General features: G+C 50.2%; 201 protein-coding genes and 2 non-coding genes across 203 annotated transcripts; 103 read left to right on the top strand and 100 right to left on the bottom strand.

The window, feature by feature from the left end:
- Positions 1–117: 117 nt before the first annotated feature.
- BX661DRAFT_181761 (uncharacterized protein) lies at positions 118–376 on the top strand (the record flags this gene model as incomplete). The annotated part of the gene is made up of 1 exon (XM_051535794.1): positions 118–376. One exon carries the CDS (start codon positions 121–123, stop codon positions 337–339), a length of 219 nt encoding a protein of 72 aa, XP_051391794.1. The 3' UTR covers positions 340–376.
- A 2,410-nt stretch (positions 377–2,786) lies between these two features.
- On the bottom strand, positions 2,787–3,179 carry BX661DRAFT_170721 (uncharacterized protein; the record flags this gene model as incomplete). Its single annotated transcript, XM_051533649.1, has 1 exon — positions 2,787–3,179. One exon carries the CDS (start codon positions 3,177–3,179, stop codon positions 2,787–2,789), a length of 393 nt encoding a protein of 130 aa, XP_051391795.1.
- Positions 3,180–12,550: 9,371 nt separating this feature from the next.
- BX661DRAFT_181780 (uncharacterized protein) lies at positions 12,551–14,441 on the bottom strand. The gene is made up of 3 exons (XM_051535795.1): positions 14,041–14,441; positions 13,741–13,920; positions 12,551–13,611 (listed from the first exon to the last, which is right to left on the bottom strand). The coding sequence occupies exons 1-3, from the start codon at positions 14,191–14,193 to the stop codon at positions 12,637–12,639; spliced, it is 1,308 nt and encodes a 435-aa protein (XP_051391796.1). The 5' UTR covers positions 14,194–14,441; the 3' UTR covers positions 12,551–12,636.
- A 1,329-nt stretch (positions 14,442–15,770) lies between these two features.
- On the bottom strand, positions 15,771–17,526 carry BX661DRAFT_12362 (cytochrome P450). The gene has a single exon (XM_051532423.1). The coding sequence runs from the start codon at positions 17,370–17,372 to the stop codon at positions 15,807–15,809; it is 1,566 nt and encodes a 521-aa protein (XP_051391797.1). The 5' UTR covers positions 17,373–17,526; the 3' UTR covers positions 15,771–15,806.
- Positions 17,527–24,533: 7,007 nt separating this feature from the next.
- Positions 24,534–25,793, top strand: BX661DRAFT_181785 (putative NAD(P)H-dependent D-xylose reductase xyl1). Its single transcript, XM_051535796.1, has one exon. The coding sequence runs from the start codon at positions 24,668–24,670 to the stop codon at positions 25,628–25,630; it is 963 nt and encodes a 320-aa protein (XP_051391798.1). The 5' UTR covers positions 24,534–24,667; the 3' UTR covers positions 25,631–25,793.
- Positions 25,794–25,881: 88 nt separating this feature from the next.
- BX661DRAFT_181786 (P-loop containing nucleoside triphosphate hydrolase protein) lies at positions 25,882–29,286 on the top strand. Its single transcript, XM_051535797.1, has one exon. The coding sequence runs from the start codon at positions 26,001–26,003 to the stop codon at positions 29,202–29,204; it is 3,204 nt and encodes a 1,067-aa protein (XP_051391799.1). The 5' UTR covers positions 25,882–26,000; the 3' UTR covers positions 29,205–29,286.
- BX661DRAFT_181787 (metalloprotease C21orf57) lies at positions 29,276–29,864 on the bottom strand. The gene has a single exon (XM_051535798.1). The coding sequence runs from the start codon at positions 29,805–29,807 to the stop codon at positions 29,298–29,300; it is 510 nt and encodes a 169-aa protein (XP_051391800.1). The 5' UTR covers positions 29,808–29,864; the 3' UTR covers positions 29,276–29,297.
- Positions 29,865–30,786: 922 nt separating this feature from the next.
- Positions 30,787–31,940, bottom strand: BX661DRAFT_181789 (GPR1/FUN34/yaaH family-domain-containing protein). The gene has a single exon (XM_051535799.1). The coding sequence runs from the start codon at positions 31,649–31,651 to the stop codon at positions 31,004–31,006; it is 648 nt and encodes a 215-aa protein (XP_051391801.1). The 5' UTR covers positions 31,652–31,940; the 3' UTR covers positions 30,787–31,003.
- A 2,641-nt stretch (positions 31,941–34,581) lies between these two features.
- Positions 34,582–37,131, bottom strand: BX661DRAFT_181793 (P-loop containing nucleoside triphosphate hydrolase protein). The gene has a single exon (XM_051535800.1). The coding sequence runs from the start codon at positions 36,940–36,942 to the stop codon at positions 34,798–34,800; it is 2,145 nt and encodes a 714-aa protein (XP_051391802.1). The 5' UTR covers positions 36,943–37,131; the 3' UTR covers positions 34,582–34,797.
- A 531-nt stretch (positions 37,132–37,662) lies between these two features.
- BX661DRAFT_142775 (uncharacterized protein) lies at positions 37,663–37,962 on the top strand (the record flags this gene model as incomplete). Its single annotated transcript, XM_051532966.1, has 1 exon — positions 37,663–37,962. The coding sequence occupies one exon, from the start codon at positions 37,663–37,665 to the stop codon at positions 37,960–37,962; it is 300 nt and encodes a 99-aa protein (XP_051391803.1).
- Positions 37,963–38,141: 179 nt separating this feature from the next.
- BX661DRAFT_143106 (mitochondria import inner membrane translocase TIM44 subunit) lies at positions 38,142–39,449 on the bottom strand (the record flags this gene model as incomplete). The annotated part of the gene is made up of 1 exon (XM_051532984.1): positions 38,142–39,449. The coding sequence occupies one exon, from the start codon at positions 39,447–39,449 to the stop codon at positions 38,142–38,144; it is 1,308 nt and encodes a 435-aa protein (XP_051391804.1).
- Positions 39,450–40,754: 1,305 nt separating this feature from the next.
- On the bottom strand, positions 40,755–41,248 carry BX661DRAFT_181796 (uncharacterized protein). The gene has a single exon (XM_051535801.1). The coding sequence runs from the start codon at positions 41,125–41,127 to the stop codon at positions 40,915–40,917; it is 213 nt and encodes a 70-aa protein (XP_051391805.1). The 5' UTR covers positions 41,128–41,248; the 3' UTR covers positions 40,755–40,914.
- Positions 41,249–45,811: 4,563 nt separating this feature from the next.
- On the top strand, positions 45,812–47,052 carry BX661DRAFT_181807 (PQ loop repeat-domain-containing protein). Its single transcript, XM_051535802.1, has 5 exons — positions 45,812–46,033; positions 46,155–46,219; positions 46,308–46,670; positions 46,703–46,871; positions 46,898–47,052. The coding sequence occupies exons 1-5, from the start codon at positions 45,965–45,967 to the stop codon at positions 47,039–47,041; spliced, it is 810 nt and encodes a 269-aa protein (XP_051391806.1). The 5' UTR covers positions 45,812–45,964; the 3' UTR covers positions 47,042–47,052.
- A 4-nt stretch (positions 47,053–47,056) lies between these two features.
- Positions 47,057–49,938, bottom strand: BX661DRAFT_181810 (muts domain V-domain-containing protein). Its single transcript, XM_051535803.1, has 6 exons — positions 49,482–49,938; positions 48,723–49,440; positions 48,555–48,690; positions 47,591–48,522; positions 47,312–47,534; positions 47,057–47,185 (listed from the first exon to the last, which is right to left on the bottom strand). The coding sequence occupies exons 1-6, from the start codon at positions 49,825–49,827 to the stop codon at positions 47,063–47,065; spliced, it is 2,478 nt and encodes an 825-aa protein (XP_051391807.1). The 5' UTR covers positions 49,828–49,938; the 3' UTR covers positions 47,057–47,062.
- A 130-nt stretch (positions 49,939–50,068) lies between these two features.
- On the top strand, positions 50,069–52,337 carry BX661DRAFT_12472 (uncharacterized protein). The gene is made up of 2 exons (XM_051532439.1): positions 50,069–50,146; positions 50,218–52,337. The coding sequence occupies exon 2, from the start codon at positions 50,328–50,330 to the stop codon at positions 52,233–52,235; it is 1,908 nt and encodes a 635-aa protein (XP_051391808.1). The 5' UTR covers positions 50,069–50,146; positions 50,218–50,327; the 3' UTR covers positions 52,236–52,337.
- A 1,357-nt stretch (positions 52,338–53,694) lies between these two features.
- Positions 53,695–56,295, bottom strand: BX661DRAFT_181813 (WD40-repeat-containing domain protein). Its single transcript, XM_051535804.1, has one exon. It carries the CDS (start codon positions 56,113–56,115, stop codon positions 53,749–53,751), a length of 2,367 nt encoding a protein of 788 aa, XP_051391809.1. The 5' UTR covers positions 56,116–56,295; the 3' UTR covers positions 53,695–53,748.
- A 1,324-nt stretch (positions 56,296–57,619) lies between these two features.
- Positions 57,620–58,429, top strand: BX661DRAFT_142867 (dehydrodolichyl diphosphate synthase; the record flags this gene model as incomplete). The annotated part of the gene is made up of 1 exon (XM_051532970.1): positions 57,620–58,429. One exon carries the CDS (start codon positions 57,620–57,622, stop codon positions 58,427–58,429), a length of 810 nt encoding a protein of 269 aa, XP_051391810.1.
- Positions 58,430–60,266: 1,837 nt separating this feature from the next.
- Positions 60,267–61,272, top strand: BX661DRAFT_181817 (restriction endonuclease type II-like protein). The gene is made up of 3 exons (XM_051535805.1): positions 60,267–60,494; positions 60,523–60,788; positions 60,934–61,272. Exons 1-3 carry the CDS (start codon positions 60,322–60,324, stop codon positions 61,239–61,241), a joined length of 747 nt encoding a protein of 248 aa, XP_051391811.1. The 5' UTR covers positions 60,267–60,321; the 3' UTR covers positions 61,242–61,272.
- A 313-nt stretch (positions 61,273–61,585) lies between these two features.
- On the top strand, positions 61,586–61,957 carry BX661DRAFT_130354 (ribonuclease H2, subunit C; the record flags this gene model as incomplete). Its single annotated transcript, XM_051532542.1, has 1 exon — positions 61,586–61,957. A coding segment is annotated over one exon (372 nt), but the record flags the coding sequence as incomplete, so codon positions are not given.
- A 1,403-nt stretch (positions 61,958–63,360) lies between these two features.
- On the top strand, positions 63,361–65,107 carry BX661DRAFT_181820 (exo-beta-1,3-glucanase; the record flags this gene model as incomplete). Its single annotated transcript, XM_051535806.1, has 2 exons — positions 63,361–63,376; positions 63,772–65,107. 2 exons carry the CDS (start codon positions 63,361–63,363, stop codon positions 65,055–65,057), a joined length of 1,302 nt encoding a protein of 433 aa, XP_051391813.1. The 3' UTR covers positions 65,058–65,107.
- A 764-nt stretch (positions 65,108–65,871) lies between these two features.
- On the top strand, positions 65,872–67,704 carry BX661DRAFT_181821 (glycoside hydrolase superfamily). The gene has a single exon (XM_051535807.1). It carries the CDS (start codon positions 66,135–66,137, stop codon positions 67,386–67,388), a length of 1,254 nt encoding a protein of 417 aa, XP_051391814.1. The 5' UTR covers positions 65,872–66,134; the 3' UTR covers positions 67,389–67,704.
- Positions 67,705–68,133: 429 nt separating this feature from the next.
- BX661DRAFT_181822 (glycoside hydrolase superfamily) lies at positions 68,134–70,627 on the top strand. Its single transcript, XM_051535808.1, has one exon. The coding sequence runs from the start codon at positions 68,334–68,336 to the stop codon at positions 70,425–70,427; it is 2,094 nt and encodes a 697-aa protein (XP_051391815.1). The 5' UTR covers positions 68,134–68,333; the 3' UTR covers positions 70,428–70,627.
- Positions 70,605–71,278, top strand: BX661DRAFT_181824 (uncharacterized protein). Its single transcript, XM_051535809.1, has 3 exons — positions 70,605–70,671; positions 70,848–71,063; positions 71,187–71,278. The coding sequence occupies exons 1-3, from the start codon at positions 70,669–70,671 to the stop codon at positions 71,226–71,228; spliced, it is 261 nt and encodes an 86-aa protein (XP_051391816.1). The 5' UTR covers positions 70,605–70,668; the 3' UTR covers positions 71,229–71,278.
- On the top strand, positions 71,279–72,052 carry BX661DRAFT_181825 (MED6 mediator sub complex component-domain-containing protein). Its single transcript, XM_051535810.1, has one exon. It carries the CDS (start codon positions 71,356–71,358, stop codon positions 71,989–71,991), a length of 636 nt encoding a protein of 211 aa, XP_051391817.1. The 5' UTR covers positions 71,279–71,355; the 3' UTR covers positions 71,992–72,052.
- Positions 72,053–74,284, bottom strand: BX661DRAFT_181827 (uncharacterized protein). Its single transcript, XM_051535811.1, has 2 exons — positions 73,903–74,284; positions 72,053–73,775 (listed from the first exon to the last, which is right to left on the bottom strand). Exons 1-2 carry the CDS (start codon positions 73,952–73,954, stop codon positions 72,100–72,102), a joined length of 1,728 nt encoding a protein of 575 aa, XP_051391818.1. The 5' UTR covers positions 73,955–74,284; the 3' UTR covers positions 72,053–72,099.
- A 558-nt stretch (positions 74,285–74,842) lies between these two features.
- Positions 74,843–75,160, top strand: BX661DRAFT_181829 (uncharacterized protein). Its single transcript, XM_051535812.1, has one exon. The coding sequence runs from the start codon at positions 74,857–74,859 to the stop codon at positions 75,097–75,099; it is 243 nt and encodes an 80-aa protein (XP_051391819.1). The 5' UTR covers positions 74,843–74,856; the 3' UTR covers positions 75,100–75,160.
- Positions 75,161–75,398: 238 nt separating this feature from the next.
- BX661DRAFT_181830 (glycoside hydrolase superfamily) lies at positions 75,399–77,955 on the bottom strand. Its single transcript, XM_051535813.1, has one exon. The coding sequence runs from the start codon at positions 77,818–77,820 to the stop codon at positions 75,514–75,516; it is 2,307 nt and encodes a 768-aa protein (XP_051391820.1). The 5' UTR covers positions 77,821–77,955; the 3' UTR covers positions 75,399–75,513.
- A 2,725-nt stretch (positions 77,956–80,680) lies between these two features.
- On the top strand, positions 80,681–83,725 carry BX661DRAFT_181833 (velvet factor). The gene is made up of 4 exons (XM_051535814.1): positions 80,681–80,951; positions 82,159–82,225; positions 82,457–83,223; positions 83,390–83,725. The coding sequence occupies exons 1-4, from the start codon at positions 80,866–80,868 to the stop codon at positions 83,604–83,606; spliced, it is 1,137 nt and encodes a 378-aa protein (XP_051391821.1). The 5' UTR covers positions 80,681–80,865; the 3' UTR covers positions 83,607–83,725.
- Positions 83,726–84,622: 897 nt separating this feature from the next.
- Positions 84,623–85,843, top strand: BX661DRAFT_181838 (concanavalin A-like lectin/glucanase domain-containing protein). The gene has a single exon (XM_051535815.1). It carries the CDS (start codon positions 84,765–84,767, stop codon positions 85,686–85,688), a length of 924 nt encoding a protein of 307 aa, XP_051391822.1. The 5' UTR covers positions 84,623–84,764; the 3' UTR covers positions 85,689–85,843.
- BX661DRAFT_181839 (uncharacterized protein) lies at positions 85,783–97,736 on the bottom strand. Its single transcript, XM_051535816.1, has one exon. The coding sequence runs from the start codon at positions 97,546–97,548 to the stop codon at positions 86,128–86,130; it is 11,421 nt and encodes a 3,806-aa protein (XP_051391823.1). The 5' UTR covers positions 97,549–97,736; the 3' UTR covers positions 85,783–86,127.
- A 2,839-nt stretch (positions 97,737–100,575) lies between these two features.
- BX661DRAFT_181845 (uncharacterized protein) lies at positions 100,576–100,902 on the top strand (the record flags this gene model as incomplete). Its single annotated transcript, XM_051535817.1, has 1 exon — positions 100,576–100,902. One exon carries the CDS (start codon positions 100,576–100,578, stop codon positions 100,900–100,902), a length of 327 nt encoding a protein of 108 aa, XP_051391824.1.
- Positions 100,903–101,906: 1,004 nt separating this feature from the next.
- Positions 101,907–103,183, bottom strand: BX661DRAFT_181847 (insulin-induced protein-domain-containing protein). The gene has a single exon (XM_051535818.1). The coding sequence runs from the start codon at positions 103,100–103,102 to the stop codon at positions 101,990–101,992; it is 1,113 nt and encodes a 370-aa protein (XP_051391825.1). The 5' UTR covers positions 103,103–103,183; the 3' UTR covers positions 101,907–101,989.
- A 129-nt stretch (positions 103,184–103,312) lies between these two features.
- BX661DRAFT_198107 (uncharacterized protein) lies at positions 103,313–106,688 on the bottom strand (the record flags this gene model as incomplete). Its single annotated transcript, XM_051538196.1, has 10 exons — positions 103,313–103,496; positions 103,520–103,617; positions 103,677–103,796; positions 103,829–104,734; positions 104,761–104,934; positions 104,997–105,585; positions 105,641–105,999; positions 106,184–106,236; positions 106,281–106,516; positions 106,549–106,688. The coding sequence occupies 10 exons, from the start codon at positions 106,686–106,688 to the stop codon at positions 103,313–103,315; spliced, it is 2,859 nt and encodes a 952-aa protein (XP_051391826.1).
- Positions 106,689–107,512: 824 nt separating this feature from the next.
- Positions 107,513–109,819, top strand: BX661DRAFT_181853 (pyruvate kinase). The gene is made up of 2 exons (XM_051535819.1): positions 107,513–109,217; positions 109,535–109,819. Exons 1-2 carry the CDS (start codon positions 107,668–107,670, stop codon positions 109,701–109,703), a joined length of 1,719 nt encoding a protein of 572 aa, XP_051391827.1. The 5' UTR covers positions 107,513–107,667; the 3' UTR covers positions 109,704–109,819.
- A 417-nt stretch (positions 109,820–110,236) lies between these two features.
- BX661DRAFT_198109 (uncharacterized protein) lies at positions 110,237–110,710 on the top strand (the record flags this gene model as incomplete). The annotated part of the gene is made up of 1 exon (XM_051538197.1): positions 110,237–110,710. One exon carries the CDS (start codon positions 110,237–110,239, stop codon positions 110,708–110,710), a length of 474 nt encoding a protein of 157 aa, XP_051391828.1.
- Positions 110,711–110,804: 94 nt separating this feature from the next.
- BX661DRAFT_134924 (WD40-repeat-containing domain protein) lies at positions 110,805–112,050 on the bottom strand (the record flags this gene model as incomplete). The annotated part of the gene is made up of 2 exons (XM_051532646.1): positions 110,805–111,800; positions 111,940–112,050. Coding segments are annotated over 2 exons (1,107 nt in total), but the record flags the coding sequence as incomplete, so codon positions are not given.
- A 132-nt stretch (positions 112,051–112,182) lies between these two features.
- On the bottom strand, positions 112,183–112,858 carry BX661DRAFT_181857 (inosine triphosphate pyrophosphatase-like protein). Its single transcript, XM_051535820.1, has one exon. The coding sequence runs from the start codon at positions 112,801–112,803 to the stop codon at positions 112,243–112,245; it is 561 nt and encodes a 186-aa protein (XP_051391830.1). The 5' UTR covers positions 112,804–112,858; the 3' UTR covers positions 112,183–112,242.
- A 160-nt stretch (positions 112,859–113,018) lies between these two features.
- BX661DRAFT_181858 (Rhodanese-like domain-containing protein) lies at positions 113,019–113,621 on the top strand. Its single transcript, XM_051535821.1, has one exon. The coding sequence runs from the start codon at positions 113,104–113,106 to the stop codon at positions 113,536–113,538; it is 435 nt and encodes a 144-aa protein (XP_051391831.1). The 5' UTR covers positions 113,019–113,103; the 3' UTR covers positions 113,539–113,621.
- A 768-nt stretch (positions 113,622–114,389) lies between these two features.
- Positions 114,390–115,679, top strand: BX661DRAFT_181859 (uncharacterized protein). Its single transcript, XM_051535822.1, is given in 2 exon segments — positions 114,390–115,162; positions 115,177–115,679. The coding sequence occupies 2 exon segments, from the start codon at positions 114,452–114,454 to the stop codon at positions 115,642–115,644; spliced, it is 1,179 nt and encodes a 392-aa protein (XP_051391832.1). The 5' UTR covers positions 114,390–114,451; the 3' UTR covers positions 115,645–115,679.
- A 152-nt stretch (positions 115,680–115,831) lies between these two features.
- On the bottom strand, positions 115,832–116,185 carry BX661DRAFT_198113 (uncharacterized protein; the record flags this gene model as incomplete). Its single annotated transcript, XM_051538198.1, has 1 exon — positions 115,832–116,185. One exon carries the CDS (start codon positions 116,183–116,185, stop codon positions 115,832–115,834), a length of 354 nt encoding a protein of 117 aa, XP_051391833.1.
- Positions 116,186–116,302: 117 nt separating this feature from the next.
- Positions 116,303–117,093, top strand: BX661DRAFT_181861 (uncharacterized protein). Its single transcript, XM_051535823.1, has one exon. It carries the CDS (start codon positions 116,346–116,348, stop codon positions 116,916–116,918), a length of 573 nt encoding a protein of 190 aa, XP_051391834.1. The 5' UTR covers positions 116,303–116,345; the 3' UTR covers positions 116,919–117,093.
- Position 117,094: 1 nt separating this feature from the next.
- BX661DRAFT_181862 (uncharacterized protein) lies at positions 117,095–118,870 on the top strand. The gene has a single exon (XM_051535824.1). The coding sequence runs from the start codon at positions 117,164–117,166 to the stop codon at positions 118,793–118,795; it is 1,632 nt and encodes a 543-aa protein (XP_051391835.1). The 5' UTR covers positions 117,095–117,163; the 3' UTR covers positions 118,796–118,870.
- Positions 118,871–119,398: 528 nt separating this feature from the next.
- Positions 119,399–120,674, top strand: BX661DRAFT_181863 (putative undecaprenyl diphosphate synthase-domain-containing protein). The gene has a single exon (XM_051535825.1). It carries the CDS (start codon positions 119,555–119,557, stop codon positions 120,527–120,529), a length of 975 nt encoding a protein of 324 aa, XP_051391836.1. The 5' UTR covers positions 119,399–119,554; the 3' UTR covers positions 120,530–120,674.
- BX661DRAFT_181864 (RmlC-like cupin domain-containing protein) lies at positions 120,673–121,958 on the bottom strand. Its single transcript, XM_051535826.1, has one exon. The coding sequence runs from the start codon at positions 121,551–121,553 to the stop codon at positions 120,792–120,794; it is 762 nt and encodes a 253-aa protein (XP_051391837.1). The 5' UTR covers positions 121,554–121,958; the 3' UTR covers positions 120,673–120,791.
- Positions 121,959–122,791: 833 nt separating this feature from the next.
- On the bottom strand, positions 122,792–126,018 carry BX661DRAFT_181866 (uncharacterized protein). The gene has a single exon (XM_051535827.1). It carries the CDS (start codon positions 125,763–125,765, stop codon positions 122,892–122,894), a length of 2,874 nt encoding a protein of 957 aa, XP_051391838.1. The 5' UTR covers positions 125,766–126,018; the 3' UTR covers positions 122,792–122,891.
- A 763-nt stretch (positions 126,019–126,781) lies between these two features.
- BX661DRAFT_181868 (5-methyltetrahydropteroyltriglutamate--homocysteine methyltransferase) lies at positions 126,782–129,369 on the bottom strand. The gene has a single exon (XM_051535828.1). It carries the CDS (start codon positions 129,144–129,146, stop codon positions 126,831–126,833), a length of 2,316 nt encoding a protein of 771 aa, XP_051391839.1. The 5' UTR covers positions 129,147–129,369; the 3' UTR covers positions 126,782–126,830.
- A 120-nt stretch (positions 129,370–129,489) lies between these two features.
- BX661DRAFT_181869 (uncharacterized protein) lies at positions 129,490–130,627 on the bottom strand. Its single transcript, XM_051535829.1, has 2 exons — positions 130,015–130,627; positions 129,490–129,970 (listed from the first exon to the last, which is right to left on the bottom strand). The coding sequence occupies exons 1-2, from the start codon at positions 130,571–130,573 to the stop codon at positions 129,876–129,878; spliced, it is 654 nt and encodes a 217-aa protein (XP_051391840.1). The 5' UTR covers positions 130,574–130,627; the 3' UTR covers positions 129,490–129,875.
- Positions 130,628–130,630: 3 nt separating this feature from the next.
- BX661DRAFT_181870 (uncharacterized protein) lies at positions 130,631–131,533 on the bottom strand. The gene has a single exon (XM_051535830.1). The coding sequence runs from the start codon at positions 131,465–131,467 to the stop codon at positions 130,808–130,810; it is 660 nt and encodes a 219-aa protein (XP_051391841.1). The 5' UTR covers positions 131,468–131,533; the 3' UTR covers positions 130,631–130,807.
- Positions 131,534–131,668: 135 nt separating this feature from the next.
- On the bottom strand, positions 131,669–136,529 carry BX661DRAFT_170760 (glycogen debranching enzyme; the record flags this gene model as incomplete). The annotated part of the gene is made up of 3 exons (XM_051533650.1): positions 131,669–135,401; positions 135,494–136,290; positions 136,428–136,529. The coding sequence occupies 3 exons, from the start codon at positions 136,527–136,529 to the stop codon at positions 131,669–131,671; spliced, it is 4,632 nt and encodes a 1,543-aa protein (XP_051391842.1).
- A 104-nt stretch (positions 136,530–136,633) lies between these two features.
- BX661DRAFT_181872 (ketopantoate hydroxymethyltransferase) lies at positions 136,634–138,030 on the bottom strand. The gene has a single exon (XM_051535831.1). It carries the CDS (start codon positions 137,866–137,868, stop codon positions 136,975–136,977), a length of 894 nt encoding a protein of 297 aa, XP_051391843.1. The 5' UTR covers positions 137,869–138,030; the 3' UTR covers positions 136,634–136,974.
- Positions 138,031–138,476: 446 nt separating this feature from the next.
- Positions 138,477–140,385, bottom strand: BX661DRAFT_181874 (uncharacterized protein). Its single transcript, XM_051535832.1, has one exon. It carries the CDS (start codon positions 140,287–140,289, stop codon positions 138,628–138,630), a length of 1,662 nt encoding a protein of 553 aa, XP_051391844.1. The 5' UTR covers positions 140,290–140,385; the 3' UTR covers positions 138,477–138,627.
- A 99-nt stretch (positions 140,386–140,484) lies between these two features.
- Positions 140,485–140,556, top strand: BX661DRAFT_t64. Its single transcript has one exon. It is a non-coding gene; the product is annotated as a tRNA-Pro (tRNA).
- Positions 140,557–140,851: 295 nt separating this feature from the next.
- Positions 140,852–141,905, top strand: BX661DRAFT_181875 (superoxide dismutase). Its single transcript, XM_051535833.1, has one exon. It carries the CDS (start codon positions 140,942–140,944, stop codon positions 141,650–141,652), a length of 711 nt encoding a protein of 236 aa, XP_051391845.1. The 5' UTR covers positions 140,852–140,941; the 3' UTR covers positions 141,653–141,905.
- Positions 141,906–141,908: 3 nt separating this feature from the next.
- On the top strand, positions 141,909–145,502 carry BX661DRAFT_205146 (uncharacterized protein). Its single transcript, XM_051538583.1, has 2 exons — positions 141,909–142,774; positions 143,081–145,502. The coding sequence occupies exons 1-2, from the start codon at positions 141,968–141,970 to the stop codon at positions 145,439–145,441; spliced, it is 3,168 nt and encodes a 1,055-aa protein (XP_051391846.1). The 5' UTR covers positions 141,909–141,967; the 3' UTR covers positions 145,442–145,502.
- A 3,427-nt stretch (positions 145,503–148,929) lies between these two features.
- BX661DRAFT_181882 (uncharacterized protein) lies at positions 148,930–151,112 on the top strand. Its single transcript, XM_051535834.1, is given in 8 exon segments — positions 148,930–149,415; positions 149,433–149,769; positions 149,886–149,996; positions 150,008–150,070; positions 150,205–150,399; positions 150,417–150,653; positions 150,668–150,689; positions 150,725–151,112. 8 exon segments carry the CDS (start codon positions 149,189–149,191, stop codon positions 151,009–151,011), a joined length of 1,479 nt encoding a protein of 492 aa, XP_051391847.1. The 5' UTR covers positions 148,930–149,188; the 3' UTR covers positions 151,012–151,112.
- A 564-nt stretch (positions 151,113–151,676) lies between these two features.
- On the top strand, positions 151,677–153,481 carry BX661DRAFT_181883 (uncharacterized protein). Its single transcript, XM_051535835.1, has one exon. It carries the CDS (start codon positions 151,846–151,848, stop codon positions 153,475–153,477), a length of 1,632 nt encoding a protein of 543 aa, XP_051391848.1. The 5' UTR covers positions 151,677–151,845; the 3' UTR covers positions 153,478–153,481.
- A 1,131-nt stretch (positions 153,482–154,612) lies between these two features.
- Positions 154,613–156,341, bottom strand: BX661DRAFT_181884 (WD40-repeat-containing domain protein). The gene has a single exon (XM_051535836.1). The coding sequence runs from the start codon at positions 156,176–156,178 to the stop codon at positions 154,718–154,720; it is 1,461 nt and encodes a 486-aa protein (XP_051391849.1). The 5' UTR covers positions 156,179–156,341; the 3' UTR covers positions 154,613–154,717.
- A 427-nt stretch (positions 156,342–156,768) lies between these two features.
- BX661DRAFT_142784 (E1-E2 ATPase-domain-containing protein) lies at positions 156,769–160,611 on the bottom strand (the record flags this gene model as incomplete). The annotated part of the gene is made up of 2 exons (XM_051532968.1): positions 156,769–159,747; positions 160,156–160,611. 2 exons carry the CDS (start codon positions 160,609–160,611, stop codon positions 156,769–156,771), a joined length of 3,435 nt encoding a protein of 1,144 aa, XP_051391850.1.
- A 994-nt stretch (positions 160,612–161,605) lies between these two features.
- BX661DRAFT_142923 (SKIP/SNW domain-containing protein) lies at positions 161,606–163,411 on the bottom strand (the record flags this gene model as incomplete). The annotated part of the gene is made up of 2 exons (XM_051532977.1): positions 161,606–162,223; positions 162,362–163,411. 2 exons carry the CDS (start codon positions 163,409–163,411, stop codon positions 161,606–161,608), a joined length of 1,668 nt encoding a protein of 555 aa, XP_051391851.1.
- A 158-nt stretch (positions 163,412–163,569) lies between these two features.
- BX661DRAFT_142934 (chromatin associated protein KTI12) lies at positions 163,570–164,415 on the top strand (the record flags this gene model as incomplete). The annotated part of the gene is made up of 1 exon (XM_051532978.1): positions 163,570–164,415. The coding sequence occupies one exon, from the start codon at positions 163,570–163,572 to the stop codon at positions 164,413–164,415; it is 846 nt and encodes a 281-aa protein (XP_051391852.1).
- Positions 164,416–165,652: 1,237 nt separating this feature from the next.
- Positions 165,653–166,529, top strand: BX661DRAFT_12912 (putative negative regulator sulfur controller-3). Its single transcript, XM_051532525.1, has one exon. The coding sequence runs from the start codon at positions 165,936–165,938 to the stop codon at positions 166,419–166,421; it is 486 nt and encodes a 161-aa protein (XP_051391853.1). The 5' UTR covers positions 165,653–165,935; the 3' UTR covers positions 166,422–166,529.
- Positions 166,530–166,926: 397 nt separating this feature from the next.
- BX661DRAFT_193775 (uncharacterized protein) lies at positions 166,927–168,490 on the top strand (the record flags this gene model as incomplete). Its single annotated transcript, XM_051537809.1, has 2 exons — positions 166,927–166,959; positions 167,126–168,490. The coding sequence occupies 2 exons, from the start codon at positions 166,927–166,929 to the stop codon at positions 168,488–168,490; spliced, it is 1,398 nt and encodes a 465-aa protein (XP_051391854.1).
- A 60-nt stretch (positions 168,491–168,550) lies between these two features.
- BX661DRAFT_143094 (DNA glycosylase) lies at positions 168,551–169,723 on the bottom strand (the record flags this gene model as incomplete). Its single annotated transcript, XM_051532983.1, has 2 exons — positions 168,551–168,841; positions 168,944–169,723. 2 exons carry the CDS (start codon positions 169,721–169,723, stop codon positions 168,551–168,553), a joined length of 1,071 nt encoding a protein of 356 aa, XP_051391855.1.
- Positions 169,724–170,236: 513 nt separating this feature from the next.
- BX661DRAFT_181891 (methyltransferase domain-containing protein) lies at positions 170,237–172,209 on the top strand (the record flags this gene model as incomplete). Its single annotated transcript, XM_051535837.1, has 6 exons — positions 170,237–170,248; positions 170,359–170,629; positions 170,659–171,029; positions 171,053–171,242; positions 171,265–171,431; positions 171,553–172,209. 6 exons carry the CDS (start codon positions 170,237–170,239, stop codon positions 171,991–171,993), a joined length of 1,452 nt encoding a protein of 483 aa, XP_051391856.1. The 3' UTR covers positions 171,994–172,209.
- A 5,827-nt stretch (positions 172,210–178,036) lies between these two features.
- On the top strand, positions 178,037–179,014 carry BX661DRAFT_138118 (HAD-like domain-containing protein; the record flags this gene model as incomplete). Its single annotated transcript, XM_051532710.1, has 2 exons — positions 178,037–178,285; positions 178,724–179,014. Coding segments are annotated over 2 exons (540 nt in total), but the record flags the coding sequence as incomplete, so codon positions are not given.
- A 1,084-nt stretch (positions 179,015–180,098) lies between these two features.
- On the bottom strand, positions 180,099–182,866 carry BX661DRAFT_181902 (uncharacterized protein). Its single transcript, XM_051535838.1, has one exon. It carries the CDS (start codon positions 182,833–182,835, stop codon positions 180,130–180,132), a length of 2,706 nt encoding a protein of 901 aa, XP_051391858.1. The 5' UTR covers positions 182,836–182,866; the 3' UTR covers positions 180,099–180,129.
- A 227-nt stretch (positions 182,867–183,093) lies between these two features.
- BX661DRAFT_198137 (uncharacterized protein) lies at positions 183,094–184,218 on the top strand (the record flags this gene model as incomplete). Its single annotated transcript, XM_051538199.1, has 1 exon — positions 183,094–184,218. One exon carries the CDS (start codon positions 183,094–183,096, stop codon positions 184,216–184,218), a length of 1,125 nt encoding a protein of 374 aa, XP_051391859.1.
- Positions 184,219–185,298: 1,080 nt separating this feature from the next.
- BX661DRAFT_142903 (Mycolic acid cyclopropane synthetase-domain-containing protein) lies at positions 185,299–186,729 on the top strand (the record flags this gene model as incomplete). Its single annotated transcript, XM_051532975.1, has 1 exon — positions 185,299–186,729. One exon carries the CDS (start codon positions 185,299–185,301, stop codon positions 186,727–186,729), a length of 1,431 nt encoding a protein of 476 aa, XP_051391860.1.
- A 391-nt stretch (positions 186,730–187,120) lies between these two features.
- BX661DRAFT_198139 (citrate lyase beta subunit) lies at positions 187,121–188,126 on the top strand (the record flags this gene model as incomplete). Its single annotated transcript, XM_051538200.1, has 3 exons — positions 187,121–187,578; positions 187,617–187,854; positions 187,878–188,126. 3 exons carry the CDS (start codon positions 187,121–187,123, stop codon positions 188,124–188,126), a joined length of 945 nt encoding a protein of 314 aa, XP_051391861.1.
- Positions 188,127–188,469: 343 nt separating this feature from the next.
- Positions 188,470–190,435, top strand: BX661DRAFT_181906 (acyltransferase ChoActase/COT/CPT). The gene has a single exon (XM_051535839.1). It carries the CDS (start codon positions 188,509–188,511, stop codon positions 190,411–190,413), a length of 1,905 nt encoding a protein of 634 aa, XP_051391862.1. The 5' UTR covers positions 188,470–188,508; the 3' UTR covers positions 190,414–190,435.
- Positions 190,436–190,784: 349 nt separating this feature from the next.
- BX661DRAFT_181909 (pre-mRNA-splicing factor Slu7-like protein) lies at positions 190,785–192,237 on the bottom strand. Its single transcript, XM_051535840.1, is given in 2 exon segments — positions 190,785–191,027; positions 191,046–192,237. The coding sequence occupies 2 exon segments, from the start codon at positions 192,199–192,201 to the stop codon at positions 190,846–190,848; spliced, it is 1,338 nt and encodes a 445-aa protein (XP_051391863.1). The 5' UTR covers positions 192,202–192,237; the 3' UTR covers positions 190,785–190,845.
- Positions 192,238–196,445: 4,208 nt separating this feature from the next.
- On the bottom strand, positions 196,446–198,441 carry BX661DRAFT_181914 (5' nucleotidase family-domain-containing protein). The gene has a single exon (XM_051535841.1). The coding sequence runs from the start codon at positions 198,341–198,343 to the stop codon at positions 196,613–196,615; it is 1,731 nt and encodes a 576-aa protein (XP_051391864.1). The 5' UTR covers positions 198,344–198,441; the 3' UTR covers positions 196,446–196,612.
- A 484-nt stretch (positions 198,442–198,925) lies between these two features.
- On the bottom strand, positions 198,926–199,156 carry BX661DRAFT_127872 (uncharacterized protein; the record flags this gene model as incomplete). The annotated part of the gene is made up of 1 exon (XM_051532496.1): positions 198,926–199,156. A coding segment is annotated over one exon (231 nt), but the record flags the coding sequence as incomplete, so codon positions are not given.
- Positions 199,157–199,764: 608 nt separating this feature from the next.
- BX661DRAFT_13084 (uncharacterized protein) lies at positions 199,765–200,461 on the bottom strand. Its single transcript, XM_051532556.1, has one exon. The coding sequence runs from the start codon at positions 200,250–200,252 to the stop codon at positions 199,896–199,898; it is 357 nt and encodes a 118-aa protein (XP_051391866.1). The 5' UTR covers positions 200,253–200,461; the 3' UTR covers positions 199,765–199,895.
- Positions 200,462–201,549: 1,088 nt separating this feature from the next.
- Positions 201,550–202,422, top strand: BX661DRAFT_138326 (RRS1-domain-containing protein; the record flags this gene model as incomplete). The annotated part of the gene is made up of 1 exon (XM_051532714.1): positions 201,550–202,422. A coding segment is annotated over one exon (873 nt), but the record flags the coding sequence as incomplete, so codon positions are not given.
- A 241-nt stretch (positions 202,423–202,663) lies between these two features.
- BX661DRAFT_142900 (heat shock protein 70 family) lies at positions 202,664–204,652 on the bottom strand (the record flags this gene model as incomplete). Its single annotated transcript, XM_051532974.1, has 1 exon — positions 202,664–204,652. One exon carries the CDS (start codon positions 204,650–204,652, stop codon positions 202,664–202,666), a length of 1,989 nt encoding a protein of 662 aa, XP_051391868.1.
- A 1,017-nt stretch (positions 204,653–205,669) lies between these two features.
- Positions 205,670–206,236, top strand: BX661DRAFT_198145 (uncharacterized protein; the record flags this gene model as incomplete). The annotated part of the gene is made up of 1 exon (XM_051538201.1): positions 205,670–206,236. One exon carries the CDS (start codon positions 205,670–205,672, stop codon positions 206,234–206,236), a length of 567 nt encoding a protein of 188 aa, XP_051391869.1.
- A 311-nt stretch (positions 206,237–206,547) lies between these two features.
- BX661DRAFT_205168 (uncharacterized protein) lies at positions 206,548–207,223 on the top strand (the record flags this gene model as incomplete). The annotated part of the gene is made up of 2 exons (XM_051538584.1): positions 206,548–206,602; positions 206,843–207,223. 2 exons carry the CDS (start codon positions 206,548–206,550, stop codon positions 207,184–207,186), a joined length of 399 nt encoding a protein of 132 aa, XP_051391870.1. The 3' UTR covers positions 207,187–207,223.
- BX661DRAFT_181918 (uncharacterized protein) lies at positions 207,224–210,309 on the top strand. The gene has a single exon (XM_051535842.1). The coding sequence runs from the start codon at positions 207,455–207,457 to the stop codon at positions 210,278–210,280; it is 2,826 nt and encodes a 941-aa protein (XP_051391871.1). The 5' UTR covers positions 207,224–207,454; the 3' UTR covers positions 210,281–210,309.
- A 4,797-nt stretch (positions 210,310–215,106) lies between these two features.
- BX661DRAFT_181922 (uncharacterized protein) lies at positions 215,107–217,361 on the top strand. The gene is made up of 3 exons (XM_051535843.1): positions 215,107–215,508; positions 216,004–216,090; positions 216,243–217,361. The coding sequence occupies exons 1-3, from the start codon at positions 215,177–215,179 to the stop codon at positions 217,267–217,269; spliced, it is 1,446 nt and encodes a 481-aa protein (XP_051391872.1). The 5' UTR covers positions 215,107–215,176; the 3' UTR covers positions 217,270–217,361.
- Positions 217,362–218,325: 964 nt separating this feature from the next.
- BX661DRAFT_170790 (uncharacterized protein) lies at positions 218,326–219,256 on the bottom strand (the record flags this gene model as incomplete). Its single annotated transcript, XM_051533651.1, has 3 exons — positions 218,326–218,514; positions 218,818–218,970; positions 219,044–219,256. 3 exons carry the CDS (start codon positions 219,254–219,256, stop codon positions 218,326–218,328), a joined length of 555 nt encoding a protein of 184 aa, XP_051391873.1.
- Positions 219,257–220,900: 1,644 nt separating this feature from the next.
- BX661DRAFT_181931 (uncharacterized protein) lies at positions 220,901–221,684 on the top strand. The gene has a single exon (XM_051535844.1). It carries the CDS (start codon positions 220,988–220,990, stop codon positions 221,588–221,590), a length of 603 nt encoding a protein of 200 aa, XP_051391874.1. The 5' UTR covers positions 220,901–220,987; the 3' UTR covers positions 221,591–221,684.
- A 43-nt stretch (positions 221,685–221,727) lies between these two features.
- BX661DRAFT_181932 (uncharacterized protein) lies at positions 221,728–222,089 on the top strand (the record flags this gene model as incomplete). Its single annotated transcript, XM_051535845.1, has 1 exon — positions 221,728–222,089. A coding segment is annotated over exon 1 (335 nt), but the record flags the coding sequence as incomplete, so codon positions are not given.
- On the top strand, positions 221,973–224,994 carry BX661DRAFT_181934 (carbon-nitrogen hydrolase). Its single transcript, XM_051535846.1, has 3 exons — positions 221,973–222,759; positions 222,797–223,715; positions 224,029–224,994. The coding sequence occupies exons 1-3, from the start codon at positions 222,298–222,300 to the stop codon at positions 224,919–224,921; spliced, it is 2,274 nt and encodes a 757-aa protein (XP_051391876.1). The 5' UTR covers positions 221,973–222,297; the 3' UTR covers positions 224,922–224,994.
- Positions 224,995–225,139: 145 nt separating this feature from the next.
- Positions 225,140–225,673, bottom strand: BX661DRAFT_143125 (NUDIX hydrolase domain-like protein; the record flags this gene model as incomplete). Its single annotated transcript, XM_051532986.1, has 1 exon — positions 225,140–225,673. One exon carries the CDS (start codon positions 225,671–225,673, stop codon positions 225,140–225,142), a length of 534 nt encoding a protein of 177 aa, XP_051391877.1.
- Positions 225,674–225,839: 166 nt separating this feature from the next.
- BX661DRAFT_181937 (NUDIX hydrolase domain-like protein) lies at positions 225,840–226,692 on the bottom strand. Its single transcript, XM_051535847.1, has 3 exons — positions 226,489–226,692; positions 226,159–226,366; positions 225,840–226,135 (listed from the first exon to the last, which is right to left on the bottom strand). The coding sequence occupies exons 1-3, from the start codon at positions 226,660–226,662 to the stop codon at positions 226,005–226,007; spliced, it is 513 nt and encodes a 170-aa protein (XP_051391878.1). The 5' UTR covers positions 226,663–226,692; the 3' UTR covers positions 225,840–226,004.
- A 2,194-nt stretch (positions 226,693–228,886) lies between these two features.
- Positions 228,887–230,074, bottom strand: BX661DRAFT_170793 (uncharacterized protein; the record flags this gene model as incomplete). Its single annotated transcript, XM_051533652.1, has 1 exon — positions 228,887–230,074. One exon carries the CDS (start codon positions 230,072–230,074, stop codon positions 228,887–228,889), a length of 1,188 nt encoding a protein of 395 aa, XP_051391879.1.
- A 771-nt stretch (positions 230,075–230,845) lies between these two features.
- BX661DRAFT_13280 (uncharacterized protein) lies at positions 230,846–235,278 on the bottom strand. The gene has a single exon (XM_051532602.1). The coding sequence runs from the start codon at positions 235,108–235,110 to the stop codon at positions 230,926–230,928; it is 4,185 nt and encodes a 1,394-aa protein (XP_051391880.1). The 5' UTR covers positions 235,111–235,278; the 3' UTR covers positions 230,846–230,925.
- Positions 235,235–238,374, bottom strand: BX661DRAFT_211694 (JmjC domain, hydroxylase-domain-containing protein; the record flags this gene model as incomplete). The annotated part of the gene is made up of 2 exons (XM_051538728.1): positions 235,235–237,325; positions 238,156–238,374. The coding sequence occupies 2 exons, from the start codon at positions 238,372–238,374 to the stop codon at positions 235,235–235,237; spliced, it is 2,310 nt and encodes a 769-aa protein (XP_051391881.1).
- Positions 238,375–240,037: 1,663 nt separating this feature from the next.
- BX661DRAFT_162694 (transcription factor IIA, alpha/beta subunit-domain-containing protein) lies at positions 240,038–240,996 on the top strand (the record flags this gene model as incomplete). The annotated part of the gene is made up of 2 exons (XM_051533320.1): positions 240,038–240,300; positions 240,700–240,996. The coding sequence occupies exons 1-2, from the start codon at positions 240,100–240,102 to the stop codon at positions 240,994–240,996; spliced, it is 498 nt and encodes a 165-aa protein (XP_051391882.1). The 5' UTR covers positions 240,038–240,099.
- A 295-nt stretch (positions 240,997–241,291) lies between these two features.
- Positions 241,292–244,378, bottom strand: BX661DRAFT_193785 (chitin synthase-domain-containing protein; the record flags this gene model as incomplete). The annotated part of the gene is made up of 5 exons (XM_051537810.1): positions 241,292–241,589; positions 241,728–242,389; positions 242,431–242,913; positions 242,943–243,974; positions 244,004–244,378. The coding sequence occupies 5 exons, from the start codon at positions 244,376–244,378 to the stop codon at positions 241,292–241,294; spliced, it is 2,850 nt and encodes a 949-aa protein (XP_051391883.1).
- A 5,356-nt stretch (positions 244,379–249,734) lies between these two features.
- BX661DRAFT_181950 (uncharacterized protein) lies at positions 249,735–250,010 on the bottom strand. Its single transcript, XM_051535848.1, has one exon. It carries the CDS (start codon positions 250,000–250,002, stop codon positions 249,844–249,846), a length of 159 nt encoding a protein of 52 aa, XP_051391885.1. The 5' UTR covers positions 250,003–250,010; the 3' UTR covers positions 249,735–249,843.
- BX661DRAFT_162697 (uncharacterized protein) lies at positions 249,735–251,689 on the top strand. Its single transcript, XM_051533321.1, has one exon. It carries the CDS (start codon positions 250,066–250,068, stop codon positions 251,575–251,577), a length of 1,512 nt encoding a protein of 503 aa, XP_051391884.1. The 5' UTR covers positions 249,735–250,065; the 3' UTR covers positions 251,578–251,689.
- A 14-nt stretch (positions 251,690–251,703) lies between these two features.
- BX661DRAFT_181952 (uncharacterized protein) lies at positions 251,704–253,471 on the bottom strand. The gene has a single exon (XM_051535849.1). The coding sequence runs from the start codon at positions 253,102–253,104 to the stop codon at positions 251,764–251,766; it is 1,341 nt and encodes a 446-aa protein (XP_051391886.1). The 5' UTR covers positions 253,105–253,471; the 3' UTR covers positions 251,704–251,763.
- A 438-nt stretch (positions 253,472–253,909) lies between these two features.
- On the bottom strand, positions 253,910–255,358 carry BX661DRAFT_181953 (ATPase GET3). Its single transcript, XM_051535850.1, has 2 exons — positions 255,074–255,358; positions 253,910–254,926 (listed from the first exon to the last, which is right to left on the bottom strand). Exons 1-2 carry the CDS (start codon positions 255,187–255,189, stop codon positions 254,065–254,067), a joined length of 978 nt encoding a protein of 325 aa, XP_051391887.1. The 5' UTR covers positions 255,190–255,358; the 3' UTR covers positions 253,910–254,064.
- Positions 255,359–258,188: 2,830 nt separating this feature from the next.
- On the top strand, positions 258,189–260,980 carry BX661DRAFT_13421 (uncharacterized protein). The gene is made up of 2 exons (XM_051532637.1): positions 258,189–260,470; positions 260,578–260,980. The coding sequence occupies exons 1-2, from the start codon at positions 258,280–258,282 to the stop codon at positions 260,595–260,597; spliced, it is 2,211 nt and encodes a 736-aa protein (XP_051391888.1). The 5' UTR covers positions 258,189–258,279; the 3' UTR covers positions 260,598–260,980.
- A 267-nt stretch (positions 260,981–261,247) lies between these two features.
- On the top strand, positions 261,248–261,439 carry BX661DRAFT_130730 (high mobility group box domain-containing protein; the record flags this gene model as incomplete). The annotated part of the gene is made up of 1 exon (XM_051532551.1): positions 261,248–261,439. A coding segment is annotated over one exon (192 nt), but the record flags the coding sequence as incomplete, so codon positions are not given.
- Positions 261,440–261,570: 131 nt separating this feature from the next.
- Positions 261,571–264,788, bottom strand: BX661DRAFT_181958 (uncharacterized protein). Its single transcript, XM_051535851.1, has one exon. The coding sequence runs from the start codon at positions 264,516–264,518 to the stop codon at positions 261,705–261,707; it is 2,814 nt and encodes a 937-aa protein (XP_051391890.1). The 5' UTR covers positions 264,519–264,788; the 3' UTR covers positions 261,571–261,704.
- A 455-nt stretch (positions 264,789–265,243) lies between these two features.
- On the bottom strand, positions 265,244–266,695 carry BX661DRAFT_181959 (tyrosyl-tRNA synthetase). The gene has a single exon (XM_051535852.1). It carries the CDS (start codon positions 266,595–266,597, stop codon positions 265,407–265,409), a length of 1,191 nt encoding a protein of 396 aa, XP_051391891.1. The 5' UTR covers positions 266,598–266,695; the 3' UTR covers positions 265,244–265,406.
- A 251-nt stretch (positions 266,696–266,946) lies between these two features.
- BX661DRAFT_211733 (geranylgeranyl pyrophosphate synthase-like protein) lies at positions 266,947–267,867 on the bottom strand (the record flags this gene model as incomplete). The annotated part of the gene is given in 3 exon segments (XM_051538729.1): positions 266,947–267,150; positions 267,183–267,373; positions 267,393–267,867. 3 exon segments carry the CDS (start codon positions 267,832–267,834, stop codon positions 266,947–266,949), a joined length of 837 nt encoding a protein of 278 aa, XP_051391892.1. The 5' UTR covers positions 267,835–267,867.
- A 726-nt stretch (positions 267,868–268,593) lies between these two features.
- BX661DRAFT_211741 (uncharacterized protein) lies at positions 268,594–270,336 on the bottom strand (the record flags this gene model as incomplete). Its single annotated transcript, XM_051538730.1, has 2 exons — positions 268,594–269,905; positions 270,291–270,336. 2 exons carry the CDS (start codon positions 270,334–270,336, stop codon positions 268,788–268,790), a joined length of 1,164 nt encoding a protein of 387 aa, XP_051391893.1. The 3' UTR covers positions 268,594–268,787.
- A 980-nt stretch (positions 270,337–271,316) lies between these two features.
- BX661DRAFT_181962 (eukaryotic porin-domain-containing protein) lies at positions 271,317–272,936 on the bottom strand. The gene has a single exon (XM_051535853.1). The coding sequence runs from the start codon at positions 272,527–272,529 to the stop codon at positions 271,483–271,485; it is 1,047 nt and encodes a 348-aa protein (XP_051391894.1). The 5' UTR covers positions 272,530–272,936; the 3' UTR covers positions 271,317–271,482.
- A 6,370-nt stretch (positions 272,937–279,306) lies between these two features.
- Positions 279,307–280,638, top strand: BX661DRAFT_143133 (eukaryotic translation initiation factor 2B delta subunit; the record flags this gene model as incomplete). The annotated part of the gene is made up of 3 exons (XM_051532989.1): positions 279,307–279,849; positions 279,949–280,280; positions 280,488–280,638. Coding segments are annotated over 3 exons (1,026 nt in total), but the record flags the coding sequence as incomplete, so codon positions are not given.
- Positions 280,639–280,789: 151 nt separating this feature from the next.
- Positions 280,790–281,908, bottom strand: BX661DRAFT_198168 (Alpha/Beta hydrolase protein; the record flags this gene model as incomplete). The annotated part of the gene is made up of 4 exons (XM_051538202.1): positions 280,790–280,799; positions 280,825–281,496; positions 281,664–281,725; positions 281,783–281,908. 4 exons carry the CDS (start codon positions 281,906–281,908, stop codon positions 280,790–280,792), a joined length of 870 nt encoding a protein of 289 aa, XP_051391896.1.
- A 766-nt stretch (positions 281,909–282,674) lies between these two features.
- BX661DRAFT_181969 (PCI-domain-containing protein) lies at positions 282,675–284,227 on the bottom strand. Its single transcript, XM_051535854.1, has 2 exons — positions 283,948–284,227; positions 282,675–283,912 (listed from the first exon to the last, which is right to left on the bottom strand). Exons 1-2 carry the CDS (start codon positions 284,068–284,070, stop codon positions 282,755–282,757), a joined length of 1,281 nt encoding a protein of 426 aa, XP_051391897.1. The 5' UTR covers positions 284,071–284,227; the 3' UTR covers positions 282,675–282,754.
- A 176-nt stretch (positions 284,228–284,403) lies between these two features.
- Positions 284,404–285,741, top strand: BX661DRAFT_181970 (uncharacterized protein). Its single transcript, XM_051535855.1, has one exon. It carries the CDS (start codon positions 284,483–284,485, stop codon positions 285,644–285,646), a length of 1,164 nt encoding a protein of 387 aa, XP_051391898.1. The 5' UTR covers positions 284,404–284,482; the 3' UTR covers positions 285,647–285,741.
- Positions 285,742–286,213: 472 nt separating this feature from the next.
- Positions 286,214–286,525, bottom strand: BX661DRAFT_131380 (uncharacterized protein; the record flags this gene model as incomplete). Its single annotated transcript, XM_051532563.1, has 1 exon — positions 286,214–286,525. A coding segment is annotated over one exon (312 nt), but the record flags the coding sequence as incomplete, so codon positions are not given.
- A 2,383-nt stretch (positions 286,526–288,908) lies between these two features.
- Positions 288,909–290,245, top strand: BX661DRAFT_205192 (uncharacterized protein; the record flags this gene model as incomplete). The annotated part of the gene is made up of 3 exons (XM_051538585.1): positions 288,909–289,349; positions 289,895–290,033; positions 290,106–290,245. The coding sequence occupies exons 1-3, from the start codon at positions 288,990–288,992 to the stop codon at positions 290,243–290,245; spliced, it is 639 nt and encodes a 212-aa protein (XP_051391900.1). The 5' UTR covers positions 288,909–288,989.
- Positions 290,246–290,434: 189 nt separating this feature from the next.
- Positions 290,435–290,506, top strand: BX661DRAFT_t65. Its single transcript has one exon. It is a non-coding gene; the product is annotated as a tRNA-Glu (tRNA).
- Positions 290,507–291,264: 758 nt separating this feature from the next.
- Positions 291,265–293,426, top strand: BX661DRAFT_181975 (uncharacterized protein). The gene is made up of 2 exons (XM_051535856.1): positions 291,265–292,625; positions 293,059–293,426. The coding sequence occupies exons 1-2, from the start codon at positions 291,313–291,315 to the stop codon at positions 293,141–293,143; spliced, it is 1,398 nt and encodes a 465-aa protein (XP_051391901.1). The 5' UTR covers positions 291,265–291,312; the 3' UTR covers positions 293,144–293,426.
- Positions 293,408–293,796, bottom strand: BX661DRAFT_181976 (uncharacterized protein; the record flags this gene model as incomplete). The annotated part of the gene is made up of 1 exon (XM_051535857.1): positions 293,408–293,796. A coding segment is annotated over exon 1 (182 nt), but the record flags the coding sequence as incomplete, so codon positions are not given.
- Positions 293,797–293,984: 188 nt separating this feature from the next.
- On the top strand, positions 293,985–296,510 carry BX661DRAFT_181977 (uncharacterized protein). Its single transcript, XM_051535858.1, is given in 4 exon segments — positions 293,985–294,442; positions 294,455–294,511; positions 294,524–295,556; positions 295,580–296,510. 4 exon segments carry the CDS (start codon positions 294,366–294,368, stop codon positions 296,366–296,368), a joined length of 1,956 nt encoding a protein of 651 aa, XP_051391903.1. The 5' UTR covers positions 293,985–294,365; the 3' UTR covers positions 296,369–296,510.
- Positions 296,511–296,828: 318 nt separating this feature from the next.
- Positions 296,829–297,638, bottom strand: BX661DRAFT_198174 (uncharacterized protein; the record flags this gene model as incomplete). The annotated part of the gene is made up of 2 exons (XM_051538203.1): positions 296,829–297,329; positions 297,363–297,638. 2 exons carry the CDS (start codon positions 297,636–297,638, stop codon positions 296,829–296,831), a joined length of 777 nt encoding a protein of 258 aa, XP_051391904.1.
- Positions 297,639–298,925: 1,287 nt separating this feature from the next.
- Positions 298,926–299,666, bottom strand: BX661DRAFT_181978 (uncharacterized protein). The gene has a single exon (XM_051535859.1). The coding sequence runs from the start codon at positions 299,607–299,609 to the stop codon at positions 299,121–299,123; it is 489 nt and encodes a 162-aa protein (XP_051391905.1). The 5' UTR covers positions 299,610–299,666; the 3' UTR covers positions 298,926–299,120.
- BX661DRAFT_181979 (uncharacterized protein) lies at positions 299,565–300,009 on the top strand. Its single transcript, XM_051535860.1, has one exon. The coding sequence runs from the start codon at positions 299,617–299,619 to the stop codon at positions 299,779–299,781; it is 165 nt and encodes a 54-aa protein (XP_051391906.1). The 5' UTR covers positions 299,565–299,616; the 3' UTR covers positions 299,782–300,009.
- Positions 300,010–300,760: 751 nt separating this feature from the next.
- BX661DRAFT_13555 (uncharacterized protein) lies at positions 300,761–301,512 on the bottom strand. Its single transcript, XM_051532659.1, has one exon. It carries the CDS (start codon positions 301,418–301,420, stop codon positions 300,932–300,934), a length of 489 nt encoding a protein of 162 aa, XP_051391907.1. The 5' UTR covers positions 301,421–301,512; the 3' UTR covers positions 300,761–300,931.
- BX661DRAFT_13551 (uncharacterized protein) lies at positions 301,477–302,404 on the bottom strand. Its single transcript, XM_051532658.1, has one exon. The coding sequence runs from the start codon at positions 302,205–302,207 to the stop codon at positions 301,605–301,607; it is 603 nt and encodes a 200-aa protein (XP_051391908.1). The 5' UTR covers positions 302,208–302,404; the 3' UTR covers positions 301,477–301,604.
- A 398-nt stretch (positions 302,405–302,802) lies between these two features.
- BX661DRAFT_181981 (DAHP synthetase) lies at positions 302,803–304,472 on the bottom strand. Its single transcript, XM_051535861.1, has one exon. The coding sequence runs from the start codon at positions 304,311–304,313 to the stop codon at positions 302,865–302,867; it is 1,449 nt and encodes a 482-aa protein (XP_051391909.1). The 5' UTR covers positions 304,314–304,472; the 3' UTR covers positions 302,803–302,864.
- Positions 304,473–305,203: 731 nt separating this feature from the next.
- Positions 305,204–306,294, top strand: BX661DRAFT_181983 (uncharacterized protein). The gene is given in 2 exon segments (XM_051535862.1): positions 305,204–305,942; positions 305,955–306,294. 2 exon segments carry the CDS (start codon positions 305,275–305,277, stop codon positions 306,088–306,090), a joined length of 804 nt encoding a protein of 267 aa, XP_051391910.1. The 5' UTR covers positions 305,204–305,274; the 3' UTR covers positions 306,091–306,294.
- Positions 306,295–306,324: 30 nt separating this feature from the next.
- On the top strand, positions 306,325–307,104 carry BX661DRAFT_13574 (uncharacterized protein). The gene is made up of 2 exons (XM_051532663.1): positions 306,325–306,642; positions 306,787–307,104. The coding sequence occupies exons 1-2, from the start codon at positions 306,384–306,386 to the stop codon at positions 307,038–307,040; spliced, it is 513 nt and encodes a 170-aa protein (XP_051391911.1). The 5' UTR covers positions 306,325–306,383; the 3' UTR covers positions 307,041–307,104.
- Positions 307,075–308,059, bottom strand: BX661DRAFT_170819 (B-cell receptor-associated protein 31-like-domain-containing protein; the record flags this gene model as incomplete). The annotated part of the gene is made up of 3 exons (XM_051533653.1): positions 307,075–307,629; positions 307,841–307,864; positions 308,012–308,059. 3 exons carry the CDS (start codon positions 308,057–308,059, stop codon positions 307,075–307,077), a joined length of 627 nt encoding a protein of 208 aa, XP_051391912.1.
- Positions 308,060–308,675: 616 nt separating this feature from the next.
- Positions 308,676–309,525, bottom strand: BX661DRAFT_170820 (uncharacterized protein; the record flags this gene model as incomplete). Its single annotated transcript, XM_051533654.1, has 2 exons — positions 308,676–308,962; positions 309,096–309,525. The coding sequence occupies 2 exons, from the start codon at positions 309,523–309,525 to the stop codon at positions 308,676–308,678; spliced, it is 717 nt and encodes a 238-aa protein (XP_051391913.1).
- A 277-nt stretch (positions 309,526–309,802) lies between these two features.
- BX661DRAFT_181987 (uncharacterized protein) lies at positions 309,803–312,440 on the bottom strand. The gene has a single exon (XM_051535863.1). The coding sequence runs from the start codon at positions 312,366–312,368 to the stop codon at positions 310,035–310,037; it is 2,334 nt and encodes a 777-aa protein (XP_051391914.1). The 5' UTR covers positions 312,369–312,440; the 3' UTR covers positions 309,803–310,034.
- A 295-nt stretch (positions 312,441–312,735) lies between these two features.
- On the top strand, positions 312,736–313,644 carry BX661DRAFT_181988 (emp24/gp25L/p24 family/GOLD-domain-containing protein). The gene is made up of 2 exons (XM_051535864.1): positions 312,736–313,029; positions 313,167–313,644. The coding sequence occupies exons 1-2, from the start codon at positions 312,856–312,858 to the stop codon at positions 313,575–313,577; spliced, it is 585 nt and encodes a 194-aa protein (XP_051391915.1). The 5' UTR covers positions 312,736–312,855; the 3' UTR covers positions 313,578–313,644.
- Positions 313,645–313,686: 42 nt separating this feature from the next.
- On the bottom strand, positions 313,687–314,738 carry BX661DRAFT_198182 (putative mannitol dehydrogenase; the record flags this gene model as incomplete). Its single annotated transcript, XM_051538204.1, has 2 exons — positions 313,687–314,577; positions 314,610–314,738. 2 exons carry the CDS (start codon positions 314,736–314,738, stop codon positions 313,687–313,689), a joined length of 1,020 nt encoding a protein of 339 aa, XP_051391916.1.
- Positions 314,739–315,044: 306 nt separating this feature from the next.
- Positions 315,045–316,224, bottom strand: BX661DRAFT_181992 (putative mannitol dehydrogenase). Its single transcript, XM_051535865.1, has 3 exons — positions 315,653–316,224; positions 315,375–315,629; positions 315,045–315,348 (listed from the first exon to the last, which is right to left on the bottom strand). Exons 1-3 carry the CDS (start codon positions 316,154–316,156, stop codon positions 315,100–315,102), a joined length of 1,008 nt encoding a protein of 335 aa, XP_051391917.1. The 5' UTR covers positions 316,157–316,224; the 3' UTR covers positions 315,045–315,099.
- A 1,569-nt stretch (positions 316,225–317,793) lies between these two features.
- Positions 317,794–318,919, top strand: BX661DRAFT_181994 (fatty acid elongase). The gene has a single exon (XM_051535866.1). The coding sequence runs from the start codon at positions 317,897–317,899 to the stop codon at positions 318,749–318,751; it is 855 nt and encodes a 284-aa protein (XP_051391918.1). The 5' UTR covers positions 317,794–317,896; the 3' UTR covers positions 318,752–318,919.
- Positions 318,920–319,563: 644 nt separating this feature from the next.
- BX661DRAFT_181996 (30S ribosomal protein S6) lies at positions 319,564–320,237 on the top strand (the record flags this gene model as incomplete). The annotated part of the gene is made up of 3 exons (XM_051535867.1): positions 319,564–319,685; positions 319,711–319,758; positions 319,947–320,237. The coding sequence occupies exons 2-3, from the start codon at positions 319,711–319,713 to the stop codon at positions 320,235–320,237; spliced, it is 339 nt and encodes a 112-aa protein (XP_051391919.1). The 5' UTR covers positions 319,564–319,685.
- Positions 320,238–323,390: 3,153 nt separating this feature from the next.
- Positions 323,391–324,873, bottom strand: BX661DRAFT_209979 (uncharacterized protein; the record flags this gene model as incomplete). Its single annotated transcript, XM_051538708.1, has 2 exons — positions 323,391–323,578; positions 323,741–324,873. The coding sequence occupies 2 exons, from the start codon at positions 324,871–324,873 to the stop codon at positions 323,506–323,508; spliced, it is 1,206 nt and encodes a 401-aa protein (XP_051391920.1). The 3' UTR covers positions 323,391–323,505.
- A 1,073-nt stretch (positions 324,874–325,946) lies between these two features.
- On the bottom strand, positions 325,947–328,012 carry BX661DRAFT_182001 (mitochondrial processing peptidase beta subunit mitochondrial precursor). The gene is made up of 3 exons (XM_051535868.1): positions 327,832–328,012; positions 327,361–327,576; positions 325,947–327,227 (listed from the first exon to the last, which is right to left on the bottom strand). The coding sequence occupies exons 1-3, from the start codon at positions 327,868–327,870 to the stop codon at positions 326,073–326,075; spliced, it is 1,410 nt and encodes a 469-aa protein (XP_051391921.1). The 5' UTR covers positions 327,871–328,012; the 3' UTR covers positions 325,947–326,072.
- A 1,634-nt stretch (positions 328,013–329,646) lies between these two features.
- On the top strand, positions 329,647–330,033 carry BX661DRAFT_182003 (uncharacterized protein). Its single transcript, XM_051535869.1, has one exon. The coding sequence runs from the start codon at positions 329,681–329,683 to the stop codon at positions 330,008–330,010; it is 330 nt and encodes a 109-aa protein (XP_051391922.1). The 5' UTR covers positions 329,647–329,680; the 3' UTR covers positions 330,011–330,033.
- A 362-nt stretch (positions 330,034–330,395) lies between these two features.
- BX661DRAFT_224377 (uncharacterized protein) lies at positions 330,396–338,835 on the top strand (the record flags this gene model as incomplete). The annotated part of the gene is made up of 6 exons (XM_051538905.1): positions 330,396–333,594; positions 333,753–334,443; positions 334,474–334,701; positions 335,031–335,051; positions 335,084–335,218; positions 336,517–338,835. The coding sequence occupies exons 1-6, from the start codon at positions 330,713–330,715 to the stop codon at positions 338,833–338,835; spliced, it is 6,276 nt and encodes a 2,091-aa protein (XP_051391923.1). The 5' UTR covers positions 330,396–330,712.
- Positions 338,836–339,157: 322 nt separating this feature from the next.
- Positions 339,158–340,639, bottom strand: BX661DRAFT_13841 (uncharacterized protein). Its single transcript, XM_051532718.1, has 2 exons — positions 340,536–340,639; positions 339,158–340,037 (listed from the first exon to the last, which is right to left on the bottom strand). The coding sequence occupies exons 1-2, from the start codon at positions 340,583–340,585 to the stop codon at positions 339,299–339,301; spliced, it is 789 nt and encodes a 262-aa protein (XP_051391924.1). The 5' UTR covers positions 340,586–340,639; the 3' UTR covers positions 339,158–339,298.
- A 1,372-nt stretch (positions 340,640–342,011) lies between these two features.
- BX661DRAFT_142870 (uncharacterized protein) lies at positions 342,012–343,244 on the top strand (the record flags this gene model as incomplete). Its single annotated transcript, XM_051532971.1, has 1 exon — positions 342,012–343,244. The coding sequence occupies one exon, from the start codon at positions 342,012–342,014 to the stop codon at positions 343,242–343,244; it is 1,233 nt and encodes a 410-aa protein (XP_051391925.1).
- A 6,795-nt stretch (positions 343,245–350,039) lies between these two features.
- Positions 350,040–350,508, top strand: BX661DRAFT_182021 (uncharacterized protein). The gene has a single exon (XM_051535870.1). The coding sequence runs from the start codon at positions 350,127–350,129 to the stop codon at positions 350,355–350,357; it is 231 nt and encodes a 76-aa protein (XP_051391926.1). The 5' UTR covers positions 350,040–350,126; the 3' UTR covers positions 350,358–350,508.
- Positions 350,509–354,989: 4,481 nt separating this feature from the next.
- On the top strand, positions 354,990–355,865 carry BX661DRAFT_205214 (uncharacterized protein). Its single transcript, XM_051538586.1, has one exon. It carries the CDS (start codon positions 354,997–354,999, stop codon positions 355,540–355,542), a length of 546 nt encoding a protein of 181 aa, XP_051391927.1. The 5' UTR covers positions 354,990–354,996; the 3' UTR covers positions 355,543–355,865.
- On the top strand, positions 355,551–355,865 carry BX661DRAFT_182026 (uncharacterized protein). The gene has a single exon (XM_051535871.1). The coding sequence runs from the start codon at positions 355,572–355,574 to the stop codon at positions 355,827–355,829; it is 258 nt and encodes an 85-aa protein (XP_051391928.1). The 5' UTR covers positions 355,551–355,571; the 3' UTR covers positions 355,830–355,865.
- A 5,306-nt stretch (positions 355,866–361,171) lies between these two features.
- BX661DRAFT_224382 (uncharacterized protein) lies at positions 361,172–362,877 on the top strand. The gene is made up of 2 exons (XM_051538906.1): positions 361,172–361,704; positions 361,805–362,877. The coding sequence occupies exons 1-2, from the start codon at positions 361,409–361,411 to the stop codon at positions 362,802–362,804; spliced, it is 1,296 nt and encodes a 431-aa protein (XP_051391929.1). The 5' UTR covers positions 361,172–361,408; the 3' UTR covers positions 362,805–362,877.
- A 2,186-nt stretch (positions 362,878–365,063) lies between these two features.
- BX661DRAFT_170837 (uncharacterized protein) lies at positions 365,064–366,821 on the top strand (the record flags this gene model as incomplete). Its single annotated transcript, XM_051533655.1, has 1 exon — positions 365,064–366,821. The coding sequence occupies one exon, from the start codon at positions 365,064–365,066 to the stop codon at positions 366,819–366,821; it is 1,758 nt and encodes a 585-aa protein (XP_051391930.1).
- Positions 366,822–366,857: 36 nt separating this feature from the next.
- BX661DRAFT_13885 (uncharacterized protein) lies at positions 366,858–369,333 on the bottom strand. The gene has a single exon (XM_051532752.1). The coding sequence runs from the start codon at positions 368,858–368,860 to the stop codon at positions 366,917–366,919; it is 1,944 nt and encodes a 647-aa protein (XP_051391931.1). The 5' UTR covers positions 368,861–369,333; the 3' UTR covers positions 366,858–366,916.
- Positions 369,334–370,191: 858 nt separating this feature from the next.
- BX661DRAFT_136813 (protein-tyrosine phosphatase-like protein) lies at positions 370,192–370,623 on the bottom strand (the record flags this gene model as incomplete). The annotated part of the gene is made up of 1 exon (XM_051532684.1): positions 370,192–370,623. A coding segment is annotated over one exon (432 nt), but the record flags the coding sequence as incomplete, so codon positions are not given.
- Positions 370,624–373,218: 2,595 nt separating this feature from the next.
- BX661DRAFT_143092 (FAD binding domain-containing protein) lies at positions 373,219–374,730 on the bottom strand (the record flags this gene model as incomplete). The annotated part of the gene is made up of 1 exon (XM_051532982.1): positions 373,219–374,730. One exon carries the CDS (start codon positions 374,728–374,730, stop codon positions 373,219–373,221), a length of 1,512 nt encoding a protein of 503 aa, XP_051391933.1.
- Positions 374,731–375,218: 488 nt separating this feature from the next.
- Positions 375,219–375,739, top strand: BX661DRAFT_182036 (uncharacterized protein). The gene has a single exon (XM_051535872.1). It carries the CDS (start codon positions 375,384–375,386, stop codon positions 375,693–375,695), a length of 312 nt encoding a protein of 103 aa, XP_051391934.1. The 5' UTR covers positions 375,219–375,383; the 3' UTR covers positions 375,696–375,739.
- On the bottom strand, positions 375,728–378,116 carry BX661DRAFT_205220 (uncharacterized protein; the record flags this gene model as incomplete). The annotated part of the gene is made up of 1 exon (XM_051538587.1): positions 375,728–378,116. Exon 1 carries the CDS (start codon positions 377,846–377,848, stop codon positions 375,728–375,730), a length of 2,121 nt encoding a protein of 706 aa, XP_051391935.1. The 5' UTR covers positions 377,849–378,116.
- BX661DRAFT_182038 (uncharacterized protein) lies at positions 378,075–378,869 on the bottom strand. Its single transcript, XM_051535873.1, has one exon. The coding sequence runs from the start codon at positions 378,539–378,541 to the stop codon at positions 378,206–378,208; it is 336 nt and encodes a 111-aa protein (XP_051391936.1). The 5' UTR covers positions 378,542–378,869; the 3' UTR covers positions 378,075–378,205.
- On the top strand, positions 378,870–380,402 carry BX661DRAFT_182039 (ribosomal protein L1). The gene is made up of 2 exons (XM_051535874.1): positions 378,870–378,900; positions 379,391–380,402. Exons 1-2 carry the CDS (start codon positions 378,896–378,898, stop codon positions 380,043–380,045), a joined length of 660 nt encoding a protein of 219 aa, XP_051391937.1. The 5' UTR covers positions 378,870–378,895; the 3' UTR covers positions 380,046–380,402.
- On the bottom strand, positions 380,338–381,508 carry BX661DRAFT_182041 (uncharacterized protein). Its single transcript, XM_051535875.1, has one exon. It carries the CDS (start codon positions 381,431–381,433, stop codon positions 380,459–380,461), a length of 975 nt encoding a protein of 324 aa, XP_051391938.1. The 5' UTR covers positions 381,434–381,508; the 3' UTR covers positions 380,338–380,458.
- Positions 381,509–382,658: 1,150 nt separating this feature from the next.
- Positions 382,659–383,594, top strand: BX661DRAFT_198204 (putative asparaginase; the record flags this gene model as incomplete). The annotated part of the gene is made up of 2 exons (XM_051538205.1): positions 382,659–383,108; positions 383,244–383,594. 2 exons carry the CDS (start codon positions 382,659–382,661, stop codon positions 383,592–383,594), a joined length of 801 nt encoding a protein of 266 aa, XP_051391939.1.
- Positions 383,595–384,758: 1,164 nt separating this feature from the next.
- BX661DRAFT_182045 (uncharacterized protein) lies at positions 384,759–385,304 on the bottom strand (the record flags this gene model as incomplete). The annotated part of the gene is made up of 1 exon (XM_051535876.1): positions 384,759–385,304. A coding segment is annotated over one exon (414 nt), but the record flags the coding sequence as incomplete, so codon positions are not given.
- A 225-nt stretch (positions 385,305–385,529) lies between these two features.
- On the top strand, positions 385,530–386,067 carry BX661DRAFT_182046 (transcription initiation factor TFIID 23-30kDa subunit-domain-containing protein). Its single transcript, XM_051535877.1, has one exon. It carries the CDS (start codon positions 385,564–385,566, stop codon positions 386,041–386,043), a length of 480 nt encoding a protein of 159 aa, XP_051391941.1. The 5' UTR covers positions 385,530–385,563; the 3' UTR covers positions 386,044–386,067.
- BX661DRAFT_205225 (uncharacterized protein) lies at positions 386,068–391,964 on the bottom strand. Its single transcript, XM_051538588.1, has 5 exons — positions 391,471–391,964; positions 390,391–391,097; positions 388,998–390,337; positions 388,117–388,836; positions 386,068–388,093 (listed from the first exon to the last, which is right to left on the bottom strand). Exons 1-5 carry the CDS (start codon positions 391,483–391,485, stop codon positions 386,172–386,174), a joined length of 4,704 nt encoding a protein of 1,567 aa, XP_051391942.1. The 5' UTR covers positions 391,486–391,964; the 3' UTR covers positions 386,068–386,171.
- A 412-nt stretch (positions 391,965–392,376) lies between these two features.
- On the bottom strand, positions 392,377–393,204 carry BX661DRAFT_182050 (calcium-activated chloride channel-domain-containing protein). Its single transcript, XM_051535878.1, has one exon. The coding sequence runs from the start codon at positions 393,083–393,085 to the stop codon at positions 392,456–392,458; it is 630 nt and encodes a 209-aa protein (XP_051391943.1). The 5' UTR covers positions 393,086–393,204; the 3' UTR covers positions 392,377–392,455.
- Positions 393,205–393,410: 206 nt separating this feature from the next.
- BX661DRAFT_14085 (uncharacterized protein) lies at positions 393,411–394,872 on the bottom strand. The gene has a single exon (XM_051532862.1). It carries the CDS (start codon positions 394,737–394,739, stop codon positions 393,570–393,572), a length of 1,170 nt encoding a protein of 389 aa, XP_051391944.1. The 5' UTR covers positions 394,740–394,872; the 3' UTR covers positions 393,411–393,569.
- Positions 394,873–395,172: 300 nt separating this feature from the next.
- On the top strand, positions 395,173–396,892 carry BX661DRAFT_182055 (casein kinase II regulatory subunit-domain-containing protein). Its single transcript, XM_051535879.1, is given in 2 exon segments — positions 395,173–395,350; positions 395,363–396,892. 1 exon segment carries the CDS (start codon positions 395,627–395,629, stop codon positions 396,737–396,739), a length of 1,113 nt encoding a protein of 370 aa, XP_051391945.1. The 5' UTR covers positions 395,173–395,350; positions 395,363–395,626; the 3' UTR covers positions 396,740–396,892.
- An 894-nt stretch (positions 396,893–397,786) lies between these two features.
- Positions 397,787–398,661, top strand: BX661DRAFT_182058 (uncharacterized protein). The gene has a single exon (XM_051535880.1). It carries the CDS (start codon positions 397,928–397,930, stop codon positions 398,453–398,455), a length of 528 nt encoding a protein of 175 aa, XP_051391946.1. The 5' UTR covers positions 397,787–397,927; the 3' UTR covers positions 398,456–398,661.
- Positions 398,662–398,665: 4 nt separating this feature from the next.
- On the top strand, positions 398,666–399,614 carry BX661DRAFT_182059 (s-formylglutathione hydrolase-like protein). The gene has a single exon (XM_051535881.1). The coding sequence runs from the start codon at positions 398,708–398,710 to the stop codon at positions 399,569–399,571; it is 864 nt and encodes a 287-aa protein (XP_051391947.1). The 5' UTR covers positions 398,666–398,707; the 3' UTR covers positions 399,572–399,614.
- A 3,157-nt stretch (positions 399,615–402,771) lies between these two features.
- Positions 402,772–404,511, top strand: BX661DRAFT_126813 (P-loop containing nucleoside triphosphate hydrolase protein; the record flags this gene model as incomplete). Its single annotated transcript, XM_051532477.1, has 1 exon — positions 402,772–404,511. A coding segment is annotated over one exon (1,740 nt), but the record flags the coding sequence as incomplete, so codon positions are not given.
- On the bottom strand, positions 404,503–405,921 carry BX661DRAFT_182062 (eukaryotic rRNA processing). The gene has a single exon (XM_051535882.1). It carries the CDS (start codon positions 405,732–405,734, stop codon positions 404,865–404,867), a length of 870 nt encoding a protein of 289 aa, XP_051391949.1. The 5' UTR covers positions 405,735–405,921; the 3' UTR covers positions 404,503–404,864.
- A 160-nt stretch (positions 405,922–406,081) lies between these two features.
- Positions 406,082–408,115, top strand: BX661DRAFT_14188 (uncharacterized protein). Its single transcript, XM_051532907.1, has 4 exons — positions 406,082–406,844; positions 406,993–407,026; positions 407,125–407,168; positions 407,415–408,115. The coding sequence occupies exons 1-4, from the start codon at positions 406,255–406,257 to the stop codon at positions 407,860–407,862; spliced, it is 1,116 nt and encodes a 371-aa protein (XP_051391950.1). The 5' UTR covers positions 406,082–406,254; the 3' UTR covers positions 407,863–408,115.
- On the top strand, positions 408,116–409,928 carry BX661DRAFT_14189 (uncharacterized protein). Its single transcript, XM_051532911.1, has 3 exons — positions 408,116–408,392; positions 408,895–408,962; positions 409,485–409,928. Exons 1-3 carry the CDS (start codon positions 408,368–408,370, stop codon positions 409,803–409,805), a joined length of 414 nt encoding a protein of 137 aa, XP_051391951.1. The 5' UTR covers positions 408,116–408,367; the 3' UTR covers positions 409,806–409,928.
- Positions 409,929–410,360: 432 nt separating this feature from the next.
- On the top strand, positions 410,361–411,056 carry BX661DRAFT_193809 (Nep1-domain-containing protein; the record flags this gene model as incomplete). The annotated part of the gene is made up of 1 exon (XM_051537811.1): positions 410,361–411,056. The coding sequence occupies one exon, from the start codon at positions 410,361–410,363 to the stop codon at positions 411,054–411,056; it is 696 nt and encodes a 231-aa protein (XP_051391952.1).
- A 1,725-nt stretch (positions 411,057–412,781) lies between these two features.
- BX661DRAFT_132007 (homeobox domain-containing protein) lies at positions 412,782–412,961 on the bottom strand (the record flags this gene model as incomplete). The annotated part of the gene is made up of 1 exon (XM_051532580.1): positions 412,782–412,961. A coding segment is annotated over one exon (180 nt), but the record flags the coding sequence as incomplete, so codon positions are not given.
- A 573-nt stretch (positions 412,962–413,534) lies between these two features.
- On the bottom strand, positions 413,535–414,543 carry BX661DRAFT_14209 (uncharacterized protein). Its single transcript, XM_051532923.1, has one exon. It carries the CDS (start codon positions 414,426–414,428, stop codon positions 413,886–413,888), a length of 543 nt encoding a protein of 180 aa, XP_051391954.1. The 5' UTR covers positions 414,429–414,543; the 3' UTR covers positions 413,535–413,885.
- A 113-nt stretch (positions 414,544–414,656) lies between these two features.
- BX661DRAFT_182074 (uncharacterized protein) lies at positions 414,657–415,382 on the bottom strand (the record flags this gene model as incomplete). The annotated part of the gene is made up of 1 exon (XM_051535883.1): positions 414,657–415,382. A coding segment is annotated over exon 1 (229 nt), but the record flags the coding sequence as incomplete, so codon positions are not given.
- Positions 415,383–416,641, bottom strand: BX661DRAFT_182078 (uncharacterized protein). The gene is made up of 2 exons (XM_051535884.1): positions 416,397–416,641; positions 415,383–416,208 (listed from the first exon to the last, which is right to left on the bottom strand). Exons 1-2 carry the CDS (start codon positions 416,578–416,580, stop codon positions 415,484–415,486), a joined length of 909 nt encoding a protein of 302 aa, XP_051391956.1. The 5' UTR covers positions 416,581–416,641; the 3' UTR covers positions 415,383–415,483.
- Positions 416,642–417,093: 452 nt separating this feature from the next.
- On the top strand, positions 417,094–418,449 carry BX661DRAFT_170858 (mitochondrial carrier domain-containing protein; the record flags this gene model as incomplete). The annotated part of the gene is made up of 1 exon (XM_051533656.1): positions 417,094–418,449. One exon carries the CDS (start codon positions 417,094–417,096, stop codon positions 418,447–418,449), a length of 1,356 nt encoding a protein of 451 aa, XP_051391957.1.
- A 304-nt stretch (positions 418,450–418,753) lies between these two features.
- BX661DRAFT_143013 (uncharacterized protein) lies at positions 418,754–419,779 on the top strand (the record flags this gene model as incomplete). The annotated part of the gene is made up of 2 exons (XM_051532980.1): positions 418,754–419,338; positions 419,465–419,779. The coding sequence occupies 2 exons, from the start codon at positions 418,754–418,756 to the stop codon at positions 419,777–419,779; spliced, it is 900 nt and encodes a 299-aa protein (XP_051391958.1).
- Positions 419,780–420,561: 782 nt separating this feature from the next.
- On the top strand, positions 420,562–421,758 carry BX661DRAFT_182081 (uncharacterized protein). Its single transcript, XM_051535885.1, has one exon. It carries the CDS (start codon positions 420,865–420,867, stop codon positions 421,399–421,401), a length of 537 nt encoding a protein of 178 aa, XP_051391959.1. The 5' UTR covers positions 420,562–420,864; the 3' UTR covers positions 421,402–421,758.
- BX661DRAFT_182082 (uncharacterized protein) lies at positions 421,758–422,469 on the top strand. The gene has a single exon (XM_051535886.1). The coding sequence runs from the start codon at positions 421,992–421,994 to the stop codon at positions 422,184–422,186; it is 195 nt and encodes a 64-aa protein (XP_051391960.1). The 5' UTR covers positions 421,758–421,991; the 3' UTR covers positions 422,187–422,469.
- A 63-nt stretch (positions 422,470–422,532) lies between these two features.
- Positions 422,533–425,255, bottom strand: BX661DRAFT_224406 (uncharacterized protein; the record flags this gene model as incomplete). The annotated part of the gene is made up of 7 exons (XM_051538907.1): positions 425,011–425,255; positions 424,006–424,061; positions 423,141–423,384; positions 422,987–423,106; positions 422,804–422,911; positions 422,663–422,705; positions 422,533–422,543 (listed from the first exon to the last, which is right to left on the bottom strand). Exons 1-7 carry the CDS (start codon positions 425,014–425,016, stop codon positions 422,533–422,535), a joined length of 588 nt encoding a protein of 195 aa, XP_051391961.1. The 5' UTR covers positions 425,017–425,255.
- A 141-nt stretch (positions 425,256–425,396) lies between these two features.
- On the top strand, positions 425,397–427,128 carry BX661DRAFT_182088 (uncharacterized protein). Its single transcript, XM_051535887.1, has 2 exons — positions 425,397–425,907; positions 426,415–427,128. The coding sequence occupies exons 1-2, from the start codon at positions 425,778–425,780 to the stop codon at positions 426,921–426,923; spliced, it is 639 nt and encodes a 212-aa protein (XP_051391962.1). The 5' UTR covers positions 425,397–425,777; the 3' UTR covers positions 426,924–427,128.
- BX661DRAFT_182089 (uncharacterized protein) lies at positions 427,129–429,553 on the bottom strand. The gene is given in 3 exon segments (XM_051535888.1): positions 427,129–428,179; positions 428,197–428,712; positions 428,909–429,553. 3 exon segments carry the CDS (start codon positions 429,293–429,295, stop codon positions 427,151–427,153), a joined length of 1,932 nt encoding a protein of 643 aa, XP_051391963.1. The 5' UTR covers positions 429,296–429,553; the 3' UTR covers positions 427,129–427,150.
- Positions 429,554–430,242: 689 nt separating this feature from the next.
- On the bottom strand, positions 430,243–431,311 carry BX661DRAFT_182091 (uncharacterized protein). Its single transcript, XM_051535889.1, has one exon. The coding sequence runs from the start codon at positions 430,982–430,984 to the stop codon at positions 430,649–430,651; it is 336 nt and encodes a 111-aa protein (XP_051391964.1). The 5' UTR covers positions 430,985–431,311; the 3' UTR covers positions 430,243–430,648.
- BX661DRAFT_182094 (ribosomal protein L1) lies at positions 431,312–432,839 on the top strand. Its single transcript, XM_051535890.1, has 2 exons — positions 431,312–431,342; positions 431,833–432,839. The coding sequence occupies exons 1-2, from the start codon at positions 431,338–431,340 to the stop codon at positions 432,485–432,487; spliced, it is 660 nt and encodes a 219-aa protein (XP_051391965.1). The 5' UTR covers positions 431,312–431,337; the 3' UTR covers positions 432,488–432,839.
- Positions 432,840–433,251: 412 nt separating this feature from the next.
- Positions 433,252–436,116, top strand: BX661DRAFT_182096 (uncharacterized protein). The gene has a single exon (XM_051535891.1). The coding sequence runs from the start codon at positions 433,510–433,512 to the stop codon at positions 435,877–435,879; it is 2,370 nt and encodes a 789-aa protein (XP_051391966.1). The 5' UTR covers positions 433,252–433,509; the 3' UTR covers positions 435,880–436,116.
- Positions 436,117–436,272: 156 nt separating this feature from the next.
- BX661DRAFT_182097 (uncharacterized protein) lies at positions 436,273–437,342 on the bottom strand. Its single transcript, XM_051535892.1, has one exon. It carries the CDS (start codon positions 437,275–437,277, stop codon positions 436,378–436,380), a length of 900 nt encoding a protein of 299 aa, XP_051391967.1. The 5' UTR covers positions 437,278–437,342; the 3' UTR covers positions 436,273–436,377.
- Positions 437,343–457,886: 20,544 nt separating this feature from the next.
- BX661DRAFT_198230 (YkoF-like protein) lies at positions 457,887–458,210 on the bottom strand (the record flags this gene model as incomplete). Its single annotated transcript, XM_051538206.1, has 1 exon — positions 457,887–458,210. One exon carries the CDS (start codon positions 458,208–458,210, stop codon positions 457,887–457,889), a length of 324 nt encoding a protein of 107 aa, XP_051391968.1.
- A 314-nt stretch (positions 458,211–458,524) lies between these two features.
- On the bottom strand, positions 458,525–459,388 carry BX661DRAFT_143126 (uncharacterized protein; the record flags this gene model as incomplete). Its single annotated transcript, XM_051532987.1, has 1 exon — positions 458,525–459,388. One exon carries the CDS (start codon positions 459,386–459,388, stop codon positions 458,525–458,527), a length of 864 nt encoding a protein of 287 aa, XP_051391969.1.
- Positions 459,389–459,765: 377 nt separating this feature from the next.
- On the bottom strand, positions 459,766–462,847 carry BX661DRAFT_182123 (uncharacterized protein). Its single transcript, XM_051535893.1, has 2 exons — positions 462,446–462,847; positions 459,766–462,222 (listed from the first exon to the last, which is right to left on the bottom strand). Exons 1-2 carry the CDS (start codon positions 462,612–462,614, stop codon positions 459,812–459,814), a joined length of 2,580 nt encoding a protein of 859 aa, XP_051391970.1. The 5' UTR covers positions 462,615–462,847; the 3' UTR covers positions 459,766–459,811.
- On the bottom strand, positions 462,848–464,800 carry BX661DRAFT_182126 (uncharacterized protein). The gene is made up of 2 exons (XM_051535894.1): positions 464,258–464,800; positions 462,848–464,117 (listed from the first exon to the last, which is right to left on the bottom strand). Exons 1-2 carry the CDS (start codon positions 464,601–464,603, stop codon positions 463,165–463,167), a joined length of 1,299 nt encoding a protein of 432 aa, XP_051391971.1. The 5' UTR covers positions 464,604–464,800; the 3' UTR covers positions 462,848–463,164.
- A 246-nt stretch (positions 464,801–465,046) lies between these two features.
- On the top strand, positions 465,047–467,419 carry BX661DRAFT_182127 (S-adenosyl-L-methionine-dependent methyltransferase). The gene has a single exon (XM_051535895.1). It carries the CDS (start codon positions 465,227–465,229, stop codon positions 467,135–467,137), a length of 1,911 nt encoding a protein of 636 aa, XP_051391972.1. The 5' UTR covers positions 465,047–465,226; the 3' UTR covers positions 467,138–467,419.
- Positions 467,420–467,438: 19 nt separating this feature from the next.
- BX661DRAFT_198234 (uncharacterized protein) lies at positions 467,439–468,425 on the bottom strand (the record flags this gene model as incomplete). The annotated part of the gene is made up of 1 exon (XM_051538207.1): positions 467,439–468,425. One exon carries the CDS (start codon positions 468,423–468,425, stop codon positions 467,439–467,441), a length of 987 nt encoding a protein of 328 aa, XP_051391973.1.
- Positions 468,426–468,520: 95 nt separating this feature from the next.
- On the bottom strand, positions 468,521–469,332 carry BX661DRAFT_211811 (uncharacterized protein; the record flags this gene model as incomplete). Its single annotated transcript, XM_051538732.1, has 1 exon — positions 468,521–469,332. Exon 1 carries the CDS (start codon positions 469,157–469,159, stop codon positions 468,521–468,523), a length of 639 nt encoding a protein of 212 aa, XP_051391974.1. The 5' UTR covers positions 469,160–469,332.
- Positions 469,333–469,351: 19 nt separating this feature from the next.
- On the top strand, positions 469,352–470,782 carry BX661DRAFT_182130 (uncharacterized protein). The gene is made up of 2 exons (XM_051535896.1): positions 469,352–469,627; positions 469,727–470,782. Exons 1-2 carry the CDS (start codon positions 469,609–469,611, stop codon positions 470,701–470,703), a joined length of 996 nt encoding a protein of 331 aa, XP_051391975.1. The 5' UTR covers positions 469,352–469,608; the 3' UTR covers positions 470,704–470,782.
- On the bottom strand, positions 470,783–472,129 carry BX661DRAFT_182132 (uncharacterized protein; the record flags this gene model as incomplete). The annotated part of the gene is made up of 2 exons (XM_051535897.1): positions 471,869–472,129; positions 470,783–471,751 (listed from the first exon to the last, which is right to left on the bottom strand). Coding segments are annotated over exons 1-2 (986 nt in total), but the record flags the coding sequence as incomplete, so codon positions are not given.
- A 488-nt stretch (positions 472,130–472,617) lies between these two features.
- On the bottom strand, positions 472,618–474,162 carry BX661DRAFT_143077 (kinase-like protein; the record flags this gene model as incomplete). The annotated part of the gene is made up of 2 exons (XM_051532981.1): positions 472,618–473,154; positions 473,266–474,162. 2 exons carry the CDS (start codon positions 474,160–474,162, stop codon positions 472,618–472,620), a joined length of 1,434 nt encoding a protein of 477 aa, XP_051391977.1.
- Positions 474,163–476,540: 2,378 nt separating this feature from the next.
- Positions 476,541–477,356, top strand: BX661DRAFT_193814 (uncharacterized protein; the record flags this gene model as incomplete). Its single annotated transcript, XM_051537812.1, has 1 exon — positions 476,541–477,356. One exon carries the CDS (start codon positions 476,541–476,543, stop codon positions 477,354–477,356), a length of 816 nt encoding a protein of 271 aa, XP_051391978.1.
- Positions 477,357–477,936: 580 nt separating this feature from the next.
- On the top strand, positions 477,937–478,721 carry BX661DRAFT_198239 (uncharacterized protein; the record flags this gene model as incomplete). The annotated part of the gene is made up of 2 exons (XM_051538208.1): positions 477,937–478,146; positions 478,179–478,721. 2 exons carry the CDS (start codon positions 477,937–477,939, stop codon positions 478,719–478,721), a joined length of 753 nt encoding a protein of 250 aa, XP_051391979.1.
- A 127-nt stretch (positions 478,722–478,848) lies between these two features.
- BX661DRAFT_198240 (GAF domain-like protein) lies at positions 478,849–479,702 on the bottom strand (the record flags this gene model as incomplete). The annotated part of the gene is made up of 2 exons (XM_051538209.1): positions 478,849–479,384; positions 479,669–479,702. The coding sequence occupies 2 exons, from the start codon at positions 479,700–479,702 to the stop codon at positions 478,849–478,851; spliced, it is 570 nt and encodes a 189-aa protein (XP_051391980.1).
- A 113-nt stretch (positions 479,703–479,815) lies between these two features.
- On the top strand, positions 479,816–480,949 carry BX661DRAFT_182138 (budding uninhibited by benzimidazoles 3-like protein). The gene is made up of 2 exons (XM_051535898.1): positions 479,816–480,366; positions 480,423–480,949. Exons 1-2 carry the CDS (start codon positions 479,903–479,905, stop codon positions 480,898–480,900), a joined length of 942 nt encoding a protein of 313 aa, XP_051391981.1. The 5' UTR covers positions 479,816–479,902; the 3' UTR covers positions 480,901–480,949.
- BX661DRAFT_198242 (uncharacterized protein) lies at positions 480,938–482,464 on the bottom strand (the record flags this gene model as incomplete). Its single annotated transcript, XM_051538210.1, has 1 exon — positions 480,938–482,464. One exon carries the CDS (start codon positions 482,462–482,464, stop codon positions 480,938–480,940), a length of 1,527 nt encoding a protein of 508 aa, XP_051391982.1.
- A 1,371-nt stretch (positions 482,465–483,835) lies between these two features.
- Positions 483,836–484,315, top strand: BX661DRAFT_198243 (uncharacterized protein; the record flags this gene model as incomplete). Its single annotated transcript, XM_051538211.1, has 1 exon — positions 483,836–484,315. One exon carries the CDS (start codon positions 483,836–483,838, stop codon positions 484,313–484,315), a length of 480 nt encoding a protein of 159 aa, XP_051391983.1.
- A 244-nt stretch (positions 484,316–484,559) lies between these two features.
- BX661DRAFT_142783 (EF-1 guanine nucleotide exchange domain-containing protein) lies at positions 484,560–485,594 on the bottom strand (the record flags this gene model as incomplete). The annotated part of the gene is made up of 2 exons (XM_051532967.1): positions 484,560–485,127; positions 485,518–485,594. The coding sequence occupies 2 exons, from the start codon at positions 485,592–485,594 to the stop codon at positions 484,560–484,562; spliced, it is 645 nt and encodes a 214-aa protein (XP_051391984.1).
- Positions 485,595–490,593: 4,999 nt separating this feature from the next.
- BX661DRAFT_182144 (uncharacterized protein) lies at positions 490,594–492,272 on the top strand. The gene has a single exon (XM_051535899.1). The coding sequence runs from the start codon at positions 491,093–491,095 to the stop codon at positions 492,047–492,049; it is 957 nt and encodes a 318-aa protein (XP_051391985.1). The 5' UTR covers positions 490,594–491,092; the 3' UTR covers positions 492,050–492,272.
- A 669-nt stretch (positions 492,273–492,941) lies between these two features.
- On the top strand, positions 492,942–495,173 carry BX661DRAFT_142767 (uncharacterized protein; the record flags this gene model as incomplete). The annotated part of the gene is made up of 3 exons (XM_051532965.1): positions 492,942–493,265; positions 493,383–493,816; positions 493,925–495,173. 3 exons carry the CDS (start codon positions 492,942–492,944, stop codon positions 495,171–495,173), a joined length of 2,007 nt encoding a protein of 668 aa, XP_051391986.1.
- Positions 495,174–495,498: 325 nt separating this feature from the next.
- BX661DRAFT_142916 (maleylacetoacetate isomerase) lies at positions 495,499–496,149 on the top strand (the record flags this gene model as incomplete). Its single annotated transcript, XM_051532976.1, has 1 exon — positions 495,499–496,149. One exon carries the CDS (start codon positions 495,499–495,501, stop codon positions 496,147–496,149), a length of 651 nt encoding a protein of 216 aa, XP_051391987.1.
- A 2,173-nt stretch (positions 496,150–498,322) lies between these two features.
- On the top strand, positions 498,323–499,375 carry BX661DRAFT_142898 (kinase-like domain-containing protein; the record flags this gene model as incomplete). Its single annotated transcript, XM_051532973.1, has 1 exon — positions 498,323–499,375. The coding sequence occupies one exon, from the start codon at positions 498,323–498,325 to the stop codon at positions 499,373–499,375; it is 1,053 nt and encodes a 350-aa protein (XP_051391988.1).
- Positions 499,376–499,945: 570 nt separating this feature from the next.
- BX661DRAFT_128429 (uncharacterized protein) lies at positions 499,946–500,440 on the top strand (the record flags this gene model as incomplete). The annotated part of the gene is made up of 1 exon (XM_051532506.1): positions 499,946–500,440. A coding segment is annotated over one exon (495 nt), but the record flags the coding sequence as incomplete, so codon positions are not given.
- A 579-nt stretch (positions 500,441–501,019) lies between these two features.
- Positions 501,020–503,526, bottom strand: BX661DRAFT_182147 (P-loop containing nucleoside triphosphate hydrolase protein). Its single transcript, XM_051535900.1, is given in 4 exon segments — positions 501,020–501,848; positions 501,863–502,651; positions 502,898–502,959; positions 503,100–503,526. The coding sequence occupies 4 exon segments, from the start codon at positions 503,232–503,234 to the stop codon at positions 501,104–501,106; spliced, it is 1,731 nt and encodes a 576-aa protein (XP_051391990.1). The 5' UTR covers positions 503,235–503,526; the 3' UTR covers positions 501,020–501,103.
- A 220-nt stretch (positions 503,527–503,746) lies between these two features.
- On the top strand, positions 503,747–506,396 carry BX661DRAFT_182149 (uncharacterized protein). Its single transcript, XM_051535901.1, has one exon. It carries the CDS (start codon positions 503,913–503,915, stop codon positions 506,301–506,303), a length of 2,391 nt encoding a protein of 796 aa, XP_051391991.1. The 5' UTR covers positions 503,747–503,912; the 3' UTR covers positions 506,304–506,396.
- Positions 506,397–506,601: 205 nt separating this feature from the next.
- Positions 506,602–507,740, top strand: BX661DRAFT_182150 (uncharacterized protein). The gene has a single exon (XM_051535902.1). It carries the CDS (start codon positions 506,883–506,885, stop codon positions 507,699–507,701), a length of 819 nt encoding a protein of 272 aa, XP_051391992.1. The 5' UTR covers positions 506,602–506,882; the 3' UTR covers positions 507,702–507,740.
- A 229-nt stretch (positions 507,741–507,969) lies between these two features.
- BX661DRAFT_170888 (tubulin alpha-1 chain) lies at positions 507,970–509,316 on the bottom strand (the record flags this gene model as incomplete). The annotated part of the gene is made up of 1 exon (XM_051533657.1): positions 507,970–509,316. One exon carries the CDS (start codon positions 509,314–509,316, stop codon positions 507,970–507,972), a length of 1,347 nt encoding a protein of 448 aa, XP_051391993.1.
- A 973-nt stretch (positions 509,317–510,289) lies between these two features.
- Positions 510,290–510,840, top strand: BX661DRAFT_198254 (uncharacterized protein; the record flags this gene model as incomplete). Its single annotated transcript, XM_051538212.1, has 3 exons — positions 510,290–510,319; positions 510,358–510,509; positions 510,648–510,840. The coding sequence occupies 3 exons, from the start codon at positions 510,290–510,292 to the stop codon at positions 510,838–510,840; spliced, it is 375 nt and encodes a 124-aa protein (XP_051391994.1).
- Positions 510,841–511,710: the final 870 nt, after the last annotated feature.

Consider the following 511,710-nt stretch of genomic DNA (forward strand, 5'->3'; position numbering starts at 1 on the left):
ATGGGGCTGCTGCTGAGCATGGGAATTCCCATGAAAAGCGGCGTCCCTGTAAATGGGTCCTTGGCCACCTCCACCTGTCCCACTGTTGTTGCATTGAACCCCCACTGTTCGGCAACATCAATGTGTTTGAGTTGGGTTGGGTCAGTGTCCCTGGCAGCATCCTCAGCAGTGCCCCAGCCAATGACCTTGGCACAGCCCCAGTCAATGACATACACCTTGTTGTTTTTGACGCACACATTCCCTGGCGAGATGTCCCTGTGCAGGATACCAATGTCATTTGCCTGGGCAAGACACAGGGTCAGCTGGTCGACAAAGCCAGGAACCAGCTCATCTTTCTGATTGTCAGTCTTGACTTTCAGATACTCAGCCATTGACTGGCCGCAGTACTCCATGAGCACAAACTCCAGCCGGTATCCATTGAGGTTGCTGATGAGCAGACCCTTCGAAAAGATCCTGGGAATACCTTCGACTGGTCTCTTGTTGAGGATGGCATATGCGGCGCCCTCGGGCAAACGATTGACTGGGGTCCAGGAAAGCTTCAGCACAGCATCACGACCTTTGCAAGTCCCCTTGAGTAAATGGACATGGCGCCCAATCATGTATGAATAACGCGCTATTGTCTCCTTGATACAAAACAGAGCAGCGCCATCCTTGACATCCTTGACATCCTTGGAAACCGAGTATAAGACTTCGATCTTCGAATCGCCCTTGCCATTGTCATTGGCCTTGCCTTTGGGTGAAAAAATGAAAGAGTCAGATTCCTCCGAGACATCACAGAAATGCCCGAAAAGTTTCGACTCAAGAGTCAGCAGGAACCAGAGCTTTCTGAGGCTTGATTGGATATCTGCAATATAAGTATTTGATTGCGAAGTGCCGAAGCATAGCTGGCCGAGCTCGACGATGTACAGTTTGTCACGATAATATGCGTGAAGCGTCAGGATATGCCCATGGAGGTAGAAGACAGGCGCAAACGTGCGGGTTGCCTGTTGATCATTAAGCAAATGACCGTAATCTGCGAGCTGGCTGCGAGTATCCTCTATGGGTCCACCGAAATCTGGATCCATCTTAGCTTCGAGTATAGCATGAATGGAATGAGCGTTCTCTGCGTAGCCTTTGTAGTAAAACGCGATGTCTGGCTTGTGCGGAGTCTTTGGTATAACCCTATTCTGATGGTCACCCAGATTAAGCCTGCAGTCTGGGATTGGAGTTCTGCCTGCCGGAATAACCCTATTTGCGACACCAACCACATCGATCATCGCGTCGAAGAGGAGGATAAAATACCTGACCAAACGAGCTTCCTTAGCCAGCCCCATCAATTTCCCTGAGTGCTTTTCGAAAACGTCAGCAACGGGAAAATCGCCAGACTCCTCAATCGAGCGATCTGTATTGGCTACAATGCATTTGCCATCAGCCACTGGCGACCCCTTGGCTATGCCGAGGAAAAGATCAGGCCAATCCTTGATGAAGCGTTCATACCGCTCCTTCACACCCAGCGATTCGAGAAAGGCATTAAACGGATAGTTGCATCTTATGTTATCGCCAAGGCATTTCAGCAGCCGCTGACGGCGCCTATCGCGTACTTCGGGGGGCTCCGATTCCCCGGGTGGCAGTTCCTCCTTTTTTTGATTTCTCGAGGGCGTTTGGATAGTGCCGCCTGTCTTGCTGTTCTAATAAAAAATAAAACAAAATGTTTGAAAATAGTGATCGAATTAGTTTTATATGCACGCAAAATAAACAACAAACAATTCATCAGTATCATAATAATCTGTTTATATTCAAAAGTACTTACGCCTGTTTGATTCGGCGGAGTCTTATTCAGAGGAGCTAGCTCAGACATCATTGAGAGAGAGAGCGTGTGTGTGATAAGCACTGAGGTATGGTAAAAGTAATAAAAAGTGAAGAAAAAACAAATTGAACGAAATGGTGCGAATTGGAAAAAAAGCAAATATTAAAAGTAGAAGGTGGAAAGTTGCAAAGGTGAAAATTTGTTGCGATAGATTGCGCAAAAAAATGAATAATATTTTTATTATAAACAATAAGCTTTCGAGCTAATTTTAGTGCTTGCATTTGGTTGGCTGAAATATGGAAACAAGAAATAATTATATTTACGGATTAATTTCCAATCGGCATTGTTCTTTTTCCTTGCGCATTGATTTTGAGCTTTTATTGCTTCTTTTTGGAGCATGGAGACCCCACCATTCACTGCTGTAAAAAAACAAGCTTCTCCAACGCATATACTGAACCAGAGATGCGTCTATGCTTCGTCGCATGGCTGTCAGACCAATTGAGACACAGAGCCACATATTTCATGTGTCCACGACGGGAGCATAAAATTATGAGCACGAGAGAGCTTCCACTGGGATCTTTAAGACCCAGCTGCAAGATCACTTGGCTGAAACGGTTAACTCCAGGTGCATCCGGCACCAACATATTACATATTGGAGGAACTCAAAAAGTGTGTGGATGCCCACTATTAGGACAAAAAAGCTGGAACCTGGATATGAGGCGCGGCTGGCAGGAGCTGACAGAGGACATTTGTCATTTTATCAAAACAAAATTTAAAACCTCTATTATAATTAGTCACTCACAAGGGGCATTTTTTGGTACGCTTTTGGTGTTTTCTAATTTTTCATTTAATTCGTTTCAAAATAATATTCAATTTTAATTCAAAAATCTGGGCTTTCGCTATAAATGTCTGGAAATTTCAAAATCCATTTTCACTAGTGTGTTGTGTAAACTAAAAAAATCCAGGAACAATGAAGTTTGGTGCTTCCAATTCATTTGTTTTAATTCTTGCAGTTGCCAGACAAAACCCAGTGAACTGCCACTTTTCTGGGAATATTGCAGTACCACTTGGTGTCTTTTGCGCCGAATGAAGCTGTGGCAAGTTTGAAAAAATCACTGAGAAGACTATCGGACTGAACCTGCAAGTGCTCGCTAAAGTCAGTTGCGTTCTGGTAGCTGCTGATCAAGTCGGGTCTGTGGATAGAATTGCTGGCAAAAAACGGCAGGGACTTGGCAACTTTGTTGCTGGTGCTGAATTTGTAGCCCTCGGCCAGGTTGCTCCATTCGGGAATTGTGGCACCGCCGTGTGTTAGTGGCTCACTGCTAAGATCAATGAGGATGTCCCATCCAGAGACGGCCTTGTAGAAACCGTCGACGCTCTTAAAACTTGCCATGTCACCAGAGTGAACGTTCAATCCAGCATCAGCTAGGCCCTGAGCCACTCACTCACTGCTGTGGCTGGTCAATGGTCCAGCCAGTCACAGTGCCATTGGCGACTTTGTTATAGTGAGCAAAGCCAACTGTTCTCTTGCTTCCATTTGCAGCTGACCTTTTAACCGAGTTGTAGTAAGCCTCAATATGGTCAAAAATCCTATTGGCCTGTGCCTCCTTGTATCACCATGGCAAAAAGTAACTGGCTTTTTTCACCTCGTATAGAGTATTGTTTGTATCCAGACATTTTTATATTTATTAATGTGAGGTTAGAAATGAATGTGGCTAGTGGAAAATTATGACACGTTCTAACTCGTCTCCTCTTTCTTCTGTGCAGCTTTGGAAATATATCATTTATCACTTAAAACTTAAAAATGACTTTAATTAATGATATCTGCCTAAAAACAGTCCAAATATCGAATATCGTTTTTTATTAGAGGGAAAATGCCGTTGGATATTCACCAAAATTTACACTAGCATTGCGGCACAGGCGCACTTTCTATATCAACAGTTAGAAGGTGGGTTAGCAGGTTTTGTCGCGGACATATGTGTATTGAAAATGAGCCTCGAGGCGGCCGTCCGAAACTCGAAATTGCACAACTCCATGGCGCCGCTATTCGCAAGACAATCGACCAATTTCCATGTACAAAGGCTGATAATTTAGCTGAGCACTACGATTGTTTGGTGACAGCAATGCGAAAGGCCTTGCATTGTGATATGGGCTATAGAATGGTGCATCAGCAATTGATCCCTCATTCCCTCACTGATGGGCTTAAGTCAGCGCGCATTGAGTTTTGCCAACAGCTCATCAGGGACTTTGCCGGCGCATCCAGAACAAATATATAACATTGTTACATGCGAAGAATCGTATGTCTAATTGAACACATCATTCTATGGCTCGGTAGTCAAGGCATATGTCATCGGAGATCAGATGCTACCCGCCCAGGTTCGTTCGCACTTTGGTCAAGGCAAATTTATTGATCTTGTCTTCTGAAAACCTGGTATTGTCCACGCCAACCTCAACATCAAACCGCACACTGTCAATAGTGAATACTTTGTCAAGGATGGAATCGATCCCGTGGTTTCCAAGTGCAAAAATGCACAAGAATGCCAACCCCGACAGAATCGTGTATCACCAGGACAACGCACCACCTCACAAATCAGAATGTATGTTGGATCACATTTCACAGATTTGGATTAAACTATTTGAAACACCACTGTACTCACTAGATCTAGCACTTTGTGACTTTTGGTTTTCCCGCGCATCAAGAACAGGCTCAGAGGTCGCGATCTAAAGATCATTCGAGTGGTGAAAGGGGAATGGAAGTCCGAACTCGATTCCTTGACACGTGATGACTTCAGGGATTGTTTCAAGCAATGGTTTGAAAAGTGTCAGCGTGTAATTGAGCAAGGATGTCATTGTTTTTATAAATGATAAAATTCAGTAGTTTTATTCAAAAAGTAAAATAATTAGTGTCACCCTGATATATCGAGACGAGTGTTTATTGTGCTTTTCGATGTGCTTTTGAAATGTATCGTAATGTTCATTATCGAGAAATGTCATTGATAATACCGATATTATTATTATCATCAATAAAAGTTAAAGCAATTGTATTTGAACCGCTCGTTGACGTCTTCGTTCTGATGTCTTTTTTATACCTTTTTAGTAACAAATTCAAGCATACTACTAAATACCATGGTTGTAAAAATGTATTGTTTCAAGGCTGTTGAGTAAATCAAAAATAAAAATATTGAAGAAAAACAAGAGAAAAAGCGAAGGGCTGGAAACAAGGAACGCACATACATTTGTTCGCCGTCAATGTATGTATTCAGCAATACGGCATTTCAAGAATTTTCCTATGTTAAAAAGTAAGTCAGTCAAACTAATTGCAGAATATTTTTGAACATGCTTTCATTGTACAATGTACAATCTAAATGAAAATCATAAAAAAAAACTTTTTTTTAACTATCCTGGGTGCGGTATTTGGCCATCGACAGCTTAAATTCCGACCCAGAAATGGCCAATATGCGCTGCACCGCACCAATAATGTCAAAGTCGCCGACACTTGCGGCGACACCAAGGCAATCAATCAACTCGGGCCATAGTCGCGAGACAGCTGCCCGGAAAGGACGCGAATTATCAGTAGAATTGACCAGCAGCGCCATATGCGCCAAGATGACCAAAACCGACGGGCGCCAGGACAAGGCAACCACAGCGCTCCGCTTGACGTTGGTGTCCGAAACACCGCGTATAGTGCGCGATGATACCAGATGGATGATGCGATTGCGGCCCGAGCCCATGCCCGGGCTGCTACCATTGCCGCTGCCATTAGCAGAAGAAATAATGTCATCCGAGCCCGCTTGCTCGGCTCCAGGAGCAGCACTGCAGTACTGTACGATAACACTCCGCATAAGCGTGGCCAACCGATCATCGACTTCATCGCCGACAGCTTGGCGCTCGGCAAGCATGCTTTCAGCAATGCCACTGCTGTTGCTGCCATTGCTGCCGTGCTTCTGGCCGCGCGCACTATCAGCCATGCCTATGGCATCAAAGTGCATGCGCTGCAGAATGTGCAGCTCGGTCACCACGCTGCTGGTCTCCTGCTTGAGCAAGCTGGGCATAGTCGGCATAACGCCCATCTCGACCAAACGGCGGCGTACCTTGCGGTCCATGTTAAACCTATGGGCAAACGCCCGGGACTGATCCAGGCAATCCAACAGAATAAACAGATGGTGGGCCGACATGTGCGCGTAAAAATCGCCAGCTTCAGTCACCGACTCTCCGGTCTCGACGTTGGTCCCAAAGAGCTCACCCACAGTCTGGATCAACAGCAGTTGCAAAATGCACTTGAGCGTGATGTGGATGTAATCGGGCTTGACATCGCTACCATCGGATGTCGGCGCCGATGTCGCCTTGACGCTGTTTGCCCGCGGCAGTGGCTTCATCGTCGGCACAGGCAGCGACACAGCGGTAATGCCGTTCTCGGGGACGGCCGATGCCGGGCTGGGCGTCTCGTTGCCATCAGTCGATGACAAAAGCGACGCAGCGCTGTCACCAGTACGCAGCGGGCTGGGCCGGTTGACCACATGCGCGCGCGTGCCGTTGCTGCCGGGAGACTTGCGCAGTATCGGCGCAATCACTGGAAGCGCCTCGCCGCCACCAGCAGCCTTGGATGTCTGGCTGACAGGCTGCTGAGGGGAAGCAGTACTGGGGGTAATGCTCGACATCAGCGTCGCAGCCGCCGCCCGCTGCTCAGACTCCCATGACGCGCCGGCAATCGAGAACAGCTCGCGCGGCTGCGACCAGTTGAATAGGCGCGCCAGCGTGTCGCAAGCCATGCCCCAGGCCTCCTCGTCCCACTTGGTGTAGTTGGTGCGGATCAGATCCTGCAGACAAGATGTGCCAATTTTTCCCAGGATCTCCGATGGCTGGGCAATGCACATGACCAACAACTCGAGCACCTCGGACATCATCGGGTTGGACAGCTGTTTGGGGTAGTACCGCGTGAACAGCGCAACCAAGTGCCGCAGCGCCTTGATCAGCGTCGTCGAGAACCACAGCTCCAAGTCATCGACCGTCGCAAACCGGCGGCTCGCCGAGGGATCACGCAGGTCGGCAAACATGGTGAACACAAGGTCGCGCAAAACGCTGGCCCACAAGCCATGCGAGAAATGCTGGCCCTGCTTCATGATCAGCCGGAAGAACGCGTCGAGCGCCCTGGTGCGCACCTCGAGATCCTCCGTGTGCATAACAACCTCGTGGAGTGCGCGCAGAACAGGCATCCACACGCGGTACAAGGGCTGGTCATCAAGCGAAATGTCCTCGGATGCCGACGCAGCAAACGCCGAGTGCTCGATAATTTGCTTTCCTAGAGACACAGCCGCCAGGTACATGGTATCGATGGCGCCAAGCGCAAAGCGTGGGCGCCGCGTGGCAGCACCCACAGCAAACTCGTTCAGGCAGTCGATAAGCTCGTGGAAATACTCGATACCGGTCACCGACACGACTTCGACGGTCCTGGTATCCTCACTGTCGGTGCTACCACTGAGTACAGACACATTGGCAGTCGCCAGCATCCACATTTGCGGGCCGTGATTCTCGGCGCATGCCTTGGCAATGTGGAATCCCATCTCGGCAATGCCGTCACTAGAGTCGCGAGCAGCAATCTGCGCCACATTCAAAATCGCCCTCCACCCACTGCGAATATGGTACGCCGCGGCTTGCACCAGCTGGTGCACACAGCGCAGCACCATGTCCTTGACTAGCACGTCGACGATTACGACCGAAGACCGGCTACGCGTGCCGCTTTGCTCCTCACCGCTGCCATTAGAAGAGTCAGGGATGTAGCCCTCGAGAATTTCAGCAAACGGCCTGAGAAACTCTTTCTGAAATGCAAAGTGCGGCAGCTCCTCCTTCTCCAAAAATTTCATACTGAGCTGGCGCAGCGAGTCCAACGCAAACAGCGCGGCGCGAGTGTCAGAGTAAGCGCCGACGCGGTCAAACAGCGGGCCAAGGATGGCCCAGATTTGCGACCACTCGACACGGATACGGCCCATGTTGTAATAAGAGATCTCTACAATCTTGGTCAGCGAGAACAGCCGCGACGGAGGTGGAGGCTGAGACCGAGTGACGGCAGACCCGCGCCTAGAATGCTGTATAATGTGCTGATGTTTGGGGTCTTCGCCGCGGAATGTCGCCGTGATCTCTCCCCACGCGACCTGCGACAGCGCGCGCACAAAGTCAACAATGCCTAAGCCCGATAGGTGCACCGAGGCGGTGAAAAGCCTGTCAACCATGACCACCAGCACCTGTGAGTTAGTCTCCAGCTTGGCCAGCTCAGCCACCGATACCTTGGGCACCTGTGGATGGCCGTCACCAGCCGCGCTGCCAGAAGCAAATCCATTGGACACGTTTGCAGAAGACCCAGCCGAGGGCGCCGCGAAGAGCGCCCTAGCAGAGATGCTCTGCGACCCGCTATTACCACCGCTTCCACCGCTGCCAACCGACAGGACACTACTGGCAAACCCAAACATTGAACTAGAATCAATACTGCTCGACGCGCGGCTAGACCGATGCACCGATGCGGCGGCGGCCTCCGAGCCCTGCGTCAACAGCTGCAGCCGCTCGAGCTGCGACACGCACTGAAGCACGTCCAGCCAGCTCTCAGCCAGTCCATCGCCGACATCCGGCCGACTGGCAGCCACCTCGATGAGCGCGCGGATGGCCTCCACATGCTTGCGCTTCATTTCAGCCAAATTCTGCAGCTGCGTAAAGTTCCTCAATGTCGTGACAAAGGTCGCGCGCTCGAGCGGCATGCGGAAGCGGCAGGACAAAGCAATGCCGCTCTGGAATCCAACCAGACACGCGGCAATGACATGCGGGTCGGTGGAAGTATGCATTGGCGAGGACAGCGCGGGTAGCACGGCCGCCCAGATAATCGCAAACATGGGCGCAATGTGGTCGGGCCTCGTAGCATGCAAATAATCGGTCATGTCCAGCAGCATCGCCCAGGTGTCCAAGGTCGCCATGGAGCCGGCATCCTCGCCCTGCTCAACACTGCGCGCGTCACCATTCAGCATATTGGACGCAACAGACACCGATGGGCGGCGCATTGCGCGCTTACGACGCATCTTGGCCATGCTGCGGATCGACTGCTCGCTTTTAGCCGCCATCGCCGCCGAGGCGTGCGAGTGCTGCTCGCGAATGCGGTTGGCAGTGTTGTTTCCCCACAAGGCAAACAGTGACCCGGGTGCTGCCGCTCCAGCAACGTTGGCACCCTGAACCTTGCCCTCAAGAGGATCGTCCTTCATCTTGATCTCCTCCTGGTCGACCTGGTCGTAGACGCCCTCGAGCAGCACGCGGTCGATATCCTGGCCGTCATTGATACCGCGGTTATTGTTGATAAAGTCCTGCTTGGTCATGCGGTTCTTGACCTGCGGAGAGTAATGGTCCGTGTTAAGCATGACGGTCGAGAACGCCAGCACATAGGCTGTATCGGCGTTAGCAAAGCCCGTGCCCGGATTGCCAGTGACGTAGCGCTCGGCGAATTTGAGCATAAATCGGTCAATCTTCTGCGCCTCGCCGGGAAGTCTAAAGGCCTGCAGGAACCGGCGCAGCGCCGTGACAAAGTCCATGCCGGAAAAGTCCATGAGGTCGACGAACGCGTGCATCACAGCAATATTGAAGGCGTCGCCGTCGCCTAGGTACTCGCCTAGTTGGAGCTTGTCAATGCCCTGGTTATTGGATGACGCGAGGAAGCGAGCAATCTCCTGGGGGTCGTTGGACTTGATAAAACCAGAGTTCTGCCACGACGCGATTCCCTTCTTGGGCTTCAACGCAAACAACTTACAGCCGAGCTCAAACTGCTGCTTGCGGTGCTTGATGGACGACATCTCCTGCGGATCATCGCTTGGTGCGCTGACCTCTTGCTCATGAGGGAAATTATCTACAGCAGCAGAAGTATCAGAATCAGCGGTCAGTGGGGCCTCAGGCACAATATGATCTGCTCCGGCAGCCTCGTCATCGGCCAAATTCGCCAGCGCACTGGGCCCGGCAAGGCGGTCGCTCCATGCAACCATACTCTGCAGCATCGCAGCTAGCCCATCCATCGCCCACTGCCGAACCATGTACTCATCGGTGGTCGCCACCGCTGCTGCCGTCGCCATATTGCCCTTATCGCCGGTAGCAAAGTTCAGCCCGCCGTACATCAGCGTCGCGCTGCTAATACCACTACTTCCGACCATCGCCGCACTCGACATGGTTGTGCTCTGGCTGCTCATCGAAAGCGTCCGCGAACCACGCCTATTGTCAGACAACGCACCGGCTGCAAACGCATCCAGGGCACCGCTGCCACTGCCGCCGGCCGCCGCGGCCCGAAGGACCTGAGCCAGTGGCATATTGAAAACAGTCTGGCGCTGCTGCACGACACGCCAGGCCGCCGCCACCATCGACATGCCATCAGCAGAGGACTCGGCATTCGGGGATGCCAACCAGTAATGCGGGCTGTTCTTGTTCGGCGGAACAACGTAGCTCGCTCCCAGTCTGCACAGAATCTCTGCAAGGCGCTGGAACACATTGACGCGCGAGTCCTCGGCGCAATCGTAGTTCAAGTACAGCTCAACACGAGGCAGGCTGCGCCAGCAGACGGCTGAGCGTCTGAAGCAAGCGGCCGCGCTGGTGCAGCGAGCCGGAGCTCTTGTTCTCAAGCAGTGGGAGCAGAATCTCGCGGAAAATAACCTCCATCTCGCGCCGCAAGTATGCTCGCATATGCAGCATTGTCAGCTCAAAGACTGCAAGACCCAGGTCCAGAACCATGGCATTGGACGACACCAGGTTACGACTGAGAGACAGCGACAGATACTGGCGGATGACGGCAATCAGGGGCACCGCCACAGTTGAAGGCGCTGGGGCGGTGGCGACGCCGAGCCATCTTCTTGTTCCGATACCTGTGCACTACTGGCGGAAGTGCCATCAGCCTCAAGCTGGCGCGAGGCCGTCTGGGCAATCTCCTGCGATATCGCGTGGTCGGGGCCCTCAGTGTCGCCAAATTCGTCTTCACCGGAGGCTGCCAACGAGCGCAGAGCGGCGGCGGCAACTGCAGTCGAGGCGGTGGTAGGGCCACCACCTCCGGAGGAATTGTGAGCGTTATCAGCTGCGTTCGAGCGCAAATACACATATGACGAGACAAACACGGCTGTGTGCTCGGACAGGGCCAAGCGAATGAGGTTGAGAGCCAAACAACGCGACCTTAGCTGCGGAGACTTACCGTCCAGAGCATGGTCATTGGGGATCTGGCGCATTGACAGCTTGCACAGTGCCCTGAGCAGCAAAAAAGCATCCCTCACAGCGCCATCGTTCGCCTGCCTCCGCCTATCAACGTCAGCGGGATTCTCGGCAGAGTCTTCAGCGGAGTCTTCAATTTCCACGGGCGCTCTAGAAAGCACCAAGTGTACCATCTGGGTCAGCGTGCCCTGTGCGATAGTCTGGTTGACATGGCTACGCGCCAGCACAAACACATTGTACGCTGTCCGTATCGTGTTGAGCATCGATGATTGCCGCACCGGCAGGCGGTCCGACGAGATCAGAGCAAATAGGGCCTTGACAATCTGCAGCTGAACATTGTCTGCAGTACCCTCGCCCTGGTAGCACCTGGACACGATCTCAACCAGCCGATCAGCTATCGTGCGGAAGTACCCCTGCCGCAGTGTCTCCGTCTCCATCTCGGCATCCCGCATCAACTGCCTCTCGTCCACAGGATGGTCGGAGCACCCCCGGTTAGACCTTAGCCTCCGAGCCACCACACCAACGGTAACCAGGCCAATGACATTATCAAAGTAATGGAATGAGACGAGCTTTTCAATGCAATCCAGCGCAATCACCAGTGTTGCAGCCGTGCTCTGGGCCACGCACAGCATGCCGAATGCCTCCAGGATAGTGTCAATCTCCTCGCGGGTCAGCCACCTGTGCTGCTGCGCCTTTGGTGCCAGCACCTGCTGCATTTTGTCCAGCGCCGGCTTGGCGTCCTTCTTTTTGCCCTCGCGGGTGGCCAAGAGCTTGTCCACGGCGCCAACAATAAACACAAGGCCAGGGAGTCCGGTTGCGGGCATCGGCGGAGCCTCGTCCTGCAATGGGCCGTCCGCAAGCTCGTCTACCGCGGCGGGTGCTTCAACGGGCTCTGGTTGCGCGTGTTTGGCGGCTGATAGCTCTGCTGGGGAACAGGCGCCGCTATCAGAAATTGGCCGACTCGTCTCGTTCTCAAGCTCAGGCTCAGGCTCGTTCTTGTTCTCGCTCTTGTTCTCAGACTCAGACTCAGACCCGCTCTCAGACGCAGACCCGCTCTCAGACGCAGCCTCGGAATGCGATTCGGGCTGTCCGTGCGTGTCTGTGTCTAAAGCAGCCTCTTCTGAATTTAAGCCTGACTCGCCGTCTTCTTTTTCTTTTGCGTCTGTGCTGGGAATTCGCTGTGGCTGTGGCTGTTCTGGTTCGTCCTTTTCTTCTTCGTCTGCTCCGGCCTGCTCAACTGTGTCAGAGTACTCGGAGGCAGACGATTCGGCAATCTGGTCCTTTTCGAGAGTCGCAGGTGACGGCAATTGTTGGCCATCTAAAACTGTGTTGTCCATGATTGCGAAAAATTACAGTGGAAATAAAATATAGAGAAATAAAATAGGGAGTGACCAAAAAAAGAGCAAAGAGCAAAAGAACAAAAAAATTCACAAAAAGAAAATAAAGAGGCAAAATCACGCGGAACCATCATCAGCAGCAGCAGCAGGATCATCAGCATCAGCATCATCATCAGCATCAGCATCAGCATCAGCATCAACATCAACATCGCCACAAAACGGACCTTGCAGTACAAAACAAAAGAGACAGTATCATTGTGAGCAACGCTTGGTTGATTGCAAACAAAAGAAAATCTATAATTAGCCAGGAGCGTAGCGCCTCCCAAAGCCGTACGAGTCGCGCGGCTTGCTGCCGATAAACAGGTCAGCATCGTTCTCGTGGATCTGGTCCAGCAGCTGGTGCGGCGGCACAAAGGTCCTCGGCAGCTCGCGGGCAATCTGCTCACGGCGGCGGTCCCGCTCGCCTTCCTCGACCCGCTGCTGGAACTCACGGCGACTCAACGAGCGGCCGCCAATTAGCGAGCCGCTGGTCATCATCGGAATCTGGATAGGCACCGACCCGGCCAGCATCTGCCCGAGATTGCCGGTCCGCTGCTGCTGCTGCTGCTGCGACGGTGCCATGCGCACAGGCGAAAAGCGCTGGCCTGCCGGCTGCTGCGCAAAGTTGCCAAACGACTCCTCATCGTCCGACTGCTCCTCCGACTGGTGCGAGCCGAAGCGCCGCCGCCGGGCCATTCCGCGCGCAGACAGGCTGCCAGCAGGCTCGACGACGTCCACCAGCCCATACAGCCCGCTGGCATCGGCGTCGTCGCTGGCGTAGTCGTCGTCGCTGTTGCCGCGGCGCCGGTCGAGCGGGCTGGTACGCATGATCGGATTGCGCCCAAGGGCGCCGCCGCCACCGCCGCCGCCCCGCAGCATTGCAGCGAGCCCCGACAGCGCAGCGGGCTCGTTCTGCGTGGATGCTGTGGCCGAAGGCTGCGGGTGCGCTGCATTGATAATGTCGCTGAGCTTTGCGCACTCGTCCATGGTGCGCGCCTTGAGCTGCTCGAGCGCATGGTCCTGGGCTCGGATATACTCGCGCACGCGCTCGTTCTTCGCCTCCTCTTGGCGCTGCAGATACTCGGCCGCCTTTTGCTGGATCTCGCGCGGGATGTGGGTGCTCAGTCGCGTTGCCCGCGCGCCCCCGCTGCTGCTGGTAAACTCGCTGAGCAGCAGCACGCCAAAGGGCCCAGAATAGTCTGGCAGGGCCTTTATCTGCGAACCACGCGTCGGGTCCTACATGCAACGCAGCAATAAACACAGCACGATAAACCACATTATTAGCAGACAAGCTCACTGCTTTCCATTGGCCTTGGCTTTGGGCGGGAGACAGCCAGCATTCGCTTCTTCTGTCCAGCCACGTACCGTTGCTTCCTTGTCCAAAAAGGCTTCGCTGTGCGGCTCTGGCATCTGCTGCTGGGATATCCTCCGAGTGTTTTCTGACTTGAAGTACAGAACAGGCGATTTGCACAGCAGGCAGCGCAGCACCTTGATGCTGCGGTCAACAGAAGACCCAGGCTTGACCTCCACAAGCGCATTCAATCCCTAAAAAACAAGCAAGCAAGCAAGCACGGATGCAATATGGCACAAGGAAAATTAGTTTTCCCATTCGAGCGGTTTTGGTTTTACAAAGGGGGATTCTTTTTAAAAAAACGCGGGACTTACCACTTCAACGGCTGAAAGCCCTCCTAGCGTGCATTGGAGCACATTTTTAATGTTTTCCAAAGACGTGCGCTCATCAGCTGTCGATTCCACATGCACTCTGACATTCAGGCACCTGCACCCGTAAATGTCCTGTTTTGTTTCGCTCCCGCTCATGTGTTTAGTGTGAAGTTTATAAATGTAATGGAGGGGGGAAGAACAAGAATAAAGGCAGAGAGAAAAGGGGGTGATACGCTATAAAAAACTATTGAATGCAAATAATAGATTCTAGTTATTACTGAATTTTTAAATTTGTTTGGAGAAAAAGAAAAGAACTGAAAAAAGAGAGAAATTACAAACTCCTCTTTTATCCTCTTTTTTTATTACGTTGTTCATCAAGGGGAAAAATAAAAATAAAAATAAAAATAAAAAAGAAACTCATCTCTTTGTACAATTTTTCAAACAGAAAAAGGGATAAAATATTGGGGGAAAATCGAATTGCCAAAGCAAGCCCCTCGTCCTTTTTATTTTATTTTATTTAACGCATTGGCCATCGTTTATTTTTTTGGACGAGTCCTTGCAAAATAATGATATCTCTCAAGCTTGTTGGGTGATAATATCTCAAAAATATTTGCCAGCATCAGGCCTAAAAGCACATTGTTTTTTCACTTGCAAACAAACATTTGCTTGCTTGTAATCCAGGATAAGGGGAATGGTGTCAACAGGCAGCTTCAGCATCAGCGCATCCTCCACAGGCAGTGCTTGTAAGTTTTTGATCAGCATGCGTGCGATTACCCACTTAACTCTCCCACCTATGACAATTCTGAAACGATTTCAAATTTTGTGCGCAAGATGCATACTCAAAAACATTTATTTTCCTCAAAAATAACAAGTTTAAAGTTGATTGTAGATCGAAATCAAAAAATAGTTAAGGTGTGACAATCAATTGATTTTCAAACTTTTATCGGAACTAGTCACAAAATTTTTTTAACATATTATCTTTATGTGTAAATTTTTTTTTGCAGTAGCAGTAGGAATGCGCAAATCAAAAGGAAACAATGTGAAAGCAAAGATAGTGGCAAATTGAGGCACTATGTGGGTCCAAAACAACAATAAGAAATGTAAAAAAGAAATGTTAATTAAAAAATGAGCATGGGATACAACAGATCCAGTATGTTTGAAATACATTAGTAAACGTGTATTGTTTCCGCTTTCTTTTTCAATAATTAAAATATTCTATTCCGATAATTCACTACATGTCGAAAATAAAATGTTCTTGATAAATGTTTTAATTAAAAATTGAACAATGAGTAAATGAATTCTGTGAAAACAAAACACAGGCAATTTGCTGGCTGCCAGCCAAATAAGCATTCCAGCCCAGCCTCTACCTGTTCTAGATTATAACCAGAGAAATCAGCTTTGAGTTATGGCAAACAACGCCAATTGCTTTTGCAGCTCATGCAAGAAACATTACTTTTTGCTCCAAAACGCACCCAACAATCCAGAAGAAATACCCCCGTTATACAGTACCAGTGTTTTGGGACCAATCGCCAATGCCTAAATCCAGATCCAGTACAGAACGTTGGAACTGGAGCGGCAAAAAAAAACTGGCAGAACAAAAGCGCCGGTAAGAGAAACGTGGCCGACTACACAAGATGGGTGCAAATATACCGCGTGCAATGGCAAAAAGAGCGCAAAAAAAGGTCTACGCGAATGTAACCAGGTCACTTTAAACGCATCGTCCACAATCTCGAAAACTTCTCAAACACCTTATAATAATTTTTTATAACTCATTCCAACTTTCTGCGCGAAATTACCACCAAGCAGTCTTTTTCGGGATTGACAGGGTTCATTGTCATGAGAGTCTTTCTCGGAATATCAGGGATCCCGCCCAAGGGCTGGACGCCATGTGGCAGAGCAAGATTGTAGTCCTTCAGAAGATTGGCCAGAACAACGTGCATTTCCACCAGTGCCAAGTTTCGCCCCAAGCAGGCCCGCACACCAGTCGAAAACGCCAACATGTTTCCTTGCCCACCACCACCAGCCAAAAACCTCTCCGGCTTGAACGCATCGGGCTCAGGAAACACAAGCGGATTCATATGCAGCGACCCCACAGAGCAGCATATCCACGTGCCCTTGGGAACCACATACCCATCCAACCTGACGCCGCCAGGGGGCGCCAGACGCGGCAAAATCCCCGGCGCTGGACTCATCACCCTCAAGGACTCAGAAATAACAGCCGACAAGTACGGCACCTTCAAGCGGCACTCCTCGTAGCTCACCACAGAGCCCAGTGCAAAATTGCGCCGGATATCCGTAATTAGCTTCTCCATAACCACGGGGTTGTGCAAAAGCAGGGCCAAAGTCCAGGTCAACCCCGCCGATGTCGTGTCGACACCAGCGATCAGGTGCAGGATAGTTTCGGAGACCATCTGCCCATCCGAAATAATCGCCCTCTTGTCGCCCTCGGCCCTTCCGACATCAAGCATAATCTGCAACAGATCCAGCCCCCCCTGCCTGGGTTCCCCGCCCTGCTCCTCCTTGCGCCGAACATTAATAGCCTCCGAAGCAAAGTCCATCAAAGTGGTCAGTGTACGCAGCCTCTTCCCCAACACACGCGGTAGCTGCTTGAACCAAGGGAGAGCCATCGTAATATAGTTGAATATCCGGATCCTGATCAGAATCGCAACCAACTCGTGGCCATCCGCCAACAATGCGCCAAGCTTTTTGCCAAAGCCTAGCTCACCAATAGTGTCCAGGGCAATCAGCGAAAACCATACATTATACTGCACAACAGTATTGTCTTTAACCGACATAAGTGCGTCCAATTTGCGTCTGACGTTCAGCACGCCGCACTCAACAATCTTGGACTCCATTTTCGCCAAATGCCCGTGCGAAAACCCAGGTCCCACCTGCCTCCGCCTCTCCACGCTCAGCTCTGGCACCCTGGTCGAAAAACAATTGGGCTCCAAAACCTGCGGCATATCGTAGCTCGGCGTTTTACCAAAGACATGCGACCCCAGAACATGCTTGATCATCTCAGGGTCAGCCACGGAAATGCGTTGAGGAGAGATGCGCACGATGGAGCCGTACTTTTGGTGCAAACCAAGGAGGTGCGAGGGCAGTTGACCTCGTAGCATGTGGTAGCGCATGGGAATGCTGGTTATGGAGTGTAATGGGTGGCCAGGGATGTTGGCCAGGGGCGTCATCCACCGCTCGTAGACGATTTTGAAGAGTGTCAGTAGAATGAAGAGCGTCAAAAGAGCGTACATGGTCGTGGAGAGCGGTGTGCTGTTGTTGTAGTCATCGTCATCGTCAAACATGAGCCTTGTGGAGTTGCCGCCGGCGCCATTCATGATTACTTATACGAAAATAAATAACAGACTGTTGATTATAGGTATAAGCAGATGCAATGGTGAGTATATGGATAAAGCGAAGGGAAAAATAATGTATTGCTAAAGCAGAAAAATTAGGTTGAGATAGAAGAAAAAAGGGCAAAAGAAGGAAAAAGAGTAACAGGGTTGGCATTATTGTATTCAATTTCCACTTGCAATACAGCAGCACAAATTATCTAGTAAATACTTATAAAAACATAGAAATCACCGAAATAGCAGGAAAAAAATAACACGTCGGTATATCATCCAACAACGCAAGGCTGATTCAAGGTTAAACAGTAATTTTAAATTAAACTAAAAAAATCGACTAGAGGTCCTCATCGTCATCGTCCTCCTCTTCCTCATCATCGTCCTCGACAGGCTGCACATCCATCTCCAAATCAAACTCTTGGTCGCAGCCCAAAAATGCATCACACATCAAGAACATCTTCCACTTGACAGTGCCCACGCGCTCGGGCGCATTAAACTCGACCTGGACATCCAAGTGCTTGCTAAACATCCCGAGCCGCTTAACAGCCACCAGCGCCTGGTTCTGGGGATCACCAATAACAACCCACCAGTTCTCCATCCGCACCGACGGGAAGAACGGCGCAATAACAGGACCCACTTCCTCATCATCGTCCCACTCGCGATCCAGCGACAAGCGCACGGAAACAAGTCCGCCCTCGCAAATATCCTCGGGTGCGTCCACCTGGTAGTCCACCTCAATGTTGGGGTAGCGATTGACAAAGGCAGCGACCTCAGCAACCTGTCTCGGTGCCAGTCCGTTGAGCAACCGCGCACGGTCGTCGTCCTCCATATCCATGATATCAAAGACGCTCTGTACGCCTGCCAATGTGCACTTGTCCAGCCGCTCCGACAAATGCGGTACCTGCTTGACCAGCGGGTCGCGGGACTCCCAGATGGCCTGCACGCTCATCTGAGACAGCTCCATGGCAGCCAGTGCCGGTGCCAGCCAGCCCATCGAGGACGCCACGTCAACCAATGCCTGCAAAAGTGGCATCACGCGTAGCAAACACCACTGCTGGTCGGCGGCCAGGTCAGCAGGCAAGGCGAGACGGGAGAAATGAGCCTGGAGCAAGAGATGGGTGCGCACGCGAGGCGAGTTCCACCGGCCCATGCCCTCTGCCTCTGCGGTCGACGACGACGGCAGTGGGACGGGAAGCCGCAGGGCGATGCGATCCAGCACGGCCTCCTCACGGTGCCGCACGGGCAGGGCCTCGAACTCGTCGGCCGCCGAAATAATGTCCAGGACGCCACGCAGCTTGGTCTTGGCCGACAACGACAGCGCAAACATTTCGACCGTGAGGTACCTGATCTGGTAGTACGCAGCAATCATGCCCAGGTTGGTCGGCTCCACAGCGTCCTCGTCCACGGAAACGCACTTGGCGGCCTCCAGGTCGGCCAAAGTGGATTCAATGAGCTCTGAGAGATAATCCGAAAGGTGCTCGTGCGACGTGCCCTGCAGACCATAGTAGTTGGGGTTCTGCACCAGCCGGCGGTAAAGCAAGGTCCACGTCAGGTAGTCCACAGCATCCTGCTTGCTCGCAATGGTCTTGGCAACAACCTCGCTGTTCATCGCGTCGTGCAGGTGGCCGTCCAGACGCGACTCGAGAGGCAGCGGCTCATGCAAAAACTTGAGGTAAAAGTCGCGCTTCCCGGTCATGCACATCAAGAGGCAGAGCGCCTGCTCGTGCAAGGCCAAGGTGGACGCGCGGCCCATCATCTGCAGGACCTCCGGAACAGAGTAGTCGACGTAGCGGTGCTCGCGACCACAGTACTTTTCCGCGCCCATGATGACCACCGTCGGGGCATGCACGTGGTCCAAGGCCCAGCAGGACTCGCGACTGGCAACTAAAACCTGCACGGCTCCAGACGCGAACTGTGCAAGGACAATGGCCTTGTCAGACTCACTGAGTGCCTCGTGGTAGTACGCAGCGCCGTGCGGCAGCAGGTCGCCCAGCACGGGGTCGTCCACCGCCACCGACACAGCCATGGCATCGCCGGTACTGAAGCGCGACCCGGCTTCGTCGCCCAACGCCATGTCTACCAGGGCAGTCGACACCGAGCGACACTGCTTCCGCGCAGGCACAAACACAATGGTCGCCCTGTTAATGGCGCGGTATGCGGGCGCCACCCACGCGTCCATCCTCGATGCAAAGTGCGCGATGCCCGAGGTGACCACGCGGATCTCCAATGGCGACGACGGGCGAACCGACGGCGCAAAATTAAACACTGCCGACGCAGGAGCGCCGATCCAAGCGGCCACGTCCCGCGCATTAGCCAACGGCACGGTTAGCCCAACCACCCGAATGTGGCGATCCAGCTGCGCCGCCATGTACCGCACGCGGCTCACGACGACCTCGTACAGCGAGGCCAGCAGGTCCTCGTCCGAGCTGGTGCCCAGCCCGAGCCGCCAATCCAATGCAGCTCATCGACAATGACCAGGCCGATATCGCGCACGCACTGGCGCTGGCGCTGACGCCACCTGCGGCTCAGCGCGTCCCACTGGGCGGGCGTGGCCAGGGCCACGTGTGCGTCGTCCAGAAGACGCAGGTCGGCCACAGCGTCGCCTGTCAAACAGACCACGCTCTTGCCGCCCTGCACCGACGCAAAACGCCGCTGCCACGCACGCGTGCGCTGTTCGACCAGCGTTGCAAAGGGCGCAATGTACAGCGCGCGCCGGCGCACATACGAGTCGCCCTCGAGCTGCGCGCGCTCGGCCTCCTGGCGGAAGAACCTCAGCAGCGCAATCTCTGCGGCCAGAGTCTTGCCGGCACCGGGCGCGGCAGCCAGCAGGGCCGAGTCGTCCGTGCGGTACAGCGCGTGGAAGCACTGCGTCTGCACGGCGTTGAACTCGCTGAGCTTGCCGCGGTAGAGCGCCTCGAACTCGGGGTCGCGCAGCTCGGACACAGGCAGTGGCTGCATGTCCAAGAGCTCTGTGGGGGGCAGGGCGCGGTCGGGCAGCTGCAGGTGCCTGAAGGACACCGCCAGCCGCGTGTCCGACCCGACCCATCGGTCGCTGTCGATGGCTACAAAGTACTGCGGCGGCAGGGGCTCTGTCAGCGCGCAGGTGAACTCCAGCAGGTGCTCCGCCGTCGCGTACGCCCGCTTGATGACCAGCGGCTCGGCATGCAGCAGCCGCTCGCCATCGGCGTCCTCGACGGTCACCCAGAAGACCTCCGCCGACCCGTGCACGGCGTCATTCCACACGAAGTCGGGCGTCAGCCGCAGCTCGAAGCGCAGCAGCGAGCGCGTCAGCGGCTGCACGTGCGCGCGCACGTCCAAGCGCGGCACCAGGTGCACCAGGCGGTGCAGCACGCGGCCGGCCTTGGGCGACCCAACGAGCTCGCCCAGCTCGGGCTCGGTCAGGTCCAGGTACCGCGCCCACGGCAGCGGCTTGCGCTCGACGGACCGCAGCAGGTCGGCCGGGCAGTCGCGGCCAAACTGGCGCAGCGGCGACATGGCCAGCCACATGCGGCGCTCGACCTGCTTGCACCAGCCCAGGGCGCACCGTGCCGCACGCGCCCAGCCCCTGGCGCGGCTCAACTCGAACAGCGCGCGGAAAAGCCGAGCCGCCGACTGCGTTACGTAGACGGCGTCGGCGGCCAGCGCAAAGCCGGGCAGCGCCAGCCGTGCGACGTGTGCCTGCAGCAGCGCGGCAACCTTGGGCATCGGCCCGTCATCGGTGTCGCCGCGCACAGGCACCGGCACGCGCTCGAGCAGCCGCTGCAGCTCGACGCGCTCCTCGGCGCGCACCGGGATCAGGCGGAACTCGTCGGCGCGCGCAAACACTGCCAGCAGGTCGATGTCGCCAGCGCCCGAGCGCAGGTGCTGCTGGAAGGCCGCCATTGTGCGGTGCGTGACGTAGTAGTGCGACGCGACGCGGCCCAGCTCTGTCGGCGCCAGCCGCCCGCCGCGCCGGTCATACCGCACCATGCCGCAGCGCTCCAGCGCCAGCGCAGCCGCGTGCGCCAGCGCCTGGCGCCGGCCGCTCAGCGCCGGGTCCTCGTCGACGGCATCGGCCGACAGCCCGTAGACTGCCGGGCTGCGCAGCATGCGCACAAACAGGTACGTCTGCGCCAGCCACGCGGTGGCGTCGTCGCGCGAGCGCACCGAGCCCAGGACGACCTCAGCATTGAGCATGTCGGGCAGCCGCGCGACCATCTGCGACTCGATCGGCAGCTGGTGGCTCATCAGCGACAGGTAGTAGCGCAGCTCGCTGTGAGCCGTGATGATGACGCCCTCACCGAACGTGTCGAACTGCGGCCGGCCGGCGCGACCCAGCATCTGCAGAACGTCCTGCGGCGACAGCTCGGCCCACGCGCCGCGCTGCGGGCTGTACACCTGCGTGCCCTTGATGATGACCGTGTGCGCCGGCAGGTTGACGCCCCACGCCAGCGTCGCTGTCGACACCAGTACGCGCACGTGGCCGTCGGCAAACAGATCCTCGGCCAGCGCGCGATCGGCGCGCGCCATGCCGGCGTGGTGCACAGCCACGCCAAACGGCAGCAGCGCTGCCAGCTGCGCGTCACGCGTTGCCGCCGCCTCCTCGCGCAGCACCTCGGCGCTGGCGCTGGCACCGCGCACAAACGAGTCCAGCGCCGCCGCGTCGACAGCCATGTCGCGCAGCACCTGCGCCGTGCGCACCGTCTCCTTGCGCGAGTGGACAAACACGAGCACCTGGCCGCCGGCCTGCGCCGCGCGCTGCGCCTTGGCGTAGCACACCTCGTCCATGCGCTGGCGCCGCCGCACGTGCTTGGTGTCCGTCAGTCCCACAAACTGCATCTGCAGCGGGCACGGGCGGTAGCGCGCGTCGAACCGGAACAGCGCGCGCGCCGGCACGCGTAGGAACGTCGCGACGTCGTCGGCGTTGGGCAGCGTGGCGCTGAGCCCGACCAGCCGCGGGCCGTTGGCCGCGCGCTTGAGCCGCACTGCCAGCGACTCCAGCACCGGCCCGCGCTCGTCGTGCAGCAGGTGGATCTCGTCGATGATCACCAGCCGCACCAGCTGCGTGTAGCTGCCCTCGTGGCCCTTGCGCGTCACAACGTCCCACTTCTCGGGCGTCGTCACCAGCAGCTGCGTTTCGGCGATCTGCGCCTTGGTCAGTTGGGAGTCACCCGTCAGCTCGGCGACGCGCAGCCCCAGCGGCTCAAGCCGCGCCTTGAACGCGCCGGCCATCTCGGCCACAAGCGCCTTCATTGGCGCCACGTACACTATCTTGAACGCCGCCGCGTCGATGTTGCCGGCGCCATCGCGGAACTGCCCGATGGTGCGCAGCATCGCCAGCGCCGCGCAGTTGGTTTTTCCGGCGCCTGTCGGCGCGCAGATCAGCATGTTGTCGTCCGTCGTGAACGCCGTCGCGAAGACGCGGCTCTGCACGCGGTTGAGCTGCTGCACGCCAGGCAGCGCCGCCCGCGCCCACTCGGGCAGCTCTGTGACGGACACCAGCGGGTTGTGCGCGTCAGCCGCACCCAGCGGCTCGGGCGCAGGCACATGAATCTCTTCGTACCCGGGCATGACCGTCTTGACGGCGCCGGGCGGCGGCACCCAGCGGTCGTTGGTCATCAGGTGTGCGCCCTGCGCAAACGCCAGGCTGTCAAGGTCGACCTCGGCCACCCGCTCGGCCTCGGCCTCCACAGCCGCCGCCGCCTTCCTGGGCGCCTCAGCGCCCTTGGTCTCGCCGAGCAGCCGGTGCGCACCGGCCTCGCGCATCTGTGCCTCCACCGCGCGCCGCTGCTCGGCTCCCTCGGCCCCGGCCCTGGCCAGCCGCATGCACCAGACGACCATGTCGCGGTTGGTCACCAGCAGCTGCACGGCCGCAAAGTGCTCGTAGTCAAAGACCTCCGCCAGCGCGTTCTCCAGCTCGCCGACCTTCTTGCTGCTGTCTTCGAGCAGCGCTTGCGCCTCGCGCGTCTTCTCTTGCACCACCGCCGGGTCTGCATAGTGTTGCGCGACCAGCCGCTGCAGCCAGAACGCGTCGATGCTGCGCGCCTCCAGCTCCTCGGCGCTGTGCTTGGCCTGGGCATTGTCGCCAAGAACCATGCGGCCCTCATCCTCGTCCTCCTGGGAATGCTGGTCGACGTCCATTCGCTTCAGCTCCTCCTCCGCCGCGCTGTGCTCTTCGTCTTCATCATCATCGTCATCTTCTGCCCCCTCGTCGCTGTCATCGCCAAACTCGACGGCAATGCCGGATTCGTCGATATCGCCCGTCTGATCGTCCTCTTCGACTACCGCCGAGCCGCCTGCCTCATAGTCGGTGATCTGGCTCGCCAGCTGGATAAACCTGGAAAATTCTGCCTCGTCGACCTTTGCACCAAATAGCTTTTCGACCTCCGCCCGCTTCTCCCGATCCCTACTGCTCTCGTTCTTAAGTACACCCAGCGCCTCGTCGGCGGCGGACACCAGAACCTCGGGCGTCTGGTCGCCGATATGCCGCCGACAACACGCCAGCAGCATATCCCAGACCACCTGCATCTCGCGACTCCGCGGCTTATACACGCCCTCTTCCTCTTCTGTCGCCGATACAATATCTCTGTACCCGCCCAAAATGCTCTTCTTGGGCTTCTTGGGCTTGTTGGCATGGGTTGTTTTGGAAGCGACGGTTCCAGTGCTGGTACCGGCGCCAGACTTTGGCGGTTGTTCGCGCCGGACATTGGATCCCATCTGGTTGCCGTCGATTTTTCCCCAGAGGGACTCCATCTCTTTGCCACGGTCCCCGCGCCGGTTTATCTTGCTGCGGTCCGACGGAAGAACCAGATTGGAATTGCCCGCATACTGGTACAATTTCTTGTGCTCCTCTGTGAATTCCTCAGACATGTTTCTTCTCCTTCAAAATATAAATAAATGAGGCTGTGTTGTGTATTTAAATTAGTGTTGGAATTAAAGTACAATAAAAATAATTCGAGAAGCAATAAAAAATAAGCACACTTGAAAAAACGGATCAAAACGGCAAACGCACAAAAAACGCGTATTTTGGATGATCCTTACCAAATCAATTAGCGCGCACGATCAACCGTGTTTCCAATTACAACCTGCGCACTTTGTGTCAAATTCCGTCACTAACCAAAATGGTCTGGAACCACTGCCTAGTCTCAGAAAATAATAAAAGTATAAAACTGAGCCCATTACTTTTTATTAGATAACACTTGCTCCGTTTCTCTCTCTCCTTCTCTCTCCTTCTCTCTCTGCATCATTCTGTTTCATTTATCTTGCACCAAAATCTCGAATTTTCTGTTTTTATTTTAGTTATCGCCATGTCGCATATCGCTCTCAACTCGGGCCATAAGATGCCCACCGTCGGCATGGGGCTCTGGAAAATCCCGAAATCCGTTTGTGCCGACCAAGTTTACGAGGCCATCAAGCAGGGATACCGCCTCTTGGATGGCGCCTGCGATTACGCCAACGAAAAAGAAACGGGCCAAGGAATCCGCCGCGCCATCTCCGAAGGCCTCGTCACTCGCGAAGACCTCTTCATCACCAGCAAGCTGTGGTGCACCTACCATGCGAAGGAACATGTCAAGCCGGCCCTCCAGAAAACCCTCGGCGACCTTCAGTTGGAGTACCTCGACCTCTACTTGGTGCACTTCCCCATTGCCCTCAAGTTTGTGCCCTTCGAGGAGCGCTACCCGCCAGAGTGGTCCCATCAGCCTGGAGGCCCTGTCATCCCGGCCAACGTACCTTTCAGGGACACTTGGGAGGGCATGGAGGCTCTGGCTGATGACGGCCTGGTCAAAAGCATTGGCATATCTAACATGCCCGGCGCCCTGATATACGACCTACTGACGTATGCACGCATCCGACCGGCCGTCCACCAAATCGAGGTCCACCCATACCTTATCCGCAAGCAGCTTGTTGACCTGGCCCACACCGAGGGCATAGCGGTCACGGCATACTCCTCCTTTGGCGACACCAGCTACCATGAGATCAACATGGTGCCTACGGACAGATCTCTTGTGCATTTGCTGAAACACGGTGTTATCAATGACATTGCTCACAGACTGGGCAAGTCGCCCGCGCAGGTGCTCTTGAGGTGGGCGGTGCAGCGGGGATGCGCTGTCATTCCCAAATCATCAAACCCGAAGAGACTGAAAGAGAACCTCGACTTGTTCTCGTTTGAGCTCGAGGATGCAGATATGAGAGAGATTGGGAAGCTTGATAAGAACTTGAAGTTTAACGATCCAGCTGTATATGCCAAGCGTGCAATTTGGGCTAGCTAAGAAATTCTGCATTTTATGAAATAGATACACAATGTTTATACACAGTTATAAATAATAGTATAGAATGCTGATCAATCGATCTGGTAATCAATCACAAGGGACGATTGGCGAATGAGAAAAAAAGAAACTAAATAGGCTTGAACCGACAATTTTAACCACAACAAAAGAATTAGCTTGCAGAAAAAAAAACAAAGAAAGAAAAGGTGGGCTGGATAACAGTAAAAAAGATGATAATACTTTTGCTGCATATTCGTTTGTATTATTTATTTAATTAATATTTATTTATTTTGGACAGAGTCGATAATTTCATAATTTCTATTTACATTAATTCAAAGAGCAAAAAAAGCATAAATTTATACACAACCAAGCAATGCTCACAGGCCCTGTGCGTCCCGCTGGAGCTATCGCCCGCTCCACAAGCAATGCGTCCTCCGAGGCTGCAATCCTCGTGGCAGTGCGCGTGCGGCCGTTCAACAACAAAGAAAAGACACACCTGGCGCGACCAACTAGCTCACAATTCGGACCAACAGCGCGCAACTTTATGAACTACGACGACACACAGGACCAGCAACACCAGCCTGGATCGCAAACTATCCGCAAAGTGGTCCACACAATCGACGACCACATCCTGGTTTTTGACCCGCCAGACGAGGACGACAACAGCCGGCGAGCAACGGTTGGAGCCAGCAACAAAAGACATAAGGACATTCGATTTGTTTTTGACAGGGTATATAACGAAGACAGCACGCAGCGCGATGTTTACGAGGGCACCACGCGTGGGCTGCTCGACTCGGTGATGAATGGGTATAATGCGACGGTGTTCGCTTACGGCGCCACAGGATGCGGCAAGACATACACTATCAGTGGGTGTCTCGAGGACCCTGGAGTCATATTCCTGACCATGCAGGAGCTGTTTGAGAGACTGACGGCAGCCGAGGACGAGAAGATTGTTGAGATAACGCTGTCCTACCTTGAGGTGTACAACGAAACCATCCGCGACTTGTTGGGCGCAGATACGGCCAATGCGCCGCCACTGGCGCTGCGCGAGGACGCGGACCATGGCGTCACAGTGTCGGGTTTAAGCGAGCACGTGCCGAACACTGTCGACGAGGTCATGGAGCTGATGATGCGGGGAAACGCGAATCGCACAATGAGCCCGACCGAGGCCAACGCCGTATCCTCTCGCAGCCACGCTGTGATGCAAGTGAACGTGCGGCAAAAGCCCAAAGACGGCGGCTTGCAGACAGACGTGACCTCGGCGACCCTCAGTATAATCGACCTGGCCGGCAGCGAGAGAGCAACGGTGGCCCGCAACAATGGCGCAAGAATGCGCGAGGGAGCCAACATCAACCGCTCGCTGTTGGCGCTGGCCAACTGCATCAACGCCCTGTGCGACCAAAAGACCAAGCGGCACATCCCTTACCGCGACTCCAAGCTCACGCGACTGTTGAAGTTTTCGCTGGGCGGGAACTGCCGTACTGTCATGATCACGTGCGTGTCCCCAACCTCGACGTACTACGAGGAGACACATAACACGCTCAAGTACGCCAACCGCGCGAAAAACATCAAAACGACGGTGGCCAAGAACACAAAGTCGACGCAGATGCACTTGGCGCAATACCAGGGCAAGATCCGCGACCAGAGCGAGGAGATTAAGCGTTTGCAGCGCGAGATCGGGCTGCTCAAAAACCGGTCCTCGAATTCCAGCAGCGCTGCGACGTCCAGCCGCGGAGCCACTAGTGCCCAGGCAGCCCAGGCCATGGCCGAACTGCGCAAGCAGACGCAGGCCGTACAGGTCGTGCAGGACATGCGCAACAAGATGGCCAACGCCTATGCGCCCATCCGCGAGGCCAAGTGGGAGCATGCGTCGGCGTGCTCCATCGGGCAATGGTACGACTACCACATTGATGCGCTCAAGGGCTGGCGTGAGCAGTTTGAGATGCTATTTCAGGAGCACCAGCATCTGGGCAGCCAGGAGTCGATGGACATCGACGGCGAGAACGACCAGCGGCTGAACAGCCAGTCGGTGAATCTCCGGCAGCAGGTCGACGATCTCTTGCGCGAGCTCACTCGCGAGCGCAAGACTATCAGCCGACATGCTGAGCACTCTGAACAGCTAATCGAACGCAATGTATATATGGCCGATCGTGCTGCGCAGCTGCCACCCTCGGTTCAGCTCACGGCCGAGCAGCGATACCACGTTGACCAGGAGCACCGCGTGCTGGATCTCTGGGCCGAGCGCAATGGTTTGCGCCGCCAGGTCGAGTTGGCTGAGCACGTCGCCGATAGCCTGGCCTCGCAAAACACCTTGTTGCTCCGCCTGACGGCCGCATGCATCTACAACCTCAAGCGCGCTATGCACGATGTGCGCCGACTGGGTGGCGAGTCCAGCAATGCTGAGCGGTCTATCGATTTGGTGTATATGCAAGCCATTTCTGCTTACGGCGAAGTGACCCATTCTGTCAAGAACTCGATGAAGCGCGTGCAGGAGGCCGGTGGCCCCTCCAAGCTGCAGGTCAACGGGTCGACAGTGACCCCGCCCTCGCCATATGTTCCACGCGCAGTCAAGGGCGGCAGCAATGCTGCTGCAAAGAATCGCTCGCCGACCTCCACAGATAACCAACAGCGCGCGAACAGTCGCAATCCCAACACGGCAGCCATTTCTGCGGCTGTCGCCGGCACTACGCGCGCCAGGCGAGTGACCATGGTGATGGGTGCGCCGGCGCTATCTGCAAACGCGGGGGCAACAATTGCACCCGGGCGCCATGTTCGGATTTCGCCTGTCAAGCGGAATCAGACCGTGATGGGCCGGACCGCCGTGCGCTTTAATAATTTATCGGTCGACTCTGCTCGCCAGCGCCCAGCAGCACAATCGGGGAAACTGGCTGCTCCCGCCAACAATGGTTCGTCCGGATCAAACGGCACAGCAACATCCACAACTACAGTCGCAACACGTGGCGCAGTGCGCCTGCAGTCTCGTCGTGCAGCGGTCAGTCGGCGGCGGAATAGCAGCGGCAATGCCGACACAATAGCCGCTGCGCTGCGCAGCAACATTGCCATCACCAGCCCAGTACCTCGCATGGCCTCCAGATTCTCCAACGATGATGGCTCTTCCGTGTCACTTCCGTCGCCGACAATGAGCAATGGGACCAACTCGTCGCCAACAAACACAGCGACTTCATGGGCTAGCGCTGAGACCAGCCCCCACCATGAGCCGCTGCCTGCTGCTGCCCGCCCGATCAAGGGTATCTTAAAGGGGTCTGTGACTAATAAAGCCAGCGCGTCGGCCGCGGGTGATGCGCACGGGCCTGGTCCTGTTCGTTTAGGAAGCAGCCGCAAAAAGTCCCGTCATGCGCGCAATATGGCCAACCCTACTGCCAGAGCAACTGCAACGCCCACCAAGCAGGCCACAGGGAGTATTCGCGAACTGACTTTCAAGTCGCTTGCATCCGCCGGCGCGTCTGCTGTCCCTGTTCCTGCGGGCCTACGTCTACATCTGCAGCCGCGCGCCGCCGCCGCTGCCAATGCTGCTGCCAATGCCTTGAATGCTGGAAAGAGGCCTGTCTGGCGTTGATTCTCATCATTCGTCCACAAACATTCTTCTAGTTATTCATTTTTCACTTGCTTTATATACTGTATAAATTTGTTACTCTTTTCTATTACAAGGCTAGAACGGCAAGCGGCGCTCCTTTTCAACTAGTTGATTGAACATATTCAATATATGGCGCTCCTTTTCAGCCATCAATCGATAATCAGTATCCAGCTCATGATCATACCCTAGCAAGTGGCAAATACCATGCGTAAACAGCACCGGCAAACGATCGGTCAGCTTCTCGTTGTGAGACTTACAGTCGTCCAAAATATATGGCAATGACAAGAACATGTCGCCCAAGTTTCGTTCGTCATCAGCACCCAACCCATCTCTTTGCTCTGCTTTAGGAAGAGCACTCTCGGGCTCTAGTCCTTGCACTTGGTGGAACGGGAAAGACAATATGTCTGTGGGCCTGTTTTTGTGTCGATATTGGCTATTGATCTCTTGCATTCGATGGTTGTCGATGAAATGAACACCGACGTCCCAGTTTGTGTAGCCGCTGCAGTCAAGAAGCATTTCTATTTGTCGTTTGATGCACCGCAATGGTAGCCAGACCGCCCGCTGGTTGTTGAGTAAAAGCACCATTCGCGGGGGTAATTTTTTTTGTGAATGGAGAAATATGTGAATGAAGAGAACAAGGTGGTGGTGAAAAGTTAATGTTACACTTTGCTTTTCGGTAAGCAAATTTGGTTTGTAAATATTGCTCAAAATGTTTTATTTTGGGATCACTATATGTTTACAATGTGTCTAAATTCGGATAAATCACGCTTAATAGATCTATCTACTCGATTTTAAATTTGGATAAAGTATTATTTTATTTTCCAACGCGCAGAAGAATCAAATGCCAAAAGATATTTTCAATACTAATCGGGCAATGTTGAGTACTCAACATTACACTTTCCTGTTTTATTCATTTTTGGACAACGAAAAAATATAAAAACAGCCGATGCTGTTAGCAGTCTGATGATATGAAAGTAGATGTTGAGGTTGAGAATCGTGAAACGAGCTTTCATCAACATACCGATTGACAGGGCATAGATGGTACCATGTAAGATCAAATCAGGGGATATAATAATGTCACCCTGATATGCCTCCCATTCCACAACGTACACACACGAGCGCGCATGCACGAAGACCACGACATTGACATGCCAAGATACCGGTCTGCTCGCAGAATAACCAGCTCTCACCAACGGAGTACACAATCGGTGAAGTGCACAATAAAGACGAGACATATTGATTCCCATTAGTAATAGAAACCTTTCCCCACCTTTCCACTACATTGTAGTACTCTACACCCCCCTCTTATTATAACAATGCCATTCTCAAGTTGGTTGGCAAATCTTTAAAAATCTGCAAAATCGAATATAAAAACATTAACAAAAATAAAACCCAAATATTTGGTAAATCTACATGCATCTCTGGGTTACACCGTGAGAATGATCAATACGCTTTGCATGAAACCAGATTTTCGCAATGACATCATATGTATCGAAACTATTGCTAGCATCGCAGTAGTGCGATATTTGACACATGTTTCAGTTACATTTATTCAAAAAGATGGCTTGCATTTTGCATCATTGAATTTTCATTACGGCAAATATTGTTTGAAAAATTTAAAATTTTAAAAATCATGAAAAAGCCGTTTTTTATAAATAAAAAATTAAAATACAAGAAGCAAATAAAAAGTGGCACCAGAGACTGAGGGTTGGTTATACAATAGCGGGCAGAAAGTAAGACAGTAAGCAAGATGAAAAAAGCGCGTAGCTTATAGAGAGCGTCTAGTAATCATCAAGCTTGGCATCCTCAATGGTGGTGACGATGGGGCGAGGTGCCAGCGAGGGGTTGGGCAGGATGAAGAAGCTGTTGTGGTGGCCGATCAGGTCCGAAGCGGCAATGTACCAGGCAATAAGAGATGTGAGCAGGCCAAAGTAGCCGCCGGCCTTGCTGACTTGGTGGTTCATAGTCCAGTCACCAATGCACAGGAGCAATAATGTGACGTCGACCATGGCGAAGAGAACGCAGAGTCCGAGGTTAGTGCGCAGAGTGGCCAGGAACAAGATGAATGTCATGATCACCCAGCCAAGCAGGAATATTCCAAGCGCATTGGCCTTGACGTCAGGTCCAGCAGCATTAAGAGCGCTGCTGACGCCGAAAAAGGGTGTGATGATCACGCCGTAGGACATCCAGAAGCCGCCAAAGGATGTGAACGCGGTGGCACCGAATGTGTTGTCGCTGGCAAACTCCCACATTCCAGCCATGAACTGGGACAGGCCGCCGTAGAAGAACGCCAGACCGATGATGACGCTTGTAGGTGCACCGGCCTTTTGGCCAATATCGGCGTTGTGCAGGGACAGGACAAAGGTCGTCAGCGCAAAAGCAGACAGACCCAGGGGACCGGGATTGGCAAACTTGCGGAATTGAGTCATTGAGTAACTAAAAAATAGTAATTATTATAGGGTCTTGACTAAAGAAGAGGCAAATTGCTCGATAGGTTGAGTAGCGAAAGAAATAGGATGGCGGCACAAATTGACAGCAATGTTATCAACTGGCAAACGTGGTATGTTTCTGAATGTAGGACAGAGAATGGATAAACAAACTATTTACTTTTTGAAAATTGAGGTAGGCGCGGGGCAGGCTTTTTATAAACTGGGAACTTTTTCCTGCCAACAACGCAGAGAGAGGTACAGGCGTTTTTTGCCTACAGTGTGAGAAAGTGCCCGTTATTGCTTTTTTTCTTGTCATCTCATCATCATCTGGCGCCAAAATAAATTTCCTGTTTTTTTGCCGCTTGGTGCTCAAAATTTGATGAGTACTGAATTTTTTTCCATGATAATCTGGACTTTCACAGCCCTATCAATTTTAGGTCTTCAGAGCAGAGTGGGAGGGATGCCAGGGAGGAGAGACAAAAGCAGTGCGCGCGTATTCAATAGCGTGGCAATCACTAATGTGTAAATCCTTCCTTCCTAACTTAACCATGACTGTTCTATTTTCTTTCCACTCTGGCCACGCTATAGCATCAGTCTTCTCACAGAGTCACGGGGATAAAAGTGTTTTGTACCACCCGTCAATCACCTCCCCAGGTCAACAAAAAAAATGCAAGCTATTTGTAAGGCTGGATCGACCTATTGGCTCGTGTAATTTTTATTTTTAATAATATGCCTGGCCGCTATTGATGCAGTCTCAATCCGGCTTTACCAAGCGCCGATGGTTCCGCTCTTTCTCGGTGTTGTTTCGGGCGGCTAGTGGAAAAATAAAAACGAATATTTCCTTTTATACTTGTGAAAACAGAACCATACAGAACTTATGTTGAGTTACAGCGCCAGGTGATCAAAATAAAGGAAAAGAAGGCGGACAATCGCCAAAAGAAAAATAAACCACCAAATGCATAAGAAAATAAAACCATCATTACATTCCCCGCCTTTTATTTTTGTGTGCCTGTGTTAAGCAAGCGCATTGGCCTCATGAGGGGGGGCGCATATTAATATTTTGACTAAAATATTTAACATTCCCATTTTTTATATTATAAAATTTTATACAGGTTAATAATGCAAATGGCAGTCGCAACACCACTGGCACAACTTAATATTTTGGGATCTCGCCTATTGAAGCCCAGGAAAATGATAATGTGTTTTTTATTAGAAGCATTTATTGTTTTTCTGTCATTCTCAACTAAATGTGTTAAGCCAAGAGCTGCAATACAAAACGAGGAACGCGCACATTGCACGTTCTAATAATTTCTTATTTGGAAAATCATTTCTGCCAATGAGTTTTCATTGCAGAAAACACAAACAGATTAACAAATAAAAATGTTTTTTTAGTCTTGCAATTTTACGACTCTTGGACATTGGTATGCTATGAATTCAATTTCTGGATAAAAAAACCATCATTACAAAAGCAATGCTGCAATATTAACACAAATAGTGTGACTGCTGTTGCTTTCCTGCCTGCTCATCATTAGTGGTCAAAGATTTTGTAGCCACATGACTAGTTCATTTATTCTCTCGTCCTTGTGACATTTATTTTGTGTCGGCCAAAGCTGCTTATTCTTTTGCTCTAATGTCCGATCCACATTTGTCTTTTAAAAATTCCGATAAAAAACTTGTTTATTTTATGTTTAGTGATTAACATGCAGCTGGAGAAAAGATCCTGCACAGCATGTTCTACCAAAACTCAACAATAGCAAAATGATACTTGTTTTGTTTTGTTATTTTGACTGTTCTGTGCATCGAGGATGTAAAGGCATGGAGTTGCATAAATCTATAACCTCATGAGCATCGTGGCAAGCAATCCAACAGGTTGGTTTTGACTGTGCGTGTGTGCAAATGTGGAGATTGGAGATGCAGCCAACTGTTGAGCGAGAGATAATCCAACAGAAAAATAAACAAGAATGTGACTTTTTTGTCTTGTCTGTCTATATTTTTGGCTAATAGTGTTGCTCACATACACAACAGCAGCCTTTGTGTGTCAACCTAGCGATTTACGCTTCCTGTTATCTTTTTTACACTTGTCCAGCTGCACAATTGCTTTTGTGACCATTGCGCCAATTTGATGTAAACAGTTTGTTGGCTGCTTGTGAGCGCGTGCCACTCAATTCCGCTACCCACGTCCAAGGAACCAGAAATACAGTGGCATGTTTTTCTTATCTTGGTCTAATTAAAAAATACACATTGTAAAAAATCAATAATCGAATAATGATTTCTCGTAATATGTGCATAATCTTTTTTCTGTTGTTGCTGCAACTGACATGTTCGCACGGTGGATGATACTGTTCATTTTTTGTGTGGCATGTGTGTTGTATGGGAAGAGAAGATTAGATTCGTAAATTTTGCACCGAGATAAGAGAGTATTGCGCCTCCAAGCAAAAAAGGAAAAAGATAGGGCGACCAAATAAATGCTCGCCACAAGGGAATTTCGACTCGGGGATAGATTGTTACACAAAGACTCGCAAAAAAAGCTGACCCTCCAAATAACCATCGGCTTGATCAAATGCATAAATCCACAGTGATCAATCAATGCACACAAGCAAAATAATCAAAATTCTGACAATTACTAGCAATATTCAGAATATCACGTACTATTTAAAAAGTTACTACTGAGTTTTAATACAAAAACTATCAAATTATTTAATATCCAAAATAAAACATTCCCAAACCCAGCAAGTTCCAGAGCCCTGGAATATGGACGCACAGGGTTCATTTGCCGGATCTTCATTGCTTCAGGGAAGCCTTTATTTAACTCTAAATGGGAGTAGCCTGGACATTAGAATGCTTGATCACAATTGCGTTATTGCGGAATTCCAACTCAAGGGTTTCAATGATCGCGCGCCCTTTTTATTTTGCGGTGTTCATATCTGCTTGTAATTGCGCATTTCCGCGCACGAGAGCGACAATTATATGAAAATCGCAAAATCGACCTCTCGTGTCAATTTGTACTTTCTAAACTAAATACTCTGTTTATGTCCGTTTGTTTCTTCTTTTTTTCATTGCTGCCAGCAGGCGTAAAAAATACTCTACACGTTGTAAATAATCTAAAGTAATCTAAAATAACTAAATAAAATAATAAACTTTTTTATTTAGTTCTCTTTCTCCTTTTTGTGACCTTGTGACTCTTGCATATTCCACATGTCCCGGTAGGTGCCGCCCATCTTGAATAGCTCCATGTGGTTTCCCTGCTCAACAACCCGACCGTCCTTCAGCACGAAAATTACATCCACATCCATGATAGTCCGCAAGCGATGGGCAATGAATATAGCCGTACTATGCTGCTCGTCCAAAACCTCACGAATATTGCTCAAGATCGACTGCTCCGTCGACACGTCCAGCGCAGATGTGCCCTCGTCAAAGAACAAGATAGGCGGGCGCTTAAGGATGGCCCGCGCAAGGGCTATGCGCTGCTTCTCACCACCTGAAATCATCAATCCGCGCTCACCAACTTGCGTGTCATATTTCTGTGGCCACGAGGAAATGGTCGAGTGGATATTGGCGCGAATGGCAGCCTCGTGCACCTCCGCCTGGCTGGCAGTCGTGCGGCCGTAGAGGATGTTCTGGTAAATAGACGCATTGAACAGGGGCATGTCCTGCGGCACCACACCGATTGCCCGGCGCAGGGACTCCAACTGCAGGTGGTCCAATGCCTGCCCGTCAATCTCGATGCTTCCACACAGGGGGTCGTAGAACCTGAAGATTAGCCGCAGGATGGTCGATTTGCCACACCCGCTGGGACCGACAAAGGCCACGCGCGACCCAGGCGGGATCTCAAAGTTCATGTTGTGCAAGATCGCCCTCTCAGGCGTGTATCCAAAGCTCACGTTGTTGAACCGAATGGCGCCGCCCTTGAGCAGCAGTGGATGCGCGTCGGGCTTGTCAGTAACATCGGGCGTGATCCTCTCGAGCCCAAACAGCGTTTCCATATCAATAACTGCCTGGTTCATCTCGCGATACACGCTGCCCAAGAAATTTAACGGCAGAGATAGTTGGAAGACCAGCCCATTAACCATAACAATATCACCGATGCTCATCGTGCCGCTGGCTACGCCCTGGGCCGCCATGTACATCATCAGGGCCAGGGACGTGCTGAAAATGGCGTTCTGGCCAGCATTAAGCAGAGCCAGGCTGTCGGCGGTCTTGAGCGCTGCCTTCTGATACTTTGCCAGCGCGGCATCGTACTGCTGCGCCTGGAAGCTTTCGGCATTAAAGTACTTGACCGACTCATAATTAATGAGCGAGTCAACAGCAACCGTAGCCGCCCTGTTGTCCGCCACATTCATCTCGCGGCGGAACTTTGTGCGCCACTGAGTGACCGCCAGCGTAAAGGCGATATAGACGGACATGGTCACCAGCGTGACAACCGCATATTGCGGGCCAAACTTGTACGCCAGGATTCCTGACACAATACCAATTTCCAAAAACGTCGGCACAAGGTGCATGACCAGCGAGGACAGGATAAAGCTGATCCCCTTAGTGCCCCTGTCAATGGCCCTGGTCAGGCCGCCAGTCTCGCGCGAAAGATGGAAGCGGATATCCAAGTTGAGTAAGTGCTTGAACACGCTGAGGGCCAGGTTGCGAATCGCGCTCTGCTGCACATTGGCGAATATCGCGTTGCGCAGCTCTTGGAACAGGGTGGATCCCAGACGCGCCGCACCATAGCCGATAAGCATAGCTGTGGCCACCGTAGACAGGGTGCCGCTGGTGGCCGCCAGGTCAACATTAAGAGTATCAACGATGTCCTTGAACAGGATCGGCACCTGCACGGTGAGCAGCTTGCTGGCGACCATCAGCGACAGGGCGGCGATTATACGCGATTTGGTCGCCCAGTCACCCTTGGGCCACACGTACTTGAACATGCTCAGGATAATTATCATCCCGGCCTTGCTCATCGCGCCCTTGGGTTTGGCCGGCTTTGCTGCCGGTGGTGTGGCCGATACCTGCCTTTGTGCAGTGTTGGCGGGCTTGGGAGGTGCCCCAGCGGAATGCGTGAGGAGCGTAGGCTTGGCCTTGTCATCTCTGGTACTGCTATACAGCCGGCGTCCGGGCGTTTGCTGTACGGAAAGGAGCTGCCGAATAGCTGCTGATTTCGTCCGCTGTTTGTCTAGCCGCCGGGGCTGGTGGCATTGGCCGAGTATACTGCGGCCAACGGCGGCGACCGATGAGGCCGACTGCATGCGACGTCCTAGCAGCGACGCAGCTGGCTTGCGCGCGCAAAGCCCCAAGGCTAACATTATATGGCTCTATTTTTTTCTTTCTTTTTTTCCCCCCTCCCCGGATAATGGTACGGTTTAAAAAAGCTGAAGAAGAATAACAATGTGGCGGCAATAAAAGCTAAAAATAAAAAAATCAAAACAGGATAACGGAGATAAAGTGCCTCTTGTTGGCTTGTGTATTTGGGAGGGGGAAAAAAGAGTGCGGGGGAAGTGGGGGAGTACAAAAACCACCAAAGACGGCTTGAAGGTTATACTTTTTTATTTTTGGTGCTTGTCATTGAGCATTGAGCAGTGGGCATATTTCCCTTTCGATATCGACCTTTATCAAGCGGAGTAGCGCAGAGCACGCGGTGTTCACGGCTTGCTTACAGAATATGATGACGAGATGGCTAAACGATTCGCACCGTTCGCAAGAAAAGAAAAAAGCCTCGTTTGCACAACAAAGTGGAAATCCCCAATTCCTAGAAATTATTTACATTTGGTCTGCGCAAAACGAGGGAATATTCCTCCAGACCCAAAACCGGCTCATAATAAAAATAAAATAAAAAGCACAATCGGCTCGAGCCGATCAACAACAACAAAAAAAACAAGGCTCTTGCGATAACAACTTTAAAAGAAATTAGAGTCAGCATTTGGGCGGGCACAAAGCTATTTTTGCCTACACCGCGCTTTTTCTCGAAATTCAATTTTTTTTCTTCCTTAAATTCAAATTCAAATTCATATAAATTCTCCATAAAAATGCGTTCCAGAGTGCTTCGTGATATCCAGGCGCGTAGAGCCGTTGTGAACAAGGAGTTGGAGCGGACAATATGGCGGTATCTTTCGCGCAACACCACGCTGGAGCCACAGGTTCGCATGCAGGCACAGTTGGCACTCAACCGCACACCGCGCGAGGCCAGCCCGTCGGCAGTCAAGAACCGCTGCATCATTACTGGACGTGGTCGCGGTGTGTTCAACGAGTGGAAGATGTGCCGCTTCCAGTTCCGCATGCACGCGCTGAACGGAGAGCTGCCGGGCGTCGACAAGGCGTCGTGGTAAAGAAAGAAAAAAGGAGGCGAAGATACTGTAATTGTTTTTTTTCGAGTTTTCAGCAAATACACATACAAAAATAACGAAAAAGGTGTGTTTGCAAAAGCTGTCCCGAGTGGACAGACAGAGAGAGGCATGGGAAGAGATTGTAGCATTTTGGGGGTTATGAAGAAAGGAGAGGTTATCTATTACCAGGTTGCCCGCGACGACTGCTTGGCCAGATCGATCATCTTCCAGCCGTTGGTGACGGGGTCGTCAGCATTCTCGGGCACCTTGGTGAATATCGAAACGTAGTGGCAGGCCTCAATGACGTCCTCCGAGCCCATGACGATCTCACCGGTCTTCTTGTTGCGGAACACGTTGTTCTCCTGCGTCTGGAAGGTGACAACAATAACAGGCACGTCGTTCTCAAGCACGCGCGCCGAGTGGAACTCAACATGGCGCATGTCCAAGATCTTGCAGTCGCTGACAACGCCCTGCTGGATCTGCGCAGTAAAGATGGCCGTCAGCACATTGTACGACGCCTCAGAGCACCACACCTTGAGCGTTGCGGCATCGCTGTGCAGGTACGCGTCGAGGATCTCGGGGATGATAAACTCGCGGCACTCGCGAATAAAGGCCTCCAGGTTAAAGCCAGGATCAATGGTGTCGCGGATCTGGCGCAACGCAGCAGCGGACTCGGTCTCATTGAAGAAAAAGCCAAAGGCGCTGCGCACGCGGTCGGTCACGGCACGCGTGCTCTCAATAACGGGGTTCTCGCTCTCGTTGTAGTTTTTGCGCGCCTGGAAGATCCCCTGCATGACCGAGTTGGTCTGCTTGAATGCATCCCAGCTCTCCTTCCACTTGGAGTCCTTGTGCAGCACAACGCCTTCGCCAGCATTCTCGTCGGCGCGAATAGCGCGTGTGCGCTGGTACTCGGCAAAGGACCGCGCCTTGCTTGTGCGGCTCATGATGCGCGACCGCGCCCGCTGCTCCTTATCCCGGTACCCTCCGTACTGCAGCGACGCCTCGTCAACGTAGCTCTTCACATTCTTTTCCACGGCCTTGTACGCCTCCGTGTTGCGGATCGGGGCCGTGGCGGCCGATGCTGCTGAGCCCACAGCCTTGGCCGTGGTCTTCACCGCTTCGCCGGTGGCCTTGGTCACTGGGTTCTCAGCAACCACCTTGAATCCCTCGCCAACGGCGCTGCCCACAACGTTCGCGGTCTTCTTGAGCACCTCTGAGCCGGCAGACGCTGCTTCCTTTGTCTTCTTCATGGCTGCAGAGTCCGAGATCTTTGTGCCGCGATCCTCGAGCAGCTTCATGTTCTCCTGCAGCTCCTCGTTCTCCTTCACCTGCCGCCGGACTGAGTCGGCGAATGCCTTAAGTGGGCTGATGTGTCCGCCGTTCTGCTGCCTGGCCGACGTGTGCAGGCCGGCAGCGCTGTAGTTGCCGGTGGAGCGAGCAATGAACAGAGCGGGGCTGGCTGTGCGCAGCCGGAAAAGCGCCTTGGTCATCATCTTTTATTTTTATTTAAACGAGGTTGAAATGTGTGTTTGTCTGTGTGTTATTATTCTTGGATAAAGTAAAAGAAAGAAGAATAAATAATGCTGTCAAGGTACAAAATGAGTTGAAGAGATCTAATTTGGAGAGGGAGGGAAGGGTTGTTGGCAAATACTTGCAGATACGGATTAAAAAAAGATACAAAGGTGAAGTTTGTCACGGAACGAAAGCTGGACTCCAGTGATAAAAAAAGATCAGTGAAACACATTCAATACTGAGCCCGAATCAAATTGCGGACGAATCATGCTGACGATAATATTAGTTTTTGATTTGCCCACGATCAAACACCAATCAGATCAAGTCACTGTCATTCTTCAAATGGCTGAGGATTTGGGGGTATGTTTCCCCCTCTCAAATTGCCAACAAAAAAATTAAACAAAAAGCCATGAAGCTTACGCAGCATTTTTTGTTGTTGTTGGATACATCGCATGTTCAAAACAATCATAAATCACAATCAATGAATAAAAATGAAAAATAAAGAGAAAAGCCTTGATGGCCGAGTACCAACATGCCAATGAAAAAAGACATGTTTATTGTTCGATATGTATTGCGGATAAGTCTGGTATCCAAAATGCCTGGACGCGAGAGGGGAGTGAGCAACTTCAGTGTATATAAGAAACCCAATGGCAATCTGCCCTCTAGACTTTTTCATCCGTTTTGTTCTTATCCACATCTCCATCTCCATCTCCTATACTCTTGCAGAATCACGTCCTGTCTATTCCTTATTATATCGCCCTTTTTGGATTCAAGAGTTTTGTATTTCTCATTGGAACGCGAACCTAGACGCGGGCTCACTAGTTAGCGAGCAAATCAAAAAAGCAGTTTTTTTAAAATAAAAAACATCCCCTGCCAACCTCTTGAATACCATTTATAAGATGTGCTTGATGACCCGCCCCAAGAGACATTTTCGTATGTGCACCTGCACATGCATGTACTGTAGGCCTGTGGATAAAGTTACAAGGTTCTAAGCGCAGAAGAAAAAATAACATGTAATAGCGGATCTAACTAAAAAAAGTTCTTTTTCTTTTTGGTTTGTGTAAAGTGCAGCAATTGAAAAAAATAAAAGTGATTTTATTTATTATGTTTCTCCTTTTCGCTTGCTCTGCCAAAATAACAAAAATAGTGTTTTTTCCGCATGGGGATATGTGCGTTTTTGATGAACAATAAACAAATGGACAATGGGCAAATGTGCGTTGTTTTCCTCCCTTTTTCCTATTCATCAATTGTTCAATATGTGCCTTCTTTTTCACTATTCCATGTCCAAAAATAAAAAATTTTATTCAAGCAAAATCAAGAAAAATAATAAAAAAATATAGAAAATGGAGCTAAAAAACAGCATTTTCTTGATAAAAAAATTGCAATATGGTAAAAAGTTTTATTAAAAGCAATCAAGTGTTATAAACTCTTATCCTCGGATATTTACAATGCTTGTTGATTATCCTCGACGCATTCTGCCACAGGATAGCACGGTTGAGTAAAACACATCACTTGCTTCTCTACGCATTTATAGCCTCTCATGCATTTAGTTCTCCAGCAGGGGTGCCAGTTGGAATCGTCGCTCGGGCATGCAGGCTTAAGGGGATTGGCGGTCGACGGCGTGTTTACAGCAACGGCCAAAGCACTGCTGGTCATTGCGGCAAAAGCAAAATAATGAAGAGCTTCATTTGTTTAGAAAGTGATAAAAACTGTAGAATTTTTTATTAATGAGATAAAAAGAAATTTTAAAAAAATGTGATGGGGATTTAAAAAGTTGATGTGGGTATAAGATAGACACACCTCCCATTTTATACATTAATAAATAGTCGCAGCCAAGGCCACCAAAAAAATACATTTTTGAGGATTTATTGTAACCCAAAAATAGATTACATGCGATTGGTTTGTTAGGAAAAATCGATATAGAATATTTCTTGCGCTGATTTCTTTTATTTTGGAATAACATTTTGCTCTTATGCCGCAAAATATCAAGAAAATCTAACAAGAAAAATACGTGGCTGACAGTAATAAACTACGCCCCCACTAAATCCTTCCAAGAAATAACCATTATACATGCGGGAATTTATATGAAAAAGTACGTAATAATATCTCATTTATTATATATGAAAATCCAGTTTAGGGCCCCTGAAATGTATAATCAGATGCTGGTGGGGGGCGTATCAGTTGCACTGTTAAATTAACCTGGCACATCTTGCAATGCATAATTATATGTGCATAAATTTGTTCAAAGATTACTGTATTTATCAAATTAGCTGATTCTGTAATAAGTTATGTGATGTTTGTATTCAAAACTGACAAAATGTGGTGTGCTAAAGCTGCCATTAAAATATTTAAACCACAATATTGTTTGGCAGGTTTACAGGCATAATGCATATATTTCGCATGGCTGTATATCGCATTTCTCTTTCTCCTGTTCATATATTTTGCCTTTAACACATACTTTGCCAATGCAAGGGTGCTTTTAGTTGGCTCTCCTCAAGTGGGCGTGCGTGAGCTGGTTAGAATCAAGCGGCGAGCTGTCCGCAGCGGCAAATGTGGCACCGGCTAAGGCGAAAAGAGCAAAAAGTCACGGTGAGCTTCACTTGGATGGTATTTGGTATAAAATTAATAAAGAAATTGATAAAATGGTAGTGGAGTATCTTAAACCTGAAATGTGTATGACTACTGAGAATATTGCTTGCTTTTATACCTGCGAATTTGTTGCACTGAAAAGTATTATGTATTTTTAGCAAAGGCTCGATCTTAATTATACTGCCTTTTATTTGGTTGTTAAAATTAAAAATAATAAGTCACTATTGGGGCCTATTGTAATTTTTTAATTTAAACAAAGTGACTAAAAGTTGTGTGCTTTAAATATGCACACGTAAGTGCAATGTCCATGCGTCTGAGTACGATGTTAGATATTCAATCACTTTATTGTCCAAGGACTCGTTTTGCGTGCCAGAAAAGGATTATCGCTGCTCGTGAGAAATTTAACACGCCATAAATAGTAGCAGTAGTGCAAGGGTGGGTGGATTCAAATTACAATGTTAAAATACTTGCCTTTATCTCGTTTCAACAAAACATAGCGCTCAAGTTTACACAAATAATAGAAGTTAGGCTTAAAACTAATAATCATCGTTTAAAGATAATGACATAAATTTAAAATCAAAGCAGGCATTCAATAAAAGGTAAGGAAAAAGCATCATTTCTATAGCATGGCATTTAAAAATGCTTTATCATGATAGTTTCACACCAAACCCGTCATATTTTGGGAATCGGATTTTTATCTGAAATATTATTGGACGTTAAAAATTGTAAGCCAGAAATGGATATTGTCTGAAGACAAAAAACAATTTCGAACATAATTGAACGTCCTATGCTAGAATGGAAAACTCATATACACTGCAATCCATCATTTCTGCTGAATAATTGGCCTTGATCCCCTTTTTTGATTCATTGTTGGCTGTTGTCTGAAATGTAATTTTTGAGGGGTTATAAATATAGTAGTAATACTTGCATGTTTTTTGTATGAGACTTGTTAATTATCCCCATTTCTCCCCGCACACACTTCCCTAAGATTAATATGGTGTATAGTAATTGAAACCAGAAAATTTGGCTGTGATAATTTTTTTTGGAAAAAGCAACCCACAGAATGAAACACGATTTTTTTAGAGAAATACACAGCGCCATTGCAGGTTTTGTGCGTCTGTCTTTCCATTTTCGCATATCAAATGAATTTATATTTAATACGCATGCAGGATAATGATATGATACATCTATTTTTGTAAAAAAAAAACTTTATATGGTTTATATTTGCTTAAATATTCAAACTGCAACTAACAAAAATATTGCATTTTTGCAAACCCAGCAGTTGCCAAATTTATGGCATCCATAGTTTAACCAACATTCATATTTATATTAAAAATAACCAATGAAGTTTGCAATTATTTCCATTATATTCTTTGCAGCTTCTGCTGCGGCAACCTGGACATACCCACAAAAGCTTGGAGTCTACACAATGGTTCAAAGACTTGCTCAGGTTGAGACAGGCACTCCAGAAGAGCACATAGTTTACGGAAGGTTGTCCATTTTCTTCAACGACTGGCTTACTTCAGCGCAGCTGAGAAACCCGGTGGAATCAGCGGATTACAGAAATGCTCTCTTTTCGCTGTTGGCACAGATTAATGCTGTCAGGTCCGAGGCGATTAGCGATCCTGCAGGTGTTGATAATCTCGAATTCCTGATTAGTCGCATTAGGCGCTCATACGGCAATTCATTGAGCAATTTTTCAACAACTAGTGTGTCATGGGCTGGTGTTGCAACTGCTCCCCCATATTTGATATAAGTATGCGTGGATTAGCACACAATCTAATAAAAATGTATAAGTTTGTTGATGATATTAGTGTTACAATGATTAGTCAGTTATTGTGATTCAAATACACAGTGTTGAATTCTGGGAAACGTTCTGTGAACGTGTAGGGTGTACACTATGTATAAAGGTGCATTGAATATAAGTACTATGTATTGAGAGAGTCCAGAGAAAAAAATACAACTGTGTTGGGTTACTGCGTGACTTGTAAGTGATTGTGCGTTTGGCTAGACAGCCAAGACTAGTTAATTAGTCGATAGTGTTGCACAGACTGAAGATATGGAAGTGGATGTTGAGGTCGAGAATCGCGAAACAGTTTCCACCTGCGTGCCGATTGATAGGGCAAATTGGATCATGCAGGCGTAAATTAGGGAGCATTAAATGACCCAAACATGCTCCCCATTTTGCAATGCACACGCATGAGCGTACAGCACGAAAACCACAATATTGACTTGCCAAGATACCGGTCTGCTCGCAGAAGATCCAGTTCTCACCAACGGAGCGCACAATTGACAATGTGCACAACAAAGGAGACAGGCACATATATAAGATGAGGCTGGCCCTAGTAGTATTTTAGAAACATTAGTAATAAAACCTTTTATAAAATCACCCTGCCTTTTAACACTAGGCAACTAGTGCTCCTCACACCCCCTCTTACTATAACAATAGCAATCAACCAATACATAGTACTAAAGGCAAATGTAGTTTACTCACATTCCATGAATTAAAAAAGCTTTTTTTTTGGGGGGGGGGGATTTTTGATTATGAAGTGCGAAGTAACAGTATAAAAAAGGAGTGTAACAAATTATTTCTAAATACTCCTTATCACAAGATAGACAGAAATTCGAGTACACCACGTCTATATTTTAAAACATTGCTTTTGTGGTCTTGAGGAATAAGCCATTCATGGCACCAACATTTGTTTGAGAAAATGCTGTGATTGGTTTGAGTAGTTTGCCATCTGTTTTCAATTATTTTTTATTTCTTCTCCCAAACACTGAAACGTATCGGGTTTGGCAACTATAAAAAAAAGACAACACTCTTCTAATTTACAATAAAACATTATCATACCAGCAATTTACAATTCAAATTAAAGTAACTACCAATAATTCAATATGCAACATCAATCATCCATAAGCCAAATTGACCAGGCTGTACAAGATAAATGGTGCAGTGAATGCAAATATATGTATGAGAAGGTATGCCTTCTTCATCATGTGCAAATTTCCCGCAAGTAAATATTTATATCCGAATAGTAAATTCCACAACAACATACATTACTTCGAATAATATACAGCTCAAATAAAGCTTTTTGATATTGCCAGATCCCATTGGCAACTCAGTAAGAATAATTAAAGATCCATTACATCGTTGCACATTCTAAATGTTATGCCATATCATGAGAAAACAATAACGAAACATAAATTAGTTTACTTTTTTGTTTTGGTATTTTGGTATTTTTTTCTGGATTATAATGGTTCCAGGGGAGATGCAACTGGTACCAATAAAGTGGGTGGTTTTGTATAGTTTCTAATGTTTGTTGTGGGTATCACTAAATATAAATATTTTTTAAGTAACAGAATAAATTTGGTGTTTTTGAAATAATAGGCACTTTCTATTAACACTGATGAGAATATCCTGAACAAAAACAAGAACAAAGACGAGATTTCTAAATCTAATATAAAAAGAAAAAAAAGTCACATGGGTTATAAAAAGGATTGACCACCCAATTCCTTTTTATTTCCGCATGAGCAAATGAATAAAAAATTATTAGTGTTGCACACGATTCTCATCAAAAATTGTGTGCTGGCAGCGCGACCAATGGAGATCAAGAATGATGACGAATTCAGTATCATGCGAACAAACAGACCTGAATTTTTTTACTGCTATTAATCTGAAATGACAAATTTATTTGCAAAAGAAAAAATTACTATATAGTAATTTTTTTCTCACACATTTTGTTTCTAAACTCCCTTTTTCTCTTTTACTTTTTCCTCTTTTTACTGTATTTTTTTACTATTTTCATTACACTATTATTTGCTTCTTTTTCCTTTCTCTCTTGTAGCTTAATTACCACTTTTATATATTTTTTATTTAAGGAAACAATACACAAATTTTTATACAATGGACAGCAATTCATCTTTGGTGTTATTATCATCAGTGGGAAGCAGCATATCGACGGTACTTGGATGGGTACAGTATTTTATTTCTATTTGAAAAGTCAGATAATTGTATAAATAGTTTTAGTATTGAAGATATTACTAACAATTGTTATTAAAGTTTTTTGTTGCGATTGTGTTTTTTTTAATTATAGACGTATTTCGTAGCGTGGTCAGTGAGTTTTTATCCACAAATAATCCTCAACTACCGACGAAAAAGGTAAACAAAAAATATCCCTTGAGGAAAAAATACAAAAAAGAGAATTTTTTTCTAACATTCACTTTAAATTTTTTATTTTTATATTTAGTGTCGAAGGTCTCTCTATTGACTTTCTCATCTACAATGTCTATGGGTTCGCCTGCTATGCGCTCTTCAACACAGCGTTTTACTTTAGCAAATCGATCCAAGACGAATACTCCCATCGAAACAACGGTCACAGCCACCTAGTGCGCGCCAACGACCTCTTCTTCTCCTACCACGCGCTCCTCCTAAGCCTCACAACATTTCTCCAATCCCTCTACTACAAACGCACATCAACACAACGAGCATCCACTGTTTCAATATCGTATTTCCTCTTGACACTAACTGGACTCCTTGTTTTACTAGCATGCGGTAGTGGTGGTGATGCTGCCGCTGGTGTTGGTGGTAAATGGGGTGTATACGAAGTGGTGTATTTCCTATCTTCATTAAATTGGGATGCAGTTTGGTCAAGTATGTGCCGCAGATATGGCTGAATTACTGCAGACAGTCGACGGTCGGATGGTCTGTGCACAACATCCTGCTGGATTTTACCGGCGGCTGCTTGTCCTTTGTGCAGCTCTTCTTGGATGCCATACGGGAGGGCGACGTCGGCGGCGTTTGGGGGAACCCAGTGAAACTGGGCTTGGGATTAACTAGGTCGGGTTCGATTTGGTGTTTTTGGTCCAGCACTACGTTTTGTACACGGAGAGGTACGATCCGAAGGATATTGAGTCACAGTTGAGATATAGACAAGTAACGAATTACGGATCGGCTGAGAATAGCGAGAATGAAGATATTTAAATAAAAAAGATAAGGTATAAATTAAAGTGTGGATATGATGCTTTGGACCCATGGGTTGGCGGATATTTCAGTCCGATATTTTGCCTCAAGCTCATTAACCCTGGCAGCGATCTGCTCAGGATGCATGGTATCCAGCCCCTCAGTCTCCGTAAATCAGCCAAAAACAGCTCAATCAACCTCGATCCTTCAGCCATAACATTTTTCCCAAAGGCTTCCTCCATCCTCACGTCCTCTCCGCATCCCCAAATTCCTTGTCCTCCAGTCATCAACCTTCCTCTTGGCCAATCTCACGACAGACTCTGGGAAATTAGCCAGCTCTGCCACATGAATACCAAAACTCTGGTCACACACGCCTTTGCCAATGCGGTACAGCAAAGTCAAGTCCTTCGCGCCCTCCGAAATTTTGGCAATCACATGCAGGTTATCCACGTTCGCAAACTCCCTCTGCAGCTCGGTCAGCTCATGGAAATGGGTCGCAAACAAGCACAAGCACCTAATCTCCTTAATGATATGCTCAGAAATAGCCCAGGCCAGCCAAATCCATCATACGTACTGGTTCCGCGGCCCAACTCATCAATGATAACCAAAGACCGTTCCGAGGCAGTCTTCAGAATCGACGCAGTCTCAAGCATCTCCGCCATAAACGTCGACACGCCCTTCATCTGCGCATCCCCGGCACCGACGCGCGCCAAAATGCAATCAAACAACGGCAGCTCCGCGCTCTCACAGGGCACAAAGCAGCCGATCTGCGCCATCAAGGCAATAACGCCGATCTGCCGAATGTACGTCGACTTGCCGCCCATATTCGGGCCAGTAATGATGGCAAAGTCGGACCTTCCACGCGCCATCTCAACGCCATTCGCGATGAAACTCACCCCGTCTTGGACTTCCAAGCAGGGATGGCGGGCGTCCACCAGACGCAGCACCTCGGCGCCCACCCGTGGCCTCGTATACGGCACCGGCGCCGAAGCCGATGCCTCGGCAAACGCCAAGACAACGTCGAGGTGCGCCACCAAGGCGTTGAGCTGCGCCAGTAGCGGGCAATACGACGCTGCCACGCGGACCACCTCGCGGACAAGCTCCGCCTGGGTCTTCGCATAGGCATCCGCCTGCTCCGCCCACGCGCGCGCAGCATCCCTCAGCGCCGCCGTAGTGAAGAACACTCCAGTCTTGAGCGTGGCCAGCTCAAAGAACCGGGACTTCCCGCGCAGCCTCGCCGCGTCCACGCGCGATACCCGCAGGCAGTAGCCAAAGGACGCGTGTTTCTCCAACTTGACTTTCTTGTAGGCCTCCAGGTCCAAGGCATCCGACACCTGCTGGAGCTGCGCGAGAATCAGATCCATCGCCGAGTCCATCTGCGCACGCGTATCCTGCAGCGCCTCGTCAAAGTCCGCGCGCAGCATGAATTCATGCTGGTCGGCCATTTCCAGATCCACCGTGGTTTCGACCAAATCCCGCAGCGGCCCCAGGCTGTCGGCTATCTGGCGCACAGGCCCAAGTACTCCTCCCGGACCATCGCCTCCCTTGCATCCTGCTGCTCACTGCCAGCGGCAGCGTGTGATAGTGCGTCGCCGAGCGCCGGCAGCGCATTGACGAGCTGGTAGACCCGCACGATATCCTGCAGGGACGCACGCGCGCCGCCCTGCAGCCTAGACGCCAGCCGGGCGAGATCCGGAAACACCCGCAGTGCGTCTGCCTCAGTGCATTTCTCCGCTCAGCGTCAACAAAAAACACCTCCACAAGGTCCAGCCTCCGCTCAATCAGCTCGCGGTCAACCAGCGGCTGCTTCAGCCACTGCGCCAGCAGCCTACGCCCCTGCGCCGTCCGGCAGCGATCAAGCAGCCCCTGGAGACTCATATTGCGCGGCATCTGCGGCCGGTGCAGCAAATTAAGCGCATCCAGCGCCGAAGCATCCAGCTTCATGAACTGCGCCAAGGAATGGGTGCGGATGGCGTACGTCCCGTGCGCGGAGTCGTCCGAGAGAAGCCCGAGGTACTGGAGCGCGCAAGCCAGCGGGCCGAGCGCCAGCGTCAGCAGAAGCTCCGGCAGCGCAGCCACCGGCGCCGTGGTGTTCAGCAGCCGGGCGAGGTCCTGCTCGATGTTTTTGGCCGAAAACAGCGCGCGCTCGCACGCCGTCAGGACAACGTTGCAGCGGGCCAGCATGGATGCGAGCCGCCGGCGCGCAGCACTGGCAGTGCGCTCCTCGACGACGAGGCATTCGCGCACGCCCAGTTGGATCACCAGGGCCTCGAGGTTGGAGAACACGTCCGAGTCCGTAAACACGCAGACGCCCAGCGTGCGCTGGGCTGGGTCAACGAAGCCAACGCCGATTTCGCCAGATCCCGACACATGCACGGCCATCAGCGGCGCATCCACCATGTCCCGTTGGCAAACAGCATCTCGTGCACCTGCTGGAGATTCCCTGGTGACGCCACTGTACATTGCCACTCCCCCGCCTGCTGCTGCTGGTTGGGTGCGCGGTATATTTCCACGCGTTGGCCTTGCGATAGGAGGGCGTCGCGGAGGAATGACTCGCAGATGGTCCGCGAGAGCGTGCATGTCGGATGGGTGCCGAGGCGTTTGAGCACCGAGGTGGTTTTGAAAACCGTCGTTGCTATGTAGGTGGCGTCGGCGCCGATGGCTGTGAAGTACTCGGGGCGCTCGAAGAGCCGCAGTGTGTTGGGTGGCTGCGCGGGGAGTGTGCTGATAAAGCGCAGCAGCTGGCTCTGGTCGCTGCTGCTGCTTTTGTCGTTGGGAGTCGAATCAGTCGCTGGAGTAGCTGACATTCTTGAATGTAATTGCCAAAAGCTGTTTTTGGGCTTTTGAATTGAATTGAATTGAATTGAATTGAATTGAATTGAATTGAATTGAATTGAGGTGAAGTGAAGTGAAGCGAATTGAAGCGAATCAAAGCAAAGTGAATTGAAGTGAATTGAGAGAATAAACAAAAAGTGTATGAAAAAAGGTTTTTTATTTTGTTTTGTTTTGTTTAATTTTCCGTTGTGTTGGCTTGATCCTTTAACTTCACCCCTTTCTTTCGTCAAAGGCGTATGGTCTTGTTTTTTCTGACTCTTGCGTCTGCTTAAACTCTCTTTCTTTTTTTTTCCATTCATCAATTCAATGCAATTCAATGCAATTCAATGCAATTCAATGCAATTCAATGCAATTCAATTGAATTCAATTCAACTCAATTCAACTCAATTCAACTCAATTCAACTCAATTCAACTCAGCTCAGCTCAACTCAACCGCAGCTCGCTTTACTTTTTACAGCCCAACAACACACAAATGGCCCCTAAAAAGCGGCGCCACGCACACCAGCACACAAAGCCATACCGCGGCTCACCCGCCGCCACCCGGCGCAGCCCCAATCTCAGCATCAAGAACACCGCGCCCCCCTCGCCCTCACCACCGCTCGCACCCCTGCCCGCACCCAAACCCTCTTCCAATCCCCCCACCACCACCCTGCACTGGTGCCAAACACCGGGCCAAACCACCAAAGTGCAATTCCTCGGGCCCCTCTCCCCCACGGCCCACCAGGGAATTCTGCAGACCGCCTCCACGGCGTCCTCGCGGTCCATCCTGGTCCAGGGCATCTGCCCATTCCACATTGTTGCGCGCCACCACAGCCCGGACGGGTCCACGGACCGCCGCGGATGCAGCACCCACGTGCACGAAACCTCCACGCATACGATTGGAACAGAAATGACCGCTGACCCAAGACAACTGGCGCTAGTCACAGCGCCGCTGCCAATGGATGTTCTGCTCAGGTGTCCGGAGCTGCGCCCAATCAGTCTGTACTATTACATGGACCGCGTGTTTAAATGCACGTATGCGCAAAAGTACCGCTCGCTGGTGGGTGGCAGTGGGGAGCCCGTGGGGGTAGCGGATGTGCCGCCGGCGCAGTACCACCCAAGCCCTTGGTGCTGGCGCCACCTGCAGATGCGCGCCATGGAACCCCAGTGGATGCGCGACCCCGCACAACTGTTTTCGCTCGATACTTGGTCCAGCATTATGGGCGCTGATCTTCTGTTTTATAAGCGTGGGCTTTCCGTGCCTGTGCCCGCGGACCGCCGGTTTTCCGCACCGGATGCTTCCCCAGTGGCATTTGCCTTTGCAACACAGTTTCAGCGCAGAATAATGCGCCGCCAGGCATTGCGGCATATGGGTGGTGCGCCGTGGTATTTGGACGCGACGTTTGCGTTTAAACAAGATGGGTTCCAATTATGGTCCTTGTTCTGCGAAGTTAAGGGGAGAACCGTGCCGTTGTCATTTTTGGTCACGACGGCGGTGACTGTGAGACTACTGGTGGATTGGCTTTTGGAACTCACTGCTGTGCTGGGAAACGTATTGCCGAGCCACACGCTGTTTGTTAATTCCTTAAGGCTGTGTGAGGGGCTAAGGGATGTATTTGACTCATGGGACATTAGATACGCCAAATACTATGTCGTTCAGGATCTGCGATACTGCCTGCGCCAGCAGCTGGAAAACGAAGACGAATACGAATATGAAGAGGGGGAGGTTGGTGGGTGGGTGTTTTCGGAGCTTATACGTCGGGCAGTTTCCGGTCTGCGGTCGGATTTCCGGGAGAATATCTTGGTAGTCAGGCAGGCATTACCACTCACCTCGTACATTCGGTATATCTGGGACCAACGCTCCTTGTGGGAGCCACGTGGGGAAAGAGAATGGCGCAGCTTTGATTATTCTTTGGATGCTGTGGGTCGCTGGAGATACCTTTTGTGGATGAGTCTTTTGCCCAGACCCAGAGTCAACCGCGTTGACTCTGTAGTGTATTTTTTGAACGAGATGATTAACGGTATACGCGACTCCATGCAAGACACAGGTGGGGGCCAAGGTGAGAAAGGGGAAATTGGAGACACACAGGCGGACGTGGAGATGGAAGGGGAGGGTGAGGAAATGGTGCCCTTTTGCTTGGACTCCTTGGAAATGGGTAACCATCGGCTGGGCGGTAATTTGCGTGCATCTATTGTTAAGAAACTCGGCAACCAGTTGTTCTGCTTTGTGTCGACCGATAGAGAACTTGTAGATAAGGTTATTGTGGATTTGGATATGCGCGTGTGCTTTTGCGAAAAATTCGCACACAGTCAGGTTTGTGATCATCTGATATACTGCTCCCAGGATCAGATACACCACCCAATACTGCCCAAGCTAATGAGTGAACTCCCCAAAGCCTAAATTAAGTGATAGAAAGCATTAAATATTAAATAATATGTTAATCCCGAGGGGATTTGTAAACAAAGAAATCAAGCCATGGTTGTGTTAGACTTTTGTGCGACGTAGCACAGCTGTAAAAAAAATATTTTTATTTATTCATTATATAAACTTTATTTTCAACGCTAAAATAATTATATTCAAAAAAAATAATTGAGATTATACTATCTGCCCTCAAAACACCTATTTAAGCAAATTGACTTGTCGTAGACAGAAGTTACATGGTCATTCAGGGAGGTACATACGGGTAGGTAGGAGCAGTGATGACGAACGCCCTCAATATGCTTGCCACAAGGAACCCGTGGATGCATCTATTGCTGACAAGGACCATTCTCATGCCGGAGACAATGGCAATTCAAGCGTAGGGGTGGACTCAGATTTGGAAGACTAATACTTCCTGACTTTGAGCATGCTTCTCCTTCCACTTCCGCTCCCAACTCCAAGAGAAAGAAGACACATTTGGCCGCAGACATTCCCAAGGATGCGTACGATGAGACGTACGAGGAGATCAGTCAGGCAGTACATAAGGTGAACGGTATAATCGAACGCCGATCCAATATAGCTGACCAACCCAGGCCGTCGAATATAACTAACATAGTCCCAGAACCAAGCGGCCACTCTGCCAAGGCCATTGTCGATACATGCAAGAATCTGTCCAGCCTGCCAGCAACATGGCTGGTCTTGATTTTGCCGACTCAGTAGCCCCCAGATCCGACAACGATTTTCTTCTTGATCTGTCAACGCAACAAACTTACTCTTAAAACCATAAACAAATTGAGAAATTTTATTAACGCTAGAATCAAAGGTTGCACTTGTAATAGTGTGAGCGAACACCATTAGAATTATTTGCTAGACATGGATGGAGCGGCGATTTAATAACAAATAAACGGTTTATTAAATAAAAGTCGCTCCGCCTTATCAATCAAAGACCGTGAGCAATAATATATAACCGCAATTGGTAGCAATTGCGGTCGTCAAGCGACATTGCTTTAATTGATGTCACAATGTGCTTTGTCGAAGATGTGAAGGAGTTCTATGGATGTGCTTTTGGACAGTACAATAATCTTGACTTTTAAGAAAAGATGTTAACGCGGTATCTTTTTTTATGTTTTCAAATTAAAGTTTGTTTTTTATTATCAACATTGACCACTTCACTTGAACATGGCATTTGGAATGTAAAGAAAATTGAATTTTACTCACAACAATAACGCCGGTGGCTTATCAATTTTAAATTTTCTGCTTGAGTGCGCTGGGATTTTGGCATATGAAAAAAAAGTTGGTTGACTGAATTTGACTGGCCTCACAGAAAGTCTCTTTGTTCAAATTCCCCAGTCAGAAGGAATTTAGCAGGGCCACAGTAAAAAAAATCAACATTAGAAATCAACAGTTTCACTGCTAATTTAACCATTGGCCCAATGGTTATTGTTCGAGATGATACTTTTTGGAAATATTAAATATGCAAGAATATACGAGATTTTCAAGTCGACAAAAAGCTGCCCAGCTCCTTCGCAGCCCTCCGCACCGCATCTGTCGCTCCCTGGATCCCTAGCACAACAACGCGCTCATCGCCCAAAACCCTTGCACTATCCCGACACAACTGGAACTTCTTCGCAAGCACTCCGAACACCCCCAAAAGCTGCACCTGCGCATCCGCATTATCCGTGCACTCAAGGAACCGCGCCGCCGCTGACAACACCCTAAGCCCATCATCATCGCTCCCGCGCTGAGCCACCATCACAGCGTAGTTCAAGTACATTATGGCCAACGCACTGACCAAGTTCTTGTTCGATACTGTGATCCAGGAGTTGTCCAGCGCATCCAGTATACGCTTGCGCGACTGGTAGAGAAGATCGGCTCCGGGAGCCGTTGAGAAGCCGTTGGCGTAGGCGCGCGCGCACATCATTAGGTTGATCTCGTCCGACTTGCTCAGTCCTCCCTGGAGCCTAGGTGATCCAACAGAGCTGCCCAGAAGACGGAAAAAGCCCGTGGCTTCGCCGATCGTATCGATGAACCCGGTTTGCTGTTGGCTAAACCACTGCAACAGCGCCAATGTCAAGTCCGGCGAAGAGGAGCCCACAATGAGTCGAATAAGGTCAAGCGCTGGGAACCGCTTGTCCTCGGGCCACTGCGTGGCCGCGCGCAACAGGGAGTCAAATTCAAGAGTGGAAATACCCCCGGGCGCAGAGCCAGCTGCTGCCGCCACCGCCACCGCTTGGATACCCTGGATCTGCATCTCGTTCAGTGCCAGATCCGCACCAACCTCGGCATTAAACTCGCCCAATTTCTTCATAATCCCTGCGACATTTCCCTGTCGATTAATCACAAACTCGCTAGGCGGCGCATACCCCTGCGCGGCCACCGCCGCTTGTCCCCCAGGCACATACCGGTTCCCGCCAGTAAACGGATCAGCATACCTGGCAGACGTCTGTGTCGCCGCTGACTGTCCGCCGCCAGGCACATAGCGACTGCTACCTGTGAACGGATCGCCAAACGCTGGCTCACTGCCAAGCTGCACCCCGTCAGTGTTCTTAATAATAAAATTCGCAACCGTGTCGAGCTGGTCCAGGCTCAACTCATTGCGTTCCAAGAATTTCTGCGCCGCCATATACGGGTTCTCCGTAACATTAAATGGCAGCTTCAGCGGCGGCATGCCCTCTTGGATATCCACGTCAAAGACATAGTCGTACTCCTTACCGTCAAACAACTGCTTCTGCGTCTGCCCAATAGCATCCACAACCTCCCCAACTTTATTCCACTGGCCCTGGTCCCACTGGTAGGCCTCAACGGAGCTGCCGCTGGTCTTGACCATGATAACCTGCTGGTCCTTGTTGCCTGGCTGCTCCAGCCGCTCTGGGCCCGGTAGCTTACTCGTATCGATATTCCCCATGGTCTTCTTGCTCATAGCGAATGACGCGTTGGCCGCCTCAAACACTGTCAAGTTCTCGGCCGACGCAGCCCGGGCTGGATCCGTGGAGAACACCCGGACAACGCCGTCACTCGTCCCGCACGCCACGTCTCCGTTCTCTAACACAGCCACCGCCCACACGGACGTAGCCGGAACCATAATTGCCTGCACCATCTTGCCGCCGCGCCACACCCTCACCGACCTATCCTCGCCTCCGGATACCAGACCACCGTCCGGCAGTGCGCTGAGCGAGTAGACAAACGAAGTATGCCCGTACATCTCCGCCTCGCACGTGCCGTCCAAGGACCACACGCGCACCGAGCTGTCATTCCCTGCCGACGCAAATCCCCCTCCGGGAATTTCCACAAGGGCGCGCACGCAGTCTGTATGTCCCTCGTACCTTTGCACCATCTGGCCGTCGCGCCACAGCCTGATGACCTTATCTGCCGACCCCGTTAGCACCGACCCATCCTGCAACACCACCACGCACCAGACGGCGTGCTCATGGTCGCGCAATACATATTGACACCGGCCATCCACCCACACCCGCGCAGTCTTATCCCACGACCCTGACACCAGCGTCAGCCCATCCGAGGACGCCGCCAACGCGCAGACATTATCTGTATGCCCCTCGAGCTTGCCCTGGGGCTCCGAGGGCGACGCCGGATCCCACAGGTAAATGACTTTGTCACTGCCTCCTGTTGCAATCAGCCCGTGGGGCGTTGCTGAGGTGATACATGAGAGGACCGTAGTGCTGTTAACGAACCCCGTATGCCCAAGAAGAAGCGCCTCTTCCGTGAACTCGTTGCCGGAGAGCCGCGTTGAGATGCGCCCGGTTTTGTCCCGCGATACCGAAACTATCATATTGCTGCCTTGCGTGGCTAGACCGCGCACATCTGACGTGTGCCCGCTTATCACTGCCGAGAGTTTGAACGACATGAATGTTAAAAATGATTTTGTTGTTTAAATGAGATGAAGTATTTGTGCTTATGAATTGTGAAATGAGAAAAAAGAAGAGAAAAATAAAGTTGGCTATAAAGATAAAAGGAAAAAAGAGAAAAGGCAGGAAAATGGTATGCCAAGGAGCCTTTTATTTTGACACTCCTCAACATACCCTCGCCCACAAAGAGCTTAATAGAATTAGCGATGACGCACGCACAAAATAAAATTCTTGCTGGACCAAAATTTTATATTTAGCACGTGATAATGGCCAGATTTACTGATGTGATCGATTTGATCAATTTGATCTACGCACATCGCCCAGGGTAAATAAGAATGACAATGTCACAACAGTGGACGGACATTTTCAGCCGGTCATCAAGTTTATACAAATGCCTGGTGCCCGAGTAAAATACCACTTGGACCCTTCTAATTCGATCAAGGATTCAAAAATCGTCGATCCCATCGAAATTTCTAAAAAAAACTGTATTTGGGAGGTGCTAGACGACATAAAGACCTACAGCTTGGTCAATATTTGGCATGGACAATGTCATCGAGTCGCCAATTGATGGGTTCCTCTGCAGCGTCTGGACGAAGCAGTGAAAGACTACTTGCAGACGTCTTCTCTAGTCACCCCTGCAACTGATGGCCGCATGTTTGAGATAGTGGCCAGGGTCTGAAATCGATAAAAACGTAATAAAAATATTTCTTCGACATAATGTATACGTTTATTTTCGCAATACTGCAAATAATTAATTTAATTCGGAAACAACATTGCAACATAAATATTAACGTATGGAAACCAATCGATTACTCAGCCTTCATTGTTACTGTATATATTATAAATCTGGATGGAATCAGATATATTTATATCAATTAGTCTACCTTTTTATTCATAGAAACGCACTACACATAAATGTTTACTTTTACTTTCTCAGTACATACGCCAATGCATAATTGACATATATAAAATTGACATTGTGCTCATGAATAAAGCAATTTTATTGTTGGATTTTTGAAGCACTCGTTTTTTAATATCATTATGGGCGCACTATATCCAAATGGGCGCTACTTTTCTCGCACAGTCGCCATATCCGAATAATATTGTTATATGCTTCTTTAGTCCTTCGTTTATATATTTCTCTGCTCAAAAAATCAGTTATACAATCTTGACAATATGGTCGGCAAACATTTATAACACATCCGCTGTTATGATCGTTTTCAAAATTCCTATTCAAATATTCCCTAGACATTACATTTCTACTTCTGCTGCCGTTCACTCTCATATCCCTTTTCGCTACAAATTAGTTTTTAAATTTCCCACTTCCAATTTTTACCTCGTGTAATGGATACGCTCACTTGTCTTTTACCCTCGCCAGCTTATCTTAACTTCAGTAGCCCAATACAATTTTCCTTGGCAGCTGACAAGAATTTTGCATTCTCTTGTTTATTGTTTATCGTTTTAGGTTATGTGCTTATCGGCAGATATGCCAAACTCAAAAGTATGCCATTCAGGCTGTGGTGCAAAAAGGCTTGCCCTGAGCTTACCAAACTATTTATTAGCCTGGCCGTTCACATTCTCAAACAAGGACCAGTCCCCCAGCATATTGCTTTTATATTAGACGGAAACCGGCGCTTTGCCCGCTTACACAATATGACAACCAAGGAGGGACATCGACTTGGCCTGCAAAATATTGAAGACATAACCACGTTCTGCAGTGACTTGGAAATTAAAAATGTCTCCGCGTACGTTTTTTCTACCACCAACTTCAAGCATTCAAAAGAGGATGCAAACGCAATTATGGATATATTGATGCAGAGACTATTACAGATAGACCAGTGGGATTTGGTTTCAACGGGAAAGTGCAGAATTCGGTATATTGGTAGATTAGAGGTGTTATCGCAAAGCATGCGTGATGCCATTGAATACGCTGAAAATATGACTAGAAACAACACAGGAATAACACTGAATGTTTACTGTCGATATTCGTCAACGGATGAAATGACCCGGGCAGTATGCTTACAAGCAGAGGAAGGCGAGGATTTTAGAGTTTCAAAACAAACAATGGAGGACTGTTTAATGGTTCCTGGGCCGGACTTAGATATTCTGGTGCGCACATCAGGCAAAACTAGATTCAGCAATTTTATGTTGTGGCAGCTCTCCAAGATGGCTTACATCCAGTTTGTTGAAGTCGATTGGCCGGGATTTTCTTTTACACACCTATTTGCCATTTTGCTGTCGTGGCAGCTTTCTGCCAAAAAAATCAAGAACAAAAAACAAGTTTGTTTTTCTGAGGTTTGCGCTACTTTCTAATAATTAATAAATTATATTAACACAGCCAACACTAAATAATTTTAACGTCAACACAGTACATGCTAATTTTGAATTTCGAAACGCAAAATATTCTACACATTTGGTTAGCTTTCGCATCGTATATTGTGCTGTAAACTTGTTTTCAATGTATTTTGAGTATTTATCTTTATAACGAATTGACCTCATTTTTATTTATCAACCAAATGCATATAAAATACAGAGATGTCATAAATACTAATGTAGATCGGTTTATGTGCGTGTCACTAATATAGATGAGGCTTGCGATACATAATCTAAATATTGACTGCTTAAAAATCACATTTCAATTGAACTAGAAAATAAATAAATAATGGCAAAAAATGTTATGCATGGTTTTACTTTTACATTATCATTGATAAAATTAAGAAGTAAAAATGGCTTGCAAACAATGTCTAAAAATGTGAATACACGATTTATTTGCGCCACCAGTGCCAGAGCTGAATGAGCCACCTAAAATAATATTATTAGATTTTATTTTTGATGCATATTAATGTATTTTTTGTAAATAAAAATAAACGAGACAATTTCAACAATGCTGCTGAACATGTCCAAACAAGAAAAAACCATAGTAAAATATCCTTATTTAATCCATTAAAGCATAAAGCAATACACCCAATAACAAATATTTATAATACATTATTATTCAGTTCATTTTTATGATTTTATTTGTTATACCTTTTTATTTCGCACTTATAGCCCTGGGCTATGTTGTGTTGCTGGGAGCTACTCCAAACGCAAACACTTACCATTTAAAAAGCAATGCCAAAACATATACTTTAAACTTTACGAATTACTGATCAATGCGGCTATTCATATTATCAAACAAGGGCCAGTCCCCCAACATATTGCTTTTATAATGGACGGAAACCGACGCTTTGCACGCTCTAAAAATTTGATGCCAAAAGAAGGGCATAAATCAGGCCTGTTTAATGTTGGTACTGTGGTTGCGCTTTGCAGTGCCTTAAAAATTAAAAACGTATCTTTGTATGCTTTTGCTATCAACAACTTTAAGCGCCCAAAAGAGGAGGTAGACGCAATTATGGATCTGATGATGCAAAGAATATTAAGTATAGATGAGTGGGATTTGGTTTTAAAGGAAAAGCCCAGAATTCGGTATGTTGGTAGATTAGAAATGCTTTCGAAAAGCATGCGCGATGCCATTGAATATGCTGAAAATATGACTAGAAACAACACAGGAATAACACTGAATATTTACTGTCCGTATTCATCAACGGATGAGATGGCTCGGGCTGTTCGCTTAGTGGCAGAGAAGGGTGAGATTCAGAGTTTAGCGAACAAAAAATAGAGGACTGCTTAATGATTCCGGGGCCGGACCTGGACATTCTGGTGCGCACATCGGCGAAACTAGATTCAGCAATTTTATGCTGTGGCAGCTTCTAAGATGGCTTACTCCAATTTGTTGAAGTCAATTGGCCAACCTTGTCTTTGCTCCATATACTCCGCATCTTGTTTTCGTGGCAAATGTCATGCAGTAAGATTCAAAAGATCAAAAGCAAGAGCAAAATCTCTAGACTTGGCACCACATCCGGTTAGCTAGTATTATTTCTTAAAAGTATATTACAGCATCTAACCGTATACGTTTTTAGTAACTATAATTATTAAATTATTTATAAAAGTAACATTTTAAACGAAAATAAAAAATTATGCCGGTAACTGCGCCAATCTGGCAACATCCTTTTAATTTTTAATTTTATGACCCTGCCCATACATCGCATTGCATTCGAGTGTGCATAACTTTGATTTTGCAGGCTTTTTGCGCAGCAACTGCCAAAAATGCAAAAATGTTTTTATAAACTTTGTCACTGTATTAATAACATTTAAATATTTTTATCATGTCTGGATCTGGCCAACACCCGCAACAGCGTCGTCGGTTTTGCATTCCGACCGTTGAAGAGATTGAACAGAATCGTTTGGAAACAGAGCGGCGATTGGCCCCTTCTGAAAATATGGCTTTTGTCAATATTGACGTGTCGGCTTCGACTTTTTTTTCATCTATGCAAGAGAAGTCATTGGCCTCCGCATCAGCTACCCAGCATCTCTACAACCGATCAGCCGCAACTGGAAAAGCAGTCCGCAGTCAGCAGCACGCCTGGCACTACAAATGCCAACCAAACGGCTCCGCCTGTTATTTCACCCGTCAAAAGCTTCAGCCAGTCAGTGCAGGTCAACGACCTTCAAAGGGGCAATCCATTGTTGGCATGCATAAGGAACGTGCGGTGGAGTTATAGCAAAGACATTGTCCCTGACTATATTGTTGGGCGCACTTCGTGTGTGCTCTACTTGAGCGTAAAGTACCACCGTTTCACCCAGAATATATTGGCAAGCGAATTGAGGGCTTGGGGAAGTCCTTCCGCCTGCGCGTGCTGCTTGTTTTTGTGGACACTGAGGACTCCAAAATTCCATTGCGAGAGATTAACCGCATGGCACTACTGCTGACATGACAGTATTGCTTGCATGGTCGCTGGATGAAGCAGGCAGGTATATCGAATCGCTCAAGGCGTTTGAAAATCGGCAGCCAGACATAATTAGGGAGCGCGTCGATGACAACTATATGGCCAGGCTGACCAATGCGCTGACTAGCGTCAGGTCAGTCAACAAAACTGATGTCCTAACGCTGGCGACAAACTTTGGGTCATTTGATGGCGTTGCCAAGGCCACTGCGGATGAATTGACATTATGCCCGGGAATTGGTGATCTTAAAGCGCAAAGATTGTTCAAAGCACTCAACGAGCCATTCATTCCTGAAAAGTAGCATCGAACAGATATTGAAGTTTTAAAAAAATATATTTTTGTGAAATACAAACGCAGCTACATTCATCGCGCGGAAGATTTCAGGACAAAATTACCGCCTACTGATCGCGCGGCACCCAGCCCATAGTTATTATTTGAAGGCTGTGTGTTTTGTGCCAAATCTGTTTATCGTCGCTGGATAAAAACTGACAATGATAGGGGTTTTTATTACTATTTCACATTCAACTTTTAACATATTTATTGCTTACTTCTCCAGCAATGCAAGCGATATCACCACCACCATCGACTGCTTCTAAACGCGATGTCATCAACCTCAGCGGCTCTGGCGAATTGCAGACAATTGACCGCCTGAATTTGCTTCCTTGCGCTATTAAATATGACGGAGCAGCAAATTCAGACACATACTTCTTGCCTGCCAAGCAATCAGACGATACATACGAGGCATCGTTCAGGGGACGCCAGCTGTTCGGATGTAAAATTGCACTTCCGAGCTCATATGTTGGGCATGTGCTTATTGACACGACCGTTGAAACCAATACACATGATTCGGCATTCGAGTCAGAATTCTCTGAAGAGTCAGCAGTTGAGTATAGGGAATTGCTATCTGTGAGCAGCTTTGACGCACTGACTGTATGGGAGCATGACCGAGTTCCGCCAGCTGATGACGACGAGTTTATCAGCTCTTTGGAGTGGATTGACGTTGCCGCGAGTATCCATGCCGATTGCAGCAGCGAGAACTCGAGCTGAAGATTCAGTGTAATATTAGCCGGGAGTTTCCTTGTCTTTTTGTCAATAATTTAAAAGGGCAACACGACAGTCACACGCACTCGGGAATTATAACAGTTATATTGGTCACAAAATATGCGTATCACGTCCTGCGAGTCATCAGCACAACATTGTTTTAATAAAAGTGCAGGGTGCTAAAAGCAACAATTGCAATAAAAGTTACAGCATATATATGGGATTAGCTCGATTACAACATCCCTGGGAATAGAATAATGCGAAATTGGCTGACTAGGTCATCACGCTTACTTATACTCCTAGTCATGTATTTCTTAATTATCCGCGTAAGCGTAGCACTTGGAAGGTTGCTGTTGTGACCACTGGTGCTAATTAATTCCCAGCCAATTGTCGGCCTTTCCTTTTTTTGCTGGTACGCTGCACTTTGCATGATATAACAACAGAAAAATACAAATTCACCAAGGCATGGTTGCTCATGAATTTCATCGCCCACCCCCCTTCGCGCAAACTCGTCGATTATTTATTTACTGCTGCAAGCAATTTTCCGGATTTTTGAAATGCGGGAGAGGAATATGGAATACGATAATCTGGGGACAATAAAAAGGTGGATGAAATCTACAATTCGAATTAGCAAAGACAATTAACAAACACATTGCTTTTGCCTTTTTTACAGACATTTTGTAATAATTTTGCGCACATACTTTTACTCGATTACTTGTTGACTAATTTACCCCCTGATATTCACTAAACAATCGCATTATCTTTTTGATATTAATCCTTGTATTTGTATTATTCACATTTTGGTAAGCTTTCCCTACTAAATGGCTTTATATCTAAAATTTTGAAAACACATGAATTTAAATTACAATTCAATACGCATTTTTACGTTATTTTGAAATTGTCTTTTTTATTACCAGGTGGCCGATAGCCCAATCTACACACATGTTGCCCCAAGTTTTTTCTAGCAAAAATGACTGTTTTCTGCAAGCGACTATATTAAATTTTCCACGTTGTCATCGATCATACTAACAGGCAGACAGACAACACCCTATTTATGAGTAGCTAGGGATACTGTAACCTTAAATGGCGCCGATGAGCAAGGCGTTCTTATACTCATGTTAAATTGATTGGTAGTAATATTAGTAGTACCCACATATTTTTTGGCTTATCAACGCTGTTCCCCACTCAAGCTGCTATGTATGGCAAAGTGTGCCACGCTTTAACCCCATTTCCCGACAGCTTCTAATCTTTTGTGGCCCCCGTGGCACAATATATACGTAATCCTTGCTGGAATATTTGTTTCCAACATTGAATTATCGAGCCATTTTCCCAGTTTATTCTGCACTTTGACATTTAAGTATACCCGAGAGGATGACCACATGCGTGGCTACATTGGTTAATCCGTTCGGGCTGCATTGTACAGAACTCCATTGGTATATGTAAACGAAGAAAGTAGAAAAGCAAAAATATGACTGAACTTTAGTTTTTCAAGCCCTTTTATTTTTACAATTTTCTCGATAGCCATTTTATGACTTGACTGTAAGCGTAATTTTAAAGTACTCTATTTGTATTCACTACTGTATCTATATCCCAATCAAACATTTTATCCTTCTACTTTGCTAATCGCTAATTACTCTGTTTGATATATAGATATAGACCGCTGCAATTTTGACTATTGTGGACGAATTTTTAGCAGCGTATAAACCGCATTTTATTTTTATTTTTATTTGCTCTTTGAGCCTCTATTGTACTACTTGGCTACAATGAGGGTGGTACAGATACTCGGGCAGCAATTACGTTGCTTCTTTTCTCAGTCGCAGACAGCTCCCCGGCGGGATTATCCAAGCGATTTGGCAAGGGTGGCGACGTCATTCGTGGGGTCAACTTGGGCGGACTATTCGTGCTGGAACCATGGATTACACCGTCGCTATTCAAACAATGGGAAGGGCCTAACCCCCAGGCCGTGGACGAATGGACTTACTGTCAGACGCTGGGAAAGAGTGAGTGTGAATCGAGACTCAAACAGCATTGGGGCAGCTGGGTTACCGAAACGGACATCTCCACACTTGCAAAGCTGGGTCTAAATCACGTCCGCATCCCCATTGGATACTGGGCGTTCACGGTCAAAAACGACGAGCCATACGTCCAGGGCCAAATTCCATATCTGAAAAAGGTCCTTGGGTGGGTGGGCAAGTACAATCTCAACGCAGTTCTTGACCTACACGGCGTTCCTGGGTCGCAGAACGGGTTTGATAACTCTGGCCGTCTGGGCGGCATTCATTGGCAGGACTCTCAGGAAAACATTGAGCGGTCTATTGAGGCCCTCGAGGGTTTGGCTCGCATTGCTGCAGAGTTCCCTGACGTTGTCGATGCCGTCCAGGTGGTCAATGAGCCCGCAAATTGGGGGCTGTCTAAGCAGGGCATCATTGCCTTTTATAAGCAGGCGTACACAAGTATTCGCAACATTGCACCCAACGTCCTCATAGTCATTCATGATGCTTTTCTCTCACCGGCTGAGTGGAACGACTTTAATGTCCCTGGATGGGAAAATGTCATACTCGACACGCACACGTATCACATCTTTGTCAAGGACCGTCTGACGCTGTCTCGCGATAATCACCTTCGGGCCACATGCCAAGATGCCGCCAACGTACGCAACTTTAACAACAAGCTGTGGACGATTACCGGTGAGTGGTCTTTGGCCATAACAGACTGCGCCAGATGGCTCAACGGCTTTGGCAAGGGTGCGCGGTGGGACGGGTCGATGAACTGGGAGATGAACGGCCCTGTATACCAGGGAGCTACGTGCGCAGGTCAAAACTCTATTGGCGCCTGGGACTCGGCGACTCGCATGTTCTTCAGACAGTTTGCCGAGGCACAGATCGATGCATACGAGGCTGGGAGCGGATGGTTCTTTTGGAACTTTAAGGCCGAGGATGCTGACGACTGGAACTACATTAAACTGGCGCAGAACGGGTTGATTCCCAATCCGCCCACTGACCGTCATTACTCGAGATACTCGCTGGACAGTAAGCGGTGGGACATCAAACTCAATTCGCCGTGGTGTCACGAGTGATTATTTCTATTTCTATTTCAATATTTATTAAAAAAAACAGAATAATGCTGTTTTTCAACACAATTATAGTTATATTCTGCAAAACAACAAAACAAAAATCAAACGATTGTCTTGCTTTTACCGTTTTGCTCACGAGTGGCATATTTTGCTTGTTTTCGACAATGCGGCCAAGTGATAAACAGTTTGAATTCGTTGGTCTAGTCAGGGTAATTGTCTATTTTATTTTTTATTTATATTACGACAAATAAATTTAAAAATATTGACCAGTGTCTACGTTCAAGCTACAAACACTGGCCAATGTTGCAAACTTTAAACAAAGAAACCCAATAAAGGCATAATAAATATAAAAGTGCAGTGGCTCTACTATCAAGCCATCAATTAGCACGCATGTTTACACAATAACAATTTGTTTCTAGCACAGGGCAAGGCCAGCGCTTTGCTTGTTATATGTATACTGTTTCTTTAGGAAGGATTTTAAAAACACATTTAAAAGAAGTTTTAGGAAAATACCAAAACACTCTGAAAGCATACTGTTACTCTATTACTGTTCCAAGTTTGTTTACAATTTGCGACAAATAGTTGCCTACTGTCTGCTAGGACATTGAGATACAATCTGCGACGAAATGCTGTTGTCATTGAAATCGGGGAATGGTTGCGAGATATCCATTGCCTGTCCAAAAAAAGATAGAGCACTGCACACGAATACAGCGGTGTACAAACAAGATACTATAAACTGTGCACAAACGCACTCGGGCGCGCATACAAAATGTGTGGCAATCCCTATTTTCCGCTGTTGCTTCTTACCTATCTCTCGATTATTTTGGCTTGCGTGTATGCTAACAATCTTAATTTATATACAGCCACCTGCCCACTTAGATTTTTAATATTTTTAATAACCAGGAGGGAAACCTTTTTCTCTTTCTATTTCTCCCCTGCTGTCCTTTCCTCACCACACACAGCCTAAATAACGAACAATTTTTCTTTTCCATTCAAAATCCTGCACACCTATTTTAATACGGCCCTTTTGGAATACGCTAATTATAATACGCTGCCACTCCCGCGCACATAATTGTAGACATGCTTTTAAAGTCACTTGTGGTAGTTGCCGTCAGTGCAGTTGGCATTTCAAGCGCAGTTTCTGGACCGACAACTGTCAAGCGGCAACAGATGCACGAGCCGATTCGCGGCGTCAACCTTGGCGGGCTGTTTGTGCTTGAGCCATGGATCACGCCATCGCTTTTTGAAGAATGGGCTCAAAAACCATCTTCTCCGGTCGTTGATGAATGGTCGTATTGCCAGACCCTCGGAAATCTGGAGTGCTCGCGTCGGCTGCAGCAGCACTGGGAAACGTGGGTGCAAGAAGCCGATATCTACACGCTGGCAACCATGGATATCAACACGCTTCGAATTCCCATCGGGTACTGGGCGCTCGTTCCTAATGCCGATGAGCCCTACGTGCAGGGCCAAATCATTTATCTCAAGCGCATTCTAGAGTGGGCAGCCAAATACGACTTGCGGGTTATTTTGGATCTTCACGGAGTTCCTGGCTCACAAAACGGCTTTGATAATTCGGGGCGTCGCGGCGATATTTCATGGACAAAGGGTGCTTATGACATACAGGTGTCTCTTAGCGCGCTGGAGATGCTTGCGCAGATTGTCGACGAGTTTCCATCATTGATAGCCGCCATTCAGGCTGTAAATGAACCCGCCAACTGGGGTGTTCCCAAGAGCACAATTTCCGAGTTCTACCAGCTGGCACACCAACGCGTCAAGGCGTTAGCGCCCCGTGCAGCGCTGATATTCCACGATGCGTTTCTTCCGGAATCCGAGTGGGAGCCTCTGGTTCCAAACAACCTAACCGACTCGTTTTTGGATACGCACATTTACCATGTGTTTTCCGAGGACCAGCTCAGATTATCTGACGACGGCCACATTGCGCAGACATGTGGCGACGGCGACAAAATTGGGCGCTCGAATAGGCGGGTGCGCACTATGTGCGGTGAATTCAGTCTTGCAACCACCGACTGCGCAAGATGGCTTAATGGATTCCAGCGTGGTGCCAGATGGGATGGCTCGTACCTAACATCCAAGCCGGTTGTTACCAGCGGCACGTGTCACGGGCAAGAGGATATTCGTGCGTGGAGTCAGGAGAAGCGCGACTTTATGAGAAAGTTTGCCATCGCTCAGTTCCAGGCGTACGAAAAGGGAAGTGGTTGGATTTTCTGGAACTTTAAGACTGAGAGCGCTGACGCGTGGAATTTTATGAAGTTATTCAGAGAAGGCATTATCCCGAACCAGCCTATTGGCCTACAGCCTGCCATTTGCCCCTGATAACCCGGCTGTCTCTTTGAACTCGGCCAAGTGCCTCTTAGTAAATTATTGTAATTGGGCTTCTTTTCAGTCTTTTTGCCCCCAAACAGGATGAATAGTAAATGTCTGACGACTCTTGTCATGTCCTTACTGCAATACCCTACGTCGTCCATTTTTAATTTTTCATACATTTACTCTTATTATTTTTCACAAGGCAGTAGCATCTGATTATGTATGCGCAAACTTTGCTAGTAAACTGAAAACCAAATAGTTGTACCAGCTGTGTCGTCAGAGCAGAATCCCCACTTTTTCATTTACCAATATAGACAAAATAAAACTACCTCCGCCTATTTGTTTGATATTCCTGTTAAGCACCCGCGACTGATTTAAAAGGCAAGTAGGTTTCGGTCGTGCCTCCCACATGCTCAAAAAATTGAAAATATAGAAATTGGTTATTTCTGCTGAAACATTTGTCATGGAAAGTTGTTTCACGCATTATAATTTATTTTATGACTTGCATTTATCAATACGCCCGTTTTGGCATTGTAGTCAATTGTTTACTTTGTGGAAACAGGCAGTCTGTAGGGCTTACTTTTGGGGGTTTATCAAAGACGGCATTTACAGTTTTGTAATTGACAATTGCAAGTGTCATTTTTTGTTTCTGGGGACATGTTTCATGGCAACAATTCAAAGGTCGACAAGCCTTGCTATCCAAGAAATGCACGATCGATTGTTCGAAGCGCCTCACCTCTTTTCCTTTCTAAACTTTTGTTTGGGTTTTATTAATTTCGTCTAGCTATTGGGGGAAATTGCCACGCAGTCAGTGTTTACTAACCGAACGATTTTTATTATTAAATATTCTAACTGGGCCATTTATATATCGTTACATGGTCTTGTCTTTATAACACCATATACACTTTTACTCTACGTTGTTTCTTTATTTTAATTTTTCAGTGTAATTTTACCATGCACATACGAGATATCAGCCATCTGGCCGTTTTGGTTGCCACACAGCTTTCCTTTACCTCAGGCTTTCTGGTCAACGAGTCCGTGGACGAAATCGTTAGTAACAATGACAGAGCCGCGGGGATAACGCCCGTTCAAGTACATATACCGTCATTAATGTTGCCACAAGATCAGGTCTTCCCTGCAATCCTATATTCGCCAGTCGCACAGACATCAGCACCAATGCAGCAAGCCAATCCGATTCAGCCCCTATTGGAAGCTCTAGAAAAGGAAAATTTGGGCAAAGACAAGGGTCAAACGAGCACCGTCACACAATGGCTGTCAAACACCGACACTTCATCCGAAGGCAGAAAAATAGCATACGACAGCAATATGGATGGCATAATCATGGGTCCAGGTGCTAGTATCGCAGCAGTAGGCTCACCGTTTCAGATAAATGCACTACTCGGCCAATTAACTGTACTGCCGTCGGGCTCGGACTTGGACTCAAGCTTGCCGCTCGGACAGCTGTCTGATGGCTACAGAGGTGCTCCAAGCATTGGCAACCAGCGTGTCATTAAGGAAAAGGCCCCGTCAGACCCCACATTTCCCGCATATCAGAAACCAAAATCCAATAGCAGTAATGTTGTTGGCTTGCTTGAGACAGTTGTTCGAAACGCCTCGCCCGCCCCGGCCGCCCACAACAATGCATATGACACGCAAAAGATACTTGCCGTTAAGCCTGTCGATATCGCTCCAATAGCAGCTGTAGCGAGCCCCGTCCACCCAAATATTGCTTCGCCACCTGCCGTCCACATCGACAGTCCTGCCGTAGCTGGTGGAGTCAGCAGTTGCACTGTGCGCAATAGCACTATTAGCAACGTGAGCTGCGCCCATGAAGCTCAGATCACTCGTGTTTCCGGCGTCGCGCGTGTGGCCGACCGCAACTACTATACGGCAGGCTCTGAAACTGTGCCCACTCAAAACGTAATGGGCGAAATCCGACAGGATCCCGGGAGTGGCATGAGATATCACGGGCACAAGTTGATGCGCGGTGTTAACATTGGTGGATTCCTTGTTCCTGAGTTTTGGATCACACCGTCGCTCATCTCGTCTATCCCTGACCCAAAGCCCAACGACTACTTGCAACTTTGCAACCGACTAGGTCCCGATGCCACACTGCGTTTGATGCGTAAGCACTGGGAGACTTGGGTGACAGAGGCTGAAATTAAGCGCTTGGCAAGCTCTGGCTTGACACATTTGCGCATTCCAATTGGCCACTGGGAGTTTGTCGACTCGGACGAAGGATTTGTGCGCGGCGGCCTGCCCTACTTTAAGCGCTTGGTCTACTGGGCCAAGAAGTATGGAATGCGCGTCATCCCCGATATGCACACGGCTCCGGGCAGCCAGAATGGGTTTGACAACTCGGGCTCAACAAATGGCATTAACTGGACCAGCAACCAGCAGAATGTTGCTCAGTCCAAGCGCGCCCTGCAGATGATGCTGCGCTACATTTCCAGCGACCCTGTAATTCTGGCTACTGTCGACGCTGTTGACCTATTGAATGAGCCGTTCATTGACTCGCTAGACTTTAACCAGCTCTGGGAGTACAACGCTGGCGGCCACACTCTTGTTACCAGCGGCCTTCAAAAGATACCCCCAGTCATTTCGATAGTCGACAGAGGGTTCAAGGAGTTTAGCTGGTGGCAGACGCGCTGGCCCCGGGATTGGAATGCAAAGTTTACAGACGCATATCTGGACGCGCATCTCTACCACGTGTTCGACCGTAACATCGACAATTGGCCGCTGGAAAACCATCTGCGGCTGGTGGCCCAGAATGGCCGTGATCTCAAATCCAATTCAACATACTTCCCCATCATCGTTGGCGAATGGTCACTGGCATTGCCGCAACCAGCGTTGAGAGGGAGGGAGAATGAGGCACGGCGGCGATTTGCTGAGGCCCAGCTTGATGCGTATGAACAAGGCGGTGCTGGGTGGGTCTTTTGGTGCTTCAAGACAGAGTCGTCGCCAGAATGGTCGTTCCTTGACTCGCTTGACCGCTCATGGATACCGCAGCCTTTGACCAGCCGCGAGTTCCAGCCGATTTCTAGATAGAATTGTTTTTATATATCGTAAAGCTGCGCTTGTGCGAGTGCTTTAATTTTTCATTCACAATATTTTGTTCATACAATGATCAGATTATGCTGATTGGTGATCAAATCCATCGATAACAGCTGGAAGAGTAGGAGGCTCCCAATTCAAGCGCTCTTCATTTTTCACTTATTTTTTTGTATTTTGCTGCTCTACAATTTTTCCTTCAATTAATTTTTTTGTATACTACACGCATCATACAACAATGGTACTGTTTGCACCGCAAATTAGGAGACGAGAGCAGCAGCAGAGGAATACACATGGCATTTCGCATTTTGAGACACGCACATTCGACGATTAATGTTAATTTTTCAACCACACCCTCATTGTGTGTGAAATGCGTCATTTGCGTCATGCAACGCTTTTTTTGCGTATTTGTTGTAGGGTGGAACCGCACACAAACCGTATCCTAAGCACGTCTGGTCGCCCTCCGGAGGATGGTGGGCTCAGCCTAAGGCGTGGAAGCGCAACACCATTATTGTCGGTCTGGGCATGACGGCCTTCGTCGGGTTTGTCTTTAAAAAGTCTGCAGAGCTCGAGCAACGCACGCTGTACCCACGCGTGTGGATTCCGTCGATGATGTGGTCCAAGCAGTTCAAGGTGAGTGCTAATTTTGAGTGCAGTGGATCATGGTTATGAGTGTCGGGGTTTTATAGAGCAATAAATCGTTGCTGTTACTAATCATCCACTGCGTCTGCTGTTGCTAATCATGTTGTTTTGTAGACCAAGGATGACCCTACTTTCCAGCCCCCCAAGTCTCTGTAAAGCGCGCTTATTTTTATATCTTTTGCGCTTTTTAAATACAAGTCCAAATATCTTTCGTCATTTGCAATAATAATTATGCAATATTGCGCCGGGTCAGGCGACACTCCCCCATACGCTCTACACGAGCATGCACAGTTACACAATTAAAACTTTAGTTTTTTGCACGCTGACCACAGACAGAGATTGCATAAACTCTTCCAACACACATTACTCACCCTTCACGCCTTCATTTGACAACTGCTTAGAACACCCCAACATAATGGCCAAGGAACTGACAGCGATAGAATGGCGGTCAGACCAGTGGCTGTTCCAATTTGGCGGCCTTCATCCAGACAATGTCCTCGAATACTTCAGCCAGTCGCCATTCTGGGACTCGGCCAGCAACAACGCGATCCTGAAAATGCAAACGCAATTCAATGACTTTCAGCAGTCGGCATACGACCTCAAATCCATGGTCGGAATTGAATTTGCGCTGACACACCAGGAGCCCCCCGCCTTGTTCATAATAACTAAATTTAGGCGGTCCAGCCCGACCAAAGTTACGCCCATTTCTGTGTACTATATCGTCGATGGCAACGCATACGAAGCACCAACTCTGTACTCTATTGTGTCGACGCGCATGCTGAGCAGCATAAAAAAGGTTGAGGAGGCATTCGAGATTGCCAGGGCGCATGCTGAGTTCCATCCCTCGAGCGGGTACTCTTGGAAGGAAACTGCCGAGCAGAAGAGCGCACGCAAGGCAGCGATGAAGGAGATCCAGTAAAGCTATCAAGGAAGTGTAGAAAAATCGAAACCAATTTTCAATTATTCTTTTGGATTAAATACTCGAATGAAATAATAAAGCAAAAGTGTAACATTTGAAATAGTCCATTTATGGCTGGCAGCGGCCAGTGAACCTGGGGTACAGGCAGCAGTCCCTGACGCTGAAGCTCTTGGTCAGCCACGCGAGGAAGCGCTCGACGCCAAGGCCAAAGCCGCCGTGGGGGCAGGAGCCGTACTTGCGCTGGTCAAGGTACCAGTAATAGGGCGCGGGGTCGAGGCCCTCGCGCTTGTAGGCAGCCAGCAGGGTCTCGTAGTCCCAGATACGCATGGACCCACCGACAATCTCGCCGACGCTGGGCATCAGCAGATCAGCAGACTCAGTGACTCTCGGGTCGTCCTTGCAGGGTGGCATGTAGAAGGCCTTGATGGGGCCCGGGAAGTGGGTCAGGAAGATGGGCTTGCCAATCGCATCGGTCATCACGCGCTCGGGGGCCTCGGGGATGTCGTCGCCAAACTCAAAGTCCTGGCCGTCCTCAGCACGCTTAATGCCGTGCTCGTTCAGCCACTTGATACCCTCCTCGTAACGCATGCGCACGAAGGGCTCAGTCAGGGGCTCGAACTCGGGGTTAAGCGCCTGGATCATGGCGCGGGTCTCGGGCTCAGCCCAAACGCGGTTGACGACGTCCTTGATCATGTTCTCGATGCCGTCGAGCAGCTCGTCAAAGGTAATGAAGGGCACCTCGGCCTCGCAATGTGTGTACTCGGACAGATGGCGGCGAGTGTGGGACTTCTCAGCGCGGTACGACTCGGACATGGTGTACACACCGCCCATTGACGGCAGGCAGGTCTCGAGGTACAGCTGCGACGACTGCGTGAGGTAGGCCTCCTCACCGTAGTAGTTGAACGAAAACAGGGTCGACCCGCCCTCCACCTGCGTCTGCACCATGCACGGCGGTGTGACCTCGGTGTACCCGACGTTGTCAAAGTGATCGCGGAACGCCTTCATGACGCGCGAGCGCACCTTGAGTATAGACGATGCCTTGTCACCGCGGATAACTAAATGGCGCTGCTGGAGGAGCACCGAGGGATCCGAGTTGCTGTTGAAAAGGTTCTCAATAGACTCGTCACCGCCCGGAGCCTTGCCGATGACCTCCCAAAAGTCGACAATCAGCTCATGGCCATCGGGCGCAGACTTGCCCTCGGGAACCTCCTTGATCTCGCCGTAGAGTGTCACCGATGACTCGATAGTCAGCGTAAGCGCGTCGTAGGTGCGGCAGAGCTGGTTGGTAAGCACACACTGCAGGAAGCCAGTTCCGTCGCGCAGAACAATAAACATCATGTCACGGCCCTGGACGCGGTGGCGACTGACCCAGCCCGACACCTTGATGCGAGTGTTGCGGTTGGCCTTAGCATCGATGACCCTGATCCTCGTTGCCTGGGGTAGAGCAGGATCCTCAGTCAGAACAATTTCCATGCTCTCGGCAATTCTGCGCTGCTCCTCGGCCAACTTGGCCTCAACCTGCGCCTGGTCGCGGGCATCCTGCTCGGCCTGCTTCAACGCCTTCTTGACGGAGAGCTCGTAAGACTTCTTGGCCCTCTTCAGCGCCGAGGGAGTAATATAGGTGTAACCCTCTTCAGCCTTCTTCGTCAGGATTTTGGTCTCCTCCTGCTTATCCTCGGGCAGGCTGGCAATGTGGGCAAGGGCTGCTTGCGGTGTCTTGTAGGGCGCGTCCTTGCTGCCGTTGCCGGCCTCATCAGAGCCCGTGGCCTCGTCAGTAAACACGACTATTACAAAGGATAAAAGGGTGGGTGCAAGTGGAAGACAGTAGAGTAAACATAAAGTCATTTTAGAATTGGTTTTTGTTTATACACACGGACTATACCATGGTCCTCGGTGCGTGGGAAAACTTACGAGCTGCTATGTCCATCTGTGCGATTTTAGTGGCGAGCTCTTCGGAAGACATCTTTTCGATATGTTATGAGCAGGGTGTTGAATTCAAGAATTAGAAATAGCAGTTGCTTTGGCAAATGTAAAATAATAGACTAATAATGTTTGTGTTTTGTGTGAGAGAAAAGAAAAATAAGGAAAGGAAAAGATGCTTCGCAGGCTGTGTTGGTGATTGACTGGCTTTATATCGCGCGTGTGCGAAGCAATTTTTTCTTTTCCTGGCTCTTTCCGCTTTCTTCGTCGTGCTGGGCCTGATGATTGAGGGAAATTTTATGACTCAACATCACGGGCATACTGTAGGAAAAGAATGAGGCTACAAATATTCTGCAAACCAACATCTTTCCCCAGATAAAGTGTTTAGAAACTAGTGGCAATAGCCCACTATGGGTGACGGTATTAATAAGTTCGCTGCTTCTTTTGAAGAGAAGAAGCAGGGGAAGATGGATCTTTGCGCACACGCTTGGGCTTGGCCTTTGGCTTGACCAAAGTCTTGGGTGTCACTGTAGACTTGGCTTCAGCCAACTCTGACAATGTATTTTTGCGCAAAAAAACGGGGAGGACGCTCGCCTGTAAGCGGAGCATTAAGGATTATGTGAAGGTTCAACACCACAGCCGTGTCACGATCCCACTTCCGTCTGCCTGATAGTACTTTTTCGCCATTCTTGATCTTAGTTCCTTTGGCCCTGAAGGTTTGCAGATAGTCTTCCATTGTGCACTGAAGCAAGCCGTGGCATAAAATTTAGCGGGGTTTTTCTACCACCATAATTATATTCACGCCTGTTGCAGCTACCTGTTTTGCTGCTGCTGCGCGGCCAACTCGTCGCGCATCCTCTACCTGATTTTGCGCTTGATCTCGCCCCCCGCAACCAGCCACTCAACCTGACAATGCGCTTGAAATTATCGGCGGGCTGGATATTGATGTACTGCTTAAAACTTCGCTCAGCCACCTCATCCCGAAGCTGCTGCTTAATTTTGCGGGAAATTTTGCGCTTAGACCAGCCCTGTTCCTCCCATATCCACCAGATGATATTGGCAGACTGTGGGCGAATAGGCACCCATTGGTTGCAACTGTTGTGCACTTTCTGTAATAGATGCGGCATCTGCGGCAGTTTTAGTTGCAACAGAAATGGCGGTGGCTGCTGCTACAGACGCAGCGGCTGAAGTGGTTGCAGCTGCGACGGAATTAGCAGCAGTAGTTTGTTGCGGCTGCGACAGAATTGTGTGAATATAATTACATCGTTAAACGTCACGTTTAACTCACAGCCAAAGCACCAGTCAGACACAAACGTTAATTACTTCCCCGCATCTTCAAAAGTAGACTTTCTGGTATTTTAGGCTAAAAAAACTGGGAGGGAAACGGGTTTTGAAAACCCCCTGCTTAAAAATCAGAAAGTTCGCTATAAATATCTGGAAATTCCAAAATACATTTTCACCAGTGTATTACACCGAAGGAAATAATGAAGAAAATAATGCATACGCAACCTTAAAGAACTGAAAAGCATTTGAACTTCTCTTGGATTTTAAATTTCAACTTGCTCACTCTTAAACTAAGCAAAGCCTTTATGAATTTGGTCGTCAGGGGAGGGCATTGGCGTAGCGTTTGGCGAGGAAAGCCAGCTCGCTGGCGTTGATTGCTCGGTTGAGCACGAAGAAGCCGTTGACCAGGCCGCTGAAGCTGCTGCCAGACCTGCTGCCAATGGAGCTGATAGGGCCAGTGACAACTATGGTCTCGTTGCACATCTGGTCCCAGCGCGGATTGAAATAGTTGACGATAGCCCGGCGGCGCATATTGAAGAAGACCGATGTTCTGTCCTTATCAGCAGAAAAGGCAATGTGCGACCAGGTATCAGGAGGAAGGATGATCTGCGTGGCGTAGTGGTTGCTGTCCTGCTCAAATGTAACAGTGTGCGCGGGGCTGTTGCTGATTAGGAGCTTGCCATCGCCGGATTCGAGAAGCACACCATTGTGAGGCTGCATGCCGCTGGGCTTGACCCACATGCCGATCGTGTAGGGATAGCGGATACTCTCGAGAGGAGTGGTGATGTATGAGTTGACAGACAGTTGCACTGCTTTACCGTGGCCCTCACCAGCATCGACGATCCTGGCACTGCTGCTTAGCTTGCCGTCGTAGCCATTGCCGGATTTATCCTCTGCTGCGCCGTCCTCAAAGTCATAGATGATGACGAATGAGCTTTTGGATTTTGGGCGACGCGTCAGCGTGATTCCTGGAATGCTTTCACGCAACTTCCTGGCCAGGGGCGCCCAGTCGTCGTAGGCCGTTCTGTCCGTGTTCCTCGATCCAGTCCACATTTTCTCAGAGACAACACCGGCTGCCTGAGACACGCGATCATAGAGCTCAACGCGGGTAACTGATTCGCCGAGAAAGTCGTTCCAGTTGGCAAATCCACCGCCTGTAAGCAGGGGCTCGGTGGGGCTTAGGTTGCGACTGGTGTTAGTGCGGTCCAAAATGTCAAATACCCAGGGCTCCCAGAGCTCGTACAGCTTTTGCTGGTCAAAATAATCCGAGTATGCGTGTGAGCGTGGGACTAAATAAACATCGGGTGCGTTCAGATTACACACCCTGTGGCCTCGCTTCACCAGATCGACGGGATTGCTGTAAGTAAAATCCCAATGGTCGGTATGGATGGATTTGTTTATCTCGACAGTGCCAGGTAGTTTAACGTCGGAGCCCCACATGCGGATGGTTCGATTAAAGCGGGTGGCAAAGTACCTGTGGCAATGATTGACAAACTTGCGTGCCAAGTCACCTTTGGATTCGTCGTATTCGTCGGCGCCGATGCTGATTTCGCGCGAGTCAAACCACCCTATAAACTCGGCCCACAGGGTTTCAACGAAGGACCATACGTCCTTATTTTCCAGATCCAACCAATCGCCGCGAGCAGTGTCCTCCTGGATGGACCACTCAGGATGAAATCTGGTGAAACAAAGTGAGTGTGCGGGTGTGTCAATCTCGGGGATTAGATCCAGACCGCGGACCTTAATGAAGTTCTGGTAATCGCGCATATCCTGCTTTGTGTATGCGGTGTCACTGCTGGCATACATAAAAAATGCAGGGTTGTCTGACTTGAGGCGGAAACCCGAATACTTGGCTGCCCAGTCTGGCATCAAGCCTTTTGTCCGCATGCCAGCATTATCATTGAAGTGCAAATGATGCGTGTTGTACTTGTAGAATGACGTTAGTATGGCGTACTCCTTGAGATCTGACATGGGGATTGGTTTGCGAGCAATGTCCTGCACAAACTTGCGTTCATTGTAGTTGGGGTAGTCGCGCGTATGGCCCTGAGGCAGCGCAAAACCACTCTTGTCGGCCAATATCAGCATCTGCAGTAGTGTGCGAGTACCCCAGAAGGCACCGCGGGAAGTAACGGCCTGGATGACCACTCCCATCTGGCTGATAGACAAGTGGTATCCCTCGTTATTGAGCTTTGGGTCTTTAATTTCGGCGCCGAGTGTCATGAAGATGTCGCCCTTTGAGTACTTGTTTGAGATCGCAACATCTATTTCGATTCCTGTTACCTGTTTAATGTCGGACTGGAAGCTGGTTGCAAATTCTTGGAGATGGGATGGATTGGCCATATATGAATGCTTGAAGTCGAGGGCAATGCCATTGGCATATTCTGAATCAACGACAATACGGGTCACCTTGTTTATCACCCAGACACCATTGCCACCGTCCCACTCCTGCAGGCTGGGAATGACAAACGGGGTTGGATGCGCGTTAGTGTTCCCTAGGGTGCTTTTGCTTGGATTGTGGCCAGTGTTAGGAGAGAACTCTGCTCTGCTCGAGACAGTACTGGACATTGCGCCTAGTGTGCCAACAGCAGCAAAAGCGACCATAAAAGTGATGTTGGGTAGTATCATGGCTAAAATAAAAGTATGGATGAATTCAATAATAAATAGAGCTTGATCGCTTAAGAGAAATTGTGAGACACACGAACAAGTAGTAAAATGATGTTTTGATTGCTTTTAAAAATGTGTAGCAAAATAACGCGTTCAAGGACAAAACTAAATGCCAGACTGCCAATCATGCTAGCGCATATATTCTCTTGTTATTTTTCAGCGCGTTGCGGCGCCAGACGGTATGGATATCGACATAGACAGCGACAACAGTCAGAACCCATACCATCAAAAGGCGAATAACAGGCAAACAGACATCAGGGACACAGGGGCTTGTACACACTGAACCCATATACGCCTCCCTCAATGGGAACAAGGAGAGGCTTGTGCCTGGTAACAATGGTGTGCGTCCATGAATGCATTATGCCACTAACATCATCTTAAAGCTCACCTCGTAACCAAAAATACTGTTCATACGGGGGAAACCACTGTGACTTGTACACTGGTGGGAGCAGGAAGATTCATATCCAAGACAAAACCGGCACCAGTTTGATTTTTAATGTAGAGCAACCTTGTAACATTGGAAAATTATACTAAATGTTATAAAGCAATAATCTACTGTGGTTACATATAACAATAATTTAAACCACCTGCCTCGCACTCCCGCGCCCTGGATTCCACAGGGCAAATTAAATGTGTATTAGTTTGCGCAATCTTTAATTTTGTTTCTACTGAAGACGTGTATATTGTCCCTTTTCCCCGAAAATCCAGCTCTTATTTGGTATGGTGAAATGAAATATGACATTTAATTTTTTTGCGAAAGCCTCTTAGTATGTTGCGCAACTCGAGGATATGGAAGTGGATGTTGAGGTTGAGAATCATGAAATGAGCCTCCATCCGCATACCGATTGATAGGATGCAGATGGAACCATGTAGAAGCAAGTCAGAGGACATAATAATGACACCCGGATATGCTCCTCATTTTAAAATGTACATGCATTAACGTACTTACGTGAAGATCCCAACATTGACATGTCAAGATACTGGTCTGGTTGCAAAAGAAACAATTCTCACCAACGGAGTGTACAATTGGCGAAATGCACGACAAAGGCAACGAGATACATATATAAGACGAGCCGGGCCCTAGTTCTACTTTTGATTCCCTTGATAATAAAAACTATAACAAAACCCAAAGATACTTTTAACACTAGATGACTAGTACCCCACTCAAATCGCAACACCTTTAACATTAGACAACTAGTGCTCCCCTCAAATCACAAGTGCTCTCCTTAAATCATAACAATGTACCTTAGCGTGCTTTCCAAGCATTTTTATTTTATTCCCAGCAGTTAACAGTCAGCAGCAGACACGTTCTTTATGCAGATGCCAATGCAGAAACCACATGTCTCAGTTATTTATTAAATATAGTACAATTACGTAATCAAAGTGCTCTTGTGTGTCTGATTGGCCTTACCCATCTTGATCAATTCAATGATAATAGTGTTGCGCAGTCCGAGGACATGAAAGTGGATGCCAAGGTTGAGAATCGTGAAACAGATTCCCGCCTGCATGCTGATAGATCGAATATGGACTGGATTATAGGGGATCAAATCAGGCGCCACTATAGACATCCAGACACATTGCCTATCTTGAAATACGTGTGCATGCGCGTACACAAGCGAAGACCACAATAATGACATATCGGAGACCTGGGCTACATTCATAAGAACCAGTTCTCGCCAACGGGGTGCACAACTGGTGAAGTGCACAACGAAGGCAGTGAGACATATATAAGACGAGGCCGGCGCTGGTGGCCCTTTAGAAAAATTAGTGTTAAAACCCAATTATAAAATCACCCCCTACTTTTCTAACACTACTGTAAGTAGTGTTCATACACACCCTTCTCATCACAATAATAGGAGCCTGCTCTCGTATGATCTGTAGCGAAAAGTTGGGGAGGTAGGCAAAAGAATGCCAAAAGCTATCCGCAAAAAAACAACATTGGGCAGTTATTTTTGTTTTTTGTTATTCGGGAGTGCAGTAATTTCTCACGCGGCGTTTGATCCGCTTATCACTCGTTCGTTTCAACAGAATTGGGTTTGACGCGTTTGACTTGGCACTAACAATGCGCGGTGTGTCTGCTGATTAGTTGGTGTTATTGCGCTTGGGCGCACATTGCAGCAAAAGTTCCCTACCATCCCAAAAAGAGCTGCCGATACCTAACTTTTCTGCTGCCACAAGGGGAATCACCAGCGCAGAAACGTGATTCATTTATTTCAATCTGTTGAGTGGACGAATTAAATTGCGAGGAGCTCGCGAATTATTGTTTATCCCCAAATCCGCCCACTCACCCAGCCAATTCTGACTGTCGATTTTATATTTTGAGGTCATTCTTCCCACAGACACGAGCTTGTTTAATATCCGGGCAAGGGGGGAAGTAAAGGGTTCCAGAAAATTCCGAATCTGAAAATGCTATTGGAAATTTTCTACTGTTGTTGCCGGAAGCAATTACGTAGTAGGCCTGCCTTGGTGTGGGTCTACTTGCAAGTCCAAAAATGAGGGAAAGGAAAGAGCATCAGGCCACAAAAATCCATGACAAAAGATGAACATCAAGTCTGAATTTTTCTGGGCCCTGCAATCGCATTCGAACATTGTTGCACATGCGCACATCTCGATATTAATTTAAATAAGCGCTTAGAACCAAAAAGTAGGCTATAGAAAAAGAAGGATGGAGATGCGACTCGGGTGCATGTAATTTAATTGTAGTGTTGCAGCTTTACCCAATCATGGTATGCAAAAAATTTGTATAATTTTACCCTTTTTAAAGTTTTTTTTAATCATTCAGGGAATGTGCTTGGAAATTGTATAAATACTCTGTCACTTTTTTCACCCACCCCATTTTTTGTATTTTATCTACTGCTAAGACTTTTTATTTTTCATGTTTTGTGGTTAGTTTTCGTATTTCGTGGCTTTCTTTTTTGTTGTTCATTCATTCATTCATTCACATATTTCATTTCCTTTTTTCAGTACTCTACGACTTTTACAGTCTTTTACTCGAACCTATCCATTATGCTTTACTCAGACTCTACCGGACAGGAGGCATTCGACGGCGTATACCACGATCATTTGCAGCAGACCGATGAAAGCACAAACAGGTAGGTTGAGTCGTAAAAATATAAATATTTCTTCCTTTGGATTGGCCTCTTTTCCTTTTTAAAAGGCGGCATTGCCTACCATATAACTTGTACCGGGATTTCTAGGCTGAACCTCTTATGTGGCATGCAAATTAAGGGTGGAAATGCTATTTCGTCGTTCCAATGGCACCGAGTCTATTCGATTGTACACGTTTTCATCAATTGTACTTGCGCTTGCGACCGTGTAGAACCAATAGTCTGCACATGAATATTTATACGCATTACTTAATTTCTCTTGCAGAGTAGAACATGTGTTAGACATTTTCAAAAGCCAGCAGAGCTTTTTATTTTTGAGTATGGTGATTGTCAAATGTCTACTCGGTTCTATTTTTTTGCGCAGAGACAGCTTTAATGCCGGCGCCAAAAACGACAGCAATTCTACCATGCCCCCCCCCCCCCCCCCAACAGTATCCCCAATTCCAATTTTTACATTTCACTTATTTGTGTAGCTAGTGCATCATTATTACTGGACCGCGCTATAATGCCCAGAAACAATTGAACACTCGTATTATTAATGTTCATTCCGTCACACCTATTTATTTTCCTATTTAGTTTTAGTTTTTATTTTGGCTCAGCTGCTCAGGTAATCTCAGCAAGCGCTCCCTATTTTCTTGTTGCAATTATTTTTTCCGCTCGCGTGTCTTTCGGCTATTTCCTTATAAATACGTTGTTTTCGACCATCAGACAAAATTTGGTTTTTCGGTTCTTTTTTGTCCTCAACATTTGTTTATTTTTATATTTCTCCCCACCCACCAACTATCCCAACCCAACGATAGATATTTTCCCACCGCTTATAGTACACTAGCAAAACAACATTCATCCAAAACTCTGCGAAACAAAAAAATCGAGAATAGCGACAGCGAATGAGAACACTCTTCCACTTTTTCTACTGTGGGAAAGATTCAGGTTTTTTATGTTGATCTCAGGCGCGGGGGGAAGATCACAGATTTCATCTCAATGTGTGTTATCTAATTGGCAACAGCAAAAATGCTTACCTGGACTTCTACACGTGAGGCCTGCGCTGGTGTTTATTTTTTATTTGTTTACACGGCGATATGGTCTCTCAAGTATGCTAAAAATACAACCCAAAATCCAAAATGGCTGTTTTATGTGCCCACTGATACCTTTTTTATCGGTTCTTTTGAATTGTGTTCTTGCGCACGTGTAGGTATATCTACGAAATTCACGTAATCCAGCAGCCACTGCGCGCGCGCATGTGTGGGTTTGGGGAAAAGGTAAGAAACAAAGTGAGAGTGAGAAAATATTATTTTAGTTCGAGTGTTGTGAATAAATGAGAAATGTAAATGTGGGGCTGAACAAACCGTGCCACTTAATAGCCAACAGCCAGCTCCACAAACATATCTCATGATCACTCCCTTGTTAAAAATTAAACGCTAATTTCACATTTTAAATTGCAATTGTGTATGCCTTTATTCACATGGTCACTATACTTGGTTGAACTCTAGGATCGGCGACCGTGCACTCCTCCGCCCATCCTACAGCTAATCATATACGATCGCGCAACGGGCCAACCTGTCAACATGGATATGGTCGATGTCTCGTTCTTCACCGCGGCATGCAGTCTGTACTCGGTAGAAATGGACACCGAGCTGGATCTTATACACCAGCAGCGCGGGACACAGGACTCAAGTTTGGGATCAGTATCTACAATTTCGGGTAGCGCCGCTGTTCAGCAATCGCGCCACATGAGCCACACGAGCAAAAATTCGATGGGTCCGAGCAACAACGATGCTGACGGCATGTTGAAATCGAACTCGCCGCCATTCGGCAGTATGACAACAGGCCCAATGTCAAATACAGCGAACTCGTTGCTTTCTAATGCGAGCAATAGCGATAGGGATGCAGTGGTATTTACTGATTTCATAACTGGTCCTAATGTCGCGCCGAGGGGCCTGGGCCAGCATTTGGCCAGCTCATCCAGCATAATGTCATTTTCGGCAGGCAATGAGCGCGGAGGCAGCCTTAGCGGCGGCATTGGGTCTGTCATTGACGGCAGTTATGATAGTGGCGGAGGCAGTAGCGGGAATTTTAGCAGCAACACTTCTGACTCGTCGATGTGCACCGTGAGAAACCTCATTGGCGCCAGTGTCACCACAGGTGCAAAACTGAACAATGTCGACGGATCGCTGGGAGTATTTTTCGTATTCCCAGACCTGTCGATTCGCAAAGACGGCGATTACCGGTTCAGATTCTCATTCTTTGATCTAAAGAGGTAAGTCAATCACTCTACAACTCGAAAACCCTCAATAACTTTATATCCGAAAGTGGACATTCTTATATTCCACATGCACATACATATTACTTATCATTACCTTCGTATGAAAAGTATTTGCAAAGCTAATTTAGTTTTATCAGTACTTTTCTTTTTGCAGATTTAGTGATAACGGTGACCTGTTGAAAACTTCGGCGGATATAAAGGCACGAGCATTTTCAGAACCATTCCGCGTATACTCTGCCAAGCAGTTCCCGGGAATGATCGAATCTACGCCTCTTTCAAAACATTTTGCCAAGCAGGGCGTCAAGATCCCCGTTCGCAAAGAAACTATCGGAAAGTCCCGCCAGAGCCCTGACGACGACGACTGGCAAAACAACTAACCTAACCTAAAATTTAAGCATTTTTGTCGTTTTTTATTTTCTTTATCTTTATATGATTTCAAACGTCATGTATTTTATTTAAAATTTTGACAGAAATACATTTCATAATGTTGATGTTCTGTAACGCTTAGCTTTTAAAATAGAAACACACCAATTTTACAAAAGCACAGCGCGGATCTGGTGGCTTTCTTTGAGAGCGACCGAGGATGCTGTCTGCTGTCAAATACTTTGGAGACTAAACATATGACTAGGTTGGGTGTAGTGGCATTGCCTTTTAACGTCTTTTGTGGCGTTTTGTGGTTGCGAGAACACTAATCAAGACCACATTTTTACTGTAATTAAATTATTAAGGGTGGCCTTACACTACGTCATTCACTTTGCTTGGGCGAGAACTTGTTTTTAAAGAACCCGTCCAGGCTCGTAGATACATAGCTGGTCTTCAAAATGTGTTTTTTGTGTGTTCGTTGAGTGTTTACTTCTTTCATTTAATTGGCTACCAGCACCAACATATTTAATTTATATAATAATAATATTTTGTCTCGCGTTTCGCGTTTCAAAATACATTACACAAACTTTGGTGTATCCACTTATATAAAAAACCTTGATATATCAAGCTAGTCCACGAAATGTGTGGCTTGGTCTGGTCTTTACGGTTTGTTTGAGTGTACAATGCCATTGTAATCTAAAACATGGAATCTTTTATTTTCTAGCCGAAAGGAAGAAAGATAAAGTGAAGATAGGGAACAATCTACGATACATTGATATGTGTTATAAGGGGCGTCTTGCTTTGATTGTGCTCTAGATTCTTGAATTGTTAACACAATAACTTTTTTGCTCAGGCTAGTGTGCGTGCGAAATGTGTAAACAAAAACAAGCATTTTTGTCTTTACAAACTGATACAAAAAAGTTTGATGAGAAGGATAGGAAAAGGCACAAAACACAATGCTTTTGTTAACTATAACGGATTCCCAAGGGCTATGGTTGAATCAGCTTCTATATTTCAAACCCCCTGCGACAAAAAACGTATATATTGCTTTCCTTCAGCCCAGTATCTTGTCTTTTTTGCGACTCTTCTACAACTTTATTCGAGCCTACACCTCACTCAATCACTCACCCACGCACAAGCACCATATTATATTTACCCTTATATAGCTCAAAATGAAAACTGCTCTGCTTGCCCTCGTCTTCTCGGCAGCTGTTCTGGGCGCGCAATGTGGTGACCAGCAGTGTCGTAAGGACGCACCCTGCTGCGTCAAGGGCTACTGCAATATTAACGCCATGTATTGCGCACCCTTCAGCTGTGAGCCAGATAATTCTCTGTCGCCCAGCAGCTGCTGGTCCACTCCGCACTGCGTCGACTACACAGCCGACTTTACCAAGCCCGCGGGCAGCGGCGCCTTTGCGCAAATTGCAGACTACAAGGGCAACCCATCTACCGCCAGCTACGTGTCGCAGTTCGAGCCATCAAATGCCAATTTGGCTAACGAGCAGCTCGAACTCACCTTGACCAAGCAATCTGATGGCAAGGGATTTGGCGCCGTGGTCATTGGCACGCGCGCCATCCAGTACGGCACAGTCACCGCTGTTGTGCGCTCGGGGTGCCGCAGCACCGGCGTGGTCTCATCTCTGATTATCCGCAATGACAAGATTGGCGATGAGATTGATTTCGAGTTCGTCGGCGCTGACAAGCTGACTGTGCAATCCAATTACTACTGGCACAACGAGCTGGACTACACCAAGATGGTCAAGTCGTCCAGCCTGTCCGATACTACGGAGGCATACCACACATACCAGGTTGTGTGGGCCCCAGACTCGATTCAATGGCTGGTAAACGGAAACTCATTCCGCACGGTCAACCGCGCCGACACCTGGGACGCCGAGCGCAAAGTGTTCAGGTACCCCGACACGGAAGCCTTTGTTAGCTTTTCCATCTGGGACGGCGGCTCTGGTCCGAAGGGTACCTCCGACTGGGCGGGAAAACCAATTAATTGGGAAAAGGGTCCGTTTATCATGGGCGTCAAGTCCATTGCGGTCAACTGCTATTTCAGAGGAAACGAGACCACGTATACTCCTCCCGTTTGAAAGTATCTTTTTTAGATGTTAATGATCAGTTTACTTTTTTCAACAAGGTGATATAAAAACACATTCATAATTGCTTTTCAGTCTTCAAACCAAATTAAATGTTGAAAATATTTTAATTAAGAGAAAAAATGAAAGAAAAAAGAGAAATAGCGACAGACAAACCAAGTTGCAAAGTGCAAGCTCAATTGGGCTACCCTTCAAAAAGACATACAAAACAGACGATAGCTGGGCGCGTTTGCATCAGCAGGGCTTGGATCCTGCTCGGTCCCAGCTAAAAGAAAATAAATGCGAAGCAGAAAAAATAAGAGCACAAAAAAGGCGAGCCGCTAGCAACAGGGACATTGCCGTGCTAAAATAAGAAATGGGGCGATAAAATATGGAAGTGTATAGGGCAAAAACAAAACGAGGCCGGAATCTGAAAATCGAGACACTGCGGTTTTTAGAACTTGGGAACAGTGGTCTGGTCAGTACGCTTGAACAGGTACTTCTTGGTCGAAGGGTCGTACTCAGCGCGGGCCAGCGGGTTCAGGTACACCTGCGACTCCTGGGCCTCGGTGTAAGGGGGTGCGTCCTTGACCTGGACGAACGGATGGGCGCCCGTCAGGGAGTTGTGCCAGTAGCGGTAAGACTTGGCCTCGCGGCCCTTGACCTTGGCCACATACACCTCAAGCTGCTCCTTGGACAGGACAGCAAGCAGGTAGTCGGGGTGGAGCACCAGGATCTCGCCACCAACCTGGCCGAAACCGAACGACTTGAGCAGACCAGCCTTGATGCCGTCGGTCTGGATCGAGCGCGACGGGTACATGACGTGCTCGAACTTCTCAAGCTCAGCGGCAATGTTGTCGGCATTGCGGTTGCCCGGGATGATACCCGTGCGCAGGACCTGCAGCACACCGTTGAGCATCCACGCGGCGGCAGCACCCTTCGGGTGACCAGTTAGCCACTTCTGGCAAATGACCGGGCAGGCGTTTCCGGGCGTGCGGCCAAGCTTCTGGAACTGGCTCTCGACAACCTGCGACTCGTTCTTGTCGTTGGCCTTGGTCGAGGTTCCATGGAACGAAGCAACGCCAATATCGTCAACGGTCAGGCCCCAGACGGCAAGCGAGCCGCGCAGGGGAGCGATGCGCGGGTCCTGGCGCCAGAAGTGGTTGCCCCAGAGCTCGAGGGCCTCGCCCAGCTGGCGCTTGGCCTCCTTCTCGATGAACTCAGAGCGCTCGCGCACAAAGACCTCCTCGTCGCAGGGCAGGCCAATAGCCGAGCCCTTGAGGGCCTCAACCTCGGCCATGATGTAGCTAAGCTCGCTCTCAGTCCACTGCTTGATCGCAGTGCGGCGCAGGTCGAGCTGGCGACGGCGGTAGTTAATGTCGAGCAGCGGCGATGGCACAGCGCTAGGCACCTCGCGGGCAGAGGTCAGGATGCCCTGACCAGGAGCGGGCACAGAGCGACCCTCCTTGTCAGTAGCAGTGCCGCACATGGCGAGGATACCGTAGATGGGCACACCAATCTCCAGAGCGACGGTCGCCGACATGACAGTCAGGATACCGGCACCCTCGCCCTCCATGAAACCGTTGCGAGTGGTCGTGCAAGGACGCGACATCTCGGCGGGAGTACGGCCGCGCGCAAACTCGTCGACCGAGTTGCTGGTCGCCTTCATCTGCGCGAACTCAAACGAGCCGTCCTCCTGGAAGAAGTCAAAGCCACCGCACAGCACGATCTTGGCCTTGCCCGTCTGGATGGTGTCAATGGCAACGTCAATGGACAGCACCGATGTGGCGCAAGCACCGACCGTGGGCTTAATCGGGCCCGATGACGACAGCATCAGCAGGTTGACCCAAGCGGCCATGGTGTTAATGAACGTCTCCTGGAGCACATCGTTTTGCACGTCGCGGTCAAAGTAGCGCTCGCGGAACATCTTCTTGTTCGACTGCATGCCGCCGACGCCCGAGCCCATGGTGTTTCCGACCTCGCTGACGTGCACGTACTTGTAGAACTCGTACGGGTCGGTGATGCCCGAGCGCACGAGGGCCTCGACAGTGGCCACAAGCACATAGCAGGTGATTGGATCGATCTGCGCGGCGATGTCCTTGGGGATACCGTAGCGGACGGGGTCCCAGCCGGTGGGGATCTGCGCGGCAACCAACCGGTCGAAACGCAAGGCCTTGGGCACCATCAGGGTCGCGCCCTTGAGGAAGCGCACGGACCACGAGCCGTCAGCGTTCTCCCACACGTCGACCTTGTCCTCGTTGCGCAGCTTGAAGTTGGCGGCATCCTCAGCGCTAGACTCAAAGGGCTCCATGTCGTGTTCGATCTGCAGCTCGCGCAACATGGGCTTCTTGAGCGGGTCGTAGCCGTCGAGAAGATCAGCATCAATCAGGCGGACACCAGTATGCTCGAGAATCTGCTTCTCGTAGCGTGCCTTAATGTCCTTGTCCTCAACGGGTTCGTCGGTCTTGGCGTCAACCCAGCCCGTGTACAGCTGCTTGTTCTTGAGTCTGCCGTTAAAGTGCTTAATGTAGCCCATGATCCAGGCAAGCTCAATGCAGCCCTCGAGCGAGAACTCGCCAAACGCCTCCATCTCCCAGCGGGTCTCGGCATTACCGTAAGGACCGACCTCACCGTAGCCAGTGACAACGACAACCTTGTCCAGGTTGACCATGCCCTGCAGGTGGCGCAGGTGCTCGAGCTTGTCGTATGCGCTATGGCTCGGGAACGGGAACTTGTGGTTAGCACGCGGCTTGACGATGCGCGATTTGTGCATGTTCTCGTTCTTGGCGCCAGCAACAGCCTTGAAGTCGAGCGACGAGTCAGCGGCAACGGCCTTCTTGACCTCGCTGGACTCCCGGATGCTGGCGCGCAGGCGGGCCGTGGCATCCTTGAGATCAGGGATGAACTGGAAGCCGCCGTTAAGATCGGCCCACACGGGCTCGGACTGGGCCAGCGCGTTGATGGTCGGGTGCATAAGGCCGAGGATGTTAAACGCCATCTCCTGGGTCGAGAATGTGCGCACGCCAAGCTTCTCGATGCCCTCGGCAACAATGTTGTTGGCGTTCATCAGGCCTGTACCGCGGGTCCATCCGATGACGGTACCTGTGATGGTCAGGTAGGCACCCCACGACTCGGAGTACCAGCGGTTGAACAGTGTCTCGAGCGAGATCTTGCTCTCGCTGTACAGACCGTCAGAGCCGAACAGACCGTGGTTGGGCGACAGGGGCAGGATGACCTGCGCTGGGCGCGTGTCAAAGCCGCGTGCAGCCTTGCAGGTCTTGATCTCGCCCAGCAGACGCAGCAGGTTGGTCAGCATGATGCGGTGCGCCAGCTCCGAGCGCGAGTCAATGTCGGTGATCTCACGGCCCTGCTCGGGGATGGCCGCAAACGGAATGACGTAGTCGAGGTCCCAGCCCAAGTTCTCCGAGCGAGGCGAGTCATCGTAGATGAACTCGACAATCTTCTTGACGTCCTGCAGCGAGCCCTGGTTGAAGGGCACAACAATGAGCGTCGAGCCGCGTGCGCCACACTCCTGGTAAATGCCCTGGTAGTACAGCATGTTCTCGCGGTTGTAGCGCGACGTGGTCACGACAACCTTGGCGCCACCGGTCAGCAGACCCTTAAGCACCTCGGCACCAATGGAGTCCTTGCCGCAGCCAGTCATCAGCACGTTCTTGTTCTCAAACGTCTGACCATTCTTGCACATCTCGGTGAGCACATCGAGGTACATGCCAGTCAGGCGCGAGCTGAACTCCCACTCGCCAGTGGACAGTTTGCGCTTCAGGTGCAGGAAAGGAATTGTCTCCTTGGGAATGGGCTCAGGGATGGCAGCCGGGGCAGCAGCACTGCCATCGGGGGCCAGGGCCATGCGCGAGCGGCTGAAGATGCGGCGAGCGCCAGATTCTTCCATGATCTTGGGCGACATGCGCAGCGAGCGCAGCACGTCGGTATACAGACCCTGGATGGCCAGCTTGCTGTCCTTCTTCATGCTGTTCTGCTGCTTGATGATGCGGTAAATCTTGGCCAGGCTCTGCTCAACGCGCTGGCGGCCGGAGAACTGGGTCAGCTCGCCGCCGGCCTGCATCTTGTGCACGTAGTCGAGCAGCTTGCGCTCGTCGGCGCGCTGCACCTCGGCGTATTTGATGTCGCCGCTGGCAGTCACCTCAGTGCGCGGGCCAGTGGGGAAATCGACATCCTTGTACATGGGCGGGTGGGTCAACGCGACCTCACAGTTCTCGTACAGCATCTCGGCCAGTTCGCGGGCCAGCTTGTAGGTCTCGCCCTTGGACGCGTCGGTCTTGGCAATGTGGTATGCCATGTGGCGCATGAGGGCCGGGTTGGCGCGGTTCATCAGGCGGATGCAGCGCGACGTGATCTCGCGGTCGACCTCGTGCAGGCGGCCGAACAGGATCTCGTAGTACAGAATCAGAGCATCCTGGCGCGCCCAGTTCCAGTACGAGTCAAAGGTGCGCGCCTTGCGGGCATCGAACGAGGGCTTAATGCCGTTGGCATAGAACTCGCCGTGCTCCTCCATCCACAGGTCAACCTCGGCCTGTAGCATGCCGGTCTCAACCTTGGACGCCTCGAAGGCGCGGTCGCCCTGGCGCAGGTCAACGCCCAGGTAGCGGGCCAGCACTTCGAGCTGCTGGGTGATCAGGCGCTTCTGCTCGCGCTGGGCCTTGTCAAAGGCCTCGCTGTTCACGACAGCAACCGCAGCGCCAGCAGCACCGCTGCCAGAGCCGGAGCCGGCCACTGAGTACGAAATGCCGGTCCTCTTGGCGTACAACTGGGCCAGCGAATCGAGCCATGCCTTGGCGTCGGCCTCACCGCCCAGACGGGCAGCGGGCTCCTGGGTCAGACCCAGAAGCAGCAGGCCGTCCTGGCGCTGCTGTCCCAAGCCGTACGACGCCTGCAGGTAGCTGCGGGCGGTGGACTGCGTGAAGCCTCCAGGCATCTTGCTGCTAATCAGGCGCGCGACCTGACTGGCGGAGTGCTTGCCCAGGGCGCCGGCGAAGGAGGTCATGCTGCCGGCCAACTCGTTGAGGGGGGTCTCCTCGGACTTCTCGGGGACGTCGTTGCCAAACTCTTTCTGCAGATCACCAAGGATCTCATTCTGCATGGTGGACTTGCCGCCGACTAACTCCTTGATCGACTTGGACACGGGCACCTCGTCGAGAGACTTCTTGAGCTTCTGGCACACGATGGTGTGGATGATATCTATGGCCTTGACCGGCACGTCGTCAATAGCAGCACCACCACCAGCGGCGGGCGCGGGCGTAGCGGCAACAGCAACCGGAGCGGCAGCGGCCACAGGGGCGGCAGAAGCAGCAACAGCGGGCGCAGCCTCGGCCTCGGCCTCGGGCTCAGACTCGTAGGTGTAGTAAAGCTCCTTCTCGTTCTTCGAGTAGCACAGGGTCGAGCGGCGGTGCGCAATGGCGTCGTCGTAGGCCTCGTACTTGAACTTGAGCGTGCGCTGAGCCATACCGCAAAGGGTCGGGCTGGGCCCAATCTCGATGAAGCGCTCAATGCCGTAGCCCTTGAACAAGTGGTCCTGGGTCTCAATCCAGCGCACCGGCGAGGCAAACTGGTAAGCCAGCAGCTCGACGAGCAGCACGTGTGACAGGCGCTGCACCTCAGCAGGGTCAGCGAGCATCGCGTCGTCCCAGCTCTTCAGCACGCGCGTGATGCGCGCAGAGCCAGTGAGTTCAAGCACATCCTCAAAGTACGCCTTTGTGACCTCGAAGGGCATGGCCGTAAGGTTAGGAATGTATAAGTGCTTGAGCAGGCTGTAGTTGATGTCGTTAACGCGCAGCTTCTTGAGAAGGAAGTTTCGGAAGGGTCCGACACCTGAGAGCAGGAAGCTCGAGTGGAAGGGCACGTCAATGCCAGTCAGCGGGATAGTCGCGTGACCGCGGTCCAGCACGATGAAGCCGTCGCGAGCGCGTTTCTCATCGGCCTTGACCAGCGCTCCGTCGACGATCTGGCCGAGCTGCTCCTGCACCTCCTCGAGTGGCATGTCCTTGATGAGCTTGGCAACGTCGATCTTCTGGCTGAAGATGAAGTTGAGCACATTGGTCAGGGTGTCCAACAGACGCAGCTCACCAGCGACAACGTATTGCCAGTTCTCGACGTTGTGATTGACAATCTCCAGCAGCCCCTTGCTCTGGTGGCGGATCGAGCTGATGACAAACTCGAGTGCCTCCTGGCTGAAGCTCTTGCCGACGCGCGCGGGGTTGACGGCCATCATGCTGTACTGCGAGCGGTTTTGCGAGTCGCGCTCGACAGCACGCTGCATGGTCATACCGCGGTAGAAGCCGACGTCAACGACGGCCTCGACGGCCAGAACCTCACCGATGGCGCTGAGGGCACCGTACTCACCAAGCGAGTGGCCGGCGAAGGGCGCGTTCTTCTGGATCAAAGACTTTGCGCGCATGTCAGCGTACGACGACAGCTCGAAGAGCATGAGTGCGGGCTGCGTGAACTGGGTGGCCTGTAGCAGACCGTTGGGCGACTTGAACGTGTAGAAGGGCGAGTCCTCGACAATGTCGGGGAACAGGCGCAGCACCTTGCTGTTGCCATCGGCGTCGACAGTCTCGTAGGTCAACGAGCAGTAGTTCTCGCGGATCTTAGCGCCCTTGTCACCGCCAAAGTACACGGTGCGCTCCTTCGGGTTGTTCCTGACAATATCGATGATCGAGAAGCCAAAGGTCCCAAGCATATGCTTGTCAGCACGGTCCCACAACTGGCGCGCGGTCTCTGAGCGCTCATACAGCTCCATGCCCATACCGGTCTCCTGGGAGCCCTGGCCGGTGAAGGTGTAGCCGGTGATGGGCTGCTCAACCTCGGCCATGCCCTCGATGACCTTATCACCGTGCTGGTTGAAGGTCGCAACCTTGATCAGCTTGCGGCCGTCCTTCATGCCGACGTGGTACAGCTTGGTCTCGAGCTGGTCGTTGGGTAGGACCATGCCGACAAAATCAACCTCGTACGCCTTAACGCGCTCGGGGTGGTTGTCTGCGGCAAAGGTCTCGACGAACTTGCGAGTCGACGCGCTGGTCCACATACCGTGAGTGATAGTGCCCGGCAGATCGGCATAGTCGGCAAAGTACACGTTCGTGTGGATCGGGTTGTGGTCGCTCGAGATGTTCGAGTACGGGTCGTTGGTTCCAGGCGAGTGTGTGATCGAGCTGAACTCGCTGCCGCGAGGCATGACCGAGTAGCCGCCGTTCTCAAAGTAGAACGAGTCCTCGATGGGCTGGCCGTGGCGCTTAAGGTACTCGACAACGGGGTTGCCGTAGGACTCGCCGCACTCGTACACGACGTCAGCAATGTGCACAAACTCCTTGGTCGACACCTGCACCATGACGCGGCCGGTGGTGACAATGTTCGAGTACACGGTGCGCGACTTGAAGCGGTAGCGCGATGACAAACGGAACTCGAGGGTCGATCCCGGCTGCAGCTCGTGACACGCACTCTCTAGAGGCACGAACCACTCCTTGGACTTGAGCACAGCAATGTCCTTGGTCGTGGCCAGGGTCACGCGCGATGGCTGCTCGTCAATATTGCGGTAGGTATCGGCAAAGTCGGTAAACGCGCCACGGTAGAAGAATGACGTCGTGATCTCGACGACGGGCTTGCCGTCGCGGTAAACGTGGCCCCTGATGCGCGAGCGCTTGCCCGTCTCCTCGATGGTGACCTCGATAATCTTGGCCTTGCTCTCGACGATGTCGCCAGCCTTGAGCGGCTCGGCGCCGTCAACCATGCGGAAGCCGTTGGACATATGCACCAAGTTGAGCACATCGCCGTCGACGATTTGTGGCAGGATGGTCTTGCACGTCATCGGCCAGCATGCGCGGCCAGCAAAGTCCATGGGCGCGTAGACAACGCCATCCTTGTGCTCGACGTAGCGCTCAGACTGGTTACCGACGACCAGGCAGAACTGGCGAATATCCTCCTTGCGGATTTCCTCATTCGAGTGAGTGAACTCAAACTCGGGGTCGACAATGCCAATCACATCCTCGCCCTCCTTGCTGTTCTCGAACCACACCTGCGCGTAGAACTTCTTAATGCGCTCGTTGCGGCCCTCCATGACTTCGTGGATGGGCACGCTGGGCATCTGCGCCTGATAGCGGAACAACAGCTCGAGGGTGCATTGGGTGCCGCGGGGCGACGAGTACATGTTGAAGTGGATCATCGTGTTGTCCGCGTCGATGCTAAAGTCCAGAGCCTTGAGGCCGCTGGCATCAATGACCTCGACAGCGTACGGGCGTCCCTCGCGCAGGGCGACCCTGACGACCTGGCCAGGACGGGGGCGCAGCACACGCTGAACAATGTTGCTCACATACGTGCGGTCCTGCGAGACGGTCGGCGAGGTCAGGAAAGCACGCAGCCAGTTGAGCTCGCTTCCAGCCAGGGCCTTGAGCCAGGCGTCGGTCTCGGGCAGCTGCGCCTTGACACGGGGAGCAGTGAATACGCGCTCGGTCTCGGTCGACTCGACCTTGACATGAGCCGGGAGGGCGCAGACAGCCGGCGGGTTGCCGAGGTAGCTGACAGTGGGCACAGCGGACTCGTCGCCGCCGTAGTAGCGCTCGAGCAGCGCCGCAATCTGGCCGTGGTAGATGCCGTCGAGAATGCTCTTGACGGGCTCGTTGGCCTTGGTCGCGTAGCGCACGGCAACGGGGCCCTGCAGAATGCACACGCGGCCGACGTCCTGTCCGGGGACGGCATCGACATCCTCAGCCTGCCACAGCGAGTCCTTCTTGAACCAGATGTGGAAGTCCTTGTCCATAACCGGGATAAACGGCACGGGCTTCTGGCCGGGGCGCATGCACAGGTTGATGAAGTACTGCACATCCTCGGTGGTCAGCAGCTGCGTGCTGCTCTCGGGGTAGGCGTCGATGATGGCCTGCACCTGGGGGAACGGGTTGTTGAGCTGGTCAAAGGACTGCAGAAGGGCGGGCTTTTCGGTGGTAGAGAAGCGCTCCTCGAGACGCAGCAGGTAGTCGCCGACGAGGTTGCGCATGGTGATGTCGATCCAGCGCGACTGGTGCGAAATGTACAGGACCTCGACCATGCGGTTGGCGACTTCGGCGTACGTCATCTCCTCGAGATCAGCAGACTTGCCGTCAGCCTTGCGGCCGAACCAGGGCTTCTGGAAGTCATCGTTGAGGCGCTTGATGATGTAGTCCTTCTTTGCCATGAGCACGGGAAGGCGCTTCTCGCGCGGCAGCGAGAAGATGGTGTCATCCATCTCCTTCCACAGCATAACACCGCGAGTGGCGATCTTGTGGATAGGCTCGCCGAGTTCTGAGAGAACAGTGACGATGCCGCCCGTGGGGCCACGGTACGTCTTCTCCCACTCGGAGTCGTCGATACCAGGCGCGGCGACGATGGCCTCCTTGACAGCGTCCGAGGCCATACCCTCCTTGGCGACCATGACACGCGAGCCGAACAGGCAGCCGTCGAAGGGCATGGGCGCGCAGTCGAAGCGACGACTCCACTCACCAGTAAGGTAGGGCAGAGTGTCGTCGACACCACCAAAGCCCGAACCGGCGACGAGCACAATGTTGCGCTGGGCGCGGATGGCGCCGTACGTCTCGAGGATAGGCTGATGGAAGTCCTCGAAAGAATGATGACCACCGGCACGACCACCGGTCCACTGGAGCAGAATCGGGAAATCGGGGTTGGCCTGCGCGATCTTGATGACCAGGCGGATAGTCGCCACGGATCCGGGCTTCAGGCCAATGTGGCGGAAGCCAACAGCGCTGATGCTCGAGATGATCTCGTTCGTGACCTCGAACGACGGCACACCAGCACCAATGCACAGGCCCTCCATGGGGACGCCCTCGCGACGCATCGTCTGCATCGCCGGGTACTGGATGTTCCACAGGAATGGGTTGATGTAGATCGAGTTGATCGTGACACCAAGTCCGGGGTCGACGAGCTTGAGGATCTTATCAACCTTGTTGCGCAGCATGGCCTCGTTAAAGTGACCACCGCCGGACAACTCGATGTGGTAGCCGGCGCGCATGACAGCCGACACAAACACCTCGCTGACAGTTGACGGCGTCATGCCGGCAACCATCACTGGCGGCTTGCCGAGCAGACGGCTCATGGGCGTGTCGATCTGCAGTTGGCCGTCACACTCGGTGCGCACCAGGCGCGGGGCGTAGTCGCGCTGCCAGTTTTGCGAGTACACGACAGACGACGCGCGGGTGTCGAACAGAGCAGACTTTGCGCTGAGATCATGATTGCTGGATTCGAGCGCGCCAGCCAGAACGACGCGCAGGCCGGTGCCCTCCTTGTTGCGGTTGGTCAGACCACCAATGCCGCTGACGCCACCGGGGCCAAAGTCAACCATGTGAGTGACGCCCTCGGTGGCCGTGGCCTTGATCCAGTCTACAGGAAGCACGCACAGGCTGTCGACGAGCTTGCGGCTCAGATCCTTCTCCTCGCTGAGCAGGCTGCCGTCATCGCCGGAGATAACTGGGATGCGCAGATCAGCGGCGTGCAGCTCCCAGCCGTTGGCATGGATGTCGCGCATGGCGTTCTCGGGGGCCGCAGCCAGGTACTCGGAGTGGAAGGGGCCGGTGATGGGCAGGAAGCGTGTCGAGAACTGCAGCTTACGCTGGGAGAACGGGATACGGTTCTGATCGAGACCGGCCGGGGCTTTCAGCTTGCGCAGGCTGAGGTTAAGGCCGTACAGAGACTGCGGCGGGCCGGTAATGACAAACGACCGGGGGCCGTTGATCAGCGATAGGGCAACCTGGCGGTCGGCGGGCAAATGGCGGTTAGTGGCCTCGATGTGCTTCTCGACCTCGCTCTGGCGCAGGCGCGAGATACTCAGCATGGGGCCGGGGGTGCCCTCGGCATTCTCCAGCGAGTCCTCCAAAATGGCCGGGTTGATTGTGGTCGGCGGGTGGGCCAGCTGCGAATGCATGCTGATGGCGAACAGGGTGCCCAGGGCCTTCTCAGACAGAGCGTAGAAGGAGTCCATATCGGTCATGGATGCAAACACAACCGACGTGATAATACCCTGGCTGTGGCCAGTGGCGCCCTTGAACAGCTCGGCGATGGCGCCGGGTGCAAGCTTGGTGACCTTGCACAGGACCAGCACGTTGAGCAACTGCGTGAAACCGACAATGGGCAGGCTGATGGCCACGCTGAGCAGGTAGTGCAGGTCGGGGCGCGACTCGGGGCTCGACAGCCAGGCCATAATATCGAGGCCCTTGGCGCAGACGGTCTGCGCCTGGGGCGTGCACGCGGCGCGCTTAAGCGACGCGGCCATCTTTTCGGCAAAGTCGCGGACCAGGGGCTCGTATGTGTCAAAGACCTCCTGGGTCTCGTCAAAGTACTCCTCGACGTTGCCCTGGCCGCCAAAGATGGCGAACAGACCGGCGGTGCCCTTGGCAGCGCAGTCGAACAGGGCTGGAGTTGCAGCGGCAGCGGCGGACTCGTCGTCCTCGGCAACCAGCACCTGGGCCGAGTAGTACGCGTTGATAACAGCCTGGCGCGCGGCGGAGGTCAACAGCTCATCGGTGGCGACATGCACATCGTTGCCCCGCAGGAAGGTCTCGCGCATATGCTTGAACAGCACGCGGATCAGATCGAAGCAGGGGAGGCCCTCGGGCTGTGCGGGGTACTGGGTGACGCAGAACTTGAGGAACCGAGCGGCGAGCTCGATGGGCTCGACGTCGTTGCTCTCGGCGTCGGCGGGCGCGTTGGCGATCCAGGAGGTAGCCTGGAACTGCTCGCGCATCTGCTCGGCGGCGGCCCACAGTTCATTGGCCACGAGGACAGTGATTTCTGTGGTGGAGTACTTGATGTGCAGTGGGCGCAGCGCCTCGGCAATGCTCTTTGCGGTTAGTCCGGTCATTGTAGAAGTACTTTAAGCTTGCTCTATGTTCCTGGGCTGCTGATTCCGTCCAAGCAATGACAAGAAAAATAAATTGTGGCGAGGGTTGCTGTATGTGTGTATGTGGCGAACGAGTAAAGTAAACGCGGTAAATCTCCTCTACAATGTCGTTCGCTGTTGTTATTTGCGAGCTAGAGCGAAAAAGTGTCTACAGAAGAAGTAAAAAGAAAAAAAGAGGAACAGATTATTATTTATTTGAAATTAGTATTTGGAAACGCGATATAGTGCAGGCATTTCGCACTGAGGTGGACGAACATGGCAGGGTTTTTTGTATTCTCCAATGGGATTGCCGCTTGGTATTCAAGATAAAGGGACATTGAGAGAGTGGCAAGACATTGTGAATGGAATGGACTATCGGACAAGTTTATGTGTGTGTGTGTTTATTGATCTGCCTGATCCCTTTTAGAATGGGCATCTTACCCAGCGGCAAATTGGAGAGAAATAGAGGGGAGCACTGCAAACAAAAAAAGCTACCAAATAGGAAGGCAGATCAATTTGCGGGTGCACACGGTATTAAAAATATTTTACACTATGCATAAAACAAGCAAAAAGAAGGGGGTAGGAAAGGGGCACGAAACGGTGCAAAATTCAAAGTGTTCAAGGGCCACCTATTGGGCGTGCGCATAAGCGAGACATAGTGCATGAAAATAAAAAGACTGATAGACATACAATGCAGATACGACAGCGCGATGGAGAGGGCAGAGGGGAGACATGTTTGTATTGTTTTTTATTTTATTTTTTGTTGGGGGCAGAAAGCAACAAGTAAACAGCTCACGCGATAAAAGTCGGCAGTGGTTACAGCTAAATTGTAGACTTTTTTAGCAAGGTGGGATACACGAAGCGACACAGGACAGGAAAAGACAAGACGAGGCGTAGTCCGCTGCAGCCTGGCGTGGTGTGAGATAGCAATAAATTCAGCCTAGTTTAGTTGGTTGCATCCGAATTTTACCAGCCCAAACCCAAATCATAGACACAAAAAAAGAGGCAGTGCAATTGAAGTGGTATTCTTTTTGGTGTGCGTCAGTGCAGCGACAGATTGCTAGGACAGAAACCTTTTTTACGTTGTAATAATAAACAGCCAACAAAGACTATAGCCAATTATCTGCAAATACAAGAAAGAGAGGAAATGAAGAGAAGAAACGGCTAGAGAAACAAAAAAAAGGAAAAGTAGTGCAAATAAAACAAGAGAAAAGAGATGAACGAAAGGGAGAAACTGTGGCAAACAATGAAAAGGAATCGTCGCCCAAGCTCGATTCGACTTTCGTTATTTTTTGTTTGGTTTAAAGAATACAAGTTAATGAAAAATAGGGGGAGTGGGGATGACAGGACGGAAATGGACAAAAAATAAAGCAAGACGTGGAAGTATTACGTACCGTTTAGAAAAAATAACCGATCAGGCAGGCGCAGAATGCGAGTGGTCTCGTTTCTTTTTCTTATTCTGGTATTAGGGCTCCTGGATGCAAAGCAAGAGCGATAAGGAAGGTGGGGAGAAAGAAAAGAAAGTGGCAGGTGGGGAATACTTTAATCGAAAGTGTCCAGACAATCTTATTCAGAGCGTGAGTAAAGACCTATAGTAGAATTGCAAAGAATATAAAAAACGAAGAGGTACTTTTTTGGTTTGGTTAGTATTACTGCGCGCTTATCAATTTGTTGTTTTTAGCATGGCGCTTCCCAGCCAAATATAAAAAAAGTGAAGCAATGGCGCACACGCATAAAAAATGAATATGCACGCTTCTGTGATGCCAACTGAAGCATTGATTATTTGATACATTGTATATCAAGTTGCAGGAAAGCGTGATTTTATCTGGGACCAAGCATCATTAAGAAATTAAAGATAACATCGGGACCCTTTTTAAGGTTGCTGAAATAAAAACTCGACGGTCTGTTTGAGCTTGAAATTATCCTGAATAATGAGGTTTACCCGAAGGGAGGGGAAGGGTTCTAACATGTGAAAGATAAAATGTAAGCACAGCCAAGCATACTTTCACGTTCACGCTTGCTCACAAAATTAACTCTTCCCCTCCCCCCCCCCCCAAAAAAAAAAGAGAGAGAACGGTCATTCAGGGTCATCTCTCGCCGGTTACAGATGGTCTGGAATGTGCAAAATCCATTTTATATTGGACTCTTCCGGCTTAAACCCCCATTATGTTCACATTTTGCCGCCTTTTTCGGTAAGAGGAGTTTCAAAGCATGTTATTTTTGTGAGCAATGGGCCTGGAATAAAATTATAAAAAGCATACCTTGATGTTCTTTGAAACGTCGCTTGCAGTGGTGTTATTAAGTTGGTATAGACGCAAGCGTGAATAAAGATAAAAGGTTGCCTGATTCCAGTATGTATATCAAGGAACAAGAAAATGTGTAATAGATAATAAATGTTATAATTTTTGAAGAAACAAAGTGCAGAATTTATTTTCAAGAAAAGAAAAAGGGAAAAAGATGTACCTGTTCTAAAACTCAACAGACGTATTTAATTCTTTTTTTTAGTTCTCAGTTGACTACATCCCGAGTTGTGCCTGCTTATTTTTCTTTAAGCAGAACTGTCAAGGGGGGATCATTCGAGGAGTAGGTGGACAAAAAAAGCCACTTTTTGCACCCATTTGTTCATCATTGATGAATGAGATAGGATCAATTTGCTTGCTGGGAGGCGAAATAGGTGTGTTATGCCCAAATGATTTATTGAATTGTCTAGAAGTCTGCTACCAGAAAACATTACTGCGCTTTCTTTCTTTCTTTTTCCCCCCCGTTCCTATCCCCGAAGATATCAAGGATGCCTTGCTCGGGAATGATAATATTTTGTGCTGGTGGAAGTTTTTCAACCGCTTTGTTTTTTTTTAAAATAGTTGCGCGGCGTTCTGACCCAATCATTCAGTTAACAAATCACGCCAACCAAGATAAGAAAAAAGAAGGGAAAAAAAAGAAATTGGCAGTAAAATTTATTTTGTTTTATTTTGGTTGGGACAATTTGAAAAAAAATATATATATACGTGGATGGGTGGATTGATCTCACGCACTGACAATTTCACTGCCTTGCTGCGGTATGTTCGGAATGGTATGGCGGGTTTGGTGATGTGGGGAGGACGCTATGACGAAGACATATTTTTCTTTCACCCCTCACCTCCCTGTGCCACAGCAAGAGAAAAAGAAGAAAATAAACCTGCGAGGTGTGCAAATCTCAATTTGACAGCTGGAAGTTTACCATCCAATGGCATGAGATCAAAGGATGCCTGGAATACACCAAACAAGAAAACAAAATTTTATATAAGTTTTCTCCGCCAAAATTCTTATTATTATTTGTTTGGCAGATCAATTAGCTAGAGGAAATAGTGCAAAATTTTAAAATTAACGATTTGCCAATAAAATTATCATTATTTCTATTTTTCAAATTTACAGAATGCACACGATAAATAATTGTGTCTGTCCGACATATAAAATAAAAAAGCAAAAACATATTTTGGAAGATTTTAATTGGTGCGATAAGCAATTCTTAAAAAAAAAAAGTACAAGCCTTGCTTACTTTTTAGTTTTGTTTTGTTTTGTTTTTGCTCAGCCTCAATTGAATTGTCTACGCCACTATTAAAAATAGTTTAATCTAGCCGCCATTGATTCTTATTTTAGAAAATCACAGAATCAGCTGAACGGGCATTAATTAGAAGCTCTTTCTCTGACAGCTGCATATTATTTTGTCTTTTTTGTTATTTTTGTTGTTTATAGTAAAATAAATGTGGTCTTGATTATTGTGCTCGCAACCACAACAACGCCATGAAAGACGTTGTTAAAAGGCAATGCCACCACACCCAACCTAGTCCTATGTTTAATCTCCGAAGTATTTGACGGCAGACAGCATCCTCGGTCGCTCTCAGAGAGAGCCACCAGATCCGCGCTGTGCTTTTGTAAAATCGGGGTCCGTTTCTATTTTAGAAACTAAGCGTTAAGGGTTTCTTGTTTGTATTTTAGTGGTATGTGATTTTTTATTTATAGGCTGGTTAAAAAATAAGGTTTAAGTAAAGTATATGGGGACAGATCATGCTTTTTTGAAGTTGGTAAAATTAAACCCGACCACTTTTGATCTAAATTATTTATTTTCGCAACACCCTGTGGCGGACACTTCTACCGCCAGACAATTAGACCCAGGTCTGGATAATTTCCAACCACGCTGCCCTTGGAATAATTTCCGTTATAGGGGCATATAGCTAGGTTCTGCAATAGAGCACACAATGCGATAGGCAAAAGTGGTGGGTGTAGTAGACGATCAGTCTTAATCATTAACTTCTAGTTTGTCTTTTTTGTTTTTATAATTGTTTTATATCTCGCGCAATGGATCAATTTTCTCTCTTTGTGTATTATAAATATCAATATCAATAACAAAAAAAGAATTATATATAAACATATATTTTAGTTGATTTTAAAAATTGCTTGTACCAGAAAAACTCAATCCAATGGGCATTTTTTCCGGATATCCAATCCTAGGGTTTCTCCTACCGATGCGACTTTGGGTCCACACCGGGGCCCTAAATGCAATGCTCCTTCCAATACTCCCAGTCATAACACAATAAGTGAACAATACACTGGGCAAATACGACAGCAACCCTAGATAATCCTCTCTCGTAAAAGCCTCATCCAAACTGACCAAAGCATGAACATACAGTACCCAAGTAGCCATCAACGAGGCATTCAGGGAAACCAAAAAGCCATGCAATGAGCCATCACAAACGGTCCACAGTCCCAGAGAAATTATAATCATACAAGCAGACGACTGACTTGCGCTCTCAAAGGGTAATTTCAACGCCGCATAATTTACGCCCAAAAAGCCACCAACACACCGAAGGACGTCGTTCCACCCGGTACGACGCAGTGGGGTGTTCAGCCACTTACGATCAAGAAAGGGGTACATGAGGCCAACCAGCACAGTGAGAAGCCCACTGAGTGCATTACTCCAGGGCGCCTGCGCCAACACACGACTGATTAGATCGCGTGTTAACCCATGCGGGCCCAATCCACGGCGCCACCCAAAAAGGGACTCGTAGGGGAATTCCAAATCATCCGAGTCGCTGGAATCCTCGCGCAACAAGGATCTTTGCTGAGCATGGATCAGCTGAATACCCACTGACCAAGACCACCCGATGGAAAAGAGTAGTAGAATACGCGGAATATACCATGCAATTATACGTGAGGGCGAAAGCGGAGGCGGAGAGGATGCGGTTTTTTGCTGGGTGCGCCGGATGTGAGCTTTTCGCCGAGAGTGCAGCAGGGGTGTGGTTGCCAGGGCTGAGGGGGCTGGTGATATTGGCTGGACGGCGATGTTGATTTGGGCAGCTGCGCCGGTGACGGTGGCAGGAACGGACTGCGCGGGTGGCGGGGATTGCGAGTTGGTTGATGAGCGGGAGAGTTTGGGTGAGATCCATAGCTCACCACTATCGTCTGATGAATGGCCAGCATCTGCTGCTGCTATTGGTTTTGGTGGGGAAGCAGCAGCAGCAGCAGCAGAAGTCATACTGCGTTTGGCTGTGGAAAACATCAACAATAAAATTGAAAAAAGTGAAATTGAAAAATAAGAAAATAAATGCAACAGATTACCAAAACAAAACAAAAGTGAAAAAGAGGATGAATGAAAATAGAGAACGGTAGCGAAAACGAAAAATGTTGCAAAGAAACGAAAACATCAGAAAAAAACATTATAAACATGTATAAAATGGCCAATGTTTCATTAGCCATAGGAAGAAAAGAATCACAGGGCCTGGATATCACATGAGGTTTCTAGGATAGACATTGCAGCAAACTTTTCCAACACCGAATAGTACGTGGCAGGTGGCAATGGTATCGGCGCCGCCGCCGCTGCTGCTGCTGCTGCTGGTAGTGGTGGTGGTAAAGACTGCTGCTGATCCGCGCCCTTGGCGCCCTTCAAGGCAGCACTAGCACTAACAGAAGCAGTGACAGCCAGGGCCCAGGCTTGCGCACAGGCTTGTCCCAGGTCATCGGCATCCCCTCATTCGCCATCAGGGTCAAGTACACCTGCGGGCGCCTCCTCCCAGACTCCAAAACACGCAACAGCACGCTGACGCGGTCAAAAACACCAAATACAACAGTGCGACCGCCACGGGTATTCCCAGGCCAGGCCCAGGCCCAGGCCCAGGCCCAGGCGCCAAGACAACCGAAAGCCGGGTAGGCTCAGGGTTGAACTCCTTGCATCCGTCAATAAACACATCGGCATCCTCCACCCTGCCGGTCACAGGGACAGGGGCACTTTGATCTGCTCGCGGTCGCGCAACCGCACAGGGGCACGCAGGCCCAGGGACGGCACAAAAACGACAAGCCCGTTCTCGCGCACCTCCGAGACCACGCCGCGGACCACGGTTCCCTGGAGATGCGCTTTGATGTAGAGCGCCTGGAAGAGCTCCGTAGAGTCGCGCTGTGCCAGCTTGGACATGCGGTTGCGCTCGTTTAGAAGCAACGCCGTGCGAGCCGTCCACTCCCACTGCAGAGCTTCTGGCTCCGCCGCCTGGTCGAGTGCGGCCAGCAGCTGGCGGTGGACGACCACGTCGGCGTAGCGGCGGATCGGGCTGGTGAAGTGCGTGTAGTGGTCCAGCGCCAGCCCGTAATGGCGGAGCTCCGCGGCGCCATTGCAGTCCGCCGCCGCAAGGTACTCGGCCTCCTGCATGGCCATCGTCGCCATGGCACGGGCCAAGAGCGCCAGCGCCGGGTGCTCGTCGCGCGCGACAGCCAGCAGGGACTTGGCCAGCGCCGCGCTGCTCGAGCAGTCGACGGGGATGTTGCGCGCGCCGAGGGCGGCGCCGAGGCGCGCAAAGCGCTCGGGCGTCGGGCTGCGGTGGCGGCGGAGCAGCGCCGCGCGCGGGAAGGCATCGGCGATGCGGCACGCGACAGCCTCGTTGGCCATGACCATGGCCTCCTCGACCATGCGGTGCGTCTCCAGCGCGGGCTTCGGCGCGGCGCCAACGACCTGGCGCGTATCCGCGTCGAACTTGAAGCCAACCTCGCTGCCGGCCAGCTCCAGCGCGCCCTGCGCCATGCGCCGCGCCCTGCGCCGCCGCATGACGGCCGCCAGGTCTCCCAGCGCGCCTGCGATCGCCCGTGCCTGCCCGCCCAGGCGGCCGCCGGGCGGCCGTCCAGCAGATCCTGCGCCTGGCCGTAGCTCAGCGCGCCGGCCGAGCGGACGACAGTGCGGCCGAACCACGTGCGCACCACCTGCATGTCTGCGTCCAGCACCCAGACCACCGAGACGGCCAGGCGGTCGACACCCGCGTGCAGCGAGCAGACGTCCTCGCTGAGCACCTCGGGCAGCATGTTGAAGCGGCGGTCGGCCAGGTACACGGTGGTGCCGCGCGCGCGCGCCTCGGCGTCGGCGGCCGACCCGGCAGCGACAAAGTGCGAGACATCGGCGATGTGCACGGCACCTCCAGGTGGCCGCCGACGCGGCGCGCGGACATGGCGTCGTCGATGTCGCGGCAGCCGCTGGGGTCGACGCTGAACACCAGCCAGTCGCGCACGTCCCGGCGGCCGGCAACGTCCGCCTCGCTGGGCGCCCAGGCCACAGGCATTTCGCGCAGCACGGCGGCGGGGAACGCCAGCGTGCGCTGCGACGCGGCGATCTGGCGCTCGACCAGGATGGCGTCGACCTCGGAGTCCACCGAGCCAGTGGGCCCGAGCGTGCGCACGTAGTGGCCGACCGGGTGCGGCGCGTCGGCCGGCCACGCGTCCACGACCACCACAAAGTACACGCCGGCGAGCTGCGCCGCGTCCATGTAGTGCATGCGGATCTTGGGCACGCGCGAGTCCACGGGCACCGCCAGGTGCCGTGCGCCGCCGCCCTCGTCCGCCTGCAGCGTTGCGACAAACGGCCGCCAGCTGCGCTGCGCAATGCCGACGACCACGCCGCGCAGCCGGTCGGCGGCTGTGGTGGCGAATGCGCCCGCGCCGCCAAGGCCGCCCGCGTCGCCAAGGCCGTCCGCGTCGTCAAGGCCGTCCGAGTCGCTGCCCGAGTCGCTGCCCGAGCGCTGCCGGCGCTGCCCGAGCGCTGGGCCCAGCCGCCTCCCCGCACCTGAGCAGCCGCACGACCACTGTGTCGCCGGCGCACGCGCGGTTGAGCGCCGCGCGGCCAGCCACGGCGATGGGCTCGGCGCCGCGCCGCTCGACCACGCCCAAGGTGCCGCGGCGCGCCAGGCGCACCGTGCCCTTGACCAGCGCGCCCGCCCGCAGCCCCGCCTGGATGTCGGCGTCCGGCCAGTGGCGCGCGTAGTCAGTTGCCGCCGACTGCGCGCGGAGCCGGTGGCGTGCGTGCTCCAAGGGCGTCCGCGCCGACACGTCCATGTCGCTGTCCGCTGTGGCCGCATGCACGGCCGCAAAGTGCGCGCTGAGCTCCGGGTATTCGCTGGCGAGAAGCCCGCCCATCTCGGCGACCTCGGCCCCGCCGCAATCGATGCCCAAATAGCCGCCTTCCTAATGGGGATAGCGCCAAAAATAAAAGAAGAAAATAAAAATCAGGCGGGTAGATCAGCAAATCTGTTTTTTTTCTCACCCCTTTTCCCGTCCAGCCTGCCCTTTTTGATTGGCCCCATGGGCCTTTTCCAGCCAATTAAATTACCTCGAGAGTCACCACAATGGCGCGCTCACCCAGATGCGCGGCATACCAGCGGGCTGCAGCCACCACTGCGCGCCTATCCCTCCGGCCACACCCTCACCCTCTTGAGGCTCGACGCCGGTGGCAGCAAACACCTCGTTGGCAAAAACCACCGCATGCCTGCGCTCATCCATGGCGATGCGCCTGATGTTCTTCAAGCTGCGCGTCCTGCCTCTGCGGTCCAGCGCATCCAGCACAGTCTGGCAGAACACCATGTTTTTCAGCGCGTCCTGCTGCTCCCACAGCTCCATAAACCTGCTAAGCGCGCCCACGTCCGGCACCAGAATGGGCCCTCGGCTGAGCTGTGGGATGCCGCGTGATGAGAGGACTCGGTTCTGCGTGCACTGCGTGCAGTGTGTGCTGAGGCAGGGATGTCGCTGCGTAGGTATCTCTCGCTTACGCTCATGCTCATGCCGCCTTGCCGCTTGTTGCGCCGGTACGCGAATGTCTGTGTGCGCGTGCCCAGCATGGGTAATTTGATTTAGTTGTTTGGCTAATATAGTAATAGTAAATGCTAATATGTGCAAAATGACGACGACGCTGCCGCCTTTTTTGCCCCGTGTGTGCAGGCCTGATGGCTATGCCGCCCAATTTTTGAACGTTATGGTTTTTGCTCTCCCACTTTCTCGCTCTTTGTCTTTTGTGGCTCCGCTGGCTGTGTGAAAGACAGATAAATAAAAGAAAATCATCTACTTTTTAATAAAAAAACCACATGTTTATCAGGTTGTATTTGCGTCAAAGCGCTCCCCCCCCCCCCCCATTGTACAAAGCCTTGGAAATGACAGCTGTCGTCATAATTTTTTATTTTAAAAAAGCCTTGGCCACAAAAATAAAAAAAACCGGTTTTTTGGTCGACTCTACTGCTTAGTTTCCTTTTTGTATTTCGGAATTTGGCCGTGCATTCTTAGCCAACCAATAAATAATAATAAAAAATTGGGCTTATGCAGTCCAGGTTTAGGGCGTAAATATTTAGAAAATCCCACTGTCCACCCAATTGCAGAAATCTTTCTAGGCTATTTCTTGCTTTTTTGTTAACCTCCTCCACCCCCAAAAAATGGGTTTTTTTTTTCCAAGCCGCTCTCTTTCACTGTTGTCATACTTATTTTTGTGTAAGCACGTACTTGCACTGAATAGGGGGAAAAACATACGTGTTTGTGTAATTTTTGTAATCGATGAAAACTGATGCCAAAAAGATTGATTGAAATCATCGCTTTACCAAAAGAAAAGAAAAGAAAAGAAAAGAAAGAAAAAAAAGGAGATTGGGGAGAGAGATGGAGACAAAAAGAATGTAAATTTTTTTACTACTTAAAGTAACACCAACGCTCAAAACCCCCATCTCAACCGTTCTTACCTTTTCTTCTCTTCAATATCTTGTTTTCAATTTATTATTAAACCTTATCTACACTTTATAGAAAAATCATTTTTTTCTTTCTTTTCCTTTTTCAACCATGACCATTGATCCTCGCAATACTTCCCGCCTCGAATGGCTCGAGTCCCTGGACATCAATAGCGAGCCCAGCCACATCCGCAAGAGCTCAATCATCTGCACGCTGGGCCCGAAGACCCAGTCCGTCGAGATGATCACGGAGCTGCGCAAGGTTGGTATGAACGTCGCGCGGATGAACTTCTCTCACGGCTCGCACGAGTTCCACGGCAAGACCATTGCCAACGTGCGCCGCTCCGAGGAGGTATTCAAGGGCCGCCCGGTTGCCATCGCCCTGGACACCAAGGGCCCTGAGATCCGCACGGGTAACACCAAGGACGGCAAGGATATTCCATTCAAGGTTGGCCACGAGATGATCTTCTCCATGGATCCCAAGGATGCTAGCGAGGGATCGCTGGAGCGCCTGTACCTGGACTACCACAATTTGCCGCAGGTCGTTGCCCCCGGCCGCACCATCTACATGGACGACGGAATCATGGCCTTTGAGGTACTCGAGGTGCTGGAGAATGCCGTCAAGGTTGTCGCGCGCACCAACGGGTCCTTGTCCTCGCACAAGGGCGTGAACCTCCCTGGGTCTGAGGTCGACCTCCCGGCGCTTTCGGAAAAGGACAAGGCTGATTTGACTTTTGGCGTCGAGCAGGGCGTCGATATTATTTTTGCCTCGTTTATTCGTACCGCCAAGGACGTCACGGATATCCGCGCTCACCTGGGCGAGGCCGGCAAGCATATCAAGATTGTGGTCAAGATCGAGTCCACCCAGGGCGTTGAGAACTTTGACGAGATTCTGCGCGAAACCGACGGCGTCATGATTGCCCGTGGAGATCTTGGAATTGAGATCCCCGCTGCCAAGGTGTTTATTGCCCAGAAGATGATCACCGCCAAGTGCAATAGCGCTGGAAAGCCGGTTATCTGCGCCACGCAGATGCTCGAGTCCATGACTTACAACCCGCGGCCGACGCGCGCCGAAGTGTCGGATGTGTCCAATGCTATTTTGGACGGTGCCGATTGCGTTATGCTGTCTGGAGAGACCGCCAAGGGAGATTACCCGCTGCACGCCGTGCGCATGATGAGCGAGATCTCGCTTCTGGCCGAGTCCGCCATCGCCTACCCTCCGCTCTTCAACGAGATTCGCGCAGTGACTAAGCTTCCTGTTGGGATCACCGAGGCTACCTGCTCTTCAGCCGTCAATGCTGCGCTGGAGCAAGATGCCAAGGCGATTATCTGCATTACCACCACTGGTACCTCCGCCCGCCTGCTGTCCAAGTACCGCCCGTCTATTCCGATTCTCGTCGTTACTCGTGATTACCACACCGCGCGCCATGTGCATTTGTCCCGCGGCTGCTATCCTTTCCACTACCAGAAGCCCAAGCCTGGAAAGGCCGCTTCGGAGTCGGAGGCCCGTGACCAGTGGCAGAATGATGTCGATGAGCGTATTCAGTTCGCCATCGCTAATGCTTTGGATGCTGGTTTGCTCAAGAAGGACGATGTTGTTATTTCCATCCAGGGATGGCGTGGAGGTGTCGGAAACACAAACACCATCCGCATTTTGCGCGCGTAAGCATCAACATAAATATCCACTAAACCATTTCCACGTTTTGAGTAGTTTTTCCATTTTGTTTTTCCACCTTTTACACCTACACCATTTCTACCACCCACAAAACACACAATCTCACCACCACACCCCTTACCCTTTTCAACATTCATGTCAGCCCAACTCGATGTACTGGAGTTGTGTATATATCTGTATCTAAGATAAAATGACCTCCCCTCCCCCTATATCCCCCAACAAAATTAAAATTCATTGTCAATTATATTTTTCATTGCTATTGACTAACTGCCTCCCTGTATATATATTCTTTTTATATTTTTAGCGATGTTCAATCGGAAGCCCTATGGATGAACAGCAATACGAACAGTCGCACAGGATCTCCTATTGGAACTCCGGAACTGCGCCCCGCAGCTATGCTTGCCCGCGCCACTAAACATAATCTTAGCCCAGATACACTGAGACTCACAGAGTCCAGTTTTAAGAAAAGATGAATAGGAAGGGTGGGGGTTTTTTTTGCATTTTTGCATTTTTCTTATTCTTATTCTTTTTCTATTTAATTTATTAAGTATTGATTCCACACATTTCGTAAATAAAAAACATGGCCGTTAAAAGTATGCGAGTCAAAAAAATAACCAATTAGCAGTTAAAGAGTACTTAGTTATATTTGTACATACGATTTAAAAATGCAATATACTTGTATAGTTGGCCACAAAATACAGATTACTGTTATTTTTTGACTCAATATCCGAATGCACTCACCATTAAGACTCATCGCAAAAAAATTGCTAGTAAACATTCTACATCAATAAAAAGAAAATAGTCAATATAGGTATTACGCATCACGTGTATAAATGTATACTTTACTTTGGCATTTGTCGCTTTAACCATTATTTATAAATATTAAAATCGAATTTTATTGCATGTAAAAGTCAGGCACCAAAAAAAAGTAGGCCATCCACACATTCATCTTGTACATATCCCATACACACCAATATACCATTTTTATTAAATACATATTATATTCATGTCATTAAAGCATTCCAACAACGTCACTGTGTCCCAGTTACAGACAAGTTTTGCCGAGATCCAAGCCGAGCTGAAAAAAGTACTCGACGGGATCCACAACGGGCGCATCCTTGAGAGTTTCGATATTCTGAGTAAATTGACAGACGCCGTTGTGGTTAGTTGCGAGGCCCTGGGATTGGCCTCAGAGCTGCCTGTGGTGGAGGCCTTTCGGAGGGACAATTTTTGGCAAGGGCTAAACAAGTGCTGGCTGTTGGCTTTGCAGAATGTGCACAAGGCGAGGTCAGAGGAGGACAGATTGAGGGAGGAACATATTGTGCATTTGATGAACTCGGTTGTTCGGTGGGCTGATGCTTTGGATCGGTTTGGACTGGTCGATTACGAGATGGGGTTCTGGGAAGCCGATATCATGGACTCACTAGATGGTATTCTGAAAAATTTAAGAGCTCAGGCACTGCAAAACATGTCCGACTGAGCATTTCTATTTATTTGACAGTTTTTTAATGCAACATTATTTCATACTTTTTTGTTCAGTTGCGTAGTGCCAGCGACAGGAGTACTCCCAGCATTAGCACAAGCACAACAATGATAACCTGCAGATTTGCCATGGCAAACTGCACAACGGCATCAGTCGCCGAGGGCCACTTGTCGGGAATCACAATGACCTGGCACGTCTCGTCCGCCGACCCGCTGATCAAGCACTTCTCCTCAGCATCAAACGCGAGTACAGTGATGGCAAAGCCGTGGGCATTGGGAATACGCATCAGTACGCGCAACGTATGCGCATCGCAAATGCAGATCTGCAAGGACGCCGTGGCGAACGCCAACAGACGCCCGCTCTTGCTCAGCGCAAACGTCGTGATCGCAGAGTTGCACACTGGACGTGTGACCAGCCGTTCCCACTTGTTAGTATCCCACATGGCGATATACGCCTGCTTGCGCGACCGCGTGTTCAGCACCGTGTACAGAATATCCTTGAGCTCAATCCGGGTCTGCAAAGCTGTGAATTCCTTTGAGCCCTTGCTACGCCCAAACTTTGCAAACCGGAACATTGCGCCTGTTCCCTTTGCCGTGTGCGGATTGTCGATCGTCTGCACCACGGATCCGTCCTTTGCTGAAAGCACCTTGAGCTCCTTGTCCGTAGTCACGGCAAGCCATTTCCCCGAAAGGTTAAAGTCCACGTCGTTTATTTCGTCCGACGCCTCGATAAAGGGAAACGCAGGAACAAGCTGGGGATACTGGATGACAGACAATGTGCCGTTGGTCGATCCGCCCGCCAGGAGCTTTCCTGATGGATCAAACGCAGAGCAACGTTGGTAATCGTAGTCGCTGGTGCTGCACACGGACTGCGTCGCTTTGCCGGCCTTGATGCTTTTCTTCTTCAGCTCGAACAAGCGACAGTTATTGTTTTCTCCCTTCTCTATCTGCGCTTTACTCGCGTTTATGCTGGCTGCCAGCACTTTTTCCTTTGGGTGCAGCGCCAAGCTCGTCGGCGCATCCTCGGAGCTGCTGAGCACCAGTTCGCTCACAGACTTTAGCCCGGTCTTTTCGATAGTGTAGACAGCCTAGTGAATAATTATTTGAATAACATTTTTCCTTTAGTTAGTTGTGGAATTGCCTCTTGGTATTGCTTCTCTTAACCGCGAGAAAAGGCAGGTATTGAGTTGTAAAGGGACTCCCCTCCTGATGGCACCGACCGCTTACCAGTTTGTTTTTAACCCCCGAACGCCCCGCACCGCCGCCTCCGCCGAGGACAACCTCGTTATTCTGAGTTATTCCAATACAGCCAATGGGAAAGCCGACCTCGCTGGTAAACTGTTCCAATTTGCTGGGCATCCTCGTGTAGTGAAATTAAAAATATGTATATAAATGTGTGTATGTGCAAAAGGAGAACAGGGGGAAGAAGAGAGGAGAAAAGAAGCAAGTGCGTTCTATTTTTGTGAAAGTGGAGAAATAAAGAGGGAGAAAGAAAATTTAATGGCGCAAGCTGGAAGCTTCCCCTTTTTTCTACTGCAGCTCGGACAAAAAGACCTTGAGCTTTTCGACAGCCAAGAAACGGTGCGAGCACGTGTTTTTGATCTCGCTGGGCAGCTCGGCATAAGTTTTGTCAAAGCCGTTGGGCATAAAGACCGGATCCCAGCCAAAGGAATCCGGGCCGCGGGGCTCGACAATCGTACCGTGGTTGACACCCTCAAGCAAAACAGGCTCATGGCCGGGTCCCTCGCAGTACGCGATGGTGCAGACAGCAAAGCCAGACTTGTCCTCAAATCCAGCCAGCATCTTGTACAGCCCCTCGGGCTTGAGCTCCTTCAGGAACCACTTGATGTACGGGCCCGGCAGCCCCTTCATCGCGTTAAACCCCAGACCGACGTCCTCGGTGATAACCGGCCCGTCGATAATGGCAGCAGCCTGCCTGCACTTGGCAAGCGCCACCTCCTGTGTGGTGCCCTGGATCTCCTCTAGATCAACGGAGCGGTTGTCTAGGTCGACGATGCCGCTGAGCAGCTTCTGCATCTCACGCAGCTTGTTCTTGTTGCCTGTGACAAAAGTGAGTTTGCGAAGCGACATTGGGGCGGAATAGAATGCGAATTCAGCAAAAGGATGAAAAAATAAAAGAGAAAGCTAAAACATTACAAAGAAAAATGCATTTGAGAACCGCTGCACCAGCCCTAAAGGCCCTGAGCCGGCTTGCATGCTGCTCGAGCCTGTTTTCTGGCCACATGTAATTTTCCCTAAACAGTCCGTTCGGCCAAAAAATAAGTTAACATATTCTGCTTCTTTACCTTTTCCGTCTGCTCTTTCTTGCACCCTCCTTTTTTGTACCACATCCATTTTTAACTTTGTGCATCACTTGACACTCAAATTCAAATGCCTCAGCCCAAGTTCATACCTGCCGACGAGCTCGCCGAGCTCATCCGCAGCCCACAAAAGGTAGCTGGGACCGACTACTTGATCGTTGACGTCCGGGACTTGGACTACGTTGGAGGCCATATCACGGGCGCAATTAACGTCCCGGCGCATCTCATTCGTGGCCAGGCACCAGTTCTGGCCGACCAGTACAAGCATGTGCCCAGAATAGTGTTCCACTGCGCACTGTCGCAGGTGCGTGGCCCAAAGTCGGCGCGTATATACAGTGAGTGCGTAGAGGATAGGCTTGAGTCTGCCGAAGTGGGCGACCAGCTGTTCGAACAGGAAATCAATATTCTTCGCGGTGGATTCGATTCGTGGCTTGTGCGCTTTAAGGATACTGAACCGGAGCTTATTGAGGCCTATGACGCGACGGTTCCAAGAGACACAGTTTAAAGCCATTGTAGAGGCGCTCACGATAGAAAATAGATCCATTGAGCGAGATATAGAACAAGTATAAAACATGTATAAAACAAAAACCAATGTTGATTAATGAGGCTGATTGTCTGCTGCGCTGCCTTGCCCACCACGGGGTCTATTTCAGAACCCGGCTACATGCCCCTATAAAGAAAGTTATTCAAGGGGCAGCGTGGTTGGGATTTCTCCATATCTGGGTCTAATTGCCCAATGGTGGAAGTGGTCACCAGGGTGTTAGTAAAATTAAAGCCGAGCACTCGATCTGCCAGCTAGAGCGTCAGATAGCTAGTGTGCATATCTACCATTCTCGTTGCTGTCGTCCGCAGCCACTTTGACAGGCCGTCATCTTCGTCTTGTCACGGATTTGGTAGTTGGGGGTGTTTGTTGAGATTGGAGTCTCATCAACAATCGGCGTTTCTCAGGCGTCAAGGATCCCCTTATTTCCTGTTCGATCCGAAGACCGCACTGTTCCTTGCACCAGTCGTGCTGTTTGTTTATGATCTCGTTTACAAACACCGTTGCTTGTTTTTGCGCACTCCCCTTGGAGTTTATTGACCACCATTGTATACCTGTCCTCCGTCAGCTTCTTCTAGCCTCGCCTCATATCTAGATACACGTTTCTTTCTTCTGCGATTATTTCCTTTATCAGAACAGGTGTTGCCTCGATTTTTTTGCTCTAGCTTAGGTTTGCTGCGCAAATTTCAAATTGCCACAAATTCTGCAGCCCTAATTTTCTTTCTCCGCAGCAATCCCATTTCGGACCTCGCTATATAACCGAAGTAAAAAATACAACTAAACATTATTTTTCTTTTTATTTCCAACATTTTCTACATGAGTATTTATTTTTCTCTGCTGCCTTTTCCTCTTTATTTCTCGTTACTTTAATCTTTCCATGAACAAGCTTGTAGTTTTTGTCCCCGAATACGTCAATCTTGACGACATTGACAAGTGCCTGTGTGACCGTCTCACAGAGTTTATCCAAGTGGACTCGAAGACCTTTGAGGCCGAAACCGAGTTGCGTGAGCGCAATAGGTTTATTGTTCTTGAGCAAAACTGTTTCCTTGTTTACGAGCAGGAAGCGGATGGACCCGTGGCCTTTCACTACCAGTCGCGAAACCAGGTTATGTCGCATATGCGATACAGCAAAATATCGACCATACACTATAATGGCATGTCGAATCTTCGACAGAAAGACGGTCTATGGGTTGGAAACGAGCTTCCTGTGCTTTACTTTGTGTTTAAGAGCGACGCAGATTGCCTGAAGCTGAACAATAGTGCCGAGGATAACACTATTGTCGAGTACTATGAGACAGAGGATGAGGAGGAATTTTCCAAGTTTGCTAATATTGCCAAGTCAAAGTGGGCATGCGTTCCTCACTTTTTTGTTGTTAACCGCGGGAACGTTTACCATGTCGTTGATACCAATGACACCAGCATCAACTATTATTTTAGCCATTCGCTGAAATACAAGATTATTAGTGATCTGGCCACGGGAGCTGCCACCATTCAGACATTCATCGACGAGGAAAAACATCTGCATGAGCGCAGGCCTAAAACACAGCGTCTTCCCAACTTTCAGCTGCGCGATTATTTGGGAAACCCGGTGTCTGAAACGAGGCATTTAGCTTGGAGATAATCAATGAATGTAGGGAAAACGAAGTAGGCAGCGACTTCGATGCAGACAATGGTTCCGACGAAGAAGATGGTATGGACTTTTTGAGTTATTTCGATTACCATTCGGATGAAACTCCCCATATTTTTGGCTGCAACAGTTATCCTTACAAATTTGGATTCAAGGTTGTCGACAGAATAACTTATTTGACCTACGAATCCAAGTACCTGTGTGCCAGCGGCGACGATGGCTACAAGATAGAGGTCGTTCCTGCAATTCCGCCCAAGAACCTGCGCATCCAAGTGCATTATGCTGAAGACGGTAGCATTATGCTCACCATGTGGGGAGGCAATGTATATGCCAATTGTGACTGGATCAAGTGTGCATATGGCGGAATTGGATTCGACTCAAGCGAGTATATTTTGCGCTGGGGCTCACCGATGAAACTGCGCCTGAGAAAGATTCAAAAGTAGTTTTATTTAAAATAAATATATATGCCAAATTTTGCACACATACACAAAACATTTGCTTTCAAAAAGTGGTCTTAACTGTGTTCAAAAATGTAATGCCTTTGCTATAAAAATTGCATTGTCACACACCCCCAAATTACCAACGCCAGCCCCGTGGTTCAAATATACCACCTGGAAATGCCATCAAAAGCTACTCGCGCAGGTTTTCCTGGAAGAGCCGTCGCGTTGGAGCTGTCGGCTTATCCCCCATTGCCTCCCAGGTGGTGCCACACGATCGTGCAGCTGCAGTCGTAGTATTGCTTTCTCCAAACACTCGCGTCTGCAACAGTGGGATGTGCGCACCCTTCCAGTGGTGGAAGAATGCTTCTGGAAAGTCGCAGAGTTTTCCAGTTACATGGCGCATTACAGTTCCTATTAGGGCGGCCAGCAATGATGGTTGGGATCCAAGGATCAGGATACCTTGGAGCATAAATTTAAGGCAGGAATGACTATGGCGCACACTAGATACTGCACCATTGTGTCCATTGTTCGTCGCCGTTTGCATTGTAGAGGCGCGCACTTGATAAAATGATGCGATCCCACAACATTTAAATTAATAGTTACCCTTTTAATTAAAAAAAGCAATTTTTGGCTCAACGTTTTCTATATTTGCACCAGGCATAAAACTTCTCTCCCCTTTTCATATATAATTAACAATACCAACAATGTCCAGCCAAGCCGCAGTAGCCATTACCCCCGGACGCCGTCTGGGTCTCACACAGGAGTACGAGGCGGGCACAGGAACATACGTGCGGAATGGCATAATCTACTCGTCGATCTTGGGGTCAAAAGGAATCAAAGAGGCAGAGGGCTCCGGCAACCCCACTGTGTTTGTCGAGCGCAGCAACGCAAAATTTGCCATTCCCAACATTGGCAGCGAAGTTCTCGCTCGCGTCGTCAGAATCAACCCGCGCGCAGCCTCCGTGGCCATAATGATGGTTGGATCAACACCCTGCCAGGAAGATTTCCAGGGCGTCGTGCGTGTGCAGGACATCCGTGCGACCGAAAAGGATCTGGTACAGATGATCAACTCCTTTCGTCCTGGAGATATTATCCGGGCCGAGGTCATTTCACTTGGGGATCAGCGGTCATACTATCTGGCCACGACCAAGAATGAGCATGGCGTTGTCTTTGCACAGAGCGCCGCTGGAAACACCATGGTGCCGACATCGTGGGAGGAGATGCAGGACCCCAAGACTGGGGATGTCGAGAAGCGCAAATGCGCCAAGGCTTTTTAAAATTAGAGTTTGTGTGCGAGAATAAAAACGATTGGAAGTATGAGCGTGTGGAAAAAAACTGACGGTTTATTTGCGGGTTCGCGATCTGATCCAAAATACAACAATAACTGAATATCAGATCAACAAGCTAAGTGTGAAAAATTACACTTTGATTTTGCAAAAGGCTATTGTTTTCGGCTGCGGTTGGTTCTGTTTGTCTTTTTTCATCATCATTATTCTTTCTTTTCATTATTTTTTACCCCGAAATGCACAGCTTTGACAGCATTCCCGAGGATATCATCAGAGCGATCCTAGCTTATGCCATCAGACCAGCGACAGCCAGGACAGCTTCCTCATGGACTTCGGCACACCCGTTGACTTTGGTCTGTCGTCGCTGGCGCGCATTGGCCCTCGCTATGCTTTGCAAAACCGCATTCATACGCTGCGAGGTTGGCTTTAAAAAAGGCAAATGCGTGTTCCAACGGAACGAAGTGTGGCGGACAAACGTTAACTGCATCAGCGCACTCGGCCATGGCCACCTAGTCAAAGAGCTGGTTATCGGGATTGACACATACGTCAACCTTCTCATGGTTCTGCAACAGGTTATTGGTCTTTTAAATCTGCACTCTGTCCCCGAATGGCCTCAGCTAACGACCATTTCTATCGACGTTGATTTTATCGAGAGGAACCTGGACGACAACTTTATAAACGAGCCGGTTACTGCTCTGTCGGATATCGCTCTCATGGCCGAGGGCTTTTTCCAGTCTTTACCGTTCATCAGTAGCATAAAGACAATGACCAGGGATTCGGGTTTGGGCACCTTTTCAAACAACCTGATTGATGTGTATGGCGAGAAACTGCGGCGCATTTGTTGTGACGCGCCACTGGCACTGACCATGCCTCAGTTTTCCAGCCAGCTCACACACTTGGAGATTACAGTTGATATCCCCGAGACACATGCACTTCCGCTAGTATGCACGGGCAGCCTACTAGACCTGCATTTGCTGGACGTGCCCATCACGTTCAATTGGGAACACTTTGAGAACGGCAATGCGTTGACCGATACCATCAGCTTTGATAGACTCGTCAGTTTGCAAATTGATTTCCGGCCCTGTGTTTCGTACACTGCCGATGATGTCTATAACGCACAGGCCCAGAGCAGCACTTTCAAGACCAAACTGCACTTCCCCAGTCTTCGACAATTGCGCATCAGCGACTGCTTGCCTTACAGCGGGATTTTGCGCGAGGCAGTGTTTCCCTCGTGCTTGGAGAGCGTGCACATTTCGGGTGAGCCTGTGTGCGTTCAGCTATTTACGGGGTACATCCCCAGCGCTATCAATGAGTTCCGGGCCATGCTATACCACTATTCTGAAAACTCTTTTGAAGAAGTTTACCAGCTGACTAACCATTTGTTTGGTGAGGAGTGCGTTGCGACAAGAAGTGTTCTCGAGCTGGATATCTGTACTGCCCTGCTTGATGTCAATCAAATTAGCTGGGTTAACATCACCGACCTCCTCCTACACAATATGCACTTTTCTGCCCTTGTTGAGCTGGTTGTCAGGCTACCCGCCCTCATATGCATCAATGCATATGGTCTGGAGTTTGAGCAGGATACTGTGATTGCCGCTGAGTCCGAAATGCAGTCCCCCAACCATGTAGCGCCATTTAACACTAGGCTTCGCGAAATGAGCCTTGTTCACTATCCACCGCGAGGAACAAGCGATCCAGGTTTCATCATGCTTGCTTGCTACTTGGCCGTGAGAGTCACATCGCTGGAGGTGCTTGCGTTGAGTGAAGAGTACCTTTCCAAATGCAGAGTTCTTTTCAGAACGCTCGGCATCACATACCCTCACATACAGAATGTCTTGATTCGAGACACCGTCCAGAACATCTGGTGACAAGTCCGCCCGTTTCGACGTAAATAAATAAATTAATTGATCGTTGAGAATTGCTCACAAAGATGCAAGTTTGATGTTTTGACAGTACGTTGATTTGATTTCTCTCATGCAGAGTGTAATATTTTGTAATTGAAAAACGTACCAGCTGTAGTAGAAATATGGTGATTTTGCATGGACAGTAACAAAAATATGTACAAAAAAGGACGCCTCCTTGGTTTTGCGCTTGGACGCGGGCTTGACCTTGGACTTGGGACTTGGTATACCGTGGCGTGGAAGGAGGCAGGTGCATAAAGCGAGTAGGGCGTATGCCATGCTCAATCAAATGTCTGAAAACAATGCAGGAATTAAGCACTGGCTTTGCGCCCGGCTGCTACTGCTGCTGCTGCTGCTGCTGAGTCTCTATCAAATAATTGCACTTAATTTCGTACCTCTAGCAAAAGGCGTTAACGCACAGTCAACGCAATACATTTTGACAAAATGTAAAAGTACGTACACACAATCTCCAAGGTTACCCCCGCAGGTTGGGGATTTGTTACAGTATTAACTACTTCCTGCCATCCGGTCGCCCCCCTTTTCGTCTTGGTATTTCAATTTTTTTGGACTGGGTGTCAACTGCAGCAATTCACGTTCTTATTTGCCTTTCCTTTTTTTATTTTTTCGTCAACGCATCGTTTTAAATTATATACTTATACAAACACCATTACTTGTCCATTTATTTATTTCACATTCTTCACATTAACGCTTCATTTGCAATTAGCAATGTCCCAGCAGTCAGAATTTATATTCGCGCTTTCGACGACCGTCTTTCTCGCATATGTAGTGTTGGTCGGCACACACAGCAAGCACTCAGCCATGCCACTACAAAAACACTGTCGGAAGCTATGTTCACAAGCATCAAAGATCTTCCGCAAGTTTCTTGTCCACATACTGCAGCAAGGGCCGATACCCAAGCACGTGGCGTTTATCATGGACGGGAACCGACGGTTTGCGCGCAAGAGCCACCAGGTGACAACAAGCGGCCATGTGGCTGGATTCCACAAACTAGCCAATGTTCTCGAGTGGTGCAATGATCTGGGAATCAAGCATGTTAGCGTGTTTGCGTTTGCCATTAATAACTTTAATCGCTCAGAGGAAGAGGTGTCGGCGCTTATGCATTTGGCCAAGGATAAGCTGAAGGAGTTGGCAGATAATAGTGAGTTGGTGCGGTACCATGGTGCGAGGATCCGCATTGTGGGCAACAAGGCGCTGCTGCCATCTGAAGTCAGGCAAGTGATGGATTATGCCGAGAAGACGACCCAGGACAACAAGGGCATGACCCTGAATGTTTGTTTCCCGTACTCGTCGACGGACGAAATGACGTCGGCGATTCGCGCATTGATAGCTGATGCGGAGAGCGGTAAGCTGCAGGAATCCGAGATCAGCGAAGGCGCTCTGGAAAGCAGGCTGCAGATTCCCGGACCGGACCTCGACATCCTTGTGCGCACGTCTGGGCAGATCAGATTCAGCAACTTTATGTTGTGGCAGTCGTCCAAAATGGCATACATCCAGTTTATCGACGTGTATTGGCCAGAGTTCTCGCTATTTCATATGCTCAGCATAATGATCTCGTGGCAGTGTGCGTACCTGGGCATAGAGAAGAAGAAGCAGACCGTGGCGGAATGTGCAAGGCCATGTATGTTGTCTGCGTCAGTATCAGACGACGAAACCTGTTGCAGCGAGCGAGAAGCTGCATAAGCGTGGTGGTAAATGCCGCAGCTCCATGTTTTAATTTAAAGTTTAACTAAATATGGGCGTATTGTTGAAAATAGATCCATATAGATACACATTATCAAAAAAGTATTGAAAATTTCACTTTGCTTTTACGCGCTTAATTACACATTTTCTAAAATTTTAATTTAATAAAAAAATGCATTGTGATGTTGTTGATGAGAGCGAAATAGAAATAGAAAAAAGTACACGAAAAAATTATGAAATGCCTATTGGTTGCCTCCCAGAGTTACATGGATGTGATAGCTGCGCCCGATTTATGCGCACCAGTGAGCACCGAGATGTGAGCGGTAGTGTTCGACAAGCATGCGTAATTGTGCGCCGGCAGTGTTGCCGAAAAGGTGCTATTTAATTTTGTCAGTCTCTCAGCTGTGCAGCTCGAGCTAGCAGCCGCACCAGTGGACTCGTTAAAAGTTTTGCACATGTTGTAGGGCGGAGAATACAAGTGCAGCGACACCGCCTTCTGTGTGCTCGATGGGTTGCCAATACGGTGCAAGCCAATGTTATCGTGCATGTACGCAACGCTGTTGGTTTTCAGCGGTGCCGTGCGCTTCAGTCGCAGATTTTCAGTATCGCTGGTATCGCAGCCGCCAGCCTGCGCGGGCCAGGCAAAGAGGTCTTCGTTGAGCTCTCCGGCCAACAGTTTCATCATGCAGTGGCTGCCAGCGTGGTCGTGGATGGGGCTGCTCTGGCCTTCTCCCCAGACGAGGATGAGCAGATTGTACTTGCCGTTGCCATCGTCGACCAGGTTGCGCGTGTACCGGGTACCTTCGTGGTACACGGCATGCTGGGCCCAGTCTTGGCTGTGTGAAGTGTAGGAGTGCATCAGCTGCTTGACTTTGCGCACGGTGGACAGGTCTTTGCCCAGGCCGTTGTCGCCCATGGTGGTGTTGAGGGACGATATGAGGTCTTGCATGGTCTTGACTGAAAGTTTATCAGCGGTATTAGTGCTAGCAGCGGATGAAGAAGGAAATGGAGACGAAGAAGCCATGGTAGTACTTGTCCAAAAAAATATGTTTGTTAGAGGGAGTGGATGAAAATGTTTACTTGCAAAATAGAAGGAAAAAATTGAGAATATTGCAAATATAATTACTAGAGAGAAAGTATGTGTGTTGAAAAATAAAAAGGGGCCAGCTGAGTGCCGTATTTATATTCCTTTCGGTCCGTTTTCGCTACAAGCAAAAAAGCACAAGTAAAAAATGACGATTATTTTGGCGCTTATAACTCGGAATATAAAAATTAGAGTGTGCACACACATAAAAAAGAAAACCGCAGATGTGTTGTATGGAGGAGGGCTTGAATCCAAACAAAGGCTCATTTGCAAATACAACCTCGCTGCAAAAAACGAACATCTTTCATATACAAATAATACGGCCTTCAGCCGAGTTGAAAAAAGTATCTTATTTGTATCGTATTAGCATAACGCCCGCAAATATTCGCCGCGTTCTCACACTCACATTTGGTCGAGACATAAGAAGCGACAACAGAAAATATGTACGTATTTGCACTTTTTTGGTCGGATACAACATGCACATGCTGTCATTGGTCGGTGACAACCAATTGGAACAAGAGGAGCGACAGCAAGAGAATGTCTGCCCATTGTTTTACAGGGGAAGCGTGTGTGCGTTTGTCACGAAAGGGGTGAAATCGAGCTATTCAGGGGCTCCTTTTTTAAACTTTACGGTCAAGTGATTTTTGGGGAGGCTTGGCCTTGTAAAAAGATTTGCGAATTCCGTACAACCGTGGGATTGTCCTTTGTTTTGCTTCATTCCATTCGACTGTTCGACGTTTTGCTTACAATCGATTTGTATTTAAAAAAAGTAAAATGGCGGTTGGCAAATGACAGCGCCGATTTAATTAGGAACTTTTGTGTGTCATTTGGAAAGTGGGCGAGGTGGCGGCGGACACATTTTCAGGGGGAAATGCGCAGAAAGGGGGGATTTGCTGCAAAAAAAGAAAGGGGGAAGAAAGCGCTTTGAACCTCCTATTATGTTCTTTGTCTTGATTTGGTTTGGAAATGAGAATATATGAGGATTGATGGTGGTAGGATAGCGAGAATACATGACGTAGAGCACTTGATTGAGTACTCGATTAGGAACTGATATCCGCCTTTGTTACTGATGCTTCTTCCTCTGTCGATGCTGCTCTTTCCCCTCCAAGCAACAAAATCAACAATTCAACAGTGTTGTGCGGCTTTCCACACATGGTTCGAAAACAACCGTTTTCAAACGTTAAATATCGCTGCGCATATGATTAAAAATATGCTACGAGAAAAACAAAAAATTAAGTTCAAAATTACGGATCAAGTTACCAAAACAACTGCTGGAGCTCACTGCTGAGGAGTCACAGACGCGGGCTTTTCAGTCTCGCTGGTAAAGACAAAGTCCTCGGGAATAAATTCAACATTGGCCCTAACTCTTCCCTTCTCGCAAATAAACGTATCGTTGGTGACGACGCGAATAGTGCCCGCGCCCAAGTGGCGCACCTGGGAGTAGAGGTCGTTGCAAAGCCCGTTGGAATCGACGGGGACCCACAGGCTCACAATGGGCTTTGCGCGCAGGGCTGGGTTCGCAAACGCCTCGGCCAGCGCGTTGTCATTGGCATCGGCGTACAGGCGGGTTTCGGGCGTATCGTAGCGGCTGCGCCTCACAGCCGAAGCACTCGAGAATCCTTCGGCGGCCACGCGACGCTGCCGGAGTTCGGTCTTTGACGAGTACGAGTGAATGCTCTGCGAGGTGTCTGGCGCGCCGCTGTCCAGATACATCTGGCTGTCGGGGCTCGTGGGCATAGCATCGGGGTTGTTCGGCACAAGAGGGACGATTGAATCGGTGGCAAAGATATTGGTGTTGGCGCTGGTGGGCCTGTCGGCAGCGCTGACGGCCACGTCGCCAGAGACGGAGTAGTGGTGGGCTGTGGGCATTGGCATACTGCTGTAGGGCTTGTCTGTGTGCTCGCCAGCAATCTCCTCCTCGGCCACGTCGTCGCTGCTCGAGGGGGTAGTGTCGGGATTCGGGCTCCCCGCGCTACTGCTGGAGTGCAGAATGCTGGGCATCTTGGTCAGCACGTAGTCAATCAGCTTCTTGGGAACCAGCGACCCGTACAGCGCATAGATGCGGCTGCGGCCCTTACTGTCAGACTCTATGGCCGAGTTGCCGTCCGATGCGTCCGATGCGCTCTCGAACATGTCGCGGTCGCCGCCAATGTCCGGGAACCTGTCAGAGGCGCTGGGATTCTCCTCGATTTCGGCGGCGCCGCGGACAGGCAAAAAGTTGCTAATGGGCATGTACGCATCTTTGATGTACAAGTGCGTGCCGACGGTGCACAGAATAATAAGCCCACAGAACACGATGCGGATAATGGCGTTGGCACTGCTGTTTACCCTGGCTACCATCATCAGCAGCAAATAGACCTCCGAGATGTACACGCCAGTCATCATTTGCGAAACTGACTTGGGGTACGACAGGCCTCCAGTGACCCAGTTTGTGTCGTTATAAACATACAAAAACTGATACCGGTACACCAAGTAGAACAAGCCAAAGTACACGGCGACAAAGATGTTGACCAGCGGCGCGATAAACGAGTACGACAAGCCCATCAAGAATATCAGCGAGTGAGTCGGGATGCTTGTGGCCCAGTCAAACTCTGCTGGTGCCTCAGCTTCGGCAATTGCGCGGGGTGTCTTGGCAAAGAGCATGGGCATGATGTAGCGCATGGCCAGCGGCGCGACCTGGATAATCTCGTTGGCAGCTCCGGTGAACGCCAGCAGCAGCACGTATGTGAGAATTGGGTTCGACGCCTTTGGTACTTGGGTCGAGATGAGCTCGGGAATCTTGCTCGGATCGCCGAAAGCATCTTTGCCAATGGAAATAATCGCTGTGGAAAAGATCGTGACAAAGTAAATGTTCCACACTTGGAAGAAGTAGAACCGGTTGAGCAGGCGCAGGTTGACTTCGCTGACCCGCGGGGTGCCCTCCATACGCAGCAAGAAGCGCAGGAAGATCGGGAGCAAAATCATGAGAACGACGAGGGCAAGCGAGGGCACAATACCAGTGAAAATGCCAAATAAACCGCTTGTGGGCATCTTCACCTTGAAAATCTTCTCCAGATTTTTAATGCTGACCAGACCCGTCACAGCAAAGGTGAGGAAGGTCCACGCAATCACCAGACCGACTGTAAATGCAGACGAAATGTATCCGCGAATCCGGCGGTTGTACGGGTTCATGTTGAGGTTGCTCCAGATGACATCGTCAGGGTTGACGTCCAGCGAGACTGCGTTCATCGAGAATGGCTTGTAGTCGAGCACGGTCTGCGCTGACATGTGGGCGGCAATCTGCTTGCGAAACAGGACGAATGCCGATGACTGTGGCTTGAACTTTGACGCATCGTTACCACTCTCAGCGATTTGCTCATTGAGCTTTGCAATCTCAGTCGACAGGAACTCGACAGCGTCGAGCTTGGGGCCCTTGAAAGGAACCTTGCTTTCGCGCATCATCGGGCGCTTGGGCTCCACGTACGCAGATCCCTTCTTGATGGCCTTCTTGTGTGCCTTCTCGCAGTTGACTGCGTAGCTGGTCATCAGGCTCTCGAGCTTGACCGCGTACTTGTCGCGCTTCTCGACGATATCCGCCAGCTCTGAGCAGTCTCTGTTGACAATGATCTGGCGCACGCCTCCTGGGAATATGTTAAACATGGAATGAAGCTTGTCCTCACGCTCGATCAGGGTGTCTGGCAGTGACGAGACCATGACCGTCGATGCACCGACCTTGGACGAGTGGGCGTGGTTGGTCAGCCACCACAGGCGCAGACGGGTGTACACCTTGAGCTCGGTGAAGATGATTCGCATTACCCACACGACAAAAACCATGAAGAAAATAATGTGCACCCATACCTTGTTGCTATCCTGTGGCAAGTTACTCATGTTAAGAACGTTGATTCCCTCTTCACCTTCGCCGCCAGTGATGTGGACGGGCATAATGGCTACGACCGAAAGCAGGGCGAGCACGGTAAAAATGATAAACATTGAGCGCATGTAGCGCAAAAACATGTATGTATCCAGACCCACCCGCGCAATAATCACGTCGTCCGGAATGCTGAGCACCTTTTGGATCCACGCCAGCGGCGATGCGCCGATTTTAGTCGAGCGCTTGCTACATAAAATCAAAAGGATGTTGCAAAATAGGTGTGTATTCCATGCATGATGCATTAGCGAGGTGTTCGGTCAATATATCTATGCAATTCCTGTTTATATCGCAAATGCCCATTTTTTTCTGTTAAGCTGCACGAGGTTGCATTCGTCCTGTTTAACAATCGAGATTGTTTTCGAGGCTGTGTAACAGTGCACACTCACGCCTCCCTATTCCGAAAATCCTTTTTTGTCCAAATTCCAGTCGCAGAAAAGAAAAAGACAATATTTACCTTTTGGCGACGGCATAAGTCCTGGGCGCATACACGCGCTTGAAGCGAGGTCTCAGAATGCAGAACGCAATAAAAATGGCTACTGCAACGACAACGTTAAAGATTAAAGACGAAACGAAGGTGCTGGTATCGTTGTTTTCTCCATTCGAATCACCATTGGCGTCCGTGCTGTCTGCCATGTTTACAAATAAAAAACAGCAAAGAAAATGAGTAAATAGGTTTAAAAATAATATAAAAACGAGCGCTCAAATAACGTAAAAATAAAAATAACAGCAATTGTATCGAGAAAATAAAAAGGGGCGGAAGAGAAGGAGGAAGGAGGGAGCTGGTAGTATCAAAGGAACAAAGCGATACTGCTGCTACTTTTGCTAAACAAAGAGAAAACAATAGAAAACAAGAACCAACAAAAATGCTCTTCCTTTTATATCGACTAACATTGAGGTGAAAAGGGAAAGAGAAAATCTCGACAAACAACAAACCAAGAAACAAAACAGGTTGCTCAACATTTCTGTCGATTGCTAAGATTTTGTTTATTTGTCCGCGAATTATTCCTGCAAGTGACCACAGCCCAATTGGCAGAAATAAAATTACCACGCCTGACCTCTTATATTCATCGAGTCCCCAACATATAATGATGTACAACTGACGAAGAGAAAAAAGATATTGCTTTAAAGAATTTTAAGAATTAATCCGTTCCAAATTTTACCTTGGCGGAAACTGCATCGATATGCGGCGTTTCCCAATACATGCACCTTTTCGTCATAATATACTTTAATGATTGATCAATTGTGAATCCAATATGCTAATTTACCAAAGATACTCGAATAGTAAAGCAAAGCATAAAAATCAACTTTTAGTTGGCGGCAGCATGGGTCTTGCGGGCGTTGACGGCGACAGTGACCAGGTTTATCAGCGACTCCTTGACCTCGGGCCATCCGCGGGTCTTCAGACCACAGTCGGGGTTGGCCCACAGGTTCTCTGCGGGGATGTACTTTTGCAGCGCGGCGAAGCGGGCGGCCATCTCCTCGACCGAGGGCACACGCGGCGAGTGGATGTCGTACAAACCGGGGCCAATCTCGGCCGCGTAGCCGTGGACCTCCAGAGCGCCGAGAAGCTTGAGATCAGACTTGGAGTTCTCGATGGTAATAACATCGGCGTCCAGGCTCTTGATGGCGGTGAAAATCTCGTTAAAGTCGCTGTAGCAGAAGTGTGTGTGGATCTGGGTCTCGTTGCGCACGCCCGTGGTGGCCAGGCGGAAGACATCAACGGACCACTTGAGGTAAGCATCGTAGTCGGTCTTGCGCAGGGGAAGTCCCTCGCGGATTGCAGGCTCGTCCACCTGAATGACCTTGATGCCGGCGGCCTCGAGATCAACAACCTCGTCGCGGATGGCCAGCGCGATCTGTCCAGCAGTCTGCGAGCGCGGCTGATCGTCGCGCACAAAAGACCACTGCAGGATGGTGACGGGGCCTGTGAGCATGCCCTTGACAGGCTTGTTCGGGCTGCACGACTGCGCAAAGCGAGCGACATCGACGGTCATGGGCTTCGGGCGAGAGACATCACCAAAGATGACTGGCGGCTTGACACAGCGCGAGCCGTACGACTGGACCCAGCCCTTCTTGGTGAACACAAAGCCCTCAAGGTTCTCGCCAAAGAACTCAACCATGTCAGTGCGCTCGAACTCGCCGTGCACAAGCACGTCAAGGCCGGCCTCATCTTGCCACTCGATGCACTTACGGGTCTCAATGTCCAAGAACTCCTCGTACTCAGCCTTGGTCAACGAACCCTTGCGGAACTGCGCGCGCGCCTTGCGCACCTCGGCGGTCTGGGGGAAAGAGCCGATGGTAGTGGTTGGGAAGAGAGGAAGGTTAAGTGCTACGCGCTGCACCTGCTGGCGCTCGGTGAACGGAGCCTGGCGGCTGTAGAAGGTCTCGTCGAGTGCGGCAAGGCGCTTCTGGACTTCCGGGCGCGTGATGCGCTCAGACTGCTGGCGGCTGAGAACCTTGGCAGTGTTACTCTGCAGCTGGCGCTCGACGGAGCTGCGATCAGCGGCGGCAGCGGCCAGGATGGCAACCTCCTCGATTTTCTCCTCGGCAAACGACAGCCAGCCGAGAGTCTCCTCGTCAAGGTGGCCGGCCTCGGGCTTGAGAGAGTGTGGCGAGTGCAAGAGCGAGCACGAGCTGTTGACCCAGACGGCAGCGCCCGAAGCGCGAGCGCTAATGACCTTGTTCAGAACGGCCAGCTGCTGCTCCAGGTTGGCCTTCCAGATGTTGCGACCATTGATCAGACCGATGGATACAACCTTGTCTGCCGGAATGGCAGCCAGGGCAGCATCAAGATCTGAGGCGCCGCGGACGAGATCGAGGTGGATTCCATGCACGGGAAGAGCGGCGGCCAGCCTCAGGTTGTCGCCAAGGCGGTCAAAGTAGCTGGTCAGAAGGTACTTGAGCCCGTCGACCTTGGCAAACTCGGTGTACGCCTGGCTGAAGGCCACCGTGTACACAGCAGCGTCGAGATCAAGAGAGAGGATGGGCTCGTCAACCTGCACCCACTCAGCGCCGGCGGCAGCAAGCTGCTGGAGAAGCTCAATGTAAACGGGAATGAGCGCGGACAGGTGGTCCAGCGGCTTGGATGTGGATCCCTTGGTGGCCTTGCTCAGAGCCAGGAGGGTGACAGGGCCGAGAATAACAGGGCGAGCAGTGTATCCAAGAGCCGTGGCCTCCTTGAACTCATTGACCACCTTGGTCGAGTTGAGTGTGAACTGCTGGTTGTCGGCAATCTCGGGCACCATGAAGTGGTAGTTGGTGTCAAACCACTTCTTCATCTCGAGCGACCGAACGTCGACGTTCTTGTTTTGCAAGCCGCGGCCCATGGCAAAGTACGCCTGGATGCCGCTGTCCTTGTTCAGCTCCTGGTAGCGCTCGGGGATAATGCCGACAGCGTAGGCAGCGTCAAGGACGTGGTCATAGTAGGAGAAGTCACCGACAGGCACCTCAGTCAGACCGTATGAGGTCTGCAGCGCCCAGTGCTCGGCACGGAGGTTCTTGCTGCCTTCGGCCAGCTCGGCCTCAGAGACCTTGCCGGACCAGAAGCCCTCGACGAGCTTCTTCAGCTGGCGGTCAGAGCCCATGCGGGGGAATCCGAGGATGGTAGACTTGATGACAGACATTTTTGGTTGAAAGTTTGATGGAGTGGGCGACGAAGTGTAAATGTAGCTCGCTTGGTGTTATAAGTTTAAAATCGTGCGTTTCTCTTTGTGGGTTGAAATTTCAAGAGAGGAGCTGTAGACAATAAGAGGACGAAAATGTTGCTTGAAATTATTTGGACTGGAATTTGGTGTGATATGAAAATTTTTGAATAAATGTGGGCGGGCGGGCCCAGTTCGCTTTATATACATGGCGAAAAGCAGTTAAAATGCAACATTTGAGCGCATGTAGTGCTTTTAACGCGGCAATTTCCTTCACAATTAATCACACCACCTCGTATTATCATCACCGTCCGTTATTATTTGTATTTTTCTCGCTCTCGCTTTTTCTAGATACTCACAGATGGTAACATTTGATCACACCGCTCATTGTAAATGTTGGGGAATGGGAGTGAAAAAGTAACAAAGGAAGATTGGCAAGGATGGGCGCTCACTTTGGATTGGGGGTTGGATTGCATAGCGGCCCAATTTTCACAATTCACAATTCACAATTTATAACAAAGTGAGAGTGGGAGCGGGAGCAAAGGCGAATGACAATATGAAAAAGGAGCAGATGCCATATTGCCACAAAACCCAAATGAAGTGAAATGTTTTTTACTTGTTCCCTTGTCACCAGAGTAGTAAGCTGACGAGTAGGTTTGCGAGCAAAAAAACATGTAAGCTAATAGACCGTTTTAAAGTGATATTGTTAATTTACGCCTTGTTTGGTTGTCTAATTTGTCTGGCGAGCGTGATGCCTGCAAAAAATCCGAATACCAAGGTGCTCACGACATACAACAGCGTCGTTGCTAGCCCAGAGAAAAAAGATTCTTATGTTTCTGCAAGCTTCGACAGGCCAACAGCATTGCGACTGCTTCAAACACATGGATGGCAACCAAGGCCTTGAAACCAAATCGGAAAACCCATTGCGGGACTACCCAAAATACCATTTGCACCAATGTGATTTCCGATTTCGTGCGAGCAAAATATGTGAGCATTGCCAATCCTCCCAAAGTAGCAACACAGATGATGGGAGGTGGGAGTGTGAATGTGATGGTGCGGCTTTGCGGTAGCGGAAATTGGGATGGTGGCAATGGTGGTAGAGTAATGTTGTCGATCCCATTTGCTGCCTGTTGAGTGAATTTGCGAGACAAGGCGGCTGTTGTGAGTATCTCATTTAATGACTCGGAGCTGGATATGGACATACGCCGGGTTTTGACATGCACAGCGCCGTTGCTGGGGTCTGTCCATTGCCATTCAAACGTCGCCGAGTTGTCGTCCACGTTAGTGATGCGCGCTTGTTCAGCATTGGGACACTTTCCATAATGCTGCACGATGCTCAGAATGTCATCGTGGTGTTGCTCGTTGAGTTCCTTGAGGGACTGCCTTGCAATGCTCTTTGCGTCATTCATTGTATTATATTTGTTTTTCAATGTCTAAAAATTAGCAAGTATACTAAGTTAAATGTTGGACACAAAACAATTAAATAAGAACAAACCTATAAAAAAGATAAAGACGATTTGCTATCGAACAAATACAATTTGAAAGTCAATTTTTGTTACCAATGTTATTGCCAGCAGTAAACTATAAAAGGAATATAAAGCTGTAAATGTCTATGTTAGGGTAAAAATACTGCATCAAGTTACTTATCCAAAGTAATGCACAATAAAGTAGATGCAAATACAAGTCACAAACATCCCAGCAACCAAAAATATCTTGTCCTGAGTGGTTCTCCGGTTGATATACGTAATGACCGACTTGGACAGCCCAAGCGTACTATCGGCATTCAAAATCCTCTTATGTGCGCCCTGCAGCATGCCCCTCTGTTCCCTAAGGTTATCCAGCGAAGCCATGCCCTGAGAAATATACCCATCCAAGGCCTGCTCGCTCCTCCCCCAAAACCCGCCATCCTCGCCCTGGGAATCCATCATAATAGTCGTGTCCATTGGCATCGCGCCAGCGCCGCTGCCATTCATATTACTGCGCTGGAACAATTCATTGCGATTGTCATCGTACGTGGCTTGTTCGGTTTTACGTTGCTTGAGTTTCTCGTACCGGCGCTTCAGCTGCTCGTGCTCCTCGGCCATAGCAGAGGCCCGATCGAGCATCATGTTGCGTTTGCGCTCGGTAGACTCCTGGCGTCCCAGAATTCGGTACTCTGTGATGCGCTTGCTCAGGGTCTGCAAATCCTGGACTATGGCTGCTTGAATAACCGCAGGGCCGTTAAATCTTCCTAGCTCAAAGTCGCTGACGCTTTGCTTAATCTTGTGTAGCAGCCGCTGTGCAGCATTGTATTCGCTCGTCATGCCAGATAATGCAATATAATAAAATAGGTAAAAATACACGATGAACGAGTTGCAATAAAAATTAAGTTGATGTTTTTGAAACAAATTATTTACTGAAAAATGCCAGTATTCTTGGCTGCATGTGCCAGCTTTACTTGGCTTTGGGGCGAATCACGTGTATATTGTAAAAAGTTTATTCGAAAAGTTTTCAAACTATCTTGCTTATTTGGCACTACTCAGCATCCGCTCGTGCACGTCATCCTCCAGCCGAATCATATCATGCAAAGCCATCAGCAAGCACCCGCTACTCCACGCCTGGGTGTCGCACGAGTCGCGGCAATGGGCACCGTCCAAATTCGTCAGCTCTGGCAAGCCCGCATACGCAGATGAAGAGATATGCTGCTTCAGCGTGACCATATGCGCATGCAGCTCATGGTAAGCCGTCTTCAAGGGTGTCAGCAAATTGCCTCCTACCGACCGCTCAAGGATGGCAGAGTGAATGAATTGGAGCTGCGCGCGCAGATAATATCCTGTGACCCACAGCCACTCAGGGCCCTGGTGGTAATTGATGCCGTGGGCTACAAATGAGTCAGACGAGTCGTTCGAGTTGTCGTAGTTTGGCCGATACCGTATATCGGACGGATCCAGGGTGCGCATCCCCATGGGTGCAGACAATACAGCGCTCATCTTGTGCAGGCAAACGAGGGCATGCGAAGGGTCAAAGAGCTCAGGAGCAACGACCATGGCAATGGAGATGTTAGGGCGGAACTGATAGTCTGCCCACTCTACCGAAGAGCCGTAGGTGTCACGGTAGATTCCGCGACGGTTGACCATGGCCGAATTCACATTGTACTGCGTGTCCTCGCGGGTATCCAGAGGGACCCAGAAGTACCGCTCAAAGCTTCTCTGCACTAATTGGTCCCACTTAGCGTAGTCAATGTGTGTACCGTCAGGCTTGTCAACGCCATTAAAGGGGAACGCGCTGTTTCGGTTCAGAGAGGCAAGCCAGCGCAAGGCCGACTTTTGAAGCCCAACAATCTCCACGTCGGCACCATCGCGTGGGGTCGCAGGCACACCGCGGATGCCGGCCTTGTCTGACGATCCCATCTTGTCCATCCATGTGCCGCAGTTCCACTGGTTCCCGCCGCTGACAAACCCAGTGGTGTCAAAGTCAACACCGACGCTGATGTCGAACCCCTCATCGCGCATCTGCGAGTCCAGCGCGGGCCCGGCGTTCCACTCGCGGAACTTAATTCCACTGGCGTGCCGCTGCATAATTTCTTGAACGAGTTCGGCCACAGTACTTGTCGCGTTGAAGGCCTCCTCACTATCCCACTGCACAAAGGTCTCGCCATCAGGGAAGCGCCGCGCCACAGGTGTATCCAAAAATGCTAGTCCCTCGGGCCCGAGCTCACAGTACGTTTGCACGGCCTGGAGCCAGAACCACGTTGCATCGCGCGCGTTGTAGCGCGGGAACCTGCCGGCATCAAGCAGATTGGGAATCAAGCCGTGCTTGAGCGTGCTTCCAAATGCCAAGAGGTGCTCGCGCGCATCCGCAAATCGCCCAGTGGCCAACAGCAGGCCATCGAGGGCGATAAAAACGTCACGGCCCCAGCAGCGCATAAAGTCAGTGGAGAAGTGTGGCAGACCAGCGCTCATCGAAATACTGACTTTGGTTTCAGACACGGGTCGCAGGCCGGCGCCATTGACGTGTCCCAGCATCTGTACCGATGTCATTGCCAGCTGGTGCGTGAACTGCGACTTATTGACAACCTTGCCTGGCATCAGCTCCAGGGCACGACGGATCAGCGCCTGATACGCGGTGTGCATGGTCAGGGCAAAATAGCGCGGGAGCATAAAGTTGGGCGCCCGCTTAACTAGCTCCCAGCGCTCCTCAAACCACGCCGACAATTGTTTGATTTCGGGGTAGTCCTCGCTGTATTGGGCCAGCCGCTTGGCAACGTAGTCCAGGGCCCAGACGCCCTGGCGCAGGTGGTCGCACAGCGGATGGCCCAGGTCGTTGTTTGGAATAATGTTCTTGAGATGCGTGTACCAGCCCTGGATGCCACAGTAGGCCAGCGGTCCTAGCCCAGGCACATCGTAGGCACCCTCGCCAATAGCGTCGCGTTCTTCGGCGTCGCAGCGGTAGAGCACAACATTCAACGCTCCAAGCGTTAACTTTGCAACAGCCTCGTCGGCGCACGTGCGTATCTTCCAGTCGAGGTTGGGCTTGAAGTTTGCAAGCCGGGTCCGCACGACCAGGACACTGCCAGGGCCAAAGCCCTTCGGCAACTGCAGCATTGTGAACACGCCCCGGCTGTCCTTGTGCTGCACAATCTCTGGGCTGTCTAGCTTTTCAAGACGCGAAGGCAGGCCGTGCAGGAAGCCGTCATCCCTATTGCCAGCCGCTGCCAGGTTGTCAGAGCGCACTTCCACAGAGTGTAGACGGTAAGCAAACTCGGGGGTCACCAGCGTGCCATCCAACCGGGGGCTATCGAACCATGGGCTCTCGGTTGCGTCCTTGAACGCACAATGCGCAATCATCATGACGCCCTCTCTGGTGACCGGATGCACGCGGTGGATGGTAACGTATTCGCTCTCCTGGTGTACATGGACCTCCTGGTACAACGCAATTTCGCTGTGCAGCCTGTTGAGCTTGGCCTTGGCCTCGCCCAGTCCAATACACAGGGGATCATCCAAAAGGGCATATCGGCGTTCTTCGTGTACAACATTTAGCAATTCCGGATACAGCTCATCGTAGCCGCGGTTGCTTCCTGTGGCGGATGCTGTAAAGGAAACAATGGCGCTGTTGGGCAAGGAGTCCTCGAGTGTGCGTTTTTGGCTAGGCACCTCGTTATCGTGGGTGCAGTCAAAAAAGATGGCATGCGGCAGCGAGGCGCTCAACGGCGCGACTATGCTGTCAATGTGAATGCCTTTATGCTCGTCATCAACAAAAAAGCCGGGCTCGCCGAGACAATCAACAGCCAGGGAACCGATGGGGCGGCCGCCATGGCGATGTGCAAGTCGCGACATCTCCTTGGGATCCCAAGCCTGCATGGCCTCCCTAATCAGCGAGTTAATACCCAAACGCTGTACAAATACACGGTCGGTATCCTCAGATCCAGTGAACAGCTCGGCAATGACGTATAGGTTGGGATTGGCCTTGCGAGCCTCGTCCAGCAGATATTCCGCGAGCTCAATCGGCGTGCTGTGGCAGTTGTCAATGCGGAAACCATGGAAGGCACGCGCCATGCGCAAAGTGTATTGGCGCATGTGCTCCCACAGCCACGGGTTATCCTCGGGAGTCAGTCCGTAGTTGAGTTTGACGCAGTCGCCCCACACGATGACTTCGCGTTGCAGGTATGCCTTTGATTGTGGCCCGGCAAAGTTGTCCAGCGGGTTCCCGCCCCAAATCCACCCGTTATTGGCCAAGTGCCGGCAATCCTCTGGCATTCCCTCGGCGCAACGTGGCTCGACAGTGGTAAACAAGGGGTCGACAATCTTGTAGTCATCGCCGACAGGCTTGCCGTACTTCCAGCTCCCATGGTCCAGGCGCTCATACTTGACGCGCTCGTAGATATTTCGGCGAATGGTCTTGACGTCGGCGTCGTATTCGCGGTAGTAAGGCAGATTGAGCAAATCCAGAAGCTTGCGCAGCTGCTCGATAGCTGCGTCCTTTGTGCCACCAGGCCCGACAAGCAAGCGCAGCACAGCGGCCGTGCGAGCGGCGTCGATGGTGCGGCCAAAGCGCGTTCCGAGAATATGCAAGCGGTCGCCGACAATGTACGTGCCCAGCCACTTGTTACGCTCGTCGCCGCCAAGGGCCTGGAGCGCCGCGCAATCTGACTCTGCAATGGTGCCATCAGCCGAGTCCCAGGCCTTGCCGACAGCAACAATTGCGGCGTCGACGTCAATGACATAAAACTCCCAGAGCTTGAGCGGCTGTATAATGTGCCTGTCGACAGCATCGAGCAAGCGGTCGACGTCCTCGATTGAGTTGACCATGCGGTCAAGGCCGTAGTCTGGGAGATCGCGAGAAAACTTCACCAGGGCGGCATCCAGCTCATAGGCGCTGCGTAAATGCGGCGAGTTTCCAAATTGAAGCCGGCTTCTGGGTGATCGCGCAGCCAGTCAGAGTTATAAGCTGTGTGGTTCCATACCATGTCGGTAACGCCTAAGAGCTTGTGCTTGTGGGTCATCTCGAGCAAAGCTTCTCTGAGCTTCTGGTCCTTCTGCTCCGCTGTAATCCTAGGCGTATCAAAAAGATCGTCGGATATCTCCAGCTGGTTGTACAGTGAGTAGGGAGAGTTGGACGCGCCTCGCTGCTGCATTGGAATGAAATGCAGCATGTTGTAGCCCATCTTGCTGCTGATAGCCAGCTGGTCTGACCACTTTCTCATTAGACCGAGCCACTTGGGGCTGACCGACTGCAGAACAATCCCGTCCAACGGCAAAGCTTGGCCGCTGAGCGTCAGCTGCGGGTCAACCAGGAAGTACGCTGTCGGTGTGCGGCGGCTCTTGAATTGGCGGTAGATGCGCTCAAGCGAGAGATTCTCATCATCAGCGCTGGTTATGGCGTCCTGGTTGTTCTGGTCGCCAGAGTCTATGCTCTTGTACGTCAGGTAGTATTGGTAGGGACCAGGCCTTTTAATGCGAAACTCGCATATCAGATCGGTTTGGTTGTTGAAGTTGAATTTCTTCTCGTGGAACTTTGTGCGTTCGTAGGGAGTGCCGTCCAGAGGGTAATTTGTGTGCAGCGAGGCGTCGATCGACGCGGTAGATCCCGTGAGTATGCGGAAGCGGATGGCGCACGACTGGGCGGGAGCCGACGGCAGGCGGATAAACTAAGGCAAGTGTCATTTAAACCCATTTATTTGGGATATTTAGTTTTGCGTTGCGAACAAGGCAAAAAGGCAGGTATCAACAGACATTTGAGCAAACTGGTGTCCCCATCTTTATTATTGTTTGTTTAGCCACTTACTGACTTGTTGTGAGGAGTTGTGCCATCCTCGTTGAGATCTAGGTTCCACACCATGAATGGCGGGCTGTCTGGCTGGACAGGAGTTTGGTGCCGCAGAGCCATGTAAAATGAGTGTGTACTTATAAGTGCGTATGTGAGTTGAGCGAGTCTAGTCTGAAATAGCAACAGGGCGTTGGTTTAAGTATAAAGTTAAAGAGAGAGAAAGAGAGGTTGGAGTGCTCGGTCAAACAGCATCGCTCGCTTTTATTCTTTTGCGCCGCCAGGAAAGAAAATGGCACGTGCAATTACAGGATGGGGGAGGTGTGATTTAAGCAGGGTCTAAAAGTTTGGTTTTTTTTGGAAATTGAGGCGACAACACCCAAGCGCGATGACGATTCGACACGGCGAGTTCCTTTATTTCACTCTCACGCCCATCATCGCGCATTGCGCAGGACATATTGTCGCGTTTGAAAACCCGTGCATTTCAGGACATATTGCGTTGCGAAAGAATAAGAAATTAAATAGAAAAAACGGCACAGGCTCGATAAATCAATCAAGGCTCACTTTGCTACACCGACGACCGTTGATGCTGCTGCTGATGTACCTGGGCAGCAGGCTCGGCGACTCGGTCCAAATCCAAACCGTATGCACTTAGCACATGCTCGCGCCATCTGTCCTCCGCAGCCGCCGGCATGGCATACGTGTGCAAGCCCTCCTCTGGAAACTGGCGCGCCCTCACATCCGTCTTGTACTGCACCAAGGCGGCGTCCATCTGCGGGGCGAGCTCAGCAAAGCGGCGACAAAATTTAGGCGTAAAGCGGTCGAAGATGCCCATCATATCCGACATCACCAGCACCTGGCCCGATGTCCTTGATCCAGCGCCAATGCCAATAGTGGGCACGGAGACCAGCCGCGTGATGGTTTCGGCAACCAGCGACGGCATGGCCTCCAGCACCATGGCAAAACACCCGGCGGTCTGCAATGCCAGAGCATCGTCGACCAGATGTTGTGCGGCGGCAACAGACTTGCCCTGGACGCGGAAGCCGCCCAGTGACACAGCCGTCTGCGGTGTCAGCCCAATGTGGCCGACGACAGGAATGCCAGAATTCACAATAGCATCGACCCGCGAGACAAAGTGGCGTCCGCCCTCCAGCTTGACAGCCTCGGCACGCCCCTCCTTGACCATACGGACGGCGTTGCGCACAGAATCACCAATGTCTGCGTGATACGCGCCAAAGGGCAGGTCACTGACCAGGAAAGCGCTGCGCGTGCCGCGGGCCACAGCACGGCTGTGGTGCATCATTTCGTCCATTGTCACCTGCGATGTGTCCTGGTGGCCCAGTGCTACCATCGCCAAGGAGTCGCCGACGAGCACCATGTCGACGCCGGCGCGCTCGCACGCGACGGCCGTCGGGTAGTCGTACGCTGTCATCATTGCAATTGGCTTGCCATCGCTGTGCATCTTCTTAAGCGCGTGCACTGTGACCTTGGCGCGCCCTACTTTGGAAAGGAATGGGTGTAGTTGGATTAGTTTAGGCAGTCATTTTCCAAAATGAATTGTTTGTCTTTAATGCCTTTTTTTCCTTTCTTTTCTGCATGTACCTGGTAGTGTGTCGCGCGCCGAGTCTGGCCGTGCGCTATATGCACGCACGCATGCAGCAATGCCTTTAGCTGCTGCCGCCGAGGTCATTGTTTGTTTCTGCCAGCATTGGTATCTGAGCGCAACCGCCATGTTTTTTGCGCAAACGCTGATGCTGATACTCATTCAAATTTATGCGCCAAGACCGTGGGACTTTTTCCTTTCGATTTTTGCGTAATGTTTTCCCCCTCTTTTTCTGAATGGTGAATGGTAAATCGATTTCTATATTGGGCTCGTTGCTGCCACGATAAAGCGCGATGATTGATTTTGCAAAATGATGTGTAAGATACGCAGGGGATTCTTTTGAACAAAAGAGTGCGGAAAATATGAGAATGTGTGTAAAAAATGGAAAAGAAGATAAAAGAGCTCTGTTCTGAGCCAGGACAGCGAGTGGGTTTATGAGCTTTCCATTAAAGCTGTTATTTTACAGGCTAAGCCCTTCCCACTCAATATTTTTATATTTGCATCAACCTGTACAGTGCATGCATCCAGAAGAAATAAATAAACCCAATAGGACGAATTCGAAGGCCGGAGCAATCCGGGCCAATCAACCCAAAGTGCTGTTTCCAAGCAATGCCAAAGTTACACGTGTTGGAGGGATACATGGCGGCGCAGGAACTCAAAGTCGGCCAGCGCGTCCGCATACCTCCTGTGCACAAGCTCTCTGGGCACAGCAACATCTCTCAGCACACAAGCATCGATGCTTCGGCCCTCAGCAGCAGAAAGCGCCCTGACCGCGGCGCCATAAGCCGGCATCGCCGGCGCCACGCCACACTCTGCTGACGGCATATGCACAGCGCATACACGGACACCCAGGATATCCGCTATGGCCTGTCTTACGACGGAATTATCCGAAGCACCTCCGGTCACTGCGACTATGGGCAAGGGATCCGCGCTCTTGTGCCTATAATCCACGCACATGCTCATCAGTTGGCTCTCGAGGATGGCCCGTGGATCACTAGTTTGGTTAAATTCTTGCACTGCTGTGTATCTCGTTCCGCTAGTGGGGCTGATGAGTTTGCCATCGGCGGCTTGGACAAACCGGTGGATGCCCTTGGCCTTGGGCTGGATTTCCATAGACGGGTAGTAGAAGCCAAACGCTTTGGGCGCCAGCGGCTCCATGGCCATCCGGTTGAATTCTGCCCATGAACCGTTATCATGTGCGTACGTATCGCGCACCCACTCGCGCACTAAAGACCCGTTCTTGTAGCAGAGCATGGCAATGAACCGGGAGCGGTCAGTGGGGTGTCGCATGACGTGTCCGTCGGGATGCTCCAGGGCGCTCTTGCTCACATAGGGGTATGCGGAGAGCGGAAATAAGACAGTGTCGCTGGTGCCCAGGCTCAGTACGGCCAGAGAGGGCCCTGGCCGGTGGATGCTCTCGAACCCAGCAAATGCCGACGGGTTGTCTCCTGAGAACGCCCAAATAGGACAGCCGCGCAGCCCGTATTTTTCGACAAAATACGTAGAAAGAGTGCCTACTCGCTCGTCAGCCATGCACACGCGAGGTCCCAGCATGTTTATTAACTCGGAGCTGATAGAGTCGCAGAGTCCTTGCGACCAGGTTCCTTGCTGCGCGTCGAACAGGTTGGTACCTGATGCGTCGCTGACGTCTACAGGGGCTATTTTTCCGATAAGCAGGGACGCGAGAAACGACGACACCAATGATACTCTGCTAACGTTTGTCCACGCTGGCGTCTTTTTGATCTTGGCGATCTGCGCGCCTGTGAAACGCTCGAATCCCACCGACCCCGTAATTTCTGCCAGCCTGGCAGCACTGCCGGCCGCATGCTCCAGCTCACGACACTCCTCTTTCGTACTCGCGTCTTCCCAGATTGGTGAATCGGCCACTGCAAACACTAATTGGTCCTTCAGAGATTTATTTGTGTCCAAGTTTGCAAGCTGCTCGATGCCCCGGTGGTTCCAGTACACGCTTCCGTGCTGCTGTGCGGCGCCGCTGATACCGTGGATTCGAGGGCCTAGGCCGGACAGTAGTATCTCGTGCATTAGGTGATCCAAGGCCTCTAGCCACATGTGCACGGGTGCTGTGACGCGGTCGCCGTGCACATGCCGCCCATTCGTTGTGTGATAGTGCGGGAAGCTGGCGTCAAATCCTATGTTGCTTTCTTTGACAATGTTTCCGCTAGAGTTAATTAATATGCCTTTGAGTTGCTGTGTGCTGAGGTCCAGGCCTAGATAAAGTGGGTCATTGGTATCAAGTGGGTTGCTGTTTTGTTGGTCCATTATGAAAAATAAAAAATAAAGAGAATAATAAAAAATACGTTTTACTTGCCGAGCATTGTTTGATGCGCCCAACCACAAAGCTATGCTGGCTACAGCTTATGGCCAAGAAATAATGCAGAGCTATACCAACATTGAGCCAAGGAGAATGGAACCGTTGTGTATCTGGATGATCTGACAGGTATCACCAGCTTCAAGGGCTTAGTGGTCTAGCGGTATGATTCCTGCTTTGGGTGCAGGAGGTCCCGGGTTCAATCCCCGGCTGAGCCCTTTGTTTTTTGGCTCGTAGCTTTTCTTTTTTGTTTCTTTGTTAGCAGTACAATCAACATTGTGATGTGGTGACACATTCGAGATTCTGATGATGCCTGGTTATGTGCTGTTGATGACGTATTTTTGGCCTTATATTATTTTTTATGCGATCAGATTAACTGGATTGCTGACCATTTTGGACCGTTTGATGGGTTGCCGTAGTTGGACGTGCTGTGATCTCTGCATGAATATTTTTGTAAGCTGCGATGACAAATATTGGCCACCAGAACAAAAATTGATGTTGTTTGAACAACCTATCTCCTCTCTCCTCTTTTCCATTTTAGAATTTCGACTCCACTAAATAATATTTCATTTTTCGTTTCCATTTTTTGAATTACCCGCAGCAATGGCAATCAAGGTTCAACTCGCTGTCGACATGACGTGCCAAAGCTGTGTCGACGATATCACACAGGTGCTCAACGATGTCCCAGGCATTCAATCGCTCAGCATATCGCTACCAGACAAGCGCGTCGTAGTAGAAGGCAATGCAGGGCCCTCTGCCATACTTAAAGCCCTCAAGTCCAGCGGCCGGTCCGCAGTCATCCGCGGCACCGGCTCCACCGCCGAAGGTACCACTGGCGCAGCCGTCTGCATTCTCGAACAAAGAACGCCGCCGTATACCCGCGGCCTCGTCCGATTTGTGCAGATAAGTACAGATACATGCTTTGTCGATATCTCTGTAAATGGCGTTTCTGATGGCACCCATCGGGCGTCTATTCGGGAGTGCGGCGATCTCAGCGATGTGCCGGGATCTTGCGGTGGTGTGTGGCAGGGTGCGAGCGAGGTTGGCGCGGCGGGGGAGCTGGGCGAGCTGGTGGTTGGAGATGGCTGGGGCGAGGCGTGCTTTGAAACGGACCAGTTTGCGGTTTGGGATATTATTGGCCGGTCCGTGGTGGTTAGTGGCAAGAGCAGTGGCAGCGGCATCAGCAGTGGCGTTTTGGCTGGCGTGGTGGCTCGTAGCGCTGGGCTGTTTGAAAACGACAAGTTGGTGTGCGCGTGCTCAGGAAACACCGTGTGGACTGAGCAGCGGCTGGTTGACCAGGGCCGCCTCCTTTGACCCTCTATGCGCTGTTTTTATTTTTCAATCCAGCACGTGGTGGTGAATAAGCGACAAAATAGCCTGTTTTTTTGCCAAGTGTAGATTTCTTTTATTATTTTCCCTTTCTCATCCCCCTCATCCCAGACACAAAAGAAGGCCGCATGTTGGTCATGTTCATGGACAAAGCGCGGAGAAGCGGGATTGAAGCGCAACAATAATAATAAGCAAAGGAAAGTTGCCTTCTTTTTATTACTTTTTTTTACTCCACACAAATAAATATTTTAATTCAAATAACTTTGACGCATATTTTGCCCTGGCATTTGCAAAAGAGAAATGGCAGAAAAGTTCCAAGCAAAGGCGCATCACGCCTACAGCAAGGCCAAACCCGACGAGCTGGACCTCTCACCAGGCGACATAATCCACGTAACTAACGACGAGCACGCGTCCTGGTGGATAGGACAAAACCAAATGACAAAGGAGCAAGGATGGTTCCCGTCCAACTTTGTCACCAGGCTGGCCAGGCCCGAGGGCACCAGCAAGCCCAAACTCAAGACCAAGCGCGTTGTGCGCATAGTCAAGGCCTATACGGCAATGGACGAGGATGATTTGGATTTGCAAGTCGGCGACCAGGTGGAGGTGCAGAAGGAGGTTGATGGGTGGTTCCTGGGCACTTTGGACAGCAGGTCAGGGATGTTCCCAGTCGGTCACGCCGAGGTGTCGGAGCGCCGCCCGTTGCCGCCGACACCCGTAATGTGCGCCTCGAGAAGAGGCACTTTCAGCGGCGGCAGTGCTCCTGAGGTTGGCCTGCCGGTGCTGCCACAGGCGCCGCCAGCACTGCCTGCCCGTACCCCGTCGCTGCCGCCGCGCGCATCCACAGAGACCTCGAGGCCTGTCGAGAGGAGATTTAGTGTCTTGTCGGCTGCACCCGTAGCAGAGGCTGCGGACGATGGAAAGAAGGAAAAGAAGTCCGGGCATCGGATCAGCCGCTTGTTTGGCGCGAAGAAGAGCAAGAGCAAGGAGAAGGAGGCTGCCTCCGACCTTGGTTCTGGAATTGGTTCAGGGGAAGCCGCGAGCCGTCGCAGCTTTTCGAGTGCAACGGATGAGCCGTATCACTTTGACAAACAGCCCGTGTATGACGAGGTAAGCTATTCAGCCCTAAATAGGAAAATGGAGAAAACAATAATAAACGGTGCAAAGCGGGGGGAAGGTGTCCGCACTGTTGTTTTTGTTTTTGTCTCTCTATTCATAGCTACTATTTTGTTTTATGCGACAACCCTGAACTACTGTTTGTGTATTTATCTATTTCGTCCCTTTTCTCTCTTTTCGCTGCCTCCCTGTTTCTTTACACACCCTGGTTTTATTCGCCCTTCACACTTTGCTAACGTTCTATTCTTATTTTTCATTTCTGTACTCCATTTTCATCTCTCCTTTAAACTTTAACACTAGCAGAGCGAAGAAGAAATGATTTCACCCGCACTCCCCAGCAGACCCTTGCCGCAACCAATTGCCGCGAGCTCCTTGGGCTCTCCGTCACCGCCGGCTGCCCGCCCGCTGCCTTCCATCCCGCAAGCAGGCCTAACCAAACTGCCAGCATTGCCGTCTGTAGCCATGCCGCCACCACCAGCCACAGCACCAGTTCCGGCCCCAGTGCTAGCGGCAGTGACACCCGAGCGCCGTGCATCAATTGCCAGCATAAAGTCGCAGAGCTCTGGAGTCAGCGCCCAGTACCCTCCATCCCAGGCGCCCCCAGTGCCCGAGCTGAGTGCTGCTGATAAGGAGGGGACTACCGGCGAGGAGCCAGCGACCGAGCCTGACACCGAGTCTATTGCCGAAAATACCGACGCCGAGGAGGTGGCCAAGGTGCGCGGCTCGGCCAAGTTGGCCAAGATCATCGAGGACTACGAGGCGCAGTCCTCCGAGGAGCTCAACCTGATGTCGGGCGACGTCATCACCATTGTCCACAGGGGCACTGATGAGGAGCCGCGCTGGAAGGGCGAGTACCATGGCAAAAAGGGATATTTCCCCGGCACCGTTGTCGAGGCCATTGAAGAGTCGGCCGACCTGGACGAGGAGGACGATGCGGTGAACCGGCCCAGAGGCGGGTTTAAGCTGGCCGCGTACGGCGTGCAGCAGGGCGGCCTTGGCTCCATCTTTGCTGGCGGCGGTGGTATGCCTGCTTTGCGCAAGTCTGCACCCACCCGGAAGAGTGCCGAGCAAGAGGACCAAGACAACAGTATGGTTGCAGCGGCGCCGATGGCTATGGCGCCAGCTATGGCACCCGTGATTCCCAAGCTGCGCAGTGTGAAGCGCCCACAAGCCGAGGAGCAGGAGCCAGAGCAGCAGCCAAACTTTTTGGCGCAATTGAGCCGGGTGCCCCGCAAGCAGGTCTCTTCAGAGGATTCGGCAATTTCGGCCGGTTCGGAGCCACTGGCTGTGGCCCCTGTGGTTCCTACAATTCCTGCCATTCCCGTATCACGCAAGTCTACTGCTGCCAGCAGCATCCACGAGCTCGAGCCTGAGCCCCAGGCTGTGCACAAGGATAAGACCAGCAATATCGAGGAAGAGGAGGAGGAAGAGAGGTTTATTAATGAGACCAGCAAGGCTGAATCTATTAAGGAGGTGGACTTCTATGACCGTGACTTGAATGGAACAATCGAGGCAGCAGAACCCGAGGCGGCTGCCGACACTACAGAGCCGCAGCATTCCGACGACAATAATGAGAGCAAGGACGTTGCGGATGAGGTTGATACCTCGACATCCTCCCACCCCTCTGAGACTGCAGAGGAGCCATCTGAGGACGCACAACTGTCCGACGATGCGCCCTCGAGCAGGGCCTCAAGCCTCGACCCCATGAAGTCGCCAGCCCTGTCCCAGGTGAAGCGCCTGGTTCGCCGCGGCCCGCGCCAAAAGCCTACTGCCGAAGGGCTGAAGAAGAGCTCTGAGGAATCTCAGTCCCAATCACTCGTGAGCGCGCTGCAAAATGACGCGGTGCTGCCGGAGCCAGAGCCCGAGGTGGAGAAGGCTGCGCCGCCAGCACTTCCGGAGAAACCAAAGGGTCTGGCGCGGTCCGCATTTGGCGGTGGCATGCAGCTGCCCACTGGAGGATTCAAGGCCACCGGGAGGGTTGGCTCGGCCATGGCGTCGCGGCTGGCTGCGCTGCAGGCCCGAGCCAGCGGAAACTCTGCCGAGGACGAGGACGAGGATACTAGTGGAAGTCGGAGAACATTATCCGGATTGCGGCAGCCTCCCACAGACTCACATGTGTCAGCAGCTGTTGGTGCTGCTCCAGTGCCAGTCGCCAAGAAACCCTCGTTCACTGTGCGTTCTGCAGCCACCAAAGACGCAGCCCCAAGCGCACAGCCGCCCGTGATTTCCGCTGAGTGGAAAAAGCAGGTGGAGGACGAGCACTCGCGTCTGCGTAGCGACATTGACAAAGCATCGCGCGGAACCGAGCAGCAAATTGCACGGCTTGAGGCCAAGCTTGCTTCGAGTGAGCAGGAGAACCAAGCGCATAAGCAGAATATTTCAGGACTGGAGCGCCAAGTAGAAGGGCTTTTGGGGCAGCTAACGGGCGTAAAGTCAGAACTGTCTGAGATTCAAAAGTCTGTTGCCGAGGTGGGTGCACATAGGGGAGTTACAAAGGACGAAGTTGCAGTGATTTTGCGCGCAGAGCTGGCAAGTGCCCTGGCGCCCATTAAGAAGCAGAATGGGGAGTTGGTCGAGGAGAATAAGAAGTTGCATGCAAAGATTGCGGAACTCAGGGCGTATGTGGATGAGCTGGTCGTTGAAGAAGAGGACAGTAGTTGAATGAATGAGATATACATGCATTTTTTATATACAAAATTTTATAAATTTACAGAACTTGATATACAAAAATTAAATTATATGGTATATTGAAAGCCTATTACTATCACAAATTACTACATAAAACAGTGTCTTGTCGAGCTGAATCAAGTTGTGTAAAGACACGCAGTCCGTTTGATTTGAATCCAATGCCTGCAAAGCTTCTAACTTGGCAATGTATTACACTAATGTAAATGAATTGTTGAATTTCCAGACATTTATAACGAAATTCCGGATTTTTAAACAGGGATTTTTAAAACCTGTTTTTCACGCAAAAATGCACCATCAGAGTTGGCTGAACAAGTCTCGGGTCGATGTAGACAGGTTCAGCCAAGCTTCTACGCAAGAATGCATCTTCCCCTGCTTCTTTCTTCAAAAGAAGCAGCAAACTGGATAATATCTTCAACCATAGTGGTCTATTGCACTAGTTTCTAAACACTTTTTAGGTTGCTATTCAATCTTAATGGGAAGGATGTCGATTTGCAGGATATTTGTAGTCTCATTCTTTTTTTTAGTGTAGCTACATTAAAGATTTGATATGTCGTCTTCATAACACTCGTCAGAAAAGTTCGTATTGCTAGTTCCAACCGAACTACTTCCACATTATTTTTACATTTTACCAGTTTGTATTCTGCAATAACAATGGGTGCAGCCTTAAAATACCTGTACCAATTATTTACTGTTTTAAGTATGTTAAAAGTAATTGAAATTAGCCAAGTAGAAAATAACATTGACACCGCATTGTTGCGTAGCCCGAGGATATGGAAGTGGATGTTGAGGTTGAAAATCGTAAAACAAGTTTCCATCTGTATGCCGATTGATAGGGACTAATTGGATTATGCAGGCGTAAATTAGGGAGGCATTATAATGATGCCCAGACATGCTCCCTATTTTGCAATGTACACGCACGAGTGCACACATATGAAAACCACAACATTGACTTGCCAAGATACCGGTCTGCTCGCAGAAGATCCAGTTCTCACCAACGGAGTGCACAATTGGTGAAGTGCATAATAAAGTCAACGAGATACATATATAAGATGGGCCAGCTCTAGTTCTAATTTTGATTCCATTGATAATAAAAACTTTCATAAGTCAACCAAACATACTTTTGACACTAGGCGACTAGTGCTTCACCCAAATCACCACCCTCTTATTATAACACCGCTACTGTTTATTATAGTTTCATTAAGTAGTCGAGTGGAGTATTTGAATGAAGTATTGCAATAATTGTGTGGACTTGTAGAAAGGTAAATAGAGGAGAGGGCTAACTTTAGCGGAAGTAATAACATGCAACCCAACAATAATTCTAATCCAAAAAGGTTCGTGCAAGACTATTTACAAAAATAGTGGTGCTTTTGTTGAGCGCAACTTGCTTTGTATTGGAGTCCAATCCTCCCGAAGTTGTTTCTGGCCGTCACATCGTCCTTTCCATGGTATTTTTTGAAAAGCTTTTTTGTAAAGTTGAAGATAATGAAAAAAGTGTAAGGGAAAACGGAGGCGATACGCTTACAACGGGTTGGCCTCTCTGAAGTACTTCTGCAGATTGTTCATCCGCATACCAATGCGGTTGGTGAAATCCTGGCGAGTGCGCTTCTCCTTGAAAGTGGCAAAGTCCTTCAGTGCCTGGCGACCGTTGGGCATGGCCAGCACCATAGCGCGGTTCTGACGGCTCTGCATGAGCTGGTTGCTGAACTGCGGGTTTTCGGAGTAGTTTGTCAGCATCTTGTGAATAACAACACTGTCCTTCTCGGGCCGCTCCAGGGGATGGACTGCTTGTAGTAGCGGTGCAGCGCGCGATGGCCGATGCGGTTGCCGCTGGGCAGCACGAGCTCGCCGTCCTCCTCCTCCAGAGTACCAGACATGGTGGGCCGTCCTGTGGTCCGCACCAGCGCGCCGCCAGCAGCGTCCAGCTCCTCGTCGGCGTCGTGCTCGTCAGCGTCCGGGTAGGTAGACGAAAAGTCGTAAAAGTCCGAGATCTCCAACACGTCAATCTCCGTGTCATACGCCAGCTTGGTGTGGCCCTTGTCGAGCATGTGCTTGCGCACAGCGTCCAGGCTCTGCAGCGCGCGCCCGCGACCATTGCAGTATAGGCACACATTGGCGACGGACAGCTTGTCTGCCAGGTACTTGATCAGGCCGCGCAGATCAACAATGTACTCGAGATCAGGGATGAACAGCGAGTGGGCCAGGGACATATGCGCCATGTTGCTGTCGAAGGAGTCCGATTGTGCGTGCAGAAGAGACAGTCCGAGTCCGGGTTAAGGCGGGGGGCGGTAGCCTTTTTCTTCTCTAGCAGCTTGACTACCTCCTCCTCGGAGGTCGCCTGGTGCAGCTGCTGCTTGAGCTCGCGCTCTTGTTTCCGGCGCGTGCGCTCGGCGTCTTGCTCATCCGTGGGCTGATCGGCGTTGTTCAAGCTGGCATTCACCTCTTCCTCCTCGTCGTCGTCGTCGTCAGAATCGTCTTCGTCGCCAAGGGGGAAGTTGCTGACTTGAGCTTCCTCTCGCTAGTCGCGCTCGTAGGGCAAACTTATCGGCATCCACCGCGGTAGTAGCAGCGGCAGCGGTATCAGCAGCACCCTGCTGCTGTGCCCCATCGGCGGCAACAGAGGCGGCGGCCGGCGAGATACTGATATTGGCAATGGACTCGGCGATAGCCGCTTGCTCCGCGCGCATATCCTCTCTGCCTGCATCTTGGCAACCATCTTCGCCTCAGTCTCCTTGTGCTTCTTGCTGTTCAGATGGTTGTTGAAACCGTTCTCTGACACATAGGTCTTTTTACACACCGTGCATTCGCCAGAGTACCCAGCCTTCTTTGCGTCCTCGACTGACTTGGCCTGCTGTGCGAGCACGCGCTCGGCAAACTCTCGGCGGTGACTGGTGGCAGATCGGCCACTTGCGCTTCAGGTTGTATCTGTGCCAGTCGCTCCTGTAGTGCGCGCGCTGCTGATCGGCAGAGTAAAATGCCACTTGGCATGCCATGCAGGTAAACAAGGGTGTGTTTTGCGCGTTGGTCGGCACGCTGCCACTGCCTTCAGGCGAAATGGTGGTCTCCATCGTCTGTTTTGTATATATTTAGTAGATAGTGAGTATGAATAGGTTGAAATATTAATAAAAACAAGAGGAGAAGAGAGCCAAGCGAAAGAAAGAAAGAAATAATATACACAAGGGACTCAAAGTATTGCCAATTTTCTATTACTAAGCCAAGGCTTGAAGAAAAAAATTCCGCCATACTTTTTTTTGCACTGTTGCTTGACTGGCTTGCTCTGCTGTCACTGGCCGCAGCGCTTCAACTTTTTTTTCGGCGAAGAAATTGCTAGTCGCCCAGATTGATCTCCCCGTAATCCAATGCGTGATCTCGCTCAGCTCGCGCACACAGAAAAGAGAGAGAGAGCCAGAGGCTGGTGAAGAACGACGCAGAACAAAAAGAATAATGAAAAATCGCTTGGTTTCAAAAAAAAGGCTGCAGTGCAAAACTGTTGTTGTTTCTAAATTTCTACAAGCAAAGCAACGTCGACCAAGTTACTCCAAGTGGCCAACTGCCAGCTGCTGCTTGTTGCCTTCACATTGCTTCTTTAATTTCCTCTTTTTCTCCATTCACAATCTCGGTTCAGCTTCTTGGCTTTGAACTTGTTTTTATTTTCCTACACAACTTTACAAGAGAAGAAAAAAAAGCACGCGCTAATTTTTCAATTACAATAAAATAGCAAGGATGCAGTCACCAGTAATTGTCGTCAACACCAGCAAACAGCGCGAGAGCGGCCATCGCGCACAAATGTCCAACATTGCTGCCGGCAAGACTGTCGCTGATATTGTGCGGACATGCCTTGGTCCCCGCGCAATGCTAAAGATGCTTCTCGATCCAATGGGCGGAATCACCTTGACAAACGATGGGTTTGCAATTCTGCGTGAGTGCGAGGTCGCGCACCCGGCAGCCAAGTCGATGATGAGCTCAGCCGCACGCAGGACGATGAGGTTGGCGACGGCACCACCAGCGTTATTATCCTTGCCGGCGAGATGCTCGCCATCAGCGCGCCCTTCTTGGAGCGCAAAATCCACCCCGTAGTTATTCTCCGCGCGTTCCAGAAGGCCCTGGAGGATGCCCAGGTTATTTTGCGCGAGATCGCTGTGCCCGTGGACACCAACGACCGGGAGCAGATGCTCAAGCTGATCAAGTCAGCGATCGGCACCAAGTTTGTCAGCCGCTGGAACGATCTGATGTGCAATCTGGCCCTGACCGCTGTGCAGACCATCGTGTGCCGCACTGGCGATCTCGACTCGGCCTACGACGACGTTTGGCAACTATTACCGGATCGCCACCGACGCCTCCACCACGGACTCTGAGTCCAAGGCGCTGCCGGCGAGGCCTCGGCTGATGCCGCCACTGCTACTGCAACTGATGCCAATAGCATGTTGCCGCTGAAGAGGCCGCCGCCCCTGCCATCGAAAGCGAAATTGGTTCTGCCAAGACCGCCGCACCCGAGGTTGATGTGCGCGAGGTCGACATTAAGCGCTTTGTCGTGTGGAGAAGGTTCCCGGAGGCGAGATTGAGGAGAGCCGCGTTTTGGACGGTGTCATGGTCAACAAGGACGTTGTGCACCCCAAGATGCGCCGGCACATCGAGAACCCGCGCATTATCCTCCTTGACTGCCCCCTTGAGTATAAGAAGGGCGAGTCACAGACAAACATCGAGATCTCGCGCGAGAGCGACTGGTCGCGGTGCTGGAGATCGAGGAGGAGCAGATCCGCGCGATGTGCGACAAGATCGCGGCGCTCAAGCCTGACCTCGTCATAACTGAGAAGGGCGTGTCCGATTTGGCCCAGCATTACCTGGTCAAGCAGAACATCACTGCGCTGCGCCGCATGCGCAAGACAGACAACAACCGTATTGCGCGCGCCACGGGTGCCAATATCGTCACCTCGGTGGATGAGCTGAAGAGAGCGATGTTGGTACTGGATGCGGCCTGTTTTCGGTCGAGAAGATCGGTGACGAGTACTTTACGTTCCTGACCAAGTGCAAGAACCCCAAGGCTTGCACGATTCTTCTGCGTGGTCCCGGAAAGGACACCCTCAACGAGATTGATCGCAACCTGCAGGACGCCATGTGCGTTGCGCGCAACGTGCTTTTCAGCCCGTACCTCTGCCCTGGTGGTGGTGCCACGGAGATGGCTCTGGCCGTGCAGCTGGCCAGAGGGCCAAGTCGGACATTGATGGTATCGAGCAGTGGCCGTACGGAGGCGTTGCCGAGGCATGGAGGTCATTCCGCGCACGCTTATCCAGAACGGCGGCGGAAACGCTATCCGCACGCTGACCGAGCTCCGTGCCAAGCACACCGCAGGCCTGACCACCTGGGGCGTGGATGGCGAGAAAGGTGTGCCGGTCGATATGAACGAGTACGGTGTCTGGGAGCCCCTGGCCGTCAAGCTGCAGACCATCAAGACTGCTATTGACTCGGCGTCGCTGCTCCTGCGCGTCGACGACATTGTGTCTGGAACGCCAAAAAGTCCGAGTAGACTTTATTTTTATTCGCTTTAATACCAACTTGGTAGGTGCAAAGCATGCATCGCCATTCATTTTTCCCCTTGCAAATAACTTTATTTGAAAGTATTAGCGCAAAAATTGAAAATTAATGTCTTGTTTTCTTTTGCGAAAAGACTATATGCACTGTCAACAAGAATAATGTCAGGCCGTACTTTGACGAGCATATTAAAGTAATGTGATCTGATTAATTTTAATATAATCTGATCTGATCTGATCAATATATATGCATATCGCATATATATCACCAAATGTACATAACCTAAAGACATGGCAAACCCAGTTGCTGTTCAGCATTTGCTTAATGAATCTATTTTCTCTCCCGGTTGCTGTTCAGCTGCAGCCAAGTGGACAGATTTACATTTATCCGCTAAAACATGTTTGCCAAGTGGGTGTGCATTATGCTTGTCATTTTTCCTCCTTTCTCCCTCTCACTACTTATTTTGTCTTTTTGAAAACAAAATAAAAGCAAAGATTTGCCTTTGATGCAGTGTTATTAAGAAAAAAGTAATCCTTTTTTGGTAGCATAAAAAGGCATTCCTTGTAATTATACAAAAGAGTAGTACAAAAAAAACAACCGAGGCTTTTATACAAAACAGTATAAGAAGCCTCATTTTGCCTTTTTCACCCCAACGAAAAGTACTTGGCTGTTCCTTATTTCCTTTTTTGTTTTACCGTTATAATTATGTGTCCTCTCGTTCAGCTCCCCTCATTTTTTTCCAAATATACTTTTAATTAAATTTATTAGGGGTTCACCCAACTAGTAGTTTATTCTTAGTGCACACTTTCACTCTAGCAAAAGCGTACAAAACAAACTCTGCTTTCCACAGAATGTTGCATATTAACGAATTGCCGCTAATTGTTGTAGAATCCATCCTAGACTACGCAACGGAAACCGATTCTCAGGATATTTCACGGTCATGGGAGGACTCGCTTTGTTTGCTATCGGTCTGCAGATCATGGAGATCGATTGCCTCTCGGTTGGTTTTCAAAACAGCGTATGTAGTCATAGAGGAGCCCAAAGAGGACGAAGAGGAAGACAGCGAGGAAGCAACAAACCTTGACTTTCTGAGGACTGCAAACATCACACATATGGTTAGGAGCGTGCATATTGTTCTGGACAACCAGGTGAGCCTTGTGCGGTTTCTCAGTAAATATGCGGACATGTTCAACTTTGGCAATAGTAATTGGATCAGGACACGCTGCTTCGACATGACCATTAATGAGGTCGTCAAGAATAACGACGAGTTGTTCATAAATGAGCCTCATAGTGAGCTCGCATCGGTGTTTTCTAGCTTTGCCAATCAAGTGGTGAAGAATATGCCCAACGTGGCACAGCTATTATTCGACATTAACCCGATTACCAATCTGAACACATTGGTCACCAGCAGGCTTATCAATGGATTCCAAAACTTGAGCAGTATCGAAAGTAGCTGCTACACAGTGTTTGACTCCAAGACACAGTTTACTAGCCTCACACGACTGACAATCAAACTCATACCCAACACCGACTTTGTATTCCCATATATCAACCCGGATATTATCCAGCACATTCATATCACCAACGTGCCGCCTACTTTCTCGTGGCACCCCTTTTTGTCAGACAAATCGGCAGACAAGCTGGAGTTTAAATCGTTAACCTACCTGAACATAAAATTTACCAAGCCAGAAGACCAGCTCATTCCAAACAACTCGACTACGCGCGCCCTTCAGTACGATACGTCAAATAAACTGCATGTTTATTTCCCAAATCTCTCAAAGCTATTTATCAGAAACAAAACAAGTGTGGGATTCGACTCGTCCATGTATGTGTTCCCCAAGTACCTGGATAGCATCGGTGTGACCAATTCAATAAGCACTTTGCAACTTCTCCAAAGGGCTGAAATCAAGCTCATCGACCGGGTGGTTCTATTCTTTGACGTCATCGGTAAAACAGACGAAGCAAACTTTTACAAGCTGACCAACTATTTCGCCGGAACTGAGGGTTTGACAAACTATTCTAGAATATGCTTATGGAGACTTGGGTTTGAGGTGGATGTTTCGCGAATTAAATGGAGCCAGCTTTCGCAATTACACATGGTAGAGGTGACTGAATTGAATTGGCTTTTTGAGCTGATTAAGAATATTCCTGATTTGTGCAATCTCACGATTGCCAGCTTGTACATTAACAGCATGCCCGCACACGTCAGTGGACTGATGAGCCAGTCAAACCGTGGCATGGGTGTGCATTTGGGTTTGCCAATAAATAAGACTATCACAAAGTTGGTTATAATGGAACTAAATAGCGATGGGTGCTCACCCAGCGAGGTTGCCATGTATATTAAACACATGGTCATTCAGTTGCCTAGCATTAGACATTTGCATATTACAGATGCAGGCTGGATGGAGATGGATAAATTTGCTTCGAAACACAAGCAATGGTACCCACATGTAGGTGACATAACATTTACATATGGTTTATAGCGCCCCTTTTATGCACTTGTTTTATTTATATATTGTTAATAATTGTGTAATAGAAGTTTTAATGACCATAACTTTTAAATTTTAAAAAAAATTGGCGTCTTGGGCCGCCGTCCGTATTTCGCTGCATTGGCATATGTGATACCAAAGGGGCTCGAACAAACAATATTTCAATTAAAACTCACATTCGGCAGCAGGCAGATTTTTCTTTGTCCTCATGTATACCTGATAATTGAGCCGGCGAAGAAAATCGATAAAGAGAAAACCATGAATTTCTTTTTTTTATATAAAATTTAAATGACATCTTACAAACCAAAATATTATTCTTTGTTTTTTGTATGTGTATTGGGCTCTACATATCAATTGTTGGTGACTTTTTTTGCATGCCATACAGCAATCATTGTCATTTTCTTCTCCTGTAGCACTATAAATAGCAAGGGTTGGAAGGGCTTCCCACCTTTTTTAAATAATTTTTCTTCTCATCATCAAACTACCAAATTATCAGTAATTTGTTTTATTCCCAATACTTTAGCTATATCGACTAAATAATGGCTTACCAGCGTAAATAGTCCGGAACTTATGATTTGGTAAGTCTATTTTTATTTAACTGACTTAACTGATTGAAACATGTACTATATTTTGTTTATATTTATCACTTAGTATTTATTTATTTATACCATTATTTATATATTTGCTAATTTTGTAGGATTCCAATGTTGCGGTCACAATAATGGAAAACGGTGAGTTGAGGTGTGTATTTAAGGACAGCTCAATTGGAAGATTATACCTGGTTCCTGATATAGGTTTCATATATATTAAACAGTGCCCTCAAAAAAGATTGAATAATAAGGCTGCCAATACCACCTGCTATTATGAATATAGCATAAGTGATGGCAAATACGTACTGAATTGGATCCGCCCAAACGACAGAGTTGGCTTTCTTTTATTTAAGTATATGGCATTACAAGTGAGGGCTACAGAGAAAATTAATAAAAATTTAAAGTTAGAGCTGAAGTTAAAGTTTGTACTACTGACTTGTAAAGCAACTTTCTACTCCGTCGCATGTGTAATTGTTACATCAAGTGATTCCGACACAAGAACCGGTGGATAGATTCTGCTACTCTAACTAGTCATTCAGTTTTTTTTCGATAAATGTTTTTTTTAGGACGCAGTTTTTTTTCTTCATCTTTTAATTGTAACAAATAACGCAGTCTCCAATTATCACAAGAGAAAAAACATTTTGTTAAACATACTCTGAACTATCAAAAGCAACAGGTCTCTTCCATACCCTAACAATACCTCTCCGACAAGCAGTAACAATAAGCTCCCGGGTAACACGCAAGCACTCCACAGCAGTGCCATGCACAGGCACAGAAACAAGGGGCAAAACCACAGGCAAATTCCCTCGCACCCTCCCACCACCTCCTGCACCGGCGCCTCTCGGCCGGTGCAAAGCCCCCAAAGAAAAGTCCCACACCAAAAGTCTTCCATCCTCACCAACACTCATAAACCGGTAAGTGTTTTCGTCGCCGTGGCCCAGTGGGTCAAAAACAATCGAGCGCACCCAGGACTCATGGCCTTCACAGCGGGCGACCAGGGTGCAATCATGGGTGCTCCAGATACTCAGGAGATCATCCTTGCCGCCAGCAATGACAAAGCGGGAGTCTGGGCTCCAGGCACTGCAGGTTAGTCCGCCGAAATACGACGCGTGTACGGAATGGAGGGTCTCGTGGAGATAGTCGATGATGCGCAGGCCGCCGTCCTCGCAGGTGACTGCCACATGGTGTGGGAACCCGCCACCATTACCCGAAGTATTGTCGGTAGGCGCAAAGGATATGCTTGTGATGGGCTTATTGGACACCCGCCAGAAAGTCACAGGATTCGCACCAGTGGACTTTTTGAAAGAAGACGGGTTGTTACTGCCTGCTGCCGCCGCTGCTGCCACTCCTGTTGTCCCCGATGTTGAGAAAACTTCCAAATGATCCAAGAGCAGCGAATCGTCAAACTTGGAAATTTTTGGAACAACAAACTCGTCCCTCGTGCGATCCACGATCATCAGACAACCATCGGCCATACCGGCCATAAACAGGGTTTCTGAGCCAGGAATCCAAGCAACACAGAGTACAGCGGAGGTATAACCAGAATTCTTATTCAGCCTGGAATATTTGCCGCACACAGGATCGTACCAAATGAGGTTGCCCTGTGTGAAGCCCATGATTATGTCCAGGCGGTTGTTGGATTTGCGTGTGCACGGGTTGATGCTGTGACAGAGTGGGGTGTTAGAGACAAGGTCAAGGCGGGCGAGGGTTTCGCCGCTACTTTCTGGCTGATTTTGCTGATTCTGATTCTGCTGTTGCTGGAGGCCCATCCAGGTCATACAGCGGGGCGCATTAAATATGAAATTAGTGCTAGGGGTGTCGCCGACCACCCACCTTGCGAGGTTCTCGTTGGTCACCAGTCGGCTGACAAAAGACGACGTGGACTTTGTCACCGTGCCCTTGCTATGCGGCGCTGAAGAAGCACACGCAATGGGCGCTGTTATTACAATAGATGTGGCCGTGGTCGTGGTGGTGGTGGGCGCAGCAGACGAGCTGGAAGAGCCATTAGACACGGCCTTATTCATGTGCAAGAACCCCTGTCGAAACCCATGCGGTCGCCCACTATCTGGTGCCATACCACCGGCAACTCTGTGCATATTGGCCATAGAAGCAGGGGGAATATAAGGTGTGTTGAATACAGATACCTGTGTCGGTCTGCTAGGTGCCGTAAAAACACCAGACGGTCCTAGCAAGCTGCTTTGCTGCACAGACGGCCCGGCAAAGCCAAAATTACCATTGCCCAGCTGCTGCTGCTGCTGCTGCTGCTGTTGTTGTTGTGTGCGCGTGTCGCCAAACATGATGCTGCCGCTGGCAGCCATACCTGCGGAGCCAGCGGAACCGAACCGCAGACTGCTTGTGGGCGTGGCTGTTGGCGTAGGTGTTGGCGGCTGGACAGTGTTCTGGTGTGTCTCGTGGTGGTGGGCATTGGCGCCTAGACTGAGGTCGTCGGCATTGAGGTCGCGCGGAATGTGCGGATGGAACTGATTGGCGGCCTCCTCGGTTGTGAATTCCGACAGCAAAGTCCACCGTCCTTCAGGCGTGTCGAAAAAGGAGCAAGGCGTAGGCTTGGCGCTCATAGTGTGAGGGGGGGGGGAAGAAGAAGAAAAAAGAAGAGATAACAGGAATTGAAATAAAATTGCAAAATGAAATAAAAAAGAAAGAAAGTGACATAAGAAAAATACCATGAAAAAAAGCACTAGTTCGATTCTTGAGGCAGTGGCTTGTATGCGTGCCGCGATGGTCCAGGTCTGAATAATCCCCCTCTTCCTTCAGAAGAAGCAGCAGCAGCAGCGCCGTGCACGCGGCCAGGCGCCATGCCAACCATCTCCAGGCCAGACATATCCTCGGCATCGACGACCTCGGACATGTCCAGGGCGAAATGGCCGGCAGTCCGGCGGCCGTCCGTCCCAGCAGTTGCCCTGGGGGCAGCCAGTACCTGCACATCAGCGACATCCAGCGGCAGAGTCCCAGACAGCGGCGCACGGCACACAGGCTTACGATACAGCTTAAGCAGCAGCGAGCTAGCCATGACGCTCAGGCTACTCAAGGCCATCGCCATGCCGGCAAACACCGGCGGAAGCATAACACCAAGGGGCATAAACAGCCCCATGGCCAGTGGAATACCCAGAAGGTTATATACGCTAGCCCACACGTAATTCCACTGGATGCGGCGGAAGATAGTGCGCGCCAGGTCGAGCGCTGCAACGACATCAGCGACGTCCTCGCGCATCAGCACCATTGACGCGGCCTCCATTGCCACGTCCGTGCCGGAGCACAGGGCAATTCCCACATCCGCGGCCGCCAGCGCCGCGCCGTCATTGACGCCGTCGCCGACCATTGCCACGCGCCGCGCGCGCCACGAGCGGCGCAGCAGCCAGGAGCGGTACGGCGCCATTTCAGCCTGCAGCTGCGCGACAACCACAGCCTTGCCAGCCGGAGACACGCCAGCGTACACGCGGCGGATACCGCATTCAGCAGCAATCGCCTGTGCGGTCAATGGCTGGTCGCCTGTGACCATGACGCACTCCGCGCCCATACGCTGCAGAGTGGCAATGGCCGGCACGGCCTCGGCGCGCAGCACGTCGGCGAGCGCCAGCCACCCGGCGTACCGCGCGCCGACGGCAACCAGCACTACGGTGCGACCGCGCGCCTCCTGCGCAGCCTTGGGCGCCGCCACCAAGCCAGCCGGCACGGCAACGCCGTTGCTCTCAAGGAAGGCTGCGCTGCCCACCAGCACGTCGCCGCCGGCAGCAGCTGCGGGCAGCACGCGGGCGCGTACGCCCTGGCCCGGCACCGAGTCGAAGTCGGCGATGGCGGCCGGGAACGGCTTGCCAGTGCCCAGGCCGAGAAGTGCGCGCGCATACGCGGCAATGGCGCGGCCCAGCGGATGCTCGGACGCGACCTCGGCAGCGCCGGCCAGCAGGGCCAGGTCGCGTGGCAGAATACCAGGCGCCGGCATGACGTCGGCAACGGCCAGGCGGCCGGTAGTCAGGGTGCCGGTTTTGTCAAAAACCACAGTGTCAATGCGGCTGGCAGCCTCCAGGGCCTCGCCGCCCTTGATCAGCACGCCCATCTGCGCGCCAACACCAGTGCCCACCATGACAGCCGTCGGCGTGCTCAGGCCGAGCGCACACGGGCATGCGACAACCACCACGGCCACAGCCAGCTTCAGGCACCCGACCATGTAGCTGCCCGTCTCCTGCGCTTCGGCCTCGAACATTGCCGGCTTGGGCAGCGCCGAGTACGCCACCACCGTCCACCCGACCAATGTCGTCAGCGCTAGCGCCAGCACGGCCGGCGCAAAATACTGGGCGACGCGGTCGGCGTACGCCTGGATCGGCGCCTTGGCTGTCTGGGCCGCCTCGACCAGCTGCACGATCTGTGCCAGCGTCGTGTCGGCACCGACGCGTGCCGCCTCCATCGTGAACGAGCCCGTGCCGTTGACTGTGCCGGCGACAACCTGCATGCCAACGCGCTTGCGCACGGGCAGCGCCTCGCCTGTCACTGTTGACTCGTCGATGGTTGACTCGCCCGATATTACTGTGCCGTCCGCCGGCACGCGCTCGCCCGGGAAGACGCGCAGCAGGTCGCCGGTCTGGATCAGCTCCGTCGCAATGCGCCGCTCCTCCTCCTCATCACCATCGCCGCTGCGCACCACCAGAGTGGCCTGCGCCGGCGTCAGCGTCATCAGCGTCGATAGCGCAGCCGACGCATTGCCCTTGGCAACGTTCTCGAGGTAGCGGCCGAGCGACACAAAGGTGATCAGCATAGCGGGCGCCTCGAAGAAGCAGTGCGGCCGCGGGTGCTTGCCGTGGAACACCGACCACATCAGCATAAACAACGAGAAGAAGTACGCCGACGACGTGCCCGTGGTCACAAGCACGTCCATGTTGGCGTTGCCGTGGCGCAGCGCCTTGAATGCGTTTTCGTAGAACCGCGCGCCGACGTAGAACTGCAGCGGCGTGGTCAGCAGCAGCTGGCAGAGCATGCCGAGCGGCAGCCCGGTGACCACCTGCCAGGAGATGATCTTGGCCAGCCCACCGATGTGTGGCGCCACTTTGGCCAGCAGAATGACCGGGAGCGAGAACCACAGTGACTGCCAGAACCGCCGCCGCCACGCCAGAATGTCCTTGGTGCGCTGCAGAGACTCCAGCTGCGTGTTGTTCTGCGCAAGGTCGGCCACCAGAACGTCGAACCCGGCCGCCTCGACCACCGCCACGAGCCGCCGCACGCCCACCTGCGCCGGGCGATACTCGATGGCCGCGGTCTCTAGCGCCAGGCTGACCGCCACCGAGACAACGCCAGGCTCTTTGCGCACTGTGCGCTCGATCAGCGCCACGCATGACGCGCACGTCATGCCGTAGACGTTCAGGCTGGCCTTGGCCACGCGCGCCTCGGCGTCCAGCACCTTTGCGTCAAAGCCCAGCTCCGTGATCCACCCAACAATGCTACTATCGGAAACCACGGCTGGATCAAAGTGCACGGTGGCGCGCTGCGCCAGCAATGACACGCTAATGCCCGTGATGCCTTGCCGCTTGCCCAGCGCGCGCTCGATCAGCGCCACGCAGGACGAGCATGTCATGCCGTGGACTTCCAGCTGCAGCGCCGTGGTTCCGTCGTTGGCCTGGCCGTCCAGCAGAGTTTCGCCGGATTTTGCGCTCGAAAACGAGTACGCCTCTTTGCGCGCCGGGGCGCTGTCCGCTGCAAACGTCCGTGTAGACCCGGGTGTGGTGCTGCCGCCTAGCGGGCTGTCATGGAGCGTCAGCAGTGGTACTTTCTGCTCGGCCACCTTGGAATTGTCGCCGTCAAACACGGCCATGTCGGGCTCTGCGCTTGGCGCGGGCCCCAGCGAGGCGTCGAAGCCGGCTTCGTCGATGGCCATTGCCACGGCGTCCTTCGTGGTGGCCTGCGGGTCAAACCACACGCGGGCCAAGCCCCTGGGCGCCAGCTCGACCTCAACGCGCGCAACACCAGGCGAGTCCTCCAGCGCCATCGTGACAGACTTGACGCACGACTGGCACGTCATGCCCTCAATGCCAACCACAACAAAAGCCTCGTTGTCCTTGTTCTTCTTTTCCAGCACATCGCCAGCAGGCGTGAAAGCAACATCAAAGCCGCAGTCCTCAATGACCTGGGCGACCTGGGCCTGCGAAAGCACAAGCGGGTCCCACTCGACCACGGCGGACTCTGTGTCCAGCGACACACTGACGGACTTTACGCCGTTCGTGCCACCTAGGACATCTTCGATACTGCGCACGCATGATTGGCACGTCATGCCGCGCACTCCCATTATGCTACGGTGCTGCAGGGTCCCGGGCAGTACAGCGGCGTCGAAGCCGCAGTCTTCGATGGCTTCGGTTATTTGCTCGGCTGAGAGTACGTGTGGGTTGTAGTGTGCTGTGGCCTGGTTGGCTTCAAGCGATACTGTGATGGAGATGAGACCTGAGAGGTCGGAGAGCACGCCTTCTATTGACTTTACGCATGAGTGGCAGGTCATTCCGACCACCGACCATGTCTGCTTGCAGCTGACCGACGACATGAGCCGTGTATATGCGTGCGAGTGTGGATGTGAGTGTGCGTGTTAAGGTGGGGGGGAGGAATGTTTGTTTGTTTGTTTTTGTTGTTTTTGTTGATATTGCTGTTGTTGTTGTTGTTGCTGTTGTTGTTGCTGCTGCTGCTGCTGCTGTTGTTGTTGTTGTTGTTGATGTTGATGGAATAGGAAGGATAGTACAAGGTGGGAATACTTTAGGAAAAAGAAAGAGGGCGCAATGGTCGTTTGGAAGAAAACCCAAGCACGCAGCGTACGTATAAGAAAGGGAAAGTTAGCCACCGGGAAAATAAAACAAACCAATTTGAGAGAGAAGGTAAGAAAGTTGCACGAGATACAAAAAAAGGAGGCAAAAGCAAAGTAAAAATAAAAATAAAAATAAAGGCAGATATACGCCTTTCTGAAAGAAAAAATTATTCTTCCGTTTGATGGTGTGTGTTGTTCAATATCAATGCTACAAAAGGAAAGGACACAAGATGTTTAATTTTATTGTCCTTTTCAGCTGCTGGTTGGCTTTCTTTGCATTTGATTGAATAAAATTCAACAAAGGAAAATTATTGGCCCACTTTTTTATTTGTCCCCTCAACACAGTATTTTTTAAAAATATTGTTATCCAAATTCAGGCAAGCATTGTCTATTTCTGGAACTGGATGCAAGACTCCGGGCATTATTAATTGTTCTTTCTTGATGCTCTGGACATTCCGTTCATCTGACTGATAAACCGACCGACCGACCGACCCCGAGCAGCCAGCCAACCACAGAACATTTAAAAACACTTAAGAAAATAAAAGAGGGAGGTGGAGGCGGTGGAGGCGGAGGCAAAATAAGACGGGCGACTCGGACAAGCATGGCCTGTCGTCGTGTTTCATTCGCTCCACCTTTTTCGGTCTGCTCGTGAAAAAGAAAGACAATCGAAAAAGCAAAGAACAAAAAATGCATGGTCCGAGACGCATCACATCTATTCTTTTTTAAAAAAACAACGAAATCACTGGTTTCTCGGGCGCTTGTCTTCGGAAGACCGCGTGCTGCCAACAAAGGCATCAATGCCAAACACATCAGCCTCCTTCTCAAACACCACAGGCCTCCCAGCCTCCACAGCACGCGGCCGCTTGACACCGCCACGCAGCCCACCTTGGCCACCGAAACGGTCCGACTCCATCAATCTCTCCACATCACCGGCCTGCTGCTGCTCATCATCAGCACCGGCACGCGGGCGATACGTCTGGTGTGGTGCTGAGCTGAACAACGGCTTGTCGTACAGATTGTATGCCTCGTCGTTTTGCAGCTGCGCGTTGGATGCGCTGGGCTGGTTGAACAGCCGTGAGTCAAACATGCTTTCGCGCGACATGGATGTGGGCTTGGCAAGTCCCAGGGCGATTTTCTCCGAAATATCGCGGTCATCGCGCGGCTTCTTGCCGCTGCCGCCTCCAGAGCGCTGCTGGCGGAGATCGCGCTCGTGCTGCTTGCGCCGCTCGGCGCGTAGCTGGTCTCTCTCGCGCACGGCAGCATCGGCACCATAGCCGTGACCGTGATCATGGCCCTGATCCCGATCATGATTGTGATTGTGATTGTGGTTGTGGTTGCGGTTGCGGTTGTGGTTGTGCTCCTGCTCCTCCTGCTCCTGCTCCTGCTCGCGCTCGTGGGTGTCCTTGCTGCCAGGCTCGTTGAAAAAGTCCGTGGCCGCCTTGCGGTTGGGGTCGCGGCGGCGCACCGCCACAAGCGGGCTCAATGGCGGCGCCACATACTCGGCCCTCTCCTCAGCGCCGGCGGCCGATTTCTTCTCAGCCCTCTCCTCGCGCGCGCGCTGTGCAAGCAAGCGCAGGCGCTCCTCCTTGCCCTCCTTCTCGCGGCGCGCCAGGGTCTGTTGGATCTGCGCGCGCTCGGCGATTTCCTCGCGCGCATGCGACTCTGCAGAGCCCAGGGCCTCGGCCAGGCGGGCAAAGCCATCGCTCACCTGCACGTCCTCCAAGCCGCGGCCATCGGCGGCCAGCCGCTTGTCCAGGGAGACGGTGAAGCCGTGGATGTTCTTCCAGTTGGACACGCAGGGCGGGACGATCCAGTCGCGCTGCTCGTCGGCGGTCAGCTTGCGCGGCGGCGAGTGCATGACGGGCGCCGGGGGCGACCCTGGGCGGCGCGCGGCCTTTTGGTGCTTGACCTTGGGCGGCTCCAGCGGGTCAACGGGCATTTCGCTGACGCGCACTAGCCGCTGAGCCGCGCCCGAGTTGAAGCCGGGCGCCTGCTGATTAGGCGTGTACCGCACGTATGTTGGCTCGGCCCTGGCTGCTGCGCCCTTGGCTGCGGTGCCCTTGGCGCCGAGGCGCTCGCCGGTGATTCTGTCCAGTGCGCGGCGCGTGCGCTCCGCTGTTTCCTCGACGGACTCGGCGGTGGGCCGCGCGGGGATGACGGCGCCGGAAAAGCCCGCGCGCTCGGCTAGCGGCACTAGCTCCTTGAACGTCGACTGGACTACTTGGCTTTCGCGCGTGCCGTGGCGGGCGAGCGCCTCGTAGCTGATGTTGCCGGAGCCGTCGACCTGCTTGGCTACGGCGTTGCCCTTGGCAGAGCGCTTGCGGCCCATGCCCAGCGGGTACTGCAGGACGTGGATCTCGGGGTAGGCCCCGCCGCCGCCAAAGTCTGCCTCGGTCTTGGGCACCCAGCCCTTGCGGCGGCCCTGCTGCGGGATCTCTGTGGCTGATGCGGCTGCTGTGACTGCTGTGGTCGATGTGGTCGCTTTGGCGCGCGCTGGTCCCGAGGACTGGTGCTTGGGCTCTGGCAAAAACTGTGAAAATGACATGATTACAAAAAAATAATATATAAGAAAAATACGAGGAAAAAAATGTTTGAATTGAAGGACCAGAAGAACAAAGGGGGAAGAAGAAAAATACGAAATGGAAAATTTTTTTGTAACCACCTTCTGCCACTCAATAAAAAAATTTTATTTGTTCTTTTGAAATGCCTCTCATTCTAATGACGGGCTATCCGTCCAGCGGCAAGTCCACGCGCGCACACGAGCTCAAGCGGCTCTTCGAGACGCGGCTCCAGCAGTCCTCGGTGGCAACCCACAGTGTGCATATAATCGACGACGCGCTCCTCGGCTACACGCATGCAGCCTACGCCTCCGCCACCGAAGAGAAAAACGCGCGCGGGGCGCTTCTCTCCGCCGTCGAGCGGCAGCTCTCTCGCGACGCCATTGTGATCGCCGACACGCCCAATTACATCAAGGGCCTGCGGTACCAGCTCTACTGCATAGCGCGCGAGGTCGCCACCACCCACTGCGTAGTCCACTGCGCGATATCCAGGGAAGAGGCCCAGAGAATTAACAGCGGCCGCGGCTCCGAAGCGTACCCGGAGGAGGTCTTTGAGGCGCTGATTATGCGGTATGAGGAGCCGAATGCCGCTGCCAAATGGGACAGCCCGCTGTTCACTGTTATTCAGCACGACAAGGAGGATGTGCTGCCGTTTGATGCCATTTGGGCTGCGCTGGTTGAGAAGCGCGCGCTGGCTCCGAATTTCTCCACGGCGATGAAGCCTGTCACTACTACAAACTACCTGAGTGAGCTGGAGAGTGCCACGCAGCATGTTATTAGTGCTGTTTTGGATGCACAGAAGAGCGGCGTGCCCATGTATGAGCTTCCCGTGCCTGGGTCGACTAAGAAGGTTCGGATGCCTGGTCGCAACCTGACCCTGTCGGAGCTGCGCCGCTTGCGCATGCAATTCACAAAGCTTAACCGACAGGTGTCGCTCAATATCGAGTCTATTGCGGATATTTTTGTCGAGTATTTGAACATTAACCTGTGAAAATAAACATTTTGATGGCGCGTACGATACATAGACGAGTTTTTTTCCGGCTTCTTGTTTTCGGTGCTGCGGTTCGAAGGGCAGTTCTTGTCTTTTTTTTCGAAGATCTTGTTGATTTTTCCTAGTTCCATTCCTGCAAACAAAACCCAAAAAACCCAAGGCCAATTTTTATTTACATGTGTCGAGAAGCCTACGCTGCCCCTTCCAACGACGACGTTAGCTTTGGGTGTTTTTGCGCAGCCAGTTGAGCTCCTATTTGTGCTTATTCCTCTCGCTGGTAGAGTAATATTCGATAGGAGCCGAAACAAATTGTTATTATTTTTGGCAGCCCGCAAATGCGCAGTCAACTCGAACCATCCGAAAAAATAACTAGCGTATTTAACAGAGCTTTTTGCAGGCCTAACGAGCGCAAGTCGCATCTTCCGCCCCCATCCACAAAACACATTTGCTTCCTTTTTTCTCTCTTTTTATTTCATTAATTTTTCTTATATTATTTTCTCAAAGTGAATTTTTGTTCTGTAAAGGTAAATTCTTTTCCAACTCTTTTAGAATTTGTCAACACAAAGGACCGGTCACATACACGCAGAGAATCCCGGCACCCGAACCCCCCTTCACGAACTTTGAAATACAACTGGAGCTGGAACTGGAGTCGGTCGTTTTTTTTTCCTTTTTGAATTTTGCTGCATTCTCTGCTAGCCGCCTCAGACCAATCTGTTTGGTGTGAGAGTGTCACAATACCACTCCCACTCTGCTCCATTCCAACCCTATCCACACAAAAAATATATCCTGTACTTTGCACTATTTCTGCTTTGCAGCTTGTCCTTTGTCACCTGGTATTTTCTTCGAAAGTATTCCTTGCCTCTTTAATAATTGTTTGGCACATGCGTGCTTTGTGTGTGGATTCAAACTACTCCCTGGCTCTCTGGGCACTGACAATGTCCACTTGGCTCTAAAAGCCATAAAGAAAGCATTGAGCGTGTGTCAAGCACAGAGCCGCCCTTTTTTTGCAGTGTATTTTTGCCTCATATTTCCCTTGTGCCCTTTTACGCTTTCTTTTTCTTTTGCCCCTTTTAAAGGTCTTTATTGAAAGGGCGCGAGCATTTTATTCGCGCAATAAACACCTAGCTGCCTTTTACGCTCAAGCTTCTCTTCTGTTCTATTTCTATTTTTCTCACTCCATAATAAAATTTGTCAAATAAATACACCCCCCCAAGGCCAGTTTCAACTTGATTCCTCACGCTCACCCGCGCGTATATATATAAAATCTTCATTGCTCGAAACCCCTTTTCTTCCCCTTTCTGCTTCTTTTCTTTTTTCATTTCCATTCCATTCTCTCGTCACTTTAGAATTTTCCCATACACACATTTTTTGCATCAAACAAAATCAAGGAATAGCACAGGCCCTCGCTACTAACTTTTTACTTTATTCAGAACCATTTCATTTATTGCGTCCGCGTAAGAAACTATATAGCTTCAGCTCAAAATAAACAACAAATAACATACCAATAAGCATTTTCAAGCATGTCTGCTCTCATCAAGATTCAGTCATCCGACGGTAAGGAGGTTCAGGTTGAGAAGGCCGTAGCCATCCAGAGCATTCTCATTAAGAACTTGCTCGAGGACTTGGGTGAGAACGACGCCCCCATCCCCCTGCCCAACGTTACCGGAAAGGTGCTCGACAAAGTCATTGAGTACTGCACCCACCACGTTGACGACCCACCCGCCCTCAACGACGACTACGAAGATGCTCCAAAGCGCTCCGACGACATTGCCCCCTGGGACGAGAAGTTCATTGCTGTCGACCAGGAACTCTTGTTCGAGATTCTGCTTGCCTCCAACTACATGGACATCAAGCCCCTGTTGGACCTCGGCTGCAAGACCGTTGCCAACATGATCCGGAACAAGTCCGCCGTAGAGATCCGCAAGATGTTCAACATTGTCGAGGACTTTACTGAGGAGGAGAAGGAGCAGATCCGGAAGGAGAACGAGTGGGCTCAGGACCAGTAAAATTTTCTTTTTGCATTTTTGCCTTTTTAGTGTACTTTGGGTTGGTAAAATATAATAATACCTGCTGTTTTTTTCTATGAATTTTATTTTATTTATTATTGCAAAGTTGGATATGTAACATGATGGCTGCTGTATTTTGAAAATGTTACTTGTGCATCTCTCCGAGACGCAAGTCAGGATTGGATTACTGGTCCCAGGTTCAGGATTGTTAAATAAACGTCTATTCGTCACACACAAACGTCAACGTAGCGCCAAAACCCCCCTTTTTTGCAAGCCAGTAAATCTACTGTTAAATTTTTTTTTTGTATTTTGACCTCACATGAAAAAAGGTGAAAATATTTTTTTTTTCTCATTCATCGATCGACCTCTTCAGCGCTCAAGCTTGGCTTTTTTTTTGTTCTCCCCAACTGGCAAATTAATTCATTCCCTTTGTTCAATTCGTTTAAATTTTAATCCACAATATGGCAACCCGACGTTTTGCGAGACTTTTGTCGCCAGCGCAGCCATGTCTGACAACCGCGCACACGCTGCTGCAGCCGTCGCACCATCGACAGCCAAGAGGGAATCAAAAACATCTCATCAGCCGAACGCTAGCGACAACAACCTCCGAGCCACAATCAAGCAGCACACCCCAAGGCCATTTGCTCGGGAAAATCCGGCCCAGCACGCTAAGCGCCCACGAGGTCTTCGCACCTCTCACAAAGGGGCGACCGGTGTTTAGAATCCGCCAGCCTATTGAGATAATCCGCGAGCCAGGGGATTTCTACCAAGAGCTTTTGCGCGGAATACAGCGTGCCAAGCGGCGGATCTACCTGAGCAGTTTGTATATTGGCAGCGAAGAGACCGAACTCATTGGGCATTTGGACCAGGCTCTGGCGCATAACAGCTCGCTACAAGTGCATATCCTTTTGGATTGCTTGCGGGGCACGAGGACAAATAAAAGCAGAGAGAGTTCGGCGACATTGGTGGCACCGTTGGTGCAAAAGTACGGGGAGGACCGCGTGCATGTGTCCATGTACCATACGCCGGCGCTTAATGGGCTGAGCAAGAGGGCGTGGCCGCAGAGATATAATGAGACCTTTGGCCTGCAGCATATTAAACTATACTTATTCGACGACGAGACTATTATTAGCGGGGCGAATTTGAGTCGGGATTACTTTACGAACAGGCAGGATCGGTATATGAAGGTAGATGACCGGGCGATGGCGGACTACTTTGTCGAACTGGTTGAGGCCATCGGGTCGTTTTCGTTCAGGCTGCGGGGGGTTGCCCAGGGGCAGAGTGGGTTTGGGCTGGAGATGGCCGGCGGGTTCCCTGACCCGTCGCAGGAGCCGCACGAGTTTGTGCGCCGGGCGAACGACATCATGGCGCAGTTTCTTCTCCGAGCTGAAACCCAGCACACGCTGGCATCCATGCCAGAGCCCACAGAGACTCTGGCGATTCCTACGGTGCAAATGAGCCAGCTCGGAATCACCCAGGATGAGTCGCACATGGACGAGTTTTTCCAAATCACCAGCTCCTATGCTCGCCGCCATGGGTGCCGCAACCTCATGGCATCAGCGTACTTTAATTTTTCAGACTTCCACAAGGAGCACGTGCTTTCGAGCCACAGCCGCTGGGACCTCCTTGTGGCATCGCCCGAGGCCAACGGGTTTTACGCAGCCAAGGGTATTTCAAAGTACATTCCGGATATGTACAGTATCATAGAGTATCAGTTCTTAAAGGCTGCTAGGAGACGCGCCAGGGGAGATATAGCTGTGGAGGAGTATGTGAGGCCTGGGTGGACGTACCATGGGAAAGGTGTTTGGTGCTATTTGGATGAGAAGTTGCCGCAGTTGACTATGATTGGATCGCCGAACTACGGGTATAGGTCGGTTTATTGTGATTTGGAAGCGCAGGTGACTTTGATCCCTGGGTCCGGCGCTGGACTGCAGACGGATATTCATCAGGAAGCGCTGTACTTGCTGTCGCATTCAAAGATGGTCGATGAAAATGAGCTGAAGCAGCGTATACGCGGGTCGCCAGTGTGGCTTTATGGGCTGAAGCCTTTTATTTTAAAGAAAATGTAGGAAGTTATCTTCAAAAATGTTTAGTATTTATTCAGTTTTTTCTTCCCGGAATCTGGCTTTTCACTTCCGCAGTCTCATTTTGATCGAGCTGGCTGGTATTTCTGGGTTTGTTGGGTTTTCTGGTTTAATCGGCTTGGCCGGTTTGACTGGCAAAACATCTACCTTGGCCTTGCGCTTGGACGCCGCAAGTTCCTTCTTCACCGCTGCAGCAGACGACTCTGCAGTATCCAAGTCGCCCGAAAACAGCATTCCCTGAGCCCACCCGGCAAACGGGCCAAACAGGGCAATAATCAGCTGCTGCGCAGCCTCATAAGCCTTTGTGCTCGGCGCCTTCTGCCCCGTCACCAACTGCTTCGCCAACTCACGCACCAGCTCAACTTTATCCTCCGGCGGCACCAACCGCCGCGATTGCTCCGCTCCAATTCCATCCTGCACGTTGGCAATCCGCGGCACGTATCTGCGCAAAGCAACCTGCCAAATATGCGTATCAACAGGTACGGCGCCGGGTTTATCCAGGGCCATTAGGCAAACACAGTCGGCAACCTTGGGCCCCACCCCGCTTAGCTGCAGTAGTGCCTTGCGTGCCTCCTCCAATGATTTGTCTCTTAACCCAAGCAAGAATATCTCCGGGCACTCATGTGAGTCACAGAGTAAGGCCACGGTTTTGGCGTAGTATTTGGCACGATACCCGAACCCGAGCTCCTTCAAAGTGCCCTCGATATCCACACACCGAGCGATATCTTTGACCTCTGGGAATGTGTAAAAAATGCCCTTATTGGTCTCAATCGGCGTACCGAAACGCGCGCAGAATTTGTTCACAAGCATGGTGATCCGCTTAATGTTATTATTTGACGAAGCGATGAAGGCAAAAAGGGTTTCCACAACGGGTTGCCGCAGGGTGCGGACGCCCTCCTGGGCTTTGCGCAATTTGGCGAAATCCGGGTCCACAATGGTCCATGTGTCGCAGAGGGTTTCCAGGCTGATGTGGAGCTGGAGGTAGTCTCGAAGAGATGATTCAACATGGGAGTGGTCGGTAGGGGCGGTTTTGAGGTGGCCGAGGGTGCGGAAGAGGATTGTGGTTGGGGTTTGCTTGAGATCTATGGCGTGGCCGAAGAGCGCGCAGGTCCATTCGCTGGGCCCGGTTGATTGCCAACGAAAGGCTTGGCCACATGTTAGCGTGGGGTCTAGCCGCAGCTCACTGGGCTTGATCTTTAAATCGGTCCAAGCAGGCATTGGAAATGGAGGGGGAGGAAGGATATGGAAAGGTGTAAAATAATGAACAATAATATGTAGATATTTTGAGATATTGGAAAAGTTATTTGACTGCGGCAAATAAAAAAGATTGAATTTTTTTCTCAAGAACTACAGGCGATTTTCCGTTTAAAACAATACGAATTATGGACTGCTTGAATATTTTGGGTGTGCATCGACTATCACTTTTTACCTGTAAAAAACAAGTGGTTTCTTGCTTTAAACGGTTATTTGTTTCATTTAAAAAACATTTGCGATTGTTAGAAATTGATCTGTTTTAGCTGCCAAATAAATGTTTTTGTTGGTAAAAAAAACTATTAGCCGAGCACATCAACCCATTCCACAAAATGTTTACTTTTAAATATATATTATCCCAAGCTCTAGACATTATATGACACTGACACTGCCATTGCTGACACTGTTGCTAGACCGATCAAACTCACGTATTGGACGAATGGAGAATAGCCCATATTATGCGGTCCAAATGTTTACAAAATGGATCAACCTGTTCAAGAACCCCCCCCCTTATTATCAAAAGTTTTGTTTCGCATAACCAACTAAAAAAATATATAATATACATATTCATTTTATATTTCAATGATGGGCATTCACGAAAGGTAGATACTAGCGGAATAACACTCCCGAGCGGGTTCGATTCGTTGGACAAGTATGCGAGCGAGCTGGACAATGCCTACCAGCAGTACGGGTATCTCGCCAGGATGCACATTGTGGACTTTTTTGTCTCCGACCATTGGAGCAGCCTGCCACAAGAATGGCAAGAGTACTTTGATGCCGACGATTTTGAAATTGCCAGCCTGATCAATATGGCATCAACGGGCACCCTGAAAGCCACATGCCCTGATTTCCTACGTACCTATGTCAACAAATGTTCGCTCTGCAATTCCCCCGCGAAAAAGTCGACCTGCATTCCAAATCAAGCCAAACCGAGGAAGAGAAGCAGCAGATTCTAAAGTACTTTCTTGAAGGAATGAGCCCCAAGAAGCAAGCCGAGGTGACTGAGCTTTCCCAACTCATTAACGATGTGGCCAAGGCATCGAGCTGCCAGCGGATTACAGATGTTGGTGCTGGGCAAGGATACTTGACGCGCGTTCTGGCCTATGCGAGCGGCAACAGCGGGGCGGAGCTGTTGGCGCTGGACCACGATTGGAAACAAGCACGTGGTGCAGAAAAATACCAAGAGCGCATACTCAAACGACTCAAGGGACCCCGTGCTCGCGCCGATGGGTATCAGTGGGACGATACCCTGGCGAAACGAATTGTGCACGACGTGCAGGCCATTGATATGCAAAGCACGGTGCTCTGGAGGCCGTCGCAAAGGGCGGTATCCCAGGCAGCAACTATATGGTGTGCGGCTTGCACGCGTGCGGTGATCTATCGAGCGCGGTGCTAAAGACGTTTGCGGAGAGCGATTTGGCTGCTGTGGTTTTGGTGCCATGCTGCTATAACCATATTACCGAGAACTCGATGTGCACGGCGCGGTGTCTGGTAAACAACTTAATCAGTCGAGCATTGCGCGCAGCCTGGATTCCCATTGTCGACGAAGTTTCCTAATGTTGTCTTTGGCACTAATGCGCTAAAGGCAGCATGCCAAGCTGCTCCGCGCTGGGAGCATGATTTTGAGGGGACTATGGAGGCGTTCAAGCGCAACTATTTCCGCGCCATGTTGCACGTAAGTTTTAAAATTATAGTGCTGATGTTGTTACTTTGCACCGTTTTTTCTTATTAACAAAGGCTAACTCTGTTGGCATTTATTGCCATTTAACCACTTTTATGCTCTCGTTTATTTATAGTATCTCATGGTATCGATCGGAGGCCTGTCAACAGACGACAAGTTCCCAGTTATCGGCAGCATAACCAACACACTCATGGAGAATGCCCGACAGCGCATAGTAGGCCGCCTTGACGACAATGCTGTCGATGCCACCGATGACAACATTGAGTTTGCAGTGTATGTGGAAGCAGCGCTCGAGAACATCAACTACACGTGGCGCCCGACAATCGCACAATGTATCGATTGCTGCAGCCAAATAAGACATGGGCTGAAGCGGATGGCCGCCGTGTGGGCGCTTCGGTCGATGATCGGCGCGCTCATCGAGAGCATATTGGTGGTTGACCGCGCTGCTTATCTCGGTGAGAACTGTGGTGCTGGCGGCAGCGTGCGTGCGTTTGCGTTGTTTGATCCTGTTACGTCGCCACGCAATGTTGTTTTTGTTGCTCAGCGCAAGAAATAATTGGGATGTGGGGTGTGGTTTTTTTTGTTGGTTCCGCGATACGTATAACCCGAGATTTGTTTGACATGTAGAAAAGTGGTGACAGCAGAAGAGGGTGGGGAGGAGGGAGGGGGGCAAGCCATTTTTTTCACATGATGTTGGGGGAGGAGGGATAATGCCAACGACGAATTTACAATTATATTTGACAGCTGTATTAACAAAAAAAAACATAAAAATTCAGGTGGAGATGACACTACACTGTTTACTTTCTCATGGCCTATCCACGCTTGTCTAATTTAGCCATTGATTTATCCGAATCGCTGTGAGCTTTAGAAGTTGGCATTCACTGTGCACAAGTTGTGTATGATATGATATCACTCTTAAAGTCATTGTGACACACAAAAGCAAGCAAGGGTCTAAGAAAAAATCCAATGATTGATCACCATCGCTCAAAAGCTTTACATTCAGTATTTTCAAAAAACGCAAACCCCAAAACCCCCAAAAAAAAACTCGCATTGTCGAATATCAAAAAGATCAAGTTATTGTTCCCTCCTCCAATATTCGCTGCAACTACCAACTTGTTAATTGGTAATAAAAAAGAGTACTTTTTTGCATTATATTTTTAGCTCTTCCCTGTTTTAAAGTGCGCGAGTTCTTTGGCAAAAAACAATGTCGTATTGATGCATGTGCGCATGTACTGAAATATTAACATCGAAAAATACAAAGCAGTTCATTAAAATTGGGGGTGGAGGGGAGGGGTGCATTGCATTATGTTCAATAAAAGTTGCTATCGAAAGTTGTATTTCTCTTTTTTTCTTATGCTTCTGCTGAATGGCTGACCTTGTCTGCTCGTCTTTCATCTCTGCTTTTTTTAAACATTTTTTATTCATTATTAATTTTTATATTTTTATTATTTGACTGTATTATTAACCAGCTGTATATTTTTTAGATAATCTCTTTTGCTTTTAATCTCTTCGTGACCGCCACTGCATCCTTTGATTTCCGCAGGCTTTTCGGCCATTTTTTAATTACAAATACAACGTGCTTTAGGCTCTGATACATTGACCGACGCGCACACACAAAAAAAAAACAGAAACTCGGCCGATTAAAAATACAGATTATTTATTATTTGTTCTCAGAAGTCTGCCGTAATTTTTTTATAAAGATCCGAAAGAGCCGGCTGCTATCTTTAGTTTATATCCAGTAGCCTCGCACGCGTAGACTAGCATTTACACACCTCTATTTGAAGCACGGGCACGTCTTTTTATTATTTTTTCATTCAAACTTCCCCTATAAATAGCGCGAATGCAAACCACGCACTGCGGAGTATAAAACAGCACCTCGGTAACAGTGAGGCTTCTTCTGGAAACAACATTTCCTTTTTTGTTCTTTTGGCAGTTTTATTTCTGCTCCCGCTCGCTGAATACTACTAGTTTCAGTGCCAGTCTCAGTGTCGGTTGCAGTTGCAGTTGTGGTTGCAGTTGTTTTTATTTCGTCACAGCAGCTGATCGCAGAAAAAATTTTCTTCAGAAAAACAATATTACTATACGCACAAAAAAAGGTATGTTTCGGCACCAGCTGCATTCCCAATGCACGCGCACATTGTCATCATATTCATTTTCATTTCCATTGACACGAAAAAAACTTGAAAAATAGCGCAATATATGCAACGCTTAATTTTGCGCTTCCAATTTGCAACAGCTCTTGCACTTTGCTTTACATGTCAACATTAACACGACATGCTGCAAAGACGAAAAGAAACTAAATCATCGCACTTTGTCCGACTGTCAAATGCAAGTCAACGTTTTTTTTTGGGAAATTTTGATCGCATGTTGCGCTCTAATTTTTCTATTTAGTATTCCCCCTTCCATTTTCCAATATTTTTTTAACTTTTTATTTATATTCTCGCTATTCATCTGTCGCTAATTAATTGCTTTTTTCTTTATTGTTTGCTTTGAGCTCTGGTGTTTTCTCTCTTTCTCTCTTTTTATCTGTCTAACATTATCCTTCCTCGCTCTTCTTCACTCTCGCACTCCGCCCACCTCCTTGATCCAGCAGACCAAAGAAAACATTAAGATGAACAGCGGTTTTGCAACAGAGGAATACACGTTCAGCGGCCGCGCACCAAGCCTGGCGCCGGCCGTTGACATAACTTTTTCCAAGCCGTCAGCCACGTTTAAGGGCTCGAAAACCGGTCTCCGATTCCGAAAGCTTAAAGGTAAAGACCGACATGTCGTTTCTCCTGCTTGCTCGCATAGAGGCAGTGCGCAGATATCCCGATATACGCCCATTGTTTTGTTTCTTTTTTGCTCCGCCAAAAAGCGGGACCGTTCCTCTCCTCCCCGGTCCACAGCCTAATTAAAAATTAGGTTCACAAATAATGGTCTGCTACTGTACTTTTCTGCCCTTGTTTCCCTCCCCCTGTTTGTGGCGGCAGTGGCAGTGGCAGTGGCTGTTGCTGTGGTGGTGATATTGCTAATGCTGGCCCAATTCTCTTTTCCAGGCATGGCGAGAAAAATTTTTCTCTCTCCCACCTCTCCTCTCTGCTGCCGCCCTATCTTTCCTTTTTGTTTGCCGTGACGCATCTGAAACACCAACAGCAGGCAAAACGAACACACAAAAAACAGGTGTCACCAAACGGAAGCGATGGCGGATCATCTGTGTTCAGGGCGAGCCATTGAGGGTTTTTTTGGCCCATTGCCCCCCCCCTTTTTGATGTGCAGTCCCCGCCAAGTCGAGTTCTCTTTCGTGCTCTAGCAGTCAATCTCCAAAGAGTACGGAAATTCAAGTTGCGTCAATGTCGAGACCTGCGCAACCAGTTTTGCTCCCGACAACGCAAAGCAGAGACCCTATTCCCAATCCCAATTCGAATTCCAATCCCACGCTCCCCTGCCTCTCAACCATATCGTTGCTTGCCACTATCATCAGAAAGTTGATTCTGCTCTTTGTCCCCTTCTCCCGCATGTATGTCTGTTTGTTCTCGCTACGCACTGCGCGCATGGTTGTGCATGGCACCGTCTGTCTATACCGCATATTTCTGCGAGCAAGCTTGCTGCACTTGCGTAATCGTCATTACCTCTGAAAGGGGGGTCGCTGATATCCACAGGAGGGATGGTAATGTCTTGCCCGGCATGCATTTTGCAGCACTGCTCGATTTTGCTGGCATTGTGGTGTGGATAATAGAGTATGGAAATGTATGTGCAGTTCTAGCATTGAGGAAAAAAAAAAGAGCAAGGGAAGAGGTTATCTTGCCACAGAGCGCCATTTTTTAGTCTCCGACCTTTGTTTACTCGTCCCCCCTCCTTGTCGCTGCGCGCCTTGTTGCTGTCTCGGCGCTAACTTTGGGAGCAAATAAAACGTATTGGCAGCGCGCTGTAACCGCAACTTCAGCTTAGCACTTTTTTGTTTGCACTTTCCGCTCCTCACCGGTTTTTTTGTTTGGCTGTTGGGCGTGCGTGCGGCTCGCTCAATGGTCCGTTTTTAGTATAGCAAAGCAAAGCAAAATTTCAAGCAGCGCACGCATGAAAGCAAAAGCAAAAGCAAAAGCAAAAAAAAGCTGGGATCTTGAATTCTGATGTTGACGAAATATTGACCAATATTGGGTTGTTGCTCCTTTTTTCTCATCTAATTTATTGCGCTTCCGTGTCGGTCCTTGGCGGATCTACCTCTTTCGAGAGCAGCTAGTTCCAATTTCCAAACCTGATGTCGTTTTTTTTTGCTCAACAAAATTGGCCTACTATTACGCTTTCCTGTCGCTTCTTGCTAATTTTGTTTTGCAGCGCTCATTTTTGACCGATTGCAAATCCCGCGCCCGAATTCGCAGCCAGAATTTTTTCCATCGCTTAGCCCTTTTGTTGTTGTTTTCGTTTTGTTCTTTCTTTGTTTCTCTGCTTGCTCTGTGTTGGCCTGCCATAGTGTTTGTTATTGTGTGGCGGGCATTTCGCCTTTCTGACCGCCTTTCTGGCGCTCCATCCTCTGTTGCCTCCTTTTTTATTAGCGGGCAGGAGGAAGCAGCCTCATTTTTATTTATTTTTCTTAATATCGCAAGCGGCATTTTTGTCCCTTGTTCTTGTTTCGCGCCTTTCTTTGCCTTTGTCCGATTAGCAAACATCCCAATTGCCCAAAAAGCGCACGCTTTAATTGCTGCAAAGTGAAGCTTGATGCCAGCTCGAAAATTTTGTATTTTGTATTTTGTATTTTCTACTTCTTTCATGCTTTAATTTAGCTCTTATTTTTTTCTTCAACCAGTCGTTTTCGTTTCTGATTAGAGAGACGAAAACAAAAAATATCATCTTTTTCTTCTCCACACCACTATACTCTTTATTTCCACCCTGTAATCCAAACTTGCTCGCCCAGCTTACTGATACATTTTTTTGCTCTTCTATTTTTCTGCTTTACACATTATTCTCTTCCTATTCGCTCTCCTCTTGCCCTGTCCTGTCGCTCTTGGTCTCCGTATCTCTCTGTCTTGGTTCGCGAACAACGTCACGCCCAACCAACACCCCTTACCACGCCCATATATACATATACACACACCCCATCCCCATTTTGCATGCCGTGCAACTGGCTTGTAGAGCGGGGTCAGGCACTCTTGTCGCGCTCGAACAGCACCAGCAGCCGCAAGGCTGCGCGCCCGAACAGGATACTGTCGTCGCAAAACGACTCTGGCGCCACCGCACTGCCGTCGCATGATGATGCCGTGGAGTCGCGGTCGACCGCCATCCGCTCAAACTCTATCGCAGTCAACCCCAATAAGGGAGCGACCGATTTCCGCGTGCGTAGTATGAGGAATGCAGCCGCTAGCGCCAGCGTTGCCAATGCTAACGGCGCAGCGCCCTCGTCGAACAGCAACTCGCCGCTCGGCCGCCGCCAGTCGGTGGACGAGGCCATGAACGCAGCGTCACTGTCCATCCCGTCGCGCCGCACGTCCAAGCTTGTGCGCAATCCACGCAACATCCGTCACACACGCCACAACACCAACAGTCTTTTCACGCAGAGCATGGATATTGACCGGGCGCAAATCCCCGACGCCCACTCGCAGCGGCGGCAGTCAGGCCTTTTCAGGCAGCTCTTTGCCTGCTGCACGCCTGTATCGCTGTTCAGGCGCAGCACGTCCTATGGAAGCGTGCGGAACGAATCTCAGCAGCAGGAACACAGCTCGTCGTCGCAGTACGAGCACCAGCACCAGCAGCAGAGCTCCGTTGTCGACGAGGACTATGCCCGCGACCACATGGAGCACGGTCATCTCCAGAGGCCCGGTGCCTTGAGCCACAGCCGCCTAAGTGCCACCAATACGGCCGTTGGTGCCGAGTCACAGGATGGTCACTCAGTCGTGCACTCAAAGATGTCTACTACGCCCGAGTATGCGGCGAGAGCCACCGGTGGCGGTGCTGTTGCTGCGGATGAGGCTGGCGAGAGCGACTGGCTTATGTCCCGCCCCGACGCCGAGGTGCCGAGTGCGTTCCCCAGGCCAGTTGCTTATGCGGCCAGCCATGAGGACTACTCCAGCCCCGGCTCTGGCTTCGGCGGTGTTGCGCCCCGCCACAACTCGGCCGTGGCGGTTGGCAATGGTGCGTCTGCCGATATGCATGATGCCGCCTCGCAGCCATTGGCCGTGGCGCAGACCAGCGACCTCGGCGCGTACAACACTACATATTCGGACCTTGACACTGAGGCAGGCGTGAGCTCACTCGGCAACTCTGCCTACCGCACAGCACCAACGTCAGTCGGCGGATACACCAGCTCGTCTGCTGGTGGCCTGCGCGACAATATTGCATCTGCAAACGACAGGAACTCGTACCACGTCAGCTACCCAGTCGATGTCGAGCTTGGCCATGGTGTGCCCAGCGAGACGCCGGCAAACACATTCACCAAGTTGTATCTTGATGACGAGGCCTACGAGCACGTGCCGCGGAAGATCACACTGGAGACCAGTTCGGCGGATCCCGAGAGCATTGCCGACGATGACTACGAAACTGATGACGATAATGAGCTGCGCGCCGAGATTACGTCGCCTCCGGGCAACGTCGCCACCGTGTCTTCCGAGCGTCTGGTCACGCACGTAGTTAGCCAGCACTTGCTGCCTCCGCTTGCATTCGAGCTTTCAGGTAGGAAGTGCTTGGTTCTTGATCTCGACGAGACGCTTGTGCACAGCTCTTTCCGTGAAGTTGAGCACCCTGATTTCATTGTGCCTGTTGTTCTTGACGGACAGGAGCACAGCGTTTATGTGGTCAAGCGTCCTGGTGTCGATGAGTTTATGCGCGTGATGGGCCAGTACTACGAGATTGTCGTGTTCACCGCCTCGCTGTCAATGGTAAGTTTTCAATGTGCCTTTTCATGTTTTCATATTTTTTCTGCATGCCCAGCAACTAGGGGATCCACTTGTTTGTTGCCCGGCATATTAACAATGTCTATTTTCCCTCTTCTTTGGGTTACTGCGATATAACTGCACTATACCGGAAGCGCATCAAGCCCCTCTTGCACTTGTTTTCTTTTCTGCTTATTCGCTTGTTTGTATGTGCTAGGATCCCAAGTAGTGGCACCTTTTGTTGTTTTTCTTGTTGTTCTTCCTGTGACTCTCCTTCTGTGAGCTTTATTTATGAGTTTGAATCGCTCTGCCATTTTTCACAGAAGCAAACCTGCATCGACAGCCATATTATTCTTGACCACGCACAAAGCACCTGAACTAACAATACCGCAAATGAGCCACTCGCCATAATGTTTTTTTGCAACATCTTTTATTTTATTGTAGTACGCTGACCCAGTACTGGACCTGCTTGACAAATATAGCGTGGTACACCACAGGCTGTTCCGCGAGTCATGCAACCTGTTCAACGGAAACTACGTCAAGGATCTGTCGCGGTTAGGGCGCAACATCGCTGACTCGATCATCATTGACAACTCACCGGCGAGCTATGCGTTCCATAACAACAATGCCATTGGCATCAGCACATGGTTGAACGATCCAATGGACACTGAACTGCGCGATTTGATCCCGTTCTTGATTGATTTGACAGAGGTCGATGACGTCGCAGCGGTCCTGAGTCTGACGCACAACCATGCCTCGTTTGGAATGGAGTAACTATCCCTCCCTTTCTTCTCCCTATGTGGGGAGTGGTAGAGTAGGGGGAAGGGTATGGCTCCCTGGTGCTTTTTGAGGTATCTTGGTGCTCAGGGCTGGCTGGCCAGCATCTACTTTCAATGGAGAGAGGGTCCGTTTTTCTTCTTTTTCCGATGGGGGTTGGCGGCGAATGTAGAAACTGCAAAAAAACATGTTACAACCGTATGCGCATTGGCTCCCCTTACACACACACATATTCACCTTTCTTGCACAACACCATTCAATTACTACACCCGCTAATATTCACTAAAGCATCACCATGCCAAGCGAAGCAACATTCTAATACACACGCACACATATACTTTTCGCACCAACATATATCAGCTTATCCCCTCCTATTTTCTTACCCACACCTTACCCATCCTTAACCCAGCTTTTCTTTTTTATATTCTGTTATGTGTTTTTTATTACCCCTTTTTCTTGCTTTTTTCTACACATTTTGATATGTATCACTTGTTAGATTTTTTCTCTACTTTTTTTTCCTTTCTTTACTTCAAGCTTCACCTCTTGTCCCCCACCTACCTTGCCAAACCACACCCCCCTTTCTTTTCTTTTTTTGTTACTTTTTTTAATGCATTAAAATGTTATAGACTATTGAAAATGTATTTTAGAATTTCCAGACATTTATAGCGAAAGTCCAAATTTTTAAGCGGGAGATTTTAAACCTCCGTTTTCCACGCAAAAATATATCGTCAGAGTCGGCTGAGGCTGAGTCCACAGCGATGCTCAAGCCTAAGCACAACCACAAGCCCAAGCGTGTGCGCAATAACCCATCTTCCCTGCTTCTTCTCTTGAAAAGAAGCAGCGAACTGGATAATATCGTCAACTATAGTGGTCTATTGCCACTAGTTTCTAAATATTTATCTGGGGGAAGGATGTCGGTTTATAGTATATTTGTAGCCCCATTATTTTCTTATATAGTGTAGACATGTGTTGTTAAAAACTATCAACAAAATAAACAGGGAATGTAAAGAAAACAACATATTTAAATGTTGAATATTGATGTGTTCAAATATTAAAAAAATATTTAAAAAAAATCACAACAACGACTTTGCAAAGGATGACATCTTATTGCTGTTGTTATTTGACTCCTTTTTCTTTGTGGCCTCTGTCCAAAAACGAATATGTTCCGAAACATCAACACCCGACAAACCACCACCAGTACTATCCACCGCACGCAAATCATCCACAACTGACAATACCGGTGTCTGCTTTAAAGTGCGCATCAAGTCCAAAACACTCGCAGCCAAACGAACATACATAGCGCTATTTTCCGAGTCATTCTGTGCCTGCGATACCAGAAACCTTAACGCAGTCATGTTGAACTCGAGTGTTGCGTGATTCAGCAGGTGCGGCGAGCGATCAGTGGAAGTACGCCATGCAGTGAATATGCGGAGTCCGGAGTTACAGCTTTTGGGATTTTCGAGTGTCAATAATTGACAGAGATTGAGTGTTTCTGTCAGCAAAATGTACAGTGGCGAGGCCAGTTCGTCTTCCGATACCGACGACGGCTGTCGGCTGTTGGCAGAGGCGGGGGTGGTGGTGGTAGCTGCAGGGGTGGTGATGGTAGCTGCAGCGATACTGCAGCCCAAGGATGCCCATGATTCAGCAGCGTCCAGCATTGTATTATCCAGATACAGTGATTTGGTTCCGTGGGATGACACAATATCGTGAATCGCAGCAGCCAGACATTGCACTGAGGCAGTTGGGCTGAGGATACCGGCCCAATACCACCTGCTAACAAAAGCATGTACCCCGCTTGCTGACTCCATACGTGTCAACAAGGCGATATACTGGGTAACACAGGATACAATAGGCAATGTGGATTCATTGGTCAACCCGCTACGAGGTGCCCAACCAACTTTCGCCAGTGATCTGTCACCCTTGATACCAAGGATATGTATCAAATACGGGTCGTCGCGGCGGTGCCGTTCCTCGAGCCAGTCGATGAGATTTTGTGACTTTTCTAGACGACTTTTCAGCGACGCGCCAAACAGGGGGGTTGTTGCGGCAGCGAATGCCGAGCGACAGAGTGATGCGGATATGGGCATGTCTTGGATATCTATGAGCTTGTTAAGCGCACCAAGGATGCTCTCATTGGCCATAGTGCGTTCCGATGGAAGGCGCAGTAGGTGGCCGATGCATGCGCCAAAAGTCAGAATGGTGGCACTGGCCTGGCGTTTGTGCAGCTCGGCTTCGGGTAGCGTCGCTGTAGTGCCCTCAGATTCTGCCCCCGTCACCGTTGTAAACAGGGTTTCCCTACCAGAACCAAAACTAGTGCCGCGCACCAGGACCAGGTTGCCCGCAGCTGCCAAATCAAGGAACGTACAAATGGCCTTGGGATTAGCCTCGTCCGCGATAAATCTGGACATTACTATGATATCGTCCTGTGTGAGCGCCAGCGGAATGGTAGCGAAATGCGTCTTTACAAAGTCTGCAAACTCAATCACAGACTCCGAGGCCACTCGCACGGTGCCTGGTGAAATTGTCGAGTGGCTGTTTTTATGCGCAAATATATGAGTGATATTGCGCAGCCACTGGACCACTAGTCGCTGGCGCAGGTCGTGTTGGCTGATCAATGAGGGTTCGACGACAGCGTAGCGCCGGGCAAACTTGCTCCATGACAGGGCCAGGCGGAGTTTCCAAGAAAGCCGTAGTCTTTGTGATTTGTGAGCAGAAGAGGAGGAAGCTGCCGAGATAACCTCGTTGATCTCCATCATGGCCTCATCCGAAGGCGAAGCGGGGAATGCACGGCGCAGGATGCGGCGGGCCTCGGAGTCGATTTCCTCCGAAAGTGGCTCAGCATTAATATCGTCCACGGGTTTTCCGGGCGAATCAGACATACTGGAGAGCAACGGGGTAGTTAAGGAACCCATTATGGAATGCCGAAGCACCAGGCGTACACACGCGGCGGCCGCCAGCAATGCCGCGGCGGAAGCCAGGATCTTAGGCACTAAAGGAAGGCCGGCCAAAACAACACTGTTGCCGATCCACGCCCACTTGGCTACCAGAACACCCATTGCTGTATATGACCCGTACTCGAGCACCTTGATCAACCGCCGTGTGCGTCTCTCCCTGCGCACGGCGTCCTCGACAATCCCTGTGACTGTGTGGAAATCCAATCGGCGCAAAATAACATCCGCGGGATCTTCTACATCCAAAGTGGCCCTGAGCAGGGGTGTGTTCTTAGCAACCCTGTCACCGTTGAACCGCAACAGGGCCAGCTGCTGTGCAGCATATGCGTGCATGGAGGGCCGCCTCCACTGCGTGGAAATCCTCGAAAAGGCGCGTTGAGTGATATCGGGTCGGCCCAAAGTAGCATAGAGCTCGAGATATTTGACAAACAAGGCAGGGTTAAAGCTAGTTTTGTTGCGCTGTAGAATATGATGGGCAAGGTGGTCGGCGATATGACAGATACGGCGGATATCTTGGGTTTCAGAGACTGTGCCGCTGGCTACCCATTGGCAGCATTGGGTCATTATTTGGGTTCCTTGCTGCTCCTGTGCCGATGTGGTCCAGGTTTCGGTGCTTAGCTTAGTGGCTTGGTCGATGAGTGTGTCTATTTGCTTTTGGATGCTCGGTTTGGGAGTTGCCGGAGAGTGGAAATGCTGGTGAGTTTTGTGCTGATGCTGATGCTGCTGTTGCCATCGAGCTGGACGTAGGGCGAGGTTGGTGAGGGATTTGGGCGTGGTCAGCAGAAGCAGGCTGCGTGTGCGGGGATTCAAAAACAGCAGCTGCGACATTTGAAGAGTTGAATTAAATAAAATAAAATAATAAAAGTGAAGGACAGAAAAGCAAGAAAAAATGAATACTGTAAGGATACAACACGACTGATTTGATCCGATCAGCATTCAAGCCTGGGACCAGGGTTTCAATTTTTCTATTAATGGTGCTGCGCACACATCCGCTGCGATATGTAAAAAAATTAAACGAATTGCAATTTTTTTCTCTCACAAAACCATTTTTTTTAAATATTTATTATTCGAATTTCATTCATCAAAATGTACGCGAAAATAGAGCGGTTACTGTCGCAGGTCGAAAGCGAAAGCGGCCATGGCATACTAGGCAAGAAGCGCACACCAAGTGCATTCCGCAGCCCAAACATAACCACTGGCATACCACCCCTAGACGACGCACTCAAGGAGCACACAGCCAACATCACACAGGAGGAGCAACATCCACGGCCACCATTATTTGAGCTTCTAGGAGCATCAGGCAGCGGCAAAACACAAATGCTCTACCGAATCTGCGTATCCACCGCAATGCCACGGTCAGCCAAGCTTTCCAACGGCACGACTGTTGATCTACAGGGCCATTCGGCGCACGTTCTTCTGGTGGACATTGACGGCAAAATGTCAATGGATATCCTGGCGCATCAAATACGCGAACGCGCACGGGAATTAATAGAAAAAAACAAGGGGCTGGAATTCAACAATAGTGAGGAGGAAGAGGAGGAGCGGGTGGTGGAAGAGGCTCTAGGCCGTATTCGCGTTTTCACACCCGAGTCGACACACTCCCTGGTGGCCACACTAGCGCTGCTCCCGCGGTACGCGCAGGATATAGATGCCCCTTTGGTGCTTCTTGTAGATGGGCTTGGGGCGAACTTTTGGCTGGATAAGCGAACGAGCGACCATATGTGGTTGAAGATCAAGCGCGCAACGCCGTGGTTTAGACTCCAACAGGTGATGGTGGATACGCTACAGCAGGTACATCTTGCCCTGGGGTGTCTCTGTGTGGTAACCAGTGGGTTGTTTTTGAGGAGCACTGAGGGGTCGGGGTTGGTTAGGATGGCGTCACAAGAATCCGCATCTTCGGCGAGTCAGGGGAGCCAGCAGGCTGCTGGTGGCGGTGGGCAGCAGGGTGCAAGGAGCATTGAGGTTGGACAATGTGTTTACCGCGACCATATGATTCCGAGGTGGAAAAGTGCTGTTACTGGGTCGTTTGTGCTCGAGAGTATGCCGGGAGCTGGGCACGGCGGGATGGTGGATTGTCCGGTCACGAAGATTACGCTGATGAATGTTGGTGGTCAACAGAACCAGAATCAGCAACAGGCTTTGGGTAATCCGTTGCAAAAGTATACGATGTATGTAGGGACCCGCGCGGAATGTCAGAAAAACGCGTGCTGATTGGGCCAATGTAATGGAATGAAGTGGGCCAAGCCACACTTTGATATGTAGACATGCAATTTGGGAATAGTGTAAATAATTTTTTCGTTTGTTTATTTTACAAGTGGCGGCAAATGAAGCTGGGAGTGGCTGAGGGAAAGAATAGAGTGACTGTTTATTTGTTTTTAATTATTGTATTTGGTTTGCGTGACGATAAACAGAGGATACTCTGACGTAGTGTGAGATTTTGTGAGATTGAGTGTGTCTCCCACGCAAACGGCACTGTGCACTTAATTGGGAAATTTTTTTATAAAAAAAAATTCTATCGTGGTGTTTTGACATTGAGGGATTCGCAGAACTAATTGGACCAAACGAGTTGTATTCAGTCTCGAAGTTGGTTGGTCCTAAATTTATTTTACAACAATAATGTGTTGGCGTGTATTTAGAGGACGAGGGGGTGAAGGAGATATGTTTCTTTTTTAAAAGTGATTGTCTCTCCGAACGCGATTTCAATTGTTCTATCAGTCCCAGCAGCAAGGTTTTTTGTCAAGTAGAGTGCTTACACACAAGAAAGAAAGAAAGAAAGAAAGAAAGAAAGAAAGAGAAAAGTTTGGTCTTCTCCGAGCTGAGAATTGGGCCTTTTCATTTTCTCACTGCGTCTGGTTCAGGCACTGTGTTTCCCTCAAAACCAAGTGCATTTTTTGTTGTGAAAGTAGCACAATTGATTATAGTGAGCGTACAGTACGTGTTGGTTCCTGCTCACAAAAGGTATCAAAACCACATCCTTTTTATTTTGTTTACTTCCTCTTTCTTTCTTTCTTTTGTTTATTTTATTATTTGGGTTTGCTTCTTCGTTCACTGTTCCCTTCCGTTATCTCTTTTTATTGTTTTATTGTTTCATTATTGCCCTTGCTGGCTAAGTGAGCGAGTATATATACCGCAAGTCAAGTCAAGCAACAAAATAAAAAACTAATAATGACTTCGGATTCAACCGAGCCAATCGTCGCAGCGCCTATCCCTGCTGTCGAGGCTGATCTCAAGCCCAAGCCCGCACCCGCGGTCGAGACAGAACCCAAGACCAAGTCTGTCCCCACGACGCCCATGTCCTGGACGCGCAAGGCCACACGGCCATTCTCCTCACCCTCGGTCTACGCGCCCACGCTCCCATATGAGTGCGGCGGCGCGCGCGAGTACAACAGCTACATCCTCTACGGACTCGCACTGGGAATCCCCTACCTACTCAAGCGCCTCCTCAGCCTCAGCCTCGGCAGTTATCTAGTTCTGACAGCCATCCTGGCGCTGCCGATCGGGGCATTATCTCTTGTCGCGCACTCGTGGATAGTCAGCACACCGACGGAGCAAATCTGCGCATTGCCGAATGAACCACTGGAAAAGTACATTACGATTCTGGAGAAGGAGCTCAAGGCCAAGTACCACGGCGGGAAGAAAATCCCAATGGAGGAGTTTTTCGAAAACTACTTTGACGGCAACATTGATCTTACGGGCGACGCACTGGAGATTTTCGAAAAGCGTTATGACTGGGCGTTTTTCCCAATTACACTGAATGTGGCCAAGTTCTTCTTCACACAGTGGATTCCTGAGCTGATCTGGCACTCGAAGAAGCAGGATGAGACGCAGGTGCGTGACCACTATGATCGAGGCGACGACTTTTATGCGGCGTTTTTGGGTGACCGCATGGTGTACACTTCGGGGCTAATTGGGGACGAGACACGGCGCGAAACGCTGGAGGAACTGCAGGATAACAAGATGCGCGATGTCTGCGAGCGCATCCGTATGCAGCCAGGCGACCGCCACTTGGACATTGGCTGCGGCTGGGGCACTCTGGCAGCATTCGCGGCGCGCAATTATGGCACTGAGTCTGTCGGCATCACGCTGGGCCGCAACCAAACGGCCTTTGGCAATGAGCGCGCAGAGCAGTGGGGCGTTGGCGACAGCACACGCATTCTCTGCATGGACTACCGCGATATCCCCCGGCGCCCTCGGTACAACCGCATTACGTGCCTGGAGATGGCCGAGCATGTCGGCGTGCGCAAGTTCCAGGACTTTTTGCTTCAGGTCAAGGATATGCTGGAGGACGACGGGCTTTTCTACCTGCAGATCGCTGGGCTGCGCGGCGCCTGGCAATACGAGGACTTTAGCTGGGGCCTGTTCATGGCCAAGTACATTTTCCCTGGGGCGGATGCCTCGTGCCCGCTCAACTGGGTGGTTGCCCAGCTGGAGACCGCCGGCTTCGAGGTGCGTACCGTGGAGACTGTTGGCGTGCACTACTCGGTGACCTTGGGCCGCTGGTATGAGAACTGGATGCGCAATAAGGAGCAGATCATGAAGACTTATGGCAAGCGTTGGTTCCGCGTCTGGGAGATCTTCCTGGCCTGGTCGGTTATTATTTCACGCCAGGGGTCGGCTAGCTGCTACCAGATTCTGGCCCACAAGAACCGCAACGCCTTTGACCGCACGGCGCTGATGCGTGCGCCCATGGGCGTTGAGATGCCGAGCGGATCGGTCCAATAAAAATATATATACTGTTTTTTGGAATTTGAATTGATCCGTATTTCTTTCTTTTTTGGCTGTTGAAGGGGTGTGTGTGGTCCTAGATCTTGGAAATATCCAACCCTAGAGTTTATCATCGGTCCCAAACCAACCTAACCCTAGAAGGCTATCAGCGGTCCCCCTCTTAGATCAACCTAACCCCGGGCGGGAGATAAAGAAAATCCATCGACAACAGCGGCACGTGGTTCAATTTTCACTCATTTGCTTGTTTGTTTTATCAGGCCTCGTTTTTATTATTCTCTTTAAAGACGTCGTTTTCGTTTAAAGCGTTCTCGAGACATCACTATTTCTTTCTTTCATAAGCAAAAACATTTATTTCATCTCAGCTCATCTCGTTTTATAAGTATTCAGAATGGTTATTTTCGCCAGATCCACAGCACTCAGATCCGCGGTAAGCCACCTGCGGCATATCTCCACCGGCAGTACCGCAGCGCCCGTGCCCAGTGGGCTCTCGCTTTCCTCGCTGTCGCTCAGACGTGCAGTATTCTACGTGCCATGCAGCGACGAGCGCAAAATAGCCAAATCCTACACGTCCGCGGCTGACTGCATAATGTACGATCTCGAAGACGGCGTTTCGCTCAACCGCAAGGACCAAGCGCGCTCCCTCGTCCTCCAAGCACTCTCCGAAAACCCAACCAATCTGCTGTCCAACGAGGGAACGGGCATACATAAAAAGAGAACCGAGTTGGGCGTGCGGATTAACAGCGTGGGGTCGGGGTTGGAGCAGCGCGACTTGGAGGTGGTCCTGGAGTCGCCGTACCTCGACACCATCATGGTGCCCAAGGTTGAGCGTCCGGAGGATCTCCGGGCGTATCGGAGATGATCCAGAGGTCAGGGCGCAGCGTTAGCATTATTGCCGGAATCGAAACGGCGCTGGGACTGTTGAACATTCGCGAAATCGCCCAGGCATCTGAGCACACGGATGCGCTGCTGTTTGCTGCCGAGGATTACTGCGCAGATACTGGCATTCTGCGCACGCCTGGCCGCAGAGAACTGTACTATGCGCGGTCGGTGGTGGCGACCACTGCCCATGCGTTTAGGCTGCAGGCGATCGACATGGTGACGATGGATTTCCGCAGCCCACAGGTGCTGGCGAGGAGAGCAGGGAGGGTGCCGAGATGGGGTTCACTGGGAAACAGGTTATTCACCCGGCGCAGGTTGATGAGGTGCAGAGAATGTTTGCGCCGCCGGCGGAGGCTGTTCGCCGCGCGGCAAGGATTGTCGAAGGGTACCGGGTCAACTACGAGGCTGGCCGTGGCGCGTTTGACCTGGACGGCAAGGCGATTGATATGCCGGTGGTCAAGTGGGCGTACCGCGTGCTGCGCCAGGCCGAACTGGCCGGGATGACGGTCGAGTGAAAGGAATAGAGAAGCACGTGCCGTCTTTTTGTTGTTAAATTCATTTTTCTTTGCTTGGCACATGCTATTTGTTTGCTTTGGGTTTCGGCCCCTGTAAATGGAAGCAAAGGCAAGCCAGGCACATGCATTCATATGTCGCGGGCACATGAAAGCACAAAAGGGCCTCTGCCGCTTGTGATTATGTTTTGTGCTTGTGCTTTTTGGCTCACACGGATATGCGCTATCAAGCATGTGTGAATGAATGCGCAGTCCCATGTCGTTCTCGTTCGGATCCTGAGTATATTCAGTGTGGGGGGAGAAATATCCGCAAAATCTCGTTCTTCTCTTCTTTAACCTTTTCTTCTGTTCTTTAATCTTTATAACAATACGAATACTATTTCACATGCTGCGCATATCTTCCCCGCGTGCAGCCACGGCCAGCACCCTCGTACGCCACCACTCTACCACCACTGCCACTGGCGCAATGTTCGCCAAGCAGGGCTCGCTCCCGCGGCTGCCGATTCCCAGCCTCAAGGACACAGCCACGCGGTACCTCAGGTCCCTTGAGCCGCTGCTCAGCCGCTCAGAGCACGCGCAGTCAACCAAAGCAGCGTCAGCATTTATTGGCACCGGCGGACTAGGGCCGGTGCTCCAGCAGCGGCTGCGGGAGGTGGACCGGCAGGCGGAGCACAGTTGGCTGGAGGACATCTGGGTGAAGAAGGCATACCTCGAGTGGCGCGGGCCCAGCTATATCAATGTCAACTGGTTTGCACAGCTCGGCGACAACCCCGACTATGCGGCGCCTGCACACGTGGAGCGCGGCCAAGTAACAGGTGTGCAGATCCAGCGCGCAGCGCGCGTCGTCACGCACATGCTGGAGCTCAACGAGATGATCAACGCGCGCAGCGTACCGGTCGATTCACTGCGCGGGGAGCCGCTGTGCATGGCGCAGTTCATGTGGCAATTCGGCACTACGCGGGTGCCGCGTCCGGGCTGCGACCAGCTGGTGCACCAGTTCCCGGCGACAGCGCGCCATATTCTGGTGATGTACCGCACGCAGGCCGTCGAGGTGCCGGTGTACAATGCTAGCGGCCAGCGCGCTAGCCTGGCGCAGATCACTGCGCAGCTGGCCGCCGCCACGCAGCGGGTCGACAAGCTGATTGCACGTGCCGGCGCCGTGCCGTCCGTCGCCAACCTCACGGCCGCGCACCGCGACCAGTGGACGCGCGCGCGCACACACCTAGAGCGTGACGCTGGCAACCACGCGGCGCTGGAGTCCGCCGACCGCGCGCTCTTCGGGCTCAGCCTGGACACCGACGTCAACCCAGAAGACATGCGCGATGATGAGCGGCGCCTGGCAGTGTTTGCGCACTCGGACGGCGGCGCCAACCGGTGGTTCGACAAGGCCATCCAGCTGGTGGTGCTGGCCGACGGCCGTTTGGGCGTCAACTGTGAGCACGCGCCGGTTGACGCGCTGACCACCGGCCGCATCCTCATGGAGGTAGCGCAGCGCGAGCGCGGCCCGCTGAAGGATCTGCCGCCAGCCGCCGACCTGCCACCGCCGGAGCCGTTGGTTTGGAACGTCTCGCCAGAGACCGCCAATGCGATCTCGCAGGCGCGCGCCGAGGCGCGGGCGCTGGCCACCGACCTGCGAGTGCTGCTCGGCGGCGTCGGTGACTTTGGCGCCCGGTGGATCAAGACACTGGGTGTCAGTCCCGACGCGTTCTTCCAGGTGGCACTGCAGGCCGCATACCTGCGCCACCACGGCCAACCGGCTGCCACGTACGAGTCGGCGTCGCTGCGGCGCTTTGCGCACGGCCGCACCGAGACCATTCGCTCGTGCACGGCTGACGCCCAGGCCTTTGCGCGCGCGCTGGACGACCCGCACGTGGCTGAGCGCGTGAAGCTGGAGCTGTTCCGCCGCGCTGCCGCCACGCACACGCAGCTGACGGCTGCGGCCACTGCCGGTCAGGGCGTCGACCGCCATCTGCTCGGCCTGCGCGCGCAGCTGAAATCGCCGGAGGAGGCCGAGCGCGCAGAGCTGTTTGTTGACCCGGCGTTTGCGCAGTCGTCAGCCTTTGTGCTGTCAACGTCGAACACCACGCCTGGAGACATGTTCCGCGGCGGCTTCGCGCCAGTGGTCGCTGGCGGGTACGGAATCAACTACGCAATGGACCGCGATGACATCAAGTTCAGCATCTCGGACTGGCGCCCGGCTGCGTCTACCGACGCCCCGGCCTTCAAAGAAACGATCAAGCGCACGCTTGTTGATCTGTATGCCGCTGGTGAGCATGTAATGTCCAAGTAAATGTATTTTTTAGAATTTCCAGACATTTATAGCGAAAGTTCAGATTTTTATGCGGAGGATTTTAAACCTCCGTTTTCCACGCAAAAAGATATCGTCAGAGTCGGCTGAGGCTGAGTCTACAGCGACGCTCAAGCCTAAGCACAACCACAAGCCCAAGCGTGTGCGCAATAACCCATCTTCCCTGCTTCTTCTCTTGAAAAGAAGCAGCGAACTGGATAATATCGTCAACTATAGTGGTCCATTGCCACTAGTTTCTACACTTTTTAGGTTGCTACTCAATCTGAATGGGAAGGATGTCGATTTGCAGGATACTTAGCATTATTCTTATAGTGTGCAAGTAAAAAATGCATTATATTGATATAACAAAAATGTATTTATTTCTTTGCTGTGAATGGCCAAATAAAAGGGGTTTATGTTGATGTAACAAAAGCTTTATCTCTTTGCTGTGCAGTACGAGTTGCGTGGCAGCTGGTGGCAGCACGCGTAGCCCCACTGCCCGTCGCCCCACCAGGACCCATACACCGAGCTGTGGTTCATTGGGAACACATCCTCCTTGAACCGTGTCCTTGCCAGGTTTTCTGCCGCCGGTCCTTTCCCAGCCACAGCACCAGCACTGGAACCAGCACCAGCACCGGCCCCGGCACCAGCCTCGATGACCTTTCCGGCCCGCGAGTACTCCACATATCTCTCCTGCTGCACCAGCAGCTCCCTTGGCGGCTGCTTCAAATGCTCCTCACCACCATACTGCGCCAAAATCCTCGATTTCTTCTCACCCTTCATCGAATCGCGCTTCCCCTTAAACTCCTCATACATCAAGGCAGTCTGAGTAGGGTTAGCTTGGAAATGCGCCCCGCGGTTGCCTCTTTCTCCAGCCTCCCACGCAAACACCTCTCTGCGGGCAACCTCGGGTGCGTCGCCAGAGTACCGGATAAAGTTGTCTCCGGAGTACGCCAGCTGCGCGGTGTCTTTACCGGCATAGGGGTTTTCGCGCATCGAGCGGGTTTTCGGGTCATAGTAGGCGGAATCCGGGTCGAGGTTGCGCAGATACTTGGCTGTGTCCTCGCGGATACGCAAGTTCCGCACTGTTGATCGAGACTTAACGCCGGTATTGCCACCATTCTTCTCCTCCCTATCCTCGTCCTCCTTATTATCGTCCTCATCCGAGGACGCAAACTGATCCTCCACATGGGATTTGGCAGCGGCGGTGGCATCTTGCTGTGTTTTGTTTTGCTTGATGGCGTCGAGTTCCGAGGCTTTGCGTTTTTTCCGCGCTTCCTCTACCAGCTCCCAATCCTGCATCAGTCTCCGGTGATCCTCTGCATCATATCCGTTCCACCTATCCCTCTTCGCATCATAGTCCAAATTCACATCCCTCACAACCTCATTTGCCATCAATCCCTCATTAGTCCACCTTGCCCCGCGCTTCCTTGGCCTCTCCACACAATCCCTAGTTTTATGCGACATTGCTCCACAATTCTCACAAGCTCCTTTTTTAAACTCCTTTGGTGCCTTGCCTAAGCGAGTTCCGCGCGCATACCATTCTTTTGACTCACCAGGATCATTGGATAGGAGGGCATTTTTGCGTTGATGTTGGAGTCCGAGTTTGCCGGTGTCCATGTACCAGGGCGCTTTAGACATGAATTCTGGAATATGCGGGTTGATCGCATTGCCTTCTTCGTCGAGCTCGGCCGGTGCTGTGCCGGCTTTGCGCGCTGCATCTAGGTCTTTTTGTTTCTTGTAGTCTTCGCGACTCAATTTGCCCTTTCCGAATGTGTTTGATGATGACATAATTATTTTGTATAAATAAAAAATAGATGTTTAGGTTAATGTTTTTGTTTTTGTTCTTTACGCCCAAAATATTTATAATTTAGTTTATCCGTTTGTACGCTAAAAGATGAGTTTGGGCCAATCACGTGTAATGCTTTGACCAAATATGTTTTATCTTCAAAACGTATGCAATGATAGGTCGATATTTAATTATTTAAGTAATAAAGAGCGCAGTGGAAATTTGCTTTCCATCCTTAAATTTTTGTAGTTCCAATGCGCAGAACCGTATATCAGATTTAAATTAATAAATATACATTCAGTATTTGGAAAAATATTTTTACACCCATTTTGGTATTGCTTTTTAAATAAATAATTTTGAGTAAAAAAGTTCAAACAAAAATAAATATGCTAATAGCAATAATAAATTGCTGCAGAACAGCATGGTATAAATTAGAATAAAGCTGGCAATGTGTGATAGCCGTTGAATCTCCCAGCAGCAGATATATTTCCTGGGTTAAATACCCAGATTGTGATACAAGAAATTGCGGCTTGTCTCTGGCGATTGATTAATGAATCAATCGCCAGTTAATTCCCTACTTGGACATGTGGGAATTCATATGCACATATAAATACTAATGAATATGAACAGTGGAGGCTGTTCATCTCTCAGCTTTCTTTTAGTTCATTCAGTTCAAATATATATTTTTAACATAACACAGATCGTGAACATTTTTCTTAATTTTTGGCCTAATTAATTGCATTTTAAGGGAAATCGACAGAAATGTACTTTTGAAGAATAAAGCAGCTCTTGGCGTTCAGCAGCCTGAACCAGTTTATGTGGCAGTAAATTTTTGAGACAGCCCAGTTGGCTCGTGTGATGTCCACACAGTTGAAACATGCAATGGTGACACGATTGGAGCGTGTGATGGCAGTCCTAATGGTAGTGTGGTTACTGGGCGCTCGGCTCCCGGCACCCATAACTGTAACATTAAAAATGGGCCTGAGTCACGTGACAGAGTAAACGCATGAAATATGTTTATGATATTTCATGCGCACGGCGAATTCTGAATAGTGAACTCCTTAGCTCTTTTTGTAGTCTCATTTATATAAATATATTATAACCAGCAGAACTAACATTACAGAATGAAGTGGTATATCAGGGCGTCATTATTGTGTCCCCTGATTTGATCCTGCATGGTATCATCAATGCCCTGCTAATTGGCATGTTGAGGCTAAGAATCGTGAAACGAGTCTTCATCGACATCCACTTCCATATCATCAGGCTGCTCAACAGTGCTAATAAGATAACAATAAATGAAAGAAAGAAAAAGAGAAAACGCACGATAAACAACGCAGAAAAAGTCCGTTATTCTTGCACTGGTGGTAGGGAAAAAGCACAAGTGGGTGTAAACAAAAATATTTTTACGCTGTGTTGAAGAAATTCTCATCATGTGCAATGTGAGAGGCGGGGGAAATAGGCTTTGGATCAATTGGAGGCAGCAAAAAAAGATTATGCTAGGGGAAAAGATATATTTCTGTAATTTTTTAAAATAGAATACTTTTCTGTCGATTTGGCTTATTTTTTGACAGCTAGATCATGGAATTGTATTTATTTCAGAGCTTTTGGAGCTTTTTTATTCTTTGCGACTTGAGCATAACGCTCTAATATAACTTTTCAACTTGTTGGGCCTATAAATAGAGGTTTTTATTGTATACTTTGTTACAAATGTGCAATGGATGCCAACAAAAAGAAAAGTAAATGGAAGGAATAGAGAAAGGAATAGAGAGGGAGTAGACCAATATTTTGCAATTGTTTTGTCTACTCAAGCTGTGAAGAGTATAGCTGTGTTTTTCCACTTTAAGGCAAGTTATATGTTTGGTAATTCAGGTATAAAATGCCAGGCATCTGCCCTCCTCTTCAACATATTTTCTCCATCATTCAACACCACCATCATCAGCTACACAATTTCCATACGGGTATACAAGAGCCACTCCAAATTCAATATTATTCGTTAGAATCTACCATGGCTGATATTACTATTATATTGTCAAAAACCAATACAAAAATTCATGTGAGTCTGAGGGAGACATCTAGTCTCCTCGAGTTTTTGAGTCGTAAAAATGACGATCTTAATGTCCGTGATACCAATCTGGTGGCTATTTTCAACGACGCCAAATTACTAAGTAAACCAGACCTTTTATTCGAGAGGTGCATGGGATGGAAAATGAATTTTTTAAAGGAAAGGTATGGTACCTTCAATATAATAGTTATTTCAAACTAAGCACATATTTGCATAGCCAGTGTCGAGCATTGATATGCATAAGAAATATTTATTATTATTATTCAACATGGTCAATTTATTTTGCATATAGTTTTGTTTATATTTTTTATAACATCTATAACAATATATTTGTATGCTCAAGCCTTCACGTGGTAAATTTAAACGCTGCACCAGCCGATGCCTGTCGGGATTATGATAATCCATCCTGGAAATACCAGCTGTGCTCAGATTAAGCGGCATGGCAAACGTGACCTTGGAAAACGATACAGTCGCTGACAAAATGGCCTGCTCATTTGCATTGCACACATTGTCTCTGAAATTATTTTCTTCGTCGTCATTGATACTCTCTGCAATCGGATAAAAGCGCGCCACCATCCTTTTTGCCACCCATGTTGGTCATTACAAGTGTGCTTTTCCCATTGATAGTGCTTTTTAAATAAAGTTTTGAGTAAAACTTTTAACTAAATAGATTAATAGTAGTAATAAACTGTGGTGCCCAACACGCATTTCAAGCTACTATCTTCCCTTTTCAAGAATCAAGATCGCCCTCATGGCCACTATACACATTTCTGTTATTGCTGGCTGACATCAAGAAACACCATGATGTTTACAGCGCTGCCTACACAGCGCTGCCCCCTTTTTCAGTTAAGTAATTTTTAAGACTTGAATATATCGATTTAGACCCACATTTTTATGGAGCACGACAAACTGCCGCAGAACAACACAGTATAAATTAGAATAAAGCTGGAAATATGTTGTTGAGTAGCCTGATGATATGGAAGTGGATGTTGAAGACTCGTTTCACGATTCTTAACCTCAACATGTCAATTAACAGGGCATTGGTGGTACCATGCAGGATGAAATCAGGGGACACAATAATGACACCCTGATATATGTTACAGAGAGGTATAAATCAAAAAGAATATTTACTTTTTCCAAGGAGAAAAATTCCTGGCTACCCGACAGCCACACCTTTTATATGTTCTCTTTGGCATATAAATAATGTGATACAAGAAATTGCGGCTTGTCTCCGGCGATTGACTAATGAATCAATCGCTAGTTAATTCCCTACTTGGATATGCGGGAATTCATACGCACACATAAATACCAATGAATATAAACAGTGGAGGCCGTTCATCCCTTAGCTTTATTTTAGTTCAATATATATTTTTAACACAACAAATGAACTATAATCTTATCATTTCTTAATTGCCAGGTGCGTAATCAATTAATCTCAGTAAAGCAACATGCAACACCATGTGCCTAAACTGTGATATATATCCTTCCATTCCATAATGCATATTCTTGAACGTGCATATGCGAAAATCATAGCCTTGATACGCCAAGAGGCCAGGCTGTCTACGGAAGAACCGATTCTCACCAACGGAGTGCACAATTGGTGAAGTGCACAATAAAGATAAGATATATAAGATGAAGCCAGCCCTAGTTCTACTTTTGATTCCATTGATAATAAAAACTTTTATAAATCAACAAAACATACTTTTAACACTAGGCGACTAGTGCTTCACTCAAATCACCACCCTCTTATTATAACATAACTCATTATGTCTCGTGAAGAGATTAGTACAATTGTCATTATTGTTAGCCCCAAAATTATCTTACTAAAAAATAGTATAGAATGAACAAATCCTTCGACCAAACAACTTAATTACACAGCCCAGCACAGCACATCACAGCACAGCACAGCTATATACACGAAACTTTTATATTTTTTATTAAACTTGTAATATTATCAAAAATGCATAATATCAATACCAAGAATTTCTCCATAGAAGAAAGGCCTTATGGCTGTTGATGCGGAATTGATTTCCAAACTAAAGGTAGCCTATACTTTCATGAGATACAAGAGGGACATTGTATTTTAACAGTACATGGTTAACATACAATGGTTACAGGAAGGCATTTTTTATTAGCAGTAATAAACTAAAGTGATTTTTATTATTCTCATGTAATAGTTCATGTCAGCTTTATATATCTATTACTGTTTTCGATGAAAATGCGAATTTCTCATGTATTATTTATTTTTATTTCTATTCATGGCTTGGTCTTTTATTTAATAAAGTCATCAACAACCTTCATATACTTTGCATTCAAAGTGCAAACAGGCCAATTTTCAAATTAAAAAGCAGCTAACTGTTCAGAATATCCTCCAGCAAATCGTCAACTTCGGGCAGGCGCGACTCGTGCGCCTGGGTAATGCGTTTAGGGTAAAAAATGAAATCTGACGTATACGCGCCCAGGTTTGACAAATCGGCGGTATACACGTTGGCAAAGGACTTGATCTTGGTAGCAAACAAGCTGGGGTACTTTTCAGTCCTAAAAACACTGCCAAAGTTAGTATTGAACGAGTCACGCAGCCGCCACCTCGTCCGGCGACGCTCCAAGCGACCAACATCCAGGAGTTGCCTAAATCGCTCCTTCTCCTCCGCTGGCAGCCGCATAAACTCGGGACTGCGCGTTTCCTGCTGCGAGTGCTTCAGTATTTTCTCAATCAGCTGAATGTACGACACGCACTGGCGGTATTCGGGCGTGTGAATGACCGAAAGCTCGTGCTTGAGCTCGCTTACAATTGCGCCGGTCATCCATCCCTTTTGGATCGAGGGGTCGCGGAGATCAGAGTAGAGGTGGTCGCCAAAGTACATGACGTTGCGGTCGGAATACCCCGTAATGCTTGTGAATGACATGAGGTTGCCGCCAGAGTAGACCTGCCCGTCCTCAAAGTGATCCACCAGAGCCCAGGGTTTCACACTAGTGCCCCCGCGACCGGTCGGCACAAGACGGAATGGCCGGTGTGACATGTACCAGCTGGGCTTGCGCGCACCGACTATGACCACGTCAAAGACATCACGCCAGTCTTTCGTGTTAAACAGGTATGTTAGCCCTGTGTTGACATAGTCGTAGCCGCTGTTGGTCAGCAAAAACAGCCTTTTGCCCTCGCGTTTGAGTGACTCCAGGATCTGTAGCAGCTCGGGCGCGCGCTCCAGATAGTCGCCAATGTTGCTCATAATCGTCTTGTGCAAAGGGCTCAGGCTAATGCCATCACCCTTGTGAATATACTCCCCCGCCGTGCGGATGTCCTCGGCCAGGTACCGCGGATGGAACGGAATGTTGTGCTCCGTGAAGTACTGAATTATATCCGCCAGCATAGTCGCCTCTGGAATGCTGTATAGATCGTTCAGCTGGTTGAGCTGACCCTTCACATAAGCTGGTGCCACATGTGGCCCATTGTGCAAGGTATAGACCTCCTCCAGATCGCGCAGCGGCTCGCGTCCATAGTGGATCGTGTCCATCGCAATGTTATAATTGGAGTCCAACTTAAACAGCCATCCGGTCTCCTTATCGTACGAGATACCACGGATCGCAAATGTGCTGTCGTACTTCAATGCCTTCAACGCCGGAGGGTAAAGCAGCTTGTTCACTAGCACGTCGCGGATCATCGTGTAAATGGTTTCCGGCAGCTTGTCCGTGTACCGAGCAAGCGTGTAGTCGTAGTCAAAGCCGTACGTGCGCACTTTGCTCAGCCGAAGCTCGGTGTTTGGGAATATATCTTGGCTCGAGGGCTGGAACCGCTGGTGCGCGTGCGTTGTGGTAAATCGTTCGCTGTCTTCCATGCAAAGTTTCCGCGCCATGTCGTAACGAGAGCTCAGATGCCGCAGATACGGGTTGGACTCGATTGCATCTTTGATACCAGGCAAGTGCGCGCCATTTTCGTCCGCACATCTGGTGCTGTAGTGAGATACGCGTTTCGAGTTGGTTGCTGGTTTCTGTGTCAGTGTCAGGGCAAGGTTGCCAATTGGAAAGGGGCAACTGCGACGCCCATTTGAAATGACCGCGTTTCTGGCTGAGGGCAAGCGTAGCATTCAAGTAATATACACTTGGAATTTGAAAAGCGAGCAAGGTAAGAAAAATAATCAAAAAGAGTAAAAAATAATAGATAATGCAATATTAGTAGCTAAAAAGAGAGTCAGAAATGAAACGCGCGCGTACGTCTTTTTTCTTTGTTATCCACTGTAAAAACCAAAATGAATTTCATATAGAGATGTCGTCATGTGGCCTCTCACTCTTTATAATCATTTCGAATTTTTCTAACCCGGCAGCGCGGAGTGACAGATCTGTTACAGTGGTGTGACTGCTTTTATTTATCATGTGCGCCGTTATCTCGACAAGAGGGTAAACAAACATAAAACCGTATAAACATTAATTAATTATAAAGCCACATGTTGCGCTCATTTGAAACTCGATATAAAGATTAAAAAGGGTTAGGCATGTTGCCGGCTTGTCCAAAGGCCACAGACAGCATTTTTGACTGAAAAGAAGCCCCGGACTACCAAACTACCATCCTCGCGGAATGTCTGATCGCGAGAACTAAAAGCATCTCCGTCTGACCTTGGCTTGAAACCCCTGTCGTCTGTGCTGCCGCAGCATTTGTCTCTGCCCTGATCGCTATCCATTTCAAATGCCAGCTCCAGAACCTCTGTGTACCCATGCTCGTTCAGCACCCTCAACCCGTCGATAATACTGGACTTGCATACAGGACAATGCACCGTCATATTTTTGGACAAAAGCCACGTGTCAATGCACTTTTTGTGGAATGCGTGCCTGCACGGGAGCAGCCTCAACGACTCGCCGGGGCTGTAGTTGCAGAGGCATATGGCGCACGAAGTCTCGTCCATAAACGAATACAAGCCCGTGCCGCAACGCTGAATAATGCCGGCCAGCTGCTGTTGCAAATCATACTTCTCAGCACACTGTGGGTCAAACTCCATCTCGGGCGTCTCGTACCGGGACTCCTGGTCGCTGTCGCACACCCCCGATACATCCCACTCAACTGGAATTACAGGCAGCCTGTCCAGCGTTCTTTGATCGACGGGCTCTGGCTGACGGCCAAATATCCCAGGTGCTATCTCGCGCGGGATATTGCGCAGAGACCCCACGGTGCACGCCAATGCGAGGTATATGACAATGGCCAACACGACCAAAGTGACGAGCAGAGCTTGCGTCGATGCCAGGATCCGCACAAAGATGTGTCGATGGGTGTGACCCATGCCATCGCCCAGCGCGCTGATATACACAAATGCATCCTGGTGCAAGTCTTCTGCAACCGCCTCTGGCCCGTGCACTTGCAGCTTCTGGGCTTGCATCTGCATCATCCATATCCTTCGGGAAATCTTGCTCGACACAAATGCGACAGGAAAACTCACGCTGGCCGCGTATTTGAGGAACTCGTGCGTCGGGCGGCCGCACTCTTTTGTGTTGGTAATGAGGATGCCACCAAAATCTAAGCGTGCTGCCTCGCGCAATATGTCTGTCAGCGAGCTCTTGCTGCAGCGGACCAGCCCAACTGAGTGTTGGTTGCTCTTTCCCCGAATAGCCCGTTCTGCCAAAATTTCACTTGGACTACCAGTGCCTATATTAACTATCCGACCCTATACTTTGTAAAAGTGCAATTAATACACAAATGTGTCTTAGCCCAATGGCTTGCTTGCAATAACCTGACGACCATATAAAACTAACAAATATACTTATTTTCGTTACCTGCAGCCTCTTTTTGTAGTCTGTCGATGTCAGTAATAGTATGTGCGAATCGTGGTATGCCACTTGGTCAATTACATGGCAGCCCTGACCATCTGCACAGACATGATAGCTGATCACCAGCTCCTTTGGCGTGCATCTGGCCGGACTGGCCAGCAGCAAAAGTAGCAGCGACAGCGCTGATAGCAGCAACCATGTATGTGCCGATTTAGCCGGTGGCTTGGTATCGCTCCACATTGTCAATTAATTTGTACGCTTTGTTGTTATTGTTACAGTCGTTAGATATGATGTTGGAAAGATGCGTACATAGATTTGTTAGTGCGGTGCTCAATAGACAATAGATGTTACAAGAATAAGTAAAATAATAAGAATGAAATAATGGAGGTAAAGGACGTATAAAGTAAAAAAGGGGTATCTGGAAAATTGTTTTGCATGTTTGTATTTGACTTTTTTCCTACGCATGTACCCTTTGGTCGGCCAAATTGGAAAAATGGAATAGAAATAGAACCGACACACTGCATGGGCATTGTTCCATTCGATTATATTTGCCCCCGTTGTTGATTTCTGACCTCTTTCTTCCCCACGCCATTTCTCACCCCCACCTTTCCAACTCCTGTTTATTTGTCTTTATTCTCTTTCATCATTTTCTCAGCCACTATTCAATCAACGAAGGAATAAAAGAGTGAATGAAAGAAGCATGAAAAGTTCCAAGAAAACAAAGCTGCCTAGAATTACACAAGCAAAGTTCTATCAAGAAAACTAAATAAAATAATAAAAACGAGGCGCATGTTTGGGTTACAAATATAAACAAATATTAAAGGAAAAACATACGATTGGCACTGGGATATGCAAAATATGCAAACATGTGCCAGAGATATCCAATCAACTTGTATTATTCACATTATCTTCTTCGAGTGTTTTTCTGCTTAAGGACATGTAATTTGTGCCAGCATTTTTCCTGATGGTTTCATTACCCGGATCAGAGCCAGTATGTCCATCTGCCGCGTGTTCAAGTTTGCACTAACGTTGGCATTACCATCAGCAACAAGGCGAACGATCGCAGATATATTATTGTGTGCGTGGAAGGGAAAGGCATATGAGGTCAGCTTGGAGCATAACTGAACTGCATCGTAATTAGCCCCATTGTGCATATAGGGCTGATTAAATCATTTAATCATAATGCAGTGATCACTAGATCACTATGATATTAAGCTTTTTTGTTTTCTCTTCCAATAATTATAAGGGGTAAAATCGCTGGTCCATTTATTTTTGTCTTGCTGTGCTTGTTGGAAGTTGAATATTATTGCAAACCGAATTAAGTAAAAAAATAAGAAAACGCCAAACGAACACCCAAACAACGCCCAGATCTCCACTAATCTTAATCTCCAGGCATCCAATTAAAAAATTTTGCATTCCATAAAAGTTATTGCTCTCGTATACACTTATGCATGGTTTTTTGAAAGGTTTCCATCACAACTATATTACCCTTTCACCTTCACAGCATACACTTTTTATTATATCACTTAACATAACAATGGATGTCTCTGGAATTCTTGAGGAACACAAGAACAAGTTCAAGCCCATTCAGGTTGATCGTCTGATCCCCACAGAGTTTGACCTCGGACTCCTCGCATGCTTCGACATGAACATGCTGGACGACAACAGGCTCAGGGCTGGTCAGCAGTCCCGGGACAGATACCTCAAGGAGCTTTCGCGCGAGGGCGCGCAGCAGATGATTAATGAGCTCTTTGGCCTGCCTACGACTGTCGACGAGGACAGCGTCTACGCGACCCTCCCCAAGACCACCACCGTGCTGCCGCGCGAGAAGCCGATTCCCAAGGAGAAGCCGCCAACGCGCTGGGAGAAGTTTGCCAAGATCAAGGGCATTCAGAAGCGCAAGTCTACGGGCAAGGTCTTTGATGAGGATCAGGGTGAGTGGAGACGCAAGTACGGGTACAAGGGCGTCAACAACGACGACCAGAAGCCGTGGTTGATCGAGGTTCCGGGCAAAGCTGACCAGTATCAGGATCAGTACCAGGTCAGGCGCGATGAGAAGAAGGCCCGGATTGAGAAGAATACACGCCGTAATCAGAGAAACGTTGAGGAGAACGTAGCTGTGGAGAAGGGCATGAAGCCCCATGAGATGCGCAAGCGCGAGCTGCACAAGGCTTTGGTTCTGTCCAAGCAGTCGACGGCTTCGCTCGGCAAGTTTGACACAAAGCTCAAGGGCGAGCCGAAGACCAAGGGCTTGAAGCGCAAGTTCGACCCCCTGGTCGGAAGCGCCGACAGCGAAAAGTCAAAGAACATGGATATCCTCAACCGGGTGGCCAAGGGCGAATCCAAGGCGACCGTCATCAATGTGCGCAAGGCCCAGCGCGCGGTTAACAACGCCAAGCGGGCGGCGGCATCAAAGTCGAAGTGAAAATAATGGTGCGACACAGGGCCCATGCATGCCTTTGCAAAAATATTTACATAATTTCTTTTGAATACATAACATATTGTGAGTTCAGCTCTGATTTAAATTCCATGTCATGGCATGTCATGCCCATTTCAAGCACAATTGCCATTGGCATTGCTGTTGCCATTGTTGTTTTGGTGATATTTTCAAATTTTTAAAGTGAAAAGAGAAAGTGAAAGAAAATTTCAGATTAGAGCTCATCGTGCTCGGCATCCTCATCCTCATCATCGTCGTCATTCTTGGCATTGGCACCGCCGTACAGCTTGGACACGATGGGGTTGAACACAGACTCGAGCTCCTCGCGCTGCTCGTCAATGTCCTCCTTGGTGGCATCAGCGGCGTTGTCGCTGAGCCACTTCTCAGCCTCCTTGATGGCGGCCATGACGGTCGACTTGTCGTCCTTGCTGATCTTGCTGCCGAGCTGCTCCTTGTCAGTGACCTGGTTCTTGATGCTGTACAGATACTGCTCAAAGGTGTTCTTGGCCTCAATGCGCTCCTTGAGGACACGGTCCTCGTCGGCAAACTCGGTGGCCTCGCGGATCATGCGCTCGATCTCCTCATCGGAAAGACGGCCCTTGTTGTTGGTAATGGTGATCGACTCGCCCTTGCCAGTGCCCTTGTCGATGGCACCGACCTTGAGAATGCCGTTAGCGTCAATCTCAAAGGTGACCTCAATCTGGGGCACGCCGCGGGGAGCAGGTGGGACGTTGGTGAGCTCAAACTTGCCTAGCTTGTTGTTGTCCTTGGTGAGCGAGCGCTCGCCCTCGAAGACCTGGATGAGGACGGTCTGCTGGTTGTCAGCGGCGGTCGAGAAGATCTGCGACTTCTTGGTCGGGATCTGGGTGTTGCGGGGGATGAGCTTGGTCATCACGCCGCCGGTGGTCTCGATACCGAGGGTCAGGGGGTTGACATCAAGAAGCAAGACATCGTCGGTGCCAGCGGCACCAGTGAGGATGCCGGCCTGGACAGCTGCGCCAAAGGCGACAGCCTCGTCGGGGTTAATACCCTTGCTGGCCTTCTTGCCGTCAAAGAATTCCTCGAGAAGCTTCTGGACCTTGGGGATGCGAGTAGAGCCACCGACCAGCACAATGTCGTCAATCTTGGACTTGGAAATGCCTCCGTCCTCCAGAACCTGCTTGACAGGCTTCAGGGTGCGCTTGAACAGGTTGTTGTTGAGCTCCTCGAACTTGGCACGGGTGATGGTCTCCGAGAAGTCCTCACCGTCAAGGAGGGACTCGATCTCAACGCGGACAGACATCTGGGACGAAAGAGTGCGCTTGGCCTTCTCGGCCTCGCGCTTGAACTTGCCAATAGCCTTCTTGTCGTTGCGGGCGTCCTTGCCAGTCTTCTTCTTGAAGAGCTGAACAAAGTGCTCGACGACCTTGTTGTCAAAGTCCTCACCACCAAGATGAGTGTCGCCGGAGGTGGCGAGCACCTCAAAGATACCGTTGTCAATAGCCAGAACCGAGACATCGAAAGTACCACCTCCCAGGTCGTACACGAGGATGTGGCGCTCCTTGCCCTTCTTGTCCAGGCCGTAGGCAATGGCGGCGGCAGTGGGCTCGTTGACAATGCGCAGGACGTTGAGGCCAGCAATGGCACCGGCGTCCTTGGTGGCCTGGCGCTGAGCGTCGTTAAAGTAAGCGGGGACGGTGACGACGGCGTGGGTGACCTTGGTGTTGAGGTAAGCCTCGGCGACCTCCTTCATCTTCCCGAGAATCATGGCGGAGATCTCCTCAGGGCTGAAGGTGCGCTTCTCGCCCTTGACGTTGACGCGGAAGTTGGGCTTGCCGTCCTTGTTGGTGATCTCAAACGGCCAGTGCTTAATGTCACGCTTAACCTCCTTGTCGTCGTAGCGAAGACCGATCAAACGCTTGGCATCAAAGATAGTGTTCTCAGGGTTGCTGGGAGCCTGGTTCTTTGCAGCGTCACCAATCAGACGCTCGCCATCGGCGGTGAATCCGACCCATGACGGCGTAATGCGGTTACCCTGCTCGTTCGCGATAATCTCGACGCGACCGTTCTTGTGGACGGCGACGCACGAGTAAGTTGTTCCAAGATCAATACCGATAACGGTGCCATAGTCTTCCTTTGACTCCTCACCGCGGACCGAAGGCGCAGCGGTGAAAACAGCCAGCAGCAGGAATGCTAGCGTGAGGAAGAAGTGGATCCCCCTCATTGTCGAATAAAGTAAACCAAAGAGTGAGCGGGTAACTGTATGTGCAAGAGAAAGCTGTGTAAGATGAGCTCGCAGACAAGCTGAATTTTTCTGTTACAAAACTACAAGAAACGCAAGAATGAGAGCAAAAAGCAGGGATGGTGTTTGTTAGTACAAATGCTTGACTTGTCAAACACATAAAATAATTGGAACTATTTCAAAAATGCGCAGATGCTCCGGTGTGGTGGCAACTGGGAAGAATTGAGACCGAGAAAGTGTGCGCCAGAAAAAATTGAACAAGTTGTTGCACAAGCGCCAGTTGCCGGCAAAGTAGACAGCGTGGATACTTACAATACAGCGAGAATAAATGTAATATAAAATAAAAGAGAAAAAGTGGTGCGAGAAAATAAAGCTAACAGAACAGAAGAGAAGAGAGAGAAGACGATACCGGCGCAGTTGCTATGCTTTTTACGTTATCCTGGAGCGTTTGTGTCCTTCGCGAGTGCTTAAATACCAGACATTCAGAGAGGTGCGCGCATGCATTTGCGATACATTGATGTTTTTTTACAATTGCAAAGAATGCTAGCAGCCCGCACATAATCATCATCTGTGACATTGCGATCGCTAATTGGCTGAAACGGTCCCCACGAATGGGATACTGCCTGCGGGGCATTGCTAGAAAATAGCAAACCGGCTTGTATTTTTTTGCCACGTCGCAAGGGAGCAGCGTTCAAAATGATAGAAAGGCGAGTCACGCTTTTCCTTTTTGCAAAAGCAGCAAGCCGATATGCGCGAATGCGAGTTGAGCTGCGCTCAAAGAATTGTCATTGGCATTGCATTGCACTGTCATTGGAAAATGCTAGAACCTCCGCCGACTGACACCTTCGCTTTCGGCACTGCATACACCCACCCACTTTGAGAGAATTTTTGATACCCCAAAAAAGCCCCGTACGCGCACTCGAGCACACCTTGACCCAAAGAAGCAGAGCCAAGTGCAATCACAGACAGTCTGCGCAAAGATACCCAGAGACAGATCCCATGGCGCCGCCCCAACCGCCCGTCATGTTCAACGTAGATCCAAGTGACACTTGGCTCTCAAAGTCATCTAGCACAGTGGCACAGAGCAGTATTACCAGCGGCGAAGCCGATTCTGTGCAGTGGCAGAGCGGGCGCGCCGAGCGCATACAGCAGCTGGAATCAGTGCTTGCTGCCACGACCCAGCGCCGGTGCCAGGGGCAAAAGCAAAAGCAAAAAAAAAGTGTATATAATGAGACCAACTACGGCGACATGCTGGACGGCGAGGACGGCGATAACAGCAACTGTGCTGCCAAAATCAGCGGTGATGGAAGCGATGACGACTGCCGCTCGGAATCGAGCAGCCTATTCTACAGCGAGGGCCGGTCTCTCCTGTGCACATACTACCAGCCCCCTGCAGAGCCAGCGGCGGACACCGCAGCGACGTTTGGAGTCTACGGGTCAGTCAGTGCCCCGGAACCGCCGCTGAAAACGACAGAGCAGTTTCTGCCGTGGGACGTGCGGCTTCGCGATGCAGTCCGGCGGGTGCTCTACTGCGGCAGAAGCGCTTGTTTGGACAGCAACAATTGAGAATATACACGCGGTCCCCCTGCCCACTTTTGCTAGCCATCGACTGCATCGCCGATTCAATAGACTAGTGAAAATGGATTTTTAGAATTTCCAAACATTTATAGCGAAAGTCCAGCTTCTTAAGCAGGGAATTTTTAAAAACTTTCTGATTTTAGGCTAAAAACTGGAAAAAAAAGTCCAGATTTTTGAATATATGGGGAAGTATTTAGTGTTTGTGTCTGACTGGTGCTTTGGCTATGGGTTAAGGGGTTAATGGTGACTTCTAACAGTGTACCTATATTATTCATCCAACTCTGTCGCTGCCGCAACCAATGCCGCTGCTGATTCTGTCACAGCAGCTGCGGAATGAGCTGGCTGAGGGTAATCGTAAGCAGTACATCAATATCCAGCCTGCCGCTAATCTCAAGTGCATTTTCGAGCTGAGCGGCTGGTTACAGGGCAAGATCGAGCGCAAAATCAGACGGATGATACGCGATGAGTTGGCCGCGCAGCAGCACCAAAAGCAGAAGCAGCAGTAGATATAGTAGTGGAAACAGCAGAAGTAGCGGCAGCAGAATGGTCAGCAGCAGGTAGCCGCAACAGGCATGAATACAATTCCACCAGTAGAAAGCCCTTGCCAAATTTTATGCCACGGCCTGCACCAGTGCACAATGGAAAACTGCTTGCAAACCTTCAGGGCCGACGGAACCAAGATCAAGAATGACGAAAAAGTGCCATTAGGCAGACGGAAGTGGAATTGTGACACGGCTGCGGTGCTGAACTTTCGCATTATCCTCAATGCCCTGCTTAAAGGCAATCATCCTCCCCGTTTCTTGCGCAAAAAGGCATCGCCAGAGCCGGCTGAAGCCGAGTCTACATCAACCCTCAAGTCAAACCCCAAGTTCAAGCGTGTGCGCAAGAATACATCTTCCCCTGCTTCTTCTCTTCAAAAGAAGCAGCGAACTGGATAATATCGTCAACCATAGTGGTATATTGCCACTGGTTTCTAAATACTTTTTAGGTTGCTATTCAATCTGTGGGAAGGATGTCGATTTGCAGCATACTTGTAGTATCATTCTTTTCTTTTAATGTAGAAGACCCGCGTTTGGATGTGCTGCCTCTGCGTATTCAGAATCTCGCTGCTTCTTTCTCTCTTTTTCCTTTCATTTTTTCAGTTTTACTGCGCTCATTTTTTACTTTGTCAAAAACAGTAGCGGGTTTTGGAAATTACTTTGTTCGATGGCCCAAGTGGTCCACATTTATCCGCCACTGGGCGCTCTGACGTGCGTGCGCGAGCCTGCAATCACATTCCGCGTATATTTCGTTCATACTGCTTCTAACGACCCGTCAGAGACAACTGGTTCGCCCGTACAGAATGCTGAAATTTGGACAAATATTCATGGCGACGAGTGGGTGGGCATTGCGCTGGAAAGATTGCCAGAAACGTCAGCTGCCGCCCAGCTGGATATCACATTTCTGAATCCAGCACAGGCAGCTGGACCTGGCAGCACCGCTCAGCAGTTCGGCCTCGAAGTACCCGTAACGAGCGCCGTGACGAGGTGCTTTGAGTTTACCGTGCGCTGGCGAGCCACTGGACATAATGACTGGCAGTGGGCGGGTGCCTTGGGACAGAATGCACACGTATCTGTCATTCGCAACTGCATTTCAGACCCCAGCACAAGGCCACTCAACTACTGGCGCCAGCAGCTCAAGTCCATACTTAGGCCCGCAACCACCAACATCGTACAGTCCCCACCTATGGCCATAGCTGATTCCTGGCAGGTGTCTACAACTGGAGCGTCGTGTTTGTTCAAGTTTGGATCGGCTGCATCGACTACCGACAATATCACTTGGTTTGGCCGTCTGGCAGGTATCGAGCGACATCTAGCCTTTGTGCGTAAAGATTTATTTTGGCAGATCCCGCTGAGCGGCGGTCGACAGATTGATGTTGGTGACATGGATATTGTGATTTTACTTTTCGAGCTTGAAACAGGGGCCTACGCGGCACTGATGGCCTTCACGTGCAATTGCAGCACCAGTTGTACATCAGTATTCCGGGCCACCAGCTCTGGCAATCTCATTGTGCGTGTTAGCCCAGCAGTCAGCCCGGCTGTCGTTCGAGTGGCCGCTACTATCAACATGCGCCCGTACGATGCGGTCGGAGAGCTGTTCGCTCGCATTCGACAGTTAGTCGCTCTGCCGGCTCCCAAATTGCTTGCATTGAATTTTGTAGAGCCTGCTCTTTTGCATGCAGACACATATCTGACAACCACCATGGGGTACTGCACTTGGAACACATTCTACCAGAAAGTGTCTCACGAAAAGATTGTGTTCGAGCTAAACAACATCCGCCAGGCCGGCATCGATGCTGGCCAGCCACTGCCTGCCTGGGTGGTTATTGACGATGGGTGGCAGTCAGTCGACACATATGACGGTCTTGGAAAACTGATTGATATATTTGCCGACAGCAACAAGTTTCCTGGCCAATTGGCGCAAACAGTGGATGAGCTCAGACATATGAACATCCTTCGAGTCGGCGTGTGGCATGCCCTATGGGGGTATTGGGGTGGCATCGACCCACATGGCCCGCTGTCAAAGCGCTACAAGCTGGAGAGACACTGCCGGCAATGGTCGCCGGTCGTCAAGCAGGAATCCGACATTTGGCTGATCGCAGCGTCGTGTATATGGGAATTTTACGATGAATTTTATGGATGGCTCAGAAGTCAGGGCGTGTCATTTGTAAAGGTCGATTACCAGGCAGCGTTTGAATGCCTGAAAGAGTATGGCAACGGCAGCGATACAGGAATGCACATAGCAAAGATGTACAGTGCCTACCAGGACGCAATGCAAAGCGCGGCATGCAAGCACTTTGGGCCAGGAATTATTATAAACTGCATGTCCCAGTCGCCCCAATTTGCTGTGCGTGCTTTGAAACAGCAGTACCAGCAAGACAAGAATGGCCACTCGGCAATTGGCCGGATGTTGTTTCGGAACTCCGACGATTATTTCCCAGATGAACCCGGCTCGCACGGCTGGCACATCCATTGCAACATGCTCAATGCAGTTTGGAGCCGCTTTCTGGGCCAGCAGTGTGTCGCTGACTGGGACATGTTCCGGCCTGGACAGCACGAGAGCCACATACATGCTGTCTCGCGAGTGCTTAGCGGCGGGCCAGTTTACATAACAGGAAGTTCCTCTGACTACTCGCGCCAAAGCCTCGCTCAACTCATCGGGCCAACGGGTGATATTTTCCCGCACTTACCACCTCTGATAGACACCCAATGCCTGTTTACCGACATGACTAAAACGCCAGGTTTCTTGATTGCGTCAACTGTTGTTCCCGGTGCAGGGACTGTACTCGTTTCGATTTATAATGTCACAGAGAGAGCGGTAATTTCACCCGTATTTCTCGCACGAGCATATGCCGAAAGCACAGGAAATGATCCGGAAGCAGGACAGCAACATGGCACCGGAAATGAATATTTTTCTATCCACCAGCAGTCCACAGGGAAAATTTTTATAAGTACTGGCCTGCCCAAATTATGCTCAATTGCGCTGCTACGGCTGGACTGCGACGTACTATCAGTGACTAAAATGGCCACTCTCAAATCTTCTGACTGCAGTGCCATCCTATATGCAGCATGTCTAGGCGACACCGGCCACTGTGCAGGTGCGAGCGTTGTCGAGCGCGGGGTGTATGGTGCTCTCCCGCGCACTTGCAGCATGTGTAACAACGTCAGCAACAATATAAGCGGCCACACCACATTGACCTTGGCGTGCACCCATGGGCACCACCAATGGAATATACGAGCGCGAATCGCTTATCGGGCAAACTCAGTCACTTTTGCAATGTTCGCGCACAAAGCAGCTCTCGACACGCGCTCGTTGCCAATAAACATCAATAGCGTCAGAGTACTTGGATGCAATGTGCCCAATAATCGGTGGCAGTTTCAATCCAGCACGGGCTTACTGACCATAGCAACGATCGGCCATTCAGGAACAGCTGAAGACACTCACACTTTACCTCGCTTGTCGACAATCATTACAGTGTGTCTTTGCGCATAGCCAAGGGGTTAGTTTTTGTATTTAATATATTGTATTGCAAAATGTCAAATAACATAACGTTTTCTAAGATATGGACCGGCGAATGGCCTCGATGACACCGATCTCTTGTTTGCTCAGCGCCATGCGGACGTGCCCGGGAATGTCCAGGTGCACATTCGCCCTCTTAAAAGCCTTGCTCCACTCATTGTACCAGTAAACCAACCGCTCCTTGGTCTTTCTGACCGAAGATGCGCTGTAGCCAATCTGCTGCTGCTGGTATCTGAGCACTCCCAAATACCCGCTGACCATCAGCTTCCAGCAAAGAGCCATATCGGCGGCGCCCCGGGGGCGAGAGTACTTTGGCACGGTGCTGTCCTGGTAAAGCGCAACTATTTCGTCAGCCAGCAACTCAGCACTCTCCATGTCGCGGTGCTCGTCGACCGTGGCGTATATGGTCATCATCCTGACTGCATCCAAGTGTGACAAAGGCAGCTTGTCCAGCGCGCGCAGCCGGTCCATCTCCAGCTGCTTCTCGACCTCCCGCAGGTCATACCAGGGTTCGGGAACATTGCCGTCGTCGAGCAAAGCCCGCCTCAGCTGCGGCACAACATAGTACGGGCGGCCAAGAATAAACAGGCGCGCATATTTGGGCTGGTTACGGTAGACGAACCGCGAGTACGCCGAGGCTTCCTCACGGAAAATAGGCATGGCGCTCATGCGGTACTCTTTGAACCAGTACTCAGCCAACACGCGATCACCGTTCTTTGCAGCCTCCCGGATGGCCATGGTCCATATGATCGGCGATGGCGTGAACGCCGGATTGATGCGCAGTGCTGGGGGCAGTTTGCGCATGACCGCGGGAATGACGACTTCGAAGACCTGTCGCAGTTCAGATATCATGCCCGCATGGCCAAGGGCAGAAATGAGAACGCTGTAGAAATGGGTTGTAGGCCATGCTCTGTTCTTGAGAGACGCGTACAGCATTGCCAAGCCCATCTGCGCAACCATCTCCTTCCGTTGCCCGGCGGTACTCGGCACAAGCACAATGTCAGATGACGACTCGCCCTGCGGCGGATACACAGCCTCCATGCCAAATATCCTGACCGCCGGCCCGTCCCAGCCCCTGGGAGAATGGGTAGCGGTGCATCATTTGTGGACAGCGAGTTCAGAAGAATGGCCGTCGCCTGCGCAATGGGATAGCCGCCGGCATCGATTATGCGGCGGAAATAGTTCATGGCCTCATCAATCTCTCCCAGACTAGAATACGCAAAGATTGCGTGCGACCAGATCGTGTCTGCATATTTGGTGCGCAGGCTGGTAGCGCCAGGGAACGCATAAGCGACGCTAGTTGCCTCGGGTGTGTTCAGTGTCTCCAAATATTTGGGCATATGATCGCGGACAATGGGCTCCCAGACTGTGCGCTTGGACTGCCGCATGGCATCGCTGACCAGCCACGAAAGATGCTGAAGAAGTGGTGCTTCGCCCGCCTGGCGGCATGCCGCGTACCATCGGATTTTTTCCTGAAGCGGTGTGTCGAATTTGATCGCTACCGTAGAGGAACTGCCCCTCGAGCTCACGCGCTGGCTAACTACTGCCGCCGGCGGCAGCCGCTTGGTTGCTGTGTTGCCATTTCTTGATGCTGACTTTAAACCTGTCGCGGGCACTGCCGTCGCTGTAGCCACCGCCGCATCCTCCAGCCACTGCAAGTCAGCACGGTGCTTCTTCTCTGCCTTGACCTGCTCTGCGCGCGGCAGGAGGTCGCCGGTAGCAGGATCAACAATCGGATACCCCGATTCAAGCAACACAGAATTAGCAGAGCTCAACAGATCCGGATCGAGCTTGGCTCTAAACATGAAGGCAAGCTTGATTGTTAGCAGCAGCCCGTGTGCTGCGCTCTTAGCACCTCCAAGCTCGGTTGACTCACGGTTCTCAAATGCCCCAATAGCGCAGTCCCAGAATTTGCTGTCAGCACTGGCGACCGCACACACATCCCAATCCGAGCCCCACTCGTCATCAGAGACCGCTTCAGGCGAATTCGGCACGCTGGCCAGCGTGCTCGGCAGTGGCTCAAACAAGCTGGTGGCTTCGATCCTCAGGACTTTGCACACAGGTGTCAGGGCCACCATACCCCGTTTATGGATCATCGCATACAGCTCCAAGCGCACGCGCTCAGCCAACTGCAGGTCTGACAGCCTACGAGCCACGCTCAGAGTGCACTGAATAACCCGGGCATTCCACTGCGAATACACGCGGCCCTGCGTACGCACATTTCCGTGAAGCAGACCAGAAACGAGCTCCGAAACCAAATGCATGCTGCCAACCTCGGATCCCGCGCACAGCTCCGTTGCCCGCGTGAGCACGGACTCAATCCATGTAGCAGGCATGGCATCAAGGGCTGCGCTGTTTTTGGAAGCAATGCTTGTGAGCAGTTGCGCGCATTTGACAGCGTGGAAGCGGCTCCGGGTAGACAGCGCGCGTTCAAGAAGACATTTTATGCCATCGACATACTGCGCGCCCTGGGAGAGAGCCTTGCCCTCACCGACAACAGACCATATGCGATCCCAGTCATCGACTGCGCCTAGACCCAGCAGAATATCGCTGGTGATAAACCCCGAGGGAGTGCCGCCAAATATAACCTGCTTGGCCCCCACCCCATGTCCGCCTGCGGTGTTCTCGCCACACTGAAAGTCCATGTACAAGTTGTACGCCTGGTCGATATGGCCTCTGGAAAGTAAGGCATGGAGGAGTGCGCCAAGCTGCAAGGAGTTCATGGCCACAAAATGAGCATACTTGGCCTCGCCCAGCAGCGTCATGGCATGGTCGACATGCCCCTGGCTGACCATCTCGAGGGCATAGCGGAAAAACGGCGCGGCTGCCCGGTTGCGGATCCGCCAGAGTTCCTCAACCTCAATGACTTGTGGCTTCAAGACATGCTCCTCATGGACCAACCTCCACTTCTCTGCCTGCATACTGACTGCGTCCGGCATGACAATCGAGCCTTCAATGCTGCGCCAGCTCTGCTGCCAACCAGCGGAAAACTCGGAATAAAGCGCATCGGCTGCCGCCGGGTCGCCGAGCCGGTAGTACATTGACATCATTGATGCGTACTCAGACCCCAGGTGTCTGTGGTCGTTCTGCCGTGCCATCAAAAACAACCACTCAGCGTCAGCCTTGCGCTCGCGCACGCTCATCGCCCTAAGTAAAAACAAATAAAAACCCGAGCTTGCCGAAAAGGACCGGTCCCTCAGAATGCGAGCTATATCCACGGCGGTATCCAGCGGATCGTCTGCCAAAAAAGATTCCAGCGCCAGTTTCTGATCGGGCGACAACACTGCGCTGCCCTGAGAGCGAATTTCAGTGATCGGAATGTCCACAGCCTCCAAATTAGTCAAGCGAAACTGCCACATTGACCGGCCGTCGGCAGAGCTCAGAGAATCCGATGTCTTGCTGTGTGTGTTTACTAGATGTATACCCTGTGTGACCCCGTAAAAGCTGTTGTTCGCCAGGTAAATTGCAACCCTTTCAAGAACTGCCGAGTCAATCAGCCATCCTCTGGCTGCAGCAATCGCGCACAGCTTGACAATAACCCGCGACTCGATGCGCTGTGAAATGCCGTTGGTCTCGGTTTTGGAAATGGCATCAAGGAGGCTCTCGCATACAGCATGGTTCAATAGATGTGGGCTAAACCTCATGCTGCTGCCATTCTCTCCGAGTTCGCTTATAAACTCGATGATGGCATTGATGTACCGGCTGCTGTTTATCGATCGGCTCTCGGCGATGCGATCCAAGACTTGCAGCGGTGTAGTCGGCGGCGTCTTTTTCAATGCGTTTATCAAAATATCTGCAGCACTGACGTCTGAAACTTTTCCAACCGCATCTTCAGCCATTGATCCTCGTTGTGTTGCTTTGTCGTCTCCGCTGTTGTCGCCACCATTATTAATGCCGGTAAAGGATCGTGTCTGATGTATATGCACCGAGTGCAATAGTGGCTGAGAGCTGCTGTTGATTGCTGAGCAAAATATATCCCGGCTGGCAGGCGCTAAATTCGCCCGTGAGCGCACGCATTGTGCAGTGGCCTGGCGGGCTATCTGAGAGGCCGTTGAAGTTGCCCTAGTTTTCGACTGTGACAGTAGCCGCGCAGCCATGGTCCTGTCCGTTGGGCTGAATTATAAAAGGAGGCTAAATTCAGGCCAAACAAATAAATAAAGTAGAGAAAGTACAAGAAGACAAACATGAATTCGACACCAAAAAAAAGATAAAGCAACAACTTTAAAAAATATATTGATCGGTGCTTGGGTGAGCACTGGGCTCGCTTGGCAGAAGATGAGGGGTCGAACCGAGTCGAGCTGAATCAGTGAATCGGGACTTAAAGCGTGATCCCAACTTTGGATGTTGAAAATGTGTGGTGTAAGCTTGTTTAAAAGGCAAATCGTGCGGTCAAGCAAAAAAAACCGTGCATAAGCAAGTTTGCCCATGACTTTCGGATCGGCCACTATCCAGGGTTCTGACGGCTCTCAAAGCGGTGGGTACTGGGAAGCTAACTGGAAACTCCTAAGAGTGGCGGCTGCACTCGGGTCAATGGGGGCACATTTTCCAATTGGGAGTGAGAGAAAAACACATAGATGAGGGGAGATTGTAAACAGCCACACTCTTTCTCCCCATTTCTCACACCTGCCTCAACCCTTCCTACTTTTTATTTGTCAGCAGCAATTGATCTCATTAGATGCCGCATCAGTCTGTTCTGGCGAGCGCGCACAAACACGTGCTCGTTTCCTTTTAAATTAGGGAGGCGTATCCCAGTGTCAACGAAACGCACAATTTTTTAATATGAGCACTTTGTGAAAAGAACAAAAGCCCAGGTGCGCATGCATATTGCTTTGCTTTGGCCGTTTTTTCTCCGTCAATTGAAATTATTAAATGGCTGTCGCATGTCCCCTCTCACTCGTTTCTTCTCTTCCCTTCTTCGATTTATTTTTCGCATTCACGCTTTTCTTTTACTTTACCCACACTTGTATTCTGCACATACACACAATCATACTTACTATTAGATATATTGCTCAGATGGTCAAGGATATCGATGCCACGCAGAGAAAAGCGACATTGGTCGATGGTGAGGTGCAGAGAACAAAAGTGCAGACTGCAACTTTTGACAGGGCAGAGGAAATTCAGGTCGATGGCGACCAGAGCAGGTTCTCGGCGATGCTGGGCATTCTGCGCAAATTGGTAGGCGTTTCAGATATAATTAGTCTGTAAGTTGACATTACGTGCACATAATTAAATCTAAGCAAACATTGTAAGTGTTTTTGGTGTTTCATTGCCTTACAAAGTTCCTTCAGCCGTCCTGGGAGACAAAAGGGCAACGGATTTCATTTCATCTTGTTTGTTTGTTTTAATTCGGGTTTTCGGCAGTAACAAAGGGATGGACTTTGTGGTCACATCACTTGGGCATGCGGAACTATGTCTATGTCATGCTCAAAGCAAGTGGAAACAAGTAGTGTTGTTTATTGCTATTCTATTACCATAATCTCAAAATAACAACGGTGGATCATCTGGCCATACTGATGCCTGTGTGCTCTGCTGCATCGCAGTGGGTGGTATGCCCGAATTTAGCAATTGCAGACGATCGATACGTGCATATGTGTGTGACCTTGCATGTTCTGAGCGATTTTTGTTTATTTGGAGTTTAAAGTGCTATGAATTAACAATTTGCGTATTAACCTGTTTATATTTACATTTTTTATTAGTCGCCTGTCACTGCCGTCGCAGCTGCTGGATCCAATTCCTAACCTCGAATACTGGAACTACATGGATCGCCCCGAATATTTTGTAAGGTAGGTAGTTGAATTGCAGCTGGAGACTTTGCAATTTCGCTTTGTCATCCGCAGCACACATGGCTTTTTAAAGCTAAAGCTGCACATTTGTAAAGATTGCATGTGGTTAATATATGCCAAGACTCGATTCAGTTTTACAATTTGTTTTGTAGGATAGCAGATTCTGACGATGAGGTCGAGCGGATACTGGCGGTGGTGGCATGGTGGTTCTCCAAGCTCCTCAAACATTCAGGCAAGGTGCTCAAGCCGTTCAATTCGATTCTTGGAGAGCAGTTTTTCAGCCGCTGGCAGGTTGACACTGCCGACAATGCCGCACGCAAGGGCACATTGTCGACCAGCTCAAAAAACGCGTCCTCGAACGGCGCATATGCGGGCACCAATGTCACGGTCGAGTACATCACCGAGCAGGTGTCGCATCACCCGCCAATATCGGCGTTTGTTTACCGGTGCCCAGAGCGGGGGATCGAGTTATCCGGGCTCGACCACTTTTGCGCAAAGTTCACGGGGCTGTCCGCCACAGTGGCCTCGGGATCGGAGTGCAAAGGCGTTTTCTTGAATATCAAGGGTCGCGGCGAGGAATACATGAGCACTCATCCAACGGCCAATATTGTCGGCTGGCTGCGGGGCAGCCTTAAGGTGCAGTTTGTCGACACCAGCTACGTCGTTTGCGAAAAGACCAAGCTGGCAGCCATTGTCGAGTTTAAGGAGGAGAGGTGGTTCGGAAAGAATAAGGATAATGTGTCAGGAAGGGTGTTCCGTTTCAGCCCTGAGCAGCGCAACCAGATTGCGAGCTGGCGCCTCAAGGATATTCCCAAGTCGTGCGATGTAGTGGCCACGTTTGGCGGGAACTGGGATAAGAAGGTCGTGGTCCAGCGTGGCGGAGAGGAGAGCACGCTGGTGGACCTGACTGATCTGCAGGTGGCAGAGAAGATTGTGCGGCCGGTGGAAGAGCAGGGGCCGATGGAGTCGCGGAAAGTCTGGGGGCCAGTGGCCGACAAGATGAACCAGGGCAAGTTCGGTGAGGCCACAAAGCTGAAGCGCAGCATTGAGGAGGACCAGAGGGAGCTGGCGGCGGAGAGAACTGCCAAGGGGGAGCCCTTTGTGTCAGCCCTGTTCAAGGTTGAAAGCGTCGCCAGCGGCAAACCGGAGCTTTTGAGCGACGCGCCAATCAACGTGTAGACTTTTTTATTTATTCTTTTTTACGCTTTCAGGAAATTTATCGTCTTGCATCCTCGCGCGTGGAAACGCGGTTTTTTTTTGCTGGAAAAAACACATACACTTCAGTTTTTTTTTAAATATCCTCTGACTCTCCTTTTTGGGTAGTGCGCGCCTGCGCGTTGTTTAAAATAGATGGGCTCGGCTAAAATGCACGAGCGCTTCGGACTCAAGTTTTTCTTAAGCAAGCACTTAAAGTTCGGTATGACAAGAGGCACATTGTTGAAACGTCTGGAATATTACACTGTAGCTTGAATAAACTTTTTTTTTCTTTTTCAAAAGTGCTTTTTTTTTGTAGCAATTTTTTTCTAGTTATAACATAATCTTTTGCCCTTGTGCAGTCAACAATTTTTTCTTCTATTTTGCTTTTTCTTTTGCTTTTGCTTTTGCTTTTTTTCAATTTCTTTTTTCACCTTTTCAAATTATTTTTTCTCTCTATTTTTACCCATTTATTATTATTTCCTCCCCCCCTTTTTCACCTTTACATACTCACTCCTATAGCACCAGGCATTTGTGCACCTATTGTCAATACCTTTCTGGGCCTTTCCATATAAAGTTTCTTTTTTTAATAACGCGTTTCAGTTCATTTATTAACAAGGGAGCCACAAAGACTCGGGTTGGTAAAATAAATATACAGCAAAGCACTAAAAGGTTAGTATATTTTCTGTTCTTATTCAGAACTGACAAATCAACGGTTTGAATTAGCAGAGTCCAATCCGCGGTCTGCCTTTCTTTTTCACCCTTAGCAAATGAGTTACACAGTGAGAGTAAGTCACTATGACGCGTCGCTGACCCCCCCCCCTCCACAAATTGAATGCAACGATATAACAACTAAGCAACACAAACAAACAACTTTTGGTTCTAATTATTAGTGTAGATAAATAAGACCTAGTTTCTTTTTTTTCTTTTATTTCACGACGTTTAGGAGGGTGTTTAAAAAGCGGATTATCCACTTCTATTTTGTTATGAGTACGGCGGTACCTGCAACAGATAACATCGTCGATCTAGGTACAATGGCATTTAACAAGGCTCCGGGACAACAGGTGGCGGGGTTTCAAGCGAGTACCGGACAGGGGGCGGATGGCTCGGGAGGTATTTTGCAACAGAATGGACAGTTTGGAGCACAGATGACAGCACAGCAGCAACAGCAGCAGTTGCATTTTCAGCAATTGCAACACCTTCAGCAATTACAGCAGCAGCAGCAAATGGCTAATGACAACGCTAACGTTAGCGCGGGGGATCAGGGTCTCAGCAGCAGGCTTATACGGCCCAGCAACTGGCATTTGTGAGGCAGCAACAACAGGCACTGTTCAACCAGCAGCACATGTTCTTCAGCAGCAACCGCAACAGCACACAACGCAGCAACCAACCAGCAGCAATCTCAGGCTCAGCAGCAGGCGCAGGGATCTATACAGGTGGCTAATGGCGCAGCACTGGTGGAGGAATAACATGCGACATTGCGGGCCATTGCTGCAAAGTTTGGAATTCCAGAGACGGTTTCGTCGCAGATACCCCCGATGCAGCTGGCGATGATTTTGCAGAATTTTCAGGGGCAACATAATGATGCCATGATGCAGGCCCAAGGACAAGGCCAGGCACAGGCACAGGCACAGGCACAGGCACAGGCACAGGCACAGGCACAGAGGCCAGGATCAGGCGCAGCAGCTACACCACCACGACAACAGCAGCAGAGCCATATTCAAGGCGTGGCGACGCCGCAGCGGCAACAATCGGCTACGCCGCAGTTAGCGACGCCATTGGGGGGAAGCAGCAAAAGCGTCAAGCCAGCGTCGAAGCGGTCCAAAAGCAAATGCAAGAGCGAAAGCCAATCGCCAGCGCCCAGCCAGCACTCAGCACTGGTATCACCCACGACGCCGCACATGTCGGTCCACTCCTCATTCCCGGGGCGCGGCGGGTCATCAACACCAACGCCCGGCGACACAGCGGCCATCAGCTACAGCGCCTCAGAGGTAGCCGCAGCGCAACACATGTCCGACGAATTCGTCGCCCAGCTCCCACAGTACACGTACGAGACGTTCATCCCATTTCTGCAAAATTCAACCGCGAAAACAACATTCCGGGCAACTTCAGTAAGCCGCCGTTGTTCAACGAGCAGCGGATTGATCTTTACCGGTTTTTCTGCGAGGTGATTCGCGCCGGCGGGCTGGAGCAGGTGCACACGAAGCGGCTGTGGCGGCAGGTGGCCAAGGATGCTGGGCTGCCGGATAACCAGACGCTGCCGCCGCTGCTGAGCCGGTGGTATAAGGTTGGCTGCAGCCGCTGGAGCAGCTGCGCGTGTATCCGCCGGGCCACGCCAGGCATACGGGAGTTGGAGCCAATTTTTCGCTCAAGAAGCGGCGGAGGGCGGACGCCAGCCCTGGTGGCACCCCGGGGCCTGACCTGGCCAAGCGCTCGCGCATGGCGAGCCCGGTTCCGTTTCCGCCCGGGCAATTTGCGATGCCCGGCCAAGCCATGCCCGGGCAGCTCATGCCGGGGCAGCACGCAATGCCCATGCAGGCGCTACACCACGGCCAGGCGCTCCAGATGCAGCTGCACAGCGTGCAGCCAACCCCAGGCCACGTGACGCCAGTATCGGCGCCGTCGCTGCCGTCGCAGCCGGTCAGCGCACAGGCCCACCACAGTGTGCGGCAGGTGACTGTGCCAATGCCCCCGCCGGCGCCGGCGCAAGCGCGGTTCTTTCCGTTGGAGCGCACGCTGGACACGTTTGGCGGAGTTGATGTTGCGGCAGCCATGGCGCTCAGGCCGCGCGCGCGGCACCCGGCCATTGGCGACTACGGCAGCATTGACGTGCGCGCGCTGGCGTTGAGCATCGAGTCGGGCATTCCGGCGGAGGTGGCTGCGGCGTTAACGACACTGGTGCGTGTGACTGCGCATGCGGACGCGGTCCTGCCGCTGGCACAGTGCGAGGAGCTGGCGGAAGCGCTGCTTGGGGTGCTTGAGGGCGAAGCCGAGGCTAGAGCTGAGTCGGAGTTGGAGTTGGAGTCGGAGCCGGAGCCGGGGCCGGAGCTGGGGCCGGGGGCCGGAGCCGGAGTCGGAGCCTGGGGCCAAGGAGTGCCCGTCGTACGCCGACGATCTGGCGCGCTTCGCTCTGCTGAGCACGCAGGACCTGTCGCTCGGCGGGCTGCCCGGCGACGAGGTGCAGGACGCGGCGGCCGTGCGCGGGCTGCTGCGCGGCGGCAGCGCTCTGTGGGCATTCACATCCGACCGCACGCTGGCAGCAGCATGCGCGCTGCGCAACCTGTCGTTCCTGCCGGCAAACCAGCTTTTCCTGGCCAGCAGCCACGACTTTTTCCGCGCCTTCGCGGCGCTCTGCCAGCGCTGCGACTCTGCGGCCGCGGAAGCGGCGGCCAGCGCCAGCGCGCGCGCCCTGCACCGTGCGCTGGAGTTTCGGCGCGCGCTGGTCGTGGTTCTGGCCAATACCGCCGACAGGCTTGACTTGCGCGCGTGCGGCGCCAAGTTTGTGCGCGCAGCCCTGCGGCTGCTCGCGTACTTTGCCGATGGGCGGCAGGCAGCGGCGGCGGCGGCGGCGGCGGCGGCGGCGGCGGCGGCGGCGGCGGCGCATGCGTGGGAGAGCAGCGACGGCAGCGCGGGCAACGGCGCGCTGGTTCTGCTGGCGCTGGAGGCTGGCGCGCGGCTGTCGGTGGCGGACAGCAACCGCACGATGCTGGCGCACCTCGGGCCGCGGCACTTCGGGCCATTGGCCGATGCCTGCGCGCGGCTGCTTGCCGCCAGCTCGCCCCCTGCGCCCGGCGACGCGGCTGCCGCTGAGTCGCGGCTGGTGTGGGTGCACACGGCGCTGCTGCTGCTGAGCAACCTGGCAGCGGCCGCCGCCGGGCCGCCGACCTCTGCCCGGCAGTACACGCGGTTCCGCGTCGCCGACATCAATGGGCGCCGCGCTGCGCCGCGCCTGCGCATGCCGTTTGCGCCGACGTCCTTTGTCGCCGCAGCCGTGCCGCCCGCACTGGCGGCTTTCCGCAAGCGGCTCGCGCAGGACACGGCGTTGGTGCGCGCGCTGCTGGAGATGGCGGTTGCCGCGGCCGACGCCCAGGTGCTTCCGGATACGCCGGTTGCCGAGCTGGCGGAGCGCGCTGTGTTTGTGCTGCAGATGCTGCATCCCGACCACGATGCGCTGTTTGCTGCGCGCTGGGCTGACTGGGTTGTTGATCGCGTTGCCTGTCGCCCGCTGCCGCGTGCGCTGACGGAGTCGCTGTGTGAGCTTGTGGGGTTTTTGCCGGTGAACAGCCTGCAGAAGTCCAGGCGCTGATCTTTTTTTTTCTTGGCTTAAAAAATAGAATTTGTGGGTTTTTGCCTGTGAGCGCGTCTTTTTCACTTTGCTTTTGCCGCTATGCCGCTATGCCAACCTATGCCATGTCTATGCCACTATTTCTATGCCCCTATGTTTCTATGCCCCTATGCCTCCATGCCTCCATGCCTCCATGCCTCCATGCCCCTCTTGCTCTCCTCTGGTCATGGCTGTTGGATTTGATTTACTTTTTTATTTTTATTTTTCAACCCGCTTGAAGGAATCACGCGTCTCACCCAATTGGCTCACATTGCTTTTTTCATTTCCTTTTTTTTCTTCCTTTTCTTTTGCCTATCCCAAAGTTTTTTTTTCCCAGCGAGAATGGAAAATAAGAGAAAAAACCAACCGTTTCAACCTCATCTGTTTTTTTCTTTCAGTTCGGCTCGATTCATTCATTCATTCATTTTTTTTTGCTTCCTTCTTATATATATTTTTTGGTGCTAAAAAGAAGCCTTATATATATAACTCACGCGCTATTATTGTTTCTTACTTTTTTATATTGCCAACACTCAAAAACACCACCAGGCACACTGACAAACCCAACCAACCCACACATAAAAAACACCCGCCCCTCCCCCTCACCCATAGGGCACATTTCCTGAAAGTGTCTAGTTACCAATAGAAGAGAATATCTTATCCTCGCTCTTTTTTTTCTTTTTCACAGAGCCATGGCCGACCACATTGACCAAATCCACGAGGAGGAGGAGGAGTACGATGGCAAGCTTGTCGATGGGTCCAAGCATGGCGAGTATATCGTTGACCAGGAGGACGAGTCCCTGGCGCAGGAGGTCAGTTATGAGGCCGAAGAGTACGGCGAATTTGAATTAGCCGAGGTCGAGGGTATGGAGCAACAGGGGGATTCGACGGGGCAGGCTGAGTACGCGTCCGGGTCTATTCTGGTGACTACAAATGAGGGCGATCAGATGCTGGATGAGCATCAAGGTGAGTACTACGAGGAGGATATTGACAAGGGCATGGATGACCACCAGATAATCGAGCATATGCAGCAGCAGCAGCAGCAGCAAGAGCAAGAGCAGGAACAGGAGCAGGAGCAGGAGCAGGAGCAGGACAGGAACAGGAGCATGGGCATGGGCATGGGCATGGGCAGCAGCCTGAGGAGGGGGTGGAGGGTGAGGAGGAACTCCAGGGGCAGGACATTATGAAGAGGAGCATTACGATAACAGCCATGTTGATTACATGATGGCCTCCGATGCAGACGCACATGCTGCCAACTCCTCTCTGACTGCGCTGTCGCAGGTCATCACATCTAGCGTCAACCAGCTCACGGACGAGATGAACGAAATGGGCGATATGGGCGAAATGAACGACATGGGAGAAATGGGCGAGATTGGCGACATGGGCGAGGATAAGCAGGACTTGCCGCAGGACCACCACCAGGAGGGAGAGGAGATCCGCGTGGATGACCCAGAGGCGCACTCGGCAGAAATCTCGACCCCCACTAGATACAAGGCCATCTCAGGAACGCATCGGACGCCAGCCAAGCGGCCGCTTTCATCGCATAGCGGCGATGGCGGGAGCAGCCGCCTGAAGAGCAAGGTGTGGGGCTGGTACGAGATCATGCCCGACGGATATCGCCAATGCAAGTTTTGCGCGCAAAAGTACGGCCGCCTCACAGCCACCACCATTCTCGCCCGCCACTACCACAACAGACATGATCCCAATCCAGAGTTCACTACGTCCACCCCGACTGCGTCCCACCGCGGTATGTCGCACATGGGGTCTGCCAGCCAGCCGGTCTCCTCCATGGCCTCGGGCCAGCACCACGATCTCCATCACCACCACCACCACCATCATCAACACCAGCAGCAGCTGAACATGTCGCAGGCTGCGGCGGCGGCGGCTGCAGCTGTGGCGGCTGCCGTGGCCAATGGCACTGCGGGGACGACGGGCGAGACGCCGGACCCCCAGACATCGCATCTTTTCCACGCCGCATCGAATGGCGCAGTCTCGGCCGCCTACTCGCACCAGGGATCGCTGGCCAACGGGTCTACTGAGGACATCCTGCGCTCTGTTTCAGAAGCCGTCAACCAAGCACCCTACGAAGACTCTCATATTATGATGCCGGGTAAGAATGATAATTTAATCTGTGCTGCAATCACATGCGCAAAACATCTTTTTGAACCGACATTCACTTTTATTGTCACTTCTTTGCTCACACAGTCACTCTATGTCTTGTTTTCATTTTTACCTTGAGCTTTCGCTTGTGCTGTTACGATCAACGACGCGTATACAAAAAAACTAAAGATTTTTTGTTCCTCTTCCTCCTGCTTCTTATCGTCCCATTCCATCTCTCTCACTTTTCTATTGCGTGTGTGGATTAACTTTTTCTTTCTTCCCTCCTCAACCTCTCGTCACCGTGTTTTTATTTATTACTTTAGACGGATTCCCACCCATGCTGTCGCCGCTCGCCCGCATCAACCTCACGCCCGCACGCAAGGCAATAGCTGCCGTGGCCCAGTTCTGCGCGCAGTCCGATGTGCAGAAGAACCTGCAGACTTGCATTGGCCTCATATCCACCGCTGCCCGGCGAGGCGCCCGCATGGTCTTCCTCCCGGAATCCAGCGACTTTATTGCCGAAACCCGCACCCAGCCCGCGCAGAACGCCCAGCCGCTGGACGGGGCCTTCATGAAAGAAATCCAGCAGGCCGCCAAAGACAACGCCATCTGGGTCTCTTTGGGCATTCACGAGCAGCCGGCCCTCAACGGCATGCCGTACAACACCAACGCAGTTGTAAGCTCAGACGGCACCCTTGTCTCGATCTACCGCAAGCTGCACCTCTTCGATGTTAACGTCAAGGATGGCCCCCGGCTTCTGGAATCCACCACGACAACGAGAGGTGACCGCCTGCCCGATGTTCTTGACACCCCCGTGGGTAAACTGGGGCTGGCCATTTGCTATGACCTGCGGTTTCCCGAAATGGCGCAGCAGCTGCGTCTGCGCGGCGCCCAGTCCCTATGCTACCCGTCGGCGTTTACGGAAATGACCGGTGCGGCGCATTGGGAGCTCCTGGTGCGTGCTCGGGCGGTGGAAACGCAGACGTATGTGTTTGCGGCGGCGCAGATTGGAAAGCATAACTCGAAGAGGTCGAGCTTTGGAGATGCCATGATTGTGGATCCTTGGGGATCGGTTGTTGCCAGGTGCCCGCGCAATTCAAACGAGCCTGAGGTTGCTCTGGCTGAGATTAACTTGGATTTCTTGGAAAAAGTTAGGCGCGAAATGCCCGTTTTTAACCATAAGAGGACGGACGTATTTGGAGAGTTTGTCGCATAGACAACAACACGACGACGACGACGACGACGACGACGACGACGACGACGACGGCGACGACGACGACGAAGACGACACAACAAAAGTAATATATTTTTTTATTTAAAAATTTGATGTTACTTTATATATAACTTTAGTAATTCATTGCATTGCTCTTCTATCAGGGCACTATGGCATGAGAGAAACTTTGAGACAAAGGAAAACAGTTACGCATTAATTACTCAAAACTCTAGGCTGTCCACTTCGGCAAGTTCCTCCCTAACAATTGTAACCTGGTCTTCGAGGAACCAAAACCTCCCAATGAATTTCTTGCCCCGAATAAACATCGGCCACCACCTCTCATCATCCTTCCACATTCTGTCAAACGGCATATCTCCTACCCCAAACCACTTCGGAGCCATCTCCTCAGTCTCCTCCCACTCACCCTCATACTCCACCGTGTCAAAAACATGCACCTCCATAGTCACGGGATCATTTTCGAAATAGAAAAACAACACCCCGCGTTTATTCACCGACCGTGCCCGCAAACACGACTCCTCTGTGAGTTCGCGTATGGCGCCCTGAGAGATAGATTCTTGGGGCTCTACTTTGCCTCCGAACCCGTTGTATTTGTTTTGACCGAATCCGCGCTTTTTGAGGCCTAGGAGGACTTGGGTTTGAGGTGGGTTGAGTGGGAATATGAGGGTGAAGAGACGGTGGGGTTTGCATTGGTACTCAAGCTCTTCGATGTGCTTGGATACTGATCTGGAGTCCATGATTGAATGCTGAAAGTAAATATCTAAGCGAATGGGATCGGGTGGGTAGAAAAGATGGGTTGGTAATATTGGTGATTAGGTGCATAAATAAGGTGGGTGTAACTTTTAATGCTCTTTTTTTTTTTGGGTTTAGTAAAGATTGGATATGGGCGGATCCTGATGCACTTCCCCCTTTTTTCTGAATGGTTTCTATATTTCGCACAATGTATCTATGTTCTCTCTCTCCACTCTTCCCTGAATGCTCGGGGACTATTCTTAATACGGGCAACGATTGGACTTTATTATTGTTATTATTATTCATTTTTGTTTACACCAAAAGCAATATGATAGTTTACTTGCTTGTTGTAGCGGATATATTCTCGATCAACATTTTGTGCTCCAGCAACTGCTCGCTACTGACGCGTTCAATTGCATGTCCGGCAATATTCTCACCATTAAACAAAAAACGAGCGACAAATAGGCCTTGTGACAGCAAAGTTGGCCACCATAGCTAGCCTCGATATGCATTTGATCATACGGGAGGCTATCGCTGGTAGTATCGAACCACTTGGGTTTCATCTCGTCGGATTCTGAGATATTACCAGAGTACTGGGACAAGGTGTATACGAGAATGTGGTGGCTCGGTCCTTTCATGTCGTCCATATACAGGACTCCGACATAGCGTAGTTTTTCGGCAACTAATCCGCATTCTTCCTAAGAAAAAGATATACGGACATTTTTACCAAAATATATTTTTTTTATTTTAGTCGATAAGTTTTTATGAATTGTTAGATTTAATGTTTTTAAATCCTAAATACTCTTTTCTTTCTTTTTACCTGTAGTTCGCGGTGGGCACATTGATCCATTGTTTCGCCGGATTCGGGTTTACCGCCAAACCCATTCCACAGTCCTTGGCCCATTCCACGCTTCTTCAGACCAAGAAGAACCTGGTTTCCATCAGGGCTAAATGGGAATATGACAGTAAAGTAATTTATGCGTGCAGAATCCATATATTAATTTATACCCTAATAAAAAGATAATTATGATGTCCAAAAAATATAAAAACTAATTGTTTAGCATTAAAAATGTCACAATTAACACATGTTTAACGGCAATATGGGTAGGGAAATGCAGCTAATTTAGGGTGTGTGCATTTCGAAAAAGAACCCCCTCCCCCCCCCCCAATACTTCAAAACTTGGTAGCATAGACAGTTTGAATGAAAGAATACAAAGTTTTTAAGGTGGTAGGCGCGTAATCCAGAAACAAGGGAAATTGTCTTTTTTATTTTATTTAATAGTAATGTATGTAAAAATCAATTGATCCACTTGATCTAGGGTGGCAATTTTTAAAACCAGTGCAAACGTCAACGCACATTTGACGGTAAATCAACATAATCTTTTTGTCTCCTTTTCCTTTTCTTTGATATATATATGTATATGTATATTTTATTTTTTAGTTAAATTTACAACAAAAAAATCTCAAAACTTTTAACCAAATTTCAGCCAACTTCGAATTACTACTAGGTTAGAAGGCATGCCAAAAAACATTAAGCACGATGAGTTGGCTCAAATGTTATCCTGACACAATGCAGAGGACCTTTCATCAGCAGGGCGCTAAGGATACAGCCAAAGTCTGCTAAAATATATCGCCAAGCATACCAAGAAGCAGCGTCTCGCGACAACTGATTCGAGCGTCACCACGAGTACCGCGCCTGAGAGTCTGCTTTTAGTCAACGATGTCACTTCCTGCGAGCAACGCCAACAATGCAATCGAAATGGTGTTATCGGTAATGCAGCATTTGTTGCCCATGGCTAAACACAGATGGATGATGGCAAATAAAAGAACGGAGTATGCTTTATGGAGTGCCAGCAGGAGATCTCCGCCAGGCTCGCGGCCAAGGTTGGATATCTTGACGTGCAAGGGATGAGCAGCTTGCTGCAAAGGAGGCCTGGATTTGATGCCGAGGGACAATCAGCTTGCTGCAAAGGAAGCGTGTCTGGCTGCGAAGGACGAATATCTTGCCATCATCAGTTCCAGCTCTCATCGAAAGTGGCAAGGATCAAGTATGCTCGCACGGAGTCCCTGAGCTCGAAACACTGCTAGGTAATATTGCTCTCCACGACAAAGACTCAACCTGCCGCTGCCAGTCCTGAGATCATACAGCAACTTGATAAGAAGGTTGTTGTTGTTGTTCCGCAGCCAGAAGACATTATAAACGTTGTCCTTCTCCAGAAATTCTGCTAACTTGATTATAACCTGAACTCAAGACCGCTACCGAATGCAAAGCCATAGGTTTTGCGTCCAACGATCGCGCCGCATCCACAGGATGGTGGTATGGTGGCGAGGGCTGATCGTGCTGCTACTGAATGCACATTCGATGGTTACAACCGCGCTTCGTGCTTTGTTCACCTTCCACCCTTCCTGGATAATACGCCCACCGCGCATCCCAATCCTATCCATGCTGAGTTTGATACCACGAGGCGTCGGATTGCTAAACCCAGGATATTCTGGATCAAGGAAAATAAATGGCCGGCTGTTGTTAAAAAAACAACCTGATACCTTGTTTTTTATTTTGGCAGACCCAGTGCTGGCTTCAGCACTCCTGAGATTCGTGAACTTTGCCACAATAGGTCAGAACAATGTCCAGCTATTTAATTTTATAAACAGACCGTTTATGTTTGTGACATGAATAGCTCCATATTTGGTAACCCAATACATCATATCTGAAACATTTACAAACCCAAATATGCTGGTTTCAATATATCAAAATGCTAACGCAAGTCAACATTTCCAGAGAAACCATCCAAAGCAAAAATAAGAATAAAAATAAGAACCAATACTTTAAATTTTTCTGATATTAAGCCATTGCCATAAGTAAACAGACTTGGTGCGCTGGTCGTGGTCTCGGAGATCGGCGCGGCATGTTTTCCAAAGTGACAAATTTACGCAAAAAATGTACTTTGTAGTACTGCCGGTGATGAGCATTACCCACACTGTTTGATGCCCCGGAGTGCTGCTTGTGTTTGGTCGCAAGACCAGATGCAAGCAGTCCCAGGGAAATATGAGCATGCTCTAGGTTTTCTGAGGCGAATACAAATCTACAAACAAAAATTATGTTTGCGCATTAAAAAGTTGACAATTAAACGAAATACCTTAAAACAGGAAGAAAAAAGAAAAAAAACTAAAAAAGTCAAAGATACTAAAAACCCAAAACAAAATAAAACATCTATTTTCTATTTGGTATTGTCCAAATGGAACCTCGCAATGCCAATGTTGTCCGAGGTCTTGTCAGACTTGTCAGCAATGCGGCGCAGCGGATTGAACTGCGAATTGAGTTCATTCTGGGTGGCCAACGACATGTTCTTGAGGCGGCCCAGTGCCGAGCTGATCTCGCTAACGTTGTCATCAATCTCATCCTCGAGCTCCGGGTCCTCGTCCTCAAAAGTGTATCTTGAGCGCTCGCCCTGACTGAGGCCATTATAGGACTGCAAAACTTTACCATTGGCATCCATGCGTCCAGCCGGGCCCCTGTATCCTGAACCATCGCGGCTAGTGTGCTCCAGCAGACGACTGCGCGACTCCTGGTTACCTTCGCGCTCGCGGTCTCTCGCCAGTCGCTTGCGCTCCTGGTCAGCCTCAACCTTGGCAATCTGCATTTCGCGGCGCTTTTTGCCACTAAAGGGGTTCTTTATGTGAACAGCAAACATGGACCTGTTCAGAGTGCGCAGCTTGCTCGTATCCTCGACTGAGTTTTCTGCCTTCATGTTTGCCAGCTCCATTGTGTGCTCAATGCGGTTGAGTTGTTCTGATTGCTCACCGATTTTAGTCAGGGTTTTGGCGCCTACTTCCTCGGTGTCTTGGAGTGTGCGCAGGGCCCTGCGCGTGGACTCTAGGGTGTCTGTTTTTTTCTCGTGAATGCTAGCCTTGATCGAGTCTATTTCGTCGTCTTCTTCGTCGTAGTCGTTCTGGTCCTGCTGGTAGCGGCTGCCGCCATACTGGCCACTGGCTCCATACTGGCCGCCGTTGCCATATCTGCTACCGCCATTTTGGCCGCTAGCGCCGTATTGGCCACCGTTGCCGTATCTGCTGCTGTACTGGCCGCTATTGTTTTTGCCATCTTGGTCACGGCCCTCGCGCGAGGCCGCTGCGTAGCCGCGAGTATCGGCTCTTCCCTCGGGCGCCCGGCTTAGCCTGTCACTACCAGAACCATATCCACCCGATGACTCGCCTCGTACTTGATGAGCTCTTGGGTTTCGTGTATGCCGGCTGCCTGGGCTGCTGTTGCTGCTGCTGCCAAAGGGGTTGGGGCTGTTGGAGGGTCTGCTGCTAGGGGCACGGGCATCACCAGCACCGTTGTCATACCCTCTTCCTTGTCCTCCTCCTCCGTAGGAATTCCCAGATGTGTTGCGGTAGCTGCTCATCTGAATGTGTAGACTTGTTAAAATGCGGTGGTGTAATGGAAAGTAAAAAAAAGCGTGTAAGAGAGTAACAAATAAAGACGCAGCGGCTGTCTCAGATTTAGTATTGTTTTTGCTGTCTAATTTTAGCTTGTCACACACATGCACATTTTTGCTATCGCTGCTTGCCGCCCATTTGCTGCCTGCAAAGTGGACAAGGTTAACAGCAATGACTGCGACTGGTAAGGCGCACCAAGATTATTTTGCTTTGTATCTTTTGAAAAAAAAGTTTGTGCTTTTTCTAAGAGCGTACAGGCCCCTTTTTAAAAAGATGATGATGAGCACGTGGGATACATGTGTGACAGAGAAATCTAAAATTACAGTGTGCGAAAATCGACATTGTAATTGTTATCAAGCACGGTTGTTTCTTTTTTCTTTGGTGGAGGACTGCTTCATTCGATTTTGTATTTCAAGAAAACAGTTTTAGGCCAACGCAAAAAAATGTTTTGTAAATATGTATTCGCCTCAGAAAACCTAGAGCATGCTCATATTTCCCTGGGACTGCTTGCATCTGGTCTTGCGACCAAACACAAGCAGCACTCCGGGGCATCAAACAGTGTGGGTAATGCTCATCACCGGCAGTACTACAAAGTACATTTTTTGCGTAAATTTGTCACTTTGGAAAACATGCCGCGCCGATCTCCGAGACCACGACCAGCGCACCAAGTCTGTTTACTTATGGGAAAAATTGATGTATCATGCCGCTGACGGCTCAAATAAATTATATTAATATTCTTTTTTTACATGTTAACTATTTTTTAGTTCTCAACAAAAAAATAAACAGCAAAAAATAATATAGAGAAATCAAACAAAATTTACTCGAAAAACAGTTCACCGTACGGGTACATTGTCTCGGACACAAAGCAGCAGTTCGGGCACACATAGTCAGTCGGGCCATCTGGGAGCTCCATATCGACGTCGACGTCGGCGTTAAGAGAGCGCTGCATCTGATGCAGGAAAATTAAGCGAGCAGCGGGGGCAGGGACCTGGGCGCATTTTATGTGGAAGTACTCCTGGCAGTTGTCACACTGAATGACTGGTGCGCTGGCACACTTGGGGTCGCCGGGGTTGACAATATCTTCGGACAGCTCAGTACCATGCACATTGCATACGCAGTTCTCGGCATCCCTGCCAAACGCGTCGCCAGCAGACACTAGGCCCTGACCTAACTCGATCTCCCCGGCTGGGGGATTTAGAATCAAGTGGACCAGATTCTCGAGCTGATCTTTCATGTGCCTGGGAATCGACACTTGGCTCCGCATCTCCTCCTCTTCGCCCATCAGCTCTCCATTTTCAATATATACTGCGTCGGCGTCCGTGTCAGGGGTCGGGTGCGCTACCTTGTCAACCTCAACCTTTACTGGGATCTGCTGGGCAGGCATCTCCTCGGCAGGTAGTGGCGCTGGGGAGGGCATACTTTCTACAACGTTAACACGGGACTCCGACGGTTGCAGTGCCTGGACCTTGGTTTCCACTGGGCCAGTTTCAGGAGCATCTGCCGATACGTCTACGGGAACAGCTCCAGAAACAGTTACAGGAGCATCTGCAGAAACGTCTCTAGAAACATCTACCATGGCGATAGCATGGTTTTTCGGCACAAGCTCTTGCAACTCAGTCCACAAATCGTCAAAGATGCCGTGCCTGAGGTTGATACCGAGCCCCAGAAGCGACATGAGCAGCGCACGCACAATCTTCACCAGCAAAGCCTTCTTGGGTTCCGTCACTTCATCCACAGCCACAATCTTTTTGCCCTGCAGTATGTCCTTTATCGCCTGGGTAAGCGACTGCGCGTCGAGCAGGATGGTGACCAGTGGATCGAGATCGGCAGCAACAAGTCCCAGAGTGCGACAGCTAGTCACCGCGCGGTCAATGTGGCTCAGGTGCGGGTAGTCGGCCAAAAGCCGCGGCTGCTCGCCCTTTGCGCCAGCGCTGCACAGCGGGCAAAAGAACTGGCAATCGCTGACATCCGCTGTCTTGAGGCCAACGCATTTGGCATGGTACCACTCGCTGCACTGCTCGCACTCGACCATCAGGCCACCCTCAGGCTGCAGACACACGCAGTACAGGTCAGTTGGCGGCTGCTTGCTCTCCGCAATTTGCGTCGCCCGGCGCAAGTGCGCCTGCACCAGGGCGAGAACCTCATCCGCAGCCACACCTTGCTGTTTGGCTACGGGCGAGAACATGTGCTCAATCTCGGCGGCCCACGCGTCGACACGACTGATTTCTGTCCGCAGTTTCCCAAGGCTGGACGGCTCAAAGCGCCCAAAGTCCCTGCATGCTTTGACTAGCTCCACAGCCTCGGCATAGCGCGGACGTTGAACCAGCTCCGTGCTCTCAGTGGAATCAGCCAGCCTGTCTGTGCGCGACTGCAGAGTCAGGGCCTTCCGCTGCAGATCGCCAACCTCGGCATAATGGGCAGGAGAAAACAGCATGTTGCGGCCCTTCTCTAGCAGCTTGCCCACGTCGCGCAGATCGAATTGCTGGCGTCCATCTATAAGAGCCTCCGCCGTGGTTGCCCACTCGTCTGCATCGGCTTTAAGCTTGAGCAACTGTGCATGTAGGTCGACCTTAATGCTTACCTCAAGCTGCTCGGCCTCAGCCAGCACCTCATCTAGCAACTCATGTGTCAACTTCTTGTCCTTAAGCAGCGCATTGTGCTTTTCGCACCACTTGGGCACATCTCGCAGCTTGCGGAGTTTGTCGGCCATCGGGAAGTGCAGCCCGTTGGTGTTCAGCGCGCGCTCGGTATTCTGGATCCGCGACATGTACACATCCATGCTCTCAGCGTATTCGTAAGAGTTGCTAGCGAACAGCTTGTTCATGCGGTTGATGACCCGGTGGGCATCATCAATAACGCTATTGATTGTGGCTTGTAACTCCAGGGCGTTCGCCTCGTATTCGACGAGCACCTCGAACTCGGCCGAGTTGAAGTACAGCTTGTCGCCCAGGCGCAGGAGCTCAGAAACGTCCTCGAGCGTGTATGCACCGTATTGATAAGGCTCTTCAACGCCCAACTCTGGCTTGACGCCAAGCACGCGCTGCACAGAGGCCGCAAGCTGTGCCTTAGTATAATACCAAATTAACGAGTGCTTGAATACAGAGCCTGGGGGCAAAGAGGGGTCCCTCGGCGGCCCCAGTAGATAGCTACTGCTGCCCGAATTTGCGTGAGCGGTTGCCCGTCGAGTCCGGGGCAAGTCGGAGACCTGACGGGTGCCCACTGGCAAAGGCGGTGGGGCACGCTGGTACCGAGGCGAAAGGGGCTGAGCAATCGGTAGAGTCGACCCCTTAGGCGGGCGCCCTCTGCGCTTGGGGAGGGCGGTCAATGTTTCTATAGGTGTTGGTTCTGTGTGTGGCACTGCAAGGCCCAGCGTGGTTGATTGCTTGCGGCGTTTGTAGGGCCTCCTCGTGCGTCCTGGTATTCCTTGGACCCGGAAGTCACCGTCCTCGTCATCGCTGGCCTCTTTCGAACTCGTTGAATCGTTGGAGCTGTTGTCAGTATTATACGCCAACACGCGCTTCTGTGAGTGTCCGCCTAGCTTCAAGCCCTCAACGGACATATCGCCAGCACCAATGCTATCGTCGTCATCGCTGTCGTCAAACTCACCACTATAGCACTCGGTGGCCCTGATCAACAGCTTGTCGAAACGCAAATGCAGCTGCTCGCGATAATACAAGTAGATCGACTGCTGCCTGGCAACAATTCTCTCAACCAAACGACGCTCTCCAATGCTCATCAGCAGCGCCTGCACGGCACGGCACCACTCCTGGGCCTTCTGCACAAACTGACTAAGCTGCCGCACATCGGCCAGAATCCTCAGCTCGGCCATAGAAGTCGCGTCTCTAGCATCGTCGCCAACGCTGCAAGTCCGACCGTGGACGTTTATCACCCGCTCGATCTCCATCGCGATCAGTGCAATCGAATCGACGGAGCTGCTGGTGCTGATGCTGGCGCTGGTGATGCCGTTGGTTTGGGATAAAACCATACCCCCAATTGGCTTGGCTGGCTCCGCAGCTGAGTCCTCGACCGGCTCATCAGTGGGCTCATCCATCGATTCATTGGCTGGCTCTTCTGTTGGCTCCTCCATCAACTCATCAGTTGATTCCTCAGCTGGCTCATCGGCTGGCTCATCGTCAGAGTCCTTGCCAAAATCATCGGCAGAATCCTCAGCAGAGTCCTCATCAGTATCATCGGCCGAATCATCAAGTGGTACTCTAGCTAGAGACATCCTGGCAGAGTTTGGGGGCCGGCCCGGACGACGGCCATTGCCCCGCCCTCTTCCACGGCCACCACGGCTACCGCGGCCACCACGACTTCCACGACCTCCACGGCTGCCACGACCACCACGCCCCCTCCCGCGACCACGGCCACGGCCACGGCCAGCTAGTGTGGGGCTTGTCAACGAACTGGAAATAGGCGCCACAGCGGCAGAGGCTGGACCTAAAGCAGAATAATGCACTCTGCCTCCTGCGCTGCCAGCATATTTGGGCGCTCCAGAGTCCATCGGGAGGTCCTCGCCGCCCTGCAGCACCAGCCGATGCGACTCCTCGAGCAGAACGACCATCTGCGTGATATGCGGGCGTTGCAAAAGCTCCTCGCCAATCAAAGTACCCTTGATCGGAGGCAAGGGCTTGATTGTAAGCGGCGGCAGCGACTGCGTTTCCTGATCACTATCGTTGACGGCATTGTGGCCGCGCAGCTCGCTGATGTCTGCGATGTTGTCAGCCACAGTCGGCACGTCGCTTGCGCTGTCCTTGCTCAGATCGACCGAGCCTGTCACCGACGACGCCTCGCCCTGGTTGACGACGGTGGTGTGCGCACTGCTGGCATTTGCCCCGTCGGTATTAACGTACGACATCATTACCCTGCGGAACTCGGACTCCCATATCTGCGCCCGGCCACTGGCGCCCTTGACTGGCGCCGGGCTTTTCTGGATCTTCTTGGCCATTTGGACCTTCTGAATGTTGTGAGGCTGAATATCCTGAATCCTCTCACCGCACATCGCAAGCAGGTCGCTGTCATCGTACCGGGTTTTGAGCACCTTGGAGCTGCCTGGGCATTTGCAGGACTACACAAATTCAAGAAGAAGAAAAGCGCACAGATTGCACAAACCAAATAGGGGAAATTCAGCAAACATGAAAGCAACAAAAATAAAAGCACATTAACAATTCAAATTGACTTACACTGTCAGCATGCGCCGCGCACGCAATGTAGTTGGGGCTGCAGTTGCACACCACGGCCGAAAGGAACGAAAAGGCCTTGCACTTGACACACTGCTGCCGGATTTCCTCCGGGAGATCCGGGTCCCCTTCATCAACCTCGTCCCAGGGCGCCTCTTTGATGGCTGATCCATGCGACCACATCCTGCGCACGCGCTTGCGGTCGCCAAGCTCGCGGTCAACCATCTCTACCACGGCGTCCTGGAACCAGCTCTGGCCGACATACCGATCGCCCTCGGCGTACATAGTCATCAACAGTTCATCGTGCGAGAAAACCGGGTTGCGCCCGTGCTGCTGGTAGCGCTTAACGCTCGGCGCGTCAAAGGGCATCCAATCGGGCGTGGCAAAGTTTACTGCCTCGTTGAAGTTGACACCCTGGTTGAATCCCGAGTGGTAACTCTGCGGGAACGTCACAACAAACTCGCCGGCACGCTGGTCGCACGTAACCACATCGACGCCGCGGCTCAAAAGCACCTCGGGGCTGAGCATTGTCACGAGCTGAAACAGCAGATCGGGCTGCGCGTCGAAAAGCTGCGGCACGGCCCCCCGCATGGCCTCCTCGAACTTGCTCGCGTGGCTCCCGGGCACACCGTACCACGTCTTAGTGTCGCCCCAGTGCATGTAGTTGATCGAGTACGTGTAGTGGTCCTCATTGTGCCAGCAGAACGTGCTGAAGCACATGCCAACGTATATCCAGGGCGTCATCATCCCCGAAATGTCCTGCTGAATGTGGTTGAACAGCGACGCTGGTTGGAACGGCAGCACGTTGAGGTTCCATGGATGCCGTGCGTACGGCTCCAGCGGGTTGCGCTCAACTGTCGGGAATCCGCTGCCGTGCTGCGCCGAGTGTAGGTCCGCGCCATACTCCACCTCAACCTCCTCGAAAGGGGATGCAATCAGCCGCCAGAACTCCTGCTCAACCACGCTCTCGGGCACGCGGCCCTCCATATGTGGACCGTAGAGATACGGGTTCCCCGCCTGGTTGGAGCCCGCGTCCCTGTAGTATGCCTCAAAGAACTTGCGCTTGAACTCATCGCCCTTCTGCTTGAATGACTCGAGCGTATACTCATCGCCGTCTTCGAACCCAAAGTCAGTGCCGGCGTTGAGCACGCACGAGTTGCAGTACCAGTCGTTGGTCGGGATCGCGCTAAGCGGCGGAACCAGGCAGTGCATGTGATACCCGCGGTCACACCCGTCGCAAATCAGCATGCTTTCGTCGTTCTCGCCCGACTTGCACACCTCGCACTGCTCAGGGATATCCTCCGCCGACTTGGCTGCCCAAGCCCTGCTGCTCTCGCCCACATCGTTGCCATTTGTAGACATGTCGCTGTCGAGCAGCATGTCGCTGATCGCCGGGCTGATTCCCCTGCCCCCAGAGACAGACGAGGCAAAATGCGATTGCATGATGTGGGTGTGGAAGCCGGGGTCATCACCACTGTGCTCAAGGACAGGCGGCGGCGACGGCTCGGCACTGTCGCTGCCTATGTGACGCGAAGAGCGCTGGCGCTTGGAGCGACGAACGCCACTGGGGCTGCCGATGCCTAGTGCAGATGCAGAGTTACCATCGTCTAAGCCAAGAAAGCCATTGCTCACACCGGAAATATTAAGCGGCGCGGGCGTGTTGCGGTTTGACGTAGAGCTGGTTGGAAAAGAGCCGCCATGCTTGGCCAGATAGAGCTCAAAAGGCAGGACAATTTTCTGGTAGGTTGATTTCAGCGCGGTCGACATGGAGGTACACGTCTTGCGGTCATATTTAAGCACGCGGCCAATCTCTGCCCATCGCTTGCTGCCGTTGACCTTTTGGTAGCCGCCGCGCGCAGCCACCTCATTGCGTAAATCGTACAGGTCAATGGGGCGGTGGTCAAGCTGCGGCACCTTTATCGTCGGCTGACCCTGCTGCGCGTGGAATTTGTACAGCTGGCTCTGGTAGTTGAGGTTTGTGCGCGTCTTACCCTCCAGCGAGTTGAGCTGCTGGATGCGCGTCTTGAAGCGAAAGTTCTATGCATGTTGCAAATAGGAGTAAAAATTGCAGTAGGATCAAAATGTTGCGTCCGTGTTGTGATTAGTACTTTGGACAGCCCTTTCATTGAAATTTCTGTATTTTTTCTCGCCCTTTGCCAACACATAAATAATAACCCTTAAAGTATTGCTTAACAATGTTTCGTATTGATGGGATATTTTTCCCAACGTTCAAAAACCGCAGGAATAGAGAAATCTCTCCCTACCAGATTTGATTGACAGATGTCGAACAAAGGGAGGGGGGCATGCTGCAATTTGAGCAGTAGAGAATGTTAAACGGGAAAGCATGGCGAAAATGACAGCACTAGTACGCTTAGAACAAAAAATTATGTAGTTATACTTTAACATTTTTGAATCTTTACAGCGAGAAATGACGCAACAAGCATTTGCTCGCTGACTTGACAAGATAAAAAAACACATTATAAAAATTCTGGCTCGGACGGAAAATTAATTACGACAGAGCAAATTACAATATACTTTCGCTGGACATGCGAAAAAGGAAAAGGAAAATTTCGAGGCAGATTAACTATGCAAATGTTGCTAATGTCTTCAAGCGAATAGTCCAGCTGAGCATAACACTGCCGCTATTGCATGTAGCCTTAAAAATACACACGTACTCTATCTCTCACTTGCTTTCAAGCCGATACTTGTGCGAAAAAAGACACGGCCAAACCGATGAAAGGTGGGGAAGTGAAATGCGGCAAATGCGGCAAAGGCGGCGAATGATAAGCCCCAGCATTTTGACAGCTTCTAACAAAATGATACTCTCGAAATGTAACGGAGACATGTTGGATTGGCCAAAATCCTACCTTTGTATCAAGCGAAAACGGCGGGCTCCAGCCTTCGGGCGGCACAATTTTGCACAAACCGGACTTTTCTGCCAGTGGGCGAATACTCTGGATGTATGCCAGTGGGTCGGCAAACTCTTCAGCAGTCGGATAGAACGTTGGCGCCTCGGGGAGTCCAAAGATATGGCTCCTCGGCTGAAGATGGCTGGCCTTTTCCTGAGGCTTCCTCTGCGGCGGCATCCGCACACCGCTCAGGTCAAACGGGTGCAATGCAGGCCCAGCTATGGACACATTTGATGGCCGCACACGCTTCATCTGCAGCAAAGAAAATGTAATGACAAAATAAAAGAAAAATATGGTGTTATGAGTTTTTAAATAAATATAAATGTTTGGATGCTGCTAAACGCGCTGGAATAAGGATGCTAAAGAGTTTGTGCGAGTGCAATAAAAATATAAAGATAAAAATTTGGTTTTGAGATATGCAGAGCAGAAAGGGGATTTGACACGAAAGTGGGGGGAAGCGAGTTTACTCGCCCTTGGTATTCAAAAGTATGAGAAAAATAAGAAAAAATAAATCTAAGGGCAAGTGCACAATACGCAAGATTAAATAAAAAAGAAAAAAGTTGGATTCGATGATTTTGTGAATAGAATGTGTGCAGTGATATTACTTGGAAATAGAACAAGCAAGAGAGATAAATGATGAGTTGAAACTTGGGCCAGGAGTAAAGCAGCTATAGGCCAGGATAAAATGGCTTTTCTTTTCAAAGAAAAGTTTATGACGAATAATGGAGAAAATATATGAATAATTTCAGCTTTTTTTTTAAAAAAAGTTAAACTAAAAATAATAGAAAGTTACTTTAATTATATTTTATAGTAAAATATTTGTAGCAAAAGTAAAAAAAGAGAGAAAGCAAGAAAGCGAACTTGTTGTCACGCACTTCCGCAAGCGATGGCATTTTGAAAACAAAATCTGGGCCTTTCGATAAAAAAAGTCTGCCGCTTTGTGCGTATAAAATATTCCTTTTGCACTTGCACGAGTGAAAAATGCTCAAAACTTTTCCCCCTACTCTGTTGGACCAATCACAAGCCGGTGTTTCTTTCTACATTCAAAACATTTGCTAAAAGAAAAAAGCTCGCTCGGTCGCTTGGCACAAAATTACATACACACCGAGCAAAGCAACCTCGTATTCTGTGGCATTTGTCTCTGCCTCTGACGGTGTATACTGTATATTCCGACACATACATGCACCCCGGACAGATGTTTACACATAGTTGTGTGAAGAGATGTGCGCAAGAGTCTCTTTGCCTTTGAATTAAATTATTTGTTGTGCATTATTGCGAGATGTATATTTGATGCGCTTTTTGATGCGTACTTTCCCTAACTTCTGGCTGCCACTCGCTTCAGCACAAGACAAGCCAAGCCAAGCCAAATCAAACCAAATCAAAGAAAAGAAAATTAATCCACTGTGTGCCATCAGAGGTATCGAGCGACCTGACGTGGGTCAAATGTGCCATTGCAGACAATGTTTTCCGTACTGACATTTTGCCCAGCTGATACGTGTGGCTGAAATTCTTATTCAAAATTATCCCTCCTCAATGAAGCTGTCTGTTTTCCCCCAAGCTTACGCACAAAATGTCGGGAGAAAATCTATAAACTGGGCGCGCTTTAGTGCTCAGCACAATTTCTAACATTGGCATGCAATTGCAGTGCATATTTTCAGATCAACAGAAAAAAATATAATCGCGTTCATTTTTGCCCTCTGCGCTTGATGGACAAAATGCAGCCAAAAAAACTCAAGAAAGCTTACTCTGGCGTGACACAATCCAGTCCCTTTTGGCCCCTTTTCCGAGCCACGTATAAAAAGAGATTTTGTGAGATTTTTTTGTTTTTATTCTTTTGGTCTTTTTCGAATTACCACTTTTAATTATTCAACCAACACTAATTTTATTTTTAAATTAACCACAATGTCAAACTCCATTGTGGCAGCAATCTACCGCTATGTTATAGACGACGTTGTGCGCAACGTGCAGGCCGATTTCGAAGGCCACGGCGTCGACACCTCGGTTCTGGAAGAGCTGCAGCGCAGCTGGGAAGCAAAGATAATTCAGAGTCGTGTGGCCTCATTTCCCGGAGAGGACGCCGGTAACGACATTGACAATGCGACGGTCGGCGGCCGGGGAGGCGTGAACCCGCCAGGCGGATACTCGTACAGCGCACATGGCGCTTCGGACGCGGCCACCAGCGGAAATATCAACTCGGCGGCATCATTGGCGTCAATTATCAATAACCACGAGAGCTCGGCACCGTCAGCAGCGTCTCTGGCATCGCTGGCGCAGTCAGGGAGGGGCCAGCTATTGATGGAGGACGATGAGGACGTCGATGGCGATCATTCGCATTACGGAGGTCATGGCTCCGGCAGCCATATCCCGCAGAACGACGGCCCGGGGGACGAGAGGGATGTCGCAGAGGGTGATGCTATGGCCAAGTGGAACGCGCTGCGAAATGCCCGTCGTCTAGTATATGAGCGCGAACAAAAGGCCTGCGATGTTGGTGCTATTTCCCAGGTTGACGGTGCCTCCGATGATGATGATGACGACGAGGACAGTGGTGACCGTGCCAACGATGACCTTGACGGAAACAGAGAGGCACCCGAAGATGCCATCAACTCCGACCTCGATGACACCGACGAGGAGGACGACTATGAAGGCGGCGCCGAAGAGACAGAGCATATAGTCTTGTGCCAGTATGACAAGGTTACTAGAAGCAAGAACAAGTGGAAGTGCGTTTTGCGCGACGGCATCATGTTGATCAACGGCCGCGACTATCTGTTCCAAAAGGCAACCGGCGACTTTGAGTGGTAGGTAAAGCGCGTTCGGCCGTGGCAGTCTTCTGTTTTATTTATCTTTCACTATTTTTCTATTTATCTTTTATGTTTAAAACCTCGCACCAAAAAAGAACCGAGCGCGTCCACACTTGCAACAGCAGTGATTTGTTTTCGTTTTCGTTTTCGTTTTCGCTTAGATTGTCAATTTTCAATTATCAATTAAAAGTTCTGAAATGTTTTTTGCGATAAATAAAATTGAATATATGGAAACAGACAAGTGTTTAAATTAAACGCTAGCATTGGCCAGTTACCGTGACCGCGTTGGTCCTCGTCTAGCGATAGTCACGGGGACCACCAGGGTGCTGCCGTGCCGGTTGCTGTGGTTGTTGCTGCTGCGGCTGCTGCTGCTGGTACTGGTCAGCATAGCCGTCGTAGTTGCCATACTGTGCACCGCCCTGCTGCTGTGCACCGCCCTGCTGCTGTGCCGAGTATTCATCGTAGGCGCCATCGCCATACTGGCCTTGCTCCTGGGCGTAGTAGCCGCTGTTGTCGTGAGACTGCGAGTAGTTCTGCATCTCGTACTGCTGGCCCTGCTGGGGGTAGTGGCCGTAGGAGCCAGCCAGCGTGCCACTGCCTTCGTGGACCGAAGCCGTCGCTGAATCGCCCATGAACGAGTACCCAGGGTGAGACTCGTAGTACATCGAGTCCTCAACCGAGTTCTTCAGCAAACCCGCGTTGACACCATCGTCGACCATGGCTGCCTGGTACGAGGCAGAGTCGTCGGCGTGTCTATCACGCTCCTTGCGCTTGATCGAGCGTCTGCGCTTGCGCTCGTACTCCTCCCAGCGCTTACGTGGCACGACCTTGGGGTCAAAGGTGCCTCCAGAATCGCCGTGGCCCTTGTCCTTGCCTTCGCCGGCGACCTTGCGCGTCTCGCCCCACGAAAAGTCATCAAAGTGCCAGTATGCGTAGGTCGGCAGCACGAAATTCCAGATCGGCAGTGCTAGCAGGTACACAAACATCCACGCGACGTAGACCCACTTGCGCGTAGTAATAAAAATCAACACGGCGGGCAGGAACAAAATGCAGATAAGCATCGCGAGAGGCAGGTACGCAGAGACTGAGTTGTATGTAGTCATACACGCGCGCACAATCAGAATGTATGTCAGCACGATGGCAACGGGCAGAGAAACAGTTCCGACGAGATCTAGGAAAATGGAGAACTGCATGGACAGGCAGAAAGTGCCGCAGAGGTTGCGCACCAGCACCAGCTCGAGCAGGTTGTGCACAGTCGAGTTGATCCACCGGCGGCGCTGCGACAGGAGTACCTTGAACTCGTCGGGAACCACAGTCTTACAGATGGCCTGAGGCATGAACATCATCTTGCGTCGCGGGAAGTTACGCAGCATAAGCGTGGACAGGAAGCGATCCTCGCCAAGGAGCAGCAGTTCTTCTCGTGCAGGGTCTCGACGACGTTCTGCGAGTACTCCTGGCAAATGTCCGGCTTGGCCAGAATCGGCACCCAGTCGTCGCCCTTGCGCACTTTGATGCGGTACATGCAGAAGCAGCCTGGGAGACAAGTGACACCGCCAAACACAGACTCGAAGGCCTTGCTCAAGTGATGTGAGATGTAGTACTCGAAAACCTGGATGGCTGTCACCCACGAATCGCGCTTGTTGGCGATCTTGGTCTCGCCGCACAGGCCCATGATGAGCTGGTCGTTGTTCATGCAGTTGACCAAAAGCCGCAGCGAGTCCTCGTACACCTTGGTGTCGGCGTCGACCATCAGCACGATCTCAAACAGGTCAGGAGTCACGTTCATCAAAAAGTGCACTTTGCGGAACAGGTCGTACTCCAGTGGCACCATGCGCTCGTTGTGGACGACGTTTGAGAAAAAGTTCATCAGGATCATCTGTGAATCGCGCTTACCGCGGTTACCGGGCTTGGCCGCGTCCTGCTCTTCGGGGCTCCACACTTGATAACAATTAGGCAGGGCGTGCGGTGCTCGCCCACAACATAGTGCCCGCAGTATACCTTCGCCATATTGTGCTGCTTGGAGCCTGCGGCAACAGCAAGATATGAGCACGGCTGCGGGTCGCGGAAGGACTCCTCTTGCTCGATGAGATCGATACAAATGTCGGGGGTCGAGCGGTCGTTTCCCGATCCCTTGATGATACCATCTGCCACAATAAACAGAAGCTTGTGCGAGTCGCTAAAGGTGGTGCCGCAAAGTGAGTCGCAGGTGCCGCGGATAGACTCCTCGCCCTCGGAGTAGCATGTCACAAGCATGATCGTGTACAGCTCGTCGTCGTCACCCTTGCCAATCTTTCCAGCGGCGGCGCCGGTCTGGGGCTTCTTTCCGGCCCAGGGTGCGGCTGCATTGTATGACAGCGGCCGTACCTTGCTGCGAGGGGGGCGGCGGACCAGCTGCCACGACAAGAAATACTGGAAGATAACCGCCATGATAAAGCGCGAAAGAACGATGCCACCGATAATGATCAGCGCGATGTAGTTGAACAGATTGACAGCAAAGCATCCGGGCGTGTCCTTCGCCAGCTGTCCGGCGCCAAACCGGGCGATCAGGCAGACGGTGGCAGCCTTCATTTTGGCGGTGCGCTGGAACAAAAGGCTGGCATCAACAAGGCCATTGTTGGCCGCCGCAAAGATGGCCTCGTCGAGCATATCACCCGAGGCCTCCCTACCAACCGACATCAGATACGGTGTCAAATTGAGCACGTTTCCGTTGATGACAAAGTACCCGGATCCAACATCGGACCAGTCATAGCCGATGGGACGGTCGTCCAAGCTCTTCAGATTGTTGTTTTCGATTCCATTATCCACGTTGCCCAGCGGGCAATTCCCGCTGCCGTTGTCGCCCGAGCAAACGTCGTATTGAGATGCACGGAACTCTTTGATCTTGTCTGACATGCACTCATTGGGAAGCGGAACAGAGAAATACGGTGTCATGTCCATTCCGGCTGTAATACTGAAATCGATGGATCCGCGCCAGGTTGCCTCGTTGGTTGAATAGGCAATGCCCTGACTCCAATAACGCCGGCCGTCTTATCCGTGCTGTTGACCTGGAAGATGTTACTCTGCGTCTTGGACACGCTCTCCGGGCAAAAAGTCATTGTCAAAAAGATGGTCAGGTACACGACAATTCCGCACACTAATATAATGAGCGACACCAGCGCAATCTTCTCGCGCCACGCCTGCTGCATGCCGGCCTCGGGCATGCCACCGAGCTTTGTGAGAAGGATTGCAGGCGCCCAGAAAGTGATGATTTTAGAGTAAATGACCCAGGGCGTCATTTGGCGCTTCTCCTTCTTAATCATGGGCTCCGCCGCTTGGGTTCTGTCGGTGCGCACCATCGTGCGCCCGCGCCGGAGCGTCGCACCGCGTTCGCCGCGAATTGGCATGGCGAAAACGATGGCTTACTTGTTGGTAAATGGGTAGCGCAACGATGCCGGATCCTTGCTTGCTACTGGCAGGACAAGTAAAAATAAATAAATAAAATGAGGATGATGATGATGATGAGATGAAATGGACGCTGTCCTGTTACTTGGAAGAGGCCCCGGTAAAGAACGAAAGAAATAAGAGAAAATAATATTTGCTGCACTATACACCTCGCTTCAAAATAAATATCCAAATAGCAAGAGGAAAAAGAGCTTGTGTGTAAAGAGTTGATGGCGGATGATGCGAGTACAATAAAAAATTTTAAAATGCAGAGGCCCAGTTGGTAAAAAGAAAAGAAAAGAAAAGAAAGCAACAAAAAAGGACAAAGTATATTTTTAGACGACTTTGTTGCAGTCGACCCGTTGTCTGTAAATAGAAGCGTCGGGGCTGCCAACATATCCAAAAAGAGAGAAATTGATGGTGTTTGTTCGCGTGGCAGCCAAACATGCGTGTTTGGGGGAGTGCCGATTTCTGGACACGCTGTAATCCATGTGAGGGGAACAAAATGTGCCGGGCTTGTGCTACGGCAGACTGGACGCAAGTGCTGTGCATGCCAGTTCCGAGTGAGAGAGTGGGAGAGTGGGAGAGTGGGAGAGTGGGAGAGTGAGAGGGCAAAAGGTGGCAAAAGAGGGTGAAAAAAGAGGGGTAAGGGTCGAGCTGTGCCGTGCTATGCAGCTAGCCAACCGGCTCGCATTTTGTGAGGATTGTCAATCGAGAAGAAAGCAACATCGCATCCCTGTTTTGGCAATATGTGTAAAGCGGGGATCTTCGACCAACTGTGAGCTGCTGTTTTTTTACTGCAGCAGCAACTCAGGGATGGGCCAACAAACGCTTCCAGCCATTTAACGTTGCTCATCGATGACTGAGGGAATGCGATTTGGTTGGCCCCGGCTCAGGCACAGCAGAGCATGAATCGTGTTCATTTTATGTGGTTTCTGCACGAGTGCACTTGGCTTTGGCTTTGGCTTTAGTTTTAGTTTTGCTTACATTTGTTGTTTGTTGTCCAAAGCTCTTAAGATCACTAATCCCACTGACTGGAAAAGCAAATATAGACGCAAAAAATAGTGGTAACTAGGACAAGGGCGAGGACAGTTAAAGATGGATTGATAGCAGCTGGAAAAGATTGCCGGTCTTTGTACTACCAGATCAAATGCTCAACGACAACGGAGTTGTATACTGCCTTTCTTTCTTTGTGCACCGGATTTGTATGCGGTGTTCGCAAAATGGTATTATCCTCCTTGTACGTTGACGTAGAAAGAAAAGTATTGTGTGCTGAAGCAGTGTGAGAAAAAACAAAGCAGTGATGCGACAAAAAGTACAGATGTGTTATGAAAGTACAGAAATGAAAAATAAAATATAAACTTGAATCTTTGTTTTTTAGTGTAAGAGTGTCCGAAAATAAGTGTGCAACACAGCAAAATAAAAAAGAGGAAATGGTAGGTAAGTCTATCAGAAATGTCGAAAGAGAGAGCTCGACAGCCAAATAGAGTTTATATATGCGCGGCGTGCGTGATGCTGCCGACACCTCAACATTTTGCATCCCACCAGCAGTACTGTCTGCTGAGGCCAAAAGTAAAATGCGTGCAAACGAGGGCACGCTCAGCTTGCACAACAAACCGCGCATTGTCGTATCTATTTTTGGAATTGCACGCATTCGATTGCTCGTGTGCACTGCTATTTATGGCGTTTCTTGTAGTGGCCAACAAACATTAAAACTAATTGACAACAAAATACCCAAAGTTTATAAATACATGTAAATTTCTTTATTTCTGGTCAGGCCATGGCATGGCATGGAATGCGCATGACCACTCATTTGGTGTGTTTTGTTGGGCACGCAAAAAAGAGTAGTAATTTTTTGTCGCTCGCTTATTTTGAATGGCACGTTTAGAAGCGGCTCTACGCATATAGAAGGGTCAAATAAACAATTGAGTTTTTCCAAGTGGGTGTAAATTCTAAATGTCAACATTTTGCATTGATACTTGGATTGGGCATGTAAAGACAACAATTTGTTACCAATATGACTGCAGCTGGGCATATATATATGCAACCATTCGCCAATTTTAAATGACTTATATGTAAGAGTTAGATACACCCATTTGACAGGCCAGTCTAGAAGAAAAAACGTGACACGCCTTATATCCTTATATTCTGTTTTTATCAAAACGAAGCGCAAAGTTACAACGCAAGCCGATTGTAACCAAAAGTTAACGAACCAGGATTTCGCAAAATCCAAAGCTCGTGTTTTTTCGGGCACCAATGTGATCGCAGCTAATCTCGATATCCGCGTGATAAAATTAATGCACGTGCTCATGTCTGTGTGTATAGTTGGTGCGACATTGATAACGGAAAAGGTGTGTTGCAACTCGGGAAACACTTTTGTGACTAAAGTAAGAGCACTTTGAGGAAAGACCAAAACGATGGAGAAAAAAACTGAACATGTGCAAAAAATTAGGTGTTCAATTTTTCTCTTCCCCTTTTTGGTTTTCATGAAATAAGTACAATAACATTTACTCCAAATCTCACATATAATCACATATTGGTCGTATTGCTCAAGTCATTTCGCATTCAAATCATTCATCACATCATCAAATATACTTCAACATTTTCGATGTTTCTCTATCGCAGAAGCATCAGGTACATTAGCCGGATACCGAGCCAAGCAGCGACTATATCACCCAGCTCGTCCATATTGATCAAAACGCACTTTTGCTCATCCAAGCACAACTGCGCCGCCATCGGACCATGCACCCACCCGCTAGAAACACCCGCCAAAAAGAAATCCAACACGCCAGCAGCGTCACCAGCCAGTGATCTATACGGCACCGAGACTGCAATTAGGCAGGACTTCGGGTATCCAGCCGAGTACCACGCGGGGTCATTCCCCTGGTTGTTAAGCGCAGAACGCCAGCGCGTGCCTGTAGACGATCTCTGTACACACACAAGTGATCCTGGGCTTCTAACTACCACAATACAGTGGCTGCCCCTGGCTGCTCGTCGCAGGCTGGCGCATGCGCTTAACCTGCGCATTGCTGAGCGCGCATTGGGCTTGCACGCGATGGACTCGGTGTGCGCAGGCGCAGCAATGGCGCTGCCCGGTATCGCGCGGCTGCTGTCCAGCGCGTCCAGCAGCGCGACTCCCGAGGATACGGCGGCATCGCTGGCGCATGTCTTCTCAGCACCGCTGCTGGCGCGCTACACCAGCGATCTCGACCGCTTGCGCAACGACAACGTGCGGCTGGCGCTGGAGGTCTACTGCGTTAATAGCACGCGCATCCACCAGATCCGCACGCAGACTGGGCCTGCTGAGGCATTTGCCGCGCTAGCTTCGCTACAATCGTCGGCGTCATCGCCACCGTCGTGCTTGAATGGCTTGCGCGCGGGGCTGGTGCGCCAGGGCTACCGCTTCTCCAATGTGCTTGGCGCGTCTTACGCAGCGCCAGTTTCGGGAAGCAGCAGTGGCCAGTCACATTTGGGACCGGCCCCTGGGCGAGCGGCGTGTGGGCAGCAGCGCAGGGCAAGGCCGACGATGTGCGTGTGCGCGTCGACGTCGAGCTGAATGTCGACATGCGCTATCGGCTGATCGGCCGCCACTCGGGGCCCTCCGGGTACGACCGGCACAACGGCACAACACAGGTCATTGTCGACGATGATGCCACGCGCAACCTGATCCTCACCCTAGAGTCGGCGCCGACCAGCACAGCATCGCATGGCAATGGCGCTGGGGTGTTTGAGTGGCGTGTCGCCGATATCGACTACCTGCTATCCAGCGAGAAGCGCATCAAGAGCGAGTTTGAAGAAGCTCGCAGCTTTTAAAGCATGCATGATTTCCATTTAATCAATTTCGGTTTAATCATTATAATACTGGTTTGATCAAGCCGGCCGATATATACATTGACATATGCAACTGCCTAATATCCGGTCGGACATTACTGGCACACACAATAGTTGCTTTATTTTTTGGGCGTATTGTATATTCTGGGTCACACGCGATAGATGATGCGTTTATGCGTGCAGTGCATGAGTGTATGTTTATTTGCTGGTGAAAGTCAGTCAGCAGGACATGCTCGATTAATAGCCTTTCAAGGAATTATTTCGTTTACAATTTTTTTGGACAATCATGTACATTTTTGATTTGCGCCTTTTTTCTGACAAACTGTGTTCGCATCTCGGTGTTGTTTCATGTTTCTGATGGTTGCTTTCCTTTTGCATACGAGGTTGATCGTGCGGAAAATGGTACTTTTTAGGCTCAATACGGACAAACAGACAAAGGGGGTGGCAACAAAGAATATAACGGTCGGACCGTGCGTTTTTTATATTTATACGTAAAATTAATAGGCCCAAAAAACCAAATTCTGTAAAACTTTTTCAAACATTTTATTGTTTCCGTGGACACGGAGCTTGCAAATAGCAAATGGAAACGCAGATAATCTAGCTGCGTCGTATAAAAATGACCGAATTGTAAATATCATTTAGACAGCGGTAAAAGCAGTGGCAGCGGCAGCGGCAAGCGGCTGGTCAATCTTTATTTTATTTACTTGCCTATTTTAATTGACGTGCGCTGCACATGCCAGCAATTTTGTCCATGTGAGGCCCAGTGCTCAGACATTTAACAAAAAAAATCCAAAATTGTACAATATTCCAGCTTCTCTCTTTTTACAATGTAAAATGTCGATCGATTTGGCTGGTGCACGAGTTGAGGCTCTTAGGATTTACAATCCGCGTGCGCTACACTTGCTATTTAGCTTTATGAGATAGCAAAGCAACTTTTTGTTAGCTTTAGTATGACCTTTATACTGGATCTGTGGGTAAATTTTCCCATATCATTTTTATTTACTTCAACTTCGTGGAGGATGTACAAGCGGAAAAGAAATCAGCGGGCGCATGTGCTTTTTATTTATTTATCTTTATTCGCACAGGGAGAGTCAGAAGGTTGGAGATTTTCGTGATAGATTCGTGTCTGTATTCTACCTTCAACATTGCGAGCGGCCATTTCATAAAATAAAAAACGTCGTCTGTGCTTTTTTGTATTTGTGGCAAGGACCAGCCATGGGTAAAATTTTGATAATAGATAACGGCAAAACAGGTATTATTGGGACGCAGTGCTGTTTCTTCTGAGATAGTGCTTGGAGCACTGCCCGTCAATGTAAATTGGAACGGGAGATTCACGCGACTGCCTTACCTGGCATCGGTGTTTTGTCCGAAATTAGAAAGTGTGCGAATTCCGCTTTATTTTCTCTACACTTTTATTCTGGCCTCGCATCTCTGCTCCCACGCATTCCACACTCAAACGACGGCGCCGACGGAGGAAAAGGGAGTGAAAAAAGGAAGGTGATAATATGCACATGTCTGCTTTTGTCATTATGCCCGTGCTTTTGCATCCACAACCCTCTGACGTTTTCATACATCCTCGCTGGCCATTATCCCCCCTCTACAACCAACAGACGACCTCTCTGTTCCTGGTATAAAAAAGGCAACGGCCGCATGCCTCATTCCATTCATCCAGACCAACACTGTATCTCAAACACATAATAATATCTTTTCGCTTCAGGTCCAGACCTTTTTTCTTTCTTGATATCTCAAACAACATTTTTTATTGTTCTTTTATTTTTCTTCCTTGCTACTTTTATCTGTAATTTTTCCTGTAACCACCATGTCCAAGTCTGACGAAGTTTTTGTTGGAGCCATCGACCAGGGTACCTCATCGACCCGCTTCCTGATTTTCGACGTCAAGGGCCAGATTGTCGCTAGCCACCAGTGCGAGTATCAGAACCACTACGCCAAGGCCGGTTGGGTCGAGAAGGACCCAATTGAGATCCTTGACTCCGTCGAGACCGCCGTTGCCGGCGCCTGCCGTCGCTTCAACTCCCTCGGCTACAATGCCAGCCAGATCAAGTCTGTCGGCATCACCAACCAGCGCGAGACTACCGTCGCCTTTGACAGCGTGACCGGTCTTCCTCTGACCAACGCAATCATCTGGAACGACGTGCGCACTAAGGATCTCGTCCACAGACTCATCGACGAGGCCGGCTCCGCATCCCGCTTTGCAACGATCAACGGCCTGCCTATCACCACATACTTTAGCGCGGTCAAGATGCGCTGGATGCTTGAGAACGTGCCCGAGGTCAAGGCTGCGCGCGAGAGGGGCACCCTGCGTTTCGGCACGATCGACACATGGCTGATCTACAAGCTGACCGGCAGCTTTGTCACCGATGTCACTAATGCGAGCCGCACAATGCTCATGGACATTAAGGAGTTCAAGTGGAGCGCCGAGTGCCTGGAGTTCTTTGATATCAAGGAGTCGGAGCTGCCCGAGATTCGCTCGTCCGCTGAGGTCTACGGCACCATCACCGAGGGTCGCTTGGAGGGCATCCCTATTGCCGGATGCCTGGGCGACCAGCAGGCGGCCATGGTTGGTCAGTCGTGCTTTGAGGCTGGTGAGGCCAAGAACACCTACGGCACTGGTTGCTTCATGCTGTTCAACACCGGGTCTGAGCCTATTTTCTCAAAGAATGGGCTGCTGACCACTGTCGGATACAAGCTTGGCCCTAACGCCGAGCCCAAGTACGCCCTCGAGGGATCTGTCGCCGTTGCTGGCTCGGCCATCCAGTGGCTGCGCGACAAAATTGGACTCATCTTCTCTGCCTCCGAGATCGGATTCCTCGCTGACTCTGTCGAAGACAACGGCGGCGTCTACTTTGTCACTGCCTTCTCCGGCCTCTTTGCCCCCTACTGGCGCGACGACGCTCGTGGTTGCATTGTCGGTCTGACCCAGTACGCCACCCGTGGCCACATTGCCCGCGCCACCCTTGAGTCCGTCTGCTACCAGACCCAGGCCATCCTGGATGCCATGCGCAAGGACAGCGGCACTGAGCTGCGCCGCCTGCGTGTTGACGGCGGTATGACCAACTCGGAGCAGGCCATGCAGATCCAGGCAGATATCCTGGGCATCGAGGTTGTGCGCCCGGAGATGCGCGAAACCACCGCTTTGGGTGCTGCCCTGGCTGCTGGTCTCGGCGTTGGTATTTGGAAGGACGAGGCAGAGCTGCGCCAGATTGCTCAGTCCAATGTGTCCGCTTTCTGGTCGCGCATCACGGATGAGAAGCGCACAGAGATGCTGGCCGGCTGGGACAAGGCTGTCAAGCGCAGCTTGGACTGGGCTTAATATGTGAATTGCCACACTTCGTTTTTTCTGATTTTATATTTTCTTTTTCACCTTTCTACTTTATCTGTATTAAAATATTATTATGATAATATTATAACATCTTGCTACAAAGCTTTCAAAAATGGGTTTTATTTACATAAAAGAAGTTTAGATGATGCATGTGTTACTTTGTAATAATGTCAGAACTCAGTGAATATAATGCTGTGCCTCGACAAACTCGCTCTTGATGCGCTTCTCGCTGGATAGCAGGTAGTCGATATCGGCGACACGCCACTCAAACACCCCAGCGCCATTGCCATGCGATGCTGTGCTGGTCGGCGCCGACTCTAGGGTGAGGATCAGGTTGCGCGTGGCATCATCGTCGACAATGACCTGTGTTGTGCCGTTGTGCCGGTCGTACCCGGAGGGCCCCGAGTGGCGGCCGATCAGCCGATAGCGCATGTCGACATTCAGCTCGACGTCGACGCGCACACGCACATCGTCGGCCTTGCCCTGCGCTGCTGCCCACACGCCGCTCGCCCAGGGGGCCGGTCCCAAATGTGACTGGCCACTGCTGCTTCCCGAAACTGGCGCTGCGTAAGACGCGCCAAGCACATTGGAGAAGCGGTAGCCCTGGCGCACCAGCCCCGCGCGCAAGCCATTCAAGCACGACGGTGGCGATGACGCCGACGATTGTAGCGAAGCTAGCGCGGCAAATGCCTCAGCAGGCCCAGTCTGCGTGCGGATCTGGTGGATGCGCGTGCTATTAACGCAGTAGACCTCCAGCGCCAGCCGCACGTTGTCGTTGCGCAAGCGGTCGAGATCGCTGGTGTAGCGCGCCAGCAGCGGTGCTGAGAAGACATGCGCCAGCGATGCCGCCGTATCCTCGGGAGTCGCGCTGCTGGACGCGCTGGACAGCAGCCGCGCGATACCGGGCAGCGCCATTGCTGCGCCTGCGCACACCGAGTCCATCGCGTGCAAGCCCAATGCGCGCTCAGCAATGCGCAGGTTAAGCGCATGCGCCAGCCTGCGACGAGCAGCCAGGGGCAGCCACTTCACAATACTACTGCCGCTGCTACCGGCGGCAGCTCCGGTAGTTTCGAGGTCGCACATGGGCACACGCTGGCGCTCGGCGCTCAACAGCCAGGGGAAGCAGTCCATGTGATGGCTCGTCGAGTACGACTCGCACCGAGGAATTGGCGTACTCTCATCGTACAGCGCGGGCCTTATATACCCATCAGCAGGGACTAGGGCAGAAGTTACCAGTCGGCGAGGAGTCTCAGCTGCTGCCAATTTCACAGTACCAGCTGGTGAGGTGGCTGCGCTCATTGCTTGTGCTGGACTTGGCGGGCAGCCGGCCACCGCCCCGACTACGTCACCTTTGCCTGTGCTCAGTGAGCGGCGAGCTGGGAGCATCTGCGCGTGTGCATTTAGACGAGAAATCCAAGTCAGAGGAAGAGGGAGATGGCCGCCTCTGCTGCCACACAGGCTGCCGGCGGCAGTGACGTGGTGACCAGACAAGGTTATCCGGAACATAGATGATTGCATTAGGAAAAAGAGGAAATATTTTGACTGCGTCCGTCAAGTTTTCAAGCTGCGAATAGTTCGTTTTAAGTTGGGATTTGGGTTCTTAATTGCTGCCAAATGAATGCAAAGGACGTTTGAAGAGGAAAAAGATGGAATGAAACGAGTGTGCGTGTTTATGTTTGTGACTGTTAAAAAGTTGGTGCCTAGGCGGGGTGTTTCATTGCAAAAAAACAAGTGCTCTGTAGTATGCGCTAAAAGCCCTGTCTGTCGTTGCTGTTAGAACTATTGAGTAGTTCAGTTATTTTGTCACAAAAAATAAAATCAAATAACTGGAGAAAAATGCGGAGTGGCCGACTAGCAGCTGTAAAATTTTTTCGTTAGAAATGAATATAAAAACGGATAAAAGTCAAGCTAAGCACACTTTTAGGGCCGACCGCGGCTGTTATATATAGTTTTTTGCTGGAGGCACAAAGACTTTGATGATTTTCCTCAACAAATTAAAAATTTATAACCGAAATTACGTCATATATCATGCACCCACTTGGCGAGTCAATTGAAAAAAGGGCTGTTGCAGTTGCAATTGGACAAGCAAAAATACACATAATTTACCAGACCTTTTTTGTTTGGCTGACAGGCCTCCACGAAATTACAGAAAAAAGATTGGGCCCAAGTTTTTGTGTCCGGTCCAAACAATTTGAAGCTAGGCAACATTGATAAATGTGTATTGGTCTCTGGTTCATTTTTCTCGCACACTGTTTCAGGGATTCTGACATCATCAAAACATCACACTAAAACACAAATGTTGTGATACTGCCCCTTTCAGCCGAAAGAAGCGGCTGCAAACAAAAATGCCCACCGCTTCCACACCTGCATTTTCTCACGCAAATATCTGGATACTTTGTTTTCCTCATGAATGCCTAAATTAAAGAAATTAAAGCCTGAAAATTATTAATTAAACTTCAAAAAATCGTGTTGCATGGCTCACTTGGGCGGCTGGAAAGGCTCGAGCAGCAGCCGCGAGAACGACTTGAGCTTTTCGACGCCGCGAACTTCAGTTGTCAGCAGCGGCAGCAGCGTAACATGGAAGTCCTCGTAGAGGTCGAATATCTGATCAAGATACTTTTGCTGCATCTTGTGCCGCACCTTGCATTGATCGCAGTTGGACTCTTTTGATGGGAACAGCAGCTGGTTGACCACAATATTGTGAGTGTCAATGTTGCCGCTGGTCAGCTCCTGCACCAGGCGTTCTGTCTCGTAAAGGGAAAGGAACTCGGAGATGCACACGCACACAAACGTGGTCTTGTCAGGGTCCTGGAACTGACTGTTGACCTCTCTGATGACCGCCCGCATGTCCTCAAGCTTTGAGAAAAGATCCTCGTGGTTGGTGCCCGCGCCCATCATTCCCGACATCTGCTGCATCATCGGGCCGAATCTGCCCGAAAGCTGCGATACCTTGGACAGTGCCTTTTCCAACACCGTGGGGAACGAGAGGAACCGCAGCGTGTGTCCAGTGGGCGCCGTGTCGAAGATAATCACCGAGTACTCCATTGACTTGACGAGCTTCATGACCTCGGCAAACCCCATGGCCTCGTCGACGCCCGGAATCGCAAAAGCAAGATCCTGCATTATTGAGTTCACTGCGCTGTTGTCTGCGCCATCAATCATCTCCTGAATGCTGCTCGTCGGGTCAATCTCCATGCAGTACAGATTGTTGAACCCACTCACCAGCGTTGGGTTCTTGCCAAACTTTTGCCCAAATGCATCAGAAAGGTTGTGCGCCGGGTCCGTCGAAATAAGCAGAACGCTTTCACGCGCTGCCGCCATTTGGATTGCCAGCGAAGAGCTACAGAGAGTGCGCATCATTTGCCATAACGTTGGCGTGTTTTTTTAGGTTAGCGCCAAGTGTCTAGCATTTAAATGTGCTTAGCAAATTATTCACGCCTGTTTTGCGATTTTTGATGTTGCTGCTGCTTTTATTATGATAATGTACCTGGTTGTGGTTTTTCCAACACCTCCTTTGCCACCGACAAAAACCCACTGAAGCGATTTCTGGTCAATAACATTCTGGAGAGAAGGTGCGAGCTGCTGCGATTCGTCGTCGGACATTGTTAATACTACTGTAAGCGCGGGGAAGTATTTCAGTCCTTTTTAAAAGATAGTGGGTGTTAAAATACTAAGGAAAAAATACTTTGAATTTCGCAAGATGAGCAAAGACAAACCTGCAAAATTTTAAAACTTTGCAAGTACAGCCACGCTGGGAAGCAACTTGCGGTTTCTGGCACGCCGGACTGGGGGGAAGTAGGAAAAGACGCGGATACGATTTCATGATTTGATTTGACTGATCGGGCGAAACCTCCAAATCAAAAAACATCTGTGCATTATGTTTCAGCCTTCTTTCTTTTTTTTGGGCTGCAGCTTGTTTTCTTATGCCGTGTGCCATGGCTTTGAACCTTTTTTCTTTGCCTGCCGCATGCCGAGTTTAGAATGCTTACTGCCAATTTAATCCAAGACGCAGGCGGCGCTTTAATTATCGGCATCTTTTTTGATTGCAACTGTGGCAATTTTTCTTTTTTATTCCCGGTGTAGCAGTAAATTCCGGGAACGCAGGAAACTCGGTCTGAACTTACTGTGAAATGTGCATCTATCCATAAAAACAAACCATTGCGTAGTGAGCATTCCGACCATGGTATCTGCTGCCCAGATGGGGTTTCCCTTTTTAAATAATCATGAGCAATGTCAATTTCGTGGCATTGCCTTGCTTTAATAATATAAATTTTTAGTCACAAGCCGTAACGCCTTTATGGAGTTAAAATTTGTAATTGCTTCTTTTAAAGTAAGTATTTGTGTGCACAACAATTTGTATATATTGATTATACTCATGACATTGTGGCTACCAATCCGGCCATCCAATGAAACTGCGGCATAGAAAATTGCAGGCGCCACGAAATGGTTTTCCACTGCCTACAGCATCGAACAAAAAAGCAATAACATCACGACACTTTTTCAATTGTCACCAATAGTATCTACACGATTAGTCCGTGCGAGTTGTTTTTGGGCAAACAAAAACTTTATGCTACAAATAAACTAATGCTGGTGCAAAACTCCCAGGGCATTTAACAGCCAATTTTCATTTGTCCGCTTAAAGTTAATTAAATTTTTAAAGAGTGTGGGGTGAGTAACACACTTTTTTGTTACAAGCCCACCATTATGCATCCAAATTTGTTCAATGCGCCTCTTTTAGAGCATCAAAACAAGGCTGATGTAATTTCTGTTACAGTGTTTGAAACAAAAAGCTTTTTCAACTGAAATTTATTTCCAAAAAAAGTGCAGAAAAATATTATTTTCACTATCTCTTAGACACTATTACCACAGTGAAAATACTAATAATGTTTAAAATCAATTGGAAAATGAGTATTAAGAATTTAGCGCTATATTTACTATATACACTTTTATTCCCGCATATTGCAAATAAAACAAAACAATATTGGCTAAAAAAGGCTATACTTAAATAACAAAATAAGGCGGCAAAGTTATTTATAAGAATTCACATGCGTGGTTGTGTCTGAAGCAGAAGGTCTGCATAACTAATATGCAACACTATTCGAATGTTTGTTTTTTCCAGCAGATAATGCGTTTTTTGTACAAAACTCCTTGCGACATATTTTTCAGTGGCAGACATGCCCATTTTAATATTGAATAGCACTTTTAATAGCGAGCTGAATGCATAATGGTGATGTGTAATGTTTTTGCCTACTTTTCTCTTTGAAATATACTAATATTTATACTCTAAATAAAAATACCAACAAACATCCCGATAGCAATCAACTGTTGTTTTGTCATACCTGGTGTAAGTTTTTTGTTTGTTCAAACCAGTGGACACTTTGTAACATGATTTCTTGGTTGCCGCTACTCCCCACCCATCACAAGGGGTGTCATTCGGGTGGCATCCTTATATCGGTTGGTTTGAATGCGCAAACTGCCTTTTGCGCTCCTTTGTGACAATTGACAAAGGGATGACCATTACGCATTAGTAGTCAGACGATATCCCACAGCCAACCTCTACGATTGCTCTTTATCTTAAAATGATAAAGGATAAATATAGTATGCGCTTGTTTTGAATAGCGCTATATCTGATACGACCCTTGCGGCACTTATGAATCACAAACACGCCATATAAATAAGCATACCATTTTTATGCTAATCTTTTTAACCCACACGTCTAACATTAATACCGCTTAGTGCTCACATATTAACATACTCTTATAGACGGATTCAATGTTTTCAAACACCGAAGACTGGCGCAGCTTCAATACAATAAATCAGGGGCCTTTGCAGATGGAAAATTTGACACAGGACCCAAACAAACGAGAGACCTGCAAAACGCCTATCAAGCAAAAGCTATACACGCACAACTTGGATATTAATACCGAGTCTTTGCCGCTAGCACAATTTTTTGAGCGCGAAAATGCAGGCTCAAACAGCGCATTCGGCTCAAATCAAGCATTATCTGATTCTCTCAACATTATACCAACCGGAGACAACCTGTCGTTGCCTGATTTCAGCGAACGTGTAAGTGTATATTTGTTTGATTATAAAGCCTTGGAACAATGTATACGTGTGATGCAACGAGTGACTAGTGCGAGTTGTTCATTGCTTATTGTCCGCATTAATAATTTAAAAGACCAGGGGTAAAAATCGATTTTATTTTTTATTTTATTTCAACAAATAGCACCTACAAGCAGCAGCACAGCTTTATCGGCAAGATAATTGTTCTGATAACCACATCAACATTACAGGTAAGTATAGTAATTAATAGTTTACGCTTCTTGGCACTATTCTAGCATTATAAACATATATTAATTAGCGGCTGGTTGCTTTATGGACAGCCTCAAAGACATTGGGCATAACAGGAATCAAATATCCTAGTTGGAATTTAAACATGCCAACATGTCGATATGCGCTGTTCATAAATTCACAAATTGATAACTGATTGACGACTGGCTTACAAGTTGCATGGTTCATTGGTGAAAGGCAAAACTTAATTTACTTACATTTTACTCGCATTTAAAATATGTAGCGTATGATGGCGATTCTTCTCTTTGGCCAAATATCAATGTTGACTCGGACTTGTTTGGCGGGAAAGTGGGACTTTTTCTGCCGCCCAAATTTGTTTCTACAGACCTCACTATAACGCCCATGCCAACAGCTGCATTCAACAAAATGTCGGCGACATCATCCACTGCAGCATTTACCCCTTCTTCCTCTTTGGTTAGCGCTGCTACAATGTCCTCTTACATCAGCACTCTACATGAGGCTAACATATTTTCTTTGCCAGGAGCAGTGGCCGCGCAACGCTCAATGTTTGAGATGGCCAACATTGAAGGTCAATGGAATCCTGCCTTCATACCAAGCCACCATGTCGCCACTGACAATTCTGACTTGCATGCCACGCCCACAGAGAATATGCTGCCACAAAAAGCTGCAATGGCCGATAGCCAATGCAACAACCCCATTTCCCCACTACAAATGCCCATTCAACCGTGCAATGGGGGCACCCTTGCTGCTGCCTCGCTAATTGCTGCTACCACCTTGGTTGCCACATCTGCAGCTGACGCCGAATATAGCGACTTGTTCCCTGCAAAGAGCCCCGACTTGAAAACCGCCCTTGGCAACACAACCACCACCCAAAATGATGTTAGTGATGGTATGTTAGATACTAATAGGCTAGCAATAACCGCCTGCGCCCAGGATTTTCTTTCTCCGCACCTTTATCAATCTCTCCATTTTATTCCTGACATGGACAATTTTCCTCCACTTAATAACCTGATGTCTCCGTTCCAGCCATTTGGTCCACCCCAAACAACACAGCCTCAGCCTCAAACACAGACGCAGTCGCAACAATATCAACAACAGCAGGCACAGCGACAAGCTTACAACGATCAACCACAGCAGCATCAGCATCAGCATCAGAATCAGCAACAACAACGACAACGACAACAGCTACGCCAGACAGAGCAGGTAGGCCACTCTGCCGACAAAAAGGGTCCATTTGCACAAGCTTCACACTTGTTTGAAATGTCTGCATTTAACTCTCCTGCTCCAGATACAACCAACTCCGCGCAGCACTCCACATCAATGTCTGTGTCGCGTATAACCGGGCCTGGCATAGCCAGCAGCAACCATCTGCTGGGATTTGACCCAAGCCGACCTATAGCCCCGTTCTCGTTTATCAGACCGGCTTCGCTCGCACCCGGAGACGCAGTCGGCGTCAGTGGCAACAGTGGTTTTGATGACAACATTGCTGCTGCCTCGTACCATGGCATGTCGTACCCAACGCTTCCTTCAGAAAGTATGCATGCGCCATCAGGAATGCATGGCCCAATCGGCCACAACGCTGGCGGATTTATGTCCAGCCCGATGATGTCCCAGATGAGCTCGCTGCCTTTAGCGGAAAACATCCAAATGCACTCTCAACAAGGTAGCCACGCGCATCCAAGCGGCTCTCTAGTGTCACAGATGCGCCCGTACAACATGGTGTTTGGCATGCCTGGGATGGGAGAACAGTGCATAATTTACGACGACCGTATGCAGGTGCCACCAATGCCCCACCAAGGGGGCAACTGGCTGCGGATCAGACAGCCCATCGACTATGTTGCGCCCCTCAAGAAGCCAATGAACTCGTTTCTGCTGTATTCCGCTGAGCGGCGCGTACAGCTCAGGCAAACGCACCCAGACCTAAATACGACCCAGCAGAGCACTATTTTGGCCCGCGAGTGGGCTAGCCTTGCCGAAGAGGAAAAGGAAAAGTACCGGGCAGACGCCAAGCAGCTCCGCGAGGAATACAACGCTCGGCGAGCAGAGCTCAGCCTCAAGCTTCAGCAGCAGCTTAACCAGCAGCATCTCAACATGAGCCTTGCACATCAGCCGCACCCGCTACCACATACACACGCTTCTCACCACCAGTCATCTCTGGATGTATTGGACGTCGGAATGCTTTCAAATGATCAAAATGCGCACATGCAATCTCCCAGTACGTTTGGGGCAGGGTTCTCGCAGCAACATTACCCCAACGCGGGCTTACAAATGCCTTCTCATACGCAGTTCTCACAACTCGCGCCTAGTGCTAGTCAAGGTCATTTTTATGGTCGCCACACGCCAGTGGCATCGTTTTCACAACCCCCGCACGAAGACATTGCATATGGCTCCTCTCGAGCAATGGCGGTCAACATGTCGGACAACTTCCAATTCGATTCATCGCTGTCTACGCTGGATGCTTCGTCTGGACCCGCTGGTCAGCACTATGCGCGGACAGTCGGGCGTAACACACCTTACATGCCAGATAACAACACAGGCGGCAGGGCATTTGGCGATGACTTTGACAAGCAAGGTATACATTAGTGAGCCCCCCAAAATAAACAAACGGTTGACTGTGCACACATCCAATTTTTTCACGTAACACTAAAATGGTATTATGCATCTATTTGTAGATCATAGATGGCAGGAAGTTAATTTAATGGGTTCCGAATATCAGAAGGACTACGGTTCCGCCCAATACCAACATAACCAGAGCCAGAACCAAAGCCAAAATCAACATCAACATCAACAAGGCCAGGCTCAGTACGTTATTCCTCGACCCTCGCCAACGTTGTCTTACTATATGAATGCTGGTGAGCAGCAGCAACAACATAATAAATACCAACAACAGCAACAGCAACAATACCAGCAACAAGGCTACAAAAACAATAACAACGGCAACTCGCACAACAGTCTTGTCAGCACTGCAAATAGCCTGCTGAACGTCTTTGATAATGCAATTCACTCTGGTGAATTTGGAAATAGTGGCGGCATTCCTAAGGACATTAGCAAGTCAGCCTCGTTTGCCACTTTTGCCGACCTTGGCTCTCTGGCAAATTTAGACAGCGGCCTGGATGCCGCTGACTTTGGCTCTGCCGGGAGACGAGGTGCTCTGACGGGTCAGCCAAATAACACCGACTTGGACCATATCAGAGAATACTCTGTTGCCACCACTGCCAACATTGCGGACAGCACCAATGTTGGCGATCGCAACCAGGCAGGCTCATCAAAGACGCGCGCTCGTCCTTCCAGCCCAGCCAAAAGGGCTCGAAAGAAAAGCAAGAAGGACCCGGATGCCCCCAAGCATCCTATGTCTGCATTTCTATACTACTTGACATCTGAAAGACCACGGCTTGCCAAACATATCGGCGACATGACTATTGGCCAGCAGACAAAGCTCATCGCCAAACAGTGGAAGGTCATGGATGATAATAAGAAGGCACCCTGGGAGAAAATGGCAAGAAGCGACAAGGACCGTTATGCACGCGAGCGGCGAGAGTATCACAGCGGGTCTCAGCAGACTGGGACGCCCGCCCCTACGAGCTAAACACTTCGCGCTTCTCAATTATGCAGTTTTCATATTTTATATATACATCCACCAAACCATTCTGACAATAAACTGACTATCACTGGTAAAATTTTCTATAACAAGTATTAAAGAAAAATTCTCGTACAAAATACAGAGTACTCGGGTATTAAAATTATATATGTATGTATAAATTCGATGTGAAATACAGAACATATTCGAAATACCAAAAAATCACCCGTCAGTCGTCTGGATTGGCCACAAAGAATTTGTTTTTCTGCGAAAACATATTGATATCAATGGAGCCTCGCACCAAGGTTGACGACATGTGCTGCTTCTGAGCATCAGAGCCCCGAGCATCCGGCATTGAGCCAGCACTTGAGCTAGTCGAATCGCTGCCATTTGCACCGTGTTTTCCGTTCCGAGCAGCGTCGTCGTATGCGGCAGGCATGGCTGGAGGGGTCAGTTTTTTGGTTGCTTCGTTGCCATTGCCATTGCCGTCAGTATTGGTAGCATTGTTGCCAAGAGAATCCATCATGAATTGAGCAGGGAGCTGCGGCAGGCTGGGGCTCTCGGGGACGTCTTCCAGCTCTTCAAAACGGTAGCGAGCCAACGCGTTGGCGGTCTCCATTGGCAGTGTCAAACGGCTCCCAACAACGCGCGGGAGCATGGCAGAAATGTGCTTAGACTTGCGACTGGCTCGGCTGTTCGCCGTGGAGGGCCGCGACCAGCCGCCTCCATTATCCTTGCTCATCACGGACACCCTTTCCTCGACGCAATCGGCGCCATCCAGATCATCACGGTTCCGCAGACCTGTTGGAAGCTGCACATTATCCAGATGTGTTCTCCGAATAAGCTTTGAGTTTCTCATTTGCGGGTCCGTGTGTTTCTCGCATGCATTCGGGCTGCCCAGCAAGAGGCTCTTGTCGATGCTGGAGCTTCTGCTGACATCAAACATGATGTGCCGGCTGGCGTCGTCATCGATACCTGGAACACTTTTCAGCCGTATGTGCTTGGTATGGCTGAAGGCTGGGCTGGTCGGTGTCGACAGGTGCATTTGCTGCAGTATTTTATGGTTTCCTGAACTGATCAGTTTCTCAGAATCCTCCATATTGCGTTTACTAAGCAGCGACTTGTCGCGGGCCACCGCGCGCTGGCGCTGAGTTCCGATCCTTGCTGTCAGCCGTCTGCCCAGCTCGCGCAGCTCGTTCGCAGGCAACATGTTGCCATTCTCACCCGAGTCCGACAGCTGCGGGTGCTTGTTATAGTGGTGCATGCACAAAATGTATAGCAGAATTAGAATCACCAAAAATCCGGTCGTCGAAGCGATGGTCAACCCAAAGACAGTACCGCCAGAGAGCTTTGCGCTTTTGTAGTTCACTGTCAGCGCCGATCGCGAGGGGTCAAACTGCGCGACAAACTTCCAAACACTGGTGTCCAGCAAGTATAGTCCATAGTCCCCTGAAGCCACTTCTGTTTGGTTGGACACCATGCGGCCAAACGTCATTATCATATATGGGCCGGCCTGGGAGGCGGTGTGTCCAAACCGAGCGGTGGGAGCGCCGGATACGTTGGGCACCGACCAAACCCAGGTATCGGTGTCCAAGACAGCCACATCGCCCAATGCCTTACCAAAATCAATTGTCGCCCCGCCATGAACCACAATGTGCGTTCCGTTAACCACCGTGGCGACATGGTTGCGCCGGCTGGCTGGTACATTGCCAGTGGCTGTCCGTTGATACCACATGCGGTGCGAGCTATTGTATACGTAGACAGTGCCCATGCCAACCAATCTGCTCCCATCGCTGCCGCCGAGTATCACCATGTTGGTATCATTCACCATGCTGGCCGTGTGGCCAATTCTTCCTGACACGCTAGCCGGCAGCATGTCATTGGTCCAGGACATGAGAAGTGGTCCGGAACTGACATTGTCATCCAAGGTGAAAATGTCGATGTCGTCATCAATACCCCGTAGTTCCAGCCCGCGGGCGTCGACATCGTCTGATGCCAACTGTGTGATACCTGTTGCTTTGGTGGTGCTGATATTTGTTGGTGCAGGAATGCCCTTTTTAGTGCTGCTTTGGAAAGACGACGCTGATCCATCCTTTATTGTGCTGGCTCTTGTTTTGCTCGCAGCCTCAGTGGTGGTGGTACCAGTGCTAGTGTCTGACACTCCCGACAAAGGTTTCATGCTACTGAATCCAACGCTCGGCTGAATGCTCGCATAGTTGTGCTTCTGAGTGTCTGTGACCATCCCCAGCGTGGCATTTGACAGAACGTACGGATCTGTATCGAAAGATCCACCGTACACTAGCATATCTCCTGTTGAGCGTTGAATGACTGCTGAGTGCCCAACCAGCGGCTGCGGAAAGTCTAGGCTATTAGGGGTGCTCCAAAACCCGATCTCAGCACTGAATAGGTGCATCGGCCCAATTCTCTCGACCTCATCAGGGACAGTTCCGCCAAATACAATGGCCATGTTAATATTGTCGTTTATAATCACTGAGTGACCGGCCACGAGCGGCCCGTTGTTATCACAAACCCACTCCCAAGGCGGATTGCTTGTCGAAAACTTTCCGCTGAGCTTCAAAGATATGCACGGTGTCGCGTAGTCGCTCTCAGCGTTCCCGTATCCTTTTTTACCGCCTAAAATATACATGGTTTGGTCCGCAATGGCCGAGGCATGGGACCAGCGCATAGAAACGCCCTGGGAATACTGCGTGGCCCTTGGAACCAGGCGAGACAAGCCATCAGCTCGCGCTGCCCTGGCCAGACGACCGGTCGGGCCGTCCGAATGGCTTAGTTTCTGCGAATCATAGGACGCCGCATGGCACCCGTAAAGTGGTGCGGCCGCAAGGGCTATAGACGCGGTTATAAGCAGAGAGTTCAATATGCGGCGAGCGCTGTATTTGCTGTTAAAAAGCCGCTGCTCGCAGTGTGGTTTTGATTCTGTGCGCGTTCTCACGCATGGGTTGTCGCCTTGACAGCAAGCGACAAACATCGCTGGCGCGTCTATTTTGCCTGCGGTATTCCTGCGAGCCAACGTACGTGTCATATCCCGCTCTGTTCTGTCGATACGCGTATGTGTATGGCGATGTTTGGGCTAAAAGCAGTGAGGCTTTTCAATAGTGGCTGCGGTCTGCTCTGGGGCTGTTGACGAATGAAGTAAATGAGTAATAGTTTCGTGAATGGCGAGTAAAAATAATATTGGCGTGGAGGGAATATAGACGGTATTAAGTGGTAGGGTGGCAAAGATTATTAGTCGTAAAACGAGACAAAAAGAGAAGAGAAACGACAAACGAAAAAATTGAAGCGCAAAGCACTTGGGGAGCTTGAAATAATAGGAAAATAAAAATATATAGGAACAAAAATCAAAGTGATTTACACATTGGGTTTTTGTGCATGCCAACCACTCGTTTTACAAGTGTGGTATGTCGTGTTTTGTATAGCATAATGCAGCTTTCATTTATAAAAAATGCATGCGCGGACCACTTTGGACCACTGTGAACTGCATTGCTTTATTTTTATTTTTAGACTTCACAAATTTTGCTTAGGCGACTGCATGTTTTGTGCGCGTATTTTGTGCTGGTGGTCCGACAACTCTCAATGATTTGTTACAGTGATATTGTTGGGACCGCCAACCACGCGCTGGTATGTGTGACAGTGTTAATCGCATACGCATGGCTTTTTTGGGCATAAAAACCTGCATTTCTGGTGGAGATGATGCGCGCGTAAATAATAGCAGATGCAGGATGCTAGAAATGACTAATTTTAGCGTCCTTATTTTGGAGTATGGTGTATATTTAACCTTTGCAAAAAAATGAAACTCTATTCCAAAAATAAACAAATCAAAACACAGCAGAGCAGAGATAAAGACTGCTGCAAAGAATAACATTTACCATATGGCCATATGTAGAGTCGGCGTATGCCCTCGGCGCCATCTCTAGATCTGAGCATTGGCGAGCTTCTCGACGGCCTCAATGACAGATGCAGAGGTCTCAGCAGTAGGCGCCTGCGCATCGGGGCGCACGTTGTGCTTCTTCTTCTGCTTGACGGGCTTGGCCTTGGCTTGTGGCGGCGGGTAGGCCTCCAGGATAAGCTGCTGCATCTCAGGCACGGCAAAGTGCTGGCGCACAGGCTCCAGCAGCGCGTTCAGGGCCGCGGCGGTGCTGTTCTTGAGATCGCCCGGGTGGATGTTCTTGTCAGCAAAGTCACGCTCGAGGGACGCAAAGTCGTTGTACACGCTGTTTCCGCCGTACTGCTCGGGCCGCTTGATGACAAACTCCGCTTGGCCAGCGCGCAGGCTGCTGACGGGCATCAGTACAAACTTGATAAACGACAGGATGCCGTTTTCTGTGATGTTGCCTTCCTCGCAGAACGCCTTTTTCAGCTTCTTCAAAACTGCCTTCTCGTCGTCCAGAATGTCGATCTTCGAGTCAGGGTCTGAGGATGACATCTTAGAGCCCTGCAGGCCGGGAACCATGGGGTTCATCAGATGGATGCGCTTCTTGTATCCGAGCTGCGGCATGTACTTCTCGGCGAACGTAAAGATCTTGCGCTGGTCGACACCACCAAACTGCGCGTCAACCTTGAGGTACTCCTCATCAAGGGCCTGCATGCCGGGGTATAGAAGACCCGAGAGTAGCGCCGAGTCGACCTGCTTAACGACCTCAGCACCCGCCTTTTTGGCGTCGTGCTCGGTTACCAGAGAGGCCAGGCGGTAGTTGTCCATCGAGTACTCGGGTGTCAGCTCGAAGCTGCTGCCGACAACAAAGGTGAGCTTTTCCAGGGGAACGCCAATCGAGTTCAGCATGGCCTTGATGGTCTGCTCGTAGTACTTTGTGCGCGATTTGACCAGTTCGATCGACGACTTCAGGTTATCTAGGAACGCGTGAATGTCGGCCAATAAAATGGTAACATGGCAGCCGGCTCTCAGGTAGTCGGCAATCTTCGTCATGGCCACAAAGTAGCCAACGTGGGGTCTGCCCGTGGGCGCGGTACCCCAGTACAGGCTGATATCGCGCTCGGCGAGGATCTTCACGAGCTCAGCCTCGCCAAGGACCTCCTGCAAGTTGCGCTTGATGAGCGTGAGCTTCTCCTCAGGGCTCAGGATTTCGGATGTGTTGGTGCTCATGTTTTCTGAATGAACTTTAAAAAAGGCGAGATTAGGAGAGAAAAAGAAAAAGAAAATTGAGGAAGAGAAAAAAGATAAATTCGAAAACAAAAGTTGCAGATTGACAAAACTGAGACCAAAGTTCTATTGTTTTTTGCAGGCAAATCGGTTTGTTGACTTTTCACAGCTAAATTTTAAGTATAGACATGATTGGCTGAGATGACTCACCTTCTGAGACTGGCTGGCTGGCTTTTTTCCATTTGTTTGGGCATTCTTTGCATCCTTTCCCGCCAGTATTTTACATTGCTGCGTGGATCAACATGTGTGAAAGTAAAATATCAATATCAATATCAATGTGACAAATATATATCTAAATGCTCTTAATGCTAAGCTTGGCCATCAAATCCTCAAGAACGGCGTTGCCACCGTGCTCTGCGATCTTCTCACCAATCTTGTCCTCCAATGTGATCAAGGATTTCCTTGTATATTCAAAGGACCCGGCCTTGGCTATCAGCGACACAGCATGCAGCTTGTCGATTTCATTGTCAGTCTTCTGCCTCAAAATGCTCATCAGCTGCGGGCCATCCTCTCGGTGATTGCATGAACAATAAGAAATGAAAACTTGCCTTCTGTAAGGTCCTCGCAAAACCCTTTGCTGTTCGAGTACTCTGTAGACAGTAGGTTCATATAACCGTCCCTGATCTGGAAGAACGTACCCATCATATCAGCCAGATCAGTAAAGTCCACATTCACCTCGCTGCACTCCTGGAGCATCTTCACAGCCAATCTGAATAGACCTCCAGTCTTATTCAGCACCATCGCCAAATACTTTTCCTGTCGGGCATGATAATGTGTCTCTCCAGAACAATTCCAGTCCCTGGCCTCTGTGCAAGTTCATAAGCTCCTCGGTGAAAACTTCCATTATCTTGGGTCGCTTCATTTGTAGCACGCCCCGAGTGCTAATACAGTAGACATAATTTTCCGCATTCAAGGCCATCGGGATGCCATAGATCGTATGTGCTGCAGGGACGCCACGGCGTAACTCTGAGCTATCCTCAATGTTGTCGAGCAGCAGACTTGATGTGTGCAGCTTGCGGATGATACTGGAAATCTCCAACAGCAGGCTTAGGTCGACATGGAGCCAAGAGTTGAAGGCGTTAATTATCATGGTGCGCACTTCTTTGCCTGGCATTTTGGCCAAGTACTCATACGGCGCAAGAATGATTTTCTCCTGGACAGTATTATTAAATGCGGGCATGATTAAATGATTCAAGTGGATTATAGATTCAGTGAAGGATGTAAAGTATAGAATTCAAATGTATGTGTGTTTGTGTTTGTGTGCAAAATACAGTTTATACAAGATAAAATAGAAGCTTTTTGAGCGACTCCAGATGGGAGGCACATATGGTTATTTTATACGATATAAATTATTCATACTTGAAAATGCATTTTTTTTATTTTTAATGTGAATGGCAGAAAAGGTAAGCAGATATCGTGGCAATTGCCGCCCACCAAAAACAGATTCATACAATTAATCAAAAATTATATATGTTGAAAGCAATTATCCCAAGTCAAAATTCATTAAAAAAACAAGCGCCACATGCAGTATAATGCTGTATCGAGTTGTGGTGATGTATTTGCTTTTACATCTTTTTAATCAGTTGGTTGGTTTATTGAACGTGTCGAAAAGTATTGAACTGTTATTCAATAACAATATTACTCCAAAACAATATATGAGCATTATGAGCAAATACGAATTCTTGTCGATAGTGTGTTTCCAAATTAATCGCGATAATGGCCATATTGTTTAGCGAAAATGATAATTTTGTTCAATATAGCACAATTCGATATTCATATGACCGCATTTTCAATATTATCGCCAGCCGACGATTTTTGAGAAAAATAATAATCTCACTGCTAATAAAGGTAATACTGAATACTCTTGATCAAATTGAATAAAAGAGAAAATATAGAGGGGATTTGAAAGGAAGCATGTAAGAGGGGAAATTAGGCTTGCCTCAGAGCGACCAGTATGAAAAGGGATGTTGGTGCCTGCCAGCAATAGGCGCACGGCATCAAAAGCCAGACCAGCCAGCAACACTGTTTCTACAAGATCTGCTCATCAGTTGCACAGACAGTACAGGTGAGAGAATAAAGGGGGGCGCGCCACGGAAATGGGTATTCTGCTTGCAAACCGTAGTCCAATGGAACTTACAGGCAGGCGGCAACCAGGGCAACAGCACCACCAAAGAAGGCGGCAAAGGTAACCGAGTGCGACACACCTGCCGACTTGCTCGACTTGCTCTTGGAGCTGCTGGCCTTCTCCTCATCACCATCGGACTCGCTATCGTCGGCAATAGTCTCCAGCTCGCAGTCGATGTTGCTGGCAGCAGAAAGGGCGTCCTCGGCGTCCTCGCAAGAGAGTCTGCCTTTTCCGCTGAGGCTAACCAAACCGTCGACCGTCGAGAGGCTGGGGAAGGTAATGTTATCGAAGCTGCCGACCAGGATAATGCTTCCGGGAATGGTAGTCAGCTCGGGGAACGTATTCTTGTCGACAGACTTGAAGTTAGTGTTGTTGGCAATGTTTAGGGACGAGCCGATGTCCTTCAGCTTGGGGAAGCTGATGGAGGTGAACTTGTTGCCGCTGAGAGTGACGGACTTTTGCGCCTCAGTCAGCTGGCCGACGGTCAGGTTCTTGAACGAGTTGGTGTACAGCGAGAAGTCGTCAGCAATGGTGCTCAGCTTGTTGATGTTGAGCGCGGCCGCATCGGCAAACGAGGCGTTGCCACCGACATTGGTCAGCGACGAGAAGGTGATGTTGGCGTTCTTGCCGTTGTTGGCAATGTTGATGTAACCGGAGGCCTTGCCGACCGAGCTAAAGTCGAGCTTAACCAGCTGGAGGTTGGACAGAACCTCAATGTTCTCGACGCTGGGGGCAGTGAACGCACCGAGCTCAGAAACGTACGTGTTGATGATCTGGAAGTTATCGACCGACGAGATGTTCTTGTAGTTCATCTCCTTCAAGTTGGGGTTGACAATGACCTGGAAGTCGCTGACCTTGGTGAGGCTGGGGATGTCAACCTTATAGACGTTGGTGTTGTTCAGGATTTTCAGCGAGTTGGCAGAGGCGAGATTGCCGAGGGACACGGTCTGCAGGTTGTACATGTTCTGGATGATGATATTACCGCTGATCTGCTTCAGGTTATCGATGCTGATAGTGTCAAGGCCTGCGATACCGTCGATAACAACATTGCCCTGGAACTTCTCGCACTCGTTAATAGTGTTGATGTCAGTCTGACTCTTCACGTTGATGCTCTTGTTGCAGGCGCCTATATGATCATCGAACACAAAAAAGTGTTTATCAGCGAGTTAGCTCGATACAGAAGAAAGAGGATATAGAGACTATACGCACAAAAGCAGTCGGCGAACAAGCGCTGCTCTGTGTAGTGCACACAGTAAAAAGAGTACGCAGACAATACAGCAGCCACATAGAATGGGCATCCCTCTTTTTCATCTTAAAATTACAAGCCCTTCAGCAAAGGCCTGCCTGCATAATAGAAGCAGAAACTGCCAATAAATAAACAAAAGAAGGAAGTCTTATTCATCTGGGCTCCCGCTACTGCGTTAGGGCAATGCAAGTGGTTTGGGATACTGCTTGCGGTAGTATCGCTGTGCTATTAACAGCAAATTAAGCCGTAAAATTGAAAAACTTACCAGCGGCGAGCGCAACAATCGTGGTGATGGCGAGAATGCACTTCATGGTTTAAAATGCCGTCGTGAGCGAAAAGAGGAAGAAAAAGGTTTGGGTGTTGTACGTGTAAACGGGCGCGATTGCTACAGAATAAAAAACAGATGTGACAAAAGATCAGGACGTAAGAGAGAACAAAATGGGTTAATGTTGGTGCTTGGATAATGTGAAGTAAAATGTAAAAAAATTTGGAAAGGCCAAAGTGCACTTGAAGGATGAGCGCAAGAAATAAACGAGCTTGTCACAATATGCTGCTCAATCCGAGGAGCATCAACGCCAACCCATTCAACGCTATTTATACGCTACCCATGACGCACACAACCATCACACCGTCACCATCGCTATCAACTGGGGGACTATGAACCTCGGTTTGGCCGCATCCTCGTAGCAGCATGCCAGAGAGCATAGCTGACATATGCATCACATGCATGAATCCTTACCTAGTTATAGTCAAGCGGAGCGAGTGTCTTCGTAACAAAGAAATGGAAAAAAGGAGTGGTAGGAATTAGAAAGGGTAGTGAAAAATATAGAATTTCAGTAGACAAGGATGTTTTTTTGTGAGACGGAAGGAAGAGAGGGGGAAGAAAAGAAAAAAGGTCGAAAAAAGCACTACTTTGTTTTGCTGTGAGAGGGATATTCATGATAGAAAAAATAGTCCGCCCAATTGGTTCGTGTTGACAGTTTAGCTGTGGCCAATCGCATGCTAAAGACCACTAGCCCGCCTGTCCCCACTTCCTTGCTGCCTTTGCTCCCGTCGATCGGCCCTGCCCAAAATAGATTCAGTATTTTTTGTGGGGAACGCAAACAAGAGCACTTTGAAGAGTAGTGAACAGAAAGTTGACATCCGCAACGAAGAACACTTTGCTTGAAGCAAAAAGGACTTTGCGCAAAATTATTAAAAAAATCCAATGGATTTAGTTGACCAAGCTCAGCCCACACTACATGCTTGCATGAACAACGACCCAGCTGGCTGTGATATATATATATATATATATTCTTTTTGCAATAGGTTGTTTTTTAAAATTGAAAGAATGAAGGGACTATAGATGTATCTAAAAGAAGAACATCCTCAACGACGCTCTCTTGGTCTGCCTTTTGTTGCTAGATGGGCGCAAGATAAAAACATAGTTTTGAAGTGTAGCAGCTCTGCGCACACAATTAGGACTCGAGGTTAATAGCAATACCAAACTTGTTCTCGCCCTTGAGGTGGTCCAGCTCTCCAGAGAGGAGGAACGAGAATCCGGGGGCAATCTTCTCCTCAAGCAGCATCGAAACCTTGCCGAGGTTGTCAGCCATGGCCCGGAAGGTCGACGCAGCAAACTCGTACTTGACTCCGACCGAGCAGCTGGCCTCGCGGCGGTCCTGCGACGGGATGTTGATCATCTGCAGCTCCGCGCCGGCGTCGCACTTTTCGGAGATTTTGCGCCAGAACGAGGTTGTCAGAATGTTGGTGCCCTGGGTCTGGGCGACCCACACGCGGTCGGCCGTGGGCTGGTACCGCACGCCGAAAGAGATGCTGGTCTCCTGCACCTTGGGCATCGGGCACTGGTACAGCATCTCGGCGCCAAGGCTCAGCTTGGGCGTGACCGACTGCAGGTAGTTGAACAGGTAGATGCCATTGCCGTCGGTCAGCGAGGGGTTGACCGCCTTGACGTTGGCCGTGTAGTCCGATCCCGTGTACTCGCTCTCCAGCTGGAGCATCGACTGCGAGTCGCTGGCCATCAGCTGTGCCTGCGACTTCAACTGCAGGTTCTTTGACAACGCATGGTTGAAGCGCGCCATCATGTTAAAGTCAGAGTCCATCTTTCCGTGCATCATGGTCCTCTCGTCGGCGTACACACCGCCAAACTCAAACAGCGACGGGTTGCCACCGGGGAGTCCCAGCTGGAACGTGTGCATCACCTGGAAGTTGGGCGACAGAATTTTTGCCAGATCGGCGCGCCCGCCCTCAAAGGTAAAGTTCGACAGCATCGTGCCTTTGATTTCCTTGTTCAGGTACTCAAACTGGCCGGGGTTAGACAGGTTCAACCGCATGCGATGCTGGTTGAGTGCCTTGTAATAGTACATCGGGTTCCAGAACCTGTAGTGGAGCTCTTCCTCAAAATCAAAATGCCTGGGTTTTCCGAACCCCATGTCTGCAATGCTCGGCACCGCGATTCCAGAAGTCGCTGAGGGCGTGTACGCCTGTTGTGTTGCGTCGGCCATTGTATTCTGCGTTATTATTTCTGTGCCGAGGCGAGTGTGTTTTGCAACTGTGTGATCTGATCGCCGACTGCGCTCTGTGGTTGCTCCAAAAGAAATAATAAGGGCGAGTCTACAAGTTGTACAAAGCGCTTTTAAAAGAGTGTATGAGTGTCTGTGAATATCTGCTGTCAGCACATGTGTGCAACCGGGTGTTATAGACTGGCGGTCTCGCTGACTGCTTTCATTTTGCTAGTAAACTCGACATTTCTATCAGTAGATCAACTTCAAAATGTGACCCGCGTTTGCCTGCAGCTTGTTTGAATCCAAAAGGCAAATTGGTCCCAATCGAGTGCACGTACGCTTAAAAATCCGCTCTGTAATTTGCAAAGAACAAAATAATACAAATGACGAAAAGAGGAATTAAAAACTTTAGATAACGACAAGCTGGCGTGCTTGTCAGAGGTGGCGCGCTGCTTACACTAACGCCGGAAAAAATTGCACACAGCGGCAACCCTCCAGCCTCTATTCAAAGGCCCCATCGCGATTAAAATTAATCTGATATTAATCACAAGATTATATGCCAATGCTAATTTCATGATCCACAGTGCGTTTTCCGGTTGCAAGGAGCACCGCTAAATGTGTTGAGCAAGCTGAGAGCTGTCACAACCATATCAGAAGCGCACTGTAGTCTACGCAAACATATCGCCAAACTCTTGTGCGTTTTCTGTCATTGCTGAGGGCAATTTCACGCTGTGGTACACGATGTCATACACAATAGCATGCGACTATATCGAGTGGCGGGTAGCTCTGCTACAATCCAGGGATTTGGGCAATCGCAAATGTTTACGTCCGATATTCCAAACAATCAACATCATTGTTGGCTACCCCCTTTCAGCTCATTGTTTACCCACGTCGCTAACTGTGTGTGGGAGCCTTCTGGCCGCTTGGGACGCGATCATATCGCGTCGTTGTAAAATTACAAGCCCCAATTCGAACTGGAACCTAATATTGTACGGGCAGTACACTTTGTCCGCTGCACTTCGTTTTGATGGGCGTGGCCCAGCCTCCGGAATAAATGTAAAGTCGCACATATCCCCGGAACCTTTATATTTTTATTTGTGCCCAGACCACATGGCCACGCAAATACGCAAATACGCAAATATGATAATATGGAAATATGTACAGGGCGATAAATGACTGCTCGATGCAGATTGCTTTTGAAAACGAAATTTTCCCACCATTTCCCTGTGCAGAAATAATGGATATTACACAGGATATTTTTCTCATCGGAGATCTCGTTTCCCGAATTCGCTTCCGCGTTCACAAATCTAACTGCTCAGTATGAGAAGCGGAATAAGCCTTTGTGCGTCGTTTCTGACTATGCCAGCGCAAATTCAGGCTGTGGAAAGAGAGGGTTTAAAGGGGAAATGCTTTAGAATAGGATCGCCTTCGATCTTGGATAAAAATGATGACAAACTACAAAGCAAAATTCAAAACAAAAAATGATATTTCTGGTCGACACAACACACAACATAAAACAGTACATCTGTTCATTAATTTATTCGACTGAAAAAATGACTGAAAATGCCAAGACAATTTATAAGGAAAGCTCATATTTTACCCCCCAGAAAATGGATGGGGTACACGAGTGCAGCGCTCTCTCAGATTTAAAAAGAAAAGTTTTTTTTAGTGTTGCAAAATTTTTAGTTTCCAGTTTTTTAGTTTCAATATTTTTATTATTTTATTATTTTTATTATTTGACAGCTATTATTTCATTGTATGACATCAATATCATCTAAATCCTCGGGCGCAGCCAAGCAGGCGGAGAGTCGTGACGTTTCGCCCACAAAGACCGAACAGGAGTCGCTTTCTAGCACGGACAATGCTATTGCCCCTGATGTAGATGACAAGGTCGATGATGTGAGGTTGTTCCTGCAGAGCAGCGACGACAAAAAGGACACCCCCGCGGCGTCTAAAACCAAGGAAAAGCCCATCGCGCTCATGAAGCTGTTTCGGTTTGCCAGCAAGTTCGACCTAATACTCTACACGCTCGGAACTCTGTGCTCTTGTGCCGCCGGCATCCTCACACCCGCGATGACAATCGTTTTTTCCTCGCTTGTGCAGGCGCTGATCAACTTCAACATGTGGATTGAAGAGGGAAAAAACGAAGAGGCTCACAAATTGCTGGACCACGAGTCGCGCAAGTTCTGCCTGTGGTTCTTGATCCTGGGCATCATCATGTGGGTCGTGTCCTACGGGGTCAATCTGTGCTGGTCTGTGGCCGCCGAGAACCAGGGCCTGCGCATTCGCGAGATGTACTATGAGTCTATCATGCGCCAGGACATTGGCTGGTTTGATGTCGTCGAGACCGGCAACTTGACTACGCGAATCACCAATGACGTTAACCTCATCCAGGACGGCATCAGCGAAAAGTTCGGTTTCATTCTCATGAACTTCGTTTCCTTCTTGACCGGCTTCATCATCGCCCTTGTCAAGGCCTGGGACGTCGCCCTCATCTGCTTGTGCGTGCTGCCATTTATTTTTGGCACGGCCATCATCATGGGTAAGCGGATCTCGGCGCTAACAACTGTGGCTCAGGACCAAACAGCGGGGTCCGGTGGCGTGGCCGATGAGGTTCTGAACAGTATCCGCACGGTTAACGCGTTTAACGGTCAGCAGCGCGAGCTCGAGCGCTACGACTCGAAGATCCAAAGCTCGTATATGTACGGCAGGAAGAAGGGGCTTATTTTGGGCTCCGGTATCGGCGTCATCCAGTGCCTTATTTTTGTCATGTACTTTGCTGGCTTCAACTTTGGTATTTGGCGCATTTACAATAACGTCCGGATCCCGCAGCAAGTGCTCAACGCCATTTTTGCCCTGCTGCTCGGTGGCTACCGGCTGGGCAGTTCTGCGCCCCAGTTTTCGGCGGTCTCGACCGCTCAGGGCTGCGCTGCTAATGTTTTTGCTGTCATTGACCGCCAGTCCCCCATCAACCCGTTGGACACCGAGACCGGCAAGAAGGTCGACAAGATCAACGGTGACATCTCTTTTCGCAACGTACACTTCACTTACCCGAGCCGTCCCAACGTCCCCATCCTCAAGGGCTTCAACTTGGAGATCCGCCCTGGCCAAAATATCGCGCTTGTCGGAGAGTCCGGCTGCGGCAAGTCGACCACCGTTGGTCTGATCGAGCGCTTCTACGACCCCGCGCAGGGCGACGTGATCGTCGATGGCGTCAACATCAAGGAGTACAACATCGGATCGCTGCGCCACCGCATCGGCATTGTCACCCAGGAGCCGGCACTCTTTTCGACCAGCATTATGCAGAACATCAAGTGGGGAGCTGTCGATCCGGAGAACAACCCACCCACGGACGAAGAGGTCATTGAGGCCGCCAAGGGCGCCAACGCGCACCAATTTATCAGCCAGCTGCCCGATGGCTACAACACGCTTGTCGGCGAGGGCGGCGCCCTGTTGTCCGGCGGTCAGAAGCAGCGCATTGCTATTGCCCGCGCGATCATCCGCAACCCCGACGTTTTGTTGCTCGACGAGGCCACTTCGGCGCTGGACTCCGCCTCGGAGCGCCTGGTGCAAGACGCCCTGGACAGACTATCGGCCAACCGCACGACCATTTCAATCGCCCATCGCCTGAGCACCATCCGCAACTGCGACCAAATTTACGTTGTCCGTGAGGGCGTTGTCTCCGAGAATGGAACCCACGACGAGCTAGTTCGCCGGGGAGGCGAGTATGCTGGCATGGTACACGCCCAGGAACTGCGCCAGGCTGTGCATGTTAACGAGCAGAACCCAGAGGAGATGGACCATTCCGAGGACGACGTCGATGCCCTGATCGCCAAGGAGCTCAAGGAACAGGCGCTGGAGCTGAAGGCCACCACCCAGGCGACTCAACAGAGTATTACCAATGCCTCCATTTTGAGCCATACACAGGGACCCAAGAGCCTGCAGAGCTCGAGCGACTACTACATCCTCTGGTGTTTGATCATCAGGTACCGCACCTCGATGGGACCTATTGTTCCGGGTATTATCATTGCTTTCATCCAGGGTGCAGTTATGCCTTGCTTTGCCCTGGTGTACTCCCGCCTGCTCATTTCGCTGTCGAACCCGGACCGCGAGAAAATGAGGCATGACGCAAGAATGTATGCCTGCCTGTTCTTGGTGTTTGCTGCCGCCGATCTGGTCGGAATGTTTGGGCGCATGGGTCTTTTCCACATTGCCGGCGAGAGCCTGACGCGCAAGATTCGCTATGAGACGTTCAAAAAGTACCTGTCGTTTGAGTCCGGCTACTACGACGACGAGAACAACGGCGTCGGTATGCTCACTGCGCGGCTGGCGACTGAGGCCGAGAATGTGAACCAGTTCGTGGGCACAGTTCTGAGCACATTTACCAGCACGGTGTCATGCGTCATTACGGCAATGGTCATTGCGTTCACCTACGACTGGCGCCTGGCGCTGATCATGATGGGCACCTGGCCCGTACAGTTCATCGCGCAATACCAGCAGGCGCTCACAGTCCGCCATGGCTCGCTCAAGACCAAGTTGGCCTACGAGAAGTCCGGCCAGTCTGCTGCCGAGTCCATCCGTAACATCAAGACTGTGGCCACGCTGCGCCGCGAGGAGACATTCATCCAGTCGTTCAACGTGCAAAACCGCTTGCCGCACACGGAGAACCTCAAGGGCGCGTTCGCCACCAGCATTGGTTTCGGCTTTGCGCAGGCTTGCAACATGTTCGTCAATGCCGTGATATTCTACGCCGGATGTCGCTTCGTCATCAATGGCTGGATCGATATGCCACAGATGACCAACGTACTGATGGTATCGACCTTCTCGTCAATGTCCATTGGCATGCTGGCACAGTTCTCGACAATGATCTCTAAGGGCGCTGTTGCGTCGCGCGGTATATACATGACGCTCGAGCGCAAGAGCCTGATCGACGGCATGGACACTACTGGCGAGGCGCCTGAGAAGTTCGAGGGCAACATCGTCTTTGACAACATCAAGTTCTCGTACCCGATCCGCCCCGACACCAAGATTCTCAAGGGCATTTCGTTCGAGGCTATTGCTGGCAAGAGCGTAGCGCTGGTCGGCGCCTCGGGCTCAGGCAAGTCGACGTCGATTCTGCTGGCGCAGCGCTTATACGAAGCCAGCTCTGGCAAGGTCACGGTCGAAGGCATTGATGTGCGCAACTGGAATATCATGGCGCTGCGCGAGAACATGGCCATTGTCGGCCAGGAGCCCGTCTTGTTCAACTACACTGTCGGCGAGAACATTGGCTATGGAAAGCCCGGCGCCACGCAGCTGGAGATCGAGGAGGCGGCCAAGGAGGCAAACATCTACAACTTTGTGCACAATCTGCCCGACGGATTCAACACCAGCGTCGGTCAGAAGGGCGGGCGGCTTTCCGGCGGCCAGAAGCAGCGCATAGCCATTGCGCGTGCCCTTATACGCAAACCCAAGCTGCTTCTGCTAGACGAGGCCACGGCCGCGCTGGACTCTCGCAGCGAGAAGATCGTGCAGAAGGTTCTCGACAAGGCCGCCAAGGAGCGCACAACGCTGACTGTCGCTCATCGTCTGAGCACCATCCAGGACTACGACATGATCGTCGTGTTCAAGAGCGGTCACATCGTCGAGCGCGGCACACACGACGAGCTCCTCGCGCAGAAGGGCCACTACAGTTTGCTGGTCGAGCAGCAATCGCTCCAAGTGACGCACTAAATAACCTGATAGATATATATTCATACGTTTTTTTTATCTTTTGTCAAACATATATAAAGTCTCGGTAACAAAAAAAAATATTTTTTTGTGCACAAAAAAGCTTTAATTTCATGCGGCGTTTGGCCCTTTGCCATTTTGAAAAATTATGCCTCTTTGCTTTGTTTTTTGCCTCCTTTTAAACTATAATTCAATTTATTCGAATTTTTGGACATTCAACCACATATTCTGCTATCCGATTTCGGACCTAACCAAAATATAGCGCAAATCAGACCAAATGAGCGCGAGCAACCCAAACAATAAAGTGTGCACTGAGAACCCGAAAGTCGGCGAATCGGCAGCGGCCAGCCAGCCTGCCGACGCGGCCGCAGTTGCAGTAAAGGAGAAAGCAAAGAGGGAAAAGGAGGAGCGGCGCAAGGCGAAAGAGCTAGAGCTCAAAATGAAGGGCCTTGACGTATCTGGTGGAAAGTCCGCCGCCAAACAAATGACAAAGGCGCAGCGGCGTGCACTGCAGGATGAGCAACGCGAAGCGAAGATGAACGGGACGCAGTCTCGGGGGGGTGTCAGCAGTGGCTACCAGCACAGGGATGGGTCGAGTGTAGCGAGCATCAGCAGTGGGCGGGAGTCGCGGGCCGATATGGCCAGCCAGCACTCGGCGTTGGCAGCCACCGTGGCAGCCGCTGGCAAGAGGGTTGCAAAGGTAGACATGACCAACCGCGTGGTTCTGGAGGACAAGCGAATGCATCTTTACTTGCACCTGGAACTGCCACAGCATCCTCCGAGCTCGGCGGCCGCCATGGCTACTTTGCAGACGATTAACCCGATCAACACAGTGGCTGTAGAGCACGTCGCTGGCGATTCCGGCGCATTTATGGCCGGCATCAACAACGCTGCCTTCCCGCCAGGACCCCAGGTTATTGTCGGCAAGGCCCGGGAAGATTATGTCGCTGCAGAGGCCGGCCAGCCGGTCAGCGTGCCTGCTTCTGATGCTACTGGCGAGGCCGCGGTGGCCATACTGCGCGACGCTATCCCGCCATTTTCGGGCGGGCCGGGCAGCGCAAGATTGCAAAGCCGCCAAGCGGCGTGGCCGGCGTCGAGATTCATCCGAAGATTAAGGAGGTCGGACTGCGCATGAGCTCGATGGAGATTGTTGGCTCCAACGCGCGCGCAGAGGCTGTTCTCGTCACATTTTCCAAGGTCATAGCTGACTATACCGCGCCGCCGCTGACAGACATTAGCCGCAACCTTACACAGTACGTGACGACGCAAATCAACTTTTTGGTCTACCAGCGCCCGATGTGCATTGGCATGGGCAACGCAATCCGCTGGCTCAAGCTCCAGATTGGTAAGATTCAGCCTGGTGTCAATGATGAGGAGGCCAAGGGTAAGCTGGTAGACATGATTAGCGAATACGTGCAAGAGCGCATCACCGCCGCCGGTGCCTACATTGCCGAGGCCGGCGCCTACAAGATCCAAGATGGCGATGTCATTTTGACCTACGGCGCCTCCTCCACTGTTGAGCGTCTGCTGCTGGACGCCAAGCACAAGCTAAAGCGCCGCTTCCGCGTCATTGTCATCGACCCCCGCCCACAGTCCGAGGGACGTGACCTGGTGCGCAGGCTTGTTGCGGCAGGCTTCTCCGACATGTCTTCTCGGGCGGACTCTGAAGACACCACCTCCACCCCTGACAACCACAATGCGCGTGGCAAGGGCAGAGGTCGCAATGGCATGAATGGTGGTGTGACATATGCCCCGGTTACCGCCCTCAGCTTCGTTATGCGCGAGGCGTCAAAGGTGTTTTTGGGCGCAGAGGCCTTTTTTGCCAACGGCGCCATGCTCTCGCGCGCAGGCACAGCAATGGTTGCCCTGGCAGCGCACTCCTACCACGTGCCGGTGATTGCTGCTTGCGAGACATACAAGTTCAGCGAGCGCATCCAGCTGGACGCTGTGGTCAGCAACGAGCTGGATACTCCTGACGCGCTCATTTTCAAGACCGGCATTCCCGATGCCCAGCCCGTGGGCCCGAAGAGCGACTCGACGCTGTCCAAAATGGAGTACAGTGCCTATGCGCGCGACAGATACTCGGCCCACCCTCGGTGGAATAACCGTAGCTCGCTCGGCTCTTTTGCAAGTAACGCCCCCGCGTACGTGGGCAAGGGCAATGGCGCTCGGGTTGTAGTACCAGCGCCCGACGAGATGTCACCCGAGGCCAAACACGCTGCCCGTCTGAAGGAGATTTTCCCGCTTAGCGACTGGCGCTCAACCCCGAACCTGCGCCTCCTGAACCTCACACAGGACATAACGCCGTCAGTGTTTGTCACGATGATCATCACAGAGGTTGGTATGATTCCGACGACCAGCATCCCGGTCGTCCTTCGCGAGTACAAGAACCAGAATTGAATGCGCTTTTGGCCGCCCCCGCCGAAAATGACGGCAGTGACAACATTTGCGCAGTGTTAGTCGGTTCTTTGATTTACAAATCTTAAATTCTTTTCCCAACCGCCAGTAATAGACAAACTTTTTTGCTGCCTGTTCTGATAGAGCTCTCCATCTATGGCTGTCTCTGGCACGCCCTGGAGTGTGAACTTCCAGTCTGCGGCCGAGTACTGCGAGTGATCTTTGATGTTGTAGTCCAGGTAGGGGGTGCCGGCGGAGCACAGGAGTGACTCTTGCTCCATGCCGCAAAAGTGGGTCTGGTTTTTATGGATCCACACTTCTTGCGAGAAATGCTGATACCCCAGCCACTGGAACGGTATATGAGGGACCAGGTCGCTTTCATAGACCACACGGTATATCGGAATGCCCAGCGCGTCAATGCTGTCTGCCCAGGCATTATTGCCTATGCGGGGCATTCCATATGTGTAAATATGGACTCTGCTCTTGACCTCGGGAACCATGCGCAAAACATCGACTGCACACAGGACGGCTTCGGCGCCGCCCAGCGAGTGGCCGGTAAATACCAGCTTGTAATTTGGATACAGACGAATCAGCCTGGTAATCCGGGCAGTCACAGTTTCCGATACTGACTTGTATGCAGTGAGAAACCCGTGGTGGACCATGGACCCGGGAATGTGCTCGGGCCAGGGATCCATTAGAAACTCAGAGTTTTGTACCCAGTCCTGCGTGTCGGCCGAACCGCGGAATGAAACCACTATTACACCTGTGCGGTCGTTGTGGCTTATGTACCCGACGCTGGCCGGCAGGTTGTTGTACCACGTGTAGTCAACGACCGTTTCGATTGTCTTGGGGAACAGGCAGCTGGGAGCGCAGTTCAAATCTTGTTTCAGCTTGTACGACGCGCCTGCGTACCTAGTTTAAATTACAACATTGCAATTTTTTGATAGTATGAACAGAGTTGAATATAAATATAGACATAATTTTTTTTTTTAAAAATGCAGCACTCTTAAACTTAATTATTCACTTACTGGGCAAACATTTTGAACTCGGATCCTGGCTCCATTACTTTGTTTACAATGCGCGCAGAGCGCTCTCCCTTAGCTTCTGTGAATAATAAATAAAGCATTATCGAGAAAAGCCCGTCAACATTGGACACGCTGCGAATGGACTCTGCCTCCTTTAGCCGGCTAGTAGAGGCTCCGCTGGTTGCGCCTGTCAATGCCACCACGAAATTTATGATGAGCAAAATAACTGCAGCGTATGATACCCTCATCGTCGAGATAAGAGCTATACTGTGAAATAAAAATATATGGATATGGATTTTATATGGCCAAGAATAAGGCTGGGAGGGGAGAAAGGAAAACGAGTAGATAGGAGAGCGAGGAAAACGATATCACAGGAATATGGCTAAATACTGCAAAAGAAATAACATAAAACGCTGGTAGTTTTGCCAACATTTTCTGACGAAGCAAAGAAAACGTTTACTTGTGGCATCCAATATATACATAAAACGCCTCTGCCAAAAAAATGCAAAACTGTACATTAATCAGGCATTGACGAAATACAGAATATTATAATAAAAGGTATCATGCAAATGTTTGCCTTTGTGAGTCAAAACAAGCAAAAAATAACCACAGTAACATGCACACATGCATGCAAATTATATGCGTATGCGTTACTCGGCTATGCACGGTACTTAGTTCAAAATGCGCGGAGCAGTGGGTGGCTACAAATGCTTGCTGAATAGCTGTGGTTTGGTAAATTCCCTTTGACATATTACAATGGCAGCAAGTCCCACTCACTATGCATGTGATACTCATTCTAATAAAGAGACAAACGCTTATCTGTTATATTATATATTCTGACGAGCAACGTGCAACAGAAAAACAAGGGCAGATTGATAAAGGCAGAGCAGCAGCAGCATCAACGGCGGCGACAACGGCGGCGACGGCGGCGGCAATAATGGTAGCCGTTGCTGTCAACTACAATTACAATTACAATATCAATGTGTACCTGATATCAGCTGGTATGCAAAATAATTAATAAACAATCAAATTTCGTATATTTAAAAATCAATAACAGCGTGTTAAAAATAATCTGTCCCTTTTTGTGGCCTGACCTACAGCGCCGCGGCCTTTGTGTACAGCGACTCGACAACGTTGCCGAGGCTCTTGATGGTCTCCAGCGTGGTTTCGTAGGCAGTGTCGCTCTTGGGCTCGGGGAAGACTACCAGGCAGCCATTGCCCTGGTCCAGGATGCCGTGCAGCACTTTGTCAAGAATCATCTGGCTCAGCTTGTTCTCGACAACACTGATGGGAAGACCAATGAGCTTCGCAATGTGCGTGACTTCGACACGCGAATACGGCTCAATAAGACGCACCATGTTTTGCTCCAGCAACGTATCGTAAAGCGCCGTCAGGTGGCTGCGGATAAGCTCGTCTGTATGCAGCTCGTTGCGGTACTCGGACAAGGCCTTTTCAAAATCAGCCAGCGACCGCTGCTTCTGGGCATTGGCAACCGCCTGCAGGGCAACCACCACCTGGCTCTCCCTGAACTTGGCAGCAGTCTTGCCGGTCGCCAGAAGAGCCGTGATGTCGTCGGGATGCTGAATCATGATCTTGGACAGAAGCATGTACGCAAACGCCTGTAGCTGCTGCTGCTCTGACGATGCCGCCGAGGGAGCCACAGATGCCGATGCCTCCGAGATGGATGATGAGGCCTTCGGGGTGACGTACGTTGCCAGTCCTTCCATGGTCTCAAAGAAATAAGAGTATGCAGTCTTAAAGTCGCCCTCCTCAGAGTGCAAAATTCCCGCCTGGAGATCGAGATGGGCTTGCAGAGGCGGCGGTGTATAGATGCTGTTCGCGCCAGTGCGCGCGGACGTTAGCGCGGCGCGCGACTTTGGCAGGTTCTTAATGGCCAAGTACACGCGGCTCTCCAGTAAGTTGACCTCGACGAGCTGCATCTTGTCGTCCAGCTTCTTGAGCTCGGACAAAAGCAGCGAAATGAGTGCCAGGGCCTCAGTGTACATGCGGCTGTCCAAATAGAGTGAAACCAGGCGCGTTTCCAGCGCCTGACGCAGGTATTCGCGGTTATCATTCTTTGCCCATTCAACCATCCCCTGGCATGTCGCAATCTGTGGCTGCAAACCACCCTGGATCCCGTCAAAGCGGTCGACCAGTGTACGGATCAGCTTGGATGACTTGGCCCTTGATACGACAGTGAGGTAGTTCTGCGAGCTATTTATAAGGCTAGTCAGCGCCGCTGCGTCCTGCCTCTGTCAAAGAGAGAAGCAAGGGACAGGAGCGCGACCTCGCGGTCCGCAATGCTGACGCTGGTCTCCTGGCCGGCGTGCAGAATGGAATTGTAAATCTCGATTGCCTGCTGCGGCGAGTCCTTTACGAGCGCGTGCGCCTGCTCCAATTGCGAAGTCATTGATGAATGGCTGATTTCTGGGTGTGTATATATATATGTGTGTGTGTAAAAATGATAGTAAAGACAAATAAAACGTAGAACTAAATAAAATAAGTAATGCGAGGAAAGAAAAAGGCAGGCGCCAAATTGAGATTGATGTGTGAGCAATTCAAATGAGCCAAGCGGGTGCGCGCAGAAATAAAACTAACCAAACCAAATTGCATGACGCGGAGGGGGGAGTTGTGATGCGTTGATTTGATCTGCGATCATGGCTGGTCTGACGCAAGCTCAGAATGGAGATTTTGAAGTGCTTAAAAAGGGCGATGCGAATTGTCTTATTTTTCTGTTTCAACTTTTCGCACTTACTTTTTATTCACTGCAAATCTGCGTATTAAAGCTCAAACTTGTTAAATTCGCCCACCCATTAAAGCACATGTCTGACGGCGCAATCTTTGCCAAAAAGCCCGAGCTGGCCCTGGCCCAGCACAAATTCGCAATTATCAATGGCACGCCCGAGCAGAGCAAAGAGGCCATGAAGAAGCTCGTCGAGGGCATTAAGGAGGACAAGATGATTGCATTCTACACCAGGCTCGTTGCCGAGGGCGTGCTTCAGGAGGACAAGGCCATGGAAAAGGAGCTCGAGGAGGCCAGTGCTGTGGAGCTCGCTACTTTGGACAAGAAGCTTGAGGCGGCAAAGGAGGAAAGCGGCGATTTGGAGCAGAACGAATGCAGCATCCACCGCGCGATTTTTCTGGCGCAGACCGGTGAGGATGACAAGGCCCACACCGCGTACGAGGAGATTATCCAAAGGCCCACTACAACGCTCAACCAGAAGCTAGACATTGTTTTCAGCAAGCTCAGGCTGGGCATGTTCTACTACCGGCCGCAGATCATCCAGAAGGAAATTGACCGGGCGCACGAGCTCGTGAACAAGGGCGGCGACTGGGATCGCAGGAACCGCCTGAAGGCCATCGAGTGCGTGTGGCGCTGCAGCCAGAGGCAGTTCAAGGAAGCCAGCGACCTGTTTATTGAGTGCCTGAGTACATACGCCAGCCCTGAGCTTATGTCACTTGCTGACTTTGTCTGCCACGGCGCGCTTGCCTGCGCGGTGGTCATGCCCCGGTCCGAAATCAAGAATAAGGTTATTGACGCCCCCGAGGTTGTCGAGGTCATCAACTACATACCGAGCGTCGACAAGCTATTGCGGTCATTGTACGACTGTAAGTACGCCGACTACTTTGTGGCACTGGCGGGTGTCGAGACCGAGCACCTGAGCGTGTCGCGCTACCTGTTTGCGCACCGCAGATTCTATACACGAGAGATGCGCATCCGCGGCTACGCGCAGCTGCTCGAGTCGTATTTGTCTCTGACTATAAAGTCAATGGCCGATTCGTTTGGCGTCACGCAGGACTATATCGACAAGGAGCTGGCGCGCTTTGTCGCATCTGGACGCTTGCACTGCGTTATTGACAAGGTCGGCGGCATAGTTGAGACCAACCGCCCCGATACAAAGAACGCACAGTACCAGACAACCATCAAGCAGGGAGACTTGCTCCTCAACCGCATCCAGAAGCTCTCGGGAATAATTTCGATCTAATGTGCACTGACAGCGTGTAGATTTTGTCGTCTGTTTACTTTATATAAGTGGAATTTTGCCTATTGTTGTTTCCGCAAAAAATGGATTATTCGTATTATTTACATTTTGACCAACAATTGCGCGTCGTGTTTTTTATTGTACGAGTGAAAGAAATGCACAGTCAGCAGCCAACACACGGAATTACACATGGTGCTGACTGGCAAGTTTAGCGTTGGCCAGCAGTGATGCAGGGAGGATATTGCGCACACCCAATTGTGGTAGGTTGTGCTGCGGCAAATTGTGCTGCTGCAACTGCTGCTGCTGTTGCTGTTGCTGCTGCTGATAATTTTGCTGTTGATATTGGTGATGTAGCAACTGTGACTGAAACTGTGGCTGAAATTGAAGTTGTGTTAGGGCGGCCGCTGAGATACTGGTGCTGTTATTAACAATATTTACAAACGGCGAGCCACCGTTGCCGCCGTTGCTGGGAGCCGCTGAGACCGGTGCAATTTGGCCTATGAGCGGCGACATTGAGCGCTTGTGCGATCCACGACGTGATTTTAAAGAAATCTCCAAGTTGTGTATCTTTTTCAGGTGTGTCTTGAGGTTCCCCATCTGCGTAAAGGCCTTTTCGCAGCCGGCTATGTGGCACTGAAACGGCCGATCTCCTGTGTGTATCCGCTCGTGTGTCCGCATGTTTCCCAGCTGGGGAAATGACTTGCCGCATCCCGGGTACCGACATGCATATGGCTTGTACCCAGTATGCGAGCGAATATGTATATTCAGATGTGCTCGCTGATAGAATATTTTGCCGCATCCGGCAACTGTACATACAAACTGACGGCGCCGGCCGCCGTTGTCTTCGCTTGCGTCCTGTGCAATTTGGTTGATGATTTGCTGGTATCCCGCATTTACTTCTGCCAGCTTGTCCTCGCTTATCTGGTCTTGTTCTGCACGCTTTGGCCGGCCGCGCTTGATTTTGGTCGCCACAATAAGCGACTCGGGTATCTGCGGCGCCACAGTGCTCAGCAGCTCACTCCCCTGGCTAGACTCGCGGCTGAAGCTGGCCTCGGCGACTGCGACTGCCAGGGCATCTAGTGGGTTGCATGCCAGCCGCTCAGACATGACCGCAGAATGGGTGTTGATCATTGCTGGGGAATACTAGGGCTATTTTTGGGAGGGGGCGAGCGCGTGTATGGGTGTGTTCTGAGCGATCGATTTGGAGTAATGTGCTGCTGTTGTAGTTGTTTCCTCGTACGTCGATGATGCCTGGCTCGGCTCTGCCAAATTGTTTTTTATTAGTAACAAAAATTGGGGATGAATATCAACAGACAACAAAAAGAACAATAGACGAGCGTGGCTTACTGGCCCGAATAACAAGAGGACGGTGCTTGGAGATGAGGAAAAAAAAAAACGTTGGCTGGTTATTTTTTTTTTTTGCTGGGCTGGCAAAAAAAATAGGATAAATCAAATCACGATTCGAATTGCCAGGAAAATCAAGAAAATAATAGTATGAGATTATTATTATGGAGTTTTCGACAAAATCCTCCATTCACTTCGTAGTCATTGATTTTACCCAGTAGTGATTAAGCTGTCATGTAGTAATTGCTAGCTCTCCATGTGAAAAAATTAAAATCTATCTAGTCTTGTTGCGCTTGGATGCTGCATCAGTCTTTGGATCATACTTTCTCTTGACTGCAGCCTTGGGCTTGGACGCGGGATTAAGATCAATTGGCAGTCAAGCAGGGCGTTTGAAAGCTGGGTGGCGCTCTAAAAATTTGCAACAATATAAGGTTATCATAATGAAACTGCACACTGACGCAATATCGCGGCTCCAACACCTGATCTTGATGTTGGACTCGAAGGCATCCTTGGTTTCATCCTTGAGCACTGGCACCGAATTCTGTGAAATGCTGGACCTCGTTTTATGGTTTTTCTAGGACCATAAATAAATTGGGATTGTGAGCACTGTATTTTGAGTGAGCCGCGAAACAAACATTAAGTAATAAAATTGTAAGAACTATCTCCAACACTAATCGACTGCTTTATAAACCTATTTGTAAACTTTTAAAAGTACATTGTTCAAATAGTTAAGCTGGTGTTGTTAACTATTCTTGAGTGTACTTCTTTTATAGTTACATTTTCTGAACTAACTTATAATACATTAGAAGCGCAGCTTAAAATGGCTAGTAATTATGTCGTATCTATAAATCCCGAAAGGATAAATGACATGACATGACGTGACGCCCACTCCAGCGCGTGATCCTTACATTTTCCACTATGTTAAATTTCTTTCAGTTTATTTTTAATACCAACTAAATCTCGCCTGGTCGCAGGCAAAGTGAAAGGAAAAAAGCAGCAGCAACAACAACAAACATAAGCGAGCAACCAAGTAAATAATACCTTCAGAATTGGGGTTTCAAACAAACACAATTTTCTTCATCTTCATCTTCTTCATGTCTTTGATCCGACAACATCGACAAAACTCAAATATTCGGCTGTTAAAAGACATACGACATTGCTTGTCATCCTTCTTTTTATACGAGCTAATAAATCAGACTAAATCGCGCATTTGTACACTTATTTTTATGTCAAACATGGCGAAGGCCTATTCTGGGGGAAATAATGCAAAGCAAATTGTATGAACGGGGGTGTACGAAAAAGTGTATGAATACGTTATTTTCTGTGATATGTTGTCATGACTTTTGTCAAGTAAAAACTTTTAAATTTTGTAGCCATTGAAAAAACGCCAACTCGCCAAAAAATAGCCACCAATTCTCGGGAAAACTACCAAAATATACAAGCATTTGGTCAAATATAAAGAGATTTGTGCTTCAAAACTCCTAATCAACCAAACCATTTTGTATTGCAATATAGATGAAAGAAAGTCTGTAATAAGTGTATCTTGTGATTTGCGCACAAGTGGCAAAAAAGTGGGGAGTGGGGAATGCCCACTTGACGCTAATTGAGGTGGCACTTTTGAATACATATACTTTATTAAAATATAACCTTTTATCCTTGCGCTCTGTAAAAGGGTACAAAGCACACAAGCAGCCGCGATATTCAATGAACTCAAAATATATGATAATGGAAGCGAACAACTACAAAATATATAGTGCTATGTACTTACAACAGTATTGAGCATTATAATACGCACACTTTATAACCATTATTTATAAAAAATAATTATATATTATCTCGGCAAAAGCGACCAGTTCACTTGCTTATTTTATGGAAATTATAACAAAAATTACATCTTTGCATTTTATTTTCTATGCTTCATAAACCATTCACTGTTTGCTGTCTTTTTTTATAATTTATAATTTATCCTGTATTCGGGTATATTTAATTAGATAATAAATAAATGGATTATTCACTCGCACAGCAACTGCCCATCGACATACTGCACCGAGTTACTCAAGAACTGGGCAACTCGGCATTGGAACAAGGTCAAGAACCCATTGATGCCTGGGCACTACTTGGTACATGCAGGTTATGGCGGATGGCTGCGTTGCCGGTTTACAGCCGTTGTATGACTGTGTGCACACCTGGGGACAGAGGCCACAGCTATCGAGTCAGAAGGGGGCTGTCATCTGCCAAAGTAGCGGTATTGGGTTGGCTGCCATTTGTTAGGCAGGTCGTCGCATTTGTTTCGTTGCAGGAGTATTTGACCGGTGGCTTTCAATTGGCACTAGCCAAGTTAGGCAACTCGACATCCAGCATCGTATGTGCGCGCTTATACGTATTAAACTATGCCCAGCAAGCAAGCACAAGGCAAGAGAAGCAGGTTGCGAGCAGAATAGATGTCAGCTCTCTTATCATTGCAATTAGTAACGTCTTCTGCAGCCTTTATAAAATTGACATAACTGCGAGAAACGTCGGGTTGTTTAGCGATTGTCAGGACGGCTCTGCAAGTATTCCAGAGCATGCGCAGCGGGCATACACAATAGTCACGAGCGCTCATTTATGCGGGTGCCACGAATTCCAATTTTTGGGAGTGCCATTCACTGGCCTTGCAAATCTGGTGCTAGAGATTTCCGGAAATAGCGCCGATGTCAGCTTTGCCATAGCACGAGCGCATGCCCCTGTTCTTGAAAATCTAGAAATAAAATATGCCAGAATAAGGGAATGTCTGGGCTTGATACAGGAAAACGGGGGAAATGCCATAACGTACCCAAGGCTTAAGCGCCTATCTCTGCAAGTGTTGGGTGCTTACACTGGCAGTGAGGCGCGCCAGAGGAGTGCACCGCTTGGCGTGCCATTTCCTAGTCTGGAGCATCTCAATTGGGTGACATTTACCCATTTGCCAATGATGTCCTACTGCGCGGCTCGCGGGCAACTTTGCGCAAGTTGGTTCTCGCTGTTGACACATCTGTTGCCGGCTGGATTCTCGCTAAAGAATTTGACGGTATGTGCAGTTCAACATACCTGAGCCATTTTAAAAGGCTGCACTTGATGAAGTTTTACATAATAACCAAAGCAAGCACTGTGACTCGCAGTACACAAGACGTGCACAACAGACTGCTACATGCAGCATTCAAGGCGCCGCAGTTGGCCCAAGTGCGCATTCAGTACCCAAATTTTAGTATAGCCAAGTACACGCCCGCACACATGTCCTGAGCTCGAGTTGAATTTTTTTTAGTTTTTTAGTTTTTTAATTTAGTTTTGTGACTTTGTACTTATGCATAAAAAGCAAGCAGTAAAAAAATCTTATTATTAGAAATAAATAAATTTAGTCAAGGTAATTCAAAAAGTAAACATTCAGAATAAGAAAGGCTAGCTCATAAAACAGCAGTTTTCAGTGGTAAATCCATAATGGTCCAGAGGCTAGGATCTCACGCTTTCACCGTGATGGCCGGGGTTCGATTCCCCGTTATGGAATATTTTTGGGGTTTTTTTTGCAGTTTGCAAGGTCCAATGCTCTTGCCATTTTCTCGCATTTCGGGCGCAACTGGTTTTTCTCTTTGTCTTTTGCGCGTCGATCGCCGCTGTGTCCCGTTTGTGTGCCAATCATTCTGCACTATTATTCTCAGTCGTTGCTGCTGCTGGTGCAGCTGCATTTCCTATTTACACTGAACCTGCCGAGGTTGCGGAAAGCAGAAAAATTAAAAAAGAAAGTGGAATGGCGAGCTTGGTTCTGAAGGTGTTCGCATGATATTGAAACATGCCAGTCAAAATGCTTTTTGCATCCCTCATTTTCTCAATTCTCTACTTTCTATTTTTTCATATTCATTCCCTACTTTATTATTTTGCACTTTGTTTTTATCCGTTCTGCACAACGTCTCGACTTCTGACTTCTGACTGTTTACTGCAAAACCTACAAAAATCTGCGCGCGCACATTCAGACAACAGACCGACAATAGACTTCGAGCTGAGCATCTTGTTTTTTTTATTCCCGCTACTTTATATTTTCTGGTTCGGCCAATTTAAGCTTTCGATTGTGTTTCCCTGCGCTTTCCATTCCCTGCGTTTCCCATTCCTAGAGCTTCCCAGCCTCCCGATTTCCCTTTCAACTCTGCGTTATCTCAATAATATTTTTATTATTTATTATTTTCTGCACCCCCAAAATACCAGTCCATTTTTAAAATAGTTATTGCCACCACCAACATCAACATCAGCATTAACATTAGCATTGATATCAACACCAACACCAACACCAACACTACCACAGCCAGAGCCAGAGCTAGATGACGGTTCTAGGATTTTCCGGGTTTCTGCCCGTGCAGCAGGACAATCGGGCGACCGCAGGAGGACACATAGGGATGCTGCAGCTGCCGCCCACGCCCACATCACCAGTATCAGGAGGGGTGTTCAGCCACAGCAAACAGCGGTCAATACACTTGCACCGGCCATCGGTAGACTCCAAGACAAGCACGCTGGCATGGCTGGCCGAAAAAGTCCAGCAGCAGCAACAAATTGCCCCCGCGGTGCTGTCGAGCACAACAACAGCAGGGCAAAAGCAACGGCTGCGGCTGCCCAAGCGGCGAGGAACGGCTGAGCACGGCAGCTCATCAGCTACAGGAACAGAGAATATAGAGATGGATGCGTCAAGCGCCCTGATATACCCGGCGTTTGGAAGCCTTGACGGGGCGTGCGAGTCTTCGGACCAGCACACGCTCGATATGGGGGGTCGCAGCGAACGGAGCTCATTCAACAGCTTTGCAGAGACGCTGCGAGAGGAGGCATGTCCGTTTATGGGCGAGCCCAGCATGCATGTGCGGGGCAGTCGCAGTATGAGCATGGCCCGCGGGCACATTGCGCTAAGCGCGTCGTCAAGGACCAGTTTGACACACCGACTGAGCCAGAGCATACACCAGGTGGTGGGGCCTCGCAACTCGACCTCGCCGACCCTGCCGATTGCCGCGCGGCCGCGATTCAACTCGACAGCATGGTCGTCGCGAACGCACGTGAATGGTCAGAATCACCAGGGTCATTTGGTGGGCGCGTACGAGGAGAGCAGTGCAGAGTTGACCATCCGGCTGAGCATGGACGCTAGCCAGTCGCGGAGCTACCAGATGCTGCTGAACGGCGACTCTGTTCTGTCCGACCTGTGCGTGCTCGAGGACGAGCACCAGCGCACAGTGTCGGCAATTCAGGCTGGGTTTGGCAGGAAGCTTGTCGGTCTTTATTTTGCGGCCACATGGAGTGCCGATTGCGACGAGTTTACGCCGGTGCTGCAGGGGCTCTCGGCAGCGAATTGGAATGACCTGGTCATTGTGCACATTTCTGCTGATAACCACCCGGCGGACATGGCGCGGTTGATGTCAGGGTCAGGGTGGCTGGGCGTGCCGTGGAGTGACCGCAAGTTGAGACAGGATCTGATCGAGCGTATGAACGTCTCGATATCAGAGCTACCAAAGCTCGTTGTTATTGATGGGATGACTCACCACGTCATTTCGCTGTCGGCCAAGCATGATGTCGAGAGGCGGCCTCTGACGTGTGTGCGCGAGTGGAAGAAGAGTCGCGTTGGATTGACATGGTGGAACAAATCCAAGCCATGGTAAGCTAAACAAAATGATATGCAACTGAAACTTCAATTTCAATTGCAACTGCCCTGTTCCCTCCATTTCATTGCTTTCTTTCTCTTTATATTTTCTGTCTGTCTATACGTACATTCCCTTGTTCACAGTTTTTTGTCAGGCCATTCGCAACATCATCACAAGTCGCTGAATTACGTACTCTTCTTTTTCTGTGTACATTTTCCCACCACCTTTCGCTTGCTGGGTGTATGATTGAGTAGAAATTGGACGCAGATCAGTCAAGCGGTTCATATTTCTTCTTCTATCCGGCCATTTTTTACTGGCACACTCTACGCGATGTCTTTCGTTTATTACCCTTCAATATTTTAAAACATGCTTGTGTGCAGTCCAAGTTTGTACAATAAATTAACATATTTTAAGCTTTATCATATATCTCCCCCTTGCTTATTTTAGGATTTCCAAAGGACTGGCCGTGTTAGTGCTCTGGTATATGGTAGTGTTCTTTTACTCTTCTGTGAGTTCCAATATCCAGCGGTAACATTTAACCCTGGTCTAAAAAAAGTAAAGCGTCATTAGGGTTATCAGCGTCATCCCACTTTATCAAAGCACTTTTGCAGAGGTGTGAGATAATGAAGAAATGTTGGCGTTTTAACTGTACGTGCGAATTCCGGCTGGCTCCGACAACTGCATTACAAAAATACTTGCCATTTTCTTATACTCTCCACTTATTATGAACAACACGCAATATATAGGAACCAGGCAAAATTTTCTCTCTTTTTTCCTTTGTAATTAACAATGAAAACAAAATTATTAGAGAAAAATATTAACAAGGCAGAAATTGAATAAAAACAGGTTACGCAAAATTATTTGACCGCGGAGTTTTGTTTTGTTTGTTTTTAAAATTTTGGCTCCGATAGACAATAGAGAATAGGCATTAAAAACAAAAAATCCGGCACCGGCATGGTTTAGACCGAAAGCATGGCTTGATGGGACCGGCCAAATAATGTATTTTAGAAACTTCATAGCATGGTGTCCAGTGACTCTGAACGTGAGAAGTGAGGGACTGAAGGGAGTAGGGGGATTTATTGCTAGTGTTGTTTTATTTGGTGCTTTCATTTGGGGACTTATTTAATTTACAGCTGATGTAATAATAGAAGAAACGCAAAAAATAGAAAGTAACAGTGTCATATTGAACAAAGACGAGGAATAAATGAAAAGTGTCGAAAACAATTATTTTCGCCCACATGAAAATGTAAGTATTTTTAAACAGTGGAGCAGGTGGTAACACATTCTGATGAGCAGGGGGTACCCCCTCGTCGTCAATCCTAAAGGCCACCCGTCCTGAGCTGGGGGAAGAGAAAAAGTTTTGCCTGTTTCCACTCCACTCCGCCCCAATACTTTTTGCTACTTGGTTTCGTATATAAATTTATTACTCCTTTTCTTTTCTTCCACTTGCCTTGATTAAAAACAATTTTATTTATTTATTTTAGCTATCCTTGAAAATAATTTTTTCTTCACGTTTTCTATTCAGTATTCTGTTTACATTATTCTAATCACTGCACATACGCGTTTGGGTTGTCCTTATTTCTTTTGTTTTATTTCTCACGCCTCATATTTTCACCCTTGTTGTTCGCCTTGAACACACTATTCCCAGTTTGTTCCAAATAAATCTAGCTCAAATTCACTCATTCGCGTTGCATTTCTTGCCAACCTCACTCATACTCACTCACATCCACACACACACCATATTCACAGCAGCCATGCAAAACAGGACGCCCATTTCCGAAACTCAACAGCCCATACAGAGCCGGCTTGACCGCGTAGATTCGGTGAAGCGGTCGGCATCCAGAACACAGCAGCCGGGCTACATGCAAGCGAACAAGGTAGCGATGCAAGCGGGGACGATGTCCAAATACAGACGGCCCGATTCGGCAGCCAGCACCACTGGCTCAGGATTCCAGATGCCCCTTTTGGCCACAGGCGAGCGCGCTGCTAGCCGGACAATGGTCGCTGCGCGTCCGCGGAGGATCCCCAGTGGGACCTCAGTTGTGGCTGAGCAGGCGGCTGGCAGCTCTGCGGATAATGCGAGTGCTGATTCGCGCACGCTGAGAAGATATCGGTCGGATACACAGGCGAGGTCTCGGTCGCCAACTCGCGTTGCGAGCGCGGTTTCTAATGAGCAGCAGCCCCAGTCACATCAGCAGCAGCAGCCTGTGAGGATTTTTGGTGCAAGCAGAACTACCACGGCTGTGCCACATATAGGAATCAGCGGGCGGCAGCACTCGGAGCCCGTTATGGTTCAAAAAATGCGCGCATCGCCGAGAATAGGCTCCGCAGTGCCATCCGCAATGGTTCCTCCCAGCCCGCAGCCCATGCAGCCATCGAGCATCCGCACTCCATCTAGGGCCAGCAGCATAGCTGAGAGGCCGCTTAGGGCGCCGTCCGCAGCCTCAATGAACACAAAGACCGCGCTGACAGGAAGTAGCAGCAGCGTGTCGAGGCCCGTGCGGCCGGCCACCGCGGTGCCGGTGAGGTCCACGTCGCACCGGCCATCGTCGCCACCGTCGTCCATGGCAGCCGGAGGCAGCGATGATCGGTTGAACTCCTCGCGTATTCCGCGGCTGGTCAGCCACAGCGAGTACACAAAGGTTGTGGAGTCACGGCGCCAGATGATGGAGCAATACCGCGAAAAGGATGCGCAGCTCAAGGTCGAGCAGTGTATGAACAACGAGCTCCTGTCAGAGTTCAAGAATGTGGCGGAAGCGTTTGAGCTGGCCACCACTGCGCTTGAAAAGGAGAAAGCCGAGAATGTTGAGATTGTTCAGAGAGCCACTGAAGTTGAGGTCCAGTATGCGAAGGAGCGGGCTATTAACCGCGAGTTGCAGAAGAAGCTGGGCGCCATGGAGGTTTTACTCAGGGAGCAGCAACATGCGCGCAAGCCCGCGCTAAATGTCAGCAGCAACAAGGGTCGAAGCTGGGTAACGCTGATTGGCGGCAGTATCCTGGGCGCATCCAGGCGCAGGTTGCCGAGATGCATGCTGCTTTTATGCTGGAGCGTCCAGACTCTGCGATCGACGAGACCACGCGTAATGAGCTGGCAGTGCTGGAGAAGTACATTGAGCGTGGTAACAAGAACGGCGTGGATACAGTTGCCCGCCAGTTTGTACAGCAGCAGCAGAAGCAGTTTTCTGTTCAGGACCTTGATTTTGGCAGCGCCCAGTCGTCTGCCACTGCAGGAGCGCCGTCTCCTGGGTGGGATATGCGCGTGCCGCAGCGGCGCAGGGTGGTGGATGAGGAGCGCGAAGACCGTCGCCGCAGTACCATTCTCTTTGCTGGACTTGTCCAGCCGAGCAGCGGGTCGTACAGTGCAGTGGCCAACAACCACCATGGCCTTTTAAACGCAGATTCGACTGTCGGCGATGAGCACAAGTGCGAGCGGTGCGCGCAGCTTACTGACACGCTGATGCTGCTCGAGCGCGACAACGATTACTACCGCGAGGCCAATTCGAAGCTGCGCGACAATATCACTGACGCCGTTTCTAAGCACAACGCGATTGTGCGGGTCTTTGAGCGCGAGAGGCAGAGGAGGCGCGAATTGAAATCACAGGCGCTGCTTGATGCTATTCAGGTAGCCACTAATGAGCGTGATGCTATTGAGGCTCGCCAGCGGGCCAGTCTCGAGGCTACGGCTGAGAACTGCGATCTTTCTCGGCATTTCGACCGTTCTATGCGTATCGCGTCTCCTACCACTCAGGCCTTTTGACCTTAAATTGTATTAAGCTTTCTTTTCTAACCAGTCTTCTTTTTCCAATATTGATCAATTGCACAAAGTTAACGACCATGTTACCAATAATAAAGGCGGCGGTCTGGTTATCATTAGCGCAATATTTTATCCAATATCTCAGCTTCATAGTTTTTGTTTATACAATATTATTATGAAATAATGAAGAAAAGGTCAAGTAAAAATGAAAATAAAAATGAAAATAAAAATAAAAATTTTGTGGCTCGCTGTATCAAATGGCTTAGCTCTGCTAGTTGCCAACTTTGGCCAAATTATACAAATTTACAAATGCACAGCCTCTGAGGCGCAGGAGCTTGCCAGAAATCACATCAATGTCGGCTGTATTTTGTTTATAGCAATGGTCCAACTCCTCAACCCGCTGCTCCAATTGCCGGTTACGCTGCTTGTCTGCGTCCAGTTTCCAGATAACTTTGTCCCGATGCTACTTCCTCTCGCCCACAGGCTCGGCATTGAGTTTACTCGCAACGCGAGTCATATCCTCGAGCTTTTCGCCAAGCCTGGGTACCTCACTGTGCATGGCAGCGTCCTGCTCGCCCGCTCGCGCAAGCTCGGAGTTAAGCTCATCGCGCCTTTTGTTTAAAAAGGCAAGCTGCTGGGTCGCCAAATCGGCCCACTCAGTGATCGCCGCCTTGACCATTTCGAAACTCGAAATGAACTCCTCCTTCTGGTGCAGCTGGGCAGTCAAGCGCGCAATCTCGGTTTCGGCCTGGGAATGCGACAGGGCAAACTCTGCCTGGAAAGCATCAACCTTGATGCTTAAAGCCGTATTCTTGTCCTCCATCCCAGCACAAGTGGTCTGAGCAATGTAGCAGCCGGCCTCGTACAGGACCTTTTCAGGCCGCAATTGGGAAAGCGTATGTGTAGCTTTGGTGAGGTTGGTCTCGACCACAAGGCGGGCTGCAGTTTCGTTAGCGAGAGCTGCCTACAGCCCGGAAAATGCGCGGTTGGAGTTGACGGTGTCGGACTCGAACTCGGTCTCAGAATTCGCATAATCGTTGTTGGTGGTGCTGGTGCCAGAATTGGAGTCGAGCTTGAATGCGGCGCAGTAGAAGAGATGAAGCACGTTTATTTTGCGCGGCATGGTGGCGGTGGTGGCAGAAGTTGCGGAGGTAGAGGTAGTTACAGCAGTAGTAGTGGCAGCGGCAGAGGTAGTGACAATATGACTATCGACAACGGGCAGCCGCAGGATAGAGCGCGCCTTATGGACAGCGGCCTTCAGATGAAAATTCATGCTTATAATAATTATAATTAAAAGTGAAAAATAAACAATAAACGATAACCAAAAAACAAAATAAACGAGCGAATAAGGTAACTATTTAATACGCAAATAAAACAAAAACTTGAAAGAATGTGTAAAAGTGAGAGTTTGTTATTAAATTAAAAATTTAAATTATTGACAACGATGAAAGAGAAGTGTTTTTTTGAAGAAAAAGAATACAAGAAACGCAAAGATGAAGGCAATATAATCCAAGCGCTATTTATTATTTTCCCGCCCGTCTTTCGTTTTGTGCTGTGTTGTTATCCAACAAGTATATGCTCCTTTTTTGTTTCCAATAATTTAAAAAAGTGGTTTTGCTTCGCATTTTTTGCGCCCGGTTTAGCAGAGGTGCATCGGGGGAACTTGTTACATGTGTATTTCATCTTTTGCACGAGGGCCGATCTTTCCAGGGCGCATAATTCTGTTACGATTGGCAGTATCCAAAAATACGACATCGATGTTTGGAATAAGAAAGTTCCATATGATGCAGAAAAATCCAGATATGCCATATGGATCTGCAACTACTCTGCTGCTTTTTTTCTAGAGTACAACTGCCAGCCATATATGACAAACATGGAAGATAGTCATATTCAATTTAAATCTCAAATAATTATATTTTTCAATAAAGCAACTTGGATTTTCCACATTCTCGGCTAGATTCCTCCAGGCAGGGTTTAGTAACAACAGTGTGTTTCAATAGCTTTGGCGGTGTTGGTGCGTGGGGAAAGGGTATTATTTACCACTTATCAGACTTTTTGTCGTCCTTTGTCGTGGAATTTGGGAATTCAAAATAAAACTAGCTAAAAGTGAATATGGTCTATATACCACGCAATAAGTAAAACTTGATTCCATTAATTGAGAAACAAATATCCTAGTTGTGAGCGTCTTGCAAAAAAAAACCCAGAGTAATTCGGCGAGGTCCTTGTAGCGCGTTTCCTAAACAGGAGCCAAAAACCACTCGCATTTCACCCGCAAGACACAATGCGTGTTTGCATTTAAAATCATTGACCAGTAACCGCAAAACATGCAAATGTATTTATTCGAAACTTAAGCCACTAGTCACGCGTGGACCAGTTGTATATTAACTTACTGCTGATCTTCACAAAAAGTGCACATGTCGGATATATGTCGATAATGATGCTCATGATGGCTTTAAAGTAAAATAAATAGTCTGCGCTGCATGTGCCTCCCACAAATATGAAATGGCAGCGCCTGCCTTCTGTCTTCTGCCTTTTGCCATCTTCATCCCTCTATCTTTCCTTTTTTATTTTATTATCAACTTTTCTCATACAATTCTTATTCACTTGTGCACCACCCCTCATCGCCCCTTGGACTCTACTAAAACCCACCGAACCATTTCCGTAGTTTTTGCTTGTCTTTTCTCAAAGGTCATTTTCATCCCATCAAGTTAGCGTTTTCTGTTTGTTTACTTTTACGCGATTTCATTGAATTTCTTTATCTTTTTATTATTGTTTTCACTTTATTTACCTTGAAAACGGTAACCAAACTGGTCTCCACGATCGGCAAGGCATGTATTCTGCTCAGCCTTGCCCCGGCCTTCATAATCATCTGTGGTGTTAACTGGGCTCTCACGCCCACGGCTGAAGCCAAGTCCAATGTTGCCGCCAACCCCGCTCTCAAGCAGAACAAAACCACCAACGCTTCTAGCGCCTCACACACTACTAGGACAAATGCGAAGACTGGGCTTATTAAGACAAAGCCTGCGCAGGCACCTGTTGCAACCAAGCAAGCGCTCACCAAAGCTGAGACCGCACATGCTTCCCAGCCCAGCGAGGCGATGGTCGAGAGCGAAACCCTGCGTTGCAAGTTGGCTGTTTTTGAGTCCAAGCTAACTGAAAAAGACGTCAGCATTGCCAACCTCAAGGTCAAGCTGGGACACGCAGAGAAAGATAACGCCACACTGCAAATCAAGCTGGGTAGCATTGAAAGTATGCTGCGTGTCCAACGCCAGAACGTCAAGACACTGGATGCCAATGTCCGCAAGGCCGAAAGCAAGCTGAAGGAGGCTTGCACAGACTTTGAAAAACAGCGGCAAATTATTGTCGAGCTGCACAAGGTTGAGCTGAGCCGTGCTGTGCAAGACAAGGCGTCCTAGCACCGCAAGCCGGTGTTCTGCAGCGGCAGCCTATATGTCCAACGTCAAAATGTCAAAACCCTGTATGACCAAGTCTGCAAAGTTGAGAGTGAGCTGAATGTGGCTCGTGCAGATGCAGAAGCCAAGCAAATGCTTACTATCAAGCTGTGCAACAAGGTCAAGACCGTACAAGCGAGAGCCAAGGCTCAGCAGCCAGCGGGAAATGCGCCGCGCGCTGGATACTTTGAGACAATCCGTACCTTGCTGGCCAAGGTGGTTGGTATTTCTCACGCAAACAAGCCTGATACTGTCGAGCCAAGTGCCCCTTTTTTGGCCCTAAAGGAAATAGCCGACTCACTCGACGAGATAATCCACCGTGGTCGCCAGGCTCAGACCAACCATATCTAAGGTGAGCTGGATGCTCACTTCGAGGCACACACTTGGCCATCCATCCATCCATCAAGTAACGTCATTGACAGTGAGCTAAAATAATGGCCACAGTTAGCATACCACAGCCAACGTGGATCTGGGCCGATGGAATCAGCCTAATGTCACATTTAGTTTCTCACTTTTTCCATTTCATTCTTTCATTCTTTCACTCATTTTTTGTTTAATGCCATTATACTTTAATTTTTAGCTTATAACATGCGAAATATTGTCGACAGATTATGCATTTCCATTTGCTAGCAATTGATTACACACCAATTTGTTAAGCATTCATGTCAATTATCCATGTCTTGCACTTGGCCGGTATTAAGCGATACATGCTCAATAGCTGCTTCAGGCTAAAAACCAAAAAAAATTATAGTATGCCTTTTTTGTTTGGACTTTATTATCTTTAGTGTTGATGTTGGTATGTTTGCCAGCATAATATAGATTTGTCCAAAAGTATCTGTTGCATAATTGCATAATTATACTTTGTAAAAAGATATATTCAAATGAATAACATGCTACAAAAGTGTTCTGAGAATTTTCCCGCCCAATGTCTTTGGGATAGCCTGAATTTCCTTGCACTCAATATTAAATGATACGCGAGACTAAACCCAGTTGTTAATGTCTTTAAGAGACGCAACGCCTGGCACCAGTACAACAAGCAGCATCACGCGTGCTTCGCCCTTTGGTCCGGTACCAACAGCGGCACAGTCCTTGACCGCAGGGTGCTCTGAAGCTATCATCTCGACCTCTGTCGGCAAAATGGACCCTGCTCAGTATGCACAATATCGACCATCCGGTCGCAAATAGACACAGTTCCATTAGCTATTACCCGAGAATAATCGCCTGTGCGATAGAAATAATTAATAAATGGCGACTTAGTGCCTTGACCAAGGTATCTGACCATGGCCTGAGGTCCCAAGATGCAGGGCTCTCCGTAACAATCGGTCTCGTTCTCATCCTCGTCAACAACCATTGCAAAAGTGTCAGGATACAGAGATAAATGCGTGCTCGGTGCTGGTTCCTTCCACTTACAACTGGCTACTATGAAACTGGTTTCAGTTGCGCCATACCCATTAAACACAGTCGCCCTGCTAAAGTATGTCATGAATTTCTTCAGTCTAATGGGTAGAATAGAGGTTCTGGCACACCCTATTGTCCTGACAGATTCAGTAATAAACTTGCATTCAGGGTTAGAAGAAATCGTCAGCGTACCATCCTCAAACATGCTTGAGCCATCAACAAGGCCTTGGGTAATCCAAGGAGTAACATACAATCTGTCAACCTCAAACTTGTCAATAGCAGCGAGATACGATGCGGGGTTAAACTCAGAGCTGCACCAGGCGTAGCCCCGAAATCAATGGGTGATACAAGAGCACGCTCAGCCCAAAAGTATGTCAAGGTGGCAGCGATCACAGCAGGTAGCGAGGATGTTCTTTGGATGAAGTGTATATGCCTGTAGAATGCTGCGCCATGTAGACATCAAATTGCAACTGTGTGGTGACAATGTTGCAGCAAGTCAGCATTATGTCCTTGGAGTTTCCAGTTGCCCCTGAGGAATACGATATCAGCGCCACCTTACGTGCCAGCTCTTGCTCGGACATTAAAGGAATCAGCGGCTCCACACACAAGCCCTTATGCTCGCCAATAAGATCAGCAAGCGAGGTGTATCCCGAGATGTTTCCTTGAGTGATGAAAATGCGAGATTCGTTGATTGACACGCCGGCCAAATTGCAGGCAGATAACAAAGTGGGAAGAAGCTCGATAGTCACAAATGCTGCGCTGGCATTGAGGCATTCGAGACGGTTGCTCAGTGATTGCGCGTCTAAACTCGGTTCTATGGGCGCAAATGTGCCGTCAGCCATCAGCGTGCCGTAGTGAATGGCACTCATTCCGATATCCGCAGGCGAAAACATCATGGCGACACCGTCAATGTCAACATCGGGGCTCTGGTGCTTGCTCTGCTCATTAATAAATCCCCTGTGCTTCAGGCCATGTGCAATAGCCGTTGACATCTGCTTGATATCAGCAAAATTGTAGGGCTTGCCGGTGCTGCCATCGATGAGTAGTGGGTAATCCTCGCCGTTTAGCCTGTCAAGTCTCGCTTGGGCCAATCCGAAGAAGATACACTATCTTGTACCGGTATTGCGACAGAAGGAAACGGCGAATGGACTGGCATTGCTGAAAAATATATAATTTATTCAAGGTATGAGATTAATGGAAGTAAAGTAAAAATTAAAAGGTAGGGCACACATCTCACATTATATAGCAAGGAACAATACATATCTCTCTGCTGTTTTGTATAGCAGCCCTATTTGTATTTTACTAAAAATAGCCGACACACAATTGCGTAAGCAAAATGTAGCTGTAATTTTTCATTTCATTCCTGTCTTTATGTGTATCCCTCGGGCAATTAATCCATCCCCAATAGCAGTATTTTGTATTCAAAGCAACACGCATGTCAACCGTGCGAGTATATTAAAAAATGTAATTGAATTATGATATTAGTTACAATAATCCATATGCACTGTCATATATGCACATGACTGGTATGTTTGTGGCAGTGTCTTTTGCTTTTTATTTTAAGAAATGTGCGCATTGACATGGCAAAGCGATTTGTTGGGGTTTTTTCTGTAATTCTTCAACACTAAAATATAAAGGGAAATAAAGGATTACTTGGATGACTGGTGTTCATATTCAAAGACCTTTGCAATCGTGAATGCAATATCCAGGCTCTGCTCGTAGTTGAGGCGCGGGTCGCAGAAGGTCTGGTAGTTAGTGGGCAAATCCGAGTGCGACAGCTCCTGCGATCCGCCAGTGCACTCTGTGACGTGCTCGCCAGTCAACTCGAGGTGCACGCCCGATAGCCTGCTGCCGAGCTCCAAATGAATCGTAATATTGGAAGTGATCTCGCTGACAATAGCCTCAAAGGACCTGGTCTTGTGCCCCGAAGGCGCCGTAGTTGTATTGCCATGGCACGGGTCGCAGCACCAAACAGGCTTATGCTGGGTCTTTTGCACCGCAGCGATATGCGCAGGCAAGTACTGTGCAATCTTATCTGCGCCGTACCTGGTGATCAGCGTGACTCTACCGGACTCGAGCAGGGGGTCGAGGATATCCAGGACGCGCACGAGTTCCTCGGCCTCCATAGTTGGGCCAACCTTGACGCCGATGGGGTTTTTGACACCGCGGAAGTACTCGATGTGCGCGCCGTTCAGTTGCCGCGTGCGGTCGCCGATCCAGATAAAGTGCGCGGACAGGTTGTACCAGTCGCAGAGCTCAGGGGCGAGCGCGTCGCGTGGCGGCGTGGATGGCTCGTATATGGCGCTGCACTTAGCCCGGTTGGTGGGCAGGGGCTTGGCCACGGAGCGGGTCAGTGCTTGCTCGTAGTCCAGAAGAAGCGCCTCGTGCGACATGTACAGGTCGACGGTGTTTAGCGCCGTGGCCTTGTCCTCAGTGGCGCCAATAGTGCCCATGAATCCGAGAGAGTCCGTCAGCCGATTAACAATGGTCTGGTACTCCTTGCGAATATCAGTATTGCGCACATGGCCCAGATCCCAGGCCTCGGGGCGGTGCAAGTCGGCGAATCCGCCGGCCAGCAGAAGCCGCACGTAGTTGACTGTTGCTGCAGAGTGGAAGTATGCAGCCAGGAGTCTCTGCGGGTCGGGCTTTCTGTTCTCCGGATCAATTCCGTTGACGTTATCGCCGCGGTACGACAGAATAGTCTTTCCGTCGCTGGTCTTCTCGTACGCACTGGACCGCGGCTTGGCGTATTGGCCGGCCATACGGGCGATGCGCACAACGGGCATGCGCATGCCCCACACGAGAACGAGACTCATTTGCAGAAGAATCTTGAGCTTGTCCTCGATCGCCTGTGGGTTGCAGTAGTCGAAGGACTCGGCGCAGTCTCCGCCCTGCAGAAGGAATGCCCGACCCTCGGCTACGTCCTTGAGCTGCTCGCGTAGCCGGTCGATCTCAGGCGATGACACAAGGGGCGGCATGTTGGTCACTCGGGACAGAACTGTCTCGAGCTCGTTGGCGTCGTCGTATACTACGTCTTGTTTGATGGGCTTGGACTTCCAGGAGTCTGGTGTCCATGCTGATGGGGCTCCTTCGCTCATGTTTATGTGTGTGATGTGATGTGAAAGGAGTAAAGAGCTGATAAAAGCAAGTGTTGGGAGTGAGGGAGAAGGTTTTGCAAAATAAAAAGGACAAGCGGAGAAGAGATGTTGTGCCCCTGAACAGAATTTCTGATCTGACGGTGCGTGCTTTTATACGAAAAAATATATGCAGGATGGTTGGGGGTACGGTGAGACGACGGTGGAGGAGGGGAGAGTGCGAAAATCTCTGTGCTTCTGAATTAAAACAATCTTTTTTTGTTGTTGATTTTTTTGCACAAGCAGTAAAAGGCCAATAGCAGTCCTCTCGGTGTTTATTGGTTGTGAGTAATAACAGCACGCATTCTGCTAGTGACACTTAAAGCCTTACTTGATGCGTCATGTCAGGCAAATTTGTTTATCTTTTGTTAGAATTTTTAATGATTTATTTTGAACTGCCTCGAGCGAAGGAGTAAAAAAAATAATAAGATAACATTAGTTTATTTTTCGGTTGGGGTGCGGGGGGTATTGGAATATGGACATTGCGCCTGGAAGCCAGAGGAGGTGGCGAGGCCTTGAAAAACAACAATGTAAATTTTTATATGCGCGAACAAAAAAACTAATATTTATTAGTGTAAATATGTGTCGAAAAAAATATGTAAAGAAATTGTGGCGGACTCGAGGAATTGCGTGTTCAAGCCACCCAAATCATCGTCACTTTTTTATGCTTTCATGGTGTATTTCAGAAATTAATCGCAGACTTCCAAGTTCCAGATTCTCACATGAAAGTTAAAAAACATAACTTTTTTCCCACACCTCGTTGATCCCATTTTAAAAGTCTAACAAGTTTACAGATAATACCGTGAACTGAAAAGGGAGAAGGGTGTTGCATTTAGAATGTTTTTATATTGTATCACATATGTTTATAAACTGTTTTTAGTAGATATTTTTCTGTCTTGTCATCTGCACTACAATTTTTAAAAAAATGTACGTTCCCACCAAGCGACGCCTCGCTATGGATGATCCATTTTTTGATCTTGGCAACGCCGAAACAAACATGTACTTTCACATCAAAAAGCATCCATCCCCTATCACCACCACAACCAACAGCAAAAACAGCGATAACAGCAACAGTAACAGCGATAATGATAACAGCAGCAGCGGCAACACATCAGACGACAATTCCGGGCAACAAGCAATAGCCCAAATAAACAAAGTCTTAGAAACCAACATCGACACCCGATACTTCTCCTTCTCCACGCGCACAATTATTTGCCACGAGCCGCCATGCCAAGGAACCGCACACCCGGCCATATCCTACGAACTGCACTACGACCAAATGCACCGCAATAGCTGTTCCACATGTAATGCGATATTCCCCAGCTCTCACTGGTTGGATCTGCATATTCAAGAATACCACGATATGTTTTTTCAGGCCCAGATTGCTCGCACAGATGGTGGGCTGAATTACTCATGCTTTTTGCCCGCTTGTGTCGAGATGTTTGAGAGTGCCGGGGAGCGCAAAGAGCATATGATTGAAGTGCATCGTTTTCCGCTGTCATTTACGTGGGATCTTGTTCAGGATGGGCTTCGGCATGCGGGAAGGGACGATGACTGTGACGATGACTGTGACGATGACGATGATTACGACGATGATGGTGATGATGGTGATGATGAGTGTGCCGAGGATATGGATGTTGATCTGATTACAGCTGGATTTAAGCGGTCTCTGCGCATCAGTGCTCCAGAAAAAATCACGTTTGGAAGGCATGAGGACAACCAATATCAGTACGACCATTGAAAATAACTATATTTCACACAATGATAAAAATAGATACATTAAGCAAGGTAAGACAAGAAGTTGCTGCTTTCTGAGCAAAAGCCAACAGACCAAAAAGCTTGTATATTTCACAAAAATGAGTTTTAACTAAAAAAACTAACCATAGTACAAAACAGTCTATCCCAAAGTTTAAAGCTCGTATTATAGTCCTCATTTAACAAAACCAAACATTAAACTTTTCTTAGTTTTATTACCATTTTACACTATTTTAATATATTTTTTGCCAACATAATAACCAACAAAAAATAAGGGAAATGCAACGTCTCATTAATAAAGCCTGCACACGACCAATGGAAGACTGGGGTCTTGATCCATTATTTTGGACCTCAGCGAAGCTATTTATCAGCGACTTGCACAGCGCCATAGCCAACACCAATGGCGCTTATGCCAGCGCTGCATCGTCGTCGGCAGCAGTTTTTTTTGTAGGGAACGAGCATGTAGTTCGCAGTGTCGAGCTGGTGGGGGTTGTTGTGTCTGTGGATGCCCGGGGCTCAAAAATGACCGTGTACCAAAGTAAAGTATTCTTCTCATATTTATGCATTTATACATTTCAGCCACGGTTTGGAATCGTTATGATAAAATCTGCGTGTTTTTTTAAAAAAAATTAGACTTGGTTGCTAACAAAATTAATTTTTCCTATACTTTTTTCATGTGTAGTTGATGATGGTACTGGTATAATTTCTTGTGTTCATTTCACGACAACAGAGGAGCAAAACAACTATAATTTGCGGCATAACTATGAACTGGGGATCACACTTTGCATTGAGGGCCGGCTGAGCACATTCCGGGACGAACGCCAAGTGATAGTGCGTGTTTGCAAGCAAATAGAGCCCAACCAAGAAACCTTAGCTTGGCTAGAACGACTGTCGCTGAGAAAGTTCCTATCGATATCGCTGTTCCAACAACAATAAATAATATCTTACGCTTCCAATTATTGTTTTCTTTTCACGCATCCTTCTTTGTCTCCTTGCTGCTGTCCAACTGCTTGCGAAGACCATCGCACTCATCGGCCAAGCGCATGTACTCCTTATGGCTTGAGTCAGCCTGCTTCTTCAGCGTAGCCATATCTCTGTCCTTCCTCTCGAGCTCGGCAATCTCCTTGCGGGCATCAGCCAGCTCAGCCTTAACCTTAACCAGCTCAGCCTTGGCCGAACCCGGTCCTGAGGTGACCAGAGGGGTAGCGCCATCACCTTCAACAAGCTGTCCAACGAGAGTGTGGGTGGATATGAGGATGAGGCCGAGGAACATGGTGATGCCCGTCAGGTAGGTGTTGCGCTGGGCATAGAACTGCTGCAGCTTGAGCTGGCAGACGGCGTGCTCGTCGACGAGACGTGTGGTGTTCTTGGTCTGCTGAATCTTGTACAGACGCATGACGGCGTCGGCGAACAGGAGAAGAATAAAGCCAAAGGCTATGCGCACACTGTAGAGGGCCCTTTGGGCAAGAACGGACCTTGACGACCAGGTGATCATTGCGCGCCTCCACCGGTTGGGCATCGGAATCTACAAATATGAGATGACGGTGAGAGGGGAGGGGAGGGGGCACAACGACGTAGACAAAATAGTATCGCAGCCATGCATCGTTTGTTAAAAGTAGAAGGTTTAGTAATGTAGTACAGAGAAGACAGAGCTGTTAATTTGAGCTCCCACCATTCTTTTTTTCAAGTCAGGTTTCGAACAGCTGGCAGGTGTTGCTAGTTTGAGTGTTACTTACAATGAGAACGACAAAGACGAATATCTACATGGTAGTAAAAAAAGACAAACAAATAGGAGAATGGGTTTTGCAGAGTTAGCGTGTGCTTGAGAACTCACTTGATTAAGTGAAAAAGTAAATGAAATTCGGTTCGTCGTCGCGCTAAATAGTTATTCCCTTCCCTCAGCATACCTCTATCAGCAACAGTGCAAAGACGCCAGTGTATTGTAGCGTAGCCATGTTTTTCTAAAGTCTTTGTTAATTTTGTTACGGACTCGAATCCCAAACGATATAAAAGAGAAAAATATATTTGGTGAAAAAAGTGGTTAGAAAAAAATATAAAAGAGTAGAAAAGAAAAGGAAACAAAGTTGAAAAGGGTCCCCTTCTCAAATATTTATAAAGTTTTTGTTTGTCCACCTGCTCACCCAAAATGTTCGATAGACACACCCCCACCCCTATTCCTGGATTAACACGAATTTTTATTCCGCTGACTTGGAAAATTAAAAAAAAACGACACGACGACATGGCACACGATCTCACACACTGCGCATAAAAAATGTAAAAAATTTATAAGAAAAAAATCGATGACAAAATATGCTCGTCATCATCATATCTAACATCCAACATCCAACAATCCCCATCCCCTCACAAAAAGGATCTATTTACCCCATCTCTTTTCAATTTTAGCGTAGCTGCCCAAAGCGCGCACAACAGCATCTCCCAGGCTCTTAACGCTCCCCTGCCCAATCTGATAAACCTCTGTATTCTGCAACTGCCATGGTGGGAACTCGGGGATGCAAATCAAATCATCGTAAAGCAGCAAGAGTTCTGGGTGCGCAAAGCCAAATGGATCCTTTAGCAGGATGCCACCATGGTTTCGTCGATGGATTTGGCCGAGAGGGTGCCGGCGCTGACTTGCTTGGCGAGAGAGCGGGAAAGCTCGACAAGTGCAGGGAAGCCGTCTTCGCGCGACCAGAGGGAGACGTGGAGTGGGTGGTTGCCGGGGGAGGTGATGTGGCGTTTGGCGTGGTGGGTGCCAAGGTCCAGAATTATGCTTGGGGGTTTGTTGTTGTATGCCCGGCTGATTATCTTTGATTTGCGCAGGCGTGCTTCGATGGCATCGGCAAAATCTTTGAGGCGGCCTACAACGGTAAGTAAATATTAAATAAATATAAAATCGGTATTAAAAAATATCATCTGTGTTAGTATTAAATATCATATTAGCATCTACTATTCCTACTTTTTTTTTCCAAATAATACTATTTTTTAACTTACCATCTCTGCTGTACACAGTCAGGCGTGGGATCTTCGCCATGCCGCTCCAGGCACACAGGGCTTCAACATCATCAACAATATCGTCCGTATGCCCATCGGGAAGCACCACGGCGAAATGCTCCGGTCTCTGGGGCAATGAAAGCAAAAACATCTCGAGCTCCGCCCTCTCCTCTACCAACGCCGGCCGGTCGCCCAAAAGCAAGTCATGCACGTCAACTTCGTTCTGCAAAAGAGTCATTTGCACCCAGCTCTGGAAGGATTTGTGTACAGCAAAGGCAAGATGAAGGAAGCGCAGGATTGCGTAGCAGAGGCCGTCGAAGATTTGGCGGAGGAAGGGCTTGGATTGCTGCGGGGTGTCATCCGGGATGCCGACAAAGCGAATGAGGGCTGCGACAGGCACGAACACAAGGAGCCAGAGTGTGACTGACATGGCGGTTTTTTATTAAATATTTTTTTGAATTCAAAAGAAGAAGAATAACAATAATAATAATCTAGAAATGAAAATGAAAATGAAAATGATGATTGAGAAGAGGAAGAAGAGGAAGAGTAATGAAGAGAAGTTCGCTAGGTGAATGTCCTTTAATCTTTTTCTTTCTTGATTCAAGTGAGCGAACAGAAAAAAAACGGACAATCGTGGTGTAATAGAATGTGAGCGCGCTTTTAACAAAAAGGCATCATGTCGCTCGTTGCAATATTTCCTTACTTTTTTGGATTTCAAATATTATAAACATAATATGGAGCACATATTACAAAGAACGGTGGTAACAAAAAAGGGAAAGTTGCATTCAGCCTTGCCTTTTGACTCCCTCCAGGCACGTTTCAGCCACACTTTAGCCACGCACCAGTCCTTTATTTTGTCGCTAAATTTATTTTGCAGCCATTGACAAGTGGAAACTCAATAAAGCCACCCAGACAAGCCATACAGTGTAAAACATTATTCTATACATCTACATTCACCGAAACATAGGTGGCCTCTGTCAGGAACTGCTGTGGCGGTGGGTGGTATGGGGCCAGCTCGCTCAATTCCATGACACTGAACCAATCGGTGTTGGCCAGTCGGCCCTCCTTGTCGTGGGTCCAGAACCCAAGACAATTATCCACTAGGCCGAAATCATACGGGTCCTTCTTGCCCCCCGTACCGCTGCTGCTGCTCAGAGCCGCGTACCCCATGCCTGTCAGCGGGAAGGACTCTTCGTTCTGCGAAAGCACGCTGGTGGAAGTCATTGAGCTGGCATTGGAGATGGGCGGCGGCATGTTCTCGGAGCCAGCAGCCTCAGCGTCGGCTGGGCGCGCAGTGGCAGAGGTCGACATGGTGCGGTCGCCGGACTCCACAGTGCCACCAAGCCCAATGATGGCCGACTTGAGCCACGACGCAGCGCCGGATACAGGGCCCTTCTTGGCGCCCTGCTTGGAGCCGTGGCCGTGGCCATGGCCATGGCCGTGAGCGTGGGAGTGGCCATGCTTGCACTGGTGGCCGTCTTTGCCCCTGGGCGCCACTCGCAGGTACCCGGTGGTCATCTCGTTGGTGGTGCAGCCGACGGCAACCTGGTACAACTGCGACACAAGCAGGAAGCCGGCCCATGAGCAGTTGATGCCCAGCCATCCGGTCAGCACCACAGCCCAGGCATCGGCCTGGAACAGCCCGCACATGGACTCGCCCAGGTAGCAGGGCTGGCCCGGAATAGGGTCGTAGACGACAAACACGTAGCTCAAATACATGCTGACCAGCACCACAAAGACAAAGACGCCCAGCACGAGAAAACCCAAGAACAGCATAAAGCTGCGGTGGTTGAGCGCGCCCACGCAGTTGTACGTCCACGGGCAGTGGTGGTCAAAGCGCACCACGCAGCGGTTGCACACCCGGCAGTGCTTGGACCGCAGCGGCCGGATATTGAGGCACGTGCGGCAAAAGTGATCAAAGTCCAGAGTCGCCGCCGCCGCCAGCCGCCGCACAGTGGGCGCTGCGCCCAGCAGCGTCTCGTTGCGCGCCACGTAGCCTGGATCGCCGAACACCGCGCGGTAGAAGTGCAGCAGACACAGGAACAGCATCCCGGCGAACACAGTGTTGAGCAGCCAGTGCGTCGGGATAGTGCGGCCGTCGATGGCGCCGGCAACTGTTACCGGCAAAATGCGCGTTGCCCAGGTGACCAGCGTGTAGAGCGCCGACGCCTGGAAGACCGCCGAGAAGTACGGCACCGACTGCAGGTGCAGCGGCTCGCGCGAGCGCACCACGTAGCGCAGCACCAGCGCGTGCATGGCCGCCAGCACGCCTAGCGCCAGCGGCACGCCGACAAACCACGGGTACGTGGCCACAGCCGCCAGCGCCGTGCCCACCATGACCAGCGGCAGCGCCGCGGCAGCCAGCTCCTTGCGCAGCGACCGGCCCATAACGCGGCGCCCGGAGTCATCGACCGCGCGCATCTTGCGCGCCAGCGACACCTGCTCGTCGAACACCGCAGCAAAGTTGTTCTGCACGGCGTAGTCGCGCGGCGTCTGGCCGCCGGCATCGCTGGCTGGGTCGGCGCCACGCGCCAGCAGCGTGTCGACGATGTCCGCCGCCGTGCTCATCATGCCGAAGTGCAGCACAGTCATGCCGGTGTTGTTGCGAGCGTCGATGTTGGCGCCGACGCGCAGCAGAAACTCAACCATCTCCTGCCGCCGCTGATACGCCGCCCACATCAGCGGTGTTGTGCCCATGGCGTCGCCAGCGTCCAGCGACCCGGCGCGCGCCTCCGCCTGCATGCACGCGACAAACACCAGCACCGGTATCGACCCCGAGTGCACCGCCGCGTGCAGCGCCGTGTTGCCACCCGAGTCTGTTAAAAGCAGGTTGGCCCCGCGCCCGACCAGGTACTCGACCGCACACAGGTGCCGCTGCGCGATTGCCCAGAAGATCACCGGGGCAAGGAACCGCTGGCACCGTGCGTCAATGTCCGCGCCCACGTCCTCCGCCAGGTACCGCAGTACGCGCATTGCCGCCGCCTGTGCCGCCCAATGCAGCGCTGTGTTGCCCTGCGCATCCAACTGCGATCCGCTGGCCGCCCCGGACGCAATCAGATGCTGCACACGGTCGATATCGTCTGTCTGCACCGCCTCCCAGAACCCGTTGTCAATGGGCTGTTCTGCCGCCGCTGTGTGCTTGGATGTGCCCTCTATGACCCCCGCCGCATCGCTTGCCGTCACGGCTGTCTGCGCAGCTGCTGTTGCTGCTGTCTTTGGCTTTATTATTTCTTTGCTCCGGTCTCTGCCGCCGCCCTCTGATGAAGCGCTCATGTTTGGTGAATGTGAAATGGAATACAAAAATAAATTTACAATTACAAGTTTATTCTAAGCCTGAAATACAAGCTGCTGGCACTCACGGCGACAAGAAGCAAAATATCGAAGCACGCTCCCCAGACCCTGTGGCCAAGCAAACACCATGCACTCTATCTTCCTCATTGCTTGATTTCCCAGAAGCCCAATTCAAAAGGTTCTCATTTTTTCTTCCCTTGGCGACTCACGCATTTGAATCAAACATTCTTGAGTCGCACGTGCATTTACATTTGCAGATCGAGCCAATCGCCCGTGTCCAGCACAATGAAGTAGGCGAATATAAACACCGCACGCCTTTTTCAACATTTGCAAGAGGCCTCAATTGAAGCAATCTTTGCAATCCGCGACCACCTTCCTTTTCTTTCTTCTTTCCCTTCCCGTTATTGCTGCATTCACCCACTCGTTCCCCTCCCTTATTTTTCCTTGTTTTATTTTATTTATACCTCCGATGCTCAAATTCGCTTCGCTCGCACTGGCAGTGGCCGCGCTCCTCTCCCACGCCGCCGCATACACAACCATCATGCTGCCCAACTCCCAGGAATGCTACAACGAGCGCATGAAGCACAACGACCACTTTTCAATTACCTTTGAGACCGCTGGAAAGCTGCCCATTGACTTTTCAGTACGTTTATTATACGAACAAAGCAAAAACAAGCTTACACCAAACACCCAGCCCAAAAATAGCACGCCATGAAACAAAGCGCTAAATTACAAATCTTTACACACACATCTTGTAAAATTGTTGTCTCTTAACTTTAGCTCTTGGATGCGTACAATAACCCTGTTTACTCGCTGCCCCACTCCGGAGAGGGAAGTTACGGTTACGCGGCAACATCCGACGGACGCTACTCGTACTGCTTCAAAAACAACGCGCCTCATGAGATCGTCGTCAACTTTAACCCGCACGGGCCTGAGGAGGAGATATATCTGGTTGACCATGATGCTACGCCCGCGGAGAACGAGGTTCGCAAATTGTCGCATAACGTGGAGGAGGTCAGAGACCACTTTAACTTTATGCTTTTCCGTAATGAGGTGCATGATAGCAATGTGGAGGATACCCAGCGCCGTATGTTCCACTGGGCTGTGCTGCAGACTTTGGCTTTGGCTGGTGTCTGTGGATGGCAGATCTACTATGTGCGTTCGCTGTTCAAGGTGCGCGGCGTGGTTTAAACAAGTTAATTTTGTTTTCTATGGATTTTTTTAAAGATAAAACATATATATATATATATATATATATGTGATGCGTCTCCAGTAAAAAAACTATTTTTTATTTATATATTTAGTGCGTCAGGACAATGCGATAGCGCGCCTTGCCTGCATCCATGCGCTCGAGGGCCTCGTTGACCTGGTCAATCGGGTACTTTTCGATAATTGGGCGGATATTGTGCTTGGCAGCAAACTCGAGCGTCCTCTTGATGATATTGACGCCGCCGATCATCGACCCGGTGATAGCCACCTCGCTGAAAATAAAATCAAACGGCGAAAACTGCATATGGCCCTCAGGAACCGCCAGCAAAACGATCTGGCCCTCGTAATCCATCCACGAGATAAACTCATTGTACTGGTTGGATTTCGAATTGGACGTGACGAACAGGTAATCGAGCGAGCGACTGGCCTTCTCGACGTCCTCCTTGATGCCCGTGTTGACAAACTTGGTGGCGCCCAGTTTTATGCACTGCTCATGCTTATCAGCCGAATGCGAAAAGGCAATGACCTCGGCACCCAGAGCATGCGCGTACTGGATGGCGAGATGGCCCAGACCTCCAATGCCAATGACACCGACACGGTCGCCCTTCTTGACACCCTTGCGTAGCATGGGGGCGAACACCGTTGTGCCGGCGCACATCAGGGGTGCAGCATGCGCAGGATCGATGGCCTCAGGGATCTTGAACGCATAATTGGCGTCAACGCGCACAGCCTCAGCGTACCCGCCCTGGGCCTGCTCGCCATCGGGGTACTTTGAATTATACGTCAGCACGCCCTTGGGGCAGTGGGGGTCGAGATTGCGGCTGCAGGGATTGCAGCTATCCTCGAGGCATGCATGAGCCTGGGCGCCGACACCGACGAGATCGCCCTCCTCGAGGTGCGTCACCTTGGGACCCTTGGTTATCACCTTGCCGATAATCTCATGGCCGACAATCACTGGGTACATGGTTCCTCCCCATTCCTCCTTAGTGGTGTGCAGGTCGGAGCCGCATATACCGCTGTATTCGATTTGATTTCGACGTCGGTGTCGCCGATTGCGCGAGGCTTGTACGTGAAGGGCTCGACTTTGATTCCGGGCTTCATGGCTGCCCAGCCGTGGATCTCGTTGATTTTGCCTTGAACCATGTTTAAAATTTTTTGTTAAAAGTTGGGAATTTAATAGTTATTTGTTCAGTTATTTGTTCACAATTATTTTTCTCGCCAAGATGTTTTTTGCCCGACCTTTTATACCACATCGAGATTTTCGCATAGCTAAATTTTTTATATATTTTTTCGGGTTTTATTGGCTTTGTTGGTTTCTCAGAAATTGCATTAATGTTTTTACCAAATAAAATACACAAACACGGCCATATTGCATAAAAATCACCACACACCGCCACCACAAATAAAAAATATCGAAGAGTCCAGAAGACACCGCATAACTGGAGCATGTAAATAGAAACAAACAAAATTATATTAAAAATATACGCCAAATAAATAATACAATCTACTGCTTGTTCTCAAGCACAACGCGGTACCGAGCCTTGCCGCTGCTAACATGCTCAATGGCCTCGTTGACATGATCCATGGGGAACCGCTCGATAGTAGGGAAAATCTTGTGCTTAGCCGAAAACTCCAAAGTCTCTTTCAAAACCTTGACACCAGCGATCAGCGACCCAGTAATGGCCACCTCGGATTTAATGAAGACTCTGGGCGACATGTTGAGCTCGCCCTCGGGAAGAGCAAGCAGGACAACCTGGCCGCCAAATCCATCCACGAAACCAAGTTACCGTACTGGCTGGTGTGCGAGTTGGACGTGACGAACAGGTAGTTCAGGGTGCCGCGCACGGCGTTGACCTCCTCCTCATTAGCAGTGTTGACAAAGATAGAGGCGCCCAGAGTTAAGCACTCATCGCGCTTGTTGGGCGAGTGCGAAAAGGCAACGACCTCGGCACCCAGAGCATGCGCATACTGGATGGCGAGATGGCCCAAACCACCAATACCGATGATACCAACACGGTCGCCCTTCTTGACACCCTTGCGCAGCATGGGGGAGAAACCGTGGCGCCAGCGCACATCAGAGGAGGGGCGTAGACGGGGTCGATGGACGCGGGGATCTTGAACGCGTAGCTGGAGTTAACGCGCACAGCCTCGGCGTAGCCACCGTGGGCCTGCTCGCCATCGGTGTACTTTGCGTTGTACGTAAAGACACTCTTGGGGCAGTGGGGGTCGAGATCGCGGCTGCAGGCATTGCAGCTGTTCTCAAGGCATGCGTGAACCTGGGCACCGACACCGACAAGGTCGCCCTCCTCCAGATGGGTCACCTTGGATCCCTTAGTAATCACTCTGCCAACAATTTCGTGACCAACAATCGCCGGGTACATGGTTCCTCCCCACTCCTCCTTGATAGTGTGCAGGTCGGAGCCACAGATACCGCTGTACTCAATCTTGATCTCGACGTCGGTGTCGCTGAGGGGGCGGGGAGTATAGGACCAGGGCTCGACCTTGAGTCCGGGCTTCATGGCGGCCCAACCGTGGATTTCGTTAATTTTGCCCTCAACCATTTTGTTGTTAAAAAGTGAATAAATTTTATGTGAAAAGAGTATGTGTTGAAATATAAAATTATTTAAAATGGGGGAGCAAAAGCTAGAGTGGAATGCGACAATGCTCATTTTATACCCCCACTGTCTCTGTTGTTCCTGACAAATGGATTGATTTTTTTACTTTCATCGTGTTGGTAAAGGCCACTTGTCTGCAGGTAAAAGCTGCAAAATGTGACGAATCCTGACCATATCGGAAGACTGATCGACTGTTCTGTACATTACCCCTATTCCTCTTCATTCTTTGTGGTATGTTAATTGTTATTTTTTGTTTTGCACTTTACCAAGACAGATCAATAACGCATATCCATTCATCGATCGCCCAATGCAAATTGCGGACTAGAAACAAGCAATAGTTGCTGACTAATTCATTAGCTCACCGTTTCGAAGATGTAGAATTAGCTTCGTTTTTTACGATTCTGTCTGTCTGTATGCGGACGTACGTCATCTACAGTTCAAGTGTTTTTAGTCGACAATAGTGCCCAGCGTATTAATTAGCGGTTTCCATTGGCCCAAATGTCAGCAGACACTGTTTATCCCACTACATCATGTGCCAGAGCAATCTAGTTACCAAAACCCTATATTGATTTCGCTTTTATCACCTGGATGTTAGACCAATGGTCTTCCGAGCTAATCAATCTAGGTTTTCCAAATATCCAATCCGCCCAATGGCTAAGCGGCTTCTGCAAACCTACCTCTTCTCGCCCCCCAACAAAACACTCGCTTTAATTTATCCGTTGGGATTGTTCTCTGCATTGCGGCTGCCTAATCGGACAAGGACAAGGCAGGAATAAGATAAAAATGTTTTGTCTTTGCTCAAAAGAACCTGGATATTTGTGTTCGGATGTCTTGTGTAAAGCATTGCATTCGATTGTTGCGCCCTCAGATTGTGTGACAATATGGACAACATATTGCTATATTCATGTACTTCAAATCTTGATTGCTTGAAATTTGATATACTTGACCTGTGCTAAATATATGTTATCACCACTTGCTCGCACTATATTCCATCTCTAACGCAGTTGTGCATTCTAATGTTTGCCACGTGTAGATTTCTAACTTTCAATCCTATAGAGTGCGGATTTCGCATCTAAATTTTTTTTGGGGGAGGGGGAAAGTGGGGAGTACACAAGCAAGTACGCAAGTGAGCGATTGAACGATTAAGGGAGCGAGTGATTGGGCATAGATAAATGCAGAGATTACATTGTATAAAAAGTTAATTCGGGCCCAGTCGCCATGAGTAGTGGAAGACTAATAACTAATGCATTGCGGAAAAGCCTACACCCCGGAGCAATACATTTCCGGCCGCAGCCATCTGGCTCTTTCGTTGGACGCACTGGCTACCAGTACGCAAAACCAAGAGGGTAAAGCCCCATTTCCACTTGCTTTACTCGCCTAATTCAGCCACAGAGGAAGGCGGGAATGAAGGCGACGGGGAACTCCGTGTGCTGGAGGTGCAAATGTAGTGTAATGGAAAATGGAAACAAGGCAGGAATTCAGATACGAGAAAGGTGAACAAAAGACAAGATAAAAAGAACTTTTCCTAGCAAATGCAGCCAAAACAAGAATAGTAAATAATACGTTGTTTCGCGTCCACCCCCCCTCATTCTCTCCTCTCCTCTTTTTTTGCTTTTGTTTTGTTTTATTTATCTTTTTGATCTGGTCACTTTGTTTATATTCTTTTATTATAGCCTCCCACTAGCCATGCCTTTGCGTATCGATCCGCCAGCTGGCACCCACGTAAACCTCAGCGATATTCCGCTCGGCGAATGGTACCCGTTTTTCATGCAGTGGCAGGTCCCCACCACCGTCGCAATTCTCTACACGGTGATGGCATTCTACTTTAACCCAAAGTCGAACAAGCTGTCAAACACAGAGGCTAAGCGTCTGAACCTCAAGGTCGCAGGAACCTCCGCCAAAAAGGCGATTTTCACCCCCATGAACATGTTTGTTTTCGCGCACAACGCCATTCTCGCTGTATACTCGGCCTGGGCATTCATGGGCGTGTTCCCCACATTCATCAACGACATCTCAACTAAGGGCCTGCGCAACGGACTCTGCGACTTTGACGGTACTCGCTGGAACTCGGTTCTGTTTATGCACACCTACCTGTTCTACCTGTCCAAGTTCTACGAGCTGATTGACTCTGTCATTATCATTCTCAAGGGACGCAAGGCGTCAGTGCTGCAGATTTACCACCACGCGGGCGTAATTATGGTCATGTACTTTGCCAACTACTACTGCTCGTCGGCCAGCGTCTTTATCGTTTGGGAGAATGCCGGCGTGCACACCATCATGTACACCTACTATGCCCTGACGGTCATTGGCATCAGCCCACCGGGCAAACAGTATTTGACCTCGCTGCAGATCTTCCAATTCCTGTTTGGTCAGTCCGTTGCTGTTATGTATATGTTGATTCCCGGCTGCGAGACTGCCTCTCAGCGCACTTGGGTGTGGATTCTGACCGCATACCTGCTTCCTCTGATTTACCTGTTTGTTCAGTTCTTTGTGTCGACTTACAAAAAGCCTGTTGCGCCCAAGCAAAAGAAGGCCGAATAAAGACACTTTCGAACCTTACATTTAAATAATAATATTTTTTTTTATATTTTCCTCATCCTATTACATTTAATAACAGTGAAGTGGCACCCTTTCGTCTATTTCTCTGCCCCTCCCCACTGCCTGATCACGCACGCAAACCAACCCCTATTAATGCCGTCCCTATTTTGGATGGCCAAATCCCAGTTGCAAGCGTTACCACCCCCATTTTTGATGGCATTGCACAAGTTGCAACTAGCGTGGCTCCTCACTTGGATATTGCATCTCCCCTCAATGGAATAAGCAGCCCCCAAAATCAGACGACGCTTTTGGAACAAAGATATTGCAGCAAGCCTAAACATGCGCATCGTCTTCAACTGCTTCAGCGAGGGATTGGTGATTCCTGCTCGATTCACGCGATCAGTGGCAAAAGACGATTGGGGGCAAATATGCTCAGAATTTGACCTATACCTATTGTCCTCTATCGGATGAGTAAGAGCCCAAGTGGCGCAGAATTGAGGTAGTCAATTATTTTTCCCACATATTTTTCATATTCCAGTGGCGTTAACACCTCACTTATTTTCACAAGGCTATCTGAATCCATTCTCTACTAGTTGTCTGAGTAATCAGCGAGCTAAGCGAAGCGGGTGATAGTAACTTATTTGGCACAAGCAAAAATCAAAGTCTGGCTCGTCGCCTTGAACCCTTCGGGACTTGATTGCCTCCCAACAAACACACATTTGTGTCAAAAAAATCAATCGATCACGCAAAATCATCAATTTCGAGGTTATCTCTTTTTTGAGTGTGTGTTGCGCTTGTTGATCGAAAAGACAAAAAAATTATAGCTTCTCGTCTTTTCAATTTCAATTTGTGTTTTTCTGTTCGTGCATTTATAATTCATTTTACTTTAAAAAATTCAGGGCATAGTCAAACACTCCCCCCCAACACACACACACACTTTAAGGATAAAATACATTGGAACCATGCCGCTGTATGAACTCGTTTGCATTTCCAGGTCGACAATCACTCAGGTACGACAAGCGCCATATGCTTTCATACACGCACGAAGAAAACACATTCAGCAAGGGACATATACCTTTTTACTCCCAGAAGATACAAAAAAATCAATTTCCTTGCATGGCAATTCGAATAGACAGTACACTTGACTTTAATTAACAACCCCACCAACTGAGTTTTTTTACTTTGAATGGTTGTGTAGGAGAACATGCGGATGCTGCTGAAGAGGTCGGCAGAGACAGTGTTGGATCGCGGAGGCGCCGTGCGTGGGTTTGTTAACATGGGTAGAGATCAGCCGCTGCCGTACCGCATGAAGAGGCATATGGAGTATCACACTCGCGGATCGTTTTGGCTCATGCACTATTACTCGAACCCGAATACGTCCAGTGTGTTGATGAGCCAACTGAAGCTTGACCCGCGCATTATTAGGTGCAATGTGGTCAAGGTTACAGACAAGTTGAGCGAGATGGTTTCCGTCGGCGAGCGGGCGTAAGAGCTGAGAGGGTACTTGAATCACCACTATTTCTATAATGAATAAATAGCAGATATAAATGATGTTTGCAATGAGTTTTCGGACAGCTTTTTATAATCCTGCTATGCTGCGTATCGCTATTTCATATCCAACATATCGAATGTGGGGGCGGATATGTCCAGACAGACAGCGTTCGTTTCCCAGCTTATTTGGGCGCTGTAATCGATTATAATGTCGTTGAAAGATTATCAAGATATTAAAATCAACACATTAGGGGTTTTGATTATGTTTGTGGAATGTCTATTTTGTTGTTGGCATATGTGTGCCACAATATAATACCCGCCATTTTATTGCCATCAATGTCAATTGCAATAAATCCGTAAGCTTGTAGAAGGATGCTTTATGTGTGCTGCTCCCCAAAAAAATCAAATGATATTATTTGTCTGCAAAACTACAACAGACAGCCGAAGGACAATTGAATAGCATTTTGGTGTCTGCCGTTTGGAGAGAAAAGCCACTAAAAAATATCAGCGACAGCCAGATAATAATGACAAAACCAATTGTTTTCATTATCCTCCCCTTACCCGCCGGTTGTACTTTTGCCATGGTACAGCCTATTGCATTGCATGTGCAGCATTAACGATAACAAACATGCCAGACCGCACAATAAACCTCAGCTGCCGAATTAAACCAAAAACACTAAAAATTTGAGAAATCAACGTGCGTTCGTGCAGAGTAACTCGTGGAATATTTCTGAAATACACACAACAATGCAATAGCCGCGTGCGTGGAGGAAGAGGGCGCACATTTCGCCACTATTTATGACATGTTTTGTTATTTTTTGCAAGTGCCGAGGAAGGAGTGAGTCCGAACATTTCAAAGCCTCCCTGTGTTAAAAAATAATGGAAATGAAAGGGAGAAATGATAGCAATGCGGCAGAAATAAAAACAAGGAAACAGCCATATTATTTTTCTTCATGTCTATCATCTGTTGTTTATAATTTTATGCTTATTATAAAAAACTATCTTCAAAATGCTAAATACCCTTATAAATATTGCCACATATTTGAAGAACAAGTTCTATCCGTGCGCGGATTCTGCAGACAACGATGACGATGTCCCCAAGTCTACGGATGAGGCCGAAATGTCAGTAGCTGCTGTAAATGTTGATATGGCTGGGAGCACTGGCGCAGAAATGGGGGTCCCGGCTGAACCGCTGTCTACGGTTACCATGGCGCTAGCACTTGTTCCTATAACAGAGCCCAACATTGTCGCTGTGCCCGTAACGGAAGCTGTTGCCGTGCCCGTTACTGAGACTGTCTCTGCGCCAGTAATCAATGCTATCTCTTTGCCTGCTCAAGTAACTGAGGCCGTCTCTGCACCAGCGCCCGTTACCGAGGCCATTGCTGCACCCATGCCCGTGCCCGTGTTTAAGGCTGCCGTTGCACCCGTACCTATGCCTGTAAACAAGGCCGCTGCCGCACCCGTAATCGAGGCCACAGCGCCTGCATCCATGTTTGTCTTCAAGGCCGCCGCTTCTGCGCCCACGCCAGTATTAAAGCAGGCAGCCATACACGCGCTTGTGTCCTTTACAAACCCGCCTATTATCCACGCGCGCGTTTCTTCGCCAAAGCTTCTAAAGCCACCAAATGGCCTGGCTACTGTTTGTGACGTCAAGCCCAAGAGCGATGCAAACACTTTGCCTCTGTTAGATTTCCCAGCCCTCCCACCATCTGGAGTTCTGACGCCAGTGTCATCGTTTTGCTCAATAGGCACACATTCAGCGTCCCGAGTACCATCCCATTTGCGGATGCATGGAGGGTTGCGAGCGATAGGTGTGCCGGTGGATCGAGCAATATGTTTGATGGTATTTTTGCCGGTTTGGCCAATTTCACGACGACGTCTGAGTCAACTTCTTTGAACAGCTCATGGTTCACTGTGACTCCTACCATTGCGCCGGTAACAATATTGGCACCAGAACCCTTCAGACTGCACAAACCGCTCTTTATGTATGTTGACAGGCCCCCTGTCATGCCCGCCATGGCGCTCCCTTTCATGCCCACGCGGGCGCGCGTCACTGCATTCGCACACGCCTCGGCACAAGCATCCAACAAAACTATTAAGTCGGCATTTGTTCCTGTGAAAGACTCCACGTTTGTTCCCGCGACGGATGCCGCTATTGAGCCTGCGGTGGCTCCGGCTCCGGCTCTGGACGTGGCATTTGCATCAGCTCAGGAAAGTCGCACAATGGTAAATTCAGTGTTTGTTTCTGCGAATAAGCCTGCTGTCATGCCCGCGGCGTCCCCAGCCACTGCTTTTGCACCGGAACCTTACTCGGCAGCGGCACTTGGCAGGCTGTTTAATGCGGAGTTTGCGTCTCTACATAGGTCAAATGTCAGAACAGACATTGGGCGCGACATTGATGCTGGGAGCAGCGCAGGCACAAAGTTCAAACATTTTGGGGACACAATGTCTTTGTCCGCGAATGTATCTGCTTTTGGGCCCGCGGGAACTACTGCCACTTCTTTTTCAGCCGAACCTGGGCCAGCTCCAGCCTCAGCATCCGCGTATGTCAACTATTCCAATCCAGGATTTGCACCCGTAAACAGCTCTAGATTTGTTCCTGCGAACAATCCCTCTTTCACGCCTACAAGCATACTTTCCTACACGCCTGCCAACAACTGTTATTTTGCGCTCGCCAGCAGCTTGTCTTTTGCGCCGGCAGGGCACCCGGTTATCGCACTTGCAGCAGTCCCAGCGTATTGGCAGGCAATTGTCAACCAATGCACCGGCGCCGCCAATGCCCGACTGATTGAGAACGCTCAGCTCTTTGATACATGGGACAAGCAGTGCCTGATGAGCTGGGTCAGAGCGATCGGCAAGTACGTGCTGGAAAACATGCCGAGCGAGTGTTACTCGTTGGAAATTAACTCGTTCCTTTGCTTTGCCCAGTCGAGAATATCTTTGGCTCTTGCGTGGGCGACTCGTGTGGCCTATATGTGCGCACTGGAGGTCTGGGGAGCCAATGTTCTGGGCCCCAGCTACTTGGTGCTCCAGCATGAGTACCTTGAGGCGATGACTCCTGAGGTATTTGAGCAATGGTTCCCATACTGAACTTGCACTGCACTGCATTCAATCATTTTTTTATTTTTCATTAGCACTTTGCTTTTTTTATTGCCTTTTTTATTAACGAATCATAGCATTTATATTTGGAAAAAACATCTACAATGTTTAATTGAGCAACTAAAATGAATCAATGAATCAATGTGGCCAGCCGTGGATAGACAATTTTAGGTTCGATTTTGCTTATTAATCACAGCCAACAAGAGCCAATTTCCAGGTGAAGCACATATTTTTCTCAAACTTTGAAAAGCATAAACAAAAAATGGCGCATATTTTTATTTACTGCTGGGCGCACTGCACACCAGGTCCCTGTTGGTGGGCATCCTCGTAGTCCTCATCCATGGCATCGTCGCCCTCGCGCATGTTCTTCTGGTGGCGGAGATCAAGGGCCGAAAGAACGACCTCCTCCTGATAGCGCCTGCAGGCAAGGTGGGCAGGGGTTTCCGGGGGGGCAGGATGTCCTCGAGCTTCTTGATGTTCTCCTCGGTGGTCCAGTTGCTCTCGGGGAAGCGCACGTTGAACTTGACAAACAAGTTGCCCATGTTTTGGTGGCGGTGGGAAGGCATGCCCTGGCCCTCGATGACCTTGACCTCTCCGGGCTTGATTGCCTCTCCAGGCAGGATGTTCACGTCGAGGATGCGGTCATCGAGGTGCTGGATGTGAACATTGCCGCCAGCAAGTGCTGTGAGGAGGTCGATCTCGGCCTCGTAGTGCAGGTCGTCGCCGCGGCGCTTGAACCGAGCGTGCTCCTTCTCCTCAATGACAATGATGATGTCACCAGGAACGACACCTGGTGCCTGGTCGGCCTCGCCCTGGAAGACAATCTTCTGGCCGTCCTTCATGCCGCGCTCAATGTGCACCTCAAGCTGCTTGCGCTCGTTGGTGACCTTGCGGCCATTGCACTTCTTGCAGCAGTTACGCGGGTCAATCTCCACGCACTCACCGTTACAGTTGCGGCACTGCTGCTGGATCTGCTGCACCATGGGGCCCATCTGGCGGATGACAACCTCAACACCGCGGCCGTGGCACTTGCTGCACTGCTTGACAGCACCCTCCTTGCCGCCCTTGCCATCGCAGCCGCTGCAGATGACGCTCTTTGAGACCTGCAGCTTCGAGGTCTTGCCCTTGTACAGGTCCTCGAGGGAGACCTTGAGAGCGTGTGCCATGTCGCGACCGCGACGGGGTCCGCTGGGACCACGGCGGCCACCACCACCGCCGCCGCCAAACATGCCACCCATGCCGCCTCCGCCAAAGAACTGCGAGAACAGATCATGGGGATCGACACCGTCCATGCCGCCGCCAGCTGCGCCGCTCAAGCCGGCCTCGCCGCGCTGGTCGTAGATAGCGCGCTTCTGGGTATCGGACAGAATTTCGTAAGCGTGTGAGATCTCCTTGAACTTGTTGTTGTCCTCGGGGTTCTGGTTCTTATCGGGATGGTACTTGAGGGCCATCTTCCGGTATGCCTTCTTGAGCTCGCTGTCATTGGCGCTGGGGGAGACGCCGAGCAGGTCGTAGAATTTTGTTTCGGCAACCATTATCAAATAGCGATTCTTTTAAAGTATGTCGCTGTAGAGTTTTCTAGTTGGATGTATAAGTAAAAAAAGTGATAGTTGTGTGGACCGTCTGTTGAATCACTAGCTACAAGCAATGAAGTAAAAAAAGAGGCTTAAATGAGTTGAAAATGCTGCAATTGAAAGAGAAGAAAAAAACAAGATGGAATGTAAAAGTTTTTGTTTAAAAAGAGATTTCTTTGGAAAGCAGGGGACTGTTTATTTATGCAGCAGGGACAAAGCTGGCTTGCGAGGCTGCCGTGAGCGCAGCACATATTTTTTTCAGCCTTCGCTGCTCACAAAAGAACAACATGGAACGGCAAAGAACAGTTGCCATGTCAATTGGGCTTCTTCGTCGCCTTATTGGGTGGGCCGAAATCTGCATAAAAAAGACAGAAAGAAGAGAAAATGAAAGGGAAAAAAAGTGATGGGGAAGGCGCGGGTGCCCAGACAAAGTCAATCGACAGGATACAAAATGCACCAAGTGAATGACACAAAGCGGCAAAGCGTAGCGGCAAAAGGGTGCGGAGACATATCCCAGCTCAATCCAACCAATATAAGACAAGCTAAAGAAATAGAGAAAAATAGAGCGCGTTCATACCTATGTGTTCTTTAAAGCAAAGAGGCGGACAAAAAAGTTTAAATTTTAAAACAGTGAGACACGAGAAAAGCACAAAATGCTTGGGCTTGGCATTGTTGTCATTGGAAGCGCAGTTCAAGCCAAGTCCAATCACAAGCTCAGTGTGTCGTGTCGGGTCGCCCACCACGCTTGAGGCGATTGGGTCCTTGGCCAAACATTTTTCAATTATTTTTTCTTTGGGGTGAGCGCCATAGCTGTCCACCAGCTGAAAAACCCCATCCAGTTAACTTTACTGCGCGTACGCGCGCACGCAGAGAACGCGGAATCCAACAAAAAAACCTGGCTGCCAATTTGCTGATTGGGTTGGCTGGCCATAAAAAAGTGTGCGTTGCGCGATCAAGCGCAGCAAGATCAAATCAGTTGACATCATATCTTTCATCATATCTTTCGGCCGCCAGATAAGGCGCAAACAGGCTGAAAAGCGTAAAGGATAGGTGAGAGTGTATGTTTGGGAAAAAAGAAACAAAAAATATTGAGATGGGAAAATTCGGCGGTGCTTCAGACAACCAGCAAAGCTACATTTATTTTAGACTTGGCTGTTGGCTTAGGCGCGCATCCACGACATGGCCGAGCGGATGCGCATGTAGTCAGGCATGCCCTGGATGGGTCCGACACCCACAGCGGCAACCTCCTGGTCCCACAGGCGCTCATAGGCGACCTTGCGCACGGTCTGGGCATCGATGGCATCGACAGCAGCGGCCACCTGGGCGGGCTCCATGCGCTTGCCGTGTGTCAGGATCTGGCGGCCAATGTCCTCGGCGATAGCGGTGGTGCCGTCGAGGTTGAGGAGAAGCGAAGCCTTGAGCTGCTGCTTGGCGCGCTCAACCTCGGCCTCAGTGACGGAGGTTGACAGGCGAGCCCACTCCTGGAGAGTGAAGTGCACGAGGTCATCGAGGTTGCCGACGTTCTCCGAGGTCAGGTAGATACCCCACAGGCCGGTGTCGTGGTACGACGTGTTGAACGACATGAAAGAGTTAGCAAGGGCGTTCTTGGACACGACCTGCGACAGGCGCGAGCTGACGTTGTTGGGCGCGCCCAGAGAGCGGTCCCAGTTGCCGATCAGCGACTGCAGTGTGAGCATCGAGAAGTAGTCGGGGTGGGTCCATCCGACGCCCTCGACGGCAAGGGCAATGTGCGCCTGGGGGATGTCATCGTTGCGCACGCGCAGGTCCGAGCCCCAGAAGCGGGGAGGGGCGTCCTTGCGGGTCGCCAGCGCGACGGGCGTCTCGCTGGTCTTGACCGAGCCAAAGTGCTTCTCGGCGAGCTTGACAAGATCATCGTGCTTGACGCCACCGGCACCGACAAGAACCATGCGGTCGGCAGTGTAGTTGCGCGAGATGTACTGCTCCAGATCAGCCTTTGTGATGGACAGGATGTTCTCACGGGGGCCAAGAATCGTGTAGCCGAGGGGGCTGTTCTGGAACGCCGTGGCGTGCAGGTGGTCGAACACAACCTCCTCCATAACCTTCTCAACCTCCTCCTGCTCGCGCAGAATCACGTCGCGCTCGCGCTCGATGGCGGCCTCGTTGAGCTTTGAGTTCTGCAGAATGTCCGAAAGAACCTCGACGGCCTGGGGAACGTCCTTCTCGAGGGCCTTGGCGTAGTACACGGTCTGCTCGCGCGAGGTGTAGGCGTTCAAGTGGGCGCCCATGTTCTCGATCTGCAGCTCAATGTCGTGCTGCGAGCGCACGGATGTACCCTAGAAGAAATAAAGCAATTAGAATGCAAATGAGTTTAGCCAACAGGCGAGCAAACGAACACCAAAAAACATCGTAAACAAATGTGATCCGGCTGCTCTTTGCACAGTAGCCAATTGATGCTCGTGTATTTACCTTAAAGGCCATGTGCTCGAGGAAGTGAGCAGAGCCGTTGTCCTTGGCGGTCTCGCTGCGGCTTCCCGAGTTGACCCAGACACCGACAGTGGCGGTGCTCACCGAGGGGTTGTTTTCGGTGGCAACCGTAAAGCCATTGGGCAGAGTGGTGATCTGAGTCTTGCCAGCGTTGACCGTGGCATAGCGAGCGAGCTGGATGCCAGCAGGCCGAACAAACTATCAAAACAAAAAGTGGCGTGAAATATGGCGTTTAGTTAGAAAAATAGAAAAACGGGTTTGTGTTATGTGCCTGAAAAGAAGTTCGGTATATCTTCATTAAATTCCCGAGAAAACAGTAGGTTGTGTCCATTTCTGTAATCGCCGGCGCTGTTCGACAAATTGAAGCGGTATTGAGCAAATACCACCCATTGTTCGATTCAATTGCGGACCACACACTAGCCGATTCGAATTCGGCAAGGGTTTATATCTTACCTTGGGCAAAGCGTTCTTGCTGAGATAGTTGAGAGCCATTGTCTGAAATTAACGTCCTTTATCCTAAATTTCTCAATCGGTGTAAGAAAACGATTCGAGTGAGACCAGGGAAAAATAAAAAAATCGCTAAATAAAAAACGCACAGTTGGATTTATAAAACAGAAAATAGGCAAAGTGGAGGAAAAAAGAACAACTCGACAATTGGATTTCGAATTTGCACCTTGCAAGCGCTGCAATTATTTTGGCGTGCAACTTTTGTGCGCTCAAAATCTATTTCATCTGGCTCGGATGAGATAAAGATGCCCGCAATTAGTTAATCGATGCCGCTTTATGATAAATCCGGTGATCCGGTGATTGGTTAACCGTATGCAAGTCACAATAATGTGAAGCAGGGTTTTGTTTTTATTTTTATTTTGCAGATGCCTATGTCATTGTTTTTTTCCACTTGTCGTTGTTGGTCAATACATCAAAAGAAGCAACCAAAAGTTGGCTTTAATGTGGGCAATGCCAACGTTAATGCACATGTACATGCCAATGCCAATGCCGCTGGTAGTAGCTAATAAAACCAATACACCGGTCAATAAAAGAAAGCTAGACGGTTGTGATGGTAGTCGGGTTTTCCCCGTACAATGCCACACGCTGGTCCCGAGGCCGTTTCGCCACCACCCACAGCAACGCTCTGCAACGCTACTTTGCCATTTCAGTGCTGCCCTCCTTGTAGACATTGGCGTGTAGCTTTTGATATAGTCGGACAAGTGGTATATATAATAAAAGTTTGGATTATGAATCATAGATTAGCCAAATATCTCGGTCAAAGCTACAAAACGGATCCACTCGTCAATGCTTTTGTACAAATCAACCATATCTATGGCAGTCATTTTATTTTCAGGGTAAAACAATGTTGTTTTATATTTAAGCAAAGGAAAGGAGGTTACAGCGTCTCCTCTTGTTTGCCATCGTAAAAATTGTTGGCAATAAAAGTCGAGAAGATATTTGTCAGAAAACAAATTAAAATCGCCCAATCTCTGGCATCTCTAAAAAATGGTATTTATATAAAGATTAGAATAGTGGCGGGTATAGCCTGACCCAAACTTTTGAGTCGCAGGAATAGCATAATGGGTAGGGTACCAAAAAGCGCCATTGTACTGACCTTATTCAAGACAAACCTCACAATGCCCAGCTTAAAATATTTATGATAATTGCTTTTAATATCATGACGATGACCATACATTGGATGGAAGGCTTATCCGTTTTGGCTTGGGCAAGCGTGGCATGTTCTACTAGTATACTTAAGCGGTTTATATATTTAATATTTCCGGGCTATATCCAATTTTTACGATATATCCTGAAAGCCAAAATTTGTTTTATTTTGTTTTTATTTAACTGATTTTTGTCCGCAGTTTTTGACCACCAAAACTTGCAGCACTTGTTTATAATTGTTTGATAATTCTAGTACCTTAAATATCCCAATTTCAAGCATAAAAATCTGAAAGTAGAATTATTGATTTGATATTCATGTTCTTTTTTGTATGAACCGTATTGGTATAAATTCATGGCGCTAATACCATTATGTATTTTTATGGTTTTATTGTTAGTAAAGAAAATACGGTTCTGCAAAAAGCATTGACTTTGGGACTTCTAACTTTACAAAAATTTTTGAGTGCGTTGCAGATTTTGAATAAAATTATTACTTGTGCAACATAATGCTTGCTGATGAAATATCATTTTTTTCATTTTCTACATCTATAAAAGCGCCCCTCAAGCGGGCGCTGCAAAGCTTGATTATTTTCTTTGCCTTTTTTCGTTTCCCCTCTCCAAACACGTTTAGGTTGCATTTTTCTTGTTTCTTATGTACTCCTGGTCACAGTCGCCGTCTTGTTGGTTCATTTTATTATTCTGTATCAATCATTGTAGGTTAGCATCTTCTGGCAAGTCATCGTCTTTATTTTTATCATTTTTTGCAGAGGATAAGCTGCGCCCATTCGACTACCTTGTCTGCTTACGCTCGTCGCGCATCGTTTTCGTTCGTGTTTGCCGGCTCATGTCGCCCCACCAACGCATCTGGTTGCCGTCGTCGTCGCTGCCGCAGTCGAGAGGATGTCAGGCGATTCAAGTGGCTGGCGATACTGGCAATGGCAGCAGGGCTGCCCTGCCCATTGGTGCAAGTGTCGTACAGTAATATTTTTTATTTTTAGCTGTAATTATATAATTATATGAATGGTATTCAATCAACCAATTAATGCAGATTCATTTATTCTGATTTTTTCTTCGTTCCTGTTTTTTTGTTGAAAATTTGGGGATTGGTTCTACACAGCAAAGCCATGCCAGCCATGGGCCATGGGGATATTGCTTTTTAAGTGTTATTTTTTGCACATTAGTATGGACGTACTTAAAATGTCTTAAAAATGGTTCGATAATGAATCAAGTTTTTGTACAGTGTACATACTAAAGTTTAGTGATTTGCAATCCCAACCGCGAGCACAAACGTGTATGCAAATGTGTGTGTGAAGTATCCATATAAATGTATAAACTATTTTTCTTTCTATTTTTAACTCAATATTCATTGTTTCTAAAAAAGGGGTTTGCAGGCACACTCCATTTTCTTTAAACAACAGCCTGTCACTGGAGCCCAAACAAGAAAATAGCTTTTGGTTTACACATTTTCGCGTTTTTTATAAATATATATTTTTTCGCATTTCCAATTTGGAAAACACATTTTTGCACCTTTTGTTATTAATTTTCCCTTGTTTTTCACTTTTCACTTTTATTTGTTTGGCCTACAGGGTGAATTCCCCTTCCCTCCCCACAAACACACTCCAGGGAAGCAGTAGAGTACTGAATTCGACTATAACCAGCACAAATACACAATCTGAAACCACAAATGACTTCAGACGGAGCTGCCGAGCACAGCAGAAAGACCAGCCAGCCCAGCATCATAGACAGCAGTGGGAACAGCGTAGACAGCGGGGTCGACAGGATCAACGGCTTTATTAGTTCTATGAAACTCGAGCGCAGCAACACAAAGGCCGGGCTAATAGGCTCGCTCATGCGACGGAAGACTTTGATGAAGCAGGCTGAGGACCCCGAGGTGGACCAAGAGGCGTTGGAGCAGGAGATTCGGCACGTGGAGAGGCTTGCATCGTTGCTTGGCCGGCGGCAGACGCGTTTTAGCCACAAGCGCGAGCCAATAAAGGTCAACCACGACTTGGATGCGACGCTGGATGGATTTTTCGATGTGCAGGACGAAGACCGCCTGGGCGACCTGCTACTCACTGGGGGCCACAAGCAGACCGCAGACGCCCAGCTTGCCGATGATTCTGGCGAGAGTGTTGCTGACCCGGAGCTCAAGCAGAAGAATATTAACACTGCGCCCACGGCGCTCATTGCTAGCCAGCAGGAAGGGCAGTACAGCCTTGCAGAGGATCCCTTTGACAAAATTGAACAGATGCAGTTGGAAAAGTCGCTGTCTGAAAGCGTCGAGTACCTTTCGATGGACACGTATGCGAGCGACGACGACGACGACGACACCGAGATGAGCAGTGATGCGGTAGCCGGTGGCAAAGTAGGAAACCGGGTTGTGGCGGGCAAATTGGCCGGTGGCGTCGACCAAATTCTGGACACGGACATGTTTGCCGAGGACGACGGCTTGGTAGCTGGAATGGGCCGAAGCAACACGTGGAAGAGGCAGAGTATGGTGCTAATCCAGGAGCGGGAAAAGTACGGGCCTGTGCTTCCGCGTATCATTGATGAAGAGGACGAGTCAGATAGCGAGTTGAGCGTCTCTGGTATGTCGGCGTCCCTGAGCGAAAGCGATGTTAACAATTCTTGCGATGAGGACATGGCCACTATCCCGAGCGAGATGATTGCAGAGCAACCGGAAGTTCCAATGATTCCAACAGTCCCAACAGTCCCAACAGTCCCAACAGTCCCGATAGTCCCGAGAGCCCCGACACTCCCTACCATCCCGGCTATTCCGGTGAGCAAGGATTTGATATTGCCTGTCAGCGCTGACACTACCAACGTCGATATGCTCAGCGACTACTTGGACATACTTGACCTTATCGACGGCAAGGGCGAGGTTGCGGAAGAGCTAGTCAAAATCAACGTGTACAACATGCATATCAGTTCTGACGACGACGGACATGTCAGCAGCGACCTGAACCGCGGCAGCGAATCTAGCGAAATCGAACTGAGCGATGCCAGCAGCAAGAGCGAGAGCGAAAGTGAAAGTGACAGCGATAGCGATAACAAATACTTGTCCAAACTGCGCCCTCAGCACGCGTTAGCAGTGGTGAATGTGGTTGACTTGGCTGCACCTCGTGCAACTACCATTGTTAAACGGGCAGGCAGCCGTCTGGCTGCAGCTACAATAGCGGATTCCAGCCTGTCCGGCAGTGAAAGCGCCGGGTCGAGGCCATGCACACCTGTCAGGGTGGGAGGCCGAGTCATGGAGCTGCAGACCGGCGCTATTAGACGCTCGCCGATGCGAAGGAGTCGGCGCATACTGAGCAAGGGATATTCATTGCGCAATGTTGACACAGGCCCAAAGTGGACTGCGGGGGCGCCGGCACTTGTTGCGAGGAATTCAGAGGGTGCGAGCGTGCGTTGTAGCGATGTTGGTGCTGAAGTAGGGGCAGCGGCTTTGACTGAGACTGTGACGCTTAAGAAGACGCCGACCGAGATTGCACCGCCCGAGATTGCACCGGTCGAGACGAAGCCAGCCAAGGCAGAGGCAGCCGAGTCAGAGCCAGTAGTGCCTGCGCTGCTGCCCAGCGTTCAGCTGCTGAAGGCAAATGCTCTAAGGGTTTCTGTTACTGCTCCCTGCGCTGATCTCAAGCGTGGCAGCTTTGCGAGCGACGATGTCGGCAGCACAGAGTCGGGGCGCGCTGGTTCATTGCATTCCAATGTCAACCCAAGTCTATCGGTTCCGGTTGCAACTGCGCCTGCAGTGCCTCCTGCTGCGAGCAACCGTGCGGTAATTCCAGGGCTGGCCAAGTTGGCCGCCGACGCGACCGTTGCCGCTGTACTTGCCGCTGGCGCGCAGTCCCCTTGGATGTCATCAGTGCAAGCAGGCAGTTCCGCACGCCACAATGCGGCGCTGCTGGTTCCTGACCGCATTGCGCGCACCATGGAGGTCGCCGACGCACACGCCAGAGATGCGGCCAAGGAAATAGCAGGAGCAGCAGCAGCTCAAACCGCAGAGGGCGCTGCCACTGGCCGATCGCACGCACCGCCGTTGCCGAAAAAGGAGCGGCCGAAGTTTCCCAGGGCGCTGGCTCAGGGCGGACTCGGCTCGCGTGCAGCCGTCGCAGTTGCTCTGGAGCTGCCATCCTCGCGCACGCTGTTCAACTCGACAGGGCGCGCAACATCGCTCTACAGCACCAGCCGCTCAAACATGCACCACTTGCACTTGCAGGGTGTTCCATCGGCAAACCGGTCGTCGATGACGCTGCCACGCAGCCGCGCGGCCACCGCTAGAGGGTCAACGGCGGTTGCTGGCGCAGCGAGCCTCGAGGAGTGGCTGAGGCAGACAGACATGCAGCTTCCGTCCAACAACCATGTCGACAAGCCGCTGCCATTCCCGCCAGGCGACGCGAGCAAATCTACAACCTTTAACAGCTACCACTACGTGCCAGCCGAGCCGTCTGCGCCCGGACTTGACTCGGTCGAGCAGGGCAGTGGAGAGCTTGGCGCTTCCTCGATAAAATCCGGTATTTCCCCCGGCCAACCACCGGCAGCAGCGGCAAATTCAAAGGTAGAGTGGTCAGGGTAGTGAGTGTGCTCCCTCCATCACACGCTTCCTCTCGCAACTCTATTTCTGCTCACACTTCCATTCACTCGCCTGCATCTCAACGCGCAATTTCAAATTCCAATTCGCCACTCAATTCGCCGCTCAATTCGCCAGTCCTTTCGCATTTCAGCAACAGCAGCAAAAGAGCCAGCATCACGTCGAGTGTCTCCATTCCCGTTTCCACGCGAAGCTCCATCGGCCCGCACGCAGAGCACAGCCAAGAGGCACTTTCGAACACGGCCTGCGTACAGGCATCAGCGACGCCCAGCAGTTTCAAGAATCTCTTTGTTGAGGATCCTCAGATGAACGCACTGCCTTACCCGCACGCAGGCGCTGGTGGTGCCGCATACGGAGCGTATACAGGCATGGGCTCGCTGTCGGGTCCAAACGTGCTTTCAGCGCCGCCCGATACCAACGACGAGAATGGCGGCGGCCATGGCGCGCCCGGCGACGGGTTTGCTGAGCCATCGGCGCCGGTGTTTCCGGAGCCCACAGCGCCAGAGCTGCCGATTCTCTGGGGCCAGCCCAGCCCCGGGGCCCAGGCATGCGCGTTCCCAATGCCCACGCACTACGGGTTGCCTCTGTCGCCAGCGCCAGCATATACACAGCTGGGGTTCACCATGCCGCCGCCGCAGTCGATTCAGCAGCAGCAGCAGCAGCCGATGATGCTTCAGCAGCAGATGTATCAGAACCAGCTGTCCCAGCAGATGTATGTGCAACAGTGCCTTTACGGCAATGGCCCAGAGCCGTCGCCTCCGACTTACATGCCGCCGCCTGTCATGCCGCCGACTGTGGACCGCCCGCTGCCGCCCATACCGAAGGTGAAGCGCCCTCCCCTCCCAAACACGCAGCGGCCCCGTCCAGTGTCTGTGCCGCTGTCGCCACCGCCACCGCCGCCTCCCAAGAACTGGCCGGATGCATCAACAATGCACACCATGGGTCAATTGTATGCACAGGCGCCTGCATACGGCCACAGCCAGGGTGCATACAGCAGTAGCACCGCAGCCATCAGCGCCGAAGCGGCGGCCAGTGGCGCCCTTAGCACCATCAAGTCGTCCACGTCGTCCGAGTTTGTTATCGTAAGTATCAATCCCGATTGCCTCCTGTTTGGCTGTCCTGGGCTTGTGAGCTTCCACATTGCATAGTTGGTTGGCAGTTGCGTTGCCTACAGGCGGTGGCTGCTTTTGCACTGTTCCTTTGTTTTCTTTGCGCTCGCTCCTTCAATCGCCTTGCGGGTTTCTTTTCTTCTTTTTTGCGTGCGCCGCTGCTATACTGAAGAACGGCCCCAGCCAAGCCAGGCCGGCCAAATACCAGCGCGCTGCCCTTTTTAATGCCGCATGGTATTTTTAGTTTCGCCATATTGCGTCATTTGACCTTTCTTTTCTTTTCCCCTTTTGTGTGCTCCGAGAGTATCGACGATATGTTTCCGGTATCGGGATTTTTTGGCGATGCTTCCGCTAGGAGGATTGCGTTGGCCGCCCATTCTACTCCAAGCATTCTTCTTTCCCGCCCTCTGAGAAGACGGGCCTAAAGGCAGGGAACGGCAGCGCCAGCAGCCGTCTTTGGGCAAACAACCCCAAATCCGGACCTGTGCCTGTCCGCACAAAAATAGAATGCGAATACTCCTTTATGCAGGCCAAACAGTCGTCGATGTGTGGCTTGTTGTCGGGCCATACGAATCCCGCTTTTTTGCCCCGTGCGCGATTGCGACGATTGCTGCTTGTTTGCGATTGCAATGGTGGGGGGCATATGCCCAACGCGCGGCGAATGATGCGAAAGAGAGGAGAAAGGCCCGCAGCACTGTTTCCATTGCATGTGTTTCGACGCTTCAGCAACGCTCGTGTGTTTTTTTGCTTGTGCCAGCCACCAAGCTCTTTCCCCCCTCTTTTTATTTCAATTCCCTCGCCGCCGCTGCAATTCTTTTGCTATTGCAGCCGTCACACTGTTACTAGCTCTGCCACCACGCCGCTCCTCAAGAGGCTCAGTCTCCTTGCCCCCTTTGCCCGTTCTGATTCTTATATGACTGCAGGCCATTACTTGTTACTATTCGCACTTGTACCATCATTATACTTTACTTTCAATTCGCCAATCGCCATCGCCATATACACACATACACATATAGCCAGCGCTCGGCCCGACATCTAACCTTTTTTAGAGTAGTGCCTCGCAATAGTTCGCGCTATTGTTTCTTTTCTTTTCAAAGCACTTTTTTGTCCTTCTGGTTTATTTAGCACGTGCTCCCCTCCTTTACAAAAAACCATTTCTATCCAAAAGGACCACAGCTTTTGTGCCCGGGTTTGGCATTTGCCCTTTACAGCGCTCGGTCGCATCTTTGTGTTAAACGCAGTCATTCTATTATTGTTTTCCATTTCTTTCTCATTTTCTGTTGCCCAGAACAAACACTCATTTACACCAACTGGGCCTTTACTGGGAACTCCTTTATTCTTTATATCTACATCTACATCCGCATCCGCATCCACATTTATCTTTTTAGAATTTTTATACTCATTTACCCATTTACTCATTTTCACCCCCGCACGCGCAGCCATCTGCTTGTTTCTTGTCTCTATCCTTTTTATTTCCTTGTACATTCATTCATTCATTCATTTATTCGGGTACTCGCGTTAAGCACCCTTACAGTGCCTTATTATTTTCTTTATTGTATAAATACCCCTCCACCCCCCCCCCCCCACGCCCTCGCCGCTGTGCGTCACTATTATTTCCTTTTTACTCAATCTCTCATTCTTACTCGACGCTGCCATCGTTTACCTGCGCTTTGCTTATATTTTTCTGTAAACGCGTGTGCATTCGTTTCGGGCTATCTTTATTCTTTTCTGCAACACATACACCGTGCGATGCTGTCCTTATTTTCTTCTCGCGGCAGCGACCGGCAGCACCCTGGCAAATCCACAAGCAACGCCAACGCAAACACATCCAAATCAATGTCGTTTCTGTCAAAACGCAAAACGTCTCGGTCATCATCCGTATCATCGACCGCATCATCAACATCGCAAACGACGCCACCATCAAATCAAAACCAAACCAATTATTTACCAACCAAACTTTCTCCACAAACCACTGCCTTGTATGACTATCCGATTCCACCCCGCACGCGGTCGCTGATTACGCATTTGCGCCATTCTAAAAACCTCAATTCTAACTCTGCTTCCACTGCTCATTTTATTGCCAACATTCAGGTCGAGGAGCACGTTGAGACGCGGCCGAGCGACATTCACAGCGAGCACCAGCAGCCCACCCCCACAGAATCTGCGGGCGCTCCTCCCCGCTACAAATTGGCAAACAGGCCGACGAGGATCAGCAGCCTGATGGGCAAGCATCCGCCGCCACCAATTTCTGTAGCACGGACTGGACTTAATATCGACACGCTTGCCTCGGCCCTGCCCAGTGCCCTGCCCAGTGCCGCACTCAACACCGCAAAAACCGAATGCACACCGACCATCAACATGGCAGAAAAGTCCGGATGGCACACAGACGAGGACAATTCGCCCGCGATTGCCGATGCCATGCGCATGATTGCAGAAAAAGAGCGCCGGCGCGAGGTCAATCGCAAGGCTGCGCTGTTCGAGCTCATTGAAACCGAGCGGTCTTTCACCAAGGACCTGCGCATGATTGTCGAGCTGTTTCTGCTCCCCATCCAGCTTCTGGGGAACCGTAAGATCGTCGAGGTGATCTTTGGCGACATGGTCAAGATCACAGAGATGAATGGCATGATGTACTCAGATATGGTCATGCGACTAGGCCCCCTGGCCTGCCTCGTCGACCCAGAGCGCGCGAGCCGCAACCGCCGGAAGAGGAAGCCCCCGCTCAAGCAGTCGGGCTCGACAAATGCGTCGGCACATACACGATCGGTGCTGCAGAGCGGGTCGATGCGTTCTTCGATAACACCAGTGTCTGTCTCAGCATCGGCCTCGACGACTATGTCGCGCCGCCTCAGCAACCCGATCGATCGCCAGAGCTTGACGCGCCACTCATCCGTCAACTCGCACAGCGACGCCGTGTCGGTGGCAGGCGGCTCGTCACTCAGCCGTTCGGGCTCTCAGAACGACGGCCGCTCATCAATGGTGTCCAACGGCGATGATCATTCGATTGTCACCAGCGACGTGGGTGGAGAGAGCGGCGAGAACAGTGAGCCCCGCGGCTTGTCTGCTATCGGCCTGGGCTCGGCGACTGCGGGCGAGCGGCATGACAGTATACGCAGCATCAACGGCGCAGCCGAGGACGACGACGAGGATGCGACAAAGTGGACCGACAAGCAGATTCTCGAGTACTTCAAGAATGTGTGCATTGGCGACGTCATGGCCACCTACCTTAAGGACTTTTCTGAGCACTATGCGCGGTACTCGGCCAATCATGACAAGGCCATCGAGTACTTGAAGCTTGTGCGCGAGAGCAGCTCGCGGCTGAACCTGCGCAATGACGCGACCAAGGACGCGCACCAACGGCTGCTGCTGGCGCTCGAGCGTGCAGAGAAGGATCCGCGCGTGAGGCGGCTGCGCCTAGAGTCTTTTTTGCTAGCGCCGGTGCAGCGTGTTATGCGCTACCCGCTGCTGCTCGAGGCCCTGCTCAAGTACACGCCCGAGACGCATCCGGACTATGAGGACGTTGCCCTGGCGCTGAGCATCTCCAACAGCGTGGCCTCTGAGGTCGATCGCAAGTCTGAGGAGATCATGAACAGCCACCGCCTGGCCGAGCTGCAGAGCACCTTTGACTGGTCGAATATGCTGGGCGTTCAGCTCCAGCTTGATGCGTACACCAAGCTGGTCGGACAGCGTAAGTTTGTGCGCAAGGGGCCGCTGCGTAAGGCCACATCTGGAAGGCACCTGTACGCCATTCTGTTCAACGACTTTATGATGATTACCATGTCAGATCGTCGCAACGGCGCGTGGTGCTACGAGGCCTATCGCCTGCCTATCCAGACATACGATCTTTTGGCACGCGAGCCTGTCAAAGACATGTTTGAGCTGGTCAACCTCAAGAACTCTGAGGTGCTGCAGCTGCGTGCCGATTCGCCTTCTGAGGCGGCCGACTGGGTCAAGGACATAATGAAGACGGCTAACTATTGCTACAATATTATGTGCGATGCCATTCGCTCGGGGATCCAGGTCGGCAAGGTCAAGTCGGTGCACTCGGAGGAAGCCAGGCAGCGGATTTTGGCGGGCGGCAAGCCAACGGCCGTGGTCAAACGTCATTAATTTTGTTTTGTGATATCTTTTTTTGCGTTTTCCTTTTGCATTCGATCCTACTTTTCTCTCTCTCTTGCTTGTATTGGGAGAACAGGGGGAGAGCGCACAAGCACACCTCGTGGCATTATTCTCTTCCACCTTTTTCACTTTTTCACTTTTAGTATTTGTTAATTTTACTTCCAATTTGTTCTCTTATTTGTTTGAAATGGTTTTGGCTTTCGGTATGCCCTTTCACCCGCTGTGTGTTGTTTGTGCGTTCATCAGGCTGTGCACATTCCATGTTGCGCCCTCCCCCCTTTTTTACATCATGATTGTTGTTATTGGGAACAGTATGTAGTACGGAAACTAAAAAATATTGTTTGAGAGATAAATGCTGATTTGTGGATGATGCAGAATATGCCTGAGTGCCGGCAGAAATATGAATGCCAAGGTGTTCTGTGCTCAATGTAAAAATAAAAAAACGTGATTGCGATCAGGCGAGCAGGCCGTTCAGAGCGATCGCAAGGACTGCAGCTGTCATCGGCAGAACGCCGCGGACAGGCAATCTGAGCGTGTCAGCAGCAGACTTGGACTGGACCTGGACTGGGCGGCTAGCCGGTCTGCCTTTCTCATTTCCGCTGGTCATCATGCCCTGGGTGTTGGAATGGGTCACAGAGTCCTTGGGAGTCTCCACAGCATCGCTATCAGTCTCCGAGCTATCCTCGTCATCGCTGCTCTTGCTCGCGGAAGCGCCGGAAGAGGACTTTTCGGGCTTATCATTGTCGTTGTCCTTCGTGGTGGCCTTGCTTGGGACAGGGCCATTCTTGCTGACAGTAAAGATCTGCGAGTACTTCCAGACTGTTCCGTCAGCAAGACCCAGCCGCAGGCCGTATTTGCCCTCTGGAATGGACTTTGGCACGTCAACAGTGACAGAATTGATGCCGGAGGACTTGGGGGTGGCCGGGGTTTCAAATACATGGACAAGCTGGGCATTGTCGGCGTCTCCAGACATCAGGTCAATCTCAAAGGACTGGCCGCCGGGCGATCCAGCAAGACGGTAGGTGATTTGGCCTTGCTCGCCTGGCACCCAGACAGTCGACGAGAGAGGAAGAATGATCGCTGCAATGTCGGACTTTGCTGCTGCTGTTACTGATGCAATCGGCAAGATGCAAAATACCACTGACACTGCCAGGAGCGCAAGATGCAGTGGCTTAGTGATGGCGGAAAGGGCGCTAATATTAGTGGGGGTGTACATTTTTTAAATGAGAAATAAGATGTATTTAGTGTGATGCCTCTACTCGGTATAGTAGATGTGTTTGGAATATGAAAAGTGAGGGGACTGTGAAAGATGTTTCCCACTGTGGCTATATATATATACAATTTTGTTTGGCTCAGCTTTCTTTGTACGCTTCGATGCCGTGTGTTTTGTGACTGTAGAAATGTGCATTAATTCTGGTGTTCCTTGTGAATTGTTTATATCTTACTCAGGCTGTTTTATCCTCAGAGATCAGGCTGCCCAATTTCTTTTGTTTAAAAGATGTGCGCATTGCACACACGCTTGCAATAAAGGAGTAACAAATTAAGGCAACAACATATGCAAAACTCGATATATCTACATTGAAAAAAACGCATCGCATCATCGTGTGGGCGAGACAAGACAAAATTGGTTTATTGTTGTTCTCAAAGTTCACACACGCGTATTTATGAATTTAATTATAATAAGCATACACTAAATATATACACAAATGTGCGGCGACGAGTGCATGGGAGTCGCAGCCATGTGTCAGATTACAAAATGCATTTATTTATTATTTGATATGATTTAGCTCTTATAATCTGTCTGTAGTATAAACAAAAAAAGATGTTTGACATTAAAAATGAACGGATGAATAAAGTTTGAGTAAGCATGTTTCGAAAATAATAATTAAAGGGTGATTTCAAGACAACATTTTCTTTCGTTTATCCATGTTTGAGTTTAGGCACATATGCCGCCTTGTACCGTCAATCAAAAGGGGGCGTTACTGCATTGCATTTTTTGATTGTGGTCTGGTGACCAAAGCCAAGTTTGCTTCTAATTGTTTGGCAAGCCATGTGTTGCTTTGATTGTATTTTTTTATTTTAGAATGATTTCTACTTATACATGCTTGCTTGTAGAATATCCAATGTAAATACGAGCCAGCGTGCGGATAAAGATAAGGAGCCAGATTTAAACATTTTATTTGCTTGCTTCTAAATATTTTTATTTTTAAAAGCTCACAATTATATATTGAAAAATAAATTTGCTGCCGTACAGTTGCTAGCCAACCATGTTGGACATAAATAAAATATTTTCAGTAGTACGCAGAAACGATCATAAATTATCGTGGCATTTGTTGCTCCTCTGAAATCAATGTACACCGAGTCCCGTGTTTGCCATATCGCAGGTAAAGAGGCACACATGCAATATTGGCCGAGTTACATGCACATTATCGACATAATCGACTCGAACGGTGTAATTAAAGCACAATAATCCATAACTAAAAAATATGAATAAATGGCGGAATGGTAAGCAGCAGGGCTTGTGTTATCAAGCAACGCCTCCACTCAAAGCAGCCTTCCCATCGTTCTGCGATTGTGGTTATTCATTTTCCGCCACCATGTTGCGCATTTGGTTTTTATTGCCCTCATCACTTACTTTTGATTGTTCTTTTTACCATCCAGTTGCTTATCAACATTTATATTCCAATTAGCGTTACATCAACATCATTTAATATAACCATCATCCATTTAAAGGCCGAGAAGCTTTCTTATCTCAACCATTTGTTCCGCCATCAACTGACCACATCACGCATCAGAATCATTACCATTTTTAAATCTAGAAACTAGGCCTAGCACCATTCTTCATATATATTCGTTATTTTCTCTTTCATCTCTTGCCCACTGTCACCACTACCACTCAGTTTGTCTCTTTTTCAGTTTTCATCAATCTTTCTTCAAATATTACTTTCTCTGCATTATTTTTCATTAAACAAGCAGTGTCATTTATCTGCGCATTTATCCATCCTTCTACTGCCATTTTATTGTAGTATTTGTCCAGCCAGATAGCCAGCTGGGGCTTACTTTTTGCTTTTTTTGCGACGAGTGTCGGTCTTGGTATTTCTTTCCTCTACTCACAGTTATCAAACGGTCTTTTAATTCTTATCATTTTCAAACCAACTACGCCCAAAATGACGCAGGTGGATGGCCCCATTACGCAGTTTTACAACTGCCGCATCCTCAAGGATCATAAACTGACCGACGATTATTTGTACGTCCAGGGCGGCAAGATCATCGACCCCGAAAAAATGTTTTGGGACGCAAAGCGCAAGCCCGACGTCCGCATTGACTGCAAGGGATGCATAGTTTCTCCTGGATATATTGACGTGCAAATCAATGGTGCTTACGGTTATGACTTTTCGAACGATACAGATATTATCGATGAGGCTGTGAGCAATATTTCCAAGGGATTACTGCTGCAAGGATGTACATCCTATTGCCCTACTACAGTCAGCTCTAGACCCGAAGTCTATAAGAAGGTTCTGAAGCACCTCGGTCCGCGTAATGGCTCTGTCGAAAATGGCGCCGCTATTCTTGGAGCACACATCGAAGGCCCATTTATTTCACCCCAGAAAAAGGGCGCACATGAGCTAGAGACGCTGCGCACAGCCAATAACAGAATTTCTGACTTTGACGAGTGCTATGGTCTGGATAACCTGCGCAAATATGTGGCGTACGTGACTATGGCACCCGAAGTTGAGGGCATTCTGGACACAATCCCTAGGCTCATCGAGTCAACTGGAATCAACATCTCGCTTGGCCACTCTAATGCCACCTCAGCCGAGGCTAGCCAGGCGTTTAAGAGCGGCGCTAACATGATTACACACTTGTTCAATGCCATGCATGCCTTCCACCAGCGCGACCCGGGTATTATTGGGCTACTTGGCGCTGCTGATTCGGGCTCACGGCCATTCTACGGGATAATCTGTGATGGCATTCATGTTCACCCACACTCAGTGATGATCGCTTACTACGCGCACCCGGAGGGCGCTTGCCTGGTTACCGACGCCATGTCTGCGCAATGCCTCCCCGATGGGTTCTACAAGCTCGGCGAGATGGACGTCGACGTCAACGATGGTCATGTGTACATCAAGGGCACCGATACGATTGCCGGCTCAATCATTACGATGGCCGAGTGTGTCCGCAAATTCATCAAGTTTACAGGCGCCTCCAAGGTGGAAGCCCTTGAGAATGCTACTTTGCACCCCGCGCAGATGCTGGGTATTGCCAACAAAAAAGGCAACCTGGTCCACGGTGCCGATGCAGACATTATCATCTTGGACGACAACCTTTGCGTCCAGCGCATCTTTATTGCGGGCGTCGAGGCCACTGCTGAAAACGTGCATTTTAACGAGAAGATATAGCTCTATGGGCCAACAACAGCAGTTCATTTTACTTTTGCCATCACATATCATTTAGCCAGTCATTTTTAGTTCAATCTGGTACCACTTCGCGTTTGGTGCGACTTTCGATCTCACTTTTGCACACAAATTCAATATTATTTCTTCACATGTCCAATTTTTTTTAAATAAAATCAGGTATCATAAAAGCATGCATTACTAAGTGCAGCTAGCCAGAGAACACACACTGACACACAAGGCCAGGCAACAGCAGAAGTATAAAAAGGCAGTCAAATAGCAGCATAATTAACACAGGTGACGGAATCAACGGGTGCCTGGCAGCGGCTGTTGATGATAAACAGGTGCAGGAAAACACATGTGGAGTCAGAAGCCAGTTGGTCAACCATCTTGAAGAGATAATAATACACAAGAAATAAAAATAAACAAAAAAACAAAAAACCGGTGAGAAAAATAGAAACTATAAGCAGTATTATCTGTTTTGATTTTGTATTTATGTGCATGTGTGATTGACAAAAAATGCAAGTCAAAAGAGAAAACGGTGAAGATATGTGCAATTTGGGGTTTGTGTTTGTGTTTGTTGAAGTACAAGTTCAAGTACAAGTTTAGGCTTTAATATGACCTTGAACTTGAGCTTGAAAGGTAAAAGGAAAGTGCGTTTTATGGACGTAAAAAAAGAAATAAAGAAAGAGAAGTGGGAGATGAGAGAACTTGGGCGCAATTAATTTATCCATTCATTTTTGCTTCTCTGCTGTGCGACACGCACGCATTCCTTTTTCCCTCGTCCAATAAAAAGTTAGTCAGCGCCATTTTGAAAATTATTGCCATGAAATGCTGGCTCCAGCGCGCTTGTGCAATGTGGCCACAGATATAATTAGTTTGCAGAATATGGGTATCAAAATATCATTTCAACAATATTTAAAATAAGCCAAAACACAAAGGTAAAACTAGGAGGATAAAGAGAGTGAAAAATGAATGCAACTGCGCATTAAGATTTCCTCAGGCTGAATGCTTCCAGCCATCCAGCCAGCCAAAGACAGTTTAAATTTGCTCATCGTGCTATGCGCACAGTTTGCAGTTAGTGCGCCAAGGTCGGGTTGTCCCTGCTATTGTGTCCCATGCGGCTCACATTCGAAGAAACGTCTGCAGCACGCCCATGGTAAGATCTGTAATTGATTCTGGTAACTGTGCTCATAGGCGAATCAGCATTTATCCAAATTAGCGGCGTGTGCCCTATCACAGGGCCAGGCGGACGCCTTGCAAACGACTGTGTCGAGGAATTAGCCCAACTCTCGTAGGCAACATTCAAGTGCTCCGTGGGTTCGGCCAAGTGCCCGTTGGAAGCCTCTGTCTGTGTCATGAACTCGGCCTCAATGTACTCGCTGCGCTGCATTGTGCCCCAATACTCCGGCTCACGAGTGGCCTAGTCAACAAGAACCTGTGTCCGCTCATCCGATCGCTGTGTAATAATGTTTTGGTTCCTCAGACCCCTCTTGCACAGATTATTGCTGTGCAGCTGCTGGTTGGCCTTGGACAGCATGCGTTTCAGGGGTATAACAATGGTTGCGGAGCTGCGGTCCCACCCATTGTGCTCAGCCAGTATCCTGCTAATCTTGCTGCTGAAATCGGCCAGCTCATCCTCCAAAGATTTGTTGGCTTTTACCACCCTCGAAATTCGGCGCTCAGGTTGTGAGGTGCGCATCTGGCTCTGGTTTAGCAGAGCATTGGTGCCGTTTATTTTAGTTTCCAAAGCTTGGTTGGTATTTGCTGCTCTTTGAATGTGACTCTCAAGGCCCAAAATATGCCTTTGACTCTGATTGTACAAAGCATTCACATATTGCAATTGAGCGCGCAAATCTGTGTTCTTGTTTTTTACACGCGTGTTGTCTGCCTCTACCTTGGCCAGCTGGGCGTTGATGCCAGCAAATTCCCCGAGCTCAATACGAGCGTCCTCGAGCTGCTTGCAAAGAGTATCAGCAATATCATTGGCGGCAGCAACCTTGGCCTGGATGGGTCTGAGTTTGGCCTCGGGTCTCCTGCACTTGTTCTCAACCATCGTTGTATGAGTGTAGGCAATTGAGCGCTGCTTGTAGTACATATCAATTTTTTTCTGGGATTCCAAATCTGCTTTGTTCAGCTTCTCCATCAAAATGGTGGCGTTGACTTTGGCGACATACAGCTATGTGCAGAGGTTTTTATTATCAGTTCTGACGTCCTCGGCAGTGGTGGTGGCTGCTGCAATTTCGGCCCTAAGCTTCTCGTTTTGGGCGTAAAGATTACTGTTATCGGCAGCAGCTGTTTCCAACTTTATGCAAAGCGCCTTAATATCGTAGTGCATCTGCTTTAGCTGGTTTTCAGATCCAGAGCTGGCGGAAGTAGAGCTAGCAGCGACGGTGACGGCAGTAGTGGTGACTGCAGTCACAGACTAATAACGGAATGCATTATGCCCGGAAGGCAGCTGAAGAAGCTTTATGTTCTTGAGTTTTGCTTTGGACAAGTTGTCCATTAACACGCTTATCGTTTTGGCAGAACCCTTGCAGTGCTCCTCACATCTGTAGCGTGCGTTGGCGGAATCTATCGTCCTGCGTCGGATATCAGGGTCTTTCTTCAATACAGAGTCAGTCTTTTTGCGCAGCTCTGAACGCAGGTCGCTGATAGTTACCTTTGCTTCTACGCAGAATGAGCAGAGAGAGCAATATGACTTAAATGTAGGAAGATTCGGAGAGGAAGCGCTTGTGCTGGTGGAAGAAAAGGAAAAAGAGTCGTTCATTTTTATACGAGAGTGCAAAATGGATATAATAAATCAAAATGGAATAGAGTTGGTGAATTTCAAATTGTAAGGTAACCTGTGATAACCAAATTATGTTAGGGCTAATGTTAATACAACGGCGAAAGCGATGGTGATAGTGAGAACTAATTGCAAAAGTGAATATCAAAAGAAAATTTAATAAAAATTGAAAGAAAAGAGTTAAAGTAAACAAAGCTGAACGACTGCCGCCATTTTATATTATTTTTATAGGAGCGAAGCCACTAATTTTCTTGAACCAAAAAATTCTCGCACAAGCGCATGTTTGGCTTGTGTGACCAAAGGATTACGCAAACCATGCGACTTAAGGTATTTCCTATTTGGATTAGCTTATTTTGGCCTACCTTTTTTATTCAGTGATTATCAACACCTGCATGCTTATAATTATACTTTTCTAACACTTACATGTACTCTTTTTGAGCTCAGACCACTTGTCTTTGTAGTTAACCATTTATTGGCGCCCAAATCTGAAAATGCCCCGTATAACCACTAAATAGCATAAGCCTGTACATTGTTGGGCCTATCCGTGAATGCTACACAATTGAATTGGACAAGCAGATGCACTCTTATTTCATCTCCGCATATTCTGTAGAAACGGTTACTTCCGCGTATAAGCATTGCCAAAGAAACAATTCAGGAACCGTGAAAATAGTCAGGACACCGCCTCGGATTAATAACCCAGAACTTGTTGCATTGCAATATGATACTGTGCCATCCGGTTTAGTTCTGGCTTATATTATAATACAAAGAGATATCATCATCCTATTTGAATGCTTAAAAATCGCAATATTAGTCAGTACCAGTCAAATCCTCAATAGCCGATGGGTGCACTGTCAATCAAATAAAGAAAATGCGGCCTTTATTCCTGAGCAACAATCATGTTTAAATAAGTAATTAGATATAATAAATACCAAAATGGCCAAATAACTTTTCAAATAAACATATGTTATTGATAAAAGCTCCGCTGAAGTGGCCAAGCGAGAAAGTAAAGACAGTAGAAATTCCCTGCAGCAACACTGTCAGCCACTTATTGTGTACCAGGGTAATTCATATTTATTATCCACAAATGGGTCAAAAACAGGGATTCTGTAGTGCCACATAGATAAATGATAAATTATAGATATAAAAATCATTTACATGTGTTATGATTGTGTTGAGTACAATGCGAATAGTGTTAAATGATATGTATAAGTTTTTCAATAATTTTTACTACCAAGGAAATCAAAAGTAGAATTAAGGTCAGCTTCGACATATATATATATATGCGTGTGTGTATGCCATTCCCGACCTTGCCCTGTTCTACATAATAGCCGTTATAATCACTGATAACGTGTACTGGCTTTTTTGCAAGCAGCTCAAATATTGGGTGTGTCGGTGTTGCAATCTTTGCGTGTGCGCGCGCGTTATAGAAGGGGGATCATATCTGGATGTTATTATTGATCCCCTGGCCTAATACTCCATGTTCATATTTGCCTTCTACCAGTTGGTATGCAAACAGAAAGCAGTCACTTGAATCTTAATCTCAATATTCACCTCCATGTTATTTGGCTGTGCAACACCGTATGTAAAGGTTAAAAAGATTGTTTCAATAAAAGCCAAGTTGGGCAGAACAAAATAGAACAATAAATAAAACAATGAACACATATTAGAAATGAATAAATGGCATGGCTGTAAATGTGTCCATTCATTCTAAGCCAAGATGAGGGGGTGTATGCGAGTGTCATAAAATATTTTTTCTGACAAGAGCCAAGAGTGCCTAATGCGTCAATTATGCGAATGATTATTAGAAAAATGTTTACCCTAATAGCTCCTGAATTGTAACAGCCATTTAAAACAAGTGGATGTATTTATCTCCAGTGCTCTTGTAGTTTTCATGTTTCTCCCGGGTCTCCTCAAGTTTTGGACTGCCGCGAGGTGCCGTAATTAGTGACACCCTGATTTATATAAATGTTATATATGTACATTTTTATTTTAGGCACTGAGTCGGCAAATTACACGGGCTGTCGAGCTTTGTTTTTCCCGGGCTTTGAGTTAAACTGGGTATATTGTTAGCAGCTAGTTTTAGAGCATTGTAGTCGACTTTCCCTGTAATACCCAATGCCTATCTGGTTTATTAGACACTAAGGTCCCTTCAGGAATACTTTAAATTGTCCTTGCCGCATGTGCGTCTCGCTAGTTTTAAAGCTTCATGATATCGAATACTATATTGCCGCCTGTTTAGTGGACCTTTGTAAGCGAGGTAGCTACTTCCATTGGTTTTGTTGCATTCTCTAGAGCGTTTCACATATTGACTCACACTCAGGCTTAATAGCGGGCATCCAAACTATTATTTGCGCACTTTGAAAAAAACACTGTTTAATGTCTTATCCAACGTCTGTCTTGCTGTTTGTGCGGCCTTGGCTTGTTTTTACCTTGTGTTTAAATGAAACTTGAATACACCTGGCGCTCTAGTCTTGTTTCTGCTGCTCAAAAAGCCCCCTATGTCACCGAGCAAAGTCCATTGCTGCTAAAATGTATTGTATGTATTATTTACTTTTACTATGTGCCTGTCTGCCTCCTTGTTTTTTTGGCGATGCTTCTCAACCCGCCTTTTGCTGGGTTTGCACTTGTTTCCCTTTTGGCTGGTCAGCTTCCAGACTCTATCCTTTTGCGGTACATGCGGCCTCATACTTTCCAATTTTAAAGTAGTGTTGTGCTAGCAAAAAGCGCATTGTTGCTGGTCAATTAATAATAATTTTAATACTCGAGAAATAAATAGATGAAAAAAGTATGGAAGAGAAAAAAGGCTGTTTTGCTCATATGCGCTGATTAATCGCTGCTTTATTCGCGGGTTTTACGCAACGAGCCAGCTGCTTCGGTGTTTAAATAATTAGCTTGTTTATTTTAACTAGCCGCTGTGGGTGTTTTGTTTGTATGTAACCGGTGTTTTAGACTTTGGGCTTTTTAGACCGCTAATGTACTTTTAGACAATTTTACAGCGTATATATGCTGAATAGGCGCACTGAGTTTCAATAGAACGCCTGCACCGTTGCAGCTTGTCTTTAATGGGAAAATAACTTACGCAAAAAAACATATTTCCGGCTCTTTGTCCCTACCACATAATATATTTTTCTTGATTAATACTCTCACCAGCTTATTTTTCAGTCACAAAATACTTTAACCCTAATAAAGTACATACGGCCGTCTTTCTTTGTTTTTTGCCAACGGCTTCCACATTATGCCTGAACAATAAAATTAACCTTTAAAAAAATAAAAGTATTGAAAAAAGTGGAAAAAGTGAAAATGAAAATTCATGACAACTAAAGAAACAAAAACATCTGCAAAAAGTTTAAAAATAGGGCAGTGGCTTTTCTTCAAACAGCGGCCATTTTGACAAAAGTGCATACTTATTTATTGTCGCTTATTAACTATCCTGCCAAATTTGTTGCCAAAAAGAGAGACAAAAAAGCAGATAAACACGACAAACGCGACATACAAATACAAGAAAGCAGGCGCTTGAAACCGGTATTCTTTTTTTCCTCACCTATTTTTAAATTAATGAAATCAAAAATCAAAAATGCTGTTTGCCACTTCTCTTATTCTGCATCCTCTGCTGACACTCTCACATTCCTTGTATCCAACGGAAACTGCACCAACATCATACACTGAGCTGCCGTCCTACGGCAACATAAACGTTCCCTGGGTGGATTTGATTAAGCCAGTTTTGCTAGTAGTTGGGTTTGTGGTGCTGTCTTTTTGCTTACCTTTATATTTTGGCCAGGGCGCCCAGGGCTATTCCTACTACCACCGTGCCTGGTGATATTTTTGCTGTTGCTGAGCCCAATGCTCTTGATTTAGCTACTGTGCACAATGCAACCGATTTTGCTGCCACATTTGCTTTGCAGCTTGTTGTGGTCAGACAACATGTTTATTTGGCACCGCTTGTTTATTTTAAGTTGCATGCTCTCTGGCCACTTTTCCCATTTGTTATGAAAGCTGTTCGTTCAGTTCCGCTTGTTCTTTCCAAGGAGCGCATTCACTGGCCACTGCTTGTTGCCCTATGCTTTGGGCCAATTGTGTTTGCTGGCTAACAGCATCATTACATGCTTGCCTTCATGTTACTTGATGCTGCTGGCCAACGCGGGTATGCAGTGCCACCTGGGGCAGCTCATATATTTAAGCTGTCTGATGAGACGCCCATAGAGCTGCCCACGGAGTCGCCTATTGAGCCACCTGCCGAGCTGCCTACTGAGAAACCTACTCGGCTGCCAACTGAGTTGCCGTTTGCGTTTGACAGATGGCCCAGTTTTACTGTATCACTGATTTTTGGATAACAGCTCATTGTATACAGTTTGCTGATCAGTGTTAAGCATCGGGTTGTTTCCACCACGCTTGCCAGCAACCCTTGACATGAATTTGCTAACTTTATTCAAGGTCGTCGCACAATCACTGTTAACGAGTGTATTTCATAAGTATACTAAGTTTATATTTCTAAAAGCCTGGAAAAGAGAAGAGCGAGAACTAATAAATGTTGTTGTTTTGCCCTTTTCATGGCTGTGAGTCTTTCTACTCATAAAGAAAAGGGCAACTGATGGGCATTGCCTATAAAGGAAATTTGTGCCCAACAATCACTATGCATGAGAATGCCTCAGATATTGTCCAGGGAGAGATAAATGCCACAATTGACTTTTGAACTTGATGCTGCCATTAGCACCAAGATTTGTTGATACATTTTTTGTCAAATGTGATCCTACGGGTGTTTTCCGCCTGCTCTCATGTTTTTATTGTTGAATCCACCCTTGCCTCAATGTCTCTAGAGGCACTGAATGCTTCATCCTACCCACTACTGATAAGTGCTGTCTGTCTCACTCGTCCGCTGTCCCTGATGTGGCCGGCAAGGTGCTCTATCGGAGGAAGACTTTCCTGATCTTGTCTCCAAACCCGACACCAGTGACAGACTCCATAGCCTGTTGGGAGCGACTGCCATTTAGTAGTCTTGTATGTGTTTGATGCATGAGTCAGCGCCAATAAGACATTTGAGACTAAAGGTGTTTTCTGCTTTAGACAGGGTCATTTGACCAAGCAGGGTTTCGTGTGATGGCACACATCTAGCAGACACATGTAGCTTTGAAAATTGGTTGGAGTGCACTTGTTCAGTTGTTTTTTGCAGCTTAGCTTTTTTGTCACAATATTCTCTTAATAAAATTTTATTTTTTACTTTTGAACAATTTTAATTAAATATCGAATTTTGTAATGCTGAAATTATTTTAAACGAAAAGAAAAATGGGTAAAAGCAAAAAATGAAAAATATAATCTACCTTAAAATGTAAAAAGGACCAATTTTTTATAATTGTTTGTGGGCACACATGTTTGAGAAAGCTTAAACTATTAAAAATATGGCTGTACACAAAGCGTTTGAACTGGTATGCTTCCAGCGGCGGTGAAAATCCGATGTGCCAATGAATTGGGTTGATGTGCGCGCATGCTTGGCTAAATGGTCTGCTTTTCCGTTACCTGGGACACAGCTATGGCCTATCACCCAAAATATCAGCATGGTCACACATAGGTGGATAGGTGCATTGTGTCAGACTCGTTGTTTTTGTGTTGTACGTCTTGCTGGTCCAAGAGCTCCTGTACCAGCCTTATCTCTGCGTGCAAACTAATAAAAAGATGGGATTATTGTCCCAGGACACTATGGCAACCATTGTATTAAGCGTCAGAAGCTCTGCAGTAATCAACAAGAGTGATTTTTGGTGGTTCTTGCGAGTAAGCCAACCTGTGATACAATAAAATGTGTGGTGCCCAACACAAATTTCAAGCCACTATCTTTTCTTTTCAAGAATCGAGATCGCCCTCATGGCCACTATACACATTTCTGTTATTGCTGTAAACATCAAGGAACACCATGATGTTTACAGCGCTGCCCCCTTTTTCAGTTCCTTAAGTAATTTTTGATACTTGAATATATTAATTTAGACCCATATTTTTATAGAGCACAACAAAAAGTACTGTTGAGTAGTTCAATGGTGATTGATTCATTAACTAATCACCAGTTAATTCCTTGGATATGCGGGAATTCATACGCACATATAAATATTAATGAATATAAACAGTGGAGGCTGTTCATCATTTAGCTTGCTTTTAGTTGCTTCTTAATGAATACTTTTTATCATAACAATTGGGCACTGTTTATGTTGCTCGTTCTGTCTCATACAGGCCAGACCAATGTGAATAATGTATTTTAACCTGACTATTTGTTTGCTACAAATGCGACAATTCAACACACATACTGCAAATTTTCTGGACAGCGGCTTAATCCAGCTGAAAACCGCTCAAAATTGGTTTATAGAACTACTCACAAATTGTTGATTGTCACGGGGTTTTGTCTAGTTTTGCGTTACAGGCAAAGTGGCTTAGTCCAAAGTATGGCTATTCGTGGTTTCTTACATTGAAGACTCGAGGCTTTTTTCCAAGGCAAATGGGAGCGTTGGTCATGCCACGATGGTCGGCTTTAATTTTTCCTGATGCCTAGCTATTTTTGGACTGGAAAGTGAAAATGCCATCTCTGTGATTTTATTTTGCTGTGGGTCCGCTTTAGGCCCTGTGCATTGGGTATCGACAAAAAAGCATTGTATTGACTTTTTGGATTGGCGCACGTCATTGCACGTCCAAAAAAGCTTAAAAATGATGGCTGGCCATGTTGCTCTCAAACATCGCGAGCGTGCTTTTTTTGTCATCAATGTTTGGTATTTTTTGCGGCTTTGTTGAGTGGGTGAGGGCTGCAGAAGCATGTTTCTGTTTTTCATTACGCCATAGCTTTGTTCATTTTTTGTTTAGATTTGTTTTTGGTCATGTCCGGATGCATAAACACACTTCCGAGCTTCCGCCAGCTTTAATCCAAGGGCGCATCCGTGCATTATTTTTATTGCTTGCCCTAGTTCAGCCGGGGGCATTATAAACGCAATCTCGGCACTGTCAAATAAAAACAAAGGACAAGGGGCAATGGACATTGTCGGATCACAGTCGGAAAATTGCCTTTTTCATTGTCCTCCTTATTCGAAAGAAGCATAAAAAGAGAAAAAAGCGCCATCAGTTTTTCTTCCCCGGCATGCGTAAATGAACAATTGCCAAAAAGGCAATGCTTCGCAAGCCTGCAGCGTTTTTCTGTTGCGCATATTGGTTGCTTGTTTGGGCCAGCGCTGTGCCTTGCGCTTAACGGCATAATAACAAACGCAAACGCAGTCATAAAATATTCAGATATATGCGATCGCTTTATTAATTTCGCCAAAAAGACGCCCATCATCGCTCGGTCATTATTTAATATGATATCTGCCAATCATTTTCATATATGCCAAGGGCAATCCATATCGAATTTGGCAATATGACAGCATTTAATGGTGTCTAAATATTTCGACACCTTGCCTGCCCACTGCATGCCGCAATCGAGCTAATTGAAAAGCCAAGGTAAATCCCAGCCTGCAGGATTTCCAGGCCTCGTGATTTTATACACTTTACAGGGCATGTCGATGCGCAGTTACACCGTGTGTTGGTGTTAGGAATATAAAAGGAAATTAAAACGCACCTGCATCCTCGCTAGAGGTGTTGGGCGTCAAACCACTGCGAGAGGCTGCAGACCATTTGCATTTTGGGAACATGCAATACCATGAATAATCATACGACTTTTGTCTTAGATGCCGCTGACTTTACAAGCCATCGCAGCTCTAACTTTTCTGTTGGCACTCTGGACTGGGTAGAGTGCTGGCGACTTGTATTTTTAGCCTGATGGGGTGGTATACTCGTGCCAGATGGCGCTTTTTTGTTTGTTCGGATGATAGTAATTTATGCGCAAAAAAGCGCCGTACAGAATCTGTTTTACAATCCCTGTTAGAAACCAGAGGGTTTTCTACCACCCCCCTCCCCTGATGATGCAATTATCCCCCGTCCTCAAAAATGTTCACGTCACTGCCAACGCACCATGGGGGTGAAGCCCTATTCTGCATATATTTCATTGTTGGATTATTTACTTAACACATCTAAGCAATGCATGCCTCTGCATGCTGGTGTTGGAATGTAGGCTTTTTGGGCTTTGCCTGCATGCGTTTTATGCAGTCTCACTGTCTGCTCCTATACCAGTCACCCGTACTCTGGAAAGCGTAGCGCTGCTTAAAGGATAGCAAAGAGCATTACAACCTTTTTTAAAAAAGACTGACTGGCCCAGCTTGCGCTTTTATTACTTTAGAGATGCACTCATATTTTTGTCGGAATATTGATGAAAGGTCGCGCTTTCCTTTTGGCAGCCATTAAACTTTTGTTCGCACAGCGACGCTACAGCTTTGAGCAGCTTATAAATATCCACTGCTGATATCACTTTATTGTGTGGGCCAGTGGATTCTGACTCAAGGGAGAGAATGCCAAATGGGCCATACTTTGGATTGCATATTCGGATACCACTGTGTCGATGCAAAAAATGTCAGTTTTTCATTTTGATTGCTTTTTTCTACTTTTTTAGTATGAAAAATACCCAAAAAACATGTGTAAAAAGCACATAGAAGGCCTTTTTGCCCGGAATTTTTACACTATGTGTAGATAAAATGGCAGTCTTTAAAAATTGTATTTAATTTGTAGAAAAAGTGGCAATAAAGAGAATAAGAAAATTTTCGGCAATTTGGTAAAAACAAGCCAAAAATCCCAATCACGCGCAATAGAACAATGGCCAACTCGGGTTGAATTTGAAAAATGCATAGGTTTGATTACATTTTAAAATATGGAAAGTCGTCAGGAAACAAATGTATCCATATTAAAAATAGAGCCGAAAACAAAAAAGCGGAGAGGATGAATATAACGGCAAAAGCAGCAAGGACAGCGAGAACTAAGCGAACTGAGAACATTTAAAATGCGACAAACTGACGCCTGCTCACGATTCAATTCTTTTTTTCTCTCAACTATCTTTCGTATTATTATAAATTATTCAAAATGCTTACTATTACTTTTCCTCTCCCGCCTCCCCCACCAACGGCATCCACCAAGCTGCCCTCATTTGAGATTTGTAACGTCAACTGGGAGGAGCTGGCTATACCAATTATCCTCATTTCTGTATTTGTGTTTACTTTTATTGTTATTTACCTTTATCGTTTGGCCACAGCACCAAAGGCCAATGCCATTTCCACTATGCCTGGTGGTATTTTTGCCGCCACCGCCGATGATACTGATAATGGCGTCGACGCTAATTCTCCTGATGATGCTGATTATTCTGCCCCCACAGATGATGCCGATTATGCCGCCGCCGCTAATGCAATTCCGACTGCCAGACGCAGCTATAGATCCTATCTCGCGGAAATAGCAGGATTGGACCCATCAGATTGTGAAGGATGCAATACTGAGCTCACTGATGAGTCCGATAACGAGCTCGATGCCCTTTTTGCTTTCTATGCTGCTGAAGATGCCAAGCGGGATGCTGAAAATGCCAGCTATTATGCTGAGCAAGCCATGGAACTGGATGATATTATCGCCAGTTTGTAACTCAGCCATTATTGATTCAAGAATAGGTAATGCTACAGTTGACTTTTGAACTCGATGCTGCTACAACCAAGGTTCTTTGCTGTATATTGTTTGCTACAAGTAATGCTGTGCATGTTTTTCTGCCTGTTTCTATATCCCTGTTTATTGTTCAATTCGCCTTTTCTTTGATGTATTTAGAGGCGCTGGCTGCCTCATCATACATACTACTGATAAATGCCGTCTGCTCCACTCGTTCGCTGTCCCTGAAGTGGCCGGTGAGGTGCTCTATCAGAAGAAAGCTTTCCTGATCTTGTCTCCGAACCCGACACCAGTGACAGACTCCATAGCCTGTTGGGAGCGACCGCCATTTAGTAGTCTTGTATGTGTTTGATGCATGAGTCAGCGCCAATAAGACATTTGAGACTAAAGGTGTTTTCTGCTTTAGACAGGGTCATTTGACCAAGCAGAGTTTCGTGTGATGGCACACATCTAGCAGACACATGTAGCTTTGAAAATTGGTTGGAGTGCACTTGTTCAGTTGTTTTTTGCAGCTTAGCTTTTTTGTCAATATTCTCTTAATAAAATTTTATTTTTTACTTTTGAACAATTTTAATTAAATATCGAATTTTGTAATGCTGAAATTATTTTAAACGAAAAGAAAAATGGGTAAAAGCAAAAAATGAAAAATATACTCTACCTTAAAATGTAAAAAGGACCAATTTTTTATAATTGTTTGTGGGCACACATGTTTGAGAAAGCTTAAACTATTAAAAATATGGCTGTACACAAAGCGTTTGAACTGGTGTGCTTCCAGCGGCGGTGAAAATCCGATGTGCCAATGAATTGGGTTGATGTGCGCGCATGCTTGGCTAAATGGTCTGCTTTTCCGTTACCTGGGACACAGCTATGGCCTATCACCCAAAATATCAGCATGGTCACACATAGGTGGATAGGTGCATTGTGTCAGACTCGTTGTTTTTGTGTTGTACGTCTTGCTGGTCCAAGAGCTCCTGTACCAGCCTTATCTCTGCATGCAAACTAATAAAAAGATGGGATTATTGTCCCAGGACACTATGGCAACCATTGTATTAAGCGTCAGAAGCTCTGCAGTAATCAATAGGAGTGATTTTTGGTGGTTCTTCCCTATATAACAGCCTATGGTTTTTCTTTATTACTCGTGGCTAAGGAAACAATATTTGCAAAGAACATTGCCAGCTAGTCAAAAATGTTGATTTACGAGCCGCTCAAGTGCACTGATGTCTAACGCATGGCACGTATATTTGTGCTTTTCTGACCAAAACACATATTGCAGCTTTTGCTACCTAATCGCTAGTGCCTTTGCCCTGCCTGTGATAAAGTTGGGGCGTGTCAATTGTGTGGTGCCCAACACACATTTCAAGCCACTATCTTCCCTTTTCAAGAATCAAGATCGCCCTCATGGCCACTATACACATTTCTGTTATTGCTGGCTGACATCAAGGAACACCATGATGTTTACAGCGCTGCCCACACAGCGCTGCCCACACAGCGCTGCCCCCTTTTTCAGTTAAGTAATTTTTAAGACTTGAATATATCGATTTAGACCCACATTTTTATAGAGCACGACAAATTGGGCCATTATAGCAATATTTGTCTGTCATTTGTAGGCGCTGTAGCATGTGTTTGTAATCTAGCAGCCTACTACAATCCACTTGAAATTTGCCATTTACTGCAGTCTTTTCCTAAAGTGCATTGAATTGATCAGTGTCAAATGTTTTTCTGTCAGCTATTCTGGGGTTTATCGTCCAAACCTGTTGGCAATGCACTGCGACCATTCCGTTATACCAATATAGATTCTATATAATGCTGCCACAATGACTGAGCTCAAATGGGTCAGTGAGGTGTGTCAACGGGTGTCTAAAATGCTTGACAGATACATTTTTCTAATACATTATCTGGAGGTGTGGCAAAATGTCAAGGTGATATAAACTTCTGTGTGGCTGAATGATTGGAGTATTGTGCCCACTGCATGGCGATGGGGAATTCCAGCAATCTGAAGGTATCGGAACATGCCTCATGCCCGTCTTACTTGAAAGTGCCCCGATTGAGACGTTGAAAAGTATATATTTATAACCATATAATCCTTAATAACAGCAAGCAAAAAAAGCAAAAAATATAAGGAACCCCCGAATGCTTACATAGACGTATATTACCTTCTCTGTCTTAAAGTCAAATCATATGATTTTGAATAGTGGGAGCAAGCGTTTTAGACGAAACTCCCTACATATGCACCGTCCGTTATAAGTTTTTAACACTGTCTCTGCCCTGCGCTTAACACACTGCCGCAGCAAACTTTGAGGTACGCACAGTCAAAATAAAAAGAGAGGGTGAGTCTGTGTGTGTATGTGTGCTTTGGCAACCGCTCCATGTGCCGTTATGCGCCCGTCTGGTGATATACGCTGCTGTATAAGAATAAGAATAAGAATAAGAATAAGAATAAGAATATTTATTTGAACAAGAATAGCAGTGAAACAAATAAGTAGATTAGCTTGCAAGTGCAAATGCAAGTGCAAATGCTTTTCATTCACAGACTTTTATTGTCTGGGTCTGAGCAATCAAAGCAATCCGAGTTTATTTTTCCGTTTTCACAACTACACTGCTTGAATGATGAGATTTAAGTGTGGATCTTTTGTTTACGATAGTTTGTAGCTCTCTTTTAAATCAACTCTATCTATACAAGGCTTTATTGGAATGATAATAATTTTAATAATAATTTAATTATCTGAGATTAATTAAATTAATCAGCTGATCCGTCGAATAATAATGTATGCTTGTATAAGCCTGCATTTTGTAAAGCTCCATGAAAGCGTTCTCTTATTTTATCCATGCTATTGCGTTTTTTATATTAACTATTTATTATTCACTACTTACTATAATATATTATGACTTTTTCAACTAGCGCTGTCTGTGTATATGTGGTACCCATACATCATTTTTAATGTACATTTTTAGTATTTGTGATGAAGACTATGCTTCAGTCGTGTGTATCGACTGAAACAGTGTTTTCTACATTATTTTTTAAAAAAACTTTTCATTTTACACCACTATGAATGAAAAGACTTTTATTGTATCAATATACTTTGTATTAAAACTATTTTTCAGATTCACTAGGGAAGCCTCCTATTGAGTCCTCCCTAATTGCCCTTTTATAGGCAATTTAAAACTTTCTTGAATACTACAGTATAAATTCCCATTCAGCATTAATGCAGTAGTTTGTGGCCTCTTGGCTTAAATGAGCTTGTGTGATAATCTGTTTTGGTATTACAATGGTGGTGACTATCGTGTGTGAGGTATTTGTCAACTGTTCATGGGCCAGAGGCAGCGGTGGTACTGTTGCTGCTGTTACTGCTAATGCTGTGTCTGGCGTTGGTACCATTGATGTGATACAAAAAAATCTGGCTTGTCCCGGGTGATTGATTCATTAATCAATCACTAGTTAATTCCCTACTTGGATATGCGGGAGTTCATACGCACATAAATACTAATGACTATGAACAATGGAGGCTGTTCATCCCTTAGCTTTCTTTTAGTTCATCTTAATAAAAAATTGTATTGTAACAATTGACATTGTCCCTTTCTGGTGCCTTTGCTGGTCCTGCTGCCAATGTCTCTGCAGGAATAATTGCCTCCTTGGTGTGCACTGTCATGATATGCTTTATATGCACCTTGCTCATCTGGTCGATGGCAAAGCCTGTTTGGTATGCAAGGCTTGGTAATATCTCCACAAAGAGGCAGTATTTTTTTGCCCATTGGTTCTCATCCACATTGCAGTGACCAGAGCTCAGGCTGTAGGTGGGCTGCATTGGCAGCCTTGTCTGGTTTTTTGTTATGCTCTATGCCCATGTGTCTTTATACTCATTTTATCTTGAGCGGCTTCTCGAAGGTCTAAAGCTAAGTCAGCACTAGTTGGCCGAGATACTATTGGTCAGAGCTGGAGACCAGTTTTCCAATGTCCCATTTGTCTGTGAGCAACTGAGCAATCCTGATGGCAGCTTGGGAGTTGCAGTAGACCCTGACTTTCCTTGCCAATGGCATTAGGCCAGTCACAATTACTAGCGCAATAAGCTTGCCCATTATAGATAACATGTTTCCATCCTGCAGCTCTCTTGCCATGATAAACTCCTGTAACTGTCCCTTACTGTTAATGCATGTCACTACGGTGGTAAAGGTTGTGCTTGGTTCATCCTCCTTTTTAATCAGTGAGCCGTCCATGTAGACGCTAATGTCGCCATATTGGTCCACTGCAGAGGCTAGCTCCTCTGTCCAGAGGTGTGTGCACAGGTTTTCCAGGCAGAATGGTCACATTTGAGCTGTCAACATATTTCCCATCACCCACCAGCTGGTGCCATGCACTTGTGGTAAAGGACCACTGTGTATTTCCTTGCCATTGGAATTCATGGGGTTGTCGAGATGGCAGCTATGTTCACTCGGAGAGTGTTGCTGACCGTCTTCCATTTTACAAGGTGATGGGAGTGTATGGTAGTTGTCCCTGGCACACTTAGGAATAGTTACAAGATGTCCGTTGCTGGCTCCTCAGTCAGGTGTGGTATTCAAATAGACAGACCATGGTGTGACAGCTACTTAGACAAGCAAAAATCACTGATGTGCTTGTCTGTGATATAAGAAAATGTGGTTTGTCCCCAGCGATTGATTAATGAATCAATCACCAATTAATTCCCAACTCAGACATGTGGGAATATTGCATACAAGCAATATAAATAGTAGAGTAATGCAAATGATTGATGTCGTTACTCTTTAGATTTCCTCTAGTTCATTTTAATAAATACTTTTTATCATAATATTGTCAGAGATAATATTGGCCCCATAGGAGTCAAAATAATGTTTCCAAACCTTTAGGGTAAAACCTGGGGGAACAGTGAAAGGCCGACAAATTTTGCCTTCTATGTGGGTGAAGTATTCGATGAGGCTTGTGTAATTTGATGGATCCACACGTGGCGTTTGGTAACCCCTGTTTATAAGTGAGGGGTCAAGGCAGATAGGGAGAATATGCTTCAAAACTCATTCAATAAATGCTAAGTGATGTATTTCTGTATTTAAAGGACTGCATAACTCACGGCAAAGTCCTCGAGTTGCTCAACTTGCATAATTAAAAATTATAAAAATAAATATCAAAAATTAGTGTAAACTTAATAGTCAGTCCAGAAATAAAAATAAAGGTAAGGGGCACCTTGCAAAATTTGCATACTCGTGTTTTTAGATTCACGACTTGGCAAACAGGCATAGTAGTTAATCCAACGAGATCTGTGAATGACTGGGTGGTTACTATGCTCCAAATACAATATAACAGTAGACACGCTACTATTTAATATTTATATTTGGTTCTGACACTAGCCCAGGTTCTGGATTCACTCACCGCTTTTGTAACTTTAGTGACGGCCGATCTATCGAGGCAATCTGTGTTTACAAAAGTGCCAAGCCACCAATAAGGCGATAATAAATGACTGGTTAACAAGCTGATATTCGCAGATTCACAAATCCAGCCAATTAAATAATTTATTTTCTGACCCTCAAATATTGTGAATAAAACAAAAAGGGATCCACAGTTCATATTTTGCTTACTTTTCTTCTTCTCTCAAGTACTCTTTCCATTCGACTTTTTGCACACTTATCCATCCATCGACCTTTCAAAGCTTTTCAAGTGGCTATAATCATCTCGCAATTAATTAGTTATTACAAGGCCACAAATTCACTTCCAGCGACCAATTTACAACCATTCATTTGAATTCAATTCGAAATTCCCCTTTTCACCACTTTTGAATATTTTTTTCACTCGACTACCTATACTTTTTTTCTATATTCTCATCTCTAGTTTTATTTTTATTACAAAATGAGCTCTTCTATTCACTCTCATGTTAACGGGCACCAACCCGCTACACGCCTGCCTTCTATCTACCCAATGATGCGCTCTTCCAAGAATGTTCATGACCCCGTTTATCCCACTTACTCTCCTTACTTGACCACAGAGTCACAGATCCAGTCGCTGAAGAGTATGCTGGCGCAGGGGGATGCCGAAAACAAGGAAATACACGCCAGAATTGACAAAGCCGAAGCCCACATCGAGAAGATGCTTGCCGAGGACAACGGAAAAGATGCTGAGATCAGTGCTCTTGAAAATGAGAACAGGTCGCTCCACAGCAAACTAGAAGAAGACAGAGTTTTTTTATCACAACTACAACTTTTTGGCATTTGACAAGATGACCAAATACGCAGAGGCTACGTGCAGAGAGAACGAGTGGCTGCAGAGCGAAAATGACAGGTTGCGGAGTGAGAGGAACAGGCTGTGGACCGAAAACAAAGAGCTCCAGAGAAACGACGCAATCCCCCAGAAGACACACAAGGCTCTCTACAGCTTGGTCCTGTCCAAGCACGCAGAGATCGAGCAGCTGCACGCCGATGCCAAGAGGAAACGCCCTTACACCGACGCTTTACATGACGCAACCGAGCACGTACAGTCATCCAAGAAGAGAACATCTGACAAAATAGCTGACATTACAGCCCAACTTGCGGACGCTCAGGAGGATCTGGCAGCGCTGGCAGATGACAAACGGCGCCTTAAAGAGGAAACCTTCAGTTTAACCAAGCAGCTGACCCAAGCCAACAACTCGCTTGCATGCAAAGATGCCCACATTGCTAGCCTCAAGGCTCAGGCTTGCACCGAGACTGGGTCTAATGGCGGCGCGCGCACTCGACATGCTACTTCTGGTGCCCAAGTCAACGGATGTCCAACAGCACCAGACAGCAGAGGCAACTGCAACCACCAGAACGAGATCGTGCGTTTAAACAGCAAACTGACCAAGGCAGACTGCGCGCAGGAACATAGCGCTTGCCAGTTGGAGAAAATGAAAAGGTGTCTTGAGATTAAGGAGCGGGAGATTATGGCACTGATTGGAAATTTGGCCGACCAACCATTTGAAAGTAGACCAATGGATGGGTGTCTTGGTCCAAAGCAGTCTGTGAAAGGAACATATTTGGAATTTCTTATCGATACGCCGAACACGTCCATGGAGTCGCCAGCTGACAACCCTGTGCGTGCCTCTGAATTAAAGCAGCGCTTGCGATATGTGGCCGTGGCCGACGCGCTGGTGCAAAATAGGCCCAGCAATGACCACACCACCCCTCGCACGCGTGCTGAGGATTATCCTGCTGATGGGAGCTCCAATGTCAGCACCAGCCGCCCGAACTGCAAATCCAACAGCAAAAGCGTGCGCTTTGCCCTGGATTAACTTTAATATATTAGGATGACACTAACTTTTACTTTTCGTATAAAACTACTGAATTTTATCCTTTATAAAAATAATACCTTCCTTGCTCAATTGCACACCGACACTTTTCAAACTATTTCCTGAAACAAACCCCGAAGTCATTGCGTGTCAGGAAAGCGAGCTCAGATTGCCATGCATCCTTCACCACTCGGATGTCCTTTAAATCGCGACCTCTGGGCTTTTTATTGATGTGTGGGAAAAACCAAAAGTCACAAACCACTAAACCTGGCGAGTATAGCGGTGCTTCAAGAAGCTTCATCCCAACCTGCAAAATGTGGTCCAACATACGTTTTGATTTGTGAGGTGGTGCGTTGTCCTGGTGAAACACGATTTTGCTGGGGTTGGAATTCTTGTGCATTTTTCCACTTGGCAATCATGGGATCGATGCCATGCTTGACAAAGTATTCAGTATTGACAATGCGCAGTTTAATGTTAAGGTTGGCGTGGACAATAGTAGTTTTGCAGAAGATAAGAGCAATACATTTGTCTTGACCAAAGTGTGAACAAATCTGAGTGGCATATGATCTCCGATGACATGTGTCTTGGTTGCCGAGCCATAGAATGACATGTTCAGGTAGACATATGGTTTGTCGCATGTAACAATGTTATATATATTTGTTCTGGACGAGCCAGTGAAGTCCTTGATGAACTGTTGGCAAAACCCAATGCGCTTTGCCTTAAGCCCGTCAGTGAGGGAATGAAGGACCAATTGCCGATGAACTATTCTATAGCCCAGATCACAATGCAAGCCATTTTGCATTAATGTCACCAAGCATCTGTATTGTTCAGTTAAATTACCAGCTCTTGTATGTGAAAACTGGTTGATCGTCTTGCAAATAGCGGCGCCATGAAGTTGTGCAATTTCGAGTTTCGGACGGCCGCTTCAAGGCTCAGCTTCAACATCCACGCGTCTGCGACTAAACCTGCTAACCCATCTTCTAGCTGTTGAGATAGAAGGTGCGCCTGTGCCGCAATGCCGGTGTAAAATTTGGTGAATATCCAGTGGCCTTTTCCCTTCTAAATAATGATATCTAACCAAAAAACGATATTCAATATTTGCATTATTTTTAGGCGCTCATTTTATGAATTATGTGATAAAAGACAAAATTTCAAAGTTGCACAGAAGAAAGAGGAGACAAGCTGGGAATGCATGCTGGAGTAAAAAATAATAACACATTCTAACCTCACATTAATAAATATAAAAATTTCTGGATACAAACAATACTCCACACGGGGTGAAAAAACACCACGTACTTTTAATTACCCCGATATTTTAAATCATCTGTGATGCGGCGAGTTGCTAGAGGCGACAAAAAGCCCAAGATGCGGGGTGAGTGTTTGTACAACGGCACCTGCCGCTGCAAGATGGGCGCGAGCAGTCGGAACTCGGGTGGCGGCGGCGCAGTGGGTAGAGTGATAAACCCATTGAGCGGACAAGCGCATTGTTCTCAGTTGCGTATGCTTTCTTGGGGATGACAACATCATTGTATATGGGAGGCATAATGGCCTTAGCAAGCTTGAACCAGGCCAGAAAGAGCTTTTTTGCGCAATCTAGTTGTAAGTCTGACATTTTGCGCACACCAATGCGTAGCATCGTCTGAATGTTTGTCTGCAACACACACGAGCTTCTAAATAAATAAACTCTGTAGTTTGGCAGCGTGTCTAAAGGTCAGAGCATATTGGTTCAAATAAAAATGTTTCTTGCAAATACAAAAAATTCAAAAGAACATAATACTGTTTTAGTTCTATCTTGTTTTTCTCAATATTATTGCTTACAATTTTGTTTCACTCATGTTTTATTCACAAGACCTACTGTGTCGCCGCCGTGGCAGATTTGGTGTTATTTGGCTGCTTGCAAATGCCAACTCTCACAGCTGTTGGCATCATGTGAGCGGCAAGGATGTCGCAAACATTGACATTCCACGTACTTGTATTGACATATTGTTGCCCTCGGCACCTATGTCACTCCGGCTTACGTCTAATTTATTGGTCGGGTTGGCGCAAGCGTTGAGCCGCAAGGCCAACATGCTATATTTCGACAGTCATTCAACTCGGACGAAAATCCTAACTACGCCCTGGGTTACCAATGAATGTGGGTTCAACCCGTTTATCTCTGCCAGCAAAACTGTTGCCAGCGCACATTTGATTACTCTGTCTAGCTGCTTTGTACCTGAATATGCTGATTCTTTTGCTTGTACAAACAACAACGCAAGCAGAAAAATGCTGGCGGAATTTGGTTGGGCCGGGCTCAGCGGCTGTGACAATACTTTTGTGACAGGTTTGGAAGCCAGCAACCCAGCAAGCTTATCGTTAGTTGTGAATGCCTCTGCTGTACCATTGCAGCCCAGTGTCTCTTGGAAGTCAATCTCGATTCCAGATGCATTGGCGGGTAGTGAAGATCAGGCCTACGGAGCACCCGGTCGCAGCAGTGACATTCCTGAGCTACTTACCAGGCGTTCGGCATCATCCTTGTTTGAAACCGTATCACTACATATCCCAATGTCACATGGCAGCAGCGTTGGCAACGACGCAATGCCATTGGAGCACGAGGATAATGGCGGACAGAGTGCGGACATTCAATTTGACAATGACGGCAATCTCCATTTTGTCAGCTCTTCGCCAGATATACCACACGATATTCCTTTGCAAGCGCTCGTGCATGACAATGCAAATAAGCCAGACACCCCCAATGGCGTTAATTGTTCCAAAGACTGGTTGCAAATGGAACTCGGTAATTCTGTGTCGGCAGCACCGGGAATTCAAGATAGTGCGTCCCGCATTTTTATGGAAGAGGATAACCGATCTGGCTCCTACAATCCTGGTTTGGCATTTGAGATTGCGCTGGAAGCTGCGGAGAACGACATTATTGGACGGCAGACAAATAATACAACAGAAGCAAACGTTGGGCATGTTTTAAAGCGCCAAAGACTTGGACATCGGCAGCTGATTGACATTGGCGACGGATCCCAGAATGGTACGTACGAAAAACGAGTCACCGCGCTGTGGGAAGACACTTGTCTCTGGCACAAGGCTGCAGAACCAAAGGTAATTGCTGCTTTCAACAAGCACGTTCAACAGCAGGCAGTTCGGCGCGCTCGAATTGCTGCTCAGATGTTTGCGACGCCCTGTATACGCGCCACAGAATTCCTGTTTTTGCCTGGCAAACCGGCAAACGCTGATGCTACAACACTTGCAGAGGGGGGCCATGACCATGACTATCCCTGTGGTTTTAATGCAAGCAGTCCTGGTATAATAGACGGGTATACCAGTGATGATTTTTTAGCAGCTGACGACAATCATATGAGCGCTGTCCTTGACGTTGATCTTGATCTTGAGCAACGACGCGGCGCATCGACACCAGCTGTAAGCGAGGAGGCGGACTACTTTAATTTCCACATGGACATTCCCTGGCTCAATCCAAAAGTATTTGATCCGCTCCAGCGCAGACAGTCTGCAGTCAGCGGGCAACTTTCAGTCAGAGCAGAGTCGAGTCCAGATCCCGGCGCTGCAAGCCGCCAGCACATTGCTTCAGTCCATGGAACGCCTGCATCCCGAGTTCCGTCCCTCGACCCACCTTCATCAGATGATGGCCTGGAGATCCGGTCATTTGAGCTTGCAGCACAAACGCCAGATCAACAAATCGATGACAACAATGTCTTTGGACAAGGCACCAGTACCCCCAGCATGCGTGGTTTGGACTCTTTTCTTAACATCAGTCAACTTTCCGACAATTGCAGTGGCCATGCAGATGTGCCAGATATGGATCAGGAGTCGCTGAGCTTCAAGCGGTTTGTCCTCGACAGAATGAAAGAGCATAGTAGCAACAGCGTGGTTTTTGACGACTTGCTTCTTCCCTCGTATAGGACTCGCCGTGTGGCAGCGCGCGCCTTTGTAGATCTGCTGCAGATGGCATCAAAGTCTGTGTTCCATGCAAGCCAAAAGCAAGCGTTTGCAACTATCAACATCTCGATGCTTTAGTGAAAATTGTTGATAAAATAAATTGGTGGTTTAAGGCATTAATTAATTTTATTTATTTGTACACGGAGGGATGATATTAAAGATAAAGATTTGAATTAGCATGTTAGGTCAAACCCTTCTCTGAGCAATGTCGGATGCGATATTTCTCCTAGCAGTGCTGACTGATCCGCCGATGTCGCGTGTGATATGGCCGATCTCATAGTATCCATGTTGTTGGCGACACCCATGATGGGTTTTGAACTGGCTAAGTCTTCGTCACTGCAATTGAACATAGAATCTGCATTGACTACGCGCAGAGTTAGCGGACGCTGCAACGTATTGTACAGGGCGCAGTCAGTAGCATAGTTTTCCACTTCGCTGTTCCGAGGCTTATGCAAAGGCGATGACGCGGCAGCGCTTGTGCTTGTGTTTGTGCTTGTAGAAAGGGTGGTCGACTTGGTGGGAATGTTGGTAGCCGATTTAGTCACGCCGGCAGGGGGTGTGGCGCTAGTTGTGGCTGTCACAAACTCCAGATTTCGTGCCCATGCTGGGGCAGCGGTCTTAGCCAACGAGTCATTGTCCTTTGTCGGGGCGCTGCCATCGCCGTTAATCGCGTCAAGTTCTGCAACAGAAAGTGCCAAAGCAAGCGTGCCCTGAGTTGTAGATCTGGTGCCAAACTGTGTAAAAGTATCGAACAAGCGACTTTTTTTATCGCCAGTAACAAAGGTGTCGGGATTATCTTCCGAGCCGCAAACTCCTGAGGGTGATCCCGTTGGAGTTGGGTTCAGAGTCCCGGATCGATGGACGTCAAACATGTCGATAAGCTGCGGGTTGGCTACTCCCGGCGCAGTCTTCTCCCACAGGGCTACTGTCTCCCGGTGCAGCGAACGCACAGAGTGACAGGACTTTGGAATGGTATCAATGGCCTCCAGACCAGAGAAAAAGGCACGGAACAGCAAGGGCGACTCTCTTATGCTGCTTTTGGCAGTGTTCATCAGCCCTGAAAATCCATGGCCGATTGTTGAAGCCGGAGATCCTTCGCCATCTTGATTTGGCTTTTCACCGCTATCTGACCCAGTGGTGGGGTTGGTAGCGGGGTCTGGGCGCGACACGAGCTCAAGATCAACCTCGCCTCTATTCAAAATCTGGAATTGCCGTAGCCGCTGGCGCAGTCCCTTTCCAAACGTCCGCGACACGACAAAGGAGATAGCCACAAGGGCTATATCGAGTATGAGCAAGAGTGTCAAGATAAAAGTCATATACTTGCGACCACCTGCATACACGTCCTCGCCATCACTCACAGCCCGGTGGCGGTTGACAGTGACCAGTTTGCAGATAAAAAAAGCCGGGGAAATGACAAACACAGCGATGCAGCCGTACATCAGCCAGCAAAATTCTTGAACGGCGGAAAATAGTGCCATGCAGAGCACGCCGGTGCAGACAAACAGAATAAGAATATTTTGTGCCCAGCCGCCGCCCTCACTGCCGTGCGACTGAACGGTGATGGTGGCCAGCTGCATCCAGAGCTCCAGAAAGAGAAACGCTGCAAGGGTTACCAGTGACAGCAATATCTGATGAAAAAAGAATATACGCTGCATCTTTAAATCGGCACCCAAAGCCCGGTACACCTGCCAGCCAAACTCCTTTTTCAGATAGCTCCATACCAGCCAGACTTTGCCCGCGAATCCCAGCGCCAAAATAGATATACTGACCGCCTGCATGGCAATAGTGCCAAGAAGCGCCCCTGTCTGCGTTATCTGGGCGACTTGGAATAGCACCAGCAGCATGTCGAATGCGGTAGCAGCAGTTACCAGAGGCTCGCTTCTGACATGCAGTGCAGAATACGTCAGGATAAATGCAAATATCTGGGCGGCAATGAAGCCGCTGTCGTATACTATATACAGCTGCGTCTGATTTGATGTGTCCGTCTGCCGATTTAGGCGCGAGATAAAGTACGCCTCGAATGCAATATTGGCAACGGTTTGGATGGCAGATATTGATATGAATATGCGTGACTCCCGCGTCCATCTGCCGCCGCGCAACAGGGGTGATGTTAACATAGTGCCAGTGATGTGTGAGAGAATAAAGAATATTTAGTAAAGAGTTGATTGCATAAATAATGCGGATGTGTAGAGCTAAAGAGCACAAGGAGGATTGGAGAATATGGAGGAGAGAAGTAGCAGTAGCAGTCGCAGTAGTAGAGACTCTACATGGGCAAAGATATGATGACGAGTGCGATTTTATTTATTTGGGGGGAAGCGAGGGACAAAATAAGAAGGGAGAGACACAAGCTGTCATGCAGTACACCCCAGAAATAAAATTCAAGCTCGCTTGTCCCTTTTTTCGAGGGACAAACAGTGAGGGAAGAAACAAGTAAAAAAAAGGGACCGCCAGCTCGTGCGAGAAAAGTACAATATTTTACTTTTTTTGCACGCAGCACTATTGCTCAATTAGCCGTGATTGGCCAACCCGCGCATTGAGAAAACATGCGCATCATTGTTGTCGCCGGGCATTTGTCATATAAAATGGTTTAATATTGTCCATTGAATTTAAAAGTCATCGTCATCACCCGCTCGCTTTGCTCGCTGATTACTCAGACAGCTAATCGAGAATGCATTTAAACCTGTTGAGAAAAAGTGTGTTGACAGTATCTATTTTATCATCATCATAACTGAGGCGCTAACATCACTGGAATATGAAAAAAGAATTGGCTACTGAGATACATCCTCAATTATGCGCATATTCATCAAAATTGCCTTTATCACTGATCGCGTGAACCAAGCAGGAACGCTCAATCCCTCGCTGAAGCAGTTGAAGATGATGCGCATGTTTTGGCTTGCCACAATATCTTTGCTCCAAAAGCGCCGTCCGATTTCAGGCACTGCCTATTCAATTGAGGGGGCTGCAACATTTAAAGGAGGAGCTACGCCAGTTGCAACGTCTGTCGTGCCATCAAAAATGGGGGTAGCAACGCTTGCAACTGGAATTTGTATATTAAAAAGAGGGGCAGCGTTACTAGGCGTTGTTGATTAGCGTGTGTGGCTGGGTAGCGAAGAGGGGACAAAAGAAGAAAGGAAGAAATGGTGGTTCTGCCCGACTATTAAATGCGGTAGGAGGAAAAGGGGTCAGTGTATAGAAATAGAAGAGAGGGAGGGGGGCAGGGGAGAGGCACAAAGGCTCATGGGTCGGCGGCATTGACGACGTCGACTGAGTGGCTCCTCGACCCGACGAATCTCGACGGGGTGCCTGGGGACTCCAGGCGGTTGAAAATTTCCGAGCGAGCAGCCGTTGGGCGCAGATACATCCTGTGCGCATTACTTTGCGCCTGGCGTGACTTTGCACGTGCAATGCCACAAAAGTTGCCGCGCAGGCACCACGCAATGGTGTTTATCTCCTGCTCCCGCAGGCCCGCAGAGAGCAGGTATCCACGCACCGAACCGTACTTTGCGCGAATATGTCTGAGGAGGTTGTGCATGGCTGAGGCGGGCGAGTCACAGAAGGACTCAGGCAAGCCGACAGCACCCATGTCGAGCAAAATCATGCGGTCGCGCACAGTCTCGAGGTTCTTCTGGGACAGCGCGTAGTCTGCGGCGATTATGTCGTCGTCAACACCGAGGATCCCCAGCAGCAGCATGGCAACAATGCCGGTGCGGTCCTTTCCATGCTGGCAGTGAAACAGAATGGGGTAGGCAGCGGGGTCGGCAAATATGCGCAGCACTGTAGCAAACTCATCCTTGCAATAGTCGACGTAATCCTCGTATGAGCCGGCCAGGCCGCGCGGCGCCAGCACTTCGCGCCCAATTGTGCGGATGGCCTCGGCCTTGTTGAACGTGGCAAAGCGCAAAATGACCTTGATGCGCGTCGACCATGGGGTATTGGCCCAAACACACTTTTTGCGGTAGTTCTCGCCGATGACGTTGCAGCGGTACCGCCGGCGGTTACCGTCAAACTTGTTCGTGACGACTAAGCCTCTGGTCGAGGTAGAAGAGGCAGGGGTCAGCGGCGACACTGCGCTCTCTTCATGCTGCGCGTGTGGCAATGGTGCTCTGTTGTCGATGGTATTATCAATGGCAGTGTGCTGCGGCATCGGATTGCCCAAGTGAGCGGCAGGGACAGCCGGCACAGCGGCCTCCACGGGGCGCAGGCCGAATTGCGAAGCAGCGTCGCGCTGGGCGTCGGCCGCCGAGTTTCGATAAAAGGAGTCGTCCGACGACTTTGAGCTGCTAGAATCGCTGCGCTGTCCAATTGGCGCCTCTGGTCGTTTGGACTGTTGCTTGGGCTGCTCGTCGAACTGTTGCTCAGGCTTCTCGTCGGACTGTTTCTGGGGCTGCTCATCAGACTGTTGCTTGGACTGCTGCCCGGCACTATTTACGACCACGCCGTTGTTCAGCCACTCCTGGTCCCAGTACGATCGCAGCGATTCCATCGTTTCGCTCCCCCAGTCCATCGCCGTCTGCGCGATGCGGGGCTGCGGGGTAGCGGGATTGATGCTTGTTGAAGCAGTAGTGGCACTGTCGGATTCGGGCTGGCCACCGGATGTGTATCCAAAATCGTCAGCCACCGTGTTGCTGGCAGCAGCAGCAGCAGCAACGTTATTATCTGGTTGATCCATATGCTCCATTACGCTACTTCTGCAGCGCCCATCCCCGTACTCGGGAAACTCCTGTGGCACGTAGGGCGTTTTGGAGGAGATGTTCTGTGTGTCCGCGGGCCCGGTGTCCTTGTCGTACAGGTGTGCCAGGGCGCGCGCCAGGGCATCCTTATTGGGATCTCCGATAGACCGCGTGTACCGCAATGAGTTCCTGCGCGACCAGCTGTGCTGCGACTCGCCAATCTTTTCCCAGGGTCTGGCGGCCGACTCGTAGTCGTGAGCAGCAACCTCGACAATGGTGTTACGCACTTGCACTGCGCGCAACTTCATCAGCTTCTCCAGGCTTTGGTCAGCGGTGGGCTGGATGGACGCCGGGTAGTGATGCATGATGATGTCGCTGGCGCGGGCCTCGAGTTCGGAGCGCAGATCAATGATCGTGCGGATTCCATAGCTAGAAAAGAGCGTCTTGATATCGTGCTCACAAGCAGATCCCAGCTCAGCCGAGCGAAAGACAACGCCGGGCAGGGGACCCTCGGACTCGGCCTTAGTGCGGTCCTTGTGCAGCTTGAGGCCCAGTTTGATGACACTGGCGCCTAGGTCGCGAAAGTTCATGATGCTGCCGCTGAGCGTCTTGGAAGAGGAGCTATCGCGCGCACCGCTGATTGCCACTTTGCGCACATTTTCGGGCGGCGTGGTCTGGGCTCTAGAGGCCATATGGCGCTCGATCGCACGCAGACTGGGGCTGCTTTCGTCGCTGCCTCTGGGCTCTTCAAAGTGCGCATGTATTTTGGAATCAGTAGGTACCGAGCGCGGTTGCAGCGATGGCGGCGGTAATGGCTTGGATGTGGTTGCAGCCGCAATAGCAGACGGACGGTGCGATATTGGCACTATTTGGGGTGGTAAGTTGCACGAGTCATCGTGGAAACTAGGGTGGTGCGCGCGCTGTGGGGCGGCCTTGGACCCGGGGCCCTGGCGAAAGGAGTGCCTCGTCATCAGCGGTTCGTCGTCTTGCAGCCCAAATGTTCCCTCCATGGGGTTCTGCGGGTGGAAGACATCAACATCGGGCTGGGCAACTGGCGGAGGCATAGCAACGTCTGGCTTTGGTATCGGCGGCACAGATCTTGGCGGTGATAGCGAGGCCATAGGCATTGGCGGAGGAGGCAGCGGCGAGTTAGGAACCTTTAACTGCGCCCGGCACACCTTGAGCGAGCCGTTCTCCTGGACGGGGAGACCTGATGACCGGTTTTCTTGAGAGCTGTCGTCAATATCGCAGTTGTTCAGTTCGGCCTCTGACCACGATGCGGTGAGCGAGGGCCGGCGCGAGGAGCGGTAGTCGCGCTGGCGGTCGTGCGCGAGCTGTGTGTTCTTATCCGGGGATGTTGGAAGGTGTTTGTCCATTTGCTTTGGAGAGAGTAAAAAATAATAATACAAGGTATGTAAATAATGAGACGAAATATATTTACACAAATACAGAACTAACCCAAACAACTGAATTGAATTTAGTTTATTTCAAGGCTGTTTGAATTTGAGCGTAGCACAAACTGCGTGTATAATATACACACATAGCACAGTCTTGTGTAGCTGGCTGGCTTGCCCGCCAATATAGCGAAATATGCGCGATGATGCCATGGTGTGCGCAAAAGCACCAATAGGCTGGCAAAGCGGCACTCAATATTTCCGCCCAATTGCTCCACAAAGTGGCTTTGATTAAAGGAAATGCGGGGAAATCTAAAGTCACAGCGTATAATCAACCATGCGAATTGCGGGAAGGTTCAAATAATATTGAACGTCAATCAAATTAAATCAGCTTGCACAAGCCATGTCACGTCACACCAACGCCAGCATCGCGGCCTGGCGACCGGCCTCGCGGCCAAAGACAACGCACTCGAGCAGCAAGTTGCCGGCCAGGCGGTTGGCGCCATGCAGACCGCCGGTCACCTCGCCTGCCGCCAGCAGCCCGGGAATAGGCGCGCCGTCGGTGGCACGCAGCACGTGCGCATGCTCATCAAAGCGCAGGCCGCCCATGGTGTAGTGGATGCTGGGCGTGACGACAGCCCAGAAGTACGGCGCGGCGGCATCCGCGTTGAGCGCCGGCTGCGGAAACACGCGCTTGCCAAAATCATCGACGCTGTCAGCATTGCGGACCTCGTCGTGGGCGCGGAGCGAATGCTCGAGGGCAGCGCGCGGCATGCGCAGGGCAGCGGCCAACGCGCCCAGACCGGCGGCACTGTACACAAGCCCCATCTTCTCGTAGAAGCCCAGCGCGCCACGGCCAAAGGCATCGGCGGCAGCCTGAGACAGCAGCAAAAAGGCTGCTGGAAGCCCGGGGTCCTCGGCGCCGGCATGTGTGGCGCGGGTGTCCGGCGATCCGCACGCGTCGTTAATGGCGCTGGTCACAACGTCGCGCGTCGCCAGCTCGTCGACAAAGCGGCGGCCACGCGCGTCCAGCAGCAGCGCGCCAGCGCCGCGCAGGGCCTCGGCCGCAAGAAACTTTGTGTGCGCCGCGGGCTCGCTGGCGCGCACAAACCCCGTGGGATGCACCTGCACCCGCTCCATGCCAACAAGCGCCGCGCCAACCGCCGTGGCCAGCTGCAGCCCGTCGCCTGTGGCAAATGCGCCGTTGGTGGCCGGCAGCGCTTCCAGCTGCGGCGCGTAGCGCTTGAGCCACTCGCCGCCGCCCCCAAACCCGCCGGTGGCCAGCACCACGGCACGAGCATCAAGCTGCTGCGTAGCACCGTCCTGCTCGTACGTGACGCCGCTTATGCGCGCCCCGTCCAGCTCGAGCGTTGTCACGCGCGCGCCGGCCACCAGCCGGAACCGCGGCTCGTCGGCCAGGTGCTTTGCCAGTGTGCTGACAATGCCCCAGCCGACGGGCTGCGGCCGGCCGTCGGGCGTGTCGGGCCGCCGGTGTGTGCGCGCCACGCTGTGGCCGCCCAGTTGCGCAACCACGTCAAGGTCCAGCGCAAACTGGGTCTGCAGCCACTCGACGGCGCCCGCACTATCCTGCGCTAGCCGCTCTGCAAGCACACTTGAGCCCTCGCCGCGCGCCGACCGCAGCGTGTCAGCCTCGAGCGCTGCCACCGTGTCGTTGATGCCCAGCTTGCGCTGCGTTTGCGTGCCGGCGCCGTTGATGCCCGAAGACGCCTTGGCCGAGTTGCCTCCGGTGCGCGCCTCCTTTTCAAGGAGAGCCACTGTCACGCCCGAGCCCTGCGTCCGCTGCAGCGCCTCTACGGCAGCTGCAAGTCCGGCCAGCCCGCCTCCGACTATGACAATGCCCGCCTGCGCTGCTGTATGGCTGCTGCTTGCTGCCTTTGTAGCTTGCTTGAGAATCGAGTGCATTGGTTGTTTTGTAAAGTAAAAATTGCGAGCAAGAGACAAGAGCCCGATCGTCAGCGCTGCGAAAAGCAGGGCCTTGAATATCCGCACCGCACTCCACCTGCCAACCCCGGCCGCATTCTGTGCTCGCCCGCTCCGCCGCCTGCCATCGAAGGAGGAGGAGGATGAGGATGATGATGATGATGATGGCGCCGCTGCTCGATGCTGTGCCATGTGGTTTTGTATTAACTGAAATATATGGGGTTTTAATCGTACGACAATTTATTTTTATATTTTGTAGAAAGAAAGGGCGACGTCGCAATAAAGCAGCTTTGACCGTACCATTTAGCTTGCATTTGTGCGAGCCACCTTCCATGCGCATGACAGGCAAACATCATCAGGCCACCTTTTCCATTCAACACCAGGTCCTTGAATCGAGTCATCGAATCATCAGACCTTAAACCCTGAATTCTGAATTCTGAACTGGAAAAAGATCAACTGAATAAAAAACTCTAAAATTTCTGATATTCCCATACCCATTGGCCCGCCTTATCTCCGAGCCACTCAGCTTTGGTTGGCGCACCGCGCGGTGCGTTTCAAATTAAACGCCTCAACTTCGACTATATTCCACCCCGCACGCACACAACCCCTAAATTACTGCTTTTTTGCTACTACTCATGTCTGCGAATCCGCTGCACACATATCGCCACCTGCTGCGCGAGATCAACCGCCAGTTCACCCGCGTCAATGGCGATCGCACCTGGGCGGCCCAGCTGCGCCAGCAGTGGCAGAGCGCAAGCACAGACAGCAGCGGCCACCACCACTCCCAGGACGCCCTCACCTATCTGTTCAACAATCGCAAGTACAAGGATCTTCTGGCCGAGTTTAACCCAAAGTCAACCGAGGGTAACCTGATTGAGCGGACTGCCCGGCGCGTCGGCCTCCAAGCGCCAAAGTCATACGCTGAAAAACAAAGCTTGAAGAATTAAACACATTTTAATAAGCGGTTCAATATACATTTCTAATTACGGCACATGCAAAAGTTTGCTCCGATCCCCGCTTGCTCGCACGTGCGCCCGGCAGGCACTGCCGTGAATAATGAGCGGGCAAAGTCAGCCCCATCGTATGCCGGCCAGTTGGCCAGTGTTTTCAGCGCAAAGTGCGTCTCCATCGGCGTCGTCAATCGCTGCTCGTTCAGCGGCAGCCCGCTATTGCCCTGCTCGTCCACCTGCGCGCGTAGCCAGTGCGGCAATACCATGGAAAAGAACGGGTTCTTGTGCTCGATCTGCCCGCTGTTCAGAAACGCAAAGTTCAAGCCCATGTGCAGCCCATGGTCTGACACCAGGAACAGCGCTGTGTCCTCCAGCTCGCCACTTTCGCGCAGGTCCGTGAGGAACTGCGACAGCCGGTTGTCCAGCGTGCGCAGTACCTCGCCTGTGCCCTCGTGGCCCTCCATCAGATTGAGCATCATGAGATACGGCCGCCGCTCGCCCTCTGCCACAGACCGGAGCTCCTTCCGCAGCTGGTCCACGTATTCAAACCCGTACTCGTGCACGTGCTTCCCGTATAGGCACCGTGCGACGATCGAAAACGGTCCCTTAAAGTTGCCAAAGGCGTTGCCCGACGACGGATAGAACTCGGGCATGCAGAACGGCGAGGACAGCTCGTAGTCCAGACTGCGCTCGCCCACGGAGTACTTTTGGCTGGGGTAGTAATTGCCCGTGTACGTTTTTGCCCAGTCCTCGCACGATGTCTCGACACGCGCTGTTATATACCCGCGGTCGCGGAAGTACGCCCAGATTGGCAGGGGCTTCTCCTTCTGCGGAAATATTTCGCCCAGATACATCGCCTTTGTGCTGTTATCGGTACTCACGCCTAGTGAGTGATACCGGTACAGCTCGGTCAGCTCTGCCTTTCCCGGCTGGTGCAGTGTCGGAAGCACCTTTGCTGTCTTTTTCAGCCGCCGGTAGAACTGCCGATGGGACATGGCGTCGACAAAGAGTAATATAACATTTGGACGCTTCCCCGCCACACTCACAGTGGTCTCGTTTGTCGTGGGCTGCCGCGTATCGGTGTCTGCTGGCGGAACGTAGCTGGGAAGATGCGATGGATGCGGGCTGACCCTAGTCACGATCTTGCTCTCCGATCCACAGCGCACAATGACTGCCTGGGTGCCCTCCTCGACAAACAGCGGCTTGACATACGTTTTCCGCTCCATGTCGCCCAGTACGCGGTGGTTGAAGACCTGCCACTTGGACTTGTCCTTCAGCGGCCACGCCCGTGTATCGGGCAGTATATCCACGTAAATGGGCATATCTGCTGTGCAGCTGGCGCTCAGGATACCATTGTCATCGAAATGGGCCGTTATGTGATCCGCGTTGGCCTTGCAGTTCATGCTGCCGGCCCAGAAGTTCTGCGTACCGGCCGGCAGCAAATCTACAAGTGGGTAGTTTCTCCCCTGCCACCTGCATTCGCCCGGGATGTTCTCCAGCTGGCCAAACATGCCCTGGTCAAAGACGCGTATGTAGTGGTGCAGGACCACCGTACCGCCACATGCCATGACAATGAGAGAGACAAACAGGATCACGATAAAGTTTGGGATCGTCATGAACAGGATGTACACCGTCACAATGACAGCGTTGAGCGGGATGAATATCAGCAGGAATATCAGCAGGTTGTAGAATCCATGTTGCTCGAATCGCTCGCCATGGTCGTACAGATACAGTGCCGCGAAGATGACCAGTATGAGGACTGCCATGCTTCGCCGCATCGTTCGCCTCAGCTTGCGCATGTACAGTATGGTCACCATGGCCGTCAGCGAGAGAACGGACACTATGATTTCGGCTCCGAGAAGTCCGAGATTGTTGTTGATAAGCAGGAGGTCTCCGCCACGAAGGCTGAGTACGTAAGACGAGACCCAAATGCAGGTCAGCCCGAACAGAATAAAGGTTGTGCCGTTTTTCAGTCGAACCAAATATCTCAGAGCAAAGAATGGCGACTTCACACTGCCGAGCATGTCTTTATACGGCTCGACAAAAGGAAGCAGGTAGTCGACATCCTTAGCAGCGGTGGCGTCGCTGGAGTTGCTTTTAGATCGGAAAGTTTTAACATCGAGATCATCGTTATAGTTGTCCACAGCCATTATCCGTTATTTGTCCGCTAGACCCTGCAAGTACTCTAAAACAACGAAGCAATGAAGATCTCTATTATCGCACTCGTTTACAGTTTTTTTTTGCAAACTGTTAGTTTAGAATTGGCGGGCGATGAAGACGCACGCATGTAAATCCGATACTATTTTAGCCCATGCCCATGCTGCCAAATAATATTCCCCGCAACTCCACTAAAAGGTCGAGTTCCATGCAATAAAATTTGTTGTGGCATCCCGCGTAATATTTACACTGAATTTTATTCAAAAACAAGACAAAAAGATACTCAGGATCCTGCAAAAAAAAGCACTATCCACCCAGTCCCAGTCCCAGTCCCAGTTCCCGTCCTATTCTTAGTTCTCCTTCCAGTTGAAGTTGCACGACATGCTGCAGCAGCGGAAAAACACAGTCATCGGCTCATCGGCCGACCGCATCTGGATTTGCTTAAAGTACGCGCGCTCGTGGAGGCACTTTGGACACGAAATCTCGATAGAGTCTACGTTAGCCCACTCCTCCTCGCCGCCCAGCACGTCGTCGACCTCTTTGCGCTTAAGAATCGTGCGTGAGATAAATGGCTTTGAGATAGGGAACATGTACGGGCACGTCTGGCACACCAGGCAGGTCTCGCCGTTCTGTCCGACGCCGTTCTCGACCAGAAGCAAGTTTGAGCACGACGGACAAAAGTGCATTGTTACGAATTGAGCGTGCTAAAATGTGGAGTGTGCGAATGCAAGAGCCAAAATGGAAAGCACAGCAAATGGCAGCAGCAATGAACGACAGCGACGCCAAAGCTGAGCTGAGCTGAGCAGTGCTATGCTGCGCCCAGGAAGAAAAAATAAAGGGCGTTTTCGTGAGCCTTGTGCTTATTTACGCTCACGCTGCGATTGGCCCAAACCCTTTACACGTGATTTGGAATACCTGTTTGCTGGCCTGTCTATTTTCTTTGTTTTGTCTGCCTGCTCAGCCAAATCCGCGATTGCATCCAGCCAAGGGCTGAATCCGTTTCTTTCTCTGTAAAGTCACCATTATCGAATCCATCCAAAATGAGGTACGCATCGCTCACAAGCGGACGATACACCGCATCCGTGAGCCGGAACCACGGCATCCAGTGCGGAACAGCAGCCACGAATTGCGCCAAATTCGAATTTCTGTAATTGAAAATTCGGAATTCGGAATTGGCAAAGTTGGGCTTGTGCGAACAGAGGCAGCGCCAAGTTGCCAGCCTTGTTTGTGACGGAGGAAACCGAGCCAGAATATGGCTTTGAACCCAGTACTGCCGCTGCTGCTGGCAGGGCGCATCATAGCTTTTGTTCTGGCCCTGGCCCATGTCCTTGCTTGAATTAGCAGGCTTGAGGCTGCCTCCCTCTGCTCGCATTGCTTGCGTTGCAATGAGCGCCGCTACGCCCACAAACAAAGACACAGACGCACAGGCCACGCTGCGTCTGTTTATGCTATAAATCAAGCAGCATACACGCACTAACGCTCTGCCCGCATCTCTACCACGCACCCTCTCACCCTCTTAATTGTCCTGTTTATAGCGGAAGCAAGATTCAAGTAGCAGCAGTCCGTGAGGAGGTCAAGACCCTCCTCAGCGCCTCGACCGGCGAGCAGAAGCGCAAGTTCGTCGAGACCGTCGAGCTCCAGATCGGTCTCAAGAACTACGATCCCCAGCGTGACAAGCGTTTCTCGGGAACCATCAAGCTGCCCAACATCCCCCGCCCCAAGATGACCGTTGCCATTCTCGGTGACGCTCACGATTGCGACAAGGCCAAGAACATTGAGATGCCCTTCCGCTCCGCCGAGGACCTCAAGAAGCTCAACAAGAACAAGAAGCTGATCAAGAAGCTGGCTGCCTCGTACGACGCCTTCCTTGCCTCCGAGACCATGATCAAGCAGATCCCCCGTCTGCTCGGCCCCGGTCTCCACAAGGCTGGTAAGTTCCCCACCCCCGTCAGCCACGGCGATGACCTTAACTCCCGTGCCGACGAGATCCGCGCCACCATCAAGTTCCAGCTCAAGAAGGTTCTGTGCCTGGCCGTCGCTGTTGGTAACGTCAACATGACCGAGGACGAGCTCCTGGGTAACATCATGCTTGCCGTTAACTTCTTGGTCTCCCTGCTCCGCAAGCGCTGGCAGAACATCAAGTCGCTCTACATCAAGAGCACCATGGGCAAGCCCCACCGTCTGTACTAAGCCTTGGCGGCAGTACACGCGAGTGTTGGTGGATCAATGAGGAGCGTTGGTAATGGCGACTTCCGCTCATTCCGTTTATATAAAAACAACCCTGTGCTCCTGGCGATTAATTTTTTTAGGTTGCGCGCGCTTTAGCGTGCGTGTGTCTTTTCATTTTGTCTTCTCTTGTACAGTTACCAAAGCGCTTTCCGGGTCTTGTGTTTCTCCTCTTCTGGGCTTTTCTATGTCTGGATGCGGGAGGAGTGGGGAAAGTGAGGACTCGCTCTTTGCTTTTCTTTGCCCGGAACTGTGTCTCTTGGGAGCTTTTCAGCGCTCTTTATTTTGACATCAATACCACGAATCTTGACCATTTACAAATCATAAAAATGTATATTTGAATGTAAACATGAGCTGTAACGCCGATTGCGCAAGCATTAGTGAGATCCACGTCCGCGCTTTCTGCGGTTCGGTTTCTTGTCCTTTTTGTCGTTCTTGTCTTTGCTGGATCCGTCGTCGTAGTCAGCAATGCTCTGGACATCTGCGCTGCTAGACTTGTCGCTCTTCGCAGGCCTGTCGCTTCTGATGCGCTTCGCAGAATGGACATGTGGCGCTGCGCTGCGCTGGGGACGATCGGTTGCTGCGGATGAATCGCCCCCATCGCCATCATCGCCGCCATCGTTGTCTTTGGACTTGGAGTCATCATCTTCAGTCGTCCTCTGGCGCTTCAAATCAGAGCTGCGCTTCCGCTCTTTCTCCAGCTCCTCGCGACGGGTTTGGATCTTCTGTACCCGGTCAGCACTGTTGCCGCCGCCGCCGGCAGTCAACTCTACATTGATCTTCTTCTCTCCCATGCGCCCGTGATGGAATTTGAGTGCATTCTTGTAGTCGCTCGAGTTGCCAAACTCAGCAAACGCAAAACCCCGCGACTTGCCTGTGTTCTTGTCCGTCATCAGGCGCACTGAGATCGGGTTGGCAGCCCTCATAAAGCTCTTAATATCTTGTGCTGTGGTCTTAAATGGGATGTTGCCGATAAAGGCAATGAACCGCACAGCACTCCCAGCTCCGTTTGTCCGCTTCTCAAACTTTTGCTTTACTTCCTCAACTACCTCTTCCTTCTTGGCCTTTCTCTTTGGCTCGCGATCGTTGGCCTCCTCGGTCTTTTTGGGTTCAAGCGTGTGTCCAAACTTTGCTGCCCGCCTTTCCTTTCTGTTTTTCGTGGGCGCCCCGTCAGTTTCGTTGGTCTCGCCTGCACCATTGGTGGTTGTGTGTTCGCTTGGCTTTGACAGTCTGGCCAGCTTCTCTCTGTATTGCATGGCCTTGAGCTGCTTTTTGGTCATCTTTTTGGCATCGGTGTCCATGTTAGTGGCGGCCTTCACCACGGGAGCGTTGTTACCAACAGTGTCCGACATTTCGATTAACAGCAGAACGGTGAATTGTAGAAAATAAAAAGTACTATAAAAAGGAAAACGCGAAAAGACGAGTGGTTGTTTTCTAAAATAAGATGTGCTTGCACAGCACACCACAACCAAACGATATACGAAAAATTTAGTCAGTAATGAAAAATATCGTGATTATGATTATCAAGCGCATTGATCACCATATGTGATCACAGCAGTGAGGAAAAAGATTCCTGTTTTCCTTTGAATTGGACTTGGATATCAAAAAGCCTTTATAATTGTTAAATATACAGAGTTACAAAATATCTGCAGTATACCCAGATTTTAACATGCAATTAAATTTAAATATTTTGTGCTTGTATTTATATATGCTTATACTTTTGTAAAAACTAAAAATTATTTCTAGGCAACATAATATATTTTTTAAAAGAAACTTGACAATTTTTGTTAAATCTTGCAATAGTAACTTTGTTGACTATTGAAATTTTTACTGGAATTATGTAATATAATTGCATTGAGGTGTAAGCAGACTACCGTGTAAAAAACCTCTCACATTCCCGTCCATTGGGAGTCAGAGTTGCTAGAGAAAAAGATAAGAGAACAGTGGTAAGGCTCTCCAATTGTGATGGGATGCATATAAGTGGAAGTGGAAGTCTAGTTGGTTGTCCGGGTGTTGAGCATGGCATAATGACAGGATCCTGGCTAGCTCATCATTGCCTGGCTTGAATTTTAATCACTGGCGTTGTACTTGTAACCAAGCGGCTCTTGAAAAAGTTGGTCAACCCCGATTTTATAATGAATTGTAAAATTCCTGTACGATGTGGATTGTGCATGATTCCTACACCAGGCATTTACGACATTTGGGCCGATTTCAAATTGTGTAAATGGAAATACCCATTTATGAGCAATTCACAGGTCACATGATAAAGCTAAAAACAGTTGTATCATCAGCTGCTGATTGACCATGCTGAATCTGTATATTTATCCGCTTATTATTGAAGCACAAAAAGGCACTTCAATTTATAAACCCACGTTCTCTTGTCATATTTTTTCACTTTTCTTCTCAGCAAAAAAATATTTTAACCTTATTTATGACTTTCAATACGTACGACTACATTTTACCTCGAGCAAAGCTGCTACATTTAGCCCCCATCTATATTATAGCACTGACACAATATTTCTGATGAGCGCCAAATACACTCACAAAAAGAAAGACGCAGGCAGATTTCCGTCCGTCATGTCGGTATTGCACAGGCTGTCTGGCGTGTCAGCCAGACCCACGCCAACCATTGTTATCCATGGTGGCGCTGGTATAATTTCCAGATCTAAAATGACGCCAGCTGAAGAAAGGGCAATTCGTAGAGGGCTTTACCACGCGGCTCTGGAGGGATACACCGTGCTGCGACGCGGTGAAAGTGCGGTTGACGCAGTCGAGATTGCCGTACGCTCCTTAGAGAACAATCCGACGTTTAACGCGGGCAAGGGCTCCATTTTCAATATTGACGGCGTCAACCAGATGGAGGCCTCGGTGATAGACGGATCCAATGGCATGGCTGGTGCAGTCACACTTCTCACTGTAGTCAAAAACCCAGTCTCATTGGCCCGCCGAGTAATGGAAGGCAACCAGAACCTATCAATGTGTGGATCGGGAGCCGAGAAGTTTGCCAATAACGAAGGCCTGGATATTGTCGACCATTCATACTTTTGGACAGCGCATCGGTGGGAGCAGCACAAATAACGAAAATCACGTCTGGAAACGGACTGGGCTAGGAATACTTCCACCTCATTTTTGTTATCAACAGATGAAATGGTTAGCAACAAGTTCGACTACTCCCACTTGATAACGGGCACTGTCGGTGCTGTGGCAATTGATGTGTGCGGGCGCTTGGCCGCGGCAACTTTGACTGGCGGCACGACCAACAAGCTGGACAAGTGTCTTGACAACACTTCAGCTATTGGCGCAGGGACTTGGGCTGACAGCAAAGTGGCTGTCAGCTGCGCTGGAACGAGCAAGAACGCTACCCATCAAGGGACCTCTCGCTATATTGCTTCGCATGTGGATATTCTCGGCGAGAACGCGAGCAAGGCCAGCGCCATTGCGATTAACGAGATAAAAAACTGGGCGGGGATGGCGGGGTCATTTGCCTGGACTCCAAGGGCCGATTTTCGATGACCTTTTGTTCAGATAGAATGTACCGCAGCTATTTCTCGGCGCTGACAGACCACATTCCTGTTGTCGGCATATTTAACGACGAGGCTATTGCTCCAGAAGACAACTACATCCAATAAATTTTATAGTAATATAGCAATATAATTCACACAATTTTTGTTTAATTGGTGGCTGGCTCGTAAATGTATTATTGATAGCTTTGGAAAATATTTTAAAATTTTAAAATGAGCACAACGAGGGTCAAGTAGCGATTCCAGATCCCCCCGACTCAAAGCGCCGCTTCATTTTTATTTTTTTGTCATCAAGCATAGATGTCATGCTCGTTGTCGATGCAGTGCGTCCTCATCACCTCCTCGTCGTGGCTAGTAAAATGGCACACCATGCAAATGAACAGGTAGTTGCTGCTGGAGGCTCCGCAGACAAGCTTGTGCGTGTTACATTCGCGCTGGTGCATCATGGTAAATGTATGTAAAATAGTGGATGGAATTATGTGAGATAAACAGATGCAGCTTGACAAAAAGTTTGTTTTTTCTCTGATAGGCCTGACATGTCGAGCACAAGCAGTATTTATATCATTTTGGTGTGTGTTTTTTGGCGACTTGGTTGATGTTCAAAGTTGAGGCCCTGGCTCTTCACTGTTCAAATAAGTAATTGTTGACTGGGTGACAAGCATGCGATAGACATACTACAGTGAGACTCCGCATGGTCAAGAACAATAGCATTTTAAAAATATAAAACCGGGTTTGCTTCACTCATTTTTTGACATATTAACTTGGTGCGACTATTACAAGATCCAAGTAAAAAGTTCAAAACCCCCCAACAGGGGTATGAGCAGACCCGGATTCGCTTCACTGTGAGCGTAATAAATGAGAACTGCAGGCATTCTTTTTTCTTTCAAAAGTATTAGCAGAATAAAATCAAAAAATCAATGCGTGGCGTTATTTTTGGGGGATAATACCCAATGTTACAAGTTGCAATCCAAACTCATTATCGGGATATTACTTTCTAAGGTTATTCTGGTTATGCTAATAGCCGAATAAGACTCATTGGCATTTGCCCCCGTTTTAAGAGGTAGTATTTTGTTTTCAACGTCGGCGCAATTTTTCTATTTGCAATATACCTGACCTCTGTTCCCCAAACAAAAAGCCAACAAACAAACAAACAAACAAACATATTGATATTAATTTATTTTGTATTGTTTGTGAAAACTGGATTACGAATCCTGGTCCATCAGCGTGTCTGTAGCCATCCTGTTCAAGTCTGCGTCCACACTATTAGACTGGTCAAATGTATGTCCGCCTTCAGAAATGTCCATGCCGGTAAACTCGCTGGCTGCAGCATCAGCTACATCGGCACCGTTCGCATGCTCGTCACCATCTTCAGAGTCCTCAGAATTTCCAGCATGTGGACCCTCCTCATCTGCCTGTGGGTTGATAATTGTGCCGAATTCGTTCCACAGGCTGGCTATGCGACCAAAGCTGCTGCCCAACGAAATTGCAGACTCCAGATTCTGGTTGAGCTGGAGAAGGTTCCGGTTTACCGTGTCCATGCCCTGGTTTATTTCGATTATAAGCCTCTCTTTCTCGCGCTCGTACTGCGTGCGAGACCCGTACCCGCCGTGAGTAGCTCTGTTCGGTCCATGCGTTAGTGAGCGTTTCTAGTAAAGAGGCGTACGTGTGTGTGTATGTGAGGCAAACTTGATAGGTATTTGCGGTTCAAAATTTAATTTGTCGCATGGATTAAGCCGAAAAATTCAATCAATTGATCATTGTCGCTCGTTGAACGCATAGATTGGGTAAGTTCACGTGAAACAGCTCCAATACAGTGAGGTTAATAAATAAACACGTGAGTGAAACCATACCAACACGTTGTATTAACATAATATTATGTTTATTTTTTTAAAATTTTAATGCTGAAAGGCCAAGATATCAATTGCCATTTGTATCACACTACCTATTATTATCAGCACACAATGAGTGAGGACAACGACAACAATATTATGGATGTATCCCCAGCAGAGCCACCACTTGACGAACCATCCACATTAGCAGCAGTGCCGCAGACCGAGTCCGACCAAAGGGCATCGACTCCGATCTCCGGGCGAATGCTCTCGCGGTCCGAGATCCAGAGCGAAAAGAGCCTTGCAGAGTTTCTTGTGCAAATGGACAACTACGCGCCCATTATTCCCGAAGCGCTGACAGAATATTACTTAGCGCAGGCTGGGTTTGAATGCACGGATGTGCGAATTAAGCGGCTATTGGCGCTGGCTACACAAAAATTCATTTCTGATGTGGCGACTGATGCGTTCCAGTACAACCGCATTCGGCAGCAGGCGAGCAAGGAGAAGAAATTTAACAGCAAGGACCGCAAGACAGTGCTTAGCATGGATGACCTCACTGCAGCGTTGGCTGAGTATGGCGTGAACATTAAAAAGCCCGAATACTTTTCATAAATCACCTTTTTTTGCACAGAAACTGTTTTATTTATTTATTGTTTTATTTATATTATTCTGGCAATTGGGAAAATGGAGTAAGAATTAGCATAGGCAAAAATGTATATATATAAATCAATGTAGAGTGGCTAGATGGTCTGGATACCACGAGTGCTGGTGTTCCACGCCTTGGACTCGTTTGCGCGCGACGTCTTGTGGGCATCGGCGCGCCAGGCATCGGCCAGCACCTGCATCCTCTCAAGGTCCTCATCGCGCTTGGCAATGACCTGGTGGAGCAGCTCGTTGAACTCGGCCCGGATGTCACTGGCTTCCGGATGGCTAACCGAGATGGAGCTTACGCTGGCAAACCGTGCAGGAACAGCCTTGGCCTCGAAATCTGGCTGCTGGCCACCATTAGTGGCAGCAGTGGAAGCATCGGTCATCAAGTGCTTTGTTTTCGCCCATTCACTCTGGCCGACGCGGTCGACAATGAGGTCTAGAACATGCTCAGCAGTCCTGTCCTCCATCTTGCGGCACCTGCTGTGCAGTTGCTGGGCCTCGACCTCAAACTTGGCCTTCTCAGACTCCAGCTCGACAACACGGGTACGCAGGCGGGTGATCTGGGCTAACACATGCGTAATATCCTGCTGGATTGTGTCCTCTTGCTTTGAGCGCTGCTTGCAGTAGCTCTGCAGGTCAGATAGCTTGGCTTGAGTGTCGAAAAGCTCCACACGAGTGTCGCGCGACTGGTCCTCGAGGTCGCATATCAAATTCTTTAGGCGCCGCACTTCGGAAATAACCATCTGGGACAGTGGCGCCAGGTTGCGAATTAGCGAGGGCACACCGTCGGCGCCACCGAGCTTGAGCGCTGTTGTGTAGACCGGTGCCGTCCTTTCTGTGCTGCTCGGCAAGGTCGATTCAGCAGCCGAGTGTGTCGTAAGCGCGAGCGATTGGGCATCAGTACGAATGGCCAGCACAGGATGCTGTGTTTGCGTCAACATCTGCATCTGCATCTCTGGGCCGTCGACCATCCCCAGGTAGTTGGTGCGCAGGCCCTGGAAGAAAGACGCCGAGCGATTGCGCAAGCTATCGTTGGAGTCGGTTTTGAGTTGATGATGCTGAAGTTGTTGCTGTGGCATGGATCCATACGGCCACGCTACGTTGGCCATTGGAGGCGATGCGTTCAGAGACGAGCGGCCGATGCCTCCGTAGTTGGGTCTCGCGGACGGTAGCATGCTGTATAACGCAGCCTCGATTTCGGCACCCACTACGCGGATGACCTCAAGTTCGTCCTCACGGTTGCGCAGCGCGTCCTCCTTGGCCATCAACTTCTCGGAGTACGCCAGCAGCATTTGGTTGATGCTCTCGTCAGCCGATACAGGGAGATCTCTAGCAGGTTCAGTCGCTGTCTGCATGTTTGAAACTGCTGCCGTCCGTTTGATGGGAGCTGACGAAACCACAGGCGAATCTGCAATCCTCCGCAAGCTGCAGAGTGTCGGAAGACTCCGGCGGCGAGATAAACGGCGCGGAGCATCGCCAGTCGACCCGGCGGGCGGGCTGCTGCCGCTGCCATTATCTGAATATCCCTCGACTGCCGTCGTCGCAGTGCTGGTCAGCATTGCGCTGGCATCGCGCAGCTTGCGCATGTAGTCGCTAAGAATGACGTCCTTAGATGCAGCCTGTGCCTTAATCCTCGTGTCGGCCTCGCGCTGAATCTGCTCAGTGCGCTCAGCCTGCTCGGCGAGCTGAGTCTCGAGCAAAATAATCTTAGCCTGCAGCTCGGTCTCCTCGGCGGACTGCAGCGGCGGAGTGATGGGCTCAATGGTGCCGACGGCAGCAACAGCAGCAGCGGCCTCGGCGCGCAGGGCAGCGGCATCAAGTGTGAGTCGCTCGATATTGTCGACCAGGCGCTGGCGCTCCTCAGTCCAGCGCTTCTCGGCCTCCTTGTGCTGCAACTCCAGCGAATCAGCGACTTCCTTGACGGCCTGATCAAGGCGGCCAAGCTTCTCGCGCTGCTGCGTAATTACCAGCTCTGGGCCTCGCGAAGGCGCCTCTCGGTGGCCAGGTCGCGCTGCAAACGAGCATGAGCATCACCGATGCGCATGGCCTCGCCGCGCAGACTCGTGCACTCCATAACAGTGGCGTGCAGCAGCGCCATGGCAGCAGAAGCGCTTTCCGCACCGATTGACGCATCCAGGGGCAGCGCGTCAAGCGCGTCGACAGTGAGCGTACGCGGCGCAGGGCCAGCCTTCAGTGCGAGCGTCGGGGTCGCTGGTGGCGTGTTTGTCGGGGTCATTTCGTCGACGCTCAGCGCGCGCAGCTTCTCGGCACTGTCCTGCACGCTGCCCAGCGCGCGCAGAGGCGTTGCCATCTTGCGCAGCCCCTCAGAAAAGGCACTGACGCAGCGGCGAGCGGCCTCGGCCTCGACCCGCGCAGACTCAATCTGCGCACTCGCACTGTCGGCTGTCTGCTGGGCCTCTTGTGCGCGCAGCAGGACGTCGTCCACGCGCGCCTCTAGTGCCGCAGCACGTTGCTCAGCGGCCAACTTCTGCTCGCGCAGAACGGTCAGCTCGCCGGACAGCCGCTCGGCAGCGAGGCTGGCACTATGGCGTGCAAACTGCGACTCCGAAGCAACGCCCTCGTTCTCATCCTGCAGCGTACGCACCTGGGATTCCAGGCTCTTCTGGGCGTCCAAGCTCTCCTGCTGGATCCGCTCCTTCTCGCGAATGGCCTGCTCGCTTGCCAGCTGTGCTTGGACCTTTTCGCTTGTGGCCTCGCGACTAGAGTACGAACAGCGGCAGCAAGTACAGCAGCCTGGTGCGCATGCAGCGCCGCATCAACAACACGCAGCTTTGTGGTCAGCTCGGATACTTCAGTCTCAGTCTGCTGCACGCGCGCGGCCGCGTAACCGAGATCCTCGTTGAGCTGCGCGTTGCTCGCGTATTTAGACTTGTTGAACATCCCGACGCTAGTACCCGTGCCCTTTGCCGCTGCGTCCGCGGCGCTCTTTGCTGAGTCTCTCGTGCGCAGCTCTGAGGTGAGTCGGGTGCGCGCTGCCTGCAGTCGTTGCCGCAAGGCGGCTCCCTCGTGCACGCAGCGTTCGTGCTCGTTTGCCGAAAGCACCTTGCCAGCATCGCCCGACGCAAGCATCGCTTCGACCAGGTCGGCCGCTGCGCCCATGTCGCCGAAAGCAACGGCAGCCAGCGTGTTGTCCTGCGAGCGCGCCGACAGCGGCTGCAAACTGGATGACAGGCAGTCGAGCAACGTCGATTCGTTCAAGCTGCGCAGGTTGGAGGATGGGAGGTCGCTCGTGCTTGCACGCTTGGCTTCCGCAGCGTCGCTGACTGCGGGCTGGGTAGGGGGCGCGTGGGACTGGGACCGCCTGCGGTTCACAGCATCATTTGTGTGGTCTTTTGTCAAAATGTTGCGCTGGAGCTCGGCAAGGCTTGCGGTGGCTGCGGCAACCGAGGGGACAATCGAGCTGGCTGAGGGCACTGGCCCCGTGGGCACGACAGAGCCAGCGCGGCGGAGAGCCAGTGAGTGGTCCGAGGCAACGTGCGTCGGCTCCTCCGGCGCATTGAATGCGCCGAGAAGCGATCCGCGGCGCTTGCTGGCATTGTCGCTGCGCACGCCGCGGTAGCCAGTAGACCCCACGGGGCTCGACGACATTGCAGACTGCGACGAGTTGCCCAGGAGAGACGGTGAGCGTGAAAAGTTCAGCTGCACGCCTGCAGCCATAGTCGCCTGGTGATCCAGCACCATTCTGCCGTTGGAACCCATGCGGTAGGTGGGCACGCTTTCGACCTCGACTTCTTCCTCTTCATCATCGTCGTTGCTGTCGTCGAAATCATAGTCGTTGATATAAGAGCTGGCGGGCCGCATACCCTCGGTTGACTGCGCGTGGTTGTCTGTCCCAGAGACGTTGTCGGTACAAACACCAAAGTTGACAGTGGGAAACATGCTGTGCGGGCGGCGGTTCGCTGCGGGCTCTGGCGCAAGCCCTGTCGATGCAGTGGTTGTGGACAGCTGGTCAGCAATGCTCAGGTTAAATCCGTTGGCCATCGAGCTGCCAGCGACCGACGACGAGCGGCTGTGCATGGCTGATCCAGTGCCATTTCCCACGGCCATGCCGAAGCGGCCAAATATGCTGAGGGCCCGCGGATCGTTCGTATACTCCTGGCTGTCGAATTGTGACACGCGCTCCGATACCGAGGGCGTGTTGGACGGGCGGCGTCTGATTACGGGCGAATTGCTGTCGGACTGCTCCTTGAGATTGGAGCTGCTGAAGCGCGTGGCCAGGTTCTTAATCTTTTCGCTGATCACGCGTTTGTGTCCATCGTTGGCCGAAAGCGCTGGGAAGCCACGTACCGGCGCCGAGTTGGGTGGGGCGGCGCCGAGGGCGCGGCCACCGGCATAGAAAACTCGACTCTGGGGCTTCTGGCATTGGCGTCCAGAACCAGACTCGGCCTATGCTGCATGGGAGCGGCCACTGCGTCAGCAGGTGTGGGCGGTGCCGACATGAGCACGGCGGACGTGGTGCGCGGCGGGAACATTGCATCGACATTAACGCTCTGGCGCAGCTCCTCCTCAATTTGCCGCTGCTGCCGCTGATTCCGATGCTGCTCCCCCTGGTACTCTTCATCTCGGTGCTCTTCATGGCGCATCTGCGCCTGTTGCAGCGTGTTATTGGCGCTGTCCGACACCCACGATGCGATGGACACTGGCGGCAGGCGGTCGTCGATATAGTCTTCGTCGACCTGGCGCGGAATATCCATGGACGCTCGGGCATGCATTGGGTTTGTGACAGGCGACAAGTTGAAGCTGTTGATGCGAAGATTTGAGCTGGAGCCGCTAGCGTCGCGGCGAATCTCGTCCATGGTGGCCTTGACGACTGGGCCATTGTGGCCCTCCATGGCCAGGTGTCTGATCTGCGGATGGCTGCCGCTGCGCACGCGCTTCTGCTTTTGCTTCGGGTGCAGGGCGCCTATGCCTGCGGAGGACACCCAGGACTTTTTCGCAGAGGTCGGCGAGCTCGGGGTATCGTCATTTTTCTTTTCGCTGTTCTTGGCGCCGCGCTACAATTCGGAGGTTGAATGATAATTCAGATGATTTGCCAGTTGGGCTTTGGTTTTTGATTAGTGCGATGTGCAGATCCCCATGATTAGAGCCAGGTAAAAAAAGAGATAAAAGGGGAGTGGGGGGTAAATGAGAAGAGTGGAGGAGTAGAAAAGGGACGTAGAATGCAGGCAAGAGAGAATGATGAAAAAGGAAGGAAAAAAATTGATAGCGGAAAATGCAGTGGAAAATGCAAAATGGATGCACGCCCTGTCTGTTTTAGGGAGGCGATTGAAAGACAAAGTGTGGTAGAGTGCAAGCACAGCTACATCAAAAAAAGTTTAGTTTCCTGTTTTTTTCCGATGGAGAAAAATAGAGAAACAAAGTACGTACCAGAAGGCGTTTCATTCTAATTCAAGTGGCAAATGTACAAGCAAAAGGCTCGGCAAGCGGCCCGGTTTTTAGTATCCGCTGGCTATGGCTATTGTTCTGAGAATGAGAGAAAAAAGAGAGAGGACACGTCGGGCGCTTCGCTTGGGCTGGTGCAGTTTGAAGTATAGAATATTATAAAAGCCGAGCGGAGAGCAGTTGTTGCGGCTGTGGTTTCGGACTGCTAAGGGACAATATAAAGCAGCCGAGTCGAGAGTGAGAAATGCAAATAAAGGGGAAATAAAAATAATAATTAGTGTGAACAGTGAACAAACAAATAAAGAGTAAAATAAAAATTAGTGTTGACGAAAAAGCAAAAAAGGGGAAGGGAGAAAGAGAGAGAGAAGGTGACGGAGAGGGTGCGGGAGCAGAATTTGAGCAGATTGGCTGGCATCAGCATCAGCAGCAGCAGCAGCAGCAGCATCAGCAGCCAGCAGCAGCATCAGCACAGCAGCAGCGACGGTGGCAGCAGCTGCTGCTGCACCTGCCCCATGCGGGCCTTGGACCCTTGTGGCAGTAGCCGCCCCCACGCGCCCCACAGCACAGAGGGATTGTCTGGCGAGGTCCGCTTTTTCTAATCGCTCAGGCAGCCAAAAAGCGAATCGCAGTAGCAATGAGGCAACAGAGGAGAAAGAGAAAGAGAAAGAGAGGGCGCTTGCGGAGACGGAGATGGAAGCCAGCAGGCATGGCCGCGTGGCTGGGTGTGTGGGAGGACGGTGGCTTCGGGTGGGTGGCGATGGCGACGGCGATGGTGGACAGCTGGGCCTGCGTGGCTGCTGGCTCGGCGGCGGACCGCCGCGATTGTCCGAGCGCGGTTGGGTTGGCTGCAGAGTTAATTGGTTGAAGTTGATTGGAGTTGATTGGAGTTGATTGGAGTTGAAGTTGATTGAAGTTGATTGCGGATTCCGATTGTTGCTAGTCTAAAAGGCAGGATCTACAGTGGCGCCCTTTACTGGGCCTTGAAGGCGTCGCCAATGGCCTGCATGCCGTGCTCGAGCTCGGCGCGCCAGTTGCCGGCAGCATCGGCGCCGGTGCCGTTGTCGGGGCCGGGGTCGCTGGCGGGGTCGGGGTCGTTGGCGTCGTTGCTGTCAAGCGCCATGCCGCGCACGAGCTGTGGCGCACGCTCCAGCCAGCGGCGGCGCGACTGGGCCTGCGAGCGCTCGACGATGCGCGTGTACGCGCCGGGCCACGAGGCCATGACGCGCGTGATGAGCCAGCGCACGGCCAGGAAGGCATGCTCGGCGAACAGCAGCACGACCAGCGCGGCCGCCAGCCCCGTGCGGCCGTAGCGGCGCATTGCCGCGGCGTCGGCGTCCTTGGCATGCGCTGCCAGGCCGGGCGGCGCGTGGAACTGGTAGACCAGCAGCGCGTTGGTGATGGACGACAGCCAGCACATCAGCCGCAGGGCGCCCAGCCACGGGCCGATGGTGTCGACACGGCGCGGGATCGGCCGCTGCGTGGCGCCGGCAATCTTGGCGGCGTCGCCGCGCAGCTCGAACCAGTTGTTGACGAACGCGGCCAGCGGCGCCAGCGGCCACGCGGCCGAGAAGAACGCCACGCGGCCGAACTGCGACGCCATCTCGGCGTAGTCCTCGTACGTGCTGTACACCGGCAGCCGCGTCTCCTCGGCCACGCACGCGATGAACAGGCGCTGGGCGGCCGCGCTGGGGCTGGGGCTGGGGCTGGGGCTGGGGCTGGCCTCGGCACCGGCACCGGCACCGGCACCGGCATTGGCGCCGCTGGCATTGCCCCTGCTTGCGCGCAGCCCCCGCTGCGCCCACCAGCGCAGCGCCAGCGGCACCAGCGTCTCGGTGGCCAGGTTGACGAGCTGGCTGGTGACCACAAAGCCGGCCAGCAGCGTCTGCACCATGGCGGCGGCCGGCGTGTCGCTCTGCTTGAGCGGCGCGGCAGTGGCGCGCAGCCAGCGCTCGAAGGCGTCGCGGTGCGGCACAAACACCCACGCGGTCAGGAACAGATACAGCTGGTCCTGCAGGAACTGGAACACAAACAGCTTCGCCGTCAGCTGCGCGGCAAACTCGGCCTCGAACTCGTAGTTCTCGTACTCAGTCAGCGCGTACGCCACGCGCGTGCACGCGCCCGTGTACAGCGGCAGCAGCGCCGTCAGCAGCACCACCGGCGCCAGCGCCAGAACGCTGGCCAGCGGCCCGGCGTAGAACTCGCTGGCAAACGTCTGCACGGCAAATATCGCCGCCACCAGCGCCGCCAACAGGGCCGCCAGCGCCACCACGGCGGCGGCCGACACGCCGCGCCGCGCCCAGCGCCGCGCGCCCGACGACACGGGCGCCGGCTCGCCAGTGGCAGCGTCCAGCACAAAGCCGTCGGGGCGGAAGCCCGCACGGCGCGCGTCGCCCGCGCGCTGCACGCCGTGCACGCCCCAGTACGTGGCAATGTCCGACTCGCGGCGGGCCCACGTCTCGGTGAACACCGCGGCCCACACCACCAGCAGCACGGCGAACGGCCACGCGAAGCTGCGGCCGCAGGCCCACCACGCGGCGCCGGCCGCCGCCGGCAGCGCCAGCCACAGGAAGTAGCTCTGCAGGAACGCAAAGTACATGGCCACCTCCTCGCCAAAGTGCTCGCGGATGCGCTGCAGGTCGCGCGTGCTCACCAGCCACTTGCGCGCCCACACGCGCACCCACTGCCGGTTGAAGTCGCCGTCGTGCAGCGCCACCACCGCCACCGCCGCGCCGCCGCCGCCGCCGCCCGCCCCCACCGCCGCGCCGCCGTCGCCGCTTGCGCCCGCAATCAGCCGGTGCACCAGCCGCTGGCGCTCGGCCACCGGGATCGAGTCGGCCGTGGCACCGGTCGCCGACAGCAGCCGCGCGGGTCGTCCAGCGCCGCCGCGTCGACCTCGAGCGGGTCGGCCTCGCCGCCGCCGCCACCCTCGACGCGCCGCAGCGCCAGCATGCCGCCCAGCCAGTCCTGCAGCCGCGACCGCTGCCACTCGCGCACCAGCCGCGCGCGCGGGCACGTGACAAACACCAGCAGGTGGCCCTTCTCCTCGCGCAGCGCCGTGCGCCCGTGCCTGCGCTCGGCCACCAGCGCCGCGCGCACCTCGACGTGCAGCCCGGCCTGCACCAGCCGCTTGACCACGTCGCCCAGCTGTCCCTGCGCGCGCGCCTCGGCGACGCCGCGGTCGCCAACGCCGCGCCCGGCGTCGTAGCGGAACGACACGACAAAGTCGGCAAAGCCCTGCGCCGCCAGCCTGCCATCCTGCACCGCCAGCCCGCTGCCACCGGCGTCTTCGTCGCTCGCGCTGGCGCTTTCCTCGCTGCGCCTGCGGCTGCGCTCCTGCTCCCAGTACTGCTGGAACCTGAGCGGCATGAGCGCCGGCTCTGGCTCCAGCTCCAGCTCCAGCTCCAGCTCTTGATCCGGCTCCGTGTGCTTGTCCATTGGTCGAGTCAAAGTATGTATTTATTTATGCTTATTAGGAAAATACAAGGGTGGGAGATGGAAGACAAAGAAGGGCCAGCTGTGTATGTGGACCCCAAGTATGTTTGCTATTCGCAAAAGGGCTTCATTTGATATGGCAAACGTCACCCGCCATTGGCTGGTGGCCCTCATCAGCCAACCTGAAAACTCAAATAACAACAATAACAACAATAATAATAATAATAATCACGTTTCAAATAACGTTTTGAATTGGCTCACTCCACTTTCCCTAATTTCTTTTCATTCCAATTCTTTTTTTCTGTTTTTTTCACGACTGCTTTTTTCTTTTCTATTTTCCCACTTGCAAACTCAAATCTCTCTCTCTATCCCTCTTTTCCTTTCTTTTTCTTACGACGGGGTTCAGGTACGATGACAAAGACGACAGCGGCGACGGTGGCGGTGGCGGTGGCGGCACCAATAACTGCACCAATAACTACACCAATAGCCGCCCCGCCAACCGCTCCGCCAACCGCTCCACCAACTGCTCCAATAACACCGCACGCGCCGACATGAATGCCTGCCAAGCTAGAGTTTTGCCGCACAGATTAGTCCATGCAACTCCAATTACAACCATGACTGCATGTAAAACCGCCACCAGCTCCACTAAATCCAACCTTTTTTCTCTCCCCACTGTAGCAATTTAATCAAAAGGTTCTATAGGCACAACATGGCCGAGCCTGCTGCCTCCACACACGACGAGCCCATGTCTTCGGCCACCGCAAAACTGCGCCCGTCCTTGCAGGGCATTGAATTCAACTCGGGCCTTGACAACACCGAGGAGTCGGACTTTGACGACGAGGAACACTATGCATCGGACGACTCTGCCAGCATGACCTGGATCACCTGGTTCTGCTCGCTCAAGGGCCACGAGTACTTTTGCGAGGTGCCTGAGGCCTTTATCGAGGACGAGTTCAACCTGACCGGGCTCAGCCAGACCGTCAACTTTTACGTCGAGGCCCTGGACATGATCCTGGACGCCGAGGACGAGAACGAGGACCCGCAGTACGCCGACGAAATCGAGACCATCGACAGCTCGGCCGAGATCCTGTACGGCCTAATCCACGCGCGCTACATCCTGACGCGCGCCGGTCAGGACCAGATGGTCGACAAGTACGAGAACAGCGACTTTGGCGCGTGCCCGCGCTTCTGTTGCGACGGCACATACGTCGTGCCCTGTGGCCGCACCGACGTGCCCGAGCGCGACTCTGTCAAGCTGTTCTGCCCGTCCTGCAACGACATCTACTCACCGCCAAGCTCGCGCTACCAGAAGGTTGATGGCGCCTACTTTGGCACCACGTTCCCGCACATGTTCTTCCAGACCTTCCCGTCGCTGGTCCCCGAGGACCAATCTGCGCTGTACACCCCCAGCATCTACGGCTTTGCCATTAACGAGCGGAGCAAGGCTGGCCCACGCATGCAGTGGCTGCGCATGCTGCCCGAAAAAACCCCCCAACAGCTGCCTGCCGACGATGACTCTGGCGATGACAATGATGATGACGCCGCCGCTGGCAACACAACCGACTCGCAGAGCTACGTTGAGGCCAGGGACGCCGCCGACTTTGACGCCCACTCGGCGCCCTCTGCGCCTAGCCACCCTGCCGCAGGAGACGCACAAGCTGCCGCTGCCGCCCCTGCGCCTGCCGACAACGCCTCGGCCGATGCCATGGATATTGGCACCGCCTCCCCTTGCAATACCCGCTCGCCCTCACTGACAGGCGACCGCCGGAAAGATTATTCGTCATCAGCATCTGCCACCGCTGCCGCTGTCGCCGTCGCATGAATCGTAGGACGGGTGTAGCTAGCAATTGGGCACTCTTTTTTCTCCCCCAACAGCCGCTTATATATATATTTTTCGGTCTACATTTATTTTGTGTGTTTCACTTGAAGTGTTTAATTTGTGTTGAGCTATGTCTCCTACCATTTTCAACAACAAATATTTGTTATTTGAAAAAAAAGCTTTAGCTATTGTATTGTGCCTTCTATGGCCAGACTTTAGTAATGCGGACACATTGAATAACTGCTGATATACAGCCTTGTCCAAACTGCTGCATTTTTAAAACCTGTCATTTTGTCGAGGCCTGCTGCCCTGTGTTTCACATAATGTTACAGCATCCACCTTCGGGGAAACATAATTATTTGTTATAATCTTTGTTATTTCCATTCATACGTTCTTATAGCCATTGTTGACTATCGGTTAATGGAAGTGGTCTTTCTGCTGAGTCTATTGAGGAGGGGGGGTTTATCGCATTTGTAGAAATTTCTAAACTTGTCAGACGTGTCAGACGTGTCAGACGTGTTGGACATCCCGGACATGCTGGACGTGTCGGACTTGTCACACTTGTCACATTTGTTATATTGAATGAGGAAAGCTAATATTTTATTTTTCGTAGTATTAAATTATTTAAATGTGGATAAAAAGAGAGAGAAAAGACATGAGCCTATTTTTTCAACAACTTTATATGGCTTGCCAAAATAATCTCTGCCAACTTATGTTTTGCTTTCAAAACAAAATAAAAAAGAGACTTTTAAAGCCAAGCGTCCTTTCATAAAAAGATAATTACATAGTTCACTTTTTAAAAATCCCAAAACAAACTTGCACAAAAGCAGTCAACGCAAGCATTAAAGTTTATACAGAGTGTGCGACGACTGCCATTTTGTCAGCAATATGCGTTACATTTAACATAACCAAACTCTGCAGCCCTATCATATCTACGCGGATAAGCATGTCCCTGAAATATAAAAAAATTGCACCATAACTGATCCTAACATGTCATTTTTTGTATGGACTTGCGCGTCGGCTGCAAACACTCCGCTTTATCTTGTTTTCATCTGTCACATTCAATTCAACGCCTCTAGCCACAGCTATAACCCAAAACTCTTGTACGCACTTTACTACGCCTTTTGTCGTCGAGCCATCAATCTAGCTTATTTTATTCTTCTTTTGTATATTATTTTGACCAACTGTGAAATGGGTGTCGTGCGGAACATATACCTCAGTTGGAAGGCACTGCGCTTCCCCTGGCGCAAAGACGTATTCAAGGGATCGGATCTTGAAGGCAACTTATACTTTGAGCGAATGTCGCAAAGCACAGTTCGTCCACGCCGTGTTGTTGTGTATAGGGAGAACTTTGCCATTAGCGATTACAAAGACGACATCATCCCGGTGCAATGGCAAGCGTGGATGCGCCATACCAGGGATCAGCCGCCGTCAATCAGCGAGCTTGTGCAAGAGATCCAGCGCCGCCAGCGTCTTGCGGAGAATGTCCGCAAACTGGATCTTGCGCGGAAGCAGTCTCAGGGTGTGCCCGAGCTGGCTGGCCAGAGTGAAAAGAAAGAACAGCCTACAGTATTCCAAAAGTCGGCTCCCGGCGAGAGCTACCAGCCCGAAGGCTGGACGCCATCGCCGCCATCCAATGAAGCGCCCGCCTCTGGCCGCTGTGCAGAAGGAGGAAGAGCGAGGGGCGAAGTCGGTACCAAAGAAAGTGATGGCCGATAACCGCAACGCAACATACAAAATGACGTTGCCTGGCTCGGCAATCGCCATGTTGGTCTGATCTGATCCACTCTGATCCACTCTGATCTGTTTCCACCCTACTCCTGTCCAAGCGACAACAACAAAAATACAAAGAACTGTTTCTTCAGTGTCCACGTGTCAGCAATGAAAATCTGAAGGATGTCAATATTTTTCTTCTCCTTCTCTGCAACTCCGCTTATTTTTCCAATTCGAATTCAATTTTCTTTTTTGCCAATGTCAGACCTCAAACTTGTATCAAGCAACCGCTGCTTTGACGGCGAGGTGCGCAAATACACGCATGCCTCCTCTGCAACAGGATGCAAAATGGCATTCAATATTTTCCTTCCTGACACTGCAATTTCGAGCAAGGACAAGGTGCCCGTGTTGTACTATCTGTCAGGACTCACATGTAATGAGGACAACATGATCACCAAAGGCGGCGCGATACCGTATCTGTCCAAGCATCAGATTGCGCTGGTCACACCCGACACCAGCCCTCGTGGCGCTGGTGTTGAGGACGAGGATGGAGACTGGGAAATGGGCATAGGCGCAAGCTTCTACGTGGACGCAACAGAAGAGCCGTGGAGAGCCAACTATAAAATGTACACCTACGTGCAGCACGAGCTCCAGCAACTGGTAGCTGAGAGCTTTTCGATCGACAGCTCACGCACCTCGATCTTTGGACATTCCATGGGCGGCCACGGTGCGCTTGTCTTTGCGCTGCGCAACCCCGGCCACTATAGGAGCGTGTCTGCATTTGCTCCCATCTGCCATCCTACAACCAGCAACTGGGGCCGCAAGCAGTTTTCCGCCTACCTGGGAAGCAATGAGTCGGAATGGGCACAGTACGACGCCACCGAACTGGTCAGAAGCTACAACGGACCACAGCTTCCCATTCTCATTGACCAGGGCGATGCCGACCAATTTTACAGCAACGAGCAGCTGCAGCCCTCACATTTTGTTGTTGCTTCAGAGAGCGGCAAGCACCAAGTCAAGCTCGAGACGCGGATGCAGCCTGGCTACGATCACAGTTACTGGTTTATCCAGACATTCATGAAGGATCACATATCATTCCACGCCAAAAACTTGCGCGAGTAGCTGGTTGTTTTTAAACATAAATAATTAATTCGACATGGCAGCTTAATCTAATGGTTTTTACAATATTGTGGCCCAATTAGCACGGCTTGTCCGTGCACAGTGCTCCATAGTGGCGCTATGAAATTACTGTCTCGCAATTTCGGGCGACATACTTGTGTCTCAGGAAATTAAAAAATATGCAGTGCATATGTGCAAACACCAAATAATGCGCGATATTGAAAGTTTGAACAGTAAACACAATATTAGTACATCTTGGCTGGCACGACCACGACCACCATTTTAAAAGAAAAATAAAGGGAATACACATATGCGACAATTTATTACATCGATTTGACTTTGCTGGGCGCGTAAAAATAAACGACACAACATTATTCCCCACTTTGAATGTTTCATTGTCGATACCTATTATTTCCTTCTAATAACAACATTTTCGTATTGTCGTATATTTAACACATATCATTTACGTATTATATTTTACGCATCGTTTTCCTTGGCCTCAAAAACAATGGTGTTAAAATTTTGGAAACGAAAAAGCATAACCGACCACGCAAGTCAACCCGGCGTGAATGCAAAGCTTGCCTGCAGGGAGAGCCGGGCCTCATTTTTATCTCGCGCGTTTTTCTGCTGGGTGACGCCTCTTCTGGTGCATGGCTGGAGCACCCCAGTTCAGCTAGAGTCCCTTCCAGATATTGGCAGACACAGCGAAATGGACCCAGGAATGATAGCTGCCAGATTCCACACCGAATGGGTAAAAGAGCAGCGCCGAGTCAAGTCAAGCCCCGACAGAAGGAGTCACGGACAAAGCAGGGTTCTGCGAGCTCTGCGTCAAATTGCACTTGTGCCGCAATTATTCGGTAAAATCGGTGCCTGCCTCTTTGGCCGCGGTCGCGATCCTGGCAATCGCAGCAACGCTACCTCTCAACTGCCCAGCCTTGCGTGCTCATTGTATCCGCTAGTGTCAGGCTATCTTGCAAGAGCCTTGTTTGCGCGGCTGATAGCCGAGCTCATCCCTGTCTTTATTCCAATTCTCGTCAAGCTCACCACCTCATTTTCTCAGCACAAACGCACGGCCATAAAACACGCACTCAAAGCAGGCCAGGCGACTATTCTGGCCAACGGCACCCAAGCCCCGGTACTAGAAGGCCCTCCAAGCTGGCAGGGCTACATCCTGGCACTGAGCATGTTTGCAATGCTTTTGCTATACTCATGGTCGTTCCAGTGGTTTTTCTTTGAAGTTGGCAAGGCAACAATTGTTGTTCGCACTGCGCTGGTGTCCGCAATATACCGCAAGTCACTTGTCCTGTCTTCCCAGGCTCGGTCGCGGCTAACTCTGGTCGACTAACTAATCTCGTGTCATCAGACATGAGCCAGATTGAGCGTGGCGTCACTAACATGCTAGTGTGCATAACCATACCTATCCAAGTTATTGCATCCATTATAGTACTAGTGTACATGATTGGCCCAGCAAGCATCAGCGGATGGGTTCTTGTTATAGCATTTGTGCCGGTGCAGATGTGGGCATCAAAATATCTCGTCGGGCTGCGCAGGCGTGCTGTCAAGTACACCGACAACCGCATACTCGCAACCCGTGAAGCACTGCAAGGAATGCGAGTTGTAAAGTTTTTTGTGTGGGAGGACACTGTGCTGGAGAAGATTCAGAGAATACGCACCAAGGAGGTTGCGCTGATTGCCCGGCTCAACCTATTTCGATATGGACTTATTTCGTTAGCACTGCACTCGCCAGTGTTTGCGTCCATCCTGACATTTGTGATATTCGTGCTAACCGGCGGGAAGCTGCGAACAGGCCCCGTTTTTGCAGTGATTGGGATATTCAACTCAATGTCAGTACCGCTCAGCTGGCTTCCGGGTGCATTAGCCGAGACCCAAAACTCGCTTGTTCCCTGCAGAGAATAACTGAGGCATTGCTTGAAGAGGAGCTTGATCAAACTCCCCTCCCACAGGCAAGCCTTGACATCGCTGTGAGGGTGAGCGGCGGGCACTTTGCATGGAAGTACCACCCTCCCTCATCCAACACTAGCAGCAGGCCAGGTCTGATGGCCCGTAGTCTGGATGATAAATTTGAAGGCGATACTAGAATACAGGATACAGGTGTGGGACTGCAGAGCTATCGCTTTCCTGCAGATCAAGATGCAGCCGGCATTGAAGAGGACCCTGCTTCTTTCAGTCTGAGCAGTATTAATATCGAAATACAACATGGTTGTTTAGTGGCAGTGATCGGCAGCGTTGGAAGCGGAAAGAGCTCCCTGATGAGTGCGCTGCTTGGTGAAATGAAGCGTGTTTCAGGCACACTGGCATTTGGAGGCTCACTGGGATATGCACCACAAGTGCCTTGGGTCATGAACTCTACAATCCGCGACAACATTATTTTTGGTTTGCCTTTTGACGAAGAGAAGTACCTGAATGTCATAGAGGCCTGTGCATTAGAAGTTGACCTTGCTGCACTGCCCGCCGGTGATTTGACAGAAATTGGCGAGCGAGGAGTCACATTGTCTGGTGGGCAAAAGCAGCGTGTTAGTATTGCTCGAGCAGCCTATTCTGATAGCGACATCACCCTCTTGGATGACTGTCTGAGTGCGGTGGACACCAGGGTGTCGCGTATCATTTTCAAACACTGCATCAAGGGGTTTCTATCGAGAAAAACACGCATTCTCATCACAAATAGCTTGGATTATCTCCCAGCATTTGATCTTATTATTACCTTGGATCGAGGGCGTATAGTCGAGCAAGGCTCATTTGCAAATCTGATGGCTTTGGAGGGGGTAACTGCAGCGATGTTCAAGTCATTTATGAGTAACGACCAGGAAGCCATTAACCGCGCCAGGGCAGCAGCCATGTACACAACAGACAGCTCGCTTCACACTGCAACGCCAATTAAAGACTTGTCTGAAGATAATGATCATGACCGGTTGTACGACTTTTCAAATATCTATGGACATGCAGAGACACCGCTGCCTGAGTTGGCGTCGGCATTGGCGTCGGAGTCAGAATCTGCATCTGCATCTGCATTGGCACTGGTAGGAAACAATACAGGAGTGAATAATTTTGGCATGAGCGGGAGCACAAGTGGAAGCAGCAGTCTGGTATCGGGTACCTCTGGCAACTGCAATGGCGAGGATAAAACAATTCCAACCAACACCAGCAAACCCAAACAGTGCAAGAACAAGCATAGGGTTACCGAAAAGCTTATGAGTGACGAGGAAAGACTAACTGGACAGATTTCAGTATCGACATATCTAGCCTATATTCATGCCGGCGGTGGATTTGCCCTATTTTCTATGGTTTTGTTGTGTCTGGCCATCTCCCAGGGCTGTCGCATTGGGAGCGACTTTTGGATGCGCCTGTGGATTCGGCATCGGCATGATGCAGGTGCCACCCACACATATATTTGGGTCTACGCATTGTTTGGTGGACTGCAATTGCTCTGGTTTGGCTTGTTTGCTGTGCTGCTTGTGGCAACAGTATACAAAAGCTCAAAATGGCTCCACTCTCGGGCACTTCATCGAGTGGCACACTCACCAATGTCATTTTTTGATACCACACCTTTGGGCCGAATCCTCAACCGCTTCACACGTGATGTCGATTCGCTGGACCTTGCGCTGTGCGATTTCTTTCGACAGTTTTACCAAAACATATCTCGCTCTATCGGATCATTTGTCTCCATTTCTATCCTGGTTCCAATATTCCTCATTCCCTTAGTGCCTCTATTTTCCCTAAGCTGGGCGTTAATATACGTGTATCTGCGCACATCAGTCGAGATACAGCGTGTCGCTGCAATTTCTCGGTCACCTCTATATTCCCACTATGCCGAAACACTTCAGGGACTGGCAACCATCCGGGCATTCAATGCCCAAAATCGATATGTCAGCATGATCGAAAGGGCACTTGACGATGCCAACCGCCCGCAGTGGTACGCGTTGGTTGTTCAGAATTGGGTCTGGCTGCGAGTAGACCTCCTCAGTCATCTGCTGTCATTGGTGGTGTGCCTCATTGTCGTTGCGCAGCCTGCTAGATGGGATGCCGCTGCAGTTGGCTTGCTTTTAATACAAGCAACACAGATGGGTGCATATGTGACCTATGCTGGCCGCGGCTGGACCGAATTGCAAAACAACATGAACTCTATTGAACGAATAAACTACTACGCAACAGAACTGGATCAGGAGCCCGGGTATAATGGCTCGGACACTGAGCGAGAGCCGGGATGCAACCTCCTCGGACCAGTTGCTCCACCACCAGCACCCAGCACATGGCCAGAAAGAGGGACTATCATTATACGCGATCTTTCAATGCGCTACCGCCGAGGACTCCCACTTGCGCTCAAGGGCATCAACATGGAAGTGTACGACGGCGAAAAAATAGGTGTTGTTGGTCGCTCCGGTGCGGGAAAATCAAGCTTAATATCAGCCCTGTTCAGACTGACCGAGCCATCGAGCGGCAGAATATTCATCGACGCCGTCGATATCCAGACGCTGCATCTGAGCCGGCTTCGCAAGGCAATTGGAATTCTGCCGCAAGATCCTGTTCTCTTTGATGGAACTCTGCGAACCAATCTTGATCCCTTCCACGAGTTCAGTGATACCGAGATTTGGGACATGTTGGACCAGGTCTGTATGCGCAGCCAGGTTGCCTTGCAGCCAGCCAGACTCGACATGGCTATCGGCGAGGGAGGGGATGGTCTGTCAGTCGGCCAACGCCAGCTGCTTTGCCTGGCAAGGGTTCTGCTTCGTCGACCAAGGATATTGGTTCTCGACGAGGCCACCGCAAACGTTGACCACGAGACTGATGCTGCCATCCAGCGCGTCGTTCTTTCTCGAGCCCAGGGAATGACTGTTATAAGCATTGCGCACCGCCTTCAAACAATCATCAACTATGACAAGGTGTTTGTAGTCGATGACGGCAGGGTAGTTGAGTCCGGGACGCCAATCGCTCTGCTCGAGCAGCACTTGCACCCCGAACTCAGTGATATTGAAGCGTTTTCAAATAATGAACAGCCATCCGTTTTCTACAATATGGTCCGAGAAATGGACGACGATGCCCTGAAATATATGCTAACGCAGGCACAGGCTGCTGAAGACAGACGGCGCGCAGGCCTTTAGCCTCTATACTTGTTTTTAGACATTTCTACTCAATTTTTACATCCGCTACATCCATTTTGAATGTGCGAACAAACCAATATACTTTGCTAACAATCAAATGGCAAAAGAGAAACGCTAAAGAAAAAACTGCGACATATGCACGCCACCTCAGCATACAATGGCATTTGTCGGATGAACGCTTAGCGGGTGCGCTGTCTCTTCGCCTTGCCTGGCCGCTGGACCTTGAATTTATTAGTTGACCCTGAGAAGCTCGAGCTCTTGTTGCGACCAGCGTTAAAGCCGCTCATATCAGCCGCGCTATCGGCCGTGTTGTTCTTCATGCCGCGCTTCTTGCCGCCAAAGCCAAACTTCTCGTTCTTGACCTGGCGCCTCTTGTTGGGCATCGGCTTGCCTCCCTTGGCCTTGGTCTTGTTTCCATAGCCTGTTTTGGACTTGCGGTCATCGTCAGAGTCGATATCAATCTCAAAGTCGTCGGCATCGCCAAGATCGCCGCTGCGGAGACGCTTCTTGATGGTAGTGATCTTGTCGAGCGATGCCTTCTTCTGGTCCTCGCGCTCCTTGATCTTCTCCTGCTGGATCTTTTTACCGTACTTGCGCAGCTCGCGCTGCTTCTTGGCCTCCTCGGCATTCTGGATGCCCTGCTGCTGGTCAAGCAGCTTCTGGCGGATCCTTGCCATGTGAGAATCAGACTTCACCATCTCGGCGAAGTAGTCGACGGGCCGCTCAAATGGAATTCCGAACTTCACCAGCTCCTGCTTGCCCCGAAGCACTGCGTCCAGGCCTTGTTGGTAGAACTTAAGCTCACGGTCCAGATCATTGTCGGCCTTTTCCAGGACAATGGGGGTCAAGCTGGTAATGTCGCAGCGGTGATTCCATTGCAGCTCCTTCTGGGAAATCTCCTCCAGCAGCGCAGACAGTGCGGTTTTGTGGTTTATAAACTCCTTCTTGGGCTCAACCATCATGGAGTCCGAATCGAGAGCGGCCATCTCGAGAGCAGTCTCCTCGTCCTCAAGCACAGAGTCCTCGTATGCGTACTCGTTGTCTGACATTATTAGCAGTGTTTAAATTTTGTCCAAGAGTGCTTCTGGCAAGTGCTGTGTGTGTGAATATAAGTATACTAGACTGTTTCTTTGCGCTCAAAATACGGCCAAAACAGATGGAATTCAATGGGTCGAAAAATATGTACTATGACAGAAAGGGAAGAGAAAAAAGCAAAAAAAGGAGAATGGCAAAAAAAGGAGTGGAAGCATGCAAGGCGCAACCACGATCCAGTGGTGAGGAGGTAAAAAAAACCTTTCATTCAAAATTTGATTGATTAACGCCTTGATCGAAACCATTTTGCGCCAACCCATACCCAACAGCGTGTCTTTAACGTTTGTTTGACAGTCAATAAGGCGCTATAGTTTTTTATGCTGATCACCTCTGTATTCATTGCTTCTTCCTTCCTCCGCAGCCGTACTAAAAGACACTAGCACCCCTGTTGCTGAGTTTTAATTTTGGACAATATTTGTATTATCTCTTTGATTTCTTGCCTCTACACAACTTATCCTTAGCCAACAAGAGTACCAAATGGCAGAGTCGCTGCAGTCACTCCCAGACATTATTGGGGATGAGGACACCCAGCCCTCAGTCAACCACAACAGAAGAGGCTCGGATGTAGCATTAACAGGCCGCAACGAGCGAGCACTGCAATTCTTGACTTCGATAACAACAAGCAACGTGGTTGATGCTGGGTATCGGGCTGCACACAATGCAGCGCATAATAACTCGGATGGCATCCGTTTTAACTTTGATCCACAGAGAATCTTGGGACATGACAATGTGGTCAATTCAGTTGTGAGCGGCGTGGCTGCGGACGTTCAACAAAGGAATTCTGGACAGATCCTGCGATTCGACAACGGCGAGGCTGCGCTCTCTGGCGAGTACACGAATGCCGACAGCAACGACACGGATGCCAGTGGCGGCCCGGTTGATTTTGGATTCCAGAGGCGAGTGTCGTACAGCCAAACCGATTATACGGATGTGCGAAACTGCCACCACCCGACTGAGTTTGTCATGATGAAGCCCTCATCGTTTCCTATGGTATTCGCCTCGATCAAGCCATTTAACGGAAAAGGTGATGACAAGTACAGATATGGGGCAAGTGCGGTTTCAGATGGGTATGTTATGCTGTATAAACGCTGCTGTTATTTTTTTGGAGCCCGCAAGTTGTGTAATTTTGGTGAGATAGTATTTTACATGCCGCTGACGACATTAATATCGACTTATTGATTCTACAACACCACTGCCGCCATCACAACAATGTAGCGAGCGCAAGTATGGCATTACTATAAACAAGAAGGTGAGTTATGTAACATGCAGCTATTACTATTGAAACCACTATGCAGTCAGAGGCTTGTTAATTAAATGATCGATATTTTATGTGTTTGCCATTTGTAGGACCTGTCATTTGCTCATCTTTTGCATCCTCTGCGGACCATAGCGTAAGTGTACAAACGAAAACCATTTTTGCAGATTCTGTGTAGTTCCCAACTTCTGTTCATTTGTATTCAGCAGCAGCAGTAGTGCTTGACCAATTTGATTACTACAACTTGGACTTGAGCATGGGGGTGAGTGAAATCAACCCTGTGTTTTGTCAATATTCCGGCACAATATACTTGATTGTTTTCTGGCTGCTTCTTAGTAACAGTCCGTACGTAAATCTAAAACATCTATTGACTAATATGTAGACCAGAGGCTGAGCATGACTCTGGGGGAGCCGTGGGTAACGCATATCAGCCGAATCGACTTGACGACCCCGGGCTGCACAAGGGGCTTCAGCGCACAGTTCTTGGGCTGACGGGGTATATGGGCACCATATTTGAGTACACCCGGCCAGACGACCTGCGACAAGAGCTCAATGACCACTTTAGAGAGACGCATCCCGAGCTGTATGCGGCCGGGCTAACTCTTGATCAGATTCGGCGCTTGAGAGCACATATGTTGCGAGTGACCCGCGAGCAAGATCTCGAGCTATCAACTGCAGCTATAGGCTGGGTTTACTTTGAGAAATTGATATGGAAAGGATACGTGGCCAAGGATAATCGTAAACTCGTTGCTGGTAAGTTTTTAATTTTTAATTTGCTTCTGGCCGACATTGAACAGCTGGTGGCAGGCAGCCTCAGTCACGCGGCATAATTGTGGGGAGCGAAGCATTGTTCGTTCTGCCTGCAGATATTGTCATCTGCGCTCTAAATTTATTGACATTATCGAAGAGCATGACTAACATTTTTAAAAATTACTTTGCTATTTTTTGTTATTGGCCATTGAGCATTTTGCATGTCTCTCAATACGAAGCTACTTTGAATTCAGAAGCCGAATTTATTGTGCATAAAATAGCGTGAAATGAATAGTTTTCACTTCCGCAACAATTCCACTCGCTGATTTTCTGCCGACACTGTCACCGGGCGGTATCACACGAGCAACGCTCAGTTGATTTATTTGACAACCTACTCCCCCCCCCAAAAAAAAATACGCATTGTGTTATCTGCCTGTTTGTCTCCAACCATTACTGCAAAATAAACTAAATTGCGGATATTTAAAGTGCAAGGTAGCATGCCTGTGAGGCACTTGTGGAAGCTAACACTGAATTGAATAAAATTACATTTCATTGTGATGTGATGATATATTGTTCCTTTATGTTATGTTTTGTGCTGCGGTATGGTATGGTATGGAACACTTCAATGTATAGATTTCAACTTGTGTTTTTTATATTTATATCCGCACGTGCATACATTTTCCGCAAATACGAGTCATTAATTTATCTTGTTTTATTCCCGAGCTTTATTTTATTCCCGAGTCCTAATGGTGGATGTTTTTGCCTCGTGCTTTTGCAGAGGCACCAGTGCATGTGTATGCAACATCTCTGCAATGGTCTTGTGGTAGCGTCCATATTGCTTTTTGGTTGGCGCATTATATTTACAAAAAATTGTCATCAACGTTTAATTGCATGTGTATCTATCTGTCTTTTCCTTTCATTCTGTGCGTTTTATTGTTGTTACATTTAGAAGCAATCAAAATTTACAGACATGACGCATTGTATGAGCAACATTCATTTTGTCTGTCTTCAACGTTTATACTCGAATATCACGTCCATTGCGCGTGACGCACGCTTTCATTTTGAACACTAACATTGTCAATACATTCTCTGACATTCAAACATCAATGTAGCCGTCTGTCTGTTCCTCGCATTGAAAATCAATGAGAGCCGCGAAGCACCTGTTTCTCGATCACTTCAAGTAAGTAAATGCATATGTGGCCACATGTGGCACTTCCCAACCGATATATTTGTGTAAATGGAATGTTTCCATTGTCTTTTTGTCGCAATTAATATTTAAATCCGGAATTTGTCCACCAAATGCAACTTATTTGCGTGTGCATGTGCATGGCATATGCGCCTGGTTTTTTATTTCCAATTTGATGCGCATAATTTAGTTTGTATTTGCCCTCACTCGTGTCTGCTTATGGCGCGAATGTAAGCACTCTTTTACAATTGTAATTTATTTGGTGTTTTTGTTAATGGTAGCTGTTTATCTACTATAGACAATGTTACATACACTGTAAAAACTGTTTTGTCAATTAAAAAACTCTGTTTTTTGTTTGGGAAACTAGTTTTTTGTCACAATGAATGTGTTTGCAGCCAAAACCCGGCGCTGAGCAACTGTGCAATCCCAAGCAAGTTTTGAAGTTAATTAGCTGATATCACACATGCTTCGCTCATATTCAATGTTTATGTTTAATTGACTTTAATTTGTGAGTAGGCTATCCAGCGGCGCTTTGAGGTATCTTCCAAGTCGATATTGGATCAAGAGTTTTCGGTCTTTGCAGAACTCGACTTTTCGCTGTGGGTCCCTCGCCGTGAGTTTATGCCGCATTTTTTGCGCATGTTTGAAGTTCTTGGTAAGTACCCCCGACCATACGGATATTTAATGCTGATAAAATGGAGCAAAGTTAACACGTTTATATGTTTACTAATGCCTGTCTGCCTGGACACAAGCACGAACACAAATTACTATGCATCATTTATAGGCCTGTACCGCTCGCTTGCGGACTACCTTGGAGACAGCGACTTTTTTGCATAAAAGCTTCAACTGATCCTAATCGAAGAATCTGATTAATACGGCGCGCGATCAGCTTTTTTCTTTCTCCTTTTTCACTTTTTTTTGCGGGCTATACCCAGGATCATTTTCATTTCCAATTTGCCCTTATTATCGCTGGGACAGTTTTTTTATACCTTCTTTTGTTTATCACAGCATTCAATTCATTTCAATATTGCCAAACTTTTTCCACAACTGAATAACAGCATTTTGAATACCAAAAAACCGACCATGGTATCTTCCTCAGAGAACAAAAGAAAGCAGCCATCATCAAAGACGACCCCGAACAAAAAGTCTGTTAAAAGTGCACAGCCAGATACTGCTTTCGAGCGTGTAGTCGTGCCGCAGCGTTTGGAAGCCAAAAGTGACAAGCAGGAGTCGAGCGACATGGATCAAGACAGTGAGATTGAGACCACCCGCGTTGGCGAGCAGGAGGCGACTGCCGTCGAGGACGTTGCCACAACCAGCGACGAAGAGAACATGGCAGCTAATATTGAATTCCACGGCTTCCGCAACGCCAACCACAAGCAGACGTCAAGCATGCTTCCTATCGCACCCAAAGTGCCCAAAACCGCAGCAGAGCAGAGTGAGACATCGCGGCTGATCGTGGTTTTGGAGGCGGCGTCGCTGGAGACGTACAAGGTTGGAAAGAGCAAGGACGCCAAGTACCAGCTGCTTAACTGCGATGACCACCAGGGCATTCTAGCCAGAATGGGCCGAGACATTTCCGAGTCGCGTCCTGACATTACACACCAGTGCCTGCTTACCTTGCTGGACAGCCCGCTGAACAAGACGGGTCGCCTCCAGGTGTATATTCACACCACCGGTGATGTGCTCATTGAGATTAGCCCGCAGGTGCGCATTCCCCGGACGTTCAAGCGCTTTTCGGGCCTGATGGTGCAGCTGTTGCACAAGATGTCTATTCGCTCGGTCGACGGCCACGATAAGCTGCTAAAGGTGATTAAGAACCCTGTGTCGCAGTATCTTCCGCCTGACGCCGTCAAGATGACGTTTTCATACGACGCGCCGACCGTCCACTTGCAGACATGGATGCGCCGGAAACTCAAGCCAAACCAGAGCATCGTCGTGGCCATTGGAGCGCTGGCGCACGGCAAGGACAACTTTGCCGATGCCTACGTTGACGAGAAAATTGGTATTTCGGAGTACCCGCTTAGCGCGTCTGTCGCTTGTGGCAAGCTGACCTGCGCACTGGAGGACATGTGGGGTATTCTTTAATTGCAAGATGAATACAACAATACCAGGCATTGTAACCAAGTTTAAAATACACGCCGCTTTTAATGTTTAAAATGAATAACAAATGCAATACACTATAAATTAATATATAAAAGAAAGACAATGGGCAAAATGAATTTTTTTGTCGATGGTGGCAATATTTTTTCACCAGGGTCTCCAGCCGCGCGGGCTCTTCTCTCTGCCATTGGCCGGGGTTGCTCTCTGAGCTCCTGCGTCTTGCCAGACATCCTCACCACATATTTCCAGTTGGTGCTGCTGCTGCTGCTGTGGAGATGCTGGCGCTGTGGGGCAGTGCTGCTCAGCGACATTTTGCAGCGAGATGTCTGACAGCGGGGTCAAATGAGGCAACAAGCTTGCGCTCTTGACAGAAGACACGGAAACTGCAGCAGTCGCCAAAACATCAATTCCCATTTTGGCCTCGCTGATCTGCGAGTCCTGGTAATAGCGCTTGCAGGACGACGGTGATTGCCGACCCCCGCTTGCCTGCGAGTATCTGTCCTGGCAGTGCTTCTCACGGCTGGTTGCCATCGGGTGTGCAGCCGGTCGGGCTCTGCAGTCACCAGAAGCCAGCGGCCTGTCTGCCAGAGCATGACCCTCAGGCTGGGAGTCAAGTGGGGAAGTGTATGAGCGCATCCGATGGGCAGGCTGGACTGTATACTTTGCCGTTCTGGACCCTGTGTCAGCCCTGGCACGCGTCTCTGCAAGTATTGCTTGGATTGATGGCAGCTTTGTCTCACGACAGCCGGAGTCGGCCACGCTTTGAGTTCCATGTGACCAGACAGGGGGGCGGCTACGGTAGTTTCCCTGCGATGGCGACGGTGAGCGCTGCATCCCAAGCCTGCGGTGGACATGGTTCTCGCTAGCCGGCGTGTTTTGAGAATAACGAGAGCGCACCTCCAAATAGCCTGTGCTCTGTGTGGGAGCGAGTGGGGATGTGGCGGCGTACGCATGTACCAGTGCTTGAGAGTGACCATCGGCGCCAGAAGCGATGCCGTATTGGCCAGCAACCCGCTGATAACTCGACACTGTGTTCCGCCGGTTGACGTGAGAGTGCCTGTCATTAGATTTATGGCTATCGTGCAGTCGGCCTCCGTTGTGGTTGTGGCTGTAAGTGCTGTTTGGGGAAACTTCGACCACATTTGTTGATGCAAATGCCGACGACGCTGAAATTGGCGTGCGTATGGGATACGTATAATGCGGAGACCCCGCGTCCGGGTGATAGTCGTGCTGATAGTACGCGTTTGTGGCAGGTCTTGCGTATGCGGCGTTCGAATACTCTGCAGAAAACTGCGTCTGTAGCGAATGGGAGGTCGGCGAGTGTGGTAGCGACAATGTGGCAGCACTGCTGAACCCGGTGACGTCGACTACCAGGTTATTTGACGAGCGGCTGCGGAATGCTGGTGCTGGCGTGGACGCGTGTGTCTGCAAGGTCCCGCTCCTGTGATGAGTGGCGGTGTGTATGTCGAATGTCATGATGGGCGCGGCGTACGCGTCGACAGATTCAACAGACCCAATCTGACGGGTGTTGCCATCAGTCAGCGGCTTGGAATGCGTGCTGGAAAGATGGTGGGGATGTGAGTGCTGGTAGGGCGCAAATGCTGGCTGCAGCGCAGAAGTAGAAGCAGAAGCCGATACGGACGGTCTGTTGATCATGCCTGCAGTGTAAATTATGGCGGTATTGTTGCGAATCTGCCGCTGCTGCTCAATGCGCAGGCGATTGTACTTTGCACGGCGGTTTTGGAACCACACCTGGACTTCGCGGTTTGTCATGGCAAGTTTACTAGACAGCTCCTCGCGGATGTCGTGCGTCGGGGTGTCGGTTTTTTCAAACACGGCAGTCAGCTCCTTCAGCTGCTCAGGGGTGATGCGCTTGCGCTTGGCCTTTTTGAACTCGGCAGCACTGGACTCCTTGATGACAATGTGTGTGTAGCGACCGACTGAAACAGGGTTGCTGGCACCGGCGCTGGCACCAGCGTTAATGCTGGGATCTTCGGCGTGTCTACTGCTGGTTGTAGCGCGCGTCTCCACTCCTCCAGGTATAGGGCCGCGGTGCATATATGACGACGATGTGTGGATACCGGCAGCAAATATCTGCATGTTGTTGGCCATATGTCGATGTTCTTAATCTCGGGATAGGTGTGTCACGGGGTGCTACTGCTGCAATTGTGTGCAGAATTGGGCGACAATAGTCAATTTAAGTTTGCTGCGCACACACACACAGGCAGAGCTAAATATGAAGAGAAAAATACAGGTCAGATCCAAAAGTGCAGAGCGAGAATTGGGGATATGATAAATAATCACGCAAGGGCTTGGGTACAGCGTGCAAGATGTTGTAGGCGATTAGTGACTGGAATATGAAGAGTATAAAATAAGCCAAAGAGAAAGCGTACGTGTTAATAGATGTTGGGTGTCAAGAAGAAAAGAAAAAGGAAGAAAAACGCGAGCAGACTAGCACAGATGAAAGAGAAAATAGCAAATTATTATATAAAAAGCAAAAGAATATGAGAATGAATGGAGCGGGTATTAAAAATCAATGTGCGTGTAATAAGTGATGTTCGAACAAAAGAATATGTAGAGTGCTAGTTAGAGTATGAGCCGTGAGAATTAGTAAGTGGCTAAAAAAGAGAGACGATTAAAGACAAAGCGGCGGGCGTGAGGTAGAGTGGAACAGAACAAGATGGCTGGAGTCAGAGCAAGAACAAGGATGTTAGAGGTCTTTGTGCTGGCAGCGCTTTGGCTGCTTTGACAGTTTTGGCTTTGTTTTGCCCACTAATTGTTTCTACACCCAACAACCAAAAAGAAATAGTGTAGTCAAAAGTGCAGATTGAACGAGATGCTCGGCTCACAATACGGAGCTTTAAACACACAACGAAAAGTGGGCGATAGAATAATTGTGGCAAATAATAAAATATATATATAATAGCGGCTATTGTCAATAGAGGCAGAGATGTGGAGAACAGAGTGGGATATTTGTAGACGCAAGAAGAGCAAAACAACACAAGGAAAGAAAAGGAGTAAAAAAAGCAAGAGAGCAAAAGAGCAAAGACAAAGTAAGTGGTGACAGGTCTGGCAATAAATAGGAATCAGACTAACCGCCTTGAGCAAAGACGGGATGCACTTCATGAGCAGCGGGGACAGGGGAAAGAAACGAGGAGGAAGTGAGCAGATGCTAAGCGCTGGATATAACCTTTTTGCACTCAGTAGATTCATAATCGCCATTAAATGCTGCAGCTTGGGCTCGTGCTCCTCTGTTTGATGGAAGCGGTGCCCTGCCCTCTCGCCAACCACCACACGGTGCCCGCCGCCACTCCCCCGGGGCGCAACACCCGGGCTATGTTGCCACCCCCCTCTCATTTCCACTTCCACTCACAGTGTCTGCTGTGCTGCGCTGCGCTTTTCTGCTCTGCTCAGCGTGCCTTTTCTGCCTGCGCAATTTGGTTGCACTTTTGTTATATCCAGACAGTGTGGGCTCTGGGGCGGCAAAAAGGGCGACAGAGGTCCAGGCATCAGACGCAATTTACAGTTCCACTCACTCCCTGTTTAACGATCCCAATGTGTTAGTTTCTTGCCACTGCTGAAAAGTTGAGTCACAGTGCGAGTGGGAGCGATGTTCAATCATAACTGCCAAAAGGCAAAGGAAGACAGGGCACCATAAATGAAGTTTCTTTGGGTGCACGTGTAAATTAGATATCACCAAGTTACACGCCGCTTGCCCCATCTCCATCACAGCATATATTGCAACATCAATCGCAATTATCCTCGCATTTATTTTTCTCGATAATTTTAAATTTAAAATTATAATTGCGCATCATATCCAAGCTGATATATGTGCCGGATTTATTTGGAAAGCTACAATTGTGATTTGGTGGCAAAAATCGCTTCTGCTAAAATGGAAAGCATGTTGTGATTTGCAGGTATCCCGAAAGACGACATTGCCCATTTGGGGGAGGTGGTTGCACAGCTACAAATACGCTGCCGCCTGCACACCCCTTTGCCATCTTGGTATGTGGAATGCGCATAAAAACAGAGCTGGCTAATGCATGCACTGCAGGATGCTCAAAATATCCCGCCCAGCGCAAGCGGCGGTAGCGCGATTGGGGAGGGGCAGTGCTGGCCGATGCAGTACCGCAAACAAGACTACGAATTGGAGTCTCTGCGTGTTGGATGCACCTGCACAGCAGCGATCGTTGCCCGCGCAGATATTCCCAGTTCGCTTGGCGGCGCATGCGAAAGGGGGTCCTGCATTTGCAGGATATTTGTAGTATCATTATTTTATTTAGTGTTAACCTTAATTACAATGACAAATTGGGTAAAAATGTATTAAAATGTATTAAAAAAAGAGCTGGATTAGCAGCCAAGAAAACGGAACAGAGGCCAGATACCCACCGCCGGGGTTTATTGCTGCCGCCCTAGTGGCCCTTGCCAAACACTGGCGCGAGAACCCAGTCGTGCAGCACCCACACGAGCCGCTTGCTCCATTCGCCGTAGACAGAAACAACCTGCGGTACCTTGGTCTTGAACGCAAGGCTGGCAAACATGCATGCCACCAAAGGGAAAATTAGCGGTGCGCCAATGACAAGGGTCAAATGCTTGGCAATTATTTGGCCGATGGTGGTAGCGACGTACGGCTTGATCATCCTGAGCTGCTCAATGTACTTGGCATCAAGCCCATGCTCCTCGGCGCCGTCAACAATGATCTTGTGGTAGCGTGCCGAGGGGTGGTATCCACATGCAGATGTGTGGGCGTCGATGAGCGAAATGCCCGATATGGCCCGTCCATCGTATGTCTCGCATGCAATCTCGATGAGCTGGTAGCCAAAGTCGCGGCTGCCATTGCCGCCCTCTGTGTTGACGATATGGTCGAGCTCCTTTTTTGTGATCAGATGGGCGATGCAGTGAAGAGGGGATCCAGCCTGGCAGTCAGACATGCGGGTCTCCCCAAGAAGTGTACTGTCCTCAGCAGAGCCGTTACTGTCGTTCACTGGGAGTATGGTGCCAAACCCCGGCTCCCAGTAAGGCAGGCCGACCATGTCGAATGTCAGCTGGTATCCAGGAACTACCACCGGATGCGACTCAACAGGGAACACCTGCCGCCGCCCCGAAAGGACCTTGCTGCTCATATTTGCGCCGTAACCTATATTAATGTACCAGTCTAATTAGGGGCATTTGAAATGAAATCATTGAACACGTGAAGCAAAACTTTGCGCCACAACCTTCTATTTCCCCCGCCACAACCAAACCATCGGTTGAACCCTGCCCCGCCCACCTTGGCCGTAGCAAGGGATGAAACAATGCGGGGCTGCTACTACTGTGTCTACATACCAAGATACCACACCATCCCGTTGGTGTCATTGCTATCACCTGTGTGTGTGTTTGTTTCTACTGCCGCTGTGGCTACGATGTTAGCAACTGCCTCTGTGGACATGTTTTGAGCAAAAAATGTTATAAATGGGTTGGTAGTGTGTAAAATTGTGTTTAAAAGATACTTGAATCCAAAATTGGCCATTTGTTGGCCAGATGTTCCCCTTTTAGTGTCTGTGCTTGCCAAGATTTCTTGGCAAAAAAATTTTAAAAAAAACTAAATACAGCGCCCTTTTCTTGGCGAGCCTCCAATAGCTGACAAATTATATATTCTGTCTCTGGCTCTTCCAAACAAACAAATGCACCCCACTCCACTCTGCAAGAAATCAAGCGGCGGCCGACCAATTGCCGTGGTTATCTCTGTACAATTTTGATTTAATCAGATGCTGAAATAATCGCCTGTCATGCACAATACCATTCATACCTGCTCCACCAAAAAAGACTGCACTCGTATGTTGAAGTTGTCATTTATGTCAAATTCAAACCTCAAATTCCCTTTATCTTCACGTTTTATTAATTTGAACTCCATTTTTTGCCTCAGCGGACTCGCACTCAACCGGTTATACAGCTCTCCGGCTCAAGTAAATAGAAACACCGGGCAAACGGCCGCCCTCCTTGTAAGAGCTGGACTACCAACTGGGAAAAGTGGAGGCGACAAATGAACATTGGACCACCGCTACAGGCCAATGACATAAATAACGGCAGCAACAACAGCAAAGAAATCGAGGCCGCGTCGCAGCAGCTAACGCGGAAGCAGGCCGGAGCTGTCGGCGCGACGACATCCGCAGTTCGCGGAATTCTGCTGCAGCCGCTGTACCTGTGGTACCGCACGCCGCTAAAACTGTTCAGGCCGCTGCGCGTTGACTATCTGGCCACTGCTCGTGCGCTGCTGCCCCAAGAGGTCCTATCGCGGCGAGTGAGCCTACGGGGCTCGACTTTGGGCATGATTGCAAACGCTGTCAAGCAGCGCGGGTGGTCGTTTTTGCCCCGCTACGTGATTCAGCCAATGCTCGCTAACTGGATCGTCGGATTTACTCTTTTTACGACATACACTGCCACGCTACCTGCCGCTTACGCGCGGGCGTCTAGGCAGTATTCCATCAGCAGCAGCGAGCCCCTGCCATGGCATCCGCCGTTTATTGCTGGTGCTATAGCTGGGCTTGCGCAATCGGTTGTGGCCACGCCACTAGATTCGCTCCGCATACGCTTTGAGGTTGAGGACATGGTCAATGGTCGCTACCACAGTTGGTGGGGATTTGTCAAGAACCAGCTATCTGACGCCGGATGGAAAGGGCTGTATCGCGGCCTGAAGCTCACTATGGCCAAGGACGTTGCCGGATATGCTGGTTTCTTTGGCCTATTTGAGTTGATCAAAAACGAGACTATCGACCTGTATCGTGACTTGGTGCAGGTTGCGTGCACCGCGGATATAATAAAGTCCAACGCTGATATAAGCCGCCTAACCAGGGCACGGGTGGCAGAGCTGCGTGGTTTGCTGGATCGGGAGCCAGAGCGCATTGAGGGCCAGGGCTGGATAATCCGCAACCACATCGTCGTGCTACCTGTCTTGCTGCTGCCGCCAGTACTTGGAAAGCCGGCCTGCATTTTGTTTGCGGGTGCCATTGCTGCTGTGGCCTATCAGGCTGTTGACTACCCGCTCGAGCAGTTCCGCGCGCTGCTGTACTCAGAGGTTGCCAGCGGAGAGGTGATGCAGCAAACAGTTGCGCGGCGCTTTCCCTACAATAACACCGGCAGCAATGTCATTGAAAAGGCGCTTCCCAATACACGGCCGCAGGGACGGATTCTAGCTCAGGTCACTCCGTACAGAGCAGCATGGAAGTCGCTGGTCGACACTGCAGTCCGCGAGTACCCGCACCCAGTGCAAAGCGGTATTTATAAGACCATTTTGGCTATGCGTTATTTGTACCGCGGCTGGCTTGGTGTCTCGCTGCGCTCAATTCCAGCTGCATCCGCGGGCCTTGTTATATACGAGATGCTCAAAAGCTCTCTGTGAAATAAAAATTGTTGATATGAAAAGCACATGACATTATTTTCTGCCCACAACTTACTAACTTGCAGCAGCAAAAGTGTTGCACCGACCCAAATTTGCGCGCATTTTTCGTTGGCATTTTAGACGGACGATCTGTTGCTAGCTATCGATATTCACCTTTTACTCAATTTTTAGTCCTTATATTTTTGCAAGCTCCAAAACAGGCCGGGATAACCACGCAGCATTCAAAATGTCCTTCAAGTTTAACTTTGGAGTCAGTGCCGATGGCGAGAGCACGACCGCCCACAATGACTGCGCCGCCGACACGATGTGCATTGATGAGGACGTGCAGCCAGCGCTGTCCGCGGCCCCATGCGAAATCATTCCACTGGCAATCCCAAGGGTCTCTAGCCTTGTTGTGGATGCCATTTACTACGGGCAGCAGCGCCTGTGGAAGCGCCAGATTGATGATGTTCAGTTCCAACTGGCCCAGCAGGACTCGATGGACGAAAACGAGAGCAGCCTTATGAGGCACGCCATTGCCAAGGACAAAAATGCTTCGGACGTTATAAAGGGAGTGTACGAGGGCGGACTGAAGACCTGGGAATGTAGCATTGATCTGCTCTCCTTCCTTGTCGAGCACCAGAACGAGTCTCACATGGTGCTGAATGGCGCGCGTGTGCTGGAAATTGGATGTGGCACTGGTCTTCCCTCGCTGCATATTCTAAAGACGGCTCCTGGCGCGCACGTGTGCATGCAGGACTACAACAGGGACGTTTTGGAGCTAGTGACAATGCCTAATGTGCTTGTCAACACCGTGCTCAGCCCTGCGGGCGGCAGCATGGGCGATGAAATACACGCTGATGATGACACTGAGACATGCGAGATTGATATTGACTTCCGCCGAACCCAGGTACTGTTTGGTGCCGACACGGACAAGATTATCGGCGAGCGCGAAGTCCCAGAACTCACCCCTGAAGAGGCCCGCGAGGCTGACCTGCGGCTTCTGGATGGCACCAACATTGCTAGTCGGTGCGAGTTTGTCGCTGGCGACTGGTCCAACATTGAAGAGGAGCTGCGCCGGCAGGGCCGCGAGCACTCGTTCGATCTGGTTCTGACAAGCGAGACTATCTACGACACCGATAGCTACAAGAGGTTGCACGATCTTCTGGTGTGTGTGTTGGCTCAGCCCGACGTGAATGCGCAAGCCGAGGGACAGCGAGTGCCAATGGTGCTTGTGGCGGCAAAATCGATTTACTTTGGGCTTTCGGGATCGATACTCTCGTTCAGCCAGTATGTCAGAACCCGTGGTGTGTTTGATTCGGAGTGTGTATGGCAGAGCGCGGCAGCATGAATCGGGAAATACTGCGCCTTACTTGGATAAACTCAAACTAGGGGCGAATGCAGCGAACAGCTTCCGACTAGGTACTCTATCACACCTTCTCGCACGCAATATATTTCTATTATTATTATCCAGTGTCTTGCACTTCAAAAGCCCGTCTAGTTTAAAGGCCTGTTGCGCAATTTGAAACTATATTGTGTGCGATTGACATTGGCACTATGTGCGCTCAAATTAATAAAACAATGAGATATTTGGGAGCAAAGCGGTCTTCATATGCGGGTGTGTAGATATGTGCGATTTGCCAGCGATCAATGGTCCAAGGCCGGTCCAAGACAATCGCCAAAAAGTATACCCCGTTCATCGCACACAGGGGTTTGCCTGAGGAAGACAAACAACCAGCTACTATTTTTCAGATAACAATATAGCGCTGAACTGTGCCTCCAGCGAAAGAATGCCTTATTGGTTGGTCATAAATGGCCACCAAAGGCGAGGCCGTGTTTTGCTGTTGGCAAAAATATAAAATCATGTCATGACAAAGGAAGGCTTTGGGTTGTGGAATAATTTAATTCAAATATAAAAAGTTTTTTCTAATACGAAACAAGCAAAGCAGGCTATTTTGGGCACATGAAATTGCCGCTTACATTGTTCAATTTGATATCAGAGCACGCCAAAGCCACGTTTATGGCCGCCAACAAATACGTATTTGGATATACCCACAAGACAAGCGGCTTCTGTCTGGTAATTAGAAAAGGTTTTCTTTTTTGTAAATTCAAGTCTCCAAGTACAAGGCGCTTCAGGCATTGTTTCTTCCTGGTTATATACAGGGGCGTGTCCCAACTCCTTCCTGCAATTTTTTAAACACCACACATTTTTCTTCTTTGCGCTCCACGACAACGCTTTTTATTTTATTCTTTATTTTCCAAAAAATAAAACAAGTGCGCTTTAGTTACCAATAACAAGGACGCGCGATCAAACGATCAAGCGATATTTTACGTACAATATCCACACTTCGTTCCAGTGGCATCGCTCTGCCGGCAGCGCGTTTAAATTCAATCTCGCATATTTTTACGACCACACCCTTTTACACGCGTATAAGAATGAAGATGAGTGGGATATCCTTGAGCGAAAACGATAAATGGTTGATTGGGCTGTCGGTTGTGATGCCGCCGCTGGCCATGTACCTCAAGTTCGGCAGGTCGAAAACGCTGACTACAAACTGCCTGCTCACAGTCTGTTTGCTGCTTCCAGGAATCTTTCACGCAATCAATTCGATTTTCAGCTATCCAAGCGTGGTGTTTCGCGGAAGGAGCGAGCCAAAGAACATCTCTGACTCGCGCGATGATGGGGTCATCTGGGGCATACCTCAGGATCAGTTCCAGAGTATCAGTCACTCAATCCGCGTGCTCGAGGCACAAAACATAGCGCTAAAGAGCAGCCCTGTGCGAGTCAAGTCAGCTTCGGAGCTTTCGCTGGCATCCGGATCAAGGTCACAGCTTACTATAACCACCAGCTCAACAGCCAACGAGTCGTACATGGCGTACTTGCATGGTCAGGCACCACTGCTCAACCCCAGCTATGGCTGGGGACCGGCAGCGATGGGCCAGTTGCCGTTAAAAGTGGGCATCGCACATTGAAACATGCGGCGCGTTTGGTTGGGGGAGAGCGGCTGCAGCGGCGGCGGGATAAATGCTGCTAAACATAGCAAACCAATGGCCCAATCATGGGCGATGACCAAACGAGATGCATCTTGCACCCAGGTTTGGTTTAATATCTGTGTAAATGAAGGGGTAGATTAATCCAGTCTAGTACCTGTATAAATTTGTCATGTCGCAATTATGCATAATGAATGACATCAAACCTGACTTTATTATTTTCTGTGGTGACTGCGAGTGTGTATATCTTAGAAAAGAGAGGGAGTTTGAAAAGCCTCCATTTGTCCACCTTGCTTTGATTTTTTGGAGTAGTACAGCGCAGCACACACACGTAGTTCTTTTTAACGTCTGTGTTTTGGCACAACCAAACGAATAAAGTATTCCCAGTCTTGCCCTTCAACCTTTTCTTCTTTTTTCTTTTGCTTCTCTACTTTTTCAATTATACTTTTATTTAAATATTGCACACTTAATACTTTCTACTCTCCCATTCTCTTTATTTGCCTGTTTTGTACACATTTGTTGCACGCACGATATTTTGAACGACAACAGCTAACTTGCTCAGATACCCAAACATGTCCTGCAGAAACGCTACTGATGTAATGCTGCTCATCCTGGCATTTTTCCTGCCGCCTCTTGCTGTCTTCTTCAAGCGCGGGTGCACTGCCGACCTTCTTATTAACGTCTGCCTGACAATTCTTGGGTACATCCCCGGAATGATTCACGCGTGGTACGTTATCCTCAAGTACCCCTATGTGCACAGAGTGTAAAATGTATGAGGGAGCGAGGTCAGGCAGTATAATTTCGATGCGTGCCAATAGGCAGTACCCACTATACCAAGTACAAATATAGTTGATTGCTGTAGAGCAGTTCACTACTTGCGCGCGCAAATTGCATCTGGCTCGGCCCAATATATTCATTTTCAAAGAATTCGTTGGTTTTATATTTATTTTCTAATATTATTTTATTCATATAGTTGCGTATCTGCAATATATTCATTTACTTAATTTACTTTTGCGTATATTTTCAAAAATAAACGAGCTCATTTAATTAGTAGAAAATGTAAGCGCTATGCAAAAATTGGGGCGGGTGCTGATGCCTGTGCCAATGACAACATCAGTGCTGTCCTGTGGATTTACACCAAAGAAAAGAATGAAACTAGTGGCAATACACCACTATGGTTGAAGGTACTATCCAGTTCCCTGCTTCTTTTGGAGAGAAGAAGCAGGGGAAGATGGATTCTTACGCACACGCTTAGTCTTGGGCTTCGGCTTGAGCGTCGCTGTAGACTCGGGTTCAGCCAACTCTGGCGATGCCTTTTTGCGCAAGAAACGGGAGGATGATTGCCTTTAAGCAGGGCATTAAGGATTATGAGAAAGTTTAGCACCGCAGCCATGTCGCGATTCCATTTCCGTCTGTCTGATGGCACTCTTTCGCCATTCTTGATCTTGGTTCCGTCAGCCCTGAAGGTTTGCGAGCAGTTTTCCATTGTGCACTGGAGCAAGCCGTGGCATAAAATTTGGCGGGGTTTTTCTACCGCCAGAATTGTATTAACATCTATTGCGGCTACCTGCTCCTGCTGCTGCTGACCATTCTGCTGCTGCTGCTGGGCAGCCAACTCATCGCCTATCCTCTGTCTGATTCTGCGCTCAATCTTGCCCCGCGACCAGCCTCTCAGCCTGGCAACGTGCTTGAGATTATCGGCAGGCTGGATATTGATGCACCTGCTCCCAATTTCGCTCAGATAGCTCATCCTGCAGCTGCTGCTTAATTATGCGGGAAATCTTTCGCTTAGACCAGTCCTTTTCCTCCCCTATCCGCCGGATGCTATCGGCAAACTGTGGCTGAATAGGCATCTGCTGGTTGCAACTCTGCTGTGCACTTTCTGTAAAAGATGCGGCGTCGGCGGCAGTTTTAGTTGCAACAGAAATTGCGGTAGCTGCTGGTGTGACAGAATCAGCAGCGGCGCTGGTTGCAGCTGCAACGGAATTGGATGAATATAATTACATTGTTAAGCGTCGCGCTTAACCTATAGCCAAAGCACCAGTCAGACGCAAATTTTAAGTACTTCCCCGCATTTTCGAAAATCTGGACTTGCTGATTTTTAGGCTAAAAACTGGAAAAAAACGGGTTTTGAAAACCCCCCGCTTAAAAATTTAGACTTTCGCTATGAATGTCTGGAAATTCCAAAATACATTTTCACTAGTGTACTGCGGATGGCGCCGCCGCAAACAGTGCCGCTTTTGGTTGCTTGCCTCCTCGTCTTGGCATTTTTTGTACAAATAAGCATAACATTGTGATAATTTAGCGTTGGAAATCTAGAAAATAATTATGGAGTTTTGGACATAAGCTCTCCATTCATTTTAGTCACCAGTTTTACCCAGGGGGATTGAGCTGCCAGGCAGTTAATAGCCGCCATGAGAAAAATAATAATAAAATCTTGTCTCGTGCTTGGGCGCAGCATTCGGACCAATTGTCGGTCGAGCAGGGTGTTTGAAACCTGGGTGGCGCTCACCAAATCTGCAACGATATAAGAACATCATAATAAAACTGCATATCGATGAAATGTCGCAGTTCCAACACTTGAACCTGATGTTGGACTTGGCGGCGACCTTAGTCTTGTCCTTGAGCACCGGCTCCGAATTCTGTGAAATGTCGTATCTCGTTTTATGATTTTTGGGATCACAAATCAATCATGTGATTTTGAATGTTTTTTTTGAGCGAGCTGCAAAACAAAAATTAAGTAATAAAATTGCAAGCCAACTATTTCCAACACTAGTCGAATGCTTTGCATTTTTATTTTAAACTTTGAAAAGTACATTGTTTAAATAGTTAAGCTAGTGTTGGTAACAATTTTTCTACAGTTCTTATACAGTTACATTTTCTAAACTTACTTATAACACACTAGAAGCGCAACTTAAAATGGTTAGTATTTTTGTTGTATCTATAGCTCCTGAAAGTATAAATGACATGATGCCCATTGCAGTGCGTGTTTCTACCACTTTTCATTATGTTGATTTTCTCAGTTTATTTTTAATACTAACCAAATACCGGCTGCTTGTGGGCAAAGTGAAAGGAAAGTAGCAGCCGCAGCAGCAACAACAACAAACTCAAGCGAGCAATCAAGCGAACAATAACAGCATAATTGTAAAATTTCAAACAATATTTTCTTCATCTTCATGTCTTCAATCCGACATCGACAAAACTCAAAAACATTCAACTACTAAAAAAACATACAACACCGCTTGCCATCCTTCTTTTATAGGAACCAATCAATCAGGCCAAATTGCGCGTTTGCATGCTTCTTTTTATATCAAACATGGTAGAGAAGGCTTATGCTGGGAGAAAGTGCAAAACGAATGTATAAACAGGAGTGCACGAAAAAGTGCAAAAATGCAACACCCCCCGTCACATATTCTCATGACATTTACCAATTGAAAAGCGTAAAAAAAGCTCAAAAACGCTTCAAAAATTCGAGAAAATCACCCAATAAGAGCATGAAAACCCGACAGCCAACCAAACTATACGAGCGTTTGACCAAATATGAAGTTTTGCGCTCCAAAACTCCTAATCAACAGAGCAGATTAGGCGCACCCTCATCCTGGCAATCAATGTTAGTGGGAAAGACGCTCACTGCTTTTGTCATGTGCTTGCTGCTGCTGTTGTCGCTAGTTCGCCTGTTTTTGCAAATGTTTTTTCGACTTTGGTCTGGCTCCTATGTTTTCTGAGAGAGCAGCAAAATGCAAAATATAATTATTTTAAAAAAGTGCACCAAGCCATGGGGAGTGTTTGCAAACCATTCGTACACATGAGGGAATCTCACATGCCGCACACAAAACTGGCCCTTGAAAAGTGACAATAACAAAAGGAGGGTTTCTTTTGCGCAAAGGGAGAGGGTGGAAAAGGGCAGTACAAAAAAATAAACACAGCTCCGCGCTTTTTTCCGAACGATCTGTTCAGCAAAAATAATAATTTCGGCGGATTTTCATCAATCTCCCTTTGAAGACTTTAAACGAGAAATACCGCTTTTTTCTTTTTTCTTCTCATTTTTTGTTCTTTCATTGATTTTGCCTCTTGTATTTTTCCATTGCACGCACAAACATATATATACACTTTCATATATACTTTTTCGTTATATATTTTAAAACCACCATCACCACTACCGCTGTCAAAAACCACTGCGTTTTACTTTGCCATTTGCCAACACTCCTCTGGCCACCAAAGCGTTCGAGAACCCTGTTTTACTACCAATACGGCGTTATTATCTCCGCACTCCTGGTTCAGTGGCAGCTGTGTCTCCCTTTCATCACCCCCTCACATATAATTGACATAGTCAAGCTTTGCGCTAGCCGCCATAAAACATGGAGCCCTCTGACATTGTTCTGCTATTTCTTGGCGTCATTTGTCCCCCGGGCAGCGTTGCGCTGAAGCGTGGCCTCAGCCGCGACTTTATCATTTGCATGGGTCTTACTTTTCTTTTTTGGATTCCAGGCAAGTTTTTTGCTTATTTAAAAAGCCAATGTGTTCATCTTGTGATTGCCTTCCTTTTGAGTTGTGTTTGTGTTTATGTTTGTGTTTGTCTGTCTGCCTGTCATACTCGTACAGCTCAGATAAACTACTGCGGCTTGGCCTTCATTACATTCTCACCACCCTTGCAGACATGTTGATTTGGTTGTTCTTGTTGCTGCTGTTGTTGTTGTATTGGCTTTGCTGGTCTTCATTTAAGTCTTGTTCTAAAAGAAAAATAACCAATGGCATTGGCTAATTTAAACACAAAGGGTCGGATCGTTATTTGAACGTTGTAAGGAAAATACACAAATATTGGCCGACCCAATTATGAGCTGCAAACGAGCTGCATTTCACTTGAACCCATTTTCAAATAAGCGATTATGTTCACCCAGCGACAGTGGGCTGCGTATTTTACATGACATGAACAGCAGCTAATACTTTTTCTTGTCGCCGCTTTCACCAGCATGTATCTTATACTTTATAATGTAGGAATTGCGTTCAGTTGGTACTTGATTTTCAAATATCCGCTCGAGAACTTTCGGCGCACAGGCACCACCGGACAATATCATACAATTGAAGACGGACTACGGCGCCATTCTCTAAACAGCGGTGTTGTATCTGGAGATGACACGCTGTATCGCAGCGAAGACGAAGGCTCCCGCAGCACTACTATGACCTCTGAGACTGCACAGCAGCAGCAGCAGCAGCAGGACTTGCCACTGCCTCACAAGCCGCAGTCGAGTCGCAACAAAAAGACACGGCGCCCTCGCAATAGCAACAGCGACAACCAGTCTGGCACTAACAACGGCAGGAGATCCGCTTACGCTTTGCAGGAGGCAGCCCGCAACTATGCCATGAGGCATCAACAACGGCAGCAGACGAACTATGTGAAAAAATGGTTTATTGACCGCTTCTACTTTTCTGACCCAACGCAAGTCCCGCCGTCACCGACAAAGTCTGCAGCACGCCAGCAGCACGAGCTTGACCCTACTCGGTGATGCCGCTGAGCCCAAGCCTTCAAGTTTGCACAAGACAAACAAATATGGTGTTTTGGCGTGGTGCAGAGTGAGGGGCGCCGTTGGATTTATATACTCCATGTTGCTTGCCGTGCCCCTCTGCGTTGGTGATGTGTACTTTTATATGACTGTCCCACGCACATGCACACATACATTTGGGTCATTTGCTGCTTTTTTTAATTACAAGTCGAAATAAAACGTTGACAATACTAGACCAGGCTGTCTGGACTGCTTCTGTTACCACCGCTGACGCTGATCAGCGTAGCTACTGATATGCGCTTTGCCGAACACGAGTGGATCTGTGGAGAGAGTCTCCTCGGGTCGTCGCCCCCCTGCCTGGCATCTGCATCTGACTGATCCAATGCGGAGAACGACGCCATCAACGCGCGCCGGCCGCGGCTGAGCATGGCTGTTGATGGCAGACCGCCACGGCCTTTTTTTATGACTCCGCGCACGTGGCGATCCTTCATCTCCACAAAATTTTGCATGATGTACGAAGGGCACTTATCAGCTCCACGGAGATCCTGAATCATCTTGGCAATTGTCGGGTGCGAAAAGCCAAAGTAGTCGGGCCCTGATGCCGAATTCGAATGCTCGCGCTGCCTGATACGGTTGACTGTGCGCAACACTGTGGTCCATGCCCCAGTTGCTGTTGGCGCGACAATTGGCGATCCAGCCATGTCTTCGGCTTCGACATGGAACAGTGGTGCAACACCGCCATCGGTAACCCAGCACGTGTAAATGACCTGCTTGTTGGGATCTGTCATGCTATAGTACTCGCGCTGCACAGTGTACCCAACTGGCCAAATGTACCGCTCGTTATGGTACGCGCTGTAGTCCCAGACAATGCGGCCAAGACTCAATACCGTGAGTATCCCCACTTGCACTGGCATCATGTAATTGCCATCTATGCTACGTGGCACGGGCTGAACTGATCTAACCTTTGAGGCAATGTCGTGATGGCGCTTGCGCCGCTTTCCAGCTGGTTGCTGCGCACTTATTAGATCCGCGTCGTTTGCACCTTGGCCGGCATGGCAATAAGTAGCAGGCAGCGGTCCCATCTGGCTCGACGCGCTAATCTCTGGATAACTGCCATTGTGCCAGGAGGGCAAATACAGCGCTGCCAGCGAGGACAAAGACGTGCTGCTGCCACTGGCACTTCTAAGTTTGGGCGTTGATATTCTGTGGAAACCCGCGTCGTCGTCACCTGCTCTGCCACCATGTTTGTCAAAGCGGGCCTTTTTTCAGGGTTTACCTGGCCTGCAGTTAATCCACCTTGATCTTGGCTCTGGGCTTGCGGCACTGTGTTATAAGGGCGCACGCTTTTGCCATAAGCAGGGTGAGGCATGACTGGCGGTAATACAAGCGTGTTGCTGAATCCTTTGCGCTGAATATTCATGTCAGAGGATACAAGTTCTGGTTGTGGGTGCTCTGGCAACAGCATAACTCCGCGGCTCGTACTCGGATTCGGGATAGTTATTGTCACCCGGTCACTAATAACAGGCGTTGGCTTGCGCGAAGTAGTATGTGCAGCTATTAGGCAACGGTCAAAATTGATTACGTCCTTCCCGGCCGTCTCTAGATTCGCCGGTGGCGGTGGCCCGGATGGAAACGCCAACGACAAAGACAAATTTTTAACGTCCATATTGTGCGTGGGTATGACATTGCTTGTAGCAAGCTCAAGTTTGTTTAAACCGTTGCCATTTTCTGCCCGCAGCTGGCTTATTCGAAGTCTGGCGTCTTCCAGCAAAGACGCCAGCCGATAATTGTCCTATAGTATAAATTGCATTACTTAGTATTAGAAGTATATATATATATGATTAACCTGTATTTATCCACTTGCCGGGCTGTTTAAACGCAAATTACAATCGTGGACAGCAAAAATGTAAATGAAAAATGCATGGGTCCTTTTCTCAATCGATATATAAATTCAAACGTTGATGCGCGATATTAAATATATCACTTACCTCTATCACCTCGTTCAGTCGCCGACAAAGTTTGTCGAATTGGTCTTGTACCAATTTTTCTGAGAAAATAGCTGGTGTGTGTGGGAAAGGTTCACAAAGATGACGGGTGTCGGTGCTGTTGTTAGACCCAGTGCCAAAATGAGCATGGTGATTCCAGTACAACGCATCGTATTTAAGTGTAAGCAGTTCGGACGATGAAGCGGCAGTCGGCGCCTGGCGCCAAATATCACTCTGCTGCGAGCTCACTTGTTGGTTTGGTTGCGGGTGTGTGTTAGAACGCACGTGCGAGGGCGGTGGCAAGTACACCCTCTGAGCGGCTGAATGCGATATCTGGAGCCGTGGTGTTCCAGGAGTTGTCCGATTCATATGTGCATTTTGCAGCGACATTGTGCACAATTATTCGATTTGTGCTGCGGAATAATGTAGATGGTTTTAGTAGTCGGTGCTGTTGATTTTGAAGGTTCTAGTGCCAAGTATCAAGAATGTGGTGCTTGTATGCGTATTTATTTGTCAAATTGGCCGCACGTAAATAGGAAGGATTTTTTTGAGAACTGAGCATTAAGCGCGACAAATAAAAGAGGGACAAGAAAGTGCGAATAATCAGAGAAAAAAGTTGGCGCGCATTTGCACTCGGTTGCCACTAGAAGAGAAGCGAGTACTAACGCCGCCTCCATTATATTTTAGTCAGCTCAGTAGAAAAATAGTCTAGAAAATAGTAATGATTTACAGTGCAAGCGAGCAACGACGCCTACAATTTTTGTGCAGAAATTATCTCACACGGTGTAGCCGATATTTGCTAATTGCCTAATATAGGGCTGTACTTTTATAAAGGGCACCATTGTAACATACATTGCAGGAATCTATGTATGCTCTTTTGCCTTTTTTTGCATTCTGGAGCCAGTTGAAAGGGATGTGCAAGCATGCGCTGCATGGGATCGCTGGCCATATTTGGTGCATGTGTAAAGGCGACATACCAGGCCATATTTCGATTGGTCAGTTGGTTAGCGACCACTATAGAAATGCACCGCGCTAAGGAGTGTGATATTTTTGTCGGTACCACCATTGCGCGAATTCTCCAAAGCAACATTCGCCACTGCTTAAAGCGGCAATGTTCCTCCACGATGGCCCATCCGATCCCTTGGCATAATCTGCTGTTGCCAGTTGCTGAAAAATGTGTGAGTGCGAGCTGAACTATCGGGTGCTGAGAGCCAATTAGCAATTTTCAATGATCTCAGCGTGCGTGCTCAACACAGTCGGCATGAAAGTGGACAAGTGCAGGTGGCGGCATATTTGCTCTGACTTGTTGGCTTGTTTTTTCAATTTAATTCATTTTGTGTTGCTTAATGTTTTGTTTTATTTGAAAAATGTACCTCGAGTAAATGATCCAAGCGGGCCACAGAAAAAGGCAGCAGAGGACAGTAAATCGAGCCAAAGAACAATTTGATCTGAGATAGCAGATAGATTTACTCGGAGTCAAGTTACACTGCCGGTGGTAACCACCGACAAAGTGCCCCAAGTAAATACAATAAAGCTTCTGGATTATAGTACAAAATTTTCAGTAGCCAAGGCTTCCGGCTGGCGGAACGGCATAAAAGGGGATCCGGGTTAAATCGGTGTTTGTTTGTATTTATGGCACAGGCGCGTGGCTAAAGGGATTGACATTAAGCAGCAGTATAAAAAAGCACTATTTGGAATAGGGAAAGCGGCACTCGATTGCGCGCACATTTATATTTAACAAAGTCAGTTCTCCTTCCAGTTGAAGTTGCACGACATGCTGCAGCAGCGGAAAAACACAGTCATCGGCTCATCGGCCGACCGCATCTGGATTTGCTTAAAGTACGCGCGCTCGTGGAGGCACTTTGGACACGAAATCTCGATAGAGTCTACGTTAGCCCACTCCTCCTCGCCGCCCAGCACGTCGTCGACCTCTTTGCGCTTAAGAATCGTGCGTGAGATAAACGGCCTTGAGATAGGGAACATGTACGGGCACGTCTGGCACACCAGGCAGGTCTCGCCGTTCTGTCCGACGCCGTTCTCGACCAGAAGCAAGTTTGAGCACGACGGACAAAAGTGCATTGTTACGAATTGAGCGTGCTAAAATGTGGAGTGTGCGAATGCAAGAGCCAAAATGGAAAGCACAGCAAATGGCAGCAGCAATGAACGACAGCGACGCCAAAGCTGAGCTGAGCTGAGCAGTGCTATGCTGCGCCCAGGAAGAAAAATAAAGGGCGTTTTCGTGAGCCTTGTGCTTATTTACGCTCACGCTGCGATTGGCCCAAACCCTTTACACGTGATTGGGAATACCTGTTTGCTGGCCTGTCTATTTTCTTTGTTTTGTCTGCCTGCTCAGCCAAATCCGCGATTGCATCCAGCCAAGGGCTGAATCCGTTTCTTTCTCTGTAAAGTCACCATTATCGAATCCATCCAAAATGAGGTACGCATCGCTCACAAGCGGACGATACACCGCATCCGTGAGCCGGAACCACGGCATCCAGTGCGGAACAGCAGCCACGAATTGCGCCAAATTCGAATTTCTGTAATTGAAAATTCGGAATTCGGAATTGGCAAAGTTGGGCTTGTGCGAACAGAGGCAGCGCCAAGTTGCCAGCCTTGTTTGTGACGGAGGAAACCGAGCCAGAATATGGCTTTGAACCCAGTACTGCCGCTGCTGCTGGCAGGGCGCATCATAGCTTTTGTTCTGGCCCTGGCCCATGTCCTTGCTTGAATTAGCAGGCTTGAGGCTGCCTCCCTCTGCTCGCATTGCTTGCGTTGCAATGAGCGCTACTACGCCCACAAACAAAGACACAGACGCACAGGCCACGCTGCGTCTGTTTATGCTATAAATCAAGCAGCATACACGCACTAACGCTCTGCCCGCATCTCTACCACGCACCCTCTCACCCTCTTAATTGTCCTGTTTATAGCGGAAGCAAGATTCAAGTAGCAGCAGTCCGTGAGGAGGTCAAGACCCTCCTCAGCGCCTCGACCGGCGAGCAGAAGCGCAAGTTCGTCGAGACCGTCGAGCTCCAGATCGGTCTCAAGAACTACGATCCCCAGCGTGACAAGCGTTTCTCGGGAACCATCAAGCTGCCCAACATCCCCCGCCCCAAGATGACCGTTGCCATTCTCGGTGACGCTCACGATTGCGACAAGGCCAAGAACATTGAGATGCCCTTCCGCTCCGCCGAGGACCTCAAGAAGCTCAACAAGAACAAGAAGCTGATCAAGAAGCTGGCTGCCTCGTACGACGCCTTCCTTGCCTCCGAGACCATGATCAAGCAGATCCCCCGTCTGCTCGGCCCCGGTCTCCACAAGGCTGGTAAGTTCCCCACCCCCGTCAGCCACGGCGATGACCTCAACTCCCGTGCCGACGAGATCCGCGCCACCATCAAGTTCCAGCTCAAGAAGGTTCTGTGCCTGGCCGTCGCTGTTGGTAACGTCAACATGACCGAGGACGAGCTCCTGGGTAACATCATGCTTGCCGTTAACTTCTTGGTCTCCCTGCTCCGCAAGCGCTGGCAGAACATCAAGTCGCTCTACATCAAGAGCACCATGGGCAAGCCCCACCGTCTGTACTAAGCCTTGGCGGCAGTACACGCGAGTGTTGGTGGATCAATGAGGAGCGTTGGTAATGGCGACTTCCGCTCATTCCGTTTATATAAAAACAACCCTGTGCTCCTGGCGATTAATTTTTTTAGGTTGCGCGCGCTTTAGCGTGCGTGTGTCTTTTCATTTTGTCTTCTCTTGTACAGTTACCAAAGCGCTTTCCGGGTCTTGTGTTTCTCCTCTTCTAGGCTTTTCTATGTCTGGATGCGGGAGGAGTGGGGAAAGTGAGGACTCGCTCTTTGCTTTTCTTTGCTCGGAACTGTGTCTCTTGGGAGCTTTTCAGCGCTCTTTATTTTGACATCAATACCACGAATCTTGACCATTTTATAGTTGGGCTTGTTTGACCAGCACATTGTTATTGATAACCATTGTAATGTCGAACTGAATGTGGCTGGTTGCGGCTTGTACTATTGTTTTTTGTAACGACAGCTGCAAATTTAAGCTCGCATGAGTGGTACGCATTGTTGCCTTCGATTTGCTCATTAAGACACATCCCCAATACCCCCCACCTCCCTCCTATTATCCGACAACATGTGCTTGTTTGCTCGATAAATGTACATCTTGTACATTGCTGGGTCATATGCGCGCAAACACAAGTGCACAAAATCATTGTGGATACGCTTGCTCAACTAACGTAGACGCGACCAAAAATCAAACCTGCCAATAGTAGTCGCATCAACAGCACCTTCAATATACCAACTATTAGCGAATAATGAAAATCACACAATGCACACGTCGTTTAAACAACACACGCTCACTTATACTCTCTCCCTCGTCCAATGGGCACATTGTTATTTTTGTCGTTTTATATCAAAACTGGGCTGCTTGGTTCAGACTATTATCATTGTTTTGAATCATTATATTCTCAAGCACCAAAGGCACCATCTGCCATCATCACCTATCTGTCCTTGTTTCTCTCATTGCTGCATTTATAACTATTAATTTATTTGCCTTCACTTATAAACCACAAACTTAAAGCTGCAGACCACACGCCAATGACGAACTGTACTGCCAAATTCGAGGCTATGATGGCCAATGTCACGGCGCCCCCGCTATCTTTGGACGAGTTTCGCATGTATGTTGACTACGATCAAAAGGCCAGAGACGCATTGGCGTTTTGCGAATGGTATCAGCGATATAGGACCGTATATTTTGATCGCGTAGTATTGCCATCGACAAGATATACAACTGCGACGAGCACGCGCTCAGTAATTCCACGTGAACCATCCGCTCCAGAATGCAAACAGCAACTGCGTCTTTCGCGGGCCGCTGCAGGTCGCACATCCAGGCGCTCAATGTCGGTCCCAATCATGCGAGCCCCAGAATCAATCTTATCTGCCATGATAAATGTGCACTCTTCCAAACCTCACAACTTTAGCATTCTCAGCGAGAGCATAGTTGATTGCGCGTTCAACACGGCTACCACGGGCGCGAGTGGTGGTTCTGGGAGCGACCGAAGCCCATTTGCGTGCACTTCAATGTTTTCAGTGAGAGCATATCCTTCCTTGGCCAATCATTACAGTGACTCGAATGACAGTGGTGGCTACTGTGAAGGCACATTCGCAGACACGGCGGCACACAACGCACGCCTACGGCGGACAATCGGGGCGGCTGGATTGCGCCCCATAGCGAGGCGCCGAACATTGTCTGTAACGATTGGTGAACTTGGACTGGAGCAGCACACCACGAATGAGCAGGAGAACAATCGGCGGCAAATACAATCGCTGCTGATATTTGAGTGCTGGTCGCGTTTTCTGTGCGACCATGCCCAAGAGCGGCTCGACATCCCGGATTCGGAGCTAATGTATATCAAAGAGCGCTTGCCGCTGAACATCACGCATATCCCTAGGCCGCTACTCTGCCAGAATGACATGCTTGCTCCGCCGTCGCCACAGGTCCAAAAGTGCAGTGGCACAATTGCAAACTGTTCGTCTGCAGCTTCTGGTGGCCCGAAATCCCTCGAGAACATGTTTGACAAACACCACAGGCCGGCCCATCTTTGCATTCCATCTCAGAGGTCCATGCATTTTCAGCCGTGTGATCAACTCAAGCGCAATATGGCATCGTTGGTTCAGCTTCAGCAACCGAGCATACTAAACATACCACGCGTGCAGTCCCCGCTATCGCTCGGATCTGGTGTTAACAACATTTCGGATGTGTGCCTGAACTTGGAGGGCTCGACAAATAAAAGCAGCAACGGCGAGGTGGCCAATACATCAGCAAAATATATGATCGCCAGCCTGCGTCGAATTTCAACCATGCCTTCTCTCAAGCACACACCAATCAGCAGTGTGGATACTCGTGGTGCCAAACAAGAATTTTTTGGCTGCCAGCTTCGGTTGCCTCTTTCGCCGCAGCCGCTACGGACAAAAAAAAAGCGGACGGTTTCCATTGGCGCGCTACAGGAATTGCACCATTCACTTTGGCCGCAGCCACCATTTTCATACACTCCTGCAGACTTTGAAAGCAACTGTGCACTTCAGTATTGTGGCTACAAGCCAGTGCCAAAGTCAATATTCAATCTTATTGTGCCCAGCGCGGTGCCGCCAGCACTTTTTGACACCATTGCCAAGTTGTCCGCCGAGTATTTGTTTAGCGGCCACTTTGTTGAGTTTTGCCGGCATGCGCGATACAACATCACACATCGCGAGCAGCGGGGTGCAGCAGCTGGCTCTGCTGCCCTGTTCACGCTCGGGTTTGCCATTGGGGCAGTTCTGGTTGTAGTAGACGTTCATATTGCGTTGCGTGTCCTAGCTATGCCTTTTCTGCTGGCAGCTACACTGCTCACAATGGCTTCATTGACGCGGGTCAATATAGTTTTGTGGTGGCTCCGACTGCGCTCGACAAGCCTGATCCGCTATAGCAACATCAGCTCGGAGCCTACTGCTGATGGTGAAAGACACTTGCAAACTCGGTTTCAGACAGACCCAGTTCTCTGTGCAATTCAAACAATAACTGGAACCATTCGGTCGCCGCCGTTTCTGGCCCTTGCAGGCACCATTTACAACACCGATAAATGTATGCACGGAAGTCGCTGCTGCTACTGTCTTTTGGCAGACAACACAGGAAAGGAAGATGCTAATGCGGCCCATAGTTCGGCACGACTGGACACCGTCTCGCCATTTTCGATGTGGTCACAGCTAACTCTTGGTACAGCAACTAGTGATTTGTGTGGCAAAATTGTGCGATTTATGCTGCGCAAGTGCAACACGGGAGACCAGTGGTATGTCGATCTACGCACCCAGCGATACGAGATATTTGAACCGCACGTGCTTCGCGGCCAGTGCCACATTGTTATGCACCAGCTGTCTATTGCGCTTGTGGTCTGGGTAGTGACAATGACAGCACTGTTTCTGATACCGTAAACGCGAGCAGGCACTCGGTCTAAGCTGTACTTTCCAGCTTTTTTAAATGTAAATCGTTTGCTCGTGCAAAACATTTTTACGGCATGTCCGCATTTGATTTGGCATTATCGGTAGAACATATATGTAACAAATCTCTAATCTGTGTGTGGTAACCTTGGAGATTGTGTTTACGTGCTTCTTTAAATTTCGTTAAACTGATATGTTACCACCATCTTTCACCAGAGGTAGGAAATTAAGTGCAATCATTTGGAAAGAGACTCAGCAGCAAGCAGCAAGCAGCAGCAGCAGCAGGGGGCAAACTCAAAGAGGCACCCTCTACTACGACTACTCACCTTTGCTGGCAACCACGGATTGATTTATTTTCTCTGAGCAAAGTGTGGATGTTTTTTGTCCAATGCATCAAATTATAGTTGCTGCTTATTTTACTTTAAAATACATATACACAGTAACAAAAATACGAGTACAAAAAAAGACGTCTGATAAGCAAGATCATGACTGCTACAAACACATTATCGAGTAGTATTTGGTCATGCACCCGACACTAGTTCGACTAAAATGCACAGCAACATTTTCCCAATTGATAGGTGTACCAGTATAATTATCGTTGACGTAGCTGCAAAGCGACTGCTCCTCATCCGAGCTCCATGACCGCATGCGCTGCTTCTGTGTAGCACGCCTTGTAAATGCTCGTTCTGTGGTTGCCAAACTGCGCCAGATCTGTTCGGGGGCACCTTGTGGGTTGTACCGGCCCATCCATCTAGATTTGTCACAGTCGTCAAGTGTGTCAAATATATCCTTGTCTTCGCTGTATGCAATTGTACCGAATACGTGGTTCAAACTTGGCAACTTGGCTCTTTTCTTTGTTTGTTGACCCGCCATCGTCAACTGAGGAGTTGCGTTGCTTGTATTTCTAAAGGTGTAGTTGCTACCCTGCTTGTTGATGGTGCGGCGGCAGTTATCAGACGGATTCGTCCAAATCGACTCGCCACTGCCATCATGGCAAGAAAGTGCTGATGAATACTGCCCAATGTCGGCTGCATGGGTGCGCCTGTCATTGTGATGCCGCCGTGTGCCAGCAATTGAATTTTTCAATTGCTTGTCGTCAGCTCTTATATTTGAGTGCTGAGCCCTTAATTTCAGTGAATGCAAATAGCTAGGGTCAGTAATATATCCAGAGAGATAAATTTCATCTTGCCCTGCTGGCTTGCGGGAGATAGAACTGCATTCCGGAAGACTCAGTGTGCGTTGCAAAGGGTGGTTGATAGCGGCACAGGTGCCCGCGCGACGAAATAAATACAAGCGTCTGCCACGCTTTGACGTTGCTGATGCTGCTGTTGTTGACGTTGGTGGAACGCTCTCCGGCTGGCTCCCAAACTGCCTTAAGCACAGCTTCCACATTAGTGAATTTAAATATCGATTTAAAAATAGTGGACGGAAATTTAAACGAATAAATTAAGAATGAGAAAAAGGAAAAAGGAAATGACAAAACCCCTCACTAGATTTCCCTCTGCTTAAATTTTTCGAAATAAATTGTGTCCCAGCCAATAAACTCTTTTCTCTAGGTGAGAGAGAAAATAATCCATTGAGATATAAAACAATTAAAAATAAACAAAGTTAATGATTAAGGTTGATTGTCTACCATCCACCTTGCCCATCATGGGCTCTATTGCTGACCTGGCTACATGCCCCTATAACGGAAATTATTTTAGGGGCGTCATGGTAGGGATTTCTTCAGACCTGGGTCTAATTGCCTGGCGGTGGAAGTGTCCGCTAGGGTATTAGTAAAATTAAACCCGAGAACTTTATCTACCAGCTAGAGCGTCAATCATGGCCAGATAGCTGATATGGATGTATTATGCTACCCTCATTGCTGTTGTCTGCAAACACTTCAGCTGTAATTTGAATATTACTAAGCATAATATATATTATTATATTTAAGGCTACAAAAAGAGCTTCAGAGCTCGTTATTATTAAAACGTTGTGCGCATGAAATATCATAATAAAAACATTTCATGTGACTATGCCATCACGTGACCCAGCTCAACTCTGGCATCACATCAACAGACCATCATTTTCGTCCTGTCGCGGATTTGGCAGTCAGGATGTTTGTTGAGATTGGAGTCTCATCAACACTCGGCGGTTCTTAAGTGTCAAGGATTCCTCATCTCCCATCCAATCTGTAGGTCACACTGTCCCTTGTACCAGTCGTTATGTTTGTCTATAATCTCGTTTACAAACACTGTTGTTTGTTGTGTGCACTCCCCTTGGTGTTTATTGACCAATATTGTGTACGTGTCCTCTGTCAGCTCCTTCCAGCTGTGGCTGGGTCCCAAAGATCCCAATGAAATCCATGCGTCAGAATTTTGCTCTCCCATCATGGACACATAAACATGTGGACCTGTGTCTCAACAGTCTGCCAGCCAGGCAATGGGCATATATGCATATCTGGTCTGGATATGCATCAATGTACCATTTCCACTATCTGTTTGCTACAGGCAGTGTGACATCAATTAATTACAATATCACGTGATAATTGCAATTGTGATTGTTTACGATCGCGATTTCTATTTTCACTGTCGATAGTTTTGAATAGATAAGCGGAGCTCTTTAAGCTCGCTTATAGGGATTTTTAATCATAAATATATTTTATATAAGCTATTATTATTACAGGCAGTGTGTCGGGACATATTCTTTTGTAGCTCAATGCTCATCAGTTGCCCTTTTCTTTATGAGCACTAAGACTCACAGTCATAAAAAGGGCAAAACAAGAACATTTATGAGTTCCCCCTTCTCTTTTCCCAGTTTTTAAGTACATTTATTGAATTCATTCATTAACAACCTTGCTACCCATGAGTACCATGATTTGCTGCCCGGTCACATATGATGGCACAGGCAATATTGCCAAATGGTGCTCACTCATGCGTTTTTGCATTATATCCATCAGCACAACCTTTGAGAAGCACTTGATAGCTTCAGCCATTTTAGCCAATCTTTTGGGCCCCCAAGCTTATGGCCAGTTACCCAGATCAATGTGGAGACTGGCCGAATTATTGTTGAGCCTGCCAATTTCATTGAAGCTCTGATCAGCAAGTTTACTCCATTTGCAGACAACCACTAGGCAGAAGTAGAGCTTAATGTGATTATGCAGACTGGTACCATACAAGAGTGCATTACTGCATTCCAGCATTTAATTCTCTATATTCATGGCATGAATGATGATGACCAGCACCATCATTTTTATTATGGCCTGAAGCCCAGTATCAGGGCATGCTGTTGACATAGGTGCTCCTACTACCCTGGCTGAGGCCTATAGGCTTGCCATTGTTGCATACACTGATTATACAGAGCTGAATCAAGCATGTGCCCCTCCCTGCACCCCTGCACCACTCCTCATGACCACACAACCATGGATGTCAATGCTTTCTAGGCACCACACCTTAATCGACTTTCAGATGGTGAATGGAACCGCCTGCATTGAGTAGGCACCTGTTTTAAGTGCTGCCAACCTGTCCACATGTTGTGTTTTTGCCTGCAGAGTCATGCTCCTCAGCAGCAGCATTTTGTACCCATCTGCAGGTACCAGGTAAATAATTTTAAAATATTTACACTGTCTGTAGCCCACTTCCCTGGTTACCCTGCTGACCTACTCCCTGGTTTTCCTGCTGCCCAGACTATATACTATGGCCAAATGCCATTCATGCACCCACACAGTTATCACCAGCTGCAGCAACAACAACCCCTGCTTCTTCCAATTCTCAGGGTTTTCACACCAGCCAGTAGACTTCCAGGTTGCTTGCAAGCCTAATGTATTTGAGAAGCTTAAAATATATTTTATCTAAAACTAAGAAAAGGAAGGAGGAAGAACTAATAAATGTTGTTTTCCCTTTTTATAACTGTGAATCTTAGTATTCATAATGAAAAGGGCAACTGATGGGTGTTGGACTATAAAGGAAATCGGTGCCCAACATTGCTTCTATTGGCAAAAATAGTATTTTCTTTCCTCCCTTGTTATCTTTGTCCTGCCAACAAAATAGGTACTATTTTCAACAGACCTTCCTATGTTGTTACTCAGTCTGTGTCAGGTGGATTTCCCCTGCCTTTTTATTTGTACTTGTTGTTGTTAGTGTTGTGTGCTGTGCTGCATTATTTGGCAGTGATTGTACTGGCATGGTGCTAAGCAAGCAGTTTGCCGACTTGCTGTCACACATTGAATTTTATCCCCTGATTTCCCAGTAACCATGTTGATTGCTGATAAAAGCGAAATATACATTGCTTGTGTTGTGCCCCCACTATACATTGCTGCCAGCCCCACAGCCAATTTATGTAATTGCATTGTCACCCCAATTAAATATGCATGCATTGTCAGTGTACCATGAATGGCACACAACAAAGCACATGTTGACTGGGACCAATGCATTATCCAGACATGCTATAGTCCCATTTCCAAGTATGCACCAGTGCTGTTGTAAGGGGAGGGAATGGGGCCTGAGGTCGCTGCACTTGTCTACATTGATATTAGCCTGCAGGAAGACCTATGGGCTGTCGCTGAGATGTTACACACTTTGCAAAAGACAGTGGATATTAAAAAATCAGAGCAGCAGCAGACAGCAGTGATAAAAATACAGCAACAGCACACCTGAAAGCCATGTGGCTCAGCACAATTTACACAGATCAACTTTATGATGAATTAGCAGAGGAACTGCCACCATGTCACCCACAGAATCTGACATTCAAGCTGCATCAGGACACCAAGCTGCAGAACTGTGCTATGTACAGGACTCCAGTGCCTGAACTTGAGGGCCTGCACGAAATTGTTGGTAAACTGCTTGAGCACAGCCAGATTTATAGGTGTGACATGGCCATTGCATTGCCTGCATTTGGCATTAAAAAGAAACTCAGGGGCTACAGATGACTTGTCGACATGCAGCAGATGAACACAGCAATTAATGATTATTCATGGCTGCTGCCTAACATTGGTGCTCTACTGGATCACTGCAATGGATGCAAATTCATTTCGATTTTCAACATGGTCAGCAGCTACCAGCAGATACACATACATCTGGATTCAGAGCCACTGACACCATTCCATTGTCCACTGGGCATCTTTGCATGGCAGATGGTGCTACTGTTGGAATTCCGTTCTTGGTGGAATTCCAACACTCCCCTGACAAGGTGCTCACATTATACCAGAGGATGAGCGATGTCTGACAAAGGCATCTAGGGGCAATTGCTTGGTCAGATAGTCAGCAGCTTGGTCAACAGTCGAAACATACTTGAGATGATATACTTGCTGAGATAGTGCACCATGAGGAAGTTGCAGAGTGGACTTGTAGTGCTTGTTGACATCAGTCACAGCACCAGTGCGTGTATTGTTGATAGTGCCCTCATTGTCACAGAAGATAGTGGCAGGGTCAACATGTACATGGATGTCACACAGCAGGTCTTGTAGCCACATGAGCTCACGGACAGCAGAGGTCAGGGCAATGGTCTCAGCTTCAACTGTGGATTGAGGTGGCAAGCCAAGAGCACGTTTCTTTGACTTCCAAGCAACTGCTCCCCCTGCCAGAGTGAATACATAGTCAATTACCATGGCTTCCACAGTACGCAGTCCAAATGAAGCATCACTGTACCCAACTAGGTTGAGGTGTTCAGACCGACGATAGTGAATGGCCATGTTGCAGGTGGTCTTCAGATACTTGAGTGCTCGCTTGGCAGCACCCATGTGTTTCATCAGTGGCTCTTGGTTGAATGATGCAAGCACAGAGGTGACCAGAGCAATGTCAGGCCGAGTGACCATGGCCAGGTACTGCAGGGAGCCAACAATTGAGTGGTATTCAGTGGCATTGCACTTGGCAAGGTGTGGGGCAGTCTCTCCAAGCTTGGCAGAAGCAGCAATGGGCAGATCAACATCATTGGCTTCCTCAAGGCCATACTTGCTGACCAGGTTCTGGATGGCAGCAACCTGGCTGATCTTGATGCCATCAGAGATGTGATGCACATTGATGCTCAGGATTGTGCTGCACAGACTCAGATCCTTCATTGAGAACTCAGCAGACAGGCCAGTTTTGACCTTGGCCAGGATGTTGTCATCAGATGCAGCCAGCAGCAAGTCGTTAACATAGGTCGTCAAAATGCATGTTGCAGGGCCACTCTTAAGCCAGTAGACACCTGGATCGTCATTGCTGCACTGGAATCCAAGGCTGCCACAAAGAGAGGTATTCAGGTAACGATTCCAAGTGTGTGGTGCCTGCTTCAAACCATATAGGGAGCAGTGTAGCTTGAGAACACTCTTGGTCCGGTCACCAGTCATGCCATCAGGAATCTCGACATATATGTCTTCTTCCAGGTCACCATGCAGGAAGGCAGTCTTGACGTCCATGGAGTGTAGCAGCCAGTCATAATGTGCTGCAAGAGTTATAACTATATGAATAGACTTGTAGGTCACCACAGGTGCAAATAGATCATAGTAATCAATCCCAGGGCACTGCTCAAAGCCTCTGACTACCAGGCGACCCTTGTACAATGATGGCTTGTCATCTGAGCCTTGTTTGACAACAAATACCCAGCGTGTGCTCAGAGGGCGGATTGAGGATGAGCGTGGGACAAGCTCAAACACCTCATTCTCAGCAATATATGCCAACTCGCCTTTGATTGCAGCCTTCCACTGTTGGAATTCCGTTCTTAGCGGAACTCCGTCTTGCATACTGTAAGATGATTGCAAGACCAGAAGTTTCTAAAGTATCCTTCTCTTTTATTTACCTTTCTTATCTTCACTCGCTGTCTCCTATATAAGAGTCAGCTTTCCTCAGTCTCTTCACTTTCTTTCTTTAGCTTAGAACTTTATCTTTTTCTTCCTTTTAAATATAACTTGCAAACCTTCTCTTTGCTCAGCTTTGCTCGTTTTTCACATTCACAAGGGTGCCTCTTCTGAGCACATGGCCTGGATATAAGATGTGGCTGAAGAATGGCGAACTGGAGTGTGCTGGGGTGTCGAGCTAGGACTGTGCTCCTCATGGGCAGTGACAAATGAGGCATCAGTAAACTCAGACTCACTGTTGCTGTTGTTGCTGCCACATAGGATAGACTGGATGATTCTGCTGTTTCTCTGGCACTTCTCCTGAACATGCCTCCACTTGTCCTCCTCTTGCAGCTGTGCCAGATGCAGGTTGTCATCCTCATCCACCAGATCTGCTATGTGTATGGGGCCACGCTGTGTGGGCATGTCAGTCATGTCTGACTCATGGAAGTAGAATGGTACAGAGGGTGCACTTTCATTGTAGAATGGAAATTCTGCATCCACAAACTTGGCTCTTGAGGTGTGCAGAACACGGCCAGTGTCTATGCAATACAGCAGTGCCTTGTCATCCTTAGTTCCCAAGTACACACACTTCTGGGCATGCTCACCAAACTTAGAACGCAGCTCAGGAGGATACTCACTCCAGACCAGACAGCCAAATGGATGGATGTTGGCAATGTGAGAAACAAGCAAAGCTTCTCTTTGCTCAGCTTTGCAAGTTATATTTAAAAGAAAGAAAAAGATAAAGTTCTAAGCTAAAGAAAGAAAGTGAAGAGACTGAGGAAAGCTGTCTCTTATATAGGAGACAGCGAGTGAAGATAAGAAAGGTAAATAAAAGAGAAGGATACTTTAGAAACTTCTGGTCTTGCAATCATCTTACAGTATGCAAGACGGAATTCCAACAACATGCTCCCAATGCTGCTCCCTAACGACAAGGATGACCAAAACGCCCAATTCAAGGTGGGCCAGTGGGTAGACAACATAAAGTCTATCCTGACAGATGAACAGGTGGAGACCAAACTGTGGGTCCACATTGCCTGCCGCAAGATCCCCATAGAAAAACGTGTCGAGTTCAAGGAATGGGCAACCAAGAATGGCCGAAGAAATGAGGACATGGATGCCCTGTGTGACTTCCTGCTGGAGTCATATGTTAGTGCTGCCACTCGACTGGATGTCTGGTGCTGTTTCCACACACTCAAAGCACCAACAAACCTTGCTGAACTTGACCAGTACATTGACCAATTCAAGACATATGTCATCCTCCTTGGGATGAAGCTGGAGGATGAATATACAGCACTCTTCTTCTTGGACAAGCTCCCCTTGGATGTCATGGATAAACTGGTGGCCAACCTTGCACCCAAGGACACAATGAAGTTTGTGGATCTTGTGATCTGGGCACAGAGCTTCTTCCACGTATACAAGAATATTGGAATAGCCATGGAGGTCGATGCACTAAACACCCCCTGCTGCCCTGGACTGCCACCATACAGCCGCGTAAGCAAATTCTGTACACTAGACGAGTACAATGAACGTGCAAAGGCTAACGTATGCCTTGCCTGTGGCCAGGACCACATTCTCCGTCACTGTCCCAAGAACTGCCCAAATGCGACCAGGAACTGAAGGACAGCGAGTCTCCAGTTCTAACTATTTCCGAGCTAGCAGTCGACCCCTCACTCTACAATAAAGCTGCTGCTCCTAAAACCTCGCCGGCACCCCAACTCATCACTTGCGCCACTGTGCTTGGCACCACAGTACATGCACTGATAGACAACGGCTCCCAAGCCACAATTATTAACAAAAAACCCTAGAAAAATTAAACCTGATGACCCGCGCACTGGACAGGTATCAACCAATCTCCCTGGCAAACGGCACACACTACCAGAACTGCACACTGGCTTGCACTGTCCCCATCCGTTTTACTAACGACTTGGTGATCCCCGTCGGGTGCCTTGTGCTCCCTGTCTCAACAGACATCATCCTCGGCAATGACTGGCTGAGGTAGCATGACAGCACCATTGCCTGCAAGAACGACAAACTGGACATCACATACAAGAACAGACGCTGGACACTGACTGGGTTGCATGCACCGGCAGACGACCCCTCAGTGCCCCTGACCATTAGCGCACTGCACATAGCCCATGCAAACGACGAGATTGAGGGCTGGGGATGGCTAAAACTATCCTTCCCGAACGACACCAACACCACAGCACTTCAGGTTGTGGCAATCAGTGGGACAAACGAAAACCACCTGAAGCAGCTTAATGAGAAATACTCGACAATGTTATCACAGCCGCCAACTGGCCGCCCAGCAGCAGGTGGCCCTGAAATGGAAATACATGTGCAGGATGGGGTGGTGCCTATCACACGTGCACCCTACCACCTTGCCCATGCACAGATGCAAGAGCTCGAAAAGCAACTGAACGACTTGCTTGCCAAGGGCTATATCCGCCTGTCAACGTCACCCTGGGCTGCACCTGTCCTCTTTATCAAGAAAAAGGATGGCACAATGCGACTGTGTGTTGACTACCATGGCCTCAACTCAGTTACTATCAAAGATGCCTTCCTGATGCCACACATTGACGACCTACTCAACGACACCCGTGGCACCAAGATATTCTCCAAGATTGACCTGGTGCAAGCATACCACCAGGTCTGGATCTGGGATGCCGACATCGCTAAGACTGCCTTCTGCACAAAGCTTGGATTCTTCGAGTTTACTGTGGTACCATTCGGCCTGACCAATGCACCAGCAGTCTTTCAGCAAACCATGAACCATGCACTATGCAGCCTGATTGGGAAGTCATGCATCGTGTACCTCGACGACATCCTAATGTACTTGCGCTCTGAGGCAGACCATGCCAATGACCTCGACGCAGTGCTCACATGCCTGAAGCAGCACAACTTACACTTGAAGCCAGAAAAATGCACGTTTTTCCAGGAATCCGTCGACTTCTTGGGCTACGTTCTGACTGCTGATGGCATTGCAACTGACCCACATAAAGTAGATGCAATCAAGGAGTGGTGCACGCCCGAAACGACAACAGATGTGCATGCCTTCCTCAGACTAAGCGGGTATTATCGCCGTTTTGTCAAGGACTATTCAAAGGTTGCACTGCCCCTGACGGATATACTATGCCTTGACAAGTTTGCATGGAACGATGCTGCTGACATGGCATTTTCCATGCTCAAAAACTGCCTGTCAGAGGCCCCAATCATCCAACAATTCGACCCTGACTGTGAGATACAACTTGAGACAGATGCCTCAGGCACTGCCATTGGTGCAGTGCTGCACCAGAAGCATGACAGCCATTGGAAGCCTGTCGCCTTTCTCTCAATGAAACTGAATGATGTGCAACGCCATTACCCAGTGCACGAATAAGAGCTGTTGGCAGTGATCCACTCACTCACACAGTGGTGCCATTATTTGATGGGTGCACCATTTAATGTGATCACCGACCATGAGTCCATCAAGTACTTAAACACACAAGTGACACTCTCAAACTGTCAAGCATGCTGGCTGAGTTTACTTCAAGAGTTTGACATGACAGTGACATACTGCTCAGGCAGCAAGAACCCAGTCACCGACGGCCTGTTCCACTCACACACTGTGCAACCAGACAAGCCACCCATCCAAGAACTCATGAAGCAATCGCTCCCTGCACCTAAACTGACAACCACACCTACACCTGCAACAATAGATGTACAACAGCCACCACCACTGACAAACGAAAATCAGCTGCTACTGTCGACACTGCCACTGCCACAACTGACAAACACAAACCAACCACTACAACCACCAGCACCAAAACATACCGACGAACCAGACAATGACATTGAAGACCTGATCAATGCTCTCGACAACCTGAACCTGTGCACACTGACTGTCCCAACGACCAATGAAGACACACTACAAATCCAACTCCTACACGACGATGCAATAATGCCCTACAAGGCACACCCGGAGGATGCTGGTTTCAACGTGTTCTGCTCAAAGGAAATTATGCTCAAGCCCAAGACATGCCTGACGATCCCGCTGGGCATTGCTGCCACAACACCAACTGGCACATACCTGCGTATTGCCCCATGCAGCGGCCTGGCGTCCAAGGGTGTCACCATTCTTGGAGGTGTTGTCGACAGCAACTACTGTGGCGAGATATCGGCGATTTTGTTCAACACAGGTGCCAAGTCAATTCCGTTTGCTGCACACGACTGCATAGCACAGCTGATCCTGACCAAGATTTTACTGCCACGCCTGGAACAGGTCGATTCCCTCAATACTATGCTTCATGGAGCCAATAGGTTTGGCTCTTCAGGGATGGGGGAGAGAGTCGAGCTACACATGGCAGCCATCACAGCAATGGCACTGAAGACGAGCGCAAACCCCGAAGACTCCTACAAGGGTGACAGCAAGTTGGAACACATGATGGAAACAATTAGCAGTGGCAAAGAACCGACATCCAGAGCTGCACGCGAGATTGCTGACAAATTCCACACACAAGGTGGCATCCTGTTCAAGAAAGGACGCCGTTGTGTCGGCTCAAAACAAGACAGATCCTTGCTGCTGGCTGAGTTTCATGACACCGCAATGCATCCAGGAATCCGACCAACATACGACAAGCTGAGCGAGCTGTTTTACTGGCCTGGTATTTACCAGGATTGTGAGAAGTATGTCACAACGTGTGACCTGTGCCAGTGAGTCAAGGGCAGCAACAGGCCGAGTGATGGACCACTGCAGCCATTACAGATCCCATGATGCAATCATGGTCATCATAGACCACCTGTCCAAAATGGCACACTTTGTACTAACACACAATGCCACGACTGCCCAGAAGACTGCTGACCTGTATTTTGAGACCATCTACCACCTGCACAGCCTGCCGGAATCCATTGTCTCTGACCACGACCCAAAATTCCGCTCATCATTCTGGACTACACTGTGGAAACGGACAGGAACACAACTTAATATGTCCACTGCCGGCCATGCACAGACAGATGGACAGACAGAGTGCATAAACCAGATACTTGAGACAATGCTGCATGCAATGTGCAACAACAAACAGAATGACTGGAGCAAGTTCATGCCACTCGTCAAGTTCACCTACAACAGCCGCAGCAACAGCTCAACACAGCACAGCCCGTTCTATATGAATTATAGCTTCCAGCCACTGAATGCTGCTGATATTGTGTTTAATACTTTAACCACTGACCCCAATGCCGACGCAGACAACACAATTGTCAAGATTAAACGAATTAGTGATGAGGCCAAGGAAAACATAGAGTTCACACAGCTACGCATGATCAAGAACCATGACAAGAAGGTAGCCGTACCTGACATTGTACCAGGCAATGTACCAGGCAATGGGGTCATGGTCTCCACAAAATTCACAATGCCACCTTACCTATGCAACCAGTCTAGCAACTCCCTGCAGCATAAATGGACTGGGCCCTACAAAGTCGTGAAGCAAATCGGCCGAAATGCATTCCACCTCGAGCTGCCGCTGGACATGCACATACATCCAGTCATCTCATGGTCACACCTGAAAAAGTACCATGCCGCCGAAGATCATCATGCCGAGCTCCGCTCAGAACCACCGCCTGTAGAAGTCGCAGGCCATCTCGAGTACCATGCCGAGAAAATTGTGAATGACCATGTGTGGCGCCGTAAACAACAATACCTGGTCCATTGGAAAGGTCATGGCATTGAAGGACGGACATGGGAAAATAAGAGCAACGTGGAGGAGACAGAGGCATACGACAAATACTTAGCAGCGCATCCAAAACACAAGCCGATCGCCGGAGTCTGATCTTAAATGGGGGTAAATGTGACATCAATTATTGCAATGTCACGTGATGATCGCAATTGGGAAATTGCGATTGTTTGAAATTGTGATTGTTTACGATCGCGATTTCTATTTTCACGGGCGATAGTTTCGAATAGATAAGCGGAGCTCTTTAAGCTTCCTTATAGTGGATTTTTAATAAAATTAATTAGTACGAATAAGTTTTATTACAGTTGGGGCTCAGGTGAGGTTTTTCTGTTAATAGTGGTTTTATTTAGGGGTAAACGGCAATTTCAGAGATGATAAGGGCAGAAGACTCACGTCATCAGTAGCCCACTTCTCAAACATCTTGGTGCAGCCAAACTGTTTGGATATGCTTGCAAATGGTGGGAGGCCACTGTGTCTCCTTTCTGTCTGCACTGCATTCACTATTATTGCATCCACATTCATAGCTGTATTGTCGCAGTGGCCATGAATGTGCAGGAAGGCTCTGCCATAGGAAGTCAATGCATCAATCTTGTATACTGTCGAGCTTGTCGATTTGCTCAGAATCTGCTGGTTAAGCATTGGTGGTAGCTTTATGAGGAAGGTTGTGGTAACATGCCTGTCTGAGAGTTTGAATTCCAGAATTTCCGCGAGGTACTTGAATTGCACCATGAACTCCTCTAAGGTCTCTAACATCCTAGGTTGCTGCAGGTGGTAGTATTTATGCAGCATGTCATACTATGACACTGCACGCGAGTATGTGGTTGTCAGGAACCCCTTGAACGTTCCCCAGTCGCTGTGGTCCTTGTTGTGTTCTGTACAGTGTCTGCAGTACTTGTAATAAGGCTTCTCTTGTGCTGTTATAGTAAGAGGGGGGTGTGAGGAGCACTAGTTGTCTAGTGGTAAAAGTTAGGGGTGATTTTATAAAAGGTTTTATTACTGATGTTTCTAAAGTACTACTAGGGGCCAGCCTCATCTTATATATGTTCCCAGTCGCCTTTGTCGTGCACATTGTCCATTGTGCGCTCCGTTGGTGAGAACTGGATCTTCTGCGAGTAGACCAGTATCTTGGCAAGTCGATGTTGTGGTTTTCGTGCGTGTACGCTTATGCGTGTGCATTACAGGATGGGGGGCATGTTTGGGCATCAGTGTGATGCCTCCCTGATTTGCACCTGCATTATCCAATTAGCGTCCTATCGATCAGCGCGCAGGTGGGAACTTGTTTCGCGGTTCTCGACCTCAACATCTGCTTCCATATCTTCAGTCTGCGCAACAAAAACGTCAAGACCAGTGTCGCCAGCGGCGGTCTCATTCTGCTCGTGGAATACGTCGGACCTTAGCCGCCTGGCTCGGCTCGGGGGGGAGGGTGACTGGTCATATATGGGCAGTGCCTCCCGGCCATCCGGGTGGTGCTGCACGTCCTCCGAGCCTGCCTCCGTGAGCGCTCGACTTCTCTTGACCGGCCGGCCGGGCACGATCTCAGCTGTCGGCAGAGCCGGTTTCCTGGTCAGCAGTGCACCCGCGGGCCGTGTCACAATCACCTGATCGTAGGCCCGCGTGTGTCCCATGACTTGAGCGTCCTCGCCTTCTGGGGCTGTGCTGCCGTCCTCGTCGGAAACGAGAGCCCCGCCAGCCACATCTTCGCTATCGTCTCGGCTGTCGTTCACGTATTCTTCTTCTTCCTCTTCTTCACTCTCAGTGTCATGCTCATCCACATATGGCTCTTCAGCGGCTCTTGCAAGCAGTCCCTCGTAGGGCCCGGTACTGTCGCCGTCGCCATCATCCTCCATTTCGGATACGTCCTCAGCGACCACTTGGGCTGTTGGGACCTCTAGTCTGCCTGCTGGCTGGTGGCGGATCTCTGTCAGGAAGGATCTTGCTTCGCTGTTGTCCATGCTGTCCGGCGAGCCCGGCGACTGTGGGGGTGGTGTGAATGGTCCCACCCTAATGTGTGTGGGCTCCAAAGCGACTTGAGGGGCATCCTCCTCTTCCTCTTCGAGTGTGGTTGGGTGCCAGGGCGCGAATATCCTGGGGTGGGCCTGGCCCATGAACTGTACATGTGACTCGGGCGGGGAACCAACCGCCGGCGTCTCCGGCCATGAGTAGCCCGGGTCCGACGGGAGGGATATCAGCATTTGGGCCCTAGCTTCGGGCATTTGAGCGTATGCTCTTGGGCGCGGTGCCGACGGCCCTGGGCTGCCCCCGCCGAGGCCCGTGCCCCCGTCCCCGTACTCGCTGGTCGCCCACTCTGAGTCCGTCCACTCTGAGCCTGATGGCTCTGATCTGCGGGCGATTTCCGCGATCCGTTCTGAGGCTCCATGGTGGTACCGCGTGATCGCGTCGCCTGGTACAATGCGATGGAAGGGCTTGCCGTCAGCATAGGCCAGGTGGTAGGAGGTCTTGTGCCGCGACACGACTCGGAACGGACCCAGGCGGCGTGCAAACTGATCTGCCACTGAGCTGGCCTTGGGGAGTGCACGGCAGGTCACCCACTCACCCGGCTCAAACCAGATGGGGTCGATGCCTCTGTTGTCCCTGGCGTTGGCACGCTGGCGGACCATTTTGCGGTGCTCAGCTGCTTGCTCACGTATCATCTCGGTGATCTCCTCCTCACTGGGGGGGCTCTCACCCTCAGGGAACTGGGCGTATGCTGTCGCTACACGCACCGCAGGCTCGCCGAAGAAAACTGCCGCCGGGGTGTTGGCGATGGCCTCCGAGCGCGTACAGGCGTGTGCAGCTACAATGCGCGGGATGTGCTGCGTCCAGCCCTCCTCGTCCGGCTGATCGGTGAAACAGCATCGCAATGACTGCTTGAATTTCTTGACTGCGGCCTCAGCCAAGTCAGACTGAGCATGGTACTGGGCGGTTGTGATGTGCGTCACGCCCTCCCTGCTCAGGAAGTCCTCAAAGTCATGGGACACGAGCTGCGGGCCGTTGTCCGACGTGAGATATTTTGGCTTTCCGTAGGTGCCAAACCACTCGCTCTCAAGGACATCGGTGAGTGTTGCTGTTGTTGTGTCGTCCACTGCATAGATCTGCATGAACCCGCTCGCACTGTCAACTGCTACTAACGCATCCTGAGGTGCTTCTCCTCTGTCCCCAATGTGTAGCAAGTCGATGTAGACATGTTCGAGCGGCTTTGCAATGTACGACATGATCTTGGGTGTGTGTGACTTTTTCTGGATCGCTGTCATCTGGCAGGTGTGACAGCACTTTGTCAGACTTTCTACCACTGTGCCCAGGCCCGGACATGTAATCAGCTCGCGCACGAAGTCGAGGGTCCGCTTGTACCCAGCGTGTGCCAGGGCCTGGTGTGCCTTGCGTACAAAGTCTCGCGCCGCCTCACGCGTCAGTATGGGCACCCACATGCCTACTGGCCCGGGCGTGTCACTGGGGGCCAGAGCGTACAATCGCCCGTCACGCAAGGCCTTCTTGCTGACGACATTGTATTCGGGAGTTGTCGGACCGTTGAGTGCCTCGCGTTGTTTGCACAGCTTGATCCAGGACTGGATCTCAGCATCGTCATCCTGGCAGTGCAGAAAGTCCGCGACATTCGGTAAGTCCTCTAGCGCAGACGCGATTCTTGCGAACTGCTGGCTCATGGATGCCGGTGTCGGCGCCACGGGCAGGGTAGTAGCTGGGTCGGGTGCAGGCATAGGGGTCGGCTCGGGCGCAGGGGTAGGGGTAACTGTTGCCCCCTGTACGGCATGCCTCAGTCTGCCGCGCTTGTGCCGGACGGGTGTGTTGAGCGCCACCGGCAATGCCGGCTCCTGCTCGGGTGCCATGTCTGTTGTCTGTGCACTGCGTCTGGGTCTACCGCGCCCACGCCGCGTCGCCACTGGGGGCTCTGCTGCCGGGGATTTGGCCTGTGGTACGTCTGGAGTCACCGTAGCTGCTGCTGGCGCCTCCACTGGCTTACGCCTGGGACGGCCACGCTTGCGAGGCAGGTCTGCTGGGGGTGTGGGTGAAGTTGACGCAGTGATGGTCTGTCCCTCACGCCGTGGCCTGCCGCGCTTACGAGCCCCGCTCACAGGGGGCGTTGTATGGGCCGTCTGCGGCATTGTGGCCTGGCCGAGGACGGGGTTGCTTGCCTTGCGCTGGGGCTTGGTCTGCTGGATGGTCTGCGCTCGGTTGGCTGAGCGTGTACGGGCCGCTATAGTTTGCATGGGGGCAGCGGCGGTCATGGGGTTGTTCCTCATGGTGCCGCCGTTGGGAAGTGCGTCGGGCTCGTCGCCATTGGCATAGACGATTGGGGTTACTGCTGCAAAGGCCCCGATGCAATAGGCCACCCTCTCGCCATTTGATTCGCGTGTGAATTGGTCGCCCTCGAAATCCATGGCGCCAATTGTGTAGACATACTCGCCCCCAACTGTCTCGGTCGCTGGGTTGACAAGGGTGTTTACCTCATCATCATCTACATTGCCCAGTGTCTTTTTCTTTTGCGGGCGCAGGAACTCTTTTGCGCGTGATAGCCAGTCGGCGGTCTGCTGCAGTTCCCCAGGGCGGTGGACGATCATGTGCTTCTTTATGCCAAGCTCGCTGAGGCCAAGCTTGAATTGCGCCAGGGGGTCGGCGTCATTGGTGGTCTTGTGCGCGAACAGCGAGACCACCGTGCCGCAGTCCGTTTCGATCCTCAAGTTTGCACACCCATCAAGGTACGCATAGAAGTGCTTCACAGCCTCGTACACAGCGCACGCCTCGCGCCAGGTTGAGTGTTTCCTCCCTTGCATGCCTCCAAATGCCCGTGAGAAGTAGCATACCGGCGCCAGGTCCTCAGGGTCGTCAGAGCGCTGGGCCAGTAGCACGGCACCCACACCGGCGCCCGCAGCATCAGTGCGCAGTACCAGCGGTGCTCCAGGCGGGGGTATGTAGAGGTGTCGAACGTCGAGCAGTGCCTGCTTAAGCGCATGCCAGGGCTCCTGTAGTGATCTGATGTCGTCTTTCGTCAGCCGCGTCTTGCCCACCATCTGGTAGAAGGGAGCTAGGATGATCTGGATCCATTCCATATGCTCTGCAATTGCGTTAATGCCGCCGCACAGACGCCGGATGCCTGCGACCGTCGTCGGCATCTCCAGTGCTCGCATTGTTTCCACTCGGTGGTCAAAGGCCTGCCATGTCCGGTCGGCGGACCACCGACGCCCCAAGATCTCTACGCCTGTAGTCGCGCACCACAGTGATTTGGACATGTTAATCGTGACATTCGCACGGGCCAGACACCGAGCAAACAGCCCTATATCGTGGATGTGATCAGTCTCATTGCCGGTGGTCGACTTTAGGTAAACATTATCAATGTAGACCATCAGACGTGGCCGCAGCTCTGGCACGCCGGACAGAACATGGGTCAGGAAGGCCTGGGCAATGGCAGGGGATTCGGAGTTTCCCTGCACCATGCGTAGGTTGCGTACCTTGCCTGCGCTGCCCCCGTCATAGGTCCAGAAGTCTGCGACGTCCTCTGCCAGGCGCAGCTGCGTAAAGAACGATGCCATGTCAACTGACGAGATCAGCTTGGCATCACGCAGGAACATAATGCGCTCGACTGGCGTCGGCAGCTGCATTCCAACGCTCAGCATATGTAACGAGTTGTTTGCTGAGTCGTCGAACAGCACACGCCTGTCCGTCGAGTTCGGCTTAACTTTGGAGAACACAGGGACCTGGGCGAATGCAACCGATGGACCGTCTATTCCATACTTGAGCCGGTTGGCAACGAAAGAGTTTCGGGCCTTGTGAGCAGGCTCGCTGAGTGTGTGTTGGACGGTGTACAGGGGGCACGCGTTTGTGCGCATTGGGGGTCGGATGGGCGCATAGGCTGCTGGCGGCGGGCAGCCACTCGGGTACTCACGTAGGGCGCCAGCAGCAGTCATAAGGGTCTTTAGCAGGGATTTGTGGAGCTCGTCCGTAGTGCACTGATCCGTTGTGCGGCTAGCAACATTTTCCGTCGTCACTGCTGGATACAGTGCATCCCACTTGTGGAAGTCGGCATCGCGCGCTTCAACAAAATAGCCAGTTGGTAGGCCTAGTCGTGCCCGCATTGGGCGTGAGACAACTGGTTCCTTGATCGGGGGCGCATCAGGCGGGCCGTCCATTAGTGGGAACATCTGCGGGTCTTGTGCCACTGTGGGGTCTGGCATAGTGTCATAATCCGAGTCGCGTACAGCACGGGGACCATCGGGAAGTTTGTCTGGGTGGTCAGGGGTGCGTTCTGTGCCCTTAAGGCGTCGGCGCATTGCTGGGGTCATGAGGCGGATGCCCAGGCCCTCTTGGGCATGGTTTGACACCAGCAGCTCCCATGGCACCTTCATGTCGACAACGACTGCATCGTCCCAGAACTTTGGGCCACCCTCGACCTGCAGGCAGACGGTGGCCCGCCCAATGCTCTGGTATGCCTTGTCTGACCAGATGGGGAACAGGTCTGGCCTCGAGTTGGTGCGGATACGCAGCTTCAACCGCTTGGCAGCAGCCATGGTGACCAGGCTGACAGCAGCGCCATTGTCGGCTACAGCCATTGCTGGCTTATTATGTGCGCGGAAACCGGGTATTTTCGTAAAATGGCACAGGGCGGCCTGAGTAGAGTTAAACATATTTATTGTCCCAATAGTGTAACTGATACCCAAGCCGCTCAGGCTTTTGGGTCATTGTTGCCATATGAAAGTAGGGTTATCTTGTGGACTGTCTCGAATGCCTTGAGTCGGTCCAGGAGGGTCTCAGCAGTGACATCATTGGGCGCACTTCCTGTACATGCCCAGGAGCGGGTGTCAAGGCCATGTACTAGGCGTGAGATAGTGACTGCAGCATAGTCGCCACCACCCATGGCCTTGTAGAGCCTGCGCGCATAGTTGACCCTGTCCACTGCAGGGATGTTCTTGAAGGCCTTGGCTGGGCCTCCAGCAGCGATGCTGTGTGCCTTGGCCACAAAGTCTGCTTGCGGGATGCATTCAAGGAGCTTCTCAAAGAACTCTTCTGGTGTGTTCACGTCTAGGGTGCCCATGCGTCTGGCAGCTTGTCCGTCAAGCAGCTTTTGGAGTGCTGTGACAATCATTACTGCAGGAGTGCGGGTAAAGATGAAGTTGATTGTCTCTTGGATCCCTGCAATCCACTGCTTGGTTGGATTTCCGATATCTTCGCCATTGAACCGCTTGGCATAGTCTCGGAGCAGGTCCAGCTCCTCTTTGGCAGCCTTGGCTGGGGTCTGGGCAGAGGAGGTGGTAGTCAGCTGGGCAGTAGGGGCAGTAGGGGCAGTGGCAGGAGGTATGGGGTGAATTGCAGTCTGCATTGTCACGTCTGACCTGACGGACATTGTTGTGTTTTTGTTTTGTTTTATGTATGTAAGCGAGTAATAAATTTTGTTATAGTAAGAGGGGGGTGTGAGGAGCACTAGTTGTCTAGTGGTAAAAGTTAGGGGTGATTTTATAAAAGGTTTTATTACTGATGTTTCTAAAGTACTACTAGGGGCCAGCCTCATCTTATATATGTTCCCAGTCGCCTTTGTCGTGCACATTGTCCATTGTGCGCTCCGTTGGTGAGAACTGGATCTTCTGCGAGTAGACCGGTATCTTGGCAAGTCGATGTTGTGGTTTTCGTGCGTGTACGCTTATGCGTGTGCATTACAGGATGGGGGGCATGTTTGGGCATCAGTGTGATGCCTCCCTGATTTGCACCTGCATTATCCAATTAGCGTCCTATCGATCAGCGCGCAGGTGGGAACTTGTTTCGCGGTTCTCGACCTCAACATCTGCTTCCATATCTTCAGTCTGCGCAACAGTGCTAAATAAATAAAATTCAAAAATCTACTATAAGGGAGCTTAAAGAGCTCCGCTTATCTATTCAAAACTATCGACAATGAAAATAGAAATTGCGATTGTCATATGGTATTGCAATAATTGATGTCACAGTACTCGTTTTTCTTGTCTGTCAGGATCTTATGTGAGGCTACAAATACCCACTCACTCTCGTCTAGCTTTGCATGGATAGAATGTTCCTCAGTATCTCTCACCCAGAGTCCAATGGCAATTGCCACTTTCTCTGTATTATCCTCATTTGGTGCCAGCATTGGGCTGAATCTCATCGCTGATTCGTATGGCGACATTCCAGTCATGATTACTGCTTTTTAAAATTTTAGTTTCTATTGTGTATAATTTTTTTCTGTTTGTTTGTCAGTTGTTGATGAGGAAGTGCGGTTCGTCGAATTTGAGGTGCTACCAAATGTAATAAAGATTCTGCTGTTATAATATATATTAATTACAAATGAGACTACGAAAAGAGCTGAAGGGCTCACTATTCGGAATTCGCTGTGCGCATGAAATATTATAAACATATTTCACACATCTGTACTATCACGTGACTCAGCTTCCATTTCTGATGTCACAAGAAGGGCCGGGGTTATGCTGAGTCCTAGTTGTCGTGCTCTATAAAAATGTGGGTCTAAATTGATATATTCAAGTCTTAAAAATTACTTAACTGAAAAAGGGGGCAGCGCTGTGTGGGCAGCGCTGTAAACATCATGGTGTTCCTTGATATCAGCCAGCAATAACAGGAATGTGTATAGTGGCCATGAGGGCGATCTTGATTCTTGAAAAGGGAAGATAGTGGCTTGAAATGTGTGTTGGGCACCACACTAGTTTATCCAGTTGGTAAACTTCTGGGGGTCCCAGCTAGTTGCACTGGAGTGCTGTGGTCTGCGACTGCATGCAGCCAGTCCATCTATTACTCATTTAAATATTCATCCCTTGCCATGTTGTCTTCTCCACATTAGGGGGTACTGCAAGGACCACTGTAAAGAATATATTAATTAGTATAATAAATATTATTCAATTGAGACTACGAAGAGAGTTGAGCTCATTATTATTAAATCACTCGGCAAATGCAATAACATAACAATGAGATTGCATGTGACTATTCTATCACGTGACCCAACCCAATTCTGGCGTCACACTCTGAACATTGCTGTTGGGTATGGCGAGTTCGATTCCGTCTTTATCCATTCCGATTTGTCGCATTCCAACACTGAGTCCAATTCTGAAGCCGTCTCATTCCTGTGACATCAATTATTGCGATGTCACGCGACAATCGCAATTGTGATTGTTTGCGATCGCGATTTCTATTTTCACAGGCGATAGTTTCGAATAGATAAGCGGAGCTTTTTAAGCTCCCTTATAGTGGATTTTTAATAAAATTAGTTAGTACGAATAAGTTTTATTACAATTCCCATTGTTCTCTGACGACTACTCATCCAAGTTCCAACTATCCTTCCTGGTGTCGGACGTTGACTAAAATCCACCCTCTATGTCCTCATCGTTATCGGACCACTCTTCCATGGCAGTATACCTATCATCCTCTGCAGTACAGCAGATGCGGGATTTTGACCCTTGTGCAAAACTTTCCAATAATAGGTCATTTATGTGTACATATTTATTGACAATATATTCGACTGTGCACGCATTTGGTCTGGTCTAGTTGTCCTTGACCGAGCTTGTCTCCAAATATTTCTTGACTTTCTCGGCGGCAGGCAGCTCTTGCGAGTAGTCCTTGTCAGTGCGCGCGCCAAACTTGGCATAGCATAGGACGCGCGGCGCCCCATTTTCAAGAACCGATTCCATACAGTCTTGGATGACACGCGCTACTAATGCGTAGTCACCTTGGAAGTTAGTACCTGAATCATGCATGGTGTGCTGGAGGCCTGATTCGTTGAGAATTGTTTTGACCTTGGCGATGTATCTGGTGAAGGAAACCTCTGAGCCAATGGGCACAATCTGAATCTCGCCGCTGACATACATGTTTGAGAGAATGGTTGCAGTAGTTTTTTATTTTGACAATGTTTATAGCAGTGCGCTTGATATTAAAAAACAAAAATGGAGTGCACAAGATGTAAGGGAAAAAAAATAAAAAAAAAGCAAGAGTGAGGAGAGGAAAATTAGTAAAAAGCAAGAAGAAAAGTGTTTTCAGCAAATCCGCAGGTCTCACGCATCGATATGGCAGGCAAAGTTGCGACAAAACAACGACGCCTTTTTTATTACCAAATGGCTGGCCCATTTACAGTTGTTATATCGCACAGATAAATATAATCACAGCTAATGATTCACTGATCAGATCAGATCAGCGTGCACTGCACGCCATAGTAGTGAGCGAGATGGTCCAAGATGGCTGGGGTTGACGTCAGGCAGTTGAAGGACCGGCGCTCCACGCTACTCATCGTCGCCTCCATCATGTACATGATGTGGTGGTGCATTATTGATGTTGGTGTGCCGTAGGCCAAGGCACAGTTGACATATTTTTCGACACAGGCTAACGGAGTGTGCTCATATCCTGCAAATAAAGCTGGATTTTGCAACAAGCCGCGCGCCGCCATCACGCCGTCAACGCCAGTGTTATCATACATGGCATCGGCATCGGCCAGGCTGAATATGCCGCCGTTGGCAAGTACAGGTACAGATACCGATTCCTTGACCAGGCGGATTATGTTGTAATCAACAGGCTCCGTGCTTTTTTGGTGACGGGTGCGCCCATGAATTGTAATCCAGTCGACACCCATCATCTGTGCGCGGCGCACTAGCTCAACGGTGATGTGAGGATTGGTCGGGTGCTTGCGGATTTTTACAGAACAGGGTATGTTTACGGCTGCCTTCACCGCGCGGACCATCTCGTGCACTGTTTCAGGGCGATCTGATAGGTAAGCGCCAATCTTTTCCTTGTACGCCCATTTTTGCGGGCAGCCGCAGTTGAGGTCGATGCCATCAGCAAATGGCGCGATTATTTGTGCTGCGTGTGCCAAGTCAATTGGATCGTGCGCTGCAAACTGCACAACGACTGGGCAGTCGCGATCGTTGGTGGTATAGTCCTGTCGTGCAAACTCGCTCGATTTAAATACATCGGCCAAAATCATCGGTGTGTAGGCAATATCCACATTGTAGTCCCTCAGCACCTCGCGAAATGCGTTCTTTGAGTATCTTACCATAGGCGCGCACACATTTAGTCTCGGCTTGTCCTCAAACAGTTGCAATAACGACTGCCGTCGACATTCGTAGACCATTTTTTGGTTTCGATAAATAAAAAATATTGTAAATGTGTAAAGGATGTGAGGTGTGTCGAACGGATTCTTTGTACAGCCCCCAGTCACCTCACTGATCGCCCAAGTCTTTTCCAGGAGTCTGGCTGAACCAGAAAATAACAAGCTTACGGGCGCAGGCACGTGGTAACAGAGCCCGAGGTAATAAAAATTGCATTGCAACGCCTATTTATGCTGGCCAAAGATCCAAAACTCGAGCTGTCGCTGGAGATGGGCATACACACCAACAGCTGCTGATTTGAGATGCAGTACAGTAAAATATTCAGTTCCGTTTAGTTCAGTTACATTCCATTCAAATACATTTTATTCAATTCATCTTCTGAGTCGTCTGTTGATTTCTTGCGCCCACTTGCGGATGTCAGACAGATCGCCCTTGAGATACAGGATGCCGGTCGAGTCGACAATGCGCAGTTCGTTGTCGTGTGTGACCTCAGCAGGCGACACACGGGTCCCCAGGCGGTACACGCGGTTGACTTTGAGGTCCTTGTTCATGATGATAGTGCACTGCATAATAATGTCGCTGAATAGAAATAAGCGGTAGACAGTTCCAGGGCTGACGCGTCGGACGCTCACGCTGCCCGACCTGTCCGTGGCAAGCTCGGAGAACGCCTGCATGCGAAAGTTGGCCATCAGTTTAAAGATGCGGCGGGGCACAACCAGAGGTATGTCCACAGAGCCCGCGACCTTTTCCTGGATTTTGGCCAGGCGAGACTGATCCTCAAACAGGCGCTTCTTTTCATTAATCTCGTAAATTGAGTTGTTGAGATCCTTGAGCGCCACATACAGGGACTCGTGGTCCGGATGGTCGGCTGGCGTGTTGCTCAAAAGATCGATCAGCAGCATTCGGTAGCGCGGCAGACGCTGCACTGGCGTTAGCAGGTGGCCGTCTAAGCCAACCTGCCCTAGCTGCGTGACGTCTCCACGCGCGTCCTGGATAAAGTTGCTTACCGCGCGCCGCGAGGCTACGCTCACCAGCGTCGCCACGCTGGTTTCGTGGTTGTTGGTGTACACCGAGTACAGCTTGAGATGCGGGCCGTGGTGCAGAAACACACTGCCGATAGCCATGTCCGGCTGCGAAATGGCGTGAGTAATCGCAGGCAAAAAGTGGTCGTTGTGAAAGGCCAGGATAACTTCAATGTTGGAGAAGATCTCACGCAGCTCAGACTCGGAAAGTATTTTTGCCTCACGCATGGGATTTAGGTATATGCCCACGACATTCTTGAGGGTATCTACGTAAGTGACCTCAGTGACCAGCAACTCAGACAGTATTTTCAAGCGCTGGCTGCCGCCAGCCGACAGCGCCTTTTCGCGGTACACACGGTCAATTCCCGAGGAGGTGTCCACGCGCACAGCACTGCTGCGCAGCTGCGATAGCATGCGCCCAATGCTCTCGTGCTCGCTGTGGAGCGGATCCAAGTCCCACTCATCGCAGAGCTGCCAGAGCACTCGCGCCACCTTGGCCGCGTCCTGAATAAGGCCCATGTTGTCATCCACCGACGAGCCGTGCGACTCCTGCGAAGTGGATCTCAGGCTGATGCGGTCGGTCAAGCCAGCAGTTGTAGTTGTGGTGATATCGCTAATTGCAGTGCTGTGGCGCGACTGAGAGCTGCGCGCCATAACAATCGCCTCACTTTCTGGCAGCGCAATATCCATGGACATATTCCGCACCGATTCTGCGGTCGCGGCCGCAGCCACAGTCGGTGTCTGCAACGGAATGATAGCGAGTGGCGAGGGCAGGGGCGGCAGCTGTCTCGTCATATACTCGCTCAGCTCAGCCGAAAGGTGAAATGCGGGGCCCCAGCTCATTAGTGAGATCCTGTTGTCGTACTTGGCGGCTCTGGGCACAAAACCCGCCAACAATCCATGTGCAGCCCCGCCAGAACTAGCACCGGCACCGGCACCAGCACTGGCGCCGATGCTGTCGCTGCTGTCAATGCCAGCCAGCTGGTTGGCCAGTGTGCCAGATTGGAAAAATGCGCTATCACGAAATGAGGCCTGGCAGCCCGGAGCCAATGACAGCGGCCGATGTGATTGTCTGGCATCGCAGCCAGCACTGGCACTTAGACTTACACTGACAGCAGCTGGCGTCGGCAAGCTGCTCTGCTTGGCGCTGCGGGTGCGTCTCAATCGAACAGTCACCAGTCTCTTCAGCGCGGCACTATATTCGTTTGTGTGGAGCGGCGTGCTGCTTTCGATCCCAGCGCTTTGCAGCCCATCCTTCTTGGCGGCCTTTTCGCGCAGCCTTTCGCTCTTCTCCTTGTCCTTTGCTATCTTTTTCGCGTCCTTTGTGGATACGGTCAGTATTGGCTTGACAAGATCGCGGCACGATTTGTTGAATGGGTTCCCATCGACAATTAGGACACAGAGGTTGTGCACGAGCAGGCCTAGGTGTGACGGTAGTGCGGTCAGACGGTTGTCACTGACGCTGAGCATGCGCAGGCTTTCAAGGCGCGACAGCGACACATGCAGCGATTCCATGTGGTTTTCAGAAATGTCCAAGACCTCAAGGTTCCGCAGGCAGCCGATCGCAGCGGGCAACTCTGTCAACGCGTTGCGGCTGGCATTGAGCTCGCGCAGACACTGGAGGTGGCGAATTTCCTCAGGCAGGGTGGCTATCTGGTTGCCAGATATATCGAGGCTGTGCAGCGCGCTGAATGTGTGTCCAAAGCTGGGTGGTAGCTGTGTCAGCATGTTGAAGCTCATATTGAGCGAGAGCGTGTCGGCTACAGAAATGCACACATGATATTTGCGTGGTTAGGAGTGTAGTGTGTTGGCTGGTGGGGGCAGCGAGCATGAGCAATGAAAGAAAAGTCCCTTGGCTGTCGCCATAACAAAGAGAAAAGTAGCAAAGCAAAGCCAAGGGCGCGAATGCGAATGCACAAGCCAATGCGAATGCGAATGCGTGAGTGAGGTAGCGAAGATAGAGCGAGGTGAATTGGCGCTTACCAGGTATGTCCTGCGGAATTTCAGGCAGGCCGTTTTTGCTACAGTCAATACACACTGTGTGGCGAGGCGCTGGGCGGGTGCTGTCGCCTGTGCGGTAGGCTGAGTGGTGCGGCATGCCTGCGGTTTCGGGGCTGGCTGCATCGGGTAAGGCAGATGTCCAGGACTTCATGCTGGCAGGGTGGGCAGCAGCGCAAGTTGCAAGGCAGATGGCTCGGTCGTTTGAATAGCGGCGAAACAGAAAAAATAACTAGAAAGGGCGTCCTGGGGCTGTGGTGGACAAATGAGCGCGGTTTTACGTGCCGCGATGGCCGTTGAAGAAATAGCAAATAAAGAATAACAATGGCAAAAAAATAGGTGAGGCAAGAGAGGCGACCTGCGACGCGCGACCAGCAGCAGGCCAGGGGCAGTTAAATGCAAAGAGGCGCACAGCAGCTATCACGCGATTCTTGGCTTGCGTTCCCCATCTGTGCGTTGGCAGGCTCTTCTGCAGGGAGCGCAAAAAGAGGCAGCTCACCATTGTGATCGATTGCCCTTTGCACCTCCACTCGTTTCGTATCTGAAAGTGGATGCAAGAGCTGCCCTTGGATCGGCGGCCCCGGCAAAAAAAGATTGTTGTTTGTGATTATGTATTTTCGCAATTAAAAGGTTTAAAAGCAAACGGGCGGGCCGGCAACCCCTAAGGCAGCTCAACGCAGCCGCAGCCGCTTGCACAGCATTGGTCAGATTCCCAAGGCGACGGTGCTTCCGGAGGACCGGCCGCTGGGGTACACACGCCTAGAGAAGCTTGCCACGGGCGGCGGCGGCAGCTCGGAGAGCGAGTGGAATGTCCACTTGCCCTCGCGCACTGGCACGCCCGAGGGGGCGTCTGCACTGGCGAGTCCATTGGGCTGCGACAACGGCGGCGGCGGCGGCAGGTGGCTGGGCGCCTGTGTGCTGTTGGTCCTTCGGTGGCCATATACGCCATCCGCTGCGCCTGGTGGAGGAGGAGGTGCCCTGGCAGGCGTCGCAGGCGAGAATGTGTTGTCGGCCAGTGTCCTGCCATAGCCCGGCGCCTTGCTCCTGGTCCGCTGGCCGAACATGCCAGCCAAGGAGCTCACGCTGCCCTGGCTCTCCTGGACAATGCCGCCCGCATCCGCAGTGTCTTCGGTGGAGCTGCGCGCGTTGACTGGCGACGCGGCCAGCCCAAAGTGCCCGCCCATGCCCGGCGACGGCGACGAGCTCTGCGGAGTCGCACGGCCCATGCCAAGCCCAGCCGGCTTCGGCTTGATCTGAGGCTTGCGGGACGACGGCGGCGGCGGCGGCGCCTTCTTGGCAGCAATCGAGCCGAGCGGCAGTGGCGGGGCCGGGTTGGGCGGTGGAGGCGGGGGCCTCGCTTCGACATCGCTGGGTCGCCGCCCAGGCAAGGCCGGCAGCCCCCCAAATGCCGGCGGTGGCGGTGGCGGCGCCTTGACCATGTGCGGATAGGTGGGCGCCTGTGCCATCGGCGGCTGCTCGCTCCTGGGGCCGACCGCATCTGCTTGGCCACTGCTGCTGCTGCGTGCGTGGCTGCCTCGGCGGAATGTATTTGCAAACCATGATCCAGTGCTTGGTTTCTGCTCGGCCGTTGAATCCGCCGGCCGTGTTGTTGCGGGCGCTGCATGGCGTTCTGGCGCGCCATTGTCGTCCTCGCTCGCTACAAGCAACGTACAAAAATCCAAAAAGCGGGGGTGACAGAATGACACAAAGAACAAGTTAGTACATCGAATGGCGGACAGCGAGCCAGAAAAGTCGCATGCAAAGCTGCCTTTATGTCTTTGGTGCGAATAAACATACTTCTTATATTCACGCCGCCCGAGCGGTGTTTTAACTTGGGCATCCCGCCCGAAAAGAGCCCCCCTAGGCCCGGGAGCCCCGCGGGAGGACCTCTGGGTTCGGCAGGTGCGCTGCTGCCGATGCCGTTGCTGTTACCGCCGGAGTTGGTGTTTCCACCGCCTTTACTCATAGAAAAGCCACCCGGTGGGGGGACGGGTGGCCGCGGAAGTGCCATGCCACCCATTGGCGGCCTACCACTGCCGCCGCCGGTGCTTCCTACCGGTGGGGCCGAGCGGTCGTCGGTCTTAACCTTTTTAAGCCCTTTTCCCTGCTGAATTTGTTGCAGGAGTGCGCCTCTACTGGCCATTGTGTTTACAGTCTCTGTTGCTGTTGCTGCTGCTGGCTATCTAGTTTCTAATGGGCCGAATGGTTTGGAGTTTTTGGAGCGCAGATTAGCAATAGTTTTTTCCTTCAAATTTCGAGTGCCGAGCTGTGTAATTGAACGCCAAATTTGTGTAATCTGTACAATGTAAAAAAAGTGTAGAATTGAAAAAAAGAAGCAAAAAAAGCTCAGCTTCGAAAGTGTCGCCTTGGCATTATGCCCTGCAGTTTTCAATTGTACCGAGACCCGCAGGACGATGACACAACATCACAAGCACGGGCTCTGGCCAATAGCGCTTAGGCCACGTGAAGTGATCAGGGCCGCTGATTAATTAGCACTGCATTACTTTTTTTTCTTTGCTGGCTGTTCATCATCTTTAGAAAGATGCGAATGATCTCCCAATCTTGCGCTCTCCTTTCCCTTTCTCCTTGAAATCCGCCTGGTGTATACTCAAACACGCTTTTAGACACTTACATTTTTACACACACAGACGCACAAGCACGCACGCTTTACAGCTTTGCTCTGCTCTCGATTTAATCCGCACCATATTTTTGACCGGGGCATCACCTTTGGTTCCAACCAACCCAGACAGACGCTACTAGGCTTGTATGCTTCGCTGCACCATTGGTTTTTCCAGACATAGAATTGCACTTTTACCACCGCTCGCGCTCACCAACACACTCACTAGAGGGCTCGCTCCATTGAAGAGATACACAGCAGCATCGGCCTTTCAAAGACTGCCAAAGATGCCAGAGGAACTTACCAACACTAGCTGTGCGATGGTCACTTCTGCCGAGATTGGAACCAAACGCGAGGGCTCGCCCGTCCACGACAATGTCATAGCAGCAGAGGGCACAGGACCCACCGACGTTGAGCCCCAACCCGAGCAGAAGCGCAAAAAGCTGGAGCACAACGCTGGTAACCGCAACCGCAAGCCCCGGGTTGTGCGCAAGTCCAGCGCCGATGAGACTGTGCTCGACACGATAGATATGCTTCTTCGCAGCACCTGGGCCGAGGGGCGCGCCGAGACAAACTCCGAGGAGGCCCCCGAGGCATTTGGCTGGGAGGCCGGCGACAAGCAGGGCGAGGCTGAATTTTGCCGCGCAGCACCGGTGCCCGCCAAACTTGCCGGTGGTGCCGAGGACGAGTGCGAATTTGAAGTATACGTGCACGAGCTAACCGAGCGCGGAGTCGGAGTGGCAACCCGCGAGTCGGCAGCCGAGCTGCGCGAGATGGTCACTGCGGGCAAGCGGCCTTGGGCCTTTGCTGTGTCGTTCACCCTGCGTGGCGAAAGGGTCAGGATAAGGTCGGTACGGCACGAGTGGGGGTACACGCACACCGATCTGCTGGAGGTCACAGAAAAGTCGCCGCTGCGCATAGAGGCGCCGTGCCAGTACTACGGCAAATGCTCCGGTTGCCAGCTACAGCACATTGGCTATGCTGATCAGCTGGTTTTTAAGCGCCAGGTGGTTGAGCGCGCGCTCATGCAGGCCAACACCCTGTTTGCCAAGCTGCCTGTGTCCGAGGTCTCGCAGTCGCCGCTGCCGTTTGGTTATCGAACCAAGTTGACGCCGCACTTTGACATCCGCAAGGACACGCCGCCAGAACAGGTTGCAATTGGCTTTGGCATGGCCGGCCAGCGCCGCGTCCTGGACATCGAGGACTGTATGATTGGCACAGACGCTGTTCGCAGCGGAACAACAAAGGCGCGCGAGGTTGCGAGGGCCAAGATGGACACGTACAAGCGCGGGGCGACGCTGCTTGTGCGCGAGACGAACGTGCCCAAGGGCGATCCCAAGGGCGATGTCACCACCATCCCGGCGTCTGACCTTGTCAAGGACTTTATCCTGGAGCCCAAGGCGTGGGTCACCGATGTGGTCGGCGACCTGAAGTTCCGCTATCCGGCGTCATCGTTTTTCCAGAACAACGCCTCGATCCTCCCTGCGTTCACTGGCTATGTGCGCGACGAGCTGAGCAGTTGGAACCAACGGCTTTCAGCCTCCGAGGGCGGCCCGAGAGCAATCACTCATCTAGTCGACGCGTACTGCGGGTCAGGGCTGTTTGGAATCGCGTGCCACGCCGACTTTGAGCGGGTCGTGGGCATTGAAATCTCCAACGAGTCCATCTCGTGCGCCAACGACAACGCAAAGATGAACGGCGCCGACAACTGTGACTTTCTCCTGGGCGACGCGTCAAAGATATTTGACAAGGTTGCCGCCAGTCCAAGAAGCACTGCTGTGATTATCGACCCCCCGCGCAAGGGAAGCAACCCCGACTTCCTGGACCAGCTGATAGCCTACGGCCCTCAGGTCATTGTGTACATTGCCTGCGGTGTGCCCGCGCAGGCAAGGGACATCAACCACATGTTCAGCAGAGGTGCAATAGCCGTTGACGGAGCCACTGCGTCAGTAGAGACAAAACCGACTGCCGTGTACCGAATCACACGCATACAGCCGTTCGATCTCTTTCCGCAGACTTTCCACGTCGAGAACATTGTCACGCTTGTTCGCCAGGACTAGGTGCGGGACCAGGCCTAGGGCCAGAGCAGCACAAGCCATGTGGGGGATCGTTGGCCGCGTCTACGGCGCTGCAAGCCAGCACACAGTAGCACCGCGGTGTCAACACAAAAAGACAGCCCACCATCGTTTCTTGATTACACTTTGCTCGAGAAGGCTAATATAATGGCTATTTCACGGACGCTTATTAAAATCCGGTCTGTTTAGTTTTGTTTTATTTCGACTCTTCATCGCGGTCTTAATTTTTATATTTAATTTACTCTGCTGTGAGCTGCGCAACCCACCACTCAATACAAAGTATAGTTTACAGGCAATCTTCATTATTCCCCACCACATCATATAATATATCACATAGTATCATATCAGAAGCACCGCCAGCAATGTTCACCTGCGTAGGGGCGCGACGCCGGGCCACGGTATCGGATTCGCGAAACACGAGCAGCCATAGCAGGCTTGTCAGCGTGAACGACGGGGGTCCGTGCCACTGGTCTAGGGAAGCACAGCTAAGCAGTGACGAGCAAAGCAGGGCCGCGTGGTTCTTATTTGAAGCCAATCCGCGAGTGCGGATACGCAGGTGGCACTCGAACGAGTGCCATGACCTCAGCACCATACCTGAGAGGGCCAATAGCCGCGCCGTTCTGCGCACCGCCACTACAGCGGTGGCAACAACGCAAGGCCACACGCTGCGAGCGCCACCGCCGGTTGTGCACGCGCCAATGTGCGGGCACAAGCGAATAATGTCGGCACCGGCCGGAAATACGCCAGCACCGGCGCCAACAGCGATGCTGCTTGTAGGTCCAGGGATGCTACATACATCGAGAACACGACCGGCAATGCCTGGGGATGATAATAGAGTCCACACAGCGGCGTGGTCAAGGCGGGCGTCGACTATTTCGACTGTGGATAGCCACATGCACTCGCTGCTTGTGCCTGATGACAGCCAGCCATCTAATAGCATATGCCAGGTCATGGAAGCCGCCAGTGGCAGTGGTCTGTGCGAGTTTCCGCGGTGGGGAAACGCCCCGTCGATAAGCTCGTATCTAATGGCGGATGGCAGCATTAACAGCAGGGCGCCGTTCATGTGCCACTCTGCATCGCGCAGCACTGGCAACAGGGTCTTTGAATCTGGGTCTGGAGCATCTCGATCTTCGAACAGCGCATGGCTGCGGCCGATTCCAAGGGCGCCGCGGCCAAAGACGTCAACATCATCAGCCAAGCCAAGCAGCGAGTGCTTGTTCATCGTAAAATCAAATGACACAATGTGCGAGTGGCGGCCGTCGTGGGATGTCATATAGAATACGCATTTTTGAGGAGCAACCAAAAAAGAAAAAGCAAGAAATAACACGGAATAGCCAATAAAAGCATAATTTGCTGTCTATTGATACTTTAATGTCCATAAAGCTTTTGGCAACGAGTTCGGTACGCAGTCAAAGTAGACTGTGCAACCTTTTCGAAGGCCAGGCTGGCGGCCTGGGCGTGCAGCACTGAAGCAAATTCAAACTCAATCGAGAAATGGACAAGCGTGCTTGGGCTGCTGCTGTTCACAAACGCGCTTTTCGGGAGCCCGGCTGCTGCACTGGATCCGTCTGACTGCGACAGCTCCCACACAGTCTTCATGTGCTTGAATATTCCGCCTCCGGGAGCAGCGGTGGCCACGATGCGCCACGGCTTATCCAGTCTTACAAACGACGTGTAGCGTTCCTGCAAGGGTGGGTACCCAATTACGAGCTCGGCATCAAAGCTTTGGCTGTCTGCGTCGCCTAGAATCAAAGCCGGCACCGTTCGCCGCGTGTTGGGCAGCACTGTCGAAGCGAGGCACATCGGCACAAACTTGTGGTACTTTTCGACGTCGGCAACCACGTTGAAGATCTGCTCCGGTGTATAATTAAAGATGCCGGTATCATTGTAAACTTTCTTTGTTGAGAAAGACGGAAGCGATGGCAGTAGGAACCCGCGCGAGCCACCCTGTAACTTGGCCACACCATTCACAGCGTGAGCCAGTCGCCGCGAAAAAATTGAATTCATGGTGCGTCTTAGTACTGTCACTCAAAGTCAATAGGTTTAAAAGCAGCCCAACTGTATGTAGAAGTGCGAGGGCGTGCGGCGCAGAGATTTTACTATATAAGTGGCGAAAGTAAAAATAATTTGGTCCGGCAGAGGCGAGATAAAGCGAAAAGAGCCGAGATCAAAGAATGATGAGCTAAGGTAATTGAGAGCCCAAAAAATAAAATAAAAAATTGATGCGTTCGTTAGCACGGGAATTCTGACATGCTATCCCATTACTTGAAGCGCAGCGTGGTTTTGAAATCCTCACAACCCTCCGGAGAGCGGAGGCGCGCGCAATCTGGCCAGCACTTGTTCGTTGTCTACCCGCATTTATCGCAAATACCCCTCACATATATTCTTTTACATTACGAAACGCTCCGACCTTCTGTACCTCTACATTGGCGCCCGTTCATATATCTGCATTACCCATGACCAGCAACAATGACGGTAAGTTGGCAGCTGTCTGTGTTAGTTTAGGTCTCTAGAGAGCCCACAGCCTCAGTCTTTTCAATTTTTCTCAACCAAATTTTTTGTTTGTCCCTGTAGAAAGCATTATACGTAGCCGACTGATTGTTGAAGACCGGCCACTCAGGCGCTGTCTGCAGCAACTGTCGACTATGTGCGCACAGTATGAAAAAATGAGCCCTGGGGAGACCCAAGCGGCGGGAGCGCGCGTCTTGCAGGAGGTTCGGTGGTTTCGCCATACATCACAGGTGGCTGTGCAGAGCCAGCGCCGCTGTGAGAAGGAGCTGCACACATACTCCAAACGAAAGCGTGGCCTGGAGGACGCAATTACCGAAGGCGACGCTGACGTCGAGCGCCTCGGCGACAGGCTCGAGGAATCACGCAGCCACAAGTGCCACCGCATTGCATACGACGAAATTGCGGCTGAGGCTAACAAGTACCCTTCGCGCCAGAAGCTGCAGCTCGAGATTGATGAGCTGAACAACGAGATCGAGCAGCTGCGCCAAGAGGAGGCAGCGCATGATACGGTTGTTGCCTCGCTCCGCACGCAGTACGCGACCGTGCACGAAGAGCTACGGCGCTTGGCCGATATGTCTGCGACCGCACTGAGCACGCAGGACCTGGGCATAATCATGGCTGATGCTGATGGGGATGCCGAGCCACATCCTTCCATCGGCGTCTCACCTGCCACTCCGCATCAACCAGGGAACGCCCACCCAGTGTTTGGCTCGCCAGCCGATGACATGCCGTTGGGCGCTCGCGACGATGATGAAGATGACGACGACGACAAGGATACACACGGTAAGGCTGACGATAATGGTGAATGCAACGCAGGCACTCGTAATCCTAATAGCGAAGGCACTGACAACGAGGAGGATGGCGCGTTGGACACAGCTGACGACAACGACGACGACGACGATGAAGACAACAACGTCAACGCCAATGTCAGCGTCGGTGTCCCTGCCCAGAGCCCCAAGAGCCCCGACGAAGGGGGCATTGTCTCGGAGGAAGAGGAGGAGGGGGAATGTGAGGACGAGGAGGGTGAGCTGCTGGGATAACAGCATAGAGGCATAACGATATAACGGCGCAACTGCTGTGCTATCAATGTGCATTACTTTTTTACTTCAAATGTTAAATATTTAGTACACTTTGCTCACTTGATTAAGGCCAACCCGAAGCAAACTCCGTCCATCAAAAGCAGGCTGGGCCGTTAGGCAGAACATGGTGTGAACTCATTTATTTATACTGTTCAGGCGGCGGCGCCGCCGCTGCCGGCTGGGTCCACCGTCCAACAGCGCCAAGCGGGTGCTGCTTAGGCATTGGCCCTGCTGTTGCTGTGGAACACTGTGGCCGTGCTGTCATTTGGCTGAGATTCGGCGTTACAGACAACGCTGCCTTTTGTAAATGCATATTGTATGCAAAGTCATCATCATAAGCACCATGCCGCAGTCGCTTGGCTGGGTTTGCGTCGATGCAGCGCGAAAAGCTCAGCCGCCGATTCGGGGGCGCTGGATGTGATTCCATCTGTATCGGACGCTGATAAGGCGATTTTGAAAGCGCCAAGGCGCGTATCGCGGGCGGTGTTGCTAGCATGAGAATCGTGCGCGCGACCTCGTTATCGCTATCGCTACCTTCATCATCTTTGCTGTCTCGAGACTGCGTTGGCGAGGTGCGCGGCAGTAGCTGCGGCGACAGTGGAGTGACAAGCTGGTGTTGCGCTGTGGAATTCACTGAATGATATAACTCGCAAACCCTATTTTGTTCAGGAACAGTTGGCAAGTCCACTGCACTGCCTTGCTGCAATGTGCTACTGTGACCACGCGTTGTGTCATCTCCAAGCAGAGCCTCACTGTACATTCCTGAATGGCTGCCTTGTGAGTAGGAGTGAGAACGCCCACTCATCAAACGCGACCGAAACATCCGTCTTGGGCAATGCATCTCGAGAGACTCAGCATGGACAAGCGGAAGCAAAAAAGTTCTGTCACGAGCCTTTGCGTGTTGTAATTGGTGGTTGGCGTTGGGAATGATGGCTGACAGCGAGCACCCTATGTCGCGCTCGATTGCTGCGCGTGCCTGCCGGAGCCGCGCGCGCATCCGCTGGACTATCTACAAGTAGTTATGGATGTTTGCAGTTCAGTACAACAAAATGAGCCAAAGATGTTTAGTTGAAAAGTACTGTTACAAAAACAGTCGATACGTGCGCTCTTTTCTAAGACGTGTTACCTGATATGACGATGGGCTGCGCGGTGGTGATGGTGCTGTTGCTGCTGTTAACCGCCGCCGAATCACATACAGGTTTGGCGGGCGCGCCTGTGGCCGTAATTCTGGCGAGTTGGGATTCATTGTACAGTGTAAAAGAAGCCTGCTTGAATAATGGTGCAGAATGAAAGCCTTGCCAAAAGTGAACGAGCAGAATAAAGGAGCAAAACATAAAACGAGGATGGATGTTGTGGAGTGGAGAGCAGAAAGGGTCTCGCGTTTTTCTTGTGTTTATATTTTTATTTACCAACGCGACATAGCAGCCTTTGCCTCAACTCTCATGTTTTTTACGAGCTGTCACTCAGCGATTCCTTGGTATCTATGCACCGACACCGACGTCAATGCCGACGTCACCATCAAAATCACCATCAACATCAGTGCCAGCTGTCAAGACGCTGATGATGATGATGTTGACGACGATATTGGATGTTGGATGTTGGATGTCGCTGCCATGGCGAGAAATATTTACAGAGCAAGTGGCGTTCGGATGACGGTAAAAATGCAATTGCAAAACAAAACAAAAGATGAGAAAAAATAAACATTACTAGGACTGGTGGCTTGAGGCGAGCAGCTGGGCGCGGCAGTGCCGTGCGTTGCGCGCTACGTGTTATTAATTGGAAAATATTAGTTGTGAGCGGGCCGGATTGTGCAGTACCAATGAGGTTTGCAAATGAATCCGCGGGTGAAAGCAATGCAAAGGGCGCTTCTCGCTCTCAGAAATTGCGATTTACTCGGTTGTGGCGGTAGGTAAAGCCAATAAAGGCGGCTGGGTCAATGGCCTCGTTGGCCGGCTGGCTGTCAACCAGCGTGTCCAACTCCTTGCGCTTGTTGTACACATCGCGGTACAGCTCCATGTCATTGGGATTCGAAAAGTCGTCAAAGTACGCCTTGTCAGTCTCAGATTGCAGCTCAGGCACAAACGGCGGCTGCTCAGTAGCCCGAAGACTCCCCATCGCCATGCCGCGGAAGTACGGGTGCGCCATGGCTTCGTTGACTGAGCACAAGCGCTCAGAGCGATGGCTGACCAGGCGCGAGATCAGGTCCCACGCATCGGGGCGGAGGTTTTCTTCGGCCTCCTGTGAGTCGAACTCGGGGCGGTGGAATGCCTTGCTCCAGTGGTATACGTTGCGCCAGACATCATCGGCTGAGGGTCCGGTGAATGGAGCGTAACTGGCGAGGAACTCATACAGAATGCAGCCAAGCGACCAGTAGTCGACACGAAAGTCATAACCCAAGTGTGCATCGCCGAGCTGGGGGTTGGCCGGAGGCGCGCTGGGGGCGGCGGCGGCAGCAGCTCCGCCCTGCTGTTGCTGTTGCTGCTGTTGCTGTTGCTTCTTTTTCTTTTTCTGTTGGTCCATAACCAGCGACGTGTACAGGATTTCGGGCGCCATGTAGTCGGGCGAGCCAACGATAGAGTATGCGCGGGGCATCTCGTCCTGGCGCATGCTCTTGTAAAAGCTGCGCTTCTCGCTGGACGAGTGGTATATGATTTCCTGGTCCTTGACCTTGTCAAGCTTTTTCTTCATGGCCTCCAGTGTGGGGCGGCTCAAGTGTCCGTGCGACAGCCCAAAGTCGGTCAGCTTAATATGACCCATGGCATCAACCAAAAAGTTCTCGGGCTTGAGGTCGCGGTGGAAGTAGCCAAACGAGTGCAGCGCAGCAACAGCCACGATCATCTCTGCAATGTAGAAACGGGCAATCTGATGGCGCAGTATACCGTTTTGGTTAAGAAGTGTGCGCACGTCGCCGCCAGGAACGTACTCCATGGCCAGGTACAGCGATTGTTGGTCCTGGAATGAGTACAGCAGCTTGACCAGCCATTCAGACTTTGAGGTGCGCAGAATGTCGCGCTCTGTCAGAATGTGCTGCACCTCGCCCAGTTTGACGAGCAGCTTCTTGGCCATCTTCTTCAGTGCACAGACCTCGCCAGTGTCGCGCTTTCGTGCCAGAAACACTTGCCCGTAGCCGCCCTGGCCAATCTGCGCCAGAATGTCAAACTCGCGCTCACGCGTGCGGTTGCGGCGGCGGCGCAGAATGGAGGACTCGTTGACACAGTGGGTAGTCCACGAGTCCTGCACATGCTGGCGAGTGGTTTGCACGCTGCGAATGGCATTCTTAAAGTCCTCTAGGCGCCGTCGCCGGTTGGCAATGTATGTCAGATGGTCGACGTAGTATTCAAGGAAATATACCTGGGCGGCCTCAACCTTGCGTCGGATTGCTGGGTCAATAGTGTCAAGGAATGCGTTGCGCCGGGTCATAGACCCTGCTGCGTTGTGGGTGCCACCGCTGCTGCTTCCCATGACGCCGAGGCCAACTCCGCCGGCTGCTTCGTTGCCGCCTCCAACCGGCCGTGCGAATGCACCGGGAGAATCAACGACCATCCCTTCGCCCAAATCGGCGCGGGCACCATTTGCGTTTGTGTTGCAATTGGCGATGTTGTTGGTCGTAGGATTCTGGCGCATCCTACGGACCTGCTGGGAGAGGAGCACACTGTTGCTGTTGGCGTTCTGCGACGAGAACTGGCTGGGTGGTGAGTGCTGGCCGATGATGGCCTGGTGAATGGTCGGGGCGGCCTGCTGATAGCTGTGATGTTGCTGCTGCTGTCCTGCGCTGTGGTGATGGTTCACCAACTGTGCGTATTGCTGTGGCTGCGGCTGCGGCTGCGACTGCTGTTGCTGGTGGTAGTACACCTGCTGCTGCTGCTGAGGGTGGTGGATTGCAGCTGCGTTTCCGGCGGATGGTGCTGAAAACATATGATGCATCATGCCGTCAGCGGGCGCAAAAGCGACCGATGGGTGATGGTCCTGGTCATAGTCCATCCCCTGTGCCATGTGGTTCGACATTCTATTAATACTATTATTGGCGCTGGTTATCGTGCTGGTGATATGGTAGAGTGCGTATGGAAATATAGATAAATGCGATGTTTCTTGGAGGAAAGAGTAGCGACTGGCGAAGAAGCAGACTCAAGAGTCAATAGACAAAATAAAGTGCCAAAAAATGGAATGGAATGGCAAAAACAAAAATGTAAACAAAGAAAGGAGAAGGGGGATTGGCCAAAGCAAGAGCACAATACACCAGTTTCCTTCACTTGCTGTCGGATTTTCAAGCGTAGAGTGCAGCCAAATTGGCAAGTGAAAGAATGGAAACATTTCGGAAACCCAGTCCATATAAGTAAACAGGAGCGGTGACTTTTATGGAAAGTAAACCTTTTTAGTCGGCTGCCTGGAGACTAGTATTAGCGGAGATCTTGAGCTTGAGCTTTATTCTTGGAACCTTTTTTCAGGCTGTGTTGCAGAAATAACTGTTGCTGGGGTCTTGAATATGAGCTTGGTTCTTTGACTCTACACTCATCCTTTTTTGTTGAATAGGATCTTTGATGGACTTGGAAGGTGTCACTGCGGCGTAGTACGCATCAGCATCCTTCAAGTCGTCGACGCACTGCTTGGCTGTGACACCGCTTGGCTTTTACTTGTTGATGTCGTGGTCAATTGGCATACCATAGGCATACTGGATCTGCAGGAATTTATCGTTGGTGCACCGCAGCAGGCCGCGGCAAAGATTCTCTCAGCGATTTTGCCGACGAGCTCGATTGGCCCGCATCTGATACTGAAAGTTGCTGTTACCATTGCTCTCTGTCCAACGCATTGTGTTTCTCCCGCTGCCGGATCTTGCGCTATATCTTGACCTTCCCCTTTGGCCATCCACACTTGGCGCCGTAAGTCCTGATGATGTTGGCTGATAGGGAACCAACAGACTGCAGCTGATCAGTTTCAGTGTCACTGTCCATGCACTTGGGCTTGAGTTTGCAGTTGGACTTGCTGACTTTGTGTGGATTAAGCACTCAGTGATGTTTCTCTAACTCGAAGTGGCATGCCGGTCAGAACTTGGACGTCGGGAACTTGCCGATTAGGAACACTTTGAAGCCGTGTCGCAGCAGCATCTCGCACCTTCCGGGGTCAATGAACACAGCACGATTGATCCAGCCGAGAATGTCATTAGACATCAGGTCGTCGATGTAAGGGAACCGGCTGTCCCACTTCTTCCGCTTTCGTTTTTAACACTTTTTCGACATTAGCAGCTGTCCCAACATCAACACCCTTCCAAATCTGCTTGTGTTTTTAGGGACACTTGCTTTGACAGCAGGTTGAGCGGCGGACCAGTACTTTTTATAACATTTTTTGCAAATATATTAGAATTCTAATAAATCGAATGCGACGAAAACAGGGGACCCGCCTATATAAAAAACGTGACCTCAATAAGCAAAATCTGAATAAATCAAGTCAAAAGTCCAGAAATTACGAAAATAAACTGATTCCCATCACAACGGTGTAGGTGGGTGTAGTGCATGTTTAAATTGTTTTTTTCCCAGATTTTTGGCAAGGGCCATTATCACGTGTGTGTATCATTCACCGCATTACAACTATATATATTTTGTGACCAATACTCGTTGCAGCGAGCAGCATTTAGCGTTATCACATTTCAAGGCAGATCGCGCTTCGCTTCAATTTGGACTCCTCTCTTTGTTCTCCACTTTGACTTTTTGCGTTATACAAATCATAAGGGCCTTAATTCGCACGCGTGTGTTTGCAATCAGAACTGAAATCCCAAATCTCACAACACAGAACTCGACTCGACAATGCATTGGCTACTGTGGGTGCTGCTCATAGATGGCAGCCTGGGGATTTGCGCGCAGTTTTTGCGAAAGGTCAACTATTACCGGCGGTTCGTGCACTATATCTTGTGCGCGATCCTCGCGTCAACAGTCGGCATCCTGGTGTCCCCGGTGTTCTGGGCGATTGGGAAGCAGGCGTCGGGCAACTGGGTGGTGGCGCGCACGTTCTACTACCTGTCGCTGGTGGTGCTGGGCATCAAGGTCGAAATTGAGGGCGAAGAGATTCTGCACCGGGCGCAGCCCTGTGTACTGGTGGGCAACCACCAGTCGGTATTTGATTTGATCATGCTCGGGCGCGTGTTTCCCAAGCAGACGGTGATGCTGGCCAAGAAGGCCGTGTCGTACTACCCGTTCGTCGGGTGGTTCATGCGGCTCTCCGCGGACATTTTTATCTCGCGCGGCAGCAAGCAGTCGGCCAGCGACATGTTCAAGAAGGCGTCGGAGGAGCTGCGGTCGAAGAATGTGTCGGTGTGGTTCTTCCCCGAGGGCACCCGCGGGCGCTTCGACGACGGGCCCAACCTTCTGCCGTTCAAGGTCGGCGCGTTCCTGCTGGCGTACCACGCCAAGGTGCCCGTGGTGCCTGTGGTTGTTATGGACATTCACAACCTGTACAATAAGCGGCGGCTGTGGAGCTCGGGCGGCACGCTCAAAATCAAGATCCTGGAGCCGGTGCCGATGGCTGACGTGCGTGAGGAGGACCTCAAGGACATCATGAACGCCACCCGCGACCGCATGCTGGCCGAGCTCAAGAAGATCTCGCCCGAGCGCATTGAGAACTGAGCGGCAGCACGCCCGCCGACGTTATTTTTATTAGCCTAATTTTATAACCAATAGACGTGACATTTCGAAACACAGTTGGATGAGCAGATGGCTGGCTAAAGAGTTTTGGTCCGGCACCCGGAAATAGCGCAACAATTGCCACTGCCACTGCCACTGCCATTGTTCCCTGCTGGCGCCCAAGCATACGGTGCGGGCCGCCCGCCTGCCCGCCACACTTTTCATTGTCTTTTTTTTGTTTTAGCCTACGCGCTGACTTCCATATGTCCAGTTGTCGCGAGGCCAAACTTGTTTTTACACTCTGGCGTCAAAGTCACACATCGACGTTCACGGCCACCCAGTCTCTTCTTTGACAATAGCAGCAGCCTTTTTCTCTTAAATACTTCTCGCTGTGTAATACCAACCTTAATTTATATTGTTAATTCTACAGCTTGCATTGCTTGCCCAATTTCACACTCTGAAATTTGCGACTCCGACTGCGAATTTGCACGACACAGCAAAGCATAGGACAGCAGCCGTATTGCTATAACCAGAACCAGAACCAGGGTCACACTTACCCACACGCACACACAGCATCTCGTTTATGGGCTTGGAGCTGCTATACAGAGCCCTCTGCTGGGCCGCATTCTATACACAACTGGCGCTGTTCCTGCAGTGCATCCTGCTGGCGTCGGCGGCCGGCATGCTGGCCAGCCCACTGCTGCGCATGGTGCGGCGCACAGCGTCCACAAACTGGGTTGGCGCGCGGGTCATGCGCGTTCTGACCGAGCACGTGCTGGGCATCACGGTCGACGTCGACGGCGCAGAAAACCTGCTGCGCGCCAGCGAGCACCATGCATCATCGTGGCCAACCACCAGAGCCTGCTGGACACAGTGTGGCTGGCGTGGGTGTTTCCGCGCAGCGCGGTCATTGTCGCCAACATGTTTGTGCGGCGGCTGCCGATGCTGGGGTGGTTCATGCGGCTGGGCGGCAACCTGTTTGTGCGGCAGGGCGACAAGCAGAGCGTTAGGGCTCTGTTCGAGACGTCGCTGCGCTACCTGGAGCACGAGCGCACCAGTATTGTGATGTTCCCCGAGGGCCGCCGCAACCCTAGCGAGGCCGGCGCGCTGCTGGATTTCAAGAAGGGCGCCTTCTATCTGGCCTACTGCACGCACGCACCCATAATCCCTGTCGCCGTGCAGTGCACGCACGCGCTGTACAGCTGGTCCGACCTGCGCTTCCGCCGCAACTGCGTCATCCGCATCCGCGTGCTGCCACCGATCTCCACGGAGCACCTCACTGAGGAGGACATCCCAGCACTGATCGCCGACACGCGCCGCGATATCCAAAAGGCCTGCGCCGCGCTGACCGCCGCGCCGGCCTCCTAGGCCCTGCTTTTTGGCTCTGCTTGCCGCGGGTGCATATGCCTTGTCTGCCTGTGTCTGCTTCTTGCAAGTAGTGTTTATCCACCTCTGTTCATTCCAGCGTTTGACGACTGTAAATACAAAAGCTAGCTCAAAAATCAGAAGCCTCAACCACCATGGCGGCAATTGCCTCCAGCCCGATGCGATCAAAGTCATCGAATGCGTCCAGCTCCGACGCGTCAATGTCAAACACACCCTGCACCTTGCCATCGGGCGTCGTCAGCGGCACAACAATCTCGGACTTTGACGCGGCGTCGCACGCAATGTGGCCGGGGAACTCGTGCACGTCCTTGACTACGACCGTCTTGGCCTCTAGCGCCGACGTGCCGCACACGCCGCGCCCAATGGTAATTTCCGTGCAGGCAGGCTTTCCCTGGAACGGGCCGAGAATCAGCGAGTTGGCCTTCTTGGCGTCCAGCAAATAAAACCCGACCCAGTTCACGGGCTTTCCCTCGCGCAAGGGCGTTTCGAGCAGACTGTGGTACACCAGCGATGAGATGTTGGCCGTGTTGGTGACCAGGTTGCGCTGCCCCTCAAGCAGGCTGGCGCACTCCGACGCAAGCTCCAGGTAGAACTGGGCCTTGGGGTCAAGTGTGTTGTTAAATCCGGGGATGAACGATGCCATGCCTGTATGCTGTGTGCTGCGAGTATATGTTATCCTTGAAGAGACTGAAAATATAAAGTTGAAAAGCTGAAGAGCTGAATGAAAAGGTGCTGTCTTGCAAATAATTAAAGATAAGGAAGGCGGTGCCTTGCAAACCCTTGCAAAACAAACATTTTATATATGAGTGTTGGAAGGGAGTTTGTCTGGGATTGGGGGAAGTGGGTGGAAGAAGCCCAGGCTCATGCCATTGCCCGCGTGAGGCCCGCACGTCAGCCAGTGAGTGGATGTGGCAAGAGGGCGAGGGCACGTATGGAGCAGCTTCCACCGACAATCTGCGGCATGGGTCTAATCTGCCACTGCGCTTAGCGGCCAGATCACAAATCAACCGATCTATTATTCGACTTGGCTTGGGCTGGTTCAACTGTGTTTGTGCCAGGCTCTGCTTCTTTTCCCTCTCCCTCGTATTTTTCATTTTTCATTTTCCATTTTCCATTTTTGCGTTGCATTTAGCCCCTTTTCTGCATTTGCAAGCCCGCGGAAAATGAGCAGCGGCCACAAGCAGTATCAGCTATCACAGCCACCGAGCGACGGCATATCGCAGCTGAGATTCCACCCTGTCGATGACACAAAGCTCCTGGTCAGCTCGTGGGACCAGCATGTGCGCCTTTACGACGCCCATGCGAACCAGTTGGTCGCCACCCACCATGCGCACCACGCCGCTGTCCTGGACATTGCCTTTGGCTCTACATGCGCATTCTCAGGCGGCCTGGATCGGCGGCTGCTTGCCTGGGAGGCAGACTACAGCCACACGCGGGAGATCGGCCGCCATGACGGCGAAATCAGCGCTCTGGAGTTCTCCCACATGCACAACGTGCTGCTCTCGGGCAGCTGGGACCGCACCCTGCGTGCGTGGGACTGCAGAACCCCAGCTGTGACAGCGTCTGCGGCCGTGGCAACCATCAACGTCGACGAGCGCGTGTACTCGATGTCGGCCCAGGGGACCTGGTTGCGGTCGCGCTGGCCGGCAGAAAGATCCTTATATACGACGTGCGCAATATCAGCTCTGCATTAGAGGTTCGCGAGAGTTCCCTCAAATACCCGACGAGATGCATCAAGCTGATGCCCGACAGCCAGGGCTTTGTGTGCAGCTCTGTCGAGGGCCGCGTGGCCGTCGAGTACCTCAAGGGCGTGGAAAAGAGCAACTACGCCTTCAAGTGCCATCGCCAAACTGCAGAGGATAACGTGGATTTGGTGTACCCCGTCAACGCCGTTGCCTTCCACCATGTACACCACACATTTGTCACCGGTGGATCCGACGGCGTCGTGTCGCTGTGGGACCCCGACAATAAGAAGCGCTTGAAGCAGTATCAAGGATACCCTGCCTCTGTTGCCTCGCTCGACTTTAACGCATCCGGGAACGCGCTTGCTGTTGCTTCGTCCTACACCTACGACGAGGGCGAGAAGGACCACCCGCCCGACTCGATCTGGATTCGGCCCATCTCAGAAAACGAGACCAAGCCAAAGTCCAAAAAGGCATGATGTGTGAAATAAATATATTGTTAAATTTTGCAAAAGCTCAGAACAAGATCCTGGCGTATTTTGTGAAGAACGCGTCCTGGACCAAGTACTTGACCACGCCAGGACGCAGGCTGACATACACAAACACGCCGTTGTCGTCCATGCGCGCTGGCTGGGCGAAAAACGCAACAAAGTTGGGCATTTGGACCGGAATACCGCTTACCCAAGCAGGACATCCATGGCCAAAGTCAACATTGCCCATTTTGTATGGGCGCTCGTCAACGATTGTCAACATGCTCGGAGTCGTAGTGACAAACACAGAAAACCGAGCATGGGCTGCTGGGTGTGCATTGAGGGTGTCGATGTACTGGCCAAAGTAAGCCTCGTCAATGCCACCGACCTCTGCAGCGATACGTGTTGCGGCATCGACGAACGACTCTGCAGTTGTTTCGTGGTCCAATTGCTCGAGGGGAGTGTATATGGGGTGTAATAAGACTGGGTTGCCGACGTAACAGCCGGACTGGGGCTGGATGAACTGGTGCGCATTCACAGTGTTCAGCAACACATGGTGCGTTGCAGCGGCGCTGCTAGCGGCAGCCATTGCACACAGTGCGGCGCCAACCGCAGACGCTCCTTTAGCAATGGCACTACGAGCACATTTCATCAGCTTTTGTGCCCTAGCCACTGGCATGTCTACGAGCGCTGCCAACAGTGCGTACGAGGTCATTGTTGTGGGCAAGCTGCCCCCATTTTGAGCTGCAACTAGATTACGCAAGCCCTCGAGCGACTCGTGCGAAACGTAGAACCAATGCGCCTGGCCGTAGTCCACGTGCATGCATATCGATGTAATGCGAGCTCTGGCAGAAAATGACATTTTCGAGAGCAGCTTTGACGCCAGGCTAGATCTAGTAAGGAGTTCAATGGCAAGCGTGGTGAGCGGCAGCTGACAAGACGAAACGCGGGCTTTGACCATTTTGCGATCGAAAGTATACTCGAGCGCTGCTGGCTGTGGTCCTATGTCGGCCGAGCTGCCAGACCTCCCAAGACTGCCAGAGCTGCATAATATCTTGCAAAGCATGGCCCACCGGCTGAGAAATCCGTAATAGCCGATTCCGTCCAGAATATAATGTGGGATATTGCAAAACAAAACAAGGCCACTGTTGTCTCTGAGCCTCATGATATGGACGCTAAGCAGACGGATGGTTCTGCTTTTGTCGGGTGCAGTTGCCGCGCCTGTAGTGGCAACGCCAACAGGCCATACACTCCAATTGAAGCACGCCTCTTTAAGGTCCCTATAGTGGGTATCGCTGGCCGACTCCACAAACTCTGGCATGTTTATGTTGTCTCTGTCAATGACCACGGCATCCAAGCCGCTGTCGGCGCTCTTGATGTGCCCCACCAATATCGGAAACTCTTTTAATGCCGTGAAGAGCGATGCCTTTAGTATGGCTGTTGTCATAAAGTCGGGTTTGTTGTCATGGTTCGCAAAGAAGTGCACGAGTGGGTGGTTGGCAAACGAAAGCAGCGCGTCTTGTGCTGACAGCCGTATCGTCTTGGTATCTATAAACTCCTTAAAATCATACATTCCGAATATGTTTTGTAAAGGCTGCCAACTAGTGGTTTGCAGCACACAAGTTAGAAGTTAGAAGTTAGAAGTAGCAGGCTGTACGCCAATTCAAAGAGGATGATGATCTAAAATGGTATCTGGGAAAATAAACGAGGAAAGAACGAATCAAAAGAGATGTCCACTACAAAATGTACCCAATTTGACACTGCATTTGAACACCATGATCCTGAGACGAGTCAATAACAACCACCTACGAATCTGTAAAGTTTTGCTAGAACAAGGCCTCCCTTTTCTTCGCTCGACTTTGCATAACGCATTGTTATTACCAAGAGTGGGCACCAAAAGCCAGGGTCTCACGATTTGGTTAAATTTTTACTGCTTTTTGATGCGCCTTTTTCTAATCTTTAAATCAAGCACAAAACCTAATATGTGGGAATATAACTGCACAAGACCATCCATAGTAACATAAATACAAGCACAAAAAAGATGCCTGATAAGTAAAGCAACTAGAATTTTGATGCGCTGGACAAAAGAAACGTCCATACTTTGTCAAATGAGCAAGTGTATTTATGGCTCTATTTTCTCTGGGCAAAGCCCTGCCCTGTGTTATACAACTGACGGCTATAGCCACCATGATATGTGGATAAAACAATTTGTGCGCTGCTTGGGGATGAGTAGCTGCAGCAGAGGGTTATCTCCTTGGCTTTGCGCCCGGCTGCTGCTGCTGAGCCTCTGCCAAATGATTACACTCAATTCCCTACCTCCGGCAAAAGGCGTTAACGCACTTTACCTTTTAACAAAGTGTAAAGGTAAGCACGTAAGCACAGTCTCGAAGGTTGGGAATTTGTTGGTGTATTTTTTGGCGCGTTTTTCTCCTCATCCATGATAATTCAACTTTCTAGATAATTTATGCAAGCTTCTCACACTTTCACAGTAGAGTAGCGCGCCATGCGCGTGTCAATATAAAAAAGAGCAGCCGCGTCATGGCGTCAAATATAACCTGGCAGCTGGCATTGCATATTGTCCTCAGAGCCACACTGCCTGCCTCGCTCGCACAAGGCCTGGTTGCCAAAAAAGTGGCCACATACGCAAATGCGGAGAAAATAAAAAATAGAGCGTTTTATTTGATAGCACCCCACACAAAAGATTGACATTTTTGCAACAAAACCAAGGGGTGGCAAATCTCCACAAATAGCAAACTCGAGCTTTTTTGGAGCCAAAGGTTTGGCCTAAGGCATTTTTTTGTAAATATTTTTGTATTCGTTTGTTTGTTCGTCCAAGCTTATATATCTCGTCAATATTCCTGTCCCCTCTGTACGTACCAGCTTCTACCAGACTATATATTCACTTTTTTATATTTCTTCCAACTTATTAACAACACCGATAAATATGCACTTTAGTTCGCTCTGCACCGCAGTTGCTCTGCTCGCTGCCGTGGCCACCGCCACCCCCGTGGCCCCCGCCAGCACCAGGGCTCCCGCAGGCATGGTGATTCCAGCCAGCAACCGCATCCAGAGGCTCGATGCGAGCAGCAACTGCCTGTCGCCCTCCATCCAGGCCCTCAGCGGATCCAACCGGCTCGTTCTGGATTCGGTCGCTCGCCAGTTGCAAGCATCCATGTTCCGCGACTTCCACCAGTTTGCCCCCGCTGCGCAGGCGCTCGGCAACCCCGATATCGAGGAGAAGATCTTGGGCATTGACTATACAGACACAATCGCTGGGCTGCGCGAGCTCCAAGAGCTGTTTAAGACCTCGGTCCCCGAGGCCGCTCGGACTGCCGGCGGTTCTAGCGATTGCGGCGCGCCTACCGCGAAGAATCTGCGGGTGATTTCCACCAACCTGGACAAGCTGGTGCAGCAGTTTGTCTGAGCGCAAGACCGCCCTCATTCATTCGCACACGACGCATTCTGCGCTGTCAATTTTTAACTCGATTTCCATGCAGAAATGCAAACACTAAAAGCGAAACAAAAAGACCATACAATACAGCAAAAATAACAGCAAAAATAGAGCCTAACTGCTATTAAGCGTGGGTTTCATGCAGTTCTCTGACGTGAAATAACCATTGTAATTTATACATTTTGTATTAAAATATTGGTGTTACAAGGTTTGCTGCTTAGAGCTTCATGAAGGCGGCAATGTCAACCGACTGGACGTAGTCCTCGAACTCGGTGATCTTGTCAATAAGGTCGTCAGTCGAGACCTTGGCATCCTCAATGGTGGCGTTAATCTGGAGCTTGCTGACACCATAGGCAATGGGGATCTTCTGACCCGTCTGGGCCCAGGTGAGACCGTCCATCTCAATGCCCTTAACGAGAACCTGCAGCTCATCAAGATCGGTCTCGGCCTCCCAAGGCTTAACCTCAAAGGTAACCATGGACTTGGCGGCGGGGCCGGGGCCCTTGGCAACCTTCTTGGCCTGGTAGGCAGCGAGACGCTCAGCCTTCAGCTTCTCAAGCTCGGCATCCTCCTCCTCGTCATCAGAGCCAAAGAGATCAATGTCATCCTCATCCTCAGTGGCAGCAGCGGCGGCAACGGGGGCATCAGCGGTCTTCAGGCTGTTGATGGCATCACCCTTGCTGGAGATGTGCTTGTACCAGCGGGCAAGGTGGGGGAAGACGCTGGCGTCGGGGGCGGCAGACAGAGCCTGGAAAACCTCGGCGTCGGCGGCGGTGGCCTCAACACTATCATGTCCAATTGTCAGAAAAATGGGGTAGAATATAATTAGTAAAAAAATGCCCCAAATCAATAACAAAGCGCTCGCAAAATACAGATCGCCGCAAAAAAGCACACATGTTGCAGTGATGAGTGTTGTAGGGTCAGCAAAAGTTGGAAAAGTTGTTGTCTGCAGGTAGCGGGGTCTTAAGCCGCTTCAGAAACACGGACCAATGTTAAAATCATCATCCCCCGTAAACACACTCATACGCACCAGCTCAAGCACACAAGTGGCAAGTAAGGTTGCGCACTCAAGGCGCACTCTTGCTGGATCGTGTGTGCCAGCTATTAGTAAATTCAGTTTCAGGCGTGAGATTGGTCATAAACAGATTCAAGTAGAAAAAAGGCGAAATGCTTACCCAGAGACAAAGGAGTTATCCTCGAAGAAGCCGTTCAGGACGATGTTGGCAGTCGAAGCAGACAGAGAAATGGACATCTTGGGTTGTGTGGAAGATGAGTGAAATTAGAATATGGAAAAAAAGAAAGATAATGGCTGTGCAAAAAGAAAAGAAAAGAAAGGCGAGAAAGCCAGCCGCGCCGCTGGGTCGTCAACAAGACCCCCATTTTTCTCTCTCCATCCTCCAGAACAGCTTTGTGAAAAAAAAATAGCAACTGTAGGCTTGAAGCGTGCGCTTGAGAGAAAATTTTTCACAATTGCGATCTCAACAACAATGCACGGCGGAAGGCGATAGAAGAATTTTTCCTGCGTTATTCGCGCAGAAAGAACGGTCCCAGAAGGGCGATAAAAACCCGCCTTCGGTTTGCCTGCCCACCACCACATCCTCCCCAACGACTCGGACATGGGGCGAGCCGAGTGTTGGGCGGATTCTGCATTACAAATAAAAAATCAGCAACAAAATCAGCAACAAAATCAAATTATAAAAAACATCGAATTTGGCATCACAAAATGCCGTTGGAATAATACTGGAATGCGTCGTACATGCGCATGGTGATGTTGTCGCAGCTGCTGACGAGCATCGTGTCGACCAGCTCTTCGGCCTGCTGCTCCGACAGCGCCAGGTGGAACCGGTCGCGCAGGGCAGTCACGGTGGCTGCACCGCCGCTGAGGCAGGGCAGTGGCGAGTCCTTGAGCATCATCTCCACGAGGAGGCACACATTGTCTGCATGCTTTCGTAGCGCAAAGAATGCCTTGACGAGCAGCTCGCGGAACTCGCCAAACTTCGCGCTCTCGCGCCCACCCAGAATGTCGGCATACTCCATCGGAAACTTGAACGGTGCCTGTTCAAAGCCAACGGATCCAGGCGAGTTGGACAGCATGAAACCAAAGTCAATGTGGATGATGCGCCCGTCTGTGTCCAGCAGGATATTGCCGTTGTGGCGGTCGCGGATCTGCAGAATGTATGTGATCAGTGAGTACGGCACCAGGCTGCGCATAAAGTTGTCCTGCGCCTCGCGAAACCGCTGCGTGTCGGGCGTGCCGTACGATGTGACAAAGTAATTGTACAGCGTGTACGGCGGCCCTGTGTACTCGGGTTAGACGAGTAAAACTCCTTTTTAATCGAGTGCACCGAGACTGTGTTTGTGATCGTCTCCATCAGGCCGCAGCCCTCGCCGGTCACCATGATTCGATAGTACTTGACAAATACGCCGGTGTTCTCGTGCTGCCAGATGCGCTGCATCTCGCGGATCAGCTGCAGCGCCAGCTGCTCTTGCCGCAGGTCGGCGCCCTCCTTGACAATGACTGAGAGCAGGTTCCAATTCTTGTGTCGCCCAAACGGCGACGTGCGCCGGATGCGCGCCTTCTTCGACTCCCAATCCTCCTTGAGAACCTTGGCGCTGGGATCATCCTTGAACTCGACTTCGTGAAGGCTGATGTCACCCTCTACCCCGGCCTCCTGCGCCGCTGCCGAGCCGGCCACGCTGTCGAGCCCCGGTTGCTTCAGGCGTAGCTCCTCCAGCTGCATCATCTCGCGAATCAGCTTGTCGCGGATGCCCTCCATTGCCAAAGCCTGAATCGTGGCATTGCTCAGCTTTCCCCGCCGCTTTATAGTGTCGGAAATGTCGCCCCGGGACTTTGCGGTGTCGCTGTCATTGCTGATGTTGCCACCGGCGGCAGGCTGGGGAACAACCAGGTTGTTCATCTTGATGCCCAGCGCCTTCTGCTGCCGCGCGAGCTGTGCCAGCAGCACTGACGCCGTCCGCATGCGTGCCCTGATGTCGTCCTGGCTAACGGGTACTCGCGAAATCGGGCCTCTGCTGCTACTTCTACCATTGATGGTGCCGCCGCTGCCGCTGCTGGCGCCAGGAATAGCTGGCTGGGCCGCGAGGGGCGCCAGACCGACAACGGGTGATTTTTGGAAAGTGCCGCCGTGCTCGTGTTCGTGACTGAGCGCGGGATACATTGGCTGGGCAGCCGAATGCGGGTGCTGTCTAGTGCTCACATAGCTACCCGAGTGTCTGCGGTTAGCAACGGGCGACATTGGCATGTTGGGCATGCTCGTAACGTCGTCCAAATCGCCAAAGACTTCGGCCATCAGTTGCTCGTCAACCTCCTCGGCCGCGGCATTTGCTGTGGCCGGCGTCTGTAAAGGAGACAACATTGCCGCTGGAGACGTTGACGTGCTGAGCTGGAATGCATCCGGAGAGCCGCGCTCATTCAGGTTGGAAGTGGCCGTGATGATCACGGGCGGAGCCGCTTTAGAGCCAAATGTCTCGGCGGCAATGTCTGCGCTTCGGGACAAAATATCCTGGTGCACGCCGACCGCAGTGTCGGAAACGCCCGCAGCGCACGCACCTGGTTGGCAGAGACTGTCTCCAACAATGGATGACGAGCGCGCACGGTCCGGGTGCCCCAGGGATGCCTCGGGCTCAAGCACCTCAAGCGTCAGCAGATACGGGGCTCGCTCGGCAGAGTTGAGCACGACCGTATCATCGGTGGGGATGCGCACAATGCGGTGGTGGTGGTGGTGCGCCCCGTCGGCGTCGGGGCACCAAAGCGGAATGCACGTGTCGCGGTCCAAGTTGTGGTTGAGCAGAGTTAACTCGGCCTTCAGAAACTGCTGGCGTCCAGCCTTGGACACCGCGCACACGCGCTGCGAGATGTCCATCAAGGTCGTCATAAACTTGATTTCTGCGCCAAAGTAGCCCGTCCGGCGTTCAAGCTTTTGCCGCTCGCACTCCATATACGTTGCCAAGTCGTCGAGCGTCTCACGCATAGTCGCCGCAGCGTCTTCACCAGCGACACGGCCGACAGACTCGCGAGACGCGGGGACGTCACCGTTGCTCAGTGGGCCTTTTGGCGCGTCTGACGGGCGCCCAAGCCGCCGATCGAGAGTTTTGGCGTTTCTCTGGAATTCCTTTGCGGCCTTTGTGAGGTAGTTTTTGCGAGAAGAAAACCCGCGCTTGTTGTTGCGCTCCTCTTCGGCGTTGTCTCCACTGATGAACACCGAGTTTGCGCGCTGGAAGCTTTCCATAACAGCGACCGTGCGGCAGGAATCGGTGGACGTGCGTTCGGCCGGGGTCGGTGACCTGCTTCCAACAGCCGCGCGCTGCGCGGGCTTGGAAGGCCCGTCGGAGGATGCACCGCTGCCGGTAAACACGGCCGAGTTCCGCTCGGGCGCTGATCCTACACGCATGTCCTCAGAGTCAAGGGAATTAGAAGCGGCAGTTGTGTCAATGCCCTGCCCATCTTCTCGCGACACGTCAGGCGCTCCAAAGGTGACTGGTGTGGCTGGCTGGCTCACCGAGACCCGGGCGGCGCTTTCTAGCGCCATACTATCAGACTCATGGCTGTCTTCAGTGCAGCCAGCAGAGAACGGGCTTTGATGACCGATAGCTTTTATGATATGCGGGCCGAGCTCCTCGCAGCTTCTATCCGCACCGTTAACGGCATCAGCTATCTGCTTCCCGACCAGGCCCCGAGCCACGGACACTGACCGGCCGTGAGGCGATGCACGAGGGCCGCGATTCTTGCCAGAAAGCATGTTTTGCTGGGGTGGCAGATCGGTATCTTCCCCAATCCGCTCGGGCTGCTTGGCGCACTGACCCTGTGCCACTGCAATCCACCCCATGGCCGGCGCAAGAGACGGCGCACCTGCCGATGCCGCAGTCGACCCAATACCGACTATGGCAGCCTGTAGGTTCTCTCGGGCCTGGGGGGCCAAGCGCAGCATCGACCGAAAGCGCACTGCCAGGCTCGCCAAACGGCTTGGCGGCGAAATGGTGGAGGTGACGCTTTCCATCGCCATCAGGTACGCGTGCTGCACCGCATCGGGCGAATCTATAATGAGCTCGGGCGCTATATCGGTAAACAGTAACTCCTGTACCTGGTTTATGATCCGCTGGCAATGCTTGAAGGTGGCCGTGCGCGGGTTCAGTTTTAGATCGGCCAGGTACGCCTGTAAGTACCAGTACAGCAGAATGGCCACGTGCGATGACTGCAGAGAGATGTCCAGTAGCAAGGACTCGATGGCTATCGATTCGTTGGGCCGGGTAATCATTAGGTGGACCAGCTGTGGCAGGAAAAACTCGACCTCCTCCAGCGGGAACTTGCGCAGCTCATTGCACAGGTAGTGTTGGACCCCGACAATGTGCGGATAGCGGAACAGGTAGCTGACGGCCAACCACGAGTCAAAGAACTGCGATGTGAATAGCCGCAATAGCAGCGAGGAGTTTGATGTGCTTTCGCCCCCGGTAGTGACGACAACAGTGTTAGTTCTGGGGCTGGTGCTGGTGCTAGGGCCGCCGTGTGCCAGAGAGTCGGGCATTTGCGTCATTACTTTAATCAGCAGCTGGGTCGATGTATGAAAAATAGGTCAATTGGAAAAGGAGCGTTTAGTCGAGCTAAGCGATGTCTCGCACTTTTTTTTAGTAAATTCTATATATAAAAAATGTGCGCGATGGCCGGAATGCAAAGAAAGCGCAAAAAATAAGCGGGGAAAAGCGTGGAAAAGAATGTGGCGGCGTAAGGGCTTGTGTTTCTCAACGACGAGGGAAGAGTCAAGAATACTTGCTTATAATTTGTTGAAAATGCTATGTTGTCGTGATCGGAGTCACTCGCTGTATCGGCGGGCATAATCTGGGGTTGACAAGGGAAACCCAAGCAGGGCCGGTTGCAGCCACTGCCGACACTACCCTACTAGTTCGGTCTGGCTTGGTCTGGCTTGACAGCGGGGGTTCAATTTTGAGTCAATTGGGCGTGACCGCGCATCCGACTGGGCGTGGGCAGGATGGCCTGGCTGATGGCAGGGAAATACATACGGGGTCTTAAGCGTGTACGAAGCAAACAGCAACAACGCGGCAAGTAAAGCAGCTTCCCGTGCGAAGTGCAGTTTCTTTGTATGCGAAATGCAGTTTTTGTGTGTGCGAAATGCAGTTTTTTGTTTACTGGCCAGCCGGGCTGGCAAATCATACACTGCCACCAATCCCTCATCCTCAAGCGGCATTTCGGGGTGTTTTTTTACAGCAGCCCGAATTGACCTTGGCCCGTTGCTTTATCTCGACCTGCGTGGGGGAAGCCCGCCGTGTAGCGCTTTTTGACTTGGTGTGGTTTACTTTATATATATATATATTTCTACTAGGCTGGCATTTCTCGCTCGGGTATACTTTTAGACTGCATATTTAATGCTTCGCCTCTTCAGACTGTCGCTCGTCACGCTTTCGTGCGTGGCACTGCTTGCAGCCAAAGTAATTGCCGATGAGCTCGAAGATGTGGTGGGTGAGGTTACCCTGCCTGCTGCCGAGACGCCGGTTTCGCCCAAAGGCTCACAAGGTACAGCGCATGCACACCCTATTATACTGAGTGTTTAGACCGCCAGAGCGCGAATTACACAGCGATATTGGCGCTGTCTTACAACCAAAGGAATGATACTAACATACCCCCTTTTTGAATCGCATTTGGTCTGAACGCACACCTGCACCTGTAACGACACACCGATAGCCGTTGCGGTCGAGCTTACATTTACAAACTTCAAAATGGAAGCGATGCTTGTCGCGCTGGCAATCGGCCTGGTCGCAAACTATTTCTACGGATCGCGGACAAACACCCAGCTTTCAAAGACATGGGAGAAACCCATCGCTGAGGTCTTGAATGCCAACTTTAGCCTTGTCGGCGACGGAAAGCGCGTTTTGGAGTGGGACAGCGCGGCCGACATGCTCTTGTATGCCAGCGGGCGTCGCCACTGCAAGTTTGTTCAGGGCCACCTAATGCTCAAGGCGCGCCAGGACCCTGTTTCTCTGCTCAATGACCTCGTCGCCAACAACCAGGAGAAGCTCGAAATGGAGATTGTTTTGAACGAAGACGAGTTTGTCGGGTTTGTGTTTGCCGCCGTCCAGCGCAAGCGCGCAAAGGCACTCAACCGCGATCGCTACGACATCTCCACTTTCACAAAGATCGTCGCAAACGACAAGATCTCGCCAAAGCTGGTACTGTTCAGCGAAAACGCCGACGCCACCGCCCAGCTGCTGGAATCGGGCCTCGGGGACATCCTGGCCGACGACAGCTCGCTTCTGGAGGAGGTCATCATTACCGACAGCCCGGCTGAGAAGCCCGACAGCCACGAGTTCAAGCGCGACAAGAAGCTTTCGGTCGTGATCCGCCTGCCGGAGGCGACCAACAATAGCATCGCGCAGTTCAAGAAGCTGCTCGAGTTTGTGTTCTACCTGGTCGACTACATTCCCGAGGGCATTAACCTGCGCCCCGAGTCTGTTAAGAAGCTGACTAAGACGCGCGACGAGGCCTTCAAGGAGTTTTCGCGCATGGTAGAGCAGGATAAGCAGGAGGCCCTGGCCAAGGCCTTGTCCGAGAAGCGCCGTATTGAGCTCGAGCAGGTTGACAAGATGTCGCCCGAGCAGCGCCGCAAGTGGGAGGAAAAGGACCGCAAGAAGCAGCTCAAGAAGGAGCAGAGCAAGCGCGTTCGCCGCGTCAAGTAGCTTGAACAGATCAATACATACGCCAGCAGAATAGAAAATAAAGACAGCCTTTGTGATGGCGATGAGAAATTATCAGATTAGGCTGTGTTGCTTTTGGTGTGCGCCAGAAACAGAAAAAATCATTTCGCGCTTGTTTGCTGTCAGCCTCAAGCGAAAAGAAAAGGGCGATCAGCACCTGTCGGTCTGGCAACTAGTCGCATTACATTTTATCTTTAGTTCAAGTGTTTTAGTGTATTGTAACATTTTCAAACCTAATTAGACTGTTTCGCGCACTTTAAACTTTAATTTTTCGTTCCGGCGTATCGAACTACCTTACAATCTTGCAATATAAAGCCATAGCCACGGCCACAGCCACGGCCACAGTCACCATTCATCACCCATCGCGCGCAGTGCAGCTGGCGCCTTGCTGAGAATTAAAAGAGAAAACGAGCAATATATTTACACATATATATATATACACATCGAAATCCATCATAGCTGCCGTGTTTAAAGGTAAAATCGGCGTTGTGACCTTGTTATCCACGACACATCGCTGCTGTTGGCGCGTGCCAGAGTAATGCGCGAGCGAATTCGGAGTTAGTGAGTGTGGACGCGACTCAATCGTTGGGGTACTGCTTAATGGATTCATCAATATCACCGGGTTTATTGAGATAGAAGCGCCGCCTGGTGCGCGTCCGGTTCAAATTGAAATTGCTCCGGTGGAATGGAAAATACGTAAACTCGTCGAGAGCGCGCTGTCTGCCTTTACTAACTCGATCTTAATCTCGATCTCGACCTCGCTGCGTGTATTTTTACTATTAGAATCCAGGCCGGTGGACACGCAGCAATAGTTTATTCAGGCACTTTACTTGCAAAGGTAAAGCAACCTCAGCAGATCAAAAGCAGACACACAATGGTGGGAAGACGCCCTGGTGGACGCAAGCCGGTCAACAAGGCCGGTGGCAATGCCAGCGACTCTGGAGACAACAACGATATCTCTGCGGCCGAGAGCGACAGCTACGGCGGCGAGAACAGGCAGATCAGCGCGCAGGAGGAGGCTGATCTCAGCAGCGCGCTTATAGCCAAGCTGCTTGCTGAGGACAGCGGCGGTGGCAGCCACTATAGGGGTTACTATGACGATTATAGCAATGGGGCAGCACTTGGCGAGACTTACGACGACGGCGCGTCGGGAAGTGAGGCCGACGACGATTGGGATCCTAGCCGGAAGAAACAGCGCGTGCCGCGGGCTGGAAGGCCTCGCAAGCTTCCGGCAGGCAGATCGGCGGGAAGATCGGGCAATAGCAGCGGCAGTGGCAGCGAGCTGTCTGATGGCGAGTCAAAGAAGAAGCCAAAGCGCCCGAAGAAGAGTGCTGCCGCCGCCGCACCCAAAAAGGAACGGCCGCCGCCGCTGCCCGTGGCGCCTGGGCAATACCGCTCCGGTGCCTACACTGACGAGGAAGAGCTAAAGTTCAACGAGGGCCTCGAGCTGTATGGGCGCTCGTGGGGTGAGATATCAACACACGTTGTCACACGCGATGCAAAGTCGATCAGGTCGCACGCCCAGAAATATTTTATCAAGCTGTTCAGGGACAGCATCCCGCTTCCGGCCAAGGTCAGGGAGTCCGGAGAGGGCTACACTCTTTCGGGCAGGCCACTGGATCCGAACAGCGCGGCTGCTCGCCCGTACCTCCAGCATGTCATGCAGCTCGATCCGGCGCCTCTGAGAGCGCCAAAGCCAGCGACCACTCCCGCATGCAAGCTGGAAACCGAGGCAGAGTCCGCCCATACGTCCGATTCCACGGCCGAGCACAGCGTGTCTGCCGCCCACGCCCCAACCACACTGGCTTCTGATAGCTCGGAGGAAAGCAGGCCCGCCGAGAACCTCAACACAGTCAGCAATAGCGACGAAGGCGCTTCTGCGAGCACTGAGGTCACTGAGACCACTGACCAAGGCCCTGCGACTTTAGATAACACAGCGGCCCCTGAGCCCCCGCTGCCAAAGTCGCCGGTGCGCACCGAGTATGCAATGAGTCGTCCGCAGCGCAACCACGCACGACCAGTAACGCTGCACTACGAAGACCCGCACCAGATGGTCCGCTGCACTCCGTTCCTGGGGCAGCCGCTGTCGGGCGCAACCGGCAGCCAACCGTTCAAGCTGGTGGTCCATACGAACGCGCAGCTGCAAATGGACTTTCACGCACACCTCATGCTCTCTGAGGTCATCGGGCTTCTCGGCGGCATCTGGGACGCTGGGAAGAAGGTGCTGACTGTCACCCGCGCCTTTCCGTGCGAGGCGCTGGAGTCCGAGGACGCGCATACCAACGTCGAGATGGATCCCGGCAGCGAACTTGTTGTAAGGCACCAGATCATGGATGCTGGCCTGCGCGTGGTCGGCTGGTACCATTCGCACCCGACATTTCGGCCGGATCCCTCGATCATCGATATTGAGAACCAGACAGCATACCAGGCTCTTTTCCGCGACAACGAGAGCTCCGAAGAGCCATTTGTTGGCGCTATAGTCGGGCCATACGACTCGGAGCTGCCGGGTCCCGTGTCGGTATTCAACTGGTTCTATGTCGGCAAGTCGGCGGTCGACCGTGGGCACCCCAAACGGCTGATGGTTGAGACCATGCCTGACAAGGGGCTCCCTGCGACGGAGCAGCACATCCTATTGCAGCTGCTCGACAACGCGCGCGAGCTCAAAAACCATGCGGTCCTCGAGGAGGCGTGGCGGCCGTCGTCGACGGAGCTGCGGTCATTGAAAATGGCGGTGTCGCTGGCGCACCGCATGCCTTGGCTCGCCGCGGCGCCCAGGTGTGACTCTGGACCCGGAACGCCAACCGTGCTGGCCGGCCACACTGCCATAGAGGCGAAGCTGCCCCCCGAGCTCAGCGCCGAAGCTGCGCTTGCCGACAGTGCCTCGGACTGCACGGCTGCTGGCGGCAGCGATCACCTGGACATTGAAAAGCGCATTTCGCCAGCGTGCCTGCTGGCGGGACAGTGCGCCATGCAGGACCAGTTCCTGGCCGCGCTGAGCAGCCGGTTCGCTGTCGGTGTCTTTAAGACGGGTCCTGACGGCAGGGTGGCCGATCCCCTGGGCCTGAAGCGCGTGTACGCAGCGTATTTTATGCAGTGGTCGGCTTGATGGGCGCCCAGTGTGTGAGCTGGTCTCGTTTAGAAAGCGCCGCGCTTGTGCCTGGCTGCGGGGCATTAGCTCAGACGTTACATACTCAAAGATTTCCCACGCTGTGAGCAGCCAACACGCACCAGCCGGCGCTTTCTCACGCCCCTTGTTTATTTAAGATGACAAACCCCTGCCACACCTGCCACCTCGCTGCGCCTTGCCATCCCACGCACTGCATTCATATTTTGGCCGAGGGCGCGGTGTGCTGCAGGTGTGCCTTTCAATTGTTGAAGAGCCTACATTTTTTTAAATAAACCGCAACCAACATTGGCATTATTCAATACAAATGGACCAGCAACAACGCCCAGTCTTGTATACCTACTTCCGGTCGTCATCGGCGGCGCGCGTACGAATTGCGCTCAACTACAAGGGCATAGACTATGAGTCGCGTGCAGTCAACATTCTCAAGGGAGAGCACCATTCGGCCGAGTACACGCGTCTGAATCCCAGCGGCCTAGTGCCCTACCTTGTCATTGACGGCCACGAGTTCAGCCAGTCGGTGGCCATTCTCGAGTACATTGAGGAGACGCGGCCCGGCAGGCGCCTGCTGCCAAGCGACCCGGCCCGGCGTGCCTGCGTGCGTGCGATCGTTGGTGCCATCTGCTGCGACATCCAGCCGCTGCAAAACCTGCGGGTGTTGAAAGCGCTTCCCGAGAGCCAGAGGGCGGAGCATGCAGCCAAGGTCATCGGCAGCGGGCTGGCTGTGGTCGAGCGGATGCTTGAAAAAACTGCTGGCCTGTTCTGCGTCGGCGACGAAGTCTCGCTGGCTGACTGCTGCCTGATCCCGCAGCTTTACAACGCCCACCGGTACGCCGTGGATCTCGCGTGCTTCCCGCATATCAGGGCGATTGAGGAGAGGGCCGGTGCGCTGGGGGCCTTTCGTCGCGCGCATTGGAGCCGCCAGCATGACTGCCCCAAGGAGCTGCTTGCCAAGTGAAGGGCGAAAGGGAGAGATTGCAGGGCACACAGGTTCATCTCCTTTCTCCTCTTCGAAACTCGCATGACCCAGGCCAAAGGAGAACACGCCTTTGGCCGTGTCTCGCGCAGCCAGCCAAATTAATCTATAGCATTTTTCCTTTGCACACAAGGAAAGCTAAAGTATCCAAAAGACAAAGGCCTTTCTTTCAATCTTTTCATACTGAATATCTCGCTTTCTTTTGCGCTCGACAATTTAACATTGTCCAATCATTCATTTTGCTGAAATTCAAAAAAAGAAGTTACTCGCCTCACCACCCACCGAATGCAGTAGTAGCGACAGCCCGAGAGGATCACAGCAAACATACAAGACTTTTTTGCACTGCACCTGGTTGTTTTCACGAAGCGCAATTTGAAGCACTTTTCATTTCTCAATTTTTCATTTTTTCTTCTTATTTTTATATTTGGTCAAAAGACGTGCTTCATTCTTGGCGCTTGGCTTTACTTTTATTTTGCGCAAACAAGACCACTTTTACTTCTCAATTATCCTTGAACAGGATTTATACTCCCGTAACAGAATTTCTTTTATTTTCTAACAATTGCGCGGTCAGCGGAACAAGTGCGCGGGACTAATTCACACCTGTACTTTCAACTCACCCACAAGCCGCGCTTGCAGTTGAACGCACTACATGGCCATGTCTACAGAGCGAGGCTCGGAGCCACGGGACGTGGTGTTGCCTGACAAATACGTTTCTGACAGAGACCGCAATCAACCAGCTCCTGCGAGCGAGCGCGAGCCAGCCAGATATGCGAGCAACATTCAAGAATACACCTCCCGCGACAGCAGAGATCGCGACCAACGATCAAGCCGTCACTATCCCCCATCCGAGTATGATTACGACCGTCGCATCCGGCGCGAGGAGCCCGCCCGACGCGAAGAGTCCCGCCGACGCGAGGAGTCTACTCGGCGCGAAGAACCCAGCCGGCGCGAAGAACCCAGTCGGCGTGAAGAGCTCAGCCGGCGCGAAGAACCCAGCCGCCGAGAAGAGCCCAGCTCGCGCTATTCTCGGCAGTATCGGGATCATGCGAATGCCGACTACACCGATAGCTACTACGGTGGCGGTGGCGGCAACAGCAACAGCAGGGAAAGAGGGTATGAGCGCCAACGCACCAGGTATTCCGACTCTGGCTCCCGGAGAAACCTAAGTTACTCGGCTAAATACAGTCCAACACGCCAAGAGTACTCGCCGGTTTCTCGAAAGCCCGATGCACACGCCGAAAGGGGCGTTGCAGAAGAAAGACAGCGTGTGCCTCGCCCTGTCGATCGAGGGAATGAGGCGATCGAGGCCAGCTACCGGAATTCTGAGAATATGGATGACAGATACCACCCCACTAGCGACTATAACAGCAAATACCAGTCGTCCTCACGTGGCAACGGGGACTACAGATCTTATCGCAAGCGCTCCCGGTCTCGATCTGAATTGAAGCACCAGCCGAATTACAAGCGCCACCACGAAGATGCGGGCGCTAACGAGCGGCGCTCCCCACGCGCAGAGTACTCTCGTCGCGAGAGAGATGCACTGGCAGACGATCATTATGCCGACACGCGGTCGCGGCATCGGTTGAGGAACACTGGTTTTGGCAGCACCCGCGACGAGTCTCTGCGTAACAGTAGGCACAATGAGGGACGCAGGAGCAGGTCTCGGCAGTCGCCGTCAGATCGCGCGCCTTACGCGCATCCGCTTCCTCCTGCATCACCGCCCCCACCGCCGCCGCCGCCGCCACACCACCACCAGCATGCCCATTCAGCATTAACCGACACATCAGCTCGCCGGTCGGCCGGTCAAGCAACTGTCGCGAGTTCACCGCCGCCGCCTCCGCCAACATCGACACCACCGCCTCCGCCTCCACTGGCGCTGTCGCTGCCTCTGCCGCTGCACTCGATGATTCTGTCGAGCTCCAGCATATCCATAGACACACTGTTACAGTCCGGGTCTCGAGGGTTGGACTCACGCCGCTGGCCTGCCGCTGCGCCACTGGGAGCGGCTGGAAACCAGGTACAGGAGCCAAGGCGTGGCCAGCAGCAATACTCGTCAAAACACAGCAAGCTGTCTCCGAAGCACAGTCGCACGGCCACTGACACCGGAATTGTGCCAATGAGTGTTGGCACTGGTGATGGCGGGTTTGGAACACCGATGACGCCAGCCACGCCCAGGGCGCGCTGTCCACCTGAAGGAATTCAGCTTTACATACGTATTAGCATGGTCGGAGAGGGGACCTATGGCAAGGTATACAAGGCGCGGAATCGGGAAACAGGCCAGGTCGTGGCCCTCAAGCGCATGCGCATCGACTTGGACCGCGAGGGCTTCCCCATCACCGCCATGCGCGAGATCCGCCTGCTGAAGCAACTCCAGCACCCGAACATTACGCAGGTGCTTGACGTGGTGCCAGAGTCTGGCAATGCAGTGTACGTGGTCATGGAGTACATGGACTATGACCTGTCTGGACTGATCAGCCACCCGCAGTGGAACCCCGACCCGGCGCACAAAAAGTCACTTGTGCACCAGCTGCTCAATGGCCTGGAGTTTATGCACGCGCACGGTATCCTACACCGCGACATCAAGGGCTCAAACCTGCTTGTCAACCAGCAAGGCCAGGTCAAGTACGTTGACTTTGGCCTTGCCCGCTCCTTCCACCACACGCGCATGCAAGAGTTCACCAACCGCGTAATCACCCTGTGGTATCGACCGCCAGAGCTGCTGCTGGGTACTACTGTCTACGGCCCCGAGGTTGACATATGGTCTCTTGGCTGCGTACTCCTGGAGTTATATTTGAAGCGCCCGGCGTTCCAAGGTCAGAATGACATTGACCAGCTTGAGCAGATCTTCAAGCTGCTGGGCACGCCTTCGCCAGAGGTCTGGGAGTCGTTCAAAAAGCTGCCGTGGGCCTGCTATATGACGCCGAGCACACGCTACGAGAACGGCCTGCAGGCGGCGCTCACCTCCAAGATGTCCTTGGGCGCGGTGGAGCTGATCAGCTTGATGTTGTCACTTGACCCGAAAGCCCGCCCGTCCGCTGCGCAGTGCCTCGGCCACCGCTTCTTCGCAGAGGAGCCGGCACCTGTTCCGCCAACGACATTCCCAGTCACCGGCGATTGGCATGAATACGAGTCCAAGATTGAGCGCCGCAAGCGCAAGCAGGCGGCAAAGAGCCAGCACCAGCGACGCAGCAGCGGCACTATCAATTAAAAAAAGCACATGCATTTTTCGTATTCACGTGAGATATAGAATCAATTTCCCACAGGTGTGTCTGGAAATAGACAATGCTCGGTCGGAATGTACAAAAAATTTTACCCTTATTGAAGGCTGCGGCTCAAAAAACGCTTTTTCAACTTTTTGCTGTTTTTCTCAACAAAAAAGTACAGTTATTATTTATTTTGTCTTTTGCCTTTACTTTTTTATTTTACGATATACACCAGCTGCTCAGCTGCTCGAAATTAAATCATAGGCTTCCATTTGTGTTTGGACATGCTGGACGACAGCAGCGTCACTGTGTGGACGGCGCCGTTTGAAGCGTTTTTCCAAAGGGCTGAGCTACGGCAGACTCTCCGCGCTCTCCAAGTTGAGGCAATTGCATTCCCATTTGCCCCCGGTGCGGATTTTGACGATGCCCTGCGCAGCCTGTGCACCGATATCCACGGGTACTTGGCCAGCCGCGCTGAGCTTCTGAAGAAAGCTGCTCAGCCCGTCGTCGAGCACCCCTCCGCTGATAATGATGCAGTCAGAAAGGACGGGTCAAACATAGACGATGCGCGCGATCGCTACTCGCAAGACGTGGTGCAGAGCACGATAACCAGAGAGCAGACGCAGCAAATGATGGACGATTTTGTCGACAGGCAATGGGTAGAGATCAACAGCAACAACCGCGAGGAGTTTTTAATTCCAGCGGCCGGGCGTGAGACCACGTGTGCGCGCGCCGACGCGAAGGAAACGAACCGCGGGATGCAAATTCAACTGGACATCGTGCACAATGATAGGAACGCGTTGGAGCGGTCTACTAATACCCGTAGCACAACAGCTGCGGGTGCCGACACAAAGCCGGTCAATAGCGTGCTGTATGCAGGGCTTGAAGAGCGCGTTGAGAACATTCGTGACCATATGAATGTCAGATTTGTGCCAGAGTCGGCTGGCATCCATAGGCGAGTGTGTGCTCTGGAGGACCGGATTATGATGCTGGAAAGGGAGTTTCCGCCATGGGCGGCTGAGAACTTCAACCAGCCCGGAAGGAGACATACGCAACCGCCGCCAGTGACTGTGTACCGCATACTTCCTTCGGCAGAACCAGCAGCAGCAACAACGACCCTGAGCGGATCGACTGCTGCCGCTGCTCCAATTTTGCCACAAAGCGTGGCTGTGCCCAGGTCGCTCCCCGCTACTGCGTCGTCTGCTGGCTTGTCTGCGTCGAGGCCAATGGGCGCACACGTCAGTCAGTCGCACTCGTCATTCTCGTCTGCTGCGTATCAGCACCAAAAGTCGACCAAGCACCGGCGCGGGCCGTCTGGCAATCCCAGCGGGCGCTCATTATCGGCTCCAAAGCGGCGGAAGACCGGTGGCAATATCAACTCGCCGCTGGACCGGACGGGCAAACCTATTTTTCACGCATGTGGCCGCGGCGTGAATTCGTCGCTGACGAGATCCGTGCTTGCCCAGCTGCAGACACGGCACAAGCCGGCGTCAGATTCTGCCACTGCTGATGCTAATAATGCCGCAGCCTCGTCGCCACAGGCGCCCCATCTGTCCAACAAGTAGACCGTGGCCAGTGGTTCTGCATGCTTGTTAGTTTAGAATGAAGACATACGTTTTGTAAGCCATCGTTTAAAAGACCATCTGAATAATTTTATAGCTTATATTTATTTTTTACAGAAGAGATGGAGGGCATCGCCAGCAGTCGTCCTCCAACCGTTAATTTAAAACAAATCAAAGAACGGCTTCGATGTGGCCAGCAAACGTCAGGCTCTGCCCGTCGCGGGCGATGATGGGCATTCCGGGATATAAATAGTCGCAGACGCTGTCATCGAACTTTAGACGCACCAAAACACTATAGCAGCTGAAGGCTGCCGATTTCTCGGACGTGTCTGCATCAACCGGCGGGTCGCTTGTGATCTCGACGATGCGCGCAAGACGGTAGGCCGAGCGAATGTGGACGATGACGGAGTTCATGGTCGAGAATTCGGGGTCAAGAACGGCAATACGGGCCACAAACTCGTCGGAAACACAGCGCTTGCTGCCGTCGCGCAGGCGCTCGGCGTCGACAATCACCATGCCCTTTTGTATGCTCACTGGCTGCTGCGTCTGGATGGCCAGCGCCGCACTCGACCCGGCCTTGGCAGTCTCGGTCGGTACCCGCAGCGTGTGGATAGATGTGACTTCAACATCGGTAAACTTGCCCGTGCTGTCTGGGCCAACGACAAGCTTCCTGCCGAGCTCTGTTGCGGGCTTGGCCACACCCGCATGGACCCAGCCAGTGACCACCGTGCCCACAGCATCGAATGAGTACAGGTGCTCAATGTGGTACTCGAATAGACTGGGGCTGTTGCTAAGGCCGTCGCGGCCAGAGGCATGTACGGGGCGCGATTTTGACAACACTGTGGTTATCTCACCAAAGCCCACTATCCGCACGGCGGATGTGGTAAATATGGGCACGACGGCCAGCCCATCATGTCTTTGGCAAGGGACTCGTTTGCAGCAGATCCAGTCACAACACACTTGCTGCGACCGGGAATAGTAGTGTCCAGGGCGGCTAACAGGTTGTGCATCAGCATGCCAAACCCGGCCCTGGTGGCCAGATCCATTTTGCTGATCACCACCATTAAAGGCATGTTTAGCACTGCGGCTATTCGCAAGCGCTCACGCGTGGTCCCAGTGAGTGTTTCCGAGTCAGCAGCAATGATCACGCAAAAAACATGGGGCGAATGGCCAGTTATCGCCCGAGCGGTGGTCTTCAGGTGCTTGGAGTAGCCGCAAGTATCGATAAACGTCACAACATGTTGCGCCCGCCGGTAAATCTGCTCGGCGCTGTTGTTGTTGGCGTAGCTCAGAACCTGTCCGTCGCTGTCAAACCCAATGGTCCCGAGCGCTATAGAGCTTGTGCGCCCAGACTCTACTTCGTGGCGGTGCCGCAGCAGATTGAGCCTGGCTTTTCCACGACCATTGTCGGCCTCGCCGTACGTCAAGCACCCAAGCACAGTCGACTTTCCAGCGCTGTGGTCGCCGAGAACCGTCACCCGCAGCTCGGAGCGCTGGACGGCGTTTCGCTGCGTTATGCACACTTCGGCAACCACTCGGTTCTCTTTGTCTGCGAGCACGCGCCTGTTGATAGAAGATACGTGGGCGTTTCCCAGCTGGCCAGCCATGTCGTTGAGGATATCGAGGGTAAGTTGGAACTCCTTTTCAGTAATCCCAATTACCTCGCCGTCGTCGTGCACACCCACTACGTACACAGCTTGTCCGCAGCCCTCGGCGAGTCTAGATTCGATTCGTGCCGGATTCAAAGTGGAAATAGTATGGCATGGTTAGTAAAAATTCTTGCTTGTACAGTGTGAAACTAATATTACCAGATTTGTTGGATAATCATGCATAACCGCCAAAATACTGGTAACCATAGAGTTAGATAACTGCCATTATCTAGGTTAGAGCGTGTTTCAGATTGGGGGTAGAAACTAAAATTTGCATTGATGCCGGGGCGTCAATATCATCCATATTGGCACTCACCTCCACTGAAGCTGCGTCGCGAGGTGCGAGGTCCTGGTAATCGACGTGTTATTGAGCTTGGTCTAAAAGTGTGAATAATATTAATATGAACAGTTTAGTAATACATGCTACTAAGCCAAACAATTATTCGCTTCATATGGTGCAAAATGTATATTTGAGCAGCGCGTTTGCACTGCTAGCGCTGTGGGGGGCGTGTATGTACCTTGTATTCAATGTTTCCCGAGTTGTCGGTCTCTGGCGGCAGCCTTGTGACGCCCTCATCGAGCACTGATATTAGTTGCGAGCGGTTGCAGGACAGCACAATGTCCTCCGAGTACATGGTGTCGCGCGTGGTCATGGCTGGCAAAGTAAAACGCTAATAATGATTGCGAGAAAAATAGAATATGTCGGGTGTGTGTATATAGTGAGAAAATCAATAAAACAATAAAAAAAGTGACTGGTTGTGGAAGCAAAAAAAGCAACGTCGATTCGGGTAGACAGTGTTGTTTTAATAATGATACACAAAACCCAGTTTGATACTGAAATATATTTAGCAAAGAGGAAAAGTAAATATAAAGAGGAAAAGGGCAAATACAAAGCGCAGAGAGGATAAGAAAAAGAGAAGTGCTGAATAATTTTTTGCGTGGGGAAGTTTAAAAGGTGATGACGATGCTGCCAAGTCAGAAGCCAAGCAAGCCTGTATGTGCGCAGCATGCTTGAAAAGAAAAAAGGGGGGACGCAAAGGCAAATAAAAGGGGGGAATGCTCTGAAATATAAATTTGGCGCTCCCATTATTCTTTGCGCATGTTAGCACTCGGTGCCATTGCTGCGGTGTGCGCTGCGGTTTTTAGTGTTTGTGACTGACTAAAATAGTATTCTTGTAGCGCTATTTTTACACCCTGTTCATTTGACATTGCATAGCATATCCCACACCTAGTCATTCGACGGCCTTGCATCACCAACCTCACTGCCACCACCACTACCACAATCCTACGAGCCTTGACCGTCTTTTGACAGATCCTGTTTAGCACGAATAATGGCCGAATCGCCAGATAACAACCGCAAGCGGAAGCGCATCGTGCCGCGTCGGCGACTTTCAAAGGAAACATCGCCATCCGCAGGCGCAATGACCACTAGGTCGCGGTCGCAGTCAATAGCGCAGCTGGCGGCGAAGACGGCCAAGACGGGAGAAGGACTATCGGCGGGCGAGCAACAGCGCAAATTGGTCAGAGGCACCAGTACCGGCATCGGCATTGGCACGGCGTACTCCTCTCGCGCTAAGGCCTCGACAGCAGATGGCGACGACAAGCACACAGATGGAGTCGAAGAAGGCAGCGAGTCCGAGGAAAAGGCAGACTCGCCTCGGGGCCGCTTTGTGCGGACCAGCACGCTTCTTGGCGAACTTAGGGGGGACCATGAAGTTGTGGCCAAGCTTAAGCAGATGTTTTCCGACCCATGCACGCTGGCCCGCAGCTTTCCGCAGACCGACGCCGCACTGGCCTCCAGATGCCCGGTTGATGTTTGCGATGTGCGCATGACATACTCCTTGCTCTTTGGGCGCAGCTCTGACAAGATATTAGCCGAACTGCGTGCATTGACGATCGGCATTGTCACGACGCTTTGCTCCGAGTCCTGTGACGAGCACAACAACCAGATGAGTGCCGTACTCATACTGCTTCTCAATCCGAAGATTACAGAGTACAAGCTGGCGAGCGGTGCCTGTATGTTTCCCGAACTGTGTAATGCCATCATGGGCCAGCCTCCTGCGCAGCGCAATGTCCTCATGCAATACTTCACTATTTCTGATGGCACCTCAAGCCTGAGCCCGGCCAGCGCGGCGGAAAACACGCATGGATTTACGCTGAGTGCAAAACCATCCAAAGTGACGCTGGCATTGCAGGACAGCGACAGCGACAGCAATGATAAGAGCGCGTCATTCGGGCGCTATATCGATGTGTTTCAGTCGTACATAAGCCGCGAGACGAACAAAGCCGCCCGCCGCACTCTGCCAGCGACAGCTACCGCAGCTGCCACTGAAGCAGCGCCGCAAAAAGTCAGCTTGCATGTGCTGAACAGCTGTTTGCTGCCTGTCGTCGCGCAGTGCCTGGCGCTGATGAACAAATACAACAACACACACGACATTGTGCCGTATGCCTTCTTTTACAACAGCGTAGTCAACGAGCATATTGACATCAAGGAAGATGTGCCGCGTTTTCGGCTGCCTGACGGCGTGTCCTTTTGCAGCTACCCATTTTTGCTGTCACCGACCACGAAGAGCGAAATCATCCGCATAGAGAGCGTGATTCTCATGCGCACGGAGCTGCAAGACTCATTCTTTCGCGCCATGTTCACTGGCGTCACCTGCCCGTACCTGGTCCTTGAGGTTCGCCGCGACAGTCTGGTGCGCGATACACTGTACCAGCTGGACCTGAAACTGAGCCAAGATTTGCGAAAGCAGCTCAAGGTGCGGTTCGTGGGCGAGGAAGGCGTGGACGAGGGCGGCGTGCAGAAAGAGTTTTTCCAGCTGATTGTGCGCGATGTTTTTGCTGCGAAGTACGGCATATTCAGAGCCAACGACGAGTCGCAGTACCACTGGTTCAGCCCGCAGGACGACCCGTCAAAGGACGCGCTGGAGGAGATGCGGCTGACCGGGCAGCTCATTGGCCTGGCTGTGTACAACGCAGTCATCCTTGACATCCACCTGCCGCCGGCTATGTACAAGAAGCTGCTGGGAGTGCCGGTGACCAGGGACGATTTACACGAGGTCGATCCAGCTCTGCACCACGGGCTGATGCAGCTTCTCAAGATGACAGCCGAGGAGCTAGAGTTTTTGGACCGCACATTCGAGGTCGAGTCCACCAGCCTCGGCGAGCTGCGCACATTCGAGCTGCTTCCGGGCGGCGCACAGATTCCGCTCACTGTGGACAACCGGGAACAATTCATCGACCAATACGTGGACTTTGTGTTCAACACTTCGTGCGCCAAGCAATTTTCAGAGTTCAAAGCCGGCTTTGACCGCATCTGTGGGACGTCGTACGTGCGTTTTATGCGGCCCCAAGAGCTAGAGCTGCTTGTGTGTGGGTGTTCGGATCTGGATTTTGGTGCCCTAGAAGGCTCGACCATCTACGACGGCGGGTACTCCAAGAGCACCAAGGTCATTCAGCATTTCTGGCAGGTGGTCAGCGAGTTCACTGACGAGCTCAAGCGCAAGTTGCTTTTCTTTGCCACTAGCAGCGACCGCGTGCCCATTGGCGGGCTCAGCAAGCTCCACTTTGTCATTGCCAAGAACGGAGGTGACTCGGACCGCCTGCCCACTTCACACACATGCTTCAATGTGCTACTGCTGCCAGAGTACACTACACTAGAGAAACTCCGCGAGCGGCTTTTGACTGCCATTCACAACTCTGAAGGGTTTGGCATGATATAGTGTTTTTTCAAATAAATTATTTTGCCTCGTGTTTGAGCAATATTTACATGCGCCCGCGTGCGCTCTGAGATAAAGGCATGCGATTATCTGTTTCACACCCAGGGAACCTGGCTATTCAATATGTGCCTCGGCCATGCTGATGAGCGAGTGGAGAGGAATAATGTGTGCGTATTTTAAATTCACTTTCGACATGCCGTATTTTGATGTGGAGATAATTTATACAAACCTTGCATGTGTTAGGGTACACATGGCTGCTGTTGTGTTTGAAAAATAAAAATAATTGCAGCATCCTTGTGGACAAAATTTATTGCTTATAGTCCAGGCCAGCGTCCTTCTGTCGTCAAATTTTTACATTTATCAAGCCAACCATCGCCACATTACCAATATACAAAGAACATTGGCATTCTATTCTGTTTTCTTTCTTCATTTTTTTGTAGCACACATCATTTACGGACAAAATAACAACACAATACAAAACTTTGCATTTTGTTACTTTGCCATATATATATACATACATATATTGCACGCGAACCTAACACTAATCAATTAGTATTCATTCACTTGACACATCCATTTGCCATGTTGTTCTTTAGCAAATTGAATCCCGCCGGCTACGTCATAGTGGCAGCTCTCGCAAGCCATGCCGCCGGTTCCAAGTGGTCACTTACACAAATGACCGCTGAAGAACGTGGGCGCACCTGCCACGAACAAGTCAGCTTCTGTTACAACTCTTGCGGGTCGGTCGCCAACACATCAGTAAACTTTTGCAATATGCGGACCATGGGCTGGAACTGCGCTTGCGTTGACGGATCGGGAGAAAAGAGGGTGCCGCACTTTGAGTGGCCCATTGAGGTCGCTGAATGCGGCGCTGCACTGAAAGTCTGCAATAAGGGCTGCATCGAACGACCAAATGATAATAATAGAGGCGCGTGCTTTACCACATGCGCAACAGATTATCCCTGCAACACAATCGAGGCCCCGTTCAGCAGCCTACGCGTCCAGAATATCAATGACAAGCCCGCTGGATACATGCCGCCAACCGATGACAAGGACATTGAGCTGACTATTGGCATGAAGTTTGGCGCCAACACGCCCGGGATGGACGAGGCCGACAAGCGCCTGCAGAAAGCCACAGACCCAGGAACCCTGCCCAAGATTGCTCCTAGAGTTGACGACAACGCAGGCGCTGCTAAGGGCGGCAAGGGCAACAAGGATAATAGCCACGTCAAGGGAGCAGGTGCCAACGGTAGCGGCAAAGACGGCGACTACAAGAAGGGAGCTCATCCCGAAAGCGGCAACGACGGAGTGTTGGTTTCCGCCGGGGCAGTCAATGGGCTGCCATTTGCCCACACGCTTGCTGTCGCTGCAGCTCTGGTCCTGATGCAAGTGACAATATAGTTACATATACACATACAACGCGTCACGCGATGCGGTTTCGATGCGGGTTTCAATTTAGTTATCAAACGCGAGGCGTTAAAAATTTCTGGGAAATAAAATAAAAATATTTTAATGTCCGACAAGTTTAGCATTTTCCAAACACACACACAACGCAACTGTTGATTATAGCGAATTTGATGTGACGAAACAACAAAAGAATGCTAGGAAAGCTTCAAAAAAGAAAGATAGTCAAGGATAGCGTGCGGAGCACTGCCAATATCGAGTCTGCTTAGTACTCGGTGTCCATCTCATCGTCGGCGGGGGAATCCATGCCAACCTCCTCGTAATCCTTCTCGAGGGCAGCAAGGTCCTCGCGGGCCTCGGAGAACTCACCCTCCTCCATGCCCTCACCGACGTACCAGTGTACAAAGGCGCGCTTGGCGTACATAAGATCGAACTTGTGGTCCAGACGCGACCAGGCCTCGGCAATGGCGGTGGTGTTGCTGAGCAGGCAGACGGCACGGTCAACCTTGGCGAGGTCACCGTCGGGCACACAGTGGGGAGCCTGCTTGTTGATGCCGAGTTTGAAGCCGGTGGGGCACCAGTCGACAAAGGAGACGGTCTTCCGGGTCTTGAGCTGGGAGATGATGTTGTTGGCCTCCTTGGGAGTGACGTCGCCACGGTACAGAAGGCAGCATGCCATGTACTTGCCGTTGCGGGGGTCGCACTTGACCATCTGGTTGTTGGGCTCGAAGCACGCGTTGGTGATCTCGGCAACGGTCATGGACTCGTGCTGGGCCTTGATGGCCGAGGTGATCGGGGCGTAGGTGACCAGGGGGAAGTGGATACGGGGGTAGGGCACCAGGTTGGTCTGGAACTCGGTCAAGTCGACGTTGAGCGAGCCGGCGAAGCGCAGGGACGCGGTGATCGACGACACGATCTGGGCAATCAGACGGTTGAGGTTGCTGAATGTGGGGCGGGTAATGCCGAGGTTGCGGTGGCAGATGTCGTAGATGGCCTCGTTGTCGACCATGAACGAGCAGTCGGCGTGCTCGAGCGTGGTGTGCGTGGTCAGGATCGAGTTGTAGGGCTCAACGACGGCGTTGGCAATCTTGGGCGCGGGGTAGACGGTAAACTCGAGCTTGGACTTCTTGCCGTAGTCGACCGAGAGGCGCTCCAGGAGGAGGGCACCAAAACCGGAACCGGTTCCACCACCGAACGAGTGGAAGACCAGGAAGCCCTGGAGGCCGTCGCACTTGTCGGATAGCTTACGGATCTGATCGAGGGTGCGGTCAATCTGCTCCTTTCCGACAGTGTAGTGGCCACGAGCGTAGTTGTTGGCAGCGTCCTCCTTACCGGTGATCAGCTGGCCGGGGTTGTACAGATCGCGGTACTTGCCGTTGCGGACCTCGTCAACAACAGTGGGCTCGAGGTCGACAAAGATGGTGCGGGGAACGTGCTTGCCGTTGCTGGCCTCGTAGAAGAAGGTCGAGTACGAGTCGTCGGAGCCGGCGGAGACGCTGGGGTCCTTGAAGCCGTCAGCCATGATGCCGTGCTCCAGGCAGTAGAGCTCCCAGCAGGCATTACCAATCTGGACACCAGCCTGGCCAACGTGAATCGAGATGACTTCGCGCATTTTAACTATTGTTGTTTATGAGTTTTGAAGTGGCAAAGAGTTAGCTGGAAAGCAATAAAAAGAACAGTAGGGCGGAGATTGGGAATTAAAAAATAAAGCAGATTTAGCAATAAAAACAAACAAAAAAGGGGAAATATTAAAGTATGAAAAAATACGCGGGTTTGGATGATAGTGTCACAGCGACTAGCAATTTTTTTTGCAAGAGCTGACAGCGAGAATAAGAATAGTGCGCAATACAAGCAGCAGCAGAAGCGGGTGAGGGAAAGGGGGATAAGGGAATCTCTTTATGTCAACAACATGAAAACCAGTTGTTGTGGCTCGTCCAAAAAGGACAGTAACAGGGAAATCTAAACCGCGGGCGCTGGCTGGCTTGCAAACCGCCGTTGGCGAATGAGCGTGCTCCAAAGCGCAGAACGGCGCGGTTTGCGCGCCAGCAGGCATTGGCTATAGGCGCGTTGGGCAACGGGAGAGCACAGAACAAAAAGAATAAACAATAAAAACAAACAAAAGCAATGGAACAGCAAAAACAAATCACATGCGGTTGAGGTCACCAATAAGCAGAGCGGAACAGGCAAAGCACGCGTAGAGCCAGATGAAAAGCCGCTCACAGTTCTGCCCAGAGGCACACATATACTCAGGATAGCCAAAGCGCGCTGGCGTAGCATTCTCGGCGCAAATAGACTAAACATCATAATCTGGACCAGCTAGAAAGACATGTTCAGTCCAGCATTACTGTGTGGGCCAAACATGCAAAAAGACAGAAAGTTGCATAAAAGGAGCTTTGCCCCCCCCACCCCCACCCAACCAAGCTCGCACATCGCAACTCGCTGGTACTCAGCAACGCAGGCGACGGGCAGAAAGCAGGGCAAAACAAAGGCAAGGCGCGCGTGGCAAGAATGCCCACAGGGGTCTTGATATATGAGGATCGAAGTTCCCCCCACCGAGAAAAAGTAAAAGATAATTGGCGGCCACCATGGTCGCATTGGCCCAGCTGCGGCTAGGCGTAGACACGTATGCAAACACAAAAACAAGGTCTCTAAGCAGACATGGTTGGTCAACACTGGCGCTGAATCGCACCGGCATCTGCCGCACAAAACTCAAATTCGTAAACGGAGTTTGCGCCTGGATACCTCCTCGGGGACACCCGTCTACAGCGTGCTGGCTGCGGTCAGCCTGGCCCTAGTGTCGATTGCGTGGATTGTCTTACCTGTGGAATTAATGAAAAGTGGATTGTGTGGAAAAGATGTCCCAGGTCAAATTAAAGATTTCCAAATAACAAAAAGGAACAAAGAGTTGGCTCTTTTTTGGACGATGACAGCTGCCTTCCTCAGAACATCTGCGGGCATCAGCCTCGTACGCAAGCGCAAGCGCAGACAGCGAATGAGGCGGCGGTTCTTTGTTTACTCGCTGCACGCAGAAGCCAAAAACAACGCGAGCTTCAAACGATGCCTGGGCCCCAACCCGCCAGAATATCGACGAACGCGGCTTGAGCCACCCCAACTCAGATTGGATCGCAGCTGCTGATCACGCGCTGATTTAAGTTTATAATTAAAGCATATGATCTGATTACCAACCCAGCCCTACAGTTTTTTAGTGGCTTGCTCACGTGAATGTAAATTTTTCCAAAAAAATTAAAGTGCAAAAATCGATCAAGCAACTTGCGTATTTTTCCTGAGATCCAAGTGCTATTTTTTCTGCGGCTAATTTTTCGCTCAGTTTTTCGCTCGATTTTTCTCGTTGTTTCCCAGAGGTGAAGTCGATTAAAAGGGCTGCCAAAGCCCGCATGCCTTACTGTAGCTCTTTCTCTTCCGAACAACACTAGGTTTGCGCATATAAAACATTTTTGATACTCTTAGTCATGTCCAGGTACGTCTTGTAAATTTTTTGATGCAAGCTGTGCGGCCCTCGAGCGGGTCGGCTAGCTTCGAGCATCGTAGGAGAAAGGGAGGATGATGATACTAGTCACAGCCTTGCTTGCAATCTTGTTGCTGCAGATTCAGCGACATTATTGCACGCGAGGTCTGCCGGCAAACGGAATCCAAAAGGCTGGCGAGCAAGCACAGGTGCGGTACTTTAGCTATTGTGGCTGGAACAGTTGGCAAAAATCCCGTATGCTTGTTTTCATGCTGCGTGTAGGAATGTGTGCTGCTCTTTGCAGTATATTTTTTTGCTGCTGTTCTGGCTTGGCCTTGCCGCCAGCTAGACGACATTGCGAAGGGCTTTTTTGATTTGGTGTGCACGCTGTGCGCATTAGTCGGGCGGCCCCCTTGCGAGTTGTCGGTTTTTGTGCGTCGGTACTCTTGTGAGGCAGAGCGTGTATTCTAGGCACATGGTCCCTGATGTGCCTATGGTACATGGCTCGCTTGCAAACCTTTCTCCGGTTGCTTGCTGCAC

The sequence above is a fragment of the Kickxella alabastrina genome (genome assembly GCF_025024165.1).
Source record: "Kickxella alabastrina strain RSA 675 chromosome Unknown BX661scaffold_10, whole genome shotgun sequence".
Classification (NCBI taxonomy): Eukaryota; Fungi; Kickxellomycota; class Kickxellomycetes; order Kickxellales; family Kickxellaceae; genus Kickxella; species Kickxella alabastrina.

Excerpts from the sequence above, each read along its gene's own strand:
- BX661DRAFT_181780 (XM_051535795.1), bottom strand. The coding sequence starts at position 14,193 with ATGAGCGGGAGCGAAACAAAACAGGACATTTACGGGTGCAGGTGCCTG. Across the intron at positions 13,921-14,040 it reads GGCTTTCAGCCGTTGAAGTG|GGATTGAATGCGCTTGTGGA; the intron begins GTAAGTCCCGCG and ends CTTGTTTTTTAG. Across the intron at positions 13,612-13,740 it reads TTTTGGACAAGGAAGCAACG|GACCCGACGCGTGGTTCGCA; the intron begins GTACGTGGCTGG and ends CGTTGCATGTAG.
- BX661DRAFT_12362 (XM_051532423.1), bottom strand. The coding sequence starts at position 17,372 with ATGAATGGCGCCGGCGGCAACTCCACAAGGCTCATGTTTGACGATGAC.
- BX661DRAFT_181785 (XM_051535796.1), top strand. The coding sequence starts at position 24,668 with ATGTCGCATATCGCTCTCAACTCGGGCCATAAGATGCCCACCGTCGGC.
- BX661DRAFT_181786 (XM_051535797.1), top strand. The coding sequence starts at position 26,001 with ATGCTCACAGGCCCTGTGCGTCCCGCTGGAGCTATCGCCCGCTCCACA.
- BX661DRAFT_181787 (XM_051535798.1), bottom strand. The coding sequence starts at position 29,807 with ATGGTGCTTTTACTCAACAACCAGCGGGCGGTCTGGCTACCATTGCGG.
- BX661DRAFT_181789 (XM_051535799.1), bottom strand. The coding sequence starts at position 31,651 with ATGACTCAATTCCGCAAGTTTGCCAATCCCGGTCCCCTGGGTCTGTCT.
- BX661DRAFT_181793 (XM_051535800.1), bottom strand. The coding sequence starts at position 36,942 with ATGTTAGCCTTGGGGCTTTGCGCGCGCAAGCCAGCTGCGTCGCTGCTA.
- BX661DRAFT_181796 (XM_051535801.1), bottom strand. The coding sequence starts at position 41,127 with ATGACCAGCAGTGCTTTGGCCGTTGCTGTAAACACGCCGTCGACCGCC.
- BX661DRAFT_181807 (XM_051535802.1), top strand. The coding sequence starts at position 45,965 with ATGGACAGCAATTCATCTTTGGTGTTATTATCATCAGTGGGAAGCAGC. Across the intron at positions 46,220-46,307 it reads CTCAACTACCGACGAAAAAG|TGTCGAAGGTCTCTCTATTG; the intron begins GTAAACAAAAAA and ends TTTTATATTTAG. Across the intron at positions 46,872-46,897 it reads GCGGCGTTTGGGGGAACCCA|GTCGGGTTCGATTTGGTGTT; the intron begins GTGAAACTGGGC and ends GGGATTAACTAG.
- BX661DRAFT_181810 (XM_051535803.1), bottom strand. The coding sequence starts at position 49,827 with ATGTCAGCTACTCCAGCGACTGATTCGACTCCCAACGACAAAAGCAGC. Across the intron at positions 49,441-49,481 it reads GCAGGCGGGGGAGTGGCAAT|ATGCTGTTTGCCAACGGGAC; the intron begins GTACAGTGGCGT and ends CAGGTGCACGAG. Across the intron at positions 47,186-47,311 it reads TGAGATTGGCCAAGAGGAAG|ACTGAGGGGCTGGATACCAT; the intron begins GTTGATGACTGG and ends TGATTTACGGAG.
- BX661DRAFT_12472 (XM_051532439.1), top strand. The coding sequence starts at position 50,328 with ATGGCCCCTAAAAAGCGGCGCCACGCACACCAGCACACAAAGCCATAC.
- BX661DRAFT_181813 (XM_051535804.1), bottom strand. The coding sequence starts at position 56,115 with ATGTCGTTCAAACTCTCGGCAGTGATAAGCGGGCACACGTCAGATGTG.
- BX661DRAFT_181817 (XM_051535805.1), top strand. The coding sequence starts at position 60,322 with ATGTCTGGATCTGGCCAACACCCGCAACAGCGTCGTCGGTTTTGCATT. Across the intron at positions 60,495-60,522 it reads TTTTCATCTATGCAAGAGAA|CATCTCTACAACCGATCAGC; the intron begins GTCATTGGCCTC and ends TCAGCTACCCAG. Across the intron at positions 60,789-60,933 it reads CTTGAGCGTAAAGTACCACC|TATTGCTTGCATGGTCGCTG; the intron begins GTTTCACCCAGA and ends CTGACATGACAG.
- BX661DRAFT_181821 (XM_051535807.1), top strand. The coding sequence starts at position 66,135 with ATGCTTTTAAAGTCACTTGTGGTAGTTGCCGTCAGTGCAGTTGGCATT.
- BX661DRAFT_181822 (XM_051535808.1), top strand. The coding sequence starts at position 68,334 with ATGCACATACGAGATATCAGCCATCTGGCCGTTTTGGTTGCCACACAG.
- BX661DRAFT_181824 (XM_051535809.1), top strand. Across the intron at positions 71,064-71,186 it reads TGTGGTCCAAGCAGTTCAAG|ACCAAGGATGACCCTACTTT; the intron begins GTGAGTGCTAAT and ends GTTGTTTTGTAG.
- BX661DRAFT_181825 (XM_051535810.1), top strand. The coding sequence starts at position 71,356 with ATGCACAGTTACACAATTAAAACTTTAGTTTTTTGCACGCTGACCACA.
- BX661DRAFT_181827 (XM_051535811.1), bottom strand. The coding sequence starts at position 73,954 with ATGTCTTCCGAAGAGCTCGCCACTAAAATCGCACAGATGGACATAGCA. Across the intron at positions 73,776-73,902 it reads ACAGATGGACATAGCAGCTC|TCGTGTTTACTGACGAGGCC; the intron begins GTAAGTTTTCCC and ends CCTTTGTAATAG.
- BX661DRAFT_181829 (XM_051535812.1), top strand. The coding sequence starts at position 74,857 with ATGTACTGCTTAAAACTTCGCTCAGCCACCTCATCCCGAAGCTGCTGC.
- BX661DRAFT_181830 (XM_051535813.1), bottom strand. The coding sequence starts at position 77,820 with ATGATACTACCCAACATCACTTTTATGGTCGCTTTTGCTGCTGTTGGC.
- BX661DRAFT_181833 (XM_051535814.1), top strand. The coding sequence starts at position 80,866 with ATGCTTTACTCAGACTCTACCGGACAGGAGGCATTCGACGGCGTATAC. Across the intron at positions 80,952-82,158 it reads ACCGATGAAAGCACAAACAG|GTATATCTACGAAATTCACG; the intron begins GTAGGTTGAGTC and ends GCGCACGTGTAG. Across the intron at positions 83,224-83,389 it reads TCATTCTTTGATCTAAAGAG|TGATAACGGTGACCTGTTGA; the intron begins GTAAGTCAATCA and ends TTGCAGATTTAG.
- BX661DRAFT_181838 (XM_051535815.1), top strand. The coding sequence starts at position 84,765 with ATGAAAACTGCTCTGCTTGCCCTCGTCTTCTCGGCAGCTGTTCTGGGC.
- BX661DRAFT_181839 (XM_051535816.1), bottom strand. The coding sequence starts at position 97,548 with ATGACCGGACTAACCGCAAAGAGCATTGCCGAGGCGCTGCGCCCACTG.
- BX661DRAFT_181847 (XM_051535818.1), bottom strand. The coding sequence starts at position 103,102 with ATGTTTTCCACAGCCAAACGCAGTATGACTTCTGCTGCTGCTGCTGCT.
- BX661DRAFT_181853 (XM_051535819.1), top strand. The coding sequence starts at position 107,668 with ATGACCATTGATCCTCGCAATACTTCCCGCCTCGAATGGCTCGAGTCC. Across the intron at positions 109,218-109,534 it reads ACCATCCGCATTTTGCGCGC|CGATGTTCAATCGGAAGCCC; the intron begins GTAAGCATCAAC and ends TTATATTTTTAG.
- BX661DRAFT_181857 (XM_051535820.1), bottom strand. The coding sequence starts at position 112,803 with ATGTCGCTTCGCAAACTCACTTTTGTCACAGGCAACAAGAACAAGCTG.
- BX661DRAFT_181858 (XM_051535821.1), top strand. The coding sequence starts at position 113,104 with ATGCCTCAGCCCAAGTTCATACCTGCCGACGAGCTCGCCGAGCTCATC.
- BX661DRAFT_181859 (XM_051535822.1), top strand. The coding sequence starts at position 114,452 with ATGAACAAGCTTGTAGTTTTTGTCCCCGAATACGTCAATCTTGACGAC.
- BX661DRAFT_181861 (XM_051535823.1), top strand. The coding sequence starts at position 116,346 with ATGTCCAGCCAAGCCGCAGTAGCCATTACCCCCGGACGCCGTCTGGGT.
- BX661DRAFT_181862 (XM_051535824.1), top strand. The coding sequence starts at position 117,164 with ATGCACAGCTTTGACAGCATTCCCGAGGATATCATCAGAGCGATCCTA.
- BX661DRAFT_181863 (XM_051535825.1), top strand. The coding sequence starts at position 119,555 with ATGTCCCAGCAGTCAGAATTTATATTCGCGCTTTCGACGACCGTCTTT.
- BX661DRAFT_181864 (XM_051535826.1), bottom strand. The coding sequence starts at position 121,553 with ATGGCTTCTTCGTCTCCATTTCCTTCTTCATCCGCTGCTAGCACTAAT.
- BX661DRAFT_181866 (XM_051535827.1), bottom strand. The coding sequence starts at position 125,765 with ATGCATCATGCATGGAATACACACCTATTTTGCAACATCCTTTTGATT.
- BX661DRAFT_181868 (XM_051535828.1), bottom strand. The coding sequence starts at position 129,146 with ATGTCTGTCATCAAGTCTACCATCCTCGGATTCCCCCGCATGGGCTCT.
- BX661DRAFT_181869 (XM_051535829.1), bottom strand. The coding sequence starts at position 130,573 with ATGAATGACGCAAAGAGCATTGCAAGGCAGTCCCTCAAGGAACTCAAC. Across the intron at positions 129,971-130,014 it reads AGTCGCAATGCTGTTGGCCT|CAACGACGCTGTTGTATGTC; the intron begins GTCGAAGCTTGC and ends TCTCTGGGCTAG.
- BX661DRAFT_181870 (XM_051535830.1), bottom strand. The coding sequence starts at position 131,467 with ATGACGAGCGAATACAATGCTGCACAGCGGCTGCTACACAAGATTAAG.
- BX661DRAFT_181872 (XM_051535831.1), bottom strand. The coding sequence starts at position 137,868 with ATGCACAGCGATGGCAAGCCAATTGCAATGATGACAGCGTACGACTAC.
- BX661DRAFT_181874 (XM_051535832.1), bottom strand. The coding sequence starts at position 140,289 with ATGGACCAACAAAACAGCAACCCACTTGATACCAATGACCCACTTTAT.
- BX661DRAFT_181875 (XM_051535833.1), top strand. The coding sequence starts at position 140,942 with ATGGCAATCAAGGTTCAACTCGCTGTCGACATGACGTGCCAAAGCTGT.
- BX661DRAFT_205146 (XM_051538583.1), top strand. The coding sequence starts at position 141,968 with ATGGCAGAAAAGTTCCAAGCAAAGGCGCATCACGCCTACAGCAAGGCC. Across the intron at positions 142,775-143,080 it reads AACAGCCCGTGTATGACGAG|CAGAGCGAAGAAGAAATGAT; the intron begins GTAAGCTATTCA and ends CTTTAACACTAG.
- BX661DRAFT_181882 (XM_051535834.1), top strand. The coding sequence starts at position 149,189 with ATGCAGTCACCAGTAATTGTCGTCAACACCAGCAAACAGCGCGAGAGC. Across the intron at positions 150,071-150,204 it reads TCATGGTCAACAAGGACGTT|ATCGAGGAGGAGCAGATCCG; the intron begins GTGCACCCCAAG and ends GCGGTGCTGGAG. Across the intron at positions 150,690-150,724 it reads GGCCAAGTCGGACATTGATG|GCATGGAGGTCATTCCGCGC; the intron begins GTATCGAGCAGT and ends GGCGTTGCCGAG.
- BX661DRAFT_181883 (XM_051535835.1), top strand. The coding sequence starts at position 151,846 with ATGTTGCATATTAACGAATTGCCGCTAATTGTTGTAGAATCCATCCTA.
- BX661DRAFT_181884 (XM_051535836.1), bottom strand. The coding sequence starts at position 156,178 with ATGGCCAATATGCACAGAGTTGCCGGTGGTATGGCACCAGATAGTGGG.
- BX661DRAFT_12912 (XM_051532525.1), top strand. The coding sequence starts at position 165,936 with ATGTCTGCTCTCATCAAGATTCAGTCATCCGACGGTAAGGAGGTTCAG.
- BX661DRAFT_181902 (XM_051535838.1), bottom strand. The coding sequence starts at position 182,835 with ATGTCGCAGCTGCTGTTTTTGAATCCCCGCACACGCAGCCTGCTTCTG.
- BX661DRAFT_181906 (XM_051535839.1), top strand. The coding sequence starts at position 188,509 with ATGCTGCGCATATCTTCCCCGCGTGCAGCCACGGCCAGCACCCTCGTA.
- BX661DRAFT_181909 (XM_051535840.1), bottom strand. The coding sequence starts at position 192,201 with ATGTCATCATCAAACACATTCGGAAAGGGCAAATTGAGTCGCGAAGAC.
- BX661DRAFT_181914 (XM_051535841.1), bottom strand. The coding sequence starts at position 198,343 with ATGCTACGCTTGCCCTCAGCCAGAAACGCGGTCATTTCAAATGGGCGT.
- BX661DRAFT_13084 (XM_051532556.1), bottom strand. The coding sequence starts at position 200,252 with ATGTGGAGCGATACCAAGCCACCGGCTAAATCGGCACATACATGGTTG.
- BX661DRAFT_181918 (XM_051535842.1), top strand. The coding sequence starts at position 207,455 with ATGGCCCAAGTGGTCCACATTTATCCGCCACTGGGCGCTCTGACGTGC.
- BX661DRAFT_181922 (XM_051535843.1), top strand. The coding sequence starts at position 215,177 with ATGGCTGTCGCATGTCCCCTCTCACTCGTTTCTTCTCTTCCCTTCTTC. Across the intron at positions 215,509-216,003 it reads GTTTCAGATATAATTAGTCT|TCGCCTGTCACTGCCGTCGC; the intron begins GTAAGTTGACAT and ends ATTTTTTATTAG. Across the intron at positions 216,091-216,242 it reads CGCCCCGAATATTTTGTAAG|GATAGCAGATTCTGACGATG; the intron begins GTAGGTAGTTGA and ends TTTGTTTTGTAG.
- BX661DRAFT_181931 (XM_051535844.1), top strand. The coding sequence starts at position 220,988 with ATGCTGGCGCACCTCGGGCCGCGGCACTTCGGGCCATTGGCCGATGCC.
- BX661DRAFT_181934 (XM_051535846.1), top strand. The coding sequence starts at position 222,298 with ATGGCCGACCACATTGACCAAATCCACGAGGAGGAGGAGGAGTACGAT. Across the intron at positions 222,760-222,796 it reads GCCTGAGGAGGGGGTGGAGG|GAGCATTACGATAACAGCCA; the intron begins GTGAGGAGGAAC and ends CATTATGAAGAG. Across the intron at positions 223,716-224,028 it reads CTCTCATATTATGATGCCGG|ACGGATTCCCACCCATGCTG; the intron begins GTAAGAATGATA and ends TTATTACTTTAG.
- BX661DRAFT_181937 (XM_051535847.1), bottom strand. The coding sequence starts at position 226,662 with ATGGATTCTGCACGCATAAATTACTTTACTGTCATATTCCCATTTAGC. Across the intron at positions 226,367-226,488 it reads GTGCCCACCGCGAACTACAG|GAAGAATGCGGATTAGTTGC; the intron begins GTAAAAAGAAAG and ends TCTTTTTCTTAG.
- BX661DRAFT_13280 (XM_051532602.1), bottom strand. The coding sequence starts at position 235,110 with ATGTGCGGTGAGAGGATTCAGGATATTCAGCCTCACAACATTCAGAAG.
- BX661DRAFT_181950 (XM_051535848.1), bottom strand. The coding sequence starts at position 250,002 with ATGTTGTTTGAGATATCAAGAAAGAAAAAAGGTCTGGACCTGAAGCGA.
- BX661DRAFT_162697 (XM_051533321.1), top strand. The coding sequence starts at position 250,066 with ATGTCCAAGTCTGACGAAGTTTTTGTTGGAGCCATCGACCAGGGTACC.
- BX661DRAFT_181952 (XM_051535849.1), bottom strand. The coding sequence starts at position 253,104 with ATGCAATCATCTATGTTCCGGATAACCTTGTCTGGTCACCACGTCACT.
- BX661DRAFT_181953 (XM_051535850.1), bottom strand. The coding sequence starts at position 255,189 with ATGTCCGACGACGAATCGCAGCAGCTCGCACCTTCTCTCCAGAATGTT. Across the intron at positions 254,927-255,073 it reads GTTGGAAAAACCACAACCAG|CTCTTCGCTGGCAATCCAAA; the intron begins GTACATTATCAT and ends CACTCTCTGTAG.
- BX661DRAFT_13421 (XM_051532637.1), top strand. The coding sequence starts at position 258,280 with ATGCCAACAGCTGCATTCAACAAAATGTCGGCGACATCATCCACTGCA. Across the intron at positions 260,471-260,577 it reads CGATGACTTTGACAAGCAAG|ATGGCAGGAAGTTAATTTAA; the intron begins GTATACATTAGT and ends TGTAGATCATAG.
- BX661DRAFT_181958 (XM_051535851.1), bottom strand. The coding sequence starts at position 264,518 with ATGACACGTACGTTGGCTCGCAGGAATACCGCAGGCAAAATAGACGCG.
- BX661DRAFT_181959 (XM_051535852.1), bottom strand. The coding sequence starts at position 266,597 with ATGAGCACCAACACATCCGAAATCCTGAGCCCTGAGGAGAAGCTCACG.
- BX661DRAFT_181962 (XM_051535853.1), bottom strand. The coding sequence starts at position 272,529 with ATGGCCGACGCAACACAACAGGCGTACACGCCCTCAGCGACTTCTGGA.
- BX661DRAFT_181969 (XM_051535854.1), bottom strand. The coding sequence starts at position 284,070 with ATGACTTCGCAATTGGAGCAGGCGCACGCGCTCGTAAAGGACTCGCCG. Across the intron at positions 283,913-283,947 it reads TCAGCATTGCGGACCGCGAG|AGGCAGGACGCAGCGGCGCT; the intron begins GTCGCGCTCCTG and ends TCTCTTTGACAG.
- BX661DRAFT_181970 (XM_051535855.1), top strand. The coding sequence starts at position 284,483 with ATGTCTGACGGCGCAATCTTTGCCAAAAAGCCCGAGCTGGCCCTGGCC.
- BX661DRAFT_181975 (XM_051535856.1), top strand. The coding sequence starts at position 291,313 with ATGACGGTTCTAGGATTTTCCGGGTTTCTGCCCGTGCAGCAGGACAAT. Across the intron at positions 292,626-293,058 it reads TGGAACAAATCCAAGCCATG|GATTTCCAAAGGACTGGCCG; the intron begins GTAAGCTAAACA and ends TGCTTATTTTAG.
- BX661DRAFT_181977 (XM_051535858.1), top strand. The coding sequence starts at position 294,366 with ATGCAAAACAGGACGCCCATTTCCGAAACTCAACAGCCCATACAGAGC.
- BX661DRAFT_181978 (XM_051535859.1), bottom strand. The coding sequence starts at position 299,609 with ATGCTACCCAGCTTGATTTGCAGTGTGGCGTTATCTTTCTCTGCGTGT.
- BX661DRAFT_181979 (XM_051535860.1), top strand. The coding sequence starts at position 299,617 with ATGCTGCGTGTCCAACGCCAGAACGTCAAGACACTGGATGCCAATGTC.
- BX661DRAFT_13555 (XM_051532659.1), bottom strand. The coding sequence starts at position 301,420 with ATGTTTGAGGATGGTACGCTGACGATTTCTTCTAACCCTGAATGCAAG.
- BX661DRAFT_13551 (XM_051532658.1), bottom strand. The coding sequence starts at position 302,207 with ATGTCAACGGCTATTGCACATGGCCTGAAGCACAGGGGATTTATTAAT.
- BX661DRAFT_181981 (XM_051535861.1), bottom strand. The coding sequence starts at position 304,313 with ATGAGCGAAGGAGCCCCATCAGCATGGACACCAGACTCCTGGAAGTCC.
- BX661DRAFT_181983 (XM_051535862.1), top strand. The coding sequence starts at position 305,275 with ATGTACGTTCCCACCAAGCGACGCCTCGCTATGGATGATCCATTTTTT.
- BX661DRAFT_13574 (XM_051532663.1), top strand. The coding sequence starts at position 306,384 with ATGCAACGTCTCATTAATAAAGCCTGCACACGACCAATGGAAGACTGG. Across the intron at positions 306,643-306,786 it reads AAAAATGACCGTGTACCAAA|TTGATGATGGTACTGGTATA; the intron begins GTAAAGTATTCT and ends TTTCATGTGTAG.
- BX661DRAFT_181987 (XM_051535863.1), bottom strand. The coding sequence starts at position 312,368 with ATGAGCGCTTCATCAGAGGGCGGCGGCAGAGACCGGAGCAAAGAAATA.
- BX661DRAFT_181988 (XM_051535864.1), top strand. The coding sequence starts at position 312,856 with ATGCTCAAATTCGCTTCGCTCGCACTGGCAGTGGCCGCGCTCCTCTCC. Across the intron at positions 313,030-313,166 it reads AGCTGCCCATTGACTTTTCA|CTCTTGGATGCGTACAATAA; the intron begins GTACGTTTATTA and ends TCTTAACTTTAG.
- BX661DRAFT_181992 (XM_051535865.1), bottom strand. The coding sequence starts at position 316,156 with ATGGTTGAGGGCAAAATTAACGAAATCCACGGTTGGGCCGCCATGAAG. Across the intron at positions 315,349-315,374 it reads CCAGCCAGTACGGTAACTTG|GTTGTCCTGCTTGCTCTTCC; the intron begins GTTTCGTGGATG and ends TTTGGCGGCCAG.
- BX661DRAFT_181994 (XM_051535866.1), top strand. The coding sequence starts at position 317,897 with ATGCCTTTGCGTATCGATCCGCCAGCTGGCACCCACGTAAACCTCAGC.
- BX661DRAFT_182001 (XM_051535868.1), bottom strand. The coding sequence starts at position 327,870 with ATGGCTCTCAACTATCTCAGCAAGAACGCTTTGCCCAAG. Across the intron at positions 327,577-327,831 it reads GCAAGAACGCTTTGCCCAAG|TTTGTTCGGCCTGCTGGCAT; the intron begins GTAAGATATAAA and ends TTGTTTTGATAG. Across the intron at positions 327,228-327,360 it reads TCGAGCACATGGCCTTTAAG|GGTACATCCGTGCGCTCGCA; the intron begins GTAAATACACGA and ends TATTTCTTCTAG.
- BX661DRAFT_182003 (XM_051535869.1), top strand. The coding sequence starts at position 329,681 with ATGTACTCCTGGTCACAGTCGCCGTCTTGTTGGTTCATTTTATTATTC.
- BX661DRAFT_13841 (XM_051532718.1), bottom strand. The coding sequence starts at position 340,585 with ATGGCTGCGACTCCCATGCACTCGTCGCCGCACATTTGTGTATATATT. Across the intron at positions 340,038-340,535 it reads CACATTTGTGTATATATTTA|CGCCCTTTCCGCCATCACTA; the intron begins GTGTATGCTTAT and ends CACTAATATTAG.
- BX661DRAFT_182021 (XM_051535870.1), top strand. The coding sequence starts at position 350,127 with ATGCTTGCCTTCATGTTACTTGATGCTGCTGGCCAACGCGGGTATGCA.
- BX661DRAFT_205214 (XM_051538586.1), top strand. The coding sequence starts at position 354,997 with ATGCTTACTATTACTTTTCCTCTCCCGCCTCCCCCACCAACGGCATCC.
- BX661DRAFT_182026 (XM_051535871.1), top strand. The coding sequence starts at position 355,572 with ATGCTACAGTTGACTTTTGAACTCGATGCTGCTACAACCAAGGTTCTT.
- BX661DRAFT_224382 (XM_051538906.1), top strand. The coding sequence starts at position 361,409 with ATGAGCTCTTCTATTCACTCTCATGTTAACGGGCACCAACCCGCTACA. Across the intron at positions 361,705-361,804 it reads GCTCTTGAAAATGAGAACAG|AGAGAACGAGTGGCTGCAGA; the intron begins GTCGCTCCACAG and ends GGCTACGTGCAG.
- BX661DRAFT_13885 (XM_051532752.1), bottom strand. The coding sequence starts at position 368,860 with ATGTTAACATCACCCCTGTTGCGCGGCGGCAGATGGACGCGGGAGTCA.
- BX661DRAFT_182036 (XM_051535872.1), top strand. The coding sequence starts at position 375,384 with ATGTCTGCGAATCCGCTGCACACATATCGCCACCTGCTGCGCGAGATC.
- BX661DRAFT_182038 (XM_051535873.1), bottom strand. The coding sequence starts at position 378,541 with ATGCACTTTTGTCCGTCGTGCTCAAACTTGCTTCTGGTCGAGAACGGC.
- BX661DRAFT_182041 (XM_051535875.1), bottom strand. The coding sequence starts at position 381,433 with ATGTCGGACACTGTTGGTAACAACGCTCCCGTGGTGAAGGCCGCCACT.
- BX661DRAFT_182046 (XM_051535877.1), top strand. The coding sequence starts at position 385,564 with ATGAGTGAGGACAACGACAACAATATTATGGATGTATCCCCAGCAGAG.
- BX661DRAFT_205225 (XM_051538588.1), bottom strand. Across the intron at positions 390,338-390,390 it reads CCCCACCCAACTCGGCGCCG|CGAAAAGATTAAGAACCTGG; the intron begins GTACGTGGCTTC and ends ACGCGTGATCAG. Across the intron at positions 388,837-388,997 it reads CGCAGCGGCAAAGGGCACGG|GCTGCTGTACTTGCTGCCGC; the intron begins GTACTAGCGTCG and ends CATGCGCACCAG.
- BX661DRAFT_182050 (XM_051535878.1), bottom strand. The coding sequence starts at position 393,085 with ATGGCGTCGCAGTTCGGCCGCGTGGCGTTCTTCTCGGCCGCGTGGCCG.
- BX661DRAFT_14085 (XM_051532862.1), bottom strand. The coding sequence starts at position 394,739 with ATGGCAGGCTGGCGGCGCAGGGCTTTGCCGACTTTGTCGTGTCGTTCC.
- BX661DRAFT_182055 (XM_051535879.1), top strand. The coding sequence starts at position 395,627 with ATGGCCGAGCCTGCTGCCTCCACACACGACGAGCCCATGTCTTCGGCC.
- BX661DRAFT_182058 (XM_051535880.1), top strand. The coding sequence starts at position 397,928 with ATGGGTGTCGTGCGGAACATATACCTCAGTTGGAAGGCACTGCGCTTC.
- BX661DRAFT_182059 (XM_051535881.1), top strand. The coding sequence starts at position 398,708 with ATGTCAGACCTCAAACTTGTATCAAGCAACCGCTGCTTTGACGGCGAG.
- BX661DRAFT_182062 (XM_051535882.1), bottom strand. The coding sequence starts at position 405,734 with ATGTCAGACAACGAGTACGCATACGAGGACTCTGTGCTTGAGGACGAG.
- BX661DRAFT_14188 (XM_051532907.1), top strand. The coding sequence starts at position 406,255 with ATGGCAGAGTCGCTGCAGTCACTCCCAGACATTATTGGGGATGAGGAC. Across the intron at positions 406,845-406,992 it reads GCAAGTGCGGTTTCAGATGG|CGAGCGCAAGTATGGCATTA; the intron begins GTATGTTATGCT and ends ACAACAATGTAG. Across the intron at positions 407,169-407,414 it reads CATCCTCTGCGGACCATAGC|ACCAGAGGCTGAGCATGACT; the intron begins GTAAGTGTACAA and ends ACTAATATGTAG.
- BX661DRAFT_14189 (XM_051532911.1), top strand. The coding sequence starts at position 408,368 with ATGTTTTGTGCTGCGGTATGGTATG. Across the intron at positions 408,393-408,894 it reads TTGTGCTGCGGTATGGTATG|CCGTCTGTCTGTTCCTCGCA; the intron begins GTATGGAACACT and ends ACATCAATGTAG. Across the intron at positions 408,963-409,484 it reads CTGTTTCTCGATCACTTCAA|GCTATCCAGCGGCGCTTTGA; the intron begins GTAAGTAAATGC and ends ATTTGTGAGTAG.
- BX661DRAFT_14209 (XM_051532923.1), bottom strand. The coding sequence starts at position 414,428 with ATGAGAGGGGGGTGGCAACATAGCCCGGGTGTTGCGCCCCGGGGGAGT.
- BX661DRAFT_182078 (XM_051535884.1), bottom strand. The coding sequence starts at position 416,580 with ATGGCCAATTTTGGATTCAAGTATCTTTTAAACACAATTTTACACACT. Across the intron at positions 416,209-416,396 it reads CGGGATGGTGTGGTATCTTG|GTTACGGCGCAAATATGAGC; the intron begins GTATGTAGACAC and ends ACATTAATATAG.
- BX661DRAFT_182081 (XM_051535885.1), top strand. The coding sequence starts at position 420,865 with ATGAAGATGAGTGGGATATCCTTGAGCGAAAACGATAAATGGTTGATT.
- BX661DRAFT_182082 (XM_051535886.1), top strand. The coding sequence starts at position 421,992 with ATGTCCTGCAGAAACGCTACTGATGTAATGCTGCTCATCCTGGCATTT.
- BX661DRAFT_182088 (XM_051535887.1), top strand. The coding sequence starts at position 425,778 with ATGGAGCCCTCTGACATTGTTCTGCTATTTCTTGGCGTCATTTGTCCC. Across the intron at positions 425,908-426,414 it reads TTTTCTTTTTTGGATTCCAG|GAATTGCGTTCAGTTGGTAC; the intron begins GCAAGTTTTTTG and ends TTTATAATGTAG.
- BX661DRAFT_182089 (XM_051535888.1), bottom strand. The coding sequence starts at position 429,295 with ATGTCGCTGCAAAATGCACATATGAATCGGACAACTCCTGGAACACCA. Across the intron at positions 428,713-428,908 it reads GACTGAACGAGGTGATAGAG|GACAATTATCGGCTGGCGTC; the intron begins GTAAGTGATATA and ends TTTATACTATAG.
- BX661DRAFT_182091 (XM_051535889.1), bottom strand. The coding sequence starts at position 430,984 with ATGCACTTTTGTCCGTCGTGCTCAAACTTGCTTCTGGTCGAGAACGGC.
- BX661DRAFT_182096 (XM_051535891.1), top strand. The coding sequence starts at position 433,510 with ATGACGAACTGTACTGCCAAATTCGAGGCTATGATGGCCAATGTCACG.
- BX661DRAFT_182097 (XM_051535892.1), bottom strand. The coding sequence starts at position 437,277 with ATGTGGAAGCTGTGCTTAAGGCAGTTTGGGAGCCAGCCGGAGAGCGTT.
- BX661DRAFT_182123 (XM_051535893.1), bottom strand. The coding sequence starts at position 462,614 with ATGAAGTCCTGGACATCTGCCTTACCCGATGCAGCCAGCCCCGAAACC. Across the intron at positions 462,223-462,445 it reads AATTCCGCAGGACATACCTG|CCGACACGCTCTCGCTCAAT; the intron begins GTAAGCGCCAAT and ends GCATTTCTGTAG.
- BX661DRAFT_182126 (XM_051535894.1), bottom strand. The coding sequence starts at position 464,603 with ATGGCCAGTAGAGGCGCACTCCTGCAACAAATTCAGCAGGGAAAAGGG. Across the intron at positions 464,118-464,257 it reads GGGCGGCGTGAATATAAGAA|CGAGCGAGGACGACAATGGC; the intron begins GTATGTTTATTC and ends CGTTGCTTGTAG.
- BX661DRAFT_182127 (XM_051535895.1), top strand. The coding sequence starts at position 465,227 with ATGCTTCGCTGCACCATTGGTTTTTCCAGACATAGAATTGCACTTTTA.
- BX661DRAFT_182138 (XM_051535898.1), top strand. The coding sequence starts at position 479,903 with ATGAGCAGCGGCCACAAGCAGTATCAGCTATCACAGCCACCGAGCGAC. Across the intron at positions 480,367-480,422 it reads ATGTCGGCCCAGGGGACCTG|CTCTGCATTAGAGGTTCGCG; the intron begins GTTGCGGTCGCG and ends GCGCAATATCAG.
- BX661DRAFT_182144 (XM_051535899.1), top strand. The coding sequence starts at position 491,093 with ATGGAAGCGATGCTTGTCGCGCTGGCAATCGGCCTGGTCGCAAACTAT.
- BX661DRAFT_182147 (XM_051535900.1), bottom strand. The coding sequence starts at position 503,234 with ATGACCACGCGCGACACCATGTACTCGGAGGACATTGTGCTGTCCTGC. Across the intron at positions 502,960-503,099 it reads CGGGAAACATTGAATACAAG|ACCAAGCTCAATAACACGTC; the intron begins GTACATACACGC and ends TCACACTTTTAG. Across the intron at positions 502,652-502,897 it reads GCGACGCAGCTTCAGTGGAG|ACTCGCCGAGGGCTGCGGAC; the intron begins GTGAGTGCCAAT and ends AATCGAATCTAG.
- BX661DRAFT_182149 (XM_051535901.1), top strand. The coding sequence starts at position 503,913 with ATGGCCGAATCGCCAGATAACAACCGCAAGCGGAAGCGCATCGTGCCG.
- BX661DRAFT_182150 (XM_051535902.1), top strand. The coding sequence starts at position 506,883 with ATGTTGTTCTTTAGCAAATTGAATCCCGCCGGCTACGTCATAGTGGCA.